General features: G+C 38.6%; 48 protein-coding genes, 2 long non-coding RNA genes, 4 other non-coding genes and 6 pseudogenes across 65 annotated transcripts in view; 26 read left to right on the top strand and 34 right to left on the bottom strand.

Moving 5' to 3' along the window:
• LOC144643944 (copine-1-like) overlaps positions 1-4,829 on the top strand; it is a 9,469-nt gene extending 4,640 nt beyond the window's left edge. The window contains exons 5-9 of the mRNA XM_078503344.1: positions 920-1,148; positions 1,746-1,916; positions 2,413-2,673; positions 2,981-3,106; positions 3,526-4,829. Of these exons, the coding sequence (XP_078359470.1) occupies positions 920-1,148; positions 1,746-1,916; positions 2,413-2,673; positions 2,981-3,106; positions 3,526-3,768 (1,030 nt within the window). The 3' untranslated portion in view covers positions 3,769-4,829. The remainder of the gene's footprint in view (positions 1-919; positions 1,149-1,745; positions 1,917-2,412; positions 2,674-2,980; positions 3,107-3,525) is intronic.
• A 6,580-nt stretch (positions 4,830-11,409) lies between these two features.
• Positions 11,410-16,154, bottom strand: LOC144642268 (uncharacterized). Its single transcript, XM_078501247.1, has 3 exons — positions 14,915-16,154; positions 12,255-14,866; positions 11,410-12,162 (listed from the first exon to the last, which is right to left on the bottom strand). Exons 1-3 carry the CDS (start codon positions 16,152-16,154, stop codon positions 11,410-11,412), a joined length of 4,605 nt encoding a protein of 1,534 aa, XP_078357373.1.
• Positions 16,155-19,670: 3,516 nt separating this feature from the next.
• On the top strand, positions 19,671-69,341 carry LOC144643927 (uncharacterized; annotated as a pseudogene). The gene is made up of 19 exons (XR_013568997.1): positions 19,671-19,742; positions 28,502-28,617; positions 37,144-37,262; positions 38,224-38,418; positions 39,119-39,329; positions 39,844-40,166; positions 46,738-46,960; positions 47,242-47,265; positions 47,897-48,236; positions 48,869-49,219; positions 49,554-49,580; positions 55,542-55,731; positions 56,193-56,369; positions 56,667-56,742; positions 58,010-58,137; positions 59,074-59,220; positions 59,919-60,090; positions 61,159-61,358; positions 68,689-69,341. The product of XR_013568997.1 is annotated as an uncharacterized LOC144643927 (transcript).
• Positions 69,342-75,226: 5,885 nt separating this feature from the next.
• On the top strand, positions 75,227-77,099 carry LOC144642269 (uncharacterized; annotated as a pseudogene).
• Positions 77,100-77,637: 538 nt separating this feature from the next.
• Positions 77,638-80,597, top strand: LOC144643938 (E3 ubiquitin-protein ligase TRIM45-like). The gene has a single exon (XM_078503339.1). It carries the CDS (start codon positions 77,756-77,758, stop codon positions 79,937-79,939), a length of 2,184 nt encoding a protein of 727 aa, XP_078359465.1. The 5' UTR covers positions 77,638-77,755; the 3' UTR covers positions 79,940-80,597.
• Positions 80,598-80,836: 239 nt separating this feature from the next.
• LOC144643946 (sodium/hydrogen exchanger 9B2-like) lies at positions 80,837-86,546 on the bottom strand (annotated as a pseudogene). The gene is made up of 8 exons (XR_013569000.1): positions 85,936-86,546; positions 84,772-84,947; positions 84,171-84,277; positions 83,702-83,854; positions 83,157-83,265; positions 82,166-82,302; positions 81,691-81,771; positions 80,837-81,270 (listed from the first exon to the last, which is right to left on the bottom strand). The product of XR_013569000.1 is annotated as a sodium/hydrogen exchanger 9B2-like (transcript).
• A 29-nt stretch (positions 86,547-86,575) lies between these two features.
• Positions 86,576-88,678, top strand: LOC144643961 (CDGSH iron-sulfur domain-containing protein 2-like). The gene is made up of 2 exons (XM_078503360.1): positions 86,576-86,921; positions 88,174-88,678. The coding sequence occupies exons 1-2, from the start codon at positions 86,613-86,615 to the stop codon at positions 88,267-88,269; spliced, it is 405 nt and encodes a 134-aa protein (XP_078359486.1). The 5' UTR covers positions 86,576-86,612; the 3' UTR covers positions 88,270-88,678.
• A 2,488-nt stretch (positions 88,679-91,166) lies between these two features.
• LOC144643959 (CDGSH iron-sulfur domain-containing protein 2 homolog A-like) lies at positions 91,167-93,608 on the top strand. Its single transcript, XM_078503358.1, has 2 exons — positions 91,167-91,540; positions 93,257-93,608. The coding sequence occupies exons 1-2, from the start codon at positions 91,208-91,210 to the stop codon at positions 93,362-93,364; spliced, it is 441 nt and encodes a 146-aa protein (XP_078359484.1). The 5' UTR covers positions 91,167-91,207; the 3' UTR covers positions 93,365-93,608.
• A 2,196-nt stretch (positions 93,609-95,804) lies between these two features.
• LOC144643925 (A disintegrin and metalloproteinase with thrombospondin motifs 6-like) lies at positions 95,805-133,494 on the bottom strand. The gene is made up of 36 exons (XM_078503323.1): positions 133,306-133,494; positions 133,137-133,173; positions 127,653-127,804; positions 126,838-127,032; positions 126,105-126,300; positions 122,660-122,745; positions 122,118-122,325; positions 121,437-121,522; positions 120,477-120,681; positions 119,192-119,340; positions 119,000-119,083; positions 117,611-117,738; positions 116,859-116,878; positions 116,632-116,737; positions 115,861-116,004; positions 115,196-115,328; positions 114,545-114,667; positions 113,676-113,851; positions 113,153-113,216; positions 112,438-112,555; positions 111,678-111,818; positions 110,782-110,948; positions 110,341-110,430; positions 107,203-107,320; positions 106,430-106,575; positions 105,805-105,925; positions 105,319-105,393; positions 104,580-104,743; positions 103,758-103,884; positions 102,877-103,003; positions 101,903-102,104; positions 101,523-101,664; positions 100,264-100,422; positions 99,459-99,715; positions 98,584-98,686; positions 95,805-97,355 (listed from the first exon to the last, which is right to left on the bottom strand). The coding sequence occupies exons 1-36, from the start codon at positions 133,417-133,419 to the stop codon at positions 97,207-97,209; spliced, it is 4,812 nt and encodes a 1,603-aa protein (XP_078359449.1). The 5' UTR covers positions 133,420-133,494; the 3' UTR covers positions 95,805-97,206.
• Positions 133,495-136,189: 2,695 nt separating this feature from the next.
• LOC144643956 (ubiquitin-conjugating enzyme E2-17 kDa-like) lies at positions 136,190-152,873 on the top strand. The gene is made up of 6 exons (XM_078503356.1): positions 136,190-136,328; positions 136,564-136,627; positions 136,841-136,872; positions 136,997-137,074; positions 140,346-140,451; positions 152,480-152,873. The coding sequence occupies exons 1-6, from the start codon at positions 136,305-136,307 to the stop codon at positions 152,620-152,622; spliced, it is 447 nt and encodes a 148-aa protein (XP_078359482.1). The 5' UTR covers positions 136,190-136,304; the 3' UTR covers positions 152,623-152,873.
• LOC144643950 (uncharacterized) lies at positions 146,078-149,812 on the bottom strand. Its single transcript, XM_078503349.1, has 2 exons — positions 149,724-149,812; positions 146,078-147,812 (listed from the first exon to the last, which is right to left on the bottom strand). Exon 2 carries the CDS (start codon positions 147,805-147,807, stop codon positions 146,779-146,781), a length of 1,029 nt encoding a protein of 342 aa, XP_078359475.1. The 5' UTR covers positions 147,808-147,812; positions 149,724-149,812; the 3' UTR covers positions 146,078-146,778.
• Positions 152,874-157,001: 4,128 nt separating the features above from the next.
• LOC144643957 (ubiquitin-conjugating enzyme E2-17 kDa) lies at positions 157,002-164,001 on the top strand. The gene is made up of 6 exons (XM_078503357.1): positions 157,002-157,159; positions 157,386-157,449; positions 157,650-157,681; positions 157,805-157,882; positions 159,916-160,021; positions 163,372-164,001. Exons 1-6 carry the CDS (start codon positions 157,136-157,138, stop codon positions 163,509-163,511), a joined length of 444 nt encoding a protein of 147 aa, XP_078359483.1. The 5' UTR covers positions 157,002-157,135; the 3' UTR covers positions 163,512-164,001.
• A 4,943-nt stretch (positions 164,002-168,944) lies between these two features.
• LOC144643936 (NAD-dependent protein deacetylase sirtuin-1-like) lies at positions 168,945-182,181 on the top strand. Its single transcript, XM_078503336.1, has 12 exons — positions 168,945-169,258; positions 170,776-170,861; positions 171,394-171,549; positions 171,864-172,016; positions 172,368-172,515; positions 173,120-173,199; positions 173,766-173,826; positions 177,917-177,984; positions 178,453-178,513; positions 179,098-179,378; positions 180,355-180,577; positions 181,472-182,181. Exons 1-12 carry the CDS (start codon positions 168,946-168,948, stop codon positions 182,176-182,178), a joined length of 2,337 nt encoding a protein of 778 aa, XP_078359462.1. The 5' UTR covers position 168,945; the 3' UTR covers positions 182,179-182,181.
• Positions 182,182-182,838: 657 nt separating this feature from the next.
• On the bottom strand, positions 182,839-188,017 carry LOC144643939 (uncharacterized). The gene is made up of 5 exons (XM_078503340.1): positions 187,423-188,017; positions 186,778-186,834; positions 185,698-186,075; positions 183,367-185,040; positions 182,839-182,979 (listed from the first exon to the last, which is right to left on the bottom strand). Exons 1-4 carry the CDS (start codon positions 188,015-188,017, stop codon positions 183,956-183,958), a joined length of 2,115 nt encoding a protein of 704 aa, XP_078359466.1. The 3' UTR covers positions 182,839-182,979; positions 183,367-183,955.
• Positions 183,803-215,944, bottom strand: LOC144643947 (protein meiotic P26-like). 2 transcript variants are annotated; one of them, XR_013569001.1, is made up of 4 exons: positions 215,908-215,944; positions 214,901-215,278; positions 212,818-214,149; positions 183,803-183,815 (listed from the first exon to the last, which is right to left on the bottom strand). XR_013569001.1 is itself a non-coding variant. In XM_078503346.1 (3 exons), the coding sequence occupies exons 2-3, from the start codon at positions 215,235-215,237 to the stop codon at positions 213,050-213,052; spliced, it is 1,437 nt and encodes a 478-aa protein (XP_078359472.1). In that variant the 5' UTR covers positions 215,238-215,278; positions 215,908-215,944; the 3' UTR covers positions 211,563-213,049. The 2 variants fall into 2 exon arrangements, 1 of the variants encoding a protein (XP_078359472.1); XM_078503346.1 differs by lacking the exon at positions 183,803-183,815 and having other exon boundaries at positions 211,563-214,149.
• On the bottom strand, positions 190,891-195,394 carry LOC144643949 (protein meiotic P26-like). 2 transcript variants are annotated; one of them, XM_078503348.1, is made up of 3 exons: positions 193,165-195,394; positions 192,801-192,872; positions 190,891-192,332 (listed from the first exon to the last, which is right to left on the bottom strand). In XM_078503348.1, the coding sequence occupies exons 1-3, from the start codon at positions 193,172-193,174 to the stop codon at positions 191,266-191,268; spliced, it is 1,149 nt and encodes a 382-aa protein (XP_078359474.1). In that variant the 5' UTR covers positions 193,175-195,394; the 3' UTR covers positions 190,891-191,265. The 2 variants fall into 2 exon arrangements, with proteins under 2 accessions (XP_078359474.1, XP_078359473.1); XM_078503347.1 differs by having other exon boundaries at positions 193,162-195,392.
• LOC144643945 (uncharacterized) lies at positions 194,930-203,513 on the bottom strand. The gene is made up of 8 exons (XM_078503345.1): positions 203,096-203,513; positions 202,810-202,866; positions 201,528-201,908; positions 200,540-200,812; positions 198,925-199,143; positions 198,544-198,765; positions 197,553-197,639; positions 194,930-195,065 (listed from the first exon to the last, which is right to left on the bottom strand). The coding sequence occupies exons 1-8, from the start codon at positions 203,370-203,372 to the stop codon at positions 194,944-194,946; spliced, it is 1,638 nt and encodes a 545-aa protein (XP_078359471.1). The 5' UTR covers positions 203,373-203,513; the 3' UTR covers positions 194,930-194,943.
• LOC144643941 (uncharacterized) lies at positions 205,351-217,091 on the bottom strand (annotated as a pseudogene). Its single transcript, XR_013568999.1, has 4 exons — positions 216,516-217,091; positions 209,177-209,233; positions 207,418-207,795; positions 205,351-207,287 (listed from the first exon to the last, which is right to left on the bottom strand). The product of XR_013568999.1 is annotated as an uncharacterized LOC144643941 (transcript).
• A 2,605-nt stretch (positions 217,092-219,696) lies between these two features.
• LOC144643930 (uncharacterized) lies at positions 219,697-258,570 on the bottom strand. 4 transcript variants are annotated; one of them, XR_013568998.1, is made up of 10 exons: positions 257,955-258,570; positions 252,590-252,643; positions 252,369-252,422; positions 251,519-251,905; positions 248,436-248,693; positions 247,495-247,779; positions 246,843-246,980; positions 226,028-226,741; positions 220,597-222,310; positions 219,697-220,425 (listed from the first exon to the last, which is right to left on the bottom strand). XR_013568998.1 is itself a non-coding variant. In XM_078503327.1 (9 exons), exons 1-9 carry the CDS (start codon positions 258,535-258,537, stop codon positions 222,213-222,215), a joined length of 2,571 nt encoding a protein of 856 aa, XP_078359453.1. In that variant the 5' UTR covers positions 258,538-258,570; the 3' UTR covers positions 219,697-222,212. The 4 variants fall into 4 exon arrangements, 3 of the variants coding, with proteins under 3 accessions (XP_078359453.1, XP_078359454.1, XP_078359455.1); XM_078503327.1 differs by having other exon boundaries at positions 219,697-222,310; XM_078503328.1 differs by lacking the exon at positions 252,590-252,643 and having other exon boundaries at positions 219,697-222,310.
• Positions 221,844-222,209, bottom strand: LOC144642270 (E3 ubiquitin-protein ligase DZIP3-like). The gene has a single exon (XM_078501248.1). It carries the CDS (start codon positions 222,207-222,209, stop codon positions 221,844-221,846), a length of 366 nt encoding a protein of 121 aa, XP_078357374.1.
• LOC144643943 (uncharacterized) lies at positions 234,826-239,149 on the top strand. The gene is made up of 6 exons (XM_078503342.1): positions 234,826-234,849; positions 235,269-235,736; positions 236,202-236,426; positions 237,039-237,267; positions 237,857-237,909; positions 238,151-239,149. Exons 2-6 carry the CDS (start codon positions 235,323-235,325, stop codon positions 239,111-239,113), a joined length of 1,884 nt encoding a protein of 627 aa, XP_078359468.1. The 5' UTR covers positions 234,826-234,849; positions 235,269-235,322; the 3' UTR covers positions 239,114-239,149.
• LOC144638495 (uncharacterized) lies at positions 240,038-240,840 on the bottom strand (the record flags this gene model as incomplete). The annotated part of the gene is made up of 1 exon (XM_078497691.1): positions 240,038-240,840. A coding segment is annotated over one exon (687 nt), but the record flags the coding sequence as incomplete, so codon positions are not given.
• A 1,921-nt stretch (positions 258,571-260,491) lies between the features above and the next one.
• On the bottom strand, positions 260,492-263,657 carry LOC144643955 (oligosaccharyltransferase complex subunit OSTC-like). The gene is made up of 4 exons (XM_078503355.1): positions 263,496-263,657; positions 262,237-262,310; positions 261,385-261,602; positions 260,492-260,611 (listed from the first exon to the last, which is right to left on the bottom strand). Exons 1-4 carry the CDS (start codon positions 263,632-263,634, stop codon positions 260,590-260,592), a joined length of 453 nt encoding a protein of 150 aa, XP_078359481.1. The 5' UTR covers positions 263,635-263,657; the 3' UTR covers positions 260,492-260,589.
• Positions 263,658-263,823: 166 nt separating this feature from the next.
• On the top strand, positions 263,824-271,951 carry LOC144643952 (cyclin-dependent kinase 1-like). Its single transcript, XM_078503352.1, has 7 exons — positions 263,824-263,874; positions 264,762-264,865; positions 266,382-266,659; positions 267,349-267,519; positions 269,032-269,195; positions 270,149-270,290; positions 270,879-271,951. Exons 2-7 carry the CDS (start codon positions 264,802-264,804, stop codon positions 271,002-271,004), a joined length of 945 nt encoding a protein of 314 aa, XP_078359478.1. The 5' UTR covers positions 263,824-263,874; positions 264,762-264,801; the 3' UTR covers positions 271,005-271,951.
• An 800-nt stretch (positions 271,952-272,751) lies between these two features.
• On the top strand, positions 272,752-278,170 carry LOC144643951 (uncharacterized). The gene is made up of 7 exons (XM_078503351.1): positions 272,752-273,080; positions 274,087-274,205; positions 274,853-274,922; positions 275,338-275,454; positions 276,205-276,393; positions 276,775-276,888; positions 277,417-278,170. The coding sequence occupies exons 1-7, from the start codon at positions 272,925-272,927 to the stop codon at positions 277,597-277,599; spliced, it is 948 nt and encodes a 315-aa protein (XP_078359477.1). The 5' UTR covers positions 272,752-272,924; the 3' UTR covers positions 277,600-278,170.
• A 2,185-nt stretch (positions 278,171-280,355) lies between these two features.
• Positions 280,356-287,987, top strand: LOC144643963 (uncharacterized). Its single transcript, XM_078503362.1, has 7 exons — positions 280,356-280,560; positions 282,356-282,474; positions 282,917-282,986; positions 283,864-283,977; positions 284,321-284,506; positions 285,975-286,091; positions 286,958-287,987. Exons 1-7 carry the CDS (start codon positions 280,390-280,392, stop codon positions 287,138-287,140), a joined length of 960 nt encoding a protein of 319 aa, XP_078359488.1. The 5' UTR covers positions 280,356-280,389; the 3' UTR covers positions 287,141-287,987.
• A 233-nt stretch (positions 287,988-288,220) lies between these two features.
• On the bottom strand, positions 288,221-298,973 carry LOC144643965 (uncharacterized). 2 transcript variants are annotated; one of them, XM_078503365.1, is made up of 8 exons: positions 298,849-298,959; positions 296,333-296,558; positions 295,655-295,773; positions 294,662-294,731; positions 293,806-293,919; positions 292,520-292,708; positions 291,980-292,090; positions 288,221-290,842 (listed from the first exon to the last, which is right to left on the bottom strand). In XM_078503365.1, exons 2-8 carry the CDS (start codon positions 296,507-296,509, stop codon positions 290,660-290,662), a joined length of 963 nt encoding a protein of 320 aa, XP_078359491.1. In that variant the 5' UTR covers positions 296,510-296,558; positions 298,849-298,959; the 3' UTR covers positions 288,221-290,659. The 2 variants fall into 2 exon arrangements, with proteins under 2 accessions (XP_078359491.1, XP_078359490.1); XM_078503364.1 differs by having other exon boundaries at positions 288,222-290,842; positions 296,333-296,548; positions 298,849-298,973.
• Positions 298,974-300,633: 1,660 nt separating this feature from the next.
• On the bottom strand, positions 300,634-309,909 carry LOC144643964 (uncharacterized). Its single transcript, XM_078503363.1, has 8 exons — positions 309,776-309,909; positions 309,193-309,402; positions 307,343-307,461; positions 305,495-305,564; positions 304,398-304,511; positions 303,345-303,533; positions 302,770-302,880; positions 300,634-301,965 (listed from the first exon to the last, which is right to left on the bottom strand). Exons 2-8 carry the CDS (start codon positions 309,367-309,369, stop codon positions 301,783-301,785), a joined length of 963 nt encoding a protein of 320 aa, XP_078359489.1. The 5' UTR covers positions 309,370-309,402; positions 309,776-309,909; the 3' UTR covers positions 300,634-301,782.
• Positions 309,910-312,987: 3,078 nt separating this feature from the next.
• Positions 312,988-323,490, bottom strand: LOC144643969 (uncharacterized). Its single transcript, XM_078503367.1, has 8 exons — positions 323,433-323,490; positions 319,668-319,878; positions 319,175-319,293; positions 318,881-318,953; positions 317,894-318,007; positions 316,412-316,600; positions 314,930-315,040; positions 312,988-313,288 (listed from the first exon to the last, which is right to left on the bottom strand). The coding sequence occupies exons 2-8, from the start codon at positions 319,842-319,844 to the stop codon at positions 313,106-313,108; spliced, it is 966 nt and encodes a 321-aa protein (XP_078359493.1). The 5' UTR covers positions 319,845-319,878; positions 323,433-323,490; the 3' UTR covers positions 312,988-313,105.
• An 8,277-nt stretch (positions 323,491-331,767) lies between these two features.
• Positions 331,768-339,992, bottom strand: LOC144642272 (uncharacterized; annotated as a pseudogene). The gene is made up of 7 exons (XR_013568715.1): positions 339,939-339,992; positions 338,075-338,209; positions 336,848-336,917; positions 335,543-335,656; positions 334,805-334,993; positions 333,462-333,572; positions 331,768-332,722 (listed from the first exon to the last, which is right to left on the bottom strand). The product of XR_013568715.1 is annotated as an uncharacterized LOC144642272 (transcript).
• Positions 339,993-349,973: 9,981 nt separating this feature from the next.
• LOC144643967 (uncharacterized) lies at positions 349,974-358,706 on the top strand. Of its 2 annotated transcripts, XR_013569004.1 has the most exons (4): positions 349,974-350,364; positions 352,358-352,465; positions 356,822-356,869; positions 357,941-358,706. It is a non-coding gene; the product is annotated as an uncharacterized LOC144643967 (long non-coding RNA). The 2 variants fall into 2 exon arrangements; XR_013569003.1 differs by lacking the exon at positions 349,974-350,364 and having other exon boundaries at positions 352,135-352,465.
• A 449-nt stretch (positions 358,707-359,155) lies between these two features.
• LOC144643966 (uncharacterized) lies at positions 359,156-367,478 on the bottom strand. Its single transcript, XM_078503366.1, has 8 exons — positions 367,457-367,478; positions 366,885-367,094; positions 364,527-364,645; positions 363,532-363,601; positions 362,419-362,532; positions 361,360-361,548; positions 360,789-360,899; positions 359,156-359,560 (listed from the first exon to the last, which is right to left on the bottom strand). The coding sequence occupies exons 2-8, from the start codon at positions 367,059-367,061 to the stop codon at positions 359,378-359,380; spliced, it is 963 nt and encodes a 320-aa protein (XP_078359492.1). The 5' UTR covers positions 367,062-367,094; positions 367,457-367,478; the 3' UTR covers positions 359,156-359,377.
• A 1,995-nt stretch (positions 367,479-369,473) lies between these two features.
• On the top strand, positions 369,474-373,707 carry LOC144641933 (uncharacterized). The gene is made up of 3 exons (XR_013568660.1): positions 369,474-369,587; positions 372,371-372,446; positions 373,450-373,707. It is a non-coding gene; the product is annotated as an uncharacterized LOC144641933 (long non-coding RNA).
• A 6,315-nt stretch (positions 373,708-380,022) lies between these two features.
• On the top strand, positions 380,023-382,464 carry LOC144641934 (uncharacterized). Its single transcript, XM_078500949.1, has one exon. The coding sequence runs from the start codon at positions 380,055-380,057 to the stop codon at positions 382,077-382,079; it is 2,025 nt and encodes a 674-aa protein (XP_078357075.1). The 5' UTR covers positions 380,023-380,054; the 3' UTR covers positions 382,080-382,464.
• A 212-nt stretch (positions 382,465-382,676) lies between these two features.
• LOC144641936 (uncharacterized) lies at positions 382,677-384,958 on the top strand. Its single transcript, XM_078500950.1, has one exon. It carries the CDS (start codon positions 382,709-382,711, stop codon positions 384,731-384,733), a length of 2,025 nt encoding a protein of 674 aa, XP_078357076.1. The 5' UTR covers positions 382,677-382,708; the 3' UTR covers positions 384,734-384,958.
• Positions 384,959-385,620: 662 nt separating this feature from the next.
• On the top strand, positions 385,621-393,680 carry LOC144643970 (uncharacterized). Its single transcript, XM_078503368.1, has 7 exons — positions 385,621-385,810; positions 387,111-387,244; positions 388,133-388,202; positions 389,349-389,462; positions 390,622-390,810; positions 391,831-391,941; positions 392,717-393,680. The coding sequence occupies exons 1-7, from the start codon at positions 385,640-385,642 to the stop codon at positions 392,912-392,914; spliced, it is 987 nt and encodes a 328-aa protein (XP_078359494.1). The 5' UTR covers positions 385,621-385,639; the 3' UTR covers positions 392,915-393,680.
• An 819-nt stretch (positions 393,681-394,499) lies between these two features.
• On the top strand, positions 394,500-397,432 carry LOC144643971 (alpha-1A adrenergic receptor-like). The gene has a single exon (XM_078503369.1). The coding sequence runs from the start codon at positions 395,224-395,226 to the stop codon at positions 396,115-396,117; it is 894 nt and encodes a 297-aa protein (XP_078359495.1). The 5' UTR covers positions 394,500-395,223; the 3' UTR covers positions 396,118-397,432.
• Positions 397,433-398,821: 1,389 nt separating this feature from the next.
• Positions 398,822-429,510, bottom strand: LOC144643973 (ATP-binding cassette sub-family C member 4-like). Its single transcript, XM_078503372.1, has 8 exons — positions 429,494-429,510; positions 407,102-407,654; positions 406,293-406,672; positions 403,639-404,864; positions 403,129-403,309; positions 401,545-401,931; positions 400,745-400,881; positions 398,822-400,403 (listed from the first exon to the last, which is right to left on the bottom strand). The coding sequence occupies exons 2-8, from the start codon at positions 407,342-407,344 to the stop codon at positions 399,496-399,498; spliced, it is 3,462 nt and encodes a 1,153-aa protein (XP_078359498.1). The 5' UTR covers positions 407,345-407,654; positions 429,494-429,510; the 3' UTR covers positions 398,822-399,495.
• A 2,205-nt stretch (positions 429,511-431,715) lies between these two features.
• LOC144643972 (ATP-binding cassette sub-family C member 4-like) lies at positions 431,716-444,749 on the bottom strand. The gene is made up of 8 exons (XM_078503371.1): positions 443,836-444,749; positions 439,862-440,412; positions 439,015-439,394; positions 436,992-438,214; positions 436,431-436,614; positions 435,458-435,844; positions 434,627-434,763; positions 431,716-434,181 (listed from the first exon to the last, which is right to left on the bottom strand). The coding sequence occupies exons 2-8, from the start codon at positions 440,405-440,407 to the stop codon at positions 433,274-433,276; spliced, it is 3,765 nt and encodes a 1,254-aa protein (XP_078359497.1). The 5' UTR covers positions 440,408-440,412; positions 443,836-444,749; the 3' UTR covers positions 431,716-433,273.
• Positions 444,750-449,495: 4,746 nt separating this feature from the next.
• LOC144642273 (adenosine receptor A2a-like) lies at positions 449,496-450,344 on the bottom strand. The gene has a single exon (XM_078501249.1). It carries the CDS (start codon positions 450,342-450,344, stop codon positions 449,496-449,498), a length of 849 nt encoding a protein of 282 aa, XP_078357375.1.
• A 4,565-nt stretch (positions 450,345-454,909) lies between these two features.
• Trnas-cga (transfer RNA serine (anticodon CGA)) lies at positions 454,910-454,991 on the bottom strand. The gene has a single exon. It is a non-coding gene; the product is annotated as a tRNA-Ser (tRNA).
• A 2,150-nt stretch (positions 454,992-457,141) lies between these two features.
• On the bottom strand, positions 457,142-457,223 carry Trnas-uga (transfer RNA serine (anticodon UGA)). Its single transcript has one exon. It is a non-coding gene; the product is annotated as a tRNA-Ser (tRNA).
• Positions 457,224-460,937: 3,714 nt separating this feature from the next.
• On the bottom strand, positions 460,938-461,019 carry Trnas-cga (transfer RNA serine (anticodon CGA)). The gene has a single exon. It is a non-coding gene; the product is annotated as a tRNA-Ser (tRNA).
• Positions 461,020-463,036: 2,017 nt separating this feature from the next.
• Positions 463,037-463,118, top strand: Trnas-uga (transfer RNA serine (anticodon UGA)). The gene has a single exon. It is a non-coding gene; the product is annotated as a tRNA-Ser (tRNA).
• Positions 463,119-467,049: 3,931 nt separating this feature from the next.
• Positions 467,050-468,314, bottom strand: LOC144641937 (octopamine receptor beta-2R-like). Its single transcript, XM_078500951.1, has one exon. The coding sequence runs from the start codon at positions 468,283-468,285 to the stop codon at positions 467,428-467,430; it is 858 nt and encodes a 285-aa protein (XP_078357077.1). The 5' UTR covers positions 468,286-468,314; the 3' UTR covers positions 467,050-467,427.
• Positions 468,315-474,573: 6,259 nt separating this feature from the next.
• LOC144641938 (histamine H2 receptor-like) lies at positions 474,574-476,671 on the top strand. Its single transcript, XM_078500952.1, has one exon. The coding sequence runs from the start codon at positions 474,845-474,847 to the stop codon at positions 475,733-475,735; it is 891 nt and encodes a 296-aa protein (XP_078357078.1). The 5' UTR covers positions 474,574-474,844; the 3' UTR covers positions 475,736-476,671.
• A 10,797-nt stretch (positions 476,672-487,468) lies between these two features.
• On the bottom strand, positions 487,469-489,234 carry LOC144641939 (histamine H2 receptor-like; annotated as a pseudogene).
• Positions 489,235-490,976: 1,742 nt separating this feature from the next.
• Positions 490,977-492,424, bottom strand: LOC144641940 (octopamine receptor beta-2R-like). Its single transcript, XM_078500954.1, has one exon. The coding sequence runs from the start codon at positions 492,399-492,401 to the stop codon at positions 491,562-491,564; it is 840 nt and encodes a 279-aa protein (XP_078357080.1). The 5' UTR covers positions 492,402-492,424; the 3' UTR covers positions 490,977-491,561.
• Positions 492,425-493,961: 1,537 nt separating this feature from the next.
• LOC144641941 (uncharacterized) lies at positions 493,962-494,884 on the bottom strand. Its single transcript, XM_078500955.1, has 2 exons — positions 494,514-494,884; positions 493,962-494,250 (listed from the first exon to the last, which is right to left on the bottom strand). Exons 1-2 carry the CDS (start codon positions 494,819-494,821, stop codon positions 494,124-494,126), a joined length of 435 nt encoding a protein of 144 aa, XP_078357081.1. The 5' UTR covers positions 494,822-494,884; the 3' UTR covers positions 493,962-494,123.
• A 2,538-nt stretch (positions 494,885-497,422) lies between these two features.
• On the bottom strand, positions 497,423-501,594 carry LOC144643988 (uncharacterized). The gene is made up of 2 exons (XM_078503388.1): positions 501,486-501,594; positions 497,423-499,669 (listed from the first exon to the last, which is right to left on the bottom strand). The coding sequence occupies exon 2, from the start codon at positions 499,647-499,649 to the stop codon at positions 498,639-498,641; it is 1,011 nt and encodes a 336-aa protein (XP_078359514.1). The 5' UTR covers positions 499,650-499,669; positions 501,486-501,594; the 3' UTR covers positions 497,423-498,638.
• Positions 501,595-504,217: 2,623 nt separating this feature from the next.
• On the top strand, positions 504,218-507,811 carry LOC144643974 (trace amine-associated receptor 7d-like). Its single transcript, XM_078503373.1, has 2 exons — positions 504,218-504,751; positions 506,349-507,811. Exon 2 carries the CDS (start codon positions 506,353-506,355, stop codon positions 507,334-507,336), a length of 984 nt encoding a protein of 327 aa, XP_078359499.1. The 5' UTR covers positions 504,218-504,751; positions 506,349-506,352; the 3' UTR covers positions 507,337-507,811.
• Positions 507,812-510,242: 2,431 nt separating this feature from the next.
• On the top strand, positions 510,243-511,986 carry LOC144643975 (prostate and testis expressed protein 4-like). The gene is made up of 2 exons (XM_078503374.1): positions 510,243-510,395; positions 511,644-511,986. The coding sequence occupies exons 1-2, from the start codon at positions 510,344-510,346 to the stop codon at positions 511,886-511,888; spliced, it is 297 nt and encodes a 98-aa protein (XP_078359500.1). The 5' UTR covers positions 510,243-510,343; the 3' UTR covers positions 511,889-511,986.
• Positions 511,987-516,778: 4,792 nt separating this feature from the next.
• On the bottom strand, positions 516,779-520,107 carry LOC144643989 (histamine H2 receptor-like). The gene has a single exon (XM_078503389.1). The coding sequence runs from the start codon at positions 519,189-519,191 to the stop codon at positions 518,196-518,198; it is 996 nt and encodes a 331-aa protein (XP_078359515.1). The 5' UTR covers positions 519,192-520,107; the 3' UTR covers positions 516,779-518,195.
• A 1,814-nt stretch (positions 520,108-521,921) lies between these two features.
• LOC144642274 (beta-2 adrenergic receptor-like) lies at positions 521,922-523,174 on the bottom strand. Its single transcript, XM_078501250.1, has 3 exons — positions 522,778-523,174; positions 522,595-522,608; positions 521,922-522,032 (listed from the first exon to the last, which is right to left on the bottom strand). The coding sequence occupies exons 1-3, from the start codon at positions 523,172-523,174 to the stop codon at positions 521,922-521,924; spliced, it is 522 nt and encodes a 173-aa protein (XP_078357376.1).
• Positions 523,175-526,051: 2,877 nt separating this feature from the next.
• On the bottom strand, positions 526,052-527,645 carry LOC144643987 (5-hydroxytryptamine receptor 1A-like). Its single transcript, XM_078503387.1, has one exon. The coding sequence runs from the start codon at positions 527,475-527,477 to the stop codon at positions 526,431-526,433; it is 1,047 nt and encodes a 348-aa protein (XP_078359513.1). The 5' UTR covers positions 527,478-527,645; the 3' UTR covers positions 526,052-526,430.
• Positions 527,646-531,073: 3,428 nt separating this feature from the next.
• On the top strand, positions 531,074-532,279 carry LOC144641942 (octopamine receptor beta-2R-like). Its single transcript, XM_078500956.1, has one exon. The coding sequence runs from the start codon at positions 531,279-531,281 to the stop codon at positions 532,275-532,277; it is 999 nt and encodes a 332-aa protein (XP_078357082.1). The 5' UTR covers positions 531,074-531,278; the 3' UTR covers positions 532,278-532,279.
• A 151-nt stretch (positions 532,280-532,430) lies between these two features.
• Positions 532,431-539,446, bottom strand: LOC144643976 (protein Wnt-7b-like). The gene is made up of 4 exons (XM_078503375.1): positions 539,016-539,446; positions 537,398-537,615; positions 534,983-535,251; positions 532,431-534,087 (listed from the first exon to the last, which is right to left on the bottom strand). Exons 1-4 carry the CDS (start codon positions 539,060-539,062, stop codon positions 533,608-533,610), a joined length of 1,014 nt encoding a protein of 337 aa, XP_078359501.1. The 5' UTR covers positions 539,063-539,446; the 3' UTR covers positions 532,431-533,607.
• A 2,194-nt stretch (positions 539,447-541,640) lies between these two features.
• LOC144641943 (octopamine receptor beta-2R-like) lies at positions 541,641-542,884 on the bottom strand. Its single transcript, XM_078500957.1, has one exon. It carries the CDS (start codon positions 542,661-542,663, stop codon positions 541,692-541,694), a length of 972 nt encoding a protein of 323 aa, XP_078357083.1. The 5' UTR covers positions 542,664-542,884; the 3' UTR covers positions 541,641-541,691.
• Positions 542,885-547,633: 4,749 nt separating this feature from the next.
• LOC144641944 (histamine H2 receptor-like) lies at positions 547,634-548,928 on the top strand. The gene has a single exon (XM_078500958.1). It carries the CDS (start codon positions 547,800-547,802, stop codon positions 548,805-548,807), a length of 1,008 nt encoding a protein of 335 aa, XP_078357084.1. The 5' UTR covers positions 547,634-547,799; the 3' UTR covers positions 548,808-548,928.
• Positions 548,929-552,934: 4,006 nt separating this feature from the next.
• On the top strand, positions 552,935-554,272 carry LOC144641945 (uncharacterized). The gene is made up of 3 exons (XM_078500959.1): positions 552,935-553,195; positions 553,593-554,133; positions 554,177-554,272. Exons 1-3 carry the CDS (start codon positions 553,178-553,180, stop codon positions 554,197-554,199), a joined length of 582 nt encoding a protein of 193 aa, XP_078357085.1. The 5' UTR covers positions 552,935-553,177; the 3' UTR covers positions 554,200-554,272.
• Positions 554,273-556,229: the final 1,957 nt, after the last annotated feature.

Raw genomic sequence — 556,229 nt, forward strand, 5'->3', positions numbered from 1 at the left:
ATGCTTGATCACCAGCATTCTCGTCTTTATAGCCCTTTTCGGATCTTTTCGTTTCTCTTAGCCGGCAGGTCCTTGGCACGAGAAACGAAGGACTCTGGGGACATAGACGTTTGAATTAATTCGAATTTGTTCAATTGGCTGTTTGAAACGAAGAAATCTTGAACAGAAGTAAAAAACGCCATGACTCTCTCAGTTCATACAGTATATAGAAACATCACACTGCAAGACGACTGCATACATGAAGACCAGAAATCCTAGAATAACCCTTCGTTTCTCGTGCCAAAGCTCCCCTCGGCTTAGAGATACAAAAGGGGCTATGGGGACAAGAATGGATCCCCAGTCATGGTTGGGGAATGAGCCCGAGCTGTCAAAGTAGAACGAAAACGAGGGAGAGTAACGCTATAAAGCGAACCCTGATTTTAGAGCATGCAAGTATTTAATATTCCCTTCCATCTAAAACTAACTGCCTCTGATTAGCGTATGCACTCAGTTTTGATTTACAGACACTGTCGAAAAACTTCTCCGGTGGAATTAGTCCAGTGATAGTAGTATAAAATACACACGCGTTCATTCAAACCTGAACATTATTATTTTTGACTTGCGTGATCAATCTTGCGCAGTCGCCGACGTCTTAATTTTCGAAGGGTGGTCGTTGTTACGTTGTTCATCATCATATCATCATCATCATCATCATCATCATCATCATCATCATCATCATCATCATCATCATTTATTTGCCATTTCAGGAGAACTATTAACATGAATTATAAACAGTAAGTAAGGGCGAGGAGACCTCCAGGAAACCACTAGGCTTCATAAGGGACGCCACCTCGGTTGTCTGTAAAACACCTTGTTTTGACTGTAAAACAAAGAAACGTAAAAATATTTTCAAACTGATGCAATGTTAATCTCTCCACAGAACAGTTAGACAGTTGGATATAGTGAATTCAAGAAAGCAGTTAAAAAATAAACGTTATTCAAACTCAGGAACATTGCGCATTCTGCATTGTCACGCGGATAGACATTTCAGTCTTGTTGATTACGTCAGAGGTAATTGCGTCATCAAAATGGTATGCGCTGTTGACTTTACGATATCCAATGGGCAGCCTTTGACCCAGGACTCCCTGCACACTATGGACGAGGAAAAGGTGAGTTCTAGGTTCGTAACATGCACAAAAGGGAAAAATGGAAGCTCTCTGATTTTGCGATGGTCTGGCGTGTGTTTCCCTGTCAGATAGAGATTCCCTTCTCTGTCTGCTTGGAGAGAGACGAGTGGATGCCATTCTCGTCAGCCCCGAAGCAGAAAGAGAGGGGAATCTCTGTGTCTCATTAACTGAAGTACGCGAAAGCTAACTTCTTAAGTGTCCAAACTAATATGAACGGGGCTGTTTCAGGTAGATAGTCTGTAGGATTTTGGTTAGTGGTTACATGTAATTTAGTGTCTCTCTACGACTTAACAAAATAATACAGTCGTCTTGCATTCATCCTTAAAACGATATAGTGTGACATGCAGTGAAGCTCTCTACGATTTAATAGTCTTAAGTATGAATTTTACACAAATTCTTGTACCGGGTGTAAGCGGTTTGGGGATTTATATAATTGCACGTAACTTTAAAACTGGTGGTGTGGGAATGACAATACGTAAACAGTTATGGGCTCGTGTCATTGCTTAGTGAGAGGACTCCTACGTCCATGGATTAAATTTATGGCGTGATTGACAATCATCGTTTTTGCGTAACTTTCAGAATGAGTATTTACAGACCCTTGAGACTGTAGGGAAGGTTTTATCAAGCTTTGAACAAGATAAGAAAATTCCAGCTTACGGGTTTGGAGCCCATGCCTCCTCGACTGGCCGACTGCCGTATATGTTTGCTCTTGACAGTGAAAGTGGACAAGTGGAGCTTGAGGATATAGATGTAAGTGTTTTACAAAGGCTGCGGACTAGTTTTTAAATGATCGATTTGTTAATATCTTCGTAAATTCGTAATATATTACATTCTTTTGAAATCTATGATGATCTCATGCTTTGAAGTGGCTGCATTTCGTTCGTTCGTTCGTTCGTACGTACGTACGTACGTTCGTGCGTTCGTTCGTTCGTTCTTTGTTCGTTCGTTCGTCCGTTCGTTCGTTCGTCCGTCCGTCCGTCCGTCCGTCCGTCCGTCCGTCCGTCCGTCCGTCCGTCCGTCCGTCAGCCATGCACAGCCCGCTCTGTCGGTCGGTCGGTTGTTCATTTATTGTATATGTATGCATGTATTCCTCTCACTTTCTTAACACACCGGTCGCGTGGCAGCTTCGATGCAAGAGACCTAACCATCCTCCATGTCCTCATTAAAACGGAGTTAAAATATTGAACTATCTATATCTTTATTTATGTATGTACTTATTAGATTGTTGCATTGTATTTTATGGCAGACTGTAGTTGACGCTTATTGGAAACGACTGGAAGACGTCAAATTAGGTGGTCCCACTTATCTAGCGCCCGTCATCCAACAGATAGCGGCGTACGCCGAAAAAGAAGTATCCCAGTGTTTTCAGCACTACACAATAGGACTTGTTATTGTTGATGGCATTGTGAATGACGTAGACGATGTGATTGACAAGTTAGTTGACGTTGGAAACTTGCCACTTTCCATAGTTGTTGTGGGCGTTGGACCTGCTGATTTTAGATTAATGGTAAGAAATGTGTTTATCGTGTTAAGGTTTATAATATTGTATGTTATCTTTAAAAGGAAATGTTATAATTTAAATAATCAACAAAACCTACAATGTTGAAACACGAAACAAGCAAAGATTGGATTCTTAATTGAAGTTTTATGTAAAACAAACGAAAATTATAACCGTTCAAACATTGAATATCACTTACCGATTTCGGGATATCTATGCCAAATTTGAGCTAGAAGATTCATTGTTTTAATGTTAGTAGCAGTAAAAACCTGCATCTGTATCACATTACAAACGTTTTGTTGTTGTTGTTGCTCAGAATGAATTGTTTTCAAGAAATAAACGGCAGCTGAGATCAAAAGAAGGAAAGACGCTGGAACGCAGTAACACAGAGTTCTTGTCAATAAGAAGACACGCCACGAATCCAGGAGTCAATGATTCAATGGTAAATATCGAATTTTATCATACGACCCCAACAGCCCCTGACATGTGAATCTGAGCCTAACACTGGCAGAAGTTTATTCGGGGGGGGGGGAGGGGGGGGAGGTGGACTCCCATATGAATGGGCGGGGATGCTCGTCGGAAAGAACCCGTAAAAGGGACTAATCTGGGCGTGGCCCAAGTGTTTGTGACTCTTAAAGATACCAAAATACTAAAAACTGAAATTATATTTGTATATTTCTTCGTGTGCAATCCTAAGAGCAGAATAAGAGCAGGATTCGAAATTCAGAGGTTAAAAGGCATGTTGGGTAAAATCAGCGGCAAAATTATTACTACTATTTATCAATATAGCTTTATTTGTTTTGTTTTATCTTTAATCTTGTTTGTTTGTTCATCATTTGTGTTTGAATCTCTCACTTCTAGGCTCGCGAGGTCTTCGCAAACATTTCGCAACAAATTGTGACATTTTTCAAATCTCGAGGAATTGTTCCCAACCTTCCAACGAAAATGAACGTTAAACAGCCCTGGGACGAGTGCAGTAATGTATCTGATGCACCATCAACAAGACCGTCCTCTCCACGCATGCGTAAGATTTCTCAGCAGGTTGCAGCGAGATGTCCAACGTGTGGATCTGTAATTGAACACGACTCATTTAATACGGTTTAGCTATAATGTTTCACAGTTTAGAGGCCTTGATGATGAGGTTGTACGGCACTACGAGAGATTTCACCTTTCAATTTCCCAATCTGTGGAGGATTCTAAATGAAACGCCATGGACAACGAGAGTTTAGGTGGATATCCACTGCCGCGTAAATTTTTACGTGCGTGGAAAAAATTAGAGACAATGGCTGCGGTCAAATCTAGACTGCTAACTATAGTTAGTACGGCGTTAACTATAGTTAGCTATTTCGGTAATGTGACCGCTACTCTGTTCGCCCTAACTATAGTTAGAAAATTTACGCCTCGCTGATCCAAAACAATACACACTAACTATAGTTATACCCAAGCAAGGTTCATGGTTAGTCTTAAGTTTACAAACGAAAAGCCAATCAGAATGCGACAATTCTTTTCGCACGTGCGAGATGAACATAAATATGCAAAACAAAGCGTCAAGGGAAGGAAAACAAGAAAAACAACATGCCAAGAAATTACATATCATCAATGTTAGCAAAAGTAAAGCTTGAATTCTTCGGTCCTTACTTCATTTTATGTTCTTCAACGCCGAAATGCCGTGCAAAAATAGAAAAAATAGAGGAACAACTGGACACAGATCAACAACAAGGGCTGTCATGAACTAATTTAAATACCAAATTATTCACAACCTAATCAGAACTAACTATAGTTAACTGCATTGGTGTGACCGCAAACACGACAGAAAGCACTAACTATAGTTAGGTATGACGTCACGTAACTTGAGATTAACTATAGTTAAACTTTAGTTACGGCGTAGATGTGACCGCAGCCAATGTATGAACGACTTGCGTGAACGTGTACGCAAGCCTATTGTCTCTAAATTTTTTTACACACGTGAACGCACGTAAAAATTTACACGTCAGTGTAAATCTAGCCCTACCCAGGATACTATAATTTCTTTCCACTATTTCTATTTTTTTTTCTCAATTTCCTCCCTTTTCTATTCACATGCAGAAAAACTTACATGCATTTTAATTTTCGAGTGCTACAGTTTGTAACAACAGAAATAATGCAATAAAATAATATTTATTTGTGTTGTACTTTGTGATACTAAACTAACAAGTGTTGGTACACACACAGCTTGTTCCACTGGAAATCCGTGAATCTGATTGGTTCTCCCACTGTGTGCTATTCTCGCTCATAGATCACGACCATGCTCTTAAAACATTTTTGGCTTAAAAGTTCTTAAAAATGTAGATTTTGGACTGTAATCCTCTAGAATGTTTGCTAAAACAATTTTTATTTGCAAGGGCAACTCGCCTTCGTTTTCTATAAGCGAAAATTCAACTCGGCTGCTCCTCGTTTAACTATTCGCTTATATTACATGTAAACTGGGGCACGTTTCAGTACTCGCTGAATATAATGTGAGTGGACTACCTATTATTCAGTTCTGATCAGAGTGGGCACGTGGAGAAGCGAGACTGCTTTATTTGTCCATGTCACCATGTGACAATTAAATATATGATGAGTCGGGTAGGAATTATTACGAATTATTAAATTCTCAACCTGGGATATTGTATTTCTAGCTTTTTGATTGGTTCACTGGATCCCGGTTATCAGCTCATATACCTATGTTTGACCTTATATGGGAAATGAGTGCGGCAAAAGGCACTCAGTGAAACATTTTTCTGCGGGAAGCGACAGTTCAATCAAAAAAATGGTGGAAAACAGCAAATTTGGCGAACTTATATGAAAAGAAATAATGGAACAAGAAATAATCAGTGGTGCCTCAACACAAAAACCACAGAAATGCCATAGTAAAATTAACTACGCAAAACAAAAGGATAGATGCGAAAAGTTTAATAAATAATACTTATAAACGCACAACAAAAGCGAGTGAATAAAGTAGAAAAGCAGCAAATAATTTACGAAAGAAAGGCAAGTTTCATTCAGTGTACGTCATAAAATTAGGCTCAGTACTTCTGTAAAGTTTGTTACCTTTCAACATTTGAACTTTAAAAAACAGAAACCATGTTGTAGCGTTCGTCTCAAAAGTCATTTTCGATATCTCAAAACATTGTTACAATCAAGTAAAATAATTATTTAGGCTTGTTCAAACTTGATAGATGTAGTCACTTCATTTGCTTTTTGAGTTTAAAATTTGTAATACATGTACCCATAGTGCTTCAGGCAAACATAGTACTACCAAAATGAGTCATCACGTTCCAACAGCAGAACTAGCAATGAATGTCTTGCAGACCTTAAATTATCAGTTGAGGCCTCGATGAAGTTTTGCTGAATCTGCCTGTCTGTATAATTTTGTCCTACTAGTGCGTATCGAACAAGATACTCTAAAAACGGCTACAAGTCAATTCGAGTCTACCAACTGACGAGACAAATTTAAAAATTTGTAATGCTAATGGGCTCCAGTTTAAACAGTCAAGTTCATTGTCTTTCAGTAGCTTTCAGTGTTGAAGCCGCGCGAACTGAAAAGTTGGATGTCGTTTTAAAAGGGAAGGGATGTGAAAGACTGAACTTTCCAGCTGATTTTCATCGGTTTGTATGCACTTATCATGACTTACTGATAGGGATTACTATCTCGAGTTCTAATTTGTGAAATTTGAAGAGTAAAAGTAGAAAATGTTTAGAATTACATATTATTCCACGAAGAGCGGTTGGCCTCATGCGCCACTCGTATGACCAATAAGAGTGCCCACCTTTCGCTAGCTTATAAAGAGTTGGAAGTGAATTTAGAAATTTGTTTCTGCGCGCAAAGCAAAGCTATCACAGAAACGGCTGAAACGTTTAGATTACATTTAATCATTTTCAGTTGTCCTTTACAAATAAGCCTCTGTAGGAGCCTGTGCAAAGCTTTGCAAAGATAAACCGATTTGTGCATAGTAATTATGGATTCGACTTTCTCGTGATAGTATATTTGTATATGATGGTATATTTGTATATTTCTTATGAAAATATACTCTTAAGCTAGGCGAAGAATATTCAATTTAATAGGACTTAATAATTCATGTTTGTTTAAACTGCGCCGTTTAGCTTTACATATTTCTGCACGTTTACAAACCGCAGCGACGTTTTTGTGAATATTTATTTTATGTATATCATAGATATATCATGAGCAAAAGATAATTTAATTTTACATCTGATTAAACACAGCTGTGCTTCTAAAAGAGACCCTTCAAATATCCGTTCAATTCAGTTCAAATGTTCCAGATTTATAGTTCATTTTGCCAACTGAATTAGTCTAATAGAATATTGTTGTAACATTAATGGATATTATTGAGACCAAAAGGCAAATATTTTTTTTTGCATTTTCTATTTTTTGCATGAATAACATATTCAATCGACAATATAACCGGCATTGCTTTCTGACAAGTTACCTGGAATAGCGCACGCAAACGTTAATGGTGGCTTTTAAAGAATCTTTACCTTGGCTTGCGAAACAGAGCTATTGACTCATATGAAGTGAATTCCGAACTAATGTGGTGATTTCTTTACCGTTCATACGTGTTAATCTTGCGTCATTCCAGCTGTAAAACTCTAATGTATTATCATATTTTTACTTTGTTGGGTTTTTTTTTTTTAAATTTTTAAATGGGAGGCCACCAAAATATAAAAAAAATTTTTAATAGTCAACGAGGCGCAGCCGAGTCGACTATCAGTAGCTATCAGTCAAAGAATTGATACTTTTAATGCTTATTGGTATTTTTAATTGTTGGCTAGCCGTAGACAGGGACTAATAAAATTATACAAATGACGTGGAACCATCACAGCAAAAGCTAAATGGACAAGAGATTTTTAATCAGAAACTTCCCAGTCAGGAAATTGAATTTTGGTCATTATTTACAGACCGGACATGGACGTAATGGAAGAATCAGAAAATGGATCGATCGGAATAAATTTACAAGAACTACGAAAATGATCAAGATGCCGAAGCAAAAGAGCAAAGCAATAAAGAACTAAAGGTCAGTTGATCCCGTTCCGCAAATGTCGACTAACCGGTGAAAAATAGTTATCGGTGACTAATTTAGGAGTTTCCCTAATGGTCGCGGGTCGCGGGTCGCGGGTTTCGAGTCGCGTGTCGCGGTTTTTTAAATAAGTCGCAGGTTTTGAAAAAAGTCGCGTGTTTTTAAAAAGTTGCGAGTTTTCAATAGAATGCATTTATTTCTCAGTAAAATTCATTCAAACAAATTTAGACCGGATGCAAAGGCGCCGGTTTAAAAATGATCGCGTTTTCTTGCTACGGGGCGGGGGGTGTTTGAGGGAAGTCGAAGTCGCCTATCCTATTTCTTGTTTGAGCCAATCAAAGGCCAAGAATTTAATTCAATTAATGGATTAGGTGTTGACAGCTTTGGATTTCAGATGCCTATGTCTTGTGAGAATCATTACTCAATCTCAAATTTAATATTGCATCCACGAATACAAACAGTGCTCGAACGATCAAACCAACCACGGAAAGCAGCTACCGGGAATAAAATATCGCCAAGAAAAACTAATAAATGGATGAATAGCCTAACAACCGGCCGGTAAATGCAAACATTTTCGCTTCGCTGTTCTCACCTCGTCGTGCGTATTTTGTCCCAAAATCGATATATCTACAAAATAGAAGTAAGCTTACTTACAACCATGATAAGAGAAAAATTGGGGAGAATAAAAATGCAAAATTTTACCGGTGCAAATACCTGAATGGATTACAGTACCCTCTAAAAGCTAACTCACAAGTCAGTGATCCAAACAAATTCATGGATATTATAAAAGACGAAAAATGTTAGCGGACCCTTAACACAGAAGCAGAAGAATTGGGAGAACTTGAAACTTAAAAGAAACATGAACATAATCATTCACAATCTTTATGTACCTGAATCGCTTTCTTGCTGTTCACCTGGCAGAGAGCATTCCATGCCACATTCAACATGTAGGACTCCACTTTCATTTTCTTCTGTGGCTATAACGAGGAACAGAAAAAAGGGTAACAAATTAATTAATTTATTCTTGGAGTCTTCAACACAGTGTTCGTGAGTGTTGGTGCTTTGTTTAATCAGTGGTTTAATTAACAGCCTCTGCAAAAATAACTATCATGATTACAATGGAGTAATAAAATTCCAAAACAAAATCAATCCCAATTATTAGACTATGTTGTAAAATTGACTGGAAAAAAAATTGCCCCAGCTTTCACACAGAGCTTCTGAGAGAGATATTTTTTTAGTGTTGTACATTCGAGAAGAAAGTAACGAAAGCTCGAGAAAGCCGTACCTTGTTGTCCGTGAAATGTTAGCCTGCGAGCAGGCTCACCTTGGGGCACGCACGAGAGCTACACGAGAGCGGCGAAGCCGCAACACGTGAGCGACGAAGCCCCAACGTGAGCCTGCTCGCAGGCTAGTGAAATGTATACTACAGGTAATTAATTCACTCACAGGAACAGAAAAAACTACTTCAAATCTGGGCAAGCCAGCAACGCGTTCTGTTTACTATGACTAAATAAATAGTTACCTGCAAGATCACGAGCAAACTGCACAAAACCTGTTTCAACAGGCAATGACAAAATTTCCGTTCCTTCTAAAACATCTTCACATTCAAACTCCTGTTCTCCGTGCACTGAAAAAAGAACGGTCAGACCGCAAACAGTTATAAACTGGCAGCTCAGATCCTCTCAAACCGAATAATTTCCTCTGGATATGAGCGTAACGAAGCTGAAGCATCGGCAAGAGGAACATTTACATGCAGACTGACAAAAATGTTATTGCTTTGACAGCTTGGCAGGCGACTGTCAACCAGAAAACTTTACACGGTACGACACAAAAGGAATTAACTTGCAAGTATTATTGCTGTAAGCCCCGGGTAAGCTTACTCGCTTTTAAAAAAACTGATTGGCCATATTTACTGCACATTTTTAACTGATACAAACTTAAGCCTACTTGCCTTCCGTTAACATGTTGTTGTTTTGCTGTCTTTGCATTTGTACTTCTCTTTCGTGTTCTTCTTTCCTTCTCTTTTGCCTGTTCTCTCTAGCCCTGGCTCGCTCCTTTTCGCGGTACTGTTCGCTGCTATTTCGTCTCCTTTCTCTATCCCTCGCTCGTTTTGCTTCGCGGCATTGCTCGCTCATATTTTGTCTTCTATCTCTATCCATGGCTCGTTCTGCTTCGCGGCGTTCCTCGCTCATATTTCGCCTCCTGTCTCTATCCCTGGCTCGCTTTCTTTCGCGATCTTCCTCGCTTGCTCTTCGCCAGTTAATTCTTGCTCTCTGCCGTTCGCTCTCCCGTTGCTCTTCACTTAAACCCTGTCTTCTACACGTTATATTCACTTCGCTATTGTTTGTTGACATGACAATAGCACAATAAAAACAATTTTCTCGAGTTTAAAACTTCTGTTCTGTAGAACAATCGTTTCGCTAAATAAGCTGAAAAAGCTTTCAAGGAAACCTGTCTTTGAAAAGTGACGATAGCATTGTAATTCCCGCCAAGTAAAACGCGGGTTGCTCAAAAGCGCAGCGTCGCGCGATTTTCCGCCAAGAAAATATCGCCTCACCTCCCCCAGGTCGGGTTGCCTTGGGACTCCCCTCCTCCTCCCCGAGAGTCTGTAGGCGCGGGGCGCGTACGCAACCAAATTTTTTCGGCTTCATGGGTTTGCAAAAAATCATTACCCGCATTACCCATGATGCTACGCTGGCGCGCTTCGCGCGTGGGTGCTCCGCTATGAAGTTCTGCTGAAACTGCTCGTCTGTATAATTTTCTCCAAGTACTGCATAATCAAGTCTGCTAACCAATGAAGAGACAACTCAGTGACTGAAACATCCGTAATGCTAATGTTTCTTGTCTTTCGGCTTTGTTGGAGACAAGCAAACCGAAAAGTTGTCGTTTTACAAGGAAGGGATGTGAAATGCGTGTAGTAAACGCACCAGCAATAAAACTTTGTCGTACGGTGAAACTAATTTATTCTTAACGACGTGAAATAACTTGACACAATTACCGGTGGTTTCTAGGACATAAATAAGAAAATATATTACATTTCAGACTGAGAACGGCAGAGATGACGGAATACAACAAAGGAAATACGTACAAACGAAAGAAACGACATTTACCTGACGATTAGGATACGTGAACTTGAACGTGAACTCAAACTTGAACTGAACTTGTTGAACGTTGAAACAAATATACATAAAGAGCGCGAAAAACGTGCTATATGTACATATCCGCGGTGGGCTGGGCCGAGTTCACGGCCGTAAGGGATTGGTTCTAACACCGGCCCCGAATTAGCCACTACAGCTAATTCTAGCAAACAAAACCAGTTCCTAAAAAATACGCAGTTCATAAGATTCCTAAAGCAAAGTTCACAGTCATTAAATTCTTGACAGTTCATAATGACACGGCTAATGAGCTAATGGACTCATGAGTTAGTTGACTCCTTCGAGGAGGCATAACTTCCTGATATCCCTCGTGTAGATGGATGCGGCTGTTCTCACTTTAACGCGACGTACGAAACCCTTGCTGTCCGGAAAGACCTCCTCGATTACACCCATTGGCCAGCTTCCTCTCGGTGTCTTTCCATCAGCAACCAGAGCAAGATCACCAACGGCGAAATTTCGACGAGGGGAGACCCATCTTTGTCTCGTTTGAAGCGCAGGTAGATACCCTTTAATCCATCTTTTCCAAAACGAATTTGCTAGGCATTGTGCTTGGCGCCAGCGCTTGCCATACTTGTCGTATTTTGTGAGGACATCAAGGGGAAGGCAGGGATTAGCAGAAGTTTGTTCGGAGTCAGCGGCTCGGAATCATCCGGGTGGTCACTAAGAGGGGTTAAAGGCCTATCGTTGAGTATCTTCTCCACTTCACATAGCAACGTGGACAGCGCTTCATCTTTCATCAGCTGCTCCTTTACTAAAGCGGCCAAAATCTTTCTTACGGAGCGGATCATACGTTCCCAAATTCCACCTTGATGACTTGCCTCCGGAGGGTTAAACGACCACTGAACGTCACCTATCCTCAGGTGATTATAAACCTTGGTCTGGTCCAATCGCCCCAGTGCTTCTCTAAGCTCTCGCTCAGCGCCGGTAAAATTGGTGCCGTTGTCGCTGTAAATTTTCCGAGGCTTTCCTCGACGGCAGACAAAACGCTGATAGGCACAGATAAAGGAATCGGCTTCTAACGTATGCGCGACCTCAATATGAACCGCTCTCATGGTTAGACATGTAAACAGGTAGCCATAACGTTTTACTTCACTTCGGCCTTGCTTCACGTAAAGGGGACCAAAGTAGTCCACTCCCACATGAGTAGACGGGGGATCCGACGGTGCGATTCGTGCCTCCGGGAGAGGTGCCATGATCTGTTCACCAGGACGAACATTTCTCTTGCGACAATCCATGCAATTCGCTAGAACTCTTCGTACCGCTGAGAGCCCTCGAACAATCCAATACTTCTGTCGGATAGAAGTAAGAACATGGGTAGGGCCACATTGCCCTTGTTGGCGATGAAAGTTCTGAATAATTAAATTCGTCACGTAATGTTTACTTGGGAGAATGGCTGGATGCATCGCAACAAGCTCTTAACTGGCAGGATAATGGGTGCCACGAACCCAAGAGGGTCATACATCGAACTGACGACTGACAAGATTCCTCTACGCGTGGGAGCTTTGCCTTCATCCATTATGCGAAACTTAAAGTCGTCTGTCTCCATGACCCACTGTACGCCCAGCGTCCGTTCTACAGGTAGATCTCCCAAATCCAAATCGACCACTGACGCCGCTCTCTCCGACACTGGAACAGTGGCGAGTACGTTCCTGTCATTACTAATCCATTTCGTAAGGCGGAATCCTCCTCTTGACAGCAATTCTCGCAACTGACCAGACAAACGTACCGCTTTGTCAGTTGAAGGAACAGACTTCAAACAATCGTCAACGTAAAAGTTCCGATTGACAGTGTCAACGGTTTCCGCATCAAATTCGACCTGGTTATCTGCGGCCGTCTTCTTGAGGCTAACACTTGCGCAACTTGGCGATGACGTGGCTCCAAACAAGTGCACTAACACCTGGTAATCAACTGGATCTTCTGAGAGATCATTGTTTGGCCACCACAGGAACCTCAACGCATGACAATCTTCAGGAGCAACTCGCACCTGGTGGAACATTCCCTCCACATCAGCAACCATGGCTACGGGCTCTTGACGGAAACGTATAAGGACACCAACAAGTTCATTTGTTAGATCTGGACCTTGCAGCAGTTGATCGTTCAATGAGGTGTCCTTAAACTTGGCTGCACAGTCGAAAACGACTCTCACCTTTCCTGGTTTCTGAGGATGGAATACTGGATGGTGGGGCAAATACCAGACTGGTGTATCCTTTCCAATCTCCTGTTCGTCACGAGGAAATCGTCTTGCGTAACCGCTGGTGACATAACCGTTTATGGTGTCCTTATACTTCTCAAAGAGATGAATGTCTCGCTGGAACCGTTTCTTTAACTTGCGTAACCTTCCCAGAGCGAAGTCACGATTTTTTGGAAGGCTTACAGGCTTACACTTCCAAGGCATTGCCAGCTGGTTATGGCCATTCACAAGTTTCGCTGATTCTTCCATCTGGGACAAAGCTCTCCGATCTTCAACTGACATCGCGACCTTTGAGGTGATCATGGGCTCGTTGAAGTCGCTTCTAAACATACTCTCCATCTGTCGATGAAGCATCTCGTCATCATAGCGAACAAAGTTCACACTAAAACAATCTCTCTCAGACGAGTTTAGAGGCCCCAACAAGATCCACCCGAGAGGGGTAAGCACTGCATAAGGTTGACCTCGCCTACCACGCCTCTGATCGCACACCCAATGAGCTTCGGGTACATCACATTCGATAAGCAACGACACCTTGTCATTTTGAATCCTTGGAAAATCAACTCCATTCAGATTTGGCCACTGAGCAGCATCCTCTTTCGTTGGTGGACTACCTTGAGGTAAACGCAATGTATCAACTGTCCATACTCTATTCAATTCAATCTCCTCATCCATACGTAGACCTCTAACGGACAAAGATAACTCGTATCCCATCCGAGTTTCAGATGCGCCATTGACGGTTACTAGTGAGAATTCTTTGGGATGACCGTCTACTTGAAGTTTCTCCATTAGACTCACATCACATAACGTCACGTCTGATCCAGGATCTAGTAGCGCGATCGTCATAATTGTATTGTGCTGACCTTTCCCTTTCACGACGACTGGTACGATTCTTAAACAAACATTCTTCTTGCCAGAGTCGGTAGCACTGCACTGACCAGTCTCTCCGGAACCACCAACTGCACTCGTTACGGCACTCGTCCCAGTCTCTATGGCCCCACTGATGGTACTCTTTCCAGTCGCACCGGTTCCACTTACGGTACTGGATCCAGTCTGTTGTGAGGTGACTGGAGGGTTGTTACGAGTAACATGTAACATTGTATGGTGTTTCCAACCACATTCTCTTACTAAACATTTCTTTTTACTAATACAATTCATGGCAAGGCGCCCACTCTGAAAACAGTTGTCACACAGTCTTGCTTGTCTAACGAAGCTTTTCCTTTCTTCCGGGGTCTTTTCTTTCATAAGCTCACATTTTGACAGACTGTGTTGACCAAAACACAAAGGGCATATGGCGAGAGCGGGTGTTGCGCCAACTTGGGCACCGCCTGCGACCACTTCGGACTGCGTTGCAAAGGTGCTTCCTTTCGAGGAAGGAGGCTTTACTTTAGATAGAGGTTTAGAACCCCGTTCTTTGTCTGGTGTTGAACCAACAATCCTTCCATACATCGTATTTGCCAACAAAGCTTTCTCTTCAACAAATCCGGCTAAATGCGTGAAGGTAGGCTCAATGCCAGCTAGGGTTAGCGTACCAGCTCTGTCCGCCCATTTGGACTGCAGATGAATAGGAAGGCGCTTTACTATCTTAACGAGATTGTCTGAGCAATTAACGTCCGCCTCGTAGCCCATCTGAACGAGAGTCACTGCACAATTCTGCATTTGAACAGACAAGTCTGACAAACCAGTAACATCTGTATTCTTAAGCTGAGGACCCTCCGCTATCTTCGCGATGTGAGCGTGCGCAACAATATGTTTCTGTCCAAATCTGTGAAACAAGATTTCCTGGGTTTTCATGTAGCCTTGTTCTGGGTCGGAAATAATGGCACAGTTCTTAATAGCTTCTCAAGCCTTACCTGTACAATGCTGTACGAGGTATGCTAACTTTGACGCTGCGTCTGGTACCTGTCTTGCGATATTGACTTCGAAGTTGTTCACGAAGAGCCAATAGTTCTGGGGGTTACCTTCGAAGGTTATCAGTTCCCTTTTGGGCATTTCAAAACCTTGCTGAATAGAGAACGCCATCAGATGCAAGGCATCTTGTTGCTGCTTCAATATTTGTTGCAAAGATTGCGGACTGGTGAGGTTTCCACCACTGATGTTCTGGGGAGGAGGCCCTGGGTCCCAAGTTTGTGCAGTTGGGTTCGGCGCCGATCTTGAACAGTTTCTCTCAACTTGTTTGTTGTCGCCATGTTTAAGGCTCGATTCACCATGAGGCACTGTTCGAGGCTGTTTAACGGAAGGTAAGGTTTGACGCGTTTTTTCTGCGTTTTCCTCTTGTTTTAGCGGTTTAAACTCTTCCTTGGTATTACGTTTTGAATGCTCCGAACTTTCATAGAGATCGTCAACCACTTTAGCTTTCTCCATTTCCCCTTCTGCCGTTAATAAAGCAATCCTGCGCTTCAATTCTTCCTCTTGAGCTTTCATTTCGGCTATTTGTCGTTCCATTTGACGTTCAACTTCATGGCCCTTCAACAGGTTCTTTAATTCAACTTTACGACGAAGAAGCTCGGCTCTAGACTTTCTCGATCTGTCACTAGCGCGCGAACTAGCCTTGGAACTAGTTCTGGAACTGGACTTGGAGCTTCTCTTTGAACTCTTTTTGCTACTTGAACCGACTAGAGAAGGTGTAATATTCGGCACTTCTTCATTAGCATTATCTTCTTGACGAAGACCCGCTGAAGCTTCGTCCGCGATACGTTGAACTGATTGAGACCATTCTTCTAAGCGTTCGTCGAATTCCTTTTTGCCAGTCATAACGCTGTGACAAGCATCAAACGCTTCTGATTTCAACACAGGATCATCAACAAATTGGTAAAATTCGTCGTAAGCTCGAAGACATCTCGCAAATGCGATATCAACATATTCTTTTTTACCACAAGCTTCGTGATAATTTTCGGCGTTTCGCATTAATAATTCGACGTCTTTGTACAACTTGTTTAAATTTCCAAGGTGACCAGCTCGAGATTTCTTTAGAGACACCCTTTTTTCACGCCTAACGGCTTCGGTGTCGAGACGCGAACTTGGTTGTCGAGTCCTTTCAAACTCATCCATAACTCGTCCGTTTAACGGAGCATCCGTAGATACAAATGACATAATTCCACAGGAATAAACACACAAACGAACCAAGTAGCTTAATCCATTGCGTCAGAAACTGTAGTAAACGCAACAGCAATAAAACTTTGTCGTACGGTGAAACTAATTTATCCTTAACGACGTGAAATAACTTGACACAATTACCGGTGGTTTCTAGGACATAAATAAGAAAATATATTACATTTCAGACTGAGAACGGCAGAGATGACGGAATACAACAAAGGAGATACGTACAAACGAAAGAAACGACATTTACCTGACGATTAGGATACGTGAACTTGAACGTGAACTCAAACTTGAACTTAACTTGCTGAACGTTGAAACAAATATACATAAAGAGCGCGAAAAACTTGCTATATGTACATATCCGCGGTGGGCTGGGCCGAGTTCACGGCCGTAAGGGATTGGTTCTAACAATGCGGAACGTTTCTTCGGCATGCGTTTACTTATTTTACCGTACCCAAATTCGCAACTGGCCAATCAGAAGCGCGATCTACTGTCCTGATATCCAACGATATCAAGTCACTGACCTGATATGCCACCATATCATGGTCACCTTGAAGTAAAGTAGTGTTACCGTACGATGAATTGAAAAGAGGTTTTACCAAAAAAGCAGAACCTCGAAATTTAAGATTAGCTAGTGTTTACCGACTGTAAAAGAAGTAAAAACTTTCCCGCCAAAACTAAACTTGAACGCGTTCGCCAAATGAACGATGTTTGCCGACGAGTACTGAAACATTCAGACTGAAACAATAGAGTCGGAGTTCCCAAATTCTTCGCGAAATTCTGAATTTGGGTACGGTAAATACCTAATCGTACCTTTTTAGTACGCTTCGGCGGTATATCAGGCTCGTTTGGTCTCGCCATGGGTATTTTGGCTCGACTACGTCTCGCCAAAATACGAACCATGGCACGACCAAACTCGCCTGATATGCCGCCGAAGCGTACTAAAAAGGTACGATTAGGTATAATAATTACTACATATATCTAGAATTCTAATTTGGGAAATTTGGGGGTGAATGTATAGAAAACTTTTAGAATTTCAGCTCATCATTCCATGAAGGGTGGTCAGCCTCGTGCGCCGCTCGCACGGCCAATTTTAATTATTAAAATAGTGTCCATCTTTCGCTCTGCTTGTAAAGGGTTGGAAGTGAATTTTATAGAAATATATTATTTTTGCGCGCAAAGCAAAGCTGTGACAGAAACGCTTAGACATCATGTTAATGATTTTTAGTTCTTCGGCCAGAGCCTGTGCAAAACGTTGCAAAGGTTAGTCGAGATTATATAAATAAGTGTTAATATATGGATTCGGTTTAGTGTCTTTTTACTTTTATTATCAAAGGTTTGAGTTATCCGCTTTAGCCATCAGTCGGCTTAGGGAGACAACTGATAAACCGCCGGCGAACTTGATCATTCTAGCTATAGTGCTTAACGTCTCCAAGTAATTAGTGTTAATTTCCGATCTTCTTGCAACAAACAGTACTTGCAACAAGTCATTGACAAGTTCAAGCAACACTAACTTTTGGCGAAGAATTGCTTGAACTGAGCCAATGCTGCACGTTTACAAATCGGCAGCGACGTTTTTTGTAAATAAACATACCATATAGCATAAAATTATATAATTTTACACCTGATAAGACACAGCTGTGGGTTTTTAATCAGACCGATTTCAAACAACACCCTTTACAAAACAGAGGGTGCGGAGCGTTTTGAAATGTGGTGGGGCTCGTCGTACACCAAGCCAAGCCAAGCCACCTCCCCCCGGGGACGGGGCGCATACCCCTACTTTATATATTTCCCAATATGTCTTTTGCGTAGTTGACGTCTTTGCAATTTTTACAGCGTCCGGTGTGCCCGTAATCGATTTGTGACAATGCATAACTAGGCAGTTCAGACGATCCTGTTTCATGGTGCTTTTTGGGTAGAAAGGAGGAGGGCAGAAAATGTACGTTCTGAAGTCACCGATGCCACGGGCAATGTTAAATACAATCCTCACAGTTTGTGGACCTCTCCTAGTAGCGTTTTGGGGAGACGAGTTCCGTTGAAAGTCCTACAATATATTATTTCGCCAAGCACGATCCTGATGAAACGATTTTTGAAAAAATCACGAGACCGAATATCTTGATAAACCAATTTTATGCTGCGCTAACGATACTTTCGGCACTGAAATGTGGGGGGGGGGGGGAGGGGCGCTGAGCCCCTCAAAAGTTTTGTTTGGGGTTGCTACAGCCCCTCTCCCCCTGCTCTGTTGCTTATGCAAAACCGTTCAATTTCAAAATTTTCCAGATTTATAGTTCATTTCGCCAGATGAAGAAGTCAAACAGAATATAATACGTCGCCCAAAAACTAATTTAATTATTTTGCATTTTCTATGTTTCCGCATGAATGACATATTGACAGGAGGCTGTGATAATGACATTGTTTTCTAAAAAGGAAATTACGTGGAAGCGCGCACGTAAACGTTGAACTAAAACAATTCTCAGTGAATGTGGCTTTAAAGGAATCTATCTTGCGACTCGGAGACATTGACTCATATGAAATGAATTCCGTATTTGTCTCGTGATTTCATCACCATTGAAGAACCTGTGTTCATGTTAAATCTAGCTTGTATCATTCTAGCTGTCAAACAATAGTCAACAAGGCAGAGGGCGAATTCTGACTGCTTCAGTAAGTTATAGTCACTTCAAAGGATTGCAGTCCAAAACCTACAATAAAATGTATTTTTAAGACAGAAATCACAGCAATTGCCCCCTTTTAAGAGCTAGAGCACGCGATCGTTTTCTATCAGCGAAATGTTATTCTTTGAAACCTATCACTTCCTAGGTTTTATGCTTGTTGCTTATACGTTTTCTTTTCCATATTCCATATTCCTTTCATCTTCTCAGGCATAATAATCTTATAATCACATAATTAAAGCCGGGTTTACACGGACAATTTGTATGTGACAAATATATTTGACCGTGTAGATGACACAACAATTATTTGTCAGCAATCCAAAGTTTAGAGCTCCAGTAATGACCTTGGACAGCAGAGATACGCAAAGAGATGGGAGATTGGGAGATTGGGGACCACATGTGCTGACGCAATATTTGCCACATTTTTATGTGACGAGTCGTCTACACGAGCAATTTTCGTATGTGACAACTTTTATTTGTCACATAAAAGCTGACACACCCGCTTGTCAATTGCACAAATATATTTGTCACATAAAAATTGGCCAAATTTTCTCATCTACACGAGCAAATAAAAATTGTCACATAAAAATTGTCATATTAAAATTGCTCATGTAAACTCGGCTTAAGACAACTGAGAGGACCAATAACTAAAGTCAGCCAATCAAATTGCTTTATTGCCGGTCCAATATTCTTCTGGTTTTACGCTTGTTGCTTCGACTTCCTCTCTATCCACTTGGCGTATAAAGCCCACGTCATTTCCGGAATTGACAATATAAGCTGTTGTTTGTTTCGTATTGTGATGATTATTTTCCTGTTTCAGGTGCTTAATAAAATTATCCAACGTTAGCCAACCATTCTTCAAAGGCAAACAGTTCCCAGGTGGACCACATCCTAAGAGCACGTCAGCATTTAGGTAACTACATCAGTCTTAAACTCTATCCATTTCGGGAAATAATTTTACTTATTGTTACACTTCGTACTGTCATATATGGGACCGGTATTTCGGTGAGTTATCATTCCTGAGTTACAGAACGGTGTTAAAAAAATAGTCAAACTTCTAGACTTTGCGGCAATATCTTAAAATTTCCGAGAAGATGTTGAATTTTCAATATCTTTTCCCAGCAAGTTGTTGAAAATTCAGAAAATCCAACATCTTCAGGCAAGATCTTGGATTTTCTAAAACTTGCCAGCAAGACCTTGAAGGACTTGAAGAGTTCAAGATCTTGCCGGCAAGTGTTCGTTTAGTGTTACTTAGGTTTATCAGAGGTTCCCTTGTAGTTCATGAACGTAACCATGTATTGCCTGACTCGGGTTCAGCGAAAACGCTGTACGTTCGCCTTCTGTCAAGAGCAATTCCACTATCGTATCCGGTTTATAGTTGGTGTTTCCCATGGAATTCGAAAGAAAACTGTCTAAACGTCATTTCAGTGCAACTTACTTTGATCATATTTGATGTCTTCGTCTTCTGAGCCTGCCAGAATGAGACAACAGGTTTATAAATCAACCGATACATAAAGCATTGTTAACAATTTATTCAAATATGTACCTCTAAAACCCTTGATCCAATTTAGAAGCAAAAGCGGTCCCTGCTTCAAGTTTTTGTGTTTTGGTGGGGAGTGAGCAACTTCGTGCCAGACGAATATAAAAGTAACTTATGCGACTTTATAGTGCAACTAAAAAATTATTATCGTGCAACTTTTGAAGCAAGTGTTGACCTATTGTAGATGAACATCTTGTAAAGTGCAAGATTTAAAAATTCAGCATCTCGCTGGCAAGATCTTGAAAATTCAAGCTCTTGCAACTTACTGCCTTGTAGATATACAAGCCACTGCTTAATAAATCAGTTCTATACTGACATGAGCACATCTAGTTTATGTTTGATTCGTCTCATTTTATTTGGAAAACAGAGTGATGCCATCATTGTCGAATCATTGTCGAGTTACTTTCTAATACGGCTTTTATACTAACATGATATTTGTAGCTCAGTAAAATCTTTCGGTTTGATACTGTAAGTTTAGATATTTGCTCGAATGTAATGAATCTACATAGTTAAGATTTAGACTGTGCTCACTTTTCTTTGGATCCACTAAAGTGTTTAGTAACTGTGTTTCAGAAAGAGTAGTTTTTACGCTTGTTGCTTCGACTTCCTTTCCACTTGGCGTATAACGTGTACGTCATTTCCGGAATAAACAATATTCCTGTTCACAAACCGTTGTTAATTGAAAGGTAAAGAGCTACCTGTTGAACTGACATCCACGTCAGCAAAAGACAACTAGTAACTAGTACGAAGTTATCAACTGGAAACCTTCCCCCCTTACTTCGCTTAATTTGATTTGAACAATCATGGGTTTATGCACAAGGCAAAATAAATTATAAGTTTCTCACGTGCCGTCTTTTTCCTTCCATTTTGGATAATTTGCATGAATATGCCATTTTCAAATGACCACTTTCAATTAAGAATTTTTGATTTTTGTTTTAATTTCGGTATTGCTTTGGCTTCAGGGGTGAACTATTGACATAATTGCACTTCCAACCAATGTAAAGTATGAAAATGGCAATGTAAACATGTTCTGGCTACACAAATAAACATGTAAACACATGGTCTTCAAATAACGCTAAAATTACCTTCACGGGCATAATTAAATTAACAATGAAAATATATTACAAACTGAAACAAGTTTAGCTAAAGCATAAAGGACAGGTTGAATAAACTGAATAATTGACTGGTGTGTTTATAAATTATTTACGTTTACGACTGCTAATTTGTGTCCTAGCGCTCCGATTTAGCTTTGCTTCACTGATGTCAGTTCATTCGTTCGTCCTGCACTTTTGTTTATTAATTTTCTTTTCAATCTGTTGTACATTGCTACTGAATTGTTTTATCTCTATATCCACTGACGTATTGGTCTGTTAAAATGAGAAGAAAAGAATAGCTTCAACACATTTTTTCTTCATAATAGAAGACTAATCAGTCTAGGATTTGTTATTCTTGGATAGCCCCAGGTCTCCTTATTTTAGTGATTGTAAAAGGGATATAGAACCTTAAACTGGTGCAATACTCAGTAAATGTGAGGCCGGCAATACAACATTTTGATTGGCTGGTTTTAGTTATTAGTCCGTCTAAGCTGTTTTAGTCACGTAAAAGATAATTATACCTAGGAAGATACAGAGCGAGATCGAAAGTAAATCGAACCAATAGATTTTCGCACTTGTTGCTTCGACTTCCTCTCCGCTTGGTGTTTAACGTTCACTTCATAATATAAGCTGTTGTTTTGTTTCGTATTTGCATGCTTATTTCCTGTTTCAAGTGCTCAATAACAAACCGTTTCAAAGGCAATGAGTTCCTTGGTGGACTATATCCTAAAAGCACGTCAGTATTAGGCAACTACATCAGTTTTTAATCTTATCCATTTCTTCGCTCAATTTAAGATGAAATTCATCGTTAATATCACGTTATCACCCTGGATTGACAAAAACATCAAAAATAATTCTAGAATTTTGTCATCAGATCTATTTTGTTAGATTTTTTGCATTTGCACGAGTATACGATATCCAGATAACGACTTTTGATTTAATATAATCCGTTTTACGATTTTTCTCCGATTCCTTTATGCTATGTATGCCATATATCCCGGCTGGACAAGCTATACTTCCAGGTGTAGTCTTATAGGTCAGTACTTACTTATAGCATGAAACATGATTGCCAACGAGGCAGCCGAGCCAAGAGGCGAGGCTGACTCGGCGGCAGAATCATAGAGCCGTGCGTGTATTAGCCGAAAAAAATCTCAACTTCTGCGTAAGGGACTATTTTTTGACCATATTTGGTTGTAAGTAAACCCCATATTTGGGTTGTATTGTTCTTCCCAACTGGTTCCCAGTCTCTCACTCCTTGCTAAAGAGCAAATGACCAAAATGGCGTCCACGCGGCTCGCTGTTAAAATTTTCAATGTGGTCATTCACCCCTTTTACGATAAATACACCTTTATGGAACTCTAAATGGAAAGAGAATACCATACAGAATATTCGACCGCCGAAAAAATGAACATCAAGGTCTTTAAAGCGATGATATAATCTTTCGACTTTGGAGTCCTTTGATTTACGAAGAGAGACGAAAATCAAAAGCGGACTGCTGACTTCAAATGGAGTTTTCTTGACTTACGAGAATGCTGTAGTTGGGTAAATGCTACCTTTAAGTGTTGATTTTGTTTATAGTATTGTTTGACCGATGATTTAATCCCCAAATCAAATACCGTTTATATATTTTATTTGGCACGCATTTTCGCTCCGCATAGGAATAACATCAATACAAAGCGACGCTCACTAAAATTACTGCATGTCATACACGCAAGAAAGTCAAAAGTTTTTTGCTTCTAACGGCAAATGTAATGTTTAATTGAATAAAAATTCTGTCTCCAAATATTCCTTGTCCGTTTTGGTTTTGTTTTCTGTTCATATTTTTGCTTGGGAATTGAGTTTTGCGTAAACATGACACTTCGCACGAGACTGAAATCTGACCCGTCCATGCTTGATTACTGTAAAGCGTCTTAGCAGTTTGATTTTAGGATTTGATTTATGAGAAGTTCTTGAAATGCAACTATCCCTTTTGTGTTCGGAAACATTTTAACCATCGCGTGTTGTAATTAAAAAACAGTGATTAAACCTCATTTATTGCCCACATTTTGTGACATTTTTAACGTTGAAAAAATTAAAAGATTTGTCAAGAGTTATCAATCTGTCAAACCCGTAGCCTGCGTAGCAGGCGTCTGTGTCGTTATAGCTCATTATGAACACCAGAGAAATAGCACTTTCTTCGCATATTACCTAAAATACAATTTACCATATTTTGGTCATTTCAAACAAATATAGTTCTATCGAAAACCATTTAGTATCTGTTCTTATGAACAAACATGAGTATTTCGCTCGTTGGCACTTACCGATAGGTACAACTAGTATAATATTACATACTACTATGTAGATGTTCGTAGTAACGTACAAGCTAACCTGCGATCAGGCGTTCTTTTTTCTTTTTACAGTAGTAGGGAGGGAGGGTATGATTTCAGGTTACGTACAAGCCACCGCTTGTACAACTGACATCATCATTTAACCATTCTCCTGGTGGAGAATTGGGCTGTAGGCTCTCTGCCTCCAGGCTGTTCTGTCCTCCGCAGCCGATGCTGCTGCCGGCCATGTTCTTAAACCGATCTCTTTCACAACTGAGATAAGCACGTCTAATTCGTTTTCTCACTCAATATCTTAAAAAGTTCATTGTGCCCACCACGCGTTGACTTCTACTCACTATTATTATAAGTTATTTTTTGCCCTTTCTACAACGCAGAATAAGGCGTTTAACTCGGCAATTCTGCAAGATTTTGACATCAAGTTGTTTTTTGCACAAAATCTAGTCCTAATAAAGATAAGAAGATACAGAGGAAGATGGAAAGAAAATTTAACCGACAAATTTTCACGCTTGTCGCTTCGACTTCCTCTCCACCTGCCGTTGTACGCCCACGTCATTTCCGGAATTTACAATATAAGCTTTGTTTGTCCCGCATTTTGATGAAAATTTTCCTGTTTAAAACGCTCAATAACAAACTGGTCCAACGTTTTAAATAAACCGTTGCTCAAAAGGCAAAGAGTCCCCTGGTAAGCCACATCCTGAGAGCACGTCAGTATAAGGTAACTACATTATTCATTCCTTCGCTCATTTATTAATATCACGTTATCAACCTGGATTGGTGATAACATCAAAATAATTCTGGACTTTTATCATCCCATCTATTTTGTTAGAACATTTTTAAGCGATGACGTAATCGCTTATTGCCATGGCACGACGGGCTCTTTTAATCTGTCGCGATCGAACAGAAATCAAGTTTAACTTAACAAGAAATCGCCGCGTAGAACACAAAATCAAAATACTCCCGTGCAGTTAGAATGAAACACTACAATGTATAAACGAAGGAGATAAATTATAAATGATGGGAACTATTAGATTTAGTAGACAGAAATGTCTAATTCTTATAATATAAAGGGCCGCTGTGAGCAAGAGACCGTTTGACCTTTCTTTAAAAGCTTGCTAGCGCGTATCGTATGTCGTTCATCAGATGTCACACTATAATATAACGCAATCTCTGTTGAGACAACATAGGGAAATCTAAAAAAAATTTAGAATATAAAATAAAATATAACTGTTGTTCAATTGAGCAAATCTACAAAGAAAATGTATTAATTGCATCTTTTGCCTGTGAATTTATAAGTACTGTATTTATTTAAATTCAATCAGATCCTAACTATGCTATGCTATTTATACAATCACTTACATTGCTTCTTATGTTTGAAAAATGTAAGCTGCAGTTGGATAACAGTCTTTTTCACGCACAAGGTGTCAGCTACTTTTATTTACTTAAAGTTTTTGACAAATTTCCTCAAAATTATGTAAGACCCCTTGTGAAACGTCATCGCTTTTGCATGCATTGCGTGCCGTTTATTTTCATTGCGTGAGTATACAACATTCAAATAACGACTTTTTATCTTTAAAACATTTTTTTGATTTTTCTCATTCGTTCATGCCATGTATCTCGTAATATCCTGTCTGGTGTAGTCGTATAGGTCAGAACTTTCTTATAGCACATTCTTTGACTACTCTACGGGCACCAAAATAAATTAAAACGTGAAAGATAATTACTCATTCTTCATCTTGCATATTGTTTGTACCATATGGATGTTCATAGTAACGCACAAGCCACCGCTTGTGCCTTACCCATGGTCTAATTAAGCAGGTCTAGATCTGATTGATCGGGGTTTTTTTTTTCATCGTCTCATTTTATTAAAATAACGGGGTAATGGGCAGGGACGGGAGGGGTAATCCGTACGCAAAAGGTCACTTCAACCCTTTCGGCCACTGCACATTATCTATGCATATATTTGCTACTGTAAAGCGTGTGTTTACGTGCGTGCGTTTATGATAATAACATTTCATCCAGAGCATGACTAGTCGGATAAGAGAAAGACTTTCCCAGAACGAACGCCGGGCTGGTTATCAGATTAGCAGCGGTCAAAATATCGACTACGGCCAGGGAAAAAAATTAATATATTGTAAGACTTAACAACTTTTTGTCTCGAGCAGTGACGAATATGACCAACATGTTGCCGATAAAAGCTATGGATGCTAGAACGGAATACGTTGCACGTGTAAAAGAAGTTATACCAACCGCTGGTTCAGGGAAACCTGTGAAACTTACAGGAATGAGTTGGTATTGTTCATGTTCGTGTCAGTATGCCGTTCGAAAACACTTGTTTTCATAATCTGTTGATAACTGTCCAGCGCTATTTGATTGCACTTCCGCTCACACAGTATTTTATTTTCGTCTTTTCTACCATGCCGTCGGTTTTCCTGGTTAGATATCTTCTATCTCTTCTTTATAGTGCCTTTCGTTCAAATATCGACTCTTCTTTATTGATTGTCTTGTCTAAATGCTATTTCAACTTTAAAATTCCAACGTTTTCTTTGGTTCGAAATGATACCTGAAATTTCGTCTGTCCAAGCAGAAATCGTGGAATAACACGCCATAACGTTATGGTCTGATACTTAAACCAGTTTGAAATGGGTGAGAAGCTATTTTGCTTAGCTCGAGACAACATGAACGGTCAATTCTCTCTTAGCGACGACACTTGTGAAATATGGCAAATTTCCGCCATGCAATCAAAATGCTATAATTATAACAAATAACTGAAACCTCTCCTATGCGCCACCGAGGTGCTTGAAATGCTATCAATAAATCAGTTAGCTGTAAAGTTTATAATAACACACAGGCTTAAGAGTTCAGTTATTTAAGAAAGGAGCCCTTGCATAGAAATAAGACCTATTCTAGAAACTACGAATCCGTCTTAAATGCTATTCTTCGATCTTCCTACGCGCTAAGGTTTTATGCTTGTTACGTATGATTTCCATATTCCATACTCCTTTTATATAATCATCTTCTCAGGCAAAATAATCTTTTTGTCAATGAAATTCCTGTATTGCCGTTCCAATATTCTTCTGGTTTTACGCTTGTTGCTTCGACTTCCTCTCTATCCACTTGGCGTACAAAGCCCACGTCATTTCCGGTATTGACAATATAGGCTGTTGTTTGTTCCGTATTTTGATGATTATTTTCCTGTTTCAAATGCTCAGTTAATAAAACGGCACTGCGTTTACAAACCCGTTGTTCAAAGGCAAAGAGTTCCCTGGTGGACCACATCCTAAAAGCACGTCAGCATTAGGTAACTACGTCAGCTTTTAACTTTATCCATTTCTTGATATAATATTACTTATTGTTACACTTCGTACTGCCATATGGGACCGGTAATTTGGTGAGTCTTATGTCAGGTAGTTATCTTTCGTGAGTTACAGAAGTGTGTTATCATATGATACGTTAAAATATCGTAAAAATTCAAGATCTTGCGGCAAATCTTGAAATTTCCGGCAAGACATTGAATTTTCAAGATCTTCCCGGCAAGATGTTGAAAATCCAACAACTTCAGGCAAGATCTGGAATTTTTAAGATCTTGCCGGCAAGACCTTGAAGATTTCAGGATCATGCGGCAAGTGTTAGTTTAGTATTGCCTGACTCTTGAAATTTACTCACTACTGCTAACTTGCCGCCTTGTTTAAGGCATGTTCGCAAGTATAAATGTACAAGCCACCGCTTGGTAAATTCTATCATTTACAACTGACATGAGCACGTCTAATTTGTTGTCTTGTTTCGTCTCATTTTATTTGAAACACAGAGTGTTGGTCGTGTTACGTTCTACGTACGGCTTATATACAAAATCTTTCTTGTCGGGCTTGATATTGCAAGTTATACATATGCTCGAATGCAATGGAATATTATTTATTATTTATTGCATTTCGTTATACACGGTTAAAAACATCAGGAAGATACTACTAAATTAATACAAATATACTATTAATCAATACTTATTAATAAAAATTGAAGAAGAAAATACATTAAATTAATCCTGTTTTCCATGAATGCCGTCTCTAACTTTACTTTTAAATTGATAAAAGGATTTTATCATCCGAGATTACAGGGTAGGCTGTTCCAGAGAGTTGCACCACTGTAACTAAAGCTATTTTTCATGTAGTTAGTTCGTGGATGAGGTACAACCAGTTTGTTTTCGGAATCCCTTAGAGAATAGTGCAATCCATTACGTTTTATTTTACGTTTTATTAAACTTTCTTTTTTATTAAACTTTCACGCATTCGCAAATGGTCACTTAATCATGACCTTGCCGTTATTCTATGTGAGCTTTAATTTGTTTTGGACGGAACATGCACTATAGCCCTTTGCGTTGCTGTTCAACAATCATGGAACAAGCATGTCATAATTACAAGCAAGTTATTATTAAATGTTTAAGCAGTCACTCTAAAACATTGCAGTCAAAATCCTACAAATTGTTTGCATTGTAAGCCAAAAATCAGATTCAATCAGATTCGCAGATTTTCAATAGAACACTAAATTGGTACTTTAAATACTACTATGTATTTTTAATTGTTGACTAGCGTAGACAAGAATGAATAAAATTATATATTTTTCAAATGACGTGGAAACATCACAGCAAAACCCAAATGGACAAGAGATTTTTGATCATAAATTCCCAGTCAGGAAATTGAATTTTGTTTGTGATTTACAGACTGGACATGGACGTAATAGAAGAATCAGATAATGGATCGATCGGAATAAATTTACAAGAACTACCAAATGGTCAAGATGCTGAAGCAAAAGAGCAAATCAATAAGGAAAAAAAAGGTACGTTGGTCCCGTTTCCGCACATGTTGTCGACTGACGGGGGAGAAATAGTTATCGATAACTAATTTAGGGCGCTTACCATTAGTCAGAACTGGCAGGCCGGTCTGGTGGTTTTAAATGTGAAATGGGCCTTTTCACAAGATTTTCCCACAAATCCGCCACAACGGTGTATAATATTTATGCATTGACTGATTTGACAGTGTGGCGGCGGTTATCCAAACAAACTAAGGAAACGAGCGAGAACTACAAATTTATGGAACAGTCTTCCTATCAACGTATGTAAGACAAGCAGAGTCCCTTGGGCAATTTAAAGAACTACTGAAACAAGTACTCTAGGGCACAGCATTCGTGGAAAGCAGATTTTTTATTTTTTATATTTCCTCTTTGTATAGCTTATAATTAGATTATTATTAAGTAAGTATTATATGTTGTCTGATTTGTCATTAGCTGATGATTTGACCGTGATTTTAAGTAAAGATTTTCCATCTATCCATCCATCCATTTTCAACTAGCGATCCGAGAACTACACAATAAAACTAGTATACCTAAATGGTAGAAGTGCTGCCAAAGGGGTAGAACGATGTAGTAGTATGCTTGCAGTAACTGATTTAAGGTGGCTCAAGATAGTTTTCTGCCGTTCTCAGCACCTCCATTTTAACGGATCAATACTAGGACTCTCTTCAGTTCAGTTGACGCAACAATAATGGTATCAAACAGACGGATAATCATTGGTAAACAAGTTGTGATTGCTATAGCAACGATATAACCTGTTAAAAACACCCTTAATTTTACCCTAGAAGTGCCCATAACTCAAAAACGAGTCCGGTGACCCTTTTTTATTGTCGAATTGTAATCAACAGGATGCAACTTTTTGCAAACTTTTAAAACATTTTCATGTGGGGTTCAGAGTCACCTTAAATTTATGAAAATTTAAGTTGGCTCTGAACCCCATTTGGTCATGTATGGTGGCGCACAGCACTGGCACTGGTTATGCAAAAAGTTTTACGCCAGACTACTTCCCCTGTTGCGTGACACAAAGTAAGTCTTTGCAGTGAAATTAGACTGAAGAGAGCTTTGAGTCGATTCGAGCAAACTTTTTCACAAATTCTGCCTTGAAAAGCAGAGTATTTTACTGTTTCAGTTTACTTTTTGCGCGCTGTAAAATCCAAGATGTCACTTGTTTGAAATCCTGCCTCGCGTCTGGTCACATATCAAAACGCAAATCAACGAGGCCGACAAATTGGCGCACGCTTCTTAGTCTCGATTACTGGTTTCTGGTTTGGGTACAATGGAAATTTGCTCGCACTAAAAAATAACGAGAAATACTTTGCGCATCGTGGAAATTTTTCATCGATATATATTGTTAACTATAAAGATTAGCGAAAAAACGGAACGACGTTTCGGTGAGTAGCACCATTATCAAGTATGTGACTAAAAGAAACTAATTTATACTAAAAGTAAAGGTGCGAAATAGAATAAATTAAATTGTTTCTGTTCAGTGTTTATGTCATTCCAGTGAGGTGTCAAAAAACTGATAATGAGAGTAATGGTGTCAAGATGACACCGAAACGTCGTTCCGTCTTTTCACTAATCTTTAAAAGTTTATGCTATATATCGTGCCTTTAAAAAGTTCCGAAGAAACAAGTAGTGGGAATATCGTCACATGTTCCAAACGGTAATGTTCTGATGAGAAAGATGACGATTATGAAGTCATTGCGTTATGCATTGTTAAAATGGATTCATTTCAGCGAGTGAAAGCAGTCGTTTACGGTGGTTGTTTCTTTCGTGAAAACAGCTGCTTTTCCCACTCGCTTACATCTGCAATAACCCGAAAGCAAGCCCTGAAAGGGGAGTTTCCTTCCTTTTAACATTGAAATACAAAGCATTCAGCTAACGTTAGAAATCATCTCCTTTGATCTCCATTCGTCATTCTTCTAGTGACGAAGGTTCATTTCGCCGATGTCGCACGCGCACGTGGGCCGTTATTTTCCTCGGTATGGCAGAATGAACTGTGGCTTCTACAATCAGCACAACCAGGACTTAAGGAATAAACGCAGTAATGAAAAGAAGAAGGACGCACATGCGAGCTTCGTCTGCATCTTCCGCCATCATTCAAATTGTATTAGCGCGAACTCGAGGATCACATTAAACTCCACTGCGCATCCTGAATCTTTCGTTCGCGCATAACCACAATTCCTTGCGCCTTTGATCTTACCGCCGACCACAATTCCTTGCGTTTCGTAAGAAAAGCGATTGCAGGCCCCATAAAGTACTCCTTTGCCGATTAGAGAGCTGCCTCGCTCGTTCGCTTCAGGCTCACTCGCTGCGGCAGCAACAACAAGATGGTGGATCTCGCGAGCACATGTTTGAGTCTCTAGTCCGCGGGGGTACTTAGTCCTATTTTGGTAAAGTCCGCTGGCAAAAGGGAAGACGGCAACATAGCCACCCCTGTATACGACTTGAGTCTATACACTACGTTCGGCCTCCTCAAGGAGGCAAAGCTTGACGACTGGCCGCTTGAATGTCCCTTGTTTTGCCTGGACTTCAACGGTTCAACGGTGTGAATGAGGCTCAGTAAGTACAGGCACGTACTCACGTAACCATCTTCCCCAGAAATGGTCGGTTAGTGTCTGGGCTTGTCTCCACCGCTTTCTGGAACTCAAATCTCTCTAATCAAAGACATCGGGAGGCAAGTTCGGGCTATTTCTTCCAATCAGGAAATGGTTAGGAGTGATTGCTTCAAGGTCCTGAGGATCAACACTGACGTGAGTTAGCGGTCGGCTGTTAAGCAAACTCTCAGTTTCTGCCCTTAATGTGAGAAAGGTTTCATCATTCACCAGTTGGCCATTCAGGGTGATCTTCAGAGCTTTCTTTGCTGACTCGACAAGTCTTTTCCAGACTCCCACGAAATGAGGAGCTGAAGGAGGGTTAAATAACCACTAGATTCTGTCTTGTGACAGAGTGTCTGAGATCTTGGCCTGGTTCATTCTATCAAGGCACCCCTTAAGCTCTCGTTCATCTCCAACAAAATTACTTCCGTTGTCGCTGAATATGTTTCTCGGCTTTCCTCTTTTAGCCATCATTCTTCTCAGTGCCATGATAAAGCTGTCTGTTTCGAGTGAGTGAGCGATTTCTAGGTGCACTGCTCTTGTCACAAGGCAGGTGAACAGGCAACCGTAGCGCTTTACGGTTGATCTTCTCTCTTTGACTAACAGCGGTCCGAAATAATCCACACCATTGTTGTAAAAGGGTGGGGTGAAGGCTTGAAAACTGCTTTGGGGCAGGTTTGCCATCAGCGGAGGATCTGGTTTGGCGTTGTGTTTTCTGCAAACATGGCATGACTTGGCTATTTTCTTGATAGCAGATCTCACTTGGGGAATCCAATACCGTTGCCGCAACTCGGCAACGATGTGCACTACTCCAGAGTGATTGAGCTTTTAAAGCCAGTGTAACAAGATCAGAGAAACAATGTCATGCTTCTTAGAAAGAATAATAGGATGTTTGACTTGATACGGAATTGGCGCATGTTTCAGTCTACCTCCGACGCGCAAGATGCCTTTTCGTCTGTGTAAGGCACAGGGATCTAAGGTCGCTGCTGCAATGTACCTCCTTTCCTGCGGCTTACTAGGTCAGGTCATCAGGGTAAGCTTGCGCTTGGGCCTTCTTTATCCAGAATTCTTCTGCACCCGTGAGTTCTTCCACAGATAAAGGACCTTTAGTCGCTTTCACACATTCATTCTTGTGACGACAGCTTGCGTAAACCGAAATACCCAGGCGGTAATTCGGACTAGATGGGTCCATGAAGAGGTCTTCTTTGGTTCCAAAAATTCTTGGTTGACTTTAGAACTGAGACCCAGCCCGGCTTCACTTTTAACTTGATCAGGATCATTGTCAGTTGGTTGTTGGCTAAAAGTCTGGTTTGGCCAGCAGTCCTCACCTTGCGAGAGGAAGTTTGGGCCGTTAATGCCTCGCTTGGTTGGATCTAACTGTTTTGGGACTACGTTAATTTCTAGAGTGTTCTGCTCCAAATTCCACATCAATCCTAATGCTCTCTCAACTGGAAGGCTGTCCAGATCCAAATCAAATGGCTGCGAGATGTCAGGGCTGCTAAGGATGTCTCTCCAAATTCCACATCACTCCTAATGCTCTCTCAACTGGAAGGCTGTCCAGATCCAAATCAAATGGCTGCGAGATGTCAGGGCTGCTAAGGATGTCTCTGGGAGGTAGCTTAGCTAGTACATTCCGGCTATTGCTCATGAACTTAGTCAATCGAAAGCCACCCCTTGACAAAAGCTCAATGAGCTGGAGGGCGAACTGAGCTGTCTCATCTTCAGAGGGCGAAACCTCATGATAACACCCACGAGTACACGAGAGAGTTCAGCAGGTCGGGGCCTGTCACTAGATGATCATTCAACGAGGATTCCTTGTATTAGGCTGCAGCATCAAACACTACGCGAACCTTTCCCGGCTTATTGGGATTTGTCGCAGCATGGTGCGGCAGTTACCAAGTGTTCTCGGGTTCCTTAGCGGCAATCTTTGTGGGAAATAACTTTCTGGTATAGCTCTTGGCAGTTTAGGTTTCAACTGTGTCATAAAAGGCCTTAGCTCTTTCACTGTCTTTATCCAAGCTTCGCTCCAGATTTGTAAGCCTTTCCTCTGCTAGGGGACGATTGTTTGGGAGCATGACTTCTTCATCCTTCCACAGGAGACCAGTTTCGTAATGGCAAAGGTCAGCTCAAACGTTTGTAGTTTCTTCAAACGCTTTAGAGCTCTTTCGTCCTCCGTAGATCTTGAAACGTCACGATTGAACTTGGTGCCCGACTCTGTCTTTCACCAGTTTTCAACTTCTTTATTCAAGGTGGTGTCCAGGGTAACACAGTGTCCAACAGATCTCACACCTGTTCTGGGGGAAGGAAATCCTCCCGCTAAACCAGCCATCGCCCATCCAAAGTCAGTTCGCTCAGCATATGGTTGGCCCCTTGGTCCACGTCTGTATTCGTGTTGAATCAGGGCTTCTGTAACTTGCACTCCAATAAGTCGGTAGGCCTATATCTGATCAGTAGACACGGCAGGGATGTCTAAAGCCGTCACATTAAATCCTAAACGTATTTAGAATAAACATGTCTCAACAAAACATGTTTCACCTAAACATGCATGTTATTGCATTGTTCACAGTAGGTGTCAGTTTCAAACACGTTTCATGCCTGGTGTAATTTCTGCGGTTTTACGGTACTTGCATAAATCCTGTACACTTTAACCGAAAAATGTAGCTCGAAATTACTATAAAATTTCCATTAATTCTTTGGTTTACGTGTCGATTTTTAAGCCCTTCGGAGGAAAGGGGCTATCAAGCGTTTAGCAAGGAGACAGCATTGTCAGAATTTGCGTTATCTTCGGTACAAGAAGAATTGTTTGTGAAGTTTGGTTTTGCATTGCGATGCTGTGCGCTTATATCCGCCGTCGTTAACTTTCGTGGCGATGTTCTTCCAAAAATTCTGCTTTCTACCCATCGCCGATAAATCATGTTGTATCGCTTCATCGGCCCATATTTTATTAGGCCCAATTTCGGAGCTTTTGGACACTCGCCTCCTCTCCGCATGTCCGCCATTTTAAACGTGTTTCGCCTAATCATGATTGAAACTACCTCGTGAGGTTGTTTCAACCATGTTCGAAATAATCATGTTTCGATCATGATTCGCGCAACGCACTGCCTGATGTGAACACTTTTCACAACAAAACATGTTCCATTTGTGATCAGACTAATCATGTTTCGGTCTAGTGTGAACACAGCTTAAATCTTCAAGGTGTCCAGGTTCTTCAAACGTTTTCCTTGACAAGTCTTTGTGGAGGGACATTTAATTTGGGGACTGTCCAATAATAATAATAATCAACTTTATTTATAGAGGGTGAACACATAACAGTAAAAAACTGAAAAACCAGTGGCCCTCTAATATAAAATACAATCAAGAACTAAAAATAATGCTAAAAATCTAACTATCTAAAATTACAAAATTTAGTTAAAAATACGCTATGATATAAAAACTAGGTAAAAATTACTCTAAAATGACGAAATTAATATAAAAGAATTAACTAAAAGGTAAAATGATCTAAATGTTTGTATGTATCTTTAAAAAATTCAAACGTAGCCTTCTTAAAACTTACTAAACTAGTCTTGTTCCTAATGATGCTGGGTATAGTATTCCAGAGGCGTGTAGTCGATACTGTGAAAGACCTTCCGCCTTCTGACTCCCGTTTGAATCGGGGGAAGACAAGGTTTAGTAGTCCATGTCTGCTCGATCTTTCATTGATGTCGGCGTTTCTTATCAGCATCTGTAACAGATAAGATGGACAGACCCCAGACAGTCGTTTGTATACCATTGATAACCTATTTACATTTGCCTCATGATAAAATGGAACCCAATCCAATTCTCTAAACAGTTGTACGCTATTCGCTCTAGTATCCGCATTTAGTATTACACGTGCTGCGCGTTTTTGAAGTTTAAATACTCTTTGTAAATTCTCAGCAGAGCATGATGTCCACAAGGTTGATGCATATAGCATTGTCTGCTTGATCATAGCATTTTAATAGAGTTTCCTTTGATCAAGAGGCAGAGAGCGTCTTAATTTTTTGCAACACGGCGATTCTCTGCGATAACTTCGTGCATAGATTTTCGACATGTTGGTCAAAGGTAAGCTGGCTGTCAATCGTGACCGTAGTCGCTCCGGTCCTTCGAGATTCAGCTTGTCGGCAATGTCTCTTCTTATCAAGGTGTCTGAGCTGCCGTCATCCGGAATAGCAAACGTTTCAATCGCGGCCACCCCGTTTTCACCTTGTATTTGGACTGGGGCAACTTGGAAATAAATAAGAGAAGTGACGTCATACTCATCCACTTGATCTATCCAAGAATCTGGAGGTGGCCCCGAAAAGTCAAGCATAAGATCCCATCTTGGATGTAGCTGTGGTGATGTTCCTGTTAAACTGGGTCTTAGTGACACAGCTCTGTTGGGTACAGTCGAATCCCTCTAAGGCGAGTTTTGTGTAGCTGGTGTACTAATCTGTTATGAGCCAGGTGGTACTTGGTGGGGTTTAGTCCAGCCCCTCCAAGGGGAGTTTTGTGTACCTGGTAAACTAATCTGTTCCGGGTTAGATGGGAGCTTGTAACATGCTACAGGAGTGGGAATTGAGTCGGATACTGTTGTAACTCTTCTAGGATGTGTAAGATAAACTTTGGGTGGGGCACAACTTGTAGCCTGCACCGTGGTTAAATTGCTTGTGTTGGTTGTATTGAGCACTTTACTCTCGACAGTGGTTATGGGTGGCTGTGTTACTTGACTAGTTCCAATTTCAACTGGCTGATGTACATTCTGTGTAGCAACTGAGGGTTCACTCTCCGAATTGTCATGCCGGCTAAAAGATTTGTCAACATTCTCTTTTGAAGATTCCAAGGGTTCTGGTGTTAACATTTCATCCACTTCTTTGATAAGTTTCGCCTCCAACGTAGCTCTTTCGGCATAATACATCTCAATATTGTCAAAATAATCATAAACAGGGGCAAGGATTTCCTCGATCCAATACTCTGGTTCATCGTCATCAGAAATTAAGCTCAAACAAGGCTTGATTTATATTCTGTAATTGAGACACAGCTTTCTCAAGGTCTAACTTCAATGAAGCAAGTGTTTTTATGCTAAACCGTTTGTTAATGTGTCGGTTTATCTGATTGACTAACCTCGTAACGTGTGCTTTCTTTCCACGCCGAGTTACTCGAATTTTCCGAGCTTCTTCGTGGGCTGTATTTTCTCTTGTTCCAACGATGTAATCCCGAAAGTCCTCAAATAGCGAGCGTTTCAAGCTTGGCAAGTAATCTCGGTGCGTTTGTCTTTCAGCTTCACGCAAGTAAGCCTCAGGAAACCAGTCAGGGTCTGGTTGTTTATCCCACAGCGAATCATTTGATTCTGCCATCTTGCTCGTTTAGGACAGTATTTCCAGTAAAACATCCGGCTCGATTGGACCATATAATATAATGTGGAGAAGGTTATCCAAACAAAATAAAACTAAGGCAACGAGCGAGAACTACAAATTTTCAACTAGCGATCCGAGAACTACACAATAACACAACAAGATGGCAGATCTCGCGAGCAGGACAAATCTGACTAACAACGGAACTCTGTTTATCAAATATACCGGTCTGGCCGGCCAGTTCTGACTAATGGTAAGCGCCCTTAGTTGTCGCCCATATGGAGTTCGTAGAGAGGAGAAAGGGCCTGAACTGGACTATTTTGTTGTCCATATTGAATATGTTGGACTATTCCATCCATGTGAAAGGGCACACTTTTCCGGTACCCATTTATACACCTGGCTGCAGAGAGGCGTTGAGAAAGTGAAGCGTCTTGTCCAAAAACGCGGGGATGAAAACAATAACCCCCTCCAGGGCTCGAACCCGGAGCGCTCGATCCGGATTCCAGTGCACTTCCGTGTGTACCTCCTAATCAGATTGTAGCATTGGTAAGACTCTGTCTTTTTTTCAGAATTCGAATCGTCTTTGATGAAAACTATCGAGGGAGGAGATGTAGAAGAAATAACACGCAAACTTAACCCACGAGCTCTGACAAAATGCAAGACCAACACACTGTATATGTCAATGAAGGTAGGTAATTTATACTTAGAGACTCTTGTGCGAGGGATGGGTCCATGTTCATCTTATTCCCCCTATTTCTCCAGCATTCAAGCAGGTAGCCAAATGGTTTTAACATTGGTCGGTATAATGTACCATTATGAAATACATTTCTGTCCTCCAGTTTGGTAGTCCACTGATGGCTTTTACGATGTTGTCTCCGAAATTGTACAGCATAAAGCGTATAGATACAGATATTACTTGATTTTCCCGTTTGAGTGCAAGGTGTACATACAAACATGCATGATTTCCTCGTCCCCATGGGGCTCTTCACAGCCAATGGCACACACGGGGCTTTTCTATGACAATAGCCTCCACGAGGCTTTTCTGTGTCAATAGCCCCTACGGGACTTTTCTGTGTTAATAGCCTCCACGGGACTTTTCTGTGTCAATGGCCCCCACGGGACTTTTCTGTGTCAATGGCCTCCACGGGACTTTTCTGCGTCAATAGCCTCCACGGGACTTTTCTGCGTCAATAACCTCCACGGGACTTTTCTGTATCAATAGCCCCCACGGGACTTTTCTGTGTCACTAGCCTCCACGGGACTTTTCTGTGTCAATAGCCTCCACGGGACTTTTCTGTGTCAATAGCCTCCACGAGACTTTTCTGTGTCAATAGCCTCCACGGGACTTTTCTGTGTCAATAGCCTCCACGGGACTTTTCTGTGTTAATAGCCTCCACGGGACTTTTCTGTGTCCATAGCCTCCACGGGACTTTTCTGTGTTAATAGCCTCCACGGGACTTTTCTGTGTCAATAGCCTCCACGGGACTTTTCTGTGTCAACAGCCTCCACGGGACTTTTCTGTGTCAATAGCCTCCACGGGGCTTATCTGTGTCAAAAGCCCCTACGGTTCTTATCTGTGTCAAAAGCTTCCACGGGGCTCTAAGGTGTATAGTATCTGTCTGCCTAACAAACTGTTTGTTTCCTGTTAGGTGAGCTCTGTGCTGCGTCGGAGGGCAGACAAAAGAGGGCCAGACGCGGAAGAGTTTACTAAACTGGCAAACTCTGTGGACGAGTTCACTTGTTCGCTGCTGAATCCTTTGAAATCCCACATAGAATCCCGTCATGCCTTTGCTGATTCGCTGGATCATGTTATGGATGCTGCTATAGAGATGGAACAGAAGAAGGTACAGAGTGTCTCAGTACTTGATATAACTAATAACGACAAAACTTATTACTGTTAATTATTCAACTACGCTTCGCGGAGTACACTAACGGGACAAACGGGTGAACTAATGAGTACTAATACTTTTAATATAGTAACAACTAAAAAAAGCAATACCAGCTAGGCTATAATTCTAAAACCGAATCCAATTATTGTTATATTTTACAACAAAAAAGATTAAAGCGATAATATATTTTGCACAACACCAACATGAAAGAAAGCAATGACAGCCGCACATAAAAGAAAAAAGGAGGATTAGATATAAAGGCTTTAACCGTCTGAAAACGTTTAAGAAACTCACACAGATATTTTTGACAAATTCTAAAGAAGAGTTGTTTCCGTGATGGAGATCGTTCCTAGATGCAAACTTTGCCATGACAAGTTACTCAGGTTTGTCAGGTGACGTCATTTGACACGCCTAAAGGCACTTGTCTGCAAAACATTGTCAAGTTTTGTGACATTTAGACTAACTTGTCCAACAATTATTCCTTTTGATACGGTATAAAACGATATCCTTCAGGATGAAAAACGCACATACTTACTGCGTTTCAAGCGAATCGACATGCGTTATTTTAAAATCTCGCTGTAATCGAGTAAAGTACGAAAATCTGGTACGGACTCCCTCATTAATTGTTACATGTTTTGAATTTTATTCGTTGCAGATTTTGGCTCATCCAGTGCTTTACAGCTTAATGAATGACAAGTGGTTTGGTGAACTTGGCAAACTGAGGAGATCGTCATGGATGAGTGGTCAATATTGGAAATGGTTGTTTCTTAACATCTGGTGTCTCATCGATGTTGTGCTGTTTCCAATCCTTTTTGTTGTGTCTTACGTTATCCACATCTGCAAAGCTAAGGCTAGAAAAAAGAAAGGTAACTTGATAAATAACGGTTTTTACATGTAATAAAGATGTGTTTTTCAACAATGGCACGAGCGTGGGACAAAGAATAAATTCTGAGTCCCCGACGGGAGTCGAACCCATGGCCTCCCAGATACCGGTTGGGCGCTCTAACCGACCGAGCTATTTTTCCCACTGACCTTACATTTACAAATTAGTGTTCAGGCCCTTTTAGAGCGGTTTTGCATTACTACGCTTAGTGATTGGTTAAAAAATCTCGCGCCACTTTCTTAGCCAATCAAAAGTAAAACCAAAACCAATCAGGACTCGCTCGCGCACGTTTTCTCGCGCTTTGTGCCTGCGACATGTATAAGCTTCGAGTTTAGATTGGCTCACTGGATTGTCTGTGTCCTTTGTGATTGACCAGAGTAATAACTTTGGTTTTGGTTTTACTACACCCAACTGCAAACTGCTCTAATTTTGCAAACGATTATCGTTGCAATGAAACACTTAATCAAAGTAAAAGGTGCTTTCTCCTTGTACCACAGATATTGCTATTGTTTTTCTCGTCAATGCAACTTCCGAAGTCGCTGAGAAGACGTTTTGTCTTATGAAAGACACCATGAAATATATCATTCACAAACATGGAAATGATCGAGCCAAATACCACGTCATCATGCGGGATCCTGATGAAAACAGCTTTCAACCACACGAAGTTTGCTTCAACAGTAATTATGTCGACGTAGCAGCGCTACAAGACGCCGTTGAAGATATTCCGCGGGGAAACGTAGATTTTCCAGCGCTTCACAAAGATCTGAAGAAAGCTAATGAGGCTTTTGAGAGCAACACACTCCGAAAGGGCACAGAAAAGGTACAGTCACAATCACACAGCGGTCAAACGCCACGCGCGTGCGCAATTTCCACCAAAATTCTCCAAACAAAGTCTAAAATTTTCAGAAAGCTTTAGCTTTAAAGCCAAAAGTTAACGCCGTCCCTGGAAAGTAAAGCCTTATACGTCGCGAGTTTTTCACCGTTTGGTCACCCAATGCAAGTCAACGCAAATCGCAGCAGCATTAAAATGGCTTTTTTGACAACTTGTGTGCAATTGCGAGTAAACTTGCGAATCCGTATGGCCAATCAACGCAAGTCTGCACGCAGGCTCAATTTGCGACTGCTTGCGTCCACTTGCGTTACCGTTTGGCCAAGACGTAAGAAATTTCGCCGAAGACTAATTTTGAAGATGACTCTGAATTCTAATTATAAACCATAACAAATTTAAAATAGAAATTAAAATAGAGGATGATTTCAACGCTCAATTACATAATTTAAAGACAAATAGCCTGCGTCGCAAACAGTCTAAACCGCCGGTATAGGAATTTCTGCAACGCAGGCTAGCTAAAGGCAAACAATGATAATAACAATCAAAGTGCCCGTTGGGCTGTCTCGTGTTACAGATCAGTAAAGTAGCACCCGTTGCTAACAATCATATAAGCTCAGAAAAACCATCTCCGGATTCCACAATATTAATTCTCAAATTATAAGCATTTGCAACAGCTTGTACCATAAGAGCATCACACCAAGTTCCCTCTCTACACATACTACTCAAATAGTCTAACCAAGACTGTCCTTCGAAAAACTCAACAAATTCTTCGCAATGATTTCTAAGATATTCAACACCTGCCAAACGCACTATCAAATGATTTGCTACCGAACCAAATATCTGATGACTAACACTTCGAAAAAAACAGTCTCCATTTCCACCACAATCAAAAGGAAGAAGACCAACTGCACGTAATCTATTTCTAAGTAATGAAAATGAAGTACAATCATAACATTCCCTGTCATTGACCCTCATATTTTCACCGAAATTAAACACAGGACCAAGGTTCTTTTCAATATCACCACACATAAATAACATTTTATAAAATATAGAAAATTTTTTATCATAACTAAATTTCCAAAAATTATTCCAGAATGGAGAAAATATAAACCTTCTATAATTTTTACACTTTCGACGACTACCAGAAATAGAATCTAGCAAACCAGAATAAAACGAATATAAAATAACCTTTTTAAACCTTAACTTTAAATACAAAAAGCAAACATGCTCAGCACGATTCAACATATCGATACGTACATCTGCACGAAGAAAAGCTTTTAAACGCGAAGAATCAGGCACATTGCGTTTAATATATTTCTTTATACTACGTTTAACTACACTCTTTTTTATATGAAATAAACTATGAATTTTCTTCAAGCAAATTCTCGATGGAGCTCTATCTCTTTTTCTGCTCATTCTTTTCACAACTCTTCGCCCATTACAACAACATTTATCACAACAAAACTTATTAATTTTACTCTCATAAGACACTGTTTTAAGCTGCTGCTTTTCATAATCGAAACATCTCGCACAACAACAACGTTTTTTTCTAACCAATTGCCTACCTCTTTCACATACTCGTTCACAAAAACAATGATTAATACATTTTTGACAATTCTGACAAGTCTGATACATAACTAGCTTATTCATAACTATTTATTATGTTCTCGTCAAATGAAGAAAGCACTAAAAAACAAACATTTGCCTCTTGTTAGAAATATTATAACACTTTCTAAATTACAATGACATTCCAAACACTCCATATAAGGAAAAAACTACAACCAGTTTTCAAGAAATGCAAAGCAGCTAAAAAATGCTAGACAACTGTCAAAGCTTCTAACTATTATCTTAAGCTTTTGCTTTCAAATATCTAATGAAATATAAAACTACCTACCTCATACTTTATCCATAAATAAACCCACTAATTGATGTTAGCTCTCCCTACTGCCTTCCCCTAACTTTCTTTCAAAGTTTCTTCAACGGAAACAATCAGTTATACGAAACAAAACCTAGAAAACAAAAAACAAAAAAAATAATTGCATTAAAAAACAACTACTGAACACCAATACACAACATCGCGTACCTATCTATAAATCCCTAAACCTCTATCAAATTACTTCTTACTTCTCCAAACTAAATGACAAGTGAAATCGTTCATTAACATACAAACCGCTCTAAATATATCTGTGATGCTTACCTACTTGTACTAGTCTTGATACAATAAACAGCAAATACTAATGTGATCTGTCCACTAGCTACAACTCACAGAAATTATTACCAAGTTCATAGGAATCATGAAATCTTGCAATTTGTAATCTACTGAAGCTTTTAACCTACTTCTGAAATATACAGAGCCAGGAGCGCATTACTAGTGATGGCTCCTGACAAAGCCCCATTCTAATGACTTAGTGTCTTCAAAATGTCATATAACGTTCTAGAAATCGTCCTTTAAATAAATATTCTATTTTACATAACTTGTTCAAAAATCACAACTCCGTCGTGCGCCACTAGTGAGCATATGAAAAAATTAAGGTCAATATTCAACAACTACTTCTGCTCTGCCGCTTAAAGACCGATGATAGCTTCCAATATGTAAAAGAAGTGTTCTATATACACCTCTGCACAAACATGTTACCCTACCGTTCACTCACCTTGCAACTAAAATTATTCTCAGTGAAAATAAACTAGAACTGTGCATGAAAAGCCCTCAGTCACATATAATAACCTTGATTAAATTATTAATTCTCAATACGCTTTTTAGAACTTCCAGCGCAACTTGTTGATACAGCTACCTAATTAGTAAGACATAAGTGCACTGAACAAAGCAAATTTGTTTCCCGTTTCGCAGATAACGATATTCGCACTTCCCTTAATGGTTTTATTCTGTATCTACCGCGTATTCAATATACTGCTTTCCTATTATGAGGGTCCACAATAGGGTTCTCAAATCCCGCCTTCCCGCCTACTTTTTCTCGTAAATCCCGCTATCCCGCCCTTCTTTACGCCCGAATCCCGATCCCGCCTAAATTTTTGAACGAGTTTCTTTTTAAAATGTTAAAATAAACGTTACAAAAAGACTAACCTTCATGATCATGCAGTGGCCAGTAGGCAAGACTTGAAACTCAATTTACTATCACCATCGACATTTGGGAAAAAGTTTTGTTGTTCGGGAGGCTGGGCTGATCGAATTTGCTTTAAATGAAACTCGAGGGTGAGCGTCAGAGACGCTATCCTGTAGGGGGGTCTGGGGGCATGCTCCCCCAGAAAATTTTGAAATTTCTAGGCTTGGAAATGCTATTCTCAGCATTCTCCACGATATGTTTCGTCGAAAAATGGTCTCATCAAGTGTAAAATGAAAGATACTTTTTCTTTGCATTCCCCTTAACATGAATTTTTTTCTTGGTATTTTCCCTTGCATGCATATTTTTTTTGTTTCCCCCCCTCGCATCTCATCACTTTTTTAATCGTCCGTCCATAATTTTTGCCTTCGGTTCTCCACAACAAAAGTTCCATAACAATGTTTGTTAATGATCAGGAAAGGCGGAAATTTTTAAGTCCGTCAAGAAGTTAGGCATGCGCAGGATCTTAAGCAAAAGGAAACACGCGTGGCTTCTCTTTCGACGCAAAAAGGCGAGCAAAGTGAGCGCGACGCAAAGCACACGACCCTGCATTCGTACGCCTCCCATTTTGAACTGACGTTCAGTTCTGTAGCCATGTTTTCCTGCGTTCAACGATCCAAAAAAATATGAGAAAATTGAGGGCTGTGAAGAGCGGGTGAAGAGTCTATTTCATACCTGTTTCTTGTGACGAAAACGTCGGAAATAGAAATGCCGTAATGTCAGTGTGAAGAACGTCACACACAGGTGATAATGGATAAGTTTGACAGATTACGTTACATGCACTTCGTGATTCATTTATTGAAACTCGACACTGCCACACCGACGGTCTACGCACAAAGAAATTTTATGCAGTCACGATAAAAAAATCCCGTATCCCGCCACTTTTTCATTAAAATTCTCGAATCCCGACCCCATAAAAACACAAAATCCCGCTCCCGCTCGTACTTGAAATTCCCGCTTCCCGCTGCTGTTTCTAGCTCGCATCCCGAATATCACCACAAAAAATAGCCAAATCCTGCATCCCGCCAAACCTATTGTGGACCCTCTATTATGGCCTGAATGAAGTTTAAACAACCTACCAAAACGCAAAATGAGATACCACTTCAATTTTTCTGTTTGCGTGATAACTTCACTTATATTCTCCTTTTGACACATCATTTGACATATCTGAAAAGTGCTCTGGCGCCAACAACCCTCGACCCGATTGTACACTACCCCCCGACTACCCATTACACAGGATCTTCGACAGATGTTGCCCGAACATTCAGTCTTTGTTTAGCAAGAACGTCACCTGACACTACACTTGAAATCTAAAGCCGAAGTGGTGAAAAGCAAAGCAAATTAGTTTCCTGAGAAGGTTTTTCGACGTAATTTGCTTCTCACTTCTTTCTAATGGGGATCTGTTTTATCTGGAGGCATTATGTATTAAATAGAGCCGTAAGATTGTGGCCAAGGAAATGTCTAGAGGTCATTGCATTTATAGTCTGCGCTGCGTGGTTTCCTATTTGTTTCACGTGGTTTCCTATTTGTTTTCGTTTTTGCTAGTTTAGTTTGTTTTTGCTCAAGTCTATTTGTAAAATACGCTTTAAACTCTCGAAATTTACGCCGTGGAAGGACAAGATATATGTTCCGTGAAAACGTTGATTACTTGCATTTTGTTGATACTGTTGCAAGATGTATTGTGTATTATCACTTAATATATCTTGGTCCGGCTTCGCAAGTGACAACCGGAAATGAATTTGATTGCTTGACGCTTAAAAGACTTTATCCCTGGTCCTCTTCGTGCCAAATTTCGAGTTCAGTGCTCGCCTGATTTCATCCCAGACCTTTCGTGCTTCTCTGCTCTTCAGGCGATCGAAATTATCAGCCCAAAGACGAATTAGCATTTTCTGATCATCGTCGGACCCATTTGTCGTAAGTTCTCTTTGCCGGTCCGGATTCGGGAGAAGATGCTGTAGATGTACTTGCAACAGCAACGGGACTCGTCGGGGAGCTCGTTATATCGCTCGATGCGCTCCCTGGCCTGCTTTGACTGCCTTCACCCACGTTTAACTGCGAATGCAGTTCATTCATAAAAGGGCCAAACTGCTGTTGCTGCTGCTGATCAAAAAAGTAACCGGATAAAATGGTGTTGAACTGAGAAAAAAGCCACCTCCATCCATGATCGAGTGTTCTAGCGAAGTTCCCGCGCTTTGTGATTGCGTGCGATCATGACCTTCAATGTCATTTCCCTGACAGGTTCTGTTATCACTGGAGACGGCTTCCTTTGTTATTAAAGACAAAATTTTGGAAAATCGGTTCGCCTTTTTTTTTTTTAAGTGGAGGTCGCACTTAAAAATCTCGCGTGTTGATAGATTTTCACCGCAAAGTAAACAAATTCTTCCAAAATTTTTTTTAGTGCGACCCGGCCCTAAGAAAAACAAACAAAAAGGAATTATGAATTTGACTTTGTGACCTTAGTGTCTTCAAAATATCATATCACGTTCTGGAAAGCGTATACAATTAACAAAGCAAAGCAAATTAATTTCCTGTTTCTCAGATAACGATAATCGCACTTCCCTTAATCCTTTTATTCTGTTTCTACACTATTCATAATACGCCCTTCCTATTCTTTACTGAATAAAGTTTAAAGAAACGAACAAAGCCGAAGATGAGATACCACATCAATATTTTTGTTTGCGTGGTAACTTCACTTAATATTCTCCTTTTGACACATCATTTGAAATATCTGAAAACTGCTCTGACCTCAACAACCCTCGACCCTAACACGCACCAAAATGGCTTTCTTGTAACGCAAACAGAAATTTAACAACAGCTTTTCAGCCAGCCGCATACTTTAACAATACCCACCGCAAATATAATATCAAAACACAAACCTACCGTAAAGATAAATTCATTTTCCATGTAAAAAACTACCTATTTAAGCAACATATGTGAGATAAAATCTCCTTATCAGATTTGGCGGTATTACTAAAGATGATACTTCATGTAATATATTACATTATTCACATACCTTAGTAATCCAAACATTTACACCATGTCTCACACGTGTAAATAAGCACGTTTAAAACTCGACAAGAGAAAACGCGCAATACGAAGAACAGCATCCCGATGCATCTTATCAGCAAAATGTATCTATGTAAATATGTCTATTTCTTACCTTGTTTCCTTGCTACTTTATCACTTCGTTACCTTACGAGAGGTCTTACACAAAGCACTATCTGAGCTACCAAGTCCCCTCGGATAATCTCGTGTTACGTCACGGTCACGTCGTTCACGACGTGACCGCGACGTAACACGAGACAAAAACGGTAACGACATTGATTTTTCTTATACAATATACGTCGTATATGTCATCACTTCAAAGATGTTTACAAGTTGATTTGTATATATGTACAGCAGTTGACTGATGTTTTACTAATTTACCACTTATTTTTATACAGGTCCTCATTATTCTAACGGATCATAGAACTTGCATATGGGATGAAAATGAACAAGTAATGAATGAAACGACCAATGTAAAGACGAACCAAATAAAAGTGGTAACAGTCGCATTTGGTCCTCATATCAATATCCGTGAGCTACAGGATATTGATGACGGTCCTGAAGTCCTTCATTTCGGAGAAAATGAGAGTTTGCGAACAGTTGGAAAGCGCCTTTTGCAAAGTAAGTGCTAATGCACGAGTATTTCTTTTCAAAACGAATGATATATATCATTCTAACGTGCTGGGGTGTTTTTTATTATTTTACACCACTTGCGAAATTATGTCAGGTTTAAAAGTGTTTGAGGTATACGAAACCTGATTTTAAACTTCAACAGAAGGCATTTGTATGTTGTCTGTTCTGTCTTATTGTAACTGAGGTTTTGTTAGAGCATGCAGTACACATTGGTCGGTTTCTTTTCTCCATTCCTGATATACTGACAAAAAGCTTTAATTTGTTTACAGGAGTAAGCGGCAAAGATGTTTACGGTAATAAAACTGTTCCATGTTAATTTCTTTATTTAACAATTTAGGGATCGCTTCTATTAATAAAAATCAATGGTAAATTAAATTGACTGATTGTAGGAGAAAGAAGTGAACTATCACGAAAGCTGTGTTATTCGCTGCTACTTGTCGAATTTACTTCCTTAATCTTCTTCCTATGGCCATATAAGTTACAAAAATCAAAAGTTCTTTTTGTTTGCCTTCAGCAAGACGGGAGCAATATTTTAGTGGCGCTTATGGGTAATTAAAAAGGCCGTGCAATTCCCAAACGTTTGGCTAAAAGCTTGATACTAAAGGGGAAATATTTTGTGTTATTATATCATTTGTTGTATAATGCCCTCGGTTACCTTGCATTTTGCAATGGGCCCTTTGCAGCTAATGGTAACATGGACCGAAAGAACACCTTGCTGGAGGAGAAGCATGCAACGCTCTTCGACATCCAAACAAAGAGGTGTCGGTAAATCATCTAAGTGCGCGGTGTTACTTGCTCTCCAGCAAGGTGTTATTTTGTGTCATATTTCCGTTAGCAGCAAAGGGCCCATTTAACTCATTCTAAGTGACAATCGCGTTATCTCGTCAAATAGTTAATTCCGTGTGCTTTTCTTTAACATTGTAGACAGTTACCTTGATTACTTCACGACTCCATACTTTGTCTTTCTCCGTGACGCTCTAAGCTACCTGGTTTTGCTTGGACTCCACTTTACCATCTGCCTGGAGACATCAAGCATTTCTTTGAGCGGAGTCGAGTGGGCCATTCTAGTATTTTTCACCGGTCGTGTATTATTCGAGATTGAGCAATTTGCAAGTAACAAAGTAAAGAAGAAGGTAAAGAATAAACGACGAAATTTCCAACGTACAAGATGCAATGGTTGTAAATACCTTGAAGAAGACTTCGCCGAGGAAGAACACGAAGATAAACCAACAGTTTTTACGATGAAATTCTCCAAGTATATCAGGTACTAGCTTTTCCTTTAACCAAGTACTGTACTTGTGTTGGATGAAGTAGGGCTACTAGCATCCCATTCAGAGACTCCTGAAAGAAGGGGGCAGGGGTATATATTCTATTTCCCAGCCCAAATTTTGCCCAAATTCCGTTTCCCATGCACCTTATTGTTTTCCGAAGTTTCCAAATCCCAGTCCCAGTTCTATTTTTTTTTTATTTGCCATTCCCAGTACGACCAAGTGACCCAAATCCAATTTTCCCAGTGAAAATTTACCCAAATCCCAGTTTTCATTTTACCCCTTCAGGCCCTTCCATTTAGTGAAGGAAATCTGGTGTCAAGCACTTGGGAACAGACTTGTAAAAGCTTTCCATAATACATCAATACTATACTTTCACTTATTATACAGTACTAGAATGACGGATAGTAAGGTATACTTTCACAAAAGAGAAATAACCTTTATGGAAAGATCACCCTGAAAAAAATGTCTTAGCTCGTGCCAATATGCTATTCGTAATTCACAAAAAAATTTTACTTGAAAGTGCACACCACAAAAAAATACTTCACCTCAAACCTCGCCTTGTTATAGTGATTTTTCCTTGTTTGTTTGTTACTTGATTTTACGTACTGTTTTCCTTTGTTTTCAGTGATCGTTGGAACATCTTGGACCTCACCACGCTTATTATTTACTTCACTACATTTGTTCTAAGAATGGCCACATTGGCGCTGTCCGAATCCGTGACCAACAACCGATCCCTTGTCATTGCTGGTTACCTTTACGGCCTCAATACCATGTTCCTTACACTCAGGGCATTTGGTCACGTGATGGAAACAACAAAACAAATTGGTCCCATCCAGATCGCTTTGTTTCACATCTTGGGGGACCTGGTTACTATATTTTGGCAGTTTGTGGCAACTATTTTGGCCTTTTCTATTGCAATAACTAAAGTTTACATGGCTGAGAAGTCTTTCATTTCCAAGCATAATGGAAAAGAACCGTGAGTAATGTCAATATCAATTTTTTCTACAATAACAAAGAGAAGAACAGTTCCATACCTTCCATAGGAAAAGATCAATAGCACGGTAATTTACCTTGAGATCCTGTTGTAATAAAATGTGGTAAACATGTTCACTTGGAGCAGCCTCTTTCACTGCCTTGCATTAAATATAGTTGAAAGAGCCACATGTAGTCGTACCAATTTTTTCTGTATTAATCATATCTGCAACAAAAGTCGTGAAAGTGTCCATCGGTTCTAAGAACGATATCAAATGATATATTAAAATATACTTACCTGAAAAATTTTACTATTTGAATTGTATTTTTATTTGCAGCGTTTGCAGCAGTTCTGGAATAGCCTGGTAAGATTTAGTAGGTTAATATGAGGAAATCAACTGAGTTATAGCTTCATTGGTTTTACCACGGATTCTGGTTAAGGAGTGTAGCTACTCTTATGATCCTTTTAGTGATATTGATGATCTCCCCCCCACCCCCCTTTCCGGTTGTGCCGTCCTTACTCAGCCGTTTTATCATATTAGGGTCTTATATATGTTGATGAAGCCGTTTGACAGTGAGCACATATATATAACCAAAAGATATCCTTTTTAATGTCTGCAAACAAGACTAGCATATGTCTTCTTTGTTGGTGAGCGGGGGGTGGCTCATCAATCTTTTGTCCAAACCGAAGCGTACCTCTCGCACAGCTAAAAAAAACATTTTGTTTTCTTTTCCTTGGCTTCTTTTTCTCTTATCTACAATCCAAATCACAATTGCTGAGGTGCTCTATCTCCTTTCCTTCAATGTTGATTGGAATGAATCGAAGAAAGGGCAACGAAGGCAATGAGAGTAGTTACATGTCAAGTCCACCGACTCAAGATGCCACCAATCAAATAGCAACATTTTCTTGTAGTTTCAGTCAACAAATAAAAAAACTTGAGCGTATTTTCCAGTATATTGACAATTAGAAGACTGCATTATGAACTGCATGTGCCCCTTGCATTTGATTTCCATGAAGCTGGAGTAAAGAGGCAGTTTCTAATACAGTTATTAAGAGTGAGTCCGCACGAGAACCATGCAGGCGAGTCTACAGCGTATCTCACCGATTTCCCTCAAGTTTGGCACACTTGTGTAACTTCACTAGTACATTAACCATGTGCAATATTTTGGTTCAATTGCTTATTGTTTTGGAGAAATGTCAATCAAACTGTCAGACAGTGGAAAGTACTTAAATTTGACCTAAAAATATTCACCATGTTTGATCCCCTGCTACATGCTAAATCTAAAAAGAAATGATACGAAACTTTTACATAAGACAAATCAAGTCCCGAACAATAGAAAAACGTTCAGTAAACTTGTGTCATTTGCTGCGTTTGGCTGAAAGCAAAATTCCAAATCTCCTTATTCAATTCGTATCAAAAAAGTGGGGTTTCTAAAGTCGTTGTTTGTAGACATGCGGCGTTTCTTCAATCGAATTTGAACGTATCAATAGATTGCCAAGGAAATAGTGTCCCTATTTATCAAATAAAATCTCTGTTAAGTTTAAGAGGAATTACAGGTTCGCATCAATAAATGGTGTTAACTTCGTGACAATATGCAAATGAGCTCAACACGGAAATCGTGATAAGTTCAGAGTTTGTAAAATATAAACTAAATAGAATGTTGCTATAAGAAGTAAAACATCGTTATGAAGCTTTTTGCATAAAAATACTTTTAAATCGTTAGTAGTTTTAACTACTGGAAGTCGTTGGCTGGTAATAAGCAAATTAAACAAATTCAAACGAACACAAAGGTCATACCGACCTGCTGGTCGTTAACTGCACCAATTTGAAAGATATCTCCACAAGCAAGCATCATTGGCATCGCCCTCTTGGTGTGTAAGCTGCATTTTTTCGTATTTGCCAGCACCATAGTAATTTAAGAACAGATGTTATCAAAACAAGTTGGCGGCGAGGCATCAAATATAATATCCACCGATCATGAAAACCGACTTGTTTTAGAATTCGGTCGCGTGTTTTGTTCACATATAAAAAACATGTTTCCACTGCAAAGAAATTATGTAGTCATCGTTTCCATCCAGTAAGAATCTGCGGCACAAGTGGTTTTTGGTGCTGTCGTTCTTCGAAGAACACCGACAATAGTTGATTGCGTGACAGACCGACTTGTGAATTTTATCTCAAATTTCATGTCTCAAATTTCACTCTGACTCAGATCATATTGCGATCGTCATGGCTTCGTTTATGTGCTTTCAAGAAGGACCTGACATTCAGGGGCCATGGGATATGTATTGAGTCATCTATAAATGATCCAATACGCCACAAATCGCCATGGCTTTAATTTTCTACCTTTTTTAATTTTGAAAATCTGAAATCGAAAAATTAGCCTTTAATACCGACTTACCGTAAGTAATCTTATAAACGCCAGGGTTTTTTAATTTAAGGGGTACATGCGGGAGTGTTAAATAAATATGAGGCGTTTAATAGAAAAGGGGCATTCATTTCACCAGGAGCCCATGATTTCACTCTAACTGTAACGAAACAAATAGACAAACAAGTATGTAAATATGACGCGTAGTTTGCTCCCGGATAAAGATAGGAAACAGATTTTGTGAGTAGGAGACTACTCTAATCTTTTCTAATGCAAAGCCTAAAGATGTCGTTCACAGATTGTTCGATATCGATGTCTTCATCGTCATCGCATCGGGGTTAACCATGTTGGCTAGCTAGCTCCTTTGGTCCCTTCGATGTCCGAGTGAATCAATTAACTAACTAAAGAAAATTGCGTGTTTTTTACTCCATGAAACGTTTACTTGAATTTTGAGGCGAATATACTTTTTCTTTTTTTATTGAGGAGGGGGGTGGGGTGATGGGGGGAGCAGGGGTGTCTATTAGACACGGGACGTTTATTAGTAGAGGCCTCTAATACAAATTTTACACCTCAGGGGGAGGCGTTTATTTGAGAGTGGGGCGTTTATTAAATCATTTACAGTATTTCACTCATTTACATTTATTCTAAGGATTGCCTACAGGAAAGATAAAATAGAACAAAAGAGTATTATTATGAGTGTCATTGAAAACGAACTTTCAACAACCTGGTCAAGGCAAAGACGAATCATGAGTTGTAAAAAGGCACGCTGATCTACACTTATACAAATATTTAATTCCGTCGATACGTCGGTCCGTCATTCTAGCTTTAAATTAGGAAATCAGTAGGAGCACTATCAGAGATACAGGTGATTCCAAATTTGTTGAAATTGTTCTGGATCCTTGTTCCCAGGGTCTTCGTTCCCCTAAACCAGCGGTTGATAAACGAGTTTAGATATTAAATTTCGTTCCAAGAACTTGCGCATTTTCCGTCAGCCTTGACCGAACTGGGCCGTCCTCTGCCCTCTGGGCCATTTATGGTTCCGGTTTAATTGTGCGCATGCACCGGAGACTTGAGATGGAATGACCCGTTCTTGCTCCCAGAGTCTACGGTCCTTCTGTTCTGCGCCAGGGATCGAGACCTCTGCCGTTAATGTCTGTTAAGCTACGCAACGAATTGAAGGCGGGGTTTGGCTGGGAATCGAATGAAAAGGGATGAGGCACCAGCGGAGTGGCCCCGAGGCGAAAGCGGAAACCCGACTAAGAGGTAAGTGCTTGGACGGTTGCTATAGAAAACGGCTCCACATCGAGGCCCTTTGAGTCACACTAGGGCTTTCCACAAGTTGCTCGGCAACTTTGGCATTTTTTCATGTTTCGAGCAACTTTTTCCCCTTGGAGCAACTTTTTTCCCCTTGAGCAACTTGTTGCATTTTGAGCAATTTCCAGACCGAAGATTTACGAAGATTATACGAGTGCTGTTCTAAGGCAAAACGAACGTTTCCGAAGACTTACGACGTTTGCCGAAGATATTCGAGGGACATCTGAAGACGTTTCAACATTCGGCTCATTCTGTATAAAACATTACAAAACTCGTCAGCAAACATGACGTCATCGATATCTTCACGATTTTTCCCAGTTAAAGGAATCCTTGTTACTTAACAAAATAATATTTCCTTTAATATGTTATTTAGATACTTTTGCTGTAAAATTGCTTAAAACTGCTTTGAAGATCTTACTCTCAAAGGGAAATTAGAAAAAATTATTTTGGTTAGAAGTAGCGTTTTGGATTTTTTAGAGCAACTTTCGAGCAACCTTTATTATATGAAGCAACGTTTTTGGATTTTTGGAGCAACTTTTTGAGATATTACGGGAAACTTTTTGGGAAATCTCGAGCAACTTGTGGAAAGCCCTAAGTCGCACTGCCCGAAGCCAGTGGAGAGTACGGATGAAAGAAAGAAGGATATAGTGAAGGCTGAGAGCAACGAAAGGAAACTACTTGCAGCAAGCGAGCAGAATGCAAATATACGCGTCAGCATGACGACATGTCGACAGCGCACGAAAGACATGATCCACGAGGGCGAGGCTGCACCAGGCACGAACTCAAACCAGTTTAAATTCGTGCGACTGATCGCAGTGACAAAATGAGTGAAAGCAGCCTTGTCGCAGCGTGTGTGCACTTCTGCGACAAAATATAAACTAGCCAATGAGAGAGCTTCATGTATTGAATTCAAAAACTAGTTTACATTCTCCCTCTTCCAAATTCGCTGCAGGTGCACCGAACAAACGCCTTGTTGCAGGGACTTTTTGAAGTAGTACACACGAAGCGATTTGTCGCAGAGAACCTCACTTAAGGTTTATTAGTACTTCATTAGTGTTTTCATTAATTTGAAAGTAATATTGTGTATAAGCTACTTTAACTTTTTCATATATTACATTGATCTGCAATACGGCACGAACAGGAGCTAGAGAGATGGTGGATATAACCCCAGTGTATAAAGATTGAGTGAAGTCCAATTGGGTGTGTAATTATAAGCGTTATTAACAAAATCAAACTGCGCGGTCGTTCGATTTTGTTAACAAGGCCTTTGAAAGACCTTTCAATTGGCATTAATGGTTTTGACATCCACACTATAAATCAAACATTCAGTTAGGGACGCAAAATTATTTTTTTGGAGGAGTGGCCAAGTGGGATCAAAAATCCTGAAAAAAAATTGTTTGCAATAGCAAAATGCCCACATAAATTGTTTGAAGACATCAAAAAACATTGTCTGCAGAAAGATGCAGCTGGAAAAATTGTTTGGACAGGGAGCGCCACGAAAAAAATAGTCTGTACTGTACTATACTACTCTTCGAGTAAAACAATGGTCCATTCCAGCGTTTCGATTGAGCACTGAGGCAAGTCTTGAGAGACTGGGTACTAGTCCAAAACAACATGGCGCCCGGGTGAAAAGTAACTTACCAGGCTTATGAAAATGTGAAGTACTGAGGCCATCGCTTACGAGAAAAGTGGAAACTAAATCCTTGCAGAATTGTTTGTGAACATTATAACTACCAGGTAGACAGGAGTGAGCGACGTTTTCTCTTTCCAATCTGCACGTGAAGATACGCTTGAATTCGATCGATGATGAACATGTCAAGTGGCTTGTTTACCTTTTCTCACGCCGTAAGTCTGTATTTATGGGCACTAAATAGCCGGATAATTAACATCACGAACCACTTTAGATGCTAAAAGGTTTATTGGATTTATGTAAGCGGTATTTCTCACGTCCTCAGCCGACCTATCCATCATGTTATGAAACTCGTTCTAAAACTTTCAGAACTTTGTTTTTGTTTTGCTCACATGTACCACATTTTTGTACGCTAAAATCATACGTGCCGATTGAACTTAACATACTTTTTTTGACTTTAATTTATTATTTAGTAAATGTTTTACAAAATAATGGCTAATGGAACCATCAGAATAACGCCGCATCGGCGATATTCAAACGTAATTTTACCCTAAAATCTCCAGTGTCACGCATTGCCCGAAATACCTTATTTTTAAAATAGGTTTACTACCAAACGTGAGAGCGATGAAAAATCTTGATGATATGATTTAAATTGTACTAGGTGATACTAATTACAGTGGTATTTTTATATGGAAAGCTTCAATTCTTGCAGAGATATTTTGGTCGAAAGATGGGTCAAAATTTGGGTATTTTTTGGCTCAAAACCGACCATGGGCACGTTGACCACGATATCTTCCACACGTTAAAGAATTTTGCGATAATATTCTACCTACAGCATTATCATCTCAATATGTAACCCCATGCAAAATATAAAGGAAATCTGAGAGGGTCGATGTAGACTCAAATTTTAATATTGCATGGATTTCATATGGACCCTCTCTTAAATATATAATTTACTACATGTAACTGTCTAGTGCCAGTATTCTAGGGTTGAACTTTTCTGTCTGATCAACAGTTGGTGGGAGATGGTTCGACATCTGTGTTGGTCTTTGATGGGAGTAGGAGAACTGGACACCCTGGAATCAGCTGATGGTCCTTCAGTGACTCTTGTTCATTTCCTTTACGGAGCGTTTCTTATAATGGGAGTCATTCTTCTTGTCAACATGATGATTGCACTTTTGTCCAACACATACCAGAAAGTACAAGTAAGATTGCAATCCAAAATCGCTTTTATGTTTAATGTGTAGAACAAGGTGTGTCGTTTTATACTGGATTTGTTTACGTCTTCTTTAATTGTAGTCCAAGATTCCTTTTACAGCAAGGCGCCCAAAAGTGTGACCACTTTTAATTTATTCACATTCTCTCGTGCAGATTTAATCCAATCAAAAGCCGTGGATAGCTTGCAGTTGACTTCTGATTGAATTAAATCTGCACGAAAGAATGTGAATAAATTAAAAGTGGTCACACTTTTGGGCGCCTTGCTGTAAAAGCTTTTGCACTATTATAAAGGTTTTAAAAGGACACAGTCTATCGGTTACAAATGAAAAATGCGCATTATGTAATATCATATCGATTCTGTGTAAAGTTTCCTCGACCGCTTATCGATTGTCACTAGTACCGAAACTAGGCTTGGACATTATTATAAAGTCTATGTGTTATTTTTTAGGACAACTCACTGATGGAATGGTCCTTTAAGAAAGCCATATCAATACAGACATACAGTTCCTGTCATCCTATACCAGTTCCACTCAACCTCGTCTCTTTCTTGGTTAAGTGCTGCGGGTGGCAAAAGTGCTTCAGTAGGCGCCGCCAACATCGAGAAAAACCAAGAGCAACGGCTCACGTAAGTTTGTTTTTACTCCCCATATAACTTTATAAAGTTTTAGGCAATAGTTTTAAGTTATATAAGTTTGTTTGTAAATAACATTATACGCACTCTTGCCTAATTTCACAATTTTTGATGAGTTATTTGATCTCACAACTTGCTGGAACGCCCAAAGGTTGCTCGAGTGTTCAGGTTGTTCCTGCCCAGCTTCGCTATTTTAACACACTGAAGCAGAATGGATGGTGCATGAAAGAAGCTACAACTAGGTCGTGTTTTATTTTAACAAGAAATTTTTCTAACTTACTATTTCAAAAGAACTGTTTCAAGGCTGTTGTGAAAGATCTGGAGTTGGCTTACTTTGCTGAATACGGATATGTTTTTCCTTTGACAGGTAAGAAGCATTACATTTATTAGCCTCTTAGCACACACCTTAAACAGCCAAAAAAGCTTTTACGTGAAAACACCTATTAGATTGGTGTTGTTGTTTTTTATGTAAACAGAACAAAAAAAGCATTTCTCCATAGTAACATTAAATTAAATGAGATGATAAACAAAGACATGTTGAAATTTCAGTTTACATTCAGTTTTTATCAATAAACACATTAACAAATACATGAGAACATTTTAACCCTTTCCACAATTTCTTTCGTCCGAATCCTGGTGTTGGGCTACGTCATCTCCCATTTCTAAAGTGAACATGTACACCTTTCTAAGATGGCTTGGGCAGCTTGCGCTGGTGCCAAACGCGTCCACCTTAGAGACAGTTTACCGTAATTCATTCTTCGTGAAGAGAAATCAGGGTATGGTTGATGTTTAATCTTCCACTCCAAAAAAAAAGAGCATTATCTACAGACAAGAGCAGGGGCCCGTTTCTCGAAGGTCCCGAAAAGTTTTCGCACCCGAAAAGCCATAGCAAAATCTCAAACCTTATAATTAAAGAGCTGTTTAATTCCATGATATTTTTCATATGAACAGAGGTTTCCTTCATACAAAGTTTCAGGCCTATACACTTCTCTGTTTTTAAAACACAGATAATTTAAAATGGCTTTACGGGCCCGTTAAGTTTTCGAGGCTTTCGAGAAACGGGCCCCAGGGCCGTAACCAGACCTTTGGCATATAGACGATGCAAAATCTAGCTAGGAGGTTCTAAGGGCATGCCATCCAGAAAATTTTTAACACTTTTCATTAGGTTTTTCTTAAAAAAAGTCGATCTTGTTCAACTGCGAATTATTTTCCCAACTACTGAAACATATTTTGTTTTTAATTTTGGGTTGAAATTTAGACGGAGCAAATGCTTTGTCGTGCCTCTTGCTAGTTACGGCCCTGAAGAGCTTAAACCTTGCTGCGGCTTCATGAACTACCTTGCGCAGTGTAACGAGTATCTATAATTAGTACAAATATTATTGATTATGAGTACTGCATAGAAGTGCTAATCGATAGCTTTCACTAGGGTTGTTCACTGGGGTTCCATACAAAGGCCTAAGCAATAGATCCATCTTGTACTGTATGGTAGATAAGTAAACGTGGAACCCAGTCATTAGCTGGTGTCAGTTTGTACTAACTTGACAGGTGCTATCTTTTGCTTTTACTGTCTCTATGCTAATGGACTGTCTGTTAGTATTAAACAATAAGTGTTTCACGCAAACTTGTTTGTTTAGATGAAAGAAAACTGGACCGTGTGCTTGTAGAAACCGAGCGGAATCGGCAAATGGCCAACCAGATTGCACACAGAACATTTACAGCATCTCATTCTTCAGACCAAAGCGTCCTTCCTACAGGTCCTGAGGTAAATTAGTTCATAACTGACTTTGCATTGTAGTCATTTCTGAAGCTCGAAGCTTTAGCATGCACAGCGCAGCACAGTGCAGCGCAGCACAGCGCAACGAAACGAAACGCTGCAGGCTGCACCGCACCACACCACACCTATGTCGATCATTAAGTTGATGGAAGCAATCTTCTGCCGCCGTTAAACATTAAAAGATATATGGTTCATCATTTGTTGATCAACAGTCAATATAGTCGAATGGTGAAGGAAACTGCAGACTGTGACTAATTCAAACAATAAAGAATAATAAAAGAACATTGAATAATAAGAAATACGATTATTGAATATTTTATTTATCTGGACCCCTTTTTACTTTCGTACTCTCTTTAACGGCCCCCTTATTCTCACAGTGCCTCTTTTCTTCCGTTATATAAATAGTTACAAACAACGTTGTTACAAAGTTGTTAACTTGGCAAATATGTTAGATTACCTTGGCAAATATGTTGAGAGGGGAGGGGAGCAACCTATGTGATAAAGTATAATCCTATAGTATACGCTGAGGTAGTAGGATAAATGCCTAAGGCAGCTTTAATCACACGACGCTTGCAGAGGCATGCGTCAGCACAAGCAGGCGTGAGGTGTACAACACGACATACTTGGTACGCAGCCGCAACCGCAGCGCTCAGGCTTTCATTACTCAAAGTAGCTTTTGCTTGCGTTATCCCGGTTTACACGGGCGACAGGAGGGCACACTGTAAAGTAAAAGCAAACCACAAGGAGTATCAGTTTTTATTTTTTTTAAAATTAATTAAATGTTTATTACAAAAAAAAAGTGCAAAAAAACGAAGACAACCTTTTTCTTGCGCTGTTGATGACTTACTGCAACACCCTTCTCAATATTAAGTCTGGGCCAAACTATTCTGTTTATATTAACTTTCATCTTTTGACTGAATGCAGGCGTGGGACAGTAAAGGAATTAGTGTGGAAGAATGCCTTTTAACATGCGAGGGGGCCAGGTTGTGTGATATCTGCAAACACAAGCCGTTCAAGTATCACGGCGCCAGATACATCATTCCATTTTCACTGGAGTTTCCTCATTTTGAGGTAATCATACAGTCGTGAACTTTTAAATAAACAAAAAACGTTCTTGCTATCCATTCTTTTAAGCAAATGAAAACTAAACATTTGACACACTACACGCATTAATGAATTCAGAATGAATTACAAAAAGGTGTTGAGAATGCACATAAAAATTCAGACGAACGAGTAGGGTGATAGTATTTGATAAACTTTTCTACAATTGTTTTTTAGATTCAAACAGTGGTAACTGGAAAAGTATTAAATCATTAATCAAAACTATAACAAAATTGTCGAACGTGATTGGTTATCAGCAGCCCGATTTGAGCACTAATAGGACAGTGTATGCATTATGCTTGTAATTGGACAGTGTAATAGGACAGTTTACTCGTCATGCCTGTATAATTGGACAATACGCGCCATTTTGCGCACGCTGTTGTTGTGCATTTAATCGAGTAAAATGTTATGTTTTTCACCATTTTACTCGTGATTAACAAATCGGACGACCGCGAATTTGTTAATCACTTGTATGATTACAGACCGAATTGGACTCCACTCAGTCCTATTACCATTATTTGTATCTAGTGCAATTATTTGTGAAAATTGTTGCGGTAGAAAGCAGAACCGGTACAGGAAATAAGATGTATAACAAATCCTACTTTCTTATTATAACATTGAAAACATTCAAACAAAGAAGTACCCTTATTTGTACACGTACGTTGTAGGTCCTCATTCAAGAAACAGGGGAGAGAAGGTTTTTAGGCGTTGGCGTTGTTTGGGCGGGCTATGGAGCTGGTCATGCTATGCCGGGATGGCTTGATGGAACAGTCGGATATCATGTCGACGATGGAAAAATATTCGACGCTGAAAACCCAGAACAGGGAAGAGAGATCGAAGGTAATATTTTAACAAGCCATCCTAACGCTATGATTAGACACTCACACATTCTGTCTACAGGGCAGTAACTAGCAAGAGGCAAGACGAGGCACTTGCTTCTTCTAGATTTTAACCCAAAATTAAAAACAAAATATGTTTTGTTGGAAAATTAATCCCCAGTTGAACAAGATTGATTTTTCTCAAGAAATACCTCATGAAAAATGTCTCTGAAAAAGATTCATAGCTTCTAGATTTCAAAATTTTCTGAAGAGCATGCCCTCAGAACCTACCAGCTTCGTCTATGGCAAAGGTCTGGTTACGGCCCCGATCTAACTACAGCGTCTACTCATGCACTACCAAAGTTCTAGTGCATGACATTGAAAAGTTAGAGACGTCATCTTGATTTGCCTAACCATTTAACCCCCATCTCAATCTTTTGTTGTTTACAGTCAAACTTCTTCAACCGGGGGAATCCATGAGGTTTCAACCAATCACGAAACGAGTGTGAAAAAAAAACTTACGAACTTACGTTCTAATTTTGTTAGCTTGAACGGCGCGAAAAACGCGAGATAAAAATAATTTTGAGCTCCGCCTGGACTGAATGATATAGGTGCTTATATAGCGCATCTACAAAGCTCAATGCGCTTCACAATTAGAATTTTTTAGACTTTGCACAGTTGTTAAGTTCAGTGCAGCAACAAAAAGGTTATCGAAACCAGCGGCAAAACAACATTGAATGTGGCGACAAAATTTAAAAGTAATTTTGAAACCTGCATGATCGCAAACAGAATATTTTGACTCTAACGCAGCCAAAACCACTCTAACAGACAATGGCGCTGTTCCAACATGGCTGGTCTGATCATGGACAAACTCTGCAGATTCTTTTGTTTCAAGCTCGCGTCGTGATTGCTTGAAAACCCTTAGGTGGCCCCGGTTGGAGTGCTGACGAAATTTGTCTTGGGCTATTATATTAAGCTGTGAGTGGAAGGTGGCGGCCACGGTTTTTTTGAGAGGGGGGGGGGGGTACAACGATAAGAAGGGGATTTTAAGTTGTATGTTTAATTTTTTGCTTTTTATTGCCGAATATAGATGCCATGGCGTATCGTGGTGATCTGATTGGCTGTAGCATCAGGTTTGAGAGGATGACGAGCGGTAAAGTGCCTGTGGTATTTACACTGAATGGGAGACGAATTACGGAAGATGAGATATGGATAGATTACACTCCAGGAGGGGAATTGCCGTACCCTTACATAGGCATGGGACACGAAGGAATAAGGGTGTTGGCCAAGGTTAGTGCATTCTAGTATGTAAATAATTCAGTTGATTTGTACCGGCATGGATGGAGGGCTAAATGGCCTCAAGCGTCCTCCGGGGTGCGAAGAGGATAAGTAAGTAAGTACTTCTTATTTTACATGTTGGCGGCATTTCTAAAACGGGCAACAAGCAAGTCGTGCGGCTTATTTCTGCATTTAAAAGTTAAGTTTATGCAAAAAAATATCTTTATCAAATGAATACCTAGCGATCGATGTATTCATTCTTTCTTGTTACAGTGTGAAACATGTGTAAAATCGTATACGTTCAGACTCATACCCAGTCGCTCCAGAGACGGATTTGACTAGAACGCATTGCGCGTGTCAATCGACATTCCTAGACTCATCAGATAAATTTTAAATAGGTGGCGACTGGGTACGAATCTGATATGCGTTTGTGTTGTCCGGCATTACTTCCGGCTCTGATATTCGTAATTTCCTCGGCCTGGGTAAGCCGCACTCAGACGAGAAATTTCCCAAAAAGGCCAACGTTTCTCTAGATGTTACTGTGCTCTTGAAGATAGATGGTTACGTTGATAGTTTTTTTAGTCAAATAAACCTAGTCTGAGTACTAGAATATTAGTTATAGGTGGCTGTAGCAACTCACGAACTTTGGAGAGAGGTATTTTTTTGTTAAATCTAAATCAGGGTCTATTTATTAGATGCGTCCCACTGGAAAGACCCTGGATGAACAGCAGATTTACCACACAATCACGAAGGATAAAGGCTCAAGTGGCAGCGATCTCCAACTTGAACAAGTGCTCGTTGCAATGGCTTTAAATGATATAAAAGAGATGAAGGAGAATGTTGACGCGAACTTCAAAGCATTCAAGAAAGAGGCGCAGGAAATACGTGGTTATGTTGCAAAAGCTAAATCAGAATCGGAATCAATGGAACGTGAAATAAGTTCTTCTTTCGAGCGACTAAAAGATATGTTTGTTTACGATGACATAGATCTAGAGACATATCATGAAGACATGGCCTATAGGGTTTCACGTCTTGGCCGCATGGCTATACAAACGATGCAGGAGAGGCAAGAAAAGAGACAAGAAAAAAAAGAAATACCCATCATTGTCGAACTTTTGAGGACGCTTAGACGTGAACTAGAGAAACTTGGCAAGAACACAAAAAAGAAAACAGATGACATGTTAAAGGAGCTAGCAGACATCAAGAACGACGCCAGACTTCATCACTTGTCTCTACAATCAAAGAAAGCGGGCCTTGATAAGAAATTCGTTGAGCTTGAAGAGTTGATTCAGGGATGCTGCACAATAAAGAAAATACCACTTTCGATATTTGAGGGCACTAAGGAATAAAAACATGTAATCGTGCAGTGAGACCATCGCACCATCCTGATGTGACAGAACACTTTGTGTTAATTCCAGTTTCAAAGTTACTTTTTGAAGTTAAAAAGGGTGCTTTAACGGAAAACAGAGCCACGAACATAGTAATGGTTGTTTCGAAGTTGTTTGGCTCCTGTGAGCCCTACCATATGCCCACAGTTCATCTTTTAATTTTCTTTACTGCTTTGTAACTAGACCATTATGCCATAACTATTTTATACATACCTTCGTAGAAAGCGTCTGAGTTGCTTAAGTAAAACATTTATAACATTTAGTTAGCGTGGAATAGAAAATCAAAGTGCCCGTTGGGCTGTCTCGTGTTTCAGATCAGTAAAGTAGCACCCGTTGCTAACAATCATATAAGCTCAGAAAAACCATCTCCGGATTCTACAATATTAATTCTCAAATTTCATTCTCAAGCATTTGCAACAGCCTGTGCTATACGAGCATCGCACCATGTGCCCTTTCTACACATTCTACTCAAATAGTCAAACCAAGACTGCCCTTCCAAAAACTCAACAAAATCTTCGCAATGATTTCTAAGGTATTCAACAACTGCAAAACGCACTACGATTTGCTACTTTCATACTTAATTACTTACTTCCCTATTCGCCATCGGCGCTCAGGGCAGCAAATGACTTGCTACCGAGTCAAATATCTGATGACTAACACTTCGAAAAACGAAAACAGTCTCCATTTCCAACACAATCATAGACTGCAGCTAGTCGTATCATTTGCGAACGCATGTAACGCATTCGGTTGGGAGGGGATGCGATGCGCGTAGGGAGGGGATGCGATGGGTGCGTTCGCACCCCCCCGCCCCCGCCACGAGCCTTGCAAGTCCGCTCATTGTGAAAAATATATATATATTAAAATAAATAAATAAATGATGGGCTCCTGATAGAGGGAAATGGTATTTCTGTACTTCGACTATTTACATTCAATATGGTCCTTTGGGTTGGAGATCCACCATTTGAAGATTCGTGTGGTATATTTTAGACCACATTGTGTGATAATAGGTTAAATTCAACGATACATTCTACCTAATGTCCTTCATAGTCGAACCATTCGAAGTGCCATTCGAAATGCCATTCCCAGGCGCTACCAAAAGAGAGGAGACTGGGTACTTGTTGGGCTCGGAAACACCCAAGGACAATACTAAAAGATCAACAAACCGACTCTGACTGATTTATGTAATAACCATTTTGACACTAAAATGAAGAGACCTATCTTTTTCCTGTTTTCCTTCTATGTGCTGCTGTCATTTTTAGCTAAATAAATTGTTAACTACGTTTTTGAGGTTCTGTTTCGAAAAATGTGATTTGAATTTAAAAATGTACTAGAATTATTGTCGTCGTTTTCTTCACTTTTACCTGCCTTTTCTCCTAACAAACTGTCTTCAAAACGCACGAAATGCCTATTTTTTCAAAATTTCCTGGGAGAGGATACCCCCAGACCTCTCCCCCCTGCATTAACGCGCCTGCGGCGCTCAAGATTTCGTGCCACAGTCGCTCATACGCACCCCCCCCCATGAAAAATCCTGGTTACGGGCCTGTATAATATCTTAGTACGACAGCGAGAGGTCTGGCGCCAATGTAAAACTGTGAGTGGGACTGGGGAGAGACGCTAAAAGTTTTTTCTCGCCTCGCAACGTTCGGCGCATTGCGCCTTTCAACGACTTAAGGTGGCTCGTACCAGTTTTCAGGTTTTTGACTGTGCGACGTTTGGAAGAAAATGGCCAAAAAAATAATTAAAGATCGTAACAAAATTTTTGTATAATTAAATTACCCATTGTGTTGTTGATCCAAAATACCAATAATTACGTCATCAGTGGTTACCATGGCAACGGTAGGCAATGATTTTTTTGGACCCTTTTTCAGCTTCCAGTGCTTATATCTTGAAAACTAACTCGATGACCCCCATTTTTTTTCTCGTGATAACTTTAAGCATATGAAAAAGAAACTGTATAATTATTTTAAAAAAATTCTACGAGGCGGATTTTTTGCAAATGCAAAAAAGAGCAATTTGTAAGTAATTAAAAATTCCTTTTGTAGAATTTTTTTAGATTTTTTCTGGCGTTTCCTTTACATAAAAGGAAAATATTAGGGCAATAAAAAATAGGGGTCATCGGGTTAGTTTTCTTGCTAAAGCCTTCGCGAACTCAATAATTCCCACGCGCGTTTCCGCGCACTTTAAAATTTCGATTTTAAAAGTTTGGTATTTACTCATGCTCAGTTCTGACTACCGCTGATCTTTGCGGGCACATACGCGCGCAACACGCGTGGACTTCCCCTCGCTTTGTCTGCGAAACTTTTCGGCTCAGGATTTCATGGGATTTAGCCAGTTTCAGTTAGCGCCAGTTGTGCCTCTTAGGTCTTACTGTTTAATATTTCTTTGTCTGAATAATCATGTGTTTGAAAGCGAACGAAAATAAGCTGAAACGAAAAAAGTGGAATTGAGTCACGATCTCCGACAAGATCGATGGTAGCACATGCGAATTTGCTTTTGTAACTCGAGCAGCGAGATCCGAAAACATTTTGACTGTCGAACATAAGTTGACTTAAAATGTTCTTGTTGAAAAACTTCAGTTGAACGCGGAATTTCTTTCTTATAATGAAGAAAAGCAACCTCGCACTCGGCCGCCATGTTTGTTTTCCTTTTCAAATCTCGCGCGTGACTCGTCGGCATGAAGCGTGACGCGCGCGCTAGTCACCAGACTTCCTACGCAAGAAAAACCGGTACGAGCCACCTTAAGAGAACAAACGACTGTTTTGCAGTCTACCACAATCACAAGGAACAAGACCAACTGCACGTAATCTATTTCTAAGTTGTGAAAACGAAGTACAATCATAACATTTAACAATTATTCGCCGAAGGCGAAGGGAATCACGGCGAATATTCCCCGAGACGAAATTTTAGTCTAATTTTCAGAGGAGAATATCAAGAACTATAAAATAAAAAACTAAAACACGGAATTAACAAACACAAGTGCTCGCTTGAATACTTGTAAACAAGCTGAACAAGTTTAATTCATCGATTGTAAATCAGAATTTACACTTAAGCTTAAGTTTAAGCAATAAAACGAAAAAAGACAGATATCTAGTACCTTTCTTTAATCGTTGGCGACTTCTGAGCAATTGTGTAAATCCTCTTGAAAGAAGTTGAGTATCTCTGATCTGAAGAGAACTGAGTCATTTTTGGTCAGTTATTAAATCTGCCAATGAGTTTCTTGTGGCCCGTGCGATCTCCAAAACCATCGTCCTTAGCACCAATTCTAATGCCTTGAGAACCATCTCTTGAAAATATTTTCGGTTCAAAAGCCTTGGTAGCCAATTTTTAAAATTCCAACTGTTTTGTATTCCCTGGACTTGATGTGATATCTTTCGAATGAACGAAAATTTCATTCATCAAATGCCGCCATGTTTACTTGCCTGGATGGCAAAGTTGGCGGGCTAAGTAACCAAGCCCTGAAATGTTATATTCACCTCCAAGCGAGGTGAATATAACGTCATAAACCAGAGCTTCTTGACCAATCAGAATGTCGCATTCTTATATTCACCGCTTGAAATTAGACTAATCCCTGTTATTCACCGTCATGTTTTCACCGAAATTAACAATAGGCCATAGGACCAGGAATCTTTTCAATACACCACACATAAATAACATTTTATAAAATACAGAACATTTTTTATCATAACTAAATTTCCAAAACCTATATGCATTATTCCAGAATGAAGAAAATATAAAACTTCTATATTTTCCCTCTTCCCATCACCGATCACCCACCGCTCGCGCTTCGCGCTCGCTCAAAATCCCTGCCTCTCTCCAAAACTCTCCAAAATCCGCGCGGCCTTGGAAAAGCCTGTGAAGGAGGCAGACGCATTCTGATTAGGTTAAAATGGGTCATCTTTCATCAGCCCCTTGAAATTGCCTGGATGGTGGAAGGGATATGGGACGGATCAGTGGTTTTTCTTTCTACGTCATCTGCCACTTGACATTAATTGCTCAGATAAGGCAGGAATGATGGCGAAGAGGGATTTTAACTACATACGTAATACGCACTTTGCATGGGTCTAACTCGATAATGAATCCTCACTTAGACAACAAAACAAAATAGAACCGGGCAATAAGAAATGACTAGTACAAGATATAAACGAAAGAGACAAGTTATATTCTGCGAGTTTTTAGTATTAGAAAGAAAACAGACATTTGCTTAGATGATATCGGGAACAGGAATTTTGTTTACCTTAGCGTAATACGCATTTTTTCATTTTGTATGAACCATTTAACTCAAGAAGAAATCCTCTCTTAGACCACAGAGCAAAATAGAACCAGACAATTAGAAAGGGCTTGTACAAGATATAAGTTAAAGAGACAAGTTATATTTTATGCGGTTTAGTGTAAGAAAGGAAACAGACATCAAAGCGGTGTAAATAAACAAGCAGCCTTTGACCTTACTGGCGGCAAAGTATCGTATTCGTATATCGGTTGTCACGCAAAAAAGGAAATAACGCTACTGGGCACGTCTATAAAGCCACAGGGCTTCTTGTTTGTGTCTTTATTACTGCGACGAGTTGACCTTTAGCATGTGTCTTAGTGAATGGGGGAATTCAGGGAATTTTGAACTGTTTTCCAAAATGGTTTAGTGTAATACTCGAATTGAACACACGCAAGGAAAAAAAATGTCCAAGGGATCTACAAGTTGTTTTTTAACTAGTTTAATCAGCGCAAATTTCACCTTGCACCAGCTAGTAAAGGCACACATCCGGCTGGTTCGACTATTACGGTCTATTACATCTTTGAAATCCGAATCTAATCAAAGATTGAAACGACAAAAAAAGTTTTTTTTTCTGACATATTGTCGACATACCTACAGTTCTGTATGATTCTGTAAGGAGCAATCCCGTTTAAGAACAAAGCCGAAGATGAGATACCACATCAATATTTCTGTTTGCGTGATAACTTTACTTAATATTCTCCTTTTGACACATTATTTGACATATCTGAAAACTGCTCTGACGTCAACAACTCTCGACCCTAACACGCGCCAAAATGGTTTTCTTGTAACGCAAACAGAAATTTGACAACAGCTTTATCTTCTAATTCATACTTTAACAATACCCACCGCAAATATAATATCAAAACACAAACCTACCGTAAAGGTAAATTCATTTTCCATGTAAAAAACTACCTATTTAAGCAACATATGTGAGATAAAATCTCCTTATCAGATTTGGCGGTATTACTAAAGATAGTACTTCATGTAATATATTACATTATACACATACCTCATAATGCAAACATTTACACTATATGTCTCACACGTGTAAATAAGCACTTTTAAAACTCGACAAGAGAAAACGCGCAATACGAAGAACAGCATCCCGATGCATCTTATCAGCAAAATGCATAGTATGTAAATATGGCTATTTCTTACCTTGTTTCCTTGCTACTTTATCACTTCGTTACCTTACGAGAGGTCTTACACAAAGCACTATTGTGAGCTTCCAAGTCTACTCGGATAATCTCGTGTTACGTCACGGTCACGTCGTTCACGACGTGACCGCGACGAAACACGAGACAATGAACTGTAAATGAGTCAAGTAGCCGGAACAGATTGCAGGTTTTCTCAGTAGATGTGTAACACCAGTCATGTGTAATAGTCTCTTGCTGTTTCCTTATTAAACGTAAATCCACAGTATGACAGTTTCTTCTTGATCCTTATTTAAATTTTATTGTTATTATAAGTGAAATGGGACTTGGATAAAGTGAAAATAAATGAAGAAGTGTTTTCTAAGTCCCTCAACGAGAGTCGAACCCATGACCTTTCAGATTCCGGTTGGCCGGTTTCAATCTCAATTTTTGTCTGAATATTGGAATATTAGTTGTTATTGGAATAGGTAACCCACGAAATCTAAAAAGGGGGATTTTTTCATGACTCGTAAATCATGGTTTATTTTTTCTAGATGCGTCCCAGTGGAAAGAGCCCGGGTGAACAGCACATTTACCACACAATCACAGGGGATAAAGGCTCACCCAGCAGCAGTGATCTCCAACTTGAAGAAATGCTTGTGGCAATGGCTTTAAGTGATATAAAAGAGATGAAGGAAAATGTTGACACGAACTTTGAAGCATTCAAGAAAGAGGCGCAGGAAATACGTGGTTATGTTGCAAAAGCTAAATCAGAATCGGAGTCAATGGAAAACAAACTAAGTTCGTCTTTCAAGCGATTAAAAAATATGTTTTTTTACGAGGACAGAGATACATATGGCTCAAATGCGATAGAAGCAATGAGTAATTCTCTTGACCGCATGGCTATAGCAGAGATGCAGGAGAGGCAAGAATTGAGACAAGAAAAAAAGAAATACCCATCATTGTCGAACTTTTGAGGACGATTAGACGGGAACTAGAGAAACTTGGTAAGAACACAAAAGAAAAAACAGACGACATGTTAAGGGAGCTAGCAGACATCAAGAACGACGCCAGACTTCACCATCTGTCTCTACAATCAAAGAAAGCCGGCCTTGATAAGAACTTCGTTGAGCTAGAAGAGCTGATTCAGGGACGCTGCACAATAAAGAAAATACCGCTCTCGATATTCGAGGGTTCTAAAGAATAAAAACATGTAATCGTGTAGTGAGACCATTCTGATGTGACAAAACAGTTTAAAAGAAACTGTTTATAGTTAAAAGGGTTGCTTAAAGAAAAACAGAGCCAAGAACGTAGTCATGGTTATTTCGAAGTTGTTTGGCTTCTATGAGCCCTACCATATACCCACAGTTTATTTTTAAGCGATGACGTCAGGAAATCGCTTATTGTCATCGCACGACCGACCCGATCTTTTTGTCCGCTCGCTTTTTGTCTGTTTCGGTCGAACAGAAATCAACTTTAACTTGATAACAAGAAATCGCCGCGTAGAACACAAAAGCAAAATACTCCCGTGCAGTTAGAATGGAACACTACAATGTATAAACGAAAGAGACTAATTACATATGATGGGATCTATTAGAATTAGTAGACAGAAATTTCTAACTCTTATAATAGTAATAAGGGCCGCGGTGGGCAAGAGACCATTTGACCTTTCTCGCAGCTTAAACGCTAGCTCCGCGTATCGTATGTCGTTTATCGGAAGTCACACACTACAATATAACACAATCTACTGTTGTTCAATTGAGCAAATCTACGAAGAAAATGTATTATTAACTTTGCATCCTTGGCCTGTGAATTTATAACTACTGTTAATTCTGTATTTATTTGAATTCCATCATATCCTAACTATGCTATTTAGACAATCACCAACATTGCTTCTTAGCTTTACAAAATGTACACTGCAATTGGATAAAAGTCTTTATCACGCCCTCAATTATGTTAGACCCTTTGTGAAACGTCATCGCTTCTGCATGCACTGCATGCCGATTATTTAATTTGCTTTACTTCTTTGTAAATAGGCCATTGTGCCACAACTATTTTAGACATACCTTCGTAGAAAGCGACTGAGTAGCTTAAGTACAACATTTATAACATTTAGTTAGCGTGGAATAGAAAATGACTCATGTAGCCGGAACAGATTGCAGGTTTTCTCAGTAGATGTGTAACACCAGTACATGTGTAATAACTTCTTGCTTTTTCCTTATTAAACGTAAATCCACAATATGACAGTTTCTTCTTGATCCTTATTTAAATTATATTGTTATTATAAGTGAAATGGGACTTGGATAAAGTGAAAATAAATGAAGAAGTGTTTTCTAAGTCCCTCAACGAGAGTCGAACCCATGACCTTTCAGATTCCGGTTGGCTGGTTTCAATCTCAATTTTTTCTGATTATTGGAATATTAGTTGTTATTGGAATAGGTAACCCACGAAATCTAATCAAAGTGCCCGTTGGGCTGTCTCGTGTTACAGATCAGTAAAGTAGCACCCGTTGCTAACAATCATATAAGCTCAGAAAAACCATCTCCGGATTCTACAATATTATTTCTCAAATTTCATTCTCAAGCATTTGCAACAGCTTGTGCTATACCAGCATCGCACCATGTGCCCTTTCTTCACATTCTACTCAAATAGTCAAACCTGTCCAACTGTCCTTCCAAAAACTCAACAAAATCTTCGCAATGATTTCTAAGGTATTCAACAACTGCAAAACGCACTATCAAATGATTTGCTAATTACATACTTAATTACCTACTTCCAGATAACGATATTCGCACTTCCCTTAATGGTTTTATTCTGTATCTACCGCGTATTCAATATACTGCTTTCCTATTATGGCCTGAATGAAGTTTAAACAACCTACCAAAACGCAAAATGAGATACCACTTCAATTTTTCTGTTTGCGTGATAACTTCACTTAATATTCTCCTTTTGACACATCATTTGACATATCTGAAAAGTGCTCTGGCGCCAACAACCCTCGACCCGATTGTACACTACCCCCCGACTACCCACTACACAGTATCTTCGACAGATGTTGCCCGAACGTTCAGTCTTTGTTTAACAAGAACGTCACCTGACACTACACTTGAAATCTAAAGCCGAAGTGGTGAAAAGCAAAGCAAATTAGTTTCCTGAGAAGGTTTTTCGACGTAATTTGCTTCTCACTTCTTTCTAATGGGGATCTGTTTTATCTGGAGGCATTATGTATTAAATAGAGCCGTAAGATTGTGGCCAAGGAAATGTCTAGAGGTCATTGCATTTATAGTCTGCGCTGCGTGGTTTCCTGTTTGTTTCACACTTCTTTGCCACATGTTTTGCTAGTTTAGTTTGTTTTTGCTCAAGTCTATTTGTAAAATACGCTTTAAACTCTCGAAATTTACGCCGTGGAAGGACAAGATATATGTTCCGTGAAAACGTTGATTACTTGCATTTTGTTGATACTGTTGCAAGATGTATTGTGTATTATCACTTAATATATCTTGGTCCGGCTTCGCAAGTGACAACCGGAAATGAATTTGATTGCTTGACGCTTAAAAGACTTTATCCCTGGTCCTCTTCGTGCCAAATTTCGAGTTCAGTGCTCGCCTCATTTCATCCCAGACCTTTCGTGCTTCTCTGCTCTTCAGGCGATTGAAATTATCAGCCCAAAGACGAATTAGCATTTTCTGATCATCGTCGGACCCATTTGTCGTAAGTTCTCTTTGCCGGTCCGGATTCGGGAGAAGATGCTGTAGATGTACTTGCAACAGCAACGGGACTCGTCGGGGAGCTCGTTATATTGCTCGATGCGCTCCCTGGCCTGCTTTGACTGCCTTCACCCACGTTTAACTGCGAATGCAGTTCATTCATAAAAGGGCCAAACTGCTGTTGCTGCTGCTGATGATGATCAAAAAAGTAACCGGATAAAATGGTGTTGAACTGAGAAAAAAGCCACCTCCATCCATGATCGAGTGTTCTAGCGAAGTTCCCGCGCTTTGTGATTGCGTGCGATCATGACCTTCAATGTCATTTCCCTGACAGGTTCTGTTATCACTGGAGACGGCTTCCTTTGTTATTAAAGACAAAATTTTGGAAAATCGGTTCGCCTTTTTTTTTAAGTGGAGGTCGCACTTAAAAATCTCACGTGTTGATAGATTTTCACCGCAAAGTAAACAAATTCTTCCAAATTTTTTTTTAGTGCGACCCGGCCCTAAGAAAAACAAACAAAAAGGAATTATGAATTTGACTTTGTGACCTTAGTGTCTTCAAAATATCATATCACGTTCTGGAAAGCGTATACAATTAACAAAGCAAAGCAAATTAATTTCCTGTTTCTCAGATAACGATAATCGCACTTCCCTTAATCCTTTTATTCTGTTTCTACACTATTCATAATACGCCCTTCCTATTCTTTACTGAATAAAGTTTAAAGAAACGAACAAAGCCGAAGATGAGATACCACATCAATATTTTTGTTTGCGTGGTAACTTCACTTAATATTCTCCTTTTGACACATCATTTGACATATCTGAAAACTGCTCTGACCTCAACAACCCTCGACCCTAACACCCACCAAAATGGCTTTCTTGTAACGCAAACAGAAATTTAACAACAGCTTTTCAGCCAGCCGCATACTTTAACAATACCCACCGCAAATATAATATCAAAACACAAACCTACCGTAAAGATAAATTCATTTTCCATGTAAAAAACTACCTATTTAAGCAACATACGTGAGATAAAATCTCCTTATCAGATTTGGCGGTATTACTAAAGATGATACTTCATGTAATATATTACATTATTCACATACCTTAGTAATCCAAACATTTACACCATGTCTCACACGTGTAAATAAGCACGTTTAAAACTCGACAAGAGAAAACGCGCAATACGAAGAACAGCATCCCGATGCATCTTATCAGCAAAATGTATCTATGTAAATATGTCTATTTCTTACCTTGTTTCCTTGCTACTTTATCACTTCGTTACCTTACGAGAGGTCTTACACAAAGCACTATCCTGAGCTACCAAGTCCCCTCGGATAATCTCGTGTTACGTCACGGTCACGTCGTTCACGACGTGACCGTGACGTAACACGAGACAAAAAGGGGGATTTTTTCATGACTCGTAAATCATGGTTTATTTTTTTCTAGATGCGTCCCAGTGGAAAGAGCCCGGGTGAACAGCACATTTACCACACAATCACAGGGGATAAAGGCTCACCCAGCAGCAGTGATCTCCAACTTGAAGAAATGCTTGTGGCAATGGCTTTAAGTGATATAAAAGAGATGAAGGAAAATGTTGACACGAACTTTGAAGCATTCAAGAAAGAGGCGCAGGAAATACGTGGTTATGTTGCAAAAGCTAAATCAGAATCGGAGCGGCAATGGAAAACAAACTAAGTTCGTCTTTCAAGCGATTAAAAAATATGTTTTTTTACGAGGACAGAGATACATATGGCTCAAATGCGATAGAAGCAATGAGTAATTCTCTTGACCGCATGGCTATAGCAGAGATGCAGGAGAGGCAAGAATTGAGACAAGAAAAAAAAGAAATACCCATCATTGTCGAACTTTTGAGGACGATTAGACGGGAACTAGAGAAACTTGGTAAGAACACAAAAGAAAAAACAGACGACATGTTAAGGGAGCTAGCAGACATCAAGAACGACGCCAGACTTCACCATCTGTCTCTACAATCAAAGAAAGCCGGCCCTGATAAGAAATTCTTTGAACTGGAAGAGCTGATTCAGGGACGCTGCACAATAAAGAAAATACCGCTCTCGATATTCGAGGGTTCTAAGGAATAAAAACATGTAATCGTGCAGTGAGACCATTCTGATGTGACAAACCAGTTTAAAAGGAACTGTTTATAGTTAAAAGGGTTGCTTAAAGAAAAACAGAGCCAAGAACGTAGTCATGGTTATTTCGAAGTTGTTTGGCTTCTATGAGCCCTACCATATACCCACAGTTTATTTTTAAGCGATGACGTCAGGAAATCGCTTATTGTCATCGCACGACCGACCCGATCTTTTTGTCCGCTCGCTTTTTGTCTGTTTCGGTCGAACAGAAATCAACTTTAACTTGATAACAAGAAATCGCCGCGTAGAACACAAAAGCAAAATACTCCCGTGCAGTTAGAATGGAACACTACAATGTATAAACGAAAGAGACTAATTACATATGATGGGATCTATTAGAATTAGTAGACAGAAATTTCTAACTCTTATAATAGTAATAAGGGCCGCGGTGAGCAAGAGACCATTTGACCTTTCTCGCAGCTTAAACGCTAGCTCCGCGTATCGTATGTCGTTTATCGGAAGTCACACACTACAATATAACACAATCTACTGTTGTTCAATTGAGCAAATCTACGAAGAAAATGTATTATTAACTTTGCATCCTTGGCCTGTGAATTTATAACTACTGTTAATTCTGTATTTATTTGAATTCCATCATATCCTAACTATGCTATTTAGACAATCACCAACATTGCTTCTTAGCTTTACAAAATGTACACTGCAATTGGATAAAAGTCTTTATCACGCCCTCAATTATGTTAGACCCTTTGTGAAACGTCATCGCTTCTGCATGCACTGCATGCCGATTATTTAATTTGCTTTACTTCTTTGTAAATAGGCCATTGTGCCACAACTATTTTAGACATACCTTCGTAGAAAGCGACTGAGTAGCTTAAGTACAACATTTATAACATTTAGTTAGCGTGGAATAGAAAATGACTCATGTAGCCGGAACAGATTGCAGGTTTTCTCAGTAGATGTGTAACACCAGTACATGTGTAATAACCTCTTGCATTTTCCTTATTAAACGTAAATCCACAGTATGACAGTTTCTTCTTGATCCTTATTTAAATTATATTGTTATTATAAGTGAAATGGGACTTGGATAAAGTGAAAATAAATGAAGAAGTGTTTTCTAAGTCCCTCAACGAGAGTCGAACCCATGACCTTTCAGATTCCGGTTGGCCGGTTTCAATCTCAATTTTTGTCTGAATATTGGAATATTAGTTGTTATTGAATAGGTAACCCACAAAATTTACAGAGGGGGATTTTTTCAAGACTCGTAAATCATGGTTTATTTTTTCTGGATGCGTCCCAGTGGAAAGAGCCCGGGTGAACAGCACATTTACCACACAATCACAGGGGATAAAGGCTCACGCAGCAGCAGTGATCTCCAACTTGAAGAAATGCTTGTGGCAATGGCTTTTAAGTGATATAAAAGAGATGAAGGAAAATGTTGACGCGAACTTTGAAGCATTCAAGAAAGAGGCGCAGGAAATACGTGGTTATCTTAAGAACGCTGAATCAGAATCGGAGTCAATGGAAAACAAACTAAGTTCTTCTTTCAAGCGACTAAAAAATATGTTTTTTTATGACGACAGAAAAAAAGATGATATTATGCAGCAGGATTGGGCTTTAATGTGTACAACTCTTGACCGCATGGCTGTAGAAAAGATGCAGGAGAGGCAACGACCGTTAAAAAAAGAAATACCCATCATCGTCGATCTTTTGAGGACGATTAGACGGGAACTTGAGAAACTTGGTAAGAACACAAAGGAGAAAACAGACGACATGTTAAAGGAGCTAGCAGACATCAAGAACGACGCCAGACTTCATCACTTGTCTCTACAATCAAAGAAAGCCGGCCTTGATAAGAAATTCGTTGAGCTAGAAGAGCTGATTCAGGGATGCTGCACAATAAAGAAAATACCGCTCTCGATATTCGAGGGTTCTAAGGAATAAAAACATGTAATCGTGCAGCAAGACCATCCTGATGACAGTACACTTTGTGATAATTTCAGTTTCACTGGCGTTTTTATAGTTATAAGGGTTGCTTTAACGCAAAACGGAGCCAAGAACATAGTAATGGTTGTTTCGGTTGTTGCCCACAGTTCATTTTTTTTAATTTTCTTTACTTCTTTGTAGCTAGGCTGTTATGCCACAACTACCGTATTTATTCGATTATGCGCCCAACCTCGAATATGCGCCCGCCTCGAATAAGCGCCCACCCTATAGGTAGGAAAATTTAATAAGCGCCCAGCCTCGAATAAGCGCCTCCCCCCACTCCCTAGAAAGAGAGCACAAGAGGAATATTGACTACTATTGACTGTAAGATTGAAATTGACTAAGTACTACAAAGGGACTACCCAGAAGACCGCGTTTTCTTAATATTTTACAAAAACTTTCACGGAACAGTTAGAATTCAGCTTTGGTACCTCACGTTTTGTTATTATATATCGTTTTCTTGCAAAACAAGCGTACTTTTTGCTAAAAATGGTGAAAATTTAATAAGCGCCCAGCCTCGAATAAGCGCCCACCTCTCAAGGTCCAAAGGTCTCAAGGTCCAAAAATTTAATAAGCCCCCTTAATACGGTATTTTATACATACCATCGTAGAAAGCGTCCGAGTAGCTTAAGTACAGCATTTGTAACATTTTAGTTAGCGTGGAATAGAAAATGAGCCCGGGGGGGGGGGGGTACTTGGGTAAATATTTGTTAGGTATGTGCCGCTGGCCTCTCAGAACCCCTACCCCATTATAGTCATATTCTATGGCCAATTATAGACCCCATCTTAGTCACTTTTGGGTAAATTTAATTTTTACGACCCCAACTTAGTCACTTTCTGAGAGCTGTTTGTCAAATATTGAACAACAGCAATAAATACGGTAACACTTTTTTCGGCGAATATTCCCGTTCATAAATCACAACTTGCCAGAATTTTCAAGCCCATTTATAGGAAGTGCCCCGCCGGGAAAATAAGTAATGTAGCCAGAACAAGATTGCAGTATTTCTCAGTGGATGTGTAATAGTCTCTTGCTGATTCCTTATAAAACGTAAATCCACAGAACGACAGTTTTTTCTTGCTCCTTATTTAAATTATATTGTTATAATAAGTGAAAAAGCGACTTGGATAAAGTGAAAATAAATGAAGAAGTGTTTACTTAGCCCCTCAACGGGAGTCGAAGCCATGACCTTTCAGATTCCAGTTGGCCGCAGTAACCACACTAACCACTGAGCTATGGGAGACTCGTGGTGAGTGAGGTCATAAGTAGAGACTGGTTTCAATTCAACCTCAATGTTGTTTCCCCAGCTTCTTTTCTTGTCACGACCTGAAGCTGCAGGAAGCTGACACTGCACCAGGAACTGTGACGAGATCAGAATAGTCAGGATCTAGGCCCCCCCCCCCCGGAATCTAGCTAGGGTCTCATTACAGTGTGCTCCAGATGTATATATGAACTACGGATGAGATGTAAAGTGAAGAACTTTTCTGGTTTCTTTCTTTGCAGTTTCTTTATTTTAACTTGCAATTCATTGCGAGGATCATTTCTTCACCTTAGAGTGTAGCTCGATACTAACGATAAAGTATCAGTTGACTACTTGAGGTTGTAATTAAATATGTTCAGATACCCAAACTACGGCTTGATTGGACAAAAGAAACTTAAAAAAAAAAAAAAAACGAGAAACGTTTTCTGAGAAAAAACCTGACCTTTTCCGAGGAAGCTCGGTTTTCGCCTGTCATGTCATGAACATCGCGTGACGTCTCGCTTCAGTGCAGAAACTGCAGCTGCGCCGTACACGTCCTCACAGGGAAAATTAAACATGGATGTTCGAGAGTTGTTCCAAAATCTCAAGAAGGAAGCCGAGTGCCCTCTCTGTTTAGAAACAGTCAACGAGCCCAAGACTCTGCCATGTTTACACTCATTCTGTCTGCTGTGTCTCGACAAACACGCAGGTTATGCAAGAAGACAGCTACAAACAACAATCAAGTGTCCGGTTTGCCTGACTGACTTCCAAATTCCTGAAGGGGACACGTTTGGTGGCCTTCCTACATCTTTTCATCTCAACCGATTGGTGGATGTGTTGGCTTTGGGAGATGATAATCCACAATCACAGACCTGCAGCAGTTGTGAAGAAAACAACACCGCAACTTGCTACTGTTTTGACTGCAGCGATTTCTTTTGCAACGCTTGTGCTAAAGTCCACAATCAAATGAAAATCTCTCGCCATCATCGCAGTGTTTTGATTCAGAATTTGAAAGCTCAAGATGTTGAAGAGATGATGCAGCGGCCCGTCATGTGTGGTGAGAAATACCACGAGAAAGAATCACTTGAATATTATTGTCAAGAATGTAACGTTTGTGCTTGTCAAAAATGCGTAATCTTAAATCACAATCGACACGCCATGTTGGATATGCAGGAAGCCGCCGAAGAACAGAAGATGCAAATTACGGAGGTCGTCGAACAAGCGAAAACAAAAATCGATCGTTTCGAGAAGCAGCTGGTACAAGAGATAGCAGTTTTGAACAGGAGCAGAGAAGACACTGAAGCTGCTCGTAACAAGTTACGAACAACTACTGAAGAACTTGTTCGAATTGTAAAGGAACATGAAATGGCAATGGTGGCCAAGTTAAATGAAATTGACGAGGAACGACAGAGACGTCACGCGGTACAACAGGAGCGACAGTTGTTAGTCAAGCAATTAAAAAGTTCTGCAGAATACTGCGAAGCGGTTTTGCAAAGAAACCTCAGCTTTGAAATTCTGCAACAACAAGCTGTTGTTGAACGATGTAAAACTCTCTTAAATGAAGAAGCCGAAGCGAACGTCAAGAGTCCCAAGAAACCATTGTATGTAAATTATGTGATAAATGAAAAGGTTGTCGAAGATGTGCGACGCGCCGTTCTGGGTGAAATTGTTGTTAGCTACTCAGATTCTTCACAATCCGTGGCAGAAGGAAAAGGCTTGGAAGAAGCAGAAGTTGGAATCGAAGCTAACTTTACAATCACAACAAAAGATTTCGAGGGAAAACAGTGTTATTATGAAAACGATCAATTGAAAATTACAATCAAAACTTCATCTGGAGAGGACCTTGTGGACAAGGTGATAAATGACAACAAGGATGGTGAATATACAGTCACTTATACTCCTCACTGTGCTGATGAACATACTGTAGTAATCACGCTGAATGACCAACCGCTGATGAACAGCCCTTGGTGTTTTCAGGTCTCCCCACATCAGTACAAGTTTGAATTCCAATTTGGGTTAAGATCTTTTGGCTGGGATGCAAGTATTGCATTCAATGAAACGACCGACACTATTGCAGTTGCAGACAATAAGAACTGGAGAGTTCAACTGGTTAGCTCAAGGGGGAAATACATTGCAGAGTTTGTTTTTGATCAACATGATGGTAAACCCACCTCAGTAGCCTTTACCAGATCGGGTGAGATTTTAGTTATTCACGCTCGTAGAATTTCTTTATTTACTGAAAGACTTCAATTTATTAAACGCATCACCAACGACCAAGTGAAAGAACCGTTGGACCTGTCGGTTGCACATGATGGCCGGATAATTGTGACTAACCTGCATGACAAGACAGTTAAGGTCCTCTCCTCTGATGCAGCAGAAGTACTGCTTACCTTCACTACTCCAGACTGTAATAATTGGCGCCCGAGGTTTCCAGTTTATCACCAGGGCATGTTCTTTGTTTGCTATCCCGGGGATTGTTGCATCAAAGTATTCAACAACGAAGGAGAGTTTTTGTACGACATTGGCAACGAGGGGAGTGATAACGGAGAGCTGCGTTGTCCATATGGACTAGCAATCGACAAATTCAACAGCTTAATAGTGTGTGACCGTAATAACAAGAGGTTGCAAGTGTTTACACTGCAAGGAAAATTTCTTAATTTGATAGATCAAAATGAACCTCACTCAATTGCTGCTTCTAGCAGTGGTGATCTCTTTGTTGCTAATAACTGGAAAGGCACTCATATTGACGTCCTCCATTGAAAAAGAGGAAAAACAGATTGTAACTGTTAGCAATAGAGTGAAAATGTTTGAGTCTGAGAAAGAGATTGTTGCTGTGCAACCACACAAACGAAGAAATTTGCATTATTAGAAAAAAGGTACAGGTTTAGGTTAGGAAATTGGCATTGTTTAATGTGAATATTATAATAGAAGTTCTCAGTCTAACCGATCAAATCGCACAATTTTACGTATAATAAAAATTACATCCACTAGTTTCGGTTTTGCAAAGTCATGAGTTAGTTCTGCTTTATTATTACACGAGTTCTAAAGCCTGAAATATTACCCCTTATGTTTTTTTTATCTTTTGTTAGATGCAAAGTGTATTTGAATATAGGAAGAGCTCCTTATGTTTTAGTTCAAACATTAGTGGTAACATTCGTAGCAATAAGTACAAATCGTGAACGTATGTAGCCGAGCATCAACAAATATTACATTTTCAATTACAAATTGCAGCGAAAAGAGCATTATTCCCCACTTTTCCACAGTTAGAAGCGATCGACAATCAACAAAATTCAGTCTGGCGTATCGATCGCTTGATCGTTACCTTATAGAAATACCTTTGTCGTAACCAATGATTGATCATCATGTCTCGTTTTTATTTTTTTTAATTCTTTTATTGACCTTTTATTCTTTTTATTATATACAAATTGTAACTTTTTTAATATAGATATGTAATTTTTAATTGTAAATAACTTGTAAAGCGCTGTTGGTTAGAAATAGAAATAGCGCCATATAAATAAAGTATTATTATTATTAAGTATTATTATTGCAAATCAGCAATTTTGATTGCCCGTCTTTCACAGGTTTTTCACCAAGGTAAGTTACCCTAACATCAACAAACAGACAAACAGCAGCCAAACAAAATAAAAAGGAATCCAACAGCATAATGATCAACATCCTTCGCTTTTTTTATTGAAATACACGCACATACACGCACAAAAAAAACTACCAACAATAAGGTACTAACAGAATTACGTTAATTATGTGATCTCTAATTACGGTTACAATAACAATTCTTCTTTGTTTGACAAAGAACTTACAGCGAATTTCTTACACACAAAAACACTGCTTTAAGAAAAATACATCCTTTACTTTGCATCACTACCCGGTGCGACTATAGAGCCAAGTTACACTGTAGTATTCATTTCTATGCACCTTGCGTCCGGTCCATCAAGAATGGGTTCAATCTCTCTTTTGTCTCCAGTTTCTTGTCTTGTCTCGGCCTGGTGTAACAATCGGGGGCCTGAGACGGCAATTGCCACTGCACCAGTTGGAGCCGTGAGGAGAATGGACAACACAGCTATGGTCAGGATCTACAGTGCAGTCCAAAAAAAGAAGTAGTCATTTGAATTGCCGGTAAATGACACATTCTTGAATTTTGCCATCTTCTACCTGTTTTTGTGCTGTTAGTTTTGACATGAAAAAATTAATTACTACTAAGATTAGTCTGGTTAACGTCAACAGTAGTTTGTAGGATCCACAACTAGTTTTTATAAGTAAGAATTATGACGTCATACGTGAACGAAGAAACCCACTTCAAACCACTGGCTGGAGTTACGGTGTTGTGTTCTTAGGGAAGTCTCTCCACCGAGAAGTTTTAATGGGTACTGGCAGCCTGTTATATAAAAGCTTAGAGGATGTTTTTTTTTTGGAGGAGGGGGGGGGGGGACCTTGTATTGTAACCAGTTTGGCCCAAGTGCGACTTAACTTTTTTAAACAGCAACTAAAAGTACCTGAATCCCAAGTTCTTCTTCACGCATTCCAGTGAAACCACGTTCTCGGGCGATATCGAGTGACAAGGAACCGATGGCAGCCTAGAAGCAAAGATAGTTAAAACGGCCAAGACAATGACCAAGCTATTCTTGAATTACCATCTCGTGTAAGTTTAATCAGGTTCATGCTCCTGGGTGCCATGCATTATGCGTGTTTTATTTCTTAGAATATCAGTAGTACAGAACTAGACAGTGTCAGAAAATAACGCGACTTGCAATTTGGTTTTCCCAAGATTTAGCAACTATTTAATCTAATTTTTTTTTATATATACTTATTTTAGGGTATGAGTTCACACTATTTTGTACAGCATGTATATTTTTTGTGAGACATCCATAATTTGACATGCCCAACTGACATTTAACTTTGGCATGCTACTAAGTTCAATACAGACTTATGTTTTATAACAGTTACATGACTATGTCCTTTGTTATTCACCTGGACTGTAGCTTTTGGTGACCAGGCAATGGCCACAAATAATTTGTCCTTGATACTGAGATTGTTTCCAGACACCACGAGAAAGGTTACAATCATTCGGATGACCATTGCTATGATGAGCAAACCAAAGGCCTTCCCTGTAAAAAAACAACACAACAAGAATAGATTACTGGAACCAGTAAGTATAGATTACACTTGGGATTTTTACACCTGGGGTCCAGCTTTATTATCACCCGATTGTAAAAAGAAGATACCAGGCTCGAGCTCCTGATTACCAAAGAGCAAGCATTGTGGCTTGTTACTGACTGGCAACTACTGCAGGTGACTGACTACACAGTGCACTGTAGTCTAATGTTGCTTCAATGCTGCTGGGAAACCTGACGATATGGCAGAGACGATTTACTGTGACACTATTCCTGTCAACAGGCTCTGTATTTGAGTATACATGTACTGTAGGTTGAAATTATTGGCAGGCACAGCAACCCAATCACAATCTGGGGAGGAAGATCTCCAAGGGAACATGCCTGACACATCATCTTAATTTTTGGCCTATGCTAAGCCACCAGTGAATTTGCAGCCTCCTATCATCACTTCTGGCCAGTTTGCCTTTCACACAAGAGAGACTGGAAAGGGGGAAGGGCTTGTAAAAAAATGAACTTTCAGAGGTGGTCATTAATTAGAGAGGGGTGCTTAAATGAGACAGAGAAAGTGTCCAGAGCATAATGGAGCTTTTATGGTATTAATGTTTTTCCTGCACATGTAATATACTTAAGGCCTGGAAACAAGGAAACATGTTTCCAGAAACATTTGTGGCGTGTGCATGTTTCCACAATGTTTCCACCACAGAAACATTCCGTGTTTCCGTGTGGCAAGGAACCATAGCAAATCGAGGAAACAATAATGGCAACATGTTTCCTCATTTTGCCAGGCCTTAAAGTCAGCATCTACTGTATTTCCAACAGTGGGGCAGAAAACTCTCTCCTTGACATACCAATGAGTGTAATTTCCATATATTCAATACTGACTTCAGCACCTATCAAGCCAAACAGCAGAGGTTGAAAGAATTCCCACACTATAGCCATAGCATCAGCAATAGGAGCCTGAGAAAACAAAAACATTACAGTTATAATAATGAGCTAAAAATCATTCTGTGCCACACTTTTAGATCCACTTAAACTCACTTAAGAATAAACATGTTTTAACATCTGTTCCAGTTCTTTGCTATATCTTCTGATTGCCTTTAGTTATCATTTAATTCAGTGTTATTAGTGTGGCGTTAGTACAATTCAGTGCAGTACATATTGTATGTGATCATCCCTGGAGAAAATTATTGGACAGGTGTGAACATAACGGAAACTGGCAAATATGATCAGCCCTGTTTCTCCAGTGATGGTACTGATTAGTTTTACTCAAAAGAAAATCCTTTTCACACCATGCCTTATTTAAATTTTTCTCCCTTTCTTGGAGTTCTACTGATTCCTTGAACTTGAGTTTTCTCTCAAAACAGCTTACATGTACATTCATACCAACACCAACCTTCTCTACGTCTCCCCAGCCATATGATGCCACAGTAGCCATTATAAGAACACCAAGAGCTCCTGCTCCAGAGAACTGAGCTACATTACTACCAAACACTGAGAGCATGGCACAACCAAGAAGAATCACAAATCTGTTACGAGATCTGTCTTGCTATTATGACAGTAAAAAGAACAAGACACAATATTAACTGGTTTAACAAGTTCTAATACAGTGTCAGAATTAATATTTATTATTAAGAAATCAAAAGATGGTGTAACTGCCTGTTATAATGACATTCAGAGAAATCAAAACAGGAATATGGAATTGTATGCTGAGGAAATAATTTATTGCCAGAGAGGTTGAGTTACCAAAATTTGGGTTTGCATTGGTGATCACCTGCATGAGCTAACTGAATAATAAGAAACAAAGATTATAATACACAATAAATATAATTTCACAGTCTGTGTACACCTGCATGTACATTTACCTCAGTTTTATTTGGTAAGAACCAGCATAAAACGCCCACCAAGGTTCCAAATACAATGCCCATTAACAGTTCAATGGGACCTCTGAAGATGTTGAAGACTAAGTTCCCTGTGTAAAACATGTATACACATCAGTTCAATAAAAACAGTATAAAATTATTATAAACCAAGATCCTCTATATATGCCAACTTTCCCAGATTACATGTATATGGGAGTGTCCAGGAACAGATGATTCTCCCAGTATCTTGGATGAGTTATCCAATCTCCCTGCTACAAGAAAAGTTTTTTTAAATAGTATTTGTTCACACCTTTGTGCATTTAGGGTAATTTTTGTATATTGAAGCATAATATAATAATCTGTACGTCTGTGGAGGTTTATCCAGTTGTTGATTATTTTTTTTGTGGGAGGGGATAAGGGTGTGGGGAGCACTGCTTTTTGGAGTTGACTCAACACAAAGCACAAGGAACCTTCATGCAAAATTTAGATTTTTTTAGGCTGAGATCTCTGCAGAACTGTTGAGTTGGTTTTAATTAATAAAACACATTGGCATGTACACTGTAAACATAATCATGAGTAATGCTACTTGCTTATGACAACTAACCTTCTGAAAAAGCAATTCCAAGGAAAACCCCAAACAAACTTATGGCAACGACATCATCAAATGATGATGCTGCCATTACTAAAGTGGGGATTCCCTGTTCAACACCAAAACTCTTTTGCTGTAGAGTAAGAAGCTGAGGAACTACAACAGCTGGTGTGACGGCACCTAGAACAAACCTAAAATAAAAAAAGGAAAAATCCTTATGTCTGGTTATTTTTATTAATATTGATTGGCCATCAATGATTGACTGCAGAGTCAGCCAAAATAATAACTACCGGTAGCAGTGGCAGATAATAGGGGAAGGACCTGGGAGTACCAGACCCCCCTTCTTCTTTTTTTAGTAAAAGACATTATTTTTTTGAATGACTTCCCTTGTTAAAAGTTAAATTTTTTTGTGTACACGCACAAAAAGTCCCCCCCACCACCAATCTTAGTTCAAGGTCTGGAACTACCACTGACTAGAATCAAAGGCCTGCAATGCATGCAGATAAAGAAAATACTTTTGAAAATTCCATCCATTTGTTCATCACTTTACAACTTCTTGACAAATATGGGGGCAACATTGTTAAAACGTCTTCTTTAAAGCTTCTTCCAGTCTTTCTCTAAATGTTTTGAATCAGGTGAACACACCAAAATCCATCCAATCACATGTTAAAACTTCACAGGTTTCTTCATTTCCCATAGTATACTATTCCTAGCAACCAATCTTACAGCAACCAATCTCATGGTCTGTTAGATTCAAAATAATTATGTTCGGTGGTAGTTTGGAGCAAATCAACTTTCTTGTCACTAATTAAAATTGATTTAATCAGGCATGTCAATGTTCCTAAGTGTAAAGACTCTCATGATTCTTGCAAAGATCCTCAAGAATCTTGCATAAAAGTGCAAAGTATTTGCTCTACAATTCTGTAATTCTTACCTTCAAAGATCTTTTGCAGGTCTACAAAGATCTTTAAAGATCCTTGAAGTGAATGTAGGTCAAAATGCCCCTGCATGGTTTTTAATGTGGAAAACGCTTACTTCAATACTAAAATCTTCTGTGCAGCATGTTTTAAGAACCAGGAATATACAGCTAATTTTTCTTAAGAGAAGTCATTTTCTTATGTGAATTAATTCTTTTCTATATGCTGTGAGAGGGCGGACCATGGTATGGACGTCTCTTACCCAAGTTGAAAGCCCCAAACTCAAAGCCAAGGCATGTCTAGCAATAGTTTTCCTACAATAGCCACTGTTATGGCCTCGAAAATGCACGGAGAAAACGCCAAGCGAATTACGGTGAACTTCAGCCTTCGTAATGCTCCTGGGTCAAGCTCCAAACCAGAACGCGTCAAAATGACAACAAGCGCCATGCTTCGCAGAGTTGCAGACCATTTCTTGTCGATATGTCGAGCAACATTGATCCCTGGAACATTTTTAAGAATAAATCCAACAAGGAGCATTCCTAACAGAGATGGTAACGTATCTCTAGAGAGTTTTCTTGTCAAATATCCGCCTAAAGCGGCAAGAATTATCACGTTGAAAATTCCGAAGATATTGCCTCCTGGTTGAAGTTCATGACCAAGAATTGACCATAAAACTGCCCAGCATAATAACACGATAAGACCGCGAGTTAAAGTTTGTCCACAGAACCCTGAAGGAGGTAGTGTTAGTCCAAGACATTGTAAAAGCTTGGCTTTTTTGCTTATGACAGGAGTTTCTTTATCACAATTTTGAAGGTCCTCTTCGTCCGCCATGATGAAATCTGCTTTGAATGTCAACATACATGACGTATAGTGTCTATTTGTGAAGCTGCTGCTGTCCGCTGGCCTTGATTCCCGCCATCACGTGACGAAATCTCCAAGATGGAAGCTGTTGCTCGTGTCGTCAAAATCCAGCTCCCAAACTATCTTAGATCTTTACCAATTCCTTCCACATTTAGCGGGTTCCTCAAGCTTTCTGGCAGCGAATGGGTGCAGCTTGTGCCTTTTATGGTGACAACCTCTGTCGTTGTGTACCTCGTAATTTCAGCGCTTGTGCCGTCGAAGCCGAAAAAGGAACAGGATTGGGTGAACAAGACACAGCAAAAGGAAAAGGAGAAGGTAGCTGATGTATTTCAAATTGAAGATCTTGGAGACTCGACTGCTTGTTGTCGTTGCTGGAAATCGAAGAAGGTTTGTGCATACACCTTTCTTTTTCTTTCTTTAATCATTTAGTCTGTCTGCAACTGTCTGTCTGTAGGCCATTCCATTCCCGGGGGGGGGGGGGGGGGATTCCTATATGAAATGGACGGGGATGCTCGTCGGAAATTTTGAAAAGAACCCCTAAAGGAGATCAATCTGGGTGTGGCTCAAGCTTTTCTTGACCCCTAAAAGATACCAAAAAACTATTATTATATCCCCCCCCCACATCCACCGTTGATGAGATTTTCTGAATTGGCTTTTCTTATGGCGTTAAGAAAAATTGGGTTATTTCTGAGGGAAGCATCATGTGGGCACTTGTTTTTCTCAGTGGGGCTTGGTGGGGAAATTTTGACTGAACTCGTCAACAGAGGGGGAGGTGGGTGGATATAAAATAGAATTGGCTCTGTCAGGGTCTGTCTGCCTATCTGTTTGTCTGACTGACTGACATTGACCCATTGTCTGACTGACTGACTGACAGACAGACAGTCAGACAATGGGCTAATATTCAAAACGCCAACTTTTCAAAATTTACTACAGCCATTTATTTTCCTTTATCAACTTCCTGTTGATAATCAACTAAGTCAGTCAGTCATGTAAGGTACTCAAGATTCTTATAAAATTGCCTTTTTCCACATTGAAGCATGTGCAAGTGAAGCTTTGAGATGATTGCAAGTTGTATGCAATGCATGGTAGTAGAAATGCAGCTGCATGTGCAAGGTCTTGTTAAGTTCCACTGCGGCATTCTGCAGGTGGTGAGAATAAAGAGTTCATCAACTACTACTACTGGGTGGGGATGGAAAGGGGGTCTGAACTTCTTGCTTCCTATACATATCTCTCCTGGTACTTGCCCCTTCTGTTGTAGTTCCTGGCTCTTCAGTTTGTGCTTTCTCTATTGCAAAATTCTAAGCAATGTTGCAAATTTTTCCTTATTCCTCCTAGTTCCTACCTTATTGGTAATCCCACCTACTGTCCTCCCTTTGCCCCCCTCCAATAGAGGTCTGCCACTTCCTTAGTCGTTTCTGCCTCTCGGTGCTTTCCCTATTGCATATAACACAATGTCGCAGAACTTTACCATGTTTCTCCCAGACCCACCACCTCTCCTGCCTCATATACATCCCCTGGCTACTCTATGTTTGGGTTTCCCCTGTTCTGTCCCCCTCCACTACTGTGTTTTTGCATCTACTGTATTTTCTCAGTGTCCACAATCAGATGACATCTGTTTCAATTTTTTGTCTTTTTTCAGTTCCCGTACTGTGATGGCAGCCACAACCAACATAACAAGGAAACTGGCGATAATGTGGGACCTGTTGTGGTCAAGAGAGGAAACCCATCTTCTTAAATGGCGTGATTCCTTAAAAATATCTACAAAATGTGATCTGTTTAGTTAAATGTATGAAGAGACAGCAAATGGTGAATTGACTGCTTTGTGCCAAAACTTTGTATCTTGGAATGTTCTGTACTTGTAGGTTGATGAGATGTGAAACAGTCCTGGTCTAAACTACTTTTCAGATTTATAATTTAGAAATCAATTCATGTAAATGTAGTTTCAAATTCCAAGTTGATGTCTCTGGTATTTTTTAAGAACCAGCAACAGTTACTTTCCACATTAAAAGTATTGATTAATAATTTGATCTAAAAAGATAACAAAAAAACTGTTGTAGTAGGTTTTTGCAATGGTATTAGTGATGCACCTCACTATTCGCTATCTTAATATCTAAAAATTAAACTTGATGCTTGGTATTTCAAAATTTGGTTCTATGATTTTAAGTTGCACCTTAAATGTTGTTGGTGGTGTTATTTTGTATATTTTATTTTTAGTGGTTCAAAATTGACAACAGGGCCTATAAACTTGCCAAACCAGTGTGACCCTCAATGAATGTTTCTGATGTACCATCTGGGGTGAAGTAGGGCTGAATGGGAGTGAAAAAGCAAAACCCACCACTAATAAGCATTGTCTGGGGGGTAACAGAGGCGAAAGCTCAGATAACATGTGGTTTAAGGAGGAGAAATCAGTTGCATAAATGTTTTTCTTGTACAGTTCCTACACAGCAAACATGTAAATCAGTTTTTTATTATTGTTTTCTTTTGTTGTTATTGACATTTTTATTTTGTGTTTATATAAAGTGTAGGTATGTCTGTGCTTATGCATGACTGTGGATAATTCAGGGCAGTATGAAGTGGGGGGGGGGGGATTGAATCATCCCATCGTTTTTTTTTTGTTTGTTTGTTTAATTCTTTTAATTTACTGTCAGCAATTTGCTTTTTGACCCATCACATTTCTCCAAATTCAATTTCTCATTAACAATACATACATAATAAAACTCAGGGTATCAGATCACGCCTGTAGCCAGGATTTTTGATGGAGGGTGGGACACCTGAGATATGGGCATAAAGGGAGATCAGGGGTCTATAAACACGATAGAACACAAACCAGTAAATTCAAATGTTCCATTGTGTTGGTTTATTGGACAAACCAGTTGACGCAGACTTCCTTTTTCTAACTACATGTAGCAAATTGGAGTACAGGCATAACTGTTTTCTTTTGAGTCAGCTGTCCATAATAGGTGGACTTCAACAGCTCATAGGGGGGGGGGGGAGAGATCCACCGTTGTAACCACCCCAAACCCCCCCCCCCCCCAACCTGCCGATGATGTGTGATTGTTAAATGTTCAAGCAAGCAACCATGTGATTGTGTGTTTGTGCAGGTTCAGGGGTGGATCCAGGATTTTTCTTAGAGGGGGTGCACCAATAAACCACATAGTTTTTTGGCAGAATACCAGTTGTATTAGAAAGTTTCGGGTCATCTCAGTGGGGCTGGGTGTGCAATCCTGCACCCTCCCCCTTAGATCCACCCCTGACGTTAACAGTAACAACAATGAAAGGCCAAAAAAAATATATATTTGGCCTGCTGCATTGCATTTTATCGTTTCAGTGTTGACAAGTATTCCTTATTCAATCTTTGGATCCTGCTAAGTGTCCAACAAAAAATGTCCTCTTGCCGTACGATTTCTAGCCTCTCACGCAGACATTCTTTTGGCTCGTCACGCAATCTTGAAGAGAAAGTTTGCGTGACGAGCCGAAAGAACGTCTAGGAGGTTATACTGGTTCCGGTTTTTAAAAGGCTGTTCGCGTCGCTGCTCTTTTTAATCGACTTTCACAAAACCAGTTCACAAAAGCACGTATTTCAAAAGTCAAGGCAGAATGTGGAAAATCCAATATCGTAGTCGAAAAGAACAATCGGTCAGTGTAAAATGCAGACTGCAGACATGCAGACCAGGGGTAAAATGCAGACTGAGGGTAAAGTAACGAAATATGAGTCACAAATCCCCTTTTTCCCAGCCGGCTCCAAATTTGGAAGGAATGAACGACAGACAACGTTTCGCACGAGCGATCACGAAAATGAACTGGTGATAAATGTCATATAAAATAGATTTTATGCCGACACAAATTTCATCAAATTTAACTTTTTGATACAGCAAAGGCATTTGAAAGATTTTTGTGACACTTAAACTTCAGTTTACAACCATCTACGTTTGTAAACCGGATGAAACTGAACGGTTTAAAAAAAATATTTTTTTACCATGCCGATCACAGCAAGATCACGTTTACAGCGATCATATTATACCGCGGCCACAGCTCTTTCAATGTTTCAAGTGTTTTTAACTGGCACAGATTAAACCCTTCCGCAGTTAAGTTATTAAAAAGGCTTTGCTTCGCCAACCGTCGTAATAAAACACCATAAAAATAAAAGGTACAAAGCTTTTATGTTTAGCGAGCGGTACAACTGATGTGACGTATGTAGTTCGTGCGCGTATAAAATTAATTTCCGAAAGGGCACAGGCTAAAAGGGCTGTAAACCATTCAGTTTCATCCGGTTAACAGATGCAGGAGACTTGAAATTAAAGGTTAAGTCTCACAAGTCTGTAGAAATTAAAAGTAAAATTTGAACACATTTGTGTCGGCATATATTTATTTTAATATCGCCAGTTCATTCACGTGTTCGCTCATGCGAAACGTGGTCTGACGAACTTTGGAACCGGCGGAGAAAAAGGCTTTGTGAATCGCATTTCGTTACTTTACCCTCGGTCTTCATTTTACCCCTGGTCTGCAGTCTGCAGTCTGCATTTTACCCTCAGTCTGCATTTTACCCCCGGTCTGCAGTCTGCAGTCTGCAGTCCGCAGTCTGCGTTTTACACTGACCGAAAGAACAATACCGGTATAAAAGAGCAAATTTATTCAAGAAATAAACTATCACGTGGTCAACTGGGTGATTCAAGATGGAAGCCATTTCACGTGCTATCAAAGAACAGCTCCCAAACTATCTCCGATCTCTTCCAATTCCTTCGACATTTGGCGGGTTTTTAAAGCTTTCTGGAAAGGAGTGGGGCCAGCTTGCGCCATTGTTGGTTTCTGTATCGCTGTTCTTGTATCTAGTGATTTCATCGCTGAAGCGCTCAACATCGAAGCCCGCTGCGAAGAAGCCAGACCAGGACTGGATAAACAAAACACAGCAGAAGGAAAAGGAAAAGGTTGCCGATACAATTCAAATTGAAGATTTAGCAGAAAAGGCGGCTTATCACGCCTTCTGTCGTTGCTGGAAATCAAAAAAGGTAAAACCGGCATTTACAAAAGGTTTATGCAAATTAAGCTTATAAAGACTGGAATGGACGTATATTTGTTTAAGTGTGATATCGACACGATATTTGCAGCAGCAAACAGTCTAGTCATCAGTTTGTTCATTTCTCAGCTTGTTTCCTTTACATTAATAGTCACTATATTATTGATTTTTTTATTTGTATTGCATTTTAAGTTTTAACAAGTTTTATTATTTAGATGCCTAAAAAACAACGGCCCTTTATATATCTGCAATCGTTTTTTAAAATAAAAATAAAATACGGACATGTGTTAAGTTCAACTTGCGTGGCGACGGCACAACCCGGACGCACTGGACTGACAAAATTTGTTTGGCTCTACCAAAAGTCTCGACAAATTTTGTCTCTACCAAATTTTGAATTTGGCAATTGTGGACGCACTTGAAAACACCAATTTTTTTTGATAACCACAAAGTGTCAATCATGTTAAAACTGTACACCTTCGATAACTTTCCGTTCGCTGAAAAGAGTCTTACGTTCCGGCCGATAAGAGCCGTATTTATCGCTTTTAGTACAATTCAATAGTCTTGGCTCGCCGCGCTTTCGTTTTGATCAGCAGCGGTACTTGTACTCGGGCGGTTTAAAAATTGTGCCAAGCCAGGAGTACTGCGAGCGTATATATATTGTTGTCTGAGTCGATTGTCATTATATCTTTGCCGTCCTCCGCCGTTCACAGCTCAATTGTCGAGAAAAAATAAAATATTTTGGCAGACCACTGCCTTTAAAAGCGAGATCAAATAAACTTGTTTGACGTTTTCTTTAAGATTAAGTGGTGTTAATTGAAAAATCTGTCAGTTTTGACGCTTGACAAAAATTTGTCCTGCTCCGAGGCAGGACGACGGCGCCTTTGAAGTTTGGTAAGGCTTGACAAAATTTGGTAGATCTGAAAATCACAGGGCGCACTTGTCTTACGGAACTGGTGACAGATTTTTCGCAAAATAAACAAAAATTTGCCCAGTGCGTCCGGGCCAGCGTCTCAACAGCATGGCTTGAACATTCATTTAGCAATTCGATTAGACGCATTTGGAAGCCAGGCCGAAGATCTCACCTCTTTTAAGAAATTACTGTCCGAATCCAAATAACCTATAGAAGAAAGCTGCAGTTGCTCTTTCTGTTGACTGTAATTTTCAAAGACCTTTTTAATTGTAATTTTAGCTTCATTTTTAATTAAAATTGTAATTTTTTAATGAACTTTTTATTGTAATTTTAGATACCTTTTTAATTGAAATTGTAATTACCTTTTAACTAGAATTATATTTATATAGATTTCTATTTATTCATATCATAATCACAATTTTGTACATATACACTTTTTACCTTTTAACCGTCTTTTATTTGTAATTTTTAGACCTTTTTTATTTCACGAGAGCGTTTTAACGAGCTACGGCTCCTGAGCTCTTCGTGGTTAAATAAACTATGTCTCTCTATGTCTCTTAACATTTTAAGTTTCAAATAAAACAAAATTTTGCAAATTTCTCAAGTGGCCTGGGACTATAAAAAGCGCACCGGTGGATTATCAAAGAATGGGGCATGTGGCAATTGATGAATAATTCAACATAATATAATCTTGGATTTCAATTATTATCAGCTGATTTTTTTTTCTAGTGATTCAAAGTTTATAACAAAGTTAAAAGTTAACACTAAATATACTTTTTTTTTACCTCCACTTTTTAGTTTCCAAGGTGTGATGGCTCACATACTCAACACAATAAAGAAACTGGAGACAATGTGGGGCCAGTTGTGCTGAAGAGAAAGAAGCCTGCAGCAATTCCTTCATCTTAACAGACTTGTGATTGTTTTCACCGGGCAATACAAGCACATAAAACTTTTTATGTTAAAGGCACTTTCCACATGGTGTTTCAAAAAGAGGTTTCACTGAAAATGTAATGCACTAAACACGCGTGTTAGGAAACATTTGGGTGCAATTGTCTAATGAAGTGAAGTAATGGGCAAGTTTGGTCTTTTGCAGAAAATAACAAATAAAATTTGATGTAAGTTATTTTTCATAAAAAAGCTGCAAATCTCAGTTGTGATTTTATATAATCCTTTTTTTAATTGGTAAAGTTATGCATGTTCATTATAGCTAAACCAGCAAAGGTACATGTAGTTCAGAATGTAAATCTCAATGATGAATAGTCCCTCTTCCCTTCAGTTCGTTGAGCAAGAAGCAAAAAATTACCAAGTGAGAGAAAAAAAGGGGTAGCGAACGGTCCTTCAAAAAATGCACGTATCCCAGAATTTAACTGTCAAGTTTCAGGGGTCTATTCGTCTAGAATTTTTTCTGGGATGAGAAATTCGCTAGATGAATAGCGCGAGAGGCACGAACTGACTCTGCGCCAGAATATTAACGCAACTGCCTCCTGAGCGTACAGTCACTGTGTTTTCCAGTTTTCCAGTTGCAGTCGCGAGGGATGCAAAAACACATTCCATTCAAGAGGGAGACTGCCGATCGATCAATAATATTGAAGGAAATTAGCATTGCGCCATTCATAAAACTTAAGTCTATGGTGAGGAATAGGTCGGAAGGTCCGAAGTGAATGTCCGTTGAAGCTACGTGGTTGCATCTACCGCAATAACATTGCCTAATAATGCTCGTTTGCAAGCTAAAGGATCTCGAGTTAAAAGTTCAAAACGATTTGGGCTTGGAGAAAACGTGTCTTTGAGACCTAAGATAGAAAGTTATATGCTAAAAAAAGCCCTAGAAAGTCACCAGCCTTTATTGTTTTCAGCACGTGGTTGCTTTCGAGAGCTCATTCTCCCAAGTGACCAGCTCTAGTTATAGACTGCAAAACAGTCGTATCTTTTGCAAACGCGCTCGGCCGTCTTCGAACGAAAGCGAGAGGTCTGGAGTCAATGTCAAAACTGCTAGTGCGAGGCGCGCGAGACGATCGGCGCTTCGCGCCTCAACGTTCAGCGCTTCGCGCCTTCGATAAGCGCTTTTTCCAACGACTTAACAGAGAAAAAACGACTGTTTTGCAGTCTACTCTAGTTACGACATCTTTTTCAAATTCCCGAGATGGCCGCTCACTTACGAGAGCTCCGACTGTACTTACTTTTTCAACGGTAATTTAACACAACAGTCGAGATATCCTGCGTTTGGTGCATTTCATACACGAGCGGCAGAGAACGAGTCGGCCAGCACTCGCTCATGAAGCACATGAGCGCCAAACGATCGGCGCGGGCATATTTTTACACGCACTTCAACATGGCCGCCACTTACGGTCATCGACTGGTAACTAGTAACCGGTGAGCCTACTTCGCGAATTCGAACTCCGGTTAGCCTACTATGTACTTCGGTTAGCCTACTATTCACTTCGGTTAGCCTACTATTCACTTCGGTTAGCCTACTAATCACTTCGGTTAGCCTACTATTCACTTCGGTTAGCCTACTATTTACTTCGGTTGGCCTACTATTCACTTCGGTTAGCCTACTATGTACTTCGGTTAGCCCAGTATTCACTTCGGTTAGCCTACTATTCACTTCGGTTAGCCTACTATTCACTTCGGTTAGCCTACTATTCACTTGGGTTAGCCTACTATTCACTTCGGTTAGCCTACCATGTACTTCGGTTAGCCCAGTATTCACTTCGGTTAGCCTACTATTCACTTCGGTTAGCCTACTATTCACTTCGGTTAGCCTACTATTCACTTGGGTTAGCCTACTATTCACTTGGGTTAGCCTACTATTCACTTCGGTTAGCCTACTATTCACTTCGGTTAGCCTACTATTCACTTGGGTAAGCCTACTATTCACTTCGGTTAGCCTACTATGTACTTCGGTTAGCCTACTATTCACTTCGGTTAGCCTACTATTCACTTGGGTTAGCCTACTATTCACTTGGGTTAGCCTACTATTCACTTCGGTTAGCCTACTATTCACTTGGGTAAGCCTACTATTCACTTCGGTTAGCCTACTATGTACTTCGGTTAGCCTACTATGTACTTCGGTTAACCTACTATTCACTTAGGTTAGCCTACTATGCACTTTGGTTAACCTGTTTACGGTTAGCTCTCTATATTTGTAAGGGTGGCGGTGGCTTAGGTTATCACACTCCCTCTCCATCGAACGATCCGAGTTCGTCTTCACCACGGGGCACATAATGTTGAACATTTTCCTTTTTCGTCTTTGATAAAATTCAAAAAATAAAACTTAAATGCCTCGAAAGTGGGGGTAAAAAAAATTGCTCGGCTCGCGGGATAGGAATGATGAAAAAAACTCCACTTCTGTATTTCTCGTAACATATTTTATTGATTTATTTCCTATTTGTCATAAAAGTGTGATAAAAATATCCAATATACGAGGTTGATATACATCTTGTCCTCCCTCTAAATTTACAAGAAACATCAAGTACATGCATGTTTGTCAGATAGCTTCCCTTCTCCACCTATGACGGGAGGTTTAACGTATTGTCGTTAAACGTCTCAGTACAGATGGATCGAGTACAAGAAAATGTCCCGATACAAAAAGTAAGACTCCTCACAGAAATGCAACAAAAGCTTAACTGTAAAAGTAATTTTTCTTACTCATTGATATGCACTTTTTTTACAATTTATTTTTTTTTTTTTTTTTTTTTTTTTTTTTTTTTGTTGTTTGGGCCGTCGCGCAATACTCCTCACCCACCATCAGGTGGGGAGAAGTGTTGCGTGACGACACTCATATTGGCTGCAAAGGAGACTACTCTGATACCGTCTTTTGGTGATTTCCTTTAATCTCAACAGTTGTCTGCGCTATTGTAAAGCCTGGCAATTTCCATAACTGTTTCCTCGTCTTGAAGGAGAAGCCACGAGCCAAGCGGCCCACACTGCCGGAGCTTATCCCGGTTTCCGTAGCATTAAGCGGCTAGGAATATTTCTATTCCCCCCTGAATGGGATGCTAGTCCATTGCAGGGTTCCCCCCCAGCATTATGTCGCCGGTACCCATTTATACACCTGGGTGGAGAGAGGCACTATGAGAGTTAAGTGTCTTGCCCAAGAACACAACACAAGTGACCCCGGCCGGGGCTCGAACTCGGACCGCTCGATCCGGAGTCCGGCGCACTAACCATTTACCGCCTCCCATGTTTCCTCGTCTTGCCATAGTTTAATGCCGAGCGGAAACACGGAATGTTTCTGCCATGTAGCAGAAGCAAATATGCGCGCGCTGTGAGTTTTCGTGGAAACATGTTTCCTCGTTTTGCCAGGCCTTAAGGATAAATTACGTTACTCTACTTTGGGATTACAGAGTTAAGGGTGAAAAGTCCATTCCGGTAGATAATTTATACGCTTTGCATGCACTTTTTTTAAACAGATAACTACATGTTCACGTTTGTTAACTGAAACTCGAAACGTTTTCCACGGAGGAAATCGTTTAAAATGAGAGCGGTGTGTATATTTAAAAAAGCTTACAAAATGCACTAAAATACCTGAGTGATTCTTCGTATATTTGACATTCAAAACTGTTTACAAAGAACATTAAAAATCCTCTAATACTTCCTTATATAATTGCTATTTAAACTGTACAAAACGTCCTTTACATTGTCCGCCATTTTACATACAACATCTGTTTACACAGCATATGGCATAAGTCCAAAACGAAGTAGTACCAGGGAAGATCCGCCTGTGTCGTCTATTTGTTTGCTGATTGCTATTGTCCGCTCAGGTGGGCTCTTTTGCTCACAGTGGATCTTTTGCATGTCTGGCAGCATATTTGACTCCATCTTTTTGAAGAGCACCAGTTAAGGCGTATCGCAGCTTTGCAATAGTTTGATCTATCGCCTCTACACTGATTTTGAACTAAAAGGAAAAAGAGAAACAAAAACAGGGATTGAATTTAACATGGCCTACATCGTACACACCGTTTGCTTTACATGTGTGCCTTATTTGAAGACTTTGGGATCAGTCACGCGAGTACGGAACTGGGGCGAGTACCGCGCCCGTAGAGGCGCGGTACGGCTCCTGAGACACCTACCTCTACCAAAATATGCATTTCGTGATTACATCCCCATTGCTACATTATCCCGACCCAAGAAAATCCTCCCAGATTGTAAAATTTCTCGCCAGCTCCCAGAATAAATCGTTTTGAATAGCTAAACATTACGTTGGAAAAGTGACCAAAATTAACTAATGAAAATTAACAGATCGTGGACAATGGTACGAGTGGGGTCTTCAACTTGAACGTACCCATCGTGCATGCGTTACTATCCTCCATTCTAAGGACGAATTCTCGACATTTCTCGAATACTCAACATTTTTTGTCATAATTTGAATAGATAGGGAAGGAGTCTGCTTTTGGTGAGGGTGAGGGTGGGGTATTGTGGGGGGTGGGGGTGTGGGGGGGGGGGGGGGAAATTTTTATTAAATAAAAGATCAAGCTCAGAAGTATCAGTAAAACCCCGCGTATAAGAACCTGGATTTTAAGAACCTAATAGGCTAAAATTTTCATTTTAAGCCCCCTCCACATAAGAACCTATTAAGGCAAAAAATTTAAGTTAGGTTCTTATCAGTGGAGTTGCTGTAAAAGTTTCTCCTCATATGCATTGCTCATTATAGAGCGTCACAGAGAACTCCAAAAAAAAGGCAATACCGTAGTTTGATTGTTTGGTTTTTAGTAAGGAACTGGCTATGAATGTACTGATTTATCCCAAGATTTTCTTGGAATCAACTTTGAAATGGCATTCAGAGAACTAACCATGAGTTTGTTTGTTATGTTTTGTTGCAAGGACATACCTGCACTGTACTGCATTTAGATATGATGGTTTAAATGATTTATATTGTATTACGAGATGATATTTATAACATATTTAAATGAAATTCATATGAAAATATAAGAATCTATTTAAGAACCTTGGTAGCCTAAATTTTCTTTAAGTACCATTTATATAAGAACCTGTTTTGGCTAAATTAAAAAACCCAAGTTCTCAGTATACGCGGGGTTTTAATGTATTACAGCACACTGGATGCCAGATTTGTTTTCGAGTACGAAGTTGATAAAAAATTATATACGCTTATGCTACAAACCCACGTGTTTCGTCTTGCTTTGGAGGACATCCACCATTGGTAACTTTAATATCGTCCACGGCTACATCACTGGAAAATCCTCTGCCACGAATAGCCTCGATTATAATCTGCAAACAGCATAACAACAAAAGCGGTGTATGAAATTTAGGGGCTATATTACAGACGACATAACAACAAAGGCGGTGTATGAAATTTAGGGGCTATTTTACAGACGACCCATCTTAAAAAAATTGGCCATTTTTTTAAAAAGTTTGTCTTTCGTAATAAGCTTTCACCGTTCTCGTTATTTTTATTATCTGTCTTAATTGAACATCCTTGTTTATTTTTCAATTGGTTTATTACTACTTTGTTGATTTGTTAAGTTGGTCTTCCTTTGTTGGTCAGACTACTCATAAATTTTAAGAAGTTTCGAATACATGTTTCGAAAGGACCAACTGTGTCATCGTCATTTTCAATATTAAAGTGAATTTTAGACTTTCTCAAAGTTCTTCGACGCGCGGTTTAGATATGTCGCGACTTCGTCGCTCGCGGTCGTCGCTTCGCGACGCTTTTCGGCTCGCTTCGCTCGCCAATAGAGGGCGACTTGGTGCAAGTGTAAGTGAATTTGAATATTTAGGTTAATATACAAGTTTTAGTGACCTCTTTATTGACCAATGATTTCCCGATATTAACCAATACTTGATTTCCGTAATGCCGTCAGACAGCTTTTATGTTTCATCGACTGTTTCATCACTTCTAAAAGTGACAAATAAAGGCAACTCATATCTGCCCGTATCCCCCACCTCGGAGAAAGGAACTGAACTAAAACTAACCTAAAAAGGTTTCAGCTTCGAAATCCCTTCCCCTCCCCCCGACAAGGTCAAAAGAGCTCGATTTTACCTGATATGGCAAGTAAGAGGAAATAGTAAGTTTTTCGTTATGCCACTCGTTAAGTTGATTTCTTGACTTATGCCATAGCCGCCGCTCTCTTCTGGAGTCTGGATTCTTGTAGATAACACGGAGCCAGCCCATGTTTGCACCGTACATGTGATACCAAAAGTCAATACAGATTTTTTTGGCCCGAACCATTGGACTTATTAACCTTGCGCGGTCATTTCGTTTTTGGGGATCTGATGCTTCTATGTATGCATAATAACCTGACAAGAAAAAGAATACGAGAAATAAATAAATCAGTAACACTTTAATCTTAACTTGAAGTCTCAAAATTATGTCTTTAAGATTTTTGGGGGAGAGTTGGAAATGTTAAGTATTTTTTTGGGAGAGGGGGAATAAACAGTCTTAAAAAACACGAAAATAATATGGGCGAAAATTTGCCATCCCTCTCCTCTCCCCCCCCCCCCCCCAACTTCGCATTCCCCAGTCACTTCTATACTTTATAACCACCTGGTAAAGATAGTTTAATGAAGATAAAAAAAATAAAAAAATAAATAAAGGACCCTTGTCAGTCTCTGCCATTTCCGATGGCATCGAAATTATGAAAATTGTATGGTTGTAAGTTGTGTTACTGGAAGTCTGTATAAATTACCTTTAACTCTTTCACAGTGATCTCTTTCGTTTAGACACGGTCCGCGTAAAATATAATACCGAAACTCTCGTTTGTAAACCAAAGCAAATGCGTGGCTGGCTATGATCCTTAAACCAAACAAAATTGAAAGGCAAAGTGTGTAACTGTCAGGTGACCCACCTTTTGAAGTCCCAAGGGTGTGGTCGTTGGAAGGGCCTGTGTTCCTGCTTGGAGTACTTCCGTTCCACAGTTTCCAGTCAAACTGATCCAGGGTGGAGCCATGCACGTTTTTCCACTCACAGAACCCGTCTTCAAACGAGCATGACATGTTTGTGAAAACTACAGGAAACGGGTCACATTTTAGAGTTGAATATTCGTCTAAATGTCTAACGCAATGTGTTATTGATGGTCAGTACTAATTTATAAACAAATTCTTTATAAATCACGGGGATTTCGCAGTTTTTTTGGTCTAAACTGTTCTGAAAAAAGTGCTAGGCAGCTTTACCCATGAAAAACATTGTCTTTGAACATTTTAAGGAAGATATAACCTTTATTTGGGGATAGAAATCAAACTTCGGCATCAAATATCTTTTTTTTTTTGGTTGAAGGCACGCGGAAACAACCTGGAAACGTTTTTAAATTGCAATCCATTTCCACTGATTCGAGCCATCGGCTGCCAAACGCGCTTTTAAATAGTTTCAGTGTTCTAAAAATAGCAACCGTTAATAAAAATGGACCATTATTTTATGTTTCCTACGACACCAATATAAATTTGGGCTGTTCAAAAATCTGTTAAAATCCGTGATATAGTCCCTTTAAGGTGAGTATTGCAATAGAAAAATTACCTCAGTTAACCATAATACCACGTAGACGGTACTTCCGAAAGTAACGACCGAGCCTCCAAAAGAAGCGATAAAATTTATCAGCTGTTGGGAAATCTCGAACATAATGACTCTCCTAAAGTAGCGAAGCACCGAAAGAATAGAAATAAACGATGCGGCAAGCTGTACCGATCTGATCTGTCGTTTGCTTTGTAGATTAAGCTGTATTATTTTTCTCTTTGTATAAAACATTAAAACTGATTCTTTCCGCGTTGTTTTATAAAAAGCATTTTAATTATTTTACGATAGATCGGTTTACCATATGCTGCACGTGTTATATAGCTACCCGATGGTTGCAACCCTCCTAACGTAGAGACAGGAAAAGGCTAACAAATACCAAAGTAACGAGGCCGTTACTTTCGAAGCATTTAGGTAATACGATTTCCTCAGCAAAATTTGGTATTACATTACAAATAGTGCAGTTACGTGACACACCATAAAGCGGACTTGCGTGACCCCAGAGTGAGAACCATGACGCCGTTAGAACAATCTATGTTACGCGGCAATCATCTTTTTAATTAAGAATGCTACACTGGAAAAACACAAAGATGAACTCACCATCCCCTTCACAAGGCTCTTTCCTACAAACTTTCCTAGTTGCTGCTTTCGTGTCACGCGGACAATTCAGCGACAAGGCACCAAGTATATCCAGGCACTCAACTGAGCGGGACTGGATACTACTTCCACAAGTTTTAGAACACTACAGCACAAACAGAAAGTTACACATGAGTCTAGGGCTTTACAAATTGTGGTTTAATTGTTTTTTAATTTTTTTTAAAAAAAAAAAAAAAAAAAAAAAAAGAAAAAAAAAAAAAAAAAAAAAAAAAAAAAAAAAAAAAAATCGTCATAGCGATTATCAGAAAAGGTTTCTTTCTTTTCATTGTAATTTCTAACATTTGCAATAGCAACAACAAATTATACTAAATAAAATTACCCACCTCTGACCAGTTACCCACAATCCACTTCGCCGGGCACGGCTCGTCATTACAAATCTGTTCGTCCCCAGGTTTCTTCGCGGTACAGTGCGAAGAGCTGACCTGGTGATCAGCCAGTACGCCTCTGCATTCAACTGTGCGAGTTTGGTTTCCACCATTACAAGGCAGTGAACAGTCACTCCATTGAGAAACGCGCCATTCATACCTGAGTATAAGAGGAAAATTATCAATTATTCACCTGAAGTGGAGTTGAATAGTGGTGGATATTTACCAAGCCGCGAACCACTGAGGTGAATAATTGTTTTACAATATAACCACACGCTGAATAACTAGCGGACCAAAACATTAATTTCGTTAACAAAGTGAAACGGGAAGCCATTTTGTTTCTCATCGGCTTCTCGGAGGTTAATAGTACTTTGCTAATCACCTCAGATCAAGTTAACCAATCAGAGCGCGCGAGAAGCACTTTTCACTTGTGTCCCCCCCCCACTTTCTTGCGCGTTTTTTTTTTTTTTTTTTTTTTGCTTTTTTTTTTTTTTTGTGGTACATACTAAACAATGGATATATTAGAGATCCTGTTTCTTCAGTAAAAAGTAGGTAACCACCGAACACGCGAGACTTGGGGCCGAAATATTGTGGAAAAAACATCATATTCTAAGTTTATTGAGGGGTGTGCTGGCAAGGAAACTAAGGGAGACTTGCACCACCATTAACTTGTCAGTTTAACGCTAACCGGTTTCCTTAAGGTTAAGGTAAAGTCTGTGTCCGAGCCAAGTGGCCCATACAGCCGGAGCTTATCCCAGTTTCTTTAGCATTAAGCGACTAAGAAGTATTGCTACTTCCCCCTGGATGGGATGCTAGTCCATCGCACCATTATCTTGTCAATTAAACGCTAACCAGTTTCCTTAAGGGTTATGATTAAATGTTGCGCAAACACTAATAAATGAAGGACTTGTCATTACTCTGCCTATACGTACCTCTCACAAGCTGTCAAATTACAAGGCCTTGTCAAGGGTTCGGGTTTGTTGCTTGAAAAGCAGTTACTTTCCGCAACCTCAGTGCTGTCGTCGTGTTTGCGACATTTGTATAGGCGTGTTTGAATTCCTAAAGATAAGAAACAAAACGGCAACGACATTTTAGCCACCACTTACATTTTGTGAGCCGGGAGAGATTTGAAGTGGTTAGAAAAAAAATTCCTAAAAATCCTCGTTTATTGCTCGACGATGCCTTTCACTGTTACCAGAGCCATTGAAAAAGCGGCTTGCTGGTAACCAAACTAGCTCTGAGTGTAAAGTGGAACGCGGTTCTAAAAACTTTGTAGTATATCAAGGCAACATCTTCTAGTCCGCGACTTATGTTTTATTTTAGCTTGTCACATGTCTAGAAAGCAATTTGACCGTCTAAACGATTAACGACCATACACATGTAGCAGGCATTTTCAAGAAGTAAAATACCTTCCACTCAATGACTAATTAAAATGTGCAATTAACGTTCAATTTAATTGTTCGCGCAACGCATGAAACTTAATTTTTCACCTGGGCATGCATGCTAACGTATAACATGCACCGACCGAAGGTCTGGATGGGGGATGATGGAGTCCCAGTTGTCACAGAGTTAAATGGTCGGTGATTTTCCAGCTAACAGTAAACCTTTCGGTCTATTTTGTAAACTCTATCAGAAGATTTTGCAAATCTCAGATCTCAGCTAATAGTCAAAAATACCTCATTTCTTAGCTGGCAGTTAAAATTTTGATCAATTCTCAGCTAACAGTTAACCCTATCCAGACCCTCTTTCCCCTTACAACAACTAGAAAGGTTAATATTTAAATACGCTATTAGTTTATCATTCATGCACAAACCTTCTCCACATGTCCTGGAGCAGAGAGACCACGCGAAATGAGACCAATAATATTGACTGCCATTGCTATTTGGTTTGTAGAAAAGATAACGTAGATTTATAGGAGCTGGCTGGTCGCTGATCTTAACCTGCAAAAAAGACATTTGAGAGCGTTTGGATTGCTGTTTATTCATGAGAATTTCAGTAAGGAGATACAAATGAAACTAATGTTGAAAGGACGGCCTGAAAAACAGGTCAATCGTTTCTCAGGTTTGTTACCTGATTTTATTGTACATTTAGATGACTCTTCGGAAAAAGGTCACACCTGATACTTTTTTTAATTTCCTTCAAGGTAACTTTTTATTCACACAGAAAGGTTTTATACAACTATTTTTTTTAGCGATATGAGGCCGTTTTATATCAATGAACCTTGCTTATCAGAGTAATCACGTACAGAGCAACTGGAAAAAAAAACAAGGTCGAGAATCAATTTCCGGCCAAATAATTCTGTGGAAAGGGCGTTAAGCCCTCCAAATTAATTACTCCTTTTAGCAACTGTAAGAGGTATTTCTTTTTCTTCACCTGTGGTTAACGCGAAAACCAAAGTGTAAAGCAAACGTCTGCCACATACCCCAAAAGATTTGAAGAACCAAGGTGGTGTTTATTTTTATTTTTTAAGTTAACTGGAGATTAGTTTTCCCTACCTCTTCCCTCCTGTCCATTAAGGAGTGGGGGCTCTCACTGGGTCGAGGGAATTTGTCACGCAAAGGGCAATACTCTAGCTGGCTTTTTAAGATCCAATAGAATTTCTCTTGAAATATTTACATAACTTTATGCGACTTACCTTCACCACGATTCTATCTTTGATTGGGCCCAGTGCAGTTAGAGCCTCTTTGTGACCTTGCCGCCGATAGACGAACTTTGCACCAGCAAATCCATACACTGTCGACATGGACGTCTCTTCGGCACCATTAAAATATGGCTTCTCTGTTCCCATGCCATCTAAAACTGTTGATCAATAAATATATCATCATCATCATCATCATCATCATCATCATCATCATCATCATATCCTTTATTTGAACACGATCAGGTTTTAAGCACAATGCTTGTGAGGTCGTGTGCTAAACTAATATATTACTAATATTACTGCTATATTTAAAATTATTCCACAGGGTTTGATATAATGTATTGGGGGGTATTTTGATTTATTTTTTGAAAAAAAAAAAAAAAAAAAAAAAAAAACTAATGTATTACATTGGATCATGATTACTACAAACATAAACAATTATATAACAATAAACATTTAAAGTCGTGGGAATGTCTGGGGAGCGACTGAACTGACTGGGTATTAAAATTAAGCTCCTTGACATAATTATCCTTCTTCAAGTAACGATAGAAAGCCGGAAATTGGGAGCCCGTATAATATGAAGAACCAGCGATCCATAAGATGGCACCTTGTGTGAATGAACGAAGAAACGACATGTAATGCAAAGCTGCTACACTACGAGCATATCACAAACAACCAAAACGACATTACAAAGAAACGCATCACCACTCTGTACACAATTCGAAGCACTAACCGAGGAAGTTTGGAGATGAATCTTCTAACATGATATTGGTAGCTCCCACTGGACACTCGAGTAACGTCTGAAGATCTGAAATAACAGTCACATTATCAATAACTTCCTCGTCACAATTATTTTTTGATGAGAAGTTAAAGATCGTTACAACAAGGCAAGTCGAGGTAGTTTGTCCTTTACGACCCAAGCAGCAGAAATGTACAGACTACACAAACGTTTAAGATAGTCTAACGTATTCTACAAAGATAACAATATTAGAATAAACAATGTATTCTTCTCGGGTAGGGACATAAGAGACCAAAACCTCTCCCTCCCCCTCCCATCTTCAGTTCACCCCTCCTCCCTTATTTCTGAGTCTTGGTCCTCCACTTTGGCCTATTGCGAAAATCATAGCAGATCAACCTTAGCTAATGTGTGGCCGATTAGTTAAGATACCTTCATTGAATTAAACTGGTTTACGTTATGACTTGATTGTGAAGTTTTTACCTTCTTTCGGCAATGTAGTAATAGATCCTTTAGTCTGTGAACATATCTCGTTGTTGCCGTTACACACACCACAACTGTCCAGAGTTTTGTTAGATCCAATAACACCATCGCATCCCACTTGCTGTAGGGTGGAGATCAAAACAGATAAAGGTGTTAATCAAAACCTTCGCGAGCTTTTTTGTCACTGAAAATATTTACATGTAGACGAACTGCATGTGTCGCTGCAAGCACTTATGCAATATAAAACCAAGTGTACGTAAGACGATTGAAGTCTGTTATCAGAGTCATGAAATAAACTAGGATTCATATTACTTCTAACATAAGGGGAAAACACACTATTATAATAAAGTATTCATGCCGAAGTATTTTTTTTTTTGTATTTAAATAAATAGATTTAGAGTGTTTTTTTTGCTTTTTTTTTTTTTTGGTAGAAACTCAGAGCTCCAGACGCTTTAACCACTGAGCTACTGGAGAGTGTTGGTGAGCAAGAGTGAAATGTGGGTCTTGACTAGAACCGCATCACGCAGTCTCATAGTCATATCAGGACAGGCAGCTTATGCTGTATTTCTTCAGGAAGTATTTTTTAACACTTATACAAAGAGCTAGAGCATTATATTTAATATACCTGGCATTTTCCTTGAATACAGACATCAAACGAACTATAGTTGTCGTAACAGCGGGTCCCGTTTTCTATATCCATCTCTACGACATCCACACTGTTACCGTCCTTGGTTGCTTCACAGAAGTGTTGACAAGGATTAAGGCTTATTTCTAAACACAAAATTAGAATGAAGATTAAAATGAAGATTTCCTGCCAAACCGTTTTAGACAAAACTTACTTAAATTCCCACGCAAATCTGGTGTACAATAATGCTGACTTTTTCTGTGGGACCTGTTACAATCCGCCACATAACGTTTTCTGTCGCGGTATTAGTTACAAGTTGGGAGGTGGCACACTTTTATTGATGAATCATCACATGATAGAAAGGCCATCACATAAACACATTTACTTTTCAATTGCTCTGGACAAACTTAACTTGAATTTAAACACCAAATAACTCAGTGAAAGGAATATGAAAGTTACAATGTTCATTTCGTTGTGACATTTCTGCAGGAAAAAAGGCTTGAAGGATTCAAACACCAATAAGGTACTGAAAACTACTAAAATAAAATCACAATTCTATACCGCATTATTAGCTGAAGGGTTAAGATTGCTCTCTCTAAATCCCATCGTTTTACGGGCGTTTATTCTTTAATTCTCAGATGGTTCAGTCTTCATTTTTTGACTAATAACCGAGTCGCAATGAAGATATAAGCCCTTCGGAGACACTGGTTTGGCCAGTAAAACTTTTCTGGTACTAGCTATAGGCATATGACAGTGGCTTGTATAAAACATACTGTTGTTGATTGACGTTAATCCCATCATTCCCAGGCCACACGGGTTATTTTCAAGCGAGATGTCATCTAAAGCAAAATCACTGAGGTAGCCATCGCCTCTGACACCTTGGAAAATGAACTGGAAACAAAATGTAACAAACAAGGTAAGTTTTGTCAAGGATAATTTAACACTTCAGTTATCCAAGTTTGAAATCCTTAGCAGTTGTTTTGAAGACGAAAACGGTTTTATGCTTCAGACTGACCCCATGGGTGTCTGGCTGCCACCAGCTGTTTTGCACGGGTCAGTATTTCTGTGAGTGCTGCATCTACAAAGTCTACATTAACAGGTCCGTAACCAGACCTTTGGCGTAGACGTGGCAACATCTTGCTAGGAGGTTCTGGGGGCATGCATGACCTCCTGAAACTTTGGAGAACTAGAAGCTCTGAAACTCTTTCTTAAACATTTTTTCACAAGGTGCTTCTTGAAAAATGATCAATCTTTTTCAACTGGGAATTATTTCCCCAACTAAACATATTTTGTTTTTAAATTGGGGTTAAAATCTAGAGGGTAGACAAGTGCCTCGTCTTGCCTCTTGCTAGTTACGTCTCTAATTGTGATTCTTGTATTGTTGTTCATTTGTTGTTGTGTAGTTGTTGTTTTAAAACGATAGCCGTCCGGTGAGCTGCGTGTGGTTGCGCTTCGCCCTAGTCAATATAAACCTTAGACTGAAAACTAAAAAAATACTAAAACTATAAATTATCCTTATAACTGCCGGAATGAACATCTTTTCACTTGACTCTGAGGATGACTTCTGCTCATGCCTAGTTGCAGAATAGTCAAGTCAGTCGCCGACAAAAGTTCTTTTCAGGGCTGCCTTTGACTTTACGATCACAATAGGCGTGATAAACTACAGTCTAACTCATTGGCCGTTTTCACACTAGAGACGTACAAGTCGTCTGAGACGGACAAGTCGTCCTAGTGTGAAAACGGGACGGACACGATTTTGGACGTACAAGTCGTCTGAATTTGTCCGCCGATTTGGCCGTCTAGAAAGACGATTTTTCAAAGACGACTTGGTCGTCTAGACGAACAAATCGTCAGACGACTTGTCCGTCTAGACGATTTGTCCGTCTTTTATTGTGTAACCGGCCATTGCCGGTAAAGAAACTATACCCTAGCTAGGCTCCGACTGCACAGAGGAATTCAAAGGTTCAGCCGTTCCAGCAATGGCGTCACATAACACTAATCCAGAAAAATAGGGCCCCAATGGGTCCATGTGTTTTGCTGCTAGAGCAAAGTCTTAGGGAACATGTTGATGAAAGACAAGTGAGTCGAGATTGAAATCCAACGTCTTTTATTGTCTGTCACTTGTGTGCAGGTTAATAATTGCACTATATTGTAGTCACTTTGTGTTAATTCAATCCTGATAATTTTACTGATCAATGTTATGTTGAAATCAAAGACAGCAAACATAATTTAATTACTAGTAAGTTAACGTAATGTCTGACATGATTGTCTCTTTGATAAAAAACAGTAACTCTTAACATTATAAAAAAATCTCAATGAACTCAATGTGATTCTTTTAGTGGCGTTATCTCACTGGTTACCGTTAGTTGTATTTGGAATCATTGTCACAATGGTAGCGTTTTAACAACAACGAAAAAGACAGAATCTATTGACCTTATAAGAACTCAATGTGATATATTTATTAGTGACAAGACAGTGGTTCTTTAACCACTTTCACCCAAATTAAACACTGGAACAACTAACTCTTAACAAATTTGTTGTGTCACCCTGAGTTAAATATGCAAAATTCAGAAATTATAAATAATCGCACGCGCACCGGCGTACAACAACAGAAAGACGGCGTTGAACGTAACGCAAAGTTCATTTAGAAAGCGAAAGTTTACAAATAATTATTATCATTCGTCAGTCATCCCTTCACGCATGAACACTCGTCGAATTTCAGTGTCTTCACAACAAGATCGGAAGATCGATAAGGACCAATTTTTGATTCTGCGAAAGTTCGTTTTCTTAAAGTTTTAGAAATTTGTGAAGTTGGAGGATTCACTGAGGACTGCGTAGCCGAAGATGCAGTGGCTCGCTGGACATCAAATTCTATTTTTCACGGCGTTTAATTAATCTTCACAAAATAAACATGTGGCGCCAGCGCGTCTGGCAGTCAAAAATTCATTTTTCAAAAAACTTTCCCTTTCCAGCTATTTTAGCGGGGCTTATACTATAGTACCTACCTGTCAGTCGTAGAAAAGCTGAAATTTAAGGATGAACTGTTTATTAAATGAAGACCGTATTATTTTTTAATAACTAGTAAACAAACTGGTCGCCACGCATTTAAACACGAACTGACGAATGTTGCATCTGATGCAGTGAATCTGGTGAATGAGAACTTCCTTTAATATTTCTTTGTTTTCGACGGTGTGCACCACTGAATAAGTTTCTTTCCCATTGTGATGTTACTAGTATTAATTCGTTTCTAGCTGTCTTTTATATAGCTCGAATACAGCTACAATTAGCGGTGCAGCCTACCAGCATGGTATATTCCTTTCCAGCTGTCTTTGCGTGACAAGTTACACGTTCATACATTTTATTTTAAAATATGAAGTTCAGAGTTAATACAGTACTAGTATGCTGTAGACAGTGTAGACAAGGTGAGGGTAAGTTTATTTTCAAAGCGAAAGTTTACAAACTGTGCACTAACCGGTCCTTTGGAGAAAATATTTATGACCTTCGGCGAGGTTCCAAGTCTTCGCTCTTTTCGTAAATGATGAAAACTGCAGAATAATTTTCTCATAAAACTGGAGTGGTCGCGCCACAGTTTGTTTTCTTTCCCAATGCGATATACTTTTAAATCGGTTTTCTGTTTTCCAACGTGTCCAACGTGGTTTGCGTTCGAATACTTTGGCCCGTAACTTCGAATGCGATCAGCGCTACGGTTCATTGGTTTCGATTTTGTTTGTTCATGGATTTGATTGACATCGGTAGTTCAGATTTCTCCTCTGTTACGGCACTTACACCTTACGGCCCTTACGGCACAAACTTCAGCTCTCAATGTGTTTTGCTTGCAGCCATTGCGGCTGCAGCAAAACACAAAAACTTTAGGTTCGCTCATTAAAATTCAGTAAATAAACATTGTTTACCCTGTACGGCCTCTTGCTAAATATCGTAGCGTATTTTAACACCCATCTGTCACCTCTATTTCTGTTGACGCTCCAAACCACTTTTTCCTCCTGCCAAAACAGACAAACAAAAAACATGGCAAAGTTAAGTCTGTGTATCATTTATCCTAGTAAAAGCTCTTGTTTGTCAGTAAAACACGACATTATCATCGTTAAAGTACTCGGCGAATTGTAGATACATCGGTTGCTGGATCTAAATATAGTAAGCTCTAGCTCGTCTGTACTCAACAACTGTGGCGTCTATATTTGGTTTATTTGTATCTTTAGTTTCTATCCAAAGGTCTAACTACTCAGGAATAAATTAGCTTACATCAGTTCTGGAATCACTTTGTTCAGAAACGTTTTCGAATATACATTTGAACTACAATGTACCCTAAAACGTTCAGAACCTATTTTACCTACCAAACTTGTTTTGACTACCAGTTGAAGTTCACCCATATGAGCATCATCACCAAATGCATGATACCAGAACTTAAGACACGCCACGCGCAAGCCTACGTACTTGCTGACAAGTCGGGCTTTCCATCCTGGACTTTTTGGCCGAGAAGTCTCCATAAACACGTAATGACCTACAAAATAAGAAATATGGTAGATAGACTTGTTTCAGTGCAAATGTTCACACTGAAACAAGTTCGTGTTCGAAACGTGATTCCAGCCTTTTTGTAATCACGAGCTTGGTCATAAATGTAAAAAACCTTCCAACGTTTTTCCTATCAGTAAGTTTAATTTGCTCTAGGTCTACGTTGGCTTGGACATAAAAATTCAATTCTGATAGTTACACAAGTCGCCTGTCATGTGAATTGACATTTCTTTTCTGCACAAGCAACGTTATATGCGTATTAATCTGTTAACCGAACCTGACATAAGACAATGGCTACGAGCCATTTATTAGAACTAAAAAAATTGTTGACGATGCTGGCGATAATATATCTCCATCACAAACGACAACGTATGTGCAGTTTGCATTTTTTGTCAATTTGTAAGTAGGATAACAAATGTTGAGCCTCTAAAGGCCTGGCAAAACGAGGAAACGTGTTTGCCCCAAAGTGAGCCCGCTCGCAGGCTACAGAAACACCCGTAGCGCGCATGATTCCCAATGTTTCCCAGTTTTGCCACACGAGAATCATTGTTTCCAGCGTCAATTTTGTTTTCAAGAAGCACAATTTGCTTCTACTACATGGCAGAAACATTTCGTTTTTCCGCGCGGCATGGAAGCAAGGCAAAACGAGGAAACAATTATGGAAACATGTTTGCAACATGTTTCTTCGTTTTGCCGGACCTAAATAGGTGTTTCCCACCTTGCGTTCCTTTGGTGTGGTCTGTGGAGGGGCCCGTACCAGCTGTAGGAGTACGGCCCCTATGGTGCGTCCAGTCGTAATTATCATGAGGATCATTTGTCCATCCGCACATGTCGGTCTCAAAGTCACAGTCAATATTAGCTGTGATACAAGGAAAAAACAGTTTAACAGTGATCCAAAGGAAACAAGAAAGATAAGGAGATGCATGTAGGGTACAGTATGTTGTACCGATGGCTCATTGCACAGGTTTATATGGTTGGAATAGGCCACCGCATCAAAAGTTTGATGTTTGATACATCTACTTTTTTAAGCCTTAAAAGCCCGAATTGACATCACGCGTTATGGAAACGCATTTTTCGTTATTCCGGGGCTGTTCTTTGGAACGGACTGCCACCAAAATTACATAAACCATTAATTAACCCTTACAAGGTCTAGAAAGGGAATTAACGACTTATACAGTCGACTCTCTCTCTTAACGGACACCTCTATAAGACGGACACCTAGTGTTTTTTTTGGACACCTAGTGTTGGTCCCTTCCCTGCCGTTTTTCAGTCATTTTACTGTTACTAAACTCCCATAAGACGGACAGTTGGTGCCGCGCGTGTCCGTTTTAGAGGTTTTTTCACGGCACCCAGAAAAACAAAAATTATTTATCTCTTTATTCTGATGTTTTGGACGGTTTTTGAAGTTTTGGTCTATGTCTAATGGACAATATCAGCTTTGTTTTTGAATATCCGTTGGTATAACCTAAAGTCCTCACCTTTAAAAATATCATATGAAGACCACAGTCCGGTAATTTCTGGTGATGACAAAGGCCCGCGTCTCTTGCACTGTTCATTCCGTGATTGCTCAAATGTTAACAGCTGACCAGGGCAGTCCTAATGCAAACATCAACAAAATTAGGGTAAGCGATGGCTTGGTTAATCACAATGAAGACCTGTACAACCCCAATAACTTCATACCCATACATGTGATTGGCGTTGAAAAGGGGAATTTAAAGTTACATTTTTATAAAGGAGTTCAATGTCCAAATGTTGCATGTCCGCTGTTCACGAGTATTAGAGCATAATTTATAATCAAAGCATAGATCACACATTGCTGGGCTATAGCCAAATAATTACAACCACTTGCAAAAACCGTGCCTTAGCTGGAAAATTAAACAAATTCTTTTCATTCTGACCCCCTCCTACCACCTTTCCCTTTCAAAGTTGTTGCTTATAGGTTTGAATGTAATCCTGATATTAAGACAACATTGTTCAGGGAGAGATGGTAGACTCAAGGCGTCATTGTCTAAAATGACATTCTTAACCAAGACGGTGTTAACTTTTCTTGCAAATGATGATAGCAAGGAATGTGAATGCGCACCACTCATTTGTCTAAACGTTGCTTTTTAACAGTTTTATAGTCTTTTAAAAGTACCCAGTGCATGGCTATCATGATGTTCTCAATAAAATAAATAAAAGGTATTCACTTACCATAAAGTTACAAAGTTCAAATTTAATTTCCTTGCCCGCGCAGGGCCTTCCATAATCTTTAGGTCTGAAAACAGAATATTTTTTCAGTTAGATTTGCAACCAAGTGAGTAAAACCGTAAAGAAACTATATATTCTTAAGAAACCATAATTTTGCTAAGGACTGGTTAATTAAAGGTTGGAATCAGAGGCCATTCCCCATTCTTAGTACATTACGTTATTTTTGATATCCATTTACCGTTGTTTAAAAACAAGACCTGGTAGAGCACCTATGATTTTGAAACGCACAAATGATAACTCAAAAATTGTTTATTATAAAGGTAATCACATTCGCCTCCAGTCCTTATTTGTGTGGTTTCGGTTGAGGGGTACTGGATACTAGTTATGCAAAACGTGTGAGCGTGATGGGAATCATACTGAGTGTCCCTATTACTGGTATCCAATCTCTTCTCAACGGATAATCTTCCAAACGACGTCTGGGTACGAGCCTTCAGTGTAACTATCAAATGTAACTGTAGTGACTTACACAGGGTTGTTGCACTTTCTCGTTTTGTACCGGACCCCTACACCACATGACCGGGAGCATTCACTCAGCTCACTCCAGCCACTCCACCCGCCGTGTATTGGTGTTATTGTCGGACGAGGAAGAGGAATAGAAAAATCTGCATCGTCCATTGAGACACATCTTCCGAGCCGACACCACTAACAAACACAAAACAAAAACGATGTGAGTATATGAGTGAAATTTAGAGAATACTGAAAGAAACTGGACCGCTATTATCAGCTTGAATGGCCAATCTTTTCGAGGCGGCTTCTTATCAGTCTGTATGTTTAAGTTGTTAGGTTCTTTTAAGGTTAACTTCTTTTGTCTATCGAAAAGGACAATGTATGTTTACTGAGGAGATTGAAAAGCCCTAACATCAATTTCTACCCAAAGTGTCAAAGATAAATTTTGGATTATGACACATATATAGTACTATGATTGCATGCAAGTAATGATTGTCGACATAACCTGTGTTTAATCTACCTACATGGATTATACAACAGGTCTCCAATGTAACAATATATAAAAGCGTAATGGACACAAAAACGCGTATCCTGTGGATTATTGTTATTTTCTAATATTAGCCTGCGTTCAGACGTTTGTTTTTTTTTTTTGCTTTCCGTAGGAAAGGGCGTCGTCTCTTTTCCGCATATAGCAAAGGATATAGTAGATTTTAATGAAATAAATTATGTGGTGGGGTAACCAACCTCTTGTACCAACACGAGAGCCACGACGGCTTACGGATTATGACCAGAAATGCACGTTTGATTTTAAGCTGAGTTTTTTAAAACTCGTGACTGGAATAAAGTGCAAGTTTACGTGTATGAACAGTGACATGATACTCTTCCTACCTTATTCACCCCGCATTTTGTTCCTTCCAGAGCAGCAGTCCGTCTTGTCTGACAGTAGCGGTTATTGTACGTGGAATAAGACAAGCGGCTACACCAGAGCTCCACACAAGGGTCGCGTTTCATCTATCAAGTATGAATAAAGATAATTGCTTCAAATGCCCTAGGTGTACAAAACGTCTGAAGTGGCTTGTGGATGCTGGTAACCTGTTAAATTTTTTTTACGGATACTTATTTGCTGTCATTTCGCTTGAGGAACAGGGAACGAGGGGTATTCAATTTTAATTGTCAATCAAAAATATAGCATAAAAACGCCTAATGTTTCAAGATAGAACAGTTTTACTGTTTTTCCTGTGCCTACTCTTTTGCTAAAGTATTCAGAAGCGAGGACATGGATGTAACAAGCAAAAGCACAACGAACCCATATCGTACAACAACACTGGGTTTATTCCGGTATTGATTTTACCAAGAGATGTTTCAAATGTGAGAAAGTCTGCGCCCATGCTTTTGCCGCTAAAAAGCCCCACCCTGGTTCATGTACTTGACGAAAACCGCAGGCTGAGTCAGTTATCGATCTAAAACAGTAATTGTTTTTTTCTGACTGGATCCGATTTGCTAAACCATGGAAAGAGAAGAGTTAAATTGAAGCCTTACCCCGCTACAGAACCTGGTATTTTTGCCAAAGTTGTGCTGACATTGCATGTCAATGGTGTAAATCTGACCTGGAAGTTTTTTCAAATAAGGAATTTGATTTCTGAACGGAACGTCATCTAAACACCATAGGGCTCTAAAAATAAAGAGAAGAAATAAAACAGAAGTGCTGTTAGCTGGCCACCCTTTTCGCATGATAACATGCCACACACTTTTTTGTGTTTAGAGCGAATAACCACGTACGTGAAGTCTCTTCACAGCCGCTTCTTTTCTTCTTAGTTATAAACAAGACATTTATGAGCCCTGGCCAGGGTAACTGTGTTGTGTTGTTGGGCAAGTCACTTAACTCTCATAGTGCCTCTCTCCACCCAGGTGTATAAATGGGTACCGGCGACATAATGCTGGGAGGGGTACCCTGTGATGGACTAGCATCCCATTCAGGGGGGGGGGGGGAGTAGAAATATTCGTATCCGCTTAATGCTAGAGAAACCGGGATAAGCTATGGCAGTATTGGCCGATAAAATAAAAGATTTGTGAACAGACGAACGAAAGCGGATCTCGAAATAACTAAGCCAATGAAGAAATTTCCATAAGAGACAACTTTCAATTGCCAAAAGCGTGACACTGACGTTCGTACTTTCCTATATTTCTATCATCGTTTGACTTACTTAAGTTTTGTTAAAAGATCTCTGCGACTACAAGAAGACCAGTAAAACCGGTCAAATCGAGATCGCACCAGAGGCGCCATAATGCTTCCCTTGATAACGTCTTTAGAGCAGTTGTTATTGACTCCATCGTGTTCCATTCCTAATCTGCGAACAAAAAGACAATATCATTTGCTGTATTGCTTTTTAATTCCTCGAAGTATCTCGAAGGAAATAAAAGGTCTATGATAATTAGAATCGACTGTGAGCAAATTTTTTCAGTGAGGAAATGCAAAACTTGTGACTAGTTTTCGCTAGCTGCTACCTTATTAATAAAGCGACATTGCTTTCTTCTGTTAACAGTTCTATTCATGATGCTGCCCGATTAAAAGCAATTTATAATCAAACGATTGTTATATGACGCCTAACGCTTGCTACTCTTAATACTTTTAATCACAAATAAAAAAATTGTTATCGATTTGATTACTTATTTTTAAAAACGACATTTTCGTCAGTGAGTTCTGTGCGCACCATACCTACCCTTCTTTTTGTCAAAAAAAAAAAAACAAAAAAAAAAAACAGGCAAAACAGGCCATTTTCGCTATGCATTCAATTCATTCCGTTTTTCCTGTGCCGTATACTTTTTTAATACAAGAGGGGTTCAAGTAGCTATTTGCCGCCCAAAACAGGCAAGAAAGAAGACTAATTGCTTCTAATTTATGGCCTTTAAAAAGTTAAGAATTTTTCATACTAATTCGAGTGAGCCTTGACGTCATGGCAAAGTTGTACACTTACGTATGTCCGGTCTCATGAGCGATGATAAATGATGACGTGAATCCATCTTCTTCGTTCAGGGTGCAGCTTCGTATTCGGTAACACATGCCATGAACTGGGGCATAGCCTGCAGGTCAAGATTTTGATTGCTTGATTATTTTTTTTATCGTTCGCATAATTTTATGTTATCAGCCAATCAGATTTACAACTCAATCATAAATACAATACAAACCAAAAAAAGTTGTTACCTGATGGTCCGAAGTCCTTTCTGGGAAAAAGAAGGAACAAAAAGAAAACAAGAACATTAACAAAAAAAATTGTCACATAAGCCTGTTCCAGTCTCTCGGTTAGTTGGAAAGCAGCGCAAAAAACGGCATTGGGGAGTTGGCACTGCTCCCCAAACTAACCGAACATCCGGTATCAGGAGCGAATGCAGAATTTTTCTTGGGCAGGGGTGCACCACTAAGGAATGGCGTAACTGACTTTTTTTGCAGAATACCAGTTGTATTAGAATGCCGCCTGTCATCTTAGAGTGGGAGGGTGCGCACCCCCCCCCCCCCCCCCTAGATCCGCCCCCCTGGGTGTAGGCTAAAATCACATCAACTAAGAAGTTGTATGAGGGCTATAAGCTCGCGTCGCATGTAGTTTATACTGCCCATAATTTACCGATGTTGTAGTGTTACGATCCAATGCAGGCGGGAGAGGGGAGGGAGAACTGAGGGGAGGGACTACTTGTCGACAGCTATTAATTGGAGAAAATCAATGAAAAGAATCGTTTTCCTTCATAACTTTATTTAGAATCAAACGTTTTCCAGGGAGTTTTTTAAAATTAAAGGTCTTATAAGATCTTGTAAGATATTTTAATCGTTCACTCAACATGATTTATGATTAAAAACAAAAGTAAAACTTATTTTCTCTTAGGTAGGTGTTGCACACACCACACGCCCCTCAACATTTTTTTAAAAAAAAGCGGAAAAAAAATTAACTGAAAAGGTCATACCTTGTTAAAAAAACAGTCTGGTCGTAGTAATCCTTGTTAATTTTATCAAAGCCTTTCCGCGTTTTGTGGCCCCAGTAGCACACACTTGTTAAGCTAGCCATCGGTTTACCCTCAATTTTGATTTCTTTCTGAGATAAAAGATAGCAATAATACGAGAAAAAATAAGACACGAACTGCCATATAGTTGGCTCGCGACTAAAACATCTCGCCTCGCGACTAAAACAAGAAACGTCTTAAACAAGACGCGGCTTAATTTAGACCAGGGTTTTAAGCTGGACATTTTTAGGGGTATCGAATGGTCTTTGCGAGCATTAGCGAGCATGCGAGCACAGCGTTTTTCTTTGCGAGCACGAGCATTGTCGACAAAAGTTAGCCTTCCGAGCAACGAGCACTTTTCAAAAACCTACATCCACTAAAAACCGAGCATGCGAACAGTTGTAAAAATATGCAACCACGAGCAACGAGCACCCAAGCAGAAGTAGAAGCCTAATTTTGCGAGCACTGCAAAATTTTGAGGGACCATGCATTACGACTTGAATTGAAATTGCTCGTTAAAACGGGTCATTGACTTGTTCGCGTCTAGACAAAGACGACAACAGTTATTGGGCATGATGGCTGAGACAATTGCCGTCAGTCTTCCTGCCAACAACACCAAGATGGTTGAAAAAAGCGAAACAAAGAGCGGCACGAACAGCTCGAGATCCAGCTGGAGCTTTTGGTTATACTTTTCCCGTCAGTGACAGCGAAATTGCGTTTTATAAGCCGTATCGAAAAATATCTTTGGAACCAAAAACAAGTTCCTCCTCCTCCTCCTCCTGCTACAATGTTCACTCGCCTCTTTGCAGACCCTCATTGCGCGGTAGCCATGAATTAATTATACCATTTCACCATGGAAACCGACTTAAAAAGCCATACCCGAGGCATACTGCCCAATTTGCACAAGCTCTACGAGTCTAACTTGTCGGGGCTGGCGAAAACTTGTATAAATGGCTCTAATTTGCGTCTTATTTTAGCCGCATCTTATTTTAGCTACGTCTCATTTTTTCTGGGGAGCTCAGTAACTAGTCAGTTACAAAATTAATTAGTTCGTTGAATGACTAGTGCTATATACTTGGAATTGATTTTTTTCTCAGCATCAATTTCAAGCGACCTGAAGGTTCGACGCGATGCTCGAAATATGGTGTTCTCATCGCTTGCATAACGACTCAATCCCGGGCCGTCGCACCCGAAACACGCATTTCACAAAAGTGCTGCCTCTTGTAAAAAACTTCTGGTTTCACCTTATAATATTCCTGGTTACGTACACACAGATAACCTGAATGTCTATCTACAACTTCTCCCTTGCAAACGCATTTCCACTTTCTAAAAAGCAAATTAAACCAGTCTTACCGGATCTTTCTCCAGAAGAACAAGTTTTACAACAACAAAGTAAATAGGAGCACCAATAGACTTGTGTTGAAATATTCTGGAGACCTGTGACAAGTAAACAAAACAAAATTCTAGCTATAGTGTAAGGACACAATGTTCTAAGCACAAAATTAAATTTCAGGTAGAAGACATACCGTAACCTAGACTACTTACAATGTTCATCAATGTTAAGATGTATTTTTCCGATTTCTCTTTGCCATGAAACAGCACTACTGAGCTGTCAGCGGTTGCCATCACTTCGATGTACTTTGGCTTCGATTTAAGCATGGCGGGAAATTTCATATCGGGAAGAGAAATCGTACCTATGGAAAGGATAACACACATTTGTGTTATAAACTGTTGAAAAACTAGCTTTAACGTAACTAACAAAATTAAAACAGTGAGCTTGCTGTTAGCGTACGAAAGCACCCGAATTTCCTTTAGTCAGTCGTGGGGTCAGTCCCAAATGAGGTTGTTTTTGCAAGCTGGCTTGATGGAGAAGTGGAACTCCATTTTATAGATACCGAATGTATCAATGGAAGAGGTGACCACGCTTTGCAATTTTTGCGCAGATTACAAATTTTCTTGCAGAGATAAATCGCGTTTCTGGGCCTTACAGCGCGGCTCTATAGCTAAACTGCGTGGTATTGATACAGTTCTGCATTAGCTGCGGTTGTTGAATTACAAAATGTGCTCCTAATACAAATGGGTTTTCCTCTTTTTAAGTGAATGATAACGATGACGATTTGCATAGCATAGGCCATTTGGAAATAAAGCTTGGGTATTGGATAGCAGGCCTTCTCTTCTCTATTTTTGCAGGGTAGTTCCGGCGTTTTCGGGGTGAAAATCTGAATTCTCTTTCAACCATTTTTAGTTGGTACGTTATGTCAGTGAATAACGCTTTGCGGACGGCCCGATTGGCTACTCAAACTCAGGGTCAATACCATCCGTTATTACATCAGTCACCTCAAGCGCGGCTACAATTGCGAAGGCACATCAGTGCAGTCTCTTAACTTTGGAATTTGTAGTATTTAGCTACTGGCAATATTAGGACTCATGCAACTCTTCCTAGATTACAGTTACTGCCATTCCAATTCCCCCGGTGCTATTAAAAGATTCCTTTGACTCCTTCTGTCAGATCGCCGATTAAACTTCAATTGTTCTGTGAAATTGTTTTGGGCCAAGAGGATATAATACAAAGCTAAATACTACAATGACCAATATTTGAAAAAGAAATCTCAACTTTCCAATCACGTCGTGTCCGTTAGCAAATTGAAGTACTACCGGTATAAAAGTTCAACAACGCAAGTAAATCACAAAGTGTGACCACGACGTAATCATCATCATTATCAACATTAGGCCTAGATCGTCAGTGCAAACAGCCCCCATTACACGATAACTAACCTTAGTATAGGCACTTTAAGCAGTTTATTTATTGTACAACAATACTATCACGAACTTGGTACAGTGATGAAAACTCGTATCCGATGAGAAATATCCGATTTCTTCGGCGAATACTCTTTATGACCATTAACAAGTAGTTGTTTGCTTGTGTCGAGGTCACGGACAAACCATATGTGGGAAGAATACGTGTTCACCGCCATTTCCTGCCCTGGGGAAAGATTGTAGAAGAAGATCGTTTCGCCTTCCTCGATGTAGTACAACTGAAAAAAAAAAACAAAGAACAAAACTGAAAATTTGACACAGATAAAAGCATGAGTAAGATCCGAAGTTTCAACCAAAAAGCCCCTCCCAGGGGTTTCAGGGAAAAAGGGAACATGGCCATGTTATAATTGGGAACAAGGGAAATAAGGAAAATAAAGCTGGGCCGGGAACAAAAGCTGTGTTTCTGATTACAGTCAACTCTCGTTAAGCGGCCCTCGGGGGCGTGGCAAGGGGCAACGGATTTCCGGGGTTTTGGGGCCCGCGGGGGGCCGCAGGGATTTATTTATACGTTCAACAGTTCATAAAATCATTTAGTTTACCACTGTTCTTTTTATAACGTTTTCTTACTGATGCCTGACATATTTTCTCTTCAAACTCTTGAAATCCGTTGGGATTTTTGCGCTTGACGGCTGTGAAGGAGCCCATTCGGAGAACAGGTCATAGCCGTTGGGGGGTACAGAATAATAAAGCTTAAACTTTTTTTTATAATGGGAAAAGTAGATGATTTCCCTAACAGATTACATGTATTTTCTTCAAGGTTACTTGTGGGATGTCAAAACAATTTCCCTCCGGCTGATGATTCGCCATATCAACTGTATGTTTGACAAAGTAATGATATTGATGGAAGAATTAAATCGCATGCTGATCTTTTCTGGGAATTAAAGGGACGACCAACAGTTTACTAGATTTTTTTTTATTTGGACAAGAGACAACTTGGTCCGATCGAATACACAAGACATGTCACTGGCCTTACCCTCACAAAACGATTTGATTTGTTGATAAATGTTATGTGACTGTTAGGATCAGCGGGCTTTGTGGCTGCAGGAAGCTTTAGTCCAGCTGAAAAAAGCAAAGCATTAACGTTAAGGAAGAATTTGGGGATCTACAGGTAACCAGAAAATAAAATTGTACGATTAAAAATAGCTTGGAATGGATTGTTCGCACGATTGAAGAATTTATGTCAGACAAGCATGGATTCTCGTGTCCGATGGTTTCTTGATCTGGATGGAACCCCTACTAGACTTAAAGAGAAGATGGCATGTTTTTTTCTGATGTAATAGTGAATGAATGAAAGAATGAATGAAAGAATGAATGAATGAATGAATGAATGAATGAATGAATGAATGAATGAATGAATGAATGAATGAATGAATGAATGAATGAATGAATGAATGAATGAATGAATGAATGAGAACTTTTGTCTTGATAAATATAAAGTTTTAGTTTAAGGTGAATTTTTAAGGGAGAAATTTCTCTACAGGACAGATGCGCCATATTTGAATTATGAAATTAAATTATGGCACATCTATTTTCTGTTGTAATATCGTTCCTTGACCATGGCCATTACTTCGTTACTGAGTCTGTGTACAGCCGCCCACTCGATAGCGGGGAGAGGGGGGAGGGGGGGGGGGTGCACAGGCTACATGTTACTCACGTGGTATGGTGACGTTAGCATGGCCTCGTCTTCTGAGCGAGGTGCCGTGTGGGGGAGTATAAGTCTTTTTACTGTTGATGAAGAGTTGTTTGCCGGAATCAAAGTCTCTCGCTACCCAGTTATGACTTGTAAAAGTATCTACGTTCTGCCATTCCCCCCTTTCCAAGAGTTGGAAAAATGATTCCTTTCCTTCGTCAACAAAGTAAAGCTGTTATTAAAGAAAATAGAATACATATTAAGCATGACGTTGTTTTTTGTGCAATCACTCTCTTCTATTACTTTTGATTGATTGATTGACTGACTGACTGACTGACTGACTGACTGACTGACTGACTGACTGACTGACTGACTTTTGACTGCTGGCTGTCTGACTGACTGAATGATTGATTGATTGATTGATTGATTGATTGATTGATTGATTACAGTCACCCACTCACTTATTCATTCACACACTCAATCAATCGATAAAATCATTGAATTTGTTTGGACAGGTAGAAAGTAAAAAATAACATAAAATGATATCAAGAAGTGTAAATATTCACCTTTATCGCCCGGTCTGCGTAGTTATTCATTGTAATGTAAGAGCTTTCAATTCGAGCAGCTGCATCGTGACTCGATTCTCCGTCAACTACAAAAAAGTTTAGTAATATGCGTAGATATCAACAGTGTGTGTTCATGTACCGACCAACGGCAAACATCACTGAATATCTCCCTCAGCTAGCCACACTCGATGGCTACGTTTAGAATAACTGAATGAGAGTGGCGGAAATTTGTGGGACTATTGGTCCCTGCGACTAGTCCCAGAAATCAAACCAGCTTAATTCGTGGGACTAGTCGCAGGGACCAATAATGTGGTCCCTGCGACTAGAATTTCAATGCAAAATACGAGTACACACTAGGGGACTGGTCCCCGAAGCAAGTCCCTGCGACAAGTCCCCTAGTGTGTGCCGACCTTTAAAAACTAACTATATCTTGCACTGAATCCCACGCATCTCCGAAAACAAACGTATAGCGCTGAACCTTGCAAGCTCACATGAAATTATTTAAATACTAATAAACATTTCTTTCAAATGTAAGCTCGACAGTTTAAGAAACTCCTTACTTCCTTCCGAACTTAAGCCCAATCGACAAAAGCCATTTTACGGCTTGCGAAAGTATCATTTTCCACTCAATTTAAGGGCGTTTGTATTTTCAGAAGACAAATAATTAGAAAGGAGGGCAATATCAATGGTACTAGTAGGGAGTAGGGGGATATCAACTCGGTGATGTTTTAATATGTTGATCGGCACAGACCATTGCTTTGTAACAAATGAAAGTCCTTAACTGTACTCCATTAGATATATCACCAAAGGGGTTATCGGATAAGCTTCTGGTATCACACAATGTGAAAATCTTTACTCGCCCGTTCTCTAGGGACCTAGGCAACCCTTGGCAAAGGAATAGTTCTGGGGAACGCATCCCAAAGAAAAATTTCATGGAGCGATATATATGTTTAAATTCTCCCAACATGCATTATCTTACAAATGTAGCAAGATCAACAAGGAGAATTTCTTTGTTGACACGTTGATGATCTATTACCCAAGGTTGATAATGATGATGATGACGCAAATGTTTGAGCATTTTACTTTTGGTATATAACATCAGAACGATTCTAGCTTGCCTCGCACTATTAAGCTGTGAGCTATTTTCATTGGTACCGCACCGAAATGGCCCTCGCGCGCTACATAAATTCATAGTACCTTTTGCCCTCGGAGGCCCCCGTAATACCCTTAGGTATTGGGCACAGTATTTATACGCCCCCCCCCCCCGACTTTAGGGCGTTCTCATATGCATTCATGCCCCGAGAGTTCGGTTGAGGCTATTTTTGCCCTTCCCTCCACCCCTCAGCGACGGAAACCTCCATCCTGCTGCACTTCTTCGCATGCGCTAAAATTTTTTTCGTCCCATAACTGAGTATTCCTGCGTGCGCCATAGAGGTGCAGCATAACAATGAAAATTCTTCTACTGTTTTCAGGGATGTCGTTGAGTTTGCCTCTGTGGTGTTTAATTTAGTGAGCAAGCACTAGGCTATCGATTTCAAACTAGAGAAAACAGTAACTTAGGGTCATCCGAATGCAACGGATTCTTCGTTGGCTGGTATTTTTATTAAGATCACAGTAACAGTGGCGTATGAGAGGGGGGAAAGACTGTAGGAATGCAAACTCGAAGAAGACCCGCGATTAGGTTTTCGAACAACAGTCCTATTCAACATTTCCATCACCCGGACGATCAAACTATACGAACTACTGATACGCCTCATCCTGGCTTTAGACTATTTACTATGTCAGTAATTTACGTGGGCGCGGAATGCGTGTAGGATTATAATTAGCCTTAATAGTTGCAAACGATCTCTGATTTTGTAACTTTTATGCATTTTAGCAATCTAAAGAGTAAAAGAGCTAGGTGTCGACACCTTTTTCAAGGGTCATTTGTAGATATCCAATTATAAGAACGTCTGTGTAGGAAGCTTATCCAATTACTGCGAGAGAAGAATCCTCTTCGCCTTGGCGTTTTGATGTTACCTGAAATTCTCAAAGATTGTTCGTACAAAACTACTACTGAAAGTTTGAGAGTTCTTTTGAAACTCTCGACAATTAAGCGCAAAACAGACGATTTCTTTTTACCTCAAGCCGCGAATTTCACAAAATGGCAACTGGTAGCGACAATCAAAAAACTGTTGACCTTCCTTGCCAAGGCTCTCTCTAAACTTTTCCCGTCGATTTTTTTTTTCAGTCAGACCTCAAAATCTACAAAGTTGTTCTAAAACTTTGGTCACGTTCAGTTAATTTGATCAAGTTACCAGTTTTACTATTTCGAGTAAATTTTACTCTTAAAATGCTAGCGTTTTCTATTGTCAATGTTTTTACCTTACAAAAATGCTCAAAAGGTTGCAAGAATAATGTGGAAAGTTTTGGAATTATCGGTTTGATCTCGTCTTAGCCGGATAATGCTTGTCTAGCCATGTCTGGTATGTATACGCGTGTATGAAATCTGTTATTGAACGAATAACTTGTGATCTGATCTGCTAAATAACACCCCGTAAGGGCGAACCGCGCGCGGCAAATCGGCATCAGATCGGATTATGCCTAATTCCATTGATAAATCGCCTAAAACCGAGTTTATACAAGAGCGCAACTAATGGCATTCTTCCGCTTTTCTTCGTTCTCAGACGGATTATCCACCTGCGACGGATGGGTTCCGGTCTCTACTATAAATAATTGGGCCACATTTGCGCAAAATAGAAACAACAAATAAATTTGCCTGTTCTTTTTATCGGAACTTCGATCTAATCAAAGAGGAGAAACTTGGGAGTAATTTAAGGAGGCTTTCAACCTTGCTGAAAGTGTCTAATCTCCCTGACAACTTTGCTTTACAACAAAGTGTGCGTTATAATACTAATCGTCTATAAAGAGGGCAGCAAGTACAGCTGCCGTCATGCGCCCCTGTCGTACCCAAGCTGGTGCAAAAAGGATTTTAAAACTGTTTAACTGCTGTGGATTTTGCCAGGAATTCCACAATAGACCATTTTACAGTTGCCTGCCAAGTGACCTGGCCTTTGAATGGTAGTGAGGCTAAGGGTAAGTTAACCTTGCATTGATACAAACCTCCCGGCTTTATTATTTAAATGAACACTAGTTAGCATCAAAACATGATTTACACAACAAAAGCAGTGAGGTCTGTATCAAGACAAGGTCACCTCCAGCCTCACTTCCATTCAAAGGTCAGGTCACTTAGCAGACAACTGTAAAATGGTCTCTTATAAGTTTTTTAGTCGGTTTTCCAAAATGCTTTTAATCGTTCATAACAACTTTTAGTTTTTGTTGTTTGTTTTGTTTTTTTGCTTGTTTGTTTGTTTGTTTTGTTTTGTTTTTTTTTTTGCTGTAGAGCATAAATTATTTAGTTATCGCTCAAACATCCAAAACAGTGCAGTCTCTGATGTTAACAAACCTTTTAATCCAGTGGGGTAGTCCCCCATTCTGAGCTCGTCAAATTCCAGGTTGTGTTTTTCTTTGCGTTCCAGGACGGCTTTTCTGTAAACAAGATGCGGTCTACCAGGCCTTGTCCAGCCCCGATGGACTATGAGGCTTGTGTTTAACACGGGCTCGATGTATATTGTGTCATTTCCTAAATCGATGATTCCTGCCTTAGAACAAAAAGAGAACAATTTCATAATAAGAAAAATAATTTTTCGTACGCATTTCCACCTCTGTCAATCAGCAGCATTTACCATAACAAAAGCGATGGAAGATGGAAACAACTTGAGGGGGGAGGGTGGGTGGTTTGAGTTGAGTAGCTAAACAACCCGGAGAATAACAGGTAGATTTCCTAAAACCATACTTGACAGGGAGGCGCGGTGATCTAACGGTTAGTGCGCTGGACTCTGGATCGAGTGGTCCGGGTTGGAGCCCTGGGCCGGGGGTCGTTGTGTTCTGTTCTTGTGCAAGACACTTTACTCTCATAGTGTCTCTTTCCACACAGCATCGCATCCACGGGGGAGTAGAAATACTTCTAGTCGCTTCTTGCTACTGAAACCAGGATTAGCTCCGGCCTGAAGGGCTACTAGGCTCGTATGCAGACTTTACCTTTTATACTTTACAGGGATGATTAATATACTTCACAACAATAATGATGAGCCTGCGTTACTCGCAGAGATGAAAAGAACATAGAGTACAATACTTACTAGTCCATCGCAGTCACTTATTGCCACACTGGTGTAGAATGATTCTGTCTCACCCACAAGATAACAGTGAACGTCCGTGGCAGTTTTTCTCTCAATGGTTCCATCCTTCTTGTAACGCTCGATAATAAAGTCTGATCCGAATAGCTTCGTGTTTACTGTTAGAATCATTTTGATAGTCTTTCCCTTAAATTGAACCTGCAAAAAATAGAATTATGTAGAAAGTTAAACACAACGTTCCCTTGTCTAGGCAATTTTTACTTTAGCACTGTAAACGAATATCAGAACTGAAGACTGATCTAAACGTCTACTAACTGACCTGAACCCCTCTTGTCCTTGTAGGCACTGACACGTTACACTACTTTTTGTCGCAGCCCCTGCTGCACCAGCGTTTAATTGCGCTTGTGATTTTTTTGGATAAAAGTTAAGACAACCTGGAAGCCTTCATAGCTTCTTCCTTCTAATGCAATCCTATGTGGATTACATGCATGGTTGTTCTCCTTTAATCATACCTCCGCCTGGCTTAGATACACTCTGCGACACTTTCTAAACTTAGGGTAAATTTCACACGAGCAAGTTTTACTTGGCAAGGCTTTCAAAAGACCGTGGTTTTATTTGTTCATGTGTTTAACCAAAATATAGCAAATCACAAGACAAATCTTTCAAACACTGGTGTGCCGAATTCGCAGTTTCGTTTCATTTTTGGGATAGGCTGCGCAAAAGGCTGTCCGGCATCAATGAAGAAAAAAAATTGGGAAAGAAAAAAGGAAAAAAAATTACAAAATAATAATTAAAAAAAAAGGGGGGAAAACATGTACCTGATAGATTATGGGCCCAGCCTCCTCCGTTACGCTCCGCCGACGACGTCGATGGCTGGAAAGGGTAGTCACGTGGTTGGTCACCTGACCACGATGGTCTAACTCGGTCGGATAAGTGATATCGAACTCTCCTAATGAGTTGATCAAGTGATCTGTTGAAATATATCAGAGAATAGCAGAAATGGAACAATGAACACAAGGGAATATTGTAGATTTTATTCGAAATCTCTCCACTACGTTGGAAACGGGAATTCCCCACTAGTAGACAGTCTGTAGAACATAGAGCCACGGTTGTTAGAAACCCGATTAACTTTAGTGTGAGATTAAAAGTTGAACAAGGTTAAAAGAGCACAATTTAGAACTCAAGAAATTAAGTCCCCTAATTGAACTTAAAGCTGAGGTTAATCCTGGCTCAGATTAATCCTGACTTGACAAACAGGACACGACTGTTCTAACTAAGCCCGAGAGTTTGGTGCATGTGAGGTCAAGCCGGGATCAATCGAACGGACAATCGCGATGCAATGATTCTAATCAGATTATTAAGTTATATTGTTAATCAATGGCAGGGATAGCAGGTGTGTATAAATGAGTACGGCGATTAGGGACAGTTCATTTATTATGAGGTAGGGGGGGGGGGGCTGGTGGGATTTGAGGGGGGGCCACCCTATAAAGGGGGGAGCCAAAAAAAATGATCTGTATGGGGGGTCATATTTTATTTTTAATGTTTAAAAGGCTTCTGTAAGAAAAAAAATCTCCAGAATGCCCAAAATGACATTCCTGAGGTTCTGAAAATTCAATTTCCGGGGAGCATGCCCCCGGACCGCCCTACTTTGTTATGTACCAAACGCCATTAATTCAACTCAACAGCTCATTTGTTACAAATGCAGAGAACCCATACTAACAGACGGCATCCACAATAAACAGTTGAGACAATGCCAGTTATTTGGGGAGTATTTTTGTACACTGATACATTCTTTAGTCACAAGGCTCGATATATTTTAATTTCACTTCATTAATTTATTTTGGGGGGAGGGCACGGAAAAAATTTGGGTTTCGAGGGGGGGCCAGGTAAAACTTTTCGATGAAGAAGGGGGGGTCATTATATATAACAGTGACTATCTATCAAATCCCACCAGTTCTCCCTACTCCATAAAAAATGAACGGTCCCGAATTTAATGCTAAAGGGTAACCCTGCGATGGACTAGCATGCCAACCAGGTGAAGTAGAAATACTCCTAGTCTCTTCATGCTACGGAAGCCGGGATAAGCTCCGGCCTGATGGGCCACCAGGTTCGTATGCAGACTTAACCTTTACTCCCCTGGGCGGAAGTAAGTGGTAAATAAAGGTATCCATACCCCAGCTTAGTAAACAGACGCGACTATCTACCTCAGCGGGGACCAGAAGTGACACTGCGAAACGTCGTTTGTATACACAGGCTACCCAGTTGATTATTTCCCCGACACGTTTTCCATAACACAATGTAAAAACACACTATTTTCAAAGACCATTTTCTCTCGACGTCATCGCACGAGTATCAAGAAAGGATAGATTTCCAGCCGCTTTTCGGGAAAATGACCCCGCACTCCTCCCTCTCGGGGAGGAACAAAAATTGGACTTGAGATCTAGAAGGCGTCGGAAATCAAGCCCAGTTTCAGATGACTTTTCCAAAATGGGCTTGCGTTTGCGTGGGTGGGGAGGGTGTGAGAAGGTGTGTACATGCGTTGGTGAATAATTATGTAATCTACGGTAACGACATCAGAAAATGTGAATTTTTTTTTAAAAAAAAAATGTTTGGATCAGTAAAAAGTTTTGAACTTCTTTGGGGATTCAAGTAAAAGGATTTTAAAATTCTGTAACTACGTATAAACCCTTCTACGTAGCCTGGTACATACATGAAAGAGTTGAATATATAATGAATCGCATATAGTAATGTTTTTTTCAAGAACGTTCGATGTAATGATGTTTGTTCTGGATTGTTCCGGAAATATTTTCCAAGTGGCGACAATCTCATTAACTTTAACCCGGACATGATGTACTTAAAAATTAATCAACGTCCAAAGGTCGTCTCGTTTCAAAGCACCTTGATATACAACAGCTTGGCATGTGCGACGAATGATAACTTCCTGAGACATGTGTCAGTCGCCTGAGTCTCAACGTAATCGGGCTTAATTAAATATAGTTTTTTCGACTGCGATTATAGTTAGGTTAAAGGTTAAAATCTGCCCCAATCTTGGATATCGCAGAATAATTGTTTGTCAGCACCGGCGCTTATTGAAGAGGAAGGTTTTCTGTTGTTTTTTTTTTTTTTTTTTTTTTTTTTTTTTTTTTCCTTTTCTCTTAACTCCGGTATCTGCAGCGAGAAGCACCGAAATTGGAATACTGCAAGCACAAGCACAAGCACAAGAAATGTAAATGTTAACTGGTATCTCAGTTTCAAACTAAATCACCAATGAATTGAGCGTTTTTTTTTTTTATATGTTTTTTTTTTTTTTTTTTTTTTTTTTTTATAAATTTTACTGGTACAACTTTGTTTGGGGTTTTTGTGGGTTGTTGTCGTGTCGCTTCTTTTTGTGGAGTATCCAGTAGTAGCCGCCAAACCCAAGTTGTTACAGCGAAACTCAAATGATAATAGCTATGAAAGGAACAACTGGCCAAATGGCGATCTTATCGCCAAAACTAGAGCTAAGCAATTGCAATGGCAAATCACTACAAACTTACGTAGGCAACGCGATTAACCAATGAGAACCTAAACACAGTTGTGCAGGAGCTAGCGCAACAAAAAAACGCGGGAAAATGCGCCTGACCAATTCGCAATGCAATTGGTTTTGGTTTCGGCATCGGATTGGTCAAATCGGTGGCACGGGGTTTTCAAAACCAATCACAGAGCACAGTAAAGCAAAGCCAAAAGATCCCAAAAACCCCTTTACATAGAAAAAAACCAAAAAAAAGCCACGGGGAAAACCGAGTTCGCAAAAAAATTGTAAAAAAAACAAAAAAAAAAAAAAAAAACCCCCCACAAATAGAATTGTACAACTAGTAAACTAAATAAGCAAAAACGTTCATCTGGATATCACAAATTTTAAATGCTTTATCTCCTGAACGAATCGACACCAAAATATACTTTTTGTCAGCGACTACTATTTTTTTAGCGATTTTAGCGAGTTCGGCGAAAAATGCTAAATTTAGTACTCGCTAAAATTTGTCTTGGTCAAATTTAATACTCATTAAATTTAATCCCCTCCCCTCTCCTCTCACCCCCAAAATAAACAAAATTAAAAATAGTCGACTTAACAAAATAGATGTTGGTAACTTTGGTCTTTTTGGAAACACAAATGTTCATTAAATTTCAAGTGAGTTTGTTTCTTTACTGAACATTTATTTCCATCTTTGCCATATGTTCATTAAAAACTGGTTTACACGACATTACTAAATTTTTAAAATGTTTAAAAATCCTAAATCTTCCTCACAAAAATCGCTAAAATTAGTAGCCTCTAACAATAGTAACAAGGTATGTTCATTATGTCTAGAATACTGTGAAAAGAATAACTTTGTAGGATTATTTTAAAGTTTGTTAAGTAATCTGTTCGTGATGACGTCATATGAGAACCACCAATAGCTTCCGTGCAGACGGCCAATTTCCTATGTGACATCTGGTAGGAAACTGGAAACTTACCTTATATAAACAATGAGGTTCAAGTTGAGGTTTTATGAAAGCTAAGCTAGCCGCGATCTGCCCATCAGTTTAAAGGATCAGTAATGCTTTGATGTTTGCCGTGGAAAGAGAGAATATTATGTTCAGTCTTTTAACACCTTACAAAGATTTTTAGAAGATCAGTGCAGAGCGGAAATAAATACTAGTTATGCAACGCTTTGAGTGGTATACTATGAAATATCCCACGAGTCACTTGTATTTTCTCGGTATACACACGAGCCTTTAGGCGAGTGTGTATACGAAGAAAATACAAGTGAATGGACCATAGTAACCAGAGAAAGTTGTACTATTTATGCCAGCCATAGAAAATACGCTCACTAAATTTCATCGAGAATAAGATCGCAGCGCACGATGGGAAGGTTGGATTGAATACCGTCGAATATACAACGGCTTTCCTGTATTCTGATTGGCTGTATTTTCTATGGCATGGTATAATTAATAGTAGGAACTGGTATTTTAAAATCGTCTTGGTAGGCTATCAGAAGTAGTACCGATTAGATCTATTTCGAACTATTTTTTTGTTTCCCCTGACGGTTTGAAATAACAGGGTTCAACTGTATGTGGAAGATTGTTCTACTTCACTCGTCTTGCGATGCATTAAAATTTATTTGTTGCGGCGAGATTGCAAAGCCCAGGGTCAACACAAGGACGGACAATTTTTGACCGTCTTGTGCAAATGATCTTGTTGGAAATTCCGAAATAGTTCAATGTACATAAAAGGTAATTTCTGATCGTAGATATTATATAATAATAATAATAATAGTTATATAACCATTGACCTTGCAAAATGAACAAATTCAATAATTCTCTTCTTACGACCCTGACATGGAGCTTGGCCAAAATGAAACGCACTTCTTCTACTTGCGCACGATTCAATCTTTTAAAAACACGAGACTTTTTATCAAAAGAAGAGCAAATTTTTACATTACAATCGGTACCAATAGAATGTGTAGAATGTACTTTATAGAAACAACAGTTCAGGTATCCGTTGCGTGTTTTTAAAAAATTCCAGTAGTTAGCTTTCAACGAGAATTAGTAACAGGCCTTGAGTTTACCGTATAATCTGCATCACTAACGGAACCGACATGGCGACATGGGCGGCTTACATAACATGACATAACTCTCTAAATGTTACTGGCTCTTCGTGCCTCTACGGCAGTGAAGAAATTCGCGATGCAAAGAAAAATATCATTAATGCCCACGTCACGGAGTAACCTCTTTGACCTTCACTTCGACTGCTTTCAAGAAAGTGACAGAATGATACTGGTCATATCAGTGTCGAAATGAAATTTAATGTTTAACCACTTAGCTAAAGTAGCGTAAGGGAATCCTACGATAAACACAGTTCGTCTTTGTTTCTCGAACCCGGTAGCATTTCCGTGAAGCGGATCAAGCGAAGCGAGTCTTGCGTTCCACAGAAATGATCTTGTAATGGTAGTCCGCTAAATTGCTATGTTATTTTAGCTGAATTAATATTTTTCACCCGAACCGTGCACTGTTGTAACTTTTTACAGCTGCGACACGGGTGAGGTTACCAGGGTGCAGTATTAAATGAAGCGTTGGATCTGGTTGACAGTTTAAAGATCTTCTGGTTTTGCTATGTTCGACACTGCAGCTATTTTAGAACTAATACAGAAGAAATAATGTTTAATACGGTATTTGTACTAATCGGATTCAATGTAGATTCCAGACTTTGGGCTAACGTGAATCCGATCGGAAGATTGACGGTGGTTTGACAAAATTTTGTGATTTACTCGATGTGATTACCTTACCTTGTTTTTCCTCTGCGCTACGATGATTCATTTTGTCCTAGAAATCACAAAAACAGCGACGTTAGAGTTTCGTAGCATTGTTAACTCACCCAACGAGAAATCTCTCAAATAAAAGCATCTTCCTTGAGATGAATATGTTTATCGTAAGATAGGATGGATTAATATTTACCGTATTATAGAAGCTTGCTTCGGTCCATGTACACAAATAAACCACTAGCCATATCACCATGAGAATCGACATATTCCAACTTATCAACTCTTCCGAGCTCCTTTTAAACCTCATAAAAAGAACTTCACAAGAGGTTGCCGAAATTTCTACGCGAGTTTGTCTGTGACTTTGCTGTCGGTCTGCCAAATCTGTGTTTAAATAGCGCCGAGGGTCACTGGATGACGTCACATCCGCTGTTCCCCAGCCGTTGTGGCACGTAATTGGTTAATACGTCGAGATGAAATGGACCTTTAATTCTGCCAGCAGATGAGTGGATGTGAGAGGCCACAAATAATCCATCGCCACTCAACCTGAATACGAGTGTCACACAGTTTTCGATAGTTGCCTCATTTCAGTTGATCACGTTTAGAAGTGAAAGCAAAACGAAGGTGAACAAAAGCACATGTTCTCGTTCTTGATAGAATTGGATCAGAAATATGAGTGGGAAGAGTTGCACCTTTTAAGACAGGGGATGATAGAGTTCTGTTCAGTTAAGGTCAAGATCGTGGTGGAATTTTACCGGTAGATTTTGCCAACGTATACTATGCTGAAGCATAAAGATGATCAAAATGATATGACTTACCATATTAAGATGGTTTTACGCCAAAACGCTAAAGCACTGTTTATGGAACTGACTGGATAGCAGAACAGTCGATACGTAGTCTCCTGTCATGCGCAGCAACGGTGGTCTAGTAGGAGCTAGCAGTCGGTCTCCTTTGGCTGTGGGGAAAATGAAGCTAAAGGGATTTATAAACTGCATGTAGGCCGGGAACACCTTATTACGCTAAGGACTGTCAGATAGTTATGGTTAGTGTCTATGCAGACAAAACCTGCTCGTGAGAAAATGCATCGTGATCAGTGATCATCAGTAAACAAATTAACAGTCAGCTGATGATGTTTATGTGCAAGGGCCAGGGACCTGATTCTCAAGGGTTTCAAAAAGGTTTCGCATCCGGAGAGTCATAGCAAAATCTCAAACCGTACATGATAACAGAGCAGTTTTACTTGATTCACATATTTTTAATATGAACAGAGGTTCCCTTCATAGTCTTCATACAAGTCAGGCCTATACACGTCTCTGTTTCTAAGATACAGATAACTAAAAATCGCTTTACGGGCCCGAAAAGTTTCCGGAGCGTTCGAAGGTCCCGAAAAGTTTTCGCACCCGAAAAGCTATAGCAAAATCTTAAACCTTATAATGACAGAGGTGTTTAACTCCATGAAATTTTTCATATGACCCCGGACAGAGGTTTCATTCATACAAAGTTTCAGGTCCATACACTTCTCTTTTTTTAAAATACACTTTATTTAAAAGGGCTTTACGGGCCCGAAAAGTTTTCGGGGCTTTCGAGAAACGGGCCTCAGGACCGAAAAGCATTAACACCAGCTCCGTATTTGAAATATTGTAAAATGGTTTTTACTAGCGTAATAATATATCAAATAAATATAAAGGATCGTCGAGCGGCAAACTAAAGCCTCCCCTTTTATTTTTTTGGTGTATATTTGTCGCAACTCCAGCTGCATGAAAGATTGCACTGTAAAATTCTTCCTGGATTCTTTATATGCAAACACTACACCAACCAATAATCATTCTTATTATACATTAGAATTACTTTGAAACATGTGATTGGTCGAGAGCATTCAGTCAATATACACAAGAGAAAATGAGGGGACCTTATACTCTCTTGATATACAGTAGCATGTGAACTTGACATGATAACCCAATATCTGCTCATGTCGAGTTCAAAGTCCGCCTAGTTTCCAAGCCCCTCGTCCGCGTAGTGCTGTCAAACAGTTTGAAAATATGGCTGAGCGATTCGCATTCGTTTCCGAAGAGTAATTGAAAGTTTTGACCGAGAATACAGTGCCGTAGCAAGGGTAAAATAAGTGGGGGGGGGGGGGGGCACGCGAACGCCAGAGGCGCGAGCCGCTGGGGGGTCTGGGGGCATGCCCCCTCAGAAAATTTTGAAATCTAAAAGCTTGGAAATGCTATTTCCAGCGTTCTCCAAAGCTATTTGTGATTTACGCATATCGCGAATTATTTACTTCCTACACTGTCTCAGCAAACCACTGAAGAGAGTATACACTGCAACGTCAATTATAAAATAGAAAACCGACTGTCTATGTATCTTGAAACCAGCAAATTTTTCACCTTTCAGAGTCATCATAGTACATTCTGGTCTTAATTTCTGGTTTGTTTTAGTTTTTGGCCGTTTAACATTGTTGTGCATCACCCTACGTACGTTAAAAAAATGAAAAGAAGTACAAATGTTATTGTTTCAAACCTCTCGGGAGATAAAATTTTATTTTCAACATTTTATACAGGTCTGTTTTTCCTTTTTGGGAAAAAAACTGGGGGGGCACGGGCCCCCCCGGCCCCTCCCCTTGCTACGGCACTGGAATAAAGATTCTAAAAACACCAAAAGAACAACAAAACCAAGTGTAAAAATTCTGAATGATTATTTGAGGGAGAAGAACCTGGAGGAACCACAAGATAAAACCGCTTTGGCCAATGTTCTGACGAAGTTTTACGCCGGCGCTAGAAAAAGTGATGGCAAATTGTTTGAAAACGTATAATAAAACAATTATTGAATCCAGTTTTCGCATGATATCGTGAATTATCAAAACCTCGTGTATGTGTTATCTGCCGAAGCCGAAGGCTGAGGCAGATAACACAGACCTCGGTTTTGACAATTCACGATATCATGCTCAACCTCATCCAATAATTGCATATTTCTTTACAAAATGGCGGGAAAAACCGCGAACTTCGGCCACGGACTGGAACTAGTTAGATTGCACAGTTGATCATGTGATCACAATTGAGCCAATCAGATTGACCGTTTTGCCTCGGTCGCCATTATTAACAGGAAGTGTGCCAATTTCTGGTTCATGCACATCACATTGCATATAAAAATTGCCTGCTTCTACAGTATTTCTCAGCGTAATAGATTGTGAAGGGGATGGCGTTAAGAAGGATCAATAAAGTAAGGACTGAGTTTGTTTTCAATTGCTATTTTGTTAGGTGATAGGCAATAAAAACAGCTAAGGTCTGATAGGTGTAAACCGTAGATGCCGGTCACTGCATGGCCGACAAAAGTGATAGACCGGCACCACTTTGGTCTTTTTCGGACGCGTGGTGGTCGCCAAGTGTATTCTACCAAAAGATTAAACGATGGAGACTCAAATTGATTTTTGCTTCTTGTTCTGATAAATTTTCAGGAACTTCAAGATCTTGGACGTGATCCGCCATCACAGTGTTCGGCAGGACCTGTCGGAGATGATCGTAAGAAAAATTTGTCGTATTTTATTGTTTTTAAAGAAATCATTTTACATACAGTCCATTCTCACTTTTACAACTGACGTAGCTTATAATTTTTGTTTGAATTCTGCGTTGTTTCGGGAAAATCTCCATTATAAATGTGCTATCTATCTAATCTATCTATCTAATGGTGTCATTTCTTTTTTTACATTCTGTGGCATCGCGTGAACTATGAAGTATTTCACTGGCAAGCAACTATCATGGGTCCGGTAAGGAATTCTTTTTTTCTTTTGAAACTAAAGTGTCTTTGAAATATTCTTGATGAACAATATTGCCATGCTGTTGTTTAGATGTGATGTTAATTTGTCTCGTTCCTCGTTTATTTGCGAACAGCCCGATAGTCCATACCAAGGTGGAGTATTCTTCCTTACGATACATTTTCCAACAGATTATCCATTTAAACCTCCAAAGGTAGGCAGAGATCTAAAGTATTCTTTACCATTCATAATAATAATAATGATAATAATAATAATAGTAATAATAATAATGATAATCGTATCTATAACAAAATTCTCGATTTTGATTAGTTCTGCGCTCGCCTATTTGTCGCGTACCTTATTATAGGAAATAAACGCTTGTGTTATTTAAGTTATTTGAAATTAACGCGACTTAAATTAACGGGCAAATTGAAGGAAAAATTACTTCCCAATGGGGGGGGGGAAAGGAAATTAACGCGAAAGAGGGGGTAACACTTCAAAATGAAGGAAATTAACATGTCGTACACAACAGAAACAAGTTTATTTCAACAATTGTAGGCATATAATCTTAAACGAAAACAATGTTTGTGGTACTTTCCCCACTTTGAGCGTTCTTCAAGGTGTCAATGATAGTGACAGCTAAAATTATGCTTTTTTCTTGGAGTCAAGAACATCTGGACTGTAACGAAAAATTGGGGCCAAAATAATGGAAATTAACGCCCCACTTAATTAACTGCGCGGAAATTAACGTCAACAAATATTAATGCGACTTAAATTAACGCGAAAGTTTGAAATTTGCGTTAATTTCATGACGCGTTAATTTCCTATAATAAGGTAATTGGCACGCGATCACGTGGGTTTCCAATTTGAAGTTGTTCAAATTGGATACCTGTAATTGGACACCTACGCCATTCGCGCGTCAATCACGCTCATATAAATGGGTTCTTTCTTGCTCTTTTCCCACTGTTTGTACAACCAGTTGAATTTACGATTGACATTTTCACACTAAAAAAGATTCTCAAAGACTTCCTTACCCTCGAATTTTGTTATTGTGCTCGTAATTTCAAATCGTCCCCGCGCTGCGCGCTCGTCCGATTTTGAAATTACTCGCCCGATTTCTCCCTGAATTGTATTCCACTCAGTCCAATTACTATTACTAATCATAATGATAATGATAATGATTTAATATTTGTAAGGTACAGATATTTATAATAATTGTATTGTACATGTTAAATCAGCATTTTGAAATTTGTAATGGGTTTTTTTTAGACATCACGAAAACACAAATAAGGAGGGGTTGCAAAATTTGTTCTGTGATGGGCCTATTTTTTTAAGGACCATTCGCTACCCTCACCAACCAGGCCAAGTACCCAATACAGGCCATCAGCCACAATGAATTTTTCAAAGGCAACATTTGATTTGTCCACAAGATGATTTTAAGGTTTTAGTAGTTTTTGTACTTTGAAATGAATAACATAAACTAAAAGCATATGAATTCTCATTTTTGACTACCTTAACATCATTTGGTTTAGAAGTTTATTATTCTCTGGTCTCATTCCATGCACAGCTTTGTACTTGATCAATGTACCAGTACATTGCATAATATGATGTGCTGTGGGCTGAGCTTTGTACCTTATTCCAGGGCTGCAAATAGTTTTTTTCCCTTGAAAGGACATGCGTCCGTCCGACTAAATCACCATTTTGATCGGACAAAATAAAAGTTAGGTCAGTCATTATATATTGTCAACGCAGAACATTGGTGTTTGCACTGGAAAGCAAAAAAAAAAAATAGTTTTCTGGACATTTGTCCAACCACAGTTGGAATTTCATCGGACATTAGCAAATTGTGGTCGGACAGTGTTCGATGTCTGACAGTTATTGGGCGATTCCAGAAAATATCCGTACCATACCACGGACGGCTTCCATATTTTAGCCCCCCTTGCCTTCGGAAATTCCAAAATGCGTCATCCCCCCATGCCCTCGGAATTCCATAATCGTAAACCCCCACTCCCGTTCAGATTTTTCATTTTTTTCGTCAAGCTCTTTAGAATTCCTGTCAAGGTTTGCAAATATGCCCAATGTGGCATATTTTACATGAAATTATTTCAAATGACTCGATCTTTACATAGAGACAGTCATTATGACTCAAGAGATTCTGGGATGAAAATGTAAAAAAAATAAGATTTTTCTCCTTACCCTTGTTCAACAGATACAACCTACATTAACTTTACATTGCCCCAAACTGGTGCAGAACATTAAAATAAGAATATTGCATGATGCGCGTGTGGTAACTCGGAAGATAATACGATCGAGTGCACTGACATATCCGCCATCTTGAATTTGAGCCTTCAGGGTCAGCAGTCGCTCCCATCCCACGTGCTTCAAAATGACGTCTCGAAGCGTAGCAAAAGAGTTTCCCACTGCACTGAATGGACTAAATATTTCTGGATCCGTCGTGACAAGGAAACAAAGGGCAAATGAAGAAGTTCATCAATGTCAAGGCCTCTGAAGCTTGATGTAGAATCCACATTTTAGCGTTTTTCTTTTGTAAATGAACGCAAACACATGCCTGATCGATCGATACTTGTCTTGTATTATATATATCCTGCTTCCGCGACGCAGTTGTCAGTTCGTGCTTTATTTGCGAATTGGTAGTCCACAAAATAAGCATTTTCAAGGAACACACTCTTGTTTTCTCCTCTGGAAATCCAAGATCTGGAACCCCCCCATGCCTTCGGAATTCCAATCGTAAGTATCCCCCCATGCCTTCGGAATTCCAGTTCAAAGAACCCCCCCTTGCCCTCGGATTTCCAAAAAGCCTCCGTGGTATGGTACGGATATTTTCTGGAATTGCCCATTTGCAGCCCTGTTATTCAAATACTCACAAAACATTTCCATTATTACACTGTATTGGTACATGTTCATATTACAGTCAACTCTCGCCTTGCGGACATCCCGCTATTGCGGACACTCGCTATTACGGACAAAACCCAGATCCCCGGCGAGGTTTGACTGGAAATGACTCCCGCTATTACGGACTCTCGCTAAAACGGACACTAATCGACGCCCGAGCGTGTCCGCTATAACGAGAGTTGACTGTAGCAGGCTTTTTAAAAGGGAGATAAGCTTAAAGAAGGCATCCAAAGCATTATTTGTAATATTGACGTGTCAGTTTAAGGTGGATGTGCATTCAGAGTTGTTAAAGTTTAGAACCATGGAAAAACCTTGAGAAATTGCTTTTTTATTCCACATATTTATTGCCATTTGTTCACACGCAAAATATGACTATTTAGATATACTGCAAAAAAGGTGTTATTGATTCTCAATAACAATAACACCTTCAAAAAATATTTACAATCCTTAAAGCCTACGCATAAACTTTTGACAAATTGCTTGTTTGGTATTTCTGTAATTATACCTTACTTTGCTGCACAATAATAAGTATTGAATAATTTTAAAAGTTTTTTTATGTTTTTCTTTTTCAGGTTTCATTTAATACAAAAATATATCACCCTAACATAAACAGTAATGGCAGTATTTGTCTTGATATCCTACGATCACAATGGAGTCCAGCACTTACAATTTCTAAAGGTAAGACCATTGATTTTTGTCTAAGATTATATGACTGAGGATCCTCCTCTGCAGTGTCCTTTTATTTGTTCAGTGCTTATGAAGAGTGACGAGCATTGCATGGTTAACAACAACAACACCCTATTATTAGGGAAGTGGTCATAACAAGTGTACTTGACGAGGACCCACCTCGTGTAGGGGTAGGGGACTATGCAAGATACCACCTGTCTAGTAAGCCAAATGGACAAAATTTATTGGCCTTAAAATTTGAGTTGAGACTTTCATATTAGGTGTGCATGAAGCTTGCCTTGCTGGAGAAATGGCACGAGGAGTTTTGAATCTTTTTCTTAGTTTCTACTCCTGATAGAGTGGGGGCTATACAAAAAAGACACCGTCTTTTAAAGTGGGAAAAGGGGGGTACACAAAGAGACCACCTGTCTTTTTGCAGAGTGGTGGGTCCTGTCTGAGTACAACAGTTTTGACCATTTGCCAATTACCATTTTTTGATGTAGAATTGAACTTAGATTACATTAATCAAGATAATAAATTATTTTGATACAAAAGTTAGGTAAATTTACTAATGATGAATAAAAAAAATAGAGCTGAGTACATATAGGAGGCTAATCCAACTAATGACTACAAAGAAGACTAGAGGAAACTGGGCAAAAATTGGAAAACCTAAAAAGATGGAGAATTTAGCAACTGGGACTTTTTAGTTCTGGGTAGGGAAAAAGAAATTCATTTTAAGATTGCTGCAGAATTTGACAATGAGTAAAAAGGCTTTTCCGACAATGAAAGCTCGGTATATTTGACTCCTGTTGCAGCTTTTTTTTTACATGTGTTTTAGCAGACCTCACTGCGTGTAGATCCATGAACAAACCTTTTATTGTTTCTCTGAGAATGTTTTCTGATACACGTCATGCAAAAGCTATCATGAAGCAAAGAATTGCTGAGTACAGAATCTCACCACAACACCGGCGTATCCTGTCATGCTAATCAGCTATGACAGAAGTTATTACTTCAAAATTACTTTGTTTGAATCTGTTACAAATGAAGTCTGACAAAATAAGCATCAAATGAGAGCAGCTTTAAAAGCATGTGGTTAATGTTTGCAAACTCCTTCTAAGCTTTTTGTTGCTTCACAAAGAAGAAGTGATGAGTGAACAATAAAAATTGAAACATTGTATCATCCAGTCAGCTCACTGTGGGCACAGAGTGATACAAAAACGCTCACCGTCCAAGGCTGTGCTCTAGCGGTGCCCGGTCGCCTCAGGCGACTAACATTTGGTCTCGGGCGACCGAAAAATAAAACTGCTCGCCCGGCCAGGCACCCGGCCCTCTTGTTCGCCGTTCCACACTGTAGTATAGCAGGGGATTGATTGTAAAATTATGTTTTGGGCTGATTGATAATGTTATTTGTGGGAAAATTAGGTTCCGTACATTACGAAGTCAAATTTTACGCTTGCCAGCGCTGTCAAGTTCGTTCCACATGATTTAACACAAGCTTGACTTTGCACGTGACAAAATGCACGAACATTAAAAAATATGTGTTAAATCTTAGTTTTTTTCTTGAGATGATTTAGTTTTCATTTATTTTGGTATATTAATAGTTTTCGTTAGTGCAGTGTGTTGGTGTTAACATAAAATGAAATTCTTCGTATACGCAAATTTCTGCGTCTTCGGCTTCGTCTGCAGATGTTTACATACATAGGAATAGCGACAACTTGTTGCACTCTATATCTTGATAAAATGTAATTATCATTTAGCTTAAATCGAATTTATTTGTTTTTAGACTTGTTGTGGTAATCTCAAACGAAAATTCTTAACGACGTTAGGATTTAGGTGATATTTACGTTACTATTAAAGGATTTTCGTCGGATGTATCACAAGTCACAAAATGAGTGGCCGCTAAAAATAGTAACAAACAACTCTGCCGTGTGTGAAATTATTACCTTTGGTGAATTGCAAAAAATAAATAAATATAAGATTGTTTGCAGTTTCATGAATTTCTGCAAGTTTAAATCAATCCGTTTCTTAATCAAATCGAATGGATTAGTATAGATTATCATTCAAACGGTGGTTCTCTCAGCCTGACTGTCGAAAGAATAGAAACTCAACCTAATTAAATGTTCTTTCTTAAATTCTTGTGACGTTCTTAATTTTTTTTGAACTCTCAACAAATTAACCGCTGAAACAAGAAAAGCTTGCAATTAATTGTTTAAGCCTTAACTTCTCTGGCGTCCTTTTATGAAACTAGATAAAGTAAGGAATTTTTGCGAAAAGGACGAAATTTTCCCATTTTGGCGCGAAAATTTTCAATGGGTTTCCGTATGACAGCATACAGGAATTCGCACTTTTTCGACTCACAATGCCACTATATTTGCTGAGTGGAATAATTATTTTATGAATCCAAAATGTTGTGTTTATTTTTTGCAAGAGAGACTAGCCAAGATAAGAGGGCAGTAATGCATTAACCTGTCACTTGTTTAGGGTTAGACCATAATGTGATCGTTGGAAATAAAACTTATTGTGGCTTTAAAACAACCTTCTCTTACAAACTATCTGTATTAACATTGATGTAAATGTTGTGTTACTGACAAAGTCAAAGTTGTTCATTGACAAGAAGCAACAAATATATATTTAATAGTGTGTGCTGTTAAATATAATCAACAAGAAATCTTTATTGGTTTTATGATTTAAATTCATTGGTTAATTAGTCATTAACTTATTAAACCATGGTAATATTAATAAATAAATTAATTGAATAATTAATTAGTTTGGGCGACCAACCTGAAGGGCTGGGCACCCTACTTGGCAGGGTTGGGAGCCCGAAGGGCTCCCAGAAAATTTCCTTAGAGCACAGCCTTGCCGTCATTCATCTTTTTTGTTTCTGATACTGGCAACCTGAAATTTTGCATAAATATAGAACTTGTCACTCTGAAAAATCGAATGTTTTTTGTTTTTCGAATTTTGAATTTCTTGGCAGGAAAATGACGTCACAAAGTTGGCGCCAAAATTTTTTATATTAATATGAAACATTTTATAACAGGTACTGAAAAAACTTGTCGCAAAGATCCGGAAACTGAAAAAAATTCTGAATTACGTCAATTGATCGAAACAAAAGTTATGGTACTTTGAAGTTTGAATTTTCTGCCATTTTTAGCTATAATTTGTAAATTCAAACTTCAATAGGCCATTTCCGAGTTACCCTTTGCCTCTGTTTTAAAAGGAGTCTACATGCGAAACCATTTATATGAAAATGAGTTTTACCTTCAGGTCCATTTTCATGCAAATCAAACTCATTTTCATTTGAATGGTTTTGCATGTAGACTCGTTTTGAAACAGAGGCAAAGGATAACTCAGAAATGGCCTACTTCAATTAGCGATAACTTTTGATTAGATTGACATATTTCTGAATTTTTTTTCAGTTTCAGGATCTTTGTGACAAGTTCTTTCAGAAACTGTCATAAAATGTTCCATATTAATTTTAAAAAATTTATGAACCTGACCACAATGGTTGGCTATTATTGACAGGGGTTAATAGTTTTTAAAGAGGTCATGTGACATATTTTGTCTCTTAGTTGTAATAAAATTAAAAAATTTTCCATTCCAGACAGTGATAGTCAGACTTAATGCATTGTGGCAAAAAAATTGCACGATATTTCCTTTTTGATCAAATTACATTTTATGTAGTCATCAGACATCAGATTTTTCATTGCAGGGGTACTTACACCTGTTGGCCCTTTCCCCTGTTGAATATACCTCTTATTTTTTTTCTTTAATTTTGTATATTTTTAGATTTGTTTATATTTATGTCATTTTCCCAATAAACGATTAAAATAGACATGTGACCACAATATAGTCACAGCTGAAGGAATTAAAGGACACCAAATCCAGTTTGATACATACTTTTGGTGATTGTAAGGGCTTAAAAAAACATTACTTCCAAATATCTTTCAAAAGAAGTTTCTTGGGGTTTAGACTACATCAGAAGGCGTTAACATGCCTTAACATGCTTGAGTAGACACAAATAACCCAAAAACTGAAAACTTTAATGGACGTGGAAGTTATAGCAAAACAAGGTCTAAAAATAGCATGCAAATGAATATAACCGCCACAAGGCTCAAAAAACATTGGCGTGTTCTGTGAGAAATAGAAGCAATCTAGGCAAAATTTTACTTTTATAAAAGTGTTTTGAACACTGACTGCTTTAGAAAGTGTTTTAGGAAAATCGTCTGCCATTTCGGTTTGTTTGTCTGAGTCTTGTCTGAGCCGTGACATCACTCGCGCACTTTGCTATTACATAAATGTTACAGCCGAATAATAGAAAGGTTACATCCTGAAAAACCCCAAATCTCAAGAAATTTGTCAACTGAGGCAAAAACCAATTTGGATGTGTGCAAGGACAACACACAAAGCTCCCTTCAGTGAGCAAACCTCAATGTGATGAGTGTGAAAAGAAAAATGACCATCAAGTTTTGGAAATTTGGAAACGCAATGTTAAAAGGAGAAGGGGATTCCAGGAAAGAGATGAAAAAATGGAGGCACTCAATAAGTGGAAATAGTCCTCGCCAAGCAGGAAATTAAAAAAGATAAGTTGTCAAGAAGTTGATGTTTGAAGATTGGATTAATGGATGGATTTTTTCCTTTTCCTTTCTTTTTTTGGATGGTGATGTACTTGGACATTTTTTAGTGTTCATCAAAAATCATTTTGTTTAAATTAAAAATATATATATAATTATCGAAGTCAGTTTAAAAAATAACCTTGTCGCATATTGGCATAACACGTTACCATTTACCATCTGTCATCACAGGAGCCTTTGATATTCACCACTTACCCTACAAAGCCCCTTAGTTGGGGCGGGATGAAGTAAACAATTTTTGCCGGGTTTTTACTTCATGGGAGGCATAGTGCCTAATGGTTAGTGTGCCGGATTCCAAATCGAGCAGGTTCAAGTCCTGGCGAGGGTCATTGTGTTGTGTTTTTGGGCAAGACACTTCGCTCTCATAGTGCCTCTCTCCACCCAGGTGTATAAATGGGTACTGAGGAAATAATGCTGGGTGGGTACCCTGTGATGGACTAGCATCCCATTCTCGCTCGGCGGGAGGGGGGGGGGGGGTAAAAATATTCCTAGACCCTTAAAGGGACTGTGACACAGAATTTAGCTAAATTTAGGCATGGGAAATGACCGTCAAATTCGTGGAAATATAAAAATAACCGCTTCAAACAGTGAACGAACATTTTAATAACACGTCTGCCATCAAATACAAAAGAAGGTATGGATGGCCAAAAGCGCCGAGGATTGAAAAGGACTACTATATGGGTTTTTGAAATATTGTTGGGCTGAACAGTTTTTAAAGTCAATCTTGTTTGCTGGTAACTTTTAATTATAATGCCCGGGATACACATTTGGTTGCAATGAAGCTATGGATCCATAGAAGTAATTTCTTTGCAAATATTAAGTTTCATAGTATTTGGCAAACTAAATAAAGAAATTAACTCAGCCGTGACACAGTCCCTTTAATAATAAGCTCCTGCAGTATGGGCCGCATGGGTCGAGGTTTCCTTTTCTTGGTTCCGCCCAGACTAATTGCCCCTGAATCTCCAAGGATGCCCCACCAACAACACTGTAATTATCTCTAACAATTCATTTTCTTTGGCAGTGGATTTTATTCAGCAACATGTGTGACATCCTGAAATATATGATCATTTGTAAACTGAACAAGCACTGTAATTTGAAAGTCTACTGGGTTCAGTCAGCTCGATCCTAGTTTTAACCATTAAATCTTCTCAAAACGAAGTTACAGTGTTATATAGCACTGATAAATGTGGCAAACATTTGACCGTTAAACCATTATCCAGGATTTACCCTTTAACTCCTAAAGGTGCCAAACATCAAAATTAAAAGAATTCCAAATTTCACTCAGTGAAATATTGAAAAACAAAAATGATAGCGTAGACAATTATTGCTGAAGAGGTTTCATTTGAATGGTCACACCGTAGGATTTCGTCAACAGACTCAAAAGTAAGAACTGCGTTACATGTGTGTATAAAGCGCTAAATGCAAAGTTGTAGACACCCAAGAATCTAGCTCCCAGGCTCGGTAGGACAAGTACAACACAAATCAAAAGCTCCGGAGTAGGACTGTAAACTGAATGCAGTTCACAACACTCCAATTATTTAGAGCCACAGAGCAAAGAAGATGATGACCCAGAGCCCAGAAGAACAACAAGACAGAAGAAACAGCATGGAAGATAAAGGGTAAATAATGGGATATCAGCTTAACTACAGGAAACCAAGACTACAGCCAAAGAAATACAATAGGACTAACTCTGGAAGTGAGAAAGTCAAAAATCCCAGGACTTACGAGCCGGACCTGTTGGACCAGGATTGAGCTGACATTCATCTACGAGATATTCCACAATCTGAATGCCGCAGCCCTCCTTTTTGTTTCCCCATCGACCAGTGAACTCTAGGAACTTAAACTCTCCGCTATACTGACCGTTAGGATTATACTCAACGGGCTTTAATTGTTTCCAAGTGTACCAAGACTCTCCGCTGCTTGTGTAATCCACCAGAGTGTCTCCATTTGGCAGCTTTTTGTACACATGGCGTCCAGTAGCTGCCCAAAACCCGTGCGAACCTGTTGCTGCGTAGACTATTGCGTGGGTACCGCCATGCATGGCCAGGGATTGACCTCCCTTGGTGAACTTTCCGTTACCCCACAGGTATTCACCGCCAAACTTATTTGTGACCTCGCTGTTGTGGACTGACAGAAACATGGAATATATGTTGTAGTCGGAACCTTCTTTCTTCAAACGAACCGTGATGTGTTCCCAATCTCCAACATGGTGGCCAAAAGTTGAATAGCCGCCCCAGCAACCTGTCGGGACCGGACAAATACAACTGCCCCAGACTTTTGTATCACAAGGGCAACCATCTGTAACATAGAGTCCAATGCAGACCCGCTTCCCGCGTTGGTACGGAAAGAAGAACCAGTAGGCGATTTCCAAGAAATTGTTATGCTCTCGATACAGGACGTAGACGGGGGCTTGGCTTGGGGGAACACCCTTGAGAACTTCAGCATTGGTACAGGAAGCACAGTCAAGGCCCTGCTTGGTGGTGAGGTGACTGTCCCCGTCGCATTTCTCGAGGTTGTCGGCTTTCATGGGGCTAGGCTGGCTACTACACCCTAACATATTAGTATGAGCCAAGAAGAAGTCGACTCCTGATGGTTTCCACGGATCACCGACAGGTAGCTTCACCAACGGGCCCCACTTGTCCATCAGATCACCTATCTTGTCTGGCACGCCAGGATAGCCACAAACGTTTGTAACCAGTAGGGCTGCTATGATAGCAAAGTCCTTGAATTGCATAATGCCTGCACAAATAAAAAACAAGCAACTCATGATAAATACATGACCCCTATTTCGCCTGCTCTTCGAGTTCCTGTATTTCGTATTTCGCCTGGGCTTTGCGAGTTCCTTCTTAGCCGGGGGGGGGGGGGGGGCATTGTGCAAATTGTCCGCAAAGCAGCCATCTTTGATTGGCGCCGTCTTGGATTTCGGGATTTCTCTTATAACCTCAGAAACCGTCCAAATTGACTCAAAAGTGCAAATCAAAACGAATAACGAAGACGGCTGAAAAATGTATCTAAACTCAAAAACATGGCTGTCAAGATCTCATCGCCATAGAGACATCAATTCACGTCACAACATTTTTAATCTATCCGAAAACAAAAGGCGTTAGAAAACTTTCTAATTTGCCTTTTTTGGCGCAATTAAGAAAGCTCACTAATGTTAAGTTGAACTCATAACGAACTTTTAAAACGACAACAGCTTTTTCACCTATTGAAAACGATTTGTCGGGCGCTTGTGTCCTTTCCGAAAATACTAAGGCCTAGTTCAGACATCGGCCCTGCCGTGCCAGTAAGTCGACGGGCGCGAGTGCCGATTCGTGTCGCCGACCTGGCACGGCAGTGGTTCACGTCTTGCCACACCAACCAAATCAAAATATTTATGTTTGGGGCGCCCGCGAGGACACCCCGGGCGCCACCTCGTTCCCAGGGTCTTCCCGTTAGCCGCCGAGGACCTGCGGAAGACAGTGACAAAGATGAAAGATCTTGCCAGACGGCCGGCGGCCAGCCAAAGGAAGCTTCTGCTAAAAGCAGGCTAGGATGTTTCACAGAAAGAGACACTTGACAGGGAGCAGGGGAAGAAGAAGCAGGGTTAGAGGACAGGGCAAACAAAAACATCGCCGACCGTAAAAGGAAAGTTTTTCTGTTGCTTTCTTTGAGTTTAGCTGCATTGGAAAACGGCGCCATTTTTGGTGGATCCCGCTGATGTACGAGAAGTACCTAATTGTACGACCGCCGACCAGGCGGCCGCCGACCAGGGCGGGAGGACGTCTGAACTAGGCCTAAGTGACCTTATTTCGCACCCAAAACGACATTTAATTACCCCTCCGAAAACAAAACGCGTTATATTTCCCAACTTTACAAAAATTGGTATAAATTTTATTAAGCCAAGTAAGCCCTTAGAGACAACGAGAGGAACATAAAAGAGAAATATCTCTTGGAGTGACCGCGCTCGATCTACTCACATTAATAAGTTGCCACGTCTCCAGCGTGGCTGCCTCGATGGTGCAATGGATATCAGGCCCGACTAGTAATCAACGGGAATACGCAGGTTCGAAAAAAAAAAAAAAAAAAAAAAAAGGGTCGAATCCTGCACGAATTTTTCTTTCATTTCAGAGACGAGTGTCAAAAGTCTTCTGTAATTCATTTACATGTTTCTCTTGTAACAAAAATTGGAGACAGTATCTTGCTCAAGAAATCTTTAGTTTTTAGTTCAATTTATTACGAATATTTAAGACAGCTGTGGCTTTTAATTCTTCAAAACGTTTTCGTTTGGTGCTTTCCTGATTTCGGGAACTTATCATCAAAACTGATAAGAGAAGGAATATATATTAAACATATATCATTTTGTTTTGTGTTATCCGTGTGAAGAAAAATTTAGGTGAACATTTTGAGATCGCGCTATAGGTAGCTAAGTAGGTCCGAACGGCTCACCGTGAAAAAAAGAACACCTTGATTTTATCATTTTGGACCCGTGGATTGCATGGTAAACAACTGAACCACAAAGAAACAATCTTTTGTTAGAAATTATTCGCTGTGATGGTTAACACCTAATAATAAAGCAAGTTCTATTAACTCTGGTTAAATAAATACTTAAGTTCCGAGTACGAAAGATATAAATTATGAAAGGGAAACAACTATGTCTAAATGACTTACCAGGCTTTTGAACAATTCAGATTTCGTTTTTAAGTTCTTCTCGACGCGTATAGAAGATAGACCTCTGCTAAATGTAGTAGCTAAACAAGAAAGGAAACAATTAAAAGCCATCCGTCCTGCATAAATGCATTTCAAACGCCAATTGTGATCAAATATTTTTATTCTTGCGCAAATACAGCTTTAACTGAGTATTGATGGATACCGATTGGAAATGAAAAGAGTCAGGTGTATTTACAGTTTCATGTCGGACCACTTCTAAACTCTCCAAGAAAGCAGAAAATGGTAGATCCTTCGAAGACCTATTGATAAATCTCTTAGCATTTAACAGACAAAAACATGACACTTATTTTTGTTCTGACTCTGGCTAACGCCTTCCACGACATTCACGAAGAACGTTCTTCTAAACTCTTGGAGTAAATTTGTCGGGAAGACAATACAGTATACCAATAAGATGTCAAAAAATATTGCTTTTATACATAGAGATATTACAGTGCGGAGATATGAATTTCTGTGTTCAATCGATATCTCACGAGTGAGCGGAAGTGGGAATGATGACACGAGAAATACTCAATCTCCAAGCACCAGATTTCTGTTTTTATAACCTACTAATTATGATGTTTTTGACACCATCCGACCATCGAATCGAAGATTTTCAAAATGTTGTCGAGACGAATGTTTCCGAACATTTTCCAGTTGAAAATCCGAGCCGAAGATGCCAAAGACATCGAGGACTCGATCTGCTCATAAGCATGAAACAGGGCAGACGCAGATGTTGCGAACCACTAAAATAACATTTATTTTCATATGTTTTTCGTGCGAAAGATTTCCTGGTATTTCACTGATGTTTATATAATAAATGGAAATATTATCTTTGGTAGATAACTTCACAAGAAACGAAGATATCAATCATGATTTCCATTTTTCATCCCATTTTGGGATCTCTATAGTTGCTAACTAAAGAAATCCCTTTCTAAGTTAATGCCCACGTTAGGAAGTGTTGTTTTTTGCCGTTGCACATAATGAGAGATGAATTTGCGGATTTCAAATAATATTTATTTTATACTAGTCATCTAAACCTTACGACGATTTCCTTTGGTCGATTATTTCAGAAGAAACAAATGATCTTTCATTGTATATTTTTCATTCCATTTTAAGATCTTTTCCTTTACTTATTAATAAATGTATATGTTAGAAGTACTGTTTATCGCCGTTACACATTGTGTAAGATGAATTTGCGGATGTCAAATTATGTTAATTTTTTTTTTATGACGATTTCCTTTGGTAGATAGTTTCATTAGACGAATGTTCAATCAATGTAGAACTTCCACCATCCCATTTTGGGGTCTCTTGAGTTGCTTACTAATAAATGCCCACGTTTAGATTCAGTTGAATTACTGTTTTGCAACACAAAATTGTATCGTGACACTTTGTTAGTTTTAATTACAATTGAATCATGCACGCTTTCTTATTTGCATATAATGTTGAGGTTTTGTAAAAAATATAGCATCAAGTCGTAAGGGGACGCATAACAAGTAACTAGGGTTTTTCTCTCCACATTCATAAGAGTGTTTTCATCACAACTTCGAAAAGTATTTTATATGTTTAATTATTTTAAATACTCTGTTTACAATTCGGTATTCAATGAACAATTTGTAAAGATTCCTCGTTAAAAAAACAAAGAAGCTTGTTCGTTTGACTTGTTCTAATTGTCTCTCCACTTCAACAAATAATATTTGAAATATATGAGCCGACGTCCAACCTGAGTTGACTGCACGGAACGAGTTAAGTTGCACCAAAAAATTGCTTGCCAGGTACACATTAATCGAATCCTTTCTCCACAAACTGTTAGACCACAGTAAATCAGAAAAATCCGGATTCAGATTTAATGCGATGAATCTCACCAGAGTATGGATTCAACTGATTTCTAATCCGTTTTTGGATTTAATTAAAAGATAAAAAGGAAGAAATAGAATTCGTTTTTAAATTTGAGAATACGAATTCGGATTTTTTTTCCCACCCAAAAAACAAAGCTTACGAGAATACAACAGAATAAGTTAAACACTATTGCACAGGCAATTAAATAAATAATAATTATCTCTTTTTAGAGTGTTAATATCGAAAACATTATTTAAAGACAATTTCCTGTTATTTGAGTTGTCAATCAAGGTTACTGAGACTTCATTTTTGTTTACTTAGCTGTGATTGTTGTGTGAATAATCAAGTGACTTATCTGAGGCGTTCATAATTCAGTTTATTCACCTGTGCAGTTAGAGTAGACTTGCACCAAGTCGCCCTCTATTGGCGAGCGAAGCGAGCCGAAAAGCGTCGCGAAGCGACGACCGCGAGACCTAAACTGCGCGTCAAAGGACTTTGGGAAAGTCTACAGTCAGTTAGAGTAAATATAGTCGATCCTCTCCAATTCGTTTTAAATGAGAATACGAATTTGGATTTTTTACACTCAAAAAAACGAAGCTTATAGTAATACAACAGAACAAGTTAATCACAGCAGAAGGGTTATGTAGAGAATGGAAGCGTTTTATTCAATAGAACAAAATATTCTCCAAGAAAGATTTGTTCCAGAACGAACATTTCAACTTGACTTTCGTCTCGGTATCATGTAAACAGATACAGAGAAATATATGATATGGGGATGGCATGAACTCGTTCCGGAATGAAAGTCATTCCGGAATCATGTTAACAGGCGACTTATTTTCTTTACAGTGCAATTAATACTAATTCCCACCTTTGTATTTCAGTTCTTTTGTCAATATGTTCCTTGCTTTGTGATCCAAATCCTGACGACCCCTTGGTGCCAGAAATAGCGCGGATTTATAAAACGGACAAACCAAAATATAATAATACAGCAAAGGAGTGGACGACAAAGTTTGCCATAGTTTGACTCTGAAAGACACTTTCTACTACCACTTTCTTGTCTCTTCCAAGAGTTCTTGTTGTTCTAATATACAATGTATAATGCTATGTTCCAAAGCCCTTCTCTGTAAGTGCTTTATCTGTGCTTAAATGTGTATTTAAATGCTATCGGTTAGGTGATGCACAAAGATGCCAGCAAGAACATGTATATTTGTGAACCAAGTATTATCATATGTATCAAATTCAGATTTTAAATTAAATGTCACGCTGATTTGTGTACGTTTCTGTTGTTAGTGGGAATGTTGCTTAAATTAAGTGTTGTTGTACATATACATATGAACTTGACTGTTAATAATAAATATCAACACTTACAGCCAAAGATTGAGCAACATAATTTATTTGTACTTTGTTTATGATATACGAGAGCCAGAATTTAGTAGTAGTAGTAGTTGGCTTTCTCCACTAGCTTGGCCCTAGACGTCAATTTGTTGTGGTGTTGTTTATTAGAAAGAGTTTATACCTACTGTTTTGTATTAGTTGTTTTGGCAACAGTATAGTTTGTGGTTTACAGTGATTTAATTTCAAACCACCTCATAGAAAGTCCTTCCCTTCTCCCCTTTGTACCCTACGTATAAGGCGCCTGTGAATGTTTTGGCCGCACATTTGGGAAATGCGAAAGGTGCGAGACGGTGAGCCGGCCACGCGATGGAAAAAAAAGTGACGGCGTCCCTCTTCCCTCGCGTGGCCTTTTCGCAATCTCGCGCCTTTCAAATGCCTCCCCCCTCCTCCCCCCTCTGAAAAAAAAAAACTACACAGGCGCCTACTACGCCATCCACGGAGACCCAGGGGCAGTTAGTGGGGGCAGAGGAAAGTCTATACGGGCGAAAAAGAAATCGGCGCCGTTTTCCCACTAACTGCCCGTATAGACTTTCCCCCGCCCCCACTCACTGCCCCTGGGTCTCCGAGGATGCTGCTACGCAAGCTACCTCTTCGCTCCTTATTGTAATAATTATTATTGTGAAGATTTCTACATATACAAGTGAAATACTTGTAAGCTTTATCAGATACTAAATTGTCTATATTTGTCACCTATGGATGTCATGAATAAACAGATAATTTAGCAATCGCCATTTGGCCAGTGGTCTCTCTTTCTACTTTGAACACCCTCCCCGGGTTCCAGATAAGTTTTTAAAACGTCATTAGATATGAGTCTCATTAAATCGTCAGCAATTTGCCGTGCCTTGTAGCTGTCCTTGCTGGGGTTTTTTTTACCAGAGACCCTCTCTTATCTTGAAGGGTTATCGAATGGTCTTTGCAAGCATGCGAGCACAGCGTTTTCCTTTGAGAACACGAGCTGATTGACAAAAGTTAGCCTTGCGAGCAACGAGCACTTGTCAAAAAGCTACCTCCACTAGAAACCGAACATGCGTAAAAATATGCGAGCACGACGAGCAAACGTAAGCCGCGCTCGAGATCGTTCGCTATTTCCGTGTTCGTTCCACGCAGGGTTCGTACGGGTCCTGGAAAACCTGTAAAGTCCTGACATTTTATTGTGGCACTTTCCAGGACTGGAAAGTCCTAGGAAGAAACTTCCGGGCTGGCAAGTTCTGGAAATTTGTTATACTCAAGTAACAACTGAATTCTCAGAACTGACATTATATGAAATGTATGGCAGACAGTAAGGAGAAATAGTATTAATAGGACATGGTCAGCGTTCTTACCGCGCGACCTAGACACTAGTTTTCACGTTTTGAAAATAGTCCATGATGGAATTTTTTAAACGAACCTTCAGAAATCTGCTGCAATCTCTCAGTGTTTCACTAAATAAGAAAATAGAGAAAAAATACACCGAGAAGGTTGAAGCAGATTTCGAAGGCCTACCTTTTGATTTCGGGTGAGGTGGACTTTTTTAAAACATGAACGCTGACCATGTCCCTTTAAGATCTTGGGAATAAAAGGGCTAAATAAGAATTTTGGAGTCCTGGAAAAATCAATCTGAGTCCTTGAAAAGTCCTGAGTGGAAAAGTAATGAAAAATTGTTTGTGAAAATGGGTACGGTGGGTTTTTAGCAAAAAGAGAGACTGCTCGCAGTCTAGAGCAAACGAGCACCCACTAAAATTTTTCGAGCACTCCGAGCAGAAGCCTAACAATTTGGCGAACACTGCAAAATTTTGAGGGACCATTCGTGACCCTTTCTGGAACCCTGCCAGTCATGCTCCATTTTCCTCATCCCTTCTACTTTTGATTGTTGTGTTCCTCTCTCTTTTTTTTACTTTAGGGAGAATTTTTTATTCGTTGATGAAATTAGTGTACTAAACTCTAAATCCGATCACGTTTTCACAGTTGTAAAACCTGAGCGTTATATTTCTGTACCTTTTTTTACCGAGTGAAGGCAAAGTGGGGCACAAACCCTTGGGCCGGGATATTCAAAGTACCGTTTGGGCTCATCCAAGAAAAGCGTGAATTTTCAGTTTCAGGGTTGTACGTTTCAGAACTGTTTATTTTATTTTTCCTTCAGTTTTGACTGTGACTAATCTAAAACAAGCTTCACAAAATATAACACGAGAAAAAGAAGAGAAACAATTTTATACAAGACAAGTTACACCGGCTGTCGAACAAACAGTCCCAGATGTGTACTTTAACATGGTTCTCACATCCCTTGATCCTTCAAAATTTGCCAGATCCTTCAAAAACCCTAGAAAATGAAGCCGGAACGCCGCAAAGGAACAAGTGGAAATCTGTCTGCGCTCGCAGCCTGGAAAACCGAAAGATGGCAGGGGCAATAATGAGAGCGGATTTGAGTTTACTTGGGGGGGGGGGGGGGGGGGAGGGCAGGGGGTACTACCTTACATACGCTATTCGGGTATGTGACGCTGGATGGGGTCCCGGATTTGACGTTGCAGGTCTGCGATGGGTTCCAATTTTGGCCATTTAGTGTTTTACTCTGAGATGGGGTCTCTAAATAGAGAAAAATAAAGTCAAATTAATCTAAATCTGGTCGTTTTGAAATGTGCGCAAATAAGTAGCAGTATAGTGAAGAAAATTAAAAACATCCCGCTCTGAGACGGGGCGTGTAATTGAGCTCTTTAGTCTGAGATGTGATATCAAATTTGAGCTTTTTTTTCGTCAGCAGTGAGTTTCACAGGTTCTTACATAGCCTGATCCAGGCTCTCAGTAGGGATGGGGGATAGCGAAAAACTCGAGCGAGCGAGGAAAAAAACGTGGGGGTGGTAGAAGGCGGGCTTCGCTCGTCTTCTTACCTCCTCGTTTTTCCTCGCTCGCCCGCGTTTTTCGCTCTCTCGTTCTTACACCAAGGATGAACCAGAAAGTTTCTAGACCCCAACCCACCGACCCGAGCTTTTCCAAATATCCCCGGGGGGTATTACTTGAAGAACCAGTTATTCTGGCTTTTGGTTTGTATCCTCCGTGGCTAGATGATCCTAGACAATTCTTATTACGGGGTGCTTGAAAGAAAAGGTCTAAAGTCTGTAATGATCTTAGTAGATACCGTCGATTACCATCCTTCCGACGAAATCAAAACCTGATATGTTTAAAGTGGGAGCGGGGAGTGTGGAGGAACCTGGGAATAAAAGTGGCGGAAATTATACGGGAAGCGGGATTCCCCCAGTTATGTTACTCTCTGCTGCAATGAAAAATTATAGGTAACATTTGAATTCAAAAACAACTGAAAAAGCGTTGAATTAGCTTATGAAATGGCCATTTTATTTTTCGTAAAACTTGATCTGGACCCCCCCCCCCCCTCGTCCAGCTTTTACCACCATCTTATCTCGGGAGTAGCACAACGACTTGCCGAACTTCAGAGATGGAGTACATCAAGTGCTATGAAAGTAGCATGATGAAAAGGACCGACCCAAGCCGCAAGGAAGCCTGTACGTTGATCAAGTCCATTCATTGGCCAACCGTAAGATGTCGAAAATCTTGAATTTTGCCCCTGTTCACATATCAGTGACCCAACTGCAGCGACAAAAAACGATTACTCTAGGAAAGGGCTTTTAATCGCTTTTATTTCGCTATACTTCACAATAAACTTTGAGCCTCAAAGAAGTAAATGATAAGCGGTACATCAATTGGTGATTGTACTTGAATACATGACTGAACAGAGATCCGAACTTCCTTTCGCACTGAGCCCCCCAGCGTGCACCTTCTGGTTGAACAAATTAGCAGCTAATACCTCTAGCTACCCTTTTCTAAGTCAGAAATAGTTAATAGCCAGTCTTCAGTCCTGCAGTAGCGATTAAATATATGTGGTAGGTGGAAGCAATTGTCCAATGCGGTCTGATTGAAGCTGCATTGTTCCTGCATTGCAATGACGATGCACGGGAACCAACACCCATAAAGAGAACTGGAAACTAGCCCGGCTGTGCCTTGGTCATGTGATTACCTTTTAGCCAATGGCAGAAGGCAAAAACAGGTCACACGTTTCGTCTTGGTCTCCATTAACAGGAAGTTTGCGAACTAAATCACACTATAAAATTTGTCTTTTCTTCAAGTTTTCCACGGCATAATAGCTTTCAAAGAAGATGGCGTTAAAAAGGATCAATAAAGTAAGAGTTAAGGTTTCTTCAGTTACAATTTTGTGAGGTTTGATAGTGAAAACTACACGTTTCCAGAGATGGTAACCCTCGGACGTGAACTGTATGGCCGGCTAAAGTGGATTTTCGTGGTGGTTGTCAAGAGTGTGCAAGTTTTGTTTAAGCGATGGATATCCCACTCGTTGGGTACTCTTCAATGTTATGAAATTGATGGTTGATTTTTGTTCTGATATTTCAGGAACTGCAAGATCTTGGACGTGATCCGCCAGCACAGTGTTCGGCAGGACCGGTCGGAGATGATTGTAAGCCAGTTAATTTTTGTCGTATTTCATTGACTTCAAGCAAAACTTTTTACCAGCAGATGATCGTTACTTTTAAAGCTAGTATCGCTGAATTATTTCGGCTGTTGAATTCTTCGTTCTTTGGCAGGATTTCGGCTATTTATATTCTAATTAACAATGTTCTTTCTTTTACATTTTGTGGCATCGCGTGAACGATGAAGTATTTCACTGGCAAGCAACTATCATGGGTCCGGTAAGGAATTCTTTTTAGTTTTGAAACTGAAGTGTCTTTGAAATATTCTTGATGAACTATATTGCCATGCTGTTGCTTAGATGTGATGTTAATTTGTCTCGTTCCTCGTTTCTTTGCGAACAGCCCGATAGTCCATACCAAGGTGGAGTATTCTTCCTTACGATACATTTTCCAACAGATTATCCATTTAAACCTCCAAAGGTAGGCAACTGATGTATTTTATGTAAACCTTATAGCTTACAAGTTTGTAATACCGCCTTTCTTAAGTAGTAGTTTAAAAGCTGCTAAGTACGGTGGAGTTTTTGGGACGCGTAAAAAGGAGAGGATCGGTCTTCCCTTGCGTACCTTTTCCACCGTTCTTCCGGTTTTTCAAATTCACTCGTATATCTTGTGCTTATTTGATCCAGCTCACTGTTCGAGTAAATGGCTTTCCTTGTTGACTGTTAGTTTATAGATTAAAGTTTCTTCTTTTCTACAGCAGTCGGCGAGCGAATATAATAACGACTTTTTGAGTTACCAGGGCTCAATGCCTTTGTACATTTTAGAATTGTATTGATTTGTACGTATTTAGTTGACATTTAGTGGACAATTCTCTGGGCTGACAAGCATTTTGCAAATTCAACTCGATTCCTGTAGCAAATTTGTGTGATAACGTTTAAACTAAGAACTGGGAATTGAAAATTTAATATTTCTTTTCACTGATTGCTCAAAAAGATCACAAACTTTGACAACATTTTGGTATTGCTCAATCACATCATGTTGGTTGGCCTGTGTGGAGGCTTGTCACATTTCTACATTCACTCTACCTTCAGGGGTTCCCCAGTCGAATACTAGGTGTAACTCAGAGTACCTTAAACCCTACATCAAATACGTTAAAGGTTATAAAATTGCCTACAATTGATACTAAAAAAATTTCTGCTTCAAATGACGAGTCTTATTTTTTCCCAACTATTCCAGTGAAAAGATATGCATAATTTTGTTAATCAAGGATAAGAAATTACCTGAGTGATCACACACAAATTGCCATGAATGAGACAATTTTGAGAAATGTGGAATTCGTCGACATGTTTTTTTTGGGAGGTAATATAGTTATCTACGTGCTTTTCATTTGAGTTATAACTCTTTAAAGGCGTCGCTATCGGCCCAAAATATATTTTGAGAAAACAGCGTGAGAAGTCTTCACACCTCACTTGACATCACTTCCAGTAAAATCTCCTGGAACATATTTCACCATCATTATTTACTTGATTTCCACACAATTTTTTTTAAAATAAAAGATCAACATGGAAAACTAGAAAGCATGTTTGGAACAGTTTTGGCATTTTAAGGTATACGTTACCGTAAGTCACAACAACTCAATGATTAGCACCCATGCTGTAGTTGTCAAGTTTTTTGAGTATGGGATTTTTGAGACTTCCAAACGTGACCTGACAAATTATTTCTAAAGATGTTTCCAAAGATTTACCAAGACAATTGAACAGAACAGTTTCTCTGTGACCGTTAAAATGAAGATAGTGATAGATTCTGTAGCAAGCATTTTTGGGAACAGACAAAATGTATGGTCTAGTGAAAATTAACATGATGAAAAAAGAAATGGAAGCCTTAATTTCATTTTTTTACCTGTCAGGATGGCATAAGAGGGAGATAAAAGCTTGGTTCTATAATGCTATCTTGAACCCTTCAACAAATTTCTCCATCTGTCCCTGTTTCTAGTGCTACAAGGAGTAAAGGGTTTGTCCGTGACTCATGATAAGGGCAAAAATTAAACCGTGACACGGAAATTTTTGAAAAGTCATGGAAAAGGTCATGGAAAGTCATGGAATTTCAAAAGCTCAAAAGAGTACGAACCCTGGTGTGGTATGTGGTCTGCCTGTGTACTCTTGCCCTGTTGATTCCAACTATAGGACATGGTAGACAAATCTATGGCCAATTCAGACCCACTCCTTTTGTGTCTCCTGTAGTCATGCTAAAGAAAGAACTCTTCTGATCCTTCTGATTCTGATTTCACTGAGCTTCCAACTCTAATTTTATATTTTAATTGCGGAAGGGCATTACATTCTGCACTATCCTCTGAGTCTCCAAGTTTAGACTTTAGTGAAGTTTATCTTAGTGCAAAGTATGTGCATAATAATGTAGTAACATTTATGTGTTCGGCAGCCACATGTAAGTAAAGCTTTTTAACATGTTTATGCTGTATTGTTGTTGTTGATCTTTATTTATTGTATTTTTTTCAGGTATCTTTTACTACAAAAATATATCACCCTAACATAAACCAAAATGGGAGTATTTGTCTTGATATCCTACGTTCACAATGGAGTCCAGCACTTACAATTTCTAAAGGTAAGATTGCTGTACATATATTCATCCCCAAAATGACAACTTCCTAAGTGTTTCTTTGTTCCTCATCCATTATGAAGTTAACACCGTGACTAAAATTGGACGGGGGCCATTTCAGAATTGTAGTTGATGAATAGTTGTTGGGCCAGGATCATTTCAATTCTGATGAAATTTGAGGAATGTTGCCAATGCATTTCAAAACATCATGAAAGCTTTCTGGAACATTTTCTTCTGTTGGGGGAAACATTAACTTGTAAACTGTTCAGAATGTGCCGAGAGTTGTTATCAGTCCACTGAATCTTCATTGACAATGCATTCAAAATATGTTAAAATGTGTTTCAACACAGTTAATTTCATAAAGGTACCTTGTCACAAATAGAATCCATCTTAACAGTTCATCTTAACACCGCACTGTTCTGTTGTAATATATAGTCTCTCAATAAAATTTATCCTTTGTATCTTTCTCTCTCTCTAAAAAAATTCATTACTTCTTCAAAGGTTAATGGTAAAGTCTGTATTTAAGCCTAGTGGCCCATCATGCTGGCACTTATCCCGGTTTCAGTAGCATAAAGCAACTAGGAGTATTTACTGGGGAAAACCCTCTGATGGACTAGCATCCCATCCACGGTAGCCTCTCATGCAGTCGTTCTTAGGGGCAATCGTGTTTCACTCCTCCCCACAAAATTTTGATTATTAACTGACGACAATACCTCAATGGTGATTGGTAGGTTGTCTGGTGAGTAAAACAATGGGAAAGGAATGTTGGCCTCGGTTGAGCAGGCGCTCGTGGGGAGGAGTGAAACACGATCGCCCCTAAGGCTGCATTCATTATGTATGCTACAGGGGGGGGCAGAGGATTTTTTTTTTCAGCGGCTCTGTTTTTTATATCCCCTCCAAGGTCTAAATAAATTTTCATAATCCCCCCATGCAATCAGCCGAAAAATGAATACCCCCCCCCCCTCCTCCCTCACAAGAAATATCAAAATAAATATCTGTATAATAGTACACTACCTTATTATAGGAATAATTTTTATAACGAAGCATTTTAACAACGCGAACAAAATTTACGCGTTATAAAATTGACGCGAATTCAAGAAAGGTTCTGGTTAAATCCTTATTGTGTGGTTCCAGAAAATATCCATACCCCCACCACGGAGGGAATTGGAAATTCCAGAGGGGTGGGGGGGGGGATCAAGGGCCCAGGAAATTCCGAAGAGGAGGGGGTTGCCAGTGAAATTACGTTTCCAGACAGTCAAGTTTGATGCAGTGCAAACTAATTTCAAACATCGTTTCTTACCTACTCTACAAATGTTTTACATAGCAAAAATAGCACCCTGGGTTCTTGATTCACAATCGCTTTACATTTAAAACGGGTTTTCTTTCTCCTGAAAGCACACTGAAAGCAAATAATTTCACTGAAATCCTCCATGTTCGTTCGTGGATGCGGCCGCCATTACTTGTTACCAGTCCCCCGAAACTTGTCACGTGGTTTGACCGAAATGCACTGGTGTCAAGTATTGCTTGTTTCACGTTCGATGGAAGGAAAATCGTCCTTGTTTGTGAAAAGTTTCATGTTTATTAGCGATGAAAATAGTGTATAATGATGTCAGAAACTCGAGATTAACTTGTTCTTGTTTTTTCTGGCTATTTGTTTGTAATTTTCCTGTTAAATTTTGCTTTCTCAGCGAGTATTAGCGATTTTCCGATCACGTCTACGGTGAATGTTTATATCAACACTTTTCAAATCCGTGTTCTGATACATTTAGCTAGCAGTTTTCTAAAGCGATTGGAATGAAAAGGGATGGAAGGTTATACAACAAGGTAATTTGGCAAGTGACTACCAGATATTTTGTCTGTTTGCTTTTGAGGAAATTTCTGTATTTTGTCTTCAACAGTACACGTATGTATCGTTTTAACATATCTTCCGATCGATCAGTTACACACTATAACTGTTTACAAGATTGGTGGCCTAACATTTAGAGCATTGTACAATTTATAATTTTTTCCAGAGGGGCTGGGGGGTACGCAATATACTTTTGGAAATTCCGGAGGGGTGGGGGGGTTTATTTTTCTTAACAAAAACGGAAATTCCAGAGAGCTGGGGGGTCTTACGTGAAATTCCCTCCGTGGTGGGGGTATGGATATTTTCTGGAACCACACATTGTAAAAAAGTTAAATAAAATTAACGCAAATTTTTGAAATTCGCGTTAATAACATGTATCGTTAATTTCCTATAATAAGGTATAATTATATGTTTGAGATTTCAAGAGACATGTTTAATAACAACATCGAGAGAGTTTTGACAGTTTATGTCATACCTATGCCAGCCAGTCTAAGTAGCGCAAATTAGGTATACAGCTGTAGATAGCCTGCCAGCTTGTGTACGAGTACTACCAGGAGTATTGACAGGAACCTCCGTTTCACTGTCACTCTCGTCGACAAAAGCAACAACCTTATCATTATCATCACTCTCACTATCACACTCATCCACGGATTCATCTCCATTGTTGCCATCCTCTTCACCCTAATTTCCCGGCCGTTCAGCATCATTCCTCTCAAGTGCAACATGTGCCATTATTCTCCTTATCTTATCATTTTTCTTCCCAAGGAGAGAAAGTTTATGACGGTCTTGTTGCTTACAATCCTTGAAAGAAGCTGCTGTACTTATCATTTCTTTTTTCACTTTTTTTAAAACTATTACAAAAGCTAGACAGAATCTTACAAAAAATAAGCATCCCCCCAGTAGATATTTAACAATTTTCATATCCCCCCTTTTTTGGCTCTAAAAATTTGAGAACCCTCCCTAAAATCCTCTGCCCCCCCCCCCCCACCCCCCTGTAGGATACATAATGAATGCAGCCTAAGAACTACTGCATGGGAGGCTACCGTGGATGGGATGCTTGTCCATCAGAGGGTTTTTCCCCAGCATTAAATTCGCTGGTACCCATTTATACACCTGGGTGAAGAGAAGGCACTGTAGAGTAAAGTGTCTTGCCCAAAATCACAACACAGTGACCCAGGCCAGGGCTCGAACCTGGACTGCTCGATCCATAGTCCAGTGCACTATCTGTAAGTCAACTGTGACTCCCACTTCTGGAGAAGTGGTAGGCACCGATGGATGGATTAGCTGACATACAGTTTATAAATGCTTAATCGAAAAGTACCGGTACTAATATCAATAGTATCATAATATTTCTACGGCGCAAATTAACATATTTTAATATGATCAAATGCACCTAAAGGCAGGGTACTTAGTTTTGGAACTTTTCAGTTTGGTTATAAATGATATGTTTGTTTCAGATGCAACTAAAACTTTGGTACATGTGTATTTATATTTTACTTTTGTGTTTCAGTTCTTTTGTCAATATGTTCCTTGCTCACTGATCCAAATCCTGATGACCCCTTAGTGCCAGAAATAGCGCGGATGTATAAAACAGACAAGGGTAAATATGAGGAACAGGCTAAGGAATGGACTCGCAAGTATGCTATGTGAACTTTAAAGGACTGTGATTTCTCATGTCTTCAAGAAGTCGTGCTGTTCTTGAATACTTGTCGTTATGTATAAGGTTATTTTCTCTGCCTGTGTCCTGTAAGTTAGGCCAAGTAATGTTCATCTGTGCTTGCTGTAAGTGATTCACTAGTAATTTTGCTTCAATGTCATCAATTTGATGGCATATCTCTCCACAATGTTGGTTGTATTTAAGAGTTCACATATGGTGCGAAACAGCCTAGGTGGGTATCAAAATGTAAAGTGATTATAAAATACCAACTTTTGATGTTCGAAGCTGTGTTGGTCAAGTATTTGCACTCAAAGTGAGTTTGTTGGTACTGAAGTTTGAATGAAACCATTCATATCCATGGTTAAGATAAATCTTTTAGTGTTCAAACATGAAAATTTGAGTTATTACAAACATGTCTCTGTAGAGCAAAATCGTTTCTGTTGACAGTTGTGAGTACATAAGTTTGCCCAATGCGCATTCAAATGTAAAAAAAAAAAAAAAAAATTGGTGGCCAATCATGTCAAGTTTGATGCCCACTTAGGACATCCTTTTGCACCACGTGTTCACACTTAGATGATGAAGATTTGAAATGGAATAGTAAATTGGTTATAGCCCCCCCTTTTTCCCCCCGTCTTTTTTCCCCCCGCCCCTTTTTTTTTTTTCCTCCCCTGTACCTGTATATGAATACTTGTATGTCAGTCGTAGATTGCAGTGTTTTCTTGTTAAGTGGATCGTGTGTCCATTTGTTAAATTCAGATCTTGATTAATGCAGCCATAATTTCGATATAAAGTGCTAAATGTTTGTCTGTTTGTGGTGAAGCTCTGTCTAAGTGTTCTTGTTTATGTACATATACAGTGATTGTTAATAATATCAACACTTTCAGCCTCACATTCAACATCTAATTTCTCCTTAAAATGTTCTTGTGCACTGTGTGTTGGGAGAATTTTGTAGTAGATAATGTACAGACCTTTGTATTGTGTTATCTGTAGTAGGCAGTTCTTTGGTTCCATAGTAATCTCTTAGGAGAAGTTAGGCGTTGGTGTCTTGTAGCATTGAAAGTGTTAAAACCTACTTTTTTACTATCACAGTTTTGTATTAGTTGTAAATCCAGTTTACATCTGTGTAAATTGGCAACAATATAGTTTGTAACTGACAGTGTATGGGTTAAATGCCAAGGAACCCCCTGTTATGTTTTATTGTAATAATAAAGATTACTGCAAGTGCTATACCTTTAGCTTGAGCAATTACTAAATTGTCTTTTTGTCACTATTAGATGCTGTGAATAAACAGATAATTTAGCAATTGACTCAATGTCTATTACTGGGTGTCTTTGGCAACAGTGACCTCACTTTTTCTCTGTATTTTGTTCATTGGTGGTTTTTTGTTACTTTTTCTTTCAAAATGTCTGCTTGTTATTAGCATATAGAGCCAGGGAAATATAGAACAGATTAATTTGGTTGGGCTTCCACTGTTTTTTTCTTTCTTAAAAAAGGGAATGTTGCTAGTTCTGAAATCCCAACATGGTTATTTTGTCTCATTACAATTCCTACCTTATTTTATAATTTAAGAGATTGAAAACAATATTTTGTTTATATTGATACAAACCCTCAGAGAATTTAGAAGAGCTTGGAAGCTTTAATATTTTGATTTACTTCTTGGCTATATTTGTACATGTTGTATGACTAGGTTTGCAGAAACTTATTTTAAGCTCTTCTAAACTCTCAGGTGACTAGTGGTCTTTTCAAGATTTAAGAAAACCAGGGGCTTTTCTAACCTCATAGGCAAATTGGCTTTGTGATTGTTATGCAATCTTTTCTTCCCCTGCATGCATTATTCCCCAGTTGCAGTCTCCTTTTCTGTTATTTTGATATGGAAAGAAAAGAAGACTTGGCTCTGACGCTTCATATAAAGTATGTTCCAAATAGACTGATTCTTTCCTATTAAGCCTTGCAAAAGAAATCGAGGCTCAGAGAAGGCGTCAAAGAAAAATTCAAGATGGCAATGAGACCTCTGAAATTTGGCTAAATTTTGCGAGACACACATTTTTCGAAAGACCTTTTTACCACCCCTTGCTTTGTCACTGTGGGCTGAGTTATCAATCAGGGGATTATTCATACAGGCATGAGTACAGAGTTCCTCAGAATAACCGGTTTCAAAAACCAGTTATTTTCCTCAATGATCAAAGATGCGAGCCAGGGCAGTCTCCTTTGCTTTCCGTCTCAATTCTGGTTTTCATGGATATTCTTTATACTTTAAAAATATTGAAATTGATAACATTTTAGGGTGTTGAATTTCATGTGCTGAGTGGCTTACCCATCTCACTGATGCCATATTCAGCATGACACTGCTCAACATTTAAGAAAGGTTGAAAAGCCAGGGGACCTGTACAGCCTTAAATGGAGAACACTGCTGTTTGTATCATGCTCTATAGAAATACATGTAGATGTGTGCATTTTCTGTAATTTTCTGAGTTAAGTATCATATTTAAGACCAATTTTTCTTGTAGTGTACTGAGATGCAAATATTTTGCACACTGATCAGTGCGGTGTTGAATCTGTTACTAACTACACAAGCACTCCTTTGCTGTTAGTTGATCAGGGTAGAGTAATAAATATTTTACAGTAGTTATTAGTCGTCAAGTGACTGTAGCGTCACACTGGAAACTCCTATGCATAGCCCCAGTTGGTATTGAACTGTTTGTTGATGCAGTCCTACTATAAACTCTAAAGGAATATTTCAAGATTCATCGCGAATGAAAATATTGTAAATGAAGTTACTTCTGGAAAACCTAAGCACTGTAGTTACAAACAAAGCTTCATGTATAATCATGATGAGTGCCAATAAATTTGAACTTTTAGTCAACGTTGCACACTGCATGTCAGTGGTACAATTCTGGTCAGGTTTATACAAAGAATGTATAACTAAGGGAGTGTATATAGAGTGTGGATAAAATCATAGTAAGACCCATGATCAGACTGAAGTGAAACTATATTCATCACAGTTGTAGTTATAATTATTACAGCAAGGCACCCAAATGTGTGACCACTTTTAATTTATTCACATTCTTTCGTGAGATTTAATCCAATCAAAAGCCGTGGATAGCTTCCAGTTGACTTCTGATTGGATTAAATCTGCACAAAAGAATGTGAATAAATTAAATGTGGTCACACATTTGGGCGCCTTGCTATAAGGCAAGGCATAGAATCTTGACAAAGGCTGCAACAGGATTTACACCTGCCAATATGTCAAAGGTTTCCAAACCTTTCACTCCCGGGTTTTTGGGTGTCAAATCCGGAGGGGAGCCTCCCCCTCCTTTCATAGGATATACATTGATTCAGAGCCAGCTTCTGGTGTGCAGATTTGATGTTGTGATCTTCTTCAGGCTCTATCAATGGTTGAATTTTCCAATCACAAATGTTTGATTTACTCCTTAATAATAATAGTAACAACAACAGCAACAACAAAATTTCATGCTTATTTCATAAAAACATAATCAAATGTGCATACCGTAATTAAGAATAAATATGAAACAAATTAAACATGACATCTTAAGAATCTCAAATGGCAGGAGGATGACCAATTGGCTGTTTACAAAGAGTGGAGGAGTTTAGTTTGGGACGACCGAAAGCAAATCTAGCCAGTGGTAGAGAGGTGGATATGCCTAAGATCTCTGGAATCAGGGACGGCGGAGCCGGGGGGGGGGGCCCCCCCCCCCCTTCCAAAAATAAAGACTTTTTAAGAGAAGAGTCTCTTAAGCCCCCCCACTTAAAGTCACTAGTCAGCCCCCCCACCTGGAAAACTGCTCCGCCGTCCCTGGGAATACAAGTCCAGTTTCAGAACTGGCAATATAATAGGCAACCTTATATAAATAAATAGGAATTTATACCATGGCAGCAGTATAATTAGTAGAGGGGGCCTCTACCAACTACGGTGGCACAGAGAAGGGGGAGGGGAAGGGGAGTGGAAGGGTACTCTTTGAAATACTTGGTGGGGGTGTACTGCCTGGTGTTCTAAAGCCAGACCCTATTTCAGACCAGAACATCTGTTTTCAGACATGCCCTCTAAAGTCCATGCCTTTCAGAGAACTGATTTCTGAAATCAAAATTGGCTTTAGTAAAAACTTTTTTAAAAAAACGCACACACAAACACAACATATATTTTTGTTTTCATAGGCCTAAATAATCATTGGCAGATTCAGACCTTGAACTAAGGGAGGGGCCATGCTTTTGTGTGTGCACCCGAAATATTTTTAGCAAAAGAAGTCATTTAATAAGGACCCACCGATCCGGTCTGCCACTGAGTTTGTCATCGCTTTGTAGGTTTGGAACACCAACAAAACATTTGTTAAAATTCAGCTGGAATGATAGATTTTGGTTGTTTCTTTCTCTCTTATTCCCTTATGAAAAGACAAATACATTTATATGCTCTCGTGGTTCTCTTGAAAACCATACCCGATTTCAGACCATAAGCCACCCACCCACTCCCCCATCCCGGGTACAGAGATCGAGCCTCTTCGTCATCTGTTCCAGATCCAGTGTGTTTAAATTCAAATAAATACCTCCGTTTTGATAAGGAAACGAAACTGTATCAAGATGCTATCGTCCTTTCTTCAAAATAGGGGGCGCGATCCATTGGACCAAATTTTTCGGAAATTCCGGTACAAAATCAAATGGAACAGAAAGTTTCCGGAAACTCGTTTCGAAAATTTTGTCAACTTCTGGAGGTTGTCCTCAAATTCCGGAAAATCGGAATTCTCGGAAAATCCTGTTCCATTCGCCAATTTATGCTCGGGCCCAGTTTTTCCCAACCCGGAAATCGACAAAATTCGACATGGCGGTCATTCCAGCCGCTCGACACTGATCAGTGTTCGTCTTGTCTTCTTGCGGCAGACAGCTTATAAACTGCGTTATTGGAACACGTGTGCTTAGCAAGCTTTGGTAAGCAGTTCGAAAATACGTGCACACCACGTATAATTGTCTTAAACGAATGCGATAAGAGCACATCTTGTGCATCCAAATGTTTCCGTACATGTCATAAAAGCAGACGTATGTGTTTCCAGTGTAAACTTTTCGCATTCTTTACGTTTAAAAAAGCGTGGAGCTACGTTTTTGAGCTAAGTGAGAGGATAGATGGCTCAGAATTTATCAAGAGGGAGTAATATCTTCAGTTTTCTTTACTGTTTGCGGGAATGGAACTAGCCTGGCCGATTCAAGTGGAAAATACCGTTCCATTTGACAGATGAAAATTTCGAAAATTCAAACCGAAAATTTTGGTCCAATGGATCGCGCCCAGGGAGTCATGCGCCTTTTTCGCTTTCGCGAGGAGCCTTTTTTTTTTACCGCCATTTACCTCCTAGGACGCGAGGCACTGGGTCGAAAGTTTAAAAACGGGAGCGCAAGGGAGCCTGAAACTAGTCCTAATTCAAGATGGCGGATCGTGAAGAGCTTGAATTTACCACAACGAAGCGAGCCCGTTTGTCGTCAGAGAATTCTTTTGATCAAAACGATAGCTCTTTCGGTGCTTCTGATAAGAATGAACCGCAAGATAGTTCTATTTCGCGTCTCAACGAAACTGAACAGAGTGCTAATGCCGAAAGCTTTTCATCCGAAACGACGTCACGTGAACAACATGTCGGACAAGTTGGGCACGAAAGACTAGAAAGTGAAGACTTTCCGACATGTTTCAGCGTCGAAGACGGCTTGGATGATCTAGATGAACACCATTATCAGCCAATAGCAGGTAAAAAGAGTTCTTGTAATGAAAAATCCTCCGCAAAAGTTAATATCTACATATTTTTTATGTCCGCCATTTTGTTTTCGATTATTTTACAGTAAATGATCGCATTTAAATTGCATCTGTTAAACTAGAAACGCGTCTTCTATGCGAAAAATAGTTGTTTCTAAGTGCTTGGAAAGAAACTGTGTATTTTTCGCAGAATACCCGCTCACTTGATGACAATGATACCTTTGTATACATCTGTCAGAGTGTTTTGTAGATATGAGGCATATGAGAATATTAATGAGATGTAAATAAGTGGCTGGTATTTTGCAGTTAATCTGCTGCTGTTACTGCCACCGTAGCTAAATTACCTGCTAAATATTTGAAAATTCTCCACAAATGGTCAAATGCAAACATTCACCCTTCCCTCCCTGTCAAAATATAACAACAGTGACCAGTCTTTTCACCTACCAGACGTTTTGTCAACAGTAATTGGCCAGTTTCGGTCAGTCTAGTAATTGTGAGTCAGATTAATTTGTTCTGTTTGCAGTCCGTTTGTTGATTTTGTTAATGTTGTAAATTTATGAGTCATTTGTAAGGTGCTGGTAGTTGTTGGCATCTGATTGGCAGGCATCTGTTCCCCGGGAGGTACTCCCATAAATTTCGGATAGGGGTGTGCCACGAAGGTTCTTAAACCCTGACCCTATTTAAGGATAAAGAAAGCGAAAATTGATACCCTTAGTTAAGGCCCAAAACTAAAAAATGACACCCTATTCAAGGGAAGAAGAAACGTTCCGTGATGATGCAAATAACGGGTAACCGCGCACGGCAAAACACAAATCTTTATAAAATCAAAATCGCTTTACTAACACTTGAACGGATGCCTTTTTAAGGATGGTGTGTTTTGGGGGTTACGTTTAGCTGGGCGTTTATTTTAGCTGATAGAATTTAGGTACCCTATCTAAGGATCACACCGGGAACACACTGCCAAAAGGAGCAAAACTGATACTCTATTTAAAGGGACATGGTCAGCGTTCACGTTTTGAAAAAAGTCCACCTTAACCCAAAATCAAAATACGCGTAGAGAACCTTAAGAAATCGGCTTCAATCTTCTCAGTGTTTTTTTCTTCTTCTAAATTTTCTCATTTAGTGAAACACTGAGAAGATTGAAGCAGATTTATGATGGCTCGTTTTGAAAAAAGTCCACAGTGGTCTTTTTTTAAAACGTGAAAACTAGTGTCCAGGTCAGCGCAGTAAGAACGCCCCCACCCCCCCCCCCCCCGGGATCTGTTCTTAGACTTAGAACATTTACAAGTAGACTGTATATATTTTGTACATTTCCAGAAAATATCAACACCCATGCTGTATTGCGCCTTTTTGTAATTTTCAGAACAGCACAGACAAATACGCATTAACACATAATATTATAAAAGGAAGGACAATCATACAGTTTAAAAGAATTGTATAATTCCAGTTATGTATAACAGTTGTATATATATAAGTGCATCTAAACAAAGAATTTGGTTTTGTTTTCAAAGGCCCTATGGGTTGGATTCAAAGACAGATGAATCTGGATATTAACCCTGAAGACATTCTTGCCTATATGGTGCCCCATGCTCAGTTGGTAAGCTACTGTGGGACTTTATGAACTACATGTGCATACATGACTTGTACATGTACCATTTGTGTTCTATAGCACAAACACATATTATTTTAAGTTAATTGCTTATAAATTTCTTGTTACAACTGGTATTTTTGTTCGCATATACATGTCCAAATCCCTTTGAAAAACAAAGTCTGCATGAGCCTTTCTATCCTTTTAAAAGTTAGCTTACTATCCTTCCCCCCTGTCCTCAGAAATATGTTTTGACTCTCTGTGATAGGTGGAGCCACTGCAATACACTGTATGTTGGCTACAAGGGTGCATGTACCACTGACTGTTTCCTTTTTTCATCACAACTTATTGATTTCCAGTTTCAAGATTGGGACATGTAATTCTATAGCTTGAATTTTTTTTTAGTACTCAGTTGCTTGTTTAATTTCATGTGACATTGCAAAGCATGTATATTGTGTATAATGCACATGCCTTACGCACACGTTATCTCCCAGTGATACTGTCAGTAGTATAAACAATTTATGTTGTTTCTTCTCCTCAGCCTCCTAACATAGATAAATCGACTTTATGGAAAATCATTGTGGATATCCTTACGGAGCCTACGCCTAGACCGAAGCTTGACCATATCAACTCCCTTGATGATGTTGTAGAACTTCTCAGAGGATCAAAGAACATTATTGTTTTAACAGGAGCTGGGGTATGTAAAATTAATAAATATTAGATTGTAATCTTTGTTAAGCCTTTAGGTTCACAAGCATAATCAACATGTCTTTGAATATCAATATTTGTACCAATATTCTTATCAATTCTCAAAAATTTTAGTATTAATATTTTGTCAAATGGAACAGTACATGAAACAGAACACTGTGGGTCTGTACATGTCTAGGTAAAGAAAATGAAGAAAATATTTTCAAGAAAAGGGCTGTTGTAAGTGCTGTGCATGTCCATGTTCTAGTCATGCATGTGACAATACTTCATGGTCATTATTTTATATTTCTGATTGCATTGCAGGTATCTGTATCTTGTGGAATCCCTGACTTTAGATCTCGTGATGGCATCTATGCCAAACTAAGTGTCGAGTATCCTGATCTTCCAGACCCTCAAGCAATGTTTGACATCTCGTATTTCTACCAGAATCCACGACCATTCTTTAAGTTTGCAAAGGTAAGCTTACATTTATCTTCTGTTGCTTGGAAATATGGAAAGTTCTCTGGCAAAATTTGAAATGCTTATTAACGAGATGAAGCAAGCAACTCGGCATTTTTGTCAGGGTAAAGGAAGTCATGATGTCTATGGCCACATTCAATGTATCCCATAAAAGGTTTCAAAGTGCATTTTCAAAATGCATACACTATTGTTTTTTGGCAACACGTTTTTCATGTGTTGCACAACTCTGACTTACTGTTGACAGTGTGAATAAAGGTTACAGAAGAATTGGGATCCTTGACATGTTGCGTGACATGTTGCGGCGATTTCCGGGGTAGCTGCAATAATTTGATTGCTCTTTGGTTTCAGGAAATCTATCCAGGTCAATTCAAACCATCCCTTGGTCACAGATTCATAAGTCAGTTAGAATCAAATGGACAACTACTGAAGAACTATTCCCAGAATATTGACACACTGGAACAGATTGCAGGCATAACAAGGGTCATACAATGCCATGGTTAGCTTTGATTATGCTTCAACTGTATGTACATCATAATGCATTTACAATGTAGATCCAGGGGACGTTCTTTACGCGTCTTTACTGGTGTTAACTGAGGGATCATAGAAAGTCTTGCCTATTGGAAACCTGTCAAATTCACTGTTATAATTGAGTCTAGTGAGATTTGAATTTTGTACTCTTCACTTAAAGAATGGTCTAAATTAAGAATCATGTTCTGGTATGTCACAATTGAAACTTAATTCATTACTTTGCTTTTGAGAAGAATGTTTGGCCAGGCTTTGCTGCAAACAGGGGAATGTTGATTGAAAGACATTTTACATGTAACTATTCATTGGGCCTCCTGTTACATGTACTTGCCCTGTCTGAATGAAAAGAAATGGAAAATAGATCAATGTGGTTTGCATGATAGCAAAATAACTAGGCCTTGACAATTATTAATAAATAGAGATGTTAAAGTGGTGGGCTTCAACTTAGTGACAGTAAAAATTAATCTCCTAGAGTATGAATACTATGGGATTTTTTATCTGTAGTTATCTGTAGTCTTCTGAGTAGATTTGGATAATAAAACATTAAAGTTAACAATATACTTTAAACACCACAGGCTCATTTTCTACTGCCTCGTGTACAAACTGCAAGCACCAAGTTTCTTGTGAGGCCATTAGGGAAGATATTTTTCAGCAGGTTAGTCAGTTCTTGTACTGTACAGTAATTTGTTTAATTGAATGTGCACCTAAAATGGCTTCCAATTGCTTCTGCATACATGTATCAGACGACATTGTATTCCTCAGGGGAAATTCTTTTTGTTAGCTCTTTATTCCCGAAGACTGTCAATCAACATCTACCGGTACTTTCTTAAGCAGACCAGTGATGAGAAAATTAAGAAAGTTATGAACTTCTGGATAGTCTTGATGTTCAACTATATAAGCCTGTGTATTTTAAAAGAAATGTATGGCCACTAGACAGCATATTTTAAGCTTGAGAATGATAGGTAATAATAAGACTTGTACACTTGTACTCTATGCTATATTCATCAGGGCTGTGCTCCAAGGGTGCCCGGGTGCCTCAGGCAACTAACTTTTGTCTTTGGGCGACCAGATAATCTTATTTCTTTCATATAAGCTTTATGCTGGGCACCCTGGATCTCATAGTTTGGAACCTTTGGGCTCCTTGTATTTTTTCTTAGAGCACAGCCTTGTTCATACAGCCATACAACAATTTTAAAGTATTAAATACTTTTGACCCTACAGGTCATACCACTTTGCCCAAAATGCCCACAAGATGGAAGTTGTTTTGCCATAATGAAACCTGGTATCCTTTGAGTTTTATTGAAAAAAATGTAAAATGATGGTAGACATTTGGATTTAAAGATATGTGTGTTTTGGGAACCTTGAAAACTCAAGCCACAATGTGGTTGTTTCTTAGGACCTCAGAAGAGAGGTGAAAGATGAAGGGAGGGGTTCCCTTATATGAATTACTTCTCCACCACAGCAGAATTACATACGGACTCCATGACAGGGTTGGAAATAAGGAAAAACAGATCAATTGATAGGTGATTTTTTGTGAATGTGCAAATGATAGAGATTTGACCACTTAAATATATATTTTTTTAAATTATTAAATTTTATTTAATTTTTGGCTGGTAAATTTGATCAGTAATTACCGATCACCGGCAGCTACTTTCAACCCTGCATGAGGTGTGAGGACGTTTACACATTTAACCTTGTTATAGTCGGGTGGCTTAACGCAAAATAAAGGCTTGATCGTGACAAGAGTGATAAAAGCGTGAAATTTGGCATACAACTTGCTTACACCCTACCAAATAATATTAGAAGGGGTGCCCAAGTAAATCTGCTCACGATTCCGTTTTAAGGGGATATTTAGTCAAAACCGGCAATATGACTGGCGCCCAGGCTTCGCTCGTCCATTGAAGATGGTGTTGCTTTTGCTGTTTCGCTGTCTTTGTAAGTATCCAACGAAAATGTTTTATCTTCTTTGGAAATATGTTAAAATTATGTGCAGAGCATAAAAATAAAGTATTTTTTTATCCATAAGAATGGTTTTAATCCTGTTTTGAGATAAATCATGTGGCGAATGTATAGAAATGCTCCTCTCGACTACTATAATTACTTGCAAAAAATTTCGGACACTTTTTGTCTTATTTCGGACAATTTTCCGACAAAATTTTCGGACACTTTGCTAAAACGTAGTTCATCTAATTAAATTTACACATACAAAACAGGAACTACCGTATTTACCCGTGTATAAGTCGACCTTTTTTTACCTAAAAATCGGCCCAAAAAATCGCCCTCGACTTATACACGGGTCAAAATTTTTGACCCAAGCACCAGTTAAATAAATTCTGCATAATTAACATAACAATTGTTTTAATATGTTCACAAACTTCTAATAAACAACAGTACAGGTTACGCCGATGATGTCCTTTCGCTTTGCTATCTGTGTTATTAAATTGGCAGTTCAAGTTGAAATTCCCTAATAATTTATCGCTTAATATAAACCTGAATGTTGTAGAGACTCATTGGCACAAGATTTGAATAAAGAGCTGTCATATTTAACCAATAAAGCTGCTAAATCCACTCGAGAAAAACATCTTCTTGCATGATCTTTCTTACTGCGAACTTCGCTACTTAGTAACCTGGCATGATGCAAAATGGGGTATAGGGTAAAGCGTGCGGGGGATGACGTTACATTGATCTTTCATCTGCTGTGAAAACTACTGTTTATCTAAAAGCCAATTAGAGGTGAATCTCTTTAACCACACGTTTCAAACTGCTGTACCACAGCTGGCTTTTTTTAAGGTTGTTTTTTTCTTGTGAGGGAAATGCCCCTACACGCATATTGCATCCTTTTATATTAAAACAAGGGTTTCAAATGGTTCAAGTTTTAATACTATTAATATTATTGTAAAAATATGGCATTCAGCATGGGGCGCCACTTTTCGCTAATAAACGTCAACAAAACTGTTCCACTCTTGGAGAGTCAAAGTCCCGAGCTATACCAGTTTTTAACGCATTCACTGGATGTAACGTTAACTCAGCTCTGTGGCGTAACTGGAAAAAAGACAGTATGAAGAGCATGGGAATTATGTAGTTAAGTAACACTTACCACAGACTACATCTTGACACGTCTCTGGCAGTTGAGTGCCACCTTAGAGATTTTCCAAAAACTAGAGAGATTTACGGTCATAATGTATGAGAAATCAAGTCCTCTGGATTCTGTGAACGACACAGGACTGATGCCGTTTTCAAAGCGAAAAAGAGACCTGGAAACCATTCATCTGACACAGGCATAACAAAGCATTAACGCTAGGTTATCGGTAAAAAGAAAGTATGGAGTTTTATTTTAATTTGATTAGTTTACAAATTGATAAGAGAGAAGAAAACACCTAAAAGCAGAAAAAGAACTTGAGCTTACCGTAATAATTCGATTTAGCACTCTCCTTCCAACAAGCGCCCCCTTCCGAATAAGCCCCCCCTTCAGAATAAGCGCCCCCCTTAGAATGTGTTTTTGTCAATAAGCACTCCTATTCCTGTAAGCGCCCCCATTCTAATAAGCACCCCTATTCTAATATTTTCCCCTATTGTTAATAACTGCCCCTACTGAAGTCATCGACGTCGTATAACGACACGTGAACATTCACCGTACCTTACATGTATATATTTACTGCTAAAATAAACAATTATTTTAAAAGTACCTGAACTTTCAACAATTCTTTGCTGTTACAGTTTCTGTTATTGTTAGTTATTTTAATATTTATTAAAGTTCTGTTTTGAACATTTGGTCGTTTCTCAAAAAATTAAATAAGCGCCCTCCCTTGAAATGCAAAAAGTAAATAAGCGCCCCAGGCGCTAAATCGAATCATTACGGTACTCTCTAAACATGCACTCATGCAGCATGCTCAGAGGACAGTGTATCAGGCAGGAATTTGGACGAGATCGGAACGCATTGCAGGACGTTCCTTCTCCTGCAGAGTTTTCATGGGCAAAAGAAGAGGACAACCAGTGGCAGCCACTTTGAATGACAATCCCAAAAGTCTCTAATGTTTGCAGAGAGCTTATCAAATGTATCTCTGCAAAGGACGCTGCTCACACTGCAAATGTGCAAAAGAAAAGTTGCAGTGCACGCAATTGTGCAAATGTGACAACCCAGAGAGGCATTCTAAGAGCAAGGGGCATTTGTGAGGGTCTTAGCATTAAAAATGAGCATACCCGATATACTATCAGATTTAATGTACGAAAAGATGCAGTCAACTTACACGCATTTGTTTTGCTTCTTTGTTAAAGTTTTGTTTGGTCCTGTGCTATCAGCCGAGCGAAGACTAGGTACTAGTAACTGTAAATTGGTTTTGTTGACACTATTTTACATGCAATCTTTTCCAAAATAACAAAGTTTATAGAGAAGTAACGGAAACAAGACAAAATTGCAAAAATTTGTTTCAACAAGGGCAAAATATCTGTTTTAAAAATAGGACCACAGGATACCCAACCTTGATATCAGTCAAAACCGAAATATCCCCTTAAAACGGAATCGTGAGTAGATTGACTTGGGCACCCCTTCTAATATTATTTGGTAGGGGGTAAGCAAATTGTGTGCCAAATTTCATGCTTTTATCACTCTTGTCACGATCAGGTCGTTAAGCCACCTGACTATTATGCCTGCATGGCAAATAAGGCCTTGTGAGTTGGATGTTGTCTAAGTTACCATGGTTACTTCCAATACCTAATCGTTGTTGCACTTTGCCCCCACGACACACATGCCCCCACGACACACATGTGAAAGCACAGTGGTTATGTGCTAATAGATAGTGTGCTGGTCTTGATATTGAGCGGTCTGGGTTTGAGCATTGACCAAGGTCACCATGTTGTGTTCTTGGGAAGGCACTTTACTCTCAGAGTCCCTTCTCTCCACTCAGTTGTACAAATGGTTATCAGAAAATATAATGCTGGGGGTAACCCAATGATGGACTGCAATAATCTTAAATACAAGTGTTCTTTGGTGGAAGTCTCACATCTGAAATTTATCATGGGCAAGACACTTTACTCTCATAGTCTCTCTCTTGTCCCAGGTGTATAAAAACCCTGCAATGGGCCAGCATCCCACCTGGGAGGGTGGGGTGTAGGGGTAGTAGAAATGCTGCACATCATGTACATACAGTCAATTGTCCTCTTTGGCTAGTTGGAAGGTGGGATAAGCAGCGGTCTGCTAGGCACCTAGGCCTGAATGCAGAATACACCTACTCACTTACTGGCTGAATTGACAAGTTAATAGCTGTCAATTATTGAGATATATACACCTAGCTGTGTATGAGTATCAGTCCATTATAAACCATGTTGTTTGCTGTTTGATTGTTAAGTTTTGCACCTTGACTCAACTGGTTTAGATATAGTATTCTTTGGTGAAAGTCTTCCCTCTGAGTTTTATCACAACCTGGATGAAGATTCAGAAAAGGTATGTCTTTATGATACATCGTCATGTATTTATACAGAATCTCTGCACAATTAGAGGAATAATTCCTCTAATTGTTACTGTATTGGAGAATTTACTAACATGAGAATGTACATGATTTGAGCTTTGACCATTGAAGTCATTGCACAATTTGTATTCATTGATGATTGACAGGAATTTGTTGTTGTTTGTCTAAAGCACTGTGGTCTTACATGAAAGTTGGCACAGAGTAGATAGGTAACAGGTTGCACTTAAAAGAGCTAAAAATAGTAGTTGTTGTGTTTCACACCAAATAAGATGCTTTTGTGACTGAGCCTTACTCAGCCATTTGTTATGAGCATGACAAGAAAATGTGAGTTTCTTATAACAGCTATTTTAATTAACATTATAAGACCTTTCGGTCTTGTCTTTAATGATCTGACAACATTAATTGAAATAGCTGTATCATCAATTATTTACTTCTTTATTTAGGCTGATCTTCTGATAGTCATCGGCTCTTCACTGAAAGTCAGGCCAGTTGCTTTAATTCCAAGTAGGTACCAAACACAAATGACCATAATTTTATCAGCAAACTTGAATTCATAATTTTTCTCTCCTTGATAACAATTTCTCATGTATAGAAATTTTTCTTTTGACTTCTGCTTTAATGTTTACTTAATAACTTAAAACTTGAGGTTGAGTCATTTGGGTTGTGCAGCTTTGCCCATACCAATTGTCGGTTACCGGTAACTTACCGTTATGTGTCAACTGACTTACAATTGCTTTCAGCTTTATTCGGTATAATTCTCCATATCGGGTGAAAAGATTAGTTTACTGATGACTAATCGGATTAACCTTATTCCTTTATGTCCTGGAATGATCAGTGGACAATGGAAAATTTGTCATTTATGTAGTTGTTATTGAATAGGGATGAGGTTCAGATGTAGAATTAGTTTTTTTTTTGTTCAAATGTGAACTGAGAAGAAATTTATCTTTATGTTTAGTAGAAGTTAGTTAAAGGGGGATTAGTCACTGGGCTTGCAAACAAGCCTTACTTTCAATTTCTTATTTTACCTGGCTGTATTCACAGACACTAATCCCTGTAATCCTCTGTTATTGTGGCTTTGTTCATCACAGGTCATGTACCACCCGAGGTGCCACAGGTGCTCATCAACCGAGAGCCCCTCAGACACATGACATTTGATGTCGAGCTGTTAGGTGACTGTGATGTTATCATCTCTGAGCTATGCCAACGGCTGGGTGGGGCATGGAACAGTTTGTTGGAAGATGTTGACAGACCTTGTCTGGGCAGCACAAGCTGGCAACAGGCACAGGCAACACCTGAGAAGGTGAATACCATTGTAGAGGAACGTCCAGGAGTGGAGAGTGAAGTGTCAGGAAGACAGGAGAATGAACAGGTGAAATATTTTCCAGTTCTTACTATAAAACAAGGAGCTTAAAACATTTTTTACTCAGGCTGTCCTAAATGCAGAGAGCCCTTTGTGTGCTTTTGCAAGTTTGGCAACGATTTTTTCACCCCAGGCAACCTTCAGTTTGTTTGTCGGAAGACGATCAGACGATCTGTTAACAAATATTGCATGATGCCACGTACGATATTGAATAGTTGGAATTGAGGGCATCATTTTCAGGACCATTGTGACACACACACACACACAAAAAAACACAAGAATTCAACCGAAAACTTCAAGGCTGAAGTTTATGGGACTGGCTTGACACATTATGTTTGCAGTTAACGTGTATACAATTCAGCCCTACAACTGTTGCAAACAAGAACAAGGATGTAAGATATGCACAGTCGTAAGCAAATGCCGTGAGAGGTTAAGTGAATCAATTATATGCTTTTCAACAGTAAAAGTTAGCAGGAAAATTACTGGGGGCCTTAAGACCAAATTTGTTTGTAAACAAATACGAAGATATAGGCAGTTTCTTTTCATTTTAAAATATAATGAAATTCACCCAACTAGTACTGATGGAAATGTGTGGAGACCACTTAGGAGAATCTTGATGTTGATGACCGTAGATTCCCAGTATCGGTAGAAAGCATCAACATTCAGTTCACACTGGTTCTTCTAAGTGTATTTGCCCCTTGTTATTGTTGTTGTGCGAAGGTCAAGAAGTCTTAATCCAGGATAAGAAGTTTAACTGAGGGTGCATCATTATGCTATCACTGTAATTATTTCTAAACCAAACCATTTTACAGAAATATTTAAGGCCAGACAACCTGTTGTCCTGAAGAGAACCCTGAAGAGGTTGAAAGTTCTAGACGATGTCAGTGTAACTTTTTCACTCTCCAAACTGTTGAAAACAAATAAATCTAGAAGAAAATGAAACCCGCAGAGTAATAATTTTCAAGCATTTTTTTTTTATTTTCAGACGCCACAAAGTACACCAAACAATGAAAGCACTGCATTACAAGATATAAAGCGAATGAGTGAAGACGCTAGTCGAGTAAGTCCACTATGTCCTAAGGAAGGTCACGTGACTGTTGGTGAGAGTAGTGTTTGTGCAGAGACTAGTGACGAGCCCTGCAGAGACCAGCCAAGAGCGTCTGGTAGTGGACAAGAAAATGAGTATAACGATACATCATGCCAAGAAGGTGGGTAACTTCCGTCTATCTGCTTCACCAATTATTCCCTCATTATTTTCACTCTGTCAGATGTTTTTTTTTTTTTTTTTTTACACTAAAAAAAAAAAAAAAAAAAAACCTAGATGTACTTTATAAAAGCCATTAATTTTATTGATCTCTGTGACTGCTAGTCTCCTTTGCAGCCACTGTTTGGGCTTGTCACCCGCACTCAGGGGGGAAGCGTTTCGTGACAACCCAAATTAGGGCTGCAAGGGAGACTGCATGATTGGTAACGAGGATGAAGTTGAGCTTTCTTAAGTCATGTAAACGAACATTGGTAATGGTTTGCATATAATGCCATGCGAGAGAATTTATATGAAGGGTGTTGGGGGCTGACTTGCTGATATCAGTTTTTATTAAAAACTAGCAATGTTATATTGCAATTCCTGTGTTTTGATTGGTTAACAGGGTAATGGTATATGGGCTCATACACCATTGACCACAAATATGGTAGCCGATACGCGTCAACAAAAACAGCTGGGGAGCTCAAATATTGCAATTCTTTGGGCGTTTTTAATAAAACAATTATTCCACTTGCGCTTGTTGGATATGAGAACGTTATAGCCAACTCCGTGCTACGCGCATCGTTGGCTATCTACCATCTCATATCCAACGCGCGCTCGTGGAATAATTGTTAATTATAAACGAAAGCATATGACAGTTTTTGATCAGTCTCTGTAAGAGGAAAATTTTTGCCTCATCACAGTTGTCTTTCTTCACTTTCCCCTTCCCCTACACCTTTCAGCATAACAATGCAAAGCAATATTAACCGACCTGGTATGTTAGAAAGCTGTTCCTTGCTACCATACAACACATTTCCTTGTCAACAAACTTATAACTTTCACAAATCGTTACATTCTCCAGATTCGCCACGATTCCTGTTTATGCCACCGAGCCGTTACATTTTCTACGGCGCCGAAGTCATGGACTCGCCTCTCCCTTCCCCCTCCCCCTCAAGAAACCTTACAAGCTACTTGGACAGTACTAGTGAGGGGAGTGATAGCGACAGTGTTGGAGAAATCGACGATCACGAAGCTACCGGTGATCAGCTTGATGGTATCATTGAAGAACTGTTGAGACATGAAAGAAGTCTTGACAACGCTCATCAAACTACAACGAACAGTGGGCAAGCGGTTTCTCACAGCAGCGAAAGTGACTGTAACAGCGATGATGGCTTTGGCGAGGGCGATGTCGATAAAGGCTCAAAGATCAGTAACAGTGAGGTCACAAAACAAGCATTGTCTCTTATCCTAGGAGGCTTAAGCAGCTACACATGCGCAAGCGAGGAGAACAGCCGATTATCTGCTGGTTCTGATGATCCAGTGGCTCCGGGCTCGAGTGACCCTTACTCACTGTCACACGCTACAGACACGCTGTTGACTGATCGCCCATTCAGTGGAGTCACCATGGATAAAACGCCAACAATGCCAGATCATCTCGAGCCTGGAGAACAAGAGCAGATCAAAGATACAGGGCAAGGCAACTCTGAGTGCCTTCAGCACTTGGTAACTGAAGATGATGTTGACAGTGATGTGAACGCTGCTGTTACTTCTGATTCTTTGCATCCGTGACATTTTTGTTTATTTATTTTACACAGAACTCTAGGGGTATTTTCTTGTATATTACTGTATTTTATATATTTTTCTTAGTAGTAAAATCATAGGCCTACAACAGCTCTTGACCACATGGTCGGTTAAACCTGGTTAAACTGATACATGTACTTCCGCGACACTACTGCAGTGCAGTTGTAATTCAACACTGTAATGCTGCAATGCAACACAGCTTTGCAGTACATCTTTATACGTTCATTTGTAGATTCCAATTCTGAATTGGGTCTTTAAACAGTTACTGTACAATATATAACATTATAAAGTATTTATCTTTACTATAATATGACAAACAGGTCTATAATGACAAGGGGAACTCTGATTGCTTCCTTGAGTGGTCCGTATTATGCGGGACAGACCGGTTAGATGGACCGTTCGTGAATTAATTCCGCCCAATGCCTTTTATAAAATGTTAAATAAGACAAAACTGTCTTCGAAAATTAAGTAGGAAAGGTTTTACATAAATTCTAGTATACTTTTGAGAGGATGGCCTAAGAAATTAAAGCATACGGTGCTTAACATTGGCAAACGCATTAATCGAGAATGAAAGCATTAATTTATCAGCAAAGAACTTTTAAAAAAGAGCCGTCATAATAATAATATAAAACGTAATTGAACTAGATTGTACGGTCGGTATGGATTTATGGGCCTCGCCATTGGCTTGATTCATAAACTTACAAAACAGGAAAACGAACAACATTTTCCCAACGTGGACCTTACTTGTTCAACCACGCCAATGTCATTTTACAAGAGCCATTAAAGGGGCTAGGTCACGAGGATTTAGCAGATTTTTGATCTAAACTGCTCTAAAATTAGTGGTAGCCAACCTAACCCATGGAAATCATTATCTTTGAACATCTAAAGGAAGATATGGCCGTAATTTGCTGAGAGGAATCAAACCACGGCTGTAAATATCAATTTTTTTGGAGATGCTCGGAAACCATTTGAAAAATTAAGCCTTAATCTTTCAAATTGCAATCCATTTCCATCCGAGCCATCTGTAGTCAATGACGCTTGTTTACAGTTTCAATGCTCTAATATAGCAGTTATTAATAAAAATGGACCATTATTTTCAGGTTTCTTACGACACAAATATAAATTTTTGCTGTTCAGAAATTTGGTAAAATCCGTAACAAAGCCCCTTTAATATACATCATGTACAGAAGATAGCATTGTTATATTATAAACAAATCATGCTGGACTGGGGCGAGGTGTGCACCATTGCAGAATGATAAATACTGCAATGACATGATTAAAACGTAAAAATAAAATAAAATAAACCATCCGAAGGGCAGTTGGTATTTATCTTATTAGTTAACTTACAATAGTGTAACATTCAACCATTTGAAAGCAGTAGCCAAACAACACATCTGTTTATGCGCACAGCCAATTTGCAGTGAAACTTCGATTCAACGAGCCTCAAAAAACAAGTCTTCGATATAATGAACACTATTCTCGCCCAGGTAAGTAAAAAATATAGAAAAGAACCCCGGCACAACGAAACCTCGTCGTAGCGAAAATATTTTGCCAGTCCCTTGGACCTTCGTTATATCGAGGTTCTATGACCTCGTGGAGTGGCAGTGACGATATCACGGACCTAGCTATTTAATGTGCCCCTCGCAGCCTGCACCCTTCTAGGGCGTTCTCTTCCTCTTGCGGATGAGCGCGAAGTGCCCGTAAAGGAAGTGACGGTAAAATTTCCCGCCAAATCAAGTAAGTGGAAAAGGACGCCCCTTATTATTTACTGGAATACATGAATACAGTGGACGGCTACATCAGTTACAAACACTTGACCATTTTTGGACACAGAAATAGAATAAGGGGACCCAAGCTCAGTGATTTGTTCTTTAATCGTGTTTAAAAATCTTCCACCCAGTGTGAAGACTTGCAGCCTGTTGTTACCACTGTCAGACACAATGAGATTGTTAAAATTGTCAATAGCGATCCCTCTTGGCCAACTCAACTGACCATCACCAGACCCCTCGCTGCCAATATCATACAGAAACACTCCTTCCTTGTTGAACACTTTAAGAAAATGAGCCCCGTGGTAAGACGCAAGGAACATGTCCTGGTGATAAACAGCAGAATACAGGGACTCGCTACAATCTGGAGCAGTAAAACACCGTAACAATTCCGTACCGTCAGGGGAGAGGACCTTGATTGTCCGGTCACCCCAGTCGCACGCGACCATGTTGCCATCAGATGCTAAAGACAAGCTCATTAGAACCTTGAGGTGCTTGTTGGTGATGTGCTTAATGAACTGTCCATTTTCACTGAACAGAAAAATCTTGCCAGGCTGATAGACAATGAGGTCACCATTCTTGGTGAATGCTACTGAGCGCGGATCGCGTAGTCGTTCGGCTTTATTTCCCTTTTGACCAAACTCTCTCAGGTAAGAGCCATCTGCACTAAATATTTGTACTCTGTTATTGCCAGAATCTGCTACTGCAATGCGGTCGGTGTTCTCGTTAACAGATATGCCGTGAGGCAAATTAAACTGTCCCGGTCCACTGCCACGAGATCCAAATGTAAACACGTGTTTGTACTGATGAGGAGACACCTGAACATTTCGGGGACTACCAGTCAGCGGCTGACCATTCACTGTGATTAACACGCTGTGCAGACCTACAGCGTCTGGTGTAAAACTTACAGTGTAAGTACCATCCACGCTGTCTTCAATTTTCTTTTTTATAAAGTTGCCTGAAGGAGCCTGAATTTTGACTATCACTTGGTTGTCTGCATTATAACACTTGTGTCCTTCCAGATCTTTCGTCACGAACGTAAACTTGGATTTTTTGCCAAGTTCCATGTCTTGAAGACCTTCAACTGTAACATGAGAAACACAATACGTTAGTTTGCATAACCTACGAATAAACAAGAGGTCGGTAAAAAGTAAATTCTTCATTGGCTCTGAAAAATAAACTATTAAAGCAACCAATATAATCGCTTCGCATTTAGCTGTTGGGAACATTGTGTACCGTGACAGTTTTAATTTTTAATGTGTAGCCAGCCTTCTAACACTGACCTTAGCCTGCCCCCATTGGCTCTTTTAAGCCTGGTCACAACTCTGTTTGGTGTTTTCACCGAAAAGAGAAGAAAAAGTCCTGAACAACTGGTAGCCATGGTCAGTATACTCGTTGGGTATAAGGCTTGGCTAGTTCTTAGACACACAGGGTCCTGTTTTGGCCTGTCAGCATTTGCTCTCCAAATTGCTATGTCGTATGGCAAGGTAGAACATTTACGGATAACAAAAACCGACATGCGATAGCATGGTTAGCCATGTGCTAGGTTGCTTTATTCTAAACCCAAGACATTAGCAAATGCTTTTATGAGATAACTAGTGATATAGTATTGTAAGTTCACACACTGCTCCCATGAGACAAATTTTCATTAGTTTTTGTAAAGTTAGAGACTGAGTACTGATACTACTAGTGTGTCGTTGCCCATTTTCAAGCTTTCTGTGATAATGTACGTATCAGTTACCTTGTGTTTCTGCTACCGTCAGGTCTAAACAGGCATTCTTATATTCTTGCTCATCAATTTCCACAGTCACCAGTACTTCCTCGCCATTTGCAAGTTGTTTAACATCTTCAGTAACCAGAAACTCTTGCAGGTCTTTTTGCAGTGTGCCGTTCTGGTATCGTTCCCATAGTGCCTCAAGAGCTGATCTGTTTTCAGCCTGTATTGTGAAGCATACAGATCCTTCGCTTATTGCTCGCAGGGTATTGCCAAGTGGAAGAATTGCTTCTGTAAAAGCGTTTACAAATTCTTCAAGATTTGAACTTCTTCGTAGGATCATCCATGTAGTGACGACTACCATACCACCAGCAACATTACGGAAAGTACAATGAGGTGTAACGGCTGTGGGAAGAGTAAGAAAACAAATTTTTTTTGTACTGTTGCACATTTCTATCGGGTCAGTAAGGTAAATAAAGTTGCACTCACTCAGGCCAGCTAGGAGTCAGTATTTCTGCTTTCCTTAGGAGGGTTGCTAGTCCAACGCCAGGTCACTCCTCAACATTTTGCCAGGCTTGGGCAAACAGTTCGGAGAAGCACTGTGAGTGAGTTGCATGAGACCTTGCCGGGGAGGGGGGGGGAGGTACCTGTTCTCGCTTGTCTGAATTTAAAGATGCCCTATGTCAGTGTTTTATCGTACTTTGCGTTGCTGTCTTCCTTGTTAGCAGACACCTCTTTTCCATTGTATTCACTGAGCTGACGAAACGCTCAGCGACTACAAAGAAAAAGAGGCCTCTGCTAGTAGGGAAGTTGCTCTCTGAATTTTGACGTATTTTGGCAAGAAGGGTTTTCTTTTGTCGTGATTTCTTTCTAGATGCTGTCGCTACTTTTTGGGCCATGACCCTTTGTCGGAATTTACCTTGGCAGGGCCTAGCATACGGCTAGAAATTCTTTTATCATTGTGTGATGTAGAGTGGCTATTCTGAGAGAACGTTATTTATCATAACAGCAATACAGGAACAAGGAATGACAGGAGTTTTAACAAATTTGTTGATCTGAAATTTATGTTATATCGATGATAAACTTATCCTTATCATTATATCTTACTTCCTAACAACTTCTCTCCAGCAATTTTGGCAGAAGACAAGACAGCAACAGCCTGATCTGAAATTTAGAAAATAGGTTAGTGAAAACGCAGATGTTTACCGGCTATTGTATTTTGTGTTATTAAAAAAATTGAGGCAATCACTCTGGCTGATCGCAATGAGCGCATACAACCCAGTGAACTTATCAAAACTCGGAGCAAGTCACGGTTGGTTTTGACTTTGCTTCTCACTTGTTGAGAAAGTGGCGGGAGTTTTTTCAACCAATCTGACCAATCACCATGCGTAGCAATGCAAGATCAAAGCAAATGCGAATTACATTCGACACTCTAGTGAAAACCGCTCCAGCTGGCTAAGTTCTATAGACCTTTTTGGTCTTTAAACAATTAAAAATGATCATATCATATTTATTTACAACTTTGAACTAGATCTCCTCTTATGTTAACAAACAGAAACGCGTGGAACTAAAGGAAAGTTACCTTAACTGTTTCATCGAGTTATTTGGTAAACGACATTTACATGTAACGCAACGTTGCACATTACCACTTCTGCGTCACTCTACCCGTACACTAAATCATTCCTTCATTAAAAATTCAAAAGTGTTTCAATGAAACAAACATAAATCTTTAAATAGGAAAGCAGATCCTACCTTTTGTTCTTCTCCTAGATTCCTCTAACTCAGCTCTTTTTCTCTCCACAATTTCCTCCTGTTTTCTCTTCTCCTCAAACTCCACAATTTGTTCAAGCAAGTCTGGCTTCTCTGCGTCTATTACAATCTTTTTCAAGATGTCAAGACGTGCGATTCCCAAGTTATTCTGTTTTTCTAGTTCTGTAAACAGTGTTCGAACATCTTTGAAGTCTCTTTCTCTGTCATACGATATCTTTTCTTTGCACATTGAAATTATTCGTTCTACATGGTTGCCCTGTTCGAGTACACAACAAATCTGTTCTAGTAAATTGTTGTACTCTTTTCTTTTGATGTCAAATTTTTCGACTAATTCTAGGAGATGCCATTTCCCTGCGCCTTTTAAAAGATCCTTCAATACTTCTAGACGATCGATTCCCAGATGATTCCGCTCTTCCAGCCCTTTAAACATGGAGAGGACATCTTGGATATTGCTTTCACTGCCTGTCACAATCAATCCTTCGGCTTCGCAGATAAATAGTAATCGCTGTCGTTCAGTTAACCAATCGATTTCTTGGCTTACCTCATACAGTAAATTACGGTATTCGATGGCAGACATAGTGAACGGGTAATAAAGGACGAAAAATTATTATGACCCGTAACTTGAGTGTAAGTCACGCCAAAGTTTGATTTACAACTGATATTGTGGCTGGTCACGCATCAGGGAAATTGGTGTAGTGGCCTCGAAGAGACTGAAATGTGTAGGGTAGTGTTGTTTACAAGAGGAAAAGAGATGGCCGGGAGGAGAGCTTGGGCGTTTAATAACGTATGCAGGAAAAAATTTCGGAATCTTTAGATGCTTGAATTTATGAACTGGAAAATCTCGGTTATTAGCCCCAGGCCTATACAACTTTGTAAAAGGTTTTATGTGGGCTAATAACTGGGGAAGCTTACATCTGATAGCTGATGAGGCATCATTTCCATTTAGAGTTGACACGAAACAACTTTAGACTAGTAAATAATAAAAATGGTAAATTTTGAGCTCGGTGATAAATAATAAAGATGTATTTTTTCAACAATGACACGAGCACAGGACAAAGACAAATTCTGAGCAACGTACATTGCTGATGCAGTATGCAGGGCGCGTGTCACATATCAGCCTAGTAAATGGCCCAGCTCACCATGAGTCTCTCGTAGCTCAGTTGGTTAGAGCGCCCAACCGATATCTGGGAGGCCATGGGTTCGATTCCCGTCAGAATTTTTCTTTTTTTCCATGCTCGTGTCATTGTTGATAAAATACATCTTTATTACTTTAGACTATCCTACAACGTTTACATGCTGCATATCATCGCAAAAAAGCATACTGACGGTACGTAAAGTTAGAAGGAAATGTTGTCCACAAAGGCATCCAGTAATTGCTTTCTTATTGTACAGAAAAAGACATTGTATCTTTGAAATATCCTATTCTTATAAAAAAAAAAAATTGACGGAGGATATAGTGACAAAGATTCTCTGGAACGAGAAGATGAAGGGGTAGTGCTTATACTGCGATGGAAGGTAGGGGAAGGATTGGACGCTTATTCGTTTTCTTTCTTCAGAAGTTAACAAAACTCGAATCTTGCTACCCCAGAGTAACAACAAAAACATCATCTTCGCTGTTGCGTCAAGATCCTTTCTTTATTACATTTCATACCCTGTATTTTGCTTCAAGTGTAGGGTGATGGTGATTCCGAAAACAAACTTAATACTTTGAACATAGTAACAAGATTGACTGAAAGAAGTCACTGTGCCGCTCGCCACTCGCAAATATCACGTTTGCTCCACAAGTTTTTAGAAGGAAAAAGACCAACCGTAAAGTTCTGAAATCAACGACTCTCGTCACTTCAGGATTTAGCCGTTTTTCTATTGCTGCCTTTGGACTGCGCCACGTTCAGGAAGCTAACCCGTATTCCGCTTGAAGCCTGAATTCAATTCAAGAATGGACACCATGTGACGAATCACAAGATTTTATTTGTCAACTGGCTGACAATTTTCAAAGCTATTTTTAAATAGTTAAAAAAACCTATAAGAAGCGAAACATTTGATAATAAAAAGTTGCGATAATATGTTTCTTAAAAACATTTTAAAAAGAACAGGTTAACACCGACTAACACTGGCTTGTTGCTACATTTCCAAAGCCACACGGAAAAACGCTACAAAGAGTCCTTGCTAAAATCTATGATTCACCGTGCATACGCCCTATCCTCTACAACTGAAGCTTTTAATCAAGAATGCACTAGACTACGTTACCCGACTTGACTATCCTACAACTATGACAAATTCCACCATTAACAGATTTATCCACAACATTTCATCGGGCACAAGTGAAAGACAAGTGGATGACAGCAGCGTTTTACGAGTCAGTCTCCCCTTCGAGGATCAAAGATCAGCTAAAGCGGTTAGAAGGCAAATGCGTGATCTCAGTTATAAGATTGGCACTAACATACAGCCCGTGTTTGAAAGCAAGAATTTGGAACAAGATCTCAAGCCGAAAGAAATCAAGCCTCCAGTCGTAAATCAACAATGCGTGGTTTATCTTTTTTCATGTGATTTGTGTGATGCAAATTATGTGGGCTACACAGCTCGACACCTTCACCAGCGTGTTGTTGAACTAAGAACTCGGCGATTGGAATACACTTCCTAGAAGCCCATGGGGACAAAAGCCTCATCGAAGATAGCCAATTCCACGTCCTAAAAGTGCCAACGGAAATTTGATCGCCTAATTTATGAGATGCTGTATACCAAGGAACGGAATCCAAGCCTAAACACCCAGAGTGACTCCATCTATGCGAAACTCTTTGTTTGAAAGAACATTCAAACATTGCTATTCCTTGTGTGATAGTTCTATTGTTTTACTTAATATTTATACATTTTGTTTTATCAACACTCATTATGACTTGATAATGACGTTATCTAAGTTTTTAACTGTCTTGCTTAAAATGTTTTTAAGAAACATATAATCGCAACTTTTTATTATTAAAAAAACCTAAGAGTTATTATAAAATCCACAGCTTTTCAACTTAAATCCAAAACAAGCGCGTCTTTGATTTACAGCCTTATTGCAGCTTTCTTCCTTTAAAAAAGCTTAAAAAACCCTGGATAATTATTATATTGCTGAAACTAATCGACAGTGATAATTCTTATATTTTGTTCGTCCGACGGAAGCAAAATTCCCTATCGAGACGTCTTTCTTTTACGTGAAAAAACCTCTTTTCCCTAATAGCTGCTCCGGCAACTCAAAACAAATTTAGATATTTAACGGCTACATTTACTTAATTTTTGCAACAATTTTAATGCGCAATAATTCTAACCTTTATTAATTTTTTTGATAATCTTTCATTAACCCGTGAAGGCTAATGCCTAGAGCTAAATAACGACAAACCAAAGAGACAAACAAGGAAGCAAAGAAATCACTAAAACAGACAAATAAACAGAGAAACAAGCAAGCAAAAATACCGATTTGAATTAATTTATTCAAAGATTTTACAAAGATTGTTACAGCCATATAATGCGAATGCTTTTTTCTAGACAAATTCACTCTTTCATTGTCGGAAAGGTTCTGATATAATACACAAAACAAGTATTATAATTATGAATATTAGCTTAGTGGTTAGAGCATCCGACTGGTGTGCGGTAGGTGGTAGTTGTTGGACTCTTGTGTTGGACTCTTGTCGTGGAATCAGAGTTATTCTGCCCCACGCTCGTGACAAGTAAATTTACATTTTTCTCAAAACAAGTATTTTTAACTTACATTTTTAAACACCAAAAAAAAAAACAGGTCAGATACTTAAGAATGTTCTAAACGGACGAACTGTCTTGCCTTATTTTTTACTGAAATACAAGAACACAGTTTGTTTTAATATCTGTAACATACACACGACCGGTTTTAGACACAGCAACAGCCTGTGGTCTTTCCAGTTCAGTGGGTATTCCGCAAATCGCGTTTAAGTATTGTCCATCCAGCGTAAACACTTGTAGTCTTCTGTTTCCTCTGTCACAAACAATCAAGTTTTCACACTTGTCAATGGCGAGTCCAGCAGAATAACGCAACTGTCCCTCACCAGTCCCCTCGCTGCCAATATCATATAGAAACACTCCTTCTCCATTATACACTTTGACACAATGATCCAAGAAACTGGAAGCGAAGAACATTTCTTGATGATAAACTATATCTTCGGGTAGGTCAGCACTGAAGGACTGTAACAGCTCTGCACCGTCCGGGGAGAAGACCTTGATGTTCTTGTCATCCCTGTCATACAGGATTATGTTGCCATCAGGTGCCACTGATAGGCACCACGCATCCTTCAAGTGTTTGGTTGTAATATGTCTAATAAATTGACCACTTTCACCGTACAAAGAAATCTTACGGTCAGAATGACGGACGATGAGGCTGCCATTCTTGGTGAATGCTACTGAGCGCGGATCGCGTAGTCGTTCAGCTTTAAATCCCTTCTGACCAAACTCTCTCATGTAAGTGCCGTCTGCACTAAATATTTGTACTCGGTTATTGCCAGAATCTGCTACTGCAATGCGGTCAGTGTTCTCGTTAATAGAAACGCCGTGAGGCAAATTAAATTGTCCCGGTCCACCGCGTGGTCCAAATGTAAACACATGTTTGTACTGATGAGGAGACACCTGAACATTCCAGGGACTACCAGTCAGCGGCTGACCATTTACTGTGATTAACACGCTATGCAGACCTACAGTGTCTGGTGTAAAACTTACAGTGTAAGTACCATCCACGCTGTCTTCAATTTTCTTCTTTAGGACACTTCCTTTTGGATCCTGAATTTTGACCGTTACTTTATCGTCTTCATTATAATGCTTCTGTCCCTTCAAATCTCTTGTCACGAATGTAAATTTAGATTTTGAGCCTTGTTCAACAACTTGAACACCTTTGTATAAAGACGAGAAACATAATTGTCAGTGGAACAGAATTATTTTACACTTACATAGTGGGAAAATATGGGCCCCAAGTCATGGCATATGGACCATGCACAATAAAAAGAAAGTTAAGTCAACCAATAAATCAAAGAGTATTTTGTCAGCATTTTGTAATACCTGTGTCAGTGTTAAGGAGTTGCAATGGAATGAGAAGTCAAAATTGTGGATACTTCTCTGAATTAGTTTGATTTTGAGAAATAAACCATTAGTTTAAAATCTTGTGTCACGTTTTTTTCATTGAGCCGAATGACACATAAGGAGGTAGAATTTTACCTCATTTCTAATAAGGGTATTAGCAATATGTACTGGCGTTTCACACGTTAATTCTTAGTTTCATTTATCCACAGAGGACTGCAAAGGCGAAGAGACGAAAAGACGAAAAGGCGGAAAACATAGAACGTTAAATCGTCGATCCTTACCTTCTGAAGCTTCGCCTACTTGGAAACCCAGTTCAAAGGGAACGATAGGAGCTTTCAAGCGGCTGCTATTATCTAAAAACAATGACACTTGTCAACAGTCGATAACACTGGCTGCATGCTTTCATAAATATCATTGTAGTTCAATCTTTGGACCAAAGAAGGTAAATGGTTTTTTGTTTCTCGTAAAAACCTTTGTATAAATCTGATACCTCTCGCCTCTAGCATGTCTGGAATTGTGCACATTTTCTGTTACATTTTGATGGTATTGGTTTTAATGGGTTACGATTATAATCTATAATTGTAAGACAACATTAAAAGCAAACCAGATCAATAAAATCTTAAAATATTGTATACCGCTTACCACCTTTAGTCATCAGTTCAAGTTCCTCCACTTTTGCTTCATATTTCACGATTTCGTTTTGCAGACTTGATATTTTTTCCTGCTGAAATTCAATCTCGGCTTGTTTCCATTTCGAGAGCGCACTTGTCCCTTTGCTCTCTTTTGGTTTAACATACAGAACTGAATCAGAGTTTCGTCTCTTTCTCTGTACGGGTCGGTCACCTCCCTCGCGGGGGGGGCCTGACTGCAAATACGTACAAAGAAAAAAGTGGCTGAGTAGCTTGCAAAGTCATTTAAGAGCGGTTCGTTTGCTATGCGTCTTCTGGTCATGTGATTATGATTTACCTATACATGAGACGACATTAGAAGCTAAAACGCATCAACACTGACATCAAAACAGGATCACCAACCGAGGAAAATCACATCTCAACTGTCTCGATTACACTTCGTAAAACTGACAATCAAACAACAACTCTGAGTGGTAAACCCGGCTCTGTGTTTGAGGCCGCGTGACCTAAGCGTCACGAGACGCTATTTGATCCGCTCATACGTTCACTGTAATTTGAAAGACTGACCTCGGATTGATTCAACAAAGCCTCAAAACCCCATAAAATCACAAAAGACAACACAAACGATAAAAGTCAAGTGAACTTTATTTATCTGGCTCACAGTAGATCAAAATTTGGGATCAAAAGATGCAAAATTTAGCATTCTATGGAGCATTTTTCGCGGTCAGTTGAATCAAGCCGAGGTCAGTCGTTCAAATTACAGTGAACGTATGATCGGTCAACACCATCCTCAAACACTGAGGATTAGGGACTTTAAGATACCTGGACGGCTGACCTCGAGGACGGTAGAAATTCGCGAGGAGGACTGGGCCGATGTCGACGTTCTTGGCGGGAACTTTCAACGTTAAGAGCCGGCGTGTGTGAACGGAGGACGGCTTCGTTAGTGGATCAATAATTCCTTAGCCCAAAACATGCGAAGAAAAACATTTGGCGCTTCTAGCCCAAAGTCTGGGACCAGAAAGCACTATTTTCATTCACAGGGTACAAATTCCAAGTGAAATTTTTGTAGAAACACAAGCAAATAAGTTCATAATTTCACGCACGTGGATTCGCCATCAGCGTTTATGCAAAGCACAGCAAATATATTCGCAACCGCAAATAAAACTTGACTTCTTAAATTTTTATCAGTACCAAACCAAGAATACCATAAAGGACCACCTAACAAAGTAACAGAATTAAAAAATAATGAGATTTTTAAACGAAATCATACAAAAAGCACTCCCGTTCACTGGTAGACGGCAAAACTCTACTTCTCACGTCCTCGACAACAATTGGACGGAGCTGGACGGCAATGTGCGTGGAGCGGGCATGCGTAATATAGGCTACACGCGAAAAATTACTTCCGGTCAGCCGTCCTCGTGGTCAGCCGTCCAGTTATCTTAAAGTCCCCATTGTCTGCTTGTGGATGCATAATAAAAAAATACAGGCCTATCATTCATTCCCTAGAGGCAAAATCTCTTAAAGATGTATTAAATTGGGGGAGTTGTTCAAACGTTCACTAACGCTAAGTTAACCAAGATTTTATTTATGTTTTTACTGCGAATTTCAAGCCACAATTTCAGATGATTCAAAGTCAAAGCTGAAGTACAAAACAAATAACATAAATCATTCTGGCAACTTATAAAGCTGAGTTCGAAGTTAACGATAATTCTGGATTAGCTTAATCCAGCTTTAAACAAAAGTGCACAGAAAGCAAAATACGGCTTACTTTCCTGAGTTTTGTCTGCTACATGCATTACTGACCGTGTTCGACTGATTCCTCTGCCACAACGCCGCTGATTTTATAAAACATTCCCTGTTTTCCATGCATGCCAGTTACAAGTACTTCACCAATCGGGGTCATCAACGCTTCATCCTCTATGTTATTGATAAAGATTTTGAACAATATTAATATTACCTGCTTTGAAATCAGTCTATGTGGTTTTCGGTAATTATATGCATTTTGTTTTTTGGGCATATAGCGAAATAAGCCGATGGTTAAACCTAAGACCTTTTTGTGACTCTTCTTTTTTAACAGATTTACGCTTGTCTAGGAAATCACAGTGTGTTTCCTTCTTATTAAGTGATGTTTACAAGAACTAGCTGCTATAACTAAGCTTGTACGCATTGCCGATTAGAATTTTTTTAAGGGAGAACTCTCTGGCACATGTTTAATGCTTTCATTGTAGTCAATAAATGGTTTCGTCTCGTAAGGGACTGGTCAATAAGTACAGGGGGGGTGGGCCGGAGCAGAAAGGGGGTGGGTCATCATTTTTTGAGCCCTCGAAAAGGGGTGGGTTATGTAATTTTGATCTCCATTTAGGGGGTGGGTCATGTTATTTATTCACTAACTTTAAACTGTTACAGTTCCAAGAAAATTTGTATTCATTAATTGATAAATTTCTCGATGTGAGTAGTTTTGAATGAATTTCTAGCGATTTCAGAAGGCCCAAATATAAAGATTTTCCAGGGGAGCATGCCCCCTGACCCCCCTAGATGGCTTGTGATCATAAGATCAGTTTTGCCTGTCTCTCTTCAACCTGCATAGATTCGCGTCGGGCTTTAGCCCTTTTAATACCAGTAAACTCTTTTCTCAAACACTTTGCAAAATATGGATGATGGACAGTGGTTGTAGTTTCTGTTTTCAATTTCTCTTTAAAAATATGAACTATTCAATAATTGTTTATGAATTAATATTACATACTGTTTCAGTTTTCGCACATGTTTTTGTCTAAATTTTCCCATGGACTTTACACACAAATAGGCGGAAAACTTACAAAAGACTAGTTTAGGAAGTGATAAATTCATCCTTCTCTGGTGTGTTAAAAAAAGGGAAAAGACGTACATGGAACAGCAGTGTTCATCAGGAAAAAGTAGGGTGGTCTATGTAAGGAATTCCACTTTAAAAGCTGATGTCAAATAAAAAACCTCCAACCCCTAACAGATGATAAACAAATGATTGGTCCCTTGATTTTTTTAGGAAAGGGGGTGGGTCATGTAATTTTCAACCTCTTATCAGGGGTGGGCCAGTCAGTTTTGAGCCAGAAGGAAGGGGTGGGTCACAAATTTTCAAGCCACCACTTTTCCAATTGCTCCGGCCCACTCCCCCTGGTACTTATTGACCAGTCCCTAACTAACTTTTGACACAAAACTGTACTTTTTGCCTCTAGCATGTCGGAAATTGTGCCCTGAAACATTCTGATGAGTTAAACCATATATATTTCACGATTTCTTTTTCCAGACTTAACATTTTAATTTCCCTGCTGAGATTCAATCTCGGCTTGTTTCCATTTCGAAAGAGCAACTGCCACTTTGCTCTCTTTTGGATTAACATACACAACTGAATCAGAGTTTCGTCTCTTTCTCACTACTGGTCGGTCATCTCCCTCACTGCAGGACACTGCAAATAAAAACTGACCGATTTTCTGGCAAAGCCTTTTAGAAACGTTTTATTTTGCTAAGCTTCTCGACCCTTAACTTCTGAGGCCCCGTCTTCTTGGAAATCTGATTCAAAAGAAACGATAGGAGCCTTCGTGCGGCTGCTATTACAGACGTTCTTATTTTCTGCGGCATTCTCACTTCCTCTAGAAAGAATAAAAACAATGACACGTGTCAACAGTCGATAACACCGACTGCTTTCACAAGCTGCTTTATGGCATGTATAAGAAGGCTCAAGGCCTAATGGTAAGCGTGCCGGACTTCGGACCGAGCGGTCCGGGTTCCAGCCCTGGCCGGGGTCATTTTGTTGTGTTCTTGGGCAAGACACTTTCCTTTTATATTACCCTCTTCATCTAGGTGCGTAAATGGGTATTGGTAAACTCTAGATACCGGGGTAATTCTGCGACGGACTATCTACTGAGCATCCTATCCAGGGAAAAGTAAACACACCAACACACCCACCAAATTAAAAGACCTCGGCGTTTAATTGAGAAAATACTTATCAAAAAAGGCATGATTGGTACTATAAAGGAAGCAAATAAAACTCTTACGAGTAGCAGTAGTTGACCGACTGTAAGTACGTGACGTCCGATGCGACGCATAATTAAACAATACAGGCCTATCATTCATTCCCTAGAAGCAAAAGAGGTATTGAATTGGGGGAGTTGTTCAAACGTGGACTAACGCTAAGATGATTCAGATTTTATTTGAATATTTACTGCGAATTTCAAGGCACAATATTAGATGATTCAAAGTCAATGCTAAAATACAATTGACAGATAATATAAATCATTTTGGCAACTCATAAAACTGAATTCGAAGTTAACGATAATCCTAGATGAGCTTAATCCAGCTTTAAAGAAATTAAACGGGCACAGTAAGGAAAATTCGGCTCACTTTCCTTGGTCCGTACACTACATTACTGACCTAGTTCAGCTGGCTCGCTTCTACTTGATCCTGCTCCGTGTTTTCCAAACCCAGTTACAAGTAACGAGGTCGTCAAAGCTTCTCTCGCTATTTATTGGTTAAGATTTAGAACAATATTGAATGATTACCTGCTTTGGAATCAGACTAACTTGTGGTTTTCTGTAATTTTATGCATTTTGCTTTATGGGCATATAAGCAAAACAAGACGACTGTTAAACCTAAGTCCTTTTTGTGCCTCCTTTTTTAGCAGATTTACGCTTGTCTAGGCAATCACAGTGTGTTTTCTTCTAATAGGCTTTATGCATGAAAACGTCATAGGCTCAAAATTCACAACCAAGCCTCGTTTGCGCGAATTTTTTCTAACCCTCCGCCATCTTCATGCAGTTTTCACGAGGGTATTCTTTTCATCTGTGCTGCTTTGGGAATTCAATCATGATAGAATTTACATGTTTGCACCTCACAAGCGAGGCTTGGTGGTGAAACAAGCCAGTCTGACGTAAACATGCATAAGGCCTATTAAGTGATGTTTACAAGAACTAGCTGCTACAACTATGCTTGTTCGCATTGCCGATTAGAATTTTTTTAGGGAGAACTCTTCTTGACTGGCTTAAAAGACACATGTTTCATGGTATCATTGTAGCCAATAAATGGTTTTGTCTCCTAACTAACCATTGAAACAAAACTGTACTTTTTGCCTCTAGCATGTCGGAAATTCTGCTCATTTTCTGTTACATTCGGATGAGTTTAAAAACCTCAACCGTAAGACGACTAAGGCTATGTATACACGGGACTGGTCCGGAACGGATCTGGTCCGATTTTCGGACTGGACAGGCCTTCTGTTTACACGGGACCGTTCTGGAACCGGTCCAGAACGGATCTAAAACTGGACCTGCAAAATAGCAGGTCCAGTTTTGGATCCGTTCCGGACCGGTTCCAGAACGGTCCCGTGTAAACGTAGCCTAATAATCTTAAAATGTTGTACACCGCTTACCGATTTGCAACATCGTGAGTTCAGGTTCCTTCACTTTTGCTTTATATTCCAAGACTTCTTTTTCCAGACTTGATACTTTTCCTTGCTGAAATTCAACCAATGCCTGTTTCAATTTCGAGAGCACAGCTTCCACTTCGCTCTCTTTTGGATTAACATACATAACTGAATCAGAGTTTCGTCTCCTTCTCTCCACGGGTCGGTCATCTTTCTCACTGCAGGACACTGCAAATAAAACAATAGACTGAGTACCTGGTAAAACCTTTAAGAAGCGTTTCATTTGCTATAAGTCTACTAGTCTTATGCCGTTATGATTTTACCGATGAAACGATGTTAGAAGCTAAAACACATCAATTAAATCTTAATATACTGTACACCCCTTACCACTTTCAGTAATCAGTTCAAGTTCCTTCACTTTTGCTTTATATTCCACCATTCTTTTTTCCAGACTTGATATCTTTTCCTGCTGAGATTCAATCTTGGCTTGTTTCAATTTCGAGAGCGCAACTGTCCCTTTGCTCCCTTTTGGATTAACATACAGAACTGAATCAGAGTTTCGTCTCCTTCTCTCCATCGGTCGGTCATCTCTCTCTCTACAGGGCACTGCAAATAAAAAAAACTGATTGAGTTTTATATATTTTTTATGATATAATAATATCATTTTACATTATAATATCATTTTATAATATCATAATATCATTTTATCATTTAGTTTTTAATTTGAAGTTACACACGGCCCCACGAGCTTGGTAGCTTTTTAAAAACCTTTTACCAGTTTAAATAAGGCTAGTACCACTACCACCTACTACTGCTGCTGCTGCTAGGGAAGCCTTTTAAAAGCGTTTTATTTTTACAATTGTTTACAATTGACTGTAACAGTTACATACGAAGCGTCCAGGAAAGACGTTAGTTAAAAGTCAGGCCGTTTTAGAAAATGAAATGAAAACTTAGATGAAACAGTTTAATTTAACACTTGATCTCGCGCGCACTCGATGGAGAGGAAAGTTTTTGTGAACTTAAAGGGCTTAAACGGAACGCTTCTGACGGGATCTGTACAAGAAATTGTGTACAGAAAGGGAGAAAAAAGGGAGAGGGTGCTTCAAAGAGAACTTTAAATATAAAAACTTCAGCAGCAAGAAAAGGCAGTCGGGGGAACACTGGATATCGTTTTGGCAAATCTTCGTTGAAGCTCTCGTTAAGTTTTCGATTTTGAATATCCAATCAAAGAATGGTGCGATTTCTTTAGAGTAGTTCGCAAGTTGTCAAGACATAATAAAACAAATGTCCTTTAAATTTATTTGTAGATGCTTATGGGGCTGTGTATTTCCGATCAAGCTGGAATTTAAAAGAGCTGGTTTAAGTAGAGTAAGGCACAGAACCCGGAGAAAACCCCCCGGAACAAGGACGAGAAGGGGACGAGAACCAACAGCAAACTCGAGTGCACACACCACTGCGCCACCCCTGCTCCCCATCATGGCGCAATTATGCAATTACTTAGCAACTTTGAGACGAAACTGCGAGTTTAGTTCAACTTGGATTACAGACTTCGCCATTAACTGGTGCATGATCCCTGGCTGTAGGAGCTTCAATTTAACCAGGAGAAAGAAATTCAGATGGAAAAGTTGAACCTAGAAATGAATTAAATTACAGTTTTCTTCTAGAGAGAGCCTTAGCAAAGAAAGGGTTGAACACAAAGAGAAACTCCTGGTCTTCCCATCAATCTTTGATTACTTTAAACTATATGCAAATGTCAGAAAGTATAGAAAGCCCATATTGTAAAAATAAAGGTTACCAACGGATCAAAGAAGAAAGACTTTTATGGAACAAACACTATTTCATTTACGTTAATAAGGATAAAGCCACGCAAAATTGTTAGTTTTCTCGGAAACAACAAGCACAGTTGACAAATCAAACTATCTACCAAACCCGCGGCCGTAGTTGACCTTCCTACGTCCACCAACTCTAAAAGGGCAAAGAAAAGTAACAATATTGTTGTTACCAGCGCCTTGTCCTTCAGTCATCTCGTCAAAGGGTTTACGTTCTGTTGCTTGACCACTTGCCTCCTGCAATTTTGGTTCAAACTTCCCGCTGATTTCTTTTTCCAGACTTTCTATTTTTTCCTGTAAGTGTTGGAAATTGATCCCGGCTTGTTTCAATTTCAAGAGTGTGAATGTCATTTCATTTTCATTTGACTTGACATACAGAATTGAATCAGAGTTTCGTCTATTTCTTTTTGGAACTCTTGAACGGTCTTCCTCCTTCTCGCTAAAAACTGTCGAAAGAAAATAAAAGATAAACTTAGCTAAACTTAGCCATTCAATTGAACTACTTGGTCCATCTTTATTGGTTGAGGTACTCGGTCGAGGTCGCTTTTGTGATAATTGTTTTGTGCAATATTCGAAAGATAGTGTGCGCCACAAAGTCTTTCAGAGGTCAGGAAAAAGGCTAGTTACAAAAGTACAGAAGCTAGTGCTTAGCTTGTCGTTGGATAAACAGAAAAAATCGCTAAGAATCTTAATGACTTATAACCTTCTTTGATCCCCTGGACACACCATTGCACGACAAGACTCAGTCTACTTCAGTTGCTTTTGTTAACTCAAGGGTTTTTTCTATGAAATGCCCGTCAGAAACATTAAAATCGAGATCTAAAACGTTTTTCATGAGACCACAGGGAATGTAATGCCCTTTTCTTCAAACTAGATGGATGCTGCCATATCAACGTTTGTCTTTTTAAGGATTTCGAGAGGTTCTAAAATGTAAGTTAAAGAAAAACTGAGAACAATTTGAGAGACGATGTGACATTGGGACTCATTTTGGCCGACTTCAAAAGCTTTTACAATCGTGACATTGCTTCTTGTTAAGTTAAAACAAATTACACAGCAGTCTCAGTACCGTTTAAGCATATTATGTACAGTCCATATGAATAGCGTACTTTTCGGCCCTGTGGACCAGATCAGAACTAACCAAAAATTTGGAAGAAGCATTACCTTTCGTTTGTAGTATCATAAGATCCAGGAGGGCATTTTTATATTCCTGTTCGTCAATGGACACAGCAACTTGTACATCTTCACCAATCAGTTGTAAAATGTTTTCATTATCAGATCTCAGAAATTGCTGCAGTCGTTTCTGCAGTGTGCCGTCCTGATATTGCTTCCATAAAGTTTCAAGAGCTTGGACAGTTTCCGCTTGTACTATAAAGCACAGCGAATTAACAGTTGTCCCGATTAGTTTAGTGGCGGTAGGCAGTACAACCTTATTAAAGGTATCTATATATTCTTCTCGATTGTTACAGCAATGTAGTGCCAACCCAGCAGCAAGTACCAGAAGACCTTTACCAATGTTACCAAAATTGCAAACAATCTTAATAACTGTCGAAACAAAAATAGAGAAATACTTCATCTTAATTAAGGCAAAGCAAGAATTAAAGTAAAGTGAAATTGTATAAATATATACATCTAGTTTAATTAAGGTTGTAGGGGCATGCAACAGGACCGAAATGCAGGAGGAATGGGTAGAATAACAGAAGTGATGTACAGGTTAATTCACGTGCTGGAGGCCAATAATATATATCAACAGTAGGAGGAGCTTGCTTTCTAATGTTTTATTTTTATTTTAAACACCATACCTTCCAGCAAACTTTTAGCAGAATTTTACTAAACCCCCAAAGCCCCCAAAAGGGTACTATGAAAAACATCTTGAGGGCTTTCACACGTAAATTATAACTTTGTCGATTTCTTCTTCACCGATATGCAAAATTCTAATAAATATTCTAACTACCATTCAGCCACATTGTGTAAACAAAATTAACAAAATGATAACAAAAATAATAACAGAATAATTTCCGCCTTTAGGCTGTAAGGTACGATTTTTTTCTCCACTTTTCCAGTTTGTGGTTGTGGAATTACTTCCTATACTCATTCCTCGCTTCCAACCCTCCTCCCGGCAGTCGGAAAGCGTAAAATAAACAAACAATCTTGGACAAGAATAGAGAAGAGACTTACTGAAATTTGGTCGAGGCGCGCATGTTATAATATCACTCAGTTGTAAAGCTATGAAAAACAATACACCTCCTGAGGGCAATTCCACGAGATCGATTTATATCACAGACCGCCGATAGTGAAGCGAAACACGCGAAACCTTGAAAAGAGGGGCTACTAGTAATCCAGTGCGATGGCCAAACAAAACTCAGTCTTTCAATTTAATTATTTGTATCAAATTTCGCGTGATTCTGGTCGATTTGATAACCCAAAGGCAATCAGACACACTCACCGCCATACACTTCCGTCGCTGCATGCCTCAATGAAGGTAAAACACCGGAACGATATGCTGAAAGAAGACAATGTTGAAATGAGATCTGATGTTGCTGTTCTCTCATACTACAGACGATTGAACCGTTCATAATAGTTTGGTTTAAAAAATCTTGATACACAACTTGATAGAGCTCAACTTTAAAAGTCGCGTCCGTCTAACGTATTCGAGCAATTTTACATGTATTGTGCTGAACGTAACAATACTGTTACTAACAACAAAATGGCGACGAATATGAATAACGTACCTTTTCTTCTCGTTTCAAACTGTACTACTTTTTTCAGCAGAGCATTCTTTTTCAGCAGCTCTAGAAATGTTTTTAGAATATCAAGACGGTCGACTCCAAGTTTCTTCGCATTTTCAAGTTCCTGAAACAATGCCATTCCATCATCGATGTTGTTCGTTGTTGATATCATCCCTCTGCACATATTGATTAATTTTCTTAAATCATTTGCGTTTAGTTTCTCGCTTATTGTGCTCAGCAAATTGTTATATTCCACTCGATATTGATCTTCAGTTGCCATTTCGAGGCAGGATACGAAGGTGGCAGCTTGGGTGCCAAAAGGATTATTCCGTGTGTTGTGAGTACACGAGTTTCGAACGCGTTTGCTTTCCGACCGAAAAGAAATGGCGGGCCAGTCGAACCAACACTGCAACGCATGATTGATCAATCGACAATCGCCTGACTCAAGATCAAGATTTTGTTAGTACAGTCACGCGTCTCTGGTCTATCTTTATGCGTCACGACAGTTTGACCGTGCTTGCCAGGCTAGTTGCAGAGCTGTTTAAAAGCTAGTGCTAAATAAAAGTGCTGGTTAGGCGGAGGTAAATGTGAATTTGAATAAATTGGAATGAAATTTTAAGAAGTTTGGAGGAGGGATAGACAAGAAAGAAATTTCTAATTTAAAACTACAATAAATCTTCAAATTTTCTTATTTTCCCAAATTTTACAACTGATTTGAAAAAAATCTCCTAAAAAAATATATCCCAAAAATTTACAAAACATAGATTTATGAAATGGGCAGAGAGTTTTTGCATTGCTCGGTGTGAACGAAACAACATTGCCAGTAAAACCCATGTCATTCATGTGTGTACTCCCACCTTAAAAGAATCGATCCGATTCTGGTGGGTTTCCACGGTCGAGTAATTTCATGCACGTTAACGGGCGTTAATTTACCTGGCTTTACGAACGTAAAATAAAATGGAGAAATGTATGGCCGGCCCGGGGGGGGGGTACTCCCATAAATTTCGGATAGGGGTGTGCGGCCAAGGTTCTTAAACCCTGACCCTATTTAAGGATAAAGAAAGCGAAAATTGATACCCTTTTTAAGGCCCAAAACCGAAAAAAGACACCCTATTCAAGGGAAGGAGAAACGTTCCGTGACGGCTAACCGCGCACGGCAAGACACAAATCTTTATAAAATCGCTTTACTAATACCTGAACAGAAAATTCTGTTTTAAGAAACCTTTTTTTTCGTTTAGCTGGGCGTTTATTTTAGCTAATAGAATTTAGGTACCCTATCTAAGGATCGCACCAGGAACACATTGCCAAAAGGAGCAAAAATGATACCCTATTTAAGGACCGAGAACCTCAAAAACCATACCCTATCGGGCGGCACATACCTATATAGGCCACATATGGGAGTACCCCCCCCCCCCCCGGGATGGACGGCTTGCGTCTGCGGAAATAGTTGGACCACATTGAACTTTTTCCGCAGACGCAAGTCGTCCCTACCTTTTCTCCATTTTGTTTTACGCACGTAAAGCCTGATTTACGCGACAATGGAAAGCCACCTTTGGTACGTTGTGCTTACCATTCAACCAAAAATGCAGGAAATTTCGATTGAAAACAAATGGAACAGTAATTTTCGGGAAATCTTTGTGGATTATGTTGCCTATGTTTAGAGGAAGTCCTTTCATTCAATTCCAGTTGCTACGAATCGTCGGAAATGTCTGTTCCATTACATTTGTTCCTTGATTTGTTTATTTCTCTTGTTTCCAGACTTCCATCAAGTCCGGAAACATGAGTAATGGTAGCCACTATCCGCGTAACAAACAAACAAATTATAATTATAAGTGCCTTTCTCGTCTCAAGAGTGTTATTAATTAACCCGTGAAACAAACTCCAACAATAAATGCTAAAAAATAGTCAAAACTAAACAAAAGAAAACAATCGAATTAGTGTATAATGGTATCTATTTGAGTAGTAACTATTTCACCGTTGAAGTAAAACTACATGGGCGCCAAATCAAATTTAACGAAATAAGGTACGTTTCGTTTTCTCTATGAAAACACAGCATACTTTCATTTATGGAACATGAAAGGATGTCTTCTATTGTACAAAATATTTGCATTTTATTTTATAAGATTTGGCCATCAAGCGGAAATAAATGAATATGATAAGATATTCCACTGAGCAGGATCATTATTTTATTATTCAACAAACTGTCAACGAAACGCATTTAAAGCTAGTAAAAACGTTTTTAGCTATGACATTTGCAAGAATTTTCTTTGCCAACATAAACCTCTGTACGTTTTTTTAGGACAATCCATCTTTGCAGGTGGGGCTTGCTTGAATTTTGTTTCCATGCTTACTTGTGTACAATTCTTTTCACCTACATTTATTGTGCAAAAACTTTAGTTCTTGAGTGCCTAAACCAACCCCCCCCCCCCCCCTTCAAAAATTAAATGTCCGCACGTTAAAATGCATGCAAAGAAGTTTAATTTGTTTATACTAGGAACACACCATGCTGGGCGGGTATGGGGTGTACATATCGACGTTCTAGTGTACTCGTGGAGTGACGGTGGCAATATCAGAGATCTAGCTATTAAGACGGATTCCGCTGAAGGTTCGAGCAATGAGTGCGAAAATTAAGTACCAAAAATCTACTCATAGCATGGCAACATTTTGTATACTATTTAAAAGATCTTATCGAAATTCATTTGTCTTAGTGACCCCGTAATTAAATTCTAAAGCATTCTCGAGAAAATTAAAGTAAAACCTCGTAAAAATGTTTAAAACGCGCGCCATTTTGTTTTGAACTGACGCGAAACGTCCGTTTTAACTGAAATATTGACAACTTCAAATCCATTTTTCTCTCGCGGGGTCAACTTGAGTGCTAAATTTTTGGCAGGTTTTTGTTAGCTGTACTTAACCTGTTACCACGCTAAGAGGCCTTTTTGGTAACTTTATTTTTGCCTGTATTGCTCGAATGTTGGGCGGAAACCATCTTAAGTATGCTCCTAGCAGGGCGTTCTATCCCTCTCGCGGATGAACGTGAAGAACACGTGACAGTAAAATTTTACACCAAATCGAGTGAGCGTGCAGACAACGCTCCTTATTATTTACTGGAAAACATGAATACAGTGGACGGCTACATCAGTTACAAACACTTGACCAGCGTTGGACACAGAAATAGAATAAGGACACACAAGTTCAGTGATCTGTTCTTTTATCATGTTTACAAATCTTCCATCCAGTGTGAAGACTTGCAGCCTGTTGTTACCGCTGTCAGACACAATCAGATTATTAAACTTGTCGACAGCGATCCCTCTTGGCCAACTCAACTGACCATTACCAGACCCCTCACTGCCAATATCATACAGAAATACTCCTTCCTTGTTGAACACTTTAACAAAGTGAGCCCCGTGGTAGGACGCAAAGAACATGTCCTGGTGATAAATAGCAGAATACAGGGACTCTCTACAATCTGGAGCAGTAAAACACCGTAACAATTCCGTACCGTCAGGGGAGAGGACCTTGATTGTCCGGTCACCCCAGTCGCACGCGACCATCTTGCCATCAGATGCTAAAGACAAGCTCATAAGAACATTCAGGTGCTTGTTTTTGATGTGCTTAATGAACTGTCCATTTTCACTGAATAGAGAAATCTTCCCAGGTTGAAAGACGATAACGTCTCCATTCTTGGTGAATGCTACTGAGCGCGGATCGCGTAGTCGTTCAGCTTTAATTCCCTTCTGACCAAACTCTCTCAGGTAAGAGCCATCTGCACTAAATATTTGTACTCTGTTATTGCCAGAATCTGCTACTGCAATGCGGTCAGTGTTCTCGTTAACAGATATGCCGTGAGGTAAAATAAACTGTCCCGATCCACTGCCACGTGATCCAAATGTAAACACGTGTTTGTACAGATGAGGAGACACCTGAACATTCCGGGGACTACCAGTCAGCAGCTGACCATTCACTGTGATAAACACGCAGTGCCTGGTGTAAAACTGGTGTAAAACTGGTGTAAAACTTACAGTGAAAGTACCATCCACGCTGTCTTCAATTTTCTTTTTTATAAAGTCGCCTGAAGGAGCCTGAATTTTGACTATCACTTGGTCGTCTGCATTATAACACTTGTGTCCTTCCAGATCTTTCGTCACGAACGTAAACTTGGATTTTCTGCTAAGTTCCACGTCTTGAAGACCTTCAACTGTAACATGAGAAACACAATAGGTTAGTTTGCATAACCTACGAATAAACAAGAGGTCGGTAAAAAGTAAATTCTTCATTGGCTCTGAAAAATAAACTATTAAAGCAACCAATATAATCGCTTCGCTTACCTTGTGTTTCTGTTACCGTCAGTTCTAAACAGGCATTCTTATATTCCTTCTCGTCAATTTCCACGGTCACCATTACCTCCTCGTCATTTGCCATTTGTTTAACATCCTCAGTAAGTAGAAACTCTTGCAGGTCTTTTTGCAGTGTACCGTTCTGGTATCGTTCCCATAGTGCCTCAAGAGCTGATCTGTTTTCAGCTTGTATCGTGAAGCACACAGATCCTTCGCTTATTGCACGCAGGGTATTGCCAAGTGGAAGAATTGCTTCTGTAAAAGCGTTTACAAATTCTTCGAGATTGGAACTTCTTCGTAGGATCATCCACGTAGTCACGACTACCATACCACCAGCAACATTACGGAAAGTACAATGAGGTGTAACGGCTGTGGATTAGAAAGAAAACAAAGGTTGTTGCAGGGACCGCGCAGGAAGAATTTGAGTGGGGGACTGAAAGTCGAACCCTAAAGTGAGTAAACTTAGAGGAGGGTCCGTGGGGGTACGGGATTTCAAATACCGGAAAATGCATTTGAAATTTAAAATTTAAAAAAGGTTTTGGTAAAAGTATTGCTTGAAAGGAGAAAAAAAAAAAACGTTGGGATAAAAAGACGTTGCTCCACAAAACGTTCGATAAAACTACTCACTGACCCTGACTACTCATGAAACTTTCTCACTATTTTCCCAGGTATGTTGAAGTACCGGCAAATGAGATGTTACCAGAAGGAATGAAAACAGAAAAGGCAATTTCTCTTTAGGTTACAAAATCAATTACCTTTAGAATGGGCTTGAAAACAAACCGTATCGTCTTATAAACCTAACCCATTTGGTGGGATCGAAACTGACCAACGATGAAACAGGCCTTTTTCATGAGAAGTCCCCTTAAAAACCAAGTTTTTAATGAAGGGCATGATCCTGTAGTGACCTAACTATTGTCCAATAATAACTGAAAACCTTGGAAGACAACTGTCCGCATTTACTTGTTTTTTTATGTATCTACGTTGAAGGCGACTTTATTTTGGCTATAGTAACTGCTGTTACTTTCGTCCTTTACAAACTAAATCAATAATATGGCTTCCAGAAACGAAATAATTTTCAGTAATTCTTCGTCTGTTTTTTTCATTCATTATATTTTTTCCTTGTTATTGTAAAAAAGTGGGGGTGGGGGGGCTAAAGCCCCCCTAGCCCCTCCCTCTGAGCGGTCCCTGTGTTGCACACTTCTATCAGGTCAGTAAGTTAGATAAAGTCGCACTCACTCCGGCCAACTAGGAGGGTTGCAAGTCCAACGCCAGGTCACCCCTCAACATTTTGCCAGGCTTGGCCAAACAGTTCGGAGAAGCACTGTGAGTGAGTTGCATGAGACCCTGCCGGGGAGGGGGGGTACCTATTCTCGCTTGTCTGAATGTCCTATGTCGGTGTTTTTATATCGTTCTTTACGTTGCTGTCTTCCTTGTTAGCAGAGGCCTCTTTTCCTTTGTATTCGCTGAGCTGACGAAAGCCTCTGCGACTACAACGAAAAAGAGGCCTCTGCTAGCAGGGAAGTTGCTGTCGGAATTTTGGCAAGAAGGGTTTTCTTTTGTGGCGTTTTTTTTCTAGGTGCTGTCGCTACTTTTTGGGCCATGACCTTTTTCGGAACAGTAACCTTGGCAAAGCTATAAATGCTTTTATCATTGTGTGATGTTGGGTGGCTATTCTGAGAGAACGTTATTCATATAACATCCGATCTGAAATTCCTGGCTTATTGTTGATAAACTTATCTTTATGTCTTACTTCCTAATAACTTCTCTCCAGCAATTTTGGCAGACGACAAAACAGCAACAGCCTGATCTGAAATTTAGAAAATAGGTTAGTGAAAACGCAGATGTTTACTGTTGTATTTTGTCTTAAAACCAAAATCAAAGCAATCACTCTGGCCAATGGCAAGGACGGCAAACAATCCAGTGAACTAATCAAAACTCGATGCAAGTCACGGTTGGTTTTGGCTTTGCTTCTGATTGGATGAGAGTTTCTTAAACCGATCACTTGGTTTCTCGCGACCGGCTCCCGATTTCTCAAGCCAATTTTGGTTTCCCTTGGATAGTACTCACTTTAATTTTGCCCTCGATTTCTCGACTGAAGTTATTTTGTTTCCCCCAGAGGTTCGAGAAATCGGGATTCTACTGGTATCATATTACATTAACTTTGAACTAAAAGCTAAGTAAATGTCTTCTTAAAAAGAGGAAACACGTGGAACTGAAGGAAAGTTAAACTTCAATGTTTGGTCGAGTTATTTGGTAGACAACATTACATGTAACGCAACGTTGCACATCACGAATATGCGCGTCACAAACACGTGCATTAAATCATTCCTTCATTAAAAATTCAAAACTGTTTCATCGAAACAAAATAGTAAATCTTTAAATAGGAAAGCAGTTCCTACCTTTGGTCCTTCTCCTAGATTCCTCTAACTCGGCTCTTTTTCTTTCCACAATTTCCTCCTGTTTTCTCTTCACCTCAAACTCCACAATTTGTTCAAGCAAGTCTGGTTTCTCTGCGTCTATTACAATCTTTTTCAATACGTCAAGACGCGCTATTCCCAAATTATTCTGTTTTTCTAGCTCTGTAAACAGTGTTCGAACATCTTTGACGTCTCTTTCTCTGTCATACGATATCTTTTCTTTGCACATTGAAATTATTCGTCCTACATGGTTGCCCTGTTCGAGTACACAACAAATCTGTTCTAGTAAATTGTTGTACTCTTTCCTTTTGATGTCAAATTTTTCGACTAATTCTAGGAGATGCCATTTCCCTATGCCTTTTAAAAGATCCTTCAATACTTCTAGACGATCGATTCCTAGATGATTTCGCTCTTCCAATCCTTTAAACAAGGAGAGGACATCTTGGATGTTGCTTTCACTTCCTGTCACAATCAATCCTTCGGCTTCGCAGATAAATAGTAATCGTTGTCGTTCAGTTAACCAATCGATTTTCTGGCTTACCTCATACAGCAAATTACGGTATTCGATGGCAGACATAGTTAACGGGTAATAAAGGATAAAAGAATATTATGACTTGTAATTTGTGTGAAAGACACGCAAAAGTTTCTTTTTCAGCTGATAATGGCTGGTCACGCAACGGGAGAATTGGTGTAGTGGCCGCGAAGAGACTGGAATGTATGGAGGTATTGTTTCAGTAGTTGGGCTTATTTTCATGAAATAGACGGGTGGGGGGGGGGGGGGGTGCAGTTTGGCCTATAATAACGTATGCATCATGCAGTTAAACATTTTTTCGGTATCTTTACGTGCTAGAATTTATGTACTGAAAAATCCAGCCGACAAGAAACTAGTCTCCTAAGTTTACATGAGGACTATCATCGCAAAAACAAAAAACAAAAAGCGTTTCGATAAGGCAAAGTTCACGGTATCCGATGACTGTTATATGCTTGCCCAGGAAAAAATGATCCATTTTCGTGTGTATTCCTTCTATCGTGTTCATGGCAACAGTGATGATGGCTTTGGCGAGGGCAATGTCAATAAGGGACCGATCGTTTATTACGTCCCAACGGAGGGGGGGGGGGGGGTTGGAGGGGGGTACAATTTTAAAACAAGCCTCTTTTTTTGGGGGGGGGGGGCTCTAATTTTATGACACAGCAACAGCAGTCTAGGGAATTTGACGTCAGTGATCTATCCTCGATCCCATGGTTGGGGAAAAGGAAAGAATTTGACGCGATTTCAGGTCCCGAGGTAAGGGTTGTTTTACATGGTCGCGCAAGAGCCTGGAACCTAGCTCTCAATCCGCCACCTTAAAATTACCCTGAAGGCTCTTTAATAATTAAGTTGGATTGATCGTTCCTGCTTGCCAGTTTGTGCTCGATCTTTTCGCGGTCTTTCAATCGGTATATTTGTAAAAAAAAAAAAAAAAAAAGATCGAAAATGCCACTCTAAAAGCCTGGGATGTAAAACGGGAGACCCTAAAATAATACAAACAATAAACGATAGAAAAGATAAACGAGATATTAAATAAAAAAGATTAAAAATCTGTCTAAGGAAGAACGGAGAGAATTATCTTGAGCCTGAAAATCAAGAGAAGATCAAGAATACAGGGAAACGCGACTCTGAGTGCCACTTGGTAACCAAAGATGATGTTGATTAACTCCAATTCTTTGCATTCGTGACATTTATGTTTATGTATTCTACACAGAACTGTAGGTTTTTTTTCTTGTTAACGTGTGTATTGTAGATTATGTATTTTCTTAGTCGGTAAATAGGTGTACAATAGCTCTTAACTACAATATACAGCAACATACAGTATTTATCTTTATTATATTGCAAACAGGTCCATAATGACAAGGAGAATTCTGATTGGTTCCTGAGCGGTCCGTATTTGGCAATACAGACCAGTTAGATGGACCGTTTATAAATTAATTCGCTCAATGTAAAAAATTAACAGCACACGCATTTGTCCAAAATGGTAGCATTAATTTATCAGCAAATTAAAGTTTTAAAAGAGCCGGCATAATTAAAACTTGATTGAATCAGATTATTCGGTTCGTACTCGACTTATAAACTTGCAAAACAGGAAAACAACCAACATTTTCCCAACATGGACCTCTCCTGTTCAATAACATATACATGTATGTCATTTTAACAAGGAGCATAAAATCAAAATTAGGGACGAACTATTTTGTTTTTGAAGGCGGGGGCGGTGCAGTTTGTCTAAGTAAGACTTTTTCATTTAAGTATTTACAAGAGTTTTCTTTGCTAGTCACACAATCCATCTTAGCAGGTAGGGCTTGCTTTTTTTCCACGCTAACCCGTGCACAATTTTTTATTATCTACATTTCTTGTGTACGAACTTTTTTCCGTAATTTCCTTCTCCCTTTAAAAATTAAATGGTCCATCCCTCAATATACATGTGCAGAAGATGACATTGTTTATACTATGAACAAGCCATGCGGGTAGGATGGGGTGCACATCTTTGCAGAATGATAAGTACTGTAACGACCTCATTAAAACGTACATAAATACACACCATGCGAAGCACAGTTGAAATTTTTCATTAGTTTGCTTACATTAGTGTAAAATGTGACCATTTGAAAGCAATAGCCAAACCTTAACGACACGACTGTTCATGCGCACAGCCAAATTGCAGTAAGAACTCGATTAATGATCCTCTATAACAACGTCCTTAGTATAATATACTGTGGCGGATCCAGACCTTCAGCTAAAGAAGGGACCCGCTTTTAAAAGCTTGACTATAAATGTTAAATTCTGCGAAGATAATTCCGGCACTTCAAAGAAAATGCGCTATTTCCGAAAAAAATCCGCCACTGATATATGGAAAAAAAAAACCGATACAACGAAACATTGTTGTAGCAAACATATTTTGTCAGTCTCTTGTACTCGTGGAGTGGCGGTGACAATATCACGGACCTAGCTATTTTATGTGCTTCTCGCAGGGAGTCCTCTCTCTCTCTCTCCCTAGCTCTCTCTCACGGATGAATTCGAACGGGATATACACGTGACAGTCTGAAATGTTGGCCGTAAATCTCGTCCTTACCCCCCAGGTGTTAGGACAAGAGGAGGACAACTGACATTTCAGACTAACGTGACAGTAAAATTTCACACCTAATCGAGTGAGCGGGAAAAGGACGCCCCTTATTATTTACTGGAATACATGAATACAGTTGGTGGCTACATCAGTCACAAACACTTGGCCAGTTTTGGACACAGATATAGAATGAGGAGACCCAAGTTCAGTGATTTGTTCTTTTATCGTGTTTACAAATCTTCCATCCAGTGTGAAGACTTGCAGCCTGTTGTTACCGCTGTCAGACACAATCAGATTGTTAAACTTGTCAATAGTGATCCCTCTTGGCCAACTCAACTGACCATCACCAGACCCCTCACTGCCAATATCATACAGAAACACTCCTTCCTTGTTGAACACTTTAAGACAATGAGCCCCATGGTATGACGCAAAAATCATGTCCTGGTGATAAACAGCGGAATACAGGGACTCACTACAATCTGGAGCAGTAAAACACTGTAACAATTTTGTACCTTCAGGGGAGAGGACCTTGATTTTCTTGTCATCCCAGTCGCACGCGACGATATTGTCATCAGATGCTAAAGAAAAACTCATTACAACCTTTAGGTGCTTGTTGGTGATGTGCTTAATAAACTGACCACTCTCACTGAATAGAGAAATCTTACCAGTATGATAGACAATAAGGTCGCCATTTTTGGTGAACGCAACTGCGCGTGGACTGCGTACTCGTTCAGCTTTAATGCCCCTCTGACCAAACTCTCTCAGGTAAGAGCCATCTGCACTAAATATTTGTACTCTATTATTGTGAGTGTCTGCTACTGCAATGTGGTCAGTGTTCTCGTTAATAGAAATGCCGTTAATTGAACCACCGTGAGACAAATCAAACTGTCCGGGTCCACTGCCACGTGATCCAAATGTAAACACTTGTTTGTACTGATGAGGAGACACCTGAACACTCCAGGGACTACCGGTCAGCGGCTGGCCATTAACTGTGATTAACACGCTATGCGGACCTACAGTGTCTGGTGTAAAACTTACAGTGTAAGTACCATCCACGCTGTCTTCAATTTTCTTTTTTATAAAGTTGCCTGAAGGATCCTGAATTTTGACCGTTACCTCATTGTCTGCATTATAGAACTTGTGTCCTTCAAGATCTCTGGTCACGAACGTAAACTTAGATTTTGAGCCAAGTTCCACGTCTTGAAAACCTTCAACTATAACATGAGAAACACACTGCGTTAGTTTGCTTATCCTACGAAAAAAACAAAAGGTCGGTGAAGTTTGAATTCTTCAATGGCTCTAAAAATAAATAAACTATTAGAGCAGCCAATATAATCGCTTTGCATTTAGTTGTTGAGAGTATTGTCTACCGTTACAGTTTCAATTTTAAATGTGTATCAGACTTAATAAAACTGGCAATTTTAGTATATGGTCGTTACACGTCACCTATGCAGTATTCATGAGGCCAGCCTTCTAACACTGACCTAAGCCTGCTCCCATGGCTTTATTGGCTCTTTTCAAAACTCTGATTGGTGATTTCATCGAATAGAAAAGAAAAAGTCCTGAACAACTGGCAGCCATGGTCAGTATACTTGTTGGGTATAAGGCTTGGCTAGTTCTTACTGACACACAGAGTCCTGTTTTGGCCTGTGAGCATTAATTTGCTCTTCAAATTGCTATGTCGTATGACAAGGTAGAACATTTACGGATAACAAGAACTGGCATGTGATAGCATGGTTAGCCATGTGCTTCGGGTTACTTTATTCTAAACCCAAGACATTAGCAATTGCTTTTATGACATTACTAGTGATATAGTATTGCAAGTTCAAACACTGCTCTCATGAGACAAATTTTCATTAGTTGCTGTAAAGGTATCAACTGAGCACTGATACTACATGTACGCTGTTGCAACAACAACCTCATTAGGATATATGGTTCAAGTTTCCTGTGATAATTATCAATTACCTTGTGTTTCTGCTACCTTCAGGTCTAAACATGCATTCTTATATTCTTGTTCATCAATTTCCACAGTCAAAATCACTTCCTCGCCATTTGCAAGTTGTTTAACATCTTCAGTCACTAGAAACTCTTGCAGGTTTTTTTGCAGTGTGCCGTTCTGGTATCGTTCCCACAATGCCTGAAGAGCTGATCTGTTTTCAGCCTGTATCGTGAAGCACACAGATCCTTCGCTTATTGCTCGCAGGGTATTGCCAAGTGGAAGAATTGCTTCTGTAAAAGCGTTTACAAATTCTTCGAGATTTGAACTTCTTCGTAGGATCATCCATGTAGTAACGACTACCATACCACCAGCAACATTACGGAAAGTACAATGAGGTGTAACGGCTGTGGGGAGAGTAACAAAACAAAGGTTTCTCTACTGTTGCACGTCTATATCGGTCGGTAAGGTAGATAACGTCGCACTCATGATCAGTCAGGCCAACCCTGCCCACTAGGAGAATTTCTACCCAACGTGGAAAGGAAGTTTCTAGTCCTAAACCAGGTCACCCTTCAACATTCTGTCAGGTTTGCTCTATCAGTTCAGAGAAGCACTGTAAGGTGGAGTACATGAGACCCTGCAAGGAATAGAGGGGGGGGGGGGTGTGTCGCTTGTCCGCTGAATTTTAAAAATACCCCATGTTGGAGTTTTATCGTACTGCACGTATCTGCAGGAATTTTAGCGAGAAGGGTTTTCTTTTGTTTTGTTTTGTTTTGTTTTTTGTCGTGATTTTATTTTAGGTGGCGTCACTCCTTTTTTAGCCATATCGCCTGTCGGAATTTACCCCGACAGGGCCTCGTACGTGCAACTGATGCCTAAAAATGCTTTTTATCACTGTGTGATGTTGGGTTAGAAGCTATTTTTTTTTTAACAAGATAACTATGATAACAACAATACAAGAGAAACAAGGAATATAACATATTTGTTGATCTGAAATTCTTGGTTTACAGATGATAAACTTATCATTATATCTTACTTCCTAATAACTTCTCTCCAGCAGTTTTGGCAGAAGATAAAACAGCAACAGCCTGATCAATAATTTAGAAAGAAAGGTTAGTGAAAACGCAGATGTTTGCTATTGGTTTTTGTCTTAAAACAAAAATCAAAGCCATCACTGGCCAATCGCAAAGAATGCAACCAATCCAGTGAACTAATCTAAATTTGAATCAAGTCGCGGTTGGTTTTGGTTTTGCTTCTGATTGGATGAGAAAGTGGCGGGAATTTTCTAAACCAATCACTCAGAGGAAAATCAAAATCAGAAGCACTTCACACTCAAGTGAAAACCACTCTTTTCTTTTAGCACGAAAATAGAATTAAAATAGAATCGTATCATATTTACAACTTTGAATAAAATGTCTCCTTATGTTAAGTCTAAAAAGGGGAAACGCGTGCAACTAAAGAAAAGATTAACTTTAATGTTTGGTCCGTCGATTCATCTGGTAAACACATTACATGTAACGCAACGTTGCACATCAGCGATTCTGCGTCACTCCACACGTGCACTAAATCATTCCTTCATTGAAAATTCAAAAGTGTTTCCTTGAAACAATATAGTAAACCTTTAAATAAGAAAGCAGATCCTACCTTTTGTTCTTCTCCTAGATTCCTCTAACTCAGCTCTTTTTCTTTCCACAATTTCCTCCTGTTTTCTCTTCTCCTCAAACTCCACAATTTGTTCAAGCAAGTCTGGTTTCTCTGCGTCTAACACAATCTTTTTCAAGATGTCAAGGCGTGCGATTCCCAAGTTATTCTGTTTTTCTAGTTCTGTAAACAGTGTTCGAACATCTTTGAAGTCTCTTTCCCTGTCATACGATAAATTTTCTTTGCACATTGAAATGACTCGTTCTAGATGGTTGCCCTGTTCGAGTACACAACAAATCTGTTCTAGTAAATTGTTGTACTCTTTCCTTTTGATGTCAAATTTTTCGACTAATTCTAGGAGATGCCATTTCCCTATACCTTTTAAAAGATCCTTCAATACTTCTAGACGATCGATTCCTAGATGATTTCGCTCTTCTAAACCTTTAAGCAATGAGAGGACATCTTGGATGTTGCTTTCACTTCCTCTTCGCAGATAAATAGTAACCGCTGTCGTTCAGTTAACCAATCGATTTGCCGGCTTATCTCATACATTAGGTTACGGTATTCGATGGCAGACATAGTAAACGGGTAAGAGGACGAAAGATTTATGACTCGTAATATGTGGAGGTCACGCCAAAGTTTGGTCTGCTATTGGTTGGTCACGCAACAGGAAAATTGGTGTAGCGGCCGCGAAGAGACTGAAATGTGTCGGGGTAGTGTGAAGAGCTGACCGGAAGGAGAGGTTGGGCTTATAATAACGTAGCAGGAAAAATCTTTCGGACTCTTTCGATGCTTGAATTGGCGAAATAAAAATATCTCGGTTATCATTAGGTAGGCTTATATCTGGTGGGGTTATTTCCAGCTGGAGATGAATCGACAAGAAATGACTTTTAATACTAGTCTCCTACTAGTAAGTTGACATACGGAATATCATCACTGTAGTCGCAAACTCAATTCACGCGTAATCCATCTTGCACAATAGACACACATTTAATCGAAGATGAACATGGTAAAGAGATGAATGTCGTCGTCGTCGACGACAGCCGCTCGTTCTAGGGGGGGGGGGGGGGGGGCACTCAAAAAAGTTTTATACGGGGATTCTCCGCCCCGAGGTCCAACCCCTTACCCTTTTATATACCATTTTGACAGAAAAAGCACCCCTTTCGTATAACTTTTATAGAAAAAGGTACCCCTTTCATATACCTACACGACACAAAATATACTTAAAACAGGACGTTTTCTTGAAATTTTTTTTATGTAGCGCTTGATAAGTTAAGACGATACAGCCATAAGTTGCGTCTGTTAAAAATAATTAATTTAAAGGCCTTTTTAAATATCTTATTGACAGATTTCCCTACCCTTTCATATACCTAAACGTGTGAAATCCCTACCCTTCTATATACCTGAAGCCTGAAAAAGGTACCCCTTTCGGGCGGAGCCTTCCCGTATAGGCCATTATATGGAGTACCCCTCCCCCCCCCCCCCCCGGGGCCGCTCGTATTGAAGAAAGACTGAAAAACCCGTAACTAGACTAGGAACTCGTAAACAAACTGACTGCTTGAATAAATAACAAGGAACAGAATATATATAGACCAATATGCAAATAAAAGTAACATGTACAGAAATAGACTGAAAACAAAGGGAACTAATTAAGTCGAAAACTAACATGAAACTAAACGACATTAAAAACTAAACGAAAATAAAATTCTGGAGCCTACAATCACAAAAAAAAAAAAAAAATAGAAGGAAATGCTGTTCACTCTCTCTCTGGTCACTTGCTTCCGATCAGAGAGGGGGACGGAAATTCAGGCTAATCCAGTGACTACTTTGTACTTATACAGAAAACTAGCTGATTTTTAAAATAGCCTAGTCTTATAAAAAGATCTGATAGAGGATATTGTAACAAAGACTCGCTGAAAGAAGAAGTTGAAGGTCGTTGAAGAAGTAAGGCTTATACTGCGATGGATGGGAGGGGAGGGATTAGACACGTATGCGGTTTTTTTTTCTCAGAAGTTTACAACACTCGCATCTTGCTACTCCAGAGTAACAACAAAATCCAAAGTACTGCAGTTCTGGGTATTTCTGCAAAATGATCAAGTCAGACGATGTTTAAATTGGATATCACGCTACCATAGGCGTACGACGCGGGGGGCGAGTGGGGCTGCAGCCCCCCCAGCGCCGAAATTGTTCGGGCAAAATGCTCAGAATTCGGGCAATAAGCCAGAGAAAAAATTGAAAATAAGCCGACAAATCTCAAAGTTATGTTCAAAACGAATTTCATCAGCAGAAAAGTATTGGAAATATACCAAACTTTGTGGTTCAGAAGTCTAAATTTCTCATACCGCATACCATATCTTGTCTGCTTTCGTTTCCTCTCGCAAATTGCTATAATGATGTTCGATTTTTCTCGAAAATTCTGCCTGACCCCTCAGCTTGATTCAGTTGTAATCATTTTGAAGTGAGTGGGAAATTGGCGAGGGCGACCAGAAGTTAGGATTTTCCATAGCTTGAGAGTTTGCGCACGGTGGATCCAGTGTAAGACTTTGAAACAAAGCTGTTACAGATGTGATGAAGCTAATGCTCTGATAATGCTTTTGACGCAAACGTTTAGTTAGTTCTAATGGCTAGCCTAAAACTTTCAACGAAATGTTTTAACCCATTTACGCCTGAACGTTTCAACCACTTTTCTATAACTTTCAAGTGGGCGAAAACTATGTAAATTGGCTCCCCAATAATACTTTAATTTTTTTTTCTGAACTAGAGTGAATAAATAAAATATTTCCGAAGAAAAAGGATTCAGTGCATTGGGGACGGGAAGATGAGAGATGCTGGGAACGAGGTTGTGCATTGACATCTACGGACAACGCCACGAAATTAATTAGAGAACTTTATGAAGGCAAGGTGCACAACTATTTCAATGCACGTTTTGTTGTCCATTCTATATGCCTCTCTAATTCGCTTTCAACGCATGTCATTTTTTTTTCGGACAATAAGGTTTCCGCCCCCCCTCCCCCCCCCCCCAGGTCCGAAGGTGCCCGTACGCCGATGCACGCTACAATGCATTGCAACTTTTGTAACAACAACGAGAACTTTAAACAAATATATGTAAAAAAATAAAAATACTTTTGTATTTTATTTGGTCATAGCGATTTTAATGTTTACAATGGTACATAAAGAGTAATAAATCACAATAACTAATAAAACAAAATATTACTGTGATTCAGTCGCAGCAAATCTATGAAAAATGTATTATTCTATTCTGCAGCCTCTTAAGTTCCTAAAAATTGATGTTTCTCTTTGAGTTTTCTCCAAAAACTCTTTGATACTTTCACACTGCTTATACTTCTCTTCCAATAACGTAATTCTCTACGTACTTTTGCACTATCAAATTGACCGCTTTCCCCTCGCCAGCACTCACTTTCATACTGCAACTCCTAGTCGTTGAGATTTACTTCCTTACAATGTATCATTATAGAAGTTTCTTGGCTTTAATATAATAATATTATAAAAATATCATAAAAGCTATTTGGAATTATGCACATCGTTGCAGAAGCCTTAAAAATTTCGAGGATCGCGTTAATGCGATAAATGGTTCGAGAATCCATTTTCTCATTAATGGCCCGGCCAAACGGACGCAACATTTAAACGCAACATATTGCAACATTGTTGGGTCATGTTGAGAGATGTTGTAAAGGGGCTGGCCAAACGGACGCAACTTGTTGCCAACGTTTGGCCAGCTGTTGTCGGCAACTAGACTGTTCACAGCCCTCTATTTTTTCGTATTTTTTCGATCGAATGAGCGCGAGGAAAGAACGGCGAGAGAACTGGACGCGAGCGCAAAACGGAAGAAGCAAGGGGAGGGGGGGCGGTGAGCGCTTTTTTTGCGTTGAAAAATAGAGAGGCTGTGGACAGCCTAGTCGGCAACTTGTTGGATGGCTCTTTAAAATAGCAAATCGAACTAGGGCGCATGCTCCGGCGCAACAATGTTGCGCGAACGTGACCAAACGAGCACAACATCATGCAACATCCAAATATGTTGCGAGAAAAATCGACCCTTTTCAAACTTGATCCAGCATCATTTAACATGTTGCAACAGGGTGGCCAAACGAGTGCAACATGCTGTGCTTTACGTCCGTTTGGACACGGCTTTACACTCTAATCGTACTTCAGATTTCAAATAGCATTACACACATAACATACTACAAGTGATTAGCATTTTTTTTTATTACATACTCTTGATTGACCTCCTAATCAACCTGGCTACGACGCTGAGTCAAACACTTGTGTTCATGTTCACCATGTTAGTTGCTCAATGTACCGTAATGATGAAGAAATCACAAAAAGTGAAATTACAAGAACAAGTAGTCTGAAATACAGCAATTTTAAAAGTTAAACGTACACGTAACAACGCCAGCTTGCGTTTTCTTCCAGAATGAAACAAATAATAATAAAAAACTGCAAGAAAATTGAAGAATAGCTGCTGTATAAATGGCGAATTTAAAAAAAAAAAACAATCAATCCTACTTATTTTCCGCTCAGATAAACGCAGTAAATCGCATTTCTTGTTGTATACTTAATCATAAAGTTAAACAGGATGTTCTTCTGAGTGGTTTCGATTCGGCGTTATGTTCCTTGTAAATGTATATGCGTGCGGTACCGACTCACGTTAATTTCACCATACGGGAAACGATTTCTATATTCGCTCATTACAAGACTGTTATCGTGTTTATACATCACTTTAGTTACTTTCAGAGATTGTACTTTTGTTTGATAATTTGCTTTTAGCTACTATTCCTGGTTAATAAAGTTATTGTATTAGAGCATGCTATTCCAGCAAACGTTAATCCACCGTAAGGAAAAAAGATGGCAGCTGTACACTTTACCACAATAACTTGCCGACCTAACATGTACTACGTAAGCGAGGTTTGCAGTTTACAAAACCTTTATGTGCGTTTTAGTGAGTGTTTTTGGGGGGGTTTTGATACGCTAAGATTTTCGGTCGCCATCTAATTTCGTACGGTGGAATTTGGGCTGGTCCATTCCTTCCAAGTTAACATGCAAACCAGTTTGAATCAATGGCACTTTATGCCTTTATGAGATTTCTTCCGCGCTTTATTTTGTCAATTCGTAAAGCTCTTCAGTGACTCTACTTAAATCAAATACCGCTTCATTGAGCTGATCTTTCACGAAGTCTTCATCCCTCTTCCATTGGCTGTGAAGTTCTTTGTAGTGATCTTCAATTTCTGGATCCATGCACTCAGTTTCCAGGTTGTCGATAGCTGCTCTGTACTGAACTCCTCCCAGTCTCACCAGAGTGTCTCGAATGTCTTGTCAGTATGTGTTGAACGTTGCGTCATCAATCGAGGCGTGCTTGGCATGAGCGTACACGGTGTTTCTAAAATACTTAACACGAGCGATATCTGCTTCACGACTCCTGTCTGTTGCAGCAGGAAGTTTGTCCCATCCAGTTGTGGGAGAAGGTAAGCCGCATATGTTTCGCAACAGAACCAGCAAAAGAGTGATGTCAAAACTTGACGATGATACTCCAGCAGAACTCGGAGGAAACAGCTTTCCCCATTGGGTAGCATTTATGATCCTTCTTGTCCTTAGTGACTGCAAAGTTGGAAGATGTCTTTTTAAAGTTGTCTGGAGGCTCTCCGGGGAATGAACTGTGTCGAACGTATCTCTAAGGGCCATTGTTCACACATCCATCACAAGACGACAAAGCCGGGCATAATTGATCATTTCCAGTGCAGAAGGGGTCGTTGGTGTCACGACTCTGGGTACGTCATCTCGACCTGTTGAACCATATTTCATTATTGTTTTGCTATGCCATTAAACCTGGCATATCGACTCTCTGCTCGTCGGGGAGACGATTACATGGGTGCGGGTGGCGGGTGGAGAAAGAGAAAGGGTTGACATAAGCTTCGGTCTTTTTCTGCAAACAGTTAGACTGTGGCTTAAAAATTGTAATTTCCATTGGTTTGTGTTAATTCTCCCAACTCATAGAAATTTAGAGCCATGCACCTTCTATATTCTCCTTTGAGACTTATTAACCTTCCATTTTTCAAGTCTTCTGCGTTTGTAAACTGGATAAAACTGAACGGTTTCCAGGATTTTACGAAAAATAAATTTTAAACGAAGTTCACTGAAAATTAAAGTTTTGTGCCTTTTATTTTTATGGTGTTTTATTACAAAGGTTTAGCGAAATTAAACAAAGCCCTTTTTCATAACCAAGCTAAAAATGGTTTTAATCTACGCCAGTTAGAAACAGTTTAAGGAGTTTTTATTACCAGTTCACTTTCGTAATCGCTCGTGCGAAACGTTCTCAGGAACCCCTTTAAACTTTGATTGACGGAAATCTTGGAAACGTTACCGTGTGTGACTTCTGAAGTCGCTTATCAATGCAAACGGTGGAAAGCGATTTCTTAGAATTTTTAAAGCCTGAGAAAAGAATCCTGAATAATGTATAATCATAAAAATTGTGGCGATCAAGCAAGATTTGTTTAAGATTTGTTGTGAACTCAAACAAGCTGCAAGGATCACTCTCAGCAAGTTACGTGAAAATCCTAACCGTAGATTTTACGAAATAGCAACTCTGCCATTTTAAGTGATGTCAGACTGTCTGACAGCCTTTGAAGTTAACGCAGCCTCGAACAGTTTCTCACTGAGCGAATTGTGTTTGGAATGAAAAAACAGTCTATTTTTTTGTAAATGGGAAAAAATGCAGCGAAAAAAAGGATTTAGAAGGAAATGCACAAGGCGAAGAGACAAAGAGAGCAACTTCTTGTTGTCTTGGGAGAAACGAAACATCGTTCACTTGAATTGTGTATTTCCGGCTGGGTGGAGAGGGGGGGGGGGTGTACTCGACATAACCTCGGGTAGGGAGGTGGGCCCGGCCTCCTAAACCCTGACCCTGTTTAAGACACGAACCTCTGATTTTCCTACTCTGTTTAAGACAGAATGACAATTTTTTCACGCTCGGGCCGCAAATGACGCTAGCGCTACGCGGGCGCAAATAAACAATATTTCCTTAAAAAGTCACTCGATTGTCCTTTAAATTAAAATACAGGATAAAAATTAAAATTAGTATCGGAGCAGGATCAATACCTTACGACAATAATCTTATGTCGTCATCAAAAGATTTATTAATGAGATTCCCACGCAAAATAACAACAACAACAAGCTTTATTTGCATGACTGTAAATTTGTTACAATATTGCAAAAGCGTAAACTTATTTAGTAGTAATAATAATAAAAATAATAAAATGATAATATATAGTAAAAAACAAAAATGATTCATATAAAATAAATTACATTGATAGTATTTTGTTACGTAAATCAAAACAAGATGATATAAATTTAATCAATTGCATGGTCACAAAATTATCGGAAGAATTCATTAATTCTAAAATCAAGTCAGGCACTGGTAGTTGGCTGACATTTAAGATGATAGGCTGTATTGTCTTGTAAAAGTTATCTCTTATTGTTGTATATTTGGAGCAATAAAAGAGAAAATGAATTTCATCTTCGGTTTTATTACAATCACAGACCGGGCAGAGCCTATTAAGTCTGGGTGTATTGTTATATCTGCCTAGTTCGATCATTAACTTATGATTACTAATACGTAATTTAGCTAATGTTCTCCTACCAGAAACTCTCCTAGTTAACTCTAGATAATTGGAGGTAGCATATTCGTTCTTAAAAGATCTATAAAATTCTAGTTTTTGGGAATGCTGTAGAGTATGCTGCCAATACGAAATATATTTCTGTTTCATTGACTGCAGAAACATTGTCACTTTTGCGGTGTCTACCCGGCATAGCAAATCGAACCCAATCGAACTAAATTTCAATCGAACTCAATCGAACCCAATCGAACTAAATTCATGGATTGAGTTCGATTGAGTTCGGCAATCGAACCAAATCGAACTCACCGAAAAGGAAAATATTCAATCGAACTTAATCGAACGTTCGATTTTCGAACTCTTGATTTTTGTAAAGCCGGCATTGAAAAACTATAACCAGATCTTAGAAGATCGAGTTACTTCAGCCCAGAGTTTAGCACGTGGGTTGTAAGCTTCAAATGCGTAGTAAAAGGCTACCAGGAATGCCGCTTTGACGTCAAGGATGGCGAAGATTTCAATGTTTTAAAAAAATCGTGTGATAAATTTTGCATTGACTGAAAAACACGAAGATAAAAATCCGGGTTTCAGATGGGATTTGAACCCACGACCCTCCGTGATCTATTTTGAAAAATCGGCGCGAAAGGCCGTGCATTCCCGGCCGAATTGCAAACGAGCGCGGACAATTAGGTCACCTTCATCGTGAACTAGTTTTCTTCCCTGTGGTAAGTAACACTCGGAGTTGTCAATTTGCAATTGTAAGTTAGCTTAAAAAGGAAATGGTGCAATAATTCTTGAATACGTACGCTGGAATAACGATATTTGTGTTTGTTCTGTTCTTTTAACTGCGGGCAGGGCTTTCTGTTATTAGCTGTTATTAAATAAACTGTAAAAAAGCGCAAGAAAAAACCTGCTTTCGACGGGATTGCTTTGTATGTATAGGTTTCCCAGAGCCAATCGAACGCAATCCATTTAATTGTGTTCGAATAAGTTCGGTTACCGAACTCAATCGAACCCAATCTGATTGATTGGGTTCGATTGAGTTCGATTTGTTCGGAAATCGAACTCACTGAAAGTCCGATGTTCGATTTCGTTCGATTGCCGAACTCAATCGAACTCAATCCATGGATTGGGTTCGATTGAGTTCGATTGAGTTCGATTTTCGAACGTTCGATTAGCTATGCCGGGTGTCTACTAAATCAGGATTAAAATTACCAAAATTAAAATATTCGGATAGCGGTGTGAAGTTCTAATGAAATTAAAAAAGACTGTCTAACAAAAGAATCCGGTTGCTTTTCTTGGAGATATATCAAATAGTTGAGGATTCTTTGATTAATGGTGATAAGGAGAGGAAATCGACCAAGCTCAGCTCTACATGCAACATTAGAAGCCTTATTACTTACTTCAAGGTAGCGTTTACAAAACTGTAGATGTGTTCTTTCAATTTGTGAACCATCCCAGGCCTTAAAATCAGATTTTACATAACCACCCCAAATTTCACTATTATAGAGCAGAATTGGAGATATCATTGCATCAAAGATTTTACAGGCAAGAGAAGGTTTCAATCTACTAAAATTTGTGTGTCGTCTCAAACTAAAAAGTGCATGAAGTCCTTTCTCTTTTAGGTGATCAAGTGAGATTTTAAAATTTCCTGTAGAAGATATTTTGGTTCCTAAATAAGTATAATCTTGTACAACATCAATTGTTTGATTTCCTATGTAAAATACATGTTCAGTACATTTTTTCGCACGTTTTTGAAAAACCATTATCTTGGTTTTTTTGGGATTTACGCTCAACATCCACGTGTTGCAAAATGTAGTTTACTCTCCCCTCGGTGTACCACAAGCAAAAGAAAGTAACGTGAAATAAACAAATCCATCTACACGAACTAACCTTCACTAACGCTGTTTTCTTTTTCAGCGAGTACTCTTTTTGTAACCTTCAGATGTCTTTCGACTTCTTCTAATTTACGCCTAATGTTGTCAACCTCCTCCCTCATGGCTTTATCGTCTTCTTTAAATTTCCTGATAAGTTCTTTGTAGTGATCTTCAATTTCAGGGTCCATGCACTCAGTTTCCAGGTTGTCGATAGCTGCTCTGTACTGAACTCCTCCCAGTCTCACCAGAGTATCCCGGATGTCTTGCCAGTATGTGTTGAACGTTGCGTAATCAACCGAAGCGTGCTCGGCATGAGCGTACACGGTGTTTCTAAAATACTTAACACGAGCGATATCTGCTTCACGACTCACGTCTGCTACAGCAGGGAGTTTGTTCCAGCCAGTTACTGGAGGAGGTAAGCCACATATGTTTTGCAACAATAGCACCAAAAGAATGATGTCAAAACTTGACGATGATACTGCAGCAGGATCGGAAGGGTACAGCTGTCCCCAATGCTTTCGATTAATAATGTTTTTTCTTATGAGGCTCTGTATTATTGGGTAATATCTTTCCAAAACTGTGTGAAGATTTGCTGGTGGGTGGATGGCATCAAATGTCTCTCTGAGGACCTGGGTACAAACATTTAATAGAACAACTAGACGTGCGAAATTGGTCGTCTCTCTGGTTGGGGAAAATACCAACGATGCACCAGACGTATTGACATCAAGACCTATTAGAACAATATATAATTTATTATAATTACACATTTGTTGTGATGCCCATGCCATATTATGGTAATAAAAGTTCTGAAGGCATAAGCAATGTTTATGCAGTGATAGCCAAGAAAACCTTTGCTATCAGGTTTTCATTTACTTACTTTCCACGCAAAATATATTGCGGAAAGCCGAAACGTTTCTGTGGTGTAGACACTGTTTAACGTTTCCGTTATAAAATTCAATCAGAAATTTGGTTGAATTAATGAAGCAAAACGAAAAAACAACTAGTTAGGTTGAGGCCTGCAATAAGCTTACAAAGTCTTGGCCTCTTCAGCTGTAAGTAAAATAGTTTAAAAAGCGCGCGGAGTGTTATCTTTTAAAGCTTTAAATCTTCAAGTTGAGTTTGAACATCGTTTTTGGTTAAACATGATTGCAGATTGTGCTTAGTTTACGATGATACGTCAAGCTAGTAAAGTTAAGGTTTTAATTTTAACAGCGTGCTATAGTCGAATCACCCTGCGAGCAGAGCCTCTTTTAACTTCCCTTCGGTTGATGAATGAAAATGCGAGTAGTCACCGACGACCCTGCGACTACTCACATTTTCCCTCACCCGCCGATGGTCGCGTTTCGCCGAGATAGAAACTTGCGTTCAACACTGGTACACACAGCCTCCAAGCAAGCTACCACACGCTCAGGGTCTTACCCTTGTGGAAACTCCCGCACTCCTCACATTCGGGAGTCGTTCACGTGTTCGTCCTCAGGACTCATTTACTGCATCTCCTGCCGCCGCTGCCCTGCCATTTACATCGGCGAAACTGGGCGCACTCTAAGGAAACGTTTTGGGGAACATCTAAGTAGCATTACCAATAGTGCGCCGGCCTCCCAGAGCATTTCAGCTCAAACGGACACAGATCAACGGACGCACAGGTCCGCAGCGTCAAGCTCTGCGGCGGTAACAAGCAAAGAAAGCGGCAGGAGATGCGCGAAACCCGCGAGATCTGGGAACGATTACCTTGTGGTCAACCAGATATGGCGGAAGACGATTGTGTATGTAATGAAGTGACTGACTTGAATACTCGATTACCCTGTTAAAAGGCCGTTTGCACTCTGCCTCTCTGGAAACTTTGATTCCATTCTTCCGTTTTAAACACTACCTTATTCTTACTCATTTTCGCGCGTACTTAATTTCGCGAAATTCCGGGAGCCGAATTTCGCGAGTATTAATTTTCGCGATTCAGGGCCATAACCGGACCTTTGCCATAGACGAGGCAAGATCTTGCTAGTGGGTTCTGAGGGCATGCTCTCCAGAAAAGTTTGAAATCTAAGAGCTATGAATCTCTTTCAGATACATTTTTCATGAGGTATTTCTTGAGAAAAATCAATCTTGTTCAACTGGGGATTATTTTACCAACTAAACATATTTTGGTTTTAATTTCGGGTAAAAATTAAGACAAGGCAAGTGCCTCGTCTTGCCTCTTGCTAGTTACTTCCCTGCGATTACAAGAAAAATTGGAGAAAAAGTGTATTAAATTTTGCGATTTCGTCAGTTTTTTTATGAACCAGTAGTCAAAGACTAAGGAACTACTGGAAATACATACACAGGGGCTCAATGTAACTACAAGGAGCCTGCAAACGGAGGCTTAAGGGACTGTACTAAAGAGATTTTGAACTAATTTACAAGCTCCAAACTGTAATCAGAGGTAGGGTGCTAGCAAAAACAAGACGGAAATATATTTTTAAAGGTAGATAGTTGCAGTCCCAAACATTTTAAATTTTTATTGTTTTGATATATATATAATATGGTATTAATTTTTGCGTGTTTAAATTTCGCGCAATGTTTTTTTCGCGCGTACTAAATTTCGCGATTTTAAAATCGAGAAAATCGCGAAAATTAGTACTCGCAAAAATTATTAAGAATAAGGAACCTCTTTTGCTTTTTTAAGGGCAGCAATGAATCCACCCACCCCCCCCCCTCCCCCCTTTCCCCTCTTCATCTTAAACCGCACCTTTCTTCTAAAAGCATGCACCGCAAACACGTTTGCCTTCTTGTCTTGTCTTAAGCTGCGTTCACATTAAACCTGAAACATGTTAAGAGGGTCTCAATGGGGTGGTGGATTTTACGGTTAACAGTTAAAATTTTGGCTTTTTTACGGCTAACGTTTAATTTATTTCCATTACGGTTAACAGAAGTTAAAAATTCATTTCCATTGTTTTGAGCAGTTAAAAATTAATTTACATTATTCAAAAACATTTTTAGGTCTCAGGGCCATTCTGGGACGATGAAGTGAACTAGTCTGTATTATTTGAAATTACTCACCGTTTTTTTACGGTTAACATATTATACGGCTAACGGTTAAAATTATCCAATTTTTACGCCTAACGGCTAAAGTTTTGGCCGTTTTACAGCTAACGGTTAACCCCATTGAGACCCTCTGTTAAGAATATACATGTTTCAACGAAACATGTTTCACCTAAACATGCTTGTTATTGCATTGTTCACATTACGTGTCAGTTTCAAACACGTTTCATGTTTGGTGTGTAATTTATGCGGTTTCACGGTTCTTGCTTAAATCTTTACACTTAACACCGTAAAAATATAGCTTAAAATTACAATAAATTTTCTATTAAATCTTTGTCTTCCTGTCTATTTTCAAGCCCTTCGATGAAGCAGGGCTCTCAAGCGTTTAGCAAGAAGACAGTATTCACAGGGCACAGAGGAGTCAAGTGTGTCCGCAATTCAAAATCTCTACCGTGCAAAACGACCTTCAAAGCGATCGTGTAAGCGTACGTGATCCAGGCATAACTAATCGATGACATCAATGACATCAATAAAATCAATGAGTAATCAATGAGTAATCGATGGGTAATCAGTTGAGTAGTCATTGATTATTGCCGATGATCAATGAGTAATCGATGACTAATCGATAGGCCACAAAATTTTTGGTCATTGATTAGTCATCGATTGCATCGATCAGTCATCGATTGCATCGATTAGTCATTGATTGCATTGATTACTCATCGATATAGTCTCGTGGTTGAAAACCGGAACTTGTAAAAGTATAACACGCTATAACAATCTAACAATATCATCGTTACACGTGAAAAAAGTACATAAAGTAAAAGTGTTTGCATCTGTTCCGGTGCGTAATGTAAGTGCTTATGATGGCAGTCTCCCTAAGCCGAAGCAGTTTTACTTTTCTGACAAACATCCACCGACCAAAATCTATAACCACGTAGTCGATTCTTGTCTTCGTACTTGTTAGCTTCATTTCGAGACTGGTTGGTTTTCCTGTTCAATTGTTTCGTTATTAAATAAAGATTTGGGTAAAGTGAAATATTGAAATATCATCTGTATTTGTGCTTAGCCCTTCACGTCTTGATATGTCGGAAGGTTATTTGACCTTTTGTGAGGGCGTAATTTCGTCAACAAGAATGGCAGTTATAAAGCAAAATATGACTAACATAGAGAAACAGTGTGCAGTATGATAGTTGATGAGTAATCGATGGGTCATCGATGAGTAATCAATAACATCTATAGGTAATCAATTACATCAATGAGTAATCGATGTCATCGATGAGTAATCGATAGGCCATTACTCATCGATTACTCATTGATCATCGCCAATAGTCAATGACTAATCAACTGATTACCCATCGATTACTTATTGATTACCAATTGATGTCATTGATCATCGATTAGTTATGCCTGGCGTGATACAGCGCCGTCATGCGATACTTTGTTTACATATTGTGTGGCAGGATCCAATTCTGACAATGGTCGCCTGGGGCGAAAATATCGTCGCCCCAAGGGCGACGATTCTTTTTCGGAAAGCAAAGCTTTCCGACGAGGCACGAAGTGCCGAGAAGAAACTTTCTTACTGCTGGTCTCTCTGGTAACGCCCACAAACTTTGCTGTCTGCGGATGTCGCATGAGGGTACAAATACGATATCGCATGACGGCGCTGTATCACCACAGGTGGCACAAGCTTAAAATTAATATATTAAAGTAAAATGGCGGCCTTTAAAAATATAAGAGTTTATATGGGTTTAAAACGGAAAAATTTTGAGAGCTAAATAAAAGCGCAAATTCTAAATAAAGTTGACGGAACATGAAATAGTGTCGTTTGCTTTTGTTACAGCGTAATTTCAAGCCATTTTGAGCTATTTTACGTCGATTTACTGTAACATGTTTACCGTACATAATAATATGACAAGGTAGGAAACCTTGGTCGCTACTGACGTGCGACATGTGTTCAAATTGGCTCGAATTTCGCACACAAAAAAAGCTACCACTTATATTCTGACTTCAAATACCAAAGATAGAATGATAAGCGAATGTATTATTTGAAGCGAAATTGAACTCAAAGTCGAACAGGATTATTGAAGTGTAAAAGTACAAAACCAAGATTGAAAGGTAACAAACTTTACTGAAGTGCTGAGCCTAGTTTTATGACGTACACTGAATGAAACTGTGTCAGTTTGCCGTTCTTTCGTAAATTATTTGCTGCTTTTCTACTTTATTCACTCGCTCTTGTTGTGCGTTTAAAAGTATTATTAATTAAGCTTTTCGCATCAATCCTTTTGTTTTGCGTAGTTAAATTTACTATGGCATTTCTGTGGTTATTCTAGGCACCGCTAATTATTTCTTGTTCATAAAGCTCGCCAAATTTGCTGTTTAAAACCATTTTTTTGATAGAAACTGTCGCTTCCTGAAAATTTTAATTTACGCTTATTAAAGGGACGGACCATTAGAAAAGTGATGGGGGGGGGGGGGGGTGGGGAATTTTCGGCTTGCACGAATTTTTTTTATGTCCATTTCTTGTGCAGGAATTTTTTTTTCAGGTGAAACCCTCTGCTCGAATTTTTTTTTAGCCAAACGTTTTTTTTCTTCAGACAAATGCCATGTTTTGTTACTTTATACCATAAAAATGCTGTTGTTCATTGACTTCATCCTTAAGGGACTGTCAATAAGTAACGAGGGGGGGGGGGTGGTCAAAGAGCGGTGCAATTGGAAAAAGTGGAGACCCACCCCTTCCTTCAAGCTCAAAACACTCAGCCCTGGGCGGGGGTTGGAAATTACATGATCCAACCCGGGGATCCACCCCTTTCTACAAAAAATAGTTACCGGTAATAAAGAAAAAGTCTGTTTGATTGTCTGTAATGGATTTAATAGAGGTTTTTGAATTGATGTCAGCTTTTAAAGTGCGATCCCAATCATACGCCACCATAATTGTCCCTAATGGACACTGTCAAGAGAAAATGAGGGGACAGAGAGGTAGTTAGGGGGCGTTGGCCGGGATATGTCAAAGACAGAAAAGTTATTTATAGATTCACCGGAAGTCTGTTTCCAAAACGCCCGCATGCAGCTTAGCCTCGCTCTGAGGTTGTAAGCTAAAGAAAAATTTTAATCACAATGGCGAAGCGCGTGGAAGGCTATTGAATATTCAGTATGTCTCTTCCACGCGCAATATACAGGCGTTTAGAATTCGGAATTACAAGTGACGAGCCAGCAAGTAGTGCAAGTAGTGTTTCTTCCGAGAGTTTACAAAGTCCTCATTCGAGAGGAGAAAAGCGTGAAATTGAAGATGTGTTGCCCGGCGAAGAATCTGGGCCATCCGTTTCTCCCACTGTAAAAGCCCAGAGAAAAAGTCCAAGACTTGCCGTAAAAGCTTTGAAGAGCGTTCTGTCTAAAAGACTCAAGCGAACGGAAGAACGTTCAAATGAAAAGGCAATGGAAGAACTTCGCAAATCGAACGAAGTGCAGACCTTGCAAGACCTCGAGGCGAGAATTTCTCACCTCGATGGCTCACTGCATTGTGAAATTGAAGTTTTAACCGGGCATAAAAACAGTGCAAGTCTGAGTATCTTTCCTAAAAAGGAAAAGTGCTACAGAGAAGACATCGGAAGTTTTCGACCGGTTCGAGTGCTTTTTACTCCTACAGGACATTACAAATTCCAAGTCTTCGTGTACAAAACACTCGAAGAAGGAGACATCGATTTGAGTGACAACAAGGCAGTAGAAAGTGTAATTTGTAAATTACGAGCGAATTCTGGGTTCGTGATGTGCCCTGGCATCGTGGATTACGATGCCATTGATGCAGACATTCGAATTCAAACATCGATTGTCAAAATAGAGGATTGGCCATGGAGACACGTAGGTGCTGTGAAGTGCAAGTTATGGCACAAACCTCGAAAGCAGCAAGGAATGCCTGAAAATGGAGAAGACATGTGCGGCGAATGCAAGCTAGGTCGAAGGAAATTGCTAGCTTTGAGTGAGAATAGGAAAAACTTGGACGAAACTGTTCGACAAGAAAGACAACAGGCTTCTTCTAAAGTTCGTTTGTCCATCTTGAGCCCAGCAAGTCAAAAAGCGCGGCAGGAGAATGTGAGGAGAGAACGAAAGAATTTTCGCCGAACGGCCGAAAGGATGATCAAGAGGACATCTGTCTCTCTGAATGAGAATCAAAACAGCGAACTGTTAAAACTCATCAATTGTATTGAGTCCTCTAAGGAAGGCCAAGAAGAGCTCAATAAAGTATTTGAAGAGGCCGAAAATCACAAGCCCGGTAGTGGAGCTGTGATTCGCGAAATGTGGCAGATGGAGAAGGAAGATTTCTTCAAAGACCAGAGAAAAAACGGTAAGCTAGATCATTTATTACAAATTTTCCTTTTGGTTTATTATTTGATCAATTTTTTTCCTTAGAAGAGTTGAAATTTACACATACATGTACACTGTAAAATCCCTCTTTCAAAAATATTTGTCAAGTTGTAATGTTAGATTTCTAAACGAAATTATAACAAAATCTCGACATTTTAAATCTGATGAACATGGAGATATCGATTAGAAACATTGTTATGATTAGTAATAGTGCATTTTTGAGAACCAAACTTGGAAAACGTCCAGAAGGTTTTAGGGAAGATATCAATATATGGAATTTATAGGGGTGGGAAAAATGAATGTTGAATACGTTGATAGCCCATTATTAATTTATCTCATTATTTTTAGAAACAGGAAAAAAGGGAAACAGGTGGTCATCAGCAACAATCAGAATTGGTGAGTTTTGAATGGTAACTTGTTCTTAGTATGATGATTAGGTTATGTTTTAGACCAAGTAAAAAAAAAATACAAATGTTTCTTGCCCAGATTTCTTTAAATTTTTCGCTGAAAAAATTCTGCAAGTTGATTTGACCTATCCTGTATGGACTTAGCTTTGAACTTTTGGCCTGAGTTTAAACACAGGTGAAGCCACGTCTTACATAAAATTGAAAGCAACACCACTTGGTTTTTTCCAATTTTTCTAATAACAATTAAAAAAGAGGCAGCCACAGAAAATGAAGCGAGTGGGGATGAGAATCATTTGTATCATTTTACTTGGCCTTAAGTGTTTAATTGTCAGTGTTTACCCTTGATGTATGGATAACCATATAGAAATAAATTTCTTAAATAATAATGCTTTATGCTAGTCCTATGTCTGAATGTCATTGTTATCAGATTTAAGTCAGTCAGATGTACCGTAATTTCTTTCACCCTGTGAAATTAGCCTGTAGTCGGAAATTAGCCAGTAGTCGCAAATTGACCAAATTTGTGTGAGATTTAAAAGATAAAAAACAAGTCATTATTATACTGCTCCTGTAGTGTGCAGCTTACTAAGATTGATGATTTGTGGCATATCTATTTTTAACGCTCAATGTTTTCATCTATCAATAATATTTCCACAAAATTTAGTCTGGTGACATTAGTTGGAGCAGTCGTACTATAACTGGCTACCAGAAAATTGACTGATGCTGATATGCTAGTAACAAAGCTCACAGAAAAAAAATAAACCTGTTGCAGTTTAAGTGTAACTTTGTTTGTAAATTTATGTCTTCTGTATACACAGCCCTGGCTATTTACACCAGAAGTCCTGCCGCGTTCCGTGCAGTCCGCAGCCTCGGCATCCTACAACTCCCTTGCTGCAAAGAGCTGCAACGAATTGTTGGTAGAAATGCAGATGGGCCAGGAATCCATGAGCCCTATATAGCACACCAGAGTCAAGAGTATGAAAAATTTTGTGCTAAACAGGTCAGTGGTGGCAAGAAAAGACCCCTCGGCATTGGAGTTCTTATTTTTGATGAGACAAAGGTAAGGGAAGTCCTTCATTAATTTCAAAATGTCTATAGCAGATATAGACATAGTACTCAGGGTTGGAAATAATGGTCAGTGATTGGCAATTACATAATTAAGTGGTCAATTATTTAAGGCATTTGCACCTTCACAAAAATATCACCTGTCAATCTGTTTTTTCTTATTTCCAACCCCGGTACCCGGTGGTAAAGATATGTTTATATTTCTTTCTGGTGAGGCTGTGTTATTTTTTTGGAATTTTTGCTACCTTATCTTTTTTGGGTCAGGTTTTTATGTACATATAGAGGTTAATCAAAATATCAATGTCACTTTATTGTGGTTTCCATAGAGGACAACCCTGATTTTCACCATTCGATCGCAAAGAATGTTTTTACTATCTTAACAATCGTTAGTAATGTGTATAATTTTAAACACAGGTCCAGTCAAAGATTGTCTGGAATTCCACAAATTCAACCATAAAAGGTTATGCGATGAGTCCAGATGAACTGCCGTGGCTGCATGATGTGTTTATGAGTATTGGAGAGGACTTTGATCAACAGAAAACATCATATGTCCTTCAGTTTTTGTGGAGAGATCTTACTTCACGCTATGATGTCATTGGACCATATTTCACCTGTGCTGGCTCATGGGACCACAAATTTCTTCTTGATTGTGTAATGAAGACAATTCAGGCCTTCACCTTGTACAACTTCAAGGTCAGAGTGCTAGTTTGTGATGGAGCCTCATCAAATCTTGCCCTGATAAAACTTCTCTGTGGCTATGAACATGAGCAGCTACCACTTGCTGATGGAGATGACCAATTTGCTGTTTCAGCATGGTTTCAAAATCCGTACGAAGATGATGAGGACAAGAGAGTGTTTGTGGTAATTTGCCCCTCTCATCAGGTAACTCCTATCAGTAAATTAATTTCTGTTCAACATTGAATTCTAAGATTCAGTGCTGCTGCTGTTTTTTTTTAGCAATTTACAGGGTTGGATGTAAGGAAAAACAGATTGATAGGTGTTTTTTTGCGAAGGTGCAAATGATGAAGATTTGACCACTGAAATACATATTTTATAAATTTATAAAATTTTATTTATGGTAACCTAGAATTAATTAAGGTGTCTTATAAATTTGATTATCTGTCTGCCTGTTCTCAATCTGTTTCATTGCTTATTATTGGATATTAGTGCTACTAGGTCATAAGGGAGTGCCTTTTATGTGCATGCAGACAAACATACATGTACCACGGTATCAGTGGATTTGCATAGAACTGAGAAACCAAACTTAATTTGATACATAAAATACTGTATTAAGGGCAAAATTTCTTTGTACTTTATGGAGTAAATAATTTTTGTTTGTTTTTACAGCTCAAAAACAACATTGCTGCACTGTACAGCTCGAGGCAGACAGGAACAAAATCCTTTCAAAAAGATGGAGTTAGTTTTGGCTGGCAACCCATTTTTGACCAATACAAGCGAGACCAGGAGAGAGTCGATCAGAATTTGGCACGGAGAGTTCCTGGACTCCGGTACAGCTTTGTTCACCGGGATAGCTGGACCCGACTAAATGTTCTGCCAGCGAAGATCATGCAGGTACTGAAATTTTATTTTAAACTATTCAAAGGTCCTTACCGTCCCATACTCAAACTATGAAATTTGGTAACATATCAATGAGTTGACTTAGTGGTTGTATCTTCATAGACCTTATGCATAAATGGTTGTCATTTATTACTGTTGTTTGGTCAAGTTTCTTAAAACGCTGATGTTGACACTTAAATATATATATGAAATATTATGCTTATTCTGAGAAGTTTCAGTTTTGGGGTTAAATAGCTGCAAAGTTTTGACTCATTCAAATTTTAGAGATTTGTATGGAAAAAAGTCGCCCTGTCCTGCCTAGCCTTGTTTTTTAATGTTTTGGCAATATAAATGTCCCTGTAACTTCCCATTAGATGAAAGTATAGCCTTTAAACTTCATACACTGATTTACTTGGACTTTATCTTTAAGTGAGAGTAATTTTAATTTTGTTGACAAATGGTACATTAACAGCCGCCATACATGTATTTGCATTGTTTCTATGTAGCTGGTCAGCAGACATGTGACTATTGAAAAAATCAATGTTGCAAATTTTGCATGCATTAGTTATAATCGAAGTTGCCATTTGGTTCAAAATTTTTTTTTCTTAAATGATTTTTTTTCCTTAGCAACGGTACATGATTAGTGCTCTCCAAGAACATGCAAGAAAGACCCCACAGCCTGCTGATGCTCCAATGGTGGAAATGACCAGTGAGTACTTGGAGGCTTGCCATCTCATCTTTGAGAAAGGCATATTGAGCCACATGACCATTTCAACCAAATATCAACGTGTACTGGAAAACATTAAGGAGGGATTCAGCTTTTTTAAAGAGTGGTCCACATGTCATCAAAACACTGGTAGGTTTAGTAAAAAAAAAAATGCATACAGTTGTGTATGTCTAATTAAGTTGCAACTGTCAGAAAGTAATTGATAAATTGATGGACTGTGTACCATGTTTTGTAAAGAAGGAAGGGTATTGCAATATGCAATGGAACTTTTAGTTACCATATTTATTTGATTTAGCGCCCACCCCCGACCAACAAAAAACTGAAGTGCACAATGGAGTATTGATTCTTGAAATTGGCTAAGTACTACTAAGACGACTTCCCTCATGACCAAGTTTTCTTACTATTTTTCAAAAACTTTCAATGAACAGTCAAAATTTTGCTTTGTTTTGTTACAAAAATAAACTTCTTTGTGTTGAAAATCGAGAAAATTTAATAAGCGCCCAGCCTCGAATAAGCGCTGACTCTCAAGGTCCAAAAATTAATAAGCACCCAGGGAGCTTAATCAAATAAATACGGTATGTCACACTATTAAGCTTAATTAGTAACGCAGGTTTTTTTTTTTATTGCCTTGAATGTACAGTGAGACAGTGGGATTAAATATCAATCTGCACTAAGTTCACTTATTTATCTAACATTAATTAATGTTTCTCTTTTTCAGAGTATCCCAACAACACCAAGCAAGCTCGACAAAGCAAGTTCTTGGCATGGCAGGTAAATAAAGTCATGAAGAGTAGTCTTTTCCAGTTTAAGGTGTAGCATTTATTCAAATTAGAAGCTTACTTGATAGTGGTGCTTATAAAATTAGTTTTGGTAAAGGTGTGGCGCTTATTTGAGAACGGCACTTGTTCAAGTAGAGTCGCTAAATGAATCACAACTGTAAAATACATTAAAATACATTATTGTTATGCATTACAGCAGACTTTTGTTGACTTCTTTGTTTCCTTTATTTCAGACATGGGATCTGTTAAGGTTAATGGTTTATGGGTTTCTCGACTTCTGCACATGGTTCATTGCAGCCTATCCTGATTATTTCGTCAGTCCACTGCGAATAAATGGAAGCGCGATTGAATCTATTTTCAGCGTTCTCAAATTTACTGCTGGTGGCAACCTTTCTGCCAGCAATTATGGATCTTTCCGGGGAAGAGTAATTACTGGCAGAGAGGTAATCACCAACAGCAACTCGGAACGTGGCTACCGTGATGATGTCATCCTGGTGTCTGGTACAATCACTTCAAGTACGGAAGGATCCAGGGCGTCATACTCAGTTCGACTTACTTATGATCCATTTGGAATTAATGAGATGAAGCAGTTTTGCTTTTCATCAAACCTCAGTCAGTCCTCCATTGGTGGACGCCAAGGAAGCAATGCATGCACCATCATAGCATCTTTGGTTGGCTATCAGTTTGTGAAACTAAGGCTGCCTGAGTTGACTTCAAGTACCTTGCCAAGTCAGTGGTTCGATGTCATTGTTGACTCGATGCTTGAGGGAAATGCCCTGCATGATCTTCTTTTTGATGGAGAGGCCAGAAACCTTGACATCGAAGATGCTGTTGAGATCTGTGGAAATGATTTGCACATTTCTAGGTATGATCAACCTATTGGTTTCGATTTGCGTTCTGGTGATCTGTCACCCTTGGTACAGACATTGCAAATGCGAGCAACCCTCCATCAAAGGCAAGCTAGTGTCCTCATCTCAGGATTCCAAAGTGTTGCATTATTGATCTGGGAGAATGGAGCCTTTGCAATCGTCGACTCACACATGCATGGTCAGTATGGAGCCATAATGTCCTTTGCACCAGCAGGCCCGACAAGCAGTAATGACATTGTTACTTGGCTTTCCAAGATGGTACGAAAGTACTTTAATGGATCTTTAGGGCTATGCACTCTAACATTTGTATCATATGACTGTACCTGAATGACTTGAGATAATAGTGGGCTTGTTCAATTATCATTTGCCATGTTGTTATATTTTATAGTACTACAAGTTTTAAAAAAGTAGTAAGGTTTCTGTTGTAAATCTTCAAAATATTTCTTTAGCAAAGCCAAGTGTTGATGAATAATCAGCTACAAAAGCATTTGATGTGCAACTAGTACTAGTAGAGGTAATAATTTATGGTATCTATAGTTTCTGAATTGTATCTTCATGAAAAATGAATGTACAGTATAATTTTTGCAGGTTTCTCACTTGAAACCAAAGTTTTGAAAATGAAAGTGTAATATTAGAGTAATTCTTGCTGGAATAGATACCTGAACTCTTGACTCAATATCTTTTGCTGTTTTTATTACGCTTTTCTACATGTATGAGTAGGAAATAGTCTACGTAAACATGCAAAAATCAATTTTTAAAGAAAACAAGAAGAGATGACTGGTCACCAATGTTCATTGTTTCATAATATGTTTGTTCTTGTTAATGGTTGAACTCACTGTACATTGAGTTCATTTCTAAGGAACACTAAGTGATGTTACAATATATGTAGGCAAGGTTGACAACACCTTTTCTGTCATAGTACTAGTAGAGGAAATAATTTATGGTATCTATAGTTTCTGAATTGTATCTTTGTGAAAAATGAATGTACAGTATAATTTTTGCAGGTTTCCCACTTGAAACCAAAGTTTTGGTTTTCTGTTTTGCTGTGAACGTTGTCAAGTGTACTGGAAAAGTTCTATTAAGATGTGGGTTGGGAGGGGGAGGGTATCAGTTAGGACAGACTTGCTTGAATTAGTTTTGTACAGAATATTATTGTGCCCAGTCTATGGGCAGCTCCTTTGTCCTAACAGTTTTATGACACAAAATTAATGAACACCTACTCATAACTTGTCAGGTCAATCATACTTTAGTAGAAGTCTTTATTAAGAAGCTAGTCACAACAAACGTGTGGCTTTACAATAAAAAAACAATCTAAAATAAGCTAAACTAGTAAAATGAACCTATTATATGTATCAGTTACAAGGATTTTAAGAAATAAATTTAAAAAGACATCTATTTACAAAAGTGCGTTTGAAACGTTCTGTTTTTACTTTAGGGAGTATAAAGTCATGGCCCCTTTCTCTAAGAGCTCTGTTCCGTTTGGGTGGGAGCAAGTCATATAATACATGGCCAGTGTCACTTGTGATTCTGTTGAAAAGATCACTGTCCCTATTCTTAATAACATCAGATATCAAAATGATCTTATTTGTATAGCCAAAACGATAGGCTCGCCGAAAGAAAGTGTCAATCCGATCTAAATATTTGCCTTGATAGGCGGAGCCCCACACTTCTAATCCATACAAAAATAATGACATTATTAATGAGTCGAAGAGTTTACTAAGCTGATCTTTAGTGTACCCATAATATTTGCATACCCTAAGAATATATAGTCGGCTAGCAGCTCTAGAAAGTAAACTGTCAACATGAAGGTCCCAGTTACAAGGATCTTCATGGAAGGTAATTCCCAAAAGTTTCAGCCACTCTTTTCGCTCAATCCCAAGCACTGGAGGAGGAGCAGGCTGAGTAGTTCTACTATGCAGTAGCATTTCCCACGTTTTTGACAAATTTAAAGACATCCTATTGTTGGCTGCCCAGCTCTCAAGGTTCTTAACTTCTGCGAGCGCCGTGTCAGAGTTCCTTCTAACAGGTACACTAATAGTGATATCATCGTTGATATTATTGTTGAATTAAAAATTTATCTGTGAATAATAATAAAAAACTAAATGCGATAATGTAGTGTATTATACATAAATTAAGTTTACACTACTTCCCTGTAGAATGCTATTGATAAAGGCTCTCACTAAAGGAATTAGAATTTTTAGAACAAGTATGAGCATGTTTCATTGCAAACATTGGAAATTTATGAACTCTTTCACCCGCCAGTGACTTTTCAAGGGTGATTATGCATAGTTATAAATAAAACAAGAGAAAATATAAATACATGTATGAAGTCATGTGTGATTCAACTTTTCACTGGTTTGCTGTCCCAAAATAAATTACTTGTTTGAAAGGGCTAACAACTCTAAGATATTTGCATTTTTTACAGTTGAATCCCAATAACTCAAACCCTCTGTAGCTCAAACCTCCCTAAATTAACCCTTGGTAAATCACACTCTGGACTTTTTTTTTTATGTCTGTTCAAGTTTATATTGGGATTCAACTGTATTGATTTACTGATCTACTGGCAAGAATGGACTTTTTTGAAAGTGTTTTGAATTCTGATGGGTACTAAAAATGTGCACATAATGACAAAATTCTGCATCCAAGGCAGTGGTTCACAATCTCTAACTGGCCACTGTGAGTATCTTTTCGCATATCATTCTTTGCTATCTAAGATCAGTGCTGGCCCACTTTAATCTAAACTGCCAATCAAAAACTATTGTGTCATTGACGCAATTGTGACATCAACAAAACAAATATATTTATACAAAGAGCACATTAAGGTGGCTGAACACAGTTTTCCAATCTTCGGAGAACGCAACATAAAGCACTTGATGAGCTACTGTATTTAAAAAAATTTTGTGTCATGTAAGAGCATGTTTCGTTACCATGGCAACCCAGCAAATTAAGAAGCAAGATCAAGAGTTGAATTCCACTCAATTTCAGAAAATTCAGTCAACACATTTTTAATCATTTGTGTACAACAAACTCTGGCAAATTCTGAGGTTTTAGCACTGGAGTAGAAATGTTTTGACAGAAGGAATTAAATATTATTTTCCACAGCTTTTATGTTTTTTCATAATGTCCTAGAATGGATTAAAATTCCTTTGTTAAATTGCAGATTTTATGTTATCAACAGTTTTCTTGCTATCTAAAGTCAAACAGACTTGCAAAATTTCTTAAATTCTAATTACAAGTTCATTAGAAATCATGCCTTTCTGTAAAGACTTTAAAACTTGCGAACGCAGCTTTTTGATCAACTGCGCACACGCAGCATTTAAATTTTGATTGTCACAAAGCCTCGAGCGCAAACACACTGACTCAAATCAAGAGGAAAACTGTTCAGCCACCTTAACTGATTAATAAAAAGGGATACTCTAAATTCTCCTCAACATTCCACTACCCTCTTTTGCTTGACTAGTGTTCACAAGATAGCTATGGTTTAGAAGCACAGCTTCAAATTCATTTCTAAAAAACAGATATTGTCTATCTTTTTTTACAAATGCTAAATGTTTTCAAATTATCTCTCAGAGACTGATCAGCCTCTACAACTTTACCAGATGATGCCAAGTCCTTTTCAAATTTGCCTCTAAAGAATTCCTTGGTTCTTGTGTTACACAGTTTGTGAAGCATGTCATTATAGACCTTGTCGACTACACTTGAGCTAACATCCTGAATCGACACTCCACACTTATTTGCTGACCATTTGAACGATTTCAACAACTGCTCATCATTGTAAACATTGAAGTGAACAACTTCCAAAAAGTTACTCTTGTGTTTGTTCAAACATCGCTCATTAACATATTCCCTTATGTTGATATCTGCCTCTCTTACAAAGTCAAGAAAGTCTTTCTTGACAAAAGTCAAATGACCCTCGTCGAGTATTTTAAGAGCCTCGGGAAGTTGGCTTTTGTCAGTTTCCCTTAGCTTTACCAGCAGATCAAGTTCAAGTTCCATCTGATCCCTGCTGACCTGTGTTGGTTTCCTCTTCCCTTTCTTTTCTGCCAAGGTATCTTTTCTCAACTTTATCATTTTGCAAAGTGCTGCTCCAGACATTCTGTACAGCGACACATCATCCTCAGGCGTGATAACTTGTTCAATAGCAGGCGGTTGAGCAAGGTGGTACGATTCTGTTTGTGCAAAATCATAAACCAATGAATGCAAAATGCCAGTTACTGCCCTGATCGTGCTCGACGAATGTTCATTTTCCAATTCGCTGAACACCGGACTGCAAATCTTGGAAATGTCACTCGAACGATCCAGGTAGCTGTTCAAACTTTCCATCCAGCGCAATGTCAAGCGAGCCTTTTTGTCCTTTTTAACCTCTTTGGTGATATCTGACAGAAGTGTTATGTAAAGGGAATACATGTGCTGCACAAGATCACGCAGTTCATTGTAGCGAACATCGAGAATTTCCTGAAAAAGTTTGCGGTGCGTTTCGAAATGCTTCGTTACGTACTGTTTTCCAATCCTTTCCGAAACAAAATTCCAACACATGTGGCGTTTTCCTGTTAACTTGTTGGCAAGATCATCGAGTTCTTTCTTGGTGAGCGCCTTTTGTTTTTTCTTCCCACGTGCTTTCTTGGCCTTCGCTTTAGGTTTAGACGCCGCTTTGCTCGAGTCAGTGCTTGGTCGAGCACTTTTCTGCTGCTTACTGCCACTTGAGCTTTCTTTTTGTTTGGCATTGGTTTGATTTTTGTTTGATCTCCTGCCCTTTTTCTTTCCTTTAGACGTGGAGGCTTCCTCAATGTAATCTTCATCCGCGTCGTCGCTTTCATCATCACGCCAAGAAGCAGGCGAGTCGGACTGAAATTCTTCGTTAAAATCGGAAATTCCCGCCAGCGAGTCATCAGAACTCGAAGATATTGTGGAATTTAATTCCCACTCGGAATCTCTGCTTTCGAAATACCAATTCCCTTGTTTTTTAAAGTCGTTTTCATCGACAAAACGCAGCTCGACATCGTCCGCCATTGCAAGCAAAATTTGAATGTTTTTTGAACATCAAATCGAGGTCGGCTTTATGTTGACGTCACGGAAAACCGACTTCCGGGGCCCAGGGGCCGTCTAAAAATAACTTTTCTGTCTTTGACATATCCCAAAGCCTTGACTGGAAGACTACCTCTCTGTCCCCTCATTTTCTCTTGACACTGTAATTCTGTGACGAGCTCAGGCCTTCGAAAAAAAATATGCAAATAATTAGCTTAGCGGAGATTGAATCTCCGCTAAGCTAATTTAGATTGGTAACATAAGACATAAGAAGTGAAGTGTCAGTCATAAACGTCGCGGCTTCTCTGTAGAGAAAGAAAAAAAAAGATATTAACTGGAGTACGGGGTTGCCTAACAAGAAAACAGCAAACATCGAGGCAAGTAAGACAGAATAATCATTTAGCGCGAGGTTAATATTCTGCCCACAGATAACAAGAGCTCAGTAAAGAACTCACCACCTAAGTAAGACAAAATAATTTAGCGCGAGGTTATATTCTGCCCACAGATAACAAGAGCTCAGTAAAGAACTCACCACCCAAGTAAGACAGAATAATTTAGCGCGAGGTTATATTCTGCCCACAGATAACAAGAGCTCAGTTAAGAACTCACCACCCAAGTAAGACAGAATAATTTAGCGCGAGGTTATATTCTGCCCACAGTTAACAAGAGCTCAGTAAAGAACTCACCACCAAAGTAAGGCAGAAAAAAATTAGCGCGAGGTCAGTAAAGCGAAATAAGTCAACGCGCGATTAGCAAGGTTTAAGCACCGCAAGCTGATTATTATAGCAGTGCTTGACATAAGCGATCATTGTGAAACTGAAAACCCAAGTTAAATTTTATATTCCACAAATAAAAAAAAATAAAACTTACCATTGTGCGGTGTTTGTCTTGCTTCTATCTTGGATGAACGGCGGGCCGCGCTGTTTGCGAATTGCGTTACCTTATTATTTCCCGCCAGAATAAATTAACCCGGTAACAGTAATCATTTAGACGAAAATGCCGAATCTCTTTTCGTTTATTAGGCGAAACCCTTGCAAAATCTAACAGGGCTTTCCTGTTTCGCATTCATCCACACGAGTTTTGCAGTGTAGCGAGTACCATGTAGCAAAAAATGAAATAAAAACATGTCTTAAATTGGTAACAATGATACTCAATTCATGTCGTGAAGACTGGCTACTACAACAATAGACTCCTTGAAAGCCCCGATCTTCACACATTCAACTTGTTTCCGCGTGCAGAATTACTGTTGATCTCGCTCTTAACGATATCATTTTCGTCGACTCGCTTTTACATTTATAACTTACCAAAGTCGACTCATACTTGCGGCTGTCCGTCGGATATCCAATGTCGTATAGCTTCATATAGCTGATACAAAAACACCAAAACGCCGCCTCAAACTTGACCGTGTTGCCAAGAAAACTTATGAAACTGGACTGAATCATTTAAGGTCGCAAACAATACCGATATCGACAGTTTAGCAAAGAATATTATTAAAGAAGATACACCAGCACGTTTCGAAACCGCAAAAGCAGAAACTGCGTGACACAAGAAACATCACGTACACATAGCTAGGACCGGTTTCATTTCACATTTCCTGGCATGCGGTGACAAGTTATGTACAAGATTAAAAGACCTCCTGGACAGAATTTTTTTTGAGGGCTAAGCTTGTCATTAGTTTCTTACACATCTTCTTTCGTTTCTTAACACACCAAAGCAGGATGAATTCCTCAATCACTTCGTATAATAGATTTGTGTTTTTCATATATTTCTGTGAAAAGTTCGTGGGAAAACTTAGACATAAACATATAAAAAAACTAAAACTATACGTAATAAAAATTCATAAATAATTACTGCAGAAATCCTATTTGACCGGAATTGACAACATAAGCTAAGACCACTGTATATCGTAGCATTCATGTTTGCAATCTGTTTGAGAAATGAGTTAACTAGTAAGCAATCTACGCAGGCTAGAGAGAGACGAGCTAAAGGAATGTTATGATCACAATCCATTAACGGGGTGTGTGTGTGCATGCTACCTCAGAAAATTTTGAAATTTCTAGGGTCGGAAATACTATTTTCAGCGTTCTCCACCATACATTTCGTCGAAAAATAGATCTCATCAAGTGTTAAATGATGGCAGGTATTATCAGTATTAATAGGACCTTTCCTTCTGCACGAATTTTTTTTTCTTTGCCTTCCCCTTTGCACGATTTTTTTTTCTTGCCATTTTGGCTTGCATGAATTTTTTTTTTGTTTTTTCCCCACCCCCCCCCATCACTTTTCTAATGGTCCGTCCCTTATAAGCGGCACTTGCCGCACTCATTTCCCATATAAGGTCAAACATAGGTATACGAGCTGACAACCGGGATTTAGTAAACCAATCAGAAAGCTAGAAATGCAATATCCGAGGTTGAGAATTTAATAATGCCAAATATTCTGCATTCTATCCATCACCGATAATTCATATTGTATCGCTATATTAGCCCATATTTAAAATAAACATTTGATCACATCGAAGGCCTAAATTTGAAGCTGTTAGGCACTCGCGTCTTCAACGCTTGTCCGCCATTTTTAACTTGTTTAGTCTGATCATGATTGAAACTACCTCAACTACCTCGTGAGGTAGTTTCAATCATGAGCCTAGTTTGGGCTTGTCCCAGCAGGCTAGAGCGTTTCCCCATTACCTTGTCTACGTGTCATGAATTGCAATACTCAGGCCAGAATATTACACTATATGTTTATTGGAGGAAAAAATAAAAAAGATGAAATGTAAGACGGTTTCTCGCCCTCGATCGAAGACGACATCGATTGCTGCTTTCACAACATACGCAAAAGCGCTTTACACTAGTCAGCGGATTAACAAAGTGAATAACAAGAGCTGACGGACCATGTGACGGACGGAGCGAAGGAGCGAAGGAGTTAAATTGACTTTGCTCACCAGATCTCGGAAATGACTTTGCCATTTTCCGAGTTAAAAAGGAAGTAAACCGAACATTTGAAAAAAGAATAGAACTGAACAGTATCTACTTGCCTTCCAGGTTTTCGACTCCAGGTACAGAGGACGCACTCTGAGACCAAATACCAGTGTCTGATGACACACTGCTGCAAGCATCTGGTGGGAGAGAATCCCAACCCGAGACGAGATCAAATCCCTTGTTGAATGCAATGCCTATAAAAAGATATGAAACCCAGTTTTAGACGAATAGGGCAACTCTTATTGCTTAAAACGAACATTTTTTCTTAAACATGGAATTTTTCAGAAGAAATAAAGGATGAGGTAACAAATCCTGTTTAAAATCCAAATACAAAGTACGTCATTATTGAAATTTAATAATAGCCATCCAACTTTCGGAACTGAAATTTACAAAAGTGTATGGTATTAATCAAAGTTCGATTAAACTGTCTTGTGTAACAGAGAACTTTAATTTAACATTTGAAAAAATAAAAACACAAGTTTTAATATTTCAAAGACATGTTTCGGATACTCTGTATCTTTTATCAGTTTGAAGATACTTACAGTTTATATATACACAAGGTGATAGAAAATTATGTCAACATTTAAAAAATGAAATTAACTTAAATTTTATAAACAAATAAGTTACAATGATACTCAGGGAAAATGACATTATTACATACTAGGTAAAGGAAAACAAACACTAATCATGACGTTAATTCGTATTTACCTTTTTCAATTTTATTTAAAAACGACAACGTTATTGCAATCAGGTTTATATATTGATGGTAACCTCTTGATGGATTAACATTATAATCTGACGACACTGACGTCTTTTCAAGTTCCTCCACTTTTGCTTTGTATTCCATGATTTCTTTTTTCAGACTTGATATTTTTTTCCGCTGAAATTCAATCTCGGCTTGTTTCAATGTTGGGAGCAAAAATGACAATTCGCTCTCTTTTGGTTTAACATAAACAACTGAATCAAGTCGGTCACCTCCCTCACTGCAGGGCACTGCAAAAAAACAAAAACTGATTGAGTACATGAGGAAGCCTTTAAGAAGCGATTCATTTTGGTACACTTCTATCAGTCTTTTTGCAGCCGTTGGGTCGTTATGAGGAGCTGAAAAAGACTCAAATATAACTGATAACGATTTCAAGTTAAATTTAAATAAATTTCAAATTTTAGCTCCACCAAGCAGTTGACAACATAAACAAAACCAATTGGGTTTATTTTGGTGATTTATGCGGAGCGTCAGGGACATTATTCTAAAATCACTTATTACAACCAAGTCGGCAATACAAAATATAATACAGAGCTGAGCAACAGTTTACACCTGATTGAAGAAACGATGCGACCCAAACGTTTTCTGGAAAATCAGAAAAAGTAATCATCGTCTATGGCACAATGAACGTTACAATAAGGCAGGTTGCATGAATATTTAAAATGCTCTTAAAGCTCTCACAGAAAGAAAATATCTGGTGGAACATTACTAAGCATGCCAATGCTGTCTACCCAGAATCACATTCGGTCTTATCGTTCATGGGTCATGCTTTTTGCAGGGTCAATGTATCTTCAATTTGGTGCATGTAACATAAGCGAGCAAGCATGTTAAACGACTCAGGGGAGCTTATAATTAACACACAAAACAAAACAAAAATTGTCCTTACCGGCACTTAGCCCGTCAGTATTCTGTTCATCGAGTTGAGCATCTCCTAATGGTAGTTCCTCCTCCGCGTTTGCTTCAAAAAGCCTGCTGACTTCCTTTTCCAGACAGTCTATCTTTTCCTGCTGAAATTTAATCTCCGCTTGTTTCAATTTCGTCAGCGCCGCTGTGACCTCATTCTCTTTTGGTTTGACATAAACAACTGAATCAGAGTTTCTTCGAATTCTTTCTTTGAGACGATCATCTTCCTCGTTGCTGAAGACTGGAACAAAAAAGAGAATAACCAGAGGCCTATAGTTAACATGGTTTGCTATATCCCGCTCATGGTATATACCTAATTGAAGAAATGTTGACCCCGTGAAAAGCATAAACCATGAACGATATGCCACCTGTTTTATTATCATGTTCTTTCTGTCACAGACGACGACTATTTTTTAGATTTCCCAGTAAACATTTGGGTTGCATCGTTCATGGTTTATGCTTCTCATGGGTCAACGATTCTTCAATCAGGTATATATATTTACATGCAAGCTTCACTGGCCATGGATGCCATAGTTTGTTTGCATCACGGTTGTGAGGACAGTTGTACCCTATGGAGCCCCATAAGGGATATACATATCTTTTTCATTTCATTTTTAGCGCGGCTTTTGTGTACATATCGAGGCTCACCAAATGCATCAACTAGTGCACCAACTGGTCGTTCACGTAGTTTTGGTTTTGTTCACTCTGCTCGGCCTCCACTGTGGCCGCGTGGCTATGAAGGTTTCCTTTGCAGTCCTTTTAGCAGCGATTTTCACTACTTCAGAGGCAGCACTTATACGAATTGTTTACCAGCAGTCAAAGATAACGCTCTTGCTTGTGACAAAGTGATAGAAACCTACTTTTACCTTGGATTCAATGCTCAAGAATTTATTGCCTTCTTATAGATGTCTATGTTGTGGTTTAATTTTATCTTTGGTTTAAAATTTTTCAAACCAGTTTGATTTTTATTTCCCTTTGTCTTAGATTATGATAAGGAATATGAGACAATGAAAAGTGTAAGATAAAACGACTAGGTTTATCTGGGTATAATTGACAGTGCGGTGACGTACTTCCGCTAATTGTCTAGTATGAGTTTTATCCCGCCGCGTTGCGAAACAGTCAGTTCTCCTCGCACGCCTTTCACTAGCTCGCTCGATTTCTGTTTCTAGATCTTTACTTTAAATTTTCATCCATGGATGAGGAAACTCAGGCGTGGTGCGAGGCCAATGGCTTCACTGGCCACACTGTAAAATCTCTTGTCAAAGAGGAATTTCTCACCATGCAATCCATAAAGGCCATGACGGCCGAAGTTATCTCAAGCCTCGACCTTTCAATGGCTCAACGCTGCCTACTAAAGAAAGCTGTGCTCACGGCACAATCTGCGCCCTCTCCCCCGACCACAGCTGGCGCTGGCGGTGCCGCAGCCTCTGGCCAACTGGCACAGGAACTTGACGAATTAGAATCGTCCATTCTCGCCCTCTCGAAGAACAAGGATGGCGACAAGGACTCAGAAACGACTGGCCAAGGTAAGACCAAGTCTTTACCTCGCGCCCACGAGGCTATTTATCTCAAGCCCCGTACCGGCAAAACGGACGCGAAAGTAAACCCGCTTGAACTAAGCTATTCTGAATTTGTAGCGGGTTACTTTTCAATTTTGGACGGCTTGCTGCAAAGCGGAGAGCACATCCAGGCTCAACAGCTCTGCCGTTATCTGAAATTTTTATCCAAGAAAGCAATCGCTTTCACCACCACTGCTATTCTTCAATTTGATGATGAGTTTCGTGGCATGGTCGCGCGTGGCGAGGCGGCTTACGACGATCATACGTCGCTCAATGACCTGCAAGCCCACCATTTCGACTCGTCGGCGGTGAAGACAACTACCACTCGGCCCCAAAATCGCGGTCGTCCCCGTCCAAGTACCTCCCAAGCTGGTGGTTCGAAGTCTTTCGGCAAACATTGTTACAAGTGGAACGAGGATTCCAATAACTGTGCAGGGTGCAATTTTTATTTCCCTTTGTCTTAGATTATGATAAGGAATATGAGACAATGAAAAATAAAAATCAAACTGGCTTGAAAAATTTTAAACCAAAGACAAAATTAAACCGGCACAACATCTATAGTCTAGTTATTACCAGAAGGCAAATCAAAAAGAAATTTAAGGATAGAGGGTCTCAGTGGGGTGGTGGTTTTTACGGTTAACAACTAAAATTTTGGCTTTTTTACGGCTAGCGGTTAATTTATTTCCATGATGGTTAGCAGAAGTTAAAAGTTAATTTTCATTGTTTTAAAACTGAGTTAAAAAATAATTTCCATTATTGAAATACATATTTTTAGAGGAGTCAGGGCCATTCTGGAACGATGAAGTGAACTAGTTTGGTTTATTTATAATTACTGACTGATTTTTTACGGTTAACATATTTTACGGCTAATGGTTAAAATTTTCCAATTTTTACGCCTAACGGCTAAATTTTTGGCCGTTTTACGGCTAACGGTTAACCCCATTGAGACCCTCAGGATACTGGGGTGTAGGCCTGGGCCCAGTTGTTCAAAGGGCGGATAACGCTATCCGCTGAACAAATCGCTATCCAGTGGATGGCGTAGTATGTTTTGTTAGCATTAATCTAATGGATAGCGATTTAACCGGTGGATAGCGTTATCCGCCCTTCGAACAACTGGGTCCTGGGGGACAACGGTTTCAAAGCAACCAAGATAACATAGTGCGGGTAATCGAAGATGAAAGATGGATAACAATAAGCAAAATGCATAACAATATCTACATTTTACATTATATTTTATTAGCTTTTGCAGAAAATATTCTTTTAGTGTATTTTTGAGAGAAGAAAAAACGGGATTCGGGATAGCAATGGAAAAAGTGCGGGATTCGGGATTCGCGTGAAAATGGAGCTGGAATGCGAAATGAGCATGAGTCCCCCTCTTTATGTCTGGTGACTTCCCTCAGATAAAATTTGTTGATTTGGGTGTTTACACAAAAAGATCCCCAAAAAATTCCCCCTCCCCCTTTCCCTTAGTTCAAGGTATGAATCTACTTCTGAATTTCCGTGTTACCTTCATCTTCCATCATCAAATCCAAACAGGCGTCTTGAAATTCTTGTTTATCAATGTGCACAGTCACAATCACGTCTTCGCCGTCTGATAGTTGTTTTATTTCCTCCGTCACCAGAAACTCTTGCAGTTTTTCTTGTAGTGTGCCGTCCTGATATTGTTGCCAAAGAAACTGTAGACCAGATCTATTTTCTACCTGAACTGTGAAGCATAGAGAGCCGTTGCCAATCGCGCATAAGTTGGTAGCTGCTGGAAGAATTGTCTCATTAAAAAGATTTGCGAATTGCTGGATGTCGGAATCACCTCTGGAGTACTTATATAACACTACACCAGCACCGACTGCTACTACGACACCGCCCACAGTCTTGAAGTTACAATGCACATTTACTGCTGTTGAGAAAAAGAAGTGACTTTAGAAGCTACAAATTACTCTACAAACTGAAGCTGAAGCAATGCCGAGTTTTGCTTTTCTGCGGCTAGAAATACTATTTTTACTGTATTTTACGTGGTTGGAAAAGGTTCTGGGGCATCGAACAAGTGGACTCAGTATACTGTATTTTTCGTACCCAGATAAAAAAAATTAAGATTTTGGAAGTCCCCCACATCCCTTATGGCACTACAAACATGCAACAGCGAGTCCAACGACTAGGCATCACTCCTTCCGCCTTTTAAGTCCTATGTCAGCTCTCGGGGTTCATAAACATCGATCCTTTGGTACATACACGTTAGCTTATCGAGTTTTAATTCCCTAAAATAGGGGAATATATAACACAACGCAAACGTGAAGATGACTAATCAAATTAGATAAGAAATAACAGGTACCAATAATAAAAATCCAAAAAACACCATCTACCTCCCATCATTCTTCCCACTGCTCTGGGTACCGCGTAAACTGCTGCTGCTCGAGCTGAAATTTATAGACAGATAGCACAGTAAGTAGCTCTAAGTGTTCTTAAAAGCCGTGTATGTTTTTATATATGGAATATATAACACAACGCAAACGTGAAGATGACTAATCAAATTAGATAAGAAATAACAGGTACCAATAATAAAAATCCAAAAAACACCATCTACCTCCCATCATTCTTCCTACTGCTCTGGGTACCGCGTAGACTGCTGCTGCTCGAGCTGAAATTTATAGACAGATAGCACAGTAAGTAGCTGTAAGTGTTCTTAAAAGCCGTATATGTTTTTATTTTTATCCTCCTTGATTCGTCTGGTATTAAGTTCCACATTTCCGATTTTACTTTTGGAAGGTCCACTATTCTGGTGCTCCTGAGGTTAAATCGGAGCGCTAGTTTGTTTACCATCTCTAATTTATCCAGTCAGCTGACTTCTTACAACAACAATGGCACTTTTCGGTACAGTTTCTTATTAAAGTGCGGCGGTATGAAGGCCCCTCCTGATCCCGAAAGACAACAGTTTCTGCATCCGTTTTAGTACAGCGATTTGTTGACTGACTTTTCCGCATATTTTGGTGATGTGGTTTTTTCGACTTTTTTTGCTTGTTTACAAGCAAAAGGAAGGAGAATAGCAGTTATGTGGGGTAATCCGGAACCGGAAGGAACCACATTCTTGTTAACTCTCAAGGAACTGTTTTAATTTCTCAAGGGAATACTTTCCGCTGTGGGTGATCAAAGCGCGTGACTTGTTAAGTGTCACTCTATAGAGTTGCTTCAGCACTTCCGTTCTTGTAGAAAAAACGTGACTTGTCAAATTTACAAACGTTATATAACAATCAAAAACGTGAGTAGCCCAAATCTTACGTCACATAACCAATTAAGAATGTGAGGGGTTCAGCGCTCGAAGGCAGCGAAGTTTAAAACGATTAAGAACGCAATTTGTACTGGTACAAGTCTTTACGCGCTTATATTAATTTAACCTAAAACGATTAACAACACAAATTTGTACTAGTACAAGTCGTTTACACACTAAAACGTTGCAATAGTTAACCAAAGGGAACTCATTTCGTGACTATTTTTTTTTGTGCTGAGTTGCACAATTTAGAATTTTTTTTTTTTGTATTTTGATATTTTTATTTAGTATTGGAAGTTTCTTACATCTTACAAAGAAAAAAAAGACACAATTACTTACATACACATACAAAAAAAAACTACGCGCATATTACAAGCACAAGAGACCCTTTCTAGATTACAACAAATTATTCTAAATTACCTAAAAACTTAAACTTCTTAAACAATTTAGAATTGCAACATCATTAAATGTGTTAAGTGATATTTACAAGTGTTTTTGTAACCTGGTGTGAAATTACTTCCGGTGGAAACAGTAAACGCTAAACATTTTTGCTTCTGTTCAGAAGTTAATGCATCGCTATTAGAAAAATAAACAGCATGTGAAGCCGTAAGGTAAAGAATAACGCGAGGAGAAGCGGCTTTTGGTAATATCCAAACGAACATTTACTTCTCAATGTGGGATTGCGTGACGAGACAAAAGGTAACTCTGTCGTGTGTAACCTTTATCGGGAACCCTGCATAAGCCGAATAGAAATCTTTCTAGCTCGAAAGGAAACAACTATTTCGATTAAAGGCAAAGTCAAAGTTTACCATTTTTAACCAAGCCAAAGTATATGAGTCGCAAAGCACCCAGCCGTCGCGACTGACAAATACAGCATTTCCTCCGCGAAAATAAAAAAAAATGCTTGAACTGAAAGACGTTTGAATTCTTTCATGATATGTTCGAACAACAATGCCCAGGATAAACCTTCTACTCATACTAACTTCATGCAAAAAAAGTCGGATCAATTTAGGTTTCTGGGAAACTGCTCACCTACCCCTCCCCAAACCTAACATTTTGCCCAAAGCGATAAGTAAGGGTTAATGTTAGGTTTGGGGAGGGGTAGGTGAGCAGTTTCCCAGAAACCTAAATTAATCCAAAAAGTCGATATCTCGAAGAGACCTTTGATTGAATTCAATTTGTCATCAATTGCATAGTTAGTAGAGGGGAACTAACTATGTCAATTGTTACGCCCAGCAGTTCCACTGTTTTGGATATGGAAACTTGTGACTCGTCACACTTGAATGCTAGCTCGGTCCCTTTGTTTTATTTTTTTACTTACACCATCGCCTGGTATTTTGAACTATTTCTTTTCATTCTATCTTGTGCAAACCATTTATTATTCAGCACTAGCAAGATCATTTCGTTAACAGTTTCGTCAACTCTAGAGGAAACATTGTATGCGTAGAAGATTTGTTTTAGTGTACAGTCAACTCTCGTTAAAGCGGACACGCTCGTCGTCATAGCGAGAGTCCGTAAGGGACGGACCATTAGAAAAGTGATAGGGGGGGGGGGGGAATTTTCGGCTTGCACGAATTTTTTTTTTCTGTTCATTTCTTGTGCAGGAATTTTTTTTTTCGGGTGATACCCTCTGCTCAAATTTTTTTTTTAGACAAATGTTTTTTTTTTCAGACAAATGTCATGTATTGCTACTTTATACCATGTTTTTGACAAATGTTGCTTTGTTGATTATTTGCTTAATTGTTTAAATATTTTAAAAATGCTGTTGTTCATTGATTTCATCCTTTAGGGACTGTCAATAAGTACCGAAGGGGGGGGGAGAGTTAAGGGGTGGTGCAATTGGAAAAGCGGAGGCTTAAAAATATGTGACCCACCCCTTCCTTCTAGCTTAAAACTGACTGGTTGGGGTTGGAAATTACATGCTCCATCCCTTTTCTACAAAAAAATAGTTAATAAGGAAAAAGTGTTTTTGATTGTCTGTAATGGATTAGAGATTTTTGAATTGATATCAGCTTTTAAAGTGCGATCCCAATCATACACCACCCTGTGTCCCTAATGGACACTGTAATTTTATGTACATCTTTCGCTTCTTAACACACCAAAGCAGGAGGAATTTCTCACTTCGTATAGTAAATTTGTGTTTTTCACATATTTCCGTGTTAAGTCCATGAGAAAACTTAGACATAAACATATGCAAAAACTGAAACAATATATAATAGAAATTCAAAAATAATTACTGCAGAAATCATATTTGACAGGAATTGACAACAGAAACTAAAACCACTTCATTCATAGTAAATAATAAAGATGGTAAATTTTAAGCTCGGTAATTAATAATGAAGATGAAGTATTCAACTTGACACGAGCATGGGACAAAGAAAAATTCTGAGTCCCCGACGGAAAGCGAACCCATGGCCTCCCAGATACCGGTTGGGCGCTCTAACCAACTTAGCTACGAGAGACTCGTTGTGAGCTGGGCCATCCTGATCACTCGTTTATCTCGCTTCGCAATCTGCTTCGCCAAATCGCCTGCTAGCTGCTCTGATGGCTATATAACCCAGCTGCTTCGAAATGCGCCCCATATTTAAAGCTTTTGAGTTAATACTCATCAATTTCCTCCTTCAGACTTTTTGCGTGCGTGTAAACTGAAAAAAACAAACAAATACAAATACAAAAAAAGAAAAATCAAAGTCTCTTCGAGATATCGACGTTTTTGCATGAAGTATGAGTCGAAGGTTTATCCTGTGCATTGTTCTTCGAACTTATCATTACAGTTTCTTTGTAGTTTAGTTTAACAATTTCCTATCTTCGCGGAGGAAATGCAGCCATATAATTTTGTCAAAAATGACTCGTCCGCGCCGGGTATTTATACACATATTCCTTAACATTACACAAATAAACAGTGCAAATTTCACCGAGATCTGACAATTCTATACTTTAAAATTGCAAGGACTTTTCGAGGCAGTCGATTACGGCAGCGAAATTAGCAAATGAAACAGCAAAATATGCGTTCGACGCTTTGTTTTTGCCACGCCATATTTGAATTGTAATAGGTAGACCGCTGTTCAATATGTTTAAGACCGTATCGTTACGATTGCTCCACGGAAAAGCACGAAAAAAAATACGGATATTTCCGACTATTGTTAGCCTGCGTAGCTGGCGGTATTTTTGGGTTATAAAGCGCGTACAAGCAAGCGGCGAAGCCGCGACAACGAGCGGCGCAGCCGCGAGTGGCTTGGGGAAAGCCAAATAATGCAAATAAGGGGCGGAAGCCAAAAAAGGAGCCCATCCGGGCAGGCGGTATTTCAACTCCTCCTCCCCAAGCCACTCGCGGCTGCGCCGCTCGTTGTCGCGGCTTCGCCGCTTGCTTGTACGCGCTTTATAACCCCAAAATACCGCCAGCTACGCAGGCTAACTATTGTCGGAGAAAACATTGCGCATATAATTGCGGCGTAAACAAATCGTTACACTCAAGCCGGACTCAAGCTGCGTTTTGTCTAGGCTCTGCGAGGGTCGGATATCAAGACCCAGGATTAAACAAAAGCCATATATACAGTGAATGCTTCCGAATTATATTTGAAGATGAAATACGAAAGAATTTTACTGTCTTTGACTGAAATTCCACTCGAACTGCGTAGAAACGATCGCATGTTGTAAAGCCGATTCATGCAACATTGCTGTCAACGGCTCAACGCGAGGTCTCGTCCCTAACGACCTAGGCTGATGATGCATGTAGCGACCAAATTTGGCCTAATTTTTAACCGCTCCTAAGCTAAAAGAAGCCCCCATCTCTTGCATTTGTTTTAACTTCAATAATATCTTTGAAAAGAGCAAGTTTTTTTGTATGGTTTATTTTTGACGTTTGTAATTTTTAAACGATGTAAGTGCTAGTGATTATTTATTCGTGTTTTAGTTACGCAATCCATTGTTTGTGCGACGCTTTTTATAGATCGCCTTTCAGACACACGTGCGTTGAGATAAGAAAGCTGACATGTCACTTTTAAAATTGTTATATAACGTTTGTAAATGTGACAAGTCACGTTTTTAGCACGAGATCGCACACAGCGGAAAGTAATCCCTTGAGAAATTAAAACAGTCCCTTGAGGAATTAAAAAAGTCCCTTGAGAGTTTACAAATATGTGGTTCCAAATCTTGACCACATAACCCCTATTCTACCATTTTAGCTTGTAAACAAGCAAAAACGTCGAAAAAGGACAGATCCACTCTGGGGCCCGCGTTACGCGAGGGCCGTGCGATAGTCACACACTCCCCACCCAGACGCTTTTCGGGAGGCCGTGCCTAAAGATTCGCCAAAATAGAATAAATTGTTTTGGAGCCAAGCAATTCACGCTCCAGTACTTTACTCACAATTACATTATAATGGATTTTGTATGTTTAAATTTTCCTCTACATTTTTCTTCTGACTTCTGCTCGTAATCTTTCTATTAAAGTTCAGTGTAAGTCTTCTTAAAACTGAGTTGAGACTGGAGTTTTAATGATCATAGTTAGTAATCGGGAATTCACATCAGTGTAAGTGGCCCCTCGCCACCGACCGTTTACGTACCGTACAGACATCGAACATTCGATTCCATTTAATTTTATCGAGATATCTTGTGTGTTCGCGATCGATTGTGTTTTACTGATCAAACTTATTCACGCCTTATGTTGGTAGGGTCGGACTCACCTTCTCTTCTCGTCTCAGACTCCATTCTTTGCCTATCAGCAATGTCTTCGTCTTTCCTTTTCCTCTCGAAATCTTCAACTTCTTTCAACAGATGCTCTTCCCGTTTCTCAGTTAAAATCTCTTTTAAAACATCGAGATAATTTGCTCCTAAACGCTTCGTGTTTTCAAGCTCCTTTAACAAAGCGCAAACATTGTTAATGTCGTCTTTCCTGTCTGCAGCTAAATGTCGTCCACATATTTCGATGAGATTACTCAGATCATACTCGCCGAGTTTGTGGATTACCTTTTTTAGTAATCTGTTATAATTTTTTCTTTTGACCTCGAATTTCTCGATTTCGTCGATCAGAGTCCATTTCTGTACACCTCTGAAAAGTTCCTTTAGTACCGATAGATGGTCGATTCCTAAATTATTCTGCTTCTCCATTTCTGCGAACAACGAGGCAGCATTTTCAATGTTGTTTACACTGTCTGCGGCTATCAATCCCTCAAAAAGCGAAACGGAAAGCAATGTTTCACCACCATCTAACCAGCTGATACAGTGACTGATTTTATGAAGTAAAATACGGTATTCGATAGAAGACATACCAATCAGTCGTGAAAGGCGCTTCAACTGAAAAAAAAAAAAAAAAAAACGTTTCAATCTTGGAATGATTATAGAGTTGCCTTCAGCAAGCGAAGCGTTTGTGGAGACAAGGTCATGGATCTTTTTTTTAGTTCCATATCATGCCCTGATTGGTCCATTAACTCTTACCGTAATTCTATGAAATGGAGGAAATAAAGAGACGCGTGACATGTTATCTCAACTCCCATCATAGCCAAAGTAGGCGATTACCCCAAGACATTGTGTCTAACGACTGACTTTCCAGTTTTCCTCAAAAGTCGCTTGCGGCTCGACAGTTTATCAAGAAATTTAACTTTTTATGAATTCGAAATACTACAAAAAGTGACATTTTCAACAAACAACCAGGTCACGCAATATTTTCATGCTCTGCAAGATGGGGTCGGTAATTTCATCTCCTATGTCGAAGCTTTTAAGTTCAGTTCGTCTAAGATGGTAGTCAACGTCCTAGTCTCATTTATTTTTCCGGCTCGCTCGCCCCGTTTCTCTTTTACCCGCTTTTTTGCCCGCCCCCAACTAAACGAAAGACTTGAACAGGCAAGACATTTTGAATGAAACTCCGTGAAAGGCTTCAGAATCTCGTTTTGTGTATCATAAGTGCTACCAATCGTGCACTGCAAAAATAACTTCAATACCATCGTATATTGACCTCACTGATAATTTTAGGGTGGAATATACCCAACGACTTTCAAGCACTAATATAATGATCCTACAAGACCTTTGAAGGTATTAATGAATGTTGTTAACCCGTTTATGTGATACACACGGGATAAGTGTTTTGTAGAAATGAATAAAAATTAGCCTGTACAAAAACGGAGAAAATCGTATTATTGCTCGGTTTCCTGGCGTTTCTATGGGTGCTTACTAAAAGTTTAACGAAAAATCTTTAAAATCTCGGTTGGAAAGCGAAGCAGTTATTTTCCGAAATGGACTTCGTTGGCTAGTCCTTATATTCCGGTTGGTATGAACAGTCAGAAAATTCTGTAACATTTGTTCATTTCCCTTGTCTCCCATCCAGGAAAAAAACAGAAACGGGCAAAATTAAAATGGTAAGCGCCATCTCTTTCGGTCGGTTTGCTGATTTTGGAAAACCACTTACTAACTGGTAAACAGCTAGTCCAGTCCCTGAACTCTCCCTCCCGCGCGCCATTTAAAGGGGTTGAACCCAGGCGCGCGAAGAGAGAGTCCAGGATAACTTGCATGCGCATGCGCCAGTTTTTCACCCTAAAGGTGACCTAAGGTGATGTTACACGGGACAACTTGCAACAATGATCGTTCGCCGTGTAACATGGTACCGGGGACGATTTTTCGCGCAACTTTTGACTCGGCAACACGTTGCCAGTTTTTGAACCCAAGTCAAAAAACGAATATTAAGAAAGTTGACTCGTGTAACAGGGTCGCCGTCGATTTTTTGCGCAACACCTTCCCAGAATTCTGATCACGGACCTGGGGGTAAAAGAGGAGTGGGAAGTCTAGGGGAGTTGGGACAAGAGAGGGCAGGAAGCAGGACTGTCAAGGTGGTGGGGGCCGGTAGAAAGTGGGAAAACGTTTGCCACAGTGCAAAACATTTTGCAACAGAAATAATACAAAGAGCTGGCAGCCATTAAGAAAGCGACGGGAACCAGGAGAAAAAGGATAACAAAGGTACAGGAAGTTCAGTCCTCCCTGGATGAATCCCAGTTGAGTGATCTTGACTGATATACCAGCTGTCTGAAGGGATTTTTTTTTTCTAAAAATTCAAAATTATGTTGTGCAAACACCTTCCTTCAGGTAAATGTACCCTTTTAGCTGTATTTCCCTATAAGTATGGAGGAAAACCTTGGCAAGACTGAAACGTTTTTTTTTTCAAACAAAAACCTACAACAAAAAATAATAAAACATTGCTTTGATTTAACAGTGGGAAGAATGCAAACAAGTCTTGTTTAGTAAAAGAGTTTATTTCACAAGAGAATAACAACTACATTGAATGTGATAACTGATTCTGTCTGGCGAGGCAAAGAATCTTGATATTTGCTTCTAATAAACTTGCATGTAGCCTCTGAAAATAATAATAACAACAAAGAAAGCAATTAGTAAAATATAACTATTACTTGGTGAACATAGAAATAGTGGCCTCCCAAGTCTGTTGTAAAATGTATTCTAAACAGTAAGTCCTTGGATGAGAAAAGCCCCAAAATATGGCAAAGTTTGTGCTTGGGAAAATAGTGTAAAAATTTTTAAAAATCAAGTGACAGCTATTTATTTCGAATTTCAGTATTAGTTTCTTGCTTATGTGATTTATTAGTAACAAAGGGAACCCTTGCACAGGAGTAAAATAAATAACAAGCAGAAAATAAGGGAAAGAAGTGTTTGTAACACATGTATGGCAATTGAATACAATAGATTAAGCACTTTTGAGCATTCTAGATAAACATCCTGTTCTTAACACAAAATCACATAAAATTATGTTGCTTAGTAGTTTGTAGCTTCTGTGATGAAAACCACTGGCCCAGTCAACTCTCAGAAATATAATTCTAACTGAAAGGTAATTGTTCCAGAGGGAGACTCCCTTATAAAGGTCACCGAGAGGGACCCACTTTGGAAATGTTAAAAGGAACACCCTGAATAACTCCAGTGGTGTACAATGTATGTAGTGAGTGGTACACACCAATTTTCACCCCTAATTTAAAATATAAAGATCGCACTTGTCAATTTTAAAAAGGAGTCCCCTCCCCAGGAGATTATTTCTCAGAGTGGAAAAAGCAACAAAGTCCACCATACACAACATAGGTTTATCAATACTTTACAGTATAATGACACAATTATACTCACGGCAGCTTCATCCTCATGAACACTCTGCATGTAAAGAAAGACACTAAGACACACACAAAACCCAGGAACAGCAGGAGAAATCTGTTTAGTTTGGACATGCCAACAGCATTGGATTTATCCAAGATAATAAAGCCCAGTCCACCCATGGTGAATAGAAAACTTGATGCCAAACCCTCCATGATGTACTGACCATTTACACGGTATGGCATGAACGCAACCTGCAGGGAAACACAAAAACAAAATCTCACATCTTTGTTGTAAAAAAGAAAATAAGGATTGACAGCACAATTCTGACAAATATTGAATTATGCTGTGTCAAAACATTGTTATAAGGGAACATGTAAATTGTCACTTGAATGCATACATGTTTAACAGATTTGTGGTATCTTAGAAATACTGGGGCTTCATTAGGTTTTTTGAGCAGGATGGCAAAAAGAAAGTACACTCAGTGGAAAAGATAGAAGCCTATTTGATGTTCTTTATACTGAAAATACCGGTAGATAAAAGTCAGTTGAGGTTGTTGACAGCAGCTGGGAAAAACCATGTTCACAGGTGGGTAACTTGCCCAGTGCCCTCCAAACCCTTTTCCAAATGATTAATTGCTAAATTCTGTCTTTACTTTGACTGAATAAATCAAATGGTGTACATGGAATAGAAATCTTCTATTTTGGAGAATTCTCACATGATTACTGTCCCAAATAACAACTGCAGAGAGGCATTTTTTTTTTTGACATAAATTTTTCTGTCTGTTGTTCTGCCTTTAGAAGAAAGATATGCATGTTGGGAATATTCCCACTAACAGTGACGAAAGATCCAGTTAGGGAGCCATGAAGAACTAGTAACTTTACTTACTGGTTTACTGTGACCAAACTCATCTGTTGTGCTTCCAACACTTGGTGGTTCCACAATCACATCATAGATAATACCTGCAAGGTGAAGTCGCGTATTAATTAGCATGTTAATTTTTCTCAACTACGCAAATGCAAACTTCAGTTATAGATTAATCATAAATTCTATTTAGTAAATGATCAGAGAAGTAAGAAGTCCTGGAAATCATGTGGCAAGGAAGATGATCCCAGACACAAGACAAAAACACCTATTAGATGATTGGCACAAAAGGCAAATATGGGAGTTGTGGTGGCCTAACAGTTAGCATGCTGGACTCTGGATCAAGCAGTCTGGGTTCAAGCCCTAGTTGCGTCACTGTGTTGTGTTCTTGGGCAAGGCACTTTACTCCTGTAGTGCCTGATGTATAAATAGGTACCGGCGAATTTACTGTTGGGGGTAGCCCTGTGATGGACTAGCATCCCATCCAGGGTAAGTAGAAATACTCTTTGTTGCTTCATGCTACAGAAACCGGGATAAGCTCCAGCCTGATGAGCCACTAGGCTTGTATGCAGACCTTTTACAAAAGCAAATGCCATCTTAGCGCAAGCTATTTCCCATGCATCTACCTGATTTTGTAACATTTCTTTTTGGAATCCAGTAATAAACTATTGGTCACAAGTGCTGATGAAGAATAGAATTTCCAGTGAATGCAATAAATTATAGAACACAAATACCCTGGACATAGTAATATTGAGTATTAAAATCCAAAGCCAAAAGCCAAAGACATGTTAATCTTATTCCAATTACATGTATTATAATATCCTTTTGAGTAGTGAAAACGAAAATATTTCTTTTTTCATATAATGCATATATTAATCAATTTAAATATAACCCAATGTTGATAATACCAAACAATAATGCTTTACTGATTTAGCAATGAAACATTTTTGATCGATTGCAAGTGCGGCATGGATAGCAAGCACTGTGCATTCAGTCAATTCTAAGCTTAATTTTTTCTCTCAACTCATGAGTGCCACGTATTTCCTCTAGCATGGGCACACAGCACAGGTAAATAAATCACAAACCCATAATGTTATGCTTCCTAAGTTAAGTAAACTTGCAAAACACTGTGGCGATTTTCATGTGAGCCTTAAACAAATCCCATACTGTGTACACGTAATAAACTTGTAGTTTCGAACACTGCATGAGTGCATGGAATTTTTATTTAGACCATTTCTTTTCGTCACGAAGCATTGTTGAGAAATCAAATGTACACAGCTTACCTCCAGTGACCAAAAAATACGACAGGAGAACAAAAGCGAAAACGATCATTGCTGATGGAGGTTTCACCCATCCTGGCTTCTTTAATTTTAGGTTAGGAACTTCTAAAATGTGAAAGGGTATTCCATACAAAGCCTCCATTTTGAATACAAGAAGAAAAGGAACATCACGGGATATTATAGTGAATTTGATTGGTCCAGCGTGTCGATATGTTATCCAATCAAAATTGTGGTTTTATCGAGGTAGCAGATTGTCCGCGGCGACCTGAGGCTGAATTGAATCCTGCGATATGATTGGTCAATGGAACCAACGCCGCTATTTTCAAATACAAATCTCACGACAGCTCGCATTGTGGCCTTCAGTTTGAGACGCTTCTTTCAGGTTTGTGGACAATTTTTAACTGTATTTTAACTTTTCCTAAATACTTTTACATCTCGTATTTTAATTTATTTCAGCTTATACGTAATCAGTTGCTTAAGGTCGATTTGAATTTAAAAAAAATTACTATTCCAACGATAAATGAGTGTAATTTCTTTCCGTTACCACGCGTTGTTTGGCCTTGTGAATTCTAACCGACCAACAGCGCCGATTTTTCGTTTTATAGACACATTCTTAGAACATAACACCGCATTTTCCAAGCAGGTATTGGTAGATTGTTTCGGTTTTTATAATAAATACTTCGCTAGCTTAAAAAGCAAGCTGTTGGCTCAGATTATTTGATTAATTTAAACGTGGGCTTGCATGTAGATTACAGATTTTAAATGTCGCGCCCGATGAATGTGGCGGAGACGATTTAAACCCTTCAAAGCTTTTATTAGTCTGCCAACTTCGGTTGTTAACTTATTTTTAAATGTAAGAGAAATGTGATAACACCAAGGGCTAGCAATATACAAGAACTACGAATGTCTTTGTCTTCGGCAAGGGAAGCCATGTTACCGCGCGTGCATGCAAGTCATCTTGGCTTTCGTTCGAACACGCAGTTCTGGAACGGACTATAAAATATTCCTGTATTTCAATACAGCGATGGAGAGATAAATTAACAAGATAAATAAATCATCCACAAATGTATGAACATCTACAGCTGTAACGAAAAAAAAAACAATTTTCGTTCGAAATTTTCACTTGCTGTGGTTTAGAGGCTCTGGAATTCGATGGTAGCGGAGTATAAATTAACAGCCAATGAAACAGTTTGCCAGTTCCCTTCAAAAATGGACTTAATGTTATAAACGTTACACCGTTCTAAACATTTTGCTTTCAACATTTTCAAGGTAAGTCTTACGCAGTTCAGGATATTACAAACAATTCAGAATGGGATCCAAAGCTGGAGAAATGAAGATGGATGATTTCATTAAAATTGAAAAGATCGGAGAAGGTAACTAAAGTGGCTGTGTAATATGTGTATTGAAATTGTAGACCTTTGAAAGGGTGGATAACAGTAGATCCATTGGTAAATCACTTTCCTTGAAGTGTTGACAAAAGAAACTGGGCTATCCACTGGATAGTATCCGGTGAGTATATTTACACTCTTTTTTATTTTATAAGAATACAGTTTTTCCGACCCAGGCTGAATATTCTTATTTTTCTGCCGATTTTAGGCTGAAAATATTCTTATGAACATTCTTAGAACATTCCGTTTGACATTTCCGTTTTAGCAAGTATTGGGTAATCAATATATTACAAGTGTTTGGTGTCCAGATCTGTATCGTGTTACATTGTGCACATGTACCATTGGTTTTCGTTGCAGCCTGGCCGTTTTGGCTTTAAACAAAGCATTCCTCACAGAAATAAAGTGATGGAAATGAAAATACCAGATTTTGTTTCAACTAAAAACTACATTCTTTTCAAAATCTCAGCCTCGGGTTTATTCTTAAAATATTCTTAAAAGTTCGCAAATTTCAGCCTCGATATTCTTATAAACAAGATTCTTATAAAATAAAAAGATTGTATATGTAAATATCTGTCCCTTGAACAACTGTGGCCTAGTGTTTGCAGTGATACCAAAACTGTGAATTTGAAAGAAAAGGATTTTACACTTTTAATTTGAGTGTCAGTGTTTTCCTTTTCAAAAAGAGATGGTTTTGATAAAGGAGAAACAGTCAGAAAAAGTCATCAAAAATTCCCAAGACATCCTGGGATTGTTTGGTCACCAATGACAAATTTGTTTGCAGCTGGCAAAAAATTAATAGCCTATTGCCAGCTTGAAAGAAAAAAAGTCTGGCAAGAACTGACTGAATTCACACTTACCGGTATTCTGCAACTTTTGTTTCAAGTTGAAATCATGCAAACCAGGTTTAATGATTTGTGAATTTGTTTTTGTAAAAGCAAGTAAATTAACAGCGGACTCAGGTTGAGTGTTTGTCTCAGTTGCCGCATTTGTTGTCATGGTTGATTGATTGCGTTGCGAGGCAAAATGACAGGTCGCTAGGTGGGAATGACAACGTTCTTTCTGAGAAAAGCACATTGTCACTCGACTAGCGCTGTGTCTTGGATCTTATTTAACAATTGAAGATTAATAAGATCCAAGACACGAATACCGCTGGTCAAGTGACAACGTGGTTTTTCCCAGACAGAACGTTGTCATTTCCACCTAACAACGTCTGTCATTTTTTGCCCCACAACGCAATCAATCAACTGTGACAATGAACGCAACAACTGGGATCATTAAACGCTCAACCTGAATCCGCTGTAATTGGTGAAAATTTAAAAAAAGGCTTTAAAAAATCTGTGTTGTAATCCCCGGATCAATTTAGGTTTCTGGGAAACTGCTCACCTACCCCTCCCCAAACCTAACATTAACCCTTACTTATCGCTTTGGGCAAAATATTAGGTTTAGGGAGGGGTAGGTGAGCAGTTTCCCAGAAACCTAAATTGATCCTAATCCCCTACAGGTACATATGGTGTGGTGTACAAAGGCCGCAACAAGAAGAATAACCAGCTGGTTGCCTTGAAGAAAATTCGACTGGAATTGGCAGATGAAGGAATTCCAAGCACTGCAGTGCGAGAAATTTCATTACTTAAGGAACTAAAAGATCATCCAAACGTCGTTAGTCTTGAACATATTCTTCATGAAGAAGCCAAGTTGTATTTGGTGTTTGAATTTCTTATGTGTGACCTTAAGAAGCACTTGGACACAACTCGGGGGTTGTTAAGCGATATGTTAGTCAAGGTAAAACATCTCATATGTTGCAGGGATTTCAAAATGTTTTGAAGTACTGTAGGTGTCAGCAACTGGAAGAGTACAGTGTAGGTGGCTGTGACAAGCTGGGCTTGTCTCTCACAAGCTGATTGCTATGGCCAAAGTAATGGGTGACGTAAAATCAAGTAGCCTGTGGAACTGTGGCGGGTACCGACTTGTTTTGAAAAGCCTGATGTTGAGATTGGTGTGGATAATGATCCAGATTGTGAACAGCAAAATTAAAGAAATTATAATTACAATGCAGGATAATTTCTCAAGCGGCATGGTCTGTGATGTAGAGTTTCAAAAAAAATAATAAATCACACTCTTAGCCTGATGCAAATACCCCATCGTTCCTCTCTCTTTTCAACTGAAAAATTACAAATACAAAGTCAATCTTGAGTAGTTTTGAGAGAGTTCAAAATTTCTTGCAAACCTGAGCTGTTGGCACAGGTTCAAAGCAAAACTGAACATGCACTGACGTGGTTCACAAATTCATTTGCATGTTTGGATGCAATGAATAAAAGAAAAGGAATAATATAGTAAACAATTCATGGGAGTGGTTTTCTTAAAAAAAGAAAGCAAAGAAATAAATGTAACATTGTACACCATGATTGGGATATGATAGGTACTTATCAGTACAGCATGTCTAATACTCACTTGTGTTGCTTTCTTTTCAGAGCTACCTCTATCAAATTACAAATGCCATGTACTTTTGCCACAGTCGCCGAATCTTACATCGAGATTTGAAACCCCAGAACTTGTTGATTGACGAGCAAGGACTGATCAAGTTAGCTGATTTTGGGCTTGGGAGGGCATTTGGAATTCCTGTCAGGGCTTACACTCATGAGGTAAGAAAGGAACATTACAGTACATACAAAGGGATGTAGCTAACATGGCGAATAACAGTTGGTCATCGGACATGATGTCCGGACAATTTTTGTATCGTAAATCATTTTACGGCAAGGATGAAGAAAACTCCGTCCGACCACAATTTTGTTTTCTCCGACCAAGATGGTCTCTTAGTAGGACATATTTCCTTTCAAGTGAAAAAAGTTTTTTGCAGCCCTGCGCTAAGATTTTGATTTTGAAATTTTCTTGAACACAGGCAGAAAATTTGGGTCACTTACTCACATTAAAAAAAGATCCACCCAGACACATTCTTTTAGCCGGAAAAATCAAGTCCTCAGGCGGTTATTTTTTCGCCTTCTGCCTATCATTCACATGCTGTTACAACTGCCTCGTCCCCAGTCGCTCGCGATTGTTGGGAGATCTCTCCAAAACCCGCGCGGCCTTTGAAAAGCCTGTGGCGGAGGCAGCTGTTACAATACATGCAGTGCAGTTAGGGAGCAAGTATCGGTTGACAGCAAAAATCATCACAGACTAAAGTTGCTCAGTAACGCTGGCTTGTATCCTCGTTGCACCATGCATTACTAGTTACATATCTTGTGCAGTGCCAGGGCTTTCAACAAGATTTGAAGCAGATGCTGGGATCGAAATCCTCTGCTGAATAAATTGTAGAGAAGTAAACTAAGACCAGCAAGCAACTGCCCCTGGCCAAGTTTTTTCAAGCCCTAACATGCCTGTCCTGGTGTAGCCACCATCAGAGAGGTGCTGTGCTTGTTTATTGAAGTGATAGATCAAACATAAGGGACAGTGCAACTGTGTTTATGGGGTATCCAAACATCGAGGGTAAAAGGTAAAGCCTGCTGTCGAGCCAAGTGGCTCATCAGGCCGGAGCTTATCCCGGTTTCTGTAGCATTAAGCGGCTAGGAGTATTGCTACTCCCCCCTGGATGGGATGCTAGTCCATCGCAGGGTTACCCCCCAGCAGTAAATTCGCCGGTACCCATTTATACACCTGGGTGGAGAGAGGCACTATAATGAGAGTAAAGTGTTTTGCCTAAGAACCCAACAGAATGACCCCGGCCAGGTCTCGAACCCGGACCGCTCAATCTGGAGTCCGGCGCACTAACCATTAGGCCACCGCGCCACACACCTCCCTCGAGGAGAGAGTTGAAAATACCACATGGTGTATTTTGACGAAATTTGAGCTGTTTGGATAGCCGATGAAACTCCAGCGTTTGTTATATCTTCTCAATCAAAACAAAAACTACAGTGAGAGTGAACAGAGAAATAAAATTGTAAAAATCTATGCTACATTGTAATTACTTCTGGGTATCCAAAGCTCCTTCATGGTTATTATTTTCTTTGTTTTCACTAGATGATTATGGGTTGTAATTGTTTGTTTAGATTTATTAATGAGTTTGAGAAATTTACTTCCTGATAAGATCATTGAGAAAGATGCCTGTGAATGCATTGTTGTGCTAACATGTTGTTCTCTGCATTTTTCCATAATTTTAGGTAGTAACCCTGTGGTACCGTGCACCTGAGGTTCTCTTAGGATGTCAAAGATATTCCTGTCCTGTGGACATCTGGAGTGTAGGATGTATATTTGCTGAAATGGTTACAAAGCAACCATTGTTTCGTGGAGATTCAGAAATTGACCAACTTTTCCGTATTTTTAGGTTAGTAATAAATCAAACACTCGACTTCTCTAATGTCACACAGGATAAATATAATCTTCAAGTTGAAATGAAAGTCCTTTTGATTTCCAACAGACAGAACTAGTTAACTCTGTTGAGAAATTGCTTCCATTAAATAATAATAAGAATATAATAATAATAGTAATAATAATAATAATAAGAATAATAAGAATAATAATAATAATATAATTTTGTGTTGAAATTTTGACTCGCTTGGTTAGAGGGCTGCACTAGTATTGCAGAGGTCATGGGTTCGATTCCCGTTCAAGCCTGAATTTTTTTCAGGCTCGCTTTTCTCAACTGCTTAAGTTGAGTACATTACTGCGACGATCTTTAATTTGCTTAAAATGTATATCCGCAGTACAAATATATGAATTTCATATATTAATTTCATATCTTCTCCATCCACGGTTATATTATGAACTCACAAGTGACCAGCTCCCAGTTGGCTTGATAGCTCAGTTGGTTAGAGCACTACGCTAGTATCGCAGAGGTCATGGGTTTGATTCCCTTTCAAGCGTGAATTTTTTTCAGGCTTGCTTTTTTCAACTGCTTAAGTTGAGTACATTACTGCGATAATCTTTCATTTGCTTAAAATAATACAGTCATGTGTCAACTATACAGTACAAGATTCTTCCTTTCAATAAATGGCAAAACTAAACCAAAAACAGCACTAGTCATATGTTCATAACTTTTCTGCAAGAAGTTATACACCAAACACTTGTAATTGATACAGAAATGTCATATGCTATATCTAAGAATATTAAGAGAATATTTTTAGCCTAAAATCGGCAGTACAATAATCTAATATTCAGCCTGGGCTGGAAAAACAATAATTTTATTCTTAAATAGAAAAAAAAAGAGTGAAACAACCAACCAACAATTTCATTTGTAATAGTGAAAAAAGGTTGCATTATGCTGTTTGAACTTCACAGAATCCTAGGTACCCCAACAGACAAGAACTGGCCAGGAGTATCCCAGCTTCCAGACTATAAACCAAACTTTCCAAAATGGAGTGGAGAAGGGCTGAGGAAAGCAGTTCCTCAACTGGATAGCAATGGACTTGATCTATTAGAGGTACATGTGTATACATGTATAATGTTTATCAAATAGACTCCATTTTTATTGATGTCTTCTGTGATCTTTTACTTAAAAGACTCATTGCACATTTGGAATCTATTTGTTTCATACAACAATAGTTGCTTGAATTGTGTTTTTCCCAGAGCCTTGAATTCAAAGTGCTCAGAAACCCTGTTCATGGTCAGGAAGAACTGTTACAACAATAATTTAACTGAATGATAGAAAGTGGAAATGTAATGGAAAAACTATCCTTAATTCTCTGCACATAGCATTACAACTACAGCAAACACTTATAATAATTACACTTTCCATAGCTGTTTTCAAATATCAGTTTGTCCTTCTTCTTCAAGCTTGTTGAGCTCAGTGAAATGTCTCTCAAGGTAAACTATGGTTGAAGGCTTGTTTCTTGTTGGAGATTTGTAGTGAGCTGAAATTCTTTTTGTTTTGTCCGTGAGATTTTAAGCCTGACTTTGACTATGAACTCCGATCACACGCGAGTCTTTCCACATAGTGATACCCGTATAGTAAACTAATATTGATAGCTTTGAAGTTGTGATGCTAATTAATGCTTCTTTTTTCACCTAGCAAATGCTTGCGTACAATCCTGCAAAAAGGATATCAGCCAAAGCTGCATTGGATCATCCTTACTTCAACGACTTGGATCTTTCAACTCTTCCTGCCACCAAACAAATGACAATGAATGGAATGTAAAAACAAATACAATTGCGATTAATTTAATTGATCCTTTTTTCAGTTTAATTCTGAATTTTATTTTCATTCTTGTTGCCTACAATCTACACAGACATTGTGCAAATTGTACATAAATTTGATCGACACCTATTTCATGTTAGTATTCTAGCTCTGCACCAAGTTGCTTGATATATATCTCTTTATTACTTATATAAAGTTCTAATAATTTTTTTTTTGCTGCCATTTGTACATATTACATTTAGTGTTGAACAAAATTATATTAATATTTTTTAATTAAAAGTGTATACAAATTTAATTAGTTTAATTGTATGATAAATAAAAGCAAAGCTCATGCATTAAACAAATTTTCCATTTACCATTTCTATATGTCAGCTTTAACGCAGCACCAATTTTAATTTGCTTACAATAAATTACTTTTCATTGTATGTCTTTTGCCAAATACCTCATTCCAAAAAAAAAGATTTTGTTATGAAAATATAATGCTCAAAATCTGCTTGGTTTTTATCTTCACGTTTACACAGAAAAATGTTTTTGTTTATTGCTTTCACATTTGAACGAACTAAAATAATTATTGTAACTGTATTATATTAATGGCTTTTAATAAGACCTGTTACCCAGGTATTTTGTTTTGAATGCCTTGCTATAATTCACTCAGCTTTCTGTGATAGGGGTATATTTTCAATTTTTCTGCTTCTTATATTTTTTTGGCGCAAGGGCAGCCATTTTATACAAAGCTCTGCTTTAATTTTCTGTCAATCACCATTGTTTATTTTATAGTTACATTATTGTGTTAGTAACTTTAATTTAAAGTTGGATACTGAATTTTTATTTCTTTCATTTCTGTGAAATATTATTTTGGACTATTTCCCTTGTATTTATCTTCTATAGTGTTCTTTCATTTGTTTACTGTAAAACTTTTATCAATAAACAAAAGCAAATTACATGTATGTTACCTTATATATCTCAATTTTTCTTGTAAACACTAAAGGAGGGTCCTATGTCCTGATACCATATTTTTTGAAGATTTGCATTTGTATGTCAGACTGTACTCTAATCTGTCTGATGAGGCTCTCCCACGGGTTTCAGGGAACAAGGGAGCATAGCCATTAACTCTTTGGGAACGTGGGAACAAGAGCATAATTCATCGAGGGAACAGACAACACCAAAATAAAAGAAAATACGTTTAGGGAATTTGTTGGGAGCCGGCTTGGGCCCCTTGTCCCCTAGTCCCAACAAGGAAACATGTCCCCCCACCCGGGAGGTTCTCTTATTTCAATTCGACAGAGTAAACTTCAAATATGGTTAACGTTGGGACATTTCAAGGCAGTAAACCTCAGTGAACAATGTTTATCACGCATAAAACAAATCAGAATCATTAATTTAAAAAATTGGGAACAAAAGCTGTGTTTCTGAAATTTTAGGAAAATGGAATCACGAAAATCGACAAAATGCTTTCAGGGAACAAGGAAAAATTTTATTGGGAACAAAGAAACTTGTTTCTGATATTTTAGGACCCCTACCCCCAGCTGGGAGATCCTCTTTCTCATGCATCCAGCGAGCTTCAATCTGATTTCCTTAAAACAACGTTTTCTTGCTTTGAGGGTCTTTATTGGAGTTGTGTTTTATGGTAATCAGTGGCTTTGAAAACAAACCTTTCTCCATACAGGAACATCTTGGCCGTCTGAGCATTTTGTTCACTCGATTGCGTGACTGATGCGTGCCTTGTTTGTATGGGATGTTCCATGCATCTTATATAAAGTAACTGATCAGGCTGTTGTTCGACAGTGCACGAAAGTGTTTGTCAGTTATAAATTTATGGCTTTTACAAAGGAAAACCCACCATTTTGCAATTGATCACTGTCTCAAAAAGGGTTTGTGTTGTGACTGCCCAAGTCTCAAGCTAAGAGGGGTTATTTTACAATGGAAACGATACCAGTTGTCGACTTTGGCCCCTTGAAGGAGACGACTGATGATCGGTCCTCTGAAGCATTGAAACGAGTGGCAGATGAAGTATACCAGGCGTTTAGCACAGTTGGATTCGTTTACATCAAGAATCATGGTATTTCGCAGGAAAAGGTAATGTCAGACCTCCACAAGTTAAATATCGCATTCGAATATTGCCAATGATTTTGAGCATATCTATCTATCCTTGTGCTGCCACCTGGCTTGTCAGAAAGGGTGAAGCAACCTTTGTTTTTTCCCCTCAGGGGTAGGAGAACCTTACAAGGGAAAGTCTCCTGGTTAACAATTTAAGTTGACAGACATTATTAACTTCACATTTGGCCTTCATCCCGTTTGGGAAAATGGGACGGAATTTTTGGAGCTGAAGGGTGGTGGTCCCGGTGGCAGTGCTCTGGGGCCATCAGGTTTACGGTAATGATATCGATTTAACGCCCTTCTTCAAATAAGCGCCCTCCTTCAAATAAGCGCCCCTCTTCGAATGTGTTTTTGTCAATAAGCTCCCCTATTCCAATAAGCACCCCCATTTTAATAAGCGCCCCCATTATTCTTATAAGCGCCCCTATTCTAATAATATTGTGGATAACTGCCCCTACTGAAGTCATCGACGCCGAATAGTAAAAAACTCATGAACATTCACCGTACCGTACTAAAAGTCGGCTGTTGCATGTCCTCGTCATAAACCCAGTAATGCAGTCCTAGTGCAGCTGAGTGACAATGGCATAATGCGAGTGTCTGCGCCTTTACAAATAACGTGACTTAGTGGCTAACGGAAGGCCTCCCTGGCAAAAATGCTGGCCCTCCTGATGGGGGGTTAGGCGTGGTACCAATGACCCCATCCTGTAAAAAATAGTGATGGAAACCAATTATCCTCAATGACCATCTTAAAAATTCCCTTGCCACATCAATCCTTTGACAATTTTCTCTTACCCAGAGTGGTGTGGGTGATATGTGCATTTGCTCTTAAGAGCCATCAGGTCATTGGTTTCTGGTCAGGGATAAATTTTCATGTACAAGTAACAGCCAAACATCAGAGACGTGTACTGCATCAGGAACCGAGCTACACCACCATCATGAAAAATTTTTTGGAGATATTTGATTACTCAAGCCATATGTTTTGCAGATTGATGGCATTTTCAAGCTGTGTGATGAATTTTTTCAACTGGATAATGCTGTCAAACAAAGATGCGCCCGATCAGCTGATGGAAGTGGACATGGCTGGGTGGCCTTTGAGAGAGAAAAGTAAGCTGATTCAGTAAGTGCAAATAAATGTATTCCAGAAAATATCTGTACCCTCCCCATGAAAGGGCATAGGAAAATTCCAATGGATTGAGGAGTCTCAAAAGACAAAATGTTTACTGGAAAGTATGAAGTTTTAAATTTTCTGGATGTTTGGGAGGACTCAAACCAAAATTCCTTCCATTGGAGGGGTATAGAAAATTTCTGGAACAACACAATAATTATTGTTATGAGAAAGAAGTAGTACCTGTTTGATAAGCATGACAGAAACCAAAAATCTGAGTCCTTACGGAAATTGACCCTATGACCTGCCGATGCCAGCAGGATTCTTTGAGATGCTGAGCTTAACAAGGAGACTTGTGGCGAGCTACAGTACAGACATGTAGGCTATTTTTAAAAATATTTTTTCAGGAATTATAAAGTAGCAAAGAACTTAATGTTTATTGTCAGTTACCTTCAAATGCTGAAATAAATTTATTTGTCAAAAGATGTGCATGAGGCTAACTAATGATGATTTCAAAACTTTTTTTTGAAATCAAGTTTACATCAAGCAAAAAAATGTAGCTTAAAATATTTAACGTAAAGCGCAGTTGTCATACAGCTATTTTTGGTATGTGTATATATGACAGGGCTTTACTCTTTGTTGGCAGAGTAAGTTCAGACCGACCAGCTGATCACAAGGAAGCCTTCAATATTACAGAGCCACAAAATGATCAACGGGTAAGTTATTCACTTTAATGTGGCTAAATGAAATTTAGGCAAGGTTAAACTCAAGTCATGCGCGCCAGTGGCACCTTGTGTCAGTCATGTATGTTGCTTCACATGCCTGCTTTATCAGCCATGTGCAGACATGCAGTTATCTGTTTGGCCATGTGCTTAAGTTTAGCGTGGTTTTCTGCTCCACTCCTCACAGCTCCGTCTGATACTTTATCATGGGTCTGCTATATTAATATTAGCTCTGTGAAAGAGTGTCCAAAGTACTAATCAGAAGGTTAATTATATAGGGGGTTGGGAGCACTCGGAATTTCTTTTTCCAAGTATGCCTTTGCCATTTACTTTCACAGTTACAATATTTTTTTGATTGCCACTGTGTATTTGCTACTTATTTATATATTTGACATGTTTTAATTTACAGGCATGGCCTGATGATAAGATACCATATTTTCAAAGTGAGGTTGCCTCATTTTTTGACCTCTGTGGTGACCTTTCTTTGAGAATTCTCCACATTATGGCTCTTGGACTGCAAATGGAGGTACAAAATTTTTTTTTTCTCTGAACCATTGCAAGATTCCTTTCATTTTTCGGATTTCTGCCTTTTCACTCATTTCCACCTCTTTGATCCACTTGCTAAATACCTTTTCAGTCCCTGTCTTTCATTAGTTTTTTCCATTCTGAGAGGTCAGACTGGGTGCCAGTTTTTTGTTGCTTTCGATTACAGCAAGAACTAACAGTCAATAGACCCACAACTACAGTAACCAGTAGAGCTCTTGAAAAGAAATTGTCAACAACAATTTCCTTTTCTGAAAAAAAAAATTCTTTTAGTTGTTGACAACTAGTTTTCTAGCCTGTGTACGGAGCGGGACGGCTGTACACAGGCTACTAGTTTTCGTAGTCTGTGAGAAATTGGCCACAACTAAGCCATTATCAGTGGAATGTGGGAGGAGGCTTGATAGAGGATATTTGAACCATAGTTATCAATAACGTAATGGCCACAAGTGTGTGGAGAAGCCATATTGAGAGCTAACACAGGGTGCAAGACCCTAAAAAAACAACTAAATTTTGGAAGTTCCATATGCCATATTAATTAGCGTATAATGATAATGATAATGATGACTATGATGATATTCTAAAATGATGATTTCATTTTACAATGTAAAGCAGTCACTCATGGGAATTGTTTACTAGATACATTGTAATTATTACAGTGTATCCGTCTGTATCTAGTACTCGTGAATGATTGTTTTTTACTTAAAGTGTCATTTTCTTAATGTTATTGCTACAGAACCCAGATGTTTTTACAACCACTCACAAGATTATGGCGAGCACAAAGAACTGTACCACCTTACGATTGTTGCACTATCCTAGCATTTCAGAAGACACAATTGTCAAACCAGGACAGATTCGCTGTGGAGAGCACACTGACTTTGGCTCAATCACTTTACTCTTTCAGGATGATATGCCTGGATTGGAGGTACTATGTTCTATGTAATTATTACTTTTGAAAACTTCAAGGGTAATATTACTGAATCCTGAATGTTTAGAAAGAGGGCATTTTTCGTTAACTTTTGCTCTCAGTAGATTATGCGGAAGATTCCTTAACGAAACGGTTTTTCAAGCAAATTTTAGCAAATTTTGATCAAGCAAATTTTGCCATATTTATGTCATGAACACGCAATCTTGTGTTCCCACATAGCATTTAGCATTAATATCCGTTGACATGTTTGCGTGTTTAATATCTGCAAATGTCTGAAGTCACCCATGACATTAAGCAAAAATGGTATAATAGAAGCTTAATAGAAGCCGTCGTTATCACAAAAATATATCGATTACTTTTTTGGTTTCCCCTTGCCAGGTATTACCTCTTGGTTGTACAGAATACGTACCTGCCCCTCCCATCCCTGGGGCAATAGTTGTCAATGTGGCGGACCTCATGCAGAGATGGACCGCTGACCAGCTGAAGTCAACGGTACGTTTCTTAAATAGCTGTCACAGAAAACCCGCTTTTTTAAAAGTGCCCATTGTACTTAGGTCCTTTACATTCGACTCCTAGATGACCCGACTGGCACATAAAGCCAGTCTTCTTTATTTCCTGGTCAGGATCAACTAGGGGAATTTTAGGGCCTGTTTTAAGTGATGCCTACATTTTACTCCCAGTAAGTTTTCAAGGCTCTGTATTATTGAAAAACGTCACCGCGTGACAGGTGCAGAACAGGAAAACAAACAGGCGAAAGGATCACAAAGCCTGTAATTATTTTGCATCAACTTATTGTGTTCCCCGAGAAATTTTATTAAGCATCCTATTTTGCAATAGTCGCGTATTCTGAACTCCAACCTACTCGCCAACAAGGTAAAAGCAATTATAGTATGTGGAAATTTTCATAGATGCCACTCGTACACAAGGGCGGTTGCTTTTAAACATGTAAATTGACAGTTTCCTGAGCTTTTTCAGTTAACATAAGTCATTAATAACGTTTCATTTTTCTTGTATCTTCAGCGCCACCGAGTTTCAATCCCAGCAGAGGAGTGTCACAAGCGTGTCCCTAGACGTTCCCTGGCGTTTTTTGTCCACCCTGATGATGACACAGTAATTAAGTGCCTGGATGGGTCGGAGAAGTACCCTCCTATAACGGCATATGATTACCTTTGGCAGAGGCTTTACGCAACATACGAATACTAACTAAAGGGTTACAACAGTCTGAAAATAAGAAGAAACAATGGAATTTCTACTGTGTTGTTTTTAACGCCTGGAAAATTAACGTATTGGTCATGCGGTTAATGTCTTGGCAAAGTGAAAGTCAGAAATTTTGTCAAAGGTGCAAAAGTGAACTCAGATAATCTAGGATCTTTTAATATTTTAATTATTATTAAAATTGTATAGCTTACATAAATATATGGCGCTGTTAAAAAAAAACACCGATGCGTTCACATTGAATTGATTTGGAGGTGTATCTCGAACATCTCAGCTTTTGTCACTGTGAATATAGCAAAAACAATTGTTTTAAAGGTACGTTTTGGACTTCTACAAATGACACTGGCCCCGTGTTTTTTGTCACAGTTCGTCACGATAATAGCAAATTTAAATGAGTTTATGGGCAATTAAATTGTTTCAATTACGAAAGTTTTCCTTTTTATAGAAACAAGTAAACCTCCGCAAAACTCTTAGCCTGCGTGCTATAAAACCCATAGTATTTTACAGAGTTATGTCTGAAATAAAAGTTCTATTCGTAGTGGCTGGAATTGGTGAATTTAGTTAACCCTTTGCGTACCAAGTGGCCATATATGGCCACATAAATACAGGCTCCATTCGGGCGACCTTAGAGGAGGGATTTAAGGGGCTGGGAACTAATGCTACATTTTAGTGTAGACTACACAAAGTAGTTTTTCAGTTTTCTCGAGGATTTCTTCGATCGAGCTTGTTTTTACACAAATGTCGAAGGTTTTTGTCATTCAAATGTTTGAACGAGGTGATTTAAAAATGGCGGCTCATCACGATGGCACTACACTAGATTTTGACGCTCAAAACAATGTTAAAATTCAATTTATCGACGAAGAAGATTTGCCACTCGAACATCGAGCATCTCTGATCACAAGTTTTATCCTGGTGCATCGGAATCGAGCTCCGAGGATTCGAGTGAAGAGTTCGAGGAGAAAGAACACACTGCTCAGAATGAAGTGGAATTTGTTGAAGTAGAATGGTCAAGAAAGGTCGAACGAAGAGTAGATATTGACTTCAGTGAAAGACATGGAATAAATGTCAACACAAGAAACCTGAAATCGTGTTTGGATTTATTTGAGCTCTGTTTTTAGACAGCAGGTATGGCAGTCGTGATCAGATGCTAGTTAGGCAATTATAATTCTGACTAAAATCCTTCCAAGGGAGGTGTTTTGTCCTCAGTAATATGTCTTATCCCTTAAAACATTGTTTAAAGTTGATAAGGATTTGAAATAAGAAGGCAAAAGTTGCATTTTTTTATTTTGAGCTAGGGATTTCAAAGTTCCTTTAAAAATGTGCATAATTATGCAAATTATGCCTGTCATGACGTCACAATTTTGACATGTGTCATAATTTTTATAAGTGACGTGAAAGTATTTTTAATGTACTTTCTAAATATATATGGTTTTATAGGGTTTTTGTTGAAATATAGAGCCTGACAATCATTCTTGTGAAGTATACTCATTTCAGTGTAAATAAATACCACCCCCCTTGGTATACAAAGGGTTAACATGCCGTAAAGTCTGGATCCGGGCCCGGTTGTTCAAAGCACTTTTAACTAATCCAGGATTACCATGAATTTTAATTTAAGTTTTGTGACTTTGTTTTAGTGAGGTCAGTATCTGTCAGACTTCACAAAACATACCAATGAAAAACAAGTTTATAAGAGAGAAATTCAAACCCCGATCAACTTTTTATCCCGGCCCAGCTGTAAGAAGCCCAGCTGCTGGTTATCACGGGTGTGCTGGGCTCATATCTGGGGTAGCTGTTATCAGGGAGTCGCATAGAAAAACCGTTTAAAATGAGCTGGCAAGAAATAACAGCCAATCAGAACCAACACAGTCAGGCATCCAATCAGAAAGCGGTCCTCGCCTAGATTAACACGATTGCTGATACTGTAGCATAGACGTCCTTTTTTTCCAACAAAGAAAATGGGAGACCTGACAAGGCTGCAAATTATGACAACTCCAACGCCAAAGTTAAGAATTCGTAATTTGCCTTTTTGACCGTGTTAGAGTCACAGTGTTAGTTCCAGACCAGATCATGTGAAATGGTGACTCCAAAACGCGTGTAACCTGCGATCAGGCGTTAAAGAAAGACTGATCGCAGGTTAAAACGCGTGTGTGAGGTTGACCCTAATTAAAATGCATGGCTGGCGCTAGGGCATGCGCACTTTTAATGAGCCAATATTTCGACTAGTACAACTAGTCTTCTTCAGGGTCAGTGCTAGAATGGAAAAAATAACGGTTACAATTTTTTTTTTTTTCATCAGCTCAGGGTTGTCAACCAAAACCTTTCTTGACCCCTTTTGTGAAGACTGGACAGACTGTGATGCGAAAACTTTTTTGCCCCCTACAAACAGGCGATCAAACTTTTTTAGCCCACCTCCCTCCCACTCACCAACCGGCCACTCCCTAATAAAAAAGATGGACTGCTCGAGGTGTAGAAGACACCACGCAATCAAGCAGATCTTTGTGAAATACAAGTCTTCGTGGATTTAGTACAACTACCCTGAACATCACGAGTTCTTGTACCCATTTTGATTGGATGTTCGCGGATCAACTAGAGCTTTCCACAAGTTGCTCGGCAACTTTTTGGCAACTTTTCATGTTTCGCAACTTTTGAGCAACTTTTTGAGAAATTACGGGCAACTTTTTGGGAAATCTCGAGCAACTTGTGGAAAGCCCTAGGATCAACGAGCGAAAGATTTATGAGTGGAGTCTGGGAACGAGGGCCTTGAACATTTTGCGCAAGATGGCGGTCGACGGTATTCCAGTTTTGGACTTTAGCGCGATGAGTCTGGAAAACAAAGATCCCTTGAGCGAAAATGATGCAACTGTTAAAGACCTTGCTGATCAAGTGTATCAAGCGTTTAGCACAATTGGATTTGTGTATCTCAAGAATCATGGAATTCCGCAAGAAATGGTATGCTCTAAGTCTGTCTAAGTACACCCCCATATTTGATAATTATAATTTGCAGACTGCAGACTTTCACTCCAGTTAGCCTAAATAACACTCCGGTTAGCCTGTTTACGGTTAGCTCTCAATAATGGTAATAGTAGCACGATATATACTCTTAGTCTGCAGTCTGCCCTCTGCAGTCTGCAAATGTCAGACACCATTACATGTACGTAGGGGACCGATCGTTTATTACGTCCCAAGGGGGGGGGGGGGTACAATTTTAAAACAAGCCCCTTCTGGGGGGGTTAAATTTTCTCTGGTAAAAAACATGAGGGGGGTCAAATTTTGTGACACAGCAACAGCAGTCTAGGGAATTTGACGTCAGTGATCTATCCTCGATCCCAAAAGAAAAGAATTTGACGCGATTTCAGGTCCCGAGGGAAGGGTTGTTTGACATGGTCGCGCTTGAGCCTGGAACCTAGCTCTCAATCCGCCATCTTTAAAATTACCCAGACGGCTGCTCGTCAGATGCCATTCTCGTCCCCATAGCCCTTTCGTTTCTCTTAGCCGACTTGGCACGAGAAAACGGAGGGCTCTGGGGAAATAGGATTTTTGAATTAATTCGAATTTTTTTGATTGGCTGTTTGGAACAAGGAATTAATAAACGGAAGTCAAAAACGTAACAACTCTCTCATACATTCTTTTGAAACGTCATGGCTGCATACATGAAGACCGGAAGTCCTAGAATCTAGGACTGGAAATTCTGTGTCCGCAGAGCCCTTTGTTTCCTCGTGCCAAGGCCCAGCCGGCTAAGAGAAACGAAAGGGCTATGGGGACGAGAATGGTCAGATGCTCGCCCTGTTTGCTTGACCTTTTCGCATTATTTGCCACTACAAATAGTAGCCATATTGAATGCTATGTAACCAAGCCTCGTACCCAGGGCCTTATCAACAATACCCTAACTAGACCACCTACAACTATATGAAATTTCAAAAGGCAAAAACGACAACAATTTCATTGACAGGCACAAACAGTCAAACTTTAATATTTTAAACAATGTAAAATAATACAAACAATAAACGAGAGAGTAAAAAAGATAAAAAATCTGTCTTAGGAAGGACGGAGAGAATTATGGCCTCCTCAGGAGGGGGGAGGGGGGTACATTTTTCAAACAAGAATTGGGAAGGGGGTATTTTTACCTAATATTTTTTTGGGGGTGTTCAGTTTTGAAACACTACACTTTTTTGAAAACCACCCCCCCCCCCCCTGGGACATAATTAACGATCGGTCCCTTAAGGCTCTTTGCTTTGTATGTCATGCCAGTTTTCACCATCGGTATAAATTCTGACTAATTCATGAACGATAGCCATTTTTTGAGATCTCTGAGAATATGGATAAAGATCCTCGTCAACATCCACAAAAGATTCTTGTGCAGATCTTTAAAAAACCTTAAGAATCTTAAAATGATTTTTACCAGGGTCAAATTGGAAATTCTGTGGAGGAGGGGGTTTAAATTCAAATTTTTTAAAGGAAAGTATTAAGTTAGTTAATTGGAATTTCACTGAGAGGTTTAACTGTATAAGCCTACAGGCTTATATTTGGAGGATTTTAAAATTACTGGAAGAAGTTTTGTGTTTAGTTGGGGGGGGGGACATGAGGTGTGATATATTTTTTGGCAGGGGTGAGTAAAGGGGTTTTGTTCAGAGATTATTGCATTGAGAAAAGTTGTTTTCAGTTGCTGTTTAGTCTTGGTATGCAAAAAGCTATATCAAGCCAATTAAATCTCTTTTATTTATCATTTCATGTATGTACCTTGCAGATTGACACTGTTTTTGAGACATATGACAAGTTTTTTGATTTAAACGTTGATGTAAAACAGAAGTACAGCAAGGAAGAAGGAACTTCTCCAAATGGCTGGGATGCTGTTGAAAGGGAAAGGTGTGTTCACAATGTGTTAGTTTTGTCACTGTACTACAGGTAAATAATTTAGTGGTGGACAATGTGGTGATAGCATAACTTACTTTAAATTGACACGAGACAATTGAATGATGTGATAGCATACAGAAAAGGCTAAACACATCCTCTAATGGTTGTGCTGTGATCTTTGTGTCCTTGTCTCAACAGCATTTTTTCAGGTTTCATGTCATAAATATAAAACAGGATTGATTACCTGGCCTAGGTCCTTGTAACTGTTAGACTCAAACCAAGACTTACACCTTTCACTTAATTTAATAACTTTATGATCCTATTTTTGCAGTTTGTTTTTGTTATTAATGAAATTGTGGAATGGAGAGGATCCCTCATGTACATATACCAACGGTCATTGAAAAATCCTTTTTTTTCTGTTAATTATAATTATTATTTGAATTTTATCCGGCAGCACTAATCCAGAGAGACCTGGAGATCTCAAGGAGTCATTTGATGTGGGTGCAGTTAATGACGAAAACTTTGTAAGTTCATTCTCCCTCTTACTAATTAAATTTTGATATTAACAACCTCACATGATCGTCATGTATACATATTGAATAAGGTTGACTCACAGAAAAGCATTTTGTGTTTACTTATAACTTGACTTTTTATTTTGATTTTCAATTCTCCTAGCAGACCTATCCGTCCACTGATGGTGGTTGCTGACCCCCAACCAACCCATGAATGAATGTTAACATAACCACAACACCAAGGATTCTTTCCCCTACACTTTGTCTACAGTGATGTGAAATTTGTTTCTTTATAGTTGTCGATCAGTATGAGAACTGTGTAGTTATAGGCAAGACAAATATAGCTTTTAATTATGTCACTACCCAATGATGTACTCATGTAGTCATATAGACTGAAAAAGGTGTTTCAGAGGGCAGATGGCATGATCTTGCCAGTTACTGTATTTTAAGAACCTCATTGGAAGCTGTGTTTCAGGACTGGTCAAAATTTGATCACACAGCCTCCTGCTGACTATAGGCTGTCACTAACTAGGCAGTATTTTGTGGAGGGGAACAGAGGGCCTGAACCTCCTGCCTCCAGTGCCTTTTACTCCCGCCTTCCAAATTTTTTAACACCCGCCTCCCGCCCCTTTCCGTAGCCGTTCTCTCCTCTTTGTCCCATATCAATTGCGAAATATTTATAACAAAATGTTGCAAAATTTTACTTGTTTTCTCCCGGTTCCCGCCACCTTAAGAATTCCCCTTCCCATCCTTCCTTCTCCTACTTCCCTCCCCCTTTTCTCCTGGGCTCCTGCCCCCCTGTCCCCCTCCTCTATTTTATAAAATATTATACTGTATATAGCTGACATTCAGAATATTAGCTAATCTTAATGAACTTCTTTATATGCAGAAATGGCCTAATGCTGATGTACCAAACTTCCAGAGCACTGTGAGTTCTGTTTATCAGTGTTTAATGGATCTTGGTGCAAGGGTGCTCTCAGTTATGGCTATTGGTTTGAAAATGGTAAGCTGTCTTTTGTCCAACACATAAGTTTAACTATTTAAACTGGGAATGTGTTGATGTGGCCAATGTTATTGTTCGTTAAGATTATATTCAGCTTCAATGACAAAATAGATGGCCTGTCTGAGTTCAGAAAGGGCATTTTTTAATGCCATATGTGCTAGTCATCATGCAATAAAATAGATGACTTAAAAGTTGTCTATTTTATCAGGCTATGTTCTGAGTAAGTACTGTAACTTTTCATCCTCGGCTGAATTTGAGATAATTTAAGCTCAGCACAAGTGCAAATAGACATCAGCACCTGACCACATTATTTCTGTTTTTGTTTGTTTGTTTTTTTCAACAGCAACCTGACTCATTTGTCTTTGCTTATGAAAAGATGGGCACCCCTTTGGGTGGTAGTCAGTTAAGATACAATTACTACCCAATGGTAGACATCAGTAAAGTCAAGCCAGGACAGATCCGCTGTGGGGAACATACAGATTATGGTGGAATTACGCTGCTGATTCAAGATGATGTTGGTGGGCTCGAGGTGAGAGATAAATATGTGAAGGATCAATCACACTGCCAAATATAACAATCTTGTCATACCAGGGTTCTTCACTAAGATGGGCCAAAAGACCTTTTTTACAAAGGAGGCTTAACTCTTTAATTTGCCTTGGGATGTTAAAGATTTTAAATTTAGTTATTAGGTTGAAGAATTTGCTATCTGCATTTTCTTATACTAACAATTTTGTTATCGTAAAGTATATGAAATACTTATATACTGTATGTGAACTGCACATGAGATGTTAAGTGAAGAAATGATCCTCGCAATTAAAGAAATATTTGCAAAAAAAGATACCAGAAAAAATTCTGGCTTCAACCAGATTCAAACCTGTGACCTGCGGGATACCGGTGCGATGCTCAGGCTTTCATGGGAATTGTGGCTTCAATAGCTCAGTTGGTAGAGCATCGCAATGGTATCGCGAAGGTCGCGGGTTCGAATCCTGTTGAAGCCAGAATTTTTTCTGGTTTCTTTCTTTTCAATTTCTTTAAGGGACTGGTCAATAAGTACAGGGGGGTGGGCCGGAGCAGAAAGGGTGTGGGTCATCAGTTTTTGAGCCCTCGAAAAGGGTTGGGTTATGTAATTTTGATCTATACGTAGGGGTGGGTCATCCTATTTATCCACTAACTTTAAACTGTTAAAGTTCCAAGAAAAGTTGTATTCATCAGTACATGAAATTGATAAATTTCTCCATGTGAGCAGTTTTAAATGAATTTTCAAGCAATTTCAAAAGGCCCAAACATAAAAATTTCCTGGGGGAGCATGCCCCCTGGCCTCCCTAGATGGCTTGTGATCATAACATCAGTTTTGCCTGTCTCTCTTCAACCTGCATATGTTTGATATGTTTGTGTCTAACTTTCCCCATGGACTTAACATACAAATATGTGGAAAACTTACAAAAGGCTAGTATAAGAAGTGATAAATTCATCCTTCTTTGGAAAAAGACGTACATGGAACAGCAGTGTCCATCAAGGAAAATGTCTATGTAGGGAATTTCACTTTAAAAGCTAAAGTCAAATCAAAAACCTCCAACCCCTAACAGATGATAAGGAAATGATTGGTCCCTTGACTTTTTTAGCAGAGGGGGTGGGTCATGTAATTTTCAACCCCCTATCAGGGGTGGGTCGGTCAGTTTTGAGCCAGAAGGAAGAGGTGGGTCACAAATTTTCGCACCACCACTTTTCCAATTGCTCCGGCCCACCCCCCCCCCCCCTGGTACTTATTGACCAGTCCCTAATTTCATTTCACTGCGAGGATCATTTCTTCACTTTACAATTTTGTTATCAGTTGCTTTTATTATTGTTTTTCTTGTCTTACTTTTTAACAAATTTCCAATCAGATTTAGGTTTCTGAGCTGTACATTTTAGGCATTTTATAATTTTAAAATGTTCTTGAAATGATTAAAATAATTCTATAAGTTGTGTAATCTGTGACATATTTTTGTTTAATTCAGGTTTCCAACATTAAATATAATGGTCAATTTGTACCTGCCACACCCATGAAAGGGACGGTACTGGTGAATATTGGTGACTTGATGCAAAGATGGACAAGTGACAAACTGAAGTCTACAGTATGTTGAAAATAGAAAAACAAAAAATTCAAATGTAATATCAGGGGCGGATACAGGGGGGGTAGATAGGGTGGATATCCACCCCCCATTTTTCCGTAAAAAAAATTCGAAATGTCACTTTATTTGAAATAGAAAATAAATAAATAAAGAAAAATTAGCTCTCGCTCATGTCTGGTTGTTGTTAGGCCACGTTTCGCTGTCTGCCGCCACTTAGGGTTAGGGTTAGGGTTAGGGTTAGGCCCTAATGGTCTGCCATCCACCCCCCCTTTTGAAATCCTGGATCCGCCCCTGAATATTATGTACGGTAGTTTTGGTGGTAACCCAGTGCTGCCAAAATTGTCCTAGTTACATATAGCCTAGCGTACCCATAATAATTAACAATAATATTGGACTATGAGCCCCAGTTTTCTATGAGCGAATAGTCAGTGAGGCACAGCCGAGTAGATACAGTAGATACTCTTGAGGGTTGCAGTCAAAAACCTACAATGCTATGTATGTTTAAGTCAAAAATCAAGAAAAAATAGCCCATTTAAGAGTAACCCGCATGAGATCATGTCTTGTAAGAAAATAGAAAACAATGGGAGAACCAATCAGATTCGCAGAATTTCAATAGAATGCGGCCAAGTTTCTTCTAATGGTTGGACTCAAACTATTTGCAGAAAGTCTCTGCTAAGTTCAAATGCCCGGCCTATGCCTGGCCTCCCCCTCCTGCGGCTTAACATTGATAGGTGCATTGTTTACTTAGGTTGAATATTTTAGCCTTCATTATCTTCATCTTGTGTAAACATCTGATGGTGGGTTAGATACTCGAGTGATGATTGTAAAATGAACGTCATGCACTTTTTCTTTGTTTCCTTTTCTGTCAGGTTCACCGTGTGCTCATACCTGAAGTAGAAATCAAGCGCCGTGTTCCTCGCCGATCTTTAGTGTTTTTTGTTGATCCAGATCTCAATACCCTTATCACATGCTTGGATGGCTCAAACAAGTACCCACCAATCAGTTCAAGTGAATGGATAAAAGGCAAACTTCATGCGACTTATAAGTTTTGACACAGAGCGTGGCATACTAACATCAGGGCGTGACACAGGGCATGACATCCTGACAAACCGCCTCTGCGTGACACAATCTTTGGGTGGCTTTGATTGTAAAGGAATGGAGAAATTTTTTAACTGCTTCATGGACAAATTTGTAGTACAATTTATAAGTGATATAATAGGATGCATGACCAGGGTCTGATTTTTCGTATTTATTATAACAAAATATATTTGATTGTGCAAACAACGATAAAAAAAACAAGCCAACAAACAATTATATTGACAATGACAAAGAAAGAAAAGAAATCGTACCTAAAATTTAGGTACGATTAATTTTAGATCTATGATATTCTATTGGGTATGGGTAATTTTTATTAAATAAATGCGCTGTGTTGGCCAACCAGCATAGTCATTGAAGTGCACACGATTTAAAGCAAATTAAGTTATTACCATTATTATTTTTTACTTCAGAACTCCAAAGATATCGTTTTCCAATTTTTATTTTGTCCGGCCGCAAATGTAAATTAAAATACTTATAAAATATATGTATTGTCTAGAATAATAAAATATAATTAGTATTTTTCTACACTAAAGATCTGCACTTGTTCCCTGATTTACTAATCCCCCCCTCCCAAAAAAGAATTTAAGTAGTAACGTTTGTTGGGCTTTGTTGGAACGTTCCATCCAACCTTTTCAAACTCATTAATAATTCATTAAGTTAAAACAAAGAAAATCATAACCGGGAAGGAGGTTTACGATTTTATTTCTCCGTTTACTCCGAAGTTTTTGTTTCGATTGAGAAGATATATCAAACACTAGAGACAGCGTTTCATCGGCTATCCAAACACCTCGAATATCGTCAATTATAACCCACCCAGTAATTTTTGCGCTCGCTTATTGGATAAAACGCATCACGTGGGACAAAATCGGACGACGGGTATCAGCGAATATACCCCGTCCGATTTGATATCCGTCGTCCGATTTTGTAGGCAAGCACAAAACAAACGAATGAAGTCACCTTATTCAATTCTAACTTTTAATGAAATCACAGAGTATTAAAATATTAATAAACAAATCAATCACGTAAACAAATCAACTACATTTGTTTCAACCACAGTTACGTCGGGTTTATTAGGTAGGTTTTTCTTATAAATTTACTGCGATAAAGCGTGTTGTAGAACTTAATCGGAGGGTTATAAAATAAATAAACCCCTTCTAGCTTGCTGGTATATTGGAGGATAATGCCGTTGGCTGACAGATTGTCCTCAAAATTTCACAGTTGCCCTCGAAGCTTCGCTTCTCGGCCAACTGTTTATTTTTCGGACAATCTTTCAGCCTCGGGCATTATCCTCCAATATACCAGCCGCCTGAAGGGGTTTATTTACTATATACTCTGCTGCGCGTCGTATTTTCAACTCTCTTCTCGGTGTTTGAATATCTTGATGAAACACTGTAAGCGGAAATGACCCTGGGGATTACGTTTCGTTCTAACATACAGTCTTTTTGTTCTGGGAAACCCCGTGGGTGACTTGTGAAAGGACGCGCCTCCGCCCACTGTTGCATTTTCAAATTTAGCTTGCTCCATCCTGAAACTTTTCAACAAAATTAGATCCGATTTACTCAAAGGCACCACCCGAAATAAAGTGTAGATGAGACAACCACATGGTTCTCCCTCTTCACTCATCCGAATGAAATATCTGTTGGTTTATGGAAGTTGACGGTAATGTAACCATGCACATGGCCCGATCTGCCGACAGGTGTGCCGAATAGACTGCGAGCAGTCGAACGCAAAAGCGAGCGAGCGTGATACAAGAGTAGCGCTGGCGCCGGAAGTAAAACGAAAAGAGACCAGACTCGTACCCAGTCGTTACTCGTTTCTTCGCTACGCTCGAAGAGGTTCCCTTGATGCATTGCACGCCACTCATATTGCGAGAGAAGCGACTACTACTTTTCGCTTTTTTCCTGTTCGCTTTCGCGTTAGTCCCCCAGGAGGGGGGGGGGGGGTGTACTCCGGCTTGTAAATGACGGGGATGATCGAATGGAGGCAAAAATCAGGACCCCAAAAAATCCCTAAGTCTTCCGACATTACCCAAAAAAATCCCTGGACCAAAAATGACCCCCCAAAAAATCCCTTGTCAAATTACCCCTAAATTACCAGGAGGGGCAATAATATAACACAAAGAAAATCATAAAAAATTTAACGCTACCATAAATATGCTAAGGCACTTTAGTTCGTTTTTAATACCCAAAAAAATCCCCTATTTGAATCAAGTCACCCAATAAAATACTTGCCAAATTTTCCAACCCAAAAAAATCCCGGAATCGAAAATTTCAAACCCAAAAAATCCTTCGATCATCCCCGTCATTTACAAGCCGGAGTACCCCCCCCCCCCCTCGGGTTAGTCCCCACGGACTTTAAAGCAAAAGAGAGACTACTCGCAGTCTAAGTGAGTAACGAAGATCCTGAAGCGTAGTTTTTATTCAGTGCAGCAACAGATCTTTCAGTGTTTTACATAAAAAACGAATGGGAGTTCAAATTGCAAGGAGGCGAGTTTTGTGTCAGTGAAACTGTCTCAAAGAAAAGTAAAAGAAATGTTCTTTTATGTCTAGGGACCTAACTTTTCTTTTTCAGAGTCACCTAACGTTTTGTTCAGGTCAGGTGTGTCATCGTATTGTTTTCAAAGCTCTTTGGCACTTAAACATAAAGGAACGGGTTTACCCTATGGAGCCTCTGCGCGTCTAAATAAAACGCTATAATTAATTATAGCAGCAAGTGTCTTTATCTCAATCTCGGGCAAGGATTTTTTACCCATTTCGTTAAAGAGCCCGCTTTACCTAGACTGTTCAAAGCGCTCTATTTTGTCGTCTGTCCTTCGATAGTTGAAAAGAATCCTAAGAGCACGCCAGCGCAAAACGCTTCGCTCGTTCCCCACCCCCACCCCGCTTCGTGCTTGCGTTCACTTCGCTTTGCAGTTTCTTTCGCGTTCTCTTGCATTGAAAAATAGAAAGGCTGCAAACAGTCTACACTTGACCGTATATTGCATAGCAGTAGCATAAGCAGACGAAAAACATGATTCACATTCGACTTCGATAAATGCTTATTAAAGAAGAACTAAAAGACGCGTCTTAGCTTGTAAAAAATACCGCGTCGACATAGGTTTTTCTTTCAATTTAGTTCCCCTACACAAAAGTCTGTTTTTTGTACCCAATGACATAATCTTCCTTTAACTCAAATCAAAATAAAAAAAAATGTCTTTAAACTACACATACTGGCAAATAGTTTGTCGGAAAAACTAAGCTTTTTTTAACTATAAAAGCAAGACGTGCGGTTACTCGTGTCCAAGAAAACACATATATACTACTAATTTAGCAAATTGTTTGTGTATTTAGGATCTAAAATCTCAATAAATCCTTTATACTCGAGCAATAATCCTAATACTCAAACAGAAATCAAGTAGCCCATGATTACTAGTTAGTGTATTACTCTCTGCACTGAGATCCCACGACCCAGGCAGTCTTCTTGACACGTTTGGTTCAAAACTTGTAAGTCGAATGCAGCTGGTGATATAACCAATCCCTTGCTCTGATTGGTGGATACTTGTTAGAGCCATCCAAACACGTAATCATCGTGTCGTCATCCGGTATATTAAATAACACCAAAGAGCGGCGAGGAACGCGGCGTTTGATTTCTTCTTCCGGTATCAGCACACGGTGAACCTGAAGGACAAAAAAAAAAACGTAACAACACTGCCAGTAGCTATGCATTCTAACTATACCCGCGTCTATTTCAAGAAGATGGAAATAGAGAAACGATATTTATGCTTCCTGATGCATTAACGATTCTAGCATGCTCCGTTTAGCGACCTTTAGATCGGGGTACGAATACGAGTACCTAATGTTTATGTTTTTGATTATCACGGCGTTTCGGCACAGGTCTTGTACCAATAATCTACTTTTCAACTGGTCAGTAACAAGGAGGAATTAGGGCTTTGGGAACGTAACTGGACTGAAATTCAACAGTCGTACCCGTAGTCCGTACTAGAAATTTAAACTGACCAACTCCTTAGTGTAAACTCAATTTTTTTTAATATTAGGAGATGAGTAGATGGATTAAGGAATAGTTTATATATTAATTCTATATTTATCTTAGCATCTTTTTTTTTTAAGTTCTGTTTTTTTTTTAATGATTTAATGTAATAGTAATGTAAGTAGTTTTTTTGTAAATAGTCGTGCGTTTTTAACATTAGCCTGTGGCTCATGATCAGGAGATTGGGAAACCACTCCCAACGTCAACGACTCTAAAACACTTGAAATATTTTACCATATATACCTAAAGTTTGTTTACCCATGCCTTCGCCTGCCTTGTGATTGGAAAAGTGTGTTATGTGTAAACTTTGGTTTTGATTTTGGATGCCATAAGAAATCCCTGCGTAATAACTTTCAGCAAATACAAATGAGAGAATTGTAATGCCACAATTTCTTTGTAAAGCAAGAAGAGCAAATATTCCGTTTTCTAGGTTTTTTTTTTTTCAATTTATTTTCACAACGTATGATTGTGGACCCTTTTTGTGTCCTTATTTAGTTTAGTTTTCCAAAACGTTCACCATACCTGGTAAAGGTAAAGCCTGTGTGGGCCGTGGTCGGCGGGTTCCGTTTTTGGGGGGGCCCCCCTGGGGGGGGGCCTTTTTTTTCGGGGGGGGGGGGGGGGGGGGGTGTAAAGTGTTCAACCACCCACAACCCCCCCGCCCCCCCCCCCCCCCCCCCCAACAACCCCCCCTTCACCGTACCTGAGCTCTTAAATAAACGCATGTATCCGTTCTGAAGTATCTTACTTATGTTTTATTTACAACATACCACAGACTTTAATCTGTCTGCTGTCCATCTCTGCATTAAGTCAGCAATATTCACCAGTACTGTACCTTTCATGGGCGTGGCGGGTACAAATTGACCATTTACGTTAGTTACCTGAAACAGATCAATAATTTCGTGCGTGGTGTATTAATTTTGATATGATTCCTGCAATACAGCACAGGTTGGAGTAGAGGTGAATAGTACTCAGTGGAAATGCCTAACTACCAAGTTATGGTGCGAACACGCGTTGCTAGTTTCTGTAGCATTAAGTGGCTAGGAGGAAATTTATTGCTGCCTTCTCTAGTTGGGATGTCAATCGCAGGTAACAGCCCAGCATTTAATTTTTCTAGTTGCCTTAACAATTAACCAGTACCCATAATTTATACCCCTGGCTAGATAGACGCATTGTGAGCCAGATGAGTTAGAATAATGTGCCTTGCCCCTGCCAGCCACAACCACGACAAAACTTGATCTCGAGTCCACTAGATGAGGCAACCTCCAAAGTACACATTGATCAGAAAAATATGCTCTTCCTCTCCTAACCTCGAGTCCACCAACATCATCTTGTATCAGCAGCGTAATTCCACCATAATCTGTATGTTCCCCACAGCGGATCTGTCCTGGCTTGACTTTACTGATGTCTGGTATCATTGGGTAGTAATTATATCGTAACTGATCCCCGCCCACTGATGTACCGCTCTTCTCATAGGCATATTCAAATGTGTTAGGCTCCTGTTTGTGAAAAGTCCAAGTCAGACATGCTGCTACTGTTAAATGTATTTTATGCATAAATTTGCAGCAGTGCAAGACGCAAACGGAAGCAATTCAGCAATTTCAGCGCTCCACTTCCTGAAGGAACTGGAAAGTATAAGTATTAAGTTTTGAGCCGTTCAGAAATTAAAACTGCTCTAACTAATGACGTTCATATAGAGTGGCTTTCATTTGAGTGTTGGTTGAGAAATCTTGCACCACCAGCTTCACCAATCAGATGCAAGACTTCGCCAATCCTGACTCGTCCCCAGTCGTCTCTTATGCGAAAATTGCAAGACGCGAAGGAGCATGATTCCCTCCGTGTTCAGCAGTCGACTCAAGACGGACTCAAAAGACGACTGGGGACGAGTCAGTCGCCAATCGTGAATCATTTTATGCGAAATGACCAATCGTGGTCATTTTATGCGTATCTACTATGAATTCTCATTGTAAATTGTTGTGTAAGTTACCCGTATTTGTTATATAATTTAGTTTTTCTTTACATTTGATTGAAGACTACCTGTAACTTGGCTTGTGCATTGACTCATCTATTATTATTATTATTATTATTATTATTATTATTATTATTATTATTATTATTTATTATTATTAGTTACCTGCAGCTTAATACCTATTAATATTCTTTTTAAAGGGACAGTGTCACGAAAGTCATCTAAGTTTTTATGTAAACAATAGTAGAACTGCCAGGGTGCACTCTCTGTTCCATAAAATAACCCTTAAAAATAAAATAAAAGCATAAATCCTTTCTTCAAGATGTGAATAAACCGTAATCAATGATTTTTTTGCGATTTTCTTCCAAATGACACCGTCAAACTTGAAAACGTCGGACGCCGACGGCGTTTTCAAGTTTTCGGCCGCTTCATTCCTATTCGCTCGTAGTCACATCTATCTCTTTTTTAAAACAATTTTCGTGACTAGTACAGCATGTTTTATAAGAGTTGGGTCACTATTAAGAGATTTCCAATCAAGACTAACACCTTCCTTTCATTTTCAAGTCGCGCTATATCTTGGTGACACAGCCCCTTTAATCCCAAAACTATTATTAAGTTTGGACAAACCATGTTAAGACCAATAGCCATGACAGACAGCACCCTTGAACCAAGGTCTGTTATGTATTTAAAAACAGTTTTCACTGTGTCCTGGAAGTTTGGTACTTCTGCATTAGGCCATTCCTATAATGAAATTGGATATTTAGTATTACTACTGCAAAAAGACTAGAAACAAGACGACTAGGAAAAAAAGAGCGTCAATGTGAAAGACTGGGAACGCGTTCTCGTCCCCAGAGCCACTCGTCCCTGGGCCTGGGGCATGCGAAACACGTGGCACTGCCGTGACTGGATCGGAGACACATGATTTCATGCATATATTTGGCTGGATTATCAACAAAGAGAATTTAAAACTAGCCAATCAAATGAACCGTAGTAAAACGGTTCATTTGAAACGTAATTAAAACGGTTGATTTGATTTGCTAAATTTAAATTTTCATGTTTCGTTTCCATGGTCGGTCTCGTACCGAGGCTTTAATTTCCTGAGCCGTCCGCCATTATGAATTCGGTGTATACCTGGCCTCCTCCCTCTGCAACTTTGATAGGTACATTACATGTAAAGAATGTAAATGTATTGTCTAGTGTTCGGGCGCTTGCTAGTTTCTAGAGCATTAAGGTGTGCAAGACTTAAAGAGTTTACTTTTTGGGTTTAAAGTGTGCTGATAACAAATGATTTATGATGGTTTAAGTGCAAATTTTACAGCGGGGCAGGCCACATTATTCACATCTTCGTGCAGATTTAATCCAATCAGAAGTCAAATGCAAGCATCCACGGCTTTTGATTGGATTAAATCAGCACGAAAGAATGTGAATAAATTAAAAGTGGTCACACTTTTGGGCGCCTTGCTGTAAGGGGAATAAAACTTACAAAATCTTTGTCATCAAGTATTGACACATCAAATGACTCTTTTAAATCTCCAGGTCTCTGTATATTAGTGCTGCACATTTCATGACAAAAAAAAAGTTTCAAAAATATAGCCCAACAATATACATTCTGGTTACGATATACAAGATTTGTTTAGGGATCTCTCAAACATTCTAGACTGGATCTGATTGATGGCATGTAACCAGGAAAGGGATTTTTTTATGGATAATTATTGATGATGGCTGTGAAGCATGCAAACCTTACATCTATGTGACTCGCAACTTGACTACTTTCAATTCTTAAGCCATAACTATACATTGTCATGCTTTCTAACTAGTAAAAACAATTTAATTCATTTGAACCACCCAGACATAGGCGGCGGAGCAGAGGAGGGGGAGGGGGGTTTGGGGGCAAGGTGGCTGTAGTCCCCCCAAACAAAATTTGGTGGCTCGGCACCCTCTCTCCTACGTTTTGTTGCTGAAAATACTTCAAGGGGAATGTAAAATTGGCAAGATAATCCGTCTCGTGAGTGAGTTCAAACATCTTTGAAACTTCCTTGGAAGTCTTCGGGAAACTTCGTTTATCTTCGGAAAAGTTTGAAAAATGATCAGAAACGGTCGTATGTCCTTCAAACAATAATCGTAGAATCTTTGGAAATCCTCGGTCTAGAAAATGCTCAGAAAACAAAAAGTTACTCGAACGGTGAAAAGTTGCTCCAAATAAGAAAACTTGCCGAGTATTTTTGGGACAGTCTAAGCCCCCCTCCACCCACGTTCAAAAACGCTCCGCCCCCTCTGCCAGTTTTAAGCTAATGTTATCATAATCATCATAACATCATCATAACATCATAACACTTTTGATCCAAAACAAAGGAAAATAAAAACCATACTGCTTTAAAAGTGTCGGGGGAGGGGAGGGAAGAAATTCAAATCTAAAACACATTTTAGTGACAATATATATAGGCTAGAAATGTGACACAAAGAATAATGCAAACACCTTTCTCTTTCAAGCTCATCCCAGCCATTTTTTGTAGTCCCAGTTTTCTTGGTGTACTTCTGCTTTACATCAAGACTTAAGTTGAAAAACTTGTCATATGTCTCAAAAGCAACATCAATCTGCAAGGTAAAATATTCCAAAATGCAGACAGTTATAACAACTACTGGTACAAATTACAGTCAACTCTGGCCTTACGGACACCGCGCTATTGCGGACACTCGCTATTACGGACAAAATCCCGCAGATCCCCGGCGAAAAAGGGTTGACTGGAAATGACTCCCGCTATTGCGGACACTTAACGACGCCCCGAGCATGTCCGTTATAACGAGAGTTGACTGTAAAATAGATGGCACGTCATGCATTTCACACCGCTGGAGTACGAAATGCAAATTTGTACTGTTGCAGTCTTTGGCTAGCATTAATTTCAGACGTCCCACTTTGGTTGCCTGCTTTAAGCCTGTATTTTGACTTCCACTACATGGGTCTAGCCACTCTGAGAATTCCTCTGTCCACCACTTACAGACTTTAGACCTTTACTCAGGGCCTTTTTTATCCCCCCTTCTTCCCCACCCCCCCCCCCCACTACCCCCACCACCACCACCACCACCTTACTGTTTTGTCTTAGTTAGATGCGCCTATCTGATTTGAAGAGCTTCAAGCTTATCATATAACACTTACGACTTCTTGTGGTATGCCATGATTCTTGAGATACACAAATCCAATGGTACTAAACGCTTGATACACTTGATCAGCAAGTTTTTTAACAGCCTCAGCATTGTCGCCCAAGGGATCCTTAATTTTCAGACTCATCGCGCCGAAATCCACGACGGGAATACCTGAAATGTTTTCTGTCATCTTGGCGGAGAATGTTGAATGCCCACACAAACTCCTAGTCTTTAAAATACTGGTCAGAAGAGAACATCGCAGTCAGTCTATAATATGCAAAAACGTTCTACTCAGTTAATTTTAACAATAAGCTGATATACTTTACTAGCAGTACGTAGCTGAGGTGAACTCAAATAGAATGTAGTTTTGTTTTGTCAAGTGATTCGATTCCAAAGGCATAGGTGTCTATAAAAAAAGCAAAGACGCTCACGTTCCTCTTTAAAGCCGCACAAAGGCCTAGAAGCAAGACTCGATCTTTCAGCCGAGCTTACAGCGCGATAAAAGTCCCAAAACCTATAAATCCACCCATAGTTAAAAGGGGACCGGCCCTCTAGTAATCCCTGCAACCAAGGTGACGGATCGCAAAGAATAAAAGAATACCTCACAGGTCTTTATGGGCAACTCATGTTCTATTGTCTTATTCCTACTGAGTATTATTCGGTTCCATTCTTGGGAACAGGGTTGGATAATCCTGAAACTGTCCATCTGGCGGCGGAATTAAGCGATGACATCATCGCTTAAAAAAACCGAAACGCCGGCCAGATTATGAACCTGACCCAGGCCCCGCCCGGTTAATTAGCTTTGAGACTTCTTTGTCGACATGCTACAGACTGCTCTTTTCTCTCTGTTGTTTATTATTCATTGTCCTTGCTTGTTTCGCCAACATAAAGCGCTCTTGGCTTTTCGTTGTAAGTAATATCAGCAAAATGTTGCTGCTTATCAAAATGGCAGCAATTATCATAAACGTCATTTTACGAAGGAGAAGGAACGCTATGTTGAGCCATTTGTTTTTCTGTGGAAAGCGTGACAGCGAGATGATACATGCAAATTAATTCAAATTCTCCTGTTTATCCGTCTACTTCGCTAAATTAAAATGCTTATTTGTGAACGCATTCAAATCTCTCAAGTCTGGTTTTAAAATAAAAGACGTATTAAATGAACGTTAAAATAACCTGCGAGCAGGCTCTCTATTCGGGCGCAACGTGGTCGAATCTCTTCGAGCTCCGAAGGTGCAATCCCGCGCGAGTGCCGAATGCACGCGAATGCGCGAGTTTAATCGGTTACCGTCCAGTAGATTATCACAGATTTACAGATTCTTTTGGGTTATCACGGGCAAAAGCCCAACTAATGGTCTTTTGTATGCTCTCCGAGAACTCAACTCAAGGCTTGCAGATCGTAAATTGGGGAAATCATGTCATAAATACTAAAATAGACATTGCATGACAGCTCCGTAAAAACTAAGAGTGTTTACCATTTACAAAAAATTTCCGGAAATTCCGGGTGGGATGTAAATGGAACACGACTTTTCGGTTCGTCCCACTGGAAAATCCTGAAATTAACGGACAACCTGAAAAGGTAGTCCCGTTTTCCCGGTGAACCCCAATGGAACGTGTCCATACAGACCTCTCTCACTAGTCCCAGCTTCACCGCCGGGTCTCACGGCCCCAAGAAGCGTGTCGGAGTGCATCCACAAGTATGCGTACTGCCGTGTGGTTCTAAGGTGAAGATCGACAGAAGACAAAGGTGTGCAGGCGTGAGTGCAGCCCGTTAACGAAGGGCCAGAGAGCAGAGAGGAGCGCGGTCCCCGGAAACCCACGGATTTCCAATTTTTGTAAATGGTAAACACCCTAAACTTACCTCAGCACCAGAACAATAGCCGACGTAATTTGTCGGAAAGCCGATGTGCTGTACTCGAGAATATGAGAATTAATTCTTGCTTTACATTCATAACTCAGCTGTTACTAAAGTACTAAACAAACAGCAATTCTTCAACTGAAAAAGTATGTCAAAGCGGACTACATATTAAGTTTGAAGCTGGTCTCTTATGTCTTGTATCGTAAACTAAGTTGTGCAGTAATTGTTTCTATCTGATGCACTTATTTAAACTTATTTCTCCCACCAACGTCTATACAATATGTTTTTCTGTTACTTCTGGACCAAAATTATGAGAGGGCTAGAAGACCTAGAAGATCACGAAAATATGAGCAGTAAATGTAGTGAATACATGACTTGGTCGCTAAACTCGTCTCCACCACCCGGACGCTGTTTTGCTCCAAAAAGCCGATTTCGGCAGCAAAACCGAGCACTTTCCGTTAAGAATTTTCGAAAATTTACTTCACCATGATGATTAGCGATGTTCAAAACTAAATATTTGGGCAAATAATAAAAAATACGAAAATTTCGTTTCAGTATACGTACATACAGCACTTTGAACACACGCTCAGATCACGCAAGGAAAATTCGGTACAAAAAAAAGCGTTTCTTTTTTCTTTGGAAAGATAAAATAAAATTTGTATCCGGCCTCTTACCTGGTGTTCTTTTACTATCTTGTTGGCGCTTTTGATTAGGGTGATTTTCAATTTTCAACGTTCCGTCACGTACTGCCCTGACTGCCTGCTCGATCTAGACCTTGTGTATTGTTCTCTTGTCTTATTCGCAGCCGCTATTTGGGATGTCACGCAGGGGAGCTTTCGTGACATTTCAAATAGCGGCTGCGAAGGGGACTAATTATTCTCTGGAAAACAGTGATTACATTTTCGTATTCAGATCCCTAACCAGGGACGGCGGAGCAATTTTCCAAGTGGGGGGGGGGGGGGCTGACTAGTGACTTGAAGTGAGGGGGGGGGGGGGGGCTTAAAAGACCCTTCTCTTAATAAGTCTTTATTTTTTCGAAAATTCTGGGGGACTAAAGCCCCCCCAGCCCACCTGGCTCCGCCGTCCCTGCTAACCAGTCAACCGGTCTAAGGGCAACTTCACGATTCGGTGACCTTCGGGCCAGGCCTTTGGGCAACCCGAGCAACCTCGTCGCCATACCGAAGAAGAAGAAGAAGAAGTATCGTTTAGCGGCAGGGGTATTTTGCATAATGTAGAATGATGGTGACGGAAGGGCGATAGTATAATGCCCTAATCAACAAATAAAAGCTAACCGCAAACAATGGTGGATTTCCACTGACGCGTAGTTTTTTACGTACGTTTACGTGCGTGAAAAAATTAGAGACAATGTATGAACGAGTTGCGTACGCGTTTACGCAAGTCTTTAATACATCGTCTCTAAAAATTTTCACGCACGTAAACGCACGTAAAAAAAATCACGCTTCAGTGGAAATCCACCTTAAAACAGCCAAAAATTTAGCCGTTAGGCGTAAAAATTAGAAAATTTTAACAGTTAGCCGCAATATGTTAGCCCTAAAAAAATTGGTCAGAATGGTCCTAAGATCTAAAATATGTTTTTCATAAATGGGAATTAATTTTTAACTTTTAAAAATAATGGGAACTAATTTTTAACTTCTGTTAACCGTAATGGATATATACTAACCGTTAGCCGTATAGAAGCCAAATTTTTAACCGTTAACCGTAAAAACCACCACCCAGTTGAGACCCTCAGAAACCAGAATGAAAGCTTACCGCAAGTAAACCGCTTACCATCATTTTGCGTTCTGCCAAAAAAACGACCAACGAAATGACCAACGTTTATCACCAATTTATTGCCTTACGCAGACATCAGTGGTCTCAAAAAATCAACTGTTTCAAAATCCCTTTGCTGCAAGGGATCAGTACTTCGGTTGATTTGATTGGTTAGATTGAAATTCTCTTTGATAAAAATCTAGCCAATCAAGTCATGTATCTCCAGAACCACTTGTTCCTCGTGGCCCAGGCTCTGCCGGCTAAGAGAGACAAGCGGCTCTTGGACGAGAATGAAAAAAAAAAATGAATGAGAAAGATGGAAAGTTTAGCTGGAAGATGGTGATTGTTCAACTGCAAATAATTTAACGGACAGGGGATAGAACTCATCAGAACACAGTTCAATTTTGAACTTTATTTGTTAAAGTGAACGGGTTTGTGTTCTCGTACAATAATTCATTTTCCGAGTTCATTGGCTCCTGAAGCAGTTAAGCTTGCCATGAAACTGGCCTGATCTCAGAACTGGCCATGGGCAACGCTAAGAAATCGTTTGGTTGACTTGACCATGCGACAATGGAATATTTTGGTGACGCCAGCGAAATTTACACAAGTCTTAACTCTTGACTGAGTTTGAAGGATAAAACGTAAACGGCTCTTTCTTCGAATAAACAGAGCATGCATTAAACAACGAATTGAAAAAACAAAACAGTTATCTTTATTTATGGCATATCAAATTATATTCGATGACTAAAATTGTAGCTTTTTAAGCTCTCTGCACGTTTGACGTGCCTACATTACTTACATATGGTACTATCAAGCAATACGCTAACAAACCAGGCATGATCGTGGTCCTTAGCCATTTTTATAATAATATAATAATAGTTTATGATCTAAATAAAACACTATAAAAACAGCAAGTGTGTTCATCTCAATCTTGGGCATGTATTTTTTATCCATTTCGTTAAAGAGCCCGCTTTAATTACCCTGTTGGCATTTTGTCGTTTTTTTCTTACGAGAGTTAAAAAGAAAGTTAAAATACGCTAACGTTTCATATAATTATCTAGAGGGTCTCAATGGGGTTAACCGTTAGCCGTAAAACGGCCAAAAATTTAGCCGTTAGGCGTAAAATTGGAAAAGTTTAACCGTTAGACGTAAAATATGTTAACCGGAAAAAATCGGTCAGTAATTTTAAATTAAACAGATTAGGTCACCACGTCCCAGAGGTCCTGAGACCTAAAATATGTTTTTCAGTAATGGAAATTAATTTTTAACTTCTGTTAACCGTAATGGAAATAAATTAACCGTTAACCGTAAAAAAGCCAAATTTTAACCGCTAACCGTAAAAACCACCACCCCATTGAGACCCTCTATCTTGTCTTCTTGTGTAATAATGTCCACATATAAAGTTTCTCTTTCAATTTAGCTTTCTCTACACAGAATCGAAGTCTTTTTTACGACATATCATACCCCGCATTGGATATCTTCTTTTAGTTCAAATCAAAATAACAATATTTTTAGCACTACACATACTGGCAAATAGTTAAACTGAAAAAATTGAATCGAGTTTTTCGATAAACTGACTAGTAACTAATTAAAAAAGCACGTCTCTACACCAAACATGCTTTTTAAAAATGACGCCAAGCTTTTTAGCATTTGCGGTTACTCGTGTCCGATATAAAACACGTAATTTAGTAAGCTGTTTTTGTATACAAGTTCTAAAATTACGACAAATCCTTAAACAGAAAACCTAGCTACAACATAAGAAGCCCATAATTACGAGTTAGCGTATTATCGCTGCACTGAGATCCCACGGCCCAGGCAGCCTTCTTGACACGTTTGGTTCAAAACTTGTAAGTGGAATGCAGTTGGTGATATATCCAATCCCTTGCTCTGATTGGTGGATATTTGTTGGAGCCATCCAAACACGTGATCATCGTGTCGTCATCTGGGTCATAAAATAACACCAATGAGCGGCGAGGAACGCGGCGTTTGATTTCAACTTCCGGTATCAGCACTCGGTGAACCTGAAGGACAAAGAACGTTAATACTGCCGGTAGCTATGCCTTCCAGCTATACCCGCGTCTATTTCAGGAGAAGATAAATTCAGTGACTGGCGTACTTACAATTCTAGCATTAGATACTCTATTTAGCAATCTTTAGATCGGGGTCTATTTTGTATTTTCATTTCGTGAACTAGCTTTTTAGCTAGGCGTGCTGACCACGTTAATAAAGATTGTATTGTATTGTATTGGGGTATAAGTACGATATCGAGAACATGTAACTAGTGCTTTTGCTCTTGTTTATATCGTTTTGTACCAATCTCGTACCGACTGTCTGCTCAGCAACAGGAAGGTATGTGGGTTCTGGGAACGAAACAAGATTAAAATTCGAAATTCGTTCCCGAACTCGATATCGCGCTTGTACTGCTATCTAGACTGAGGTACTGTAGCTTACATTGTACAGATTTAAACTGACCAACACCTTAAAAATACTTTTACCCAGGCCTTCGCCTGCCTTGTGATTGTTGTGTTAACTTTGGTTTGGATTTTGGATTACGTTAGAAATCCGGCGCAATAATGTTCAGTTAATATAATTGAAAGAACGGTAATGCCACAGATTCTTTGTAAAGCAGAAAGTACAAAGATCTCGTTTTCCATTTTTTTTTGTTTCAGTTCCCCCGAGTTTCACAACGTTTTTCTTGTTTTGCTGTTTACTTTAGTTTTCCAAAACATTTACAGCTCTTTAGCTCTCCAATAGAAGCATGCATTCGCGAACGTTCTGAAGTATCTAATTTATCTAATTTAGGTATTATTTACAACTGAACATACCACAGACTTCAGTTTGTCACTCGTCCATCTCTGCACTAAGTCATCAATATTCACCAGTACTGTACCTTTCATGGGCGTGGCAGGTACAAATTGACCATTTACGTTAGTTACCTGAAACAGATCAATAATGTTGTACTCAATGTGTTTATTGATTTTAAAGTGATTTCTGTAACAGAGCGTAGGTTGGAGTAGCCGGAGCTGGTGAAATCGAATAGGTCTCAGTGGAAATGTGTAATTACCAAGTTATGGTGATATATTTACTTTTCAATCTTAACACACAATGCCACACAACGAACTCTAATTTATTTATCAACAAAGGCAGATTTTTGAATGTAAATCCAGTTTCTGTAGAACAAAGTGGTTGGGAGAAAATTGCTACTATTCCTTGTTGGAATATCAAGTGCAGGTAACACCCCAGCATTTTATGGTTACAAGTGAGATTAATATACCTTGCCCTTGCCAACCACTACCACGACAAAACTTGATCCTGAGTGGATAATCACTAAATGTTACAATTAGGTCACCTAAAAGTTTATATATTGATCAGTAAATAGCGATGCTCTTCTCCTCCTAACCTCAAGTCCACCAACATCATCTTGAATCAGCAGCGTAATTCCACCATAATCTGTATGTTCCCCACAGCGGATCTGTCCTGGCTTGACTTTGCTGATGTCTGGTATCATTGGGTAGTAGTTATATCGTAACTGAGCCCCGCCCACAGATGTACCCCTCTTTTCAAAGGCATACTCAAATGTGTCAGGTTCCTGTTTGTAAAAAGGACACGTCAAGACATGCTGCTAGTGTTGAATGCATTTCTATATCGATAGATTTACCTTCAGCCAAAAATCACTGTTCTATTAAACTACAACGCAGCAGTGCACTACATGTAAACGAAAGCAATTCAGCTTGGGCAAGGCCGTACCTAGCGGGGGAGGGGGAACTAAAGAAAAAAAAACAAAGAAAAAAAGAAAACCTAAAAAAAAAACAGTCAGCGCCCTTCCCAGAAATCTTTCCCCTTGCAAAAAAAAAAAATCCTAGGTACGGCCATGTGGGGGATCTAAAGGTCAACTATTTTTATTCTTACAGCAACACTGTACAACATGTACGAGCAAGATACAACAATAAAATCACAAATCCATGATGTTCTAGGGTTCTACTTGAGTGAGTCAGCTGATAAATTATGACCTATCGTTTACAGAGCCTGGCAGCTAGCTATAAGCCTTCAAACAGCTGGCAGACCCTCGGCTGCTCAGTTTTTGAGTTAAAAAGAGTGCCTTTTTAGGTTGTACAAATTGTAGATAAGAAAAAAAACAACTCAAATGAATGGCGTTCATTAGTAATCTTGAGTGGAATTAATTTGTCTGAGTGCGACGATTTAATTCTGTAATGATCTGGTTTTGCTTCACTTCATTTTGTATTTGGTGAAGAAAACTTACACCACCTGTCCACCAGGTTATTTTATTTGTATGTCTACCGCTAGTTTAAATTCTCATTTGATTTTTGTGTGAAGTATGTTGATTAGTTTTTAACAAGTTACCGGCAGCTTAATTCCTATTCCTTATATATTGTAATCACATTAACTATGAATACATAAATTTATAGTACTCAGGTATTTAGTTTGGACAAACCATGTTAAGACCAATTGCCATGACAGAGAGCATCCTTGAACCAAGGTCTGTTATGTATTTAAAAACAGTCTTCACTGTGTCCTGAAAGTTTGGTACTTCTGCATTAGGCCATTCCTATAATGAAATTGTATTACGGTAACCGTATTTATTCGTTTAAGCGCCCTGGGCGCTTATTAAATTTTTGGACCTTGAGAGTGGGCGCTTATTCGAGGCTGGGCGCTTATTAAATTTTCACCATTTTCAACAAGCAGTAAGCTTATTTTGCAGCAAAATATTAAATAATATAACAACATGAGAAGATACATCAAAGCAGAACTTTAGCTTTTCGTTGAAAGTTTCCGGTCTTCAGGGAAGTCTCTTAGTAGTACTTAGTCAATCAATACCCCTCTTGCACACTTCAGTTTTTTCTTGGAGGAGGGGTGGGCGCTTATTCGAGGCTGGGCGCTTATTAACTTTTCTTACCTTCATGGTGGGCGCTTATACGAGGTTGGGCGCTTAATCGAATAAATACGATAATTCACTAATTGCTTTGGATATTAAATAATGTTACTCAGAAAAGACTAGCTAGGAATGAAAAGACTAGGAACAAAAGATTGTCACTGAGTAAGGCTAGGAATGAAGGACTCACTTTCGTTCCCAGTCTTTCTCGTTCACCTCCCATCCCTTCATTCCTTTTCTTTCCCTCGGCAACAGATCTAGAGTTGTCTGCAGACAAGACTAGCACTATTGGAAGAGAACCTCAGTGTGAAAAAACCTGTGAGTTTTGCCATGGCCTAAATTTGTTTAAAAAATTACAAAATTCAGATCCTGTAAAAAATTATCTGTGAAAAAATCTGGTTGTTTTTCACAGTTTTTTTAAGGTTTTTAATACCATGGCTGTGTAAAACATGCATGGATTCTTAGTGTTTGCAGAATCAAAAAATAATATATGGTATCTCAACTGTCGGATTCTTATCCAATAATGTAGTGCAGTGGCTACTAATATCTTTTGAAGGCAAAATGCCCAGCCTATATCTCAGGTTTCCTCTCTCTACAACATAAATCAAAATTTTAATTATCAGAGCATACTACCAAAACATTATTTAGGATAAACTTACAAAATCTTCATCATCAAGTACAGACACATCGAATGACTCCTTTAGATCTCCAGGTCGCTGTATATTAGTGCTGCACAATGTATAATAGGAAAAAAAATCAGTAATTGTCTGCAAAACTTAGCATGTACCCTGCATGGATTGCTCAGGGGAGGGGGTACTCCCTATAATGGCCTATACGGGGAGGCTCCGCCCGAAAGGGGTACCTTTTTCAGGCTTCAGGTATAAAAGGGTAGGGATTTCACAAGTTTAGGTATATGAAAGGGCATGGAAATCTGTCATTTAATTAGGTTTTTGAAAGGGCCTTTAATTCAAATATTTCGAACAGATGCAATTTATGGCTGTATTATTTCAATTTATTAAGCGCTACTTGAAAATGACAAGAAAACATCATGTTTTAAGTCCATATCATGACTTTCAGGTATATGAAAGGGTTACCTTTTTTCATTAAAAGGTATACGAAAGGTGTACAATTTCTGGCAAAATGGTATATAAAAGGGTAAGGGGTAAGAGCTCGGGGCGGGGCCTCCCCATACAAAACTTTTTTGGGTACCCCCCCCCCCCCCCGGGATAGATTTCCATTATTATTTATTTAGGGATCTCTAGACTACTGCACTAATCAGAGATAGAATTTCTTGATGTTTTGTTCTAGAAAACATATGAATCCATACCCCCATGGAAAGTTTTATTGTTTTGAATTTTCCAGTCCCATCAAGAAATTTCAGTTAAGCCATACTTTCCTTAAAAATTTTTGGCTTTTGAGACCTCCCACACGCTCGCAATTTCTAATGACCTTGCTTCCAAGGGGTAAGTCTGGATATAATTTTTCTGGAACTGCACAATAGTCATAGTTTTACTTCATCATTTATGTAATGTTTAATAAACAAGCAGGAGTGCTTTATCAAGTTTAAAACACGAGGCGCAGCCGAGTGTTTTAGACTTGATGAAGCACGATCTGCGAGTTTATTGAACGGCTTCAAAGACATTCCTAAATAAGCGTGTCCCAATAGAGTTCATATCATCGATGCCTCTGTGGCGTTGGAAATTAGCATACGAAAAAAATATTACGTAGAAAATAAGTATGCAAGAAAATCAAATCTCACACGTGTTTTGAACTGAACGAAGAGGACATGGCGTCCACTTCCAGGGCTTTTCGGAAACCTAAAAATGCCGAGGAAGAGAGGAAATTATTAGAAAGTGCTACCCCAAAGTCAACACAGGCAGCGACAAAGTGGTCCTTGAAAATTTTTCGAGAATGGCAGAATGGTAGGAAAAACAGAAGTCCAGCAATCGAGCCTTGCGCCTTCAGAACTGACAACTCATTAAAGTGCAACGCTTGGGCACTGACATAACCAGTATGACGGCGCGCTGAGTCATTGAACTTTTGGCTGATTAAATTTGTCGAAGAAGTGTGCAAAGAGAATGGTGAAAGGTTCAGAATTTTTCTGGATCTGTATTTAACAACTGTACTATTAATTTTGTACAAAAGTAAATGTACTGCGTGTGTAAAGAACATTAAATATTCACCACCATTTGTTGTTCTAGTTGATGTATTGTAATTAATATTCATAAATCACGTGCAGTGACTTTATATCTGATAAAACACCGCATACTAATAAGGAAGAGGTTTTATCAATATAAAGTCGATCCACGTGACGTATTATCGACCAGTTGATAGGTTGATGGGCTTATGAATTATTAATGAGTTTTTGAAATAATTTTTAATCTAAAATAAAAGGAAAATTAAAATTTCAAATAAGACTGATTTTATAGTGTCAAGGTGACACTATTTAATGAAAAAAGTATTGATTTTTAGTTAAAAATGTAACACAAAAAGCATAATGTAAACACCTTTCTCTTTCAAGCTCATCCCAGCCATTTTTTGTAGTCCCAGTTTTCTTGGTGTACTTCTGTTTTACATCAACACTTAAGTTAAAAAACTTGTCATATGTCTCAAAAGCAGCATCAATCTGCAGGGTAAAATATTCCAAAATGTAAGACAGTGAAGGTGATTTTGTCTGAGGATATTTTTTAAGCATACGTGACAGCCTTCTGGAGGCCATCTTGATGTTGTGTGGCTTTTAACTCTAAAATTCAAATGCTCTATCCGAAAGACGGCAGATGCTATCAACCTAAAAACCTTTAACGATATATTCATAAAGGACATCTACAGCCAGTGAAGGATAAAAATTCAGGGGTCTTGTCATTCTAGATTTTAGACTTTTTATGACATCACATGAAAACTATGAATAACAATAATTAATGACTGCTACAAAAAAGGTGGCATCCCCTACATTCACCCCTCCCGGGGTACGAAATGCAGATTTGTACTTTTGTACTTAAGCATGTTGTGGAAAATTAAAATTCAGGTTTTTCATTACACAATTTTGTAGGAAGGGAGGGCAAGGTGTGTGTGATCTAGCTGTCCTTTTCACTCTCAATCTCCCTTAGCAGCAGCTGACTAGCTGCAGTGTCATCCCTTGTGTAATGTTGCAAAATGTTTAAGCCTGTATTTTCTTTTCCACCACCTGGGACTAGCCACCTTGATGATCCCTCTGCCCACTACCCATAGACTTCAGTCTTTTATTCCTTGTTTCTTTTTATGCCCATTCTAAATTCTTCCCCTACCTCCCACCCCCCTTTACACACATACACATGCACACACACACACACACCCAGCCCACATTTTGTCTCAGCGACTGTAAATGCTCAAACTAGCACTCAGGGTGCTTATTTAATGTTCTAACGTGAGGGGTGGGCTAATTCGAAAGGAGGCGCTTATTACGTTTATCAATTTTCAGCCCCAAAATGATCATTGTCTTTGTTTTCAGTGAACCCACACTGCCCAGGGGGGGTACTCTGGAATCAAAGTGACGGGGAAGATCGAACGGAGGCAAAACTCAGGACCCAAAAAAATCCCTGGACCAAAAAAAAAACGCCCCCCCAAAAAAATCCCTAGTCAAATAATAATAATAATAATAATCAACTTTATTTATAGAGGGTTAACACATAACAGTAAAAAACTGACAAACCAGTGGCCCCCTAAATTGCCAAGGCCGCGCCAAGGCACTTTAGTTTGATTTTAATACCCAAAAAAATCCCCTATTTAAATCAAGTCACCCAAAAAATTACTTGCCAAATTCTCCTACCCATAAAAATCCCGGAATCGAAAATTTCGACCCCAAAAAAATCATTCGCACATCCCCGTCACTTGGATCCCAGGTACCCCCCCTGGGCCACACTGTAACACAAAAAAACTGTAATAACTAAAGTATTTTTTTTTTGGTTAAACTCAAGCCTGGGATGTTCTTAATTATTAATTCAGTGGTAGTTAAAGCACTGGAAGCAGGAAACGTAAAATGGTCTTGTAATTTCAGGAACTTTTATTTCAAGGCAATAACAATAAGGTGTCAAGTCGGCACAAACTTTTATGAGGAACTTACTAACGTGTAGTGCCTATATAAATTAATTGCTGCACATGGATATTTCCCTTGAGAAAACGAGAAGTAACATCTGTACTGTTATATATGTAATATTCCGTGAAAGTACAGGGGGGGGGAGGGTTGGGGGTGCTAAGTTGTAGGGGGGCACTTATATATATTCAATATATTTAGTCTTGTTACGAGCGCTTATTACAAGGGGACGCTTATTTGAAGCTGTAAGCTCATTTAAGAGTTTCAGGCTTACTATATGACACTTACTATTTCTTGTGGAATGCCATGATTCTTGAGATACACAAATCCAATGGTACTAAAAGCTTGATACACTTGATCAGCAAGTTTTTTAACGTCATCAGCATTTTCGCCCAAGGGATCATTGTGTTCAAGACTCATCGCACTGAAATCCACGACGGGAATACCTGAAATGTTCTCTGTCATCTTGGCGGCAAACGTTGAAAGCCCACTCAAATCCTAGGTATTAAAATAGGGCAGAAGAGAACATTGTAGTCAGGCTGTATGTGCAAGAACGTTACTGATGCCTGCTCAGTATAAGCTTAAAATGAGATCTTCAATTTCTATATCCTTAACTGAGGTGAGCTCAAATAGAATGTAGTTTCGTTTCGTCAAGTGATCGTTCACAAAGACATATGCCGATCCAAAAAAACCATACACTCTCACGTTCCTCTTTCAAAGCATAATTGTCATGTCAACTCTTGTTCTTTATATGATAGATGGGATAGATACAAAACACAAACGCTCAGATCACGCAAGTGAAATTTCGTCGAAGAAAACGTATCCCATTTTCTTCGGAAAGCTACAATAAAATTGGAAGCCTGCCCCTTACCTGGTGTTCTTTTGTTGTGTCTTGTTGGCGTTTGGTCTTCGTTTTTCAACGTTCAGTTATGGTCACGTACTGCCTGTTCCTCTCGACCTTGTACGTGTTGTTCTTTAAGGATGGGCCGATACTCGATACCAAATATTCGATACATCGATATTTTGACAATTTTGAAAAGTATCGATACTTTCGGAAAATATCGCACTTTCGATACGTTTTCGATACTGCACACGTGATCTGAGCCTGCGGTCTTCTGGTCAGCACCTGAGGTTAAAAAATGCACTTTTGCGCAAACAAATATTGATTTTCTTGTCAATATTTGGATTTTTCTATTGCCTTGAGTGACCTTGAGTCCTTGACTTGATATAGTCCACACTCCACAGTGAAACAAAAAGACCAAAAATCAACATTCCTGGCAAATATTTATAATGCCAGGACTGTCCTTTGTATGGTCAAACAAATCACGTGACATACCAATGACGTCAGTATGGAAGTGACGTCATAGTATAGATATCGAAAAAAAAGGCAAATATCGTATCGATATCGTATCGTTTTGAAAAACCTGTATCGGCCCATTCTTATAATGTTCTTTAGAAAGTGTTTACGTTCGACGTTCTCGTCCCCAGATCCCTATGGCACCCCGAGCAACCTCGTCCCTATGCAAATCATGTAAGGGTGGAAGGAAGCGCATTGTCAACATACCATTTCTGAATGGGGGTATACGTATAAAATCTCATTTCCAAGTCGAAATTTTGCCCAAATTCCATTTCCCATTCCATTGTTTTTCCGATTTTTCAAATCCCAACCCCAGATGGCTCCAGTTCTAAAGACTATTGTTTATTTGTTTGTGATTCCCAGTGCCAGTGACCCAAAACCAATTTTCCCAGTTTTTTGCCTTAGCTATACATCAATGGTCTCAACATTGGCAACGTTGCTATATTCGACATGATCGTTCCATTTTTGACATACATTTTGTATCATGACAAGACCTGACAAGGTTGCGCGACGGAGTTGGCGAAAGTGGTCTTAGCTTCTGGGAACTCTGGGAAAAGGGTCCTGAATGGGGAGAGGGGGGCCGGGAGGGGGTCAGATAATCACAAATCACGAGCCTGTTTCTCTTCAAATTTCGAACCAAATTACGAATTATGAGCAGATAGACGGTGTGGGAATGGGCTCATCACTAGGACCCTTGATGGCTAATACGTTCCTCTGCGCTGTATAAGAAAAATTGGAAAATGAAAACAAATTGCCAAAGTTTTACCAACGGTTCATGTGTTATGCTCGGTTCTATCGATGAATGAATGAGGACACGCCGGCGGCCATGTTGACTATTTTATTCTCAAGGAATTACGCGAGCAAGAGTTCATCCGGGAACTCGAGATCAGATGATGTAATCATAACGCGAGTAACGCAGCAGTAACGTAACACATGGATGATACCCTAGCAATGCTCAGCGACATTCCAGCCGCCACGTACGCCAAGTGCCTGTCAAGTCATACGTTAAATAACAACCACCCGGCGTAAAGCTTTACCATGGAACTAGCGAATGATAACAAATTGCCGTTTCTCGGAATGAAAATTTGCAAATCTGGATCCCGCCTAACAACAATGGTTTATAGGAAACCAACAAACACGTGTCTGCTTCTTCACTTTCAGAGCCACGTGGACCAAAGGTATAAGAGATCGCTCCTGAATACCATGCTCTTCGTCTCTCTTCATCTTGGGATCTGTTTGAAAAGGAGAGGTTAATCGACTCTACCATCGCCACCTCTGTCGATTCAGTGAAATCACATGAACCGATCTCAGCCACAACTTCAACGCCAGGGAACAAAACTGCCCGTGTTGTACTGCCGTTCAAGGATCAGAAGTCTGCGGATGCCGTTAGAAGACAACTGAAAAACCTCAACGTAAAAGTACAACCCGTTTACAAGAGAGCAAAAATTGGTGACAAACTCAAGGTACGTGAAGAAAAGCCAGCATTGGTCAATCGACAGTGCGTTGTCAACAAATATCAATGTCATCTGTGTGATACCCGTGCACAGTACATCGGCTACACGACCAGCCACCTCCAGCACCCGGGGGGGGGGGGTACTCCCTATAATGGCCTATACGAGGAGGCTCCGCCCGAAAGGGGTACCTTTTTCAGGCTTCAGGTATATAAGAGGGTAGGGATTTCACAAGTTTAGGTATATGAAAGGGTAAGAAATTCTGTCATTAAGATATTTAAAAAGGCCTTTAGATTAAATATTCCGAACAGACGCAATGATGGCTGTATCGTCTTAATTTATTTAGCGTTACATAAAAAACGTTCTGTTTAAGTATATTTTATGTCATGTAGGTATATGAAAGGGGTACCTTTTTTCTATAAAAGGTATACGAAAGGGGTGCCTTTTTTCTGTCATAATTTGGTATATGAAAGGGTAAGGGGTTGGACCTCGGGGCGGAGCCTCCCCGTATAAACTTTTTTGAGTGCCCCCCCGGGCTCCAGCAACGCATCGCCGAACATAAATATTCCGCTTTTGGTAAACAGCTGCAAGATGAACACCAAGTCGAGATCGCCGACCTTAACTTGATAAGCACTTCTCAATCCTGAGAAAGTGTCAGGGAAAGTTGGACTGTCTCATTTATGAAATGTGTTTCATCCGCACGCAAAAACCGAAACTCGATACACAATCGGACTCTATCCCGATCCGTGAAAAAGTATTCGTTTGAACCATCACCTTTGTCATTCAGCTATTAATTTTGAACACTTTTGAACGAAACTATTTGACACTCAACCAGAGTATATTGAACTTTTCTACTTTTTATTCCTCACTTGACAATGATGCCATGACGGTGTCGAAACGTTGTGCATTCGTAATTTGTTTTATTCTTAAACGTTTGACCAAATGTCATTAATTTAGTTTCCCTACACAGAAGTCTGTTTTTTTTACGAAAGATTTTATCCAATGGGATATCTTCTTTTAGTGCAAATCAGAATAAAAATTATCGTTAATACTACAAATACTGGCAAAAAGTTTATGTACAAAATTGACTTTTTCGATAAACGGACTAAATAATTACAAAAGCACGTGCGTACACAAGACGTGCGTTAAAGGTGCACAAGATCTAGACGTGCGTTAAATGCCGCCAAGCTCTTTAGCCTTTGCGGTTACTTGTGTCCAATATCATAAAACACGTACTACTAATTTAGCATGTTGTGTGTGCAAAATCTCGAGAAATCCTAATACTCAAACAGAAAACCTGGCTACATCATAAGAAGCCCATGATTACGAGTTAGCGTATTATCACGTTGCACTCAGATCCCACGGACCAGGCAGTCTTCTTGACACGTTTTTTTCAAAACTTGTAAGTGGAATGCAGTTGTTGATATATCCAATCCCTTGCTCTGATTGGTGGATACTTGTTAGAGCCATCCAAACACGTGACCATCGTGTCGTCATCCGGGGCATAAAATAACACCAAAGAGCGGCGAGGAACGCGGCGTTTGATTTCAGCTTCCGGTATCAGCACACGGTGAACCTGAGGAAAGAACGTTAATTGCTGGTTTTCACTGTCACGCAATCAAAAAATAAATTCGAAACAATTCAACTACAGAAGCTATGAATTTCAAATATTATAGACGATAAATAGATAAACAATTTCTCCAAGTTTCAGGTCTGTGCGGTGTACCGTTCGCGAGTTATTTACCGAACCTTTCCACGCAAATGTATAAAGCTTAGTATGGAGATGCCATAACTGTGTCCTTCCGAGGGACACAAATATGGCCACCGTGATGTCAGAGAAATCATCTGGAACTCAATTCTGTTTACAACAGCGGCAATCTTTGGCTCATGAGCTAGTACAGTTTCACATAAACACCACTTACTATATCTGAAATGTTCAATCTGCTGAAAATGGAAAGGAAAGGCCTATTTCAAACAAAACAGCTTTGTCACGGCACTCAGCTTGATGTCATATACGACGGAGAACTCAAATATTCAAAATGCTCTGTTTAAAACACGAATGACACTATCGATCTGGAAATTTGCAAAAAGATATATTTTTTGTTTATCTTACGTCTAATGAGAACGAAAATTTAGCAGGCGTAGTGAATTTTGATTTCAGAATTTTATGACGTAACATGAAAACCAAGAATACTGCCAGTGGGTATGTCTTCTAACCCTTTCAGCACTAAATTACTGAGGATGCCCATGTATAACATACCATTTGAACGCTTTTGAGCTGTGTATTCCAAAAATTGCATCAAAAATTACAGAAAAAGTGACTGATTTGACAAATAATGGTTTAAAAAGTAAGAACAAAAAAGTTCAAAAAAGTGGAAATCTTGATATATATTAGGTATACCCCTAAACTATGCCTTATTTTACAGCTCGCAGCGAGTAGGTTCATAACAAAATTAATTATTAGAGACCATGAAATTATTTTAGAAAAACATTTGCAAAACTTCAAGCGGTGGTGCACCATATTATGTATGGGGGGGGGGGGGGTTGTTTCGGTTTGAGTAGATCTTTGCAAGACCAGATTTGAACCAAACAGTGACGTCATAACCACATATTTGCTCTCCTGTGGCGAATTGCGAAAGGGCTAACTATGCCCGTCCCTATTCCATGAAATAGAGAAGTAGAGAACCAATGTCTTCACTACCTGATTCTAACATTAGATGCTCGGTATTAAGATCAGGGTACGAGTAGGAGATTGAGTACGAGTACCTAGTGCTTATGCTTTCGATTATCACATTTCTCAATAATCTCGTACTGACTCTCTCCTTTTCAACTGGACAGCATCAGGGAGGAGTGAGGGCTTTGGGAGTGTAACTAGATTGAAATTCGAAAAGTGGTACTCATACTCGTACCTACAAACTCAAACCATTACCAACACTTTAAAAGTGCTTTTACCCAGGCCTTCGCCTGCCTTGTGATTGTTATGTGTTAATTTTGGTTTGGATTTAGGATGCCATTTGAAAGCCCGCGCAATAATATACAGCAAACATAAATAAAAGTACTGTTATGCCACGGTCCCTTTGTAAAGCGGTAAGAGCAAAGATCTCGTTTTGTCTTCTTTTTTTATTTATTTATTTTTTCAAAACGTCCACTGCTGCTGAGCTCTCCAATAGATAAACGTTCTGAAGTATTTATAATTTATGTTTTATTTCCAACATACCGTAGACTTAAACCTGTCCGCCGTCCATCTCTGCATGAAGTCAGCGATATTCACCAGTACTGTACCTTTCATGGGCGTGGCAGGTACAAATTGACCATTTACGTTAGCTACCTGAAACAGATAAAAAATGTGCGAAGAGTATTAATTTTGATATGATTTTTGCCGTGCAGCGCAGGTTAGAGTAGAGATGAATAGCTCTCGGTGGAAATGCGTAAAGTACCAAGTTACAGTGGGAACACGTGTTCAACTAACTAACATAACGATTTAATAAACAACTTACAATAGTGAAAATAAATTTTTCAACAATGACACGAGTATGGGACAAAGAAAAATTCTGAGTCCCCGACGGGAATCGAACCCATGGCCTCCCAGATACCGGTTGGGCGCTCTAACCAACTGAGCTACGAGAGACTCGTTGTGAGCTGTCATTTTTATTATTTATCACCGAGCTTAAAATTTACCATCTTTATTATTACAACACACTTGATGATTTCGACATTGCTGATCCTAGCAGTACGCAGGACGCGTGTCACATATCAACCTAGTAAATGGCCCAGCTCACAACGAGTCTCTCGTAGCTCAGTTGGTTAGAGCGCCCAACCGGTATCTGGGAGGCCATGGGTTCGATTCCCGTCGGGGACTCAGAATTTTTCTTTGTCCCATGCTCGTGTCATTGTTGAAAAATATATTTTCATTATTTATCACCGAGCTTAAAATTTACCATCTTTATTATTACAACTTACAATAGGTAGATTTTTTCATGTAAGTCCGGCTCTGAAAAGCCCCGTTGGGACGAGCCAATAAAGTATGTATCTATGTCTCGGCAGCATAAAGTGGCTAAGAGGGAATATTGCTACCATCCCTTGTTGGAATGTCAATCACTGATTAACCAGTACCCATAATTCATACCCCTGGATGGGTTAAACTAATACCGTAATGATTCAATTAAGCGCCCTCCTTCCGATAAGCGCCCCTTTCGAATGTGCTTTTGTCAATAAGCGCCCCTATTCTAATAAGCGCCCCTATTGTGGATAACTGCCCCTACTGAAGTCATCGACGTCGAATAGATGTACTCATGAACATTTACCGTACCGAACATGTACGGTATATATTTACTGCTAAAATGAACAATTCTTTTAAAAGTAACTGTAATTTCAATAATTTGTTACTGTTACAGTTTCTGTTATTTTTGGTTATTTAAATACTTATTGAAGTTTTGTTTTGAACATTTGGTTGTTTCTCAAAAAAATAAATACGCGCCCTGTCCCGAATAAGCGCCCTCCCTTGAGATATGCCTTGCCTGTACCAAGCACTACCACGACAAATCATGATCCTGAATGAACGGGGGGGCGGGGGTTTTTTTTTTTTTAAAATTGGGCCAAAAAAGTAAATTAAAAAAAAAACCCCCGGAAAACACTAGATTTGAGGCCACCACCAAAGTATATATCGATCAGTAAAAAGAGATGCTCTTCTCCTCCTAACCTCGAGTCCACCAACATCATCTTGAATCAGCAGCGTAATTCCAGCATAATCTGTATGTTCCCCACAGCGGATCTGTCCTGGCTTGACTTTGCTGATGTCTGGTATCATTGGGTAGTAATTATATCGTAAAGAAGCACCGCCCACTGATGAACCGCTCTTTTCAAAGGCATATTCAAATGTGTCAGGCTCCTGTTTAAGAAAATGGACTTGCAAGACATGCTACTTTTGTTTTATGCAGCTTTACATAAATGCATGTTCAGGAAACAATCGCTGTTCTTATAATTACTACAATAATGCAGCAGCAAACCACATGCAAACGTAAGCAAATTTCAACAAAGAGAATACATTCAGTGTCCTGCATGCTGCTCTAAAGGTCGGCACACACTAGGGGACTAGTTTCAGGGACTTGCTTCCGGGACCAATCCCCTAATTTGTACTTGTATTTTGCATCGAACTTCTAGTCCCAGGGACTACATTTTTGGTCCCTGCGGCTAGTCCCACGAATTAAGCTGGCTTGATTTCTGGGACTAGTCGCAGGGACCAATAGTCCCACAAAATCGTCACTAAGGGATAAGTCCCTGCGACTATTCCCTGCGACTAGTCTCCTAGTGCGTGGCTAGCTTAAGGCTAACTATTTTTGTTCCAACCAGCAAGACTGCACAACACGAACAATAAAGAATGGGAACTATGCTAGAGTTCTGAATTCGAACTTGCGAGAGCCAAATGACCGTTTACAAAGTCTGGCAGCTTCAGTCTTGGAATTAGCAGTGGCATACCCTCAGATGCTCTGTTTTTGAGTTCAAACGAAGGGCGAGGGGGTAGGGTGGGGTAGTTCTCTAGAACAGGGTGATAGACTGGAAAGGAATATGTAATATGTTTAAAAGTCGTAGATTCAAAAACCCGCTCTTCAATGAACATTTGTTCATTAGAGGGGCATTTATTTGAGTGTCAGAAGTAATCATGTAAAGCTTTGATGGCTTCACCATACTTTGTGATTGGCTAAGAAAACTTGTGCCACCTGCTCCACCAATCAGATGCAAGACCGAAACCAATCGTGACTTGGTTGTTTTACGTGTATCTACCATCAATTCCCATTGGATTGTTGCGTTGTGTATATTGATTGTAGTTGTTACAAATTTATTTAGTTGTACGTCACTCGTTTGAAACTGTTCTAATTAATGCCGAGGCTTGTGGATTAACTCAGACGCGTTCCCAGTCCCTATTTATTTGTTCCTAAAGGCGATAAAAGACTGGGGCGGAATGAGACGAGGGTTGCGCGGCAGGCTGGGAAGGGCGAAGAAAAGCTCCCCGATTTTCGTCCGGCCTTCCCTTGATGCAATGCGTTCTGGTCAAAACCGCCTTGGGAGCGACTGGGAACGAGTCTGGGATTAATTAATGACGACTTGTTACTTGCAGCTTAATTTGACTATTTCTATTTTAACACCAGAGCTATTATTAAAAGTAATTTAAGTTTGGACAAACCATGTTAAGACTAATAGCCATGACAGAGAGCATCCTTGAACCAAGGTCTGTTATGTACTTAAAAACAGTCTTCACTGTGTCCTGGAAGTTTGGTACTTCTGCATTAGGCCATTCCTATTATAAAAAAGCGTATGTTCAAGTCATTGATTTGGATATTAGTAAATTCGTTACTACTTGCCAGTACTAGTAAAACCTCTTTTGGAGGTACCGATAAACAACAAAAAATATCTATCTATTTTAGTTTTGAGGGGTCACCCTCTACCTCTCAGAAGGAGACACAGACCATTGGGTCTAAAAACGTTGCTGGAATTAAGTGACTTATTGTCATTTATTAATAAGGGTCCTTCTCTCTGATGGCAAAATGATAGCAGCAAATTCAAAGCCGTAGAAAGAAAGATGTAAATTAATTACAGATGGCTTTCGACACACGTCTCTGAAATGAAAGAAAAATTGCACGCCCCGAGAAGGATTCAAACCCGCGTCTCCCTGTTACTAGTCAGGCGTGATATCCACTACACCATCGGGTCAACCACGCTGGATACGTGGCATCTTATTGATGTGTATCGGATCGAACGCGGTCAATCCACAGGTGTAGTGGATATCACGCCTGACTAGTAACAGGGAGACGCGGGTTCGAATCCTGCTCGGGGCATGCAATTTTTCTTTCATTTCAGAGACGTGTGTCGAAAGCCATCTGTAATTAATTTACATCTTTCTTTCTACGTTTGTAAGGCTTTCTAGGCTTATAAAAAAAATTTCTAAATTCAAAGCCATGGGAAGAAATGGGGGTGACTTATTTTCCAGCTGTATCTCTTCAATTCTCTTGTCATCATGCAAGAAAACAATTAGTCATGCAAGATGTGATCCTTCAAGAACGTATATCAGACTTTTAAAAAAAACTGTTCAACGTACCAATTGCTAGCGCTGATAATAAATGAATTTTGATTTATAATGATTAAAGTGCAAATGTAGGAGAATTCAACTTACAAAATCATCATCATCATCAAGTATTGACACATCAAATGACTCTTTCAGATCCCCAGGTCTCTGTATATTAGTGCTGCACAATAATCGCGACAGAAAATAGTTTTAATAATTGTCAGGAATAGAACTTTACCTAGACAATAATGGATTGACATGATTTATTTAAGGATTTTCTCAAATTTTCTAGACTGGATCTGATTGACATACTTTAAACTATTAAAAAAGATAAAAACGAATCAGACTGAAGTTTAAGTGAAAGGCTTTAGAAAAGTAACACACAAAGCATAATGTAAACACCTTTCTCTTTCAAGCTCATCCCAGCCAGTTTTTGTAGTCCCAGTTTCCTTGCTGTACTTCTGTTTTACATCAAGACTTAGGTTGAAAAACTTGTCAAATGTCTCAAAAGTAGAATCAATCTGCAAAGTAAAATATTCCAAAAGACAGGCAGTTACGACGGTTACTGGTACAAAAGAGATGGCCCCTTCTACATTCCAATGTAAATTTATACTTCTGCAGTCATGATATCTTGTGGAGATAAATATGGATCAGTTTTTTTCCTGACACTATTTTGTGTGAGGGGAAGGGGTGGGGAGAGCAAGGTGTGTGATCTAGCCATACTTTTTAATTCCAGTTTCTAACCGTGACTACCTACAGTGTACTCCCTTGTTCAATTTCCCTCTGTCCATCACCCATAGACTCCTTTTACTCCCATTCTGCCCCTCCCCCCACCCCACTGTTTTGTCTCGGTTAGATGGCTCTATCTATCTTATCATAATTTTATAACACTTACGATTTCTTGTGGAATGCCATGATTCTTGAGATACACAAATCCAATGGTACTAAAAGCTTGATACACTTGATCAGCAAGTTTTTTAACATCGTCAGCATTTTTGCTCAAGGGATTATTGTGTTCAAGACTCATCGCACTGAAATCCACGACGGGAATACCTGAAATGTTCTCTGTCATCTTGGCGGAAAACGTTGAAAGCCCACCCAAAATCCTAGGTATTAAAATAGAGCAGAAGAGAACATTGTAGTCAGTCTGTATATGCAAGAACGTTATGCTCAGCTCTGTTAATTTAATCTAAGATCATAAGAAGATCTTTAATTTCTATATATCGTTCACAAAGACATACCGTAAAATTCCGGTTATAAGCCCTGGGCTTATACAACTTCGTAAGGGGTTTTGGGTGGCCTTCTAAACGGAGCGGCTTATATCCGGGAGGGCTTATAAGCGGAATAAAAAAAGTTTCGAAACGAGCCACGGGAGTGTTGATCGAAATAGGTGTTTAAAACGCATAATAAAGCAACATTTAGCCCTGTTCAGTGCTGTCATGTCAAAGCATAATTGACATCACAGCATGAAAATTGGGATTTACATTAAAATAAAGGTGGTTAAATCTGGTGTAAAGTCGGTTATCCAACTTTACGACATCAATTAAATGTTGTTAAAGGTGGTAAATAAACCGACCTTATATTATATTGTAGTCTTATATTATATTGTAGTCTTGTATATTAATTATTATCTTGTATATTGATTTTGCATTATTTTTTTTTCATAATTATATTTTTTGTTTGTGTGGCAAAATAAATAAATTAATAAATAAAAATAAAGACCTTTACGCTACCGTGTGTAAATGTGATTTAAAGTTGGTGTAAAGAAGTCTCTTTATCTACCTTTATCTTGAGCGTAAAGCTGGGATAAAGGTCAGCTTTAAAAAATGTAAAGTCAGCGTATAGCTGAATAAATTCCAAATTTACGCCAGCTTTATTTGAGCTTTACACCACGGTTAAGTTATGTTTTCATGCTGTGGATGTCAACTCTTTTTCCAGGCATTCCTAATTCTTGCAACCTACTTACGATAAATACGTAAACACAAACGCTCAGATCATGCAAGTGAAATTCGGTCGAAGAAAACGTTTCCGATTTTTCTTCGGAAAGCTAAAATAAAATTTGAAACCTTGTTTGGGTATTTTAATATTTTTATTTAATATTAATAGTTTCTTACATCTTACAATACACACTATCGTTTTACATACACGTCAGAAAAGACCACACGTACATTACAAGTACAGGAGACCCTTTACCTGGTTCCCTTCTTTAAATTACAACTTTAAAAACTATGATATATAACTTATAACTACTTTTATTATATGGAGGAAAGTCTTTTACTGGGAACTAAACCACTCGTAGATTCCATACGCCACTCCATCCGGGACCCGAGTGGCGTACTTTCCGTATGACACTCTATGCGCAGTGCAGGACAGTTTTTATATGATCTTTACGCCTCGATATACTTGCCCGGGTATACTTGCCCCATTTTTGCATGGATTGGCCATTTATTACTAGATTTAGAAATGCTGGTTTCAAGTTGATAAAATTTCTTTACTTGAGCCTTAAATATAATAATGGATGGTTTAACATTAATACATCTGCACCAATATCTATGTTTCTTTGCAATTAACAAAATGTGGTCGACAAACAAATCCTCTTCATCGGTTATGCCTAACATTATATCTTTAAGAGAAAAGGAATCAATTTGGATATTTTGGTGGCCCATCCATTTAATAACTTTCCCTAAAACCTCTCAGTGCATGTAGTGGCAAGCTGAAAAGATACGTTTGAGAGATTCGTCTGCTTCCTCGCAAAAAGAGCAGGCTGGGGATGATGTAAGTCCACCCTTGCTGAGTAGGACATTTGTTGCAAGACATCTGTTGGGAAGTTTATATTAAAGTTCACGCGATTTTGTGTCCAAAGCAACACGATGTGTAAAGCCATATATTTTCTTTCCATTCAATTCACCATCATTTTGGGACAAAGCGTTGTATTTAAGTTGAGCGGCAGGTGGAGTAATTTCGTAGTTCCTTGTGAAAAGTCTTCGAAACAGCTTTAGAAATTGAAACATGGGCTTGATTTTGTAAGTTGAAGGGCTCAAAACCAGTATAATTGTACGTTCTTAGAAATCTACGCCATCCTGCTGGAAGGGCATCAATTACACAAAAATTGAAGACTTTTTTGGCGACTGTGAATTTCCCTTCACAGATTTGAGCATCATCAGCGGTGAGTCTGGGTATTGAAGGAGTCGGCTTTATAAAGATCCGTGTACAACTTTTCAATCTCATACATAGCATTCTTTGGATCAGTAATTAAAGTACCCTCCTTATTAAGAACCTTGCGGACGGAGCTTTTTGCCTTTTTGTGTGATACTGTGATTCAAAATCTTAGAAATATTAATTGCTCTTCTCTCCTTTTTCATACCAGGTTGCTTTTGATCGAATTAAATAGATACATAGAAACTTTATTAACGTGTCAAAATAACCACTTAGCTCGGGAAAGCCCATACTAATTTGGGGACACGAAATCAATAGATTCTAAAAGACAATTAAAAAATATTTAAAACTATGTAAAATATCAAATAACAATACAGTGGAACCCCGCTTTACGGACACTCGCTTAATACGGACACCCCGGTATTACGGACAGTTTCGTTGGTCCCGACGAAAACTTCATACATTTTCTCTAAAAATAATCCGCTTAATACGGACACCCGTTAATACGGACAACGGACACTTTTCCGTGTCCCGAGTGACAAACTGTCATACATTGTCAACCCCGCTGTACGGACAACGTTTATCTGTTGACTGTTAATTTTTTCTGTCGCGTTTATTTGCTAACTTGAAGACATTGGACCCTGGTCAAATAAAGACAGCATTCGACGAATTCTAAAAAGGAACAACAGTCAAGGTTTTCTGACTGCTGTTCCTATTTAAAAGTTTCACTTTCTTTGCTTTTTGCTTCAGCTATAGCATAGTTACTCTACTAACTATGGCTATAGCTTGTACTCTTCTTCCTCTAAGAGGTCCTTTGCTTGCCACTAACAAGAACAACCTCTGTTCATACTGCATGCTGGGTTACTATCAACGTCTAGTAATTGTTCGAGTAAATCTACGTGCGACATTTTCAAAAAATTCCACTGTTGAAATTATTAACGTTTAGTTCGAGTGTCTGACTAGATCCTAAGGGTTTTGTAAAACTATTAAAAGAGAGTTTATAGTTGGCATTTGCTACAATTACAGTACAATTACATAACGTTTTGTTGCCGTAAAAACGTTTCCCTTCGTCTTTGTGTCGATAAAACATGCCGGTATACATGACTTTTTTCTGAGACCCCGCTTAATACGGACACCCCGTTAATACGGACAATTTGGCCTGTCCCCTTGGTGTCCGTATTAACGGGGTTTCACTGCATAAAAATTCTAATCCTAATTAGCAATTATTGGATGAAGCTGAGTATGATATGAAGAATTATGCAGATCGAGGAGGGTGTTATCCGCCGAAGCCGAAGGCTGAGGCGGATAACACCCTCAGAGATCTGCATAATTCTTCATATCATAGGAAAGCCGAATTCAATAATTGTTTGTTATTCATTCAAAATATTTCCAGAGCTCCAAATGCACAAAATGAATTTAATAGGGTTTTGAAAGTAGGCAAAGTGCACAAATACACAACAACGTTCGCATTTAAATTTGATTTAAACTTCAAAAACTCGGTTACCTTCATTAAATTTCTTGTCCTTTATAATGTCGATATTTAGCACTTGCTTGAAGTGTGTATTGAAGCTAATTCTGATGACACAAAGCGATGTTTTTCGAGTACAGGTTTCCATCGTTCTTGCTTACTTCGACATAGAATTTTCGTAAAACCGCTCCAAGTCCTCCGCTGTGGCTGGATCAGGGATCTTTTCCTCTTGAAGATACGCTTTCAAAATCGATCGACTCCCCTTGCCCATTATTGCGCCTTAAGCTATATTTTCATAAGCAATTATTGGATGAGGTTGAGCATGATATCGTGAATTATCAAAACCTCGTGTCTGTGTTATCTGCCTCAGCCTTCGGCTTCGGCAGATAACACAGACACGAGGTTTTGATAATTCTCGATATCATGCGAAAACCAAATTCAATAATTGTTTTATTATACGTTTTCAAACAATTTGCCATCACTTTTTCTAGGGCCGGCGTAAAACTTTTCAGAACATTGGCCAAAGCGGTTTTATCTTGTGGTTCCTCCAGGTTCTTCTCCCTCGAATAATCATTCAGAATTTTTACAATTGTTTTTGTTGTTCTCTTGGTGTTTTTAAAATCTTTATTCTCGATCAAAACTTTCAATATCCTCTTCGGAAACGGAGGCGAATCGCCCAGCCATATTTGACAGCACTACACGGACGAGGGGCTTGGAAACTAGGCGGACTTTGAACTCGACATGATAACCCAATATCTGCTGCAGATATTGGGTTATCATGTCGAGTTCACATGCTACTGTATATTGACTGAATGCTCTCGACCAATCACATGTTTCAAAGTAATTCTAATGTATAATAATATGAATTATCATCAAATTCAATCTTTAAATTTTTTAATTGTTGAAGGTTCCCATCGGATGGGTGTTTCGCACAGTTTTCTTTGCGGGCTTTCAAAGAAGCCTCAATGTCATTTACCTTGCCCTTTTTTTACTCGCCTTTTCTTTGCCATATTTTATCGAGACCTGTCCTATTGTATATATAATTTAGTCCCACAAAAGCCTTTTATCGGTAATTGTGGATGTGTTGAACTCATCCAACCAAATTTGCATACTCTCATTTATAAATGTGATAAAGTTGTCATCCTCCGCAAGGCTGATGTTAAATTTCCAAAAAGAAGGGCCGTGTTTTTGCTTACTTATCCTTTTTATATTCAGTATTAAAATGGAGCACAATTGCCGAATGATCAGAATTTATTGAGGAGATAATACCAGTTTTCTCAATGTCTTCTTCTTTGAATAAGCGGACGATTTTTGCCTCCAGGAGATCGTTTAGTTACAGGGTTTCTTTTTCTCCATATGTCTACTGAGTCAAAATCTAAGCATAAATCGCAGTATTTTTGGTGGAATATTTTTTTGGACGGGTTGTCAGCAGAGCAGTCAAGATCGGAGTAGAGAGCAACATATGAAGTCATCTCGGGGGGAGCAGGGATGGCGCAGTGGTGAGAGCGCTCGCCTCCCACCAATGTGGCCCGGGTTCGATTCCCGGGTTCGATTCGGCGTCATATGTGGGCTGAGCGTGTTGTTGGTTCTCGTCCTTGCTCCGAGGGTTTCTCTCCGGTTTTTTCCGGTTCCTCCCTCCACAAAAAACAACACTTCCAAATGCCAATTCGATCGGGAATACACGGCCCCACAAGCTTATAGCTTTAATCCCACCGTGTTTAAATAAAGGTATTTTTTAAATTTATTTATAAAAATTTTGAGCTCTTTATCAGCGACAAGATTTTCAATGGTCTTAATAACGTTTCCAAAAAAATCACATTGCTCTTGCACCTTGTTAGGTGCATAAATATTCACAAGCAGGAAGGCTGAGCTTTGTACTTAAGCTTCTCTTATTAAGTAGCGCCCTTCATTATCCGCATTGACAGAATTTAATTTGAAATCTAAATCACTCCTTACTATGGCCATTACTCCACAGCTACGATAAATTAGTAGCACGTAAAAAAGAGCTTACCTTGTCATTGTGTTTTCCAGATGTCTTCAACTTCCAACGTGCAATATGTTTCTTGTAAAAATACAATGTCATATTTGCGTTCTTTTAACCACATAAAAAGAGCCTTTCTTTTCTTTGGAGACCAAATCCCTCGAGCATTCAATGAAAAGCAGTTTAAAATCAGCATATTTCTTCTCGAATGAGAACAATGGTTAAAACACTTAACATTGAGATGGGATTGGAAGACTGCGCGAAAATGCCAAAGAAGGTGAAAAAGTGAAAAGAAAATGAATTATCTGCCCTCGGTCCCATTTTTGCGAGTTTTTGACACATCATTTCGTAACACAAGACAAAACAAATTACACACTAACACTGATTATTATACATTGGTGTCACCAGCTTATTTTGATTGGTATACGCGCTATTTTTTTTTTTTGATACCAAATTAATTTTAATATGTAGAAGGAGAAAAAAAATTTTTATTTTTTGCAGGGCGGCGGGAAGGGAAAAAAAAAAAAAATTTTTGAAACCCCCGAAAATCCCCCCTCCTCTCCCCCCTCAATTATTAATATAACAAGTAAGAGGCAGCAGATATCATGTGATATCTACAGTGCTGCCTTGGGAATTTGGAGCTATTTATATGTATAATGACGCACTCCCGCTTTAAACTAAAACAAAAGAACAGAAATTTAACCAGAAAAATTAACATAGCTTTGATAGTATGCACAAAAGCACATTAATTGTTCATCTTGGAAATGTTTGTGAAGCAAAATTAAAAACGGAACCAGTTCACCATCAATAAATAACTCATCTGGCTCGGGTTTTCTCAAAAATGCCGTTTTTCCTTCTTCCTGGCCTTTTTCATCCTAGGCCACCGGATCTTTCTTTTACATCTGACCTCGTCTGGGAAGTCCGTGAAGACTTAAACCATCTGTGTCTGTCGCTTCTGCCAACTCTCTTACGCTCCTGAAAATAAGCTCTCGTTCTTGGAACCTTAGAAAACGGGCGATGATCGGTCGTGATTGGCAAGGCATTTTTCCCCTAGCCTATATTATGGACTCTTTGGAATTCGATTTTTACTAGGATCAAGAATTGTCAGCTCGTCTCTGAAGAATTTACACAACACCTCTGAAGTGTTTTCGTAGCCCTGTGTCGCTTGAGGGATTTCAAAAAAGCGTATATTTTCTCTCCTGCTATAAACCTCCTGGTAAACAAGCCTGTCTTCCAGCTCCTTGATTCTGCGTGCATTTTCGTCGTCTTCTTTTTTTAACCTTCTATCTGGGAGTTCCTTAACACCATTCCATTTTCAATCTCTTCAACATTATTCTGGATCACTTTGGTTTAATTCGGTGCAGTTCTTGCACACCGCTGCTTCAAGCGGCGTTGGGCTGTTCTGGCAAAGATTTTGTTTCTCCTTCTGGCGAGGAAATATCACTGTCCGAGCTTACACTTCCTCTGGTTTTTCGTAGCAGCTAAAGCTAAAGCTATCAGTAAACTTTAATTAACTCAAACTTTTGCGGGAGCGGTTCGATGCACGTTCTCGCACCATAGTCGCCACAATCCCCCCAAAATTTGAGACCTGCCCCTTACCTGGTGTTCTTTAAGGTGGCTCGATCGGATTTTTGAGTGACGATACCTTTCAACTTTGAGCAACTTGTATGTCACCGTAAACAATCGCACTGAAAATCGATCAGTACAGCTGTACTAAAGAAAGATGAAAGTTTCGAATGAGATAAGTTTCATCGAAATCGGAGTAACTATAGCAACATAATGACGTCACCACCTATTTTACACGAGACAGATTTTCTTGTAATAGAGGGATAATTTTGAAAAAAGGCTTCTAGATCTTGGACTTGACATAGTTTTCTCAAGGTCTACAAAATTTGAAGAATTTTTATGAGAGCGTTTTCGAGAAAATTTTGGATGAAGTTTTCAAGTGCTAAAATACAACAAAAACAAAGCAGTCTTAAAACATTATTGAGAAAACGTTCACGAAAGAAGAAAAGTGGAGAAGCAAACTAATGTGGACACTATACATTATAAACAAGCAAAGAAAAATACACAAACAAGAAGAAGAAAAACGAAGAATCGTACTACATACATTAATAAATTCACAAGGCCCGATCAAGTAACATTTTAGCCTTAAGTGAATCTTGTACTATCTAATTACCTTGGGAGAAAATCTCAGAGAAATCGTTTCATTTGATTTCTTGAAACATCGGCTTGAATATCAACTGGTGTGAAGTGTTATTGCGCTCTTTTATCGAAAAAGGGCCTTCGCTTACTAAAATGATCGCAAAATAAAAAGCGCTCGATAGAATTTTTTTAAATTCGGCAGTCAAAAAGAAGAATATATATGTAATAAAATGTCCGACTTTCAAAATAATTGAAACATTCTAAGGCAGTTAATTTAAAGCCTTAACACAGGTAAACATTGCGCTGTTTTTCACCCTACATCGGATTGCTGCCTCATTATAAGTCTCTATTGTGTCGTGCCCCGTGCATTTGTCAATTTTAGCACATCTTGAATATGTATAACAACTGCTTGTTTTCCGAAAACTGCACAGAAACAAGCTAATTTAACAAGCCAAAATACACTAACAACGAGGAGTATGCTAGTAAAGCACTTGTATTATCTTCAGTCTCCTAACAGTTTCAAGACCAAGGCAAAATTGTCACAGAAATCTCCAGTAATAAATAATTAGTAATTCATGATCTACTGGAATTTACAAATGCACGCGGCTTGAGACAATGGAGACAGATAATGAGGCAGCGATCCGATGTAGGGTGAAAAACAGCGCAATGTTTACCTGAGTTAAGGCTTTAAATTGACTGCCTTAGAATGTTTCAATTATTTTGAAAGTCGGACATTTCATTACATATATATTCGTCTTTTTGACTGCCGAATTTAAAAAAATTGTATCGAGCGCTTTTTATTTTGCGATCATTTTAGTAAGCAAAGGCCCTTTTTCTATAAAAGAGCGCAATAACACTTCACACCAGTTGATATTCAAGCCGATGTTTCAAGAAATCAAATGAAACGATTTCTCTGAGATTTTCTCCCAAGGTAATTAGATAGTACAAGATTCACTTAAGGCCAAAATGTTACTTGATCGGGCCTTGTGAACGTTTTCTCAATAATGTTTTAAGACTGCTTTGTTTTTGTTGTATTTTAGGACCTGAAAACTTCATCCAAAATTTTCTCGAAAACGCTCTCATAAAAATTCTTCAAACTTCGCAGACCTTGAGAAAACTATGTCAAGTCCAAGATCTAGAAGCCTTTTTTCAAAATTATCCCCCTATTAGAAGAAAATCTGTCTCGTGTAAAATGGGTGGTGACGTCATTATGTTGCTATGGTTACTCCGATTTCGACGAAACTTATCTCATTCGAATCTTTTCATCTTTCTTTAGTACAGCTGTATTGATCGATTTTCAGTAGGATTGTTTCGGTGACATACAAGTTGCTCGAAGTTGAAAGGTATTTTCACTCAAAAATCCGATCGAGCCACCTTAAGTGTCTTGTTTTCGCTTGATTTGGGTGATTTTCGTTTTACAATGCTGGTCACGTACTACATGTTCCTCTAGACCTTGTATGTGTTGTTCTTTAGTGATTATGTTCTTGTCCTCAGTCCCCTGAGCCGTTTACCTGCCAAAGGGCAGCCTCCGGGCGCCTCGGGCTTCGGGCAACCCGAGCAACTTCGTCTTAAAGGGCGGGATAAGTTCGGATGGTAAAGCGTTTCGCCAGGGAAGGGAGGGGGGGGGGGACATCAGTCGGACCCTCGATCAGCCCGACAAGCCCAGACTGATCCAGGCGAGAAAAAGGAGGCAAGAGAGGTAAAAGATAGGGGGGGGGGGGGGGCCGAAGATGGAAAGTGGTGGCCGAAGAGTGACCACCCTCGCGACCCCCCCAACGGGGGCGACCCACCCCGATAGGGACCAGGGGGGTCCAGGAGGAACCACAAGACATCCTGATGGACACGTGCGGTCAGACACAAAGAAGGATGAACACAAGGAGCAATATTTGGTGAAAAAGGGGAAACTGAATCAGTATATGATATTTATTCATAATCAATTACTGAAGAGTTTATATTTTTATACAGAAATTAATAACATAAAATACAACCCCTGTCAGTCATTCATATTTGCAAATTATTTGAGAAAAGAGTTTACTGGTATTAAAAGGCCTAAAGCCCAGCTTGAATCTATGAAGGTTGAAGAGAGTCAGGTAAAACTGGTGATATGATTACAAGCCATCTAGGGGGGTCAGGGGGCATGCTCCCCCGGGAAATTTTTATATTTGGACCTTTTGAAATCGCTAGAAATTTATTTAAAACTGCTTAAATGGAGAAATTTATCAATTTTATATACTGATGAATACAACTTTTCTTGGAACTATAACAGTTAAAAGTTAGTGAATAAATAAGATGACCCACCCCCTACGTGTAGATCAAAACTACATAACCCACCCCTTTTCGAGGGCTCAAAAACTGATGACCCACCCCCTTTCTGCTCCGGCCCACCCCCCCCCCCCCCCTGTACTTATTGACTAGTCCCTAAACTGCATAAATCAGGCCGAGAAAACGCGTGCTCCATCGAAGATCAATCTCATAGTGTCATTTGTCAATTTTGGTTTACTTCCATATTCGATTTAAGAGTGCGTAATATAATTTATTTTTGCTTTTCACGAACGTTTTCAGAGAATCATGAAACGTGGTTAGGGCTTCCCACAAGTTGCTCGGCAACTTTTTGGCAACTTCTCATATTTCGAGCAAATTTTTCTCCTTTGAGCAACTTTTTTCCTCTCGAGCAACTTGTTGCATTTTGAGCAATTTCCAGACCGAAGATCTCCGAAGATTATCCGAGTGTTGTTCAAAGGCCATACGAACGTTTCCGAAGATTTACGAAGTTTGCCGAAAATTTTCGAGGAACATCTGAAGACGTTTCAACTTTCGGCTCATTCTGCACTAAAACATCACAAAACTCGTCAGAAAACATGACGTCATCGATATCTTCACGATTTTTCTCAGTTAAAGAAATCCTTGTTATTTAACAAATTTTCTCCTTAATATGTTATTTAGATACTTCTTAAATTGTAAAATTTCACAAAACTGCTTAGAAATCTTACCCTCAAAGTAAAAATCAGCATATATTTAGAGAAATTCTCTTGATTACAAGCAGCGTTTTGGATTTTTTGGGGCAACTTTCGAGCAACTTTGATTGTCAGAAGCAACTTTTTTGATTTTTGGAGTAACTTTTGAGCACCTTTTTGAGAAATTACTGGCAACTTTTTGGGAAATCTCGAGCAACTTGTGGATTAGGGCTTTCCACAAGTTGCTCGAGATTTCCCAAAAAGTTGCCAGTAATTTCTCAAAAAGGTGCTCAAAAGTTACTCCAAAAATCAAAAAAGTTGCTTCTGATAATCAAAGTTGCTCGAAAGTTGCCCCAAAAAATCCAATGTAATGTATTCATCACAGGAAATTATTTTATCAAGTTCGAAAGCACTAATAAATTAATCATCGTTTGTGGCAATCCAATACACTTTTGGCTTTCTTTCGACGACAAGCCTGCAACAGGACGATATGATTTTGGCATTTAAAGGTAAAAAAGAAATATCAGTAAGAAAATGCAGCATTGTTAGAATGATTACATTTTATGAGGAAAGGTCTCACGTTGCGGCTTTTTTCACAAGTTTTGTCTTTGCCAAAGTGTTTAAATGATCGTATGAGATACCTCGTCTTCATCTTGACATTTACCACTTCGGTTTAATGCCACAGTTCCTTTTAACGGATTGAATTGCTCAAACACAGGAAGCCAAATGAAGTTTTGTTTTATGATCTCAGATAAAATCTTGCTGATGAGTATATGTATAACGAAGGTGTCACGCGAGAAATTTCCCTTTAGTCATAAAATTAATGCCTTCATGTGCACGGGATTAAAACTTCGATCTGAGTAACATCAAATTAAATACCCGACTAAAGGAAAAACAAACAAACAAGCCAAACAAAAATGGGACTTTTGCTATGGGCTTCCCTCTGAATTTTTAAAAGTTAAATGCAGCTGAAAGGGTTGGCTGGTAACCACATTCCTTTAGCTGATTTTTGACAAACGATACGAATTCACTGGCAACTGGTATAATAGGTCCTATAAGCGTGCAAAGGGGAAAGACGGCAAAGGAAAGAGTCGTGACTATCGACTGTAACAAAAGGAAAGAATGGGCATCTTCAAGAACTGCTCATGAAGACAAGCTATTTTCATAACTTTAAGAAGTACGTTAGGAATGGGCTTGTGTTTATAGGTAAAAGCCATTTTACCAATTTCAACAGTAGCTCAACCTTACGCTAAATTATCACATATAAAGTAATCTCGTTCACATACACAACGCCATTTTAATCACTGGTCTTTAATTGTCTGCTGTGAAAACTAAACGGGCCTATTTATTTAGCCTTAGATGGCCACATACGTTCTGCGCATAAAGTCAGGTAAGTAAATTCAAACAGTGACTTCCCCCTACACCCTCTCCCGGGCTTAATTGTCTCAGCGGTTTGACATACAAGCGAGGCGAAAGGGTCATTTCGCATAGTTTTAACTGATGTGTTGACCATTTCGCCTTGTTCGCATACCTTTTTAACAAAGGAATATATATTGTCGCAGGCCAAACTGTAATAACAGCTTTTTAAAATTGATTGATAAAATTGTAATTTAAATGACCGCACATGAAATAGAAATGATGGCACGGTTTCATTGCATAAAATTACAACGCTATTAGGGCTCCACTTACATTTTAGGCAAATATTTTCTGCTTTATAATTACAGTAAAATGGTAAAAAGACAAATAGCTAAGTGATACACTCTTGTATGGCCTTAAAAAATGTTCAAACTTCGGGTGGAACCACTTACTTAGCTCGCAGTTTCACTGCAAAGTTTTATTAATTTAGTGGCCTCAATTCTTCGTTTTATAAAAATTACAGCATGGTCAAATGTGTTGATTTGTTTTTTGAGCAAAAGCATTAAAAATTTCCCTATGAATTCGAGGGGATATTCAGTGCGAAATCGAACGATCGTGCATGACACTTAAGTTACAATTTTAATTTTTAATTTTTTCTACTTTTCTACGTTGGAGAATGTTAGCAAGCACCCCTAGGTTGTACTTTCTTTATAGTTGTAAGTTTCCAAAAGTCTTCGCTTCTTCCACTCTCCTGATGTGATTGGTGGATATTTGTTTGAGCCATCCACGCATTCAATGAGTGCCTCGTGGTCTGGATGTACAAAAAGAACCAACGAGCGACGAGGAAGCGTATGCTTGAGTTCAACCTCTGGGATCAGCACACGATGGACCTGGAATAGGTAGTTTGGTTTTTGAAGTTAAAAGATAATTAAAGGAACTGTATCCGCCTGATGTCCTTCAAATTTGTAAGACACACAATGGGATACCTCCTTAATGTACAAAATATTGTACCAACTGTCAAAATTAACAAAGAGAGTTATAACATTTCTAGACGAGACTGAAGCGTTTTTAAAATGGGGGGAAATGATAGATAACGTCACATAATTGTACATAATGATCACTAAAGTTACTTAATGTAATTTTATATTGGACAAAGTGATAAGTTTCTAACGCAATTGTTGTGCTAACGTCGGAAACAAAAATGGAAGGTGCAAAGAAGCGCTAAAGCACCGGCCACACAGTAACGCAAGTGGACACAAGTAGTCGCAAGTTCAACTTGCGCCACGCAGGTTTAGTCGCAAGTGCACGCAAGTTTGCAAAAAGTCATTTAAAACGCTACGAGGTGCAATTCAGTATTTGAAGTAAACTGCAAAAAATGTCTTGCGATGGGTGGCCAAACGGTGAAAAAATTGCGTTAGCTTAAGTGCAAATTTGATCTCGACCAAAGTGAACGCAAGTCACCGCAATTGTACGCAGATCAACGCAAGTACACGCAAGTCCTGGACAAACGGAGACGCAAGTACACGTAAGTTTTCAACTTGCGTCTATTTGCGTTGCCGTTAGGGCTAAAGCCTCGTAACGTCTACATTGCGTTTAAGTTGATATGCTAAGAAATTTTAAATTGAATACCGTGGACTTGAGTTTATCTGCAGTCCATCTTTGCATCAAGTCAGCAATATTCACCAGTACTGTTCCTTTCATTGGTTTAGCTGGAATGAACTTCCCATCAACGTTTCTAACCTGAATGAAGACATTGAAAAGAAACTAGAGAATGAATTCTGCAGTAACAGGAAAAACAAATGTTATAATTCTTCAAATATTTTTCTCGCACGCGATGGGTCTGGGGACGTTACGTGACGCAGCCAAAAGAGTATTAGGTTATTTTATAATTCGCGTTTCACGTTCTCACGTTGAGTTTTCGAATATTAATTATCTCAACAAAATTGTAAAAGTGAATAGAATTGAATACTAATGGAAAGGTACGTTTTTTCTTGGGAAGGAGAGCTGGAAAATTTTGGTTTTTTTTTATTTTTATTTTTTTTTTTAAAAAAAGGTTGGCCCTCCCCTGCATTTTAATAAAAAAAACTCCTGATCCTCCCCTCACTACTACATGGTACATGTATGTTCCATGTCATAGAAAGTCAGAACATTTCGCTTGTGAACTACGGCAAAATGTATAAATATGAATATATCTCGATATTGAATGCGTGTGCGCTGAAACAAGAAAATACGATCATGGCGTGAACAATCAGTGTGGGATATTCACGTTTTATAGGGTAGAGCGCAGAACTAAATGACTCAGGAGTTCAGGCAGCAGATAGTCAACAACAAGTAGCTGAAGAAACGATTCCTAAGTATAGTACGTCTCGATACGGACGGAAAAGGACACGAGTTTTTCGAGAAAACTATGTGCCATGGCATAATAAGTATGTAGAAAGGTATCCTAGTACCTATAATAAAACACCAAATTAAATCAAAGTAGGTGAAAAGAAAAACTTAATCTGTTAACGAAAAATGGAAAGCAACACCACAAAAATTCTCATTAAAAAATTCTGGAAAAGATGTGTGACCCTGCCCTTTTGGTGCTCACTTTCACTGATGACTCTCCTCTTTGAGGACCACCCCCCCCCCCCCCCCCATAAAAAATTTTTTTTTTTTTTTTTTTTTTTAAAAAAAAAAAAAAATACAGTGGGTCTGTTTATATCTGATTGTATTGAAATTTCAAAGGGCTGGTTTTTGTGGAGGGAGAAAAACAAAAGAACCTGGAGAAAAAGTCCCTTGGAGCAAGGACGAGAGCAAAAAACATACTCAACCCACGAAACTGTACATTAGGTCTGAAAAGCCCTGATTGGGAGACTTAATAAAGTTTCACTTTTTCTTTTACTAAAACTAAGTTTACCACCATCAGTAGAGAACTTCTGATACCCTATAACTTAAGCAAACTGTTACATGTAGCTTCATTATACGTTTACCTCTAAGCCCCCTAGGTCGTCTTGAAACAACACTGAAATAGCACCATAGTCTGTATGCTCTCCACACCTGATCTGCCCAGCCTTCACTTCACTCAGATCTGGTATCTTGGGATAGAAGTTGTATCTCATTTGGAGCCCACCTTCAGATGTACCCACCTTGTTAAAGAAACGAGTAAATGTGTTGGGCTCCTAAAGAGGAAAAACAGGAACTATATTAGTGCAAAATTTAATGACAGTAACTGCTTTCTACATTTGTGACCGTTTTTGTTGTTGCTGTTTGGCAGGGTTTTCTTTTGAAGTGAATGTTATGATTTGTTTTTACTGTTGAGATTCAATTGGTCAAATACATAACCCTTTCGTTGAAACTGCAAAGTTCTCTTTCATCATTGATGCACATGACATATCTCACAAGATAAAATCATCTTAACATATCCCCCAATTTTTCCTCGCAAAGAACGAGGCTCAGACGACATCAGCGTGTTCTAAGAGAAATAGAGGGAATCTTGGCGAAGTTTTCATTTAAAAAAAGTGTTGTAGGAACACCGGCTGTGTCAGAAAGTGTTTTAAAAAGAAAATCGTCCACCATTCCGGTTTGTCTGTCTGAGTCTTGTCAGAATCGTGACGTCACTTTCACGCCTCGCTTTTCAAGGCAAACTTATGACAGCTCAGCCTTTTAATAAGTACATGTGTACAGGTTCAAAGATAATATAAGGTAAGATGTCCCTCACACAAACTCACCATTTCGAGACCAAGCGCCATTGCGGTGAGCACCCTTAGAGCAAGATCCTTTATTGACTGGTAAAAGGAACTCACAGTGCTCTTAAAATTTGGTAATTCTGTATCAGGCCAGCTCTGTAAGAGAAGATCAAATTAAAGTAAAGCACACATTGGTTTTCAGTGCAACCCTGATAAAAATTGCAATGAACCCTTGTATATAATATCTGGATACACCCTAGAACATTGTAACACAATGTTCAGTTCGGCATGAATTTTAAGCACATGTACATCTTTTCAACTAAAATAATACTTGGGCTTTTTCTGTATAATATAAGTAGAGACAGGTATAGTGGTCTTAAAGTTTTTTGCTTCTGGGTCAAGAGGTTAAAAGACTCGCATCTTTTTGTTGTGCTCATAGGCAAGACATCTTTTTTTTTTTCGCTGAAAGTGCCTCTCTCCACTCAGGAGTATAAATGCTGCATCAGTCTGGGGCACTGCTGGGACAACCTGAAAAAATGCTGGGAACCTACAAAAGGCTACTTTCAGGTGTAGTATCAGCACTCCTAGTGTGCAAAGGAATGATCAGAAAATGAACAAGCAGCAGGAAGACAGGAGAAAGTGTTGAGGAGAGAAGACAACAGCTGCATGGGAACCAAAGCCTTTTGTTACCTGCAGTAAATGTAACAAGGCCTTCCAATCAGTGCCACACCAGGCACTGCAGCTGCATAATTGACTCTGACCATTGGCACAGTACTACTCTATTGTCCTTAAGGGAAGGCACAGCCACTTAAAGGTTAGTGTTGGACTCTGGATGGAGTAGTCTGAGATCGAACTCTGCCAGGTCACTGCCTTGTATTCCTGGGAAAGACACTTTACTCTCACAGTGCCTCTCTCAACAGCAAGTATATTAATGGGTACCAGTGAATTTAATGCTGGGGGTGACCCTGTGATGGACTAGCATCCCATCCAGGGGGAGTAGAAATACTGCTAGTTGCTTCATGCTAGCTACAGATACCAAGATAAGCTTTGGTCAGTGATGGGCCAACACAGACAGATGCCTACAAGCACCAGCTCTGAGCCATCAGATTGTTCAAATGATCAATAGCTGTCATTGCATTTGAGCCAGCAATAATATATTTTTTTGTCATGAAGTTATGCAAATGAGGCAAAAGGATTAACACATCAGTCAGCAAAATGAAGAATGGCTCTTTGTCTCATTTGTATGTCAAACTGCTGAGCACGCAATAACAGCTATTGAGGAAACAGACTTTCAACTTTGACCATAAAATTCTGAATTACAAAACAGCTGCTGAATGTCAAACTCACAAAATTCTCATCATCAAAAGTTTCCAGATCAAAGGATTCCTTCAGGTCTCCTGGTCTGTCTGGGCTTGTTCTGTAAAAGAGAAAAGATCTCAAAAATGCCCTTCCACAAAACAATATCTGGATCAGCTTTCAGACATGTATTGGTCATCTTAAATTTTTTGCCAAACATAATTTACATAACAAATATTTTTGGACAAATTAAGGTAAGATTTCTCAGTTCTCAGTTAAGTCTGCCATACCACTACAGACCTGGCAGATTTATTAAATCCAGTTTTTTTACCATTTGTCATTAGATTGTACACAAAAACAAAACAGCAGCTTTTTTCTATCCTGTTGGTTCATAAGAGAGATAAATCAGGGTTTTCTTGTTAACCTATCAGGGTGTTTTTTGTATGTTGAGTGTAGTGATCAAATTCTTTCTTTAGATAAGAATGATTCAAATGCTCAACATGAGTTTATCTATTCAACGTCAATGACTTCAGTAGGGGCAGTTATCCACAATAGGGGCACTTATTGGAATATGGGTGCTTATAAGAATGGGGCACTTATTCGAATCGGGGCGTTTATTGGAATAGGGGCCCTTATTGACCGAAACACATTCGAAGGGGGCGTTTATTTGGAAGGGGGTGCTTACTGGAAGGAGGGCGCTAAATCAAATCATTACGGTCATTGTAAATAGCAAGCTAAAATTTACACAGCTCCCTATTAAGGGGAGATTATTTTCTGTAAACAGCTTTTTTATATAACTCTGCCACACAAGGGAAGCCACCTGCTTCAAGTGTTATTTGAAAGTCCTGGAAATTTAGGTGGCAGAGCAAGGAGAGGCAGAGGGGGGCTGTAGCACCCCAAACGAAAATTTGAAGGGGATCAGCCCCCCTACATTTTGGTGCCGGAAATATTGCAAGCGTAGTGTAAAATTGGTTTGTCAAGATATGCTGTCTTGTGAGTGAGTTCAAACATCTTCGAAAGTCTTCGGGAAGCTGTGTTTATCTTCTGAAAAGTTTGAAAAATGATTTGAAACGTTCGTATGGCCTTCAAACAACAAAGAATCTTCCGAAAACTTTAAAAATCTTCGGTCTAGAAACTGCTCAAAAAACAAAAAGTTACTAGAACGTAAAAAAGTTGCTCCAAATATAAAAACCAGCAGTCTTAGCCCCCCCCCCCCCCCACACACACACACACATTCCAAAATGCTCGGCCACCTCTGTTGTAATAAATCTAACAAACCTTTCTACTTCTACTGCATCCCAACCATTTTGAGGTGTTACATTTTGAGATGTTATCTTTTTCTTGGCATACTTGGCTTTCACTTCAGGTCTTAAGTTAAAAAAACTGGTCAAATGTTTTGAATACCGAGTCCACCTAGGAAAGAGTAAATAACAAAAAGAAAGGAGGTCGATCAGTGTTAGTAAGGAGGTTTTCCTGATTATGAGTTTAATTGTTACTCTCTCTGACAAGTTTACCATGGGGATATCAACTCAAGGCCATAACCAGAACTTTAGCATATAGACGACGCAAAATCTTGCGATTCTGGGGGCACACCCTCCAGAAAATTTGAAGAACTAGAAGCTCTGAATTAGGGATTTCTTGAAAAAAAAAAAAATCAATCTTGTTCAAATGAACTGGGAATTATTTTCCCAAATAAACATGTTTTGTTTTTAATTTTGGGTTAAAATCTAGTGCCTTGTCTTGCCTTTTGCTAGTTACGGCCCTACAGCAGTCAGTCGACTGTAAGTGTATTTGATTTCAATTTAACAAATGCAAGTTAACTCTCAACTGGCATCCACAAACTTTGCACACTGCAGACTGTAGACTAACGTTAACCCTAACAAAGGACTTACCTTAACCCTAAAAAATAACCCTAACCCTAGGGGGTGGGGGGGGGGTTCGGGGGACTCCTATATGAAACAGACAGGGATGCTTGTCGGATATTTTGAAAAGAACCCCTTAAAGAGACCAATCTGGGTGTGGCTCAAGCTTTTCTTGAGCCCTAAAAGACAAAAGAAAACTAAGAATATAATTTATATTTGTATATTTCTTCCTTAAATTTAAAGTTTGTAACCCTAAACAAGACCATTATGGCTAAAAATATTGGGGTTTTGCCTGGAACACCCTAAGCAAGACCAAAAACCCGAAATTTACAACCCTAAGCGAGACAACAAGCATCCCTGTCACTTTCATATGCGAGTCCCCCAGCCCCTGGGCCCTAACCCTAATAACCCAAATTCCAAGAACCAACTCATAAAACTAACCATTTATTATAATCTTAATTTAAGCTAATATTTCAGTCTGCATTCTGCAAATGTCACATGCCACCATTTCCTGTTTATGTGTACCAGCAAATGGCAATCAGTTATAATTATATAAGCTTGTTATTCCATTTAAGTAGCATATCACCTCTAAGAGGCTATTTTGTTTTTGTTTGAGATGGGCCAATTAGAAACTGGGTAAGATTTCTTTATAACCCCATAATTATTAGCAATTAGTAGAAACTCAGCTGTGTTCTATTCGAAACACGCGAATCTGATTGGTTCTCCCACTGTTTTCTATTCGCCGATAGAAAACAGTCGTGCGAACGTAGCACTTTAAGCGGTACATTTTCTTGATTTTTGTCTTCAAAGTGCACAAAATTGTAGGTTTTGGACTGCAATCCTTTAGAGTTTCTTCTAAAACAATTAGACTACTTGCCCTCGTTTTCTATGAGCGATAGTCAACTCAGCTGCGCCTCGTTGACTTTTCGCTCATAGAAAACCCAGGCTCGTAGTCTAATTGTTAAATAACAGTGATTATTAAAAAATACAAAAAAATACTGTTTCATAATTTCATCCATACACACAACCCACGGGGATTTTCAGAGTCAATGTACATTACAAATTTTAAAAACACAGAAAGCTTAACATATGACAATGATAACGTAAAAAGAAGACAGAGGACAAGGTTGAATAAAAATTAAATGAAACTGCAGTCATTAAGTAGCTTTTGCCTGAGTAGGCGTCATGGATAGACAAAGTTTGAGTGCAGGCTGCAACTCATTCCATTGAAAGGTCGCTCTATATTGAAAGTATTTGATACTGTTGTATCTTAAGTTTACCATTTTGTAATAGGCACTTTGCACAGTCCAGTCAAATGTTGAAAAATCAGCCATGCTGGGCCATGTTAGCTATGCAGTGGAACATCCAAAACAAAGAAAGGTTAAGCTTGACTGGTGAGGTTGCATTGTTCTGAATGTCCCACTGTGTGTTTTGGCTCCAAGCACAGCTGATTTTGTACCATGTGACTGGGTCAGGCAAAGGGCCTATTCTCATTCTATTCATGACTGCTGTTTGTGTATGGAGGATTATATGGAGGGGGCAGGGATGGTGACCGGAAGGGTAGTCGTGACGTGAGGGGAGACGGGGCGAGGCGTGATCGGATTTGGTTCAGTCGGACCGTGATGGCGTGCGTGAAACGGGATCACGAACCCCCCTTTGGTACCCTCTATATGGATACTAGTAGCTGCAACATGATTAATCATCCTCTTCAAACAATTTCTCCCTTGTGGAGAAAATATTTTAAATTAATAACCACCCCCACTTGAATAATCGCCATCACCCCCTGACCTGCCTTGATTATTCAATGCTCCCCCCCCACCCCAAGTTAAAAATTTACAACTGGGATAGGATTGACTTGAGCTCCGACACCAAGGGCATTGATCTAATCGATACTGCAAATTAATCAAAGAAACCAAATTGAGAACACTTAAACTGATGTCAAATGAGGATGAGAGCTGATGAGAGTTGACTCTCTGTCTCATAAGAGTTTTTGTCAACTTTTACCGCATATGATTAACTCGGGCCAAATAACACAAAACTCTCATAGACGCTCATGAAAAATGTGAACATGTTCAAAGTTGATAAGAGCCCATTAGAGTCGATGAGAGTGCATGAGAAAATCAGGCGAAACAAGAGCAAGAGTTTGAACTCTCATCAACTCCCATGCTTATTTCCCTGGCTTTAAAGAGCCTGTGTTCAGTCTACTTAAATAATGTGATTATTTTATGATTAAACGGGATAATCAGTAGAATAAAATAAAATAAAAATAAAATAAAGTATTCAAAGTATTTTTACGTTACGACTTCCAGCAGTGCGATATTTGAAATAGCTTTTGGTGCATAAAATAAAATAATCACCCCCAAATATCACTAAAGGAAATACAGTCCGTAATTAGGGCTAAACTTCAGAATACCCGGCCACTTATTTACATGTCATTGAATAAGAATAGAACCTATTGTGTGGCTAAACTTCAGAATACCCGGCCACTTATTTACATGTCATTGAATAAGAATAGAACCTATTGTGTTATGCCTCGTTCTACAAAAGGTCCCGACACATGTACATGAAGTGGCCGGGTATTCTGAAGTTGCTCCGGGGTGTACAATAGCCGACGTAATTTGTCGGAAAGCCGATGTGCTTTACTCGAGAATATGAAAATTAATTCTTGCTTTACATTCATAACTCAGCTGTTACCAAAGTACTAAACAAACAGCAATTCTTCAACTGAAAAAGTACAGTATGTCAAAGCGGACTACATATTTTAAAGTTTAAAGCTTGTCTCTTATGTCTTGTATCGTAAACTAAGTTGTGCAGTAATTGTTTCTATCTGATGCACTTATTTAAACTTATTTCTCCCACCAACGTCTATACAATATGTTTTTCTGTTACTTCTGGACCAAAATTATGAGATGGAAGACTAGAAGACCTAGAAGATCACGAAAATATGAGCAGTAAATGTAGTGAATACATGACTTGGTCGCTAAACTCGTCTCCACCACCCGGACGCTGTTTTGCTCCAAAAGGCCGATTTCGGCAGCAAAACCGAGCACTTTCCGTTAAGAATTTTCGAAAATTTACTTCACCATGATGATTAGCGATGTTCAAAACTAAATATTTGGGCAAATAATGAAAAATACGAAAATTTCGTTTCAGTAATAATACGTACATACAGCACTTTGAACAGGTGGTGGACAAAACACTGACCCCCAGTCCATGGACTACCCCCATGGACTACCCAAATGGACTACCTAAAATGGACTACCCCTAAAAAATGGACTACCCTTAAAGTACTATTCCAAGTGTGTACCACTTACTAAGCTGTTGTTATACACACATAATTTGCACTTACGTCTTACCTTGTTTATTTTCAAGCCGTACGTATCCCTCTAGCCGCCATTTTGAATATATTATACTAAACTAGTGATACCTATTGGTAGAAATGCCAACGAGTACAACGGGACGCTTTATGATTTTGGTCGATCAATAAACATTGCGCGTTTTCTTTGAAAATCTTGAATGTTTATGGAATTAAATGCGATTTTATGAAGGCTAACAAAAAGTTCTAAAATAATACCAAAGTAGTGAAGATTTAGTGAGAAATCTTGTAAACTTCATGCTATTTGCGAGTTTCAAGCCATTGTTGTCCGATGCCGCTATTTTGGAAAGGTTTCCGCTGTTTTAAAGTCCTATAGGTCTTAATCAAAGTGGCTATGAGCCACTGAACACGAAAAATAAATTACGAAACAAAAAGCAAACTTTTACAAAGATTTGCCAAAACAAAGCATTTCAAACTTTCCACACTGCAGTTGAATCCATTCAGCACAGAAGTATTAAGAAAATTGAGGTTTTAAAAGGTAAAAGCCTGGTCGGACAAGTTTGTCGCCAAAGATGGAACAAGTTTATTTTATTTTTCCGAGAATAATTCATCACGCGCAATGCGTGATGTCTCAAATATCACATTGAATTGTTGTTGTTGAGACACTGCAAATTGCGTTCGGGCAACCAGCTTTTAGGAAAATTAAAGGCCCTGTTTCCCGAGGAAAAAAACGCCGAAGTATCCAGGAAAAAATGTAGTATAGGGAATTTATTTTATAAATTCGAGAAACGAAATAAAACTCTCTTCTGATTGATAAAATCTATGTAATTGTTTCCTTTGCCAGACCTAACTTTTAATTACGCATGCAAATTTGTATGACTTCGAAATTTTCGAAGCTTTGGAAATCTTGAAGCTTTGGAATGCATTTCTTACCTTCATCTTAAATGAAATTAAATTCTAAACAAAGTTTAATTCAAGTTTCTTTCGTATTTCAATCTCTAGTTCGGGAATTTTGGCTTTTTGAAGCGAACAGATTTGAAACCTCTTTGTTATCTGAGACGCATCGTGTCTGGGAATTTTAGTTGCCAATGACTCATGCACGTGCTGAACAAATTAGTAGCGCGCTGATTGGCCAAACTACAACAAAGTGTGCACCTGCTGAATTGTGTCGTCACGATCTACCTTACATTACATTACTTACATTTCTCGACATTTGGATTGTTTCTGAGATTTTTTTCACATGTACAAATCTTCTCGCGGCTCTATGATCTGCCGCCTCGTCAGGCCTTCTGGTCTTCCAGAAGGCCTGACTCGTTGGCAATGAACATCCGCTGATCACGAAAGTGTAGATTCATCTTCGAATACGAAGGACGAACAACAACAGACTCAAATCAAGCAATCAATCTTTGGACTCATAGAGACAGACAAAACAGGCACTGCACTGCACTACAGAAGATCCAAACTTTTATAAATAGTATCAGATAGTTGCTTGAGACGCATCTTAAACATTTGGTGGCCAGAGAAAATTTTTGAATGAATAACTTTGGCAGCGCAGCGAGGAGAACAGAACCGGTAGGCAGACAGATCCTGAGGAAAAAATAGTGCTGAGTCTGGGCATGAGTCTTCGCTTTTTGAGGTCAGCAGATGTATAGTGTAATTCATTCAAAATGGCGGCTAGAGTTGTCAAAAGTAACCGAAGTAAGTGCAAATTATGTGCGTATAACAACAGCTCAGTAAGTAGTAGACACTCGGAATAGTACTTTAAGGGGTAGTCCATTTTAGGTAGTCCATTTGGGTAGTCCATGGGGGTAGTCCATGGACTGGGGGTCAGTGTTTTGTCCACCACCCTTTGAACACACGCTCAGATCACGCAAGGAAAATTCGGTACAAAAAAAAGCGTTTCTTTTTTCTTTGGAAAGATAAAATAAAATTTGTATCCGGCCTCTTACCTGGTGTTCTTTTACTATCTTGTTGGCGCTTTTGATTAGGGTGATTTTCAATTTTCAACGTTCCGTCACGTACTGCCCTGACTGTCTGCTCGATCTAGACCTTGTGTATTGTTCTCTTGTCTTATTCGCAGCCGCTATTTGGGATGTCACGCAGGGGAGCTTTCGTGACATTTCAAATAGCGGCTGCGACATTCTCGTACCCAGAGGCCGCGATCCTTCTGGTCAGCACCCGGGGTCGCCCGGGGGGGGGGGGGGGGGGCTGACTAGTGACTTGAAGTGGGGGGCTTAAAAGACCCTTCTCTTAATAAGTCTTTATTTTTTCGGAAATTCTGGGGGGCTAAAGCCCCCCCCCCCCAGCCCCCCTGGCTCCGCCGTCCCTGCTAACCAGTCAACCGGTCTAAGGGCAACTTCACGATTCGGTGACCTTCGGGCCAGGCCTTTGGGCAACCCGAGCAACCTCGTCGCCATACCAGAAGAAGAAGAAGAAGTATCGTTTAGCGGCAGGGGTATTTTGCATAATGTAGAATGATGGTGAAGGAAGGGCGATAGTATAATGCCCTAATCAACAAATAAAAGCTAACCGCAAACAATGGTGGACTTCCACTGACGCGTAGTTTTTTACGTACGTTTACGTGCGTGAAACGATTAGAGACAATGTATGAACGAGTTGCGTACGCGTTTACGCAAGTCTTTAATACATCGTCTCTAAAAATTTTCACGCACGTAAACGCACGTAAAAAAATCACGCTTCAGTGGAAATCCACCTTAAAACAGCCAAAAATTTAGCCGTTTTGCGTAAAAATTAGAAATTTTTAACAGTTTGCCGCAATATGTTAGCCCTAAAAAAATTGGTCAGAATGGTCCTAAGATCTAAAATATGTTTTTCACAAATGGGAATTAATTTTTAACTTTTAAAAACAATGGGAACTAATTTTTAACTTCTGTTAACCGTAATGGATATATACTAACCGTTAGCCGTATAGAAGCCAAATTTTTAACCGTTAACCGTAAAAGCCACCACCCAATTGAGACCCTCAGAAACCAGAATGAAAGCTTACCGCAAGTAAACCGCTTACCATCATTTTGCGTTCTGCCAAAAAACGACCAACGAAATGACCAACGTTTATCACCAATTTATTGCCTTACGCAGACATCAGTGGTCTCAAAAAATCAACTGTTTCAAAATCCCTTTGCTGCAAGGGATCAGTACTACGGTTGATTTGATTGGTTAGATTGAAATTCTCTTTGATAAAAATCTAGCCAATCAAGTCATGTATCTCCAGAACCACTTGTTCCTCGTGGCCCAGGCTCTGCCGGCTAAGAGAGACAAGCGGCTCTTGGACGAGAATGAAAAAAAAAAATGAATGAGAAAGAACACAGTTCAATTTTGAACTTTATTTGTTAAAGTGAACGGGTTTGTGTTCTCGTACAATAATTCATTTTCCGAGTTCATTGGCTCCTGAAGCAGTTAAGCTTGCCATGAAACTGGCCTGATCTCAGAACTGGCCATGGGCAACGCTAAGAAATCGTTTGGTTGACTTGACCATGCGACAATGGAATATTTTGGTGACGCCAGCGAAATTTACACAAGTCTTAACTCTTGACTGAGTTTGAAGGATAAAACGTAAACGGCTCTTTCTTCGAATAAACAGAGCATGCATTAAACAACGAATTGAAAAAACAAAACAGTTATCTTTATTTATGGCATATCAAATTATATTCGATGACTAAAATTGTAGCTTTTTAAGCTCTCTGCACGTTTGACGTGCCTACATTACTTACATATGATACTATCAAGCAATACGCTAACAAACCAGGCATAATCGTGGTCCTTAGCAATTTTTAGAATAATATAATAATAGTTTATGATCTAAATAAAACACTATAAAAACAGCAAGTGTGTTCATCTCAATCTTGGGCATGTATTTTTTATCCATTTCGTTAAAGAGCCCGCTTTAATTACATTTTGTCGTTTTTTTCTTACGAGAGTTAAAAAGAAAGTTAAAATACGCAAACGTTTCATATAATTATCTAGAGGGTCTCAATGGGGTTAACCGTTAGCCGTAAAACGGCCAAAAATTTAGCCGTTAGGCGTAAAAATTGGAAAAGTTTAACCGTTAGACGTAAAATATGTTAACCGGAAAAATCGGTCAGTAATTTTAAATTAAACAGATTAGGTCACTTCATCGCCCAAGAATGGTCCTGAGACCTAAAATATGTTTTTCAATAATGAAAATTAATTTTTGACTTCTGTTAACCGTAATGGTAATAAATTAACCGTTAGCCGTAAAAAAGCCAAATTTTAACCGCTAACCGTAAAAACCACCACCCCATTGAGACCCTCTATCTTGTCTTCTTGTGTAATAATGCCCACATATAAAGTTTCTCTTTCAATTTAGCTTTCTCTACACAGAATCGAAGTCATTTTTTACGACATATCATACCCCGCATTGGATATCTTCTTTAAGTTCAAATCAAAATAACAATATTTTTAGCACTACACATACTGGCAAATAGTTAAACTGAAAATATTGAATCGAGTTTTTCGAAAAACTGACTAGTAACTAATTAAAAAAGCACGTCTCTACACCAAACATGCTTTTTAGCGGAGCTCCACGCGCCGAAGGCGGGTAGCGTAGCTCCATTGGTAACATGCGGGTACAAGGGAACAGACAGGGCAAATGGTATCCTATACACCGATTTCACAAATGGCGGACGCGCGGGAAAAAACTGGTACGAGGCATGAAAACGAGGCGTTTTAGGATAAACAGTTTTCGTGTTACAAGGGGAAAAGTGAAAATTACGCGAGTTCTGAAGTTTTTGTTTGTTAAACGGGTAAATAGACCGTTTTCCTTCCAGGTTTTCGAGATTACGGAATTCTAAACGAGTTTACAGTCTAGTAATTATTCTTGTTTCTGTGTTGCAAGAAGAAAGGGACCGTAGATCTGCAGGAAAACAGAGTTAAAGTTTTGGTTTTCCAATAAGGAGCTTCGACGGCTGTTGGCCGGTAAAAATTTACACGGCAAGGTATTGAAATTAATTTTCAAACTCTGTCAAGGTACGTTCTTTTCCAGACGCTGTCAAGGTATGTTCTTTTCACTTTTGTAAAAGCAAACGAAAAATTCTAACTCTGTCTCCTTGCAGATTAAGTAGAGCACGAACGCTGGCTTTGGAATAGGAACTTCACAAGTCAACATTCAACTTTGAGCCACCTTGACCGGTCACATTTCCTTTAAACAAATTTCAATTACTATTATTCTCTCGCTATTTAATTATTTTTATACTTCGCAAAACACCTTTGCTGTGCTATGACAAATCGTTAAAATGTTGACAAATACTGTAATAAATTTAACAGACGAAGCCCAAGACTACTGGTATTGAATTCTAATGGTATGTTTCTTCTTTGCAATAAACCCTTATATTTGTAAATACTTGATTAATGAATAAAAATCGCTTCCAATAATCTCAGCTTTATATAAATTAAAACGGAGGGCATCTTCATTCACGGTGTCCTGTAAAAGCTTGTAAAATGAAGCGAAACCGTGAATATTTGTTCTATCAGTTGGACCTTCGTCGTGGTTGCCTAGCACGTGATTAATTTCTTCCCGAGATCGAACAACTTCAGTCGTCCGACAGAGCAGAAGGAATTCCAGCAGGTTTCACTAAATTTACAGAATTAATAGCATTGTTTTTGACTTGAGGAACATTGTGATGATCTTGTTCACTGAAGATTGTGTTCAACATTTACTGTCCGCTTCACTTAATGTAACTCCTTTGGTTTGCGTGGAGCCAAGTGATGTTTTATGTTTAATCGAATTAGCCGCTTTAGTCTGTCTGAATTATTTTAATTCCATTTTTTTTTCTAAAATGCAAGAATCTACTAGCCTACTAAGTCAAAAAAAAAAAAAACTACTAAGTCGATTGAGAATAACACATTTTTATTGATGCATTTCAGGTACGTATGGTATCACGTATGGTTATTTTACCAGAAAAAAAATAAAGAAACCGGCCCGAAAATCCATTGTTACACATTTTTTTCACAACGTACATGTATGTTTACACAGACAATTGTGTGTTTATTTTCGTAATTCCATGAGCTATAGGATAAGTGGAGTTTTTTCTAAATTAAAAGCCAATATCTTACCACTACTCTGTTTACTACTTTGGTTGTTCGATCGCAACACATGGGTAACCAGGCTTTTATTCAGCCAAGAAGACCTGGATGCTAAACTAATTTGCATTTGGTGTTACGGCGAATAATAAAAACACTGGGTAGGAAAAACTTTTACTGTTGCTAGGAGATTTTGGTTTTTGGCCAATCACTAAACCGAACAAACAATGGGTATTGTTTTTTAATTTCGTGTTGAGCTCGTAAGATCAAAGAGCACTCTCAATCCCCTAGTGAGGCATGAAAAAGACGACAAACTTGAGCCTTTCCCAACATGGACGAAGAAAGGTTTGGCAACCGGAAATGAATTTTGGTTTATTTTGGAGGTGTTCGCAACTCAACGGTGGGAAAAAAATGTAAATTCCGGATAGTTTTGTGGTCGTTGTCGTTATTTTTGCAGGCTTTCGCTATGGAGTAAGCTGGAGTTGTCTTAAATTGCCTAAACAAGCAACGAGTGACTTTTTACTGGTACAGCATGATCGGGAAAACACAGGCGTTGAACTCTATGCGTGTGTTTGTGTGGTCACAACTTACAAATATGAATATTCAAATCTATTCACTAATTGTTGTTGTGAATATTTAAGCTTCGAAAAATCGGCTTTTACGAATGAGTTTTTGAAATAAAATCAATAAGAAAAATTTCCGCATAGTGTGAGTTAGTTTTTATGCAGGTTTTTCAGTTTGACGAATTTAAGCTTGTAAGAGCGCTTCTTTGTTTAATGTTTTCGACTCGTATATGTAATACAATTATTTACATGCGGCGTGCAATTTATTATCGTCGGAGAATCCACTACTGTTTCTGGAATGTAGCCGATAAAACTTTATTTTCTCCACTCACTACTTCTCTCAACATTAGAACGTCAGATTATGACAGTAATAAAATAAAGAAAAGTAGTAAGAGCGGGCGAGCCCGTATTATTTCAATTTACTTCAAAGCTGATGTTAATAGTTCTTAACTCCAATTCATAGTCGCAAAATTCAACCATTTATTTAAGCAAGACTCTAACGTCTCCGGGTAAACCCATGTTCACCTCATCCCACTCCCTGTGTGAATGAATGGTTTCCTTTGTATAACCCCCAGGTGGGCCACCTTTACATTCCTTATAAGGAAAATGGCCACCTTTGGATCTTACGAGCTTCACACGAAAGAAGGGATTATCTTCCTACCCATGGTATTATACACATAGTCCCAAATGCAAATTAGTTTAGTGGTCCACATGGAAGAATACCTACCCCCAAAGGCATGAAATGGTGCTTTTTGGGGGGGAGTGGCCAGGGGCAATCCAAATGCAAATTAGGTTAGCATCCAGGTCTTTTCGGTTGAATAAAAGCCTGGTTACCCATGAATTGTGATCGAACAACGAAAGAAGTAAAGAAAAGTCTTTAGTGGTAAGATATTGGCTTTTAATTTAGAAAAAACTCCACTTTTCCTATAGCTCATGGTAATTCTTCAATGACTTACCAAAATCCTTAAGAAAATGTATACACTCGTCTGGATACCGGAGCTTTCTTGATATAAGTCCGAGGTTTAAAATCGTTGGCGACCCACCGTATTTCAAGCCATGTGAAACCCAGGGTTTTGCTTACAACCCGAAACAAAATAACATTATTTGGCCGCGAACTTATTTCGAACTCGGTAATCTCGAAATCAACCTAGAAAACGAGCTAATACCCCCATATAACGGAGGAGAGCTTCAAAACTCCTGTAATTTTCACTTTTCCCCTTGTAACACGAAAGTTGTTTATCCTAAAACGCCTCGTTTTCATGCTTCAGTACCAGTTCTTTTCCGCGCGTCCGCCATTTGTAAAATCGGTGTATCGAACCGAGAAATTTTGGTTGTCGCGTACGTACGTCCGTCCGTACGCACGGGTTAGGCCTGGGAACGAGCTAGGCTCCGGTGGCAACCCGCGTCTTTTGGCGGGAAAAATCATTACTATCAAGGCCTTAGCAAAAAAGTTTTTTAAAAACGATTTCTACTCAGCTAAGCTTTATATAGTAGGAAGTTTTAAACGCGAGGAAAAAAAAATCATTCTTAGCTCTTGTTGACAATGTTAGAATTACATGAAGGGGAGACTAACTTGAGGAAGTCCGCTGTGTGAAAAGTCAGGAAACAATCTCACAGCATGCCGATTTACCAAGCGTACGCATGAGTTCACTACTAAGCATGAAGACTCCTCGATTGAAAAGCACACGAAGAACTCAGTTTTAAAGACAGTTTATTACAGATACATTATTTCTGGATATATTCCTCGTTTCACCCGCGATGACGGTGGTGGACAAAACACTGACCCCCAGTCCATGGACTACCCCCATGGACTACCCAAATGGACTACCTAAAATGGACTACCCCTTAAAGTACTATTCCGAGTGTCTACTACTTACTGAGCTGTTGTTATACGCACATAATTTGCACTTACTTCGGTTACTTTTGACAACTCTAGCCGCCATTTTGAATGAATTACACTATACATCTGCTGACCTCAAAAAGCGAAGACTCATGCCCAGACTCAGCACTATTTTTTCCTCAGGATCTGTCTGCCTACCGGTTCTGTTCTCCTCGCTGCGCTGCCAAAGTTATTCATTCAAAAATTTTCTCTGGCCACCAAATGTTTAAGATGCGTCTCAAGCAACTATCTGATACTATTTATAAAAGTTTGGATCTTCTGTAGTGCAGTGCAGTGCCTGTTTTGTCTGTCTCTATGAGTCCAAAGATTGATTGCTTGATTTGAGTCTGTTGTTGTTCGTCCTTCGTATTCGAAGATGAATCTACACTTTCGTGATCAGCGGATGTTCATTGCCAACGAGTCAGGCCTTCTGGAAGACCAGAAGGCCTGACGAGGCGGCAGATCATAGAGCCGCGAGAAGATTTGTACATGTGAAAAAAATCTCAGAAACAATCCAAATGTCGAGAAATGTAAGTAATGTAATGTAAGGTAGATCGTGACGACACAATTCAGCAGGTGCACACTTTGTTGTAGTTTGGCCAATCAGCGCGCTACTAATTTGTTCAGCACGTGCATGAGTCATTGGCAACTAAAATTCCCAGACACGATGCGTCTCAGATAACAAAGAGGTTTCAAATCTGTTCGCTTCAAAAAGCCAAAATTCCCGAACTAGAGATTGAAATACGAAAGAAACTTGAATTAAACTTTGTTTAGAATTTAATTTCATTTAAGATGAAGGTAAGAAATGCATTCCAAAGCTTCAAGATTTCCAAAGCTTCGAAAATTTCGAAGTCATACAAATTTGCATGCGTAATTAAAAGTTAGGTCTGGCAAAGGAAACAATTACATAGATTTTATCAATCAGAAGAGAGTTTTATTTCGTTTCTCGAATTTATAAAATAAATTCCCTATACTACATTTTTTCCTGGATACTTCGGCGTTTTTTTCCTCGGGAAACAGGGCCTTTAATTTTCCTAAAAGCTGGTTGCCCGAACGCAATTTGCAGTGTCTCAACAACAACAATTCAATGTGATATTTGAGACATCACGCATTGCGCGTGATGAATTATTCTCGGAAAAATAAAATAAACTTGTTCCATCTTTGGCGACAAACTTGTCCGACCAGGCTTTTACCTTTTAAAACCTCAATTTTCTTAATACTTCTGTGCTGAATGGATTCAACTGCAGTGTGGAAAGTTTGAAATGCTTTGTTTTGGCAAATCTTTGTAAAAGTTTGCTTTTTGTTTCGTAATTTATTTTTCGTGTTCAGTGGCTCATAGCCACTTTGATTAAGACCTATAGGACTTTAAAACAGCGGAAACCTTTCCAAAATAGCGGCATCGGACAACAATGGCTTGAAACTCGCAAATAGCATGAAGTTTACAAGATTTCTCACTAAATCTTCACTACTTTGGTATTATTTTAGAACTTTTTGTTAGCCTTCATAAAATCGCATTTAATTCCATAAACATTCAAGATTTTCAAAGAAAACGCGCAATGTTTATTGATCGACCAAAATCATAAAGCGTCCCGTTGTACTCGTTGGCATTTCTACCAATAGGTATCACTAGTTTAGTATAATATATTCATAATGGCGGCTAGAGGGATACGTACGGCTTGAAAATAAACAAGGTAAGACGTAAGTGCAAATTATGTGTGTATAACAACAGCTCAGTAAGTGGTACACACTCGGAATAGTACTTTAAGGGTAGTCCATTTTTTAGGGGTAGTCCATTTTAGGTAGTCCATTTGGGTAGTCCATGGGGGTAGTCCATGGACTGGGGGTCAGTGTTTTGTCCACCACCCGCGATGACAACCATAGTTAGTAGAGGAGTAAAGATTGTGGCCGATCGAAATGGAAAATCTTCCAAGCTTCTTGGTGAGTTTGAAGCAAAGACGGTCAAAGACAACATTCCTTTACGAAAACAAGGTGAGCTATTGATGTTCATTTTTTAACAGATTAGAAAAGTCTTTGGTATTTAGATTAACCAGCATTCAACCTAATACACTGTACATCATTTTTAAACGGAGCTGGGTTCTAGCTCTCAGTCGTGTACCGGTATGTCAAACAACTGAGGACATAGACTTAATGAACTGAAATTCGTTTTGTCTTAAACACGAGTTGTATTCAAAGCATACCTTACTTCTGGTTTTTCCTATCCGCGTTAATTTGTTTATTCTGTAGTTAAATCACCGAAGTAGGAAGAACACACCACTTTTAAACGTTGGAAAGAGTACAGAACAAGTAGAGAACAAAATTTACATGAAAATTTGTAAGAACGTGGTCGAGTCAGATGCAATACAGTATGGGGCCCAGTTCTCGGCCACTATAGACGTAAACTAGTATTTCTTTTCTCAGAATAACCAAAGAAACTTGAAATTTCTCCCAGAGCTTTCTACATTATTCAGCTTTTTGGTGTAAAGCTATCGACCGGTTAATAATTAATTATCCCGAACAATAATAAAAATAAAATCTCCTTTTGTGGGCCCAGTTCTCGGCCACGCGGCCCAGTTCTCGGCCACCAAAAAGCTTATGCGTAATTTCCGTATAAAAAGGCTCAATTAATTTTCACAGTCATAAAATCACTCTGTAAACTTATTTATGGGGCGACCCTAAAACGCGGAACGACGGAATGGCGGAACGGCGGAAAATAACCCCAAATCTTAAAAGACGGAATGGCGGAAAATTACTGCAAACCCTAAACACGGAATGACGGAAAATGACTGCAAATCCTAAACGACGGAATAGCGAACAGTTACCCCAAAAATACAAAATTCAAAATAGCAAAAAAAGAATAAAAATAGAGGAATAAAAATAAACTTAACATCTTCATGTATGTGTTAATCGTCAAGTGGAATTTTAAACTCGCTCACCCCAACGATCTGATTCTTTACTCGAAATCTCAGCTGCTTTGCACAATAAAAAATAACATCACAAATACTGGTTTGTGATTTTTGTTTTATTAAAAAGCGTGCGGAAATCTCAGTTAGCTACTCCGCTTGTACGAAGACTTAATTACAATAATAATCATAAATAGAAGCTAACATTAACAGAATGAGTTTTTTGTAAAACAGAAACTAGAAAAAACGAATATCGAGACGAGCTGTCCATATCAGCATTGTTCGTATAAGGTCTTGTGACCTATGCGCTAAGACCAATGTCTTGTTTTCTAATATTTACAAAATCATAAAAGAAATAAATCAAGTTACCGAGTCTAGTAACAGATTTCAAAGTTTTTTTTCAGATTTCAGTGTTCGCACCAAATTAAAGCCCCCACGGGAATTATAATCATTTGTGAGTGGGCCGCTTTTTTTTTCCGCTCATTTAGAGAAAAAAAATGGCGTATAAAAATAAGTGTACAAGGGTACACTTCAAAAAAGAGAACCAAGTTTCTTTATCACGACCTTCTCCCCCTTCGCTTTTGCCACAAAAACCAATCCAAAGGAGCCACGGCCGATTGTCTCCTCCTTGTCTTGTAGAAGACCCCAGTCAAACAGTGTTAGGCCCGTATAATCTTCGATAGAAGGTTTTTCGAAATTTACCCTCCCATTAAGGGAGGGCAATTTAAAAGCCATACAATCTAACAATTACGATGAGGCAAGATATATTCGGGTTCAATATCGACTTCAAAAATAAATCTGCACGTGACGCGAGTGTAATTGCTCCCGGGAATTGCTGTGTTAGCCGTCGGGTCAATTATCTTTGGTAAAACGTGTTAATGTGAGTTAATGATAGTACTTCCGTTCTCACGCGACAACTGCAAATACTTGAAATACCGAAAATACTTGTGGCTTGAGACATTGACAAGCTGCAAAGCAGCTGAGATTTCGAGTAAAGAATCAGATTGTTGGGCGAGTTCAAAATTCCACTTAACGATTAACACATACATGAAGATGTTAAGTTTATTTTTATTCCTCTATTATTATTATTATTATTATTCTTTTTTTGCTATTTTGCATTTTGTATTTTGTATTTTTTTGTATTTTGTTATTCCGCCTTTTAGGGTTTGCGGTGATTTTCCGCCATTCCGTCGTTTAGGATTTGGGGTAGTATTCCGTCATTCCGTCTTTTAGGGTTTGCAGTAATTTTCCGCCATTCCGTCTTTTAGGATTTGGGGTTATTTTCCGCCGTTCCGTCATTCTGTCGTTCCGCGTTTTAGGGTCACCCTATTTATGTTATATCGATCGCAAAATATTTTTATGAGGCTTTTTGCAGGTTCTTGCAAAACCGCAGAATTGTGTTGTGTGACCAATGCATTTAGATGGTTTACTTTGCAGTGGAAGGGTCTTGAAAGAGTTAGGTGTTGTAGAAATAATAAACAAGACAAGAGTTAGCTCAAAACTTAGAGATTTAATTGAACTTTATTTTTAAAACATTTCTTTCTTTTATTCTGGCTGCAGTAGATGAAATTATATTAAAAACCAAGCGCTAAGCTGTGATAGCGAGCAGGGTGGCCGAGAACTGGCAAATACGCAAAAGTCGCACGGAAAAATTCCGAAGTAAATTAAGACCAACAAAATACAAAGAATCAACGAAAAGTTAACTTAAGCAGAAAGCTGAATTATTTTACGTTTCACATGCAAAAAAATTGGCTCTTTTGGTTGGGGCTTTCGGATAAAATACGAATTTAACTGCATCCAAGAATTTCAAGGAGCCGTAAACAAACAAGATTTCGGGAAAACAAATTAACCTACCTCCGCGTAAACTCGACGTGTGAGCTTTCTATAGCGTGTTGAAGGATCAAACTAACGATACTTAGAGCACAAGAATCAGTCTATCGCAAATGTAAATCTATCGCTGGATGTAAATAACTTTTTGTTTTAATTCAACTGAGGCGTGAAAAAACGCGTTGAACACAAAGTGGCCGAGAACTGGACCCGGCCGAGAACTGGGCCCCATACTGTATAGGGGACATTGCTAGCTGAGAGTCTTAGCGAAATATAGTTTCTCCATGACCTCTGTTATTTTTCACTGAGAACTTTGCGTAGTCTTCCTTATTTTAGTTTTTATATTTTTATCATATGAATGTTATGAGTGAAAACGTTTTGTGAAAGTTTTGTATTTCTTATCTGATTTTACAGCCTTTCTCAGAATAAATAAATTAGTTTTTTCATATTTTTATAACTTACCGTATTTAATCAATTAAACGCCTCCCTCGAATGAGCGCTACATATTAGAACAGAAATATTAATAAACGTCGCCCTCAAATAAACGCTGCATCATGATGATGCAGCATTCATTCGAATAACAGACTCGGAAAGCAAATGCAGTAATAATCAAGCTTGAGCAGGCCAAAAAAAATATTTTTCTTGATTGTAACAAGGTTTTAAGGTATAATTTAAAATTAACATTTCAGGCATGCACTAAAACATGTTTCTGTTTTTTTTTTTAAATTTAAATGTTCAGTTACCATACTATTGTTTACAAGAAATAAATTGAATTTTAAATGAACGCCGCCCTCGTATAAACGCTTTCCTCTAATAAACGCCGCACTCGAATCACGAAAAATTAAACGCCGTGGCGTTTAATCGAATAAATATGGTACATAAAAGAATATAGCACAGATTCTAAAATGTTATGCGAAAGATCATGAAATTTTCTTAAGTTATAACAACCAAGCTGATCCTGAAGTTATAATGTAGGATAAGGGCTTGGAAAAAAATAAATTCCAGATTGCCCTGTGGTTAACAAGCAGCTCTCAAATTTTGCTTGCCTAGGACTGTGCATGATTATGTTTCTTAGTAAACTTGTGACTGTATAATTTACATGTAGACGACTTGCCTGGGCCTTTTAACCTAAATTACGCAAACAGGCACGAAAAATTAATTGCTTGACAGAAAAATCTACTTGCCCCAGATAATCAGAGGGTACTTTTTTAGCCCTGTGGCTATGAGCATTGCTTTCTGGAAGGTTGCACATGACTCGTACAATTCTTTAAGCCTTTCAAAGTTTTCCAACTTAAAGCAGTGACTAAATCAAATATTTTTGCCAATTTTTTTTCTACAAGAGAAGTAGGATTAGTTTTTGATCGTGAAAAAAATAAGTTCAAAATGGGCCTGTCTGCGATGACTCGAGGATTATATAATTAAAAGTAAATAATACATACATGTATTATTTATTTACATGTACAACAAGTTTTTTGAGGTCAATTTCAGTGAGAAGTTATCATTTATTTTGGTAAATCTGTTGTCTTTCTAAAACTTGCTGTTAGGATTTCCATACTTTTTGCCAGGATGCAAGTTAAGAATTTTACAGGTTTTTGATATGTATAAATTTTGTTTTCAGTGCAGGGAAAACAGTCAAGGGGTGCAGTTAGTGAAATTGGTGATGCAGGTAATCATTACATAAGTGTCAGCTTATACCTTTCTTTAGCTAGATATTAAAGAAGCTCCATGACACATTAGTGCATGAAACTTGTTTTTCAAGTGTAAAACTTTTGGGTGTGAAAAATGGTATGCGTTTTAACCCTTTGGTAAGTTTACATTGTATATTTCCCTAAAATCCTCGTTCAATTGAGGAATTTAATATACACAATTTATATGTAACAGCACATGTACATAAAATGTTTTTATTGTTCAAGTAAAATGTTTTCGTTGTTCATACAATGCACCCCTCCCCCACCGTGGAGGAGGGGTATGAGGGCAAAGAACCAACAAGATCTGCTACCTGACCCGACAAAATACCGGAATACTTGTAATGATTTTGTGGGAGAAGTGCAAATTGACCTGTTGTGTTTGAATTCCTTTTGTTAATACCTTAATTAAACCTTAATAGCTAATAAGCTCAAGCCCTAACTTAACATAAATTGTCTTGTTGTGGTACCAGGCAAATGTAGAAATAGAACTTAAACTCAGCTGAAATTTTACGTGAACACAAAGACTTAGTAAAATTTTAGAGCTGTTTAGGCCAGAAAAGCCAGCTGGGCTTGTTGATGAACCGGCTAAGTGTTTTCTTAGCTACATCCCTGATAAAAGTTTTAGGGAGAATATGTAAGCTTTCCTGGACTTAATCACAGTACTTTCAACAGCACCTGTCAGAGATAAATAATTATAAGAGTCTCAAAAGACACATCATTTTGTAGGGAACTCTTGAATTAAGCCGGTGTTTCACACCCCAAAACATTCATCAAAGCCTCGCCATGTGCCGGGTCTTTTTGATAGCACTATTAGTGTCTTCAGTAGGTAAAAAAAGGTTTTGCTGACACACTCACTCTGAAAGGACTTTTTGGTTCTAAACATACATGTATCCCCCAACACATTCCCTGGCCCATGCAAAAATTGGAAAAATAACTCTCTTTTTTATGTATCTGTATAATGTTCTGAATAAATTCAATTAAAATTATAAATATTCATTTGATGTCAATGATCATCAACAAAATGGTATCTGTTATTTTCCCTTTTTCAGGGTTAACACGAGTAGCAGAATTTCCACAGAGAGTTGCAGACACAGAGAGAGAGAGAGATAAATGAACAATCAGAATATATTATTTCTTCATTGCATGTACAACTAATACTTATGTACTCTGTGTGAAATACAATTTATGTGGTCAGGTGTAATTTTAAAGTTAATGAAATAGAGCCAGATAAGGCTCATCCATGTACGTATTTCTTAAGGGATCTCTGACAACACAATATAAAAATCATCCGGCTACCCAAACATTTGTGGGAGGTTTGGTGACCTAATGGTTATTGTGCTGGACTCCGGATCGAGCGGTCCGGGTTCGAGACCTGGCCCGGGCACTACGTTGCGTTCTTAGGCAAGACACTTTACTCTCATAGTTCTTCTCTTCACCCAGGTGTATAAATGGGTACCGGCTTATTTACTGCTGGGGGAGGGGGGGGGGGGGTTAACCCTGCGATGGACTAGCATCCCATCCAGGGGGAGTAGAAATACTCCTAGCCGCTTAATAATGCTGCAGAAACCTGGTTACGCTCCAGCCTGATGAGCCACTTGGCTCAACAGCAGGCTTTACCTACCCAAACATTTAATTCCCAGTGCCCACACTGTGAAGAACAGTAATCATGATAATGAGATACACAGTTCATCAATCTCTAAATTAATCTCACATGTTGCAATACAATAATAACTGATAAAATATATGTTGTTCATAGGCAAATTTTTACTTCACCAAAACCGAACTCAGTCATTAAATAATAAAACATTAAACACAGCTGTTTTGTTTTGTGGGTGTGTCTCACAGATTAGTTATTTGTTGTTATTTATAGTATCGGGAAATAATACTGTCACTGTTCCAATAGGGCCCCCGTTTGAGGGGGGGGGGGGGTGGGACAAGCTACATGCAAAACTTTCCAGTTGTATGCTATGTACAGCTATAACATACCAGTTATGGTGGGTGTATGGATATTTTCTAGAGCAACGCTTTCTTTGTTCTAGTTTCTCTTTGAGAGTTTATATATCTTTGGGAGGTTATGCACAAACTGCTAGATGATCATCCTCTTTTGATTGATCAACTATTTTTACTTTTATTTGGTGCTGTTGTTCATGGTGAAAAACAATACATAATATATATAAAGAAAATAACACGAATAAAAAATCATTCTAAAAAAAATGTGAAGGGCATATAACCGGGGAGCTCCGCTTTTAGGCTTGCCTAAATCTATATATTAAAAATGACGCCAAGCTTTTTAGCCTTTGCGGTTACTCGTGTCCGATATAAAACACGTAATTTAGTAAGCTGTTTGTGTATACAAGTTCTAAAATTACGACAAATCCTTAAACAGAAAACCTAGCTACAACATAAGAAGCCCATAATTACGAGTTAGCGTATTATCGCTGCACTGAGATCCCCACGGCCCAGGCAGCCTTCTTGACACGTTTGGTTCAAAACTTGTAAGTGGAATGCAGTTGGTGATATATCCAATCCCTTGCTCTGATTGGTGGATATTTGTTGGAGCCATCCAAACACGTGATCATCGTGTCGTCATCCGGGTCATAAAATAACACCAATGAGCGGCGAGGAACGCGGCGTTTGATTTCAACTTCCGGTATCAGCACACGGTGAACCTAAAGGACAAAGAACGTTTATATATTAATACTGCCGGTAGCTATGCCTTCCAGCTATACCCGCGTCTATTCCAGGAGAAGATAAATTCAGTGACTGGCGTACTTAGGCCATCCCAATAAAATGTTTCGTTTCCCATCGCCCCGTCTTTTGTGATGATGGGTCGGTCGGTCGGGCAAAAAAAGAAAAAGAAAAAGAAAAAAAAAAAAAAACACTTGGGTTCCAGAGAAGGCCGGGCTGCTAAGTAAGAAAGCCTGATTACAAAGTCAACTCGAAAACGTGGTCTTTTCGTTCGTTATTCCTTATCAAATGTCTAAACAGTCTTTAAATAACGTAGTATCGATGTTTATTAAAGACAAAGACATCATATACCAATCGTTGTTAATAAAACAAGATCGTGTGCTTGTAAATTGAAGTACTTGCTTCTTTAACTAGTGAATCTGGAATTTTTTTTTTTTTACTTTTCGAAAAAAATGGGTCGGTCGGGCGATGGGAAACGAAACATTTTATTGGGATGGCCTTACAATTCTAGCATTAGATACTCTAATTAGCAATCTTTAGATCGGGGTCTATTTTGTATTTTTATTTCGTGAACTAGCTTTTTAGCTAGGCGTGCTGACCACGTTAATAAAGATTGTATTGTATTGTATTGGGGTATGGGTACGATATTGAGAACATGTAACTAGTGCTTTTGCTCTTGTTTATATCGTTTAGTACCAATCTCGTACCGACTCTCTGCTCAGTAACAGGAAGGTATGTGGATTCTGGGAACGAAACAAGATTAAAATTCGAAATTCGTACCCGAACTCGATATCGCGCTTGTACTGCTATCTAGACTGAGGTACTGTAGCTTACATTGTACAGATTTAAACTGACCAACACCTTAAAAATACTTTTACCCAGGCCTTCGCCTGCCTTGTGATTGTTGTGTTAACTTTGGTTTGGATTTTGGATTACGTTAGAAATCCGGCGCAATAATGTTCAGTTAATATAATTGAAAGAACGGTAATGCCACAGATTCTTTGTAAAGCAGAAAGTACAAAGATCTCGTTTTCCATTTTTTTTTTGTTTCAGTTTCCCCGAGTTTCACAACGTTTTTCTTGTTTTGCTGTTTACTTTAGTTTTCCAAAACATTTACAGCTCCTTAGCTCTCCAATAGAAGCATGCATTCGCGAACGTTCTGAAGTATCTAATTTATCTAATTTAGGTATTATTTACAACTGAACATACCACAGACTTTAGTTTGTCACTCGTCCATCTCTGCACTAAGTCATCAATATTCACCAGTACTGTACCTTTCATGGGCGTGGCAGGCACAAATTGACCATTTACGTTAGTTACCTGAAACAGATCAATAATGTTGTACTCAATGTGTTTATTGATTTTAAAGTGATTTCTGTAACAGAGCGTAGGTTGGAGTAGAGCTGGTGAAATCGAATAGGTCTCAGTGTAAATGTGTAATTACCAAGTTATGGTGATATATTTACTTTTCAATCATAACACACAATGCCACACAACGAACTCTAATTTATTTATCAAGAAAGGCAGATTTTTGAATGTAAATCCAGTTTCTGTAGAACAAATTGGTTGGGAGAAAATTGCTATTATTCCTTGTTGGAATATCAAGTGCAGGTAACACCCCAGCATTTTATGGTTACAAGTGAGATTAATATACCTTGCCCTTGCCAACCACTACCACGACAAAACTTGATCCTGAGTGGATAATCACTAAATGTTACAATTAGGCCACCTAAAAGTTTATATATTGATTAGTAAATAGCGATGCTCTTCTCCTCCTAACCTCAAGTCCACCAACATCATCTTGAATCAGCAGCGTAATTCCACCATAATCTGTATGTTCACCACAGCGGATCTGTCCTGGCTTGACTTTGCTGATATCTGGTATCATTGGGTAGTAGTTATATCGTAACTGAGCCCCGCCCACCGAAGTACCCCTCTTTTCAAAGGCATACTCAAATGTGTCAGGTTCCTGTTTGTAAAAAGTACACGTCAAAACATGCTGCTAGTGTTGAATGCATTTCTATATCGATAGATTTACCTTCAGCCAAAAATCACTGTTCTATTAAACTACAACGCAGCAGTGCACTACATGTAAACGAAAGCAATTCAGCTTGGGCAAGGCCGTACCTAGCGGGGGAGGGGGAACTAAAGAAAAAAAAAAACAAAGAAAAAAAGAAAACCTAAAAAAAAAACAGTCAGCGCCCTTCCCAGAAATCTTTCCCCTTGCAAAAAAAAAAAAATCCTAGGTACGGCCATGTGGGGGATCTAAAGGTCAACTATTTTTATTCTTACAGCAACACTGTACAACATGTACGAGCAAGATACAACAATAAAATCACAAATCCATGATGTTCTAGGGTTCTACTTGAGTGAGTCAGCTGATAAATTATGACCTATCGTTTACAGAGCCTGGCAGCTAGCTATAAGCCTTTAAACAGCTGGCAGACCCTCGGCTGCTCAGTTTTTGAGTTAAAAAGAGTGCCTTTTTAGGTTGTACAAATTGTAGATAAGAAAAAAAAAACAACTCAAATGAATGGCGTTCATTAGTAATCTTGAGTGGAATTAATTTGTCTGAGTGCGACGATTTAATTCTGTAATGATCTGGTTTTGCTTCACTTCATTTTGTATTTGGTGAAGAAAACTTACACCACCTGTCCACCAGGTTATTTTATGAGTATGTCTACCGCTAGTTTAAATTCTCATTTGATTTTTGTGTGAAGTATGTTGATTAGTTTTTAACAAGTTACCGGCAGCTTAATTCCTATTCCTTATATGATTGTAATCACATTAACTATGCATACATAAATTTATAGTACTCAGGTATTTAGTTTGGACAAACCATGTTAAGACCAATAGCCATGACAGAGAGCATCCTTGAACCAAGGTCTGTTATGTATTTAAAAACAGTTTTCACTGTGTCCTGGAAGTTTGGTACTTCTGCATTAGGCCATTCCTAAAATGAAATTGTATTACGGTAACCGTATTTATTCGTTTAAGCGCCCTGGGCGCTTATTAAATTTTTGGACCTTGAGAGTGGGCGCTTATTCGAGGCTGGGCGCTTATTAAATTTTCACCATTTTCAACAAGCAGTAAGCTTATTTTGCAGCAAAATATTAAATAATATAACAACACGAGAAGATACATCAAAGGAGAACTTTAGCTTTTCGTTGAAAGTTTCCGGTCTTCAGGGAAGTCTCTTAGTAGTACTTAGTCAATCAATACCCCTCTTGCACACTTCAGTTTTTTCTTGGAGGAGGGGTGGGCGCTTATTCGAGGCGGGGCGCTTATTAACTTTTCTTACCTTCATGGTGGGCGCTTATTCGAGGTTGGCGCTTATACGAGGTTGGGCGCTTAATCGAATAAATACGATAATTCACTAATTGCTTTGGATATTAAATAATGTTACTCAGAAAAGACTAGCTAGGAATGAAAAGACTAGGAACAAAAGATTGTCACTGAGTAAGGCTAGGAATGAAGGACTCACTTTCGTTCCCAGTCTTTCTCATTCACCTCCCATCCCTTCATTCCTTTTATTTCCCTCGGCAACAGATCTAGCTAGAGTTGCCTGCAGACAAGACTAGCACTATTGGAAGAGAACCTCTGTGAGTTTTGCCATGGGTTAATTTGTTTAAAAAATTACAAAATTCATGCAGATCCTGTAAAAAATTATCTGTGAAAAAATCTGGTTGTTTTTCACAGTTTTTTTTTAAGGTTTTTAATACCATGGCTGTGTAAAACATGCATGGATTCTTCGTGTTCGCAGAATCAAAAAATAATATATGGTATTTCAACTGTCAGATTCTTATCCAATAATGTAGTGCAGTGGCTACTAATATCTTTTGAAGGCAAAATGCCCAGCCTATATCTCAGGTTTCCTCTCTCTACAACATAAATCAAAATTTTAATTATCAGAGCATACTACCCAAACATTATTTAGGATAAATAAACTTACAAAATCTTCATCATCAAGTACAGACACATCGAATGACTCCTTTAGATCTCCAGGTCGCTGTATATTATTGCTGCACAATGTATAATAGGAAAAAAAAATCAGTAATTGTCTGCAAAACTTAGCATGTACCCTGCATGGATTGCCCGGGGGAGGGGGTACTCCCTATAATGGCCTATACCGGGAGGCTCCGCCCGAAAGGGGTACCTTTTTCAGGCTTCAGGTATAAAAGGGTAGGGATTTCACAAGTTTAGGTATATGAAAGGGTATGGAAATCTGTCATTTAGGTTTTTGGAAGGCCTTTAATTCAAATATTTCGAACAGATGCAATTTATGGCTGTATTATTTCAATTTATTAAGCGCTACTTGAAAATGACAAGAAAACATCATGTTTTAAGTCCATATCATGACTTTCAGGTATATGAAAGGGTTACCTTTTTTCATTAAAAGGTATACGAAAGGTGTACAATTTCTGGCAAAATGGTATAAAAAAGGGTAAGGGGTAAGAGCTCGGGGCGGGGCCTCCCCATACAAAACTTTTTTGGGTACCCCCAGGGATAGATTTCCATTATTACATGTATTTATTTAGGGATCTCTAGACTACTGCACTAATCAGAGATAGAATTTCTTGATGTTTTGTTCTAGAAAACATATGAATCCATACCCCCATGGAAAGTTTTATTGTTTTGAATTTTCCAGTCCCATCAAGAAATTTCAGTTAAGCCATACTTTCCTTAAAAATTTTTTGGCTTTTGAGACCTCCCACACGCTCGCAATTTCTAATGACCTTGCTTCCAAGGGGTAAGTCTGGATATAATTTTTCTGGAACTGCACAATGGTCATAGTTTTACTTCATCATTTATATAATTTTTAATCTAATAAAAGGAAAATTAAAATTTCAAATAAGACTGATTTTATAGTGTCAAGGTAACACTATTTAATGAAAAAAGTATTGATTTTTAGTTTAAAATGTAACACAAAAAGCATAATGTAAACACCTTTCTCTTTCAAGCTCATCCCAGCCATTTTTAGTAGTCCCAGTTTTCTTGGTGTACTTCTGTTTTACATCAACACTTAAGTTAAAAAACTTGTCATATGTCTCAAAAGCAGCATCAATCTGCAGGGTAAAATATTCCAAAATGTAAGACAGTGAAGGTGATTTTGTCTGGATGAGGATATTTTTTAAGCCTACGTGACAGCCTTCTGGAGGCCATCTTGATGTTGTGTGGCTTTTAATTCGAAAGGAGGCGCTTATTACGTTTATCAATTTTCAGCCCCAAAATGATCATTGTCTTTGTTTTCAGTGAACCCACACTGCCCAGGGGGGTACTCTGGAATCAAAGTGACGGGGAAGATCGAACGGAGGCAAAACTCAGGACCCAAAAAAATCCCTGGACCAAAAAAAACGCCCCCCAAAAAAATCCCTAGTCAAATGACCCCTAAATTGCCATGGCCGCGCCAAGGCACTTTAGTTTGATTTTAATACCCAAAAAAATCCCCAATTAGTCACCCAAAAAATTACCTGCCAAATTCTCCTACCCATAAAAATCACGGAATCGAAAATTTCGACCCCCAAAAAATCATTCGCACATCCCCGTCACTTGGATCCCAGGTACCCCCCCTGGGCCACACTGTAACACAAAAAAACTGTAATAGCTAAAGTATTTTTTTTGGTTAAACTCAAGCCTGGGATGTTCTTAATTATTAATTCAGTGGTAGTTAAAGCACTGGAAGCAGGAAACGTAAAATGGTCTTGTAATTTCAGGAACTTTTATTTCAAGGCAATAACAATTTAAGGTGTCGAGTCTGCACAAAATTTTATGAGGAACTTACTAACGTGTAGTGCCTATATGCCGGAACTCAGCGTGCCTGGCCTTAGGAGCAGGCACAGCTGTCCTAAGATGAGATAGGACAACCGCATGATCTGAGAAATATCTCTCTGTCTCTGGCTCTTTCACTATAATTATTTCATCAGACTGACGGGTGATGAGTAAATCAAGGGTGTGACCATGAATGTGGGTGGGTCATTTTACATGTTGTTGCATGCAGGCTTATTGAATCCAAGAGATCTCTAAACTGTATGGCATCCATGTCAGTAGGCACGTCAACATGTATGTTAAAGTCGCCCAAGAGGACCAGCGGTTCATTGGACATAACAACGGATTTGAGGTAGTGAGAAAATTCAACAAGCCACTCTGACGCCTCGAACGACGACTTCTCAATACAAGATATTTTGCTGGTGACATATCCATTCCTCACAAGCAGTGCAGTTCCCCCACCCCTTCTGTCAGATCGTGGACAGTGGTATAGAGTATTGTACCCCGTCGGGGTAAGTTCATTAAGAACAGCACTGTCGTTCACGGACAACCAAGTCTCGCAAATTGTAAACAAATCGGCTTTCAAATCATTCACCAATTCCACAAAGGCTGCTGATTTATTCCGTAGCGATCTAGCATTCAGACTGCATATTTTCAATGGCCTGTTGTCACTGGGTGACATTCCACTCCGATCCACGGCAATAAGATTGTTTGGATTGCAGGATAACGGTCCATTGGGACCCGGGTTTCCACTGGTTACCAGTGCGCTTTCGCATAGATTTTAAGATTCTTCTTATTACATTCAAGATACTTCACGGTGTAGCGCCTAGCTATCTTAAGGACCTAGTCTCTGTCTTACCGGCCTCACATTATCAACTACGCCGTAACAATAGTGGTATATTGTTAGAAAGACCTCGGCTGAAAACGAAAAAGACTTTGGGAGATCGTGCGTTTTTGATAGCTGCCCCATTCTTATGGAACAGTCTTCCTCTGCCAATAAGACAGGAAACATCCATCGAGTCTTTTAAACGTTCTGTTAAAACATATTTATTTAGAAAGGCTTTTAGTTAGATTTGTTATTCGTTTGATTTAATATTGTGATTCTTAAATTTTATTATTTACTACCTTTCACTATTACTCTGGAAATTTTAATATGTAAATATTGTAATTTTAAATTCATTTTTACTGTGTAACTTTTTTAATTTAGTTTAATAATTTATTGTAATGCGCTTTTGAATATTTTTATAGAAAAAGCGCAATATAAGTATTAAATATTATTATTATTATTATTATTATTATTATTATTATTATATAAATTAATTGCTGCACATGGATATTTCCCTTGAGAAAAAGAGAAGTAACATCTGTACTGTTATATATGTAATATTCCGTGAAAGTACAGGGGGGGGGGGGAGGGTTGGGGGTGCACTTATATATATTCAATATATTTAGTCTTGTTACGAGCGCTTATTACAAGGGGACGCTTATTTGAAGCTGTAAGCTCATTTAAGAGTTTCAGGCTTACTATATGACACTTACTATTTCTTGTGGAATGCCATGATTCTTGAGATACACAAATCCAATGGTACTAAAAGCTTGATACACTTGATCAGCAAGTTTTTTAACGTCGTCAGCATTTTCGCCCAAGGGATCATTGTGTTCAAGACTCATCGCACTGAAATCCACGACGGGAATACCTGAAATGTTCTCTGTCATGTTGGCGGAAAACGTTGAAAGCCCACTCAAATCCTAGGTATTAAAATAGGGCAGAAGAGAACATTGTAGTCAGGCTGTATGTGCAAGAACGTTATGCTCAACTCAGTATTGCTCAGTATAAGCTTAAATGAGATCTATATCCTTAACTGAGGTGAGCTCAAATAGAATGTAGTTTCGTTTCGTCAAGTGTTCGTTCACATATGCCGATCCAAAAAACCATACCGACTCTCACGTTCCTCTTTCAAAGCATAATTGTCATGTCAACTCTTGTTCTTATGATAGATGGGATAGATACAAAACACAAACGCTCAGATCACGCAAGTGAAATTTCGTCGAAGAAAACGTATCCGATTTTCTTCGGAAAGCTACAATAAAATTGGAAGCCTGCCCCTTACCTGGTGTTCTTTTGTTGTGTCTTGTTGTTTCAGGAACTTTTTTTCAGTTATGGTCACGTACTGCATGTTCCTCTCGACCTCCACTTGCAAGATAGGTTTTTTATAACGACAATTAAATATTCATAAATATTCTGCCCAACAAAGTTCTGTTCGCGTCAAAAGAAAAGAAAAGCTAGTCTCCTGTGTATTTCTGCTAATTAAATCCACTCATAGTGGATCATTAGCATATGGTATGGCCTTATTCGAAACATCCCTTTAGGTGACTTTTGATCTTTTGTTATGGCTACACAGTGGGTCATAATGGTCTTTCTTTGTGCTTTAATTAGCTGCAGAAGGAATGCTCTTTATTGAATTTAGTGGTCCTGCATTGGAACAAACCAAACAAACTTCTCATAGCGCTGCGCATCTGGGGACTGAAATATAAATTAATTCCGACATCTGAACCCAAATGAGTGAAGGATTACCAATGTCTTGAAAAGCAAATACAGTGGAACCTTCATTGCCAGAAAATCAAAAAGATCACCACTGACGTAAAACAAAGAACGAACAAAACAACAAAGAGCGTCAAAAACAATATAGAGCAAGAAAACAAAACAAAGAAAAATATCACAGATTCTTACACCGAGGTAAACCCGAAAATTGCAATGACATCACGTCAACACGATAATAAGCGTGTGTTTGAGGGTTTTTCTCCGTCTTATCTGTAATTAGCTTGGGAAAACAAGGCTTAACTACGTGTATTAAATTCTTAGTGACCGCTTAATAGAGGTAACAACAATACACAAATCCCCATTGGGATGGCTGAAAGGTAGCCGCGGAAGCATAATAGGGCGGTCGCTTATTATGTATTGAGGGTTTTATTTCAATACAGTATTAAACTGACAATACCGTCAGTGGCCATCCATTAGGTTGGTACGAAGGTAAATCGCTAGATATGCTGATTGGGAGAAAAAGCCTTTCGGTGTTAATTGAGTAACTCAAAATCCTTTGTTCTTAAACTTTGCAAAACAACAAAAAAAATTAGGAGTTTTCGAACTGTACTAAGGTCGCTGTCATTTTAAAATAAGTTAAGGAGAGTTTGCTTTTCCTTTTCGGCAGGCGCTTTTTTTTTTCAAGCAGAATATTAAGCTAAAACACCATTTTAGCTTTCAGTGTTTGTTTGCATACCTTGTGACGGCATTACTTTCAAATTCAGAAACTTTACAATAGTTTTTAGATAGATAAAGGAAAAATTCTCTAGAGAACATCACATGATCCGAAATGGGGTTTACCTCGGTGTAAGAACCTGTAAAAACTAACCGCTGACGTAAAACAAAGAACGAACAAAACAACAAAGAGCGTCAAAAACAATATAGAGCAGGAAAACAAAACAAGAAAAATATCACAGATTCTTACACCGAGGTAAACCCGAAAATTGCAATGAAATCACGTCAAGACGATAATAAGCGTCTGTTTGAGGGGTTTTCTCCGTCTTATCTGTCATAGCTTGGGAAAACAAGGCTTAACTACGTGTATTAAATTTTTAGTGACCGCTTAATAGAGGTAACAACAATAAACAAATCCCCATTGGGACGGCTGAAAGGTAGCCGCGGAAGCATAATAGGGCGGTCGCTTATTATGTATTGATGGTTTATTTCAATACAGTATTAACTGACAATACCGTCAGTGGCCATTCAATAGGTTGGTACGAAGGTAAATCGCTTGAAATGCTGATTGGGAAAAAAGCCTTTCGGTGTTAATTGAGTAACTCAAAATCCTTTGTTCTTAAACTTTGCAAAACAACAAAAAAAATTAGGAGTTTTCGAACTGTACTAAGGTCGCTGTCATTTTAAAATAAGTTAAGGAGAGTTTGCTTTTCCCTTTCGGCAGGCGCTTTTTTTTCAAGCAGAATATTAAGCTAAAACACCATTTTAGCTTTCAGTGTTTGTTTGCATACCTTGTGACGGCATTACTTTCAAATTCAGAAACTTTACAATAGTTTTTAGATAGATAAAGGAAAAATTCTCTAGAGAACATCACATGATCCGAAATGGATAACTTATAAACGAAGCTGAAAGCTCTTTTATCAAACAGACGCTCTCATTTTCAAACAAGCAAGTCGACAAGTTGAGGTGCTCTGATTTCCTGAAAGGTTAGTCCATGCACAGTTAAGCCCTTACTCCCCTTACTGGCCACGCTAGCTACATGTTAGCTTGAGGCAGACCTCGCGGTGACATTTCTCGCGAGTTGCGCAAACGGAATGCAAAATGCTGCTTTGGACTATTATCGCTTATTTGTGTTACGCAAACCAAAGGAATTTAAAAGGCGCCGCATATAATGAAGTCTGATTTCAGTAGTCGAGGTTACAAAAATGCGTAGGCTTGTGGCGCAACTGATAGAATAACTGATTTAAGACTTGTGTATCAGAGCAATAATTGGAATATTTAACATCCCCGGGACCGAATCAACTGCAGCGAAGAACGGGCACAATAGAAAAGGAGCGCTAGCCTGCGAACAGGCTCCCGAAAGGGGTATCCGCGAGTGAAGCGAGCGGCGAACGCGAGCGAATCGAAGCGAGTGGAAGAGCGGGAGGCCCCGCTCGCGGAAACCCCGTTCGCAGGCCAAGGAGCGCAAGTTTTCAAATCTTAACTCCTACATTTTATCGAGAATCGAATAAAAAGCTCCATGTTCTTTTCTGGTATTTAACCAGTGATATAACATTCTTTTACCGAGTCACATAACATTTTAATTATGGAGAAAGCACGTCTTTTGTGCATCAGGGAAAGGACCCACTGACGTCGGGAAATTTTGGGGAAAATTTTCTCAGTGTATATGCAGCATGCTGCTGTCCAAACAGCGCATGTTGCATGTTACGTAGCTTTAAATGAAATTTTAAGGCTGGCCATTTTACTTTTTGAAATGTCAACTACTGGATTTCTAAGTGCTTAGAAAAGATGCAATTAACATCCCCATTTTGTATTCATTGAGAATATTTTGTATTCATTGAGAATATATGTATAACACGATTGCTCATTTAGACTGACTAATTCACTGCTAATTTGAAGAACATGCACACCGGAGTGCCAGTCTCTTCAGAAAAGAGCAGTTTTGCGAATTCATGGATGACGTTTTCAAGTATTAAATCTGGGCAACATTGCCCAGCCAAATCGGAACATGATGGAAAGCCTTCACCATTTAAATAACGTCCTTTTATAACAATTGACGTTCCTCGATGAGCCGAGTTAACCATGCGTGATAAAAGTTCATAAGATACCGTAATTTGCTCCATGCTGGTAATGGTATTGTCATTCATTCGATTTGACCTGCAAACGCGCGCAGAAGGTCCAAGCAAGAAATCTGATAATCTGTATAAGATTTGAACAAAATAAAGCCCATTTCCAGCTTCTTCTATATCTTCGAGGAAAAATAATTAGCTGGATGTTCTTATTGAAATACAAATGTTTTGACTTAACTTTTTTGTTCAAAACTTTGCTCTGATTGTATCAAAATGGTTGCATTGGGAGTTGTCGAATTGTTCTACCGCCATTGTTGTTCTTCGGCAAATCGTTTGTATTATAAGATTAACACGACTTTTGTCACTTTCCATTATTCAGAAAGAAGAGCGAAATCAATTGATTGAAAAAATGTCCGTACGAGTTGAACGGTTTTACGATTCATTTATCCCTTTGTATATGAAAAGAGAAGCAATTCAGTCTTTTACACAGAAAAGATAGATGTCACCGAAAATCGCTTACCGGTAAATTGCGACGATAAAGCAAAACTAGAAGGATGATAACACCAAGATTCACTACTGGTACAACCTTGCTGTACAACAAGGACATTTCACAATATTTGTCACTAGCGGAATTGTTTCTAGGCAACTAATCATCGGACATTATCAACGATTGTTACCGCAAAAACTTGTTTGTGTACTAAAGCTAATTGGTTCTTGACCTTCCTGACAAAAAATTGGTCAAGCTAGGTTTCCTTCCTGGAATTACTTACTGTCTACCTTTAAGTTGTTTGGGTCAATTGTACTTGGCGATATTTTTCAAACAATACCAGTTGATATCAGTGATCAGCAATTTTCCTCGAAGCCTTGACCTTTACGTTCCCGGATTAGTACTAGTACTCAAGTAGTCTTTTGAATTCGGTTTGAACAGTAATGTTCAAACCTGGAAAACAACTAAACAATAAGGATATGGAAGTAGGTTGAGCTAGAATTAATGGGTAACACTCTTCTGCTTCAAGTTAGATTGTAGAGTTGTTGTTTGAGCATTGAGAACGATAATCTTTATTTTAAGTTTTAACTGTAAATTCTTGCTACTTATCACGCTTGATTTTATAAAGGAAAGTAGATGTTTGCGATTTTTCCATTGCTGACCCTGTTTTGTTTTGACCAGATGTCGTACGGACGATATGGTAGTGGCATTTTAGAGAAAAAAAAAAACGATATTGACCGGTTGTACACAACTCTGAACTCGAAGGGTTTTTCTTTTAATATGCTTATGTCTTGAACATTCTCCATGTTAACTATCATTTTTTTAAAACTGCGTCACGGAAAAAGTATTTAATACATCCGGCTCAAATTTGTAGCGAAAGTTAATCGTACCATGTACTTTCCATATTCAGAATTGATGATTTTTATCAGTAATGCTAATGAGGCATATGTTGTAAACAAAGAATCACAAATTATTGACTATGAACTACGGCAAAACCTCCATGCACACACAAATTGCAGGTCCTGCAAAAATTGTTCTGTTTCGTTTGCATTTAATTCGTAATATAAATTTGAACTACAGTTTCCGCTAGCCTGCACCGCCAGGGTTTGTTTGTTTTGCTGTTTGGTCGTTTACCAGGTTTCATTTAGCCCAATCATGACCGCTCACGCTTCTACACGGTAACTTTCTTAAAATATGTTTCTTTATTTTACAGGAAACGTTTCTGACATGGGACGTGTAGCAGTCATTTTTCTTGTGATGTGCCTCGTTGCTGCTTTCCTGCATGAAAGGTTTGTATCACGTTTGCATGTGTCAAAGAGGGACTTTGGAGCCAGTGAGGGGACGATACCGATAAGCTTATAGATAGTAGCAGAGATATCTGACAATAAGTCAAATAAGTCAAAGATTCAACCTGTCAGCTGAGAAATGACGCGTTTTTAAACCTTAGCCCTACAAAATTTACTGATAAATGGAAAATGGGCTAAAGTTTAACCGATAGGCGAGAAAACGCCGAATATTTTACTAATTATGTAATGTTTAATAAATGAGCAGCAGTGTTTTATCAAGTTTAAAACACGAGTCAAAGCCGAGTGTTTTAGACTTGATGAAACACGAACTGCGAATTTATTGAACGGCTTAAAAATCTTCTGGTGTAGATCAACTCATTCTTGCACTAATATTTAGATTTGGGGTTAATTTGGCGTAGAAAATTGGACGTAAAGTTTAGCCGTGTCTTTATCAGATATAAAGACACTCATTAAACATTAATTTCTTTTGTATTTTCTTTATGAATTATTAATGAGTTTTTAATTAGATTTTAGCACTCCCATGCAGAACCTCCTGTTGAGCCCCCCAGCCAAATTTCTTTTCAAGTAAATGGGGGGGGGGGGGGGGGGGATTACAAAAACCGAATACGGTATATATGTAAATCGTAAAGCTGCAACACAAAGTCAGTTGCGTTCCTCTTTTTCCAATCTACTTTTAAAAGAGAGAGCTGTTTAATAGAGCGACTGAACCATTAGAAATTACTGTGTGTGTGTGGGGGGGGGGGGGGGGGGGGGGAGTGACAATCCAAATGAAAAAATCTTTGCGACGGAAAAATGTCCCGAAAAATACTATGAGCAGTTGACAAAAACGAGTCAGAGTCAAATGCTGTCAAATGTCAAATCCTACCTGCGTAAAAGGTGTATTGTAGGTTCATGTATGTGTCTATAACTTAATACAAAATGTAGTTACATTTTAATATCTTAATACAAAAATTCTGCTGGTATTTTTTTTTTCAATTTAGTGAAGCTTGGGCTCGCCGGGAAGCCGCCAGTATCACCAATACCGACAGAACGACCTAAACCACCAGAATGACCAGGCCGTTGCTGATGAAATGAAAACTGAGCGGGAAAATGACCTGGGAACTAAACTCGAGAATCGGGAACATGATAATTACTATGATTAGCGTTTGCTGTTTGAGTAGTTAAAGCCTCACATGTAGTCGCATACAACTTTCTTGTCTATTTTTAATTTGTATTCATATCGACGAAGAGTACTTGGCCTGTGAATTTATTATTTGTCAATAAATATTGCAGACTTACCTGTGAGTAATAAGTTATTTGCGGTGTACCTGTGAGCCTGAACTAATCCCTCCGTATAGACTTGGTTCGTCCATTCGGCAAAGATGGACGGTTACTGTAGGTGCGTGAAGTAAGTAAGATAAATAAACTTAAGTTACTGATAATGTCAATACCGTGACGAACGCTCAAGTCATGAAAAGGTGAATAATCCGAATGTGAATGTAAATGTGATTTAAACTCTTTTTCTCTCTTTTACAAAGTTATACGTACTTAAACATAGACCTTCTAATGTTGGTTCATCTTTCTTTTTGCTTTTGAAGTTTATAAATGCTCTCAAAGCTTTAACTTTAAATTAAGGCCGTTGCGGTTGGTATTACATTTAGCGTTGTTATTACATTTAGCGGTGATACATACGCCATCCTGCTGGAAGGGCATCAATTACACAAAAAAAGTTTAAATACGTCTAACGGAGAGATATTTACTGTAATTCCCTTAATTATATCTTACGTTTTGTAATAAGCTCGTTATCTTCAGAGACTCTTCAGAGGCAAGGTCTGTATATATAATTAAGTCCCACAAAAGCCTTTTATCGGTAATTGTGTTGAACTCACCCAACCAAATTGGCATACTCTCATTTATAAATGTGATAAAGTTGTCATCCTCCGCAAGGCTGGTGTTAAATTTCCAAAAAGAAGCGCCGTGTTTTTGCTTACTTATCCTTCAGTTATATTCAGTATTAAAATCGAGCACAATTGCCGAATGATCAGAATTTATCGCGGAGATAATACAAGTTCTTTCAATGTCTTCTTCTTTGAATAAGCGGACGATTTTTGCTTCCAGGTAGATCGTTGAGTTTCAGGGTTTCTTATTCTCCATATGTCTGCTGAATCGAAATCTAAGCATATAAATCGCAGTATTTTTGGTGGATTCTTTTTTAGACGGGTTGCCAGCAGAGCAGTCAAGATCGGAGTGGAGAGCAACATTGAAGTCACGTCCGGGAGAGCGCTCACCTCCCATCAATGTAGCCTGAATTTCAGACATCCCTCTGCTGTGCTCGCCTGCTTGCCAGAAGGGAGTCCCTTCTGGCAAGCAGGCGAGCACAGAGGGATGTCTGAAATTCAGGCTACCATCAATGTGGCCCGGGTTCGATTTACGGACTCGGCGTCATATGTGGGTCGAGCGTGTTGTTGGATCTCGTCCTTGCTACAAGGGTTTTTCTCCGGGTTCTCCGGTTTTCCTTCTTCCACAAAAACCAACACTTCCAAAAGCCAATTCGATCGGTAATACACGGCCCCACAAGCTTATAGCTTTAATCCCACCGTGTTTAAATAAAGGTATTTTTTAAATTTATTTATAAAAATTTTGAGCTCTTTATCAGCGACAAGATTTTCAATGGTAACATTTCCAAAAAATCACATTGCTCTTGCACCTTGTTAGGTGCATAAATATTTACAAGCAGGAAGGCTGAGCTTTGTACTTAAGCTTCTCTTGTTAAGTAGCGCCCTTCATTATCCGCATTGACAGAATTTAATTTGAAATCTAAAAATCACTCCTTACTATGGCCATTACTCCACAGCTTCGATAAATTAGTAGCACGTAAAAAAAGAGCTTACCTTGTCATTGCGTTTTCCAGATGTCTTCAACTTCCACCGTGCTATATGTTTCTTGTAGAAATACAAAGTCATATTTGCGTTCATTTAACCACATAAAAAGAGCCTTTCTTTTCTTTGGAGACCAAATCCCTCGAACATTCAGTGAAAAGCAGTTTAAAGTCACCATATTCTTTCTCGAATGAGAACAATGGTTAAAACACTTACATTGAGATGGGATTGGAAGACTGCGCGAAAATGCGAAAGAAGGTGAAAAAGTGAAAAGAAAATGAATTTATTATCTGCCTTTGGTCCCCTTTTTGCGAGTTTCTGACACATTTAACACAAGACAAAAAAAATTACACACTAACACTGAATATAACAAGCTTTAAGTAAGTGGCAGCAGATATTTGGTATCTTCAGTGCTGCCTTGGAGCTATTAGAGATGTTTCGCATAATCATCTTCTATTAGTGGATTAAGTAGAATTACCCAGGATACCAGTTTTGATTACAAAGGAACAAGCACTAGCCTTTGTTTTCATTAGAGTGAATTCGTGTAACCCGTTTTTTAAATGCTAATGAGCCGCAAAATATTCCAATGTTTGAGTACAATAAAACAATACACGAATGGTCAGAAAACCTCAAAGAAATCAGTTTAACTGTTTTACAGAAAATAACCAAGAAGTGCTTTTTCCTTCTTTGAACAATTTCAACATGTTCAACTCCCTTTGCTATAAACCTATAGCGAAATAAAACGGACGTTGGTTCAAAACACACAGAATTTAATATTTTCTCGTTGTTGTTTTTCAGAAGACGGCAAACAAATTTGCCAAGAAAACGTGCACAGCTATTTTCCTGCTCATTAACCTTTTGTTTGCGAAACAAAAGCTGTTTGCCATCGTGGTTTGTTATTAGAGCTCCCCAAAATGAATTGCGCACGCAGAATTGTATTACAGTCAAGTTTAATTTTTGTTTCCCTTAACGCGATTTTGAATATAAAATGTTTATCTTAAATCGCAAAACTAATCAAGGCATGACGAATATTGATTCCTGTTATCTGTTTCGGTTTTTACATGTTGATAAAAGCTTGACGATTTGTCCGTAATTTTCAGTTTTCCTGTACAGCTCATTAGAATATTACACAGAATATTAGCATATGAAAAACGGGTTATACGAATTCACTCTATTTAAGACGATCATTTTCTTGTCAATTAAAAAGAAAGCGTTCTATTTTGCGCTGAAATGCGACGGGCAAAAAGAAAAACAACAACAACTAACGGCTGGGCCGTGACTTGCGGACTTTGATAAAAGTTTCTTGCGAACCGTGATTGTGAAGGCGCTCATCCTATAGTCCCTAAAACATTCTCCTTATAATTTTTTTATAAACCGTTTTCGTGTTACCTCATTCAAAATTATCTTTACCTCCGAATTTTTGTCATATTCGCACTGGAATCACAGTTACAGTTTAGCAAAAAATACTTTCAAAACATCTTATGCTTTTTTTTAATTTACTCAATTTTACCTTAGCGGGGACACGGTATAAATAGTGTCTGAATAGCACAACGTGCCTCTGCTGCGCAATAATTGTACAACGACTGGCCGAAACCACCCGGGATTGCGCCATAAGTTTTCAACTGCCAGAAAGGTTTTTTTTTTTTTAAAAAGCGGCAATTAAATATTCTGCAGAACAATGTTCTGTTCACGTCCTTTACACAAAGGAAGGCTATAGTCTCCTGGGTATCTCTGCTAAATCCACTGGGCCTGTCACAGGGAGCCCAGGTTCACGCTCAAAATGGCGGCGTCAAAATTATAAGGATTTGTATGAAACTTTAGAGGAAAAAATTTTATCGTACGAAAATATAATAAACCGCTAGTAAAGCTCACATTTCACATCATATGTTGTCTATGTGACGTTTCTTGACTGTTCTAAAGCATTTAAACCCTATTTAACCGATATTTTTAATTTTAGTTTACTATTACCTAAATATAAGAGTAAACTAAAATTAAAAATATCGGTTAAATAGGGTTTAAATGCTTTAGAACAGTCAAGAAACGTCACATAGACAACATATGATGTGAAATGTGAGCTTTACTAGCGGTTTATTATATTTTCGTACGATAAAATTTTTTCCTCCAAAGTTTCATACAAATCCTTATAATTTTGACGCCGCCATTTTGACCGAGTTGTCAGAGCGTGAGCCTGGGCTCCCTGTGGGGTTTTCTGAAAAAATGCCGTTTTTCCTTCTTCCTCGCCTTTTTCATCCTAGGCCACTGGATCTTTCTTTTATAGCTGACCTCGTCTGGGAAGTACGCGAAGACTTTAACCATGTGTGTCTGCCGCTTCTGCCAACTCTCTTACGCTCCTTAAAATAACCTCTCCGTTCTTGGAACCTTAGAAAACGGGTGATGATCGGTCGTGATTGGCCATGCATTTTTTCCCTAGCCTATGGACTCTTTGGAATTCGATTTTGCTATACTGGGATCAGGAATGTTTAGCTCGTCCCTGAAGAATTTACACAACACCTCTGCAGTGTCTTCGTGGCCCTGCGTCGCTTCAGGGATTCCAAAGAAGCGTATATTTCTCTTCTGCTATAGACCTCCTGGTAAAGAAGCTTGTCTTCCAGCTCCTTGATTCTGCGTGCATTTTCGACGTCTTTCTCTTTTAAACCTTCTATCAGCCGGGAGTTCGCAAACCCTATCCTCTTTTCAATCTCTTCAACATTATTCTTGATCACTTTGGTTTTCTCGTTCACATGGTTTAATTCGGTACAGTTCTTGCTCACCACTGCTTCAATATTTTCCAGGCGTTCAAATAAACCTAGCTTCCCTAACTTCGTTTCGACGCTGTCGAGCCTGCTTAGAATATCTTCTAGTTGGGTTGTTATTTTCTCCATGTTTATTACCGTGGCGGACTCGCTGATAGAGTCAGACATTGGGCAGTTCATGCAAAGTTTTTTTTCCTTCTGGTGAGGAAATATCACTGTCCGAGCTTACACTTACTCTGGTTTTTCCTTTAGCAGCTAAAGCTATACTACCGGCCATTAAAATAAACTTTAATTAACTCAAACTTTTGCGGGAGCGGTTTGATACACGTCCTCACACCATGGTCGCCACAATCCCCCAAAACTTTGAAACCTGCCCCTTACCTGGTGTTCTTTAAAAGTCTTGTTGGCGCTTGATTTGGGTAATATTTGTTTTACAATGTTAAAACATGGTCACGTACTGCCTGTTCCCCAACTGTTCCTGTTCCTCTCGACCTTGTGCGTGTTTTTCTTTAGAAAGTGATTATGTTCTCGTCCTCAGATCCCTGACCTGTTTACCGGCCAAAGGTCAGCCTCCGGCCTCCGGCCGTGCCTCGGGCAACCCGAGCAACCTCGTCCTAAAGGGCGGGATAAGATCGGATGGCAAAGCATTTCGCCAGGGAAGGGAGGGGGGGGGGGGGGGAATCTCATATCTCAGTCGGATATTTTTCCTAAATCCCATTTTCCATTCTATTGTTTTCCCGATTTTCCAAATCCCAGCCCCAGTCCTATTGTTTATTTGTTTGTGATTCTTAGTCCCAGTGACCCAAATCCCAGTTCTCATTTTACCCCTTCAGGCCCTTCTAACCGACGTTCATTACCTTACCTAGACATCAGTGGTCTCAAAATTGGCAACGTTGCTATTTTCATCGTGATTATTCTATTTCAATTCTGACATACATTTTGCATCATGATAAGGTTGCATGACGAAGTTGGTTCCTGAAAGTGACCTTAGCTTCTGGGGATTCTGGGAAAAGGGTACTGAAAGGAGGACGGGGGGGGGGGTGGGGGGAGGGGGGTTTAATCACGAATCGCGAGCCTGTTTCCCTTCAAATTACGCATCGCAGATATATTTTAGATCATTTCACGAATTACGTATCTAATCTACATTATTGAAGAAAATGCGCTTTAGCCAATGAATTGCGTGGCATCAAGGGGCCCATTGAGCGTGGACTTTAGGGCTTTCCACAAGTTGCTCGAGATTTCCCAAAAAGTTGCTTGTTATTTCTCAAAAAGTTGCTCAAAAGTTGCTCCAAAAATCCCAAAAAGTTGCTTCTGATAATAAAAGTTGCTCGAAAGTTGCTCCAAAAAATCCAAAACGCTGTTTCTAATCAAGAGAATTTCTCTAAATACATGCTTATTTCCCTTTAAGGATAAGAGTTCTAAGCCATTGTGGGTAAAATTTGTTAAATAACAAGGATTTCTTTAACTGAGAAAAATCGTGAGATATCGATGACGTTATGTTTGATGACGAGTTTTGTAATGTTTTAATGCAAAATGAGCCGAAAGTTGAAACGTCTTCAGATGTTCCTCGAAAATCTTCGGCAATCTTCATAACAAAATCTATATCCAAGAAATTACTTATCAGGATTTTGAAACGCGATAATCAGCTTCACTTGTTCAGGAGACTTGAGCAGTGTAGCACAAAACAAGTCAACTGTGAGACCGCAGTTGAATTCTTAAAGCTTTGTCAAAACTTTGATCTGACACCGACATTCGCAAGAGTCGACAAGACCAAATCTGAAAAATGGAATAGATCTTCCACTGATTTTGAGCGGAATGTTATTGCTGAAGAGCTTCGCCAGAAAACCAAACAAACTGCGGAGTTGAAGAAGGAAATCAGTGATGTTTACCAGGAAATCAAGGAAGAATGCTCGCCGCTTCGCTTCATCTGCATTCTGAAAACGATCGTAACCCTTCGCAACGAGCAATACCAACACCTAATGAGTGGTCATACCAAAAAGATCTCAAGACTTCTGGCCGCCGATACGAACATCGATGAGCACATCAAGAACATATCCTCGTATAGGCTCTCGTTTTTCCAAAAGCTGGTATTGTGTCGAGGGCTTAACTTTTCTCTCCCACAACGAATATCACCGAGAGAAATCCTAGCAACCTTTGAAAAGGCATATTGGAAACTAGAACCGAAGCTTAGCAGCGACGATAAAGAATTAGCAGCGGCAACATTACGATCGATTGCCCTTAATTACAGCGAACGCAAAGGTCCAGCACCACCTAAAGCAATGCTGCGAGCAATAGGCCAGCTTAAGAAGAGAGATGACATCGTTGTTACCAAGCCTGATAAGGGCTCAGGAGTAGTCGTGATGGACAAAACTGACTATGTGCGTCTGTTGAAGGAGTCATCCATTAATGACGAGACAAAGTTCACGCCTGTAGGCCTTGAGAGACCAAGAACACGAGGAAGACCTCCGAAGCATTTCCATCCGTTGCTTCAGAAAGAGAAAGAGTTATCCTCGGTGGTACAAAGAATCTTGCCCAAAGCTATTGCTGATTCAGTAATCCAGAAAGGCTCGAGACTTGCCCATCTTTATGGTTTGCCAAAAACCCACAAGAAGAAGCTAGCCATGCGTCCGATACTGTCGGCTACTGGAACATACAATTACAAGCTTGCAAAGTGGCTGGATGAAAAGTTGAAACCCTTGTCCGTCAACGACCACACCGTCAGTGACATTTTCCAATTCGCCAATGAACTCCATGGGATGGAAATCAACGACCATGACATCTTAGTGTCATATGACGTATCTTCACTTTTCACCAACGTACCTGTAGATGAAACCATTGAAAACATCGCAGAAAGAGCCTTTGAAAACGACTGGTTTAACAAAGAACACAATCTTAACATCACGAAGTCGGATCTGATTGAGTTGTTACGAGTTGCGACGAAAAATCAGCTTTTCCAGTTCGAAGGAAGCCTTTTCGAACAGGTGGACGGTGTTGCTATGGGTTCGCCACTGGGACCTCTCATGGCTAACACATTCATGTGCAACATCGAGAAACAATTAGAAACCAGAAACGAGATGCCTGCCTTCTACAAACGCTATGTCGATGATACGCTTAGCGCAATGCCTGATGTAGAAACAGCCTCTGAGTTCTTAATTACGTTAAACAACAGTCATCCTTCTATCAACTTCACAATGGAGCTTGAAGAAAATGGCAGACTCCCCTTCTTGGGAATGGATATCATCAGGAATGGATGCCATTTAGACACGAAGGTGTACCGAAAGCCTACGGACACCGGGCTATTGTTACACTATCATAGCCATGTGGATGTAAGATATAAACGATCACTATTGAACACCATGCTCAACCGTGCATTCAAGCTCTCTTCTTCGTGGAAATTGTTTCATCAAGAGTGTGAACGCCTCAAAGTGACCTTTTCCCGTCTGCGCTACCCAGACGAACTTGTACAGTCAACCATCCGTCAATTTATTGAGTCTAAAGTGTCCGAGGGTGCACCTACCCAACAAAACGATCTTGAGAAGCAAGACCCAATCAGAATCGTGCTGCCTTTCAAAGACCAGAAATCTGCAAATTCGGTCCGCAGACAACTTGGAGACCTCAGCCGGAAGATCAAGGTAGACATCAGCCCCGTGTACACGAGTCGGAAAATCAAGGATGAAATCAAAGTGAGGGAAGACAAGCCACCCCTTGTGAATCAACAATGCGTTGTGTATAATTTTCAGTGTAACCTGTGTGATGCAGGGTATGTCGGATACACGTGCCGACATCTTCACCAACGGATTGAAGAACATAAGGGATCGGCCATTGGTACTCACCTAAAGGAACAACACGATATGGCCCCAGATGACATTGCGCAGTTTTTTAGAATTTTGAAGAAGTGTCAGAGCAAGTTTGACTGCCTTATTTATGAAATGCTTTTTATCAAAGAACTGAAACCAACTCTGAACAAACAATGCGATTCCATCCGCGCAAAACTATTTGTTTAGGTCGGTTTTTCTTTTTAATTACTCTTATTGTTTCTGTATTTTTAAGTTTTTTTTAACCCTTTTTTAACTTCATTAATATTTTGTCACTTATTTTTACATATTTTATCGCTTTTCAGCGTTCGTGACAATTTTGCCTATTTTACTATTTTAATATATTTATGCTAATTTTATATTTTTATTCGCACTTGAAAATGACCTCGGAGAGGTCGAAACGTCGTGATTTTATATCGCTAAATTTCATAACAAAATCTATATCCAAGAAATTACTTATCAGGATTTTGAAACGCGATAATCAGCTTCACTTGTTCAGGAGACTTGAGCAGTGTAGCACAAAACAAGTCAACTGTGAGACCGCAGTTGAATTCTTAAAGCTTTGTCAAAACTTTGATCTGACACCGACATTCGCAAGAGTCGACAAGACCAAATCTGAAAAATGGAATAGATCTTCCACTGATTTTGAGCGGAATGTTATTGCTGAAGAGCTTCGCCAGAAAACCAAACAAACTGCGGAGTTGAAGAAGGAAATCAGTGATGTTTACCAGGAAATCAAGGAAGAATGCTCGCCGCTTCGCTTCATCTGCATTCTGAAAACGATCGTAACCCTTCGCAACGAGCAATACCAACACCTAATGAGTGGTCATACCAAAAAGATCTCAAGACTTCTGGCCGCCGATACGAACATCGATGAGCACATCAAGAACATATCCTCGTATAGGCTCTCGTTTTTCCAAAAGCTGGTATTGTGTCGAGGGCTTAACTTTTCTCTCCCACAACGAATATCACCGAGAGAAATCCTAGCAACCTTTGAAAAGGCATATTGGAAACTAGAACCGAAGCTTAGCAGCGACGATAAAGAATTAGCAGCGGCAACATTACGATCGATTGCCCTTAATTACAGCGAACGCAAAGGTCCAGCACCACCTAAAGCAATGCTGCGAGCAATAGGCCAGCTTAAGAAGAGAGATGACATCGTTGTTACCAAGCCTGATAAGGGCTCAGGAGTAGTCGTGATGGACAAAACTGACTATGTGCGTCTGTTGAAGGAGTCATCCATTAATGACGAGACAAAGTTCACGCCTGTAGGCCTTGAGAGACCAAGAACACGAGGAAGACCTCCGAAGCATTTCCATCCGTTGCTTCAGAAAGAGAAAGAGTTATCCTCGGTGGTACAAAGAATCTTGCCCAAAGCTATTGCTGATTCAGTAATCCAGAAAGGCTCGAGACTTGCCCATCTTTATGGTTTGCCAAAAACCCACAAGAAGAAGCTAGCCATGCGTCCGATACTGTCGGCTACTGGAACATACAATTACAAGCTTGCAAAGTGGCTGGATGAAAAGTTGAAACCCTTGTCCGTCAACGACCACACCGTCAGTGACATTTTCCAATTCGCCAATGAACTCCATGGGATGGAAATCAACGACCATGACATCTTAGTGTCATATGACGTATCTTCACTTTTCACCAACGTACCTGTAGATGAAACCATTGAAAACATCGCAGAAAGAGCCTTTGAAAACGACTGGTTTAACAAAGAACACAATCTTAACATCACGAAGTCGGATCTGATTGAGTTGTTACGAGTTGCGACGAAAAATCAGCTTTTCCAGTTCGAAGGAAGCCTTTTCGAACAGGTGGACGGTGTTGCTATGGGTTCGCCACTGGGACCTCTCATGGCTAACACATTCATGTGCAACATCGAGAAACAATTAGAAACCAGAAACGAGATGCCTGCCTTCTACAAACGCTATGTCGATGATACGCTTAGCGCAATGCCTGATGTAGAAACAGCCTCTGAGTTCTTAATTACGTTAAACAACAGTCATCCTTCTATCAACTTCACAATGGAGCTTGAAGAAAATGGCAGACTCCCCTTCTTGGGAATGGATATCATCAGGAATGGATGCCATTTAGACACGAAGGTGTACCGAAAGCCTACGGACACCGGGCTATTGTTACACTATCATAGCCATGTGGATGTAAGATATAAACGATCACTATTGAACACCATGCTCAACCGTGCATTCAAGCTCTCTTCTTCGTGGAAATTGTTTCATCAAGAGTGTGAACGCCTCAAAGTGACCTTTTCCCGTCTGCGCTACCCAGACGAACTTGTACAGTCAACCATCCGTCAATTTATTGAGTCTAAAGTGTCCGAGGGTGCACCTACCCAACAAAACGATCTTGAGAAGCAAGACCCAATCAGAATCGTGCTGCCTTTCAAAGACCAGAAATCTGCAAATTCGGTCCGCAGACAACTTGGAGACCTCAGCCGGAAGATCAAGGTAGACATCAGCCCCGTGTACACGAGTCGGAAAATCAAGGATGAAATCAAAGTGAGGGAAGACAAGCCACCCCTTGTGAATCAACAATGCGTTGTGTATAATTTTCAGTGTAACCTGTGTGATGCAGGGTATGTCGGATACACGTGCCGACATCTTCACCAACGGATTGAAGAACATAAGGGATCGGCCATTGGTACTCACCTAAAGGAACAACACGATATGGCCCCAGATGACATTGCGCAGTTTTTTAGAATTTTGAAGAAGTGTCAGAGCAAGTTTGACTGCCTTATTTATGAAATGCTTTTTATCAAAGAACTGAAACCAACTCTGAACAAACAATGCGATTCCATCCGCGCAAAACTATTTGTTTAGGTCGGTTTTTCTTTTTAATTACTCTTATTGTTTCTGTATTTTTAAGTTTTTTTTAACCCTTTTTTAACTTCATTAATATTTTGTCACTTATTTTTACATATTTTATCGCTTTTCAGCGTTCGTGACAATTTTGCCTATTTTACTATTTTAATATATTTATGCTAATTTTATATTTTTATTCGCACTTGAAAATGACCTCGGAGAGGTCGAAACGTCGTGATTTTATATCGCTAAATTTCATAACAAAAAAAAAACTTCGTAAATCTTCGGAAACGTTCGTATTGCCTTTGAACAACACTCGGATAATCTTCGGAAATCTTCGGTCTGGAAATTGCTCAAAATGCAACAAGTTGCTCGAAAGGAAAAAAGTTGCTCGAAGGGGAAAAAGTTGCTCGAAACATGAAAAGTTGCCAAAAAGTTGCCGAGCAACTTGTGGAAAGCCCTAGTGGACTTCAATATATTTGTGCAACGGCGTTTTCACAAGTTAAGTTATTTTTAGCTAAGCCTTTCCCGCAAAAGTTACTGCTTCCGATGAAGTCAGCTATTACTTTGCGAGGAAATACTATTGCTTACAATTACTAGACTTGGTCTCTCAGTGAGGCAAATCCAAAACTGCATAAATCAGGCCGAGGAAACGCGTGCTCCTTAAGATCATTTTACACTTTAGCTTCCTAGTGTCATTTGTCAATTTTGGTTCACTACCATATTCGATTAAAAAGTGCGTAGTTTATTTTTGTTTTTCACGAACGTTTTCAGAGAATCCTGAACCGTGGTCCTAAAAATAAACAGATCACGCGTCACGCGTCACGCATAACGTAACGTAACTTCTTTACCAACTTGTGGGGTCCCCTGTAGAAATTCTTGGTCCTTTCTGGGATCCAGGCTCCTGTACCTACTAAAATCAAAATGGCGGCTACAGGATCCGAAATTCCAATAGTCGACTTCAGCGCCATGACCGTGGAAAATACGGGGAACGAAAACGGAGAAGCTGTCAAGATTGTTGCCGATCAACTTCACACAGCTTTTAGTACCATTGGATTTGTATATCTCAAGAATCATGGGATTCCACAAGAAATGGTAAGTTCCCAAAAGTGCTTGCCTGTCAGAAATTATGCAGACTACATGTAATCAGACTACAGATTGCAGGTGTAAAATACAGACTGAACACTGCAGACTAACACCAAGAAAGGTGACGATCCAAATAAATATAGCTTTAAAGGAGATTATCTATAAACACCCGAGCTATTTACAATTGCACTAATCGTTACGCAAATCTGTATCGCTTTTCCTAGTTCAGTTCATCCTCCATGCAAAGTTCCTGGAAAGATTTTCGTATAGCCTCATACCTACTTATTAAAATTACGGACTTCATTACCTTCAATAACAACCCGGGTCATTATTATATTTGCTCTGAAAGTTATTTTAAAAATCGGCTGCTGAAAGTCGTACCGTAATACTTTAAATGCTTTATTTTTTTTAATTTTATTTTTATTTTATCTCTATTTTATTTTATTTTATTTATTATCCCATTTAATGGCTGAATAATGACAATAGGCCTTATATCGGTTTTCGACGCCATCTTGACGAGTAGGCAAAGCAGGTAGAAATTACAGTGTTTGTATGGGAATCCGACGGCAAATATCTTTTTCAAAACTTGAATTCTGGACAACTTATGAATTGTAAATTTAAGATACCAGGCAAAAGTTGTTATTCGCCGAGTTTGAAGGATGTAGCTCGGCTATTAAGCATTCAGTTACATTTTTAATTTCCTATACATTTGTCTATAAAATTATTTTTCCCACAAACTGCGTCAATTAGCAGAAAAATTATAGACAAATGTATGGGAAATTAAAAATGTAACTGAACGCCTTCTAGCCCAGCTACATCCTTCAAACTCTGCAAATAAAAACTTTTGCCTAGTATCTTTAAATTTACAATTCATAAGTTGTCCAGAATTCTATTTTTGTAAAAGATATTTGCCTTCGGATTCCCTTACAAACTCTGTAATTTCTACCCGCTTTGCCTACTTGTCAAGATGGCATCAGGTGGGGTTGGGCCAGGGGGCAATTATTCAAATGGGGCAATTATTTGAGGGGGGACAATAATTATTAATCCAGGAGCAGGAAGGAAATACAGTATGCAGACAAATTCTGCCATGTAATCCTTCATACACGAAGGGCAGGCGTGAATAGAATGAGAATTACAAAAGTGGTATATATAATACATAACAATAGTTATTTCATATTTTCAATAATCATAATTTACTAATAACATTTTAATTATAGGCATATTAATGTCATTTATAAAGAAGCCGACTCATAATTGTACTGACGTACAGTGATTGACCTACTTTCTTTTTACCATTAACTTTTTCCAGGTGGACTCAGTATTCAAAACATTTGACCAGTTTTTTAACTTAAGACCTGAAGTGAAAGCCAAGTATGCCAAGAAAAAGATAGCATCTCGAAATGTAACACCTCAAAATGGTTGGGATGCAGTAGAAGCAGAAAGGTTTGTCAGATTTTTATGGTGAATATGATGTATATATTTCCAGGGCTTTTAAATAACAGTTAAAGCGGGTGGCTGCCCTCAGGTGGCACCCAAGCTTTCTTTGAAAAAAAAAGAAAGAAAATTACCGGTAGGTAAAAATTTCAAATAAATAATTTGAAGTGTCTGTTCATTGCATGTTTTACCAAAGGTAGCTGAAATAAATTATCAATGTGTCAAATTTTCTTGACTACTTTTAATAGTTGCCAACTAAAATGTGAAATTTTTTTAACCCAACCTACAAGCCTAAGGCTCACTGGGCTAGAGGTTATGTCAAAACACATCCTAAGAGACCCAGGGGCAGTTAGTCGGGGCGAGGGGTAGCTCACCAGAAAATCAGTTTTTCTGGCCAATCAGCGAGGAGACCAGCAGAGCGACTCTGACGTCTTCTGGCCAATCAGAAAGAAAGGATTGAAACGCTTCTAGAACTGGTTCGGTAAAAGAAAGTGCCCAGGGGCTCTTCCGAGCTTGTTGTAAACTTTCGCCCGATGAGCTGCCCGTCGCCCCGACTAACTGCCCCTGGGTATCCGAGGATGGTCAAAACACTGATAGTAGCTGGGTTGATTGAAATGGTTAAAATAAAAAATCGGTTCAGTCAATCTGCCAGTTGTGCAGTGGTATAAGTTATGCTTTTAACTGAGAAATCTTATTTAAATTTTCACTAAAAATAGTTGTTATGTACTAAGTTATCAGTAAGTTTGCTAAAAAGGAAATGTAGTTGTTTTTCCTCAAGATGACTAGTTCAAGATGACTAGTGCTTGAAAGCTGACATAACGAACACTTTAACCTTTTAGTAGAAATATTAATATTGTTTTGTGGAAAGGCATTTTTGAGATCTTTTTTCTTTTACAGATTAAGCCCAGACAGACCAGGAGACTTAAAAGAATCTTTTGATGTTGAATCTTTTGATGATGAAAATCTTGTGAGTTTGACATTCAGCATCTGTTTTCAATTGTAATTCAAACTTTTGTGTTAAAAACTTAAATTCTATTCGGACCTCAAAAGCTGTCATTGCAGTGCTCAGCAGTTTGACATGCAAATGTTGCGAAGTGTCATTCCGCATTGTGTTGTCTGATGTGTTGATGCTTTTGCTACATTTGCATATCTTCTTAACCAAAAAACATACCGGGGGTATAAAATTATTATTGCAGGCTCAACTGCAGTAACAGCTATTGATCATTATATTCGAGCAATCTGACGGCTCAATGCTGGTGCTTGTACAGTAGGACAGTAGGCAAAAAGAACAAAGTCTGTGTTTGAGCCTTGTGGCCCATCAGGCCAGAGCTTATCCTGTTTTTTTTGTAGCATGAACTGAGTAGGCGTATTTCTGCTCCCACCTGGATGGAATGCTGGTCCATCACAGGGTAACACCCATTGTTAAATTCACCTGTACCCACCTGGGTTGAGAGAGGCACTGTGAGAGTAAAGTGTCTTGCCCAAGAATACAAGGCAGTGATTTGGCAGGGCTGGATCTCAGACTGCCCAATCCAGAGTCCAGCACAACTCACTGGTACAGCATTTCTTAGTGGAGAGAGGCACTTTGAGAGAAGAAAGCCTTTTCTTTTTTTTTTTTTGGGGGGGGGGGAGGGGTACTCCCCCGTATGAGTTATATAGGTATGTGCCACTGTGAAGGGTATGGTTTTGAAGCAGTTTAGTTTGGGATAGGGTATAGAAATCAGAGAGTTTTGCTCTAGAATAGGATATTATTTGCCAGGAAACTGATCATTGGCATGAAGAATTATGTCCAGAGTAGAAATAGGATTTTAGACTGTAAAAGAGGCTTTCCTAACGGGAAATAAAATCAAATGTGGCAACACTTTTGACAGATGGCTTTCCATTTAAAACACTAGAATTGATGCAGTTCTTAAAAGCAAGTTTGGAATAGGGTAGGGATATTCAGTGTCTAGCCTTGTATAGGGTAGTGTAAAATCATGCAAATACATGCAACATCATGTTACAATGTTTTAGTTTCTTTACTAGGGTCCATTAAAAATATTATGTTAATTAGGGCTGTGCACTGAAAACTAATGTGTGGTTTACTTCTGATCAATTTGACCTTCTCTTACAGAGCTGGCCTGATACAGAATTACCAAATTTTAAGAGCACTGTGAGCTCCTTTTACCAGTCAATAAAGGATCTTGCATTAAGGGTGCTCACTGCCATGGCAATTGGTCTTGAAATGGTGAGCTTGCATGAGTGACATCTTACCTTATCTTTGAACCTATACACAATACTTAAAGGATTTAGCTTTCATTACTTAATATACTGTAGGCATAAGTTTAATATATAAAAAATGTTATAATTAACAATTATTATAAACTAGCAATGGTATATTGCAATTCCTGAATTTTGATTGGTTAACAGGCAATGGTATATGAGCTCCTATACCATTGACCACAAAAATGCTAGGTATGAAATTAACGCGAATTTCAAACTTTCGCGTTAATTTAAGCCATGTTAATTTTTGTTAATGTTAATTTCGGCGCCGTTAATTAAGTGGAGCGTTAATTTTCATGACGTTAATTTCCATGATTTTGGCCCCAATTTTTCGTTACAGTCCAGATGTTCTTGACTCCAAGGAAAAAGCATAATTTTATCTGCCATTATCATTGATACTGTGAAGAACGCTCAAAGTGGTTAAAGTACCACGAACATTGTTTTCGTTTAAGATTATACGCCTACAAGTGTTGAAATAAACTTGTTCCTGTTGTGTACGTCGTGTTAATTTCCTTCTTTTTGAAATGTTACCCCCTCTTTCGCGTTAATTTCCTTTATTGGGAAGTAATTTTTCCTTCAATTCGCGTTAATTTAAGTCGCGTTAATTTCAAATTCCTTAATTAACACAAGTGTTAATTTGCTATAATAAGGTAAGCATCAACGACAACAGGCGGGGAGCTCAAATATTGCAATTCTTTAGGTGTTTTGAATAAAACAATTATTTCACTCAATTGTTGGATATCCATATCCAACACACGCTCATGGAATGTGCACTGGATATGAGATGGTTGCAATATTTGAGCTTCCCGGCTGTTCTTGCTGAGGCGTACACCTACCATATTTCCAGTAGGTATTCCACAAAGTTAATATTGTACCTCATAAACCATGGCCTGTAAACCAATCAAAACTCATTAAAAATGATGTGCATCAAATATGAAAGAGAACTTTGCAGCTAGGGTTATGTGTCTGACCAGTTAAAGCTCAACAGTAAAACCACATGAAAAACAAATGAAAACCTTGCCAACTGCAACAACAAAGAACGTAATACATGTAGAAACAGTGTAGAAAGCAGTTATGCTGTCATTTGATTTTGCACTAATATAGTTCCCGTTTGTCCTCTTTAGGAGCCCAACACATTCACTCGTTTCTTTAACAAGGTGGGTACATCTGAAGGTGGGGTCCAAATGAGATACAACTTTTATCCCAAGATACCAGATCTGAGTGAAGTGAAGGCTGGGCAGATCAGGTGTGGAGAACATACAGACTATGGTGCTATTTCAGTGTTGTTTCAAGACGACATAGGGGGCTTAGAGGTAAACGTATAATGAAGCTACATGTAACAGTTTGCTTAAGTTATAGGGTATCAGAAGTTCTCTACTGATGGCGGTAAACTTAGTTTTAGTAAAAGTAAAACTTTATTAAGTCTCCCAATCAGGGCTTTTCAGACCTAATGTACAGTTTTGTTGGTTGAGTATGATGTTCTTGCAAGGGACTTTTTCTCCAGGTTCTCCAGTTTTCCTCCCTCCACAAAAACCAGCCCTTTGAAATTTCAATACAATCAGGAATAATCACACCCATTTTTTTTTATTTTGTTTGAAGTTAATCCAATCATTTGTAGTTAACTCTCTTTTCAATTGAGTGTCGTAGAACCAAAACCAAGGTAATCACTCTGGCCAGTCACAAACATCACTGACAATCCAGTGACCCAGTCAAATTCAAAACTCGAATTTAATACATGTAGTCGTTTTGATGCGCGGAAAAACCAACGCGAGCAAGTCACAATTAGTTTTGATTTCACTTTTGGTTGGCTGAAAAAGTGGCACGAGTTTTCAATCACAGAGCATAGTAATGCAAAACCAAAACAAACGTGAATTACTTTCAACAGTCAAGTGAAAACCGCTCAATAGTGGTGTAGTTATAGTGGGAACGTGCCTGCTACATGTACGTGCCATATTGATGCAGTGTATGAACATTATTTCGCTCAAAAGAAAAACTAAACTATCGAAGGCCGTTGTCATTATTTTCCTTTAAAAGTTTTTGCACATTCCGGAGACCCCTTGTGCGAGTCGTTTAAAAACGGCAATTTAAAGTACGCGTATTGCTAGTTTGTTTTAAGTATTCAATTCTATTCACTCTAACAATTTTGTTGAGATGATTGAAAACTCAACATGTAAACGTGAAACGCGAATTATAAAATAACCTGGGGGATACCAACAGATACTCTTTTGGGTACATCACTTGACGTCCCCAGACCAATCGCGTGTAAAAAAATATTTGGTATTCCTGTTACTGCAGGATTTATTCTCGATCATTTTTTCAATGTCTTCATTCAGGTAAGAAACGTTGATGGGAAGTTCATTCCAGCTACACCAATGAAAGGAACAGTACTGGTGAATATTGCTGACTTGATGCAAAGATGGACAGCAGATAAACTCAAGTCCACGGTATTCAATTTAAAATTTCTTAGCATATCAACTTAAACGCAATTAAGACGTTACGAGGCTTTAGCCCTGACCAAACGGCAATGCAAATAGACGCAAGTTGAAAACTTGCGTCCACTTGCGTCTCCCTTTGTCCAGGACTTGCGTGTACTTGCGTTTACTTACGTACACTCGCGGTGACTTGCGCTCACTTTGATCGAGATCAAATTTGCACTTAAGCTAACGCTATTTTTTCACCGTTTGGCCACCCATCGCGAGTCAACGCATTTTTTGCAGTTTACTTAAAATACTGAATTGCACCTCGTAGCGTTTTGAATGACTTTTTGCAAACTTGCATGCACTTGCGACTAAACCTGCGTGTCCGTTTGGCCACCCAACGCAAGTCTGTAGGCAAGTTGAACTTGCGACTACTTGTGTCCATTTGCGTTACCGTTTGGCTGGTGCTTTAGCGCTTCTTTGCACCTTCCATTTTTGTTTCCGACGTTAGAACAACAATTGCGTTAGAAACTAATCACTTTGTTCAATATTAAATTACATTGTGACCTTAGTGATCATTATGTGCCATTATATAAGTTACATTATCTATCATTTCCCCCATTTTAAAGCCGCTTCAGTCTCGACCAGAAATAGTTTAACTCTCCATGTTGACAGTTGGTACAATAATTTGTACATTAAGGAGGTATCCCATTGTTTGTCTTTAAAATTTGAACAAGGAACTCGGGCGGATACAGTTTCTTTATTTTTCATTTAACTTCAAAACCCAAACTACCCATTCCAGGTCCATCGTGTGCTGATCCCAGAGGTTGAACTCAAGCATACGCTTCCTCGTCGCTCGTTGGTTCTTTTTGTAGATCCAGACCACGAGACGCTCATTGAATGCGTGGATGGGTCAAACAAATATCCACCAATCACATCCGGAGAGTGGAAGAAGCGAAGACTCTTGGAAACTTATAACTATAAAGTAAACACAACCTAGGGGTGCTTGCTTAAATTCTCCATCAGTTTCATATTTGGAGCAAAATTTTCAAGGAAAAACTCGTTTTCAAGTAAAAAAAAAATTAAGTGTCACGATCGTCCGTTTTCGCACTGAATATCCCCTCAAATTCATAGGCACATTTTCAATGCTATTGTTCAAAAAACAAATTAACACATTTTCCCCTGCTGTAATTTTTATAAAACGAAGAATTGAAGTCACAAAATGTTTAAAACTTTGCAGTGAAACCATAACTATGAGCTAAGAGAGTTTGATCATTTTTAAGGCCATAAAAGTGTACCACTTAACTATTTATCAATTTAACCATTTTACTGTATTTATAAAGCGGAAATTATTTGCCTGAAATGTCAGTGGTGCCCTAATAGCGTTGTAATTATAATAATGTATTGAAACCGTGCCATCATTTCTGTTTCATGTGCGGTCATTTAAATTACAATTTTATTAATCAATTTTTAAAAGCTGTCATTACAGTTGGGCCTGCCACAATGTATTCCTTTGTTAAAAAGGTATGCGAACAAGGCGAAATGGTCAACACATCAGTTAAAATTGTGCAAAATGACCCTTTCGCCTCGCTTGTATGTCAAACCGCTGAGACAATTAAGCCCGGGAGGGGGTGAAGGGGGAAGGCACTGTTTGAATTTAGTTACCTGACTTTATGCGTCGAACGTATATGTCTTAGCCCATCTAAGGCTAAATAAATAGGCCGGTTTAGTTTTTACAGAAGACAATTAAAGACCAGTGATTTAAATGGCGTTGTGTATGTGAACGAGATTACTTTATAAGTGATAATTTAGCGGATAGTTGTGCTACTGTTGAAATTGGTAAAATGGCTTTTACCTATAAACACAATCCCATTAATTCCTAACGTACTTCTTAAAGTTATAAAAAAAGCTTGTCTCCATGAGCAGTTCTTGAAGATGCCCATTCTTTCCCTTTTGTAACAGTCGATAGTCACGACTCTTTCCTTTGCCGTCTTTCCCCTTTGCACGCCTATAGGACCTATTATACCAGTTGCCAGTGAATTCGTATCGTTTGTCAAAAATCAGCTAAAGGAATGTGGTTACCAGCCAACCCTTTCAGCTGCATTTAACTTTTAAAAATTCAGAGGGGAGCCCATAGCAAAAGTCCCATTTTTGTTTGGCTTGTTTGTTTGTTTTTCCATTAGTCGGGTATTTAATTTGATGTTACTCAGATCGAAGTTTTAATCCCGTGCACATGAAGGCATTAATTTTATGACTAAAGGGAAATTTCTCGCGTGACACCCTCGTTATACATATACTCATCAGCAAGATTTTATCTGAGATCATAAAACAAAACTTCATTTGGCTTCCTGTGTTTGAGCAATTCAATCCGTTAAAAGGAACTGTGGCATTAAACCGAAGTGGTAAATGTCAAGATGAAGACGAGGTATCTCATACGATCATTTAAACGCTTTGGCAAAGACAAAACTTGTGAAAAAAGCCGCAACGTGAGACCTTTCCTCATAAAATGTAATCATTCTAACAATGCTGCATTTTCATACTGATATTTCTTTTTTACCTTTAAATGCCAAAATCATATCGCCCTGTTGCAGGCTTGCCGTCGAAAGAAAGCCAAAAGTGTATTGGATTGCCACAAACGATGATTAATTTATTAGTGTTGAACTTGATAAAATAATTTCCTGTGATGAATACATTACTGTATCTTTATGTAGTTCTTTCAACGTCGAAGTAATTTTTGCTGCTGTTTATTTTACTGGGAGTTATTTTTTTCGGTTAGTCAAGCTTTTCTTAAATACATGTTGCTTTATATATGGCAATTAAGGTTGCGATGAACACATTAGCCATGCTTTGAACCTGCGCATTCACTATCAAGTAATTTTGTTTTAAGGGAAAATGAAGTAAATCACCTCAGGCATGGCCGGCCCGGCACATGGTTGGCGGAGGAAAGTGATTGGCTGTCTAAAATTAGCGCGGTCATGAAATTTTAATTCATAATAAATACATCCTATAAAGCGGGCGTGCATGGTTAGCGTATCTCAAAGGATGGAAATAATTGCTGTTTGTCTGAATTGGAGACACGGACGCTAGCATTCATTTGTTCCACAATACTGAATGGCATCAGATAGTTTTCTTTCATTCTTCTTGGATTATGTGGCAACGATTTTTATTTTGTTTTTATTCATGCTATTAGTGGTCAGAACATCTTAGTGCATTTAAATTTTTATTCAAGTGTTCTTTTAATAACACGTGCACGTCTAGCATTATAATCATCCAAAATTGACACGGAACAGTGGCGACCTCTTGGTAAACATGGATCAAAAGGAAGAAACGTTTAACGTGGTTCTTCATTGGATCCTTTCCGCATCTGCCATCGTCGGAAACAGTCTGGTGATCTATCTAGTCACCTTCAGACAGAGACTTCACTCCACAGCAAACTGGTTCGTCTTGTCCCTGGCCGTGGCGGATTTTTTCGTAGGAGCAACATTTTTTCCGTACTACAGAATTTGCAAAGACAAAGCCTGTGCGCAGAGGCACATTCACTGGCTATGTGTTGACCTGTTTCTCTGTGCCTCTGTCACGAATCTTTGCCTTATGACGGTAGATCGTTACATCGCCATCGTGAAGCCACTAAAGTATTTGATTGTCATGACCACAAGAAGAGCATTGTTGGCGATATTTGTAGCCTGGTGTATTCCAATAGTCACAGCGCTTCTTCCATTATCGTGGACGTTCTCAACTACGTCGCCGGCTAACGGAGCAATCATTTGGAAATTGTTCACCATCGCCACATTGGTTGTTTACGGAATTGTGCCGTGCGTCTTTCTGCCTTTAGCTATTATTCGAATTTTGTTGATAGTTCGAAGATGTCGTCTCGAACGGTCTGCAGTCATGGCCCAGCTCGATTTCAATTATTCGGAATCGAGAAGAAGAAGAAGACAGTTGTGTCCAGAAAAGGAAATATCATCCACTAGGCTCATTGTTGCTGTGGTTGCTATGTTCTTGGTTTGTTACGTGTTCGGTGGTGGTGTCAGGATAGCGTCCATATTTAGCCAACATCAACCTCCTGAAGCTGTACTGGCGATATCTTCCATTTTAATTCTAACAAACTCTGCAGCAAATCCGGTAGCTTACGGGTTGTTGAAAAGAGATTTTAAAAGAGAGTTGCTGAAATGTTTAAAAATAAATAATTGTTCGAGTGCGTGAATTTTGTAAACATTGTTGAATAAACATTACGAGCATATCCCAGTCTACTAAACCAGAAGTCACTTAAAATAAACTGTAATCGCTTTAACGTTCCGTGATGATTTGGCTTAAATCCCTCAGACAATCTTAAATCGCTTCATAGTCGCCGAAAACCGCGACGACCTTCTACGACCTCAAGTTGGCCCAACATTTTTCAATCCAGCGGGCGTTCTGGAAGTTGGCAGTGAACTCTATCTATACAAGTGCCAGGTTGCCTTTTTTTTCGTTTTACGACGTGTCCAGTTTGCTGGTTTATTGGTTTGAAACTTAAAAGGAAAGATAAGGCACTAAACAACCAACGGAATCGAAAGAGAATTGAACAAAACATGTTTCTGAACGCACTTTATGCCATTATTTCAAAAAGCGTGAAGATCTTTTTTGTCAATAGCTACTATTTAAAAACGTATTAAACTGGCCGTTTATTTAACTTAAATAGAACTTTGTTGCGATATGTTTTTATATGTTATCATAGAAAAACCTTCCGATCAACTGAAACTTTATGATAAAAAAAGTATGGCAGAAAAACACCAAAAGGGTAGTAACAAACCAGGGCCGGTCAAAAGGCGGGGAGGGGAAAAGTGGATTTAGGAACTGTAAATTTATCAGAATAAATGCGTCGTAGACATGAAGCTTGTCTAACAAGGTGTCTGTAAAGCGTTGACTCCCAATTGACTGTGTTGATGCACATTGGTGTATACTAAAAAGTATAAAGCAAATATATATGGTAATATGTTTAGATAACAACATCAAACATGCGAAATTACAATACTGATTGTATTTGGCATGTGCTTCGAAGATTTCATAACAATACCTCCTACGCGTGTGAAATAACTGTGGTGTTTTCCAGAAGACACCACCCGTAGGCGTATTTCAATATAAATGCTTGATTGAAATTATATTTCTAAGTGCTTTTTGTTGATCGCTGCTTATCACGAGTCCGCAAAGGTCATTTGGCGCAACATCGCAAAGGCCTGAAGCCTTCGAAAATTTCATAACAATGCCTCCTACTCGTGTGAAATAACTGGTGTTTGCCTAAAGACACATCCCATAGGCGTATTTCCATATAACTGCTTGATTGAAATTATGTTTGTATACGTAAGTGTATTTTGTTGACCGCTACTCGTTACGAGTCCACAAAGTGCATTTGGCGAATCATCTCAAAGGCCTATAGCTTAAGACGTAGTGTGACAGAGTGCGAGGGTGCCTAATGGTCCTTGAAAACTTTTTCGATGGAGAGGGGCTCGTCATTTTCTTAACGGTTTATTTCAGAGCATTTTTGTTTGTATGTGTTTAAAAGCAGCGGGATCCATCCGCAAATAGACTAATAATTATCGAGTTTAAAAATCAAGTGCATTTTCCATTTTCCATCACCATTAACCCCATGTGGTTTTTCGTCATTTACAAACGCATGTTAATTAGTTGGCAAAGTAAAAGAGGTTTTCTCGCTTTAGTTGTAATTGCAGTTAATTTGTATCTGTAGTTACAACACGGCTGCTCCGCCAGCGGGCAAGATGAGTTGAATGCGACAATTTGATTGGTTTATATGTGAGCGACAATTATTCTATCTGATACCCGCTGGCAGATGCAGCTGGCACGCTCGAGTTTCTTTTCCATTTTCTCTGCAATGTTTTTTTTTTTTCCAGTGCGCGATTGCTCAGGTCTGCTTATTATGTGTTTCACCGCGATGGCGACTACCTGGTGCTGGGCCGAAACCTGCAAAATAAACCTTGAGATATATTTACAATCTGTCGCACTGGGAAGCTGAAAAGGGGTCAAATAGCATACTAATGCGACGGAAATGGTTTGTTTGTTTTTCTTTTTTTCTTGTCACCTTGGTTGATAAACACTCATGTTCAGACAATACTGAATTACTATATAAATAGAAAGAGGTTGTTTCAATTCTTAGACCAACCTTAAGTAGAAACGAGAGACAATTTTCAAGTTCTATTTTAGCCCTTTGCTAAACCCTCACCCCAAACAATAAATACAAACCCTTTATCACTCGCTTGAAAATCCGTATCAACAAAAAGAAATATCTTTTTGTCGTCATAGAACGTCCAGCAAGATGCAAAATAAAGGTTCCTTTATGCGTGTGAACAAAATAGCAATGAAATAGTTTATGACCGCCCTCACCCCTGATTCAAACCAAACGGAGCAAAAACTTTCAATAGTTTCAAATAGTTGAATTTCGTCGAGGAATAAAAGTCTAAACGAGCTTGAACGGTTAATGAAAAATTTAATGATTTTGGATCGCGAAATAATAAGCTAGTAAGTAACACAGATTAATAAAGGATAGCTACCGGCATTGATGCTAATAAGGACCGGCAAAACCGCTTTGTGCTATACTCCGCATTATTAAACTTTGTCTTAGCGTTACATTTGATATCTCGACAATGTTGCATTTTGCTTTATTATATTACACATTGTGATCTCATTGGTATAGTAGAACCCCCACTTTGGCCACCTCGTTATTCCCGCCATAGACACATTTGCGCCCTGACAAAACCTTCCTCACTCTCTTATCCGAAAAGACCTCTTTAATATGACACCGACTTTTACCTTGTTAATGCGACCACTCGAAATGCCTGATGTGAAGATGACTAGTACGAACAGGGGTCGCTGGAGGAGTATTTCTCGTGTTTGTTTGTATGAAAAACATCAGAAAACTATCAGATTACATAGCAGGCAAAAATAAATGTTTTATTAAAATTTTAGCTTCGTAACGTTTTTCACAAAAGAGATATTACAAAAATAATTTTGAGACAATCATAGTGTTTACTATGCAGCCGCCATGTTTGTGTCCCTCTTTGGGGCACAAATATGGCGTCCATAGAATTGTACAATCAGTAAAGTAGATTCTACCATTAATATTGTTCGCTTTTACTTAAAATCGTTTTGGAAATCAGTTGTAAATTATTATCACATCTAAAAATTGAAAAATGCCCTAAAAATATATCCCTTTTTCTGACAGCTAAGAAACACGTTCATCGGGGACATAAAAAAATCAAAACGCTTTACCTCCCAAACGAAGCACCGTACTGATACCAAAATGTGCATAAGGGTTTATGTTCGTGATGTGAAGCCTGAAAAAATAGCTTTGTAGGATTTTTTTTGATGACGTCAAATGAAAACTACAAATTACTGGTATCACAATTTGAACCTTCCTCGTTGATTCGACCACCATGTTCCTACGACTAAATATCTATGGCCTGTCGATGGTCTTTTTTGTACATTATAAACCTGCTATTTCTCCAACATTTGCTACAACATTGAGCAGCAGTTTACTATTCTAAGACTAGACGCATATTAATATATTCAACTTGAGTTTCTTTGGACTGTTCACTGTTTAGCAGACGAAGCCAGTTGTGCAAAGATACTGTCCTGCTTGGAAATCAATTCTTCTGGTTTGTCAAACTCTACGAGACGTCCCTTGTCTAGAACAAGCACCTTATCGTAGCTCATGATATTGGTCATACGATGAGCGATGGTCAACACGGTGCAGTCTCTTAGTTGGTCCTTGATGGTGTCATGCAGCAACCTCTCGGTGTCATAATCAACGTTTGCTGTTGCCTCGTCAAAAACAATCACTTTCTTCTTCTGTAACATGGCTCTAGCCAGGCACAGCAACTGCCGCTCACCAACGCTGAAGTTACTTCCGCGCTCAGTCACGTGGGAATTTAGTTTGTCACGAGTGTTCTCGAGGAGTGAACTGATATGAGCTCTCTGGAGTGACCTCCAGATCTCTTCGTCGTCATATTTGTTGAACGGATCTAGGTTAGTGCGAATCGTTCCGGTAAAAAATATAGGGTCTTGCGCGATGGCGGTGAGTGCATCTCTTGCTTCATAAAGATTAAGCTCGGTAAGACAAACGTCTCCGAGAAATATCTTTCCATCGGGCTCAGGCATCCTGAATAAAGACGCTACCAGCGATGATTTGCCTGCTCCAGTTCGTCCAACGATGCCGACCTTTTCTCCAGCCTCTATGATGAAAGATACTTCTTCAAGCGCTTGGGGAGCTTCAGGGTAATAACGAAGAGAAACATTCTGAAACTGCAATCGTCCCATTTTACTCCATTTTTCTGGGGCGTGATTGGCCAGATCGTAGCCAGGTTCAGATTCCAGTTCGGTATAGTTTAGTACACGTTGGGTTGACGTCATCCAATTTTCCATTCTGGAAAACGCTATCAGTGCAAGAAGAGATTTGGCAACCAGCTGAACGGCGTATGTTATTGAAAGGCCCGTTGCACCTGAGAAATAGATCATTAAACAATCTTTGAATTTTATATTAGGCTATGATCGCGCACTCGTTGCGTTGAAAGGAAAAATGTTTGATTTTGGCTTAAAATATCTAAAGCTGTGGGAGTTTGACGTCTATCCTTTCCGATCTAGTGTTCACTAAAGTTATTAGAACTAAATTTTTAAGGGACGAAGTGGTAGTAAGGCGTAGTAAATTTTCTTAGTTTTGCCATTAAAAATAAATTTTATGGAATCTTTCAACATAAATTAAAGGGGAATTCTTCTCACACAATCATATATTATAAAAATATAAAAAATAATAAAAAAAAAAAAGAGAGGAGACTTCACTTACCTGTGCTGTCATGTAGTAATATGGAGGTAAATATAACGACTACAGAGAAGGAAGCAAGTATGAGATCAACTCTAAGGCCAAACCACACTTGGGTCGCGTTGAAAATTAACCACTCTCTTGTGTTGTGATCTTGGTGCCTAATTTAAAAACATGCATAAAGAAACAAAATTGAGAGTGAAAGTGGACTCGGGGTCAAAATTAAACAAAATCGAAACAAAATAAAACATTCTAAGGTGCTGACACAGGAGGGAAATGTCGCAGGGAAATGTAGCACACACCGTCTCAAAAACATGTAGCAGGGACATGTTGCAGCGGCACGTCGCATGCCACACTGGAAGGTGTCCTTGCCACGATTTTTTCCCAGCTACATGTCGGTACAACATGCCCCTCTAGCATGTCCCTTCCAGTGTCGCCACCTTAATTAAGATGAATTTGATGCATGGAGGTAACTCCTGACATGAGGTCAAAATATTTTAACTGGGACTTCCTTTAGGATAGAAAGAACTGTCTTAGCTGTAGTTTGTGTAACACGGTAAAACGTCATAAAAATATATCGTTTTTTTCCGTCGTTGCACGTTTCTTTAATTTCTCTTTTCTTAATTTTTTTAAAAAAAAAAAAAAAAAAAAAAAAAAAAAATACAGCAAGACGATCTCTACATTTGAAATAGAACCAATCTTATCACGGAATAGGTAATTACCGTAGCTATAGAAAGATTATTCAAACTTGTAATTGTTAAACCATTGAAAGTTAGAAGCTCTTTTCAAAGGCCTTTACCCTCTAAGCCCAGGTTTTCGCTGACCTGCATAATACTTTGAAGAAGTCCTCCTGCTTGTGGTGAGATCGAATAGTTTCAATCCCTTGAACGGTCTCCACATAATGACAAAATACAGGACTGGCTGTAATAATTGAGAGTCGTTTAGTTTCCCTGGAGGTCCGGAGGTAGTACCAACACAAGAAATAAAGCAGGAAAACGACTGGCACAGCTGGAATGATGACCCAAAAATTAACAAAACAGACTAGTACGATGGCTATACCAGTGAAAACCAGTCTTTGTAGAACATCTAGGAGGTCACGTGGTAGTCGTTCGTCCATGCAGTCGACATCACTCGAGAAGCGATTCAGAATGCGACCAGTGGGACTGGTGTCGAAAAACCGCACAGGAGCTCTGAGCACTGCGTGGAGCATGCTAAAAAACACAAACAAACAAATAAACGAGCAATATACGAATAAATGAATGGGTTAAACAATGAATATGTAAGTAAATAAATAATGTTATTTGGTTAAAGAACGGTCAGTTCGGAAAGTAATATATTTCCAATGGGTGCTTGCTTTACAGAGCAGAAGTCTCAGGGCCCGAGAGACAGCGTGCAGGGAAAACGTTCGAGATGATGACCCGGGGGGGGGGGGGTACTCCATATAATGGCCTATACGGGGAGACTCCGCCCGAAAGGGGTACCATTTTCAGGCTTCAGGTATATAAAAGGTAGGGATTTCACGAGTTTAAGTATATGAAAGGGTATGGAAATCTGTAATTTGGCTATTTAAAAGGGCCTTTAATTAAAATATTTTGGACAGAAGCAATTTATGGCTGTATTATTTTAATGTATTAAGTGCTTCATAAAAATGACAAGAAAACGTCCTATTTTAAGTCCACGCCATGCTCTTAGAAAGTGGTACCTTTTTTTCAGTTAAAAGTATACGAAAGGGGTGCAATTTCTGTCACAAATGGTATATAAAAGGGTAAGGGGTTAGAACTTGGGGCGGAGCCTCCCCGTATAAAACTTTTTTGAGTAACCCCTCGGGGATGATGACGATGACATTCAAATAAAAATTAAGACCTGGAGCAGCATTATAGTCATGGTGGAGGACCGGCAGATGTAGAGAGAACCAATGCTGCCCTACATTGACACCCGGCGTAAAGAGAGAGGAAAGGGCATGAGTAAGTCAGCCTGTAGAGGCGATGACATTTAAATTACTTTTGCGTCGCATGATAATGACAAGTGTCTTCACTGTCTTTCTTTGGAATATGAGCTAGTTACTGCATTAGAAATGTTCTGAGGGGCTCAATGTACAGCATTATACATACTGCCGGGGTGTCGACGGTGTCGACAATGTTGTAAGAAGTAGATTCCATTCGCTTTTTTCACGATCCCATAATACACCGTGTTTACCCCCCAAAAGTGTTTGCATAAGCATCGTTTTCGATTTCTCTTGGGACGATTGTACGTCATTGTAAATCCCAAGAGAAATTAAAAACAATGCTTTATGCAATTTTTTTTTTTTTTTTTTTTGGGGGGGGGGGGGGGGGTAAACAAGATGTATTATGGGAACGGTGGAAACAGCGATCCCTCTGCTAGATTAACAATCGCATTAACTTCCGTACCTTTTATGTAGCATCTTTGACGACCTAAGAGCAGCTTGAAATACAACAAAGGCTCTGATAAACTGAAGAACTGCAGATCCTCCAACGATGCCGGAATAAATGTACAGATTTCTAGGTTCCTTTCTTTCTTGTGGAAGCTCAGTCCAGTGAGAAAGCCAGACATTCGATATTGCATTGAATGCTACAATTTATAAAGAAAATTCAAGGGTGACTTGACGTTACTGAATAAAACGAGAGGAAAATACAAAAAGAATGCCATGCATTATGAATAAGTAAGGAAGAAATCTGGAGGTTGTTTCTTGTTGCCAAAGACTTCCACGGGTTCCTTTCTAAAAATGATAAAACTGAAAGGTTCTTTACTCGTAAACATGAGAACGGAAAGATAACGATATAACTGAAAAGAACCGGACGTAAAGGCACTCGGTAGTCACAAAAGCAGTTTGCTATTGATTAAAGCTGGCGTGCGTAAGTCAGCTTCTGAGCCTGGTTTACTGACAGTGTCAAACGTACCTTCTGGAAGAACTACAGCAAAAGCCAAAAGAACAAGGAAGGCTACAGAATTCCCGGCACGCAGGTATTTCCAGTAGGTCCTCCACGATACGCCCCCATACTGTCTATCTTCCTTCGTTCCCTTCGTTCCCTTCTCAGCTTCTTTAGTGTCTTGATTTTCAGAGGCTGCCACGTCTTCGCAATAATCGCTACCATCATCGGAAGTTTCCTCTCTGACGTTCTCGTTATCGTGGTCTTTTGCAGTTACCGATTCGGTGTAGGACGTTTCCTTTTCAATACAGCCATTGTTCATGACCATAATACGGTCAGTGGCTTGTAAGTAACGCAAGCGATGGGTCACCAGGACAACCAACTTCTCACCCAGTAAGCCGCGCAGACATCTCTCGACAATGTGCGCTCCAACCTTTGCATCGACAGCGCTTAGAGGATCGTCCAGAAGGTAGACGTCAGCATCACTGTAAATAGCTCTTGCAAGACCAACTCTTGCCCGTTGTCCACCACTCAGGGTTATTCCGCGTTCACCAACAAATGAAAGATCGCCCAGCGGAAACCTCTCGAAATCTTCTCTCAGAGCACAGGCCTCGACAATCTTGGAGAACTTTTCATTGTCATATTTTTCTCCGAACACGATGTTTTCTCTCACTGTTCCAGAAAACAGCCATGGTATTTGTGGAACGTAGGCAGTCTTCGGAGAACTAGAAATGCTTCCTTGACATGTTTCAAGTTCTCCAACTATAGCCCTCAAGAGAGACGATTTCCCGGAGCCAATCGAGCCGATTATTCCAACAAACTCCTTGTCTTGAAAAGTGACCGATACGTTATCTAGAAGAAAGGTTCCTCTATGGCCAATCGTGCTGGTAACTTTAGATAACGAGACATATGGACGGAGATCAGCAGAACTTCCTGAAGCTTTAGGTTGCCATGTTGTGGAAGTGACTGATTTGAGTTTTCGTTCGTTATCCTTGAAAAGGAAGTTCTCCAGTCGTTCCATCGTCGCAGCAAATTGTGTGGCGTAATAAACTCCTCGATAACAATAATCAGCAAATGATATCTCGACGGTGGCCATCAACAGAATAGTGGTGAAAACAATTTGTGGAGTGAGTGAATGTCCAATTGCCATGAGTGTCACTAAGGAAATAAATGATGGGAACACTGGACAGGTAGACACAATCGCCATCATACTGGCCAGTACAGCACTTCTGTACCAAACGACTTTCAATTCGTTCCTATAAATAAAACATACCGTAAAATTCCGGTTATAAGCCCTGGGCTTATACAACTTCGTAAGGGTTTTTGGGTGGGCTTATAAGCGGAGGGGCTTATATTCGGGTGGGCTTATAAGCGGAAGGAAAAAAAAGAGCCTCAGGAGTGTTGATCGAAATACGTTTTTAAGTTAAAACGCACAAAAAAGCATCATTTAGCCCTGTTCAGTATTGTCATCCGGTAGAGGGGGGGGGGGGGGGGGGCTTATAACTGGATGTATTTTTTTTTGTTTCCAGGTTGATGGGCCTATAACCGGGGGGCGTATAAGCGTGGGGGCTTATAACCGGAATTTTACGGTAATCCAAGGTCAGTGGTGGAGTTACTGGTTAGGAAAAGAGAATAGATTTCCCTTGCCATTGCGTATTTAAGCGTTTGGTGTGTCTACCAGATGAGGCGTCTTGAGTTTAAAAGTCAGAATACAGGAGATGAGTAGTAGTGTTCGTACTAAGGGACATGTTGCAGACAGACAGTTTTATTCCGCTGTCGCACTTAAGGGGCACTCAAATCTTATGCAAGTTATCCCTGTGACCCGACTCCTGAATTCAAACCAGATTTTAGTAATGAGATAAATCCTTATGACAATATTCTGTTTTGATGAAAACGATTGCGGGACTTGATGTAGCTGTAAATACAATCCATCGAAAAGCTCCTGATTTGAATTTCAACCCATTGACCAGTGAAAAGTACTTCGGGGGAGGTGAGTGTGTGTGTGTTTGTTGGGGAGGAGGTGGGTTTTTCCTATACAGTGGAACCCCGATATAACGATCTTCGATATAACGATATACCCGATATAACGATGAATATGTTATGTCCCGGCAATAGTGAAATGTATGGGACGGAACCCCGATATAACGATTCCTCGATATAACGATATAATTTTACTGCCCCCTTGGCATATCGTTATATCGGGGGGGGAGGGGGGGGTTCCACTGTATGTTGTTATATAGGTATGTGTCGTGGGATGGTTATGGTTTTTGAGGTTCTCAGTCCTTAACAGTCTTAACAATGGTATCATGCATTTTAGCCTCTTTTGGCATTGTGATCCCGATATGATCCTTAAATACAGTTTCTTTCAGTAGATTAGCCAAAATTACAGTGCATAAACGTCCAGCTAAACGAAAAAGATATGGTCTGTTAAAACGGAACTACCTGTTCAACTTTCCATGTTCACAAAATTCTAAGTTATCGTTCTACCCTTGAATAGGGTGTCGATTTTTAATAATAAAAATTTTTGGGCCTAAAATGGTATTCTAGAAAGGTATTTTATCCTTAGATAGTGTCAGGCTTTAAGATCCTTTGCGACCCAAACCTATCTTACATTTACGGGAATCCCCCCGCCCCTCGCCTTCTAGCCGCTTTATAAACATTATTAATTGAATAGCAATGCGTACCTCCTAACTTTGCCAATAGAAGCCAAAAAGTGTTTTTCCCAGCTGCTCATTTTGACCAATCGCACGGCATTGATGGTGTTTTCAATCTGCGTGAGACGTGCCGCCGTCAATTTCGAAGTTTCTTTCCTAAGTCTTTTAAGGGGCTTGTAGGTAACCCAGAGGTAGAAGGCAATCAGTAGTAGATATAGAATTCCCGTTAAAGCCGCGGCACCGACTAACCGCCAGAGGAGAATGGACAAAACAACCATTTCAACAGGTGCGATAAACACGTAGGGAAAACGTTTTACAAAAGTATGTATCGGCTTCAGATCCTTGGAACTCAAGCTCACCACCTTCCCAGTCCCAATCCTGTTTAGTGATTGCTGAGTCGCGTTCAAAATCTGTGAAGAGAAAGCCAAACTTAAGTTAAGACAGGCTCAGTAAAGGCTCCCACATGATTATGATGTTAAGAACAAAAAGAGACTTTAACGAAGAATTATATAAGTCTCGGGGTTTTCAGTTCTCGATGTTTTTGTTGTTGTTGCAATCTTCTTGCGTGAATTTCTGTAAAGCCATCCTATAAATAGGACGAAAAACCTATAGCGGACGGCTGGGCATGAATGTGATGGCAATTTTTGGTGTCGCAAAAAAAGAGCCTAGATGTTTTTACTTGAAAAATATGACAATGCCATTTTGCTTTCTTCAAGTTCTCATAAATGACCTTAAGATAATAAAGATAATAAGGAAAAGATAATAAGCTTCATGGAATCTTTGAGAGATTTTCAACATTTTGATTAAAAATACATAACATTCTTGAAATTGAATTTTACCTTTTGGTACACGATTCCACGAAGCGATGATCTCAATTTAGCTGCGATTACGTTTGCCACATATTCGCAATGGCTCTTAAAAAAGGGTTGTAGAAAAAGAGTGAAAGATATACCAGTCGCCAACACCAAGTTCCATGGAGTTACACCGTCACGAAAATTCGTCAGATTCCATAAAAGAAGACTCATCAAGACTGGTTGAACAAATCGACAAATTGAATCTCCCAGCATGGTACAAATGAACATTGCATAATCCAGAGGGCTAATCACTCGCAAAAGACAGCGCCAAAGCCTCTTCTTTTTATCTTTGTCTTCAGTTAGGGACTGGGCATTTTTAGTGCAGCTTGCAGCTTCAGTGTGAGGTCAGCAGTATCCTCCTGGCCAACAGCTGTCAATGGAACGTCATTTTCCAACAGTGGGCGGGAATATCCAAGTTTCATTGTCGGTGATAGCCATGAGAACGTCAAGTGGGACAAAAAGCCAGGCTTTTTTGTGATGTCTTCGTCTCTCTCTTTGCTTTGAGATAATGGGCTGTAAGAATGATTCTCCATGCTCTCTGAAGAGAGAATAGTTAAAAGAAATTAACTTGCCTGCCTGCAACAGGAATATAATAAACTAAATGTCTTTCCTATAATCCGAAAGGGACATTGTGATATGCATTGAGATATTAAACCGCTTCATCGTATGTTTGCAGATATTCAGCCTAATGCGAAAACAAATTGACCGAATAACGCTAAATCAGGGATGCGAATTAAAATGATTTAGCAGTTACACTCAGTTTTATTTATAAGGTCGAGGTTGAAAAAAGGCCAAAATTTAAGAACATCCTAAGAACGTGCCCAAGGCTGAAATCTGGTTCAGAACGAATTTTATTTTGCCTATTAGTTGTAAGTGACAACAATATGTATGAAATGAATACATCTTTATTCAAATCCTGACCAGTACTTAACCAACATTATCATCACTCATTGATGACGTGAACGTGTACATTTCGGTAGGGAATGAATTTACTGCAATACCACTACTTTGTTTTTAAAATTTAAAAACTAAGAACATTTTAAAAACATTTAAGGTTCAAATCTTTGTAAAAGTTAAGAGCATTCAGCCTTGGCTGAATAAGGCTAAATGCTCTTAATTCGAAAATGATGCTCGAAGACGTTCTTATATATATGTAAACTGAAAAGAGCTACTGATTCGGTCAACTTTAAAGCATCCTTAAAAGAACACAATTCACGAAGTACCACTCAAAGTTAACCTCGTTAGGGAAGTGGTCATAACAAGTGTTCTCGACGAGGACCCACCTTGGGGGGGTTATGCAAGATATATACCACCTGTCTGATTGGTCAAATGGACAAAATTTATTGGCTTAAAAATGTGAGTTTCATATTAGGTGTGCATGAAGCTTGCATTGCTGGAGAAATGGCACAAGGATGTTTGAACCTTTTTCTTAGTTTCTACTCCTGATAGATGAAGAGATCACAATCTTTTTGCAGAATGGTGGGTCCTGTCTGAGTACAATAGTTTTGACCATTTCCCTTAGAGGTGATAAAAAGTACTTGAGCGAATAAACCAAAAACATCGCCGCCGCCGGATATACACCCTCGAATGGAGACCTAATGACAATTGATGGTCGAAAATTGGCTCACATACTGGGCTCCAAAAATTGACGTCGAGTAATCACAAACTCTACAAAACATTGGCATCAAAATGCATTAGAGAAAATGAAACCTCAATCATCTTTTCAGTCCGCTGGATTAGTGTTAATCCTGAATCGGCTTTTTGTATAACACTCACACACAGCATCATAAACTGTTTACTCCATATGCGAAGTAGAGCTCTTTCCCGGTGTAACTTAGGATACTTCAATGATCTCTAGTTTGCTAATTAACGCTGAAAGCGGGAATGAAATTATGAAGAGAATTTAATATACATTGCACACATGTTATGGTTGGCAAGGAGGAACCTTCAGAACAAGAGTCAGTTTTATAATTATGCAATTTCCGCATGATTATATGGCATGCGTTCTCGAAACTTAAGAAAGTATGTAGAAGGTTTTTGATATACCGTAATGATCGATTTATCGTTTTGGTGGGTCATTTTATTTTGGAGGTTCAAGGGAGTGCGCTTATTGGAAACAGGGCACTTATGACAGACGAGGCGCATAAGCATATAAATGTGTAAAACGAAAGATTTTCTCTTGAAGGAATTGTACCTTCATATGGAAATAGCAGTCGAGACGCTCAGAAGAAGACAGGTTCTTTTCTAATGTAAAAAAATGATGTGAGCAGTTCAGAAGATCGGACACACGGTTGGTCTGCATGTACGTACTCTGATGGGGCTTTGATTAAAACAGAACAGGGGCTTTAATTTCTGGAATAAGTCTGCAGATTTACAATATTCAATTTACACCCTATGAGCTACTGCTGCAACCCAGTTTAGCGAGTTGGCTTAGTTAATATATCTGTGAGTGTGCCCACTAGTAAAATATTCAGTGTATAACCAAATTTATTATATTCGTTGTTGAATTGTTGAATTTAAATCAATGATTTTGATTTGTTTTATGCATGATGAACATTGTTTACTCAGGTAAACTAGTAAAATATTCAGTGAATAACCAAATTTGTTATATTCATTGTTGAATTTTAAATTTATGATTTGGATTTGTTTCAGGTTATGCATGATAAAATTATTGTTCACTGTGGTTTACTGCCTTGAAATGTCCCAACATGAAATCGTATTTGCAGTTTATTTCAACCCTGTGTCAAATTGAAATAAAGATTTGCAGTTTTCTTTCACCGATTACTGGAGATTTTTTTGAAATTTCGGCTAACTACACGACATGTTATAGTCGATGTTGTGAACAGGATCTAAGTGGCGTAAGTGACATTCAATCGTGGTTTATGCATTTACGCGTCATTAGTTTAAGCTGCATGTTGTAGTTGTTAGTCAGCCATGTCAGCGCGTCTTTGTGCCTCATTCAACACAAGCCTTTGTGTAAAAAAAAAAACAAACACCAAAAAAAATTGCGCGTAGGGCTCACGCAAATCTTGCAATGAAGTTAAAAAAATTTCGCTTCAGTTAAAAGTGTATATGTGTGCAGACGTGTTATTGTACATATTTTATACATATATAACACAATTCAACTTGTAGTGAAGGTAGTTTCACTTATAAGAGAATAGGTATAGGTCAGTAACCATATTCGGGGCTTTCTTTCCCTTTTTTGAACGTATGATATTTGGTAGAACTTGAAACTTTTGATAGAAATAAAAAAGAAAAAAAAAAACATGTCGTACTACAGTTCCGAATTTCGTACATAACGTACATTTAAGAGTTTAATATCTAGCACAGCAGGGAGTCAACATATAGCATCATAGCTGTAGATGTTGTTGTTGCAGATACATTACGATATTTCTTCAAAATCTGGTAACAAAGTGCATTTCAAAGAACTGAAAGCTCAAAGAAATGTCTTAGGATAGTGTGTTTGACTCATTAACAGGCGAGTTGGTCAAATTATTTTTTTGTTCCCGTACTCATAAGAATTTCATGCGTTCGTAGTTTTATTACTTTTTTTCGCGTGGATGATCATAAGTGTTTTATGAACAGATTTTTGCGACCAAATTGCTATTCTTTTTAATACTTTATGAATACATAATCTTGGGTTTCTTTTCTTCAGTATAGATAGTTAAAATACTCTTAGTTGTAAATGAAAGCTTTTTACCATAGAAGAGACTCTGTTTGAAGAGGCATTCAAACTGAGTGCCGCGAAATCATGGAATGGATGAATTAGTCAGCCATGTCAGCGCGTCTGCATGCTTCATTCAACACAAGTCTTTCTAAAATAAAATGCGCGTCGGACTCACGTAAATCCGACAATTTCCATAAAATGTGGCAATATTTAAGTTTATGTTTTTAGATTGCAGTTAAAACAACTTCACTTTATCTAAAAGTGTTTATATGCGCAGGCATGTTGTTGTACAGATTTAAAAATATTTTCAGCTTGTAGTTAATAAGGACGTTTTACTTATGATTACGAGCCATAACCTTTCTGCGTTAAGCTATGCGTCAATAACTTTATTCGGCTTTATTTACTTTTTTTGAGCGTGTGATAGAACTTAGATAGAAATTGTTTAAACGTTTGATAGCAATAAAAAAAAACAAAGATCTCGTAACTTTAGAATTTCGCACATAACATAAATTTAAGAGTTTTAATAATATCTAGCAAGTAGTAATGTACTACACTCTAAGGCAAAAAATTTTTTGCCTTAGAGATTTAGTACATAACTACTTCCCGTTGTTGGGATCAAATACGGAAAACAAAAATGGAAAACAAAAATGGAAACCAATCCTGAAAACAAACCCTGTAATCAAAACTGTATCAATCCTGAAAACAAACCCTGTAATCAAAACTGAATCCAAGCGTAGCCGTCTCATATGACATAAACTTTAGTTTATGTCATATAGAGACTGATGTTCAAATAAAATTTTTAAATTTTATTTGCTCAATTAGTATAAATAAATATGCTCTTATACCTTTTTCAAAATTTTGGATACAGTGCGTTTAAACAAGCCTTGAGATCATAACTGAAATATGAATCTGGAAAACCAAGCGAAGCAGATTTTAATGAGTCCGGCACCGCAGATCGTAAGATCGAGGAGGGGGATGGGACGAATGTTAAAAAATCACAAGGCCTTGGTGGGTAAAAAAGCTTCGTAAGAAGCTTTTCGGGCCTTGTTTTATGATGTTTTTGAAATTTATTTCAAAAATCACATTATTTAAAAAATGCTCTTATACTCTTTTTTATATTACTCTCTATCCTTTGTTATATCACGATATTGTAAATTGATAGTTTCATCAGGTCTATTTTTGAAACAAAAAATTATTTTATACAAATTTTGATCTTTGCTTATTTGATTTTTTAATTCATAATAGACACTCAGTAATCTGTTATATTCACCTAAAACCCATGATTGTGTTTTTAGTTCATCAGATAAACTGTTTCTGAAATTGCTTAATTCCTTATTGAATGTGATGAATTTCATTATTTTAAAGCAGCTTTCGGGAATGTTTTTTAATTCTAATGCTTTTTCATGTATTTCATTTAATGCCTCTATATTTATGTCACACATTTTACTATATATTATATATATGATTTTTATTTTTATACCATTTATGCATGCGTTTAAAACTTGATTAAAAATCAAATCGCTTGCTCTGCTCAAACCATTGGTCAAATTAATAACCATATGGGTATGTTTCTATAGGTATCTGATATGTATTTTATTGCGCGCTTATCGTAGCCAAAACTGTATACTTTTTCCTCATATTTGTTTACAATTTGTTTATTCTGTCTGGTAATTTTATTTTCATTTACTAATGTGAGTTCTTTGATTTCGTTTTTTACAATTTTAATCATATTTGTGTGATTTAGTATTTGCGAATTTTCGTGATTTAGTCTGAAACCTTTAATAACACATTTCTGTTTATTATTACCATATATGAAACTATAATTTTTTGGGCCACCGCTTACGAAGGTACCTTTTATAACATCACCGTCTAACTCATCTGTTAAATCGCCTAGCATATCGCCTGTTTCTATTGTCTTACCATTCTGGGATTCGATATACACAATACTATCTGTATCAAAATATAATACCTGTTTATCTAAATAGTCTAGTTTTTCATATAACATTAGTCGAGCTGAGCAAGTTGTAAAGCATGCAATGTATATATTCGTATTATAGCTGTTATCAACGAACTGATTTTTGTAAGTGTAGCTCATTTGAACCATTTCTTCATTTATGAAATTCATGTTTAAATTATCTATTGTGTCGTCGAGAAGTACTTGATAAAATTCATTTATGTCAGTTACGTATTTACATTGATTCATGTTATTTCGTTGCCCAAATTTTCCCCAAAGACTGTTTAAACACATCTTTGCAATGGCTCGTAAGCCTGAATTTTCATGTAATTTACCTAATTCAATGTCTAAATTCGTTTTGACTTTATTTCTGAATGTCATTTCTTCTTTGTCATTTTTAAAATTGTATTTTGTTGATTCAAGTTTTAGCTTCATGAATTTTTTTATATAACCTTTGAATAAATCATCGGATGAGTTCTCAAAATGCCAAACCTCATATATTTTTATAATTTTATAGCCTTTTTCAATGGCCTTATTGACCTCATCTGTTGTCCATGTACCAATAAATGCTCGTTCATTTTCACTATGTTGGCATCTTTCTTGTTGTTTTGATTTACCACATGATATACACAGAGGGAACATTAGCTTTTCAGCCTTTTCACATTTGATTCTCTGAGGTAGAACAGCATGGTATAATTCTCTTGGAGCTAAAATTTTACATTTTATGAATCCATACCATTTTGTATCGTATTTTTCTGGTGATATTATTTTTTTAGGATGACCAATGGGATATTTTTTATAGAACTGAACACTCGGATACAAAGAGCAAAAATCCACATATTTACCACATTCACCTTCTTTGAATTTATACAATAGCTTGGTAGCATTTGTCCGTCCACCATAGAAAGCATCTCTTGGGTTTAATTGGCCAACCACTTCTCTATTCCAATCATTTTTATAATATTTTTGAAAACTTTTGTCATTTTTCAACTTGCATTCCCACATCTCAATGAGGCTGTAACCAGCAGATGTTATTTTGTTATTTTTAGCTTGTGTTTTATTATATAAAGTACCCATATCACATTGGTTTTTATTGTTGATAACATCAGGCTTGTAACAATCTGGGCATCCATGCCAGAAGCAACCTTGGAATTCATAAACAGTATTTGTAGATTCACAAAAACCATCTACTTTTAATTTGTTATTGAGACAATTGATAACTTTTTCACCCCCTTCCAAGGCATGTTGAATTTTAATTTTATTTTTCTTACTTATGTAATCAAGCCATGCAATACTGACTGCACTATGGTTTTCTGTTTGAACAACATTATCAACCACAGCTATGGTTTTTTTTGGCATATAATTACCTCTATAAATAGCCATACAAACACCGGCTATTGTAATGTATTTTAGTGGATCGATATTTTCTTGATTCATGAAATCTTGCCTGAATTTTAACATACATCTTCTTAATATATCAACATCTGACCTACAGTATTCAATTATTTCTTTTTTGAAATCGAAAACATAATTTTCCTTTACACGTTCATCATACCATTGTAAAAATTTCTGTCTAGCATGGGTTTTCATTTGATTATACCCATAATGCTTTTTAGAAGGCATCTCTCCTATATAGTTTTGATTACAAATTTTGTTAAAATAATGTGGAAAATATCCTTTTTTCAACTCGTTTAAACCAAACGTTTTAGGAAACGATGATAATGGTTGCTGAATAAAATTTAAGCTGTCGATTATTTTGATTCTTAATTGTGGAATTTCTATCATCATAATTTTTGCACCATTGTAAATACAGTAAGGTTTAAAACCATTATCAATACACCATTTTAGTATAAAATGACTGTCATACCCTTTGCTATTATGAGCCAAAAGTGTATATCCTTTATATTTTTCATTGACGATTTTATTACAAAAACTATTAATATCATTGAAGATTAATTCATTACCATCGAAATCATGACAGATAGCTAAATTGACTTCGTGTATTCCAGTGTTTTGGGTACATTCGAAATCAAAAAATAAATATTTTTCATTATACGTTTTACATGAGTGGCAATAATCTTTTTTAGGAATGCTTTTATTTGATCTGCAAGGTTTTTTGCTATCTTTTATACAATTTCCTCCATTGCATTTGATTTTTTTCATGAAACATTTATGTTTGCTTTCACAATATTTATTGCAATTATTACACATTTTGAAACCACATTTATGTATTTTAATATAAGGTTTTAGTATTATTTGATTGCATTTTGAACATTTTGCTACACTGCTACATACTGATTCATCACCATCTTTTTTAGATCGATTTCTTGTATGGTTTTTGAAACAGCTGTCACCATGAAATACACGATTGCATTGCTTACATGTAATGTCTTTGCCGTCACATTTATCTCCATTTGGGAAATATTTGAAGCAAGAAAGGCATTTTTGGGGGCATTTGTGTTTATCACGTCTTGTATAAGCTTTTTTGCAAGTATGACAGTAATATGCTACATTTAGAAAAGCTGTCATTGATTTTATGACATCAAAATGATTCCGTGTTTTGTATAAATAAATTTTATCAATTCTACCATTATTAGCTGTATATATGATTTCATTAAACTGCTCAGAATCGATGATGTTAATTTCAATATCTAAATACGATGCAAAGGTATTTACATCTTCTAAAGTATTGCCATAATCGTTAATTTCAACATTAGCATTATTATGAAGTTCTTTGGCTTTAACTTCCTGTAGCCGTCGTGATTTATTGAATCCATCTTTCAACTGAGTTGTGGTGTAATTCTCCGGATGCAGATTAGCAAAACCCGTTACAACGGACCTTGCTAGGCATATTGTATCAGTATTTTTTATGGTAATAATACATTGCTTTCTACTCACTGTTTGTTTTGATAGATATAAACGTCCTTTTCCTGCAGGTATTTTAACAGATTGAATAATTATTATGCAATTTTCTAAATTTATTTCTTTATACTCCAACGTATTGATTACATCTGAAAGTTGATTTAACTTGATATCTGATACATTTATCATTTTTGTTGAGATAGGGTGATCTAATTCATCATTTAAAATTACCAATCTGAATCTGTCATTTCCTTTTAACTGTCTTTTCTTTATTGTCATTTCAACCATTTTTTCAAATACACTGAAAACATCATTTTTATTGTTTATGAAATTTTTTCGTACATTTATTTTGAATTCATTGGTATAAGCATTGAATTTTTTATTCGCTGTATTTCCGATTTCAGTTATTTTGAATAGAGGTTGGTCATTGGATGTTGAATCAAAAATACTGTCATCGAAATTAAATTCATTAAGTGTCCTGTTTAAGGTCTTATCGGTCTTATATTTTTGAATTTTATTGATTACTTTTTTCCTTGTTGAGTTTTTTACAAGATCTATCCATGTATAGCCTAGGGCCTTTGCATCCCTCAGGTAACTTTTTGATAGTTGTTTAAGAGTATTATGGGTTTTTGTTATTGGTTTAGGAGTATTTGAATGAGATTGGTATGTCTTCTTTTTTGGTATTTTACGCGAGGGGGTGGGGCTTTGATTCGGCTTCTGGGGCTCGTGTGCTTTCGGCTCGACCTTTTTGTGCTCGTGTGCTTTTGGTTCGGCTTTTAGTGATAAAATGAGTTTTATAAGGTCGGTTTTAGATAGATTGTTGAGATCAGATTCGTCCATATTAATATTGGTTGAGATATTTTTTTGTGTCATTTTTTGTGTACTATATAGAATCACCAAACCTTTAAGTCCTTTATATAGTAAAAATTATTTTTGAGATTTTTGGTGCGTTTAAAGATAACCAGAAATAATATATTTTTGGTCACCAAAGGCAACAGAAAACAGCAATTTATATATGCTGTGCTATACAATATATAATTATATAATTTTTCTTTATATGTTATTCATCAGGTATAATATTAAACCGATCATCTTCTTGAATGCCTTTAATGACAGCATTTTTAATGTGTTTTTTAGTTCTCATATGACTCCATTTTCCTGCAAGGCAAGTGTGATATTCACAAATATCACAATACCAAGGCTTATTAAGCATGTATTTCGTTTTTGATCTAGTAATAGCTTCTAATCGGTCTTTTTCGGTTGTATAAATTTTGTTCCTTCCCATTTATTATATACTATATATACAATTCTTTATATGTTTTTTATAGTGCGTTTGAGTGATAGATATAAACATATAATTATTTTCTTTATTAATATATATAGAATGAGTGATATAACATTAAATATCAAACACCTGCTAGAAGCTGATGAAAGCTCGAATGATATAGCCTTCATAAATAAAATGTGTTGTATTCAGAGCATCCTTGAAGCAAATATTTGTATTATTAAAATGCTATCTTCAGACCTGAATAGCAGATCTGAAATATCAAATGAAGACAAAAATCATGTACGTTTAAAGTGTATACCTGAAGACCAGAAAAGACGACGTGGAAGACCTCGTAAAGATCAACATTAAATAAATAATTATTCAGTTTACGGTTTTAGCCATAAGTTATAAATGATTAATGACTAAACCATTGACCGAAAAAACCTGCTGACGCGTCAGCAGGTATTTTAATCTGGTGTGATTTCTATTGACCAATCATATTTCAACAAATTTTACTCAAAAAGTTTACACAAAAGTTTACACAAAAGTTTACACAAAAGTTTACTCAAAAGTTTACTCAAAAAGTTTATTCTGAAATTTACTGCCAAACACAGCTGTGCCGTGAAGTTATGTGTGTTATATATATAATGGTTTGTAATTCTGAAATCCACGATGAATTAAAAAATTTAAAAGAACCTATATGCCCTTTCTGTGATCAACTATTGATAAAAGGTATCAAGGATGCTGAGCAATGCTGTAGTAAGCAGGATATAGAAAATATAAATGGTATGGATGTCTGTCTAAATTGCGGTTTGGTTCATAGTTATGATTATGTCATTGAGTACATTGATTTTTATGAAAATATGCATAGAATACGGCGAGAATCGGTATATCATCGGAAATACCACATTGAGAATGTTTTAAACGATTTATGTATTAAAAATGGAGTTCAATTGTCTCATAATCAGCGCGATAAGATTTACAAAGTGTTTCATGAGATCGATACTATTCTTCCATCTATAAATAAAAGAAGAAAGAGGATGATCTCAACGAAATATATTATAAGACAGCTGTTTAAAATGCTCGGTATACCCTGCGATTTTATACAGATTTCTGAATCAAAAAAAACACTAGCGTTTAATGATCGGTATTGGGGTGAGATTTTATTGTTGAAATTTGATGAGATTATGAAGATTATTCTGAAGTGAATTTTTTATAATATTTTTTAACATATTCATCTACAGTGGGGCATTGATCAATTACTATATCGTCAAGCACTTTTAGATCAGTCAGAAAAGCATTTTCGTCTGATGGTAAGCCTCTCAAGAAGCATTTTATCTGTATACAAACTTTCTCATAACTTGTGTATGCAAATTTGCATTTATTCACTTTGTCAGATATGTTACTCTTTGTTATATAACCATGAATCAAAACACCCGATCCTGTTAAACAACCTATAACAATAGGATTAAGAGTGATACTACCAACAACAGTACCTATGACAGTCAAGCCAATGGAGGACATCTGCAGAGACAGATAAACACGTTTCAATTTCTTATACTTCCATTTATAACATGTCTGTAATCGGTGGTAATTATTATACAGGTCCTTCAATTCCTTCACTCTATCTTCTGATAATTTGTTGGATATGTGATTAAAATTCATCATATATCTTCTTATATGTTATATGATTATACAATGTTTCGTTCATTCGATTTTCTATTTTTTATTCTGTTATATAATTTCCTGATATTTTGGATCAATCGTTCAATACTTTTTAGTATCTCATGTATTAAATCTACAGCTTTCATATATATATATATTGTTTATACAATTAAGCAATTTATTCAAAGAAAATTCCTTTCGCTTTGTCTATAAACTGGAATTTGTGATACTCTTTACTATTTACTGATATTGCTGTTTTACTAAAAGCGATTCTTTGTACATAGTAATCTGAACTGATTTTAATGCTAGATGCATTGATCTTATACCCCGAGAAAATTTTATCAATACTAATACCATTATTGCAAACAGCGATTCTAAATTGATTACCTATTTTAGTATACCAGAGATTCAAATAAACACCTATATAAACATCTCTAATTTGCTCTGTATATGATACATCTAGATCATAATCGAGTGATAGCTTATTAGGCTCCAATTTAACCCACGGAAAACTAAAGCTACCACCATCGTCAAATTTAATTTTAATTCTTTTATTATCACCGGCTTTATAGTCATATTTAAATGCCATATATATAGTCCAGTCATCGGATTCAGTGATATTTTCATTTAAATTAATTTCGAAACCACTCATAAAGCCGTTTTTTGGATCAAAATCTTCTAACAATTTTGTGGGATAAAAGACAAGACCATTATTTAATCCAGACACTACAGCACCGTTGCTATCTGACATGATGAATTTAGAGGGATCCGTTAGATCGAAATAGTACTCAAATATTTCATGGTAATAACTGATGTTTCTTTTTTTATCCATTTTTAATTCAAGATCTGACTTCAAATTGTCCCGAAAATTTTTTAACTGTTTATAATTAACAGCTTGATCATTAGTAGTACCTTCTTTAATACCATAAATAGCCTTTGTTTTCATATCAATTGATGCATTGAAAGCTATTCTATCATTTTCAACATAATATAGCTGATCGTATATCCTAGGATCAACGTTACTCTGATAACCTTTTATTCCATAAATTATGATATATGTTTGTAATTTTGGGACATATGCGTTCCCTGATTTCATCTTTAAAACGATATCAACATAGAGATAGTTATTAGGATGTTGTTGATATTTATTAATTTGTGCTATTGTTCGACTATATCCATCATAAACTCGCGTAGTTAATTTGTCGATGTTGTCGATCGATGATACAATATCGATATCTAGACTATCATCATCTATTTCAGCTGGAAAAAATAGCTCAGAAAACCATTGTATATCGATTGATTGGTAAACTATATACATTGATACCTAATCTGCTTGAGTAGTAGCCTTTATTGCTATCAAGTACCAGCTTACTATCTACTACTTTCTTATTGATCTGATGGTATGAATTTGGATGATCGATTAAACTGCCTAACTTTATATCATTTTCTTCGCTTAATTGATTGATACTATCGGTCATTATATTGGCAAACGTGTTTTCTTGGTCAACGGAAGTTATATGGCTGCTATCAACATGATCAAGCATATATTTTTTGTTTACAGCGTCTGTATCATTTGTTGGTTTTTTTAGATTGGTTATATTATACCCACCCATATGGAGATTTGCCTGCATCATGTTACTACCGTGAATATTGAGCCTATTTTGTATGCTCTGAGCTAAGCCATTACCAACGGATTTAGTTAGAAAAGTACTGTCTACATATACCTTCGAAGCCTTACTCTGAATACTGTTAGATAAAATAGCTCCGGTATTTTTGGTTAAATATGTATTATCAGCGTATGATTTGTCTGCTTTAAGCGCGTCTCTTGAGTCAATATATTCTTTATTCATTACGTTAGACATATTACTATATCCTGAATCGAATTTCGGTACGTTTATTATGCTGTTAAACGTTTGTTCGTTATTGGTACTAAGATCGGCTTTATCAGTGAGTTTGTTGTTGAGTTCTGTTTTGACTTTATTGTCTTCTAATTTTACATATTCAACATTCGGTATTGATAAGTCGTTATACAACCCAGGATAGTAAGCTTCAGTGTTCTGAAGTGAAAGTCCAACACAATCAAAATGGGTTTCATCACTGTTTTTTTTCATTAAAAATTGGTTGACATATCTCTTGTTAACAGCACTACTCAAGTCTTTTGCATATGTATCAAGATCAGCATCAAATGCTACGTCATCTTGAGTCTTTAACCCAAATATTTTCTTTTTATCCATGTCATAATCGCCATCGTCCGTCAGTTTGAACCCAACCCCAGCTGGTCCTTCTTTTCCAACACTACCAGTTATTGCATTCGCAGTATGATTGCCGTCAAAAAATCCCATATGTAATTATGTTATATATTTTCAAAATAGTTCTTGATGAATTTTTCATTGTGATTGGTGTTTGTCATTGATAATGGTTTCAAGATGTCAAAATATCCTTTTTTGAATACAAGTGCTTGGTGTAAAAAATAAAGACAATAATAACCACATAAAACAGACTTGAGGTCTTGATATTGAGAATTATTAAAAAGAATATTGGTGATACCATCTCTCTTTGCTCTCATTTCAAATTCTTGGGGGTAATGCATTCCGAAACTGTCGAAATACCATAATGTTTTGTCATTTTTACCTTTTACACAACAAGTCCAATGAGTTCCAGCATTATTCAAATCATCTAAATTGATAACACATGGACTATGTTTTTTAGGCATATGTTGGTTTCTGCTATATATGCCGGTAATATCAATTTTTAAATAATCACACCAATTAATCAAATCTCTATCGCTCAAAGCTTTATTAATGAATTTTGGTTTATTTACAATCTCAATCCAATTATTGGAATGGTTGTTTGTGTTACTTTTTTCTTCATGGTTCTTTTTTTTATTCCTGAACCTTTCTGATCCCCAGCCAAGTACCAATGAAAGGGGGGCTTTTGTACTGGGCATAATCGTGGATATTAAATGGTCTGTTACGCAATCCTTGTCCTTGGCTTTTTATTGAAGGTGGATACGGTCTATTTTGAAGACCCATACCCGATTGTATCATTGGTTTAATATGAGAAATTTGTGTTTTTGAAATTTTTATATCAACACCTTTATTGAGGGTTTTCGATTTTTTGATCTTATTGATCTGTGTTTTTGTCAGAAACATTTTGTCGCTTCCAGACAACTCATTAGACGACAATCTCAGTGTTATTGGAGATTTGTTCATGATGGCTTTTGTGAGCTTCAATTTCTGGTTTCTGCTGAGTGATACAGTGTATGGTTTGTATTCAGTCATATATATTAACGTTACATAAAATACATTTGATTAACGAATCAAGCTTTGAGGAGAACTTTACCATTGACGATATCAACACTAAGCTCTTCTTCATGGAGAATCAAAGCATAGAGGCTGTAATTTGCATTTGGATTCCCAGATAGTTTATAACTGAACTGGATTTTGGTCGATCCACTTTTAATTTCTTCCTCTTGGTTTCTAAGATCAAAATAGATGAGCCCATATAACTCTTTAAATGATTTCAGGGTGATTGTTGGAGAAGTGTAATAAGCATTGAAATCTTTTTGATATTCCATCAATGCCCTATATGCTTGAACGATCTCTGTATCAGGTTTTAATTCTTCATTTGGATAAAAAACGCCGTTACTCAACTCAAGCCTTGCATTTGAAAATGTTCGGTTATTCGCGATGTTATATGTATTAAATAGAAACGGATTCTGTGTTTGATCATTCATTTTTGTATCATTAAGAGCCCATATAAAAACATGCCTCGGTTTTCGAATTGAAGAAGTAATCCTGAATGTACCTTGACGTGCTGCTGTTGATGGAGAAATTTCAATTCTCTCTTTGAGATATGACCATGTATGTGGCTTTAGATATGTTTGAAGAAAAATTTGCTCACCCTCAGCATTAAATATCATTTTCGGTACCCATAAAACAAGCCTAGTGACAATAAACCTTCCTGGGTCACCCCCAGCACGAAATATTACATTGTTATCAGTTTCAAGATTGACATCAATGGTTACTTTACCATTGGGTGCTATTTCTGTCTCAAAAGAGTTGAAGAAACCATATCTGTTCAATGGTAGTATGATGTTATTTTCAGCAGCTTGCGTGAGTAATGCTTTTCTTTTTGCAAAACCCTCATTATATGTTTCCATTATCTCCATTAATGAAATTTCTTACTTCATAAGCATTTCCAGCGTTGTTTGCACCGTGTTGTACTACTCTCGTTGTGTATTTTTGAATCACAGCTCCGACGGCTGTATCAGGGTAATTAAACATGCTTGGTCCGACTGTTTCAGTGTAACTTGATGATAATTCAGTCAGATTTTTCACATTGATAGCATGATTAACCCCTGGTGCATCGAGAGCATTAACTCCGCTGAATTCAACCTTCAACTGATTGATAAGTGAATAACCGGAATTGACGGTTGCAACCCGATCAGCTACAGCATAACCAGTGTTATCCATCTTTGTGATTTTAAAATCGACAGAAAGGTATGAATTATACAAGTCAAAAGGGTGAGTTTCACTACTACTGTCAATAACGAAACTGTATCCACTCTTTTTTTGAGACTGGTTGTTTGCAGGTAATGTTATTGGATTTTGTAATTCAAATGAGACATATTCGTATCGTTTGCAATATTTCGAACTTCTGAAAGACATTATATAATAATGGTTTACATTATTTTACATGTTGGTTAATTTGTCGAATTCCAGACTGAGGATATCATTCCTCAATTGTTCTTCCGTATTTTTCGTTCTTTCTGGTTGGAATTTTTTGTTTTCAGGATGTGATTGTAATAAGCTGACGATCATGTCTCCTTTATTTTCTGATTCAGTGTATTTTTTCAGTTTTTCTGTTTCTTTCTTGGTTGCTTTATTCAGTCTATTTTTGATGATGTTGCCAGTTTTATGTGCAACATGTTGTACTCCTTTTTTACCGGCTTTTTTTGCCAAATCTTTGGTGGTTTTACTTGTCAATGATTTTTTTGCAGTGGAAATCAAACTGTTCATAATACCACCTCCTTTTTGGCGATCATCAACTGGGTCACCGGTTTCAATGTCGATGTAGTATGACATACCGGTATTCATATCTCTCACTTTTCTGATTCTGCTCATATACGAATACGATATATAATATCACACTTCTTTCAACAGCAAAGTCAAGTTAATTGGTATATTATTGAGATGGATAGGGTTGTTCAATCCATCAGTGATATATATCCTCAATTCTTTGATGATGTTGGTATTGATTTTGTTGAAAAGGGGTCGAGGTATTGTTTCTTTTATTTCAAATGGATAAGATATCTGCAAATTGGCAACACTAAAACGATAAAGTACATCACCTTGCGTCCCAGAAACAAGTGAGTCGCTCAGAAGATTGCAATGAATGAAAATGTTATCAACATTTCTTGTTATGTTTGGAGCATTGGATCCGTATTTTGTTGATGTGATGATTTCTTTATTGAAACCAATCAGTTTTGAGAAATCACCTTCTCTGAGATCCAATTGATATTTTTCTTCCAATTCAATATACACCTTCAATAATGATGATGAAAATTCAAGTGAGATACCTTTCCCCTTATCGTTTAAATCACCATTCACTTCGAGTATTTGTGAAATATACTCATTGATGTCTGAATAAGAATAATTACCATCACGGAAAACAATTTCAACCCAATTCGCTCCAGAATCCTTGCTGTATTTTATTTTGTTATTTCCATACTTTGAAGACACATTGAACCAGCTATAAGTCATTTCAGCACTGTAAAGAGCCAAATAATATGTTTTATTCCTGTCTAGGACTATTTCAGGCACATGATTGATGGTGAAATCATGAGACATTGAATCTCTTATTCCATCATTGCTATCCAAAAACATCGGGATTTCCATTATATCATTAGATTACATTAATTGAGTCCTGACAAATTTATCGTATTGTGTTTTAGCTATCACACCTTGTTTGAGTAAATAATCAATGATCTGCCACATTTCATTTCTGAGAACAATACTTGTATTACCAGCCCTTTTGCTTCCAGTCAACAAAGTCAATCTTTTCATCAAATCGTTTGGGTCTGAGTATATCATTGTACCTCCAATCAGTTTTGATTTCCCTGATGATCTATGTTTTGGGATGTTTGATAACATATTGAGATTATTGAATATTTTGATTGCTTTTGATGAATACTTTTTCTTTGGATTAAACCTCTTTGTGATGAGATCAACGAGTGATTTGTCAGCAATGTCTTCATAAACCATTTTACCATCTTTCACGGCTTCGATGACCATTTCATTGATTAATCTTGGTACATTTATGAGTAAACCGCCATACTGTCCATTGTTTATCTTGTAAGCATTCCGCTTCGGCTGTTTGTAAAACCTGATACCATCACCTGATTTTTCCCTCAAATTGATTCCTTTTATAACAGTGAGATATTTTCTCAATATCTCTTGATCTTTCCTTGCGTTATTTTTAATAATCTGATTTGAAGATCGTCTTTTTCCAGAAAGACTAGATATCGCTGATCTGACTTCTTGTTGATCTGGAATATATTCCAAATCAGGATCAAATTTATATTTTTTTATGATATTTTTTTCACCTTCGTTAAAGATATGATCTTTAACAACTTCTTTTTTGGGTACTTCTTCATCTACATCTTCTTCTTCATCTTCTTCAGGTAATATGTCTAAAGTATCAAATTTTGATGGTAAATCACTTAACCAACTTTGAACCCCACTTTGTGAACCAGATGATGAAATTGTTTCATTCAACGCATCAACAGCTGTAATTAATTTTTCTTGTTTTTCATTCAAGTTTTCAATTAATTTATCTTGTTTTTTATCAATGGTTTCTTTCACCTCTTTCTGAGATGTGATAACAGGTTTGAATAATTCTTTGCTTTCAAATTGTCTTGATTGTTTTTCATTCAGTGTGTCTTTTATTTGTTTTCTGATTTGTCTTTTTAAAAGATTATTTGAATAATGCTTCTTCTGATTCTCTCTAAATTTTTCGATATCCATATATAATAGTTTAGATAAATGACAAAATTAATATATCAATTGACATAAATGCTGAAAGACAGATATTTTAATGTACACAATATATATATTGATGAAGATTCCAAACTATGACAACATCAAAAAAGAAACCCAAAAACGAAGCTTAAATAACTTCTTGAATGAAGAATTCAGAATGCTCATTTGTGGTAAAAGCAATTGTGGTAAAACAAACCTTCTTATGCACATATTGAGAAAACCGCTCGTGTTTTATGACAAGATAATATTTTATACTCCGAATAGACATCAAGACAAAATAAAAGATCTCGAATCATTGATGGATGACATATCAAAAAAGGTTGGTTATGATGTGTTAGAGATTAAGAATGCTGATGAAATAATGGATACTCAAGAATATCCCAACAATAACAGAAAAATAGTGGTGTTCGATGATTTGATAAATTGCTGTGACAAAATTCAATCCAAAATAGCGAATCATTTCACTGACGGAAGACATCATAATATAACTCCCATTTATTTGAGTCAAAGTTACTATGATGTGCCTCAGAAAATAAGACTGAACAGTTCACATATGTTATTATATCCACCAGCCACAAAAAACCATTCCAATCTGATCGGCAAAGAAAATAGAATAGATCCCAATTTATTTGACAAACTGATGCCCTTCGAATTTTTGTTCATTGATAAAGAAAAGAAAAGCTGTAAAAAAAATTTTGATGAAATTGTATAATCAATATATATAATGGTAAATAATAAGATCATATTGCGTAAAGCAGAAAAAACAGACAGAATGTGTACCAGAAAGTGAAAAATATTTTAAAACCAAAAATGGCCGAACTATGATGAAATGCATATGCTCTGAATGTAAAAGCTTTAAAACCAAATTTGTCAGTGAGAAAAAGGGGCGAGGAGTTGGTGAAACGATTAACAAAAAGGTCGGGGAAAAAATTCCTGGTTTTCAACAGAGCCAAGACATTGCTAGCTTCATTATGCGTATAACTGGTGGTGATAAGGATTTATTTAAAAAGTATTGGTCGGGAGATATCGTAAAAGGCATAGTAAACCCTCGTAGCGGTATTCAAACAAAGAGTTTTTGGAAGCCAGCAGGTTCGTATGCTAACGAAAATACCGATCCAAAATGCAATTACAGTGAATATAAAAACGGTAAATGGATTAATCATTATTGCGATTAATATCTAATCAATATATATATAATGGTTAAATCGTATTGTGTACGTGAAAAAATACAAACTAATTCAGTTCCTGGTTCTGAAAAATATGTGAGAACAAAAAACAATCGTTTAATGCTCAAATCGGAATGCATTTCTTGTGGTATTACTAAAACTAAATTTGTCAAAAGTCAAAGTGGCGGAGCTCTTGCTCGTTATAAAGGCCCTTCTACTGTTGATAAAATAGCCTATGTAGCATCAAATTTTGTAACTCCATCACCTAGCTTTGCTTCAATGGCAAGAATTTTAGCAGGTCAAACTCTCAAAGGTGTAAAAGACAATGTTGATTACTATAAAAAGGGTAAGGGTTTTGATATCCACAAAGCTATTCTGAAAGTAGCTCCAAAAGAAGGCTTTGTTATACCCGGCCATAAATATACCGGTCCCGGGAATCCTCTTGAAAAACAGGTCAAATGGGATCCAAATACTGGTAAAATACTTAAGATATATCAAAAACCAACTGGTAAAACAGATGCTGTATCGATGCAACATGATGTAGATTACAGCGTCTGTGCAAATAAACCCTCAAAAGATCAAGTAAAGTGCAAAAATGAAGCAGACAGGAAAATGGTTAAATCCTTAGACGCAATACCATGGAAAGACAGGCAATGGGGACATGCTTTGGCTCGAAATATAATAGCTGGTAAATCGAAAGTAGGTATGGGTATAAAAAAAAAGAAGTCAAAAAACGTAAAAAGCCGTCGGGCGAAGAAAACTGGCAAGAAAAATTAGCTGATGAATTACACACGCAAATAAAGAGGAACTTTACTCGACGGCGTGTTATTGTGAATCATATTGACGAAATATGGTGTTCGGATTTGGTCGAAATGCAACAGTTTAGTAAATGGAATAAGGGATATAGATATCTTCTCATGGTACTGGATGTTTTCAGTAAATATGGTTGGATAGTGCCTCTAAAAGACAAAAAAGGTGAAACTGTAACTCAAGCATTCAAAACCATATTCAAAGAGGGACGTAAACCTCAATATCTTTGGACTGATAAAGGGAAAGAGTATTACAATAAAAATATGAAGGAGCTTTTGGAAAAGAATGGTATAACACTATACTCAACCGAAAATGAAGAGAAAAGTAGCGTATGCGAACGATGGAATAGAACAATTAAAACCCGAATGTGGAAACAATTCACTGCTCAAGGTAATACGACGTACATCGATATGCTACCCAAGCTGATAAAACAGTATAATAATACCAAACACTCAAGCATTAAAATGACACCCGTAGAAGCATCGAGGAAAAAGAATGAAGGCTTAGTATATTTCAATTTATACGGTGATATGAAAACATCAAAACAGAAACCGAAATTCAAAATAGGTGATAAGGTTCGAATATCGAAGTATAAAAGAAATATTTTCGATAAAGGGTACACGCCAAACTGGACAGAAGAAATTTTTACCATCGATAAGATACAATACACTAATCCTATTACTTACAAATTGAAAGATCTCAATAATGAAGACATACAAGGAAGTTTTTATGAACCTGAACTGTTAAAAGCAAAACAGGACGTATTCAGAATTGATAAAGTCATTCGGAGGGATTATAAGAAGAAACAAGCTTTAGTGAAGTGGAAAGGATATAATGATGATTTTAATAGTTGGATACCAATGAAGGATCTACAACATATATAAAATTCGTGCTTATTGACTTAGGCATCTTGAATCAATTCTGAGAATAAAAGTTTATTTTATGACAAACGTTTATATAAAAGTTTGTATAAAAGTTTATTGTAATATGATTGGTTAGTTAATATAAACAATAGAACATTCGAATCTATTGTATTGAACCAAATATTATGAAACCATGACAATAATGCAGATGTTTAACCTTGAACTATAAAAAATCAAATAAGCAAAGATCAAAATTTGTATAAAATAATTTTTTGTTTCAAAAATAGACCTGATGAAACTATCAATTTACAATATCGTGATATAACAAAGGATAGAGAGTAATATAAAAAAGAGTATAAGAGCATTTTTTAAATAATGTGATTTTTGAAATAAATTTCAAAAACATCATAAAACAAGGCCCGAAAAGCTTCTTACGAAGCTTTTTTACCCACCAAGGCCTTGTGATTTTTTAACATTCGTCCCATCCCCCTCCTCGATCTTACGATCTGCGGTGCCGGACTCATTAAAATCTGCTTCGCTTGGTTTTCCAGATTCATATTTCAGTTATGATCTCAAGGCTTGTTTAAACGCACTGTATCCAAAATTTTGAAAAAGGTATAAGAGCATATTTATTTATACTAATTGAGCAAATAAAATTTAAAAATTTTATTTGAACATCAGTCTCTATATGACATAAACTAAAGTTTATGTCATATGAGACGGCTACGCTTGGATTCAGTTTTGATTACAGGGTTTGTTTTCAGGATTGATACAGTTTTGATTACAGGGTTTGTTTTCAGGATTGGTTTCCATTTTTGTTTTCCATTTTTGTTTTCCGTATTTGATCCCAACAACGGGAAGTAGTTATGTACTAAATCTCTAAGGCAAAAAATTTTTTGCCTTAGAGTGTAGTACATTACTACTCTAGCACAGCAGCGAGTCAACATATAGCTAAAAAATCGCATTTCTTATTGGGTTCGTATCGCTGCGAACTGCCAGTGAACGAATCAAATCCCACACTATCTACTGAATTTAAAATATTTGCTTAAGGCTTATTCCGTCAGCAAAATGCTAACTTACCTTAAACCTGTGTGGCGTTCAACAGCATCGGGTGGAAAACAACATTTTAGACAAAGCGTCCCTGATAATAACATGTTTATGCGTCGTTTAACAAAAACAATTACGAGGCTTTTAAACCACTTTGAGTTTAGCGCGTCACGGAACACTTTAAGCATTAGTTGGAAAATATATGGATTTAGAACGCGCACAAATGTTAATTAAAAAAACTTTTTCTATGGCTGAAAGCTACTCCTTGACCACGTTTGGCAATTATAGACGAGGTGAATGAATTTTGAAGCTCTTTAAATTTCTCAAACATTGTTATAATTCATGACTTTAACTTACTGATAGAGCATAAAAAACCCTTGTCACGGTTTACGAAGTTTGCGGTCCCCCAAAACAGCGTTATATAGAAATTTGATTTCTAATACTTCAGCATGTAGTTTTACTTGTTATATTCTCGAAACTCAAAATTGGATCTATAGTTGAGTTAGACTTACAACGGGAATATCAAGAAAACGTTTTAACTTTGACATCAAACATTGTTCATTAGAAACCAAGCGTTTGATGGTAGAATATCGGTCAGGCTTTGCGTCCTTTCCGCTGAGTGTAACCACAACAAGAGAAAATAAGGCCGATCTGAGGGTTCATAATATAGGTTCAAAATTAGTGTGCCCTTTTTAGAGGTGATTGCTTGTTAAATGCTTGTTTTTGCAAACCATTGCAAGCCCTAAAAATACTTGATTGTTAAAAACTACAGACATTTGAATACTTCCGAAGAGTCACCAAAACGCGGGAATTTTTAAGAACCGAAGAGAAGTACATAGAGAAGCACGAGGCGCATGGAGTTCCTGTCATACGCGCGCGTTCTTTAGTGTTCTTTCAATTTTCTTGTAAATTTTCTTTTCTTAGTAATCTTTTAAAATTATGTACTAATTTTTATTATATATTTTTAAGGTCTTTTGTCCCCCCCCCCCCCACTTTTTAATTTTTTATTTAATGTCTTGTAGTGATGGGAGTATGCCTCCCTTTGCAAGACCCCCCTCAATGTAGCTGTAGATTCCCAAGTGCTTATATCCCGTAAAGTTACGAAAGTAACGCCCCCTCGGCGCCCCCTGAAAGTAGTGAGCCCCTAAAAGTAGAACATTATCCCGGTGTTATTCTTTCAAATTTTAAAATTAATTTCTCAAGTACCTCAAGCGCTGTTTGAATGAAAACAAGTACACAGAAAACACCTGAATCTGAGGTGATAATGACTCATTGAAATAATCTTTAGACTTGTTATATATGGGCGATCAGTATTTGACAATAGACAACAACGCCCCTTCTTAAAAGCGCTACATTATATACAAGACATTAATTCTGTAGATAAGCATGTACATTTGCATTTTAAAAATTCGCAAGAAACAAAAGAAAAAAAAGGCAACTATGTCGAAAATGGTCCACCTTATTACATGAAATTTTCGCGACACGTTAATTTCGCGATTTTGAGGTGCGCATATTTCGCGACACTTAAATTTCGCGATTTTGTGAAAATTTTATATTTTGATTCACTTTAATTTTGCGTTTTTGAGTAAGACACAATTTCCTTTTTTTTTAAAAACGACTTCATTAATTAACAAAAAAGCAAGGGTGGAACTAAATCTCGGCAATTCTTGGTTTTCATGTTACGTCATAAAATTCTGAAATCAAAATTCACTAGGCCTACTAAATTTTCGTTGTTATTAGACGTAAGATAAACGAAAAATATATATTTTTGCAAATTTCCAGATCGATAGTGTCATTCGTTTTTAAAACAGAGCATTTTGAATATTTAAGTTTTCCGTCATATGTGACATCAAGCTGAGTGCCGTGATAAAGCTGTTTTGTTTGAAAAAATGCCTTTCCTTTCCATTTTCAGCAGATTGAACATTTCAGATATAATAAGTGGTGTTTATGTGAAACTGTACTAGCTCATGAGCCAAAGATTGCCGCTGTTGTAAACAGAATTGAGTTCCAGATGGTTTCTCTGACATCACGGCGGCCATATTTGTGTCCCTCGGCAGGACACAGTTATGGCATCTCCATACTAAGCTTTATAAATTTGCGTGGAAAGGTTCGGAAAATAACTCGCGAACGGTACACCACACAGACCTAAAACTTGGAGAAATTGTTTATCTATTTACCGTCTATAATATTTGAAATTCATAGCTTCTGTAGTTGAATGGTTTCGAATTTATTTTTCGATTGCGTGACAGTGAAAACCAGCAATAGCTACAACAGAGCAGCTAATGTCCTCAAGTAGGTTATGCTTGTACGTGCATGAGTTATTGTTCTTGAGTCAATTGACGACAACGTCCATTTAGATTGGTAATTCCTTCCTTCAGTGGCACTAAACTTATTTTTTCTTAATTATTGACATAATGTGAGTCACTTAATTTTCGCGTCATGTTATGTTCGCGACACTTATTGTTCGCGTCACTTTTATTTCGCGATTTTTTTGGAATCGCGAAATTCGCGAAATTAAAGTGTCGTGAAAATTTCATGTAATAAGGTACATGAAAAACACTACCAAATGTCAACACGAGGCTTTTGTTGAACCAACCAGAAAGACTGAAATACAACAACAACAAAAAGCTCTATTTGCATGACTATAAGTACATACAGTATTGCAAAAGCGTAAGACGAAACTTAAGCGAAACTTATAACAATCATAATTATGTAATAGAAAAAAAGAAAACAATTATGTATGTGTTACATTACTTTCATTCGATAGGAGATTATTTCGAAAAGATAAGCATCTCAAAATGAACTTCATCAGTTGAGTATTTAAATAATAATTATCAGAATTCATTAATTTTTTGGTGGCCTGCATAAGAGGTAATTGTGTTATGTTTGGTATTTGATTCTCTGTTTTTTTGTAAAACTCATCTCTAAAACTACAGTATTTAGTAGAATGGAAAAGTAAGTGAATTTCGTCTTCAATTTGGTTTGATTCACACATAGGGCAGAGTCTATTATGATTATCCCTTGGGATTTGATCATATCTGCCAGTTTCGATCAATAATTTATTATTACCTATTCTAAGTTTCACTAATTCTTTCCTGTTATTTAGTTTTCTTGTAAGATCTTAATAGCAAGAAGGCGTATGTTCGTCCTTAAAAGTGTTCTAAAATTCTAATATAATTTCTAAGAGTTTCGAATAGTTTGTTGCCAGTGTGAAATATTCTTTTGTTGCATAAGACTTACATAGTGTTTAATCTTAGCATAAGTTAAGAAGCTAGGATTAAAATCAGGCAATTTATAATATTCAGACATCCTCATAACATTTGAGTAAAAACCATTTTTGCTGGAATTCTGAAGATCAGATGACATTAAATAGATTTGTTTAACAACTGAGTCATTTTCCTTATTGTGGAGATATAAGGTGTACACTCTTTTTATTTTATAAGAATATTGTTTTTCCAACCAAGGTTGAATATTCTTATTTTTCTGCCATTTTTAGGCTGACAGTATTCTTATGAACATTCTTAGATAATACCGTTTGACATTTCTCAGGTGGTCTTTTTAGCATGTGTTGGGGTATCAATTACAAGTGTTTGGTGTCCAGATCTGTATCGTGTTACATTGTGCACGTGTTCCATCGCTTTTCGTTACAGCCAGCAATGTCAAATTAATGCAGCATTCATTGAACTGTCGTAAACATTGTAAGTTACTCATTGCCTGCTATTTCTCCAGCATGTGCTACAACATTAAGCAGCAGTTAGCTAGTCTAAGACTAGCTGCATATATACACATTCAACTTGAGTTTACTTGGACTGTTCACTGTTTAGCAGACGAAGCCAGTTGTGCAAAGATACTGTCCTTCTGGGAAATCAATACTTCTGGTTTGTCAAACTCTACGAGACGTCCCTTGTCTAGAACAAGCACCTTATCGTAGCTCATGATATTGGTCATACGATGAGCGATGGTCAACACGGTGCAGTCTCTTAGTTGGTCCTTGATGGTGTCATGCAGCAACCTCTCGGTGTCATAATCAACGTTCGCGGTTGCTTCGTCAAAAACAATCACTTTCTTCTTCTGTAGCATGGCTCTAGCCAGGCACAACAACTGTCGCTCACCAACGCTGAAGTTACTTCCGCGCTCAGTCACGTGGGAATTTAGCTTGTCACGAGTGTTCTCGAGGAGTGCACTGATATGAGCTCTCTGGAGTGACCTCCAGATCTCTTCGTCGTCATATTCGTTGAACGGATCTAGGTTCGTGCGAATCGTTCCGGTGAAAAATATAGGGTCTTGCGCGATGGCGGTGAGTGCATTTCTTGCCTCATAAAGATTGAGCTGTGTGAGACAAACGTCTCCGAGAAATATCTTTCCATCGGGCTCGGGCATCCTGAATAAAGACGCTACCAGCGATGATTTTCCTGCTCCAGTTCGTCCAACAATTCCGACCTTTTCTCCGGCCTCTATAATGCAAGATACGTCTTCCAGCGCTTGGGGGGCTTCAGGGTAGTAACGAAGAGAAACATTCTGAAACTGCAATCGTCCCATTTTACTCCATTTTTGTGGGGCGTGATTGGCCAGATCGTAGCCAGGCTCAGGTTCCAGTTCGGAGTAGTTTAGTACACGTTGGGTGGATGTCATCCTTTTTTCCATTCTGGAAAACGCTATCAGCGCCAGAAGAGATTTGGCAACCAGCTGAATGGCGTATGTTATTGAAAGGCCCGTTGCACCTGAGAAATTAAAACAATAATTTTATATCAGGCCACGATCGCGCCCTCGTTGCTTTGAAAGGAAAAATTATTGATTTTGACTTGAATTGTCTAAACCTGTGGGCGTCTGACTTCTATCCCTTAGTGTTCACTAAAATAATAAGAACTAGAATTTTTTAGGGACGAATAGCTAGCAAGTGGTAGTAAGAAATTACCTTTGTTCTGACATAAATAAATTTTCTGGAACCTTCCCACGTAAATGAAAGGGGGATGACTTCATTCGCACAGGCATTGATCATAAAAGATAGAATGATACTAACAGACGGACAAACGGACGAATGGACGTCGGCGGCAGAGCGAGAGAGAGAGCTTATGGGCTTTCCATAATTGCCAGGGAACGTCAACTACCTATATTGTTGCCATGCATGACCGCTCTCTTATTCGAGGTTTGCTTTAGACCACTTACCTGTGTTCTCATGTAGTAAGATGGAGGTGAATATAACGATGACAGAGAAGGAAGCAAGAATGAGATCAACTCTAAGGCCAAACCACATTTGGGTCGCGTTGAATATCATCCACTCTTTTGTGTTGTGATCTTGGTGCCTAAATTAAAAACATGCATGAAAAATAAAATTGGAGAGTGGAAGTGGACTCGGGACAAAAATGAACTGCAGAATTAAAAAAATATAAGGCCTGGTGCTAACACACGAAGAGATATGTCGCAATGAGATGTAGCAAGTGAAAATGTACAATGTGTAAACACACACACAAGAACATTCAGCCGGAACATGTTGCAGCGACACGTCCCATTCCACATAGGAATGTGCCCGTACGACGTCTTCTTTTGTATGTACATGTTATGATTTTGTCCCAGCTACATGTGGGTGGGACATGCCTCTCTAGCATGTCCCATCCGGTGTCAGCAACTTTAGAGATATATTTGACACATGGATGTTACCCCTGACATGGGCTCAAAAGATTTTACCCAGCATCTGTTTAGGATATAATGAGCTGTCTTGGTACCTAGGTTTTTGTAACACGGTAAAAACGTTATAAAAATATATCGTTTTGTTTCCGTCGTTACAAACTGTTCTTTAATTTCTCGATTTGCTTATGATTTTATTTTAAAAGAAGACAAAAAGATAGCAATAAAAGCTACATTTGAAAATAGAGCCAATCTTTTCACGGGATAAGTAGCTACTGTAGAAAGATTAGTCCAACTTGTAATTGTTAAATCATTAAAAGTTAGAAGCTCTTTTCAAAGGCCTTCACCCTCTAAGCCCAGCTTTGTGCTTACCCGCATAATAGTTTAAAGAAGTCCTCCTGCTTGTGGTGAGATCGAATAGTTTCAATCCCTTGAACGGTCTCCACATAATGCGAAAATACAGGACTGGCTGTAATAAGTGAGAGCCGTTTGATTTCCCTGGAGGTCCGGAGGTAGTACCAACACAAGAAATAAAGCAGGAAAACGACTGGCACAGCTGGGATGATGACCCAAAAATTAACAAAACAGACTAGTACAATGGCTATACCAGTAAAAACGAGTCTTGGTAGAACATCAAGGAGGTTACGTGGTAGTCGTTCGTCCATGCAGTCGACATCACTCGAGAAGCGATTCAGAATGCGACCAGTGGGACTGGTGTCGAAAAACCGCACAGGAGCTCTGAGCACTGCGAAGAGCATGCTAAACAAACACAAAACATACGAACAATTGAATGAATTTAAAGAATAAGTAAGTAAATACATAATGTTATTTGGTTATATAGCGGTCAGTTCGAAAAGTATTCTATTCTCAGTGGGCGCTCACCCATTGAGAATAGGGTTGAGAACCATTCAGTAAGATAACTACTCCGTAGAACAAGAACTTGAGAACTATTTATCTACAACGGAACCTTATAACAGTAGACGGAAATTCTACGAACTTTCAACTCATGATCGTGACCAGTGTCTCGACTGTCTTTCTTTTGTGTATGGGCTAGTTACTGTACTAGAAATGTGACGAAGGGCTCAGGGTACAGCACTAGGTATACTGTAAGGGTGTCGACTTTGTTGCAAGAAGTAATAGAATATATATGTGGAGAATGTATATTCCCCACCCTATTTATACGAAACTTTGAACTTCTCAAAGTCAGGAAAAACCCAATCTAAAGTATTGTGATGAAAATAAATGAGTTACTTTTTGTACTTTAGCTAGTTGGAATGCCAGCCTGTTAATGACTTGAATTGCTTTCTAAAAAAATTTACAGTAACAATCACATTAACTTCAGCACCTTTTATGAAGCATCTTTGACGACCTAAGAGCAGCTTGAAATACAACAAAGGCTCTGATAAACTGAAGAACTGCAGACCCTCCAACGATGCCGGAATAAATGTACAGATTTCTAGGTTCCTTTCTTTCATCTTGTGGAAGCTCAGTCCAGTGAGAAAGCCAGACATTCGATATTGCATTGAATGCTACAATTTATAAAAAAATTCAAGGGTGACTTAACTTCACCATAGTAAGTAGAACAAAAAATAGAGAAACGAGAGGAAAATGCAAAAAGAATGCCATGAATTATGAATAAGTAAGGATGGAATCTGGAGGTTGTCTCTTGTTGCCAAAGACTTCCTCAGGTTCCTTACCAGGAATAAAAAAACTGAAAGGAAAAAAGTTAATTTCCTGGTTGTTCTTTACTCGTAAATACGAGGACGGAAAGATAATGGTATAAGCAAAAAGACCTGAAAGTAAAATGGACGCGGTGGTTACAAAAGCAGTGTGCTAATCCTATTGATTAAAACTGGCGCGTGTAAGTCAGCTTCTAAGCCTGGTTTACTGACAGTGCCAAACGTACCTTCTGGAAGAACTACAACAAAAGCCAAAAGAACAAGGAAGGCTACAGAATTCCCGGCACGCAGGTATTTCCAGTAGGTCCTCCACGATACGCCCCCATACTGTCTATCTTCCTTGGTTCCCTTCTCAGCTTCTTTAATGTCTTGATTTTCAGAGGCTGCCACTTCTTCACTATAACCGCTACCATCATCGGAAGTTTCCTCTGCGGCAGTTTTGTCATCGAGGTGTAGGTCTTTTGCACTTGCCAATTCGGTGTAGGATGTTTCCTTTTCGATACAGCCATTGTTCATGACCATAATACGGTCAGTGGCTTGTAAGTAACGCAAGCGATGGGTCACCAGGACAACCAACTTCTCACCCAGTAAGCTGCGCAGACATCTGTCGACAATGTGCGCTCCTACCTTTGCATCGACAGCGCTTAGAGGATCGTCCAGAAGGTAGACGTCAGCATCACTGTAAATAGCTCTTGCAAGACCAACTCTTGCCCGTTGTCCACCACTCAGGGTTATTCCGCGTTCACCGACAAATGAAAGATCGCCCAGCGGAAACCTTTCGAAGTCTTCTCTCAGAGAACAGGCCTCGACAATCTTAGAGAACTTTTCACTGTCATACTTTTCTCCGAACACGATGTTTTCTCTCACTGTTCCAGAAAACAGCCATGGTATTTGTGGAACGTAGGCAGTCTTCGGAGAACTAGAAATGCTTCCTTGACATGTTTCAAGTTCACCAACTATAGCCCTCAAGAGAGACGATTTCCCGGAGCCAATCGAGCCAATTATTCCAACAAACTCCTTGTCTTGAAAAGTGACCGATACGTTATCTAGAAGAAAGGTTCCTCTATGGCCAATCGTGCTTGTAACTTTAGATAACGAGACATATGGACGGAGATCAGCAAAACTTCCTGAAGCTTTAGGTTGCCGTGTTATGGAAGTGACTGATTTGAGTTTTCGATCGTTATCCTTGAAAAGAAAGTTCTCCAGTCTGTCCATCGTCGCAGCAAACTGTGTAGCGCAATAAACTCCTCGATAACAATAATCAGCAAATGATATCTCGACGGTGGCCATCAACAGAATAGTGGTGAAAACAATTTGTGGGGTGAGTGAATGTCCAGTTGCCATGAGTGTCACTAAGGAAATGAATGATGGTAACACTGGACAGGTAGACATAATCGCCATCATACTGGCCAGTACAGCACTTCTGTACCAAACGACTTTCAACTCGTTCCTATAAATAAAACATAATCCAAGATTAATTGCCCACCCTGGCACTTAAGGTAAAATTTCTTTGCCACCGGTAGAATGATAATTTTGTTATATACCGAACCAGTAAATAGTCAGGAAAGAGAACAGAGGGGACTTAATGCAGACGAACAGTTGGTTTCCCAGTGCCCCTCGCACTCGAGAGGCACTAAAATTTGCTGCAATTTATCTGTATAACTTGACTCCTCAATTTAAACCAGATTGAATTAATGGAATAAATCCCAACAACAAGGGATCTTTTTGATGAAAAAATGAGTTTCAACGATCGCGGGACTTGATGTAGCCCTCGCGTAAACTCTTGTCACTGGTGATTAAGTTAGTTGATAAACGGTTTCCATCGTTAGTCTTGCTTTCAACGGGTAGTAATAAACGCCTGAATTAAATTTGGACCATTGAGAAGTACTTTCACTTTTGGAGGGGAGGTATTCCTATTTGTGGGCTAAATAGGTATATGCCGCGGGATAGGTTATGGTTTTTGAGGTTCTCAGTCCTTAACAAGGGTATCGGTTTTGCCCATTCTGGCATTGTGATCCTTAAATAGAGTTCCTTTCCGTTGATTAGCTAAAGTTAGAGTGTATAAACGTCCAACTAAACGAAAAATATATGCTCTGAACTGAACTACCTGTTTAACGTACCATGCTTTAAATCAAAGAAATAAGAAAGATGCGTTCCAAAAAAACTCAGACTCATCGTTCTACTCTAAGAACTCTAGGGCGTCAATTTTTGGGTTTGGGCCTAAAAACTAAACTAAATAGCACTGCATACCTCCTAACTTTGCCAATAGAAGCCAAAAAGTGCTTTTCCCAGGTGCTCATTTTAACCAATCGCACGGCATTGATGGTGTTTTCAATCTGCGTGAGACGTGCTGCCGTCAATTTCGAAGTTTCTTTTCTAAGTCTTTTAAGGGGCTTGTAGGTAACCCAGAGGTAGAAGGCAATCAGTAGTAGATATAGAATTCCCGTTAAAGCTGCGGCACCGACTAACCACCAGAGGAAAATGGACAAAACAACCATTTCGACAGGAGCGATAAACACGTAGGGAAAACGTTTGACAAAAGTATATATCGGCTTCAGATCCTTGGAACTCAAGCTAACCACCTTCCCGGTTCCAATCTTGTTTAGTGATTGTTGAGTCGCGTTCAAGATCTGTGAAGAGAAAGCCAAACTAATGTTAAGGAAAACTTATTAAAGGCACCCGCATGTTAAGAACAAAAAGAGACTTAACGAAGAATTATGTAAGTTTCGGGTTTTTCAGTTCTCGATGTTTTAATTGTTGCAATTTTGTTGCATGAATTTCTGTAAATTCATCCCATAAAAAGGACGTAAAACCTATAAGAGACGGCTGGGCATGAATATGCTAGCAATTATGATTGATTTTTGGTGTCCTGAGAAAAACAGCCTAGATGTTTGTATATATATGACAGTACCATTTTGCATTCTTCAAGTTCTCATAAATGACCTAAAGATCCTCAAAGGAGTAATTTATCATTATTTTAAACGGGGAAAAGATAATAAGTTTCAAGGAATCTTCGTGAGATTTTCAACATTTTGATTAAAAATGTATAACATTTTCACACGTTTATTTATATATGCGACTTGAAATTGAATTTTACCTTTTGATACACGATTCCACGAAGCGATGATCTCAATTTAGCTGCAATGACGTTTGCCACATATCCGCAGTGACTCTTAAAAAATGGTTGTAGAAAAAGAGTGAAAGATATACCAGTCGCCAACACCAAGCTCCACGGTGTTACACCTTCAGGGTAATTCTTCAGATTCCATAAAAGAAGACTCATCAAGACTGGTTGAACAAATCTGCAAATTGAATATCCCAGCATGGTACAAACGAACGTTGCATAATCCAGAGGACTTATCACTCGCAAAAGACAGCGCCAAAGCCTTTTCTTTTTTTCTTTGTCTTCAGTAAGGGACTGGGCATTTAGTGCAGCTTGCAGCTTCACTGTGAGGTCAGCAGTATCCTCTTGGCCAACAGCTGTCAATGAAACGTCATTTTCCTCCAGTGGGCGGGAATATCCAAGTTTCATTGTCGGTGATAGCCATGAGAACGTCAAGTGGGACAAAAAGCTAGGCTTTCTTGTGCTGTCTTCGTCGCTCTCTTTGCTTTGAGATAATGGGCTGTAAGAATGTTTCTCCATGCTCTCTGAAGAGGGAAAAGGTTAAAAGAAGTTAACTTGCCTGCCTGCTACAGGCAGGAATAAACTAAATGTCTTTCCTATAATCCTTTTTAACCCGAAAGAGACATTGTGATACGTATTGAGATATTTAACCGCTTCATCGTATGTTTGCACATATTCAGCCCAATACGAAAACAAGTTGACCGAATAACGTTAAATCAGGGATGCGAATTAAAATGATTTAGCACTTACACTTTTTTTTATTTATGAGAACCTTTTTTAAAAAAAAAGTTGAGGTTGAAAAAAGGCCAAAATTTAAGAACATCCTAAGAACGTGCCCAAGGCTGAAATCTGGTTAACGAATTTTATTTTGCCTATCTGTTGTAAGTGACAAAAATATGTATGAAATGAATGCATCTTTATTCAAATCCTGACCAGTAGTTAACCAACATTATCACCACTCATTGGCGACGTGAACATGCACATTTCGGTGGGGAATGAATTTACTGCAATACCACTACTTTGTTTAAAAACTAAGAACATTTTAAGAACATTTAAGGTTCAAATCTTCGAAAACGTTAAGAGCATTCAGCCTTGGCTGAATAAGGCTAAATGCTCTTAATTCGAAAATGATGCTCTAAGACGTTCTTATATATATGTAAAAAAGAGCTACATTCGGTCAACTTAAAAAAGCGTCCTTGAAAGAACACAATTCACGAAGTACCACTCTCAGTTATCCTTGTTAGGGAAGTGGTCATAACAAGTGCACTCGATGAGGACCCACCTGTAGGGGTTGGGGGGTTATGCAAGATACCACCTGTCTGATTAGTCAAATGGACAAAATTTATTGGCTTCAAAATGCGAGTTAAGACTTTCATATTAGGTGTGCATGAAGCTTGCATTGCTGGAGAAATAGCACAAGGATGTTTGAATCTTTTTCTTAGTTTCTACTCCTGATAGAGTGGGGGCTATACAAACAAGACACCATCTTTTAAGGTGGGGAAGGGGTGTTGGGGGTACATGAAGAGACCACCAGTCTTTTTGCAGAATGGTGGGTCCTGTCTGAGTACATAAGTTTTGACCATTTCCCTTAGCAGTGAATAAAAAGTACTTGAGCAAATAAACCAAAAGCATCGCCCCCGGATATGCACCCTCGAATGGAGACATAATGGCAATTGATGGTCGAAAATTGGCTCACATACTGGGCTCCAAAAATTGACGTCGAGTAATCACAAACCCTATAAAACATTGACATCAAAATGCACGAGAAAGTTAAACCTCAATTGTCTTTTATCCGCTGGATTAGCGTTAATCCTGAATTGGCTTTTTGTATAACACTCACACACAGCATCATAAACTGTTTACTCCATATATGCGAAGTAGAGCTCTTTCCCGGTGTAACTTAGGATACTTCAGTGATCTCTAGTTTGCTAATTACATGTTACGCTGAAAGCGGGAATGAAATCATGAGGAGAATTTAATATACAGTGCACACACGTGAGACACGTTATGGTTCAGTTGTGATGATGTTTTGTTTTGGCAAGGACGAACCTTCAAAACAAGAGTCAGTTTTATAATTATGCAATTTCCGCATGATTATATGTGTAATATATTGGTCAGCGGTATTGTACGCATGCTCAATAAAGGGCGGACCTGGTTCTTGTATGGCCGCCATATTGAAATTAAATGTAGTGTTTTGTTGGCGTGTGTTTTCAACTGGCCTAAGGGACGGACCATTAGAAAAGTGATGGGGGAGGGGTGGGGAATTTTAGGCTTGCACGAATTTTTTTTCTGTCCATTTCTGTCCATTTTCCGAATTTTTTTTTTTTTTTTTTTTTAGACAAAAGTTTTTTTCTTCAGACAAATGCCATGTTTTGTTACTTTATACCATAAAAATGCTGTTGTTCATTGACTTCATCCTTAAGGGACTGTCGATAAGTACCAAGGGGGGGGGGGGGAGGGGGGGGGGGGTGGTCAGAGAGCGGTGCAATTGGAAAAAGTGGAGACCCACCCCTTCCTTCTAGCTCAAAACACTCACTCCTGGGCGGGGGTTAGAAATTACATGATCCAACCCGGGGATCCACCCCTTTCTACAAAAATAGTTACCGGCAATAAGGAAAAAGTCTGTTTGATTGCCTGTAATGGATTAGAGGTTTTTGAATGGATATCAGCTTTTAAAGTGCGATCCCAATCATACGCCACCATAGTTGTCCCTAATGGACACTGTAATTCTGTGACGAGCTTAGGCCTTCGAAAAAAAATATGCAAATTAGCTTAGCGGAGATTGAATCTCCGCTAAGGTAATTAAGATTGGTAACATAAGAACGTAGTTAGCACGTTGAACTACCGCAACGTACAGTGAATAACAGTCATAAAAGTCGCGGCTTCTCTGTAGAGAAAGAAAAAAAAAAGATATTAACTGGAGTACGGGGTTGCCTAACAAGAAAACAGCAAACATCGAGGCAAGTAAGACAGAATAATCATTTAGCGCGAGGTTAATATTCTGCCCACAGATAACAAGAGCTCAGTAAAGAACTCACCACCTACTAAGTAAGACAATAATTTAGCGCGAAGTTAATATTCTGCCCACAGATAACAAGAGCTCAGTAAAGAACTCACTACCCAAGTAAGACAGAATCATTTAGCGCGAGGTTATATTCTGCTCACAGATAACAAGAGCTCAGTAAAGAACTCACTACCCAAGTAAGACAGAATCATTTAGCGCGAGGTTATATTCTGCCCACAGATAACAAGAGCTCAGTAAAGAACTCACTACCCAAGTAAGACAGAATCATTTAGCGCGAGGTTATATTCTGCCCACAGATAACAAGAGCTCAGTAAAGAACTCACCACCTAAGTAAGGCAGAAAAAAATTAGCGCGAGGTCAGTAAAGCGAAATAAGTCAGCGCGCGATTAGCAAGTTGATTATTATAGCAGTGCTTGTCATAAGCGATCATTGTGAAACTGAAAACCCAAGTTAAATTTTATATTCCAAAAATAAAAAAAATTAAAACTTACCATTGTGCGGTGTTTGTCTTGCTTCTATCTTGGATGAACGGCGGGCCGCGCTGTTTGCCAATTGCGTTACCTTATTATTTCCCGCCAGAATAAATTAACCCGGTAACAGTAATCATTTAGACGAAAATGCCGAATCTCTTTTCGTTTATTAGGCGAAACCCTTGCAAAATCTTACAGGGCTTTCCTGTTTCGCATTCATTCACACGAGTTTTGCAGTGTAGCGAGGAACATGTAGCAAAAAATGAAATAAAAACATGTCTTAAATTGGTAACAATGCTACTCAATTCATGTCGTGAAGACTAGCTACAACAATAGACTCCTTGAAAGCCCCGATCTTCACACATTCAACTTGTTTCCGCGTGCAGAATTACTGTTGATCTCGCTCTTACCGATATCATTTTCGTCGACTCGCTTTTACATTTATAACTTACCAAAGGCGACTCATACTTGCGGCTGTCCGTCGGATATCCAATGTCGTATAGCTGATACAAAAACACCAAAACGCCGCCTCAAACTTGACCGTGTTGCCAAGAAAACTTATGAAACAGGACTGAATCATTTAAGGTCGCAAACAATACCGATATCGACAGTCTAGCAAAGAATATTATTAAAGAAGATACACCAGCACGTTTCGAAACCGCAAAAGCAGAAACTGCGTGACACAAGAAACATCACGTACACATAGCCAGGACCGGTTTCATTTCACATTTCCTGGCATGCGGTGACAAGTTATGTACAAGATTAAAAGACCTCCTGGACAGAATTTTTTTAGGGCTAAGCTTGTCATTAGTTTCTTACACATCTTCTTTCGTTTCTTAACACACCAAAGCAGGATGAATTTCTCAATCACTTCGTATAATAGATTTGTGTTTTTCATATATTTCTGTGAAAAGTCCGTGGGAAAACTTAGACATAAACATATGCAAAAACTAAAACTATACGTAATAGGAATTCATAAATAATTACTGCAGAAATCCTATTTGACCGGAATCGACAACATAAACTAAGACCACTGTATATCGTACCATTCATTTTTGCAATCTGTTTGAGAAATGAGTTAACTAGTAAGCAATCTACGCAGGCTAGAGAGTCTAGAGAGAGACGAGCTAAAGGAATGTTATGATCACAATCCATTTACGGGGGATGTGGGGGCATACTCCCTCAGAAAATTTTGAAATTTCTAGGCTCGGAAATGCTATTTTCAGCGTTCTCCACCATATATTTCGTCGAAAAATAGATCTCATCAAGTGTTAAATGATGGCAGGTATTTTCAGGTATTAATAAGACCTTTCCTTCTGCACGAATTTTTTTTTCTTTGCCTTCCCCTTTGCACGATTTTTTTTTCTTGCCATTTTGGCTTTGCATGAATTTTTTTTTTGTTTTTTCCCCACCCCCCCCCACATCACTTTTCTAATGGTCCGTCCCTAATCAGCCGTATAAGAGACCATCCAAAGGTTTCTCGATATTTAACACTGGCGACGAGACAGGATTGACTAACTAACAAAGAATGGCGGCAGTTAACATCGAAATTCAAGGAGTAGCTCCGTTCGATTGCAAAGAAAATTCGTCTGCATTGGGACCACGTTGGAAGAAATGGCTTCAATCGTTTTTATACTTTCTTGTGGCCAAAGGAGTGGTGAACGATGCTTAAAAGAAGGCTTTGCTACTTCACACCGTGGGAATAGAGGTTCAGGAGTTGCACGAAACACTGAGAGACCCAGGCCCGAGTGTGGAATTTGAAAAAGATTACGGCTACTGATTTCGAGAAAACGGTACGTACTCTGAACGCGTATTTTGTCACCAAGCTTAATGAACCGTACGAGCGACATGTATTTAGAAGCATGGCTCAACAGGACGGAGAAACAGTTGGTCAATTCATAGCAAGGCTTAGAGAGCAAGCACAGAATTGTTATTTCACGAGCCCGGACATTGACATCAGCGATCAAGTTACTGACAAATGTCGATCGTCGGAATTAAGGCGGAAATTGCTGGCAAAGGAAAATCGTACTCTTGAGAAAGTGCAAGAAGTAGCTCGATCAATGGAAGCTGTTGACGTTCAAGCTAAGAAAATGGGAGCACAGGATTCTACATTTTCAACAGAGGAATTACTGGGAGTGAATAAATTTGTTGTAACACACCTCCAAAGCCTCCCAAGCAGCCAAAAGGGAACAAAAGGCAGGGAAGATGCTACCGATGTGGTCAAGAGGGACGTTTAGCAAGGATAAATGTTGTCCAGCACGTCAAAGTGTGTGTGTGAAGTGTAAGAAAGTGGGTAATTATGCAAGTGTATGCAAGACCAACCCTGGCAGCCATTCAGCATCTGGAAACAAGTCAAGTGGTAGAAAGGGTAAATTTGGAGAGACAAAGTTTGTTGAAGAAGTGGTTGACGAGGACACAGATGATAACCAAGTTCTGGGCATTTTTACAGCGAAGGATTCTGGTAAGGTTGGACGTACCCCGATTCATCTGTCAGTTATGTTAGATCAGAAGAGTTGCAAAATGCAATTGGATACTGGAGCCACAGTGTCTATCTTGCCTAAGGCCCTGTATGATCAGCAGTTTAATCAGTGGCCATTGCGTAGTACCAAGATTAAGTTAAAGGCTTACAATGGTGTCCGAATTCCTGTCTGTGGTGAAGTTCATTTGCCTGTGGTTTATGATCAGCGGGAACTGGTGCTACTTTTGATTGTTGTTGATGGCGTTGGTTCCCCATTGCTTGGTAGAAATTGGTTGGAGCAACTCAAGTTGAATTGGAGCAGTATCTTTCATGTGAGCAAAGCTGAAACTCTGTCTGATGTGTTGAATCGACACAAAAATGTTTTTGACAAGGGACTGGGAACCATCAAAGGGTTCAAGGCAGATATAAAGTTGCAAAATGGTGCAAAGCCGGTGTTTTGCAAAGCCAGAACAGTTCCCTATGCACTTCGCCAAAAAGTAGAAGAAGAATTGGATCGTTTGGAGAGTCTAAGAGTGGTTAAGAAGGTAGAACGTAGTGACTGGGCGTGTCCAATTGTCTGTGTGCCCAAGAAAGATGGAAGTATTCGCATCTGCGGTGACGTCAAGGTCTCAACTTAACCAGGTCCTTCTGGGCAAGCCTTACCCGTTGCCAGACACAGAACATATATTTGCCACATTAGGAAGTGGAACTGTGTTCAGCAAGATTGATTTGTCAAATGCGTATCAACAGATGGAATTGAACCCAGAGAGCCAACACTACCTCACTGTGAACACTCACAAAGGACTGTATGCCTATCAGCGTTTGACCTGTTTCCCAAAATCCAGTCATAGCGTAAATTGCATTCAATCGTGGCGTATTTATTTCCGTGTCACTAGTATAAGCTGTACGTGTTATTGCAGGTACATTACGATATTTCTAAAACAAATTGTAACAAAGTGCATTTCAAAGAACTACAAAATCAAAGATAATGTCTTACGATAGGTCAACACGCGAGGTAGTCAAATTATATATGCGTTCCCGTACTCATACGAATTTCATGCATTCGTAGTTTTATTACTTTTTTTCGCGTGGATGATCATAAGTGCTTTATGAACAGCTTTTTGCGACCAAATTACTATTCTTCTTAATACTTTATGAATATATTTATTTATCTTGGGTTTCTTTCCTTTTGCATAGATAGTTACAATATTCTTAGTTGTAAATAACAGCTTTTTACCATAGAAGAAACTTTGTTTGGAGAGCGGACATTCAAACTGGGTCCGGCGAAATCACGGAATGGATGAATTAGTCAGCCATGTCAGCGCGTCTTCATGCCTCATTCAACACAAGCCTTTCTAAAAGAAGGCGCGTTAGGCTCACACAAATCTGACCATTTCCAAAAAATGTGGCAATATTTAAGTTTATGTTTTTAAATTGCAGTTAAAACAACTTCGCTTTATCAAAAAGTGTTTATGTGCGCAGACGTGTTGTACAGATTTTAAAATATTTTCAGCTTGTAGTTAAAGTATTTTTACTTATGATCACGAGCCATAACCCTTTTTGTGTTAAGCTATAGGTTAATAACTTTATTTGGCTTTATTTACCTTTTTTTGAGCGTGTGATACTTAATAGAACTTTAATAGAACTTGTAACGTTGGAAGCAGTAAAAGAAAAAAAAAGATATCGTAACTTTCGTATTTCACACATAACGTAAATTGAAGAGTTTTAGTGATATCTAACACAACAGCGAATCAACATATAGCTATAGAATCGCATTTCTTATGGACGCCCGGGTTCGTATCGCTGCGAACTGCCAGAAACGAATCAAAGGTCCCACATTATCTACTGAATCTAAAATATTTGCTTAAGGCTTATTCCGTCAACAACTTACCTGTGCGGCGGTCAACAGCATACACGGGTGAAAAACAGCATTTTAGACAAAGCGTCCCTGATAATAACATAAAATATTGGTCGAGTGAAGCATATTTATGCGTCATTTAACAAAAACAATTCCGAGGCTCTTACACCACTTGGAGTTTAGCGCGTCACGGCACACTTTAAGCATCAGTTGGAAATAATATGGATTTAGAACGCGCACAAATGTTAAAAAACTTTCTCTATGGCTAAAAACTACTCTTCGACTACGTGTGGCAATTATAGACGAGGTGAATGTACTTTGAGGCTCTTTAAATGTCTCAAACACTGTTATTATTTATGACTTTTACTTACTGATAGAGCACAAAAGACCTTGTTACGGTTTACGAAGCTTGAGGTCCCCCAAAACAGCGTCCATATAGAAATTTGATTTCAAATACTTCAGACTGTAGTTTTACTGGTTATATTTTCCAAACTCAAAATTGCATTTATGGTGGAGTTAGACTTGCACCGGGAACATCAAGAAAATTTTAAAACTTTAACATCAAACATTGGTCATTAGAAACCAAGCGTGAGATGGCAGAATATCGGTCAGGCTTCGCGTCCTTTCACTCAGTGTAACCACAACAACAGATACCGGATATAAGGCCGATCTTAGTGTCAGTTAGGTTCATAATTAGTGTGCCCTTTTTAGAGGTGATTGCTTGTTATATGCTTGTTTTTGAAAACAATTGTAAACCATAAGAATACTTGAATGTTAAAAACTACAGACATTTGAATACTTCCGACGAGTCACCGATAAAAAAGACGTGTTCTAAAGTAAAACTAAACGCAGGAATTTTTAAGAACACGAGAGAGGTGCATAAAGAAGCAAGAGGCGCATGGAGTTTCTGTCGTACGCGCGCGTTCTCTAGTGTTCTTTAAATTTTCTTGTAAATTTTCTTTTCTAAGTAATCTTCTAAAATTATGTACATTTTTTATTATACATTTTTAAGGTCTTTTGTCCCCCCCCCCCCCACTTTTTTATTTTTTTTATTTAATGTCTGGTAGTGATGGGACTATGCCTCCCTTTGCAAGACCCCCCTCAATGTAGCTGTAGATTCCAAGTGCTTATATCCCGTAAAGCCTCAGAAGTTGTTATTTAAGTTCATAGTTGTCAGTTATTTCCCGCAAATCAAAATAAATGAAGAGAAGTTAAATTATACTAGCTCAGGGTGAAAATATCAATTTTAACTTTTTTTTCTTTCTGTTTGTTTTAGAAATATATTTCGCATTTAACATCATTGTATTTAGTTTTAAAATGATGTTTTCGCATCTTGTAGTGAATGGCGTAAAATGTTCCCAATCTACCTTACACACCTTTTATGTAAGGCAACTTAGACAATTAAAATGATTTAATCTTACATCGAGTACGTTTTGCCGCGTTTGAACAACAAACCCGAAAGTTTGCTGTCAAAGTGGGAATTTTTTGAATAACATATGTTGACAGCTTGCACTGAATAAACCTCAGTAATAGCTTGAAAAGGGTTGACATAAATTAATCGAAGACGGTTTGATAAGTCTACCAGCATTTTTTTCTTGTATTCATGTTTTTCGCCTTAATCGTCTCTACTGCTAATCTTCCTTGTTTCGTTTTGGTTTACTTCTTTGTTATTTCTTTTATAATTTATCCCCAAGTTTATGTAATTTTGATGTTCCTTTCCACATGAAGGTACTGTCCTACGATCCATGCGCAGGCGTGCGTGCAAAAAAATCTTATAAGTCAAGGCAGAGCTGTTGTTATGAACTTTCTATGTTAACTTTAAACATTTTCTTAAATTCTTTCTTAATATCTCTCTTAATAAAAGCATACGGGAATGGATTGGCCGCTGAATTAGCAATCAACAGTAGCTTTCTAACGTAGTGAAATTCATCACTCAGTTCGCACACATCAAAATAAAAGCAAATGGATCCAACTACATCCATTATGTAGAATAAAATAAACAACCATACAACCAATATAATTACAGTTGCAGAAAATTGCGCTCTGTTTTCTCTGAGACTCGGTTGATTAAAGCGCAACTGCGCGTTAACCACCGCGATTTGTTTGTAATGTCGTCTCGATATGACCAAAATTCGTTCCGTTGCACATACCAAGAATACACAAGGCAATATCTCAAATACGGCGCCGTAGATGACTTGGAATAGAAGTTGAACATTCTGAGAAGCGCCAGTGAAGTGCATCCATAAGTTTGGAGGTAAAAATAGAAGAATAGGTATTCCCCAAGCGCTGCCAATAAGCAAGAAAACACGCCTTGTAGTCATGAGTCTGACGTACTTAAATGGAATCACAATAGCAATATATCGGTCCGCCGCCATTGCACAAAGGTTCGCGATGGAGATAGTTGCAAACTGCCACGAAACAATTCCACGAAGGACGTTGTCGCAAGTGAAAGCTGCCTCACAAAAATATGCAACAGGAAAGAAACAAACAGCAAAGGAGAAATCAGCTGCGGCAAGTGACAATACGAACCAGTTGGTGGATGTCTGAAGGTGTTTTGTAGCAACGATGAGGTAAATGACGAGGCCATTGCCAATGATTGCTGTAGTCGTTAAAAGCCACCCGATAGTTGCATAACTTGGTATCATCGCAAAAATTAAAAACAAACAGTAGCCAGTTTATCTGAAATTTAACGGAGATGCGGGAAACATGGGAAATATCAGACTCGGTTGTTTGGCTTCTTTTAAATTCACCTGATAAGGAACCAACCAGCGGTGATAAAAAACAATGATCGTTCGATGTCGCTAGACTAGAAGTGGTCTTCAACGTGCAAAAATGAGTGAGAGAAAAGTATTTTTCGAACATTCAAATTTCGTTGTTGACTTCTTTAAGAATCATAAATACGACAACGGCGACAGGGTAATTAAGGAGGAACATCTCGAGTCGTTACTATTTATTCAGGTTGATTTGAGTTTAGCACTTGTTAAAAAGAATAAAAATATAGGCAATTGCAGAAAACACTTTCCTTAACAAATGGTAAACGTCACAGCGTGCACTATTGAGTTACAGATGCACGCGGGAGGTTGCTAAGCACGAAAGATGCGTAAGAGTCGCCCGAGGCGATAGCCGAGGGCGACTCTAGCTTCTTGAGTGCTTAGCAAACCTCCCAAGTGCATCTGTAACTCAATAGTGCACGCTGTGACGTTTACCATTTGTTTTATAGCACAACTTTTAGGCGATTTATTAAATTTTTTTTGAGGTAAAGTGCGCGCGCTTATTTGAACAATTGCGTGTAGTGCTCGCGTAAACGCTGACGAAAACCTAAAAGAAAAATACAAACAAATTTGAACAAAGTTTTGAATTATTTCAAACTTGCATTATACGCCAAAGTCTTTCAGCATTATGGAGAAATGGTTTTTCTTAAGTTTAGCTTTTCAAATTCACAGGAAAATCGAGAAAACAAGTAAAAACTCGTGAAGTAGTGGCACTTTCTTGTGCCATGTCGCATCAGATCAGTGCGCGCGCTCAGGTTGAAGGCATACGTCAGCGTGCACCCATGGGCAAATAGTAGACGCTAAATTAACCAATCAGAACGCGCGCTTTACTTTAGTTGTGCTATAAAGGTATTTTCTTTCAAATTTTTAAATTACTACCAAAGGTACCTCAAGCGCAGTATGAATGAAATCAAGTACACAGAAAACACCTGAATCTGAGGTGATAATGACTCATTGAAATAATCTTTAGACTTGTTATTTGGGCGATAAGTATTTGACAATAGACAACAACGTCTTTTCTTGGAGGCGTTACATTCTATATCCAGGACACTAATTCTGTAAATGAGCATGTACATTTATTCCACAAGTCTATTTAACGTTGGGAACATCCCTGGAGACCGGCGGCATATAAAAACTCATTATGCACGAAGTGAACAGATTAATTTCAAATGATGCAACAGAGAGTTGCCGAAAATGTAGTTTTTATACGTTTTCAGCATCTTTTAAATCGTTTTTTAGCATTTTAAGATCAGCTACAAACCGCTTTTATTATCATCATCTTTAGACTTATCGTACTGTTTTTAAAAACCCTTTGTAGAATGTTGGACCGCACCCGAAGTTAATAGTCCGTTTCCAGTTATTCATTGCCTTTGTTTCTTGAGGCTGGTGCAAAACATATCATGCGACATTTACTGCAAGGTTCATTAAAATTAGCCTGCGAACAGGCTTTCCGTAGCATTCCATACGCATTTTATAAATTTGCATTGGAAAAAGAAACAAAAAGGCAACTTAATCGAAAATGGTCTACATCAAAAGCACTACCAAATGTACGTAGGTTCTACTTCAAATAAGGTCAACACGAGACTTTTGTTGAACCAACCAGAAAGACTGAAATGCAATCACTAGTTTCAGTGTACATGACAAAAAATGCACTTGTTAAGTGTCACCTCTCGGTAGAAGACGTCTCCCAAAACCTTTCACTGGCGCACTGGATTTTACAATTGTAAAATGCTTCTGGCCACTTGCTAGAGGTTGCTAACAAATAGTGTTTTGTTATGAAGCCATAGAATCAGTCTCGGCTTTTCATTACTTATTATTAAGATGCCTGCCACATCAAATAAATTGACAGTTATGTTTCCTTCTTTACTTTTTTTCTAATTTTCGACAAAAGAGAACTTTGCATTCTTTTTTGATATCATTTTTCAGGAAGGCGTAGGCAAAAGGGTTTATTAACGAGTTTACAATTAATAGAATTCCCAGAAGATCGCGGACTTCTATTGGAGGATCACAGATTTCAAGACCAATGCAAAATGACACCGAAATATTCGTAGCATAGCAAATGACAAAAACAGAAACGACAGCGCATATTATTTGCACAGATGACAGCTCTCTCTTTCTTGACAGTTTAAAGTGACAAGCAGGTGGCCTTCCTCTCCATTTGTTGTAAAGTAATTGAGAGACTTGAATGGCGGCTTGTCGCTGGTGCTTCCTTCTTATCAACAACATACGAATTGTAGCAATGACTAAAATGACAGCTGGAGTTATTTCCAAGGTTGATACCCTTGTTATTTCAAACACTCTTTGCAGGCTTTTGGATTCTGTTTTCTCCACTAGATACTGAATTGGAGCAAGCGCTAACGAAAATGTCCATGCCGTGAAAATAGCAACGAAAACGCGTCGAGACGTCACCAAAACAACGTATCTCAGAGGAAGAGCAATGGCAATATACCGATCAATACTCATGGCGACCAAATTTGTTACGGACGCATACATGAAAAAGGATGCTACCATAATCCGGTAACCACGATTGCAGTGAAAGAGCAGGTTGCAGAAGAATGAAGCCGGGAAGTAGCACAAGACAAAAAGGAAATCAGCCACCGCCAGTGAGAGAATGAACCAGTTAGGTAAAGTGAAGAGTCGGCGTCTCGTGGTGATTAAATATATCGTGAAGCCGTTGCCAAGGAGGGAGAACACAGTGGTTATCCACCCAACGATCCAGAACCAAGATGCCATGCTTTTGCAGTGTACTTTTCCAAGAGAGGTGTTACAGCAGTGTGTATCACATACTCAATCTCGACTGGCTTTGTTTGCTGCGATTACGAAATAGTTTACCCCGCTTTTCATTTTGTAAATTTGACAGGCTGCTTATTAAATTTCTAGTTTGTTTCACTGAGTGCTGTTTACGCTGAGACAAGCTGATATGACTGCTTCAAAGAGAATTGAACTGATAACGTCTTCTATGCGGGAACTATAAAATCTGGGTGAAAACTGTACCTAGGCATTAAAATGTTTTCACAAGGATTTTACTGGCATCTCCATAGAATACGATGCCAAGTATATGAAACAACTTCCATCCCTTAGTGGTTTTGTGTATTTTGACTCTGTGTTTTAAGTGGTTTTGTAATTTTACACAGTAAATTTAATTTATCTAAACGAAAGAAATGATGTTAAAGGAGCTAGGTTATTGCCGGCGTATTTTGAAAAAAAAAAACGCCAATTTTTTCAAAGTTTGTCGTTCGTTATCCGCCTTAATCTTCTTCTGTCGAAACGATTCTTATTATAGGTAATGAACGTTTATTCGTTTGTCTCACGATAGAATCGCTTTGAGATGTTGATCGCTTTTTCGACTGCAATACTGCTAGTCTTCATCAGGCGATGAGGTCGATTGTTTACGCGTCGCTATTTATGCACGTTGGTTCGCTGTGATTGGTGCATTAGCGAACCAACGTGCATAAATAGCGACGCGTAAACAATCGACCTCATCGCCTGATGAAGACTAGCAGTATTGCAGTCGAAACGTCGCGATCAACATCTCAAAGCGATTCTATCGTGAGACAAACGAATAAACGTTCATTACCTATCTTACACCACGATGAACAATATTCACATCTTTAATGACAACGTTCCTTATTTATTTTTGGTATATTATTACTTCTTTTTGTGTGTTCTTTTAACTTTGAAGGGTCTTATTTTGAGGTTTCCGTCAATTTGAAAAAAGTTTGTCTTCATAAGAAAATCTCTAATTTTTGAAAGGAAATTTTGATCAGCACTCACAGAAAAGGCATGGAGACTGTTGAGTCCTCGTCGGTTGAATGCTATATTTTTAGCCAGAGGTAATGCAGTAATTTTGTGATTAAAATTGTAAGTGTGGACAATCAGTATTTGCTGGTGTGGCTGCATTTCGGTAAACCTTTCGGAATAAGAAAAATTACTTCGCTTACATTTTCAAAATTCAAAAAAATTATATGTAATCTATACACTAGGAGATTTCTACATCTACAAGTTGATAACATCGTTTAAGACATCACATCAACTATAAAAAATAGATACAAAATAAAAAACAAAATTTACATGCATAAATAAGATATAAAAATACTTAGTTACAATTTACTTGTTTACATGCTTCCTTAAATTTAATTTAAAATTCGATAATGACTTGCAATTCACTAAGTCAGGGGGCAGTAAGTTCCACTCTGTTATTGATCTAGGAAAAAAAGAAAACTTAAAAACGTCCTTAGATACTTTTGGCATCATATACTTAAAAGCATGGCTATTGCGTGTTCTTTTTTCACTGTTTGGTATTATTTTCACTGTTTGGTATGATCACTGTTCCGTAGTTTCCGTTAGATTGATTTTTTTACCAAAATTTAAGCTTTGTAATGTCCTTCACAACAAAATTTTGAGACATTGTAGCCTTGTGACTATAAAAGTTTTGTTCACGCTGCGAGTAGGATTCGAACCTGCGCGGGGAGACCCCATTGGATTTCGAGTCCAACGCCTTAACCACTCGGCCATCGCAGCTGCTATTTGATTTAGAAAGAAAGAGCGCAACATAGCCACAGTGAGAAAGGACCTGTTTACATGATTCCGGAATGACTTCCATTTCGGAACGAGATCGTTCCATCCCCATATATTTTTCTGTATCTGTTTACATGATACCGAGACGAAAGTCAAGTCATTCTGGAATGAGTTCATTCCAGTTTTCATTCCGAAATGAAACATTCGTTCTGAAATGACATTTTATTCTGGCACCATGTAAACACAAAACGAATTTCGTTCCGAGATGAAACCGCATCTCATGAAACCGCATGTCGGAGGCCACAGTTTGAAAGTTAGAGCGAAAAAACGTGATAGCATTTCCTGTTAAGCCCAAAAAAGCAGCCCTATGGTCAAATTGCTCGTTAAAATTGCAGATGTGGCCATTAATGGGCACAATTCAGACATGTTTGCGCAAAACCTGCGCGATCTTTGTTTTGATCTCGCGCGAAAGCCACGCAGGTCAAATCGCCTTTTCAGCTCATGTTGAGCCGATCGATTCCGGAACAAGTTTCGATCTGGAATGAAAGTCATTCTGGAATCCTGAAAACAGGCCCTAACACTTTCATGATACTGAAAACAATGTATGTCATATAGAGGTGTTGTATATTTTATATGAGAATGGTGAAAGTAGTTAGCGAGCGCTAAGTGATTATATTTCATGCATGCTTATTCAACGTCCCACGTTTACGCGCCACCCTCACGGGACGCAGTTAAATTCGCATTCTGGAAAATGTGAGTGGGCCGATGCTTTCTTATCAAAGAGCTTGGGAAGTGTCTATCTGCATATTAAATTACTATTTTTATAGGTCATACCTGTTTTTCAATCTTTAATATGCAGATTTGCCAGTCTTTATCAATTGACATGGCCGTGATAGCTTACGATAAGCAAAAAGTACTGCAATGAATTCTTTACAAAGCTAACAAACGGCGCAACAATTACAGCAAATCTTAAAAAAATACACTCTCCGTAATGACATAAGTGTCTTACCCAAATTACCATCATGATATTCTCGGATAAGATGGCTTTGCTCTTGGCCAAAAAGAAGTGGCAATAGTTTAATTTCACCCTTTAACAAAATGCAGCTTTTAATACACAAACCTTTGAGATCACTGTACTTTTGCAGCAACCAATTTTTATTAAAATTAAAATTGAAAGAAAGAGTTATTTTTCAAATGACTGTAACAAAACATGAACACACGAAATGTGCACGAGCTGAGCCGGCTTAAATTCGTACGTTCCCGTGTTGGCTCGTACAAAAAAACGTCAAAAGTAGGCGCTGCGAGCAGGATTCGAACCTGCGCGGGGAAACCCCATTGGATTTCAAGTCCAACGCCTTAACCACTCGGCCATCGCAAATGATGTTGTACGACTTACTGTTCCTATTAAACTTTTGTTGATATCAGCAAGAATTCTAAAACAGTAGCGACTTTTTATTTTTTTAAAGCTAACTATTAGCTTTTATTATTAATTGAACGATATCAAATATTGTTTTGCAATTCTCATGTACCCTGGTTGCTTTAAACTACAATGTCACATGACTCCGAGCTTGAAATACTGATTATGTTATACCGAGTTAACTCTGTATTAGCTGTAATAATCTACGATAAATTAATCTATCATAGGTAAGTCTTTGCAATGTGTTTGCTGCTCTGTCGCCAATTCAAATCCGAGTGACAGAGATCCCGCACTTGATTTTCAGTTAGTTCGCTGTCGGAAAAATACGTTCCTTCATGAACGATAACAAACCGCGTGATTTAATTATATGGTAGCAATTTGCCCAAAATTTAGCTATGTCAATAGTCTAACTACTGGGAAAAGGAAATGATAACAAGAGAACAGGTAACCCACTGCTGTATCTCTTTATAACACCAACATGGCGACTAAACACGTAGACAAGATGTAAAGTAATTTCTGCCTTCAGTGTTACTACAACTGTCCCTTTGTTGCTGTAGAATGCTGTATTTTATACAATTTCTTTGTACATGTGTGGCTAAAAATAAGTTTTTTTTGTTAGATGTTATAACTTAGATGATGCACACGATAAAGGGTATTTTAAACCGTTTAAATACAAATTATTCGCTACTAAAAATGCAGCGTCGATGTAATGCTAAAAATACTTCGAAAATAGTGACGCTGCAAGCAGGATTCGAACCTGCGCGGGGAAACCCCATTGGATTTCAAGTCCAACGCCTTAACCACTCGGCCATCGCAGCTACTGCTTGTGAGTGCTTCGAAAAACCAGTTAAAATCTAAGCAACGTTTCTACCTTGGCAACATTATACTAAATAGTTTATCAAGAAAGGAAGAGATGAATAGAAATCGAATTATGAATATTAATACGGTATTCTGTCGATGGATCTTTACTTCTGCCGTTTTTTTGAGAAAACAGTGTACATGATTCTCAAAAATATCTTACCTTGTATTGATAACATGAAAAGGCTCGTTTAATGGCAGGTTACGCGACGGCCTAAACTGCAATTAGGTCTATAGCCTTCGCTTTTGAGACTGTTGCGTCAGTCTACGAAATATGTAAATACATACATTTCCTATACAGCGACGAAATGGTCAGTTAGAAGTGTTAAACTCGGAAAAAATTCGCAGAATCACTGAGAACAATCTTAGCTTGAAAAGGAAATTGAAGAATTACATCAACAGTAAAGAAATAATCGTCATCAGTTTAGAAGTGTTAAATACATTTTGCTGTTAAGGACTGAAATGGCAGTTTGGCCTGAACTGAAATGGTATTTTATCAAGAGGACAAGCTTGTTCTTGGCAAATCTTATGGTTGAGACACCCGATTGTTTTTATTCCATCAAATTATATCTCCAGCACTCCTGAGTACTGTACTCTCCAAACTGTCATTTTAAAGCGCTTGCGTAATACGCCATGCATTAGAAAACCCGCAGGTGAAGTGTCTTCTCTTAGAAGGTTCTCGAACGTCAAGGACAGGAGCCAAAACATACTTCTTATGTTCTTCAAGTGTTTGCATTGAGCTCTTGCTAGTGTCACCTGTAACAGGTCGCCCAGTTGCAGCTCCAGCAGAAAGCACAAGACGAGAATGTTTTTGTATTTGCGGTTGATTCACTTTGCGTGCATCTATTAACCGCAAAAATTAGTCACTATAAATATATAGAGGATATTACATGGTTGCGCGGAGATATGAAATTTATCTTCGAGTGTTCAAATCGATATCTCACGAGTGAGCGCAGCGAAGGAGTGGGATATTGATTTGAACACGAGATATAAACCTACTAATTACGATGTTTTTGACGATTTTCCAAAGATTTCCGACCATTTTCCGAAGATTTCCGAAGATTTTCAAAATGAAGGTCGTACGAATGTTTCCGAACATTTTCCGAACTTTTCCGAAAATGTTCGAAGATATCCAAAGACTGCCGAAGATTGCCGAGGAAGATCCGATGATGTTTCGACTTAATATCGATTTTCTTTGGCTCATTCAGCATTGAAACAGAGCAAACTTGTCAGAAAATGTTCCGAAATCGATATCTTCACATGTGAAAATAACATGTTATTTTCATGGGTGAATTTTTCCGTGCGAAAGATTTCCTGGTATTTCACTTATGTTTATATAATAATATGAGATACGTTTCTCAAGCGTGTTACATTCTAACCAAAACTGAGAGCGCATTTACACTTTAACCTCAGACAAAAGTGTTGGGAAACTTTGCACTTTAGTTCTTCCATTCTCCCCCATTCAATGTTGAGCTAATAGCGACCTTACACACACAAGACTATATAGTGAGGAACCCACATTGATAGGGGGAGCGGGAGGATCCTAAAACAATGCAGAAATGGCGAGATACTAAGTTCAGTTTAAGTCTTTCTGTGATAGGGCTTGTTTTTACAACCCTTACAGCCACTTTTGACTGAAGTTGTAGGTTGATTTTGTATGGTATTTCCAGGAAAAAATTCTACCTGAATGATGCTCAGAGTGTCTGTTTAGACACTCTTAGCATAGACACTATTACCATAGACACTATATAAGCATAACTGATAAAATTGACACACCATGCATGAAATAATTTTATTCTCTAACACTAAAAAAATCCAGTATAGTCTGCAATATGGCTAGTGAAATTGCTCTCCAGTTTTATTTAAGTCGCCTAAAGTCGCAGGGATGTTTTTCTGCCAATTTTGGGTAAGGCCTTAGTCGCCATTTATCACCTAAAGCCGCCTAAAGTTGCGGCGACTTTGGTCCCAGAGAAGGCCTTTTCTCATATCATAAATAAAATGCTTTTCAAACGATGTGCATACGCTTATTTCAATCTTAGAGGTTTCATACCTTAGTTTCTCTTAAGACGGAATCCACTAGGAAGTCGAGTAATATTGATTAAAGTTGGACAAAAATCAAGTACCAGAATAATTTAAATCCTATTGCGTTATTTCCTACCCTTAATAAAAGGTAAAGATGTAAGTAATTTTCCGTGATAACACCAAAAACAATTTCTTATCAGAGTCTGAGAAAATGAATTTCACAAGGTATAGGCAAAATCTCACGTGTAGCCATTTTGGAAATTCGTCTTAAGCGATTCAGTGGAATTCAGCGGAACTTCGAAATTTGTTTTCGATGTTTGGTGTTGTTAGATACGATTTCTTTTGATAAGATATTTGAAGCAGTAACAAAAAAGTTTGAAATAAGGTGGAAATAATTCTGGTACAACAATTTCTTATCAGAGTCTGAGAAAATGATATTCAAAGTTCACAAGCTATGGTCAAAAGCTCACATCTTTTAAGCGATTCATGGGAATTTAGTGGAACTTCGAAATTAGTTTTCGATGTTTGGTGTTGTTAGAAAAGATTTCTTTCGATAAGACATTTGAAGCAGTAACACAAAAGCTTGCAATCAGGTGTAAATAGTTTTGGTACATAATTTTTTCCAATAACTACTCGAAGTCCCGCGGCCGGCGGATTTCCTCTTAAACTGCGTCCGAAATAGATCATAGTAGAAGGAAGGATTTTGGTTCAGAGTGATATATATTAGTGATGGGTATCGGTTCGTGGCTGTTGCTCTTTCAAGTGACGGTGAAGAGTATTAAATGAACCAATAAGAAGCAAAGTAATTATAATTTTTTTTGCACTCAATTAAATTTGAAACATCCTATGTCATTCATTTAATTTCTCTCACAAACACGAATTAGAATAAGAAAAGTAAAACACGCACTATACCTTGCAGAAACCGAAAAGAAACACTTGCAAGAATCATACACATATATAGGTTTACTTAGAAAGTAGCATAGATATCTAGTGGTAATTTAATTGAGCTCTAAAAAACTATAAGTAGCGATTTAGATAGTAATGACTTCAAAACAATCTATTTATACGTATAGGCTGGCGCAATTAAAAATGCAAAAATTCGTACAATAGTTTGTAAGATAAATAAAGCCAATGTTCGCCGTGTGAAAGGTGCCTCTACACCTAATTAAAGAAACGTTGACCCTGTGAAAAGCAATAAACCATGAAAGATATGACCCAATGGTATTCTGGGTATACAGCCTTGGTAAGCTTTGTAATATACCTTTTATTGCTCATCAAGATTTTTTTTCTTTCTTTGGGAGACTAAAGAACACGATTTATGCAACCTGTCTTATTATCATGTTCATTCTGTCAAAGACGACAATTTTTTGCAATTTGCCTTTAAACATTTGGGTCCCATCGTTCATGGTTTGGACTTCTTATGGGTCAAATAAACCAAATGTATTTACGCGTATTTATGACTAGCTTTTTTTTTCAAACAGTTTCGATTCTCCATAATATAGGTGGTTGAAAGACAGTTTAAAGTTTTTCAAGTTAAGATAAAATTTAATTTAGACGATGCCAGGCAAAAGCCGAGAAAGATTTTTTTGTACTAAAAAAGTATTGTGGACTTTTTAAATGTTTTGAAAACATTCAAACAATTCAAAAGGTAACGCTGCGAGCAGGATTCGAACCTGCGCGGGGAAACCCCATTGGATTTCGAGTCCAACGCCTTAACCACTCGGCCATCGCAGCTGCTATTTGAATTTGGTTGAAAAAACCGTTAAAAATCTAAGCAACGTTTTCTACCTTAGTTATATTCATATTAAATAGTTCATCAAGAATGGACAAGGCGCCAAGAAAAGCGACACAATTAATATTAATATACTGTGCGAAGCGGTATGAACGAACATTTATCCGGTCACTTTATTCGTTTTTTTAATGTGTGTTTAATTGTTGTGGCTATTTTTAAAGAAAGCATATTGCAAATAATACCAATATAATTGCTAACAACTAACGAAAACTATGGCGCAGTGGCTCGTCAATAATAGGCCATTTCCGAGTTACCCTTTGCCTCTGTTTCAAAACGAGTCTACGTGCGAAACCATTTATATGAAAATGAGTTTCACCTACAGGTCCATTTTCATGCAAATCAAAATCATTTTCATTTGAATGGTTTCGCACGTAGACTCGTTTTGAAACAGAGGCAAAGGGTAACTCGGAAATGGCCTATTAGGCCGTGCGTTTTTCCAATTTATTGCAGAATTCCTCGAGTGATTAGACATTTAGTTTTCATCGCTATATTTTAAAACACATTAAAGATTCTTTACGAATGAACCATATTATCATCTGATTACCATGAGGTGAGGAGTTAACAAAGCCTACTTAGCAACCGTTACTATGTCGTTAAGTATCTTATGGAAAACATCAAATTAAAAGAGCGCGCACCTGATGTTTAACTAAAAGTGGACAGAAAATTTAAAAAAATGATCAACTGAGTAAAACGAAACTTTAAAAACGTACCCCAGACTTAATGAGACAGGTACCTTATCACATGAAATTTTCGCGACATGTTAATTTCGCGATTTTAAGGTGCACATATTCCGCGATTTTGCGAAAATTTTGTATTTTGAATCACCTTAATTTTGCGTTTTTGAGTAAGAGACAATTTAAACTTCCTTGGCGATATTATTTAACACGCCCTTGAACTAAATAAAACGACTTCATCAAGGGAATAATAACGTCAAAATTAACAAAAACGCAGGGGTGAGACTGAATCTCGGCAATGGCAACAACAGAGCAGTTCTCACAATGTCTACAAGTAGGTCATGCTTGTTCGTGAGTTATTGTTCTTGAGTCATTGGACGACCACATCCTTTTACATTTAAAATTCCTTCCTCCAGTGGTACTAAATTTATACTTTTTTGAAAATTGACATAATGTGAGTCACTTAATTTCGCGTCACTTATTGTTCGCGTCGTTTTAATTTCGCGATTTTTTTGGAATCACGAAATTCGCGAAATTTACGTGTCGCGAAAATTTCATGTGATAAGGTAGTTCATTTTTATTTATCAATTAGAAGCAAGTCAAAGTAGAAAAGCTGTTGAAAGTCGGCTTTATTTTCCTATCGTCCAAATTATTACAAATTTACCCTTTATTAACGATATAAACGTCTAACATAAATCATAACATTCGCTGTTGAAGAGATGACATCACCACGCTCGAACCAGTCGACGTAATTCGTTAGTTAAAATAATATGGCGGACGATCACTACGAGAAAAGGCAGTTGATTTAACGTGTACTTAGTTTATATTTGGCTTAACATACACATATCGTTACGAATTTTGCCAAAAAAATTTATGAAAGAGAATTTGGATCGAGCTTGCCAAATTTACAAGAAACTAAACTACTTTGACTTGCTCTGAATTGGTCATGTTACAGTGAAATACTTGATAGCATAGCAACGCAGTAGTTAAGCAATTTGCATAAAAGCAATAAATTTTATGGCCGAAAACGTCTAGTACCTTCATGTCTATAATATAATCGGTTTTTACATGATTTTAGGTTTGTAAATGGTGCATGAGTGTTGATCGATCGTCGATCGATCGTTAATCGATCGAAAAACCTAACCGTTTGTATCTGAATGTTCTGTACTTTGCAGAGATGACTTCAAGTGCATAGCAACCTTTAATTTCTCATGAGTAAACAATGAAACGATTATGCAGAAAGTGTCTGAATCTATACCTTTCTTATAACACGTTTCTAACATCAGCTGCGATGGCCGAGTGGTTAAGGCGTTGGACTTGAAATCCAATGGGGTCTCCCCGCGCAGGTTCGAATCCTGCTCGCAGCGCGAGCTTCTTTTTTTGCAAGGAAATTTTTCTTAATATCCAAATAATAGTTATGCAGAGTTGATTTAAACTAGAGAAACCTGTTAGGGCTGCCAGATATCGATGTGAATTTTCTCTAAAACACTTGAAGATATAAAGGATTTAGGTTGAGTTCCACTCCAAGTTGCTCCGCCCCAGGGTCCAAATTAATCCTTTAATTCCCTTTTCTATACCATTTTTGACAAAAAAAAGATTACCTCTTTGTTCCATGCAAATAGAAAATGGTACTCCTTTCTCATACCTACAATAAAAATACTGAATCACTTTTTTCAAAACTTTTTGCTTGTTTAACTCCTAAAACAAACAAAGTCTTTTTACCTACCAACCCTTTTCTATACTTGAACTTGTGAAATCTCTACCATTTTATATACCTGCAGCCTAAAAGGGTACCCTTTTCAGGGTCTCTTTGTGTAATCCATTATACATTTCGTTGGCTTTCATATTTCCTCAGGGGAGTTAAGTGATATATTGTCATCCCCCTGACAGAAAACGCGTTTTATTGTCTAGATTGGATTAAGCAGTTCCTTTGATGCACCATAATCTTGAGTGATCAGGGATCGTTGATCCTGACCCGGAACATCCCAAAGGAACGCACCCTTAGTCCACAGTTGTTGAGTCCTCCAGCCTGTTACAGCAGCATTTTACATATAAATCCATTTTGGGCCCGCGTACTTTAGGACGTAGGAGCATTTATCCTGGTCGGTCTTCGACAACAGCTGCAGCTTGTAGCACCAAAGTTATTTTAAAGTATTCGTAAATTGAGCGATTTACGATTAAGCATCGCAGAAACCAAAGCCCAAGTCATCACTCTGGCCAATCACAAAGGACACAGACAAAGCGCGGAAAGCGCAGGATTAGATATAAATTGTCTTCTGATTGGTTGAAAGAGTGCGCGAGTTTTTCTTTTAAATCAATCACTAAGCGTAGCTATGCAAAACCAAAACAAAGAAAGACTAGGACTAACTTATGTTGGAAAAAAACAGTAGTTTCCAATCGCGAATAACTTTCGACACTCAAGTGAAAATCGCTTTATGTTCAGACTGAAACCTGAAATAAAACAGTATTCAGATCAGTTGAATGTCGTATAACCAAATGTCAAGCGGTCTCGATGGCCAATCAAAGAGCGTATATAAAGCAATACTCCAGTGAGAATGTGAAGCAGTAACACCTTTACTGGCACCAAGCGCGAAAAAAAAAAACGCGCGTGACCAAGTAGAGATTGGTTTTGGTTTTGCATTTGATTGGTTGGGAAGGTGGCGCAAGGTTTCGTTAATTACCATGAAATCTCTATCAAGCCCTCTGGGCGTTTATTTTTGTTTAAAAATTAACCCCCTCCCCTTGCTAAGAGGGTAAGTCATTCACGAACAAGAAAACAAGGAAAATTTACTACTGACAGTGGAACCCCGCTTTACGGACACCCACTTAACTTTTTTAGAGCTAAAGTCGACTTTTGTCGACATTTGGAGGAGCAGTCAATGAACCACTTGTGACGCCATCAATTTGAAAGTCAGCAGATTCTGGTGATAATTTATAAGCAACTCATAGAGCTAGGCTTGGCCTTTTTACAGTACTATTCATTTTACTTGTCAGTTGCATCCTGACAGAGCTAATCGAAAAAAACACAATCCGTTTTTGGTGCAAAACAGGCAAAAACAGGCAAAAACACCTGTAATTGATCGAGGTCCTCTTTTTAGGGTTTACCAATGATTTCATTAAAACGTTTATGGCCTAAAGGAAGGATGTGAAGAGTAGAAAGGAGAGGGAATAACAAAGCCAGGGAAAACGAAAGGAAAAAAAAATTGGGAACGATTTCGCAAAAAAAAAAAAAAATATATTCCAAATTTTGCCTTATGCGCATGCAACAAAGTACAATTTTTACATTTTTTCATGGAATCTTCATCAAAATCTTGATGCATTGTGGAAAAGTAAAGTTAAGGGAAATTCAGGATCGTATCACTAAAAATTCAGTTAAACGGTAAAATAAACGCGTTTTTTTTTTTAGAAAATTAGCACTGAAAGGGTTAATACGGACACCCCGGTAAAACGGACAGTTTTGTTGGTCCCTACGAAAACCTCATACGTTTTCTCTTAAATTAACCCGCTTAACCCTAGTTATTTTTCATCATTGTTACTATTTTGAGAAAATTTGTTACTAGACAGAACTAAAATATTAAAAAGTCGTATTAGTTCTTTCTTCTGTACTTTAACTGATACATGATTTGAAATAAGCCCCCACTCTCTAACAAGCCTACCTCCGTTTTAAACTCCCCCCCCCCCGCCTCTTCCCTCCCCGAAAAAGGTCTTAAAATAACTCCTCAGGCTTATTGGCGTGAGAGATTTTACGGTAATCACATGGCGTAGTGGAGCAAAACCAATTAAAACAACTTAGGAGTGAGTGCTTTTCGAAGCTTTTCCACACTTAATTAATTAAAACCGCCTTAATGGCGCGGTAAAAAAATACCAGGAGAGTAGACAGTAACAGTTACTCAAAGGGTAAATCAATCGCATTCAATACAAATCAATCAATCACTTCGGAGGTAATTAATCTTTCCTATTTTTATTACTAAATCGTCCGTGTTTTGTACAACAGTATCCAGTGTAGCAGCTGTTACCCCCCAAAATGTTCCTTTTTTTCTTAAACCAAAGGTCATACGTCAGATCCTGAATGAAAAGGGGAAATGAAACATTCGAGGTTATGACAACTTTTCCGAAAGGAGTTGACGACTTCCCATTTCTACTTCAAGATGTTCCAGTTATTACTATATCCTCAGATGATCCAAATTGGAAACCTAGAATTTTAAAGATATTCTCAAAGGAAGTTGGACGTGTGTCAAGCCGAACATTGCAACGGCTTACCCGATGGTGTAAAGCGCCATCTGCGTAAATACATTCAATACTGAACCGGTTTTTAATGCGTGCAACCATTCTTGTCCGTAACTACTCACAAGAGAAGAGTAGCTTTGTGGATAAATAAACATCAGAAAAGTAAACATTAGATTTAAATCTACGTTTTCTGCTGGAAACTGAGCGGAACCGCAAACCACTAACAGTCACGTGAGAAGAGCTAGGCTTCACGCTTGAAGTACAGTTCATTTTGTCTGTCTACATTTTACATTATGACCGGCACGCATGAACACTGTAGATATGTTTTGCATTTTATATATCGTTGAACACAAATTCTGCGCAAAATGTAATTCTATATGGCGGCGCCGACATAGCTGCTGCTGAAAGGTTTATAAAAAGTACTTCTAACTGCTGACGAAAGAGGCTAACCTCAAAAGTCCGGTTTAGGATTAGCGGATTAGATTTAAACGGGTATTTTATTACCACAAAAAAAAAATACATACAGCAAAGCCGAGTGCTCTTGGGAGGGATTTGACGTAGATCACCGGGCCACCACCTACCCGGAAAACATTATAGGTGTTTCCAGTAAGGGCGTCTTGGCCGCACCCCTGAAACTCCAAAAAAAAAGCTGAAACTGGCCGTGCCCTTAAATTATGGCACTGGCAAACCCTGGGGACGGTAAAACTGAATGCTGAAACGAAATACTTAGCCAAAACATTTTAAACGCTTGAAATACCTGGCGTTAAAGTTAAAGTTGACTGATTAAAAGTGTTTTTGTTTCTTTGCTGTCTTTTGTTTTCTTTACATTTTTTAACCGTGACTAGACTTTTCTGCGTATCAAAGGCGATAAAAATGTAATCGATTTCAATTTCGGCCACAGTGCAGTTTAAAACTTTTTAGTATCTTTTTGTCATGGGTCAAGTTTGGTAGATATCATATTGCGTATTCTTCTATATCGATCACCAGTGATAAGATGACAATTAACTACGTAAATAAAATAATGTTTTAACAAAGTGATTTTTATTAAGTCGGCAATACCGTTCTCGAAATAGTCCACACATATTTTTCGAATATTCTTCAGTGTTAATGTTTCTAAATGTTAGTAAGAGTTTATAAACACCGACTCTTGTTAATCTGTTTCAATCTATTGTTTCCCCTGTCTTATACGCGACTGGTAAAGCGGCAGAGAATATTTCATTAATATAGAGCAGGGTCCTTGCCCCGATATAACAACTTGCTAGTTATCATTGATTATAGCGTACAACAAATACTGTTCTGTATATATTCCTGTACAGATAGGAAACACTGATTTATACGTATATGATCACAACATTGGACGTCCCGTCCTGTACGGTCAAAACTCGCGAACTTTTTTCAGAGTTGAAACTTTTAGTTCCACATTGTCATCTCGTATTCAATGTCAGTCAATTAAACCTTTGTTGCATCAACCGATTTCCCCTTGCGAAATGTGTTCCTAAGCTCTTTTTTGATGTCACGTTTAAACAAGGCATAAGCGATCGGGTTAGCTGCAGAGTTTGTCACAACAAGAAAAAACACTGCTCTGATCAGGTCGTCCGTAGCTTCACACAACTTGGTAAAGTAACACAGAGAGCTATACACTTCAAGTGCATAACAGGCGATGAAAATGGCCACTACTGTTCCGATAACACGCGCTGATGAGACGGTTCTTTGACCTTTGTGATTTGGCTCATTATAACGTAATTGAGAATCCAACTTCGCGAAATGTCGACAGTGTTTCCTTGCAGTTCTTATGATTTTGACCGTGACAAGCAGCAGTAGAACACATGGAATAAATTCAAACATGGAGGTCCAGACGATAACGGTGATATTGAAGTTTATATGACACCCATGGAGACTTGTGCAAAATGAAGGGACAAAAAATGTTAACAACGGCACAGACCACGAGATCGCTATCAAGCAATTAGCCCGCCTTCTTGTCATCAAGGTTCTGTAGCTGAGTGGCTTTACAATAGCTAAATATCGGTCGATAGTCATTGCACAAAGGCTGGTAGTCGAGGAATAAATCATCAACACTGCAATGTCATCTGCGACGCTACGATTGCAACTTGATTGGAAGAAATTGCATGTGAAATGGGTGGGAAAGAAACAAGCTCCAACACCGAAATCGGCCAGTGCGAGTGATAACACGAAACGGTTTGGAACTGTTTTGAGTCTGCGCCTTGTGCATATAAGGTAGATCACGAAGCCATTTCCCAAGATGGCAAAGATTGGAGGAATCCATCCAAGAATCCAGTACCAATTCATCCTTAACTATAAGGAATTTAACTATTTGTTCAACTACACTATTCCTATCTAGCTGGACAGGCTTTATCCCAGCTCAGAAGCGTATTTGTAAACAATATAGGTGACGCTTACGTGGGAGTTGACAATTACATGGAAATTGACCTCCACCCAATAACAATTTGTCATCGCTTAATTGGTCATCACCTATAGACAAATATATTGGCTTTTACAGCAATAGAAACACAATCTGATATTTAGTTCAGTACATGAGAGAATACAATCAAAAGTACAAATGGCCATTACCATGCTGAACTGACAATAGAAGGATATAGGCCCTAGTTGACCTTTATTTTGTCGTTGCGATACACGTATTGAAAAACTTGCCCACAATGAGGCGGCATCGTTTAAAAACATCGGATCGGATTAGAGGCTTGGATTAGCCTTTCATGATCCTTTCAGTGTAGTGAAAGCCGCCCTTCATTAGTCAGAGACAAAAACGACAATTGTAAATTGTATTCACATTAGGAAATGGTAAAGATGTACTACAAATCAAAGGTAAAATCAACCTAGTTAAATAATTGAGCGCTCATGAATGTAACATGTCTCTGTTTTAGGTAAAAGAGTACCATGAAGTGGTTTACTTGAAGATGTAAAAACGCCTGAGTATCTAAACTCAAACAACAACAAACAAACAATTTATTGAGTATTTCAAGTCATGTCATTACCTATTTAAAACTAAAGAAAATATAAAATAGAATCAGAAATTAAGATAATGTTCTCATTTGGAAAACAAAGCTTCATGCCTAAGAGGCATTACCTGAAAAACAAAAGCAGCAGTTGATCGACATACAGCAGAATCAACGGCTGTTACAAAGGAACAAAATTCTCGCATTAATATCAAAATTATTAAAAATGTTACATTTGTCAGTTATTTCATCAAAGAATTTAAACGTATGCTATTATATCGCTTGCATGAGAATAGAAAATGCATTTCGTTGTTAATTTCATTTGAATGGCAGAAAGAACTACCCTGGGTGCCATAGGGTTTTTTTGCGACGACAAAGAGCGGCGAAGCCGCAATCGTTGACAGAGTGGCGAAGCCACGATCGAAAAAAAACCCCTCTGGCACCCAGGTTAAGAAAGAACAGATTCTCCAATTTATTGGAGCTTGCATGAGAATAGAAAATGCATTTCGTTGTTAATTTCATTTGAATGGCAGAAAGAACTACCCTGGGTGCCATAGGGTCGTTCACGGAGTGGCGAAGCCACGATCGAAAAAAAAAACCCTCTGGCACCTAGGTTAAGAAAGAACAGATTTTCCAATTTATTGGAGTCTTTCTCTTTGTCTTGACCACGGCGAAGCCGCGATCGTTGACAGAGTGGCGAAGCCACGATCGAAAAAAAAACGCCTCTGGCACCCAGGTTAAGAAAGAAAAGATTCTCCAATCTATTGGAGTCTTTCTCTTTGTCTTGGGTATTGTGTGTCTTATATGTTCTCTTGTCTACTTAATTGCATTAGGCGCTTATCAGAAGCTAATTAGATTGCACAGTTACAAATCGCCGAATATATGCATTTGTCGCCGATCAAAGACGTGAGCTGAAGTTTTGCAAACTTTAAGGTATGCTTTAACGTGTCAAATAATGGAAAAAATAGCGGCCAAGGCAACAAATTTTGGAGTTCCTAATAATACTGTATTAGTATTGTAGGCGCAGTCCAGAAGTCAACGCGTCAGGGGAAGAAATGAATACCGTATTTATTCGATTTAGCGCCCTGGGCGCTTATTTAATTTTTGGACCTTGAGAGTGGGCGCTTATTCGAGGTGGGCGCTTATTCAAGGCTGGGCGCTTATTAAATTTTCACGATTTTCAGCAAATAGTAAGTTTATTTTTGTAACACAACGTAAAGGTGTACCAAAGCAGAATTTTTACTGTTCTTGAAAGTTTCTGTAAAATACTAAGAAAACTCGGTCATGAGGGAAGTCTTCTTAAAAGTTCTTAGTCAATTTCAATAATCAATACTCCTCTTGTGCACTTCAGTTTTTTGTGGGGCTGGGGTGGGCGCTTATTCGAGGCTGGGCGCTAATTAAGTTTTCCTACCTTCAGGGTGGGCGCTTATTCGAGGTGGGCGCTTTTTCGAGGTTGGGCGCTTAATCAAATAAATACGGTAAGCAAGAATAAAACACGTGATGGTTGATAAGGCGAATCTAATTTAAGAATGGCAACTGCATCATCGGACATCTAGAGAGCATAAGTGTTCACTTTACGGAACGTGTCCGCCAACGAGATGTTAAAATAACGGCAAAGAGCTAGTGTCAGGAGCCTATTTCGAAACGTTTTACAGACCGAGTTACAGTAAAAACCCGCGTGCAAGAACCTAGGGATTTAAGAACCTTCTAGCAGAAATTTGCTTTTTTGATACCCCAAAATATAAGAACCTGTTAAGCCAAACAAATTCCAACAAGTTCTTATATGTGGGGTTTAACTATTTAATTTAAATATATTTTTTTTACCATTGTATCATTTTTTACCATTGTTATTTGTATCATTGATCAATTAATGTTGTTGAACTTTTGGCAACATGGGTACATTAATAAATATTTATAATAAAGACCAGACCAGATTTTAAACTATTTTCTGATAATCAACAACAATGTCTACTCTGTACAAATTAAGCTAAATTAGGAACCTAATTAAGTACCTACTTAGCCTGAACTGTCAATAAGTACCCCATAATACAAGAACCTGTTTTGCCAAACCCTGAAAAAAGTAGGTTCTTACACGCGGGTTTTTTTACTGTATTTTTAAACTCCCATTTCCCGTGAACGCCTATTCCGCTAGCCAGTTGAAAATAAGCATGACCCACGTCTGTATTTCTTAAGCTCCCAGTTCCCACGAACTGCTATTCCGCTAGCCAATTGAATGTTAGCGTTACCGCTTGACGCACGTCACTTCTTTTCGTATCATGTCACGCATACTTTAAAGAAGTAAAAAAAAATTAAAATACACAGAATGTAAAAACGCTGTGGTATATAAGTTGGGTGGGAATTGCATGCTCAGGGTAATAAGCTCCTGAGGGGATATGATGAGCCAGTATTGCCTGACAGAGCTTTAAGATGATGTGGTTGTTGGATTACAATATACAGTCAACTCTCGTTATAGCGGACACGCTCGGGGCGTCGGTCAGTGTCCGTTATAGCGAGAGTCCGTAATAGCGGGAGTCATTTCCAGTCAAACCTCTTATGCCGGGGATCTGGATTTTGTCCGTAATAGCGAGTGTCCGCAATAGCGGGGTGACCGCAAGGCAAGAGTTGACTGTAAAATGCTTTGCGTATCACACTTAATATATTTATCTTATAATTCTACCTTGATTTGATAAAAGGTGGCTATCGGGCTGTTAAGGAATGTATGGGGTTTCATTTTTTTTTTTGTTTGTTTGAGGATACGGAGAATTGTTCGGCTTTCTTCCAATGAAATGTCGCCCTGTCTAATGTAGTGAATGCAATCTTACTTTTTTTCTCCCTCCCTGTCTCCCCCCCCCCCCCCCGTCTCCCTCCTCCTAGAATTACTTGTAGTTAGTCTAGCCCAGTCTCTAACTCCAACCCCTCTCTTTCATTTGAATTCTAGTTGCGCGCGCTAACTAGTTGAAAGTTGTGATCTATAGCTTTCCATTCTGCTGTCTAAAGGAAGTTTGCCGGAGGACATCATTAAGTCCCGTGAAGGTGAAAGTCTTACGATTTGCAAGTTGTGCGTCGGCTGTTATCGTACCTCAAACCGAGCTTTAGGCGGTTAAACACAGATAACCGGTCGGCTCGTTTTGCCAGGTACAGATAATGTTGAGCTTGCTTTAGACAGCAAAGGTCTTTAGCCACTTCAATTAGGACTCGGAACTAGACTATACGGGCTGATTTGAAGGCGGTCATAAGATATTGGCTTGAACTTTACGTGGCTAAAGATTAGTTTTACTGTTGAAGTTTGGGAGCGGGCGTTACGCGCTCGACGACATTCAAATACATCCGGGACATTGTCGGTTATTTCTAAAAGAAACATGTCGGATTGGATAGCCAAGGAATCGCTTCAAGCGCTGATGTGAGTACATAGTTTTTTTTTCGCTCAATTTTAGGCGTTCTCCGCCTAGCTAACACTCATAGTTCATAGTTCTCTGTGATTCGCTAGTGGGAGGCGATGCGATCGTGTGCATTTCCGGCCGCGACAATGGAGTTGACAATTGAGATAACACATGCCCGCTTCCTCAGATATTTCGCCTGATTTACTTAAAGTTGAATCGAATTGATTAGAATCTTAGTTCAGTTTATTTGAGACGTGCATGCTTTAAGAACGCTACAGTTCAGCTCTCCGCCGAGTGTTTTCTTATGTCTATCTTGGTATTAATTTTGACTCACATTTCAAGTTGTAAACACTCTTAATTAAATTGATAGAATTCTTGATTTAAACAAAATGCCGTTTATGCAGTCTTTTTGGTTAAAAAACACATAAACTAGAGTACCTTACGTTAAACTTGAGCTAAAATTAGCCCTCATTCAGCGTTCGTTACAGAAATAGGGCTTCAGAACTACGGTGTCATGTCAAATTTCGGGAGACACCTTTTATCAAATCAAGTTAGAATTATGTGTACATACTTATTTAAAGATACTCAGTTTCTTAAGGACGGCTATGCTTGACGCTTTTTTGAGTTGGCCCAAGGTAATCCTAGACCCCGTTGTTCAATAGAGGGTTGCTTCAACCTTCGTTAGGGCTGTGAATTCTGCATGTAAAGGCATGCTATTTTTCAGCCTTTCTAGCCGGGTAACTCGTTTAGCTGAGGCACCCTCCCTCCATGTAAACTGGCCCTTAGAGTAGCGCATTTGGAGGTGGTGGTGGTGGTGGTGGTGGTGGTGGTGGGGGGGGGGGGGTAGGGGGAGGGCGTTGGAGGAGATGGGTGTGTACTGTTTAGCGGAACAATAAATAGTGAATACTAAGGTTCTGGGTTTGATATGGCGAACCTTTGGACCAAATATTTTTTGAAGGGGTCTCGACACCATACAAGACATTAGTGTGTCTAATCCACCGTACGGAAAAAGATGGTGGCTGTACATTTTACCACAAAAAGATGCGAACCTAACATAGCCAATAGTGCACAAAGACAGCTACGTTTCCGTAAAATACGTCCTTGTACTAGTAACATTGTTCATGCAGTTTTTGAAGATTTTAGAGCTTTTCTGTGCGTTTATATGAGCGTTTGCAGCGTTTCTGCGCGCTAGGAATTATAGGTAAATGTACCAGTCGCCATCTTTTTCGGTACGGTGGATTTTGGAGTATGGTTGTCAGGTCTAGAATCCGTATTTAGTGAAGCACATCGATATTATAGAGTCGATACAGAGGCGAGCCACTCGAGTCATTTGCGGATCAGAGAAAGATCAGGAAAGACTTGGGGTCCTGAAATGGCCTTCGCTCATGTTAGACTGAAGGAAGTTTATTTGCTTAGCGCAAATGTACAAGATTATTAAATTTTATGGTTACTGTGACATAGATTCTCGTATGTTTATTTTTTATTTTAATGTTTCAGCAAAACCAATAGGAATCATAACTTTAAGATAAGACCTAAGAAGACATGTACAAATTACTTCAAATTTTCATTTTAGTCCTATCTATTAGATGATTTGTGTCAATTTTAAATCAGGGGTAACTTGTGAGTGACAAGTATACAATTTAATTAGGTTAGCTTTGGGTATTTTAATTTCATTTCTTAATCCTTATTTAATTAGTGTCAATTTTAAATCTGGTGTAACTTGTGAGTGACAAGTAGGTAATTTAATTAGGTTAGCTTTGGGCCTTTTTACTTCTAAATTTTTAGTCTGTTTTATATTGGAGAATACTCTTTGTACGGAAATTTACAGCTTCCCCCAATTATTCTCCAGTCATGCACTTTTCGTATTTATTAAACTTAAACTTTAAACTTAACTCCAAATCATCGGAAGTATTGAATACTTGCTAAAAATTGTCACGGAATATAAAATTAGTTTCATTTTGCTAACCCAAAAATTATAATAATTAACACACTGACTTCATTTAAAATGAAGAACTCCGTGAATTTGAACTGGAATAAAAAGACTTGGATAGTCGGCTACGAATATATTTTTTTAAACAATTAGGATAGCCAGTATAAGCGCATGCATACAGCCAGTCAGCTCAAACAGCAATGCTCGCGACTAAAATTTAAAGAGTGCCAAATACGATTTTAAATTTTTAAATTTTAACTTACCAAAAATTACTCTTAAATGACTACTTTGTGCTGTGTTCACATTGGTGAGTAAACAAAAAGGCGACATTTATTACCAGGCAGGTGTTAAAGTGATCAGCAGAAGCAACTGAATATTTTAGGTGCTTTATAAGCCTATAATAGCCACATTTTAAATATATAACGTCTTTTAAGTCCAAAAAGAAATTTAATCTCTTGACTCGCTTTCATGCGATAGCCAGCATGTCTTAGTTTATTTTAATAGTGGTGAGATTGTTATCCAGCGCGTTAGATGAGGAACACAACAAATAAATAACTACATCGAAACTACACAATGCATGGCAGATGATCATGGCCGAAGGAGCTTGTGACGAGCTTCCAACAGCAAAATGGAACGTAGTCTTAACGACTATCCTCGGCCTGCTTATTGCTATCACCGCCTGCACAACGAACGTGTTAATACTCATAGCAATCTACAAGAAACAGACTCTTCACTATGTGACAAACTATTTCCTTGCTTCTCTAGCAGTCGGTGATTTCTTTGTCGGGATCGTTGCACTACCGCTCTGGATCACACGATCACTGTTAGCTGTCGCCGACGAGGAACATCCTCTGAGTATTTCTGTGGACTGTGTTTACGTTTTGTCTGTTGGTATATCAACATATAACTTGTGTTCTGTTAGCTTGGAAAGATATGTTGGAGTCATCTTGCCTTTGCGATACAACGCCATCGTAACCACAAGACGCTTTCGATACGCTGTAGCGTCTGCTTGGGTTATTTCAAGCTGCATCGCTAGCCTGCGTTTGGTTATCAACGAAGACATTTATTGGATCATAGCTGTTTCTACAGTGTTCTTTATCCCGGGAGTTCTAATTTCTTACTGCTATATTTGCATTTTTAAAGAAGCGTTTCGTCAGTCCAGAGCTATCAAACATCAAAGCGGTTCGGCTGCGTTAGCAAGCCACATGCACAACAAAAAAGCGTCCATAACGATTGCTATTGTTATTGGCGTATTTTATTTGACTTCCTTGCCAGCACTTGCCTTTTCCATACGTGAAGTTGTTTTAGGAAACGGCGCTTCGTGTCGTGAGACCAAATCTCTTGAATCTTGGGGAACATGGGCACTTTTCTTGGCTTACTCGAACTCAGCGATTAATCCGTGGATTTACGCTGTTAGAAAAAGTGAATTTAGAGTTGCGTTGAAAGTGCTAGTGTTTTGGAAGCATCATGAGTAAAAAATATATGGTTCTTTTACTAGATAAAACACCAACAAGTTAGCGGAATTTTTATTGCAGAAAAAATAGGTATATGCTAAAATGAGAGCTGATGTTATAGCATTGTTTTGATTACCACCCTATTCCCACCTTTCCAGATTTGCTGTTCAGTGCAATCAAACTAACATAAAACAATCGAGATGTGACTGAAAATAAGGTTGTTAGGGCTCAACATATTATGATTTTTTTTAGTATTTAAACAGTTTCAGTAAAATTCGAAGAGCTCTCTCCATTTAATTCTTCTTTGAAAAACGAAGTAGTAAAATGATCTCCTTGTGTTTTTCTGTCAAAAAAACTGCTGCCTAAAGGTTAAATGACGAAATATATTTACTTTATTGTATTGGATAGAACCCAAATGGGACATTACAGTGGATATGAAGGCGGCATTGGTTTTTCAAATCGACAGTGCTCAAAACTATTGCAACTTTCATAGAGAAGAAAATCGAAAAGAAAAAGATAACAGTTATCTTGATAGAACAAAAGCTCTATTATTTAGAACACGGGAAAATTTGCATTCAAATGAAGGAACAGAAATTGCCTGTAGCAGCTGTAAAAATAAGTAATGCAACGACCGCCCCCTTTTAGAAGTACAAGACCGCACTTTGCAGTCGTAGCACTTGTTTCTGAGAGGTTTATATTTGAAGTGTTTTTTTTTTTCGGGGGGCTCAAACCAGCAGACTTTTCTTGGAAAATGATGCAACGAAAAAATGATGTACAAAAATTCTTTTGAAATAAACCACGTGTTTATTGCATGCATTTAGGAACACGAGAATACGTATAACATGTTATTTACATTTCATTTTGAAATTACATCCACAGTGATCTAGTATCCATTCACACTGCAAGGCATTAGAAACCAGAACAGTCAGTATTGTACTCAAAACACATTTCAAAGATTGAAAAAAAATCAGAAGCAAGAAATGACAAAAATATGACTGTAGTGAATTTAAAAGCGAAGTGAAAAGCATTTTTATTTGTGTGCGGCTGCCTTATGTAAAACTTGTGAATAGGCACCTACTATAACTTGATTGACACTTCCATTAGTTTGAGTTGCTTCATTTAACTTATAAACCATGGCTTGTGACAGCGAGTGACTTACATAAACTTTAGTGTAATTTCTAGCCTGATAAACGTTTATCACTACACAATCAACCAGGGCTCTTAAAGAAAACGTTTGACTGATGATTGCCTTATACATTCTCATCAATCCCTTTCGCCGAACTTTGCTTCAGTCCCCACTTTAACCTTGACTCCTCAACAACAACAACTAAATAGTAAAACTCATGATTCAGCAGGTATCCGAAATTGGAATTTTTTTTAATTAGCTGCATGTATGTTCTTCATAACAATCATCGGGCAGGGTAAAAAGAAATGACACAATTATGAAATTAATATAAGACCGATATATTGATTTGCCAGCAAAATTCATTTTAATAATGCTCTCCGGTAAATAAAGTATTCACTTCACTTCACTTCACTTCTCCCTTTAAACAAATGGCAAGCTTGCTGTCTATCATAACAGCCTTGTAGTCCCGATTCAGGACTTTGGAAGCGTCTCGTGAATAAACTACGCGTGGAGTGCCGGCATTGAAAACGCAATTTCCTGTTTTCAAAATATTCCGTTCTTAAGTCAATCGTACTTTTTTTATTTTCTTTGCGCTTATTGCTTGCATCTCGTTTTTTTTTTATTTAAATGAAGAAAAAGTACAATTTGCATCGACATTCAGCATGGTGTGAAAATTTTAGATCATAGCAGATTACAACCAAGCATTTTCCCATTTCTTAAGTAAAGATCAGCACATTGACTATTTGTCACCGCATCAACTAAAAGTAGATCAATGTTGATCCACTTTTAGAAAATGTCACCGAAATTGACGACTTCTTTTCATAAAAAGAACAGCTGAAGGAGCGCGGGTAAGTGACATTCTTGACATGTGACTGCGAAATTCTGGAGTTATAATAAAAATGCAGCCTAAAATTTCTTGACAATATAGCAAAAGTATAGGTTGATGCATTTAAGGTTAGCATCCAGCATCGGAGCTAAAGCTAGCACAACGTATAACTACAGACTTTCAGCAATGGCTGAAGTTAAACGACTCTAATATATTTTTTTCTAGTTTTAAATTAGCCGACAAAAAGGAGTGGATTAAAACGCGAAATAGAAGCGAAAGGAAAAAGGGGTGTGATCGGGCAATCGTCAACTAACAATATCTAAACAAATAATAAATTAACAGCGCTTGTCTCAGGACCGAGCCTATTTTAAGTAAATTAGAAAAACAATCGAGAATAGCTCTTAAAATTTTCTACCTTTTATTCCGATAGCAATTTAAAACCGCTGCATTCGTTTTCATTACTTAAATGCACAGCAGGAAACAGTCAGCAGTTCGAGATTTAGATTCATTTTCAAAATATATTTGCACAGCATATTATCACACCGGGAGGTACATCTAAAAAAATTACTGATAGGAATTGGCTCAGGACACAATTTAATATCTGAAGGAAAAAGTTTGTGAAGGAATGACTGCCTATTTTTTTATCTCGTGTCCACGATAAACGTAAAAAAAGGTTGTCAGGTGTGATAAGTATATTTAAGCTTGCTGTTGTGAAGATTGTGAATCTCCAGTGGCCCAATGTATTTACAGTTCCAGAATTATCATTAATTCATATTTTTAAGTTGCTTGTTGTGTTGAATAATTGATTAGAATAAATAGGCTGACAAAACCTGAACCCCCGAAAAGTGTTTATCTTTTTTGTTTGACCGCCCATTTAACACGCCTCAAGGCCGTAAAAGTTTCGCCTGTCACAAAATTCAGGGTCATGGGGAGTTTTCTACGTCTTGTGTTAACTATGCTATGACTATGAGGGTACACTCGCTGATCAGCAAAATAACTTTTAAAAAAATGAAAGAAAGGCATAAGTCAGGGAGGGGAGAGAGATACAAACGAGGTCTGCGGGGACCGAATATCGATGTTCTCAAAATGCAACGCGATCAGTTCACGATCAAGTCAGCGGTTTTTGGACGATGACACAGGCCATCTTTTCAAGCGAAGTGGAAGCTATAGTAACCACGACAACGATGCGGTGGATTCAGTGATTGTAAAGGGGTTACAACTCTCTTCACTTAAAACGTAAAGCACTGTTTTTATACCAAAATTTCGACATGGTCGCTTACTGTATAAAAACGCAGAATTTTGTGATGTCGCGTTACTCTTTAGCACTGGAATGCAAATGAATGTGTCACGATTTGCAACGCACAGAGCGATCACAAATGACGTAAAACAAAGAACGACCCAGTAACCAAAAAACCTCGAAACAATAGAGCAAGAACAATGGCTCCGACCGACACGGGAAAATTTGACCTCCACGTTTTCATAACGTTAACCATTTTCATAATGGTTTATTTTCACAACAAACGCCACATGTTGACTAAAAGAAGCTTTCCGAAGATATTTGATGCACCTTACTTGCTTTGAAAAAGTAACCCGAACTCTCCCACTGGCCGCCATGTTGTTGAAATTGTTTTGGCAAGTTAAGAATGAGAGGATCTGCTCATGCGCTTTAGAGGCATCCGCTGACTACCGCCTCGATCATTGCTTTGCAGGTTGTGAGAACATCGCTCAGATTTCATATAAGATAATGAATGGAAAGCTGCTTCCCCCCCCCCTCCCTGGCATAAATTCATTCTTTAATTAAGATGCGAATAAACCCCAATCAATGGTTTTATGTGATTTTCTTTCAATTATCACTGACAACTTGAAAACGTCGGCCCGACTTGTTCAAATTTTAGGTCACTTTCGTCCTACTCAGCCATAGCCACACCACTTTTTAACAACTTTCATGACTAGTACAGTACGTTTTAACAAGGCCATGCTACTATTAAAAGGCACCATTTACATGGAAAGAGGATCATCCGAGCACTGGGATCATCCTCCTTTCGTGAAAAATTTAATGATCCTAGTGCTACGATCATCCTAGTAATAGGATATTCCGAGCGCCACTTGTTTTCATGTTTACATGTGAAGGGTTGCATTTGACCCTAACGCTAGGAGACCCTCTTCCCCTCCCTCCTGGAATCGCCATTACGTGTACTTACACATGACATTTTTACTACGTTTGAGAGAGGAAGGAAAATATTTATGTTTGAGCTGAAAGCAATTCTTTTAGGTAATGAACGTTTATTCGTTTGTCTCACGATAGTCTTCATCAGGCGATGAGGTCGATTGTTTACGCGTCGCTATTTATGCACGTTGGTTCGCTGTGACTGGTGCATTTCGATTCTCATTATTATTCCGACTAACAGATGATGTTCCCTCAGAGGTCCGCTTTGTAGTTGAACGGCTGTTGTGCTTTCTATGCTTCAGGAATTTCAATGCCGCTATCGGCTCTTTTGATGTTATTAGAATGAAGTCTTATTTGGATAGCATACTATTCGCGACAGTCCCTTTCACGCTCGCTAATAAGAGATGGAGATATGCGACCGCGCTTTGGTAAGTTGGAAGCGGAAATGGAAAGGGTGAGGGAGGGTGGGAAAAGAAAAAGCACGGCAGCATAGAGAGGCAAGCGCGAAAGGAATAAACAACAGGTCTCGGCCACAACAGCCCGGATTCTTACGCGAACTGGGCCGAAATGAGATGCAGGGCTCTTATTTATACTCGCTCTTGTAAGGGACTGGCGCGAATAGCATACTATTCGCGACAGTCCCTTTCACGCTCGCTAATAAGAGATGGAGATATGCTCCCGCGCTCAGAAGTCTGCGCATAACATGGCCCAAAACCAGATGACCCAAGACATCGCCAATACTCAAACCCAAAGACCCAAAACTCAAACCAGAAAAATCCTTCCCAGCAACCCATAACTGAAGACGAAAGGCTAGCAAGACACTAACCAATCTTGCTGACAAGGTCTAAACTAGGTTCCAGGGGCTAAAGTTCGCTATCCACGGCCTAAGGCAGAGCACTTTTTCACACAAACAAAGCATACAACAACTGAGGCTAGACTGCCTTCCCTTGGGTGGCAGAACTTGAAGTACTGAAAATCCAGGTAAATAAGATGGCACAGGACAAAAAGATCTGGCGCTGGGAATACACGAGAGAACCCACCCAAGGGATGGCAGCCTGAGCGTCAGTAATCCGACTAGGGCATTAGACACCCTTTCAGGCTACCATGGGAAGAAAAGGAAAGAAAAATGGCCCGGGACAGGACGCGCAGTTATCTAAGCAAAAGTTCGCTATCCCCGGCCTAAAGCCGAGCACTTTTCCACAAATACAAATCATAAAGCAACTGATGACAGACTGCCTTCCCTTGGGCGGCAGAACTAGAGATACAGAAAATCCAGGATAAATGTACATGGCATAGGACAAAAATATTTGGCGCTGGAATGCACGAGAGAACCCACCCAAGGGATGGCAGCCTGAGCGTCAGTAATCCGACTAGGGCATTAGACACCCTTTCAGGCTACCATGGGAAGAAAAGGAAAAGAAAAATGGCCCGGGACAATAGGGCAGTAAAATCGAAACGTGTAAAAACAGTGAACTTTGCTGTCAAGAAAACCCAAACAGATATGCCAGAGCAAAACATGTTAAACAATACGGTGGCAAAAAGAAAACCAGTGTACGGAAGCTAAAGGAGTGGAAAGCACTATGCAAACCCGAAGTTTGCACGGCAAAGTACGCAACAAAAAACCTCACAGATACAAGTACTAATAAAGCATAAAAGCGTACAATTCCACAGGGGCCAAGGAAAGCACAGCACAAACCCGGTGTTTGCGAAGCGAAGCATGCACGCTGGCTAAACAAATTAAACGCGTGCAAAGGAAAGCACTGCACAAACCCGATGTTTGTGAGGCAAAGCACACTAACAACAAATAAACGTGTGCAAATAAAAGGAAAGCACTGCACAAACCCGATGTTTGTGAGGCAAAGCACACTAACATAACAAATATTCGTGTGCAGAAGGAAAGCACTGCACAAACCCGATGTTTGCGAGGCAAAGCACACTAACATAAGAAATATTCGTGTGCAAAAGGAAAGCACTGCACAAACCCGATGTTTGTGAGGCAAAGCACACTAACATAACAAATATTCGTGTGCAGAAGGAAAGCACTGCACAAACCCGATGTTTGCGAGGCAAAGCACACTAACATAAGAAATATTCGTGTGCAAAAGGAAAGCACTGCACAAACCCAATGTTTGTGAGGCAAAGCACACCAACATAACAAATATTCGTGTGCAGAAGGAAAGCACTGCACAAACCCGATGTTTGTGAGGCAAAGCACACCAACATAACAAATATTCGTGTGCAGAAGGAAAGCACTGCACAAACCCAATGTTTGTGAGGCAAAGCACACCAACATAACAAATATTCGTGTGCAAAAGGAAAGCACTGCACAAACCCGATGTTTGCGAGGCGAAGCACACCAACATAACAAAATAAACGTGTGCAAACGGAAAGCACTGCACAAACCCGATGTTTGCGAGGCGAAGCACACTAACAACAATAAACGTGTGCAAACGGAAAGCACTGCACAAACCCGATGTTTGCGAGGCGAAGCACACTAACATAACAAAATAAACGTGTGCAAACGGAAAGCACTGCACAAACCCAATGTTTGCGAGGCGAAGCACACTGACATAACAAATAAACTGAATAAACGTGTGCAAAATGTGTTGGAAGCCGACCGACGGGAAAAGCACTTCACAAACCCGGAGTTTGCTAGGCGAAGCACGCATAAAATAAACATTCACAACAGTGCAAGCGTGCAAACTTTAAGCGAGGGAACCGAGGAAAAAGCGCTGCACAAACGAGAGCTAACTAGGGAACACGTGGTATTAAAAAACAAGCCAGTAAATGACAAAAACAGATAAATACACAACGCTACTTTACCAGATAGTGCCGGACTTGGGACTGGATAGCTGCAGAAGTGTAAAGGCGTCGAAGAAATGCTTAAGCTTGAAAGACAGCGGCCAAAACGGAGTTTAACATTTGCTTTTACAACACATCAGGTAACAGAAGCGAAGGATTCTTACGCGAACTGGGCCGAAATGAGATGCAGGGCTCTTATTTATACTCGCTCTTGTAAGGGACTGGCGCGAATAGCATCTTTGACCCTGCGTGTGTATCGGTGAGGGTCACGATCGATAAACTTGACTTGATTCCATAAAGGAATATATGCCCCGTTTCGTTTGCGTGCTCCGAAACTGCGGAGGTTTGTGTATGAGCAGCCTTATGTCTCTGTCGTGTTCTTTTATCCGTTCTTGCATCGCTCTCCCTGCTTCCCCTATATATATACTTTGCCGCATTCACATGAAATTTTGTACACAACACCGTCTTGTTTACCTGGTTCTAGGGCGTCTTTCGGTCGTACTAAGTAAGACCGAAGAGTTGTGTCAGATTTAAAGACGGTGCGAATGCCTTGCTGTTGTAGGCAGCGGCGAAGAACCTCTGATACACCTTTTACACCTTACAACATCTTAACTAGTTGTACCTATCGGTAAGTGCCAACGAGCGAAATACTCATGTTCGTTCATAAGAACAGATATTGAATGGTTTTTGATAGAACTATATTTGAAATGACCACTGTTATGGTAAATTGTATTTTAGGTAATATGCAATATAAGGGCTATTTCTCTGGTGTTGATAAATGACACAGGCTTGATAGCCTGCGTAGCAGGCGCCGTAGTTTCCAGCGCGCGTATTCTCGCGATCGCGCACTCTTTTAAACACACTAAAAAACGTACACAGATGTCTGCTACGCTACCTTGAACGGTCAAGGATTATTTGGAGACAAAATTTTTATTCAAGTTAACATTACATTTGCCGTTAGAAGCAAACAACTTTATTTTCTTGTGTGTATGACATGCAGTAATTTTAGTGAGAGTCGCTTTGAATTGATGTTATTCCTACGCGTAGCGAAAATGCGTGCCAAATAAAATATAAACGGTATTTGATTTGGAATAAATCATCGGTCAAAAATTACTATAAACACAATCAACACTAAAAGGAAGCATTTACCCGACTTCAGCATTCTCATAAGTCAAGAAAACTCTATTTGAAGTCAACAGTCCGTTTTGATTTTCATGTCTCTCTCTTCGATCGTAAACTAGTTAAAGGACTCCAAAGTCGAAAGATTATTTCATCGCTTTGAAGACCTTGATGTTTATTTTTTCGGCGGTCGAATATTCTGTAGGGTATTCTCTTTCGATTTCTAGTTCCCTAAAGGTGTATTTATCGGTAAAGGGATGAATGACCACATTGAAAATTTTAACAGCGAGCCGCGTGGACGCCATTTTGGTCATTTGCTCTCTAGCAAGGAGTGAGAGACTGGGAACCAGTTGGGAAGAACAATACAACCCAAATATGGGGTTTACTTACACCCAAATATGGTAAAAAAAAGTCCCTTACGCAGAACGTAAGATTTTCTCTGCCTATACACTCATACGCACACGGCTCTATGATTCTGCCGCCTCGACAGCCTCACCTCTTGGCTCGGCTGTCTCGTTGGCAATAACCAACAGCCCACTATTCGTTTTACCATGGAAACCGAGAAAGATAACAACATTCCCTTTCTCGACACGTCAGTTATAAGGAACTCAAACGGCCTTCTTACTACCAGTGTATATAGAAAGCCCACACACACTACTAAATCTACTGCGGTTTTACCCTACATTAAAGGTGTATCAGAGGTTCTTCGCCGCTGCCTACAACGACAAGGGTTTCGCACCGTCTTTAAATCTGACACAACTCTTCGGTCTTACTTAGTACGACCGAAAGACGCTCTAGAACCAGGCAAACAAGACGGTGTTGTGTACAAAATTCCATGTGAATGCGGCAAAGTATATATAGGGGAAACAGGGAGAGCGATGCAAGACAGGATAAAAGAACACGACAGAGACATAAGGCTTGCTCATACACAAACCTCCGCAGTTTCGGAGCACGCAAACGAAACGGGGCATGGTATATTCCTTTATGGAATCAAGTCAAGTTTATCGATCGTGACCCTCACCGATACACACGCAGGGTCAAAGATGCTATCCAAATAAGACTTCATTCTAATAACATCAATAGAGCCGATAGCGGCATTGAAATTCCTGAAGCATAGAAAGCACAACAGCCGTTCAACTACAAAGCGGACCTCTGAGGGAACATCATCTGTTAGTCGGAATAATAATGAGAATCGAAATGCACCAATCACAGCGAACCAACGTGCATAAATAGCGACGCGTAAACAATCGACCTCATCGCAGCAGGAGGGCATTTTGCGTGCGCATGCGTCGATATGGGCTAGTGCGCACGACAGAGAAGTTCTGCTATCGATTGTTTACATATTTTTCACAATTTATGGCCTAATTTTCAGCTCAAAATGAAAGGTGTTTTAAGTTTTATTTGCTGTATACGATACTAAGAGTCCTTGCTTTATCTTCTGACAACAACAAGCATACTTTGGTGTCGGCGTGCCGTTTATCTGATCGACTTTGGCTATGTGTATTAAACATTGTGCGTGGACAAAATGGCCACCGAATGTCGAGAACCGTAATACCTTGCCCATGTTTTTAATAGCTGGGAGATCTAAACGGACAAAGCGCTACGGCTACTTAGTACTAAAATATAAAACAGCAGTTTTAACTATACGATGTTATAATCAAGTATCCCGGGTTTGAGCGAGTGGTCATAATTTTGTTCAGATTTTTCATAAAACTACAATTTCATCGTTCTCACGATGCAAAAATCTCAAAATCTAACCTTGATCTCCAGCGTCTACCGATGATATATGGAGCCTGAAGTACTTGAACTATCGTCTAATGCTGCGAAGGTAGCGTTAAAAAATGGTCTATTGTGGTAATTTTTAGCTTTCTTTAACGTACGTTCTCGCTGGTTTATTTTAACAGAGAAACTATCGTTTGTGATTATTTCCTTAAACTTAAGCATTGGTCAAAATAACTTCACATTTCGATGTACCACAATTATTCCGTTGAACAAGAAAAGAATTACTGAGATCGGTCGTAATTTTAAAGTGTTATGGTAATTCTTTGCTGGTAGACTATTTGTTTACATTTTACTATGTTAATTAGTACATTTTTGGCTCCTTTATCAAAATCTAGCCTTGATCACCAGTCAAAAAATAGCATGAAACGAACAAGCGATATATATATTTTTCAGAAACGTTCTAATAACTGCTGCATAAAATGTCTTAAGAAATAATTTTGAACTATAAACAATGTTATTTTCAAATTTTCATTTCAACGTTTGTTTCTTTAAGATTGATGTTCGTTCTGTTATAACGACTGTTTTTCTTATGTGTCGCCTAAATGTGATTTAAAGAACTGCAGTTCTTGTTCCAGGAAACCCTGTTTGCCAGTCGAGGGCAAGTTGGCCTTACTTTAGAGTCATCAGTGAGCTGCATTATCGTGTGCAGAACACCCAAACATGTCTTTCCCCTCAGGGAAAACCCTTTTCTTTGGTGGCCGTCCCTTTAGGCAAAAAATCTCCCGACAAGCTATAATATTGCGCGGACTCTGCTTGTATTACAGCAATTGATTTGATGTGAAGTTTTGATCCTAATATATCACACTCCAGCACGCGAATAAATGTTTTCCTCTTTTTACGGCCTGTTTGATTTTTGTCGGTGAAGGCTTTCCTACCTGTCCCAGGCTATCTGCTTTATAAGAGCCTTGCCACACACAAAACACTTTTTCTTAGCGAAATTTACGTCTATATTAAATTATGTGACGATAAACAGTACAAAAAACAAAGTTTGAATCTTCCGCGCCATTTTTATTCCCAAGATCACGCGGTCTTTGTACAGCGGTTGCACGCATGCGCCCGCAAAATGCCCTCCTGCTCCTCATCGCCTGATGAAGACTAGCAGTATTGCAGTCGAACGTCGCGATCAACATCTCAAAGCGATTCTATCGTGAGACAAACGAATAAACGTTCATTACCTAAAAGAACACCACGATGAACAATATTCGCATCTTTAGTGACCGCAATTCTTTTTCTTCCTTATGTTTCAAATTAACTTGCCTGTTTAAACACATCCTCTTTAGGCCGAACGTACCGGTTAACAACAGCAATATCGGCGTTGCTTTAACTGTGTCGAGCTGCCTAGGTTGTCTACTTTGTATGTTTTTTTTTTCGACGTTACAATTTAATGAATTATGTACAGAAATACAGGAAGAACAGAATTGGCGCAGGAAAGCTTTCATCTCTGTTCAAACTCATGAAAGGCTTGCAATTGCCACGAAGGACCACTTCTGCAATCCAATATAGGGATCTCAAAATGAAGGCCTTGACAACGGAATTGCGGCCATCGTCCTGTCTGACCTCTGCTTGTAGCGGACGTGAAGCCGTAATATTTTGGGTTTGCGGATAACTTTACTTAAACTTTTCAGTTATCAAACTTTTGGAGATGGTTTATGTTAGGCCTCAAAGCAGTACTACCACCTTTTTTAAACATGATCCTGAGTACTTTAAGCTTTGACGCCTTTCTTCTTGCATTTTCATTTCCTCATTTATATTTACTATATATGTCATTTCATGTGCATGTATCTGATGTCTCGCAATAATAATTTACCAGTAAGGTGTCTGGTTTTAAAAATAATCTTCAGAACTTAACTGTAGTAGGTGACGGTTGTTTGAAGTAAGGTATTTATTGGATACGATGTTTGTTTACACCTCCTACGGATGTTGTTAGCACAATTGCTTTGAATGCAAATTTTATCTTTCGGATCTACTGTTTTTATTTTTATTTTTATTTGTAAGGGCCATGATCTCTTTTTTAAACGTTACTGTAAACACAAATTTTATTTTAGTTATTCTCGTCACAGTTTTGGTCAGTATATTAAAAGGTAAATATCTTGCGATCTATATTTTCCGTGCAGGCAATTGCCCTCTTGACAAAAAACTTAATATCACATTTACATGATAATAAACTGCGGAACAAAGAAGCGAGGCAATTAAGTTGGAGGGGAAAACTGCAAACCAGCTATCAAGATTTCATTTCTAGTCAACATCTAAACCTACTTTTGATTACAAACAGTTAAATTACTGAATCTAGATCTATACTACTTATTTTAAATGTTAAAACCGTTTTACCAGCTTAAGAGAATGAGGATGTTTCGCAGCCTTTGCAGTTGCCTTGATATACATGCTAAGTTTCATTGTATTGCAAATTAGAAACGTTATGTATGAAATAAGCCATTTTCCTTATGGTGCTTCCAAAACATCAAAACTTTTAACGCATATCTAACTTGTATCTAAAATCGATCTAAAATCTATGGGGTCATCCATGGATTTATCGCTGCGTTTAACTGTAAGCTAAGAAAAGTGCCCACGTGCAAATTAGAAACGTTATGAAAATATCATCCATTTTACTCTTGATGCTTCCAAAACATCAAAACTTTTAACGCATCTCTAAATTCACTTTTCCTAGCAGCATAAATCCACGGATTTATTGCTGCGTTTGAGTAAGCTAAGAAAAGCGCCCACGTTCCCCAAGACTCCATTGTTTTGTTCTCCTGGCACGAACTGTCCTTCTCTGAAGCCACTTCAGCTATGGAAAAGGCCAGGGCCGGCAAGGAAGTCAAAATAAAAACGCCAATAACAATAGCAATCGTTATGGAGGCCTTTTTGTTGTGCATTTGGCTTGCTAACAGCCGAACCGCTTTGCTGTCCGATAGCTCTGGACTGTCGAGATGCTTCTTTAAAAATGCAAATATAGCAGTAAGAAATTAGAACACCTGGGATAAAGAACACTGTAGAAACAGCTATGATCCAATAAATGTCTTCGTTGATAACCAAACGCAGGCTAGCGATGCAGCTTGAAATAACCCAAGCAGACGCTACAGCGTATCGAAAGCGTCTTGCGGTTACGATGGCGTTGTATCGCAAAGGCAAGATGACTCCAACATATCTTTCCAAGCTGACAGAACACAAGTTATATGTTGATATACCAACAGACAAAACGTAAACACAGTCCACAGAAATACTCAGAGGATGTTCCTCGTCGGCGACAGCTAACAGTGATCGTGTGATCCAGAGCGGTAGTGCGACGATCCCGACAAAGAAATCACCGACTGCTAGAGAAGCAAGGAAATAGTTTGTCACAGAGTGAAGAGTCTGCTTCTTGTAGATTGCTATGAGTATTAACACGTTCGTTGTGCAGGCGGTGATAGCAATAAGCAGGCCGAGGATAGTCGTTAAGACTACGTTCCATTTTGCTGTTGGAAGTTCATGACAAGCTTCGTCGGCCGCCATCGTCTGCATCTCGGTCGGGACTCTTTCCAATACAAGTCATTTAAAAACTTCCGTTCAGCAGCGGATAAATAATCACAATAATAGCAAAATATACCGGCTGCAGCACATTAAAATTAGCCCTTACGGATATCACTTTGAATGAATTAATGCCTCTGAGCTGGTGGCTATTAAGGCATGATTCGATCTATTTTCATAGAAACGAGTCTTGTGGTTTAACTAAATGTAAATGACTCACGTTTTTCGGTGTTTATTTTTGTTTTCTGTTTGTCTTTTTTTATAAATGCTTTTTGAATAAATAATTTTTATCCTTATTCCTATTTCTTTATTTTCTTTTCTCTTTAACTTTTGTAAATACTCGGAGCCACCAGGATAAATAACTAATAAATTTGTGTCTCTCTTCAAATGAAGTTCATCATAAATAAATGCATGATTGCTTTTATTACTTAATGCCAGACTAACGATGATTATTTAAGTTCAGCCAAATGTTTTTTTTATTCAGGAATATTAGTGTGCGGTAAGTTAATAACAGATGCATGAGCTATTTCCTTTTTTTACTGTCATTTTTGCCTTTTAATTTATTCATCTTGTAAGGAAGATATTAATTGAAACGGAAATTTTGTGAACTGAAAACATCACGGAAATTTGAGAACTTAAAACATGCATCACGGCAGTAAATTTGCAACACGTACACTATATTGGTTCCCTTGCGTTGCCGAAGGGCTCTGATCGATACTTTTGAGTTTGATGCAGGTAAATTCAGGAAAAAAGGAGAAATTTCAAAAGTACCAATTCCCGCATTGAAGCAAATGATTATTCATAAGACCATTTCCTAAACTCTTCACTCCACCGTAAGGCTAAATATGCTAAATTAAGCTGTTCACTGGTTCCAGGATTCTGTGAATTTTGTGTCTCGCTTATCGAGAAAGCAAGGGACAGAAAGGAAGAAAGGTCCCCAGTTCTATAAATGGAGTTATAAGCCGTTGCCAGGCAACAGCGCTCAGACTAGTACGGACACAAGTAATGTACAAGTCGTAATAATTAATCTAGCTGGTTGAAAGATCCTTTGTTTTTGTTTGTTTTTATAATATATTTTAATATAAGCGAACGTCCACCACATTACTTGAAATATAGCAAGAAAGCAATAATCAATTTCGTAGGACACTAATTCCAAGTGGAGATTAAAGGATTTCAAAGATTTTTCAACAACTAAAGCTACACCACCTTGCCTTGTGTTGCCCTTAGCTGATCCACGGCGTCAAAATGAGATCAATAGAGCCTAAGTTTTATGGATCATTTGTCCCGTGTTTCCTTGAGCGGACAACTCCCCACAAGTCTACCATAATTGTAAACTCCACCATTTTGAGGCCACATTTGTCCAAAAAAACGCAAAGCCGACGTTGTTTTCGTTTTTCGAAAAATTAAATGGCATTCGCTGTCACAAGTGAAACGTTATACCCGGCCATCTTGGAAATGCCATGAGTTAACATGATACTTATTTATTCCTTTCCTTCGAAAACAGCCGCCTTGCATTGATCCCAACGCCTTGGAGATGCCTAATGCGCTTAAAAGCGATGCGAGGTAGTTGTTTTCAAAGGATATCATTTCATTAATTTGTGAGCAGAAAAATCAGCATTCAAGTGAATGGCACTCTCAATTCGCTTCGAACTTAAGGCAAGTCAGTCCTTGTAAAATTGAGAAAAGTTCACTTGGTTTTAACGTTTTACAGTTGATAAACAGTGGAAGACAAAAAAAGTGCTAAATGGAACCGGAGACTAGTGGGTTAAGTTCGGTGATTCTCATTTATAAACCAAATAATGATAAGAGAAACATCTGGTAGTCTCACAAAAATGGTGATCAATTAAAATAAAAACGCGTAGTGACGCCAACCCATTAGAGATAAACAGGAGAAGTCTAGTTCCATTAATAATGGCCTACTTTTAATTACAAGAAGATGCATTAAAACTCCATTGAAGTTAAAGTTTTGTTTAGATTTAAGTTTTGATTGAACATCATTTTGCGAGAATGTAAAAATGTAAAAAATGAATGAACTAAACGCTAGCAAAAATTAGGGAAATAAGCAAGCATGGCTTTTGGAGGGTAAAATCGATCGCAGTAGATACGGAATTATGTCAGTTTATCAGTCTAGGTACACAGGTTTATATAATTATTTGCGTGACTCATGGTTAGCTAGACTAAACTTAATATGCCTAAATACACCATCGGCAAAAAGGTTTTCAAAGTCTGTTTTTCACTGCAAATTTTTATTTTACATAAGCCGCAGTTAAACAGGCTTACATATTAACTGTCGTCTAGATTAATCTACGGTTTTAAAGTGATAAATGGAAGACAAAGAGCTTCTGCTGCACGAAAACCAAACATTTCAAAGGTTTTTGGTTTATTATGAAAAATTTTGGTCAGTTTTGGGGTTCTAAGGTTCCGAAGACGCGAGGCTTACGAACCGTTGACTCCAGACATTCTGGCTCCTTAAAGACAATTGAAAAACCAAAGCTGTTTCCTCCTTGGAAAGAGCGAGTGATTATCTCTCTCTTTTCGTTTTGCAGAAAAACATCCGAGAGCATTCTTTCTTAATATCTCTCTTAAAAAGTGCGTAGGCGAAAGGATTTGCACCTGAATTTATAATCAGAAGCAGAGCTAAGGTATATCTAACAACTTCCTCTGGTTGCGATTTTCTACAAGACGTAAAACAAGCACACAACGAAGATAAAGACTGGCATATGTAACAGGCTAAAAATACTCCAACCATAATACTGATCAAGCGAGCTGAAGAAGCTTCTGATTTTCCTTGCATGAGGCGGCTCGGCTGGTTGAACTTCAGCTGCTTCAATAGCAGTGATGTGCGCCTCGAATGCTTGCTTGCTATCTTAATCATTTGTCGCGTTGCTATCGCTAAGAAAAAACACGGCGAGATCTGAAAAATCACCATGCTTGTAATTTGTGCGATCTTCTCATTTGACAACAAAAGTGTGGGAATTGTATCCAAAATGAACGGCGCCAACCAAGCAGACATCAGAGTGAGACCGATCTTCGTCTTGGTCATTATGCTTGGGTACTTGAGAGGCATGACTATAGCAAAATAGCGATCCACAGTGAAGGCAATTATGTTAGTAACAGAAACTTCCCCAAAGTAAGAGACTAAATACAGGATCACTATTGAGTGGCTACAGCCAACCATCTGGCAGGAGAAATGAGGCGGAATAAATACAACAACTAACATGAGATCTGCTGTGGCGAGCGAGAAAACAAACCAGTTTGCTTTGGTGCGAAGCCGACGGCGGGTCATGATGAGATATATAACCAGAGCGTTGCCAAGTATTGCTATGATAGTAAGGACCAACGAGACGATCCAAAACCACATTGCTGAAGAATCTTGAAAAAATACAGTTCTTGCTAATGTAGGAACGACGCGAAGTTGATTTTCCTCGGTGATAAAATTGATTTGGCATTTATTTATGTAAATTGACATTAACAGTATTTCATTAATGCCATTTTCATAGGCTAGTGTTTCGTTGCGTTTGTTTTCTCGCCCATTACCGTATTAAGTTTAAAGCACTCATTGGTTTACACAGTTCAATTTGTCCCAGTATGTATAAGGTTAATTTGGGTAACTTTACCAGTTTATTTTAGGGATCACTCATTATTTATTTAGCGGGATGATATAAGACGGGCTCAGTTGATTTCGACATAAGTAAATGAGTGCCTTACGTCACTTTTCACCGCTCGCTGCAGCATTGGCCACCGGCGAAAAGCCTTTTTCATCTGAAAGTTTAAAATTTTATTCAAATTAAGCAAAAAAGGAATTGAAAGTAAAAAGGATGGTTTCAAAAGCGTCTGGACTGACAATCACATTAAGACACAGGCGCGTCAGGTGGATTCTGTTATTATGACAGATAATAAAATATATGGTGCCAACATTTAGGGGTGTGTAAAACATTCCGTTTTAATTTTCCGCCTCATAAAGCAGGAAGGAAATATTTGCACCACAAAAAAATTGGTCATGCTTCGTTCAGTACTTATTCCTTGTGGCACAACTTCATGAATGTTTTTGTTAAGTCCATTGTTACTGATTTATGTAAAAGCATTTTTTCTTTGTTTGAAAGGGGGGTTACGGGGGGGGGGGGGGATGTGAGATGTTCCGATCATTATTCATTATTCATTACAACGAAAATATATATCTTGTGTCACTTTGTTGTGCGAAGTATACCACTGTCGACCTATATTTATTCGCGAGTACTGCAAACTAAAGCACCTACATGTAACAAAACTGCTTTTTGACGCACGCTGTCTCTAGCCCGAAAACGCTATGCGAATTTCGCAGGGTCATGTCACCAGGGACATGTGCCTTTTAATACTTTTGTATATTAACAGTTTGATGGGAGTTTCAATAATGCAAGTTTACGGTTAACTGTCGTTTCCTTTAAACTCAATTGTAATATTGAATACAATGCCAACTAAGTAGTTTAACAGGGTGGGGAGCGAAGGGTGAAGTTTTCGTGTCAGTGCATTTTCTATCCATTACTAACGTGGTCCTTTTGACTAACATTTGTTTGGTCAAAATTAATGACCTATATAATTTTAGTTGGATAACAAATAATAATAATAATAATAAATATATTTTTATAGCGCCTATCCAGGCCTGCTCTAGGCGCTTTACAAATGTTTAAAAAAAAATTAAAATTAAATTAAAAGACTTTTACCATTTCTTTTGACGGCAACGATTCAACAGCCTCGAGCTCATTAATTACAGCCTTGAAAACTGTATAATTACTAGCTCTAGTTCCATTCTTGTTCATTTATGAAACGAGCATTTTTTTAGTGTAGTGACACAACCAAACCATTTAAGTTAAATAATAACATTAACCAACAACAACAAGAATATTACAACAGCAAGAACAACAACAACAACAACAGCAAAATAAACGTCAAAGGTGATATTTATTTAAACGTTTAATTCTAACAATTTTTGCAGGTTGAACTTCATTGCATTATTGTGCAAGATTAAAATATTACTATTAGCATCAGTTATAAGTGTTCTTAATTGTTAAGGACATCCACCTTTGGTAACATTTTTGGCTCATCATTAAAACCGTTTCTGGTAACGGATACGGATTTTACGAACTGCTTTTCTGAGTATCTTCCTAAGTCGGCGACGACGAAACGTCCTTCGGAACCAGCCTGGTCTGGGTCGGGGGTCCTCTTGCCTCTCACTAAAACAGGATAAAAGAAACAGGGTTAAACTCCCAAAAAGATACTATTAGGAATATATTTCCCAGGGTTTGCTGTCAACGGTATATTAATCGTAAAACGTTCAAACTTTGAGAATATGAAGTGATTCTCTTGTCAAAAATAACTTACATGTAAGAACAGGGATTAAACGTCTCTTCACTGAAATTTCTCTGTGATCGCATGGTGTCAGCAACGAAATGTGGGAAAGTGTGTTTCTATTGCAGGACAAACCCTTCTCGCTTACCTTTGATATTCTCCCAATTCTTCGTCATTTTGGTCTTCGTCGTCATCATCATCATCTTCAAAGGGATCGGCGGGTTTGACTTCAACATCAAGATCATCACTCTCATCATTGTCATCATTCATGCCATCATTATCGTCTTCTACGGCGCTATCTTCGTCATTGAACTCATCCGGAGAGGTCAGCTTCTGTTCATCACGTTCTATTCCATTGTACTCATCATAAGCTGAGTCCGGGATTCGTGACTTGACGGCCTGCAAAGCACAGCCAAGAAACAATCCCACAAGAGCAAACACCACTATACCTCTCATCTTATGGAAAGCTCGCTGGCGTAGTTTGAGTAGCTTGCTATGAGTGACAATTTGGACTGCTTTAAAGCTTCTTTTATAAAGACCAACCAGGAAGTAATGAAGTTTTAAATTTAGCTCTCGGTGTTCACGTTGAAACACAATATATAAAATTGCCTCAGAAGATTCTCAGAAGAGATTTTATTTCTGCCTTAGTTCCTAAAATAAAACGATTTTGTTACTGTGGTTTTTGAAAGGTTTTGATAACGTTCTTCGGTTAGACATCCAATTACGTCATAAATCACGATAGGCGCAAACGTACCGATGCTTACATGGAATTTGCTAGACGTTTGGCATTTTGCTTAAAAAATGACAATGCTTTACTTTACTTTTTACAACTTGCTGAGGCACTGGTCACTTTTAGTCAATTTCCATCTGAGCCTTTTTACCCAGTCCGAGCAAGAACGAACTGGAGATGTAAAGGAAGGTTTCAATATTGCCTGGAGTGCCGCTGGAGGTAATACTACTAATAGTGCAAAGCGGCGTTGCTCTTTCCGGTACTACTACGGGAAGGCGCGCAAAGCGAGGTTTGGATTCTCTATTAAAAAGAAATTAAATAAATATATATTGTGCCATCAAAAAATACCGATTAGATGTCCCACCTCATAAATCACGAAAGTGCTCCCATCGGGTATATGCACTACACAAATTGAGGCATTCTGTATTCATTCATTCTGACAGCTTCGTGGAGACATTGCTTAAAGGCATGATCACTCTTTTTCTAAAAAGAAAATGTTTCGAGAGGGAGTTTTCGAGATGTGTAAGCCGTTGTGATGATTTTAACATTTTCATTACGACTGTGTATTACCATCGACACCCCGAATTTGCTCGAGAGTACTGCAAACTAATACATCTACCAACATTTTGTTTATTAGCTATTACCTTAACAGTCAAACTGCCTTTTGGAGCACGCTGTCTTTAGGGCGAATACAGCTTTCGCGCTTTTTCCGACCCTACTATGCGAATTTCTCACGGTCACAATATATGATATGGCTATTTAAAAATATGCCACACAGGACAAGTGCCTTTTCATTCCCTTCAATATAAAGAGTTTTATTCGAGTTTCAATACAGCCTGTTAAGTTGACTAAATAAACTTTCCCTTGATATTTTATTAAAATGTGATTTTTTTTTATTTGTAGAGCACTAGTATGAGCTAGATGTGTATCCCAAGTGTAATAAGCTTTTGCTTGTACGCATATACGTAGCGGTATGCTATAGTATTACGTAGATTTATAAAAATGCAACTCCTTAAATTTGGAACTTGAACTTGGAAAAGTTTAGTTGAATTTAAAATCTTTGATTTACTCCTCTGCGTTTAATTGGCCTGACCGAACGCAACGCTTCAGCTTAACGCAACAGCACAAAATCGCTTCGACTTTGTCTTCATTGGGCTAGCATTCGGGTGCACTTGTATTGACTTCGATCACTTGCGGGACTAATCAGGGACGAGGAGCTTGAAAATTACACGTAAGTGCGAGCAAGCCAACGGTATACTATACAGAGGTTTGTAATAAAAATTTCAGTTAAAATTGCTTTCTTTTTGGCCAAGCCTTACGCCAAGACTACAGTGGACAAGAGATCAGAGACTCGAGAAAGCCAGAGAACGGCAGAGCACAGGAGCGGAGAAGGACCGAACGACAAGACGACAGGGACGAAGAACAGGAAAACCACACACTTGAAGAGAGGAGACCACAGCAGAGACGAGCAGGGGGAAGCGAAGGAAGAAGTGAAGGGAAATGAAGGAGAGAGAGCCAGACGACCGAGTGAATGATTTGACTACATCCTTACATATACTAATAGAACAGTACTTTGTTGTTTTATGTTTAAATTGTTTGTAGCTTGGGATCAAGAGGGTGATACTGCGCGAAAATGCCCATCGTTAAAAGCAAAATCGCAATTCCAATCATAGTAACTAAAACTTAACATTTCCAAATATACAAGTTCGCAAAATAGAAAAGGAATGGTGTTTCAATATTGTATATGAACGGTGTTACACCGCGTTTATGTTATTTATGTTATTATTAATAAGTCACTTAATGACGTAGTTGGTGCAGTGTGCAGCGTGCAGCGTCTACGAGCCTTAGTCATGATTACTCTAACATATTTCAGTTTGTAGAATTGTTTGCACGGAAGGTATTAAATTAAATGTCATTGCAAAGTATTCTGTCAGTGTCTAATTTCGAAATTTTTGCCCTAAATTGTATCACAGAAACAATGCATTAAGCTGTTTCAAATACTTAGTGAAGTAGTTCTCTCGAAGCGACAATGGAATTTTCTACAGAACTTGAAATATTGTCTTATTTTGCGGCGAGCAACAATATATAACTCTATAAATTTACGAGTATGTGCTTAAAGTACTCGAGAATATAAAGCATTTAAAATAGGTATGGCACAATATTTATTGGTGCCGAAAGCCGTCCGGTAAATATCAACGAGTTAAAACATCCGTTTTAACTCTGAAACGAAATTGTAACTGAGAAATGTAGGAACGGAAATGAGCATGCACTAAAAATGATCTAAAAATACAAGATACGCTGATGTGCAATACCGAGGGTCGGTTACGGAGCTGATATATTCGTTGGCAGAAAGTCAAAATAAAAACATGTTGTGACTTTACTTGATCTTGACTATAAACCTTGTTATCACGGAAGTGCCAGACGTTATTCCACAGAGTTGGTTAGGATAGCTGATTTATTAGTCAACAAATTGTCAACGAGTCGCATTTTGGCAACTACATAAAGTATATCGTTGAATATCTGTGATATACGCTGGTCAGAAAAGACCTCCTAAAAACCACCTACTGGTGAGCGGAGCCTGAACTTATATATTGTTGTTTCCATTGTTTCCATTGTGACAACGACTTCCTGACCGTTATGTGGACATCGTGACAATTCTACTTGAGTTACAATGCACTATATCAGTACTTTAAGTCCAGAAACTAATATTAAGAGGTATGAAAAATAGTTCCTTTCAAGGCTGAAGGTAAGTTGAAAGAAAATATAAGAACCAGCAAACCAATTAACAAAAAACGTCAAAGTAATAATAGAAAATAAAAATATCGCGTTGGCTCTTAAGCGGGTAAACACTTCAACCAATTACCATTGACGAGGGTTAAAGTAGTATTTTGGCATATGACAGGCCAAAATTGTTTACCTTCAAAAAGACATTGATTTACAGAAATAAGAAGATAAGTAGTCAAAACAGAAAGAAAGCAATCGCGACCGGGTTCCTTTGAAGAAGGCGGAAGTCTCAAATTTTATTTTCGGTTTTTTTTTTGGAGGTTCGAGAAATCCAGTTCCACTATATAGTAGTTTGTAACCATGCTGATCATTTTAGGGTTCACTATAACCTCTTTCATATTAATTTTTTTTCTTACTACAGAAATTGAGGATTTCTAGTTTTTGCCTTCGTTTTGAAGGTAATTTTGTCTAATTTTTTACATACAGGAAGCCTTTTTCAGTTGTTTTTTTTTTATTGAGCCCTCACTCGCACGTTATTCATTATTTTTAGCTCCGTGACAAGCTCGATGATATTATAGCGGTCCAGTTCACTTTTAAGTATCGTGAATTGAGACTAAAAAAGTAGCGAACACGAGTTTTATTAGAGAGCTGGTCGGTTGTTTACAGAAAGAACACAATAATACGGGTTAAACCTCAACACTAAGATGATGTGTTCTCTGTTTACTATAACTTAAGTCTTCAAAACATGGCGATCCATATACCTACAGGGTAATTGATCGGAGACAGTCAGTCAGAATATTTATAATGCTTGCTGCCTTGCTACATTTTAACATATTTTAACAATGCGGCAAAACGACTACAAGTTACAGCAGCAAAAGCTGCTGCTATGCCGCCAACAAGGATACAAACGACAACCAAAATCAGCATTACGGAAATGTAGAAGGTAAAAACGGTAAGAAACTGATAGATAGCTGACATAAGTTGTTGTGAAACATCCTTTCGAGACTTTGTAAAAAGCTTAAAATTAACTGCAAGAAAGTTAAAAAGCCAGAATAGAGAATCGCGCAAAGGTACTGATGTTTGCCGTTGGCCTGGAACCTGCACGTTTGTCAACAAGGATTCGATATTTTCTAGATTGGTATCTAAGTCCATGATATCTCTAGCCATTTTTTGCCTCTTCTTCTCTAACAGTTCTCGGTAATTACACACTACGTTTACTTCAGCTGTTTGAACCCTGGGACGATCCCAGAATCCAATCGACTGAATGTCCTTTAAGGCTTTTTTAGTGTTAGGATCTTTTCTAAACAAAGGTTCCTGCAGAACCTTCGTTATAGCATCGATTGCTCGAAGCTTCTCATCATGGCCAAGTCTCTGATTGGGTGCGTCTCCCCATAGATTCTTCCAAACATCAACAACATCACTTAGGACCCTTTCAGAGACATTGAAGTAGGAACACCGCCGAAGAAGCTGTAGATATCGTAAGCCGCCTATCGATTTCTCGCCGAAGTAAACCCGAGCGATTTCCGATGGTCCCGATACAGCATCGTCCCATTTAGAACTGTTGGAGACCCACCAAGCAATCTTTGTTGGATCACGGTGGTAACTGGTGATGGCTTGAGCCCACTTACAGCTGTGTGTATTATGCTTTCGAGGAGCATAGGTACAATGGCATTTTGTTCCAGACCCTACCATGGCTGTTATGAGATCGTACAACGCTTTGATCTCCTTTGCTGCAAACGACTGTAGCACATCTGATAGTAATAACAGAGCTTGCCCTACTTCAATCCAGTTTCGGTATTCATCGTTTGCAAGTCTGGATTCCAAATGCATCTTAAATTATATGACTGTTTCTGAGAAAAAAAAAAAACGAATAAATTCTGTTTTAATCTCACGTTGATTTTTGTAAAAAAATTAAAACCCCACCTTTGCAACACCCCCTTTAGACAATTTATTCGTCTCCTGCTGCTATTTAAAAGGACTGTTAATTTGATATTAATATTAAAATAAATTCCTATCAGGCGCCGGGCACAGCGTAATGGGGCAGGTTGGACTCCACAGCCGGAGACGGAAGGGCCCCGAGCGACGACGGCTCGGACGCGACGACAGGAGAACAGCCCAGGGGAGAAAGGAACACGCAGGCCGCATGACCCCCCCCCCCCCCCAAGAAGAACATGCAAAAAGGGCGAGAAGGGCAGGAAACAAAGCGCACAGCCACGGCAGAGCAAAAAGAGCTCGAGCCCTGGGCTATATTTAGGGATAAAGCCACATCAGCTCTAGCTGGTTTTCATGCGGGTCATCTTTCCAAGTCGAATTGGACTATGTATTAATTATAGTTTATGCTTTCTCCAATCCACAAAAAAACTTATAATACATAAATAAATAATAAATAAATGTATTACCAAAATGGAATACAATATAAACAATTTAACATTTAGTCAAAGTATAACAATATAATAGATGAAAAGAAGGGAGCAGGGTACATCCAATGAAGCAAATTAATTGTGTCCCTTAACTAATTATAAATTAATAATTACAAAGTGTTGTTAGCTATGGAAAATGGTTTATTGCTGCATTTTACCACTGGCGGAACAGTAAAATTACATTTTTAAAACTCCGATCCAAACTTTGTGCGTCGTTGCGTGACATTCCCCTCCCAATAAAAAAAAATATGCAAGGGAGACTTGTCATGACACGGTCACTGGCGCATGGCAAATCGGCCCGTCGATAATTTAACATATTTGAGACGTCTGTTGGGTAAGCGTAAAAGAAAAGGCGATGGTTATTAAAAATATTTACCTTTTTATATTTGTTTATATTTTTTATGTGAGTATTGGATGGGTTTAAACCCACAAAGCGCGGTTTATTTAAGTATTTTTAAAAATTCACTGCAGGGCTTCATAATCTTTGATAGGGATCGAAAGTAGAATTTTATGAATATTTAATCATCGTTTTAGATGTCCGTGTATATTTTTCCTAAACACAACCTACACCGCGCTATAGGCTATGTCTAAAGACATTCACATTCAGACGAATACTGCCTAGCTACATATGCACAGCCTGGTTTAGGAAATGGGAAATATTGATCTTCAACATCAATATGCTAATTTGGATATAGAAGACATGACCCGTAACACTGTTGTGATGAATCATCGTTCAACCGCATTGTTTTGGCCTGTATCCCTCTTACCAATTACGCAAACTACTTAGAGTTGAATTAAGGCAATTTCATTTGTTCCTCAGCACCTCTAAAGGCATTTTTTTCTATGCAGTACAAGATAATGTCGAAAGCAGTACAGATGATGGATCAGTAAATCAGTATAAATTATCAGTCACAATGGATGCGATTCAGACCAATGTCTCATATAATAACTAGCTGAGCGTTTGTTAACGGGTTGTTATTTGTTATTGTTAATATCAAAGACAGTTAATCCCGAGGAAATATGGTTAATGACAATACGTAAAACTTGTTCCATCAACCCATTCGAGCAGCAGCCAGTCGATCCAACTACATTGTAGCGTGTTTACTTTTATGTTTAGGGTCTTTAGGCTCTGGGTCACATTGCACGTAAAAATGTTTCGTCCGGTTAACAACAATATGCAACAATTGGCGAGGGACAAAACAAGTGAACGTTTTAAAATTACACGTCAAGATAAAAAAAAACATACCTTAACATTGAATGTGTAACTTTCGCTATTGTTAAGTTTGGCGATGGCGCTGTCGCACTTTCGAGATCACTCAAACAGCTTTGCGAATATTTAACATGCAGCATTGCGTGCATGCATTTCAATCCCATGCAAATTACGTTATCCGCTGACCACTGGGACAGAACCGCGCGCATTAAGTTACGTTGAGTCTGTGTAAATTCGGTGTTTTTGAAGATCTTAGATGCAATTTTGCTAATTGTAATTCAGGGTCCGTTTAGGATTAATATTTACTTTGTTGTTGTTTTGACAAACTCGTAAGTCGTCTCATTCGCAACCGTTATTTGGGTCGTCACGCAGCACTCACGGTGCGTGACGAACCCAATAAAGCGGCAGCGAAGGAGACTAATTCGCTTGTAATGCTAACCTGCGATCAGGCAGGCGTTCTACAGAAAAGAACGCCTGAACGCAGGTTAAAGTAATGCAAAATAAATGTATCGTACGATGTCTAGAGCTTACTGACTGAATGAATGTCCTATCACACTAGATGTAGCGATAGAATTGTTTTATGTTTCTCTGGGATTGTGGGATCCTGCAGTTATTTCGACGATTGAGGCGACAGCAGAGACAACCGGCGGAGTTCAGATAAGACATCCTTTTGCTTTAACTTAAATCATTTATTAGAAACATAATGTCAGCATCGACCAATCTGATCGAAATCTGAGGTAAGATGTGAGAGAAACCTTTCGCTAAAGCAAGGCCTTTAAAAAGTCAGTTGGTTCTAACAATTGATGCTGTAAATGGTAAGCCACATCGTTACAAAGTATATTAGAGAAAAGAAGAGTAGGCCGTAAGGTAGGAAAACGGCGCGCGAGAAAGAGAAAGAGGAGAGGCCGGTGGAGGACGGCGCGGAAAAGAAAAACCGACAGACCAAGTGGAAAATCTGACAGAAGTGAGTAGAGAAAGACGACTGCGGGGCGCAAGAAAGGAAAAAAAAAAAGAAAACAGCGCGAAAGGGAGGAGGGAGGAGAGGACACAGAATTGGAGTTGGAGAAGCGGCGAGAAAACGCGTACAGCGAGCGCAAAAACGGTGAAATTCCTGACCTGGGAAATTCAGACATAAAACCAAAAAACGGCTTTTTCGTTAAATAATAATTTCCGCTACAGGACCCCCATTCTAAATTAAATTGTCCCCGATAAACAACTTTCGATTCTTTCTTCTGAAAGATGAATAAACGAAAGTGTTTCCTCAGTGATGCGCATCAAAAAGTCTCTTCTTTTGCTCTCCAATGCAACCGTATCCCTACCTTTGTAAGGACGCCGTTTGAGGTTATGTGACATAATAGACCATAATAACCAGCAAATAACCATTAAACTTTGTATACAGATAGCTCAAGGTTGTCCACGTAAGACAGAATTATTTTTAGTGTTAAGTAATTTATAAACCTAAAAGGGGGTTGAGGGGTGTCCATCAACCCCCTTGTACAGTCGTGGGCGTATGATTTTTGATGAGATATATAATTAAGACGGTCAACACTGAACTCCTCTGTGGCTCACATTGCAAGGCCATTTTGACTAGTAATATAGTCAAAGCGTTGGATTAACCTGTTGATTATTTGTATGAAACAGGACCAAGTGAAAAAAAGTCAAATTCAGGGAATAGATATAAGAGAGTGACATCAAATTCAAACTAGCCATGTACAGCCACAACTGCATGTACTATCAGAATTGAACAGTAAAATTTGAAAAAAAAAGTAACACACGATTAACGTCCAGTTCAAATGAAGGTCGCCGTATAATTTCCGTTCACTGAAATTTATGCCCAAACAATCAGAATTACTTCACGTTTTGTGCTAAATATGGTAAATATAATATTTAAATACACAAATAAGCACTATAGTATTGTCTGGGAATGAAGCATTCTCACTCAGGTGACCAGCATCTATGCAAATTAATAGGAACAAAAAGAGGCGTTTACATAAAAAAGACTTGGTACACCAACACGGCTGCCGTTTCATCGGAACACCAATCATGTGAAAACACTGTATACGACGAATAATAAATTTTTATTGTGAATTGGCGCAATTCACAATAAGAACTACAATTTTTCGTATCGGGTTGGGAAACAAACAAGGCCATCCCAATAAAATTTTTCGTTTCCCATCGCCCGACCGACCCATTTTTTTTTTTTCAAAAAGTAAAAAAAAAAAAAAAAAAAAATGCAGATTCACTAGTCAAAGAAGCAAGTACTTTAATTTACAAGCACACGATCTTGTTTTATCAACAACAATTGGCATTATGATGTCCTTGCCTTTAATTTTGAATAAAGAAAGAATAACGGAAATATAACGAGCGAAATAGCCACCTTTTCTCATTCGTAACCCGAGGCTTTCCTCCTTCAAGCTCCATCTTTTTTTTTTTTTTTTTTTTTGCCCGACCGACCGACCCACTATCACAAGAGACGAGGCGATGGGAAACAAAACATTTTATTGGGATGGCCCAACAAGTTGGGAAAAAACATTGCTGAATCTAGATCTTAGTGTCTGACTCAATGTGGTTTTGTCATTCTTTATATTGTCAGTATTCTGATATTTCACTTTATCGTCGTCTTATTTACTAGGTGGTACAAGGCAGCAATGAAATAATAAATCTGCGTAAATATAACATAAAGGTTTGAATTAAAAAGCGGTCTCTTTTCAATAATATATACAGAAATATATCGTTTCTAGAACTAGTAAGCCGCATTGATTGTGTAACGTTATTAGATATTGTTATTAAAAAATAGAAATGAAGAAGGATACGGTACTTTTATGCCAAAATGAACTACCCAAAACACAGTAGCATGGAGTTTGTGCTATTTTTCACCTGTCCAAATAGCGTTAAAGGCGCACTCAAAATACAGAATTGCAATTTATTTTTAGGTATCACCTCTTGTCTTGCATGTCGTATTAACTTTCTTTCTTTTCTCATGCAAAAACCGTGAGTCTTTTGCTTGGAAGAACTTGTAATAATTGGGTTTCCCGGCAGACGTCCAAATATTTAAAAATAAAGATAGATCAGATTATACTGTTGTTAAAATTGCTTCTTGAAAGTAAAATGTATTATGTTCTCTTAATTGAAACGCAGAATAAAACAAACACAGGCCGCAAAGATGTCACATTGTGTGCACTTGCCTAAATGTGACAAATAAAATACAACCATGGTTGTTGCTTTGACATTCTAAACCTAGTCCCTGAATGTTTTGTCCATAGAACTCAGAATATAAACATCCCTGCAAATTTGAGTTCAAGGTGAGTAGTACACGGTTTATAGCACTGAATAATGTCTGAGTGCTACAGACGTCATCTTTTACCCCATAGTTAATTTTATTCTAAGATATTCTTCTAAAGGTGTTGTAAAATAGGTTTGATACATTTTGTTTCCAGTTATGGATAGATTTTCTTTTGTTTCACCTGGTCAGTTGACTTGAAACTCTTCACCTAGAACTACACAATTGTAACATTGTGTTTTGCAGTATTTTTGGGGGTATATTGTAGATGATTCTTCGGATCGACATTGGCGTAATGCCATCAAACATTGTCCGTAATGAAGCCGACTAAACCTTAACAATTAAACGCATCGTGTCTTTTTGAACTAAATTCCTTATCCTTTTCCGTGCACTTCGCCTTAATTCGGCTCAAGAAAGCTTGGAAATTATCAAGTCTTCGACCGTTAGCTGTCATAGCTGAAAGTTTTCGAGTGAAACTCCATGTCCTATGTAAAATGAACTGGTAAACAATTATAATGATAAGGAACATTTTGAGGTTTGCAGGATCTTCTAACATTTTTTTTTTAAATTTTTAATTGAAGATGGTTTGCAAACAGTTAGTAGACGCAAGCAGCAAAAAGACATCACACGTAAAATTCAAGTCGAGTTTAATTCAAACCCAATTCTTCCATTTTTAACCAAGTTAAAATAATGAACCTGAATTTTTCAAAGTTAGTCTTACTGAAAAGTTCCTATATAACTAGTGTTTTCCTGGGAAATTAGCTTATTTAGGTTCTTAAGACGGATCCGCTGAGCGAGAAGAGAGCCAAAATCCACCAGCAGACGGAAAGACCAGACGGACCCCCAAAAGGAAAGCACCCGAAAGACGCGCGCCTGTGAACTGGCGCAACGTCGGGCCTCCACCGGGCGGGCACACTGGCGGGGACTTGCCTGTTGCTCGAAAATTGTGCGGAAACCATCTTAATTTTTTGAGAAAAAAACCCGTTGCTCGTTGATGGTAGAATTTTGGTGCGGTATATCGTAGATACAAAATATGCATCTTATTATGCTTGATGACTACAAACTAATCAAATAAAAACCTTATTCTAGGTTTTCGTATTTCATATATTTAAAAATATCAAAATTACCAAAAAAAATTTCTTAAGTTTTAACTGAATTTTATAAAATAAGAAGGCTTAAACAGGTTCTTATGTAAAGGGTCTAAATATCCCCTAACAGGTTCTTAACCTGTAGGTCCTTGTATTTGGGCCGTAACTAGCAAGAGGTAAGACGAGGCACTTGGAGGGCATGTCCTTAGAACCCCCTAGAAAGATTTTGCGTCGTCTATGGCAAAGGTCTGGTTACGGCCCTGCTTGTATGTGGGATTTTACTGTATTTCTGGTGCGATTTACATAAACAAGGCTGTAACTTTTACACTGCTGATGTTCGAATCGTAGAATTGCGAATTGTGCGTACTCTCTGTGTAAGCATATCACAGTCTTTGATAAACTATAACGACCCTATAACGGGAAGTCGATTAAAAGAGCGTGTTCCGTATACCCCTAACTAGAGGACCAAGGCTATCGTGGTTTACTTTTTACATTCACATTGGGAACTTATTCTTTTATTTCTGACAACAGTGAGATGAACGAAACGAATTCAAGCGTTTCATCAAGTGAAGTACTTCTACCAAGTGTGGCTTACTGGTCTCTCAAGGCCATCATATCCATTGTGGCTGTTCTTGGAAATGGTGTAGTAATGTGGTTAATCTGTACCAGGAGACGGTTACATTGCACAGCAAACTGGTATGTTCTGTCATTGGCTTCAGCTGACTTTTGCACTGGCTTAATTATTACACCATCGGAACTCATTTGTCTTTGGAAACCTGCCATGTGTATTTGGCCATTGGTGGTGCGCGGTTCCTTTTACAACTATCCAGTCAACGTATCGATATGTTGCCTTTGCGTGCTGACATTTGACCGTTATCTCTGTGTGTTATCTCCGTTACAATACACTAGACGCATGACGTCAAAACTGGTAGTTGGTCTTATATCCTTGTCGTGGATATTACCAGGGATTTTGACCTTCGTCAGCCTTTTCTGGCTTAAAGCTCCAACCAACATACAAGACACCGCTAATAAAGTTCTCACGCTTATTCAGATTTTCCTCGTGTCATTCCTGCCTTCGATCTTTTTAGTTTACGCGTACACTAGAATATTGTTTGCGGCTATGAAACAGTGGCGACGATCGGCCGAACACATTTCTCAGCTGCGATTTAATCACGTGGAAGACGAATGCGAGCGAGTTAAGTCCCAAGGAGGTCGCGAGCGTTCTTCGACAGTGAAAATACTCGGTTTTGTTATAACATTCTTTGTGTTGTGTTGGATCCCCTCTGTGTATCGTGCCATATGCGGAGCTTTCCTCCCGTGTACTGTGTCTGCACCTATCGTGCAAATCTCACGGCTTCTCATTTTACTAAACTCAGGAATGAACTTCGCCGTTTATGCGTTCTTAAAGCAGGATATTCGCAAAGAACTGTGCAAGACGTGTCGAAAGACAAGAGGTCGATCGAGGGAAAGCTTCCATCTGATGGAACGTTCGTCTAGAGCTTCTAGTAATCAGTTATGACTATAATCGCAGCTCAATAAAAGCGTCGTTGTAGGCTTATTCCATGATGCAAATGAAAGGATGTGAAGCAAAAAAAAAGGCTTACTTTTTTTTACTGCGGAATGACGATTTTAGCTGGTCTTCTTCACCAAATTGGCCTCTTCTCTTTTAATGTGCTCCTGTATTCATGTTTGAATAGCCCGTCCTATGAGCTCATACAGAATATCGAGCCATGCCGGTAAACGTTGTCAATTTCCGATGTTTTTTGAGAAATTTCTTTGTTTGTCATAAACATCAGACGTGTGATTTTGCTAGTTTCACAGAGAGCGCTCACAACGTATCGTCACATTCAAGTGAGCTAATTATGACGGCTACTAAATGCGCATGCAATAAAGGATATCGTGGGAGAGGATTATTACGAAACAGAACCTTAAACTTTAAACCTTAAACTTTGATGGATTGCCAAAAATATATAAGAATAAAATGTTCTCTGTTTGACTTCGAATAAGTCGAAAAATATTTTCAACCGTCGTTTTTGCATGAAAACATAAGTAAATGGACCAAGTGATGAACTTTACTTTGACCAAGAAGAATTGCTTCAAAATGTGTCTTGAAGTTTTGTTTTGACGAGGGGAAAGTTTCGTTGACTTTCTTATTTGCGAGTCCTACATGTGACGTCATAATGACTAGAGTTACTGTCTACATCATCCTGTGTTAATTTGGTGACCATCAGTAAACGGTTTCAAAGTTACGGTGTGGAGGGGGGGGGGGGGGGGGATAGAATAGAATTTTTTCATTCTTCTTTGTCCTAATTGAGAATAATTCTCGATTACTTAAAATTCAACTAAGTGCAATAACTGCTACAATCAGGAACGAGTACTGTAATTGGCCAGTCACGACCATACAAAGCAAGTTTCCTTGTGTTTATGCGGTGTTTCATTTTCACACGGCATAAAGCGAACGCAAGCACGAGCGAAAGCACAAAAAAGAAAACAGAAAGATCCTTGTGCTTGTGCTTCACGGTGAAATAAGAGTTGTTATGCTTGCGCCTGTGCTTTTTATATCAAATTGGATCGCTTTCTTAAGGTGGATTTCCACTGACGGGTAAATATTTACGTACGTAAAACGTGCGTAAAAAAAGATACGTAGGCAAATTTCCACTGTCGCGTAAAAAGTAATAAAAAGCGTTTCCTTTTTACGCGCGTTGAACGTGCGTAAAAGCCCGCCATACTGAATTATCAAGTTGGTGAATAGAGTGCGTGATTGTCGGCCATATTGGAGAAGTGAAACAATAAGTTGTTTTTCCTTTGGGAAAAAATCATTGACATTTTTATGCAAATATCTTGTTGTTTGACTCTTCCAACATGGCTGCCATGAAAACACTTTGTACCAAACGCTAGAAAAAGAAATGCGTGAATATGACCAAGAGGCATTTTATAAATACTTCCGAAAGACACCATCAAGTAAAAGAGGATTTGAGCCGACCTTCCCGGATTCTCGGTTCAAAGTCTACGTGATCTGACGCCAGGCGTTTTCTTTCACTACTGCGTTCGTGTAATTTAGTTCTGTAGCCAGTGCTATAGATTTTTTTTTTAAATGTTAAGACTTTCTCGATAAGTAGTGTTTTTACATCTGAATGTTTCCCCAAGTAAATCGATGGGCGATTTAAAACAAAATGGTTTTCCACATGGTAAGTGGTGTCATGTGACGAAATCCTAAAGTATGATTGGGTAAATCGTTGCGTAACCGCAGACAGCCGCGAAAAAAGTTGAACTCGGTTCAACTTTTTTCAAAACCCCCCAAATCGCTACGTGCGTAAACGTCGCGTCACGTGCGTAAATACCTGGAAAAAACGTGGCATTGGAAATTGGACAACGTAAATTCGACGCACGTAATCGCGCGCGTAAAATTTCATTTTACGCACGTTTATAATTTTTACGCCCGTTAACGTGCGTAAACAAAAACGCGACAGTGGAAATCCACCTTTAGTCATTAGTTCTCCGGACTTAACGCTGCGAAGTAATCATATTCTCAATAACTTTTTTTGTAGCTCGAGGTGAAAAAAATTCGGCTCAGTTCGCCACGTTGACGCGACAATTTACCAATTTACCACGTCCCGAATAAAAGTTCCTTGCAATCCATCATTTTTTTTTCTCTCATGTGATTGGTCTAAACACGTCAACACGCCAGCTAAAACTGGAAAATTTCAGGTGATATTCTTCAGACCAATTTTCCAACTTTGCGTTTACGTTCGCACCCTTGATTTCATCCCGAGTAAATTATTAAATTGGATAGAAGTGAACATTTTGAACAGGCTTTAGATATTTTGAACGCCGACAAAATTACTTGCAAATCAGTGCATATTGTCGCGCCAAATGGAAGCTATTGTAAATATAGTCTGAGGTCTTTGAACCAAACAGAAACGGCTAGAAATGCAATATCCGAGGTTAAGAATTTATTAAAAAGTCATAGATCTCGTAACAACGTTATGTATATCTTTGCAAAAAACGGTTATTTTATGAGATGCCTCAAATCTAATCGTATAGAACTTAGTTAATTAAATAGCTCTTTTGAGAACAGCAACGAATTGAACGTATTCAAGGCGTCCAGCCATATGGAAGTCTGTTTAAGGCGAATGTGGAACAGTGATTGGTGTGAAGTGTTCTTTCGAAAAATGAGTCATGGCATCCAATACAATAAAGTCGGAGCTTCTATGTCTAGCTGATTTATGGCCCATCTCTTCCTCTTGTTTATACAGCTGAGGAGTCAAAACTAAGCTTATTTAAACACGGAAAATTACCTAATTAAATTTGAATATATTTCTTTTGCCAAAGATACACACAATTAAGAGTTTGTGGACATTGAGGCAATCAGCAAGTTGCTTGAACACGGTTTCTGTCAATTAACAAAGATTTAACCAATTTGTAGTGTTAATTGACGAATTAAAACGTTCAGTGTTAACAATAAGCCTTTCACTTTGAATCACTTAGAGCAAAGATAAGACGAAAGAGGAAGACAATTTATAACCATGAAGGCGTTCATTACCGTGATCTGTCTTGTATCGTTACTGCTGCATTATGGTGAGTGATTATTATTGCTACTTCATGCTTATATAGAAAAAAGTGACCTTTGGTTGCTATTTTTATCTTTATAAAAAATTTGGAAAAATAAAATATACTTTGGCCATGAGAAAGACAATCTACTTATGCCGTGTTTTTTCGAGAGAGTTTGACTTATAAATTTGCTTGAATAGCGGTTATCTAACCTGATCAGGGTTATTGAGTCAAGTGTTTTCACGTGGCAAAGTGGCCAAGGTAGACGGCGAAAAGCCTCGTGAACTGAAGGTACATTTGGGAAAATCAAGAAGCCATGAAGTTGTGAAACTGAACCAGGACATTCGCTGTAATTATTAACTGTTTATTTTGTTTTTAGAAGTTTGACTGGCCCTAATATTTTAGGTAGTGAAGCTTCTATTTCGATCTATTAGGAAAACCGAACATGTCTATGGTAACGAACTTAAATCGATGCTTAGAATAGGGACTACTGTCTTTTGCAAAACATGTCGTATAGTATGTGTGGAGGAAAAAGAAACAATACTTATTAAGTGTATTTTAACAGTTGTTGTGCTCAGTTTTTGCTGGAACTGGCTTTGCGCATCGCCAAAGCATTCGAGGTTAATTTGCAGGTACCACAAAATAAAAGAAATAAAGGTTCCCCATCCCGCAAAAAAAGAAAGAAAGAAAATGCAAATCCTGCAAACAGTTTTGGTAGTCTGTTTACAGACCCTCCTTTAGAGCTCGTCGAGAGGGCGCCAGGCGGTGATGGGGTCGCGTGCTTGCTAGCTAGGAAAAAAAAAGAAACGTCTTAGGATATTCTAACTTTTGGCGGTAACCGGTCTGGTAAGACCTTGGTTACTGAGCTGACATACTCTTGCGCCTCAGTCGTCAGTTGTTGCGGTGATAAATTCGTGAATGTTGTGATAGATATATTGATATTCTTGTTTGTTAATGTTTTTTTTTTAAATCGATACCGATAATTTGCCACTACAGAAAATATTAAAAATATTAAGGAGCTCTGAGTTTTAACTTGCAGTTTAAACACCGATCTTGTTTTAATTCGCCAATGATAGATGTGACTGATCAAAAAAAATTCAAACCTTTTAACCATCATTTCACCTATGCCAATAATGTATCGGTTTTACGCTCTTTAAATAGTCTGATGTTCACTCTTGCCAAAGTCAGTTATTCTGTGGGTGGCAATTTATAAGGCTATTATCTCTCTTTGGTGAGTGCTTGTCAATTTAATTACAAGGCTATTATCTCTCTTAGGTGAGTGCTTGTCGTGCTACGAATGCCCCGAATCTTCCACTTGGTCCCAGTGCACCGCTCATCAGGAAATACGTTATTGTGAGCCCGGATGGAGATGCGTGACAATGGAGGAGGCGCCTGAAGGAAAGAACAAGTACCATCGAAGAACGTGCAGTGAAGAGTCGGTGTGCAGCGAATTCTGCAAAGATAAGAAGGATTGCGTATACAAGTGCTGTAACAGTAATCTTTGTAACAGAGGCCAGTAGAGATTTGAAGAAACGGCTTGTGAATAATTTAAAAGTAGAAAGAGTTTGAGAAAATGAATAAAACCAAGCAGTGTAGCCTCAGTGTAAGGCTGATGATATGTCTAGTGATATTATATTTACTGAATCCAGCGAATGTTGGGTAGATGTATTGCAATCAATCAATCAATCAAACAATATCAATCAATCAATCAATCAATCAATCAATCAATCAATTCTTTTTTAGCGTGTTCAGTATGCCAAACCAAATTGTTTTGTCGTTGTTGTTTCCAAAAACAGAATTCTAACAAGATGGCCAAGCCTCGTATCTCGTAAAGCTCATGATGCTGATTTCAGAATCAATGATTGGTGGCGCAAAGTCATTGCCAAAAAGCCAATTGATAATCATGCGTGGTTCGTGCAATTTTTGCATCAGAACGAGGCTAGCTAGCAACAATTTATTGCAAATAAAGTGAATCATCTGAAGTCACTCTCTCTAGGCCAACTCGTCTCATTTCCTTTTTTTTATCTTTGTGAGCCTGGAACAAGCTTATCATAGAGCAGTTTTCAATTGACTGTCGTTAAACCAAAACCAAAGTAATTACTCTGGCCAAACAAAAGGGACACAGACAATCCAGTGGACCAATCAAAACTCGAAGCAAATACACGTAGCTGACACGAAGCTTGGGAAAACGTGCGCGAGCGAGTCACGATTGGTTTTGGTTTTACGAGTTCCGATTGGCTGAGAAAGTGGCGCGAGATTTTTAAGCCAGTCACTAAGCGTAGTAATGCAAAACCAAAGCAAACGCAATTTACTTTTGACACTCAAGTGAAAACTTGAGTTCTATGGAACTGGTGACCAACTAGAGTTATTTGTTTAGAAAGAAGATACTGCAGCTAAATTTGAATATTTAGAGATTAAGCTTAATGTACAGAAAAGGTGTATGCCATCTTCGTTGGGAAAGTCAGAAATACGTGCTGTAACTTTATTGGTGTACAAAGAGACAGGAACTAAGATTTTAATCATTAAAAACAAAGTGTATTGATGAGCAAAGGCTCAGATTATTTATCAGTGACGGGGTTTTTCTTGCAATTTATCATCTCTTGTTATTGCTGTTATTATTTAATATTCATTTTATTTCAATCTGTTTTTTAATTATATTTTCTCTTTGTGTATTCGCTTCTAAGAGTTGTTGGTAGAAGATTATATAAAAAAAAGAAAATTATGAAAACTAAAACTAATAATAAGATTTTTGTATCACCCAAAACATTGAACAATGTCTATAACGCCGTATAGTAAATCAATGTCGAGACGAATATGATAACAGCTACAGAAGGAAACATGGAAAGGGAATCAATATCACCGTTGCCAAGGATGTTATAAACATGAACTGATTTTCATCGTAAAGTTGTCTTTGTAACAAATAAAAACTGGAGTAAATTAAAATAAAAGAAAAGAAAATGAAAAGAAATAAACGTTTTTCAAAGATATCTTTTCTTGTGGTACGTGCTTGTCAACGTATGGCTTTCCAAAGAGAAAAATTAATGTGTTTTGATCATAGCATATATAGATTACACAAGCAAAGAACATAGATTAGATAGCAAAGATTATTTCCCCGCAAAAGACTTATTTTTACTTTGTAAACAATCACGACCAAAGCAAATAGATTATCTAAATAAACCAAGTGATTAAAAAAATTGTCCTTTTCTATATTTACTTTACAAGCATATGATTGTGCAAGAGATTTATCCGGTAAAACAGGATTATTTCAGTAATATGTTTCGTAATAGGTCGGTTCACTATTTATTGGAAGCTTTTTGGAAGCTTTCGCTCAGTTGGACATAAAAAAAAATCAAACAGAAGAAAAGCATTCGTTGGTACATTTATGGAATCGACGAAAACATTGGAACTTGATAAAACCGGAGGGCAATTCTTAATTTTGATGCTTGCATGTAATTTCCAAGTTTTTACAACAGTTACATGACGAATTTAAATTACGAGTTTAAATACAGTACAGGGATTGAAGACATATACGAAGCGAACTGATATGGAAAAGAAAATATAGTACAAAGGAAACAGATAGAGACTGATGGACAGATGGACTTTGAGAAAAATACATAGCAAATAACGCTGCCATTTGATCGAGGTTAATTTTAATAGTACTGATTAAATTAATATTTCTGGTTCTGGCAGTCTATCTTACGAAAGGAAAGTGATGGCCGCGGTACGTAAGGGTATAGCCAAAATATAGCGCTGAGTTTCAAATCAAAAGAAAAGAAATTAAAAATTGTATTTACATTGCGGAGGGTGAATTATTTGCACAATATTCACGGCCTGCTTGATGAAAAACAAACAATATTTGAGTATTTCTAAAACCCTTTTAAAATATTCAGTGCTTCTAAGTGGGATTAACAATACCTCTTCGTAGTGCGATTACTATTTGTTTTCAAACTTATTTCTCTGTGGAAGGTTAGTTAAAGTTCTTTCTTGGTACTATTCAGGTTATTAAAGAGGTCGTTTGAAAAGCCGCTTACTTGTGTAAATAGTTATATGCGGTTTCCTGGCCTCCTCCCATTAGCAAACACCGACACAGAAATAGGAAACATCAATTTTATTTGGGTCGCTCCATAACATGGCTTGATAATACAAAATCTAATAGGCTGTCAAGGGAGATTAAACGTAAGTATATATACGTTTTTTGTAGACTAGTTTAGCTGTATTAGTCTTTTTCAGCAGTTTTCTGTGCTCATTTGCCAAAAATTCTAAATGCTACTCTTTTGTAAATGTAATTACGTTTGGTGCGAAGATGTTTCTTTTCGGTTCACCTTTGTTAACATGTGTACATGTTACGATTATCGACATTTGGTACTATAATACCTTTTAAAATTATACACCATCTACGCTCTCATCGTTTTCTCAAGTGACTTAATCTTTCACGTTGTCTACACATGGCCTTTTCTGTTCAACAACTGAAAATAGGTCATGCTACAGCTAATATAAATGGATTTTATTGATTAATAAATGTTTCAAATGAAATATCTCATTGCATATCTTCCATTTTGTTTTCTGTTTTTAGTTCTAAAGGTAATTTTGCTTGGGTTGCTGACACAACCAAAGGAATGGCAGTAAACATTGCAAATAGTACCAACAATTTGACAAATTTAACTGGAAAATACAGCGGTGATAGCCCGGCGGAGCAGCCTACTTGGTACTGGATCATGAAAGGCTTGATCTCGCTCCTGACAGTGTTCGGCAATGGTCTTGTCGTTTTTCTTATTCTAAAACGGCGAAATCTCCAAGTCACTTGTAACTGGTTCGTCTTTTCGTTATCCGTGGCGGATTTTTTCGTTGGACTCGTTCTTCCCTCAGTATCTTTTATCTGTCACCAGGAAGACATTTTTTGTAATAACGCAGTGTTTTTCTCTTCCTTCAATGCAATACTTGCTATTTCTATCGCCAATACCTGCATGATGACCTTTGACAGATACATAGCGCTTGTGCATGCTCTGAAATACAACATGTTTATGACTTCAATGCGAGTTATCCTTTTAATAGCAAGCTCTTGGGTATTACCAGCAACGCTCGCATATTTACCTTTTTTGTGGCAAGACCAGGTCTCCATTGAAGTTCAAGACCAAGCTAAGAAGGTTTACACAGCGGCAATGCTAATCCTTTTTGAATTTCTACCACCGGTAGTCTTATTGTTCATGTACTTGAAAATACTACACACGGCTCGGAAACTTCGAAGACGAACCGCCGTACAGCTTGCCCAGTTGAGATTTAATCAAGCTATAGAAGCTGATACAATTCCTGACTACAGATTGCGACTTCAAGAGAGATCTGTCCGAGTCATCGGAGCTGTTGTTATCCTGTTTGTCATTTGTTGGGCGTTTGATATCTACAAATCACTCTGCCGACATTATTTTGAGTGCCATTATGTCGACAAAATTGTTCTAGACCGATTGTCATTGGTTTTTATCTACACAAACTCTGCTGTTAACCCAGTTGTATATGCATTGCTAAAGAGGGACATTAGAACCGAGCTACGAAATCTATTTCGATGCCCATAAACATGTGATATATAAACATTTGTTTTGGAAAAAATTAGATTTTACCAAAGATTAAGATCCCACAGCAATGCCAGTCATAATGAAGTGTTTTCACGCCGCTAGCCTGGCAATGGAAGTAACAGATAATTTTGCCATAATAAAAGCCTAATTTGGTGTTTTAGCAATCTTCTTTGTATGTCTGTCTTACTATCGTCCTCTTATCAATTTCGCCGCATTTATATACCTAAAAAATGATTAAATAACAAGTTTACTAAGTCAGAACAAATATTAAGGTGAACTCTGAAATATTATTTCCCTAACTGATCCAGTACCGAGTTCTGACTCGTCCCCAGTCGTCTTTTGAGTCCGTCTTGAGTCGACTGCTGAACACGGAGGGAATCATGGGAAGGAAGAGAAGAAGCGAAGGAGACGACTGGCAGATTAATCCGTCCGCCATCTTGGAAACAAGATCTGCCAGTCGTCTCTCGCCTTTCCTCCTTCCCGCCACCCTTCCCGTCTTGCAATTTTCGCATAAGAGACGACTAGGGACGAGTCAGGTACCGAGTTATCAACAACTGAATAAGATGTAAAGCGAAAAAAACCTTTTTTGACGATGTATGCTACATTGCATTTCTTGAACGCTTAAGCAAACACCTCAGTAGAATCTAGTCCTAATTATTCTGCAGTCATTTGTCTGCTCGCCCTCGCCCGCTTCAGACTATCCGCTCCATAGCCAGCACTTAAAGTAATCTGCAGTAACCTTCTACCTTCAACCTTTCTTTTGTCTCTTTTTCACCAAAAACAATGTTTTCAGAATATGTACAGCATAAAACAAAAAATAACTCAGAGTTCATAGTTTTTATCAGTTCCCTTTATTGGAGATAAATCTGATATAACTAGTTTTAGGCATCACGGACGATGTCAGTCCTTCCAAATTCAGTTACAGTAAACCCTGGCATAACTAACCACAGTTATAACAAGCATAGTTTTCCTAATCTCTTGGCAGTTCGTTTCATCAAGTTTCCACTGCACTAGCAATGGGGTATTTTGTTTTCCGGCGTTTATCACCAATTTGAAAGATGTATTTTATAAATTCGTTCAGCTCTTATATTTTCCTACTAAGAGGTAAATAAATAACAATATGACTATTTTAAAGTTGCAGCGGCGAATACATGTATTATCGCAATTCTCTGTACAAAAAGCACGCTAGAATACGTCTTTAAGAATATTTCTAGAAGTACGCGGTATATGACATAGTAGCCTTAATTCAAAGTCACAGCAAGGATGTAATTAATCTTTTTTTTAAACTAAGCCAATACCTCATATATCATTGAATCATTTTATCTATCTGCAAGACTATACAAATTTGTCACATCACCATCTCGTTCTTATGGTATTGCCAAAAATGGCTCTTAGAACTAATCAGAGTTAATGGGATGGTAACATTAAAGTAAATATACTCATTTGAACCTGGTTGTCAAGGGAAAATTATGGCTTTTGAACAAACACTCTTTAGACCAAAATGACGGTCTCAAAGTAAAAGAAAAATTGCGACTACTTTGGAAACTTGAAACCTTTGAAACTCGAGAAGCAATTTCCCACTACTTAGCCACCTGCCACCTAACTTTGACGCTTAGAAAAAAAAAAAATGAAAGGCAAATTCATTTTACTAGAATTGACAACGAGAATTATTGCAATCAGTATACGAAAAGAGCTTTATTCTCCGTGAGAGAACGCTGAATGTGTTTTTAGTAGTTTGTTTATCAGTTGACCAACGCAAAATTCAATACTAAATAGATTATTCTTATTTTTCCACCATGTCTATCAGTTATGGTTATTCTTACGCTTGTGAGCTTTTTTGTGTACCCTGTTTGTCAGTAATGTCAACGACATGGCTCAAATATTTCTTTTTAAGAGGAACAGCGGAAGTAAAGTATAAACACAGATCTTTCGTGTTTACCTGCTTGCATTTTGCAATTTAAAGCTACGTTCCCCTTTCCTTCATTATCCAAATCATTTTCTGTTAATTTAACTAATCGAGAGTTCGCCTCTTTGTCCGTCGCATCTTAAAATACATAAATTTGCGTTATTTAAAAATAATAGAATAAGCAGCTGAATTCTGCTGGAAATTGATATTTAAAGCGTCTCGTCAATATTAAATGAATGTCGTTAACAAAGATTTGTGCCAAAAAATATTTTAGAACTTAACAGTTCGTTGTACGAATAAATGTCAGTGTTGCGAGTTCTTACCATCGCATAGCTGAATTTTGCGAGGCGGAGACTAACAAGACTGGCCGGCCATCCGAGTTTCCGTTAAATGCAGATCTTGCCCTCGTATACGGTTTCTTGTCAGCGATAACGTACGAACCAGCTCTCTTCTAAAGTCTTGTTTTAGAATCGCGTACACAACTGGGTTAGCTGCAGTACTGGTAACTAAGAAAATCCTCGAAGCCCAGATCATAGGAAGTTGAACTTTATGCAGGGAAAAGCTTCCACTAATTCCTCTGTAAATCGAGAAAGCCCAGCTAAAGACGAAGAAGAAGATTACCGCACCAAGAACAAGAACGGAATAAGACTTTCGAGTTACTCGTTGGGCCATTTGCTGGCATATTCTCGAGTTCATACTAATTTGCTCCACTTGAACTCGTTGACGCTTGGAATGCTTGAAAGTAATACGCGATATCTTCGCATAGGCAAGCAGAAGTCCAACGCAAGGCAAAATGGCAAATGTAAACATTTGAATAACACCGAAAATCCTTCCAGCGTTTTGATGGTCAATGCTTGGGCTCAGTAAAATATAAAGTGATGGTATCGTGTGCAGAAATACAGGCAAGGTCCACCCTATCAAAATGGTCACAACAATTCGTTTTGGAGACATTAGCACAGGGTATCGTAAAGGGTACACGACCCGACAAAATCGATCCCCTGTCATCGTGCAAACATTTACCACTGAAGCACAAAGAAAGAAGTCACAGAAGACCTTGAAAATGGGAGAGCATTGGAGCCCGAAATGGCAAATAAAAGAACCTGGTATTGTTGTGACGGCAGTCAACAAGTCAGAAAAGGAAAGGGACAAAATGAAGCTGTTGCAAGTTGTTTGTAGCCTCCGACGCGTTGTGATTAAGAAAATGACTAAAGTGTTGCCGAGGATAGCAACGACACCAATTGTGGCCATGATGATCCAAAACCAGATCTCAGGAGGAACTTCTTGATTTCTTCCTTTGCCATTTGGAGTCTGAGTTGCATTAACAGGTACAGTTTGGTTGTTTTCATCCATCGGCTTTAAAAATTTTGTTGTCAGAAGAAATCAAAGTTTAAAGCGCTAGTGCTTGTAAACTGTAAACTAACCTTTTGGGAACGACAAGTTCTTGTGGTAACTTGTACTCTAGAGGAGGACGAGTTTTGACTTTGCACCAGTAACGACCTTGTAGCTTTGTCTTTCTTTATAAAACTGAGCACGTAGAAACCATAAATTTAGAGCTTTCAGTCAGCGATCTCTCCTTACCATTGGTCGTGCAGTTTTCCTTTAGGATTAATGGTTGACGTATGCTACTTTTATCTCAAGCTTAATATTTCTTAAGAAGTAAACACAGCTGCCTTACTTAGAATGCTTTCATGAAACTTTGCAAACAAAATTAAATTTCTTTATTTTATTTTCAAGTTTACCTTTTTGTTGTCGTTGCCGACTCTTGCCGAGATTTTTTGTACTAGCAACTCACTAACAAACATTAATATAATCAAGGAAACGAAGGAGCAATATTAGCCGTTTTTAATTGTCAACATTGAAGCATTTCGTTTTGTCTTATCTGCACTTGACTGCTCATTTCCTCGATTTATTTTCTCAACTTGACAAAGTGTCATCTCTGTTTAAACTACGTTGACAACGTAGTGAATACATTTCATTTGGGAGTAAAACATATTTTATTGCATTAGCCTCGACGAAAAGTTAAAAAAAAAAGAACTAGGGAAGTAGTAGAAATCGTCAATCTTTTGGTTCAACATTGCTACTTAGCTAATAAAGTCAATAATCGAACTTATTTATGAAATCTTTCAACGAAAATAATGACACGAATAGGTCACGGACGAACGCGCGGTCTGCTTTGTGCGAATATTTAGAAGATCTTTATATTTACTACGCCTTGATTATCTTTATATTTATAACGGCTTGGTGAAAGAAATTTCACTTACTGAAAATCCACAAAAACTCTCATATAAATGTGCGCTGAAATTAAGAAATAATTTTAGGTTAAAAAAATGTTGTTTCCGTTTTTGCTGTTTACCTGGGAGAATAGCCTAAAATAGGCGTACATGAATTAGGCATCATCCAAATATAATCAGTCTCATCTGTTCGCAGCAGGATATTAATGCTGTCACTTTTAAAATATTCAAGTCATTATTAAAGAAAATAGGAAGCATAACTTTCAGGGTGAGAAAACGTTTCGTTTCAACTTTGACACCCTATTTTTGACTTTTTTTTTTAACAAATTAGCGCCATGTCGCACAATAATTTTAAAAGCTCTCCTTCTTGTACACTTACATGCTCCAGCATGTGCTCTTTGCTGATACTTCTATACTAAACAAATACTACAGAGATTAAGTGCGAGAAATGCTTCACCGCACACAAAGAAAAAAATGCACGCAACATGTCAAGGACGTTCTTGTTCTGCGCGGCTCAACAAAGAAACATTTTGTTACTGTGTCTAGGACGTTTCCAAGCGCATTAATGTCTTCTATTTTAAGGATTTTTGACTCAATATTAAAATACTATCCCAAGCCCCTCATTTCTACCTAGAATATATGTTACCTAATGTTACCCGTTCTTATCTCGTGTAACCATGGTAACACAGATTATGTAGCAGGACGCTGAGTCATTTGATGTATAGATAGATACTTTATTAGGCACGAAATTCTTAAAGTTAACACTTATTCACAATGATAGCACAAGATAACACATATATAAAATAGTAGCACTGTATATTCGTTAGCCAATTTTGGATGGATGAATAAACAGATCTGGTAAAGCACATGTTTATTTGCGTAGTCAAAAATGGCCTTTGAAAAAATATACTAAAGGGAAGAAAGCTTATCTGTCGAATATCAAATTCATGACTCAATTTTCTGTAAAAAAGTTACGAAGAATAAAGTTATGTATTAATAACCTTGAGATTCTTTTAAAGAAATCGATAAATATCATCGACTCTTTACAACAGAAACTGAGGTCATGGGTTCGATTCCCGTTCAAGACTGAATTTTTTTCAGGCTTGCTCTTCTCGACTGCTTAAGTTGAGTACATACCTGCGATGATCTTTCACTTGCTTAGAAACTTAGGTGTTATCAAATCCCCGAACCATTAACTACGTCATCTCATGCATATTCGTTTCCAGTCTCATGACCCACTCTTGCGTCCACGATGCCTCTTTGAAGAGCCAAAAATCTGATATTTTTTTTCTTTCCGTCAAATTCATCTTTCCATTAATTTTTAGAAAAAAAAGGCACAATAAGCAACCAAATTAAGCGAAAAAGTTCTTTTTACTTCAGGTACTTTGAGCATGCACAAGCAAAAAATGTTTTTGTCGTTGTTTTCCTTTTTTTTCAACTTGGCTCCGAAGCTTAAAAAATAAAACAATAGAATTATTTTTTTAACCCCCAACTTCGATGCAATTTATTTTATTTCCCGAAGGCTTGGGCCATGTTTGAATTTTGAATTTTGAAATTGGCAAAAAATTAGCATTCCACTCACCAAAATTGCCCCCAAAAATCCCCCTAATTTAACAAAGTCGCACCCAAAGCTTGCAGGCGAACTATAATATAATTGATATCAAAATGCAAAACATTATACTGAAGCACAGAATTGAACTTATATTCAAAATCTTACTAACTTTCTCATCTCATCTCTAATGTCTTTCTTAAGAAAGGCGTACACGAAACATTGATAGCACTGTTGAAGAGGAGAAAGAACCGGGAAATTTGGACGAGTGTAATCGAAACTTGACAAAGTTTGAAATAATTACAGAATGCCCTGTATGCTGATAATACCCAGCATATTTCGAACAATTAATGTTGTAATTGAAAAGATTCCTAAAACGATTTCAGATTTAGTAACGTGGAGACACGGACCCTACAACCTAGGAGGACACAAAAAAGCGGTGGTCCAACGATTTTCAACGTCCTTTTTAAAGAACTCAATCCAGCACAGAGGTGCAGTCTTATGGAATTTTGTGTAAAGCTTCTTTAATAACGCTACCAACCACAAGCAGTTTTGCAAAAAAGCGAGAATGGACCCCATATTTAAAAAACTTAATTTTAGCAGTTTGTCGATCCAGACAACTCCGAAACACATGTGTGATTTTCAATTTTAAATCTTAATCTTTTTAAAATATAATATCGTTTATTTTAGCTTATTACAATGTAATATTAATTTTCTTAGGTAGGTAGATAGTCACACACGACCCCTCAAGCATGTATTTGCTTTAAAACAGATCGTGATTAAATAAAGGTTTTTATTATTATTATTATTATTATTATTATTATTATTATTATTATTATTATTATTATTATTATTATTATTATGACTACAAGGAAAAACACATGAACAATTGATTTTTCATACAGTCTGCCTCGTCTGCAATGGAAATTTATATTATACCGACTTGCTATTTGCCGTTCTAAAGCCATTATACGGCGATTTTGATTTCTGACAATGGAAAATAGGTGTATATACGTTAAAAACATGACTATACAAGGAATCATTTTAAATAATACAAAGAAAATTGCTGGATATATTTGCTCAGCTTGCTCTTGTTGTGTGTTTGATGCCAGATACATCTAAGTCAGTGGTATAAGTGTTATGATAATAGGCACACCCCAAGCAAACGCAATCAATCTTAGCACCATTGAATTCTTCATCAGAGACACGTAGCGAAGAGGCCTTGTGATAGCAATGTAACGGTCAAACGACATTGCACAAAGGTTCCCAACTGAAGCGTAAAGGAGGAGGTTGTAGAACATTACCAGAATGGTGAAATTGATATCGACCCAAAATGTGTAGACGATGTAAGATGGTGCTACAATCAGCCCAATTGAGAAATCCGCGATCGATAAAGACAGGATGAACCAGTTGGGTGTTATGTGGAGTCTCGGTCGTGTAGCGATTAAATAAATAACAAGTGCATTTCCATAAACTGTTACAAATGCGATTACAGAAATGAGTATCCAGTACCAATAGGACTCTCTTCCTTCGTCAGTTTTAGTTGCTGACATTGCTAATTTTTTTTAGATTATTCTATATCGCCTGGAAAGGAAAAAGAAAGAAAGAAATTAAACAGCTAATAGTATTTTTTGAAAGAGTTTTCTAATGCAGCAGTTCCATACCTTGTTTGCAAAGGAAACTCGTTTAACGGGAACACCGTGAAGCCGGATGCAAGACCAAACTAAAACTGAACAAACATTAAAATCTTGGCTCTTTACAAAGAAAATTGTAGTAAGAATGTAATCTAATTGGCATCATGTATTAAGTATACCAACAGCCTTAAAACACCCTTAATTTTTACCAACTGCCTTAAAACACCCTTAATTTTTGCTTTAAGTGCTTACAACTCAAAAACGAGCTCGGTGAGCCAATTTCATTTTATCACTGGGTAATAATCAGCATGTAAATACGCAACATTTTGCAAAGGAAAATTAACACAAAGTTTCTACGTAGCGGTGTCAGAGCCGCCTTAAATTTTCGAAAATTTAGTAATATTTGAGATCATATTTGGTAAGTAAATAAATCTTGTTTAACTTGGAAATAAATTCTTATTTTCCAGTGACGGTTGCGGTGTTTTCCTTGCACTTTATCTAGAAAATCAATGCCCTAAGAAGTATACAAAGTCAATGTCAAGGACTACTGGAGAACGATATTCTTCGCCCCAGTTATAGTAAAATTCATGGAGATTTAAGGAACCTTGATATAACGAAACCTCGATTAATAACAAACATATTTTTTCAGTCCCTTGACCCTTCTTTATTATCAAGGTTTCATTGCAAATACACAAGTAGAAACAATTCCAAGAAAAGCAACAATTCCAAATAATGTTGAAATCAGTACATTAAAAAAAGGTTTCTGCTAGAGAGTTCTGTTATTTTTTAAAATTTACTTATAGGAAATACATACCGTTATAACCGCTTACCTTCTTTATTTTAGTTCGACCGTGGTAACCAGGGGCAGCTGCGTTTACAGAATAACGAAGTAAATATAATTTGGAATACCTTAACGAATCTATTTAAACGCAAACTTTGATTATTTTCCTCAATATAAAACAAACCCCAAATCAATCATTATTTCATGTAATCACACATTTACAGAAGTAACGTTAAATATAATTTGGAATAGCTAACGGACTCTATTCAAATGCAAACTTGTTTTGATGGTATTACCTCAATAAAAACTAATTTTAGTGGTTAATCCCCAAATCAATTTTATTTCATACAATCACACATTTAGAGAATTAACCTAGACGGCGCGAGTTAATTTTTAATAAGTTTATAAGGGCGTTAAAGAAGGTCGCTGGAACTTTATCGTTTCACAATACGGATGTTTAGATTAAAAATTATTTGATAAAAGTTGACACTGGCTTAAAATATGTACAGGACGTTTCGGCTACTGCTGTAGCCTTCCAGCAATAGAGAGGTTAAGCATGACGTTTACGGCAAACGGCAAACGGCAAAAATGAAACTAGCCGTCTTCTTAGTTGTGTGTACAGAGATGAAACCATTTGTATTTGCAATGAATAGTGGGATACGATCAGTGTGAACGAAGAAGAAAAGAACCAAAATCAGAAGTTGCCGCCGGCCCGCCACGCCAACCCCAAGAAAACGGCGTTGGAAGGAAAAGTGAAAGGGGAGCGAAAAGGAGGGGAAATGGGGATAGGAAAGGAGTGTGGACGGGAGAAGTGGGCCACGTCGACAAGCACGAAGAGCGAAGGGAAGAGGTGGAGGGAGGGAACGGATGTCGAGAGGAGAAGAAGGTGGCGGAGGGCGAGCAGAAACAGACCCCCGCGAGACCCCTTAGTACATTACTGAGGGGGGGAAGGAGGGAAAAAAGCAGAAACAGAGCGCACCAGATTACGGATGTTTTTTGATTACTTTCAATAACCGTCTTCGTCAAGATCAAAGTAAATAGTTAATTACAATTTTTCTTTAAATTACAACAAATTACAAAGTAGAAGGAAGCGAGATGGAATCACTTTAAGATTCAATTCGTCATTCTTTTTTATACATGCACCTCTCAAATGCGATACTGAAGAACATTTTATCATTATGGCAAATATTTGCATATTTTCAAAAGTACATTTCTTGTAAGGAATTTTTATTTTTGTTTGTATAAAACTTTTAAGTAATGCTGCTATAGTTAAATAAAAAAAAAATGTAACTGTTGTCACATTACAAAGGACCGGACGGCGCTTAATAAACTTAGTTAGCAACCGGGCCGACAAAGGTAGTCATTTAGGGGAACGACTTACACCGACAAGAAGATTAATTTGATAGCTTATGACACCTCTTGAAGTCGACGATAGACTGTTATTTAGTGTTGGCGACCATGACCAATAGCTGGTGGATTTTCCCACCCTTTGGATATAGCCAACTGGTCTGCCTCCATCCATGCAAATTAACTACTGGTAATTGCGTTTAACCAATAAAGTTATGTTACTTCTTTGTAATCTACCGAAGTTCATAACTAAAATCAGCGTCTGCACGAAGGATATCCCTGTGAAGGAATAAAAAACGCCTAAACTATCTTAATAAATTTCAGTGACTAAATTTCAGTTCACGCTCTTGTTATACATAAACTTTTTTGAGATTACTGCTTATACAGAAATAATCAGCTTGTATAAACTGTTGTAATTATAAAAAGTCCTGTTCTGTGAAAAAATGCTTTCTTCATCAGTTTAGTATGTAATTCTCAATCCCAGGCCCTTGAGCTTCCTATCTCCCTCCCCCGTTTTTCCAGTGTTGTTCGCAACGGTTGCAGGCCCGCTCACCCCACTTCATCAGCAGCATTTTCGTACAAAGCTGAGTCAGTTCAGTTGAATTAACATTTACTATTTGGAATCATCAAACATTAGATCGACAATTTAACTGTGTTGGGTGATGACATATTTATCTTTCGAGGTAATTATTAACTCAGCATCTGCAACAGATTTGCATGGCAAATGTGGCATATTTGCGTTTCGCCTGTGTATTTTACGTCAACTTTGAGGCAAAATCTGCATAATGCCGAGTTTTAGAGCTTTTAAAACGTTTAAGCGTGCTACACTACAGTAGTGTTTCTTATCCTAAGTCATTCAAATCAAAAGATGGTTTAACTAATATTTTTCAATAACGGCCATGGAGTCTCAGTTTGATGAAAAAATATAAAGTACATGTGCAAACAGACGCCCAAGCAAGCAACCTTACTATTATATTTTGTATTGCCATGAGAGAGGATGTCTTGTGTCTAACAGCTAGTAGAACGTATTTAATCTGGGTTAGAAGTTTACTGTTTGTTTAAACTTGTTGTATTCCTCTTTAGGGCTACCATGCAGATGCGCGTCGTAGCAAATTCCGCTCGCAAATCACTTTTGAACAAAATAAATACGATCGGATTTATTGCAGGGTTGAAAATCATAAAGAGCCACGTGATTCTAACAAATGTCAATGGTACATTGCACAGTCCGAGATACCGGCAAAATGATGCGTACAAGGACAAAGACCAACATACAAGAAAAATTGTTATAACTGCAATAATTACTTTTACGGAAGATCTCTTCAATCGCCCTCGCTGTATCTTTTTTCGAAATTCTTTATTGCTTCTTACTTCTAGTCTTGAAAACGAACGATGACCACTGAATGAGTTTTCTTGAGAATCTACATGTACCTTAGTTTGCCTTGTATTGTCTTTGTAGACAGCCCTTTTCTCACGCTCGCTCGGACCACTGGATGAAGTTAAAATGGATCCAATTTTATTGAAGTTTATTCCATGCAATTGAGCTATGGTTCTTTTTGAATGCAACCTGGCTACCTGGATTATCTGTACATTTGCCACCATTAACAAAATGCAAGGAATGGCCACCATGAAAATCGTTTCCATAATGGTAAAAATGCGAAACCATGTCGTTCTTGTTGCAGGGTCTGCATAGAGCCAAGAGAAGTGAAGACCAAAATTCACAATGGGTATTCCCCACGAAATTGCAATCGTCTTCACGGAACCAGCCGTAGTCATACAATTTGGATACTTCAAAGGGTAAACAATGGCAATATAGCGATCAACTGTCACTGCACACAGATTAAAAATTGATTCGTACAGAAAGAGTTCTTCGAAGGCACTTTTTAGATAAACGTCACACGTTTCTAACTTCTTACATGCAATGTATAATGGTGTGATGATCAAACCAACCAAGAGATCACTGACAGCAAGCGATAGAATAAGCCAGTTGGTGGTATTGTGAAGTTTCGCTCTTGTTGTGATCATCCAAACGACGAGTCCGTTTCCTATTATTGCAATGATACTGATAGTCAGACTTGTACACATGTACCAAGACATTGTCGTCCGCTGCTTTGGTTTGTTTAAAGTGCATAAATCAGTTCTATTTTATACGCAACGAAATAAACTGCTGCTTGAATTGTTACAATGGGAAGGTTTGATAGTCAATGGAAGTCGCCTGTTAACCTATGTCTTGTTGTAGCTGTATTAGGAGCGGCGAGTTCTTCTTGTAAGTCACTATACGGCTGAGTCACATTTGAATATTGACTTCGAAAAGCAATTTTAACTAAGTACACAGAATTTTACTATTTGGTTAAAACACCTGCAAAAACAATTTCTTTCTACTTCAGTTCTAGTACTTTACCGCGACGTATAAAAAAGGCTAAGGCCTGCTCCAATCACTCTTAAAGAAATTACTTTTTTTTATTTTACTTTAATCACCTACAGAATTGCCCCCGACTTATTCAATATTATGATCTGCTACTATAAAATCAAGTTTTCAGTTCATGACAAATACATGTGAAGACAGACGCTTATTTGTTCATGCCCATCTCGTATTTATAGATTTTCTGTCAGTTTGTCAGCTCTGCACATTCGAAATTTAAATTTTGTTTTGCGTTATCGTCGCATTTTAATAAAAAAAAAATCGATTTTAAAATAAAAGTAACAGTCTTTTTTTCTGATTATCTTGTCGATCCAAGTATGTTGTGACTTATACAAATAATTATAAAAAAATCTGAGTCGACTATAGCGTATATATTAATTTGTCACAAGCTAAAACCAAACCATATATTTCTATTTTTTTTTTTTGGTGTAGCTGAGGTCATTGTGATTCATAAGGAACTTTAAAAATCAATCAGTAAGTCGATTTGAGTAGTTTTCTACATGATATGTACCGGCAAAACTATCAATTGAATGAAGACTAAAAATCAAACGCGATTGTTCGGTTCATGTTGTTTAATGGTTTATGTTAATATTGCACTTCCTAGCAAGATCGGTTAGTTATTATGGTCATGTTATTAATTTGCTCAAATAAATCAAGTCGGATTGAAAACAACCAATTGCAAAATATGCTAAAATTAAACGCTACACGAAAAAATTAAATCCGTGATCAGGGTGTCTAAAACATTTAGCAGATCGGCCGAAACTTTGGCAAATACCAAGATCAAAATTAATACTTGGACGCCTACGGAAAAAAATCGAAAGCTCTTCGAGAGAGAGTCGAAAATCTTCGGCCGATCTTCGTGAGCGGATACTTTGTAATTCTTTGATCTTTTCAAAATAGTCCTGAAAAGGCATGAGGTAATTTAGCCACACAGTATTTTCTTTGGCTGTGAAATTTCCTTTTGTATTTATTATATTAATTATAAGTACAACCTAATTAAAGTTGTTTGTAAAATTAAAAAGGAAATTTTTAAAATGGGGGGGGGGGGAAAAAAAAAATTTAAAGGGGGATAATTGTTTATTATTCAACGAATTGCCAACAGAAAATATTTTAGAGCTAACTATACTGTGTTTATGTTGCGCTTTGCAAGACTTTGAGACAATTCTACTTATATTTCAGGATTTCTGTTTTATTCGGGTAACGGATAAAAATAATAACTATGGGCATCGTGACAATTTGTTGCATAATAATAATTATGAAACATGAACAACTTGATCAAAAAACGCCTAAGAAAGATTTATATATTAAATAGACTTAGCCAAGCAGAGCTCCCTGTTATTTACTTTGCCGTTTTTGTAAATCCGAAGTTATTGACCGTTGACAGAAAAATATATACTTGAGCCCGCGATCCAATACAAGCCATAACTTGGTCAGCGGACATTTTTAAAAAACATTCGGCCTCGACGAATTTTATATCTGATATGGTCATGTGATACTAGTCAGCGGATACCTTGTTTTGAAAGCTGTCAATTGACCATAACATGAATTTCCAGTATCAAAGATGTAAGCTGACGTTACCTTAACCTTACCCTATTTTTGGAGTATGACCGCCATTATTTAAATAAATAAATAAAGAGAGGCGACGTACGTTGTCGCTAGGCGCACGCGCCCGCTAACCATGCCGCTAGCCATGATGACCATGAAATTCCAAAAGCATGGTTCTGTAAACTTTCTATGGATAAGGGGCTTTGCTCTGCAGCCTTTCGGGCCGCTGGTAGCTTCGCTAAAAGTGTCTTTTTTAAATGCAAAGTTTTAATTTAAAAAACTGGGACTAAAATGCTGCTTCTAATTAATCTCTAATGGCAGAGTCAGCCATGGTGTTAGGGATGCCTTCGAAAACTATCTTGCAATCTTAGATTATTTGAAATTTCTGCATGATGAACGTTGCCGCGAGATCGTGGACAAAAACACAAAAAATAAGCCATTCGCATAATATAGTAAAAAGAGTCGAGCAACTATTTTCATATCGACGTTTTGTATTATTGTTGTTGGTGCTGGGAATTTATCTGTGAACACTTAAAATAGCACGTTTAATTTTCTGCTGATTTACATATACTTCAATTACTGTCGAGGTTTTGTCTTGTTTACGTTAGCATAAAAGAAGTATGCTTGTTATGTCTGCTTAGCAAAAAGCCTAAGTAAAATAGAAAAAAATAAGCTTTTACAATAAACAACTCTAGTGTAAAAGCAGGGTTAACTATTGCTATTGTGATGGATTTGAAATTATGAAGTGCACGTAAATAAACAAAAAAAAAAACATAAAGCAATCATACTTTTGTACCACAAATGTTCAGTCCATCTTCAATATCTTCAATTGAATACTTCTTTAGTGCCATACAATTACTACCTTTTTTTTCTGCTGTTTCTTTTGCAGGTGAGAAACATCTGCCACATCAAGCTATCACTCTAAAGCTGACATTCTTTAAAGATGGCGGCCTTTTATGTTCTTTAGGATTAATTAACTTTGATTTAAATCACTGGTAATATACAACTACTGTCAACACATAAAATAAGAGTTAGAGGTTCTACTAATCTGCCTCAACTTGAAATTTTCTCTTCTCTTTCAATTCCCGGGCTTTGTTGAATGCCCGCTAATTTGAAGCTTACAATGTTAGTGTTAGTTTGTTTTTCTCTTTGGTTTACAGTTCCTGAAAGTTTCTTGGACAACTACCAAATTCATTTTATTTAAAATTTCAAGTAAGCGCTATACTATTTTTGCAATCTAAGATAACGATCATGTGATTTATCTTGCTGTTATATGATAACTTCATAAAATATTTCTTAATGGACTTTTTATCTTTATTGAGCCTTTTTATTTTTTGTGGCCTACGCATCAAGAAAATATATTTCTATAAAAAGATGTTTTGGAAAAAATCGTCCAGTTTTACCTCTTTAACTGTGAAAAGAGCGTACAACAAATGCGACTAAAAATTAAAACGTATATTAAAAAAGCCTTTTCATAAAATGACCGTTTACAAATTTATTTAATTTTTTTCCGACACATTCAAATTTGATCTATATGCCAAGCGTACACACTTCAAAAACAATAAGTAATTTCAATTTCAATACCTTTTCTAGGGCCCTTTTTAGCTGTTCCATTATTTGAGAGGGGGCGGTCGCTGTTGATTTTATACAGGTGTCGAGAAGTGCTGATAAATATACTAACAAATCCACCAGTACTAGTATAAATCATTAAACATTTGATCGAGATCATGGCATCGTGACGACGACTAACCGTTGCCGATGAAGAATGGACAATTTATCCTTCTTTATACCGAAAAGGCAAGGGTTCGATTTACTCGTTGTATAGAATTTTCTTTGTTAAAAAGGGACGTTCAGTTGAGATGGTAACTGACTAAAGTAAGTGGATTGCAAATATATCAAGGAAACGTAATTTTTTTTTATGAAAAGCTGTGATGATGAAAAACGAGACCTTTACCAACGCTGAATCAAACAACAACAGTTCAAGTTCGTTGCCACTCTACTACTTCGTCCTCGCACCGCTTATAGCGTTCGTTGCCGTGCTTGGAAATGGAATAGTGATCTACCTCATTTGCACAAGAAGGCGACTCCATGTAATGACTAACTACTTTGTAGTTTCTCTTGCTGCGGCAGATTTCTTGGTAGGCCTGTTTCTTCCTAGTTTTATCATCGCTTGTAATTTTTGGTCGGACTGTGAAATCACTATTTACAACATGTTCTTTAACCTGTTCACCTTAGTCTCAATAGCGAATTTATTTGTCATGACAGTCGACCGATATATATCCATAGTTCATCCATTGCGTTATCAGTCGTATGCCACTTCCAAGCGACTAGTTGGTGCTATGTTAGCATCCTGGATCATTCCAGCCCTGCTATCGTTCTCTCCTCTCTTCTGGAAATATTCAAGCTCAGAGAAAGTCAAGAGTTCGGCAACAAAGGTTCACGCATTTATTGTTATAACTGTATTCGAACTTGTACCCACGGTTGTCATGCCAGCAATGTACATGCATATTTTTCGCACCGCAAGAAAACACGCACGGCAGGTCGCAGTGCAAAGAACACAACTTGAGTTCAACAGCACACACAGTGAAGTTTTCAGTGAAAAGAATACGCTTGAAATGACAGCACCAACAAGCAAAAGAATTTCTTATGCCTCACAGCAAAAGAAAGGGGAAAGGACGACCGATGGATCAAGCATTGCCGTGTTGGGAGCTGTTATCGGTCTTTTTGTTTTGTGTTGGTCGTTTGATACCGTTATTTCGTTTTGCAGTAAATTAGAATTATGCGTTATAAATGATGGCCTTTTTAGGGTATCCGACCTGTTGATTTTTGTGAATTCTGCTATTAATCCACTCGTTTATGCCTTTTTGAAGAAGGACATTAAACGAGAACTTAATGTTGTTTGCCGCTGTACCTTAAGAGAAAATGAGTGAAAAGCGATACTTTGTTATTCACGAAGGCTTCCCGTTAATTATCTTCACTGCATTCAGTGATTCCAGTTGTTCCGACACTTGTCATGATGAAAATTTTCATAAAAACACATCTAAATTACCTTTATTTATTATTATTATTATTATTTTTTTAAATTGCCTATGTTTTTTTATTTATTATATTATTTAAATCTTAAAAATAAAGCAGATCTGAGTTTGAATATGATCACAAAAGTAATCGGTATTACCAATTCAACAAAAACAATGACAATTTGATTGTTTTGACAAAAAAGGTAATTCAAGAGTGGAAAACAACGGAAAAGAAATGGACATTTTGTTTAAAAGAATATATCGCTTGCGTTTATCGTAACTTCACGGCCAATTTTTAACTTTGCAGTTAATGAATAAAAGAAATGTCGCATCTGACTAAGTGTTATGTCAATTACTTAGCTGTAACTTGAAATTTCCGTATTCATAACCACGCAATTAGTAAGTGTATAAAGAAAACAGAAATGCATTAAAAAACTTGAAACTTTCGGAACCTGCGCCTGAGCACATTTTAACGCCCTAAGGGATTAATACTGTTTGCAGACCTATGCCTGAATGGTCTATAAATTATTAATTATATGCCATTCAAAGATGAGGGCTCATGCAGTTGCGTATGCCACGTTTTAGAATTGACATTTCTTCTGTTGGCTCCAATTTTGTCAGTAACTAATGCTTCAAATTAAAATTTTTTCCTAGCTAGCTATAGTCGAAATTGAATAACAGCGATGCCTAACTTATCCTCTGGCATCGTTGCAAAAATTCCACCATTTGACTCCATTTTTGTGTGTTACAATACGCACAATTTTTAACAAAAAACATATGATAAAAGAGATTAGTCCCTTCTGCAACTTTACCCGGTAAATATAGCACGAGATTAACTTAAGGTTTGAATATTATTCAAGTTGTACATGAAATTTCCATGACCTTTGTCAACAGCATTTAATAACTTGGAAGTTTTGTATAGTTCATTACTTTTTTATTATAGCCATCTGCAAAATTAGAAGGATGAGCATTATCTTGAAAGTTTTAGCTGTCAATCTCAGACACTAATTAACATCAGTTAGGCAATTTTCATAACATTGCATTTCTTTTTTCATCCCTTTTCCGTATGTTTACTTATACCGAGAAATAATTCATTGATATAGGTAAACTTGCACATGTTTGTTTCTTCTAAATTATGTTTTAATTAAACACTTTGATCGATTATTTAAGACGTCATATAGTAATCAGTGAGATCTAATCAGCACCGCTTCGAAAAAGAAGCAGAGAAAACTTCTTCAGTACATTACAGACACGAGTTCTTGATAATCACATCTGTGCATATTTTGCAGCTGCATGGCTCATCAACACTGGCTTTGCAATTACAAAATCTCTTCTGGTACGTTGCTTCTCTTTTGTAACCACGACCACAGCACATAAAGGTGCAATCATCTTCCTTGTGAGTGTTTCTTTGGCACCGGCGGCCGCGTGTTCCCGAAATGTTGTACTCATCTTGGCGGTAACAGTAAGAGGGGGACTGATTGAGGTAAGCCAGGGAAGACTTTTTTGGTTTTTTGCCATTAGGTCGGCCATTGTATTTCCCAACGGCTCGTAGATAAAACGACCTTTTTCGTTCTCGCCTTTTGGCAATGACCCTGGTAGCTTTATAATATTTTGCTTTAAGAATCCGGCTGATCTTTTGGAGTGATGGTAAAGTTAAGTGACACGACTTTACTCTGCCTGATTTTCCCACCGTGCATTTGACCACTCTATTTTCATTTAATGCCTGATGAAAGTGAAAAGAAATCATTCAAAAATGAATGAAATGAACTCGTCTTCCAATATAGAGAGAATTTAACAAGTTAAATATGTATTTTCTCGAATTTATTAAACTTTTTATTCCTGTACCAAAAGAGGGAAATTATTCGAGGAAAACCAATTAATCAAGGGAGCGATTATTTCAAATATTTCAAGTCCCGGCTTATTTGAACACGCACAGAGTGCTTATACTGATTGCCAATCAGCTTTTAGAGCATTAAAGTCTGAGTCTGCGCACAAAGACTAGAAGTCAGTGTATCGCGGACTTTTCTATTGGAATTTTCTATTTCTCAATTGCCCATAATACATTTTGTTTCCCCCCCCCCCCCCCCCAAAAAAATTTTGCATAAACTATTGTTTTCAAATTCTCTTGGGAGGACTGCATATTTCCAAAACAATAGTTTATGCAAAATTTGGGGGGCAAACAAAGTGCATTATGGGCAATTGGCCATGGAAAATAGAGAATAGGCCGAGACTTTGCTAGAGCCTGCGTTCTTGTTGCTGACCAAAAAAGCGGGCTCTGGGAACAAGATTGTTGAAACCTAAGAAAAAGTGACTGATCTTACTGGCCATGATATACTCTAAACCAGTTATCTTCTCAATCCATTTTATTCATTACTCCTTACTGTTGCTTCGATAAAATTATATGAGACGTGCAGATGAATTATGAGTTGACCGTTTCAATGCCAACAAAATAAAAAGAAACGCAACCAGGAACCTGAAAGTTCTAACAACATCGAGAATATGATCTGCATACGCAAAACCCTTTCTTCAGTATCCCCTGCTTTCTTTTCACAGTCCGTCGCATCATATTACAAGAGTGAGAAAAGTTTCTAGATTATTAGTTGCATTATTATACTTACCTCAAGTCCAACTCTAACATTTTGTTTCATTATTGTGTTCATCTCACTGTTGTTGCCTCTCCCACTCAACATAAACCGCTCGGCAGAGTAAGTTCCAAATCGCACGTTTTCACTGCACCCCCGCCATTTCCAGGATTGACCATTCAAAGGGCGTTTGACTCCCTCGCAGCTGCATTCCGTTACATCTTTTGCTGTGCAGGCCTTCGCCACGCTGAAAGCTATTGCTGCTGACAGTAATGCGGTGGTAAAAGCTGCTTCTTTGGTTCCATCTGTAGAGGGAGATTATAATAATAATATATGTTTTTAGAAGGCTTTCCCTGGAATTAAAACCTGAAGAATCACTCATAGGCATTAGTTAGACTCAACCTTAATTAAAGCTGTCATGGTTCTATTTTAATTTAAGTTTACCGATACGGTTACGATGCTGCCTACAAAGATAACCTATATTCTCCTCTTTTATTATAGCCCTTCCGTCTACCTAAATTTAACAAGAAGGAACCCTTTTGGGAAAACAGTAGTAAATTTAAGGATAATAGTTTCACAAACTTAGACTCGAAACAGGTAGATAGGACAAAATACCTCGTAATAAAAGACTATGTAACGTCTACAATTGCAACAAAATTGAAGGATGAAACTTACTTTTTGTTAGATTGCCAAAGCTATTCTCCTATACGAGACATATTCTTCTCTAAAATAGAACCTAAAACCCCATGCTACGATTATTATCACATGAAACCTTATTATCACTTCGTATGAATTCCACTGACTGCTTTATAAACATTCAGCTACCCAATTTTATTTATATCGGCGTGCTTTGAATTGAGAGACAATCTCTTTACAATGTTCACCCCTTGAATGGTTAAAAATGGAGGGGAGATTTGGGTGTCGGGTGCCGAGTGTGGGGGTCTCTGACGATTATTGTAATTCTTTTTATTTTATTTTACTCTGATGAGATTTGACGCCAGGCAGGCTGCCGGAGCAGGTCCGCTCCCTTTCTGGCCGGTGGCTTGAGTCTTATTGTTTGGAAGCCTTGTCTTCTGTTTTACTAGTTATCTTAGTTAATTGGGGGAAATAACAAGTAAAGCTGGCTTTTGCAATAGGGCTTCTGTATTCTGATTTACTTGGTTGGGTCCTTATTTTCTTTTTCGAAGTCGATGACGTCATCATGCAGTCCTCTTCTCCTTTTTTTTTTTCTTTTTTTTTTTCTTTTTTTTTTCCTATCTCTTTTTTCCTTTTCCTTTTTATAAAGCTTGTTATTGTTGCCTCAACAAAGTTAAAACACAATATAACAAGGGTTACATGTTTCTATACCGCGTGTTTTCCTTTTTTTCTTTTTGGTTTCTAATTAACTCTCCACTACCAGTTGGGCGTCTGTTGTATTATTACGATATGAATAATTAATGAGTTTGAAAAAAGAAATGCTCTGCGTTAGTCATAACTAGCCGCAGCAGCAGCGAAAAAGCTGTAAAAGATGCAGATGCAGCAGCAAAAATAACAACACGAACAAGAACAAGAACAACATTCGACGACAATGACGACGACGATGGCAGCGGCGAAGAGCAACAACAACAACAACAACAACAACAACAACAAAAGAAGAAGAAAGGTATTCAAGGAAATAAACGGGACCGCATTCATCAAGTAAAATACTTAGCCCAGAAGCAAAAATAACGATGAATGCGGACCTAACCGGGTTTGGCACGGGTTTCAAAATGCTAGATAAACACAACGATAAATCTGGTGAAGTTATCATTTGACAAAGGAACAGCAACATTTACCAGTAATCAGTAAGTAACCACTATAGTGCACGTTTTTTTTCTCGTATCGTTAAATGTAGTATACTCTTTTGAAAGATAGCAACAGAGCTTTTATTTGAGGAATTTCGAAATCCGTCACGGTAACCCTGCTGATAGGTCCACCTCAGTTTTACGGCCGTCTTACTGCCATATATATACTTTTTTCCTCACTGCGAAATTAGGCAAGCGATGTGTTTGCAACGAATAATGATACAGAACTGAAGTTTTTCTTCAAAACAAGAACAAATTTTCAGTAAACAACCACGTCATTAATAAATACTTAAAGTGAACTCAGACCGAACCGACCGAACCACTTTAAATTAAAAAGGTCGTTCCACGTACGCATGCAAGACTGCACGAAGCTTTGAAACTTCTAAAGGTGAACATTGGCCGGATTATATAAAGCATTGTTGATTTTACTGAGTAATCTTAGACAGCCAAACTCTTTTCTTTGTACCCGGACCCCAAGCCAATTATATTTGTCAAACCAAGCCCTCCCGCACAGCCCAAAAAGCACCTTAATAACCTTTCAGTTGCCTAAAATAACAGATGTTGGAGTTAACAATAACAAGATACTGTTGTTTTGAAGACAATTTTGATACACAGTGATATGGCCTACCTGGTGCTCGGCGTAGAAGGCTCTTTTCGTCAAGCAAAGTGCAGTTCCATCTATTCCACTGAAATTCTCGTTCGCATTCTTGTAATCCTTTCTCAATTCCTTTCTTTATTGCAGTCTGAAGTCCAGGGACTCTAAGACAAAGCTTTCTTTGACTTGGAGAGAGTCCTGGCGCTTTCTGGCACCACAGCTTAGGGCGAGATGACCTCTTTGCTGTGCAACTGTGAATAGGAAAAATTAAAGAACATGCGCGCTAGTTAGTAACATATTCGTGATTAAAGAAGCAAGTGGGTAGCTTAACCAACGCTCTCCGCACTCTGTTGGCCTAGGTATCTCCTATCTTCAATTATTAAGAACCGCCAACCTGAAATTTCCTCATCACAATGAAGACACTTTCATCCGTCATCTTATTTTTGCTCCGACTAAGAGTTAAATCAACTAACTTTCGATACTTTCGAAATGTCAGCTTTTCAAACTCATTACACGTTTTTCCATAGTTAATTTACCTTTATTAACTCATTTCTAGCTTACAATTAGATAATTTTAATATCAGGGTTAGATTCAGTAGGAAAATACGTTTAAAAATGCATTCACATCTAAAGCACAAATTTAACCCCCAGAATGCAAGACTTTTTCAAAAGTCTAAAAACATGATTATATTTCTGTCGACGGAATTCACTTGAATGCGATATCCTGCTGTCCGAGTGCGCACAGACTTTGGGTCTCACGCTGGTTTGTTTATGACGAACCTCGACGATTAATATTTCGAGCTACTCTTGTAAACATTATCATAATGGAGTATGGACTAAATATATCTTTATTAATTACCGGAGTTGTAAATGGACATTGCCTTCTCTAGGCCAATACGTTGACCTGTTAATAATGTAATTAATGAGTCGACGAAATCTTATGTCTCGATATGCTTAGGTCAAGCATATATAGATTTTTAAACAAATTATCACTATTTGATTATCTTCCCCTTTCGTACGAATTTTGAAACAGCGTTGACAAGTTCGACCGAATTAATTTGTCATTCCATCATACGCCTCACGCTCACACTACCTATCTCGCTTTTTGCGTTTCATTTTGTCATGAAAGGAGGCACTTTGCAAACAGCTGTTTTTTATTAAAACTCATCTTACTGGAGACAAAGGCACGACGAAGGCCTTTCGGAAGATTAGAGGCTAAGTAAGTAAATCATTCGTATGTTTATTTGTCTGTAATGCTAAGTTGCTTCAGACATGATGCCTAAAATGCCATTTTCTAAAATTCATCAAGAAAGCAAAGGGTAACAAGTCTCATAAACGATGACAAGTTGGATCTCAACAGTGGCACGCTGGGAAAGACAAGCATTTCTTGATGTTCAATACTAGATTTTGCTACACAGTTTTAATCAGCTTCGATTAGTGGTGAAGAGAATAGTTATTAAAGTTGACTTAATTTTGCGAAATCCGGAAAGACCGTGCTCTCCTTGCAGTTCAATTGGCCACTAAAAAATGTCTTGAGTGAATTTCTAATTAAAATCTTAATGGGTGTAAATCGTTTTAAGTCTTCACGTCATTCTGCAAATGAAATACAGCTTTCACTCAGCTACCACTCCAGTCAAAGTTGAACTACTCACCTCAAAAACAAAATTACAAAAGAGATCACTTCTGTGAACAACTTCATCGTGGCTCTACAAGCGCGTAGTTTTGTCACCTTTTCAACGCAGTCGTTTTCAAGACCGAGGGACACAGATCGTATATCGTAACACTGATCCGCTACTGCAGTGAGTATCACTAACCTGTTTTGGGAAACAAGAGTCTTTTACACAGCTTGAGAAACAGAAAATTTGAATTCCATGGCTTTTTAAAGAATGTTTCGAATTCCGTGTCGTATTTTTCTCATGGCGGAATAAGTAGAACGACTTACGATTCTAACAATACAACCTTGTCTAAAGCAGTCTTTTCCCTCGGAATTAACTGTCAAGTTGGCTGCACTTGGGCCATGGCGCCATTGCTTTACACCTGATCAGCGTTTGTCAGTTCCCAGACAGAGCTCAAAGTTAAGCAGATATAATGTCTTTTTTCGGATTACACGGCACGCCGAAGAAAGCTCGATTTTACCCAGACAAATCCTTATTTAATTATATTTCTACAAAGGCAGTTCATTTGTTAAATTGACCTCAGTAACCATACCTTAGACACGGCACTCAAGACGATAATCTTGTATGCACGGATAACACCTTAAAACATCTTGTCCACGAAGTTTTCTTTTCCTGTTGCTGGCCGTGACTGTACATTTTTTTTTTAGTATTTTGGTTCGCTTCGCTGTCATTGTAATTGATCATTGTCATTAATTGTCATTTCCATTGTAATTAGTTTTAGCTTGTTACAAGAGAGGATATATCCTCTCTTGCTTGTTACAATTTCCTAAAATAAAATGATACTTTTCTCCAGACTGTTAAACTAGAAAAAACACCCTTTCTTTGATTAATATAGCAGTAAGTTGTATTGCTCCCGCCCCCTTCCCTCTCATACCTCATACTGTTGGACCCCTTTGGGAAAAATCACGAGGAAACAAGTATATAAGTAACGCCAAAGTCTTTTGAAGCATAATAAAAATCTCACTACATAAGCAAAAAAAATTGCAAAACATTTCTTTTTTACTTTTAGTTTGGGGATGTGGAGTGTGCAATATTTAGTCAAGGGTGGGAATAACCCTCGCTAAGTAATGGAGATTATGTCTGTGTTTCGTTTGGAAACACGATAAACCATAGGATAATGAATAACGATTACAAAAACATTGACTACGTGATGTTGACTCAAAATTTTTATCATGCGGATAATCCCTTATTTCCTTAATAGGACTTAATATATAAGGTCTGAACAAGATGTAATGTCTAGAATTTAACAAAGCGATAATGTTTATATAATGGTTTTATTTCTCCTTAATAAATCGAACGTGATGACAATTCATAATTAAAAAAACGAAAGATCAGGGATACTCAGCCTTTCATCCCTTTTATTTGGAGATCCACGTGAGAACCTGACCTTTCTGTTGCTGCTGTTGTTATTGGTGGTGTTTTTACAATCTTTATTGTTGTTGGTACGCACTTGCAGTTAAATCCAATTACACGATCGCGGCTCCTCTGTAACTGGATGGCTGACATTCAGGAAGTAAAAAACGGAGATAGACTTTTTTGAACTAACTTAGAACTTTAACCAGAAGTAGGCGAGTGGTAAAGAACTAAATCTGGACCTAAGTTTTCAATGGACGCATTCTAAGACTCCTTCTGTCTGTGGCGTCAATGCATTCCTTGCCTAAGCATATATCAGATCAGAATACCAGACAAATAAACAGTTTAGTTTGTAATCAACTTCTACAGGTCTTGATAATATCCAGGTCTAATATTGTTTTCTTTGAACAAAGACCCGTATTCTTGTTTTAGTGGAAACGTATCACAACATACCATTTTGCGGAGTTTCCTAGAGCCGCTATTCTTGCCCTCACATGCGCAATTAAGAGTAATGCACTGGGTTCCTAGTAAGCTCAAACAATGTCACTCGTGTTTTTTCACACTAGTAGGCAGATTTTTTTGATGGTAGGAAGTAGTTGTAATAAAATACCAGTTATTTTGACTAACACTATTTATTCAGGTCCAAGTTCTCCCTGCTTCAAGTTGTCATCAAGAAAATAGAAGTTTTTATCTACATGTCTAATACTCAGACTACTGACAATTTTAAATAAATAGTTCTTAAAATATACTCTACTATGTTAAACTTTTTGTTGCTAACTTAGGTTTCATGGTTTATTCAGCTTATCTATCAGCTGTACGCACGGCTAACATTGAACAAAGGTAAAAATGCCCCGGGGGGGGGGGGGACCCATATAACGGCCATACGGGGAGGCCCGCCCGAAAGGGGCACCTTTTTCATGCTTCAGGTATATAAAAGGGTAGCGATTTCAAAGTTTAGGAATGAAAGGGTATGAAAATCCGTCATTTAGGTTTTTAAAAGGCCTGTAATAAAATATTTCGAACAGACGCACTTTATGGCTGTCTTATTTAATTTATTAAGCGCTACATAAAAATGAGAAGAAAACGTCCTGTTCTAAGGCTATGTCACGTCTTTAGGTAGAAAGGGGTACCCGGAAAAGGAAGAAAGGGGACAATTCTGTCAAAATGGTATATAAAAGGGTAAGGGGAAGAGCGGGGCGGAGCCTCCCCGTATAAAATTTTTTGAGTGCCCCCCCCCCCCGGGGGGAAAATGCATGGGCGGTCTCATAATGGCTGCCATAATGAGACACTACAAGGCTACTATGGCCGCGAGCGCCCGCTCAGCCTGGTAAGACTAACTCCTCTAACAGTAGCTAATACCTCGTTTTGGCATTTAAACAACCTTCTCAGTTCCGCCCGAAAATCCATCTTGAGCAGAGCGTACACAATAAAATTAACAGCACAGTTTACATGAACCATAAGCAAGGAGGCGATGCGCACATTAGCAGATGCAGAACACAGCCTAAAATTTGAACAAAAAGATACGTATATGCTGATAAAATAGCAAGCTACAAACAGTGAAATAACTGCCCCTAGAATTTTGGCAGATACTCGTGCCCGTTCGTTTCTGTTTTTCATACGATGAGTAGTGTTAAATGATAGCTGTGCTCTTTGAGATGCGACGTGTCGAGAATGCTTACCTATTATTGCCAGAATTCTTACGTAAATTACCGCGAGTAGAAGGCAAGAAAATATGCCAAACCATAAATCTATTAAGATCCGGTAATAGATATCTACTTTGGCCCTTAAATTCTTATCATATAGCCATAACAGACGAATTGATGAAGCGAGCAGTGAGGTAATCCACGGTAATGATATTATGATTATTGTTCGCTTGGTTGTCATTCGGTCAATGTATCTCAAAGGGCATACGATGGCATTATAGCGGTCGTAAGCCATTGCCCACAAGTTTAAAGTAGATGCAAATAGCAAAAAGTTATAGAAGACAAGTTGCGGGCGCCAGTCGCACCTTACCCAGTAGGAACAGGCTAATCCAGTTGGTGTGACCAACAACCCGACACAGAAGTCTGATATGGCGAGAGATATGATGAACCAGTTGCAAGTCACCTGGAGACTCTTCCTTGCCGTAATTAGGAAAATAACAAATCCGTTGCCTAAGACGGTGATTACGGAGATGATTATTCTTAAAGACCAGTACCATGTTATCTGAGGTTCTAGTGAATAATGCTTTCGCATTGAATGATCGATCTTTACCTCTGTTGTATTATTCATCGCACTTCAGGTTGTTACGCACCAATTCAACACGTTCCTGTTGTTGATTTTCCAGATACCTCACATAACCATTTCTTCTTCCCTTTTTACCGTTTTCTTTTTTTCCTTGAATAGCTTTTTTGTAGTTATATGATTTTATAGGTTTTGCCAACCATCAAAGGCGAACAACAATGATTCGTACTCTGATATAAAATTTCCTTAAGGAAGAAGCTGGCCTCAGTGAAACAAATAAATCCAAGAGAATAGAACTGATTGATCGGTCGTCGTCCTTTTCTATCCTTTCAGGTCTGTCGCCTCCTGCAGCTCTTGTCAGCCTCGAGTTTTCCAGAGAAAATCTTTCTATTCGAGAAATTAACGATAATTTCTGTGCGTAAATAAAATCGAATCCTCATTTAAACTATTGTGCAAGCTTGTTAATTTTAATGCGTTTTTCCCTACCTGATCAGTTTGGGTCGTCTGCAGTCGCCTTTACCAAGAACAAAATTGTAAGACTCAGACGTTTCAGCGCCTCGATTAGTTTTAAAGCGCGCGGCAACTTCCTTTTTTTAACTAACTCGTCGACCACAAATCAGGCACTAACTGAGCGATCGTGCAGCAGAGTTCCTCTTTTGAAATAAGTTTATGATAATTTGCATTAAGGTGAACAAAGTAATACGACACTGATATAAAATGTTTACTTTTGGGCAAATTGCGTCAATGAATAAAAAGCTGATTCAAGAGTAAAAAAGGGTCCTTGGGAAAAAAATAAAAACAACTTCGATAACACATTGATAATTGAAAAATCTCCTATCTTGTCATAGGAAGTAACAGTAGTCACTTTAACTTATCTTTAAATTGGTCGCACTGAAAGGAAAAAATAAACACATTATTTCATGTCGAAGAGCTGAGTACGTGGATACAGTGTGGCAGCAGTTATTTGCGTTTTGAAGAAGGTGTCATGCGGGTATCTAGAACACGTCAGTTAAAGGCGTCGGTCCTTATTTAGCATATATTTGAAATGACTTGTAGAACTAATATACCATGTTTACGTTCGGGCACTAAAATAAATTTAATTGAAAATTTTCCTTTAAATAGCGAAAAAGTAATTAAGCGAAGGCAAAATAACAATTTAAAAAGGAGGAAATGAAAAATTTAAATCAATGGAGCTGATCGCTATCCTCTATCTAGACTACGTGCAGTACCTATTTTTCGCAGAGTTTTTCGTTTTTCGCGGAGTCCCGTCGAGTGAAAAGCGAAAAAATAAATGACCGCCCGAAAAATGGGGACGAGGCGGGCGAGGCACGCCCGGGAACAGTTTCAGTTTCTAATCTTTTTAACCTCAAGTTTGATATAATGCAGTTATTGGGGAAATACGGAGTAGCAATATCCTCTAGTTGGAAATTTTACACACCTCATCACTTTCTTTATTCCACCGAACTCAAATTTAATATTACTGGAAGGAGAAAATTGATATTGATCACATTCATTGCAAACGTAAATTTCACCACACCAGGTCCTTTGAGCAGTTTTCAGTCGAGTGACGTAAAACCACAACCAAAAGTAATTACTCTGACCAATCACAGGGGACACTTACAGCTCAGTCAGTAAACCAATTAAAACTCGAAGTAATTACATGAAGTCGTCACTATTCAAAGCGCGCGAAAACGTGCCCGAGTACACTCACAGTTGGTGAGAGTGTGTGCACTGCACAGGTGTGCTTACAAATAATAACATTGCAGCAGTAATACAAACAGCAAAAAGAACAGCAAAATCAATTTTATTATCATTGAGTTCATAAACAACAATAAAAAACAACATCAACAGCTTACAATATGGCAGCAACTGCCACCATCACCACCACCTCCACCACAACAACAACAACAACAGTGGTCTTTAATAAAACTAAAAGCTTAAAACTGTCAAAGCCCAAACGCGCAGATTAAGTCACAATGCTATTAGCCTGCAGAGCATTTTTTCTTGTCTGAGAATGCAAAGGCGCGTGAACATGCGTGGAACTAGACGGAGAGCAAACAAGAAAAAAAGGCAGAGGGAGGGGAGGGGAGCGGGAGGGAACGAGGCAGTCGTTTGCTTTCCAAAATGAAGCTTGACGCGCTCTCGAAAAAAAAAAAAGTTTTATTTTCGCCTCGCACCCCACGCTTCACGACCATCTCGCGTCCGCGGAAAGAAATTAAGACGCAGGCTGTATTATTATGCTCTTTCCATATTACGGGAATATTGAAGTTAAATGCAGGCGCATTATAGTTTATCAGTACATCAAATCTCTATGGTACACTGCAACAACTAAATAAAGTACTTTTATAAAGACTACTCCAGCAATGTTTACGTTAGAGGTAACAGAAAGTCTTTGACAAACTGTTTATTTTAGCTGTTGTTATTTTTTGGAAGCAACTGACGTTTTCTTCATTTTCGTTTTCTACTAATGCATCTTTTATTTATGTTTACTTTTCTGTTTATGTTTTTTCTCTCTTTTTTCCTAGGGCACTTCAATTATCTTTCATCGGTCCCCGCAAGGCTTGATTGAATGACAATAACACAACCGAGATACGTTTTGTCCGGCATGTTTTAACGATCGCAAAATTAATAATGACTGATCAGGAGGTGGCAAAAGCGGTAAACACTGTTATCTATAGATCAAAAAAGCTGAAATTAAAACTTATTGACTGCAATTGTAAATTTAACGGAAAAAAGGCTTTTTCCTTAATGACAGTCTATTCCTTCAATTTTCTATTTGAATAGTCTCGACACCTAAAACTATTCATAACATATTTAATTTGGTTGAATACATTTCGCTGCAGCTGTCTGGAGTAATAAGAACATATTTACTTCACGGCGGGTCGTAATATAGTTCTCGTTAAAATTTTCTTTTTGCTGAACATTTTAAAACGTAAAACATATACCGGTGCCTTTTATTCGTCAGTTTCAGGTGAGTGAACTTGACAGAAATATAACAAGTGCAGTTGGTAAAAGGGACTATGTCACGGGGATTTTGCAGTTTTGTGGTTTAAACTGTTCTAAAAATAAGTGGTCGACAATTTTACCCATGAACAACATTGTCTTAGAACATTTAACAGAAGGTATAACCTTAATTTGGGGATAAAAATCAAACTTCAGCTATAAATATCGATTTTTATTTGAAGGCGCACGAAAACAACTTGAAAACCTTGGCTAACGTTTTTAAATTGCAATCCGGCATTTCTATCCGAGCCATATCCGCAGCCAAACGTGCTTTTAAACAGTTTTAGTGCTCTAAAAACAGCAATTTTCAATAAAGATTGGACCATTGTTTTTAGGTTTCCTCCGACACAAATATAAATTTGGGCTAGCTGTTCAAAAGTCTGTCCAAACCCGCAACAAAGTCCCTTTAAGTTTGTGTAGGCTGTAGCAGAGTTTTGCATGTAATTTGTATGTTGCCTTTGATAAGGCCCGGATAAGAGAAACCAATTGAAACGATGGCTTTGAATTTTGTTAGCGATCTCATATTCAAAACCAAGAAGACGACTTAAGCGTCTAGTAACAGGTTTGGCTGAGCTACAATAAATTGAAACGGCATGAAAATCTTTCTTAACATTCATATGTTAGCCTCAGTTTAATATGGGACCATATGACTTGTGTTTTTTTTTTTCATTCAAGCCATTTAAAGCCATTTAACAGAGCAACTGTAAATATTCCATTTATTGAGTTTTCCTTTCTGCCGCAATGAGTCGTTTTTCCAGAAGCTCACTCACGTAGCGACAAAACAGGAAAGCTGAAATACTGTTTACTTATTTGATCACAGAGTTAAAATGAATAAAAATAGAAAGAATTTCATCGCCAATGATTCGTAAACACAAACGTTTTTCGAATAAAATGATGCATCAATGAATACAGCAAAAAGGTAATTACAGATGATGTATGTACACATTTTTGCTATAAAATGCTACGAAAATCTTTGCTCTTATTATTTATACAGTGATTGTGCGCTATAATAAATAAAATGTGAACTTTAAGCTACAACATTGGCTAGAAGTACAGCTGAGCTAACATAAAAAATAAGAAGTCAAACAGTTACAAGCATATGACTTGCAAAAGAATAGGAAAGAGAAATTGCAACTTAAGAATGACATTACTTGGCGATTCATGTAAACGCGGGTGTTCTAATCAAACGTATCATGGCAACATGTTCTATTTTGAGCACCTAAAAAAGGTTTACTGGCTGTTAGGTTCCCAGAAAAAAAAAACCGAGAGAGGTAATTTGTTTTGATCTGATCTCCAACATTGTTTCGTTATGGTGCTTGCTATTTGTGGGCGTCAACTGTGAAAAATCTACCAATCACATTACAAATTTCAAACTGTATACCTTGTATCACCCTTTTCCCCTTCGTCAATGTTTTTAGGCTGTGTGTATTACATGACATTAAATTGGTCAAGTAACAACTTTACAAGAGGGTAGGGGGTCAGAAGCAAAAGAATTGCTTCTTTTTTAAATACACCCAATAGGCCATTTTACAGTTTCTGCTCAGTGACCTGGCTGATGGAAGTGAGTCTGAAGGTGACCGTGTTTGATACATACCTCACTGCTTTTGTTTTGTTAATCATGTTTTATGATGCTTATTAGTTTGTATTTACATAATAATGCAGAGAGGTGACATGCAAGGTCACCCCGCCCACACCATCAAAGGCCAGGCGGCAGCCAACTGTAAAATGGACTATTGCAATAAAGTTGTCATAGAAAAAATAGGAATTAATTAAGAGCATGCATGAAATTTATTTTTACAAATGACCTCAAAATGCCTCAAAATACGAATAAATCAATTTATTTTGTTACAGCATGCATAAAAAGGGGGACTAAAAGTTTGCAAATAAAAACTCGTTATAGTTTTCTGTAAATCCTACTGTGTACCAGGGATGAAAATACGCAAATTGATTGCTATTTAAGGCTTATTTACCTTTTTTCCTCTTTATTTTTTCTATGACAACGTTATTGCAATTAGGTGTATCTGAACGTATTAACGGAGAAGGTAACGCTTTATGTGTCCAACCATTTTGAAACTGGTAGCTCGTTAACGTACTCATTATTATTCGTTTATCACTAACTACTTTTAGATTTCATACTCCTGAATTATTTCCCTGATGAAAAATTGAGATAACTGTGGATCAATGGATCGCATACGTGAGAGAGATGCGTATTGGTATTGGATTGTAGTAGTCTTTATCGGAGTGACAACAGTTTGTGGAAACACGGTGGTTATATATTTAATCTTGACGCGGAGATGTCTTCACATCACAGCCAACTGGTTTATACTCTCACTGTCGTTCGCAGATTTACTCGTTGGACTGGTGGTGATACCAACATACATTATCCATACGTTCTGGGTACAATTAAACCTTCATGCACTGTTGAAATTCTACAACCTTATTTTATATGTGTCAGTTGGCAACTTGTGTGTTATGACTGGAGATAGATATCTTGCCATCACAAGACCATTGAATTACGTCTCACTTATGACTCGGTCGAAGGTCCTGATAATGATATTTACTGCCTGGTCAATACCTGCAGGTATTTCACTTTTATCTCTGCTGTGGCAAACGTCGGACACGAACGGAAAAACGGACACAGTACATAGAGTATACGGTGGCTTAACTGTGGTGTGCTTCGAAGTTATTCCGTGCTTAATGATGCTTTTAGTGTACTTTCACTTATATTTAATAACACGAGCTCATTCTCGTAGGATCGCTGCACAGGAAAGTGTGAAGGAACGTCACAGCGGAGAAAAATTTACGAAAAGAAGAAGACAAAGAAATAGGGAGAGGTCCAATCTGAAAGTGTTCGCATCAGTTGCGCTGTTGTTCGTCTTTTGCTGGCTTCTTTCAGCCTATCGTGGATTTTGCCACGTGTTCAGCCTGTGCTCTGTGACCATAGAATTTGTACAAGTATCCAGAATCCTCATTTTCTTAAATTCTGCGGTTAATGTTGTAGTGTATTCCTTTCTGAAGAGGGATATAAGGACAGAGTTGAAACGTTTATTGAGGTGCCGAACACGTCAAGAATCGCTTGACTTTAGTCTCGTGCGTATACAGGAGTCAACAGTGGCGAATCGTTCGCTGGAGGTTGAGACAGAAGCACCAAAGAACGGTCAACAAGAACCGGGACCTAGTGTGAATTAGACGAGGTGTGGAGAAAGTTGACTTGTATGACATGATTGCTTATAGACATGTAATACTTGGCTTCACACTAGAGCTCGTAAATATAATCTAAGTGCACTTGAAACCTACTTTGAGTGTGAAGGGGTAATGTGGGTTAGTGTTGGTAGGGGGTGTGGGGGGGGGGGGGAAAATCGTACTTGAACTTTACTTGGTGACCATGGAAACTTTCGTAGTTCAAGGAAGCCGAAGTACGTCGCCAAGTATGGTCTACGCCACACTTGAGAACGGATGGAAGCCAAAAAATCGGCGTGCAGCGTTGTCGCGATTCTGAAGATGATTGACAGCTTGTACCTCAAGTAATATACTTTGTCATCAAGTGTGAAGCCAAGTTTTGTAAAGTGCGACTTGAGATTTTTAAGTGCGCTTGAGTCAAGTGCTTACTTGAAACTAGGCTTAGCACCTAATGTGAAGCCAAGTATTGTCTTACATCTTGGACGTGCCACTTGCATTTGAATCCGTTGTTAATTTATCTTGATAAACGTTCTCAAAGAACACAGCACACGGAAGCTATAAAATAAAAAACCGGCACCGTAAAGTTAACGTTCCCCTGCCCGCATCTGCCTCCATTCAATAAATCATGATCGGCGCTCCATGACACATGTTCGCGTGTTAGCTACCCGAAAGTAACTACTACTTGAATGTTGCGACCCTCCAAAAGAAGCGAGAGCAGAGACTTATCCGGACTTCTGGTATAGACGATGCAAAAGTTGTGAGTTTTGAAGGTACGAGCCGTTAGCCGGGTCTGGAAAGAAACTGATTTTGAAATCTAGAATTTCTGAGACCCCCCGGGGTGTGTGTGGAACTCCTTATATTGGCCTATACGGGAGGGTTCCCCCCAAAATAAGGGGATACCTTTTTCAGGCTTCAGGTATATAATAGGGTAGGGATTTCACAAGTTTAGGTATTTGAAAGGGTTGGAAATTCTGTCATTAAGGTATTTAGAAAGGCCTTTAAAAAATCAGAAAAATCAATCAGGTTCAACTGGGGATTATTTTCTCACCTGAACGTATGTTTGTTTAATTTTGGGTTAAAATCAGACGAGGCAAGTGCCTCGTCTTACCTCTTGCTAGTTACGGCCTTGGCGATAGGAATCGGCTGCTAAATCTGTAAATAACGAGGGTCGTTACTTTCGCAGCTTTTATTTCGTTTTGAGAGAACAAACTCAGTCGATTGCCCTGAACTATATTAGCTGATCAACTGAAGTCAGTTTGGCTTAGACAGCCTATTTCGATATTTAATCATTTTGCAGCCTGTTTTTAGTAAACTGAACTCAACTTGGTGAACGTTACAAAGGACATTCCTTTACGATAGCGCCCTGCTACGAGCCCGATGCCCGATTTTCATAGCTCGGTTAAAAGTACTAGTCATTTCCACTTTAGTCCACTTAATGGGACACTGTCACGGAGATTTTAATGCTTTTAGGTAAAAAGTACTTAAGAGCGAAGGCACAGATTTTTGAAGCAAACCTTGTCCACGGTCAAAAATAAAACCCTCCTTTATTTTTAATTTATAAACAGGTTTAAGTGAGTTTTTAAAGGTTTCGGGGTTTATTTTTCAAAATACCGCCGACTTTCGGAAATATTTGAGAAAATCGATTTCGCACTATTGAAGGCTAAAAATAGCCGAATTAAATAGCAAAATTAAGCATTCGCAAAAACGTTCTCGCGTTGTTGATAGAAGTTATATCATCGAGAATTAGAAACATATACTTAAAGTTGAAGAATAAATCAATGTTTTTATGCCTGTGTTTCGGTTTTAGATTATACTTTTCACAGCGAAAGTAACGCTCTTTGATGACAATTTTATAACTGCTTTAGTAAATACAGTTTCACCTCATAATAACAAGATTACTTTTCGATATGTGGCCATTCTTTAATCGGCTTCATTTTATGGCTATAAAATGCCCAAAGACTCTTCTTTATCTACATATAAAGATTGGTTCGGGTTTTTAAGCGAGCGCGTTTTAAAACGCCATCAAAATATGGGTAATTTAACTAAAATTTGAACTAATTTGCATATCACCGTTTTGATGACATGTTACATGTAACAGCCGCATTCGCGTAAAAGCTGCAAACTCTGGTTTTCCTTAAATTTGTGCTTAACACTAAATTAAACTTGAAATCCTTTTCTATCCCTACTGAAAGGATCACTTACCTTTTATATTGCTGCGGTAGATACAGCAAAAGCGGCGAAAGGAGCGTTTGACTTATAAACAGTAGAGACTCACAGATGCCACATTTCATTCTCTACAAAAATTTACGATCTATAATTACATTTTCTTGAATCTGAACAAGATCATATTTTACGCAGCCATGAATTTCTTTTAATATCTTCGCGTACTTACCCGAAATTAGCTGCAAGGGACTAAAAGGCCAGTGTTACGATTTGTTTGAGTATTACGTGACGATTCAGATAAAGTTGTAACGCATGACCGGCAAATGGAATTTCAAGAATGTTTTGTTGTTGACGGGTAGTTTATTATTTTTATTTCTTTTTTTGGGAGTGAAAATATCTTTAAATAGTTAGAGCTATTTATATTTTTAAATTGCTATTATTTATATTTCTTATCAGTTTTCGTTTTATTTTATAACTTTTTTTAAATTAGATTTTAGGTAAACCAGGCAGGGCCCCTACGCTAGCCGCTGAACGTGCCACCCTCGATCAAGCTACAAGCCGTATTCAGTGCAGACGCATGTGCGGATAGCTCACTATATTGATAATAAATTAGTAAAATAAACTAAATCTCCCCGATAAACATTGAAAATTTCACATAAAAGCCAAAAAATCCGTTGCCCACGAACACTTCTGTCGCACAAAATTTGCGCACTACAGCACCTGTGTAAACATCCAAATTAAATTATGAAATCTAATTATAAACTTGCAGAAAATATCACGAAATTTTAATTTCGGAATTGAAGTATGTTTGGTTAAGTGTCAAATTTTAAGCATACAGAATTTATAGAAAACACCTTTGCATCCATACAACAAAAACCTTTGTAAGAAGATAAAAAAGCGTTCTCTGGTAAAATATTTAAAAATTATAAGCTTTCGACAGCCAGACTGCTGTCTTCGACGGATAAAAAGGAAGTAGAAGACAAAGACAGCAGTCTGGCTGTCGAAAGCTTATAATTTTTAAATATTTAACCAGAGAACGCTTTTTATCTTCTTACAATGAATCCTGGTATCGGATCTTCAATATTTTTATAAAAACCTTTTTGCTGGCATTTGAGAATGAATACAAAAAAGTTGAAGAATGGGGCGGTGAACAGTGGGTGGTGAGTGGATTATACTGGATCCGTGCTCGGCCTGTATGCAAACTCTGAAAGTAGACAATGTTTGAAAATACTTTTGAACCACTGTTTGAATTTTAAAAAAACCCTCCTTCTTTCTCATGGGCAGAGATTTTCCTTTTCAGTTCGTGCTACTGGTCAGTTGCAAGTAAGACTCACGACATGTCAGTATAATGCGTGACGCTTATGCCAAGGTAAAAGGAATTGTGTGTGTGTGTGTGTGTGTGTGTGTGTGTGTGTGGGGGGGGGGGGGGGGGGGGGGAGGGGGGGGGGGGGGGGGGGGGGGCCAGCACGAGTGAAATGAACATCAAGGTATTTTTATACGCGTTTCACTTTTTTCAGTGGGAAACAATGGAGGGCAGCGCTTGTTCGTTTCTCGCCATTGTTGGCGGTCGCTGCGGTTATGATTCAAAAGATAGGACAAAGTCAGTAGAAATAGTTCCTTTGCTCACCTGTCATCGAGATATATCAGGACACAAGTCAGCCTTTTCTATTATCGGCCGGAAGTAAAAAAAAAAAACAAACCAGTAGTTCGTCGAACGTTGCTTTCAAAAGCTAGGCATGCTCAGTGCAAGCAGAAGTCCGATATTTTCGGACTTCGTTTCACAACTTTCCATGGTCGCTCGTTTCCCGACCGCTTGTCAAGAGAAACGAATCCTTTGCGTACCCTCGATTTACATCACCCCTTTAGACAAATTTGTGGCCATAGTTTAAGTGTCTTGGTATTGCAGGAGAAAATAAGTATTCTCTATGCGGAATTTGTTCTTGCTGCAGCATTTGTTACCTCTTACCAATCTTTTGCGCAAATAACACTTCAATACTTATTTGTCATGTCAATACCGTTACTAGAAATCGGTTGAACGGCACATGTTTAAACAGATTTGACTGTTATGTTCTAAGTCAAAAAAAAATTCTGCAACGTCGCGTAGGTAAAAGCGTGAAACCAGCAGCTGAAATCAATTGCATTTAATTTTCACAGGCGTTTGTTCTAACTGTCGTAAGCTTCTTGTAGATGCTGAAAACAAGGCGGCAGTTCTGCAAATGGAAAACATGTCGTTGGTAAGTGTGAACCATCTCTTGTAATGTACCACTTCAATAGCCGGGTTATAAAAAAATTGCTTCTACTTATTGCTTGAGTCACTAAAAGCTATCACGATTAGCCTCAGGCGTTGGATATGAGATGGCGCGTAGCGCTGAGTTGGCTATAACGATCTCATATCCAACAAGCGCGAGTGGAATAATTGTTTTTTTTAAAATTGCCCAAAGAATTGCAATATTAGAGCTCTCCAGCTGTTTCCGTTGACGCGTATCGGCTACCATATTTTGTGGTCCATGGTATTTGAGCTCATATACCATTGCCTGTTAACTAATCAAAACTCAGGAGCTGCAATATACCATTGCTAGTTTTTAATAATAGGTGGTATTGAGTAGGTTTGAATTTAATTATTCGTTACAGAACACCTCTATTGGCGTTGCACCAGTGGCTCGAAGTACGCCAGCGTCTCTGTGTTATCCTTCCAACGTCCAGACGCCAGGGGGGAGCTTGTATTGCCCTTCAGACACTAGCGTTGACGTCACACCTGATTCCCACAGCAGGGGGCCTACGCGCGAAGAGTTTACACCGCTGAACAAACTGAACGAATTCTTAGAAAGCAGGGATGTCAGTCCAGTCAGGCATACTGTTACTATTCCATGGAATGCGGAAGCTAGTGAAAGAACGCGTCGTCGCCATCTTCGCAAGGCACAACAGGCAGCTGGTGCTGTTTTAGATGAGGTAGTACCAAATCAACCAGGCGAGTTCTGGCACTCGCTTGTTCCATCGTTGAACAAGCAATTCTCAAGTGACAGCGAAAGCGAGGATGAAGATTTGGATAACGTACTCATGAATGCCCTAACAGAGTGCTACAGTAATGCAAGCACCTGGGATACCCGACGACACATACTATCGATAATGGTAGACAAGGTCACTTTCCGAACTCTGAAAAAGTGGATCCCTGGTCTTACTCGTGTCACAACACCAGACGTGATCTTGAATTTGAGAAAAAATGTACCAAGATCGGTAACCACAGGCAAAAAAGCCATCTGAGGGGAACACATTATTGTGCTATGAATCCCTCTTACCTAAGTGCAAATGCTAAAATCTTTTAACAGTTTGCTGATATTAAAAGTTGAATATGCCAACCCAGGGAACATCCTGCCAGGAATATTTTCCAGCCCACTGTACAAGCATGAATTTTTTTTTGGACCACTGTCCTGTGCAGGAATTTTTTTTCTTGCACGCATGCGCTTGCGGAATATATATTTTTTCAATATCACCCATCCCCCCCCCCCCCATCAAAAGTAAAATGGTTGGCCCCTAATGTCCTCACACGAGCAGTGAATAATGAGGCCAATTTGCCTCCCTCCCGATCCCACCCCACCTCCCCCCCCCCCCCTCCCTCAAAAAAGAGATATAGGCTGCTCACGTCTCACGTTATTCCCTTTCCCGGCTGCCTAGCAGAAATTCTAAAAAGGACGAACGTAATTCCGTGAAGTATTTTGTGCTTTTGAAGATATTACTTTATCGGTATGCGTTACAATCTTCCATAACATAAAAAGCATCACGCATAACGCAAACTGTCGTGACCTTTGCCCGTATGTTTTTTTTAACTAATTCAGTGTAGCTGCTACGTTACGCTCTGCTAACAAATTTATCAGATGGACAAGAACTGGACTCTATGCTTACAGGTATGTCATCGTTTTCAAGTGTAAAGAAATGTTTAACGCAAAAATTTTAACCAAAACCAGAGTTTGCGGTTCTTGCGTGAATGCGGTTAACATGGCATCAAAACGGTAATATGCAAATTAGTTCAAATTTCAGTTAAATTACCCATATTTCGCTGGCGTTTTAAAATGCGCTCGCTGCAAAACCCAAACTAATTTTTATATGTAGTTAAAGAAGAGTCTTTGGGCTTTTTATAGCCATAAAATGAAGCCGATTGGAGAGTGGCCACATATCAAAAATTCAGGTTGTTATTATGAAGTGAAACTGTATTTACTTAATCAGTTATAAAATTGTTATCAAAGAGCGTTACTTTCGCTGTGAAAAGTATAATCTAGAACCGAAACACAGGCATGTAAACATTGCTAAATAATTCTACTTTAAATATATGTTTTTTATTTCCAAGGATATAACTTCTACTAATAACGCGAGAACGCTTTTGCGAATGCTAAGTTTTGCTAATTTATTCGGCTATTTTTAGCCCTCGATAGTGCGAAATCAATTTTCTCAAATATTTCCGATAGTTGGCCGTATTTTGAAAATTAAACCCCAAAGCCTTTGAAAACTCGTTAAAAACTTTCTAGAAATTGACAAATAAAGGCAAGATTTCCTTTTGGCCGTGACCGCAATTTTGACATTATGTGCCAAAAATCTGTGCCTTCGCTCTTAAATTGGCGAATTGGTCTTATCATACATGAAATGCAGCTAGAACATCAACATGGGAGATATAAAGTAAATTGTTGTTGAAGGAAGAAGGGAGCAATAATAATTTTTTCGGTGTTTTCCAGTCCACAAGGACAAACTTGAAAAAATCCCGGCCTGACTTTTTCAAGTTGAGAGCTAAAGTTCCTCATCGCATCACAATAATATCACTTGTTTATCGCTTCAGTACACTTGACACACTTATAAAAGAAGGGTCCTAGCACTATCAAAAAAAACGCACCCAGACTCGCCTGGCTCAAATTTTCGCCAGTCTCGCTGGGTGCGTTTTTTTTGACAGTGTCTAGGACCCTTCTTTTATAAGTGTGTGCGGGTCGATGACGTGTACGCAAAGAATGTGTGGGGCAAGCGGTGTTTTTTTACAATTGTGTGCGGCAAGTGTCTTTTTTTTACTCTGTGTTTATAGAGTGCGGCCAGCTGTGCCAGAAAATTCCAATTGAACAAATGCTTAAAAAGAATATACACCAAAATGGCTGCCGCAAGATATTCGTCAGAAGTTTTGCAAGCTATGATGGAGGAAAACCTCCGTGAATTTCAAAAAAACCCTCAAAGAAACCCACGGTTTACACTGGCCCAAACCGATTTTAACGAATGGCTCAGAGTATGGAAAAT

Source organism: Oculina patagonica, chromosome 2 (assembly GCF_052425735.1).
Source record: "Oculina patagonica isolate OP01 chromosome 2, crgOcupat, whole genome shotgun sequence".
Taxonomy (NCBI): domain Eukaryota; kingdom Metazoa; phylum Cnidaria; class Anthozoa; order Scleractinia; family Oculinidae; genus Oculina; species Oculina patagonica.

Bases quoted from the DNA above. Each gene is read 5' to 3' on its own strand.
- LOC144641934 (XM_078500949.1), top strand. From the start codon at position 380,055: ATGAGTGGTCATACCAAAAAGATCTCAAGACTTCTGGCCGCCGATACG.
- LOC144643943 (XM_078503342.1), top strand. From the start codon at position 235,323: ATGAGTCCAGATGAACTGCCGTGGCTGCATGATGTGTTTATGAGTATT. The intron at 235,737-236,201 runs GTAACTCCTATC...TTGTTTTTACAG, and splicing joins TAATTTGCCCCTCTCATCAG to CTCAAAAACAACATTGCTGC. The intron at 236,427-237,038 runs GTACTGAAATTT...TTTTTTCCTTAG, and splicing joins TGCCAGCGAAGATCATGCAG to CAACGGTACATGATTAGTGC.
- LOC144641936 (XM_078500950.1), top strand. From the start codon at position 382,709: ATGAGTGGTCATACCAAAAAGATCTCAAGACTTCTGGCCGCCGATACG.
- LOC144643974 (XM_078503373.1), top strand. From the start codon at position 506,353: ATGAACGAAACGAATTCAAGCGTTTCATCAAGTGAAGTACTTCTACCA.
- LOC144643950 (XM_078503349.1), bottom strand. From the start codon at position 147,807: ATGCAATTCAAGGACTTTGCTATCATAGCAGCCCTACTGGTTACAAAC.
- LOC144641942 (XM_078500956.1), top strand. From the start codon at position 531,279: ATGATGAAAAACGAGACCTTTACCAACGCTGAATCAAACAACAACAGT.
- LOC144643987 (XM_078503387.1), bottom strand. From the start codon at position 527,477: ATGTCTTGGTACATGTGTACAAGTCTGACTATCAGTATCATTGCAATA.
- LOC144643930 (XM_078503327.1), bottom strand. From the start codon at position 258,537: ATGTCTTCTATCGAATACCGTATTTTACTTCATAAAATCAGTCACTGT. The intron at 247,780-248,435 runs GTAAGGACAATT...GTTTTTTTGCAG, and splicing joins TACTGACGGGCTAAGTGCCG to TGCCCTGCAGTGAGGGAGGT. The intron at 226,742-246,842 runs GCAAGTAGATAC...TTGTTCTAATAG, and splicing joins TGGAGTCGAAAACCTGGAAG to GTCTTGATGTCAATACGTCT.
- LOC144643961 (XM_078503360.1), top strand. From the start codon at position 86,613: ATGGAAGCTGTTGCTCGTGTCGTCAAAATCCAGCTCCCAAACTATCTT. The intron at 86,922-88,173 runs GTTTGTGCATAC...GTCTTTTTTCAG, and splicing joins GTTGCTGGAAATCGAAGAAG to TTCCCGTACTGTGATGGCAG.
- LOC144643969 (XM_078503367.1), bottom strand. From the start codon at position 319,844: ATGACAGAGAACATTTCAGGTATTCCCGTCGTGGATTTCAGTGCGATG. The intron at 318,954-319,174 runs GTGTTTACATTA...ATTATTGTGCAG, and splicing joins GATGAGCTTGAAAGAGAAAG to CACTAATATACAGAGACCTG. The intron at 315,041-316,411 runs GTTAGGAGGAGA...TATCTGTTTCAG, and splicing joins ATGATGTTGGTGGACTCGAG to GTAGCTAACGTAAATGGTCA.
- LOC144643988 (XM_078503388.1), bottom strand. From the start codon at position 499,649: ATGCATTTGGAATCCAGACTTGCAAACGATGAATACCGAAACTGGATT.
- LOC144642270 (XM_078501248.1), bottom strand. From the start codon at position 222,209: ATGGCCCTTAGAGATACGTTCGACACAGTTCATTCCCCGGAGAGCCTC.
- LOC144643976 (XM_078503375.1), bottom strand. From the start codon at position 539,062: ATGAAGTTGTTCACAGAAGTGATCTCTTTTGTAATTTTGTTTTTGAG. The intron at 537,616-539,015 runs GTGAGTAGTTCA...TCCTATTCACAG, and splicing joins TTTGTAATTTTGTTTTTGAG to TTGCACAGCAAAGAGGTCAT. The intron at 534,088-534,982 runs GTAAGTATAATA...CACTTTCATCAG, and splicing joins ATGTTAGAGTTGGACTTGAG to GCATTAAATGAAAATAGAGT.
- LOC144643970 (XM_078503368.1), top strand. From the start codon at position 385,640: ATGGCGGCTACAGGATCCGAAATTCCAATAGTCGACTTCAGCGCCATG. The intron at 388,203-389,348 runs GTGAGTTTGACA...CTTCTCTTACAG, and splicing joins CTTTTGATGATGAAAATCTT to AGCTGGCCTGATACAGAATT. The intron at 390,811-391,830 runs GTAAACGTATAA...GTCTTCATTCAG, and splicing joins ACGACATAGGGGGCTTAGAG to GTAAGAAACGTTGATGGGAA.
- LOC144643938 (XM_078503339.1), top strand. From the start codon at position 77,756: ATGGATGTTCGAGAGTTGTTCCAAAATCTCAAGAAGGAAGCCGAGTGC.
- LOC144641937 (XM_078500951.1), bottom strand. From the start codon at position 468,285: ATGAATTGGTACTGGATTCTTGGATGGATTCCTCCAATCTTTGCCATC.
- LOC144642274 (XM_078501250.1), bottom strand. From the start codon at position 523,174: ATGTCAGCAACTAAAACTGACGAAGGAAGAGAGTCCTATTGGTACTGG.
- LOC144643989 (XM_078503389.1), bottom strand. From the start codon at position 519,191: ATGGATGAAAACAACCAAACTGTACCTGTTAATGCAACTCAGACTCCA.
- LOC144643965 (XM_078503365.1), bottom strand. From the start codon at position 296,509: ATGACAGAAAACATTTCAGGTATTCCCGTCGTGGATTTCGGCGCGATG. The intron at 294,732-295,654 runs GTGTTTGCATTA...TGAAATGTGCAG, and splicing joins GATGAGCTTGAAAGAGAAAG to CACTAATATACAGAGACCTG. The intron at 292,091-292,519 runs GTTAGGAGAGGA...GATCTGTTTCAG, and splicing joins ATGATGTTGGTGGACTCGAG to GTAACTAACGTAAATGGTCA.
- LOC144643939 (XM_078503340.1), bottom strand. From the start codon at position 188,017: ATGTCTGCCATCGAATACCGTAATTTACTGTATGAGGTAAGCCAAGAA. The intron at 186,076-186,777 runs GTAAGATATAAT...CTCTTCCCACAG, and splicing joins TGGAGAGAAGTTGTTAGGAA to CCGTTACACCTCATTGTACT. The intron at 185,041-185,697 runs GTAACTGATACG...CTCATGTTACAG, and splicing joins GACGGTAGCAGAAACACAAG to TTGAAGGTCTTCAAGACATG.
- LOC144643949 (XM_078503347.1), bottom strand. The intron at 192,333-192,800 runs GTAAGGATCGAC...CTTTATACAAAG, and splicing joins AGTAGGCGAAGCTTCAGAAG to GTGTTCAAGTTGTTGAACAA.
- LOC144641940 (XM_078500954.1), bottom strand. From the start codon at position 492,401: ATGTGGTTTTGGATCGTCTCGTTGGTCCTTACTATCATAGCAATACTT.
- LOC144643964 (XM_078503363.1), bottom strand. From the start codon at position 309,369: ATGACAGAGAACATTTCAGGTATTCCCGTCGTGGATTTCAGTGCGATG. The intron at 305,565-307,342 runs GTGTTTACATTA...TACATTGTGCAG, and splicing joins GATGAGCTTGAAAGAGAAAG to CACTAATATACAGCGACCTG. The intron at 302,881-303,344 runs GTTAGGAGGAGA...GATCTGTTTCAG, and splicing joins ATGATGTTGGTGGACTTGAG to GTAACTAACGTAAATGGTCA.
- LOC144643947 (XM_078503346.1), bottom strand. From the start codon at position 215,237: ATGGTAGTCGTTACTACATGGATGATCCTACGAAGAAGTTCAAATCTC. The intron at 214,150-214,900 runs GTAATTGATAAT...CTCATGTTATAG, and splicing joins GAAGGTAGCAGAAACACAAG to TTGAAGGTTTTCAAGACGTG.
- LOC144643956 (XM_078503356.1), top strand. From the start codon at position 136,305: ATGGCGTTAAGAAGGATCAATAAA. The intron at 136,329-136,563 runs GTAAGGACTGAG...ATAAATTTTCAG, and splicing joins CGTTAAGAAGGATCAATAAA to GAACTTCAAGATCTTGGACG. The intron at 136,628-136,840 runs GTAAGAAAAATT...TGAACTATGAAG, and splicing joins AGGACCTGTCGGAGATGATC to TATTTCACTGGCAAGCAACT.
- LOC144641943 (XM_078500957.1), bottom strand. From the start codon at position 542,663: ATGAATAATACAACAGAGGTAAAGATCGATCATTCAATGCGAAAGCAT.
- LOC144643959 (XM_078503358.1), top strand. From the start codon at position 91,208: ATGGAAGCCATTTCACGTGCTATCAAAGAACAGCTCCCAAACTATCTC. The intron at 91,541-93,256 runs GTAAAACCGGCA...TCCACTTTTTAG, and splicing joins GTTGCTGGAAATCAAAAAAG to TTTCCAAGGTGTGATGGCTC.
- LOC144643971 (XM_078503369.1), top strand. From the start codon at position 395,224: ATGGATCAAAAGGAAGAAACGTTTAACGTGGTTCTTCATTGGATCCTT.
- LOC144643957 (XM_078503357.1), top strand. From the start codon at position 157,136: ATGGCGTTAAAAAGGATCAATAAA. The intron at 157,682-157,804 runs GTAAGGAATTCT...CTTTGCGAACAG, and splicing joins AAGCAACTATCATGGGTCCG to CCCGATAGTCCATACCAAGG. The intron at 157,883-159,915 runs GTAGGCAACTGA...TATTTTTTTCAG, and splicing joins ATCCATTTAAACCTCCAAAG to GTATCTTTTACTACAAAAAT.
- LOC144641945 (XM_078500959.1), top strand. The intron at 554,134-554,176 runs GTCTTACTCGTG...CTTGAATTTGAG, and splicing joins TCTGAAAAAGTGGATCCCTG to AAAAAATGTACCAAGATCGG.
- LOC144642273 (XM_078501249.1), bottom strand. From the start codon at position 450,344: ATGATACCAAGTTATGCAACTATCGGGTGGCTTTTAACGACTACAGCA.
- LOC144643973 (XM_078503372.1), bottom strand. From the start codon at position 407,344: ATGTTCATTTGTACCATGCTGGGAGATTCAATTTGTCGATTTGTTCAA. The intron at 400,882-401,544 runs GTCAGCGAAAAC...TTTTTAAATTAG, and splicing joins TTCTTCAAAGTATTATGCAG to GCACCAAGATCACAACACAA. The intron at 400,404-400,744 runs GTAAGTGAAGTC...TCTATTTCTCAG, and splicing joins ATTACTACATGACAGCACAG to GTGCAACGGGCCTTTCAATA.
- LOC144641941 (XM_078500955.1), bottom strand. From the start codon at position 494,821: ATGAGAGGTATAGTGGTGTTTGCTCTTGTGGGATTGTTTCTTGGCTGT. The intron at 494,251-494,513 runs GTAAGCGAGAAG...ATCCTGTTTTAG, and splicing joins GAATTGGGAGAATATCAAAG to TGAGAGGCAAGAGGACCCCC.
- LOC144643945 (XM_078503345.1), bottom strand. From the start codon at position 203,372: ATGGCAACTGAAGATCAATATCGAGTGGAATATAACAATTTGCTGAGC. The intron at 202,867-203,095 runs GTACGTTATTCA...GTCTTCTTTCAG, and splicing joins GTTTGAAACGAGAAGAAAAG to CATATCGTTCCGGTGTTTTA. The intron at 195,066-197,552 runs GTCAGTAATGTA...TCAATAACATAG, and splicing joins AAGCGAGCCAGCTGAACTAG to AGGATGAAGCGTTGATGACC.
- LOC144643952 (XM_078503352.1), top strand. From the start codon at position 264,802: ATGGGATCCAAAGCTGGAGAAATGAAGATGGATGATTTCATTAAAATT. The intron at 269,196-270,148 runs GTTAGTAATAAA...TGAACTTCACAG, and splicing joins CAACTTTTCCGTATTTTTAG to AATCCTAGGTACCCCAACAG. The intron at 270,291-270,878 runs GTACATGTGTAT...TTTTTCACCTAG, and splicing joins ATGGACTTGATCTATTAGAG to CAAATGCTTGCGTACAATCC.
- LOC144643936 (XM_078503336.1), top strand. From the start codon at position 168,946: ATGGCGGATCGTGAAGAGCTTGAATTTACCACAACGAAGCGAGCCCGT. The intron at 172,516-173,119 runs GTTAGCTTTGAT...TAAACACCACAG, and splicing joins AAGGGTCATACAATGCCATG to GCTCATTTTCTACTGCCTCG. The intron at 180,578-181,471 runs GTGGGTAACTTC...TACATTCTCCAG, and splicing joins CGATACATCATGCCAAGAAG to ATTCGCCACGATTCCTGTTT.
- LOC144643966 (XM_078503366.1), bottom strand. From the start codon at position 367,061: ATGACAGAGAACATTTCAGGTATTCCCGTCGTGGATTTCAGTGCGATG. The intron at 363,602-364,526 runs GTGTTTACATTA...TACATTGTGCAG, and splicing joins GATGAGCTTGAAAGAGAAAG to CAATAATATACAGCGACCTG. The intron at 359,561-360,788 runs GTATGTTCAGTT...TTTGTCCTTTAG, and splicing joins GTGACAAACTAAAGTCTGTG to GTTCACCGTGTGCTGATACC.
- LOC144643975 (XM_078503374.1), top strand. From the start codon at position 510,344: ATGAAGGCGTTCATTACCGTGATCTGTCTTGTATCGTTACTGCTGCAT. The intron at 510,396-511,643 runs GTGAGTGATTAT...TATCTCTCTTAG, and splicing joins ATCGTTACTGCTGCATTATG to GTGAGTGCTTGTCGTGCTAC.
- LOC144643963 (XM_078503362.1), top strand. From the start codon at position 280,390: ATGGCGGTCGACGGTATTCCAGTTTTGGACTTTAGCGCGATGAGTCTG. The intron at 282,987-283,863 runs GTAAGTTCATTC...CTTTATATGCAG, and splicing joins CAGTTAATGACGAAAACTTT to AAATGGCCTAATGCTGATGT. The intron at 286,092-286,957 runs GTATGTTGAAAA...CTTTTCTGTCAG, and splicing joins GTGACAAACTGAAGTCTACA to GTTCACCGTGTGCTCATACC.
- LOC144642268 (XM_078501247.1), bottom strand. From the start codon at position 16,154: ATGTCATTTGTATCTACGGATGCTCCGTTAAACGGACGAGTTATGGAT. The intron at 14,867-14,914 runs GTAAGGCTTGAG...TTTCCGACCCAG, and splicing joins CCTCGTACAGCATTGTACAG to AACAAGGCTACATGAAAACC. The intron at 12,163-12,254 runs GTAAACATTACG...TCTATCCGACAG, and splicing joins GCATCCAGCCATTCTCCCAA to AAGTATTGGATTGTTCGAGG.
- LOC144643955 (XM_078503355.1), bottom strand. From the start codon at position 263,634: ATGGAGGCTTTGTATGGAATACCCTTTCACATTTTAGAAGTTCCTAAC. The intron at 262,311-263,495 runs GTAAGCTGTGTA...TTCACCTTGCAG, and splicing joins GTATTTTTTGGTCACTGGAG to GTATTATCTATGATGTGATT. The intron at 260,612-261,384 runs GTGAGTATAATT...TATTATTTTCAG, and splicing joins TTCATGAGGATGAAGCTGCC to AGGCTACATGCAAGTTTATT.
- LOC144643951 (XM_078503351.1), top strand. From the start codon at position 272,925: ATGGAAACGATACCAGTTGTCGACTTTGGCCCCTTGAAGGAGACGACT. The intron at 274,923-275,337 runs GTAAGTTATTCA...TTTAATTTACAG, and splicing joins AGCCACAAAATGATCAACGG to GCATGGCCTGATGATAAGAT. The intron at 276,394-276,774 runs GTACTATGTTCT...TCCCCTTGCCAG, and splicing joins ATGATATGCCTGGATTGGAG to GTATTACCTCTTGGTTGTAC.
- LOC144641938 (XM_078500952.1), top strand. From the start codon at position 474,845: ATGATCATGGCCGAAGGAGCTTGTGACGAGCTTCCAACAGCAAAATGG.
- LOC144643925 (XM_078503323.1), bottom strand. From the start codon at position 133,419: ATGAGGTTTAAAAGGAGCTCGGAAGAGTTGATAAGTTGGAATATGTCG. The intron at 122,746-126,104 runs GTTTGTTAACAT...ACTTTTTTGTAG, and splicing joins CTACCCCACTGGATTAAAAG to TTGACGGAGAATCGAGTCAC. The intron at 101,665-101,902 runs GTGGGTAATTTT...TTTGTGCTGTAG, and splicing joins TTGTGGGTAACTGGTCAGAG to TGTTCTAAAACTTGTGGAAG.
- LOC144643972 (XM_078503371.1), bottom strand. From the start codon at position 440,407: ATGGAGAAACATTCTTACAGCCCATTATCTCAAAGCAAAGAGAGCGAC. The intron at 435,845-436,430 runs GTGCTGAAGTTA...GTGTTTGTTTAG, and splicing joins TCAAAGATGCTTCATAAAAG to CATGCTCTTCGCAGTGCTCA. The intron at 434,764-435,457 runs GTAAGCACAAAG...TTTTTAATTTAG, and splicing joins TTCTTTAAACTATTATGCGG to GCACCAAGATCACAACACAA.
- LOC144641944 (XM_078500958.1), top strand. From the start codon at position 547,800: ATGGATCGCATACGTGAGAGAGATGCGTATTGGTATTGGATTGTAGTA.